The 576,716-nt window shown below is 36.7% G+C and overlaps 2 protein-coding genes and 1 pseudogene across 3 annotated transcripts; 2 read left to right on the forward strand and 1 right to left on the reverse strand.

The window, feature by feature from the left end:
* Window positions 1-58,238: 58,238 nt before the first annotated feature.
* On the forward strand, window positions 58,239-429,318 carry PDZRN4 (PDZ domain containing ring finger 4). 2 transcript variants are annotated; one of them, XM_012743615.3, is made up of 10 exons: window positions 58,239-59,524; window positions 62,636-62,722; window positions 66,082-66,189; window positions 357,255-357,511; window positions 360,702-360,804; window positions 403,525-403,623; window positions 405,860-405,922; window positions 413,622-413,723; window positions 417,815-417,931; window positions 422,872-429,318. In XM_012743615.3, the coding sequence occupies exons 1-10, from the start codon at window positions 58,865-58,867 to the stop codon at window positions 424,396-424,398; spliced, it is 3,123 nt and encodes a 1,040-aa protein (XP_012599069.3). In that variant the 5' UTR covers window positions 58,239-58,864; the 3' UTR covers window positions 424,399-429,318. The 2 variants fall into 2 exon arrangements, with proteins under 2 accessions (XP_012599069.3, XP_075863303.1); XM_076007188.1 differs by lacking the exons at window positions 58,239-59,524; window positions 62,636-62,722; window positions 66,082-66,189 and adding an exon at window positions 291,242-292,131.
* Window positions 276,564-276,658, reverse strand: LOC142873478 (uncharacterized; annotated as a pseudogene).
* Window positions 367,933-369,962, forward strand: LOC142873360 (60 kDa heat shock protein, mitochondrial). The gene has a single exon (XM_076007187.1). It carries the CDS (start codon window positions 367,990-367,992, stop codon window positions 369,709-369,711), a length of 1,722 nt encoding a protein of 573 aa, XP_075863302.1. The 5' UTR covers window positions 367,933-367,989; the 3' UTR covers window positions 369,712-369,962.
* Window positions 429,319-576,716: the final 147,398 nt, after the last annotated feature.

Here is a 576,716-nt window from a genome sequence, read left to right on the forward strand (position 1 = left end):
TTCTAAAGTATATGTTCAGTCAGCTATTATTTACTATTCAGCATTCTTTTCCCCACTTTCTAAGGCATACATAACACCTCAACTTTCCTCCTCTAAGCCTTGGGAGTTAGATTCAGTTAAACCCCATTAAACCCTATCTTCAGTACTAAGAGTTGGTCCTGATTAACTTAAACCAGTTCTATCCTGCCGGCTCTAGAGACTGGCGCAAGGGTGGCATTTGAGTTAAGATGGGTTTGACTGCAGGCAACATAAAACTCATCCAATAAGACATCTATTTTATCTCATCAAAAATTACAGACACAAAGTAATTAGACTAGTGTCAGGCTTTTAATAAACAACATACAAAGTAAGACAACAGTAGAGCTGCATTTCAAGAAAAATAAGGAAAGAAAATGCAAACCACAGACCTGTTCTTCATACATCAAAGCTGGGGAAACACATTTCGAAGATGTAAGAACTCAGGGGATGCTCTACACATGTACGCTTTTTGAAAAATATACTTAGGTTGAATATATACTGAATGTTATTTAACTTAAAGCAGACTGGAAAATTCCAGCAAAAGAACCAATGGCGAATATTGCACATAGTCAATTGAAAAGCTAAAATTTAAACCATAATGGAGTTATAGAGGAATAATTTATAAACATTATACAAACAGTATATGTATGTTCTAACAAAGAGGAAAGAATGCAACTTTAAAAATTTTAAGGGCAAGAAGAGAGAATCTTCAAAGGAGAAAAATATTATTAACTTTTGTATAGATAATAAATAGGCTTCAAAAGTTACCATTTAAAACTGGTATGGCAGATAGAAAACAGGTTAAATACAGAAGAAATAATATTAAAGGCACTATACAAAGTATCAATGTAAAATTAGCCCACTTGTATAAAATATAAAGCTTTTTAATTACCACAAGAAACTTTTTACAAAGAAAAAGAACACACTAAAGAGAAAAGTAAACATAGTAAATATTACATAATATACATATATTCAACATAAGGTGTTACAATAGAATTGAGTAGTCAAAAGATAAATAAGGACATAAAATATCTAAACAACACAATAAGATTGATCTTTTTGGATATCAAGCCCTACACTCCAATAAAAAAGAATCGATTTTTTTCTCAAGTACACAAGGTATAGTTGCAAAAATTGACTGTATCTTAAGGCACATACATACAGCTAGTAAGTTCTACACAGTAGAAAGAGTTTATAAACATGCTCTGATACCAATGCAATACAGCTAAACTAAAACCTAAATACAAAAATGCTCCACCTGGAAGGGACATAAAAATATGGAATGGGGCAAGGCAAGAAAGAATCTTATGGGAATGAATTAGAATTGGAGATAGTGTGAATTCATGCTCTTCAAAATATGTTTGTATGCATATGTACTAATACATATGTATGTTTATCTATATATGTATATGAGTGTTTACCCACATACATATGCATATGTTTATCTATTTGAACATGTATATGATGTATGTGGGTATGTATGTGTATGTACATACATGCATATATTTTCTAGCTCTGTTCACTGAAAGGGCAAAATTACCCTGACTGCAATGATTGCAATGAGCATATCTAGGTATGAGATCTTAGACTTTAATATTATTCACCCTTAAAAGGGACCAGGACTCTTCTGATTAATGACTAATTCCAGGGCAGAACAGGATAGTTAGGCACAAGATGAGCCTGAAACATTTGTTATGCCAGACCATAAGAAGATATCCAAAACATGATGTGGAGTATTTCACAAGGAAATAAGAACCAACTCTGAGGTAATTTGAACAAGATAATTAAGGACAGTAATGAATTGCAAATCATTGAAAAATAAAGATCCATAACATGAGATAGAAAGAGAGAGAGAGAAATGAGAAATGGGAGAAGAGATAGGGGCCCTTGCTCATAAGAAATGCCAGGTGCCAACTAGTAAATTGTCATGTTCTATTTCTTTTTTGTGTGTGTGTGTGTGTGTGATTTTTTTTTATTTCGGCATATTATGGGGGTACAGATTTTAAGGTTTCAATAAATGCCCTTTCCCCCCTTCCCCTACAAGTCTGAGTTTCCAGCATGACCATCCCCCAGATGGTGCACATCTCACTCATTATGTATATATATACCCACCCCCCTCCCCCTGCCCAATACCCTATTACTGTAGTACCTATGTGTCCACTTAGGTGCTACTCAGTTAATACCAGTTTGCTGGTGAATATATGTGGTGCTTGTTTTTCCATTCTTGGGATACTTCACTTAGTAGTATGGGATCCAGCTCTAACCAGGAAAATATAAGATGTGCTATATCACCATTGTTTCTTAGATGTTCTATTTCTTTATTCTGTTAATATGGTGAGTTACACTGATTTTCAAATGTTAAACCAGTCTTGTGTTCCTTAGATAATCCATTTTTATGCATTGCATGTTTGATTGGCTAATATTTTGTTGGTGATTTTTGCATCAATGCTTCACGTTCATGAAAGACATATATCTGTAGTTTTCTCTTCTTTTAATATATGGTTTTGGTGTCATGGTAAGCCTGGCCTCATAAAATGAGTTGGAAAGTGTTCCTTCTATTTTCCAAAAGAACCTGTGTAGGATTCAATTATTTTCCTTTGATCACTATAGTCTTAGCATGAAGCAAAAGAAGTTTAAAAATGTTTGCAATTGATTTGAGACCTTTCTTCTTTTACATATAAGGATTTAAAATGATAAATTTCTCTCTAACCAATATTCTAATTGGTTTGCACTATGTTTTCTTTTCACTGATATAGGTTAAATATTTCCCACTAGTCTTGTGATTGCTTTTTCTGAACCATGAATTATTTTAAAATATATTGTTCAATTTTCAAATATCTTAAGAGTTTCAAACATATTTTAATTGCTTTTAATTTAATATTGTTGTGGTGATCTCTGTATGATTTTAATCCTCTTAAATTTGTTGAGACTTGCTTCATGTTCTAGTATATGATGCATCTTGGTGATTGTTCCATGTGCACTTGAAATAAATGTGCAATCTGCTGTTTTGGTACATTGTATTCCATAAATGCCATAGGTCAAGCTGGTAGATACTATTTTGAAGCTCTGTTATTGAATGGGTACACAAATAGTATTGTTATATATATTCTTGATGACTTAATCCTTTTAGTTTCATAAAATATCTGTTAGTATCTCTAGTAATGTTTCTAGCCTTAAAGTTTATTTTTTCATACTAATACAGCCATTCCAGTTTTCTTAGAATTAGCATTTGCATGGTATACCTTCTTTTTTATTTTATTTCAGCATATTATGGGGGTACAGATTTTAAGGTTTCAATAAATGCCCACCTTCTGGTGTCCTTTTTTGTTTGTTTGTTTAATATTTTTGTCTTTAAATTTAAAGTACATTTTCTATATACAGTATATAGTTTTTATAGCTCTTCCCACTTTTTGTTATTAGCCCCTACCACCACTGTTTTTATCCCATGTTTTTGTTTACTGAAACCTTCACTTGAGTCAATGAATTGAAGAATGTTCTTGCAATTAAAAAAACGAGTTATAGGATTGTGCAATCTTTGGCTCTTTTGAATTTTTCAACACAGGTAGAAAGAACCTATTAATAAGGATATATGCTCTTTCTTTTGCATTTTCAAGTATGACTACTTGGATTATGGTTTGTCTCTTTCTTGTATATACTTCCTGAAAAACCCAAGAAGTAGCTGGCACTTTTCTTCTTTCTGATATTTTTCTGTTTGAAAATTTAAACTTTGGCAGGCACGTTATATAAGATGTAGGGTGCTGTAGGAGGCAGTTTGATGAGATGCTTTGCTAAAGCCTAGCAAGTTCTTCAGTTTTCTAATTTAGATTTTCCAATTTAGATTCCAAAGATAAGATTAGCTTCAGCCACAGATAACATTGGCTTTAACAATACAGAAATAGATTCTTTTTCTTGTAAAAGTCTGAAGGTCCAAAGAGGAAGACTGGTTTGGTAATTTTTGTTCCATAAAGTCTTCCAGACCTTAGGCTCCTTTCAGTTCACCAACCTGTTTTTCTAAGGTGTGGCCCTTGTCTTCAAGGTCTAAGAGGATTCCAGGCAGTGGAATGGAAGAAGGGGCAAACGAAAAGAGGTAAAGGGCATGTTCTGGTTGTTTTAAATGGAGCTTCCTGAAATCTACCAGATGATGGAGTCTCATCTACGTTGCAGGAAAGCTGGTAAATGTAATCTTTTTTCTTTAGAGGGCCTTGTACCTTAAAGATGAAGGCTGACGCAAGAGAGTCCCTGACAGATCTAGCAACAGTGGAACACTTATCTAGGAGGAAACAGCTAGCTAGAATTGAGTGCAGACTCCTCTGAAGGAAGCCTGCAGGCAGCAGATAGCAGAGGCTGCCATCTCTGCCTATTCTCAACCTACTAGCCAGCTTCCAGGTCCCCAGAGCATTTGTTGATACCACTCCTGTTTTACACACTTCCCCCAGGACAGTGGCTGTCCAGCTCTCTTATACTTCACAACTAAGAAAGGTCGCTATAGAAAGTTCTGGAGATACTATAAGCAACCTTAAAACTTTAATGCTGAAGCTGGTTATAATTTAGTTGAACATGCTATATATTGTTTAATATCTCTTTTACTAAAAGATATCGAGATAGCTTCCAATTTTTATTACATACAATCTTGTATGTACTTTTATATATTATATATATTCTTTATATATTTTATATAAATAGTTGGCTTTTCATAATTGTGGGTTCCATATTCATAGATTCAACCAACTGCAGATTAAAAATATTTAAAAGAAATAAAAATAGCAATATAAAAATAATACAAGTTTTAAAACACATTAAAACAACTATTTATATAGCATTTATATTGTGGTAGGTATTATAAGTAATCTAGAGATGATTTAAAGTATACAGGTGGTTATGTGTAGGTTATACACAAATATTACTATGCCCTTTTTTATAAGGTACTTGAACATGCACACATTTTGGAATTCACAGAGGGTTCTGGAACCAATCCCCACACAACAGGGGACAACTGTACTATTATACACAGATACACACAGACACTGTATCTACCTCACATAGATGCAGACATAGGTGTGCCATGAAATCCAATTAGATAATCCATGTTTATCACTTATGAGAGTGTCCAAAACATATAATAAGTTCTAAATGAAGAAAAATCTAAAAGATCAGACCTCAGAGATTATAGAAACTACAATATTGCTAGATATATATTTTAACTTTTATGAAATTGGTATATGTCTTACAGTTGATGATAGCTCACAATCATGGTTGGACAGAAGGCATTTTAAAGTAGATGACTTTGGCTGGGTGTGGTGTCTCACACCTATAATCCTAGCACTCTGGGAAGCCGAAGCGGGAGGATCGCTCGAGGTCAGGAGTTCAAGACCAGCCTGAGCAAGAGCAAAACCCCCATCTCTACTATAAATAGAAAGAAATTAGCCAAAAATATAAAGAAAAAATTAGCCAAGCATGGTGGCACATGCCTGTAGTCCCAGCTACTCGGGAGGCTGAGGCAGAAGGATCACTTGAGCCCAGGAGTTGGAGGTTGCTGTGAGCTAGGCTGATGCCATGGCACTCAAGCCTGGGCAACAGAGTGAGACTCTGTCTCAAAAAAATAAATAAAATTAAAAAAAAATAAGTAGATGACCTTGTCTGAGCACTTGAGGAACTTGGTGATGATGTTAATATTGTCCTCACTACAGTTCAGTAATGAGTGTGGCCCACATAAGTACCATACATATTAGTGTTTACATTCAAAACATCTTGATTATATAATGAGTTGGTATTAATTGAAAAAGGTATTGTGTATATAAAAAGGCATAAAGGAGCAGCTTTGCATACATTTTATATTAGTGAAATAAATATTCATTGTTGAGGAAATAACTGCAAGCACTAAAATTTGCTGAAAGAATGTCAGTGGCTTGACAGAAAATACGTGAGACTAAAAAGTGCTCCATCAACTACCCTCTTTACAGCAGAGAATTAAGAACACTGAGAACTCTGAGTCAAAAATGATTCACGAAATGAAGAGGACAGAGGCATACCTTGACCGAATTATTTCACTTATATTTTTCTTTGTGTGAGCAAGAGTGATCTATGAAAAAAATATATTTCTAAGTATGTCTGAAAGACAAAGTAAGGCAAAGTAAGAAAATTTCTAACTGGCAAAAAATTATCTGGGTAATTTGTACATTTTTCTAAATGATATATACAGTAATGGCATTAATATATGTTATCCTGGTAATGGTGATAGATAGCATCTCAGACTGATGAAATCTAAAAATGAATAGTTTCTTTAGTACTCCAGCATATTGAGATCCAGATGTCATTCCAGTCAAGATTTAAAGTCCAAGAAGAGGGACATAAATAGTCATGTTTAAATCACATGTCAATCTCTTCTTGAGGAGGGTGGATACCTTAATTGGCAGTTTCAGCACAATTTAATTCAATGAAGATGGGATAGATTCCCAAAGAAATAAGAGAATCTTATTACAAAAAAGAAGGGAACATGGACATTGAGCAATCAATGGGTAAAAACAAATGCGATATATTAATTTTAATGGCAGTGATAGAACACTGCCAAGATGTATTGTTAAAAAATACTGAAGCAATTTAAATTAATCAACAGACTATAAATCTCCCAAATCTTCCACATAATGCAATATTCTGATTATTAATTGCCTGCTATTTGTGTTTACATATATATCTTCAGTCTATCATTTTACTTTTAACTTTGTTTACATGGTGATTTTTCACACAGATAATTATTTTGATCTTGCCAGGCATATGGATCTCCCAGCCCATGAAGGAAAGGCAGTTTAGCTCAGCAGAATATGTTCTCTTGAAAGCAACCGATATAACTGAGTTCAGTACAGCTAGAGAATGGGTAGAGATCCTCCAATATGCTGGGGAGATAACTAACCAGGCTGTCCAAATTAGTAAGTTTTTTTGACACTTGGGATTTGACACCTGTTGACACCTGGGATTTTTACCCAGGTGTCAACAGAGGGGCAGATCTCTCCTAGGTCACTGGGTCTTCATCTCCTTCTTCCCTCACGCCTTGTTGTAAATAACAGTAGACAGAAGACAGCTTCATAGGGTCACTCTTAATCCTTGGGGATCCTAAAATTTCAGGACAGTGTGGAATCCTACCAAGTCTCTACTATTAGGTTGAATAGTCCATGTCTACCCACAAACACCCTTGTTCACTGACTTTATTCCATTACTTCCCTATCTTTGAAAAGAGGGGGTCACACACATGTGGAATTTCAGCCTTTCAGACATCTAGGTTTTCTTTCTGTCTGGGCTAAACTTCTACCACTGCTATAAAGTGATAAGTGTGCAAAGGCAGTATTTACCTCAAGTAGTTTCTAGTAAATATTCAAAAGTGCTAACAGAGGTGGAAAATGTGTATATATAACTTTGCAATTTAGAAAATAAGACCGATAATCACTCAACCAAATATTTTGACTCAGTGATTATTTTTTATACAACCTGATTTTAGTTTTTGTACTTTACAATCAGTTTGTTTGTTTTAGTCTGTAAACATTAAGGCAGATAAGAGAATTCTTAACTTCAGAAATATAACTTAGAAGGCCATATTTTCATACACACAACATAAAAATTAAATCATGCCTTTACCCGTCATGTTTCATGACGGGGAGTGTTTGTAAACACATATTTTAAAACTTAAGAGTGTTATGAAAGCAAATACCTGAACTGATGCAAAAGAATCACTTTAAACCAAAATGTATAAAGCAGAACTTCTTGCAACATCAATCTCACCGCAAGTGCATGGAATGTTCACAGAAAGCAATTCTATATTCACACAATAATCCATTTTAAGTGCTGGAGATTAAGATTTGTGTGTGGTACTGGAAACCACAAATACTATTATTTTTGAAAAGCAATTAATATAAATCAGTGGTATTAAATGGGTGTCAACATAGTTATTCATTAATATAAATGCTTTTCCCCAGTTATGGGAAGAAGTGTTGATTATTCATAGGCAGAGGAAATTAAATGAAATAAACTGTAATATCTAGGGCCTTGCCATTTTGCTTAGTAAGCAAGAGATATTTCAAGCTAATCCTTTAGGTTGATTGGCTGACTGCCATTATTAGCTCAGATCCTGGGTTCCTGACGGAGAAAGTTAGTCTTAAGAAAAAGTCATCTCCCATGGTACCTTAAATGTAGTTGATGCAGGTACCACTTAAATTCCCAGGAACAGAAAAATAATCTAATAATTTGATAATGAATTTTCAAAATGTCCAATAAATATTTTTGAAAGCTTTGTAAAATGTTTCATTAAAAATCTAAAATAATGGAAAATATTTTGCATTTAATTTTAACTATAATTTATGTGATTCTTTGCTGTTAGACTAAATCTCTGCATAAACCCTATGACAAATGCTTGTTGATTCAAAGACTAAGATTTGAGGATTATTCAACATCTTTGTTATCCCTGAGGCCAGAACTCTGTCTACCATGAAATCATCATGAGAAGTCAACTGTAATTCCTAGTCACAAGTTATTTTTTATATTCTATTCCAAATTTAAACTAGCAAAATCACAAGACAATGTATAGTATATCTTGCTGTTTGGGAAATGCCTATTTTCAAAATGTGACCTAGAGAAATCAAAGAGAGATAACACATTTTAGAGAAACATTTAAAAAAACTATCTTCATGAAACAAATCAGTTCTAGACTAGCACTATACTCTAAAAATTCTATGAAGGAAATATTCTATATCTATACTGTCCAAAGTGGCAGCCCCTAGCCAGTGAGGATTTGAAATGTAATCAATGTGAGTAGAAACTGAATTTTAAGTTGACTTTAATTTTGATTAATTTAAATTTAAATAGCCTCATGTGACTCGTGGCTACTATGTTGGACATCGAAGTTATAGCTATAGACTACCTATTCAAATAACTAAAGGATCACTAATCATTTGGTAATCATAAGAAAGCAGAACTAGTAAAACTAATTGAAGCCACTCAGCTCTTCTGGGTCTCAATGAATAGGTCACTGGATTAAGTCATCCCAAAATGCTGTCAAGTATTCTGCTAATAAATAACCTGGTGTCATTAGTTAATGTGATAAACAACTGGTCTACAAAAGTTATGATATTAACTTATCACCTTCTCAAACAAAATCATATGTTATCACTTCCCACAGCATGTTTACCTACTTACAAGGATACCACCATTGACATGGTCAATACAGACATGCCTAGTGATGAGTTTGGCTTGGAGATGGGTTTCCCAGAGATACTCTCAGACATTCAATTGTTATTTTGCAAGTTTTGTTAATATGAAAGAAATAGAAAACACTTTTATTACCTGTCATTTATTACCCTTAAATATGGTAACTCAGGTATATTTATTTGATTACAAAATTTCATGTTTAAAAAAATCCAAGCCATTCAACATAAAAAATTTAAAAAAAAAACCCAAACTATTCTATCACCTAGAAATAATCATTGTTAAATTTAAGTGGCGTTAATTCCAGACATCTCTATTCATACATAAATATAGAAGTGTAGATATCTAGAATGAGACCAAAATAATATATTGTTAAAATGTAATGGTACTTGCTAATTTCATTTTCAAAATTATGACATATCATTTCATTTTAATTTAAAATTTTAAAAAATCAACAATGTTGCATTGAAATTAATGAATTGTCAAATTTTGGGTAATTGTTTCTTCATCAAAAAGATACCATGACCTAAAATATCCATTCAAGCTAAATTTTAAATGGTTATGAAAAACTTAAAGTGGTTAAATCATACTTTCTTTTCACTACATTACTCCCTTGTAGGCGGTAATTGACCTTCTAACATAAAGATGAAGAAATAAACATTCAAACACTTCCTTCTACCCTATTGGTGGGAGGGTGGAGGGGGGGCGTCTGGAGTTTTGATTTTCTTTTAATTTGTTTTCTATTGCTGTGTAACTCATTACCACAAACTTAGTGGTTTAACACAACACACATCCATTAACTCACAGTTCTGTAGGTCAGAAGATAGACACAGCCTGCCTGGTCCTCTGCCCAGCAAATCACAATGCTGAAATCAAGTGTCAGTCAGGTTGAGTTCTCATCTAGAGGCTCTGGAAAAATATCAACTTCCAAGAAATTCTAATTGTTGACAGAACTTTCATCCCTGAGTTTGTAGGACTTAGGTCCCTGCTACTTACTGAATGCCAGCCAAGGGCTGCTTGCCTTCTTTGCCTTCCATCTTCAAGCCAGAAACACATTCTTCTCATGCTACAAGACTGAAAACTCTTGGTGTCTCTTCCTCTTAGAATGACATCAGTCCTATCTAATCAGGGACCCAGTCTTAAGACCTGGGTCTTAAGACCTGAAAGGCCCTATTTCCAAATACAGTCACATTGGTGGTTAGGGCTTCAGCATACTAATTTTCAGGGACACAATTCAGTCCACAACTGTAGAAGTCCTTTAAATTATTCATGCGTTTAGTTGTAGATGATGCAAATAGTTCCCCCATTCCATTGCCTGTTTTTTCACTCTTTCAAATGGTGTATTTTGATAAAAAGTGCATCAGTTTAACAAATTTATGATTAATGCTTTTATGTTTTATTTTAGAGACTATTTCCTACCAATAGTCATAAAGATATTCTCCTCTATTATCTTTATCCAGGTGCTTTATTTTTTTTCCTTTCATATTTATGTCTAAAATCCACCTATAAAAATTTTTTTCAATAAGGCATTTTTCCCTATATAGCTATCCAAATGATTCAATAGTCTCTATTGGTTAGATCATTCTTTCTCTCATTTCTCTGAAGTGCTAACTTCAGAGAATAAAACAAGTGCCCATATCTGTGTGAGTCGCTTTCTGGGTTATCTATTCCATTCCATTGTCTATACTTTAAGCAACCTCACACCCTCTTAATTATCTACCTTCATAACAAGTCTTCTTGGTATCCATTAAAGCAAACTCTCCTATACATTCTTTTTCAATATTGTCTGTTATTCTTGGTCATTTGCATTTCCATATAAATTTTAGAATAAGATTGTCAATTTCCACCTTGAAACCCTATTAATCTATTTCTGTCTTATTTGTTCTATTTGGTTTTCATTTAGTTTCTTTGTTGGGTGAAGAATTTTAAATCTATAGTCCCTATCACCAGAGTTTATCTGTCTAACCAACAAATATAATCCCATCCTTTCAACTTTGACTCCTAAAATCACCTTCAGGAAAAAATCTAAAATACTTACACTGTTATACAAGATGCTGCCTTGGCTTGTTCTTGCCTTCATTTCCAACCACAACATTGACCATGCCTCATCCCTCATCGGACTTTTTCAAACACTTATTATAGTGTTTGAAAGAATAAAGTTACAAGTTGAAATCATTCTTGTTCTTTATTTATTATCCTGTATGTTACTTTTTTTCCATAAGTCTTTCCTGAATCCCTTTAGCAAGGCCTCTCTTCTCAGCCATAGATAACTGTACTTCTATATTAGCCTATAGCATTAAAAGTATCTAGGTATTATTCCCTTCTCCCTAACAAGAAGATAGACATACAATTTAGGCCTTCCCAATAACAAACACTCAAGGAAAATGCCTCTAGTTTAGGAATTATATATATATATATATATATATATATATATATCTTTAGTTTAAGTTGAAAACTAATGAATGAGAAGGGGTTAAGCATGTGATGAGTATATATGAGGTTGTCGGGTGAGAGCAGGGGTGGTGAGCTGGCCCAGGGAACCCAGCCTGCTAAATGTCCAGAGGTAGGAAAGAACTTGGCCCAGATCTCATGTCTCTGAACAGAAACAGAAACCATTCAGTGAAGAAGCTATGATGCATAATTTTCCTTATAAGTGTCTGTAATACACATAGGCCACAATTATTTTTATTGCCATCTTTATTTTATTAGTTCTATTTCAACAGGTATACACACACACACACACACACACACACACACACACATATATATATAGAGAGAGAGTGTTGATGTTCTATTTTTGTATCATCAGTTTGTACTATTTTTCCATAAGTCATTTCTATGGACTTCTTTTGATTATTATAAAGGGCACTGACGAAACATATTTTAGAACAGCACTGAAAATAGACTGAGGCTCTGCCAGGGGGCCCTGCAATCTTGTACATCTCCACGTAGGGCCAAGCTTCACCATAGTGTGACTCAAGTCTTAGTGGAGAGTGCTGTGACTTTCCTTTGATATAAGGGGAGATAAGCCTTGGAAGGAGTCACTGCAAAGCAGCTTTTCATTCTAATCTTGTGGAAGACTTCCACGGAGATGATTCTCATCCATCTCCCTAGATGCAGTTGAGCAAAGGCCTTTCTGCCTCACCTCACCCTTTAGAGTACAGCGGCAGGCGTCTGTGTAAGTTTACACAACTGCATGGCTGTGGTTTAGAGGTTGCTTCTCAGTGACAGAGTGACCCTTCACCAATGTCTCCCTCATCTGACTCTTCTGGCTTAGTGTCATCATGTGGGACCAGGGATGTGGGGAGGTGACACCATCATGCTGATCTTGCTTTGCTTTTGCGTAAGTAGTAGGTTGTGTGGATTTACTTGGGGTTGCTGACTCCTTCCTGGCCAAATCTATGGAAGGCGAACAAGCCAACCTAACAACTGTAATAGTCATATTTGTGGTCTTTTTAGCCACTGAGCTTCTGCTTTGGGAATGCCTGGTCACTTGATAGATTCTTCTTAAAATGTCAGCTGATTAGCAAATCTTGCCCCAAATTTTGTCAACTGCCAACAAAAATACTTATAAATATGCTGTTAAAGATTGAAAACTCATGATAACACTAAAAAGAAGAATCTACCATCTACCTGTTGAAATAGAACTAATAAAATAAAAATGGCAATAAAAACAATTGTGGCCTATGTGTATTACAGACACTTGTAGGGAAAATTATGCATCATAGCTTATTTTTTTTATTTTTTATTTTTTTTATTTCAGCATATTATGGGGTTACAAATTTTAAGGTTTCAAATAATGCCCTTTCCCCCCTCCGGTCACAAGTCTGACTTTCCAGTGTGACCATCCCCTAGACGGTGCACATCTCACTTATTATGTATGTATATGCCGGCCCCCCTGCCCCCTCCCACCTGCCCAACACCCAATTACTATAGTTCCTATGTGTCCACTCAGGTGCTGCTCAGTTAATACCAGTTTGCTGGTGAGTATATGTGGTGCTTGTTATCATAGCTTCTTCAATGAATGGTTTCTGCTTCAGAGACATGAGATCTGGGCCAAGTTCTTTCCTACCTCTGGACATTTAGCAGGCTGGGTTCCCTGGGCCAGCCTACCACCCCTGCTCTCACTTGACAACCTCATATATACTCATCACATGCTTAACTTCTTCTCATTCTTTAGTTCTCAACTTAAGCATCATTTATCCAGAGAATCATTCTCAATTTCCTAATACCTTCTCTTTCTCTATACTTTCCTTTTGTCATATTTACCACAATTTTCTATTTAAAAGTAAAAGAAAGAGAAGATTACAATTATTCATTTATTCATGTTTATCTTTCCTACTAGAAGGTGAGATCTATGAATACAGAGATCATAGTTTTTGTTTTGTTTTTAATATCACAGTATTTCCAGAACCTAGCTCATTTCTGGCATATAGCAGAGCTTAATAAATACTTGTTGATTAAAGATATAAATTATGGAGTGAAAAACTAGAAAAGTGGGCCATCTACCTTTGGTTTCTTGGGTGCTAATTCATGAACAGTGTATTTTTTCCACTACTTAAAATTTCCCTTTCCTGATATATCCATTTAGGGATTTAAAATTCCAGCAGTATTTGACAAAAAACATATGGTGGGTGAGTGAGGTGTGAGTTTAGGGTTCAGTGGAAGAAAGTGATGTTATTGATGGAGAAAAGTAGGAAGAAAGGATATTGATAATGTCACGTTACACCCTTGGAAGTAGAATCAACACAACAAAATTATATAGATGGAGCAGACACTAGAGAAATGTGGAAATATTTTAAATCGGGAGGGGAGGAGTAGTTTTTAAAAATATCTTTTCTTTAGTTTCATGTCAAAGCTACAGCTTTGGAATTATAAAATGGATTGTAATTATAATTACAAAATGTTCCCACATCTGTCCCTCAGATCTGAATTAGACAAAGGCTTGCTGGATATTGGTTTTGGGGTTTGAAGCTATAGACATCAAGAAACAACATATCTGAGTAGCCATGACTATCACCCCAATGGTAAAGGCTGCATTGACCAAGTGAAGAGAGCAAATCATGAACTTTAGTTGTTTACCGATATGTTCTGTAATGTCTCTGAAGACAAAAATGAGCTAAAAACACACATACATACACACACACACACACACTTTGTAAACATTATTACATGAAGCGTGTTAGCTGGATATAAACCATATAACTCAAACCCTACTACCAAAGCAATATTGAAAATTTACTTGGATTTAAAACTGATAAATAACTGGTCTATTATTTTGCTTTCCCATAGATCCTCTTGTTTTCCTTTTCCCTTATTTTTGTCATTCCAAGATATTGTCAAGACGGCATGTGTAAATATGGACCTCAGAAAGGCTCCTTTCCTTAGGGTAGCCCCACAGCTGCAGCCAGTGCTCCGGTAAGCAAATTAATGGGGACAACACAAAAGGCTCAGCATTACAAACTGTATCCCATCCCAGATATAGATCTATTCCCTGTCTTACAGTGACATTTTCCTTTTTTAAAAAAATAACAAGCCAAATGTAATTCTATTCAAAAAACAGCCAGCTGAAGATCATGTGGAAAGCTGAAGAAATAATAAACAAAAATGTAAATGAAACTGGGCATTCTGCCTGGAAAACAATCTGTGTGCAAACAACACATACCCATGCCAAATTTTAGACCCCTTGAGAGGCTATTCAACTGTGTCTCTCTCTCTCTCTCTAAGCATAGAGCCAGGGAGAAAATAGGTGAATTTTCCACCAACATACAGTGGGAAGGTTATAAAGAGTAAAGATTGTAAGTCTATTCCAGGAAAGGCTTAAAAGAAAAATGATGAAGATTAAATCAAGCTTCATCTCTAATCTGACAGGTCGAGATGTCAACATGGGAGTAGATACCATATAACCCAGCAGCAATTCCCAGGATTTACTGCTTATCCTAGATTACATGACTGGGCAAATCGCTTCTTCTGGTCCCATCTGTAAAACAAAGTTAACCATTTCACAAAGTCATAAATTTAAATGTTACATGAGTTTTTTCCAATTTTGTTACACCACTTAACACTTCATTACATTTTATCACATATATTTTATATTCCAAGATGACCCAATTTGATTGCAGTTGGGCACAGGGAATGTTGCTTCTCCCATACATAGTAGATGCCTCAAAATGCAACCTGATTGGTACATGAACTGATTGGGAGTGAATCTGGAAAGTGATTCAGAGGTCTCAAAATACAAGAAAGCCACTCCTATTTAACATCCAAATTCACAGACTTGCCTACTATCTCCTTTGCCAAAAGTCTATTGGATTTAGGACTATATCTCAAAAATTACAGTGAATATCAATGGAGGTAAAGAAACTCTTTTTGGAATCAAACTTGTAGGCTTATGCCACCACTGTAAAGGACACTTATTTATAATGACAAATTGGGTTTTTAGAAGTTTCATAATAGAAGGTGTAATAAGTTTTCTCTGAGAGTTCAGATATAATTTAAATGACTAAGTGATTCATAGAGGGTGCTATAAAATCAGAAATGTGGCTTTCTAAAATAGAACCATCTACGTGTTTTGGTGTAAACTATGTGGTATGTGCATTGTAAGCATAATTTGTATTTAGATTTTATAAGCAATGAGAAAAAGTCATACCACACCTAGAAAGGGTGTGAACATAGAATGCAACACTCATGGAAAGGTCTATGTCTTGACAATATTTTTGATCAAAAGTTGTTACCATAGTTACAATCCTACTACCCTTATCTTGTATGGTGTGATAGGTCACTGTATTTTTTAATGTTACTTGGTTACCAAAATATGAAATTCCTGTGAAGCCAAATGATTATTTAAAATTTACATTGAATATATATTTTAAAATAAACTTGCTCAATGACTCTGCTTTTTCTGTTATTGAAAAAGACAGGTTGCTTTAAAGTTTTATGCAATTTAGTTTTTTGGAAATAGATATGGCTGGATATATTCTCAGAGAAATTACACTTTCTAAAAAGCTTGATTTGAGGGCTCTGTTTATGACTTTTTGATTTTAATATTAACTTATCGAGCAAAGTGATACTATGATTGAAAAAAAAAAAGAATCAATTCTCTGAACATGCGGAATACTATTTGTTAACATAGTCGTTACCATCTCTTTCAAAACAAATTTCGGCCTGGAATTTATGGAGAAATTCAGGGAGGAGATGATGGATAGATGCTTCGGCTGCTGAAGGAGTTTTACTCTGTGCCTCTGACGGTTTCCAGTTTCACAGCTCCAGTTTGATCTATTTCGATGAACTTTGACATGAAGCCAGCCTAGAACAATTTATTATGCTACTGAAATATTGCATGCTTGATGCTTTTAAACTTGGGAATTCCTTTCTTAGATAAAAGAACCCAAGCAGCAATTTAGAGGAGTGCAACTGCTTGGGTTAGAGTACATGATACACAGAAGTTTGGAAAAGTGAGGCTGACAGTGTTGGGTGAAGGGAAGGGCAAGGTGGAAGAGTACAGGATGGGTGCTCAGAGGATGCCATCTCCCAGCAGCACCCTGTTGGCTGGCAAGGACCTCCACTGGGGAAGCCAGAAGCTTAATCAAGTCATAAAATAGACGGAACAGTGAGAAGTCTACTGGATTAAAGTTTCCCCAATTATTTCCTCCTATAAAGAACTTTGGTTACTATTAGAGAGAATCAAAGTCACATTTATATCCCCCAACTTCTAATGTTCAAGTGTCCCTGTGTTATTTCTGTTGACTACATATTTAAGTTAAATTAAATATGGTGGACACAAATATAAATAAGTGATTGCAAAGTTAATATAACAGTAGCAGTGTAACATACGGTAACACTAACATGGCCTGTTCCACCTGTTCATGCCAAGAAACCCAAAGTAATTACTATTCTACAATCCCTATACCTGGAATGAGTATTAAATTTCAGGTAGACTTTTCTATAAATTATGCTTTAATTTAATACCAAAACCATGAAATGAAGTCACCCTCAATGTACTGCGTGAACTCAGGTAAGTTATATGCTTTGATGTGACATTTACAGTTCTATATTCTAAAAAGAAGTTTAAAAATATTACAGCTCCATGTTTATTCTTCAGTTAGTCATATAAAATTTTAATGTCCCCGTAATTTTTCCAAAGGAAACTTCCATTTCTACCCTCAGCATTATGGTAATTCAAGGTGCCATTTAAAACATGATGGTAGTTGTACCTGTGATTTATGGAGTTGGGTGAGCCATATAATATATATGGTATTAATTGAGCTGGTTGAAACCCAGAAGCAGTCTATGTTCATCTTTCCACCCCCGTATAAAAGGTCTGAATTCTGACCTGCCAGAAACATTATTTATGAGCACCTTAGAAACCTCGTGCCCTGAAATGCTCAAAAGTCTGTCAGCACTTTCTGCTTAAACTTTTGAATATCCCTGTTAACTTTTCCTCTTTTCTTTTACTTTGTCTCTCTTCTTCCTTCTTTCACAGACACACACACACACACACACACACACACACACACACACACACACACCCCCCTTAGACTTTATTCAGCCCACCAATCCAAATACTGACCTTTTCCACAGAACCACCCTCATGGACACACTCAGAGATAATGTTTAATCAGATATCTGGGCATCTGGTGGGCCTACTCAAGTTGACATGTCAAATTAACCACTGCACTTCAGATGAGCTTCAAATCAGAATTAACTTTCCATTTGTTCTGCCTTCTTATTCTAGGGTTGATTTATTACTGTCATTTGTCTTTTTAAGGAGCACTCAGTGATTTCTAATGTATTCCAATTATGAAAGTCTTATCTCAAAACTCATCACTGTCTTCTGACTTACTTCTAAAATGTGACTGGAAAAAATGGCTGATGGTAATCTGGGTTGATTCTGCTTCTATGTTCATCTCCTCCCCACCCTGCTACTCCTTACCCCATGCCAGGTTTCAAGCATATGCCCACAGCCAGGCTGTGGAAAAACTGGAGAGAATGTATCAGAGCTGAAAGCAGATGCAGCCCAAAGGCAAGAGTTCTTCTAGTCTTAGGGCACTGATAAGAAGGTCTGGTAAATGAATTGAGGTTCAGAGACCAGGCCTTAGGGAAGCTAAACCAGGTACTGAGGCCCCCAGCCCAGGGCAATCTGTCCATAAACCACTCAGGGCACTGAATGACAGAGCCACCACAGGTCAGGGACTGCCTGCCCTCTTGGGAAATATGGATATGAATACATTCAAGATTGCAGTTCAGGGCCCTTTTGGTGTATTTAAAGTAGGTCAAGAAAATGAATCGGTTTAGTTGGCACACTTGTGTTTATGGACTAAAATGTATCTGTGTTGCAAATAATGTAGAAGTCTTTCTTTGTGTAATATTTTTCTGATATCCTTTAAAAATACAAAATTATTTCATGTGAGTTGAGTGTACAGTTTTGTGTGTGTGTGTGTGTGTGTGTGTGTGTGTGTGTGTGTGTTTTCCCAAGGTGGAACATTAACTTCATCTGTTTGACTAATTACTAAAACTAATTTCCACATAGAGAATTGTCAAAGACTGATATTGAGTGGATGCTGATAGGATTGGCCAACCAGCTCTGACATGGACCATACACAAGTGAATATTTTAAATTTCTGTTAGTGAATATAGTCTCTTAAATATGTACAATGTCTAAACTAAAATTTGATTTATAGTATTAATTTGCTATGAAATACTTTCTAAAAAGTAAAACATTAAAGTTTATTAAACACCAGTCCAGCTACAATTACAGAATGAAATATTACAACTTGTATTGAAGTTTTGTTATATTTACAAAGCTGAGATTGTAAACAATACAAAAGACACTGTTAACCAACATTGATAGCAATGATTTTAAGTTTGTAAAATAGAGACAAACATGATAATATCTGTATATCCTTCCATAGATTGTTAATTTTCTGTCTAAGAATATCTGATGCTCTCATAAAGGCATAATTTTCTACATAGCTTCTCAGAAAGGGGCTTAAAAACTGATTTTTGTTGATGAGAAGGTAGGGGATGATTGATGATGAGGAGAATTCAGCTTAATAAATATGTTGTATATTTTGTATTAAATGGAACTACCTCGCTGTGACCACTAGCTTTGTGAGACTTTATAGGTGCAAAGTGCATTGGTGACAAGTAGCAGCACATTGTAATTTCATAAAGATCATACTTTGATTTTGATGAGAGCTGGTTAACAATATTTTTTTCTTTTTCTTTTTCCTTTTTCTTTTCTTTTTTTCTTTCTTTTTTTTTTTTTTTTTTTTTTTTTTTTTACAAAATCAGTTCCATTTGCTGCTTGGCTTCACCTCAGGTCTTTCTGATGCCACCAAATTCAGCATAAAGGCAGGGCTGTCTGCTGGGGTAGCAGTTTCCCACAGAATTATAATGTAATACACCATGTAAAACTTTTCTCTATGTCCTTGAGTAATGCCTTTGTCCTATAACTCTTGTTTAGGAGTTTCTATATACCAACGATACTCACATTAGGCATTCTCTCAGTAAAATTTATTATTACAATTACAATGGTGCTTAACATATGTGGAGGAACACTTAAGCATTGCAGCAAACATCTTAGAGTCCTTCACATATCTTTATTAAACGGATAATATTATGAGAGAGATAAAGTAATTTTTCCATGGTTAGTATTAGCTAATGAATGTCAAAAGTGAGATTCAAACGTAGATCTGATTCTAAAGTCCATTTTTTCACCTGTTAAACAATATGTTGCCTCTATATACCCAGCCTGCATCACTGTTCAAGTTCATTCATTGATCAGGTTGTTTAACAAACATTTATTAAGTACCTAGGGTAAGGCTTTGGAATAATAAGAGGTGTGGAACAGAGTACCTGGCTTTCTGGACCTTTCCACAGGTGAAAGAGAGAGAAAAGAAAAAAAATTAGATAATAACTGTTGTTAAGAGAGCAGAGAGGAAAACACAATTCAATTCTTCTTGTGAAATCCAAGGATACATTTCTCAAATGTGAGTGAAATTGGAGTTGATTCTTGAAGGACGAATAGGTATTGGGATATGAAAAATCATGTTGGTTTTGAAAAATATCAGGGCTGGAACCGAAAAGTGACAAAGCTTAAGAGGCAGATACGTTCTGTAACTGTCTCCATGAGCAAATTTCAACGACCCGTGTATTTTTTTTTTATAAGTCTCTCCCTTAACTAACTGAATTTTTTAGTCATTTTCCAGAAATGATGGATTTTCTGCAAGACAAGGAAGTTGAGATTCTGAAGGCCCCAGGGCAGTCTTCCTGATGCCAAGACTCACCATCATCCTCAACCTGCCTCAAGGCACGTGGCCCCTCCTTAAAAACCCCATGATCTCTGTTAGTCAGAGAGAAAAATTTGAGGCAGCTTCTCCTGTTCCCCCAATAGGACACCTTGTGTACTAAAAATTCCTATCTTCCTTGGCAATCCTCGTTGTCCCAGGAATTGGATATTTGTGTGAAGAGTAACTGGACCTAGGTCTAAACACTCTGTGGTTTCAATAACAGGTCTATATCTTGTTTGTCTTTCTAATGAGAGTGAATTTTATTCTAGATGTAGACATAAGGTGAACATGGAAGCATTTTAAGTGGAGGATTTACATAAGATTGAAATTTCATAAAGAATACTATAAATAAAAGTATGGTTAAGAGTATTAAGCCTCCTTAAAATTTGCTGGATTCTAGATCTCAATTTTGATAATTCCATTTTCTTCTAGAAGAGAAATAACAATTATTATTTGAGTAATTGTAATAAAATGCTAATGTATTTTTTATCATATTTTTTCTTTTGGAGTTAAGTAGAAAGTTTGAGAAATTGAAAAAGAAACAAAGTTCCGAATGGAAAGACATTCGTAAAATATGCATAAATGTGTTCTAAGAAATTCTGGGGTTGTAGTTGGAAAAAATAAGTTTCAGTTTTGTCTCTACTAATTAGGAAAGCTATTTATTTTTTGTAAAAATAAAGATATGCTTTTCTATCTATCTCGTGGGGATAATTTGAGCTTCAAATAATAATATTTCTGAAAGTACTTTGTGAATTATATAACTATCATAGAAGTAGTGAACTGGAGCTTATAATTTGTACAGAAGTTTGAGATGAAGATCTCTTTGCCTGCCTCTTTCAGATGACTTTAAATTTTAGTGTAGTTTATAGTGTGATGACTGCCATACATAATACTGATCATAGTCCATAAATCTATTTTTGTGAGTATCATGATCTAGAAATATCTCAGTGTTGAGAAAAATAATTCCTGAAATAAAGAAAAAACTCAAAAAATAAAGAAAAGCCATAGCAAAGGAAATTCTAACAGCTTTTCACCCACTTGTTTATGGCTTCACATTATAGTTAGCCAAGGGCTTCCAATTGATATGGGACCCTGATTTATACAAAACATTTTCCAGTATAAATCTTTATCTCTGGAATTTTCATCTCTTTTGTACAGCCACATGGATTTTATAATGGATATAGAAATTATTGTAAAGCATCATTGCAGTTTTTTTAAACTATTACTTTTATCCTCTATGCTATGGATGGAATTGTGTCCCTGAAAATTCATATGTTTAAACCCTAGCCCTCAGTGTGACTATATTTGGAGCTAGGGTCTTAAAGGAGGTAATTAAGGTTAAATGAAGTCATATGGTTGGGACCCTAACCTGATAGGACTGATGGTCTTCTAAGAAGAAGAAGAGACACAAAGCCTGCTAGCTCCCAGCATGTACCAAGAGAAAAAGCCACGTGAGGATAGATGCAGCAAGAAGGTAGCTGTCTACAAGCTAAGAAGAAAGACTTCACCAGAAATCAACCCTGATGACACCTTGATCTTAAATTTCAGCCTCCAGAACTGTGAGACAATAAATATCAGTAGTTTAAGCCACAGACTAATATATTCTCTATTTCAAATCTCTAATGATGTGTCATGAGAATAAGGGCTTGTTAAGATTTCCAAAGTGCCTTGAGCACCATATAGGAAAAGAATTATATTTGAACAAAAATAGTAAAATGTATGTGCCAAAAGGAAAGTTAAATTTAGTTAAAATTTTCCTTCTTTCAGATAATAAATCACATTCTTAAAACACAGGAAAATGAGGTTTTTCTTACTGTATGAAAGGGTAACTGAGAAAACAAGGTGAAGTTCCTTAGAAGATTGTTGCAGGTCTTATTTGAAGGTAATTCCAGTGAACAGCCAATTTTGAGAAACATTGAAGTAAGGGGTCTTTTCACTCCAATGCAGACACATGCTTCTGCCACTGATGGTTATTGGAAAAAATGTGATTTTAAGAACCCATTTAAGCAGTGCTTTTCAGACTTTGATGTGCACATAAATCATCTGGCAGTCTTATTAAAAAGTAGATTCTGATTCATTAATTTTAGAGTGAGGTCTGAAATTCTGTTTTCTAACAGGCTTTCTTGTGATGCTTTAAAGATAATTGTTCTTCAACAGTTTTCAAATTTTTAGAAAATTAGCCCTGTTAATACAGTTGGTAAAACTGTCCAACTCCTCACAGCCAAGTTTGCAGACCTCTGAAATGCTAAGCATGTTCAAGCTTCTCCCACACTCTGCCATCAACAGCACACATTACTACAGCCCATTCCCTTCTTAAAACCTGTTCTGCTGTAAGAATGTCCTGACAAACAGGCTCAACTCCAGGAGAACAGCAAAGCTGGTGCTCAAACCATGCATTTAACTTATTCTACAGGCAGATTTGAAAATAAGGACTCTAAATTTGTAAAACTCAAGCCAGGAAAATGATACAATAAACTTAGCCTTTCTTATAGTTTACACATCAGAACTTTGTTTTCCAATATATCTTCCTTCATTGTCTCACCAAAACCCAAAACTCCTGGGTTTCTAAAAGATTATCACTGCATTATATTCTCAGACTATTCTTTTTTATAATTTTTTTAGTAATTAATATAACTGAGATTAGAGGAGCTGGAAGAATAAGGAGGGTGGAATTTGTCTTGAAAGTAAATTTAAGTCTACATAAGGAAATTAACATACAGGGACATTGGGCTGATAAATTTTCTAGGTAGTCCAGTTTTTTATGGTTCAGAATTTTAAAAGAAAAACATAACAAAAATAAAGTTACATTGTTGAATCTAGACCCTGGGGGCAGTCCTACTCAGATGTCGGTGTTCCTCAGAACCCCTATAAAGTTTAACAATAGAACAGATTTCAGGGTGCTATCTGCTCTCCAAGAGCTGAACAGAGTCCCTTGACTCTGCAATGTAATAAGTTCTCTCTCTCATCCCTTTGTGACGTCTCAGGATCCTGCCTTAGGACATTAATATTCAATCTCCATTATTCTGTAATAATTCTAGACCATTGTAATATAGGGTTAGTTTTGTGAAATTATGCTCAGTTGTGCCTAAATGAGCAAGAAAAGAACTGAGTGTTTCAGCAAATGGGATACCATAAAGCCAGTTGGAGTGAAAAACAATGGAAAGAAGTGAGGAGAAGATTGCCACTCAATATTGCTGGTGGGTTATTTGGCATTGTAAGATTGGCAGGGAGCATGCCTTGAGCTCACTCCCTGCTGTCATCGGTACCTATTGAGGCCAACAGAGGACTTTTACAACTGCGGTCCCCAACATCTGGGCCCTGGACTGGTACCAGACCATGGCCTGACAGGAACCGGGCAGCACAGCAGAAGGTGAGCAGAGGGTGAGTAAGCAAAGCTTCATCTGTTTTATAGCCACTCCCCATAACTCATATCACTGCCTGAGCCCTGCCTCCTGTCAGATCAGTGGTGGCATTAAATTCTTACAGGATTGTGAACCCTACTGTAAACTGCGCACGTGAGGGATCTAGGTTGTGCACTCCTTATAGGATTCTAATGCCTGATGATCTGAGGGGGAGCTGAGGCGGTGATGCTAGTGCTGGGGAGCAGCTGCAAATACAGATTATCATTAGCAGAGAGAAGTTTGACTTCACAGAGACCATAATAAATCAATTGCTTACAGACTCATATCAAAACTCTGTCAGAGAGTGACAAGGAAAAATTAAGCTACATCTGGTGGCAGGCTTTATAGTGGCAAGTGAGCATCTTACTTCAATTTTACAACTGGGCCGGGTGTGGTGGCTCACACCTATAATCCTAGCACTCTGGGAGGCCTAGGCGGGCAGATCGTTTGAGCTAAGTAGTTGGAGACCAGCCTGAGCAAGAGCAAGACTCCATCTCTACTAAAAAAAAATAGAAAGAAATTAGCTGGACAACTAAAAGTATGTAGAAAAATTTAGCTGGACATGGTGGTGCATGCCTGTAGTCCCAGCTGTTTAGGAGGCTGAGGCAGGAGAATCCTTTTGAGCCCAGGAGTTTGAGGTTGCTGTTAGCTAGGCTGATGCCACGGCACTCTAGCCTGGGCAACGGAGTAAGATTCTGTCTCAAAAACAAAAACTTGTACAGCTGCATCTGGTGGCAGGCTTTAAGTCAGAATCTGACACTTTTTTCAGTACACATGTGATCTGCCCCTTATTTTATTTACCAGTTCCATCCACGCCTCTTTCCCCTCACTGCACACTTGTCTCAGTCATAGCTTTGGTAAGCCCACACAGTAACCCTAGCAAAAATGAGTAAACAACAAACATCACTGGGGAACTTCTTTGAAAAGGGGGAAAGACTCTATATGAGACAGCAGAAGACTCTAAGATTGCCAACAAAATGAAAGCTGCATTTAAAATAAAATACCAAGAGTTCTACTTAAATCATGGGTTCATTGCAGCAGCTGATCCACATTCTCCAAGCCCGCTTTGTGAAATGTGGGCGACCAGCTATCCAACAAAGCCATGAAACCCTCAAAACTGCTTCGCCACATGGAAACCAAGCTCTCTGCATTAAAAGACAAGCCTTTGGGGTTTTTCAAAAGAAGATCTGTGAACACGAAGAAAAGAAACAATTATTGCAGACCACCACTTCATCCAATGTGTCTGCCCTGAGAGCATCATTCTTAGTGGATAACCACGTTGCTAGAGCTAGGAAGCCCTTTACTATTGGTAAAGAGTTGATCCCACTTGCTGCTAAGGACATTTGCCATGAACTTTTAGGAGAGGCTGCAGTTCAAAAGGTGGCATGTGTTCCTCTTATGGCCAGCACCATAACTAGACAAATTGATGAGCTAGCAGAGTATATTGGGGCACAGTTGTTAGGATTAATGAGTCACCGTGGTATCCAATCCAGGTTGACAAGTCTACTGATGTTGACAACAGGTGCCAATGATGGGTTTTGAGTGATATGTTTTTCAGGAGGATGTGCAGGAGGATATGTTATGTGCATTTTTGTTGCCGAATGACACCATAGCTGCAGAACTATTCGAGTCTTTGAATGATTATATATCAGGAAAACTGAATTGGTCATTTTGTGTCAGTATATGCATGGACAGAGCGGCTGCCAAGACTGGATGGCTTTCTGGTTTCAATACTCGGGTCAAGTAAGTCACTTCTAAATGTGAATCTATGCAATGTGTCATCCAGAGAGAAATGCTGGCTACACAAAAAAATGTCACCTGAACTAAACATTTTACAGGATGTGATTAAAATTATTAACCAGATTAAAGTACATGCCCTTAACTCACATCTGTTCACACAGCTCTGTGAGGAGATGGACTCAGAGCCACATCTATTATACACAGAAGTGAGATGGCTTTCGAAAGGTGGATCACTGGCAAGAGTTTTTGAGTTATGAGAGCTGCTCCACAGATTTCTTTTAGAGAAACAGTCACCACTGGCAGCACATTTCAGTGACACAGAAGGGGCACAAAACTTGCTTACTTGTATGACATTTTCAACCTGCTCAATGAATTCAATCTGTCACTTCAGAGGAGAACGACAACTGTGTTCAAGTTGGCAGGTAAAGTGGCTGCATTCAAAGCCAAACTGGAATTATGGGGGTGACAAGTGAACATTGGGATTTCTGACATGTCTCAAACATTAGCGGAAGTTTTAAAAGAGGCTGAGCCAGGGCCTCTTCCTCCTGGCTGGTGCATGATCACCTATCTCAGCTTTCAAAAGAGTTTGAGCATTACTTCCAACCACAAAACACACCCACACCGGGAAGGAATGGATTCATAACCATTTGTGAATAAGCCAGGTGAATTGACTTTGTCTATGCTAGACGAGGATCAACTGCTTGAGATTGCAAATGATGGTGGCCTGAAAAGTAGGTTTGAGACGTCTTCAGATCTCCATATGTTCTAGATTAAAGTTAAGGCAGAATATCTTGAGATTGTCACAAAAGCACTGAAAAGTCTGCTTCCATTTCCAATAGTGTGAAACAGGGTTTTCTGCAGCAATAGCAACCCAAACAAGATTATGGAATATACTGGACATAAGCAACACATTTCAAACATCACTGGCTTCCATTACCCCAGATGGGACGATCTAGTTGCAGGAACAACAAGCTCATGGCTCCCACTGATTCTGCATTATGATGAGTTGTATAATTATTTCATTATATATTACAATGTAATAATAGAAATAAAGTGCACAATAAATGAAATGTACTTGAATCATTCTGAAACCATACCTCCCACCCCACCCCAGTTCATGAAAAAATTGTCTTCCATGAAACTGGCCCCTGGTGCCAAAAAGGTTGGGGACCACTAGTTTACACCATTTGAACTTGCCTGACTTGACAAGATGAGCAATGTCAAGTTAACAGCTGAATGATGATCATTTTGTACTGGAAATAAGCCCAGTCTGAGCAGAAAATGAGAGAAAGAAGTTGATATAGAAAAAAGTGGTAAAGAATTAAAGGTCTCAGCAAGAGCACAAAATTACTGGAGTAGGAGAACTGGAATACCAGAATAAGTAAGCCAACTGTTGGAGGTGGCAGTAAAAGTCTAAAGATTGAAATAAAATTCTGGGGGTGCTCAAGTTGTTCATGTTTATAATGTTGTGAGACCACGATGCTGGTAAGTGAGATAAGGTGAAAGGAAAAAAATGCAAGTGAGGCCAAAGAATTAAGAAGCCAACGCATTACGTAGATCATCTAAGCAGATGGTGAGTTAGCGAGAACTGTCCCTGAGGAAGGGTGGTGAAGAAGGACAGGAGCAAGTACTAAAGTCACCCTGAGTGAAAGTGGAGTGGCCCAGAGGTTGGCAGATGAAACTCAGAAGGAGGCCTGATGGGTGATAAAACTTGCTGGCACCAACTTCAAAGAACTTGGTGTATTGGAATGAGAAGGATGGAGAGTTTTTGGAAGCAGTTTGGAACCTCCCCTCCTCTGAGCCCCGAGGTATGTGCAGGGAAAACCAAACCCAAACAAAATCTCTTTATTCCTTGCCTTGCTGGGAGTGCAGCGTCAGCAGGGGATGGCCAGATTCATTCAACACAAGAAAGGAAAAGGGGTGTTCAGAAAAGAAGCAACTGGAAAACAGGAGATGGCTACTGATCTATTATTTGTTCCAAAGGGCACACAAGAGAAGATCTAGAGGGTGAGGATTAGTGACAAGTCAGATAGACTCTGCAGTGTGATATTATCACCCAACCAGGAATATACTTTACATTAAGACCCAGCCCTCATCATAGCTTGTCCACAGGTAACTGGCAGCAGAGTTTTGCATAACACTTTCTCACTTAGTATATGACACACTCCAACCAGTTGTATTCCATTTATGCAAAAAGAAAATGCCATTTTGGATCCACTGAATCATTCTTACCACCCACTAACCAGTGTTTGAAAACAAGTGGTTTTGCTCCTGGTTTTGCTTCAGGTTTCTTTCTCAGAGAGGTTTCCCTATCATTTTCCAAGATGGCTTACCCAGTTATTTTCTATCTTCTGTCCATGTCTATTAGTGTCATCATGCTTCTAACCTAGAGTCATCTTGCTTGTTTGTCTCGTAATTATTGTCTACATCCTCTATCTGTTCACCTCCAGCATAGCACCTGGCATGTTACGTGCTCCATACAAACAGTGAATGGATGAATTATTGGGAATACCAATTCTAGGTGTTTTAGACTAGAAAATCTCTACATTGTCTCTAAAATGGTTTTAAACCTCTATTACTATGTTTACTAAATAAATATCCCTTACAAGGTGTCTAAGAAGTTTTTCTTTATCCTTGAGTTTAGACCATATGTCAAACAGTAAACTGGAAATGCAAAGCCTGCTCGATACGCATCATCTGTCCTTCCAGATTTACTTTTTTCCCTTTTCCACCTTGCTCTGTGACCCTTAGTTGATTTTTCTCTGCTCTGGCTTCCAGCTGGGTCTGGTCAATAAAGGCATCAACAGGAGATCCAGACACAGAAGTTGCTGGAGAACAGGTGTTATTCCCCTACTCTCTCTCATGGACTGGGGTGGCAGTGGCTGTTGTCTTCCGTGGAAAGCTCTCTAGGGTTTTTGTAATGGCTCCATCCCTCTGCCCCTAGAGGCCTAGAGGTGATAACAGTCCTTCTCCCACTCCCAGCTACCACCCTTGTTGCATTCCCTTCACTCTGCCCACTCCTTCTTAAATGGCTCCTTCGTTACACTCTTCCCAATCACCTCATTTGTTTCCTGCCGGGACCCTGATTGAAACAGAAATATTTTTATTTAAGATAATGCAATACCATCTTCAGTGCCTCTGTGGTTTAAAAGTCATGCCAAGAGCATATTGGAACAAGTTCATAGATGCCTAAGAAGATACATTCTCCACTCCCCACTTCTAAGCTCATGAAATTAAGAAGGTGCTTCATACCTACACTATGAGCAAACATTCCATTATCACCATGCCAGTGGCGCTTCTTCAATCAAAGACATTATCACCTTCTATGTGTCAAGTTATGCCAGGCACTAAAGACAAAGTCATCAAATAGCTCTCTGTTCCTGGTGTCAAGGAACTTAAAATGTTCTTATGGAAAATCCAACCTATGCTTGGCATTCAAAGCCAAGTTAGGTTGAAATACAATAATATCCAATTTGAAAGCTCTTGAAAGAACAACTAAATATATCAATACTAAAAAGTCTCTATTTCATAATTAGAAGATAGTATTTCAACAGATAAAGTAATAAAAATACTAGTAACGGTAGTTTTTGAAGCATACACATAACTGTTTGATATGAAATTTTAAAAAAGAATCAGAAAGAATATATGCATATATAGATTTTTTTCCTTTGAGGAACTAAAGAGGAAAACAGATATAAAGCAGAAAACAGTACTTAGATTAACTTTTTTTAGAATTAGATAAGTCACTGTCTTCAATGTAGTATTCGAATATTCAGTACTTGTACTCCTAATTTAAGATCTACTGCACAAAGAAATTTTTATTAGGGCCCTTTAAGTTTATTTTGTGGTTTATACATCATTTTGATCTAAGCCGCATAGCTATAGTAAACTTTTCATCCTGCTAGCCTCAAGGGAATACTGGATATGACTAATGAAAAAGAGTTTGAGATATCAAGGTGGTATTGGAGGTTCCCAAAGTAAATTTTAGTTTAGATTCAAGCCTTAGTGAGCAGCTAACTTTTTATCATGAGTGAAGAGGTAAGTTGTTAATTCAGTGCTCTTTCACACTTGCCAAAATGTTTCTCCACATTCCCTTTTTGTGAAGTGAAGCCATTATTGACCCTTTGATATTTTTAAATAAATTATTAAATTTACATAGAAAATATGCAAAATCAAAAAGTATCCATATCATGAAAACTAAGGAATATTCGGTATCATTTTAAAAATCATTAAAAAAATCACCTTCAGATTAAAGTGATGTTGGTTTTATTAAATTTCTGTTAACTCAGCACACAAAAACATTCCTTTTTTTCCTGGATATTAGAAAAAGGTGCCAATTAAAATACAATTAAGCTTGAAGTGTGTCTCAGGATGGCTAAAATATTTGGTATGTGTTGTGGTGTCTAAATGTGTCCCCCAAAAGACATATAACTATGAATGTGATCTTATTTGGAAACACAGGATCTTTACAGAAAAATCAAGTTAAAATGAGGTCATACTGGATTTGCCTGAGTCCTAAATCCAATGACTGATGCCTTTATAATAAGAAGAGAATTTGGACACACACACACACACACAAACAGAAAACGGGGACATGATGACCACAGAGACGAGAATGGAGTGATGCAGCAATAAGTCTAGGAACTGCAAAGATTGCTGCAGCCACCAGAAGCTATTAAATAGCAAGAGCCAAGTAAGGATTCTTCCCTGGATCCTTCAGAAGGAGCACGGCCCTGCTGACAACTTCATATTGGACTTCTAGCCTTCAGCACTGTGCGGGAATAAATTTCTATTGTTTTAAGATACCCAGTTTGTAGTACTCTGTTTCAGCAGCCCTAGGAAATTAATACAGCATGCAAGGTTTTCACAGATGACCATACCTTGCTCATTCATGGGTACAGAAGGCCAATTATAAGTATTCGGTTAGAAATAAGCAAGCAAAATTTATATATTTACAATGAAAGCATAAATGAGGCCATCCACAGAAGCGTGCCAGAGTAACTAAACTAAGGGTTCTGGAAGTTCCAGGATAAAACAATTATTGTAAGTTCAGTTGGCTATTTAAGGCTATCTCTGAAATCTTAAAGAACATACAGTTCCTTTTAAAATTTATTATTTTAAAAGATGTTAAACAGAGAGGAACTAACATTATATTCTATTGTATGCTAGGCCCAGTAAGAGATATTTTAATTTTAGTAGGCAGTTTAATCCTTATAATAACTCAGATATTGAAATGATGGTATCTTCATTTTCAAACTAAGGACATTATAAAGAAGTGACTAAATTATAAAGTGAATTCTCTAAGGTCATACAGTAGTAAGTAGTAGGGCTAAAATTTGAACCCAAGTCTAAGGCAGATCTAGGTTTTGTGGGACTTAAATTTATGTACAACATATAGGGGGAGGGCAAATGACAGCAGGATTAAGATTATGCAAAAAAAAAAAAAAAAGATTATGCAATGCCTCACCTTGAGCAAAGCAAAAGGCCCTCGGGCTTAAACTTCATCCAGTTAGCTCATTTCTGGGTGTCACTGACTTCCAGGCATTTTATTCCAGGCACTAGACAAGTAATACAAGTTAGTTATAGAAAAATAATAAAATACAATAATTATTTCTTAAATCACTCAAAATTCTACCACCCAGAGTTAACTGTTGTTGACTATGAATTTTTACACATCCTTCCAGAGATTTTTCTATACACAGGTTTTTATAACCTGCTGTTTTTCCACTTATTATTGACATTTAAGATATAAACAAAATCACAACACTTCCCTGTTTGTAGCCATCTAGTGACTTCTACATCCATTTTTATTACTTCTGTTTGTATTAAAATAAGATAAATTTTTAAATAAGAAATAAAATACTGTTATAAAGCTTATAACTAATAACAGTAGCCCCAGTCACACCACCAACCAATCTCAAACCCCTAGATGCAACCCTTTGGAACTCTTTAGCTACTTCTAGCATTTCATCTAAAGTTTAAATGGGATATTTATCTAAAGTTCTTTAAGATGTTATCTACTGACCTTCTAATATGGAATATATGATTTAGTATTTTTACAGTTCCCTTACCCAATTTTTTGTCTTTTTATTTCTCTAAATGTTTTGGTTAACTTAATATTCAGGAATTACCTTATTATCATTGTGTTAATATTATTCACTGAAGAGTCAAAAGATACATATTTTCTATCTTGTGCAACACCTTTTCTTCTGGAATTAATAATGGTCTTCATTTGTTTATTATTTATTATTTCCTTATTACCAGTCCTTCCCAATTCTGGGACAGAACTCTAAACCCCTTTGAATACCACATTCTACGCAATAGCACATTAAATAGTCTTTCAGTTCCAGTTTGTTATTGTTGTCAGTAAAGATTTTCCTGCTGGAGTTCCAAATACACTGCTGTCCTCTAGGCCTGCAACTTTGCTACTGTCCTGAGATCTCCCTCATGCGCTGATTCTGATTTTCTTTACCCCAGCATTTAACATCCAAGTCGTTCTGTGTTTACCCCCTCATTTTGGCGGAGCACATCTACAATAGTTTCCATAGAGTATGTATATGGAAGACAAATTCTCTGAGAGCCCTACATGCTTGAAAATATCTTTATTCTGCTCTCATATGTACTTAATAATATCTGGGGATAGATTTCCAGCTGAGAAGTAATTTTTCCAACAGCATTTTGAAGGCATTACTCCTCCATGGTCTTTACGCTTCCAGTATTGGCGAGGAGTCCAATGCCATGTGGATTCCTAATCCTACCTAGACTTTTATCCTCTCTCTTTGGATCTTTCATTGTTTTCTCCTGGTTTTTGAAATTTCTGATGATTTGCCTGGTGTTATTATTTTCCATTCATTGGGCAAAAATTCAGTGATCTCTTTCTGTTTAGAGACTCACTATCGCCCTTTCTAAGAAATTTTCTTTAATTATTTCTTAGATTAGTCTCTTTTCTTGTTTCTTTCTGAACCTCTTTTTTATTTTATCAAGATATTTTCAAATTTAAATAAGATATCAATGTAAATATTTAATCATATTTATTTTATTATGTTTATTTTGTGTCTTTTTAATTTCATTAAAGTTGTGAAACCTCCGAGATTTAATATCTGATTGTCATCTCCTTTCCAACCAATTTTTCATCTCTTTCCTGTTTTTTATTCTTTCCAAGTGATTTCCTCTATTGCATTTTCCTATGCTTTTGTTGACATTTTACTTCTGCTCTCATGTTTTGAACAAGGCTCTTTTTTGTTCTTTGCATATGCCCTTTCTCCCTTCAACCCCCTCTTTTTTAGGCATCATGTCATTTTTTCAAGTATTGAGAGTATTATCTTACTGCTCTGAGGTTATTATTTACAGAGGGGTTTTCTTCTGCCACCTGCATTGTTTCTGTTTCCTCTAAGATCCTCCTTGTTGTGTTCTCTGTGTTTTGTATCAAAGTTTCTTCACAAATGACTGAACATCCTTGTCTATCTATTCAAAACATATAAGAAGGAGACACTAAAAAGCTGATTGAAGCTCTGTATTTGGGGGTAGGTTTCTCAGAGAGTGATTGGGTGGTGACTTGGTTATTTCAGTGGGGGACCCACACATATGTCGGGGGAGTGAGAGTAGAAGATGATGTAGTGGTGTGTACGCTTAGCTGTGCTGTTCCTTAAGCTTCACCGTTATTTGTGGACTTTCACTCAATTTCCTTGTTTCAGTATAAGACTTGAGCTTTCCAAGTAACTATTGCAGATGAGTTTCAGATGCATGAGATATTGATCTCCTAGGTGGGGCCTGGGCAGGGCCATGAAGGGATAACCACACTGTTCATTAGTCCTGGTTTAGACCTCTTGCCTTTGGTGTAATTAAGAGCACCCCTTTTTATTTTTAAAAGTGTTCTGGTTTGTATGACAAATTATATCTTTACTGGTCTGTGACCTATAACAGCAGCAAGGAGCCTTGCTCAGGGCCTCTCAAGGGTGAAAGAACCAAAGTAGGCTGTGCCCCCTGCAATGCCTGCAGGTGGCGGGCATGATGAGCAAATCAGCATTAACTGATAGCTATATTGCATCCAGACCCTTGGCATGTGCTTCAGCAGCAGGCTGCAGAACGTTCCACTGACCATTCTCGAAAAGGATCCTGTGGAGCTTATACAGGAGTTTCTGTTCTATTGACCAAAGAAGGACCTGGCAGGGACTGGGGAACAGAGCAGAGAAGTCGAGTAGAGCTTCCTAGCAAACACAGCTCCAGGAGGTAGCTTCAGTGTTTGTGTGCATTTATTGAACATTTTATTTGCAGTTTATATACATACATTTGTGTATTTATATACCATGCCCTTGTTGTACTTTCCCAGCTAGCTGCAGGGAGACTGTTCTAGAAATATATGCAGTGCTACATCATTTTTTTGAAATAATTTTCATGAAAAAGTCAAAATAGACATAAACATTATTCAAAATATTATAAGTAACATTTCATTTGTTAATGAGAGAACGTATACTATTTGTTTATCATTTTAACTTATAATTTTTGAGTGGCTGTAAAAGACGTGGTTTTAGTCTAGTGGGGAAAATTTCTCTTCTGATAATTGCACATTATGTAATTTGGACCAGTCAATGAAAGAAACTGAAATAAATAATTTAAAAAATTTTAAATATTTTTTAAAGTTGCTTTTAAGGCATTGAGGAACAAACTAATAATTTAGCATTTTTTTCTCAGAATTTCATGAAGCCATTTTAATAAAAAAATTTTACAAAAAGTGCTATTCAGAGTAGCAAGCTCATTCTTATTAAAAATTAAGGTATTTTCTATGAAAAGTTTATAGAATTTAGTATTCAATGTTTTTCCTAACACTTTTTATTTTTTCTTCTTAAAATTATTAAATACAAAGAGAGATGTTGAATGTTTCAACAAACTTGCATACATGTTTTCCAAAGTGCCTTATGTATTTTTTTATTTTGTATTTGCAGCATGATATATGAAGTATGAGAAGCATTTTCTAGAGCAGGGGTGGGGAACCTTTTCATGTTGGAAAGCCACATTCATTTGCCTGTAATCAAATAAGGCTGCATTCAAGAAATTTCAATAGAAAAAATGTACACTATTTTGTAAAAATCTAACTGCTGTGTACTTAATAAGTTCAAAAAATGAAAACGTTAAGTTAATGTTAAAGTCGACTAACCTTTTAAGGACTTTATTGTGCCTGCGTTTTATTGGAAAGCACTTGAATATTTGGTTGCAGCATGGAGGTCCACAGCTTCAGTTGATCCAAAAGATGGATACCAGTCATTTGGGGCCTTAAAGGCTTCTTGATTTGGGTTAGGTAGGGAAATGTACATTCACAGCAATAAGTGATTAAAGAGCAAGAAAGCATTTTTGGGACATGTTGCCAAAGACATACATATTCTACTGCATTTTTCCATATTTCAACGGGATCTTTCTTAGCTTCAATGACTTTAAAATGTTATCTGCTGATAGCTCAATCAATTCCATCTGTGGTTCTTTAGGTGCCTTGGTAATACCAACTAGGTGAGGCTGCAATGCTAATTTGAGAGTGAGGTCATGATTCTCAAAGTCAATGATCCTCTCATTGTATTCTCCAATTAATAGCTCTATAACAGCTGAGTATTCTTCAAATGTTTCACACATGTCATCCTGTTCATCAATGACCTTTGCTAACTGGGGAAAATGCTCATCCAAAATTTCCTTTTGAAGAAATGTTTCAAAAAAAGATAGCTTTTTTCAAAATGGTTGGACTTTTTGCCACATATCATATATAGACTTAGTTTTACCTTGCAACGAAATATGCAAGTCATTTTGCTTCAATATGCTGTCACACAGAAATGCCACATTCCTATAAAAATCTTCCATCAGTAATAATTCCCACTGCTGATTCTGTTCTTCATAAAATTTGTCTGTTCTCACAGTTATAAACTTTTGACTAACACCTGTCCCTGTGATAGGCAACACACCTTAGAATGATATGGCAAATCCACACTGAATGTCTCATTCATCAACTTCAGCATGTTATAAAACTGATGATGTTGATGCTACATTGCATTTGCATGAATATAGTTAACAATACTTATAACTTGTTGCAAAGTGTCACTTAAAATAGTAGTCTTAGGACAGAGATTTTGCTGATGCAAGATATAGTGAAAAGAAATGAAAGCATCTGGATCTGTTAATACTTTTTTAAATCTGTGCAATAAACCCTTCATGGTTTCCTGTCATGGAAGGTGCACCATCTGTACATACGCTCACTAAATTTACCAAATTCAGTCCAACTTCACAACATTAATCTTGAAAGTTGTTGAAGATACCTATTCCCTGTGTTCTATTCGCAAGAGTGCCCAAAATAAGTAACTCTTCATAGCAAACAAAACCTTCTGTTATGACCTGAATGAAGTATGAAACCTGTGCCAAGTCAGTAGTATCAGTTGATTCACCCAAAGCAATTAAGTAATATGTATTTTCCTTTTGAAGTATTGCATGAAGTTCTGTTAAGTTGAAGGCTAATTCATGCTGCCCATCAGTTATGGTTCTCCTTAAAAGAGGCAGTTGTTTGTACTTTGAAATGTTATCAGGGGTCTAAGAAACCACAGCTTTGATGATGCATTCTTTTGCAATTTCTACATCACTGAATGGCTTCCCCTTTTTTCCCCGAGTATATAAGCTACTTTATAATTTGCTCCAGTGGCATTATTTCCAGGTCTTATTGCTGCTTGCAAGAATTATTTTTGCTTTTGCTTTTAATCTTTTAATTTCTGCAATACAACTTTCTGTATCTCTCCTTCTAATTTAAAATATTTGTGGTCCTTATGAGTGTTATAATGCTGATGAGCACTGAATTTTTTAGTGTTGATACTGTAGTATCACAAAGCAAGCAAATCAGATTATCTTTAGCAGAAACAATATAATATAGGCATTCCTAGTCCTCATTTCTTCCTTTAGTGTTTCCTGGTCTTCTTTGACATCATGGGCTGTTAAGCAGACAGAATTAAAAAATACTGTTGATCTGTGCAACTATTCACAAATTCCACAACAAACAGAAACACAGTGCACTATTGTCAAAAGCTGATAATAGACTAGTGTACTTGCCCCCCCCCCCCATAAACTCTTGCCAACCAGCCTTGTTCAGTAGTGGTGCCAGCCAGGTGGGGGAAGTTAGAACTAAATAATGAGTGTAGCAGGCATCAGTTCAGCCCTCATGGGTAACTAATGTTCTAATTGTGCCAGTCAATCTGGAGGATTATTTCATTGAAACTTATTTTATTCTTTGGTATTTTAAATATGTTAATTTTTAAAATAAAATAAAAATATAAAAGATGAACAAAAATGTATTAATAAAAATAAAAGGGTTTGTTCTGTAAAGTTTGGATTCAGTCAAAGGCTGCATTTAAGGACCTAGAAGCCCACATGTGGCTTTAAGGCCACAGGTTCCCCACCCCTGTTCTTGAGTCACTATGATTACATTTCTCCAAAAAACAAATCTTGGCTTTTCCTTTGTTTTTATCCCTATACTTACCCTGCTTCCTGGGACAAGAGGGACCACTGAAAGGCTTTGCATTCGAGCATCCTCTTTAAGTTGGCCTTCTATGAAATGTTATTTTCTAACCATGACAATTCACATAGTGCCCCTTATCCTCAAATCTTCTATAGTGTTTCAGTTTTAGCCATTGAGCTTTTGCTTTTTGTCTTAAACCTTTTCATTTTCTTTACCCAATCATATTATAAATTCATGGGAAGCAGAGATTATGTCCTCTGCCATTATATCACCTAGAGTGTCCTTCCCTAGGCAAGAGTAGGTACTCATTAAATACTCATTGAAAGCTTTTTAATCAAATTGGTGGAATTTTCCCCACGCTTTGGATTCAACTCAACCATCATTTAATACATATACTTTTTTAGCAAAAAAAAAAAAAAATTACAAACTAAGACTTTTTAATCTGGTTACTGGCCTTTAATTATGTTAACTGCCACTATTAAGTTGCATTACTGATCCAAAGAAAATACTGACTGTTGGTTATTTTCTGGCTTGTGACTGATAGAATGTTATTGAGTAACATTAGGTCATATTCTTTGTCATAATGTGACTTGGAATTTGGCAACTACACCATCAATTTGCAATATTGCTGATAACCTGTATTTTATATAGCAAGCAATTTGTTTTTCCATTGAAGCTGGGAGAAGGAGAGAAGAAAATGATAGTTACTCATTGCCACAAGTCATCTGTAGTAAAAATAATAAATTTAAAATATTCTTTAGTGCTTTTTTAAAAAAAAAATCTCTTAAAATCTGTATGAGGTTAAGTGAATGTGTATACACATATGCATGACTATCTTGGTAGGATTTCTGATCCACCATTAGATATTTATTTATTTTTGTTGCCCACTTTTAATCCAGATATTTGATACTTTATTTATCAAGTAAATTTTTGGATCAGAGTCAAATATCCATGTCTGCATACCAGGGTCCCAGCAGCATTTATATTGCCAAACTAAAGAGTTAATAACTTAGCTTATTTTTGTTTCTGTTTTCTGAAAAATGCATTCTATGAAAGCAAACTCAGACTTCATGCTTTTACTTCACATGTTAAAGAAGGTGAAAAGGTTTCTCTGCCACTTCTCAAGAAAAAATAAATAAATAAAAAAGTATTTATTTAATGTCTATGTACCAAGCAATGTGGTAGGTACTTCTTATAAATTTATAGATGATGGGGGGAAGGCCCTAAATAAATTAAACCAAAATAATATATAACTCATTAGGTATCAATCTAGTCTTTATTCTTCAATCTTTTTGGTTCCAAAGTACAGTTTCCAACTATTGATCCACCAGTAATATATGGACATTATAATCTTTCCTATATTCAACTCTAGAATTATAATTGATATTGACATTGTAAGGCACACATTCAATAAAAACTTTATGACCATGAAATAGTACAAAGTATTCATTTATAATATTGATTGGCTAGTATTACATTGGAATAGAGTAATCCAAAAAAATCTGAGAAGGAAAAACTATTTTTCAGTGTTCTAAGTAACTTATAATTAAAAATGCAATTAATAAAATGAGATGTCTAGTTGGGAATTAGACTATCAAAACTATCCACATTCATGGCATAAGCTCAGTAACATTTTCCCCTTAAAAATAAAAATTTTAAAGATTTCTACTTCCTCAAACCCACTTTTATTTTCACCAAGACTATCAGTTTGTGTGAGAAGTATAAATTCAATACAGATTTCTAAAGAGCAGAAAGAATACATCCCAAGCTCAAAAAACAAAAACAAAACTATACATAGAAATAGACAGGAAGAAAAATGTGCTTTTTTGGTAGAAACTAACATACTTTGGATAAGTAGTAAACTCCAAACTGTTCTTAGTTAAGGAATCACTGTTTTAAAAATTTCTTGCTTTAGAGATTATGATGCAACTGATAAGGAAATAAAGGATTCATTGCTTAAAATCAGATTTGCAAAATCTAACATGCTGCCATAATTGATTTCAAGCTTATATATATACAAATTAACACATTTTAAAGGTAAAGTTAAGCATTATTAATTTCCATGAACCTTCACTTCTTAGTGCACAGTAGCCAATTAATAACTATTGACCAACCATTCTAAGACCTTCTCTTATCAGTAACTTCTTTCTGCCATGCCTATAGATATGTATATTTTTATTGGTGATCCAGACATACATCCAGTGCATGGCAAGGCTTATTCAGGCATATGGGAATTTATACAATATAAATACAATCTAAAAAGGATAATGAGTAAAAAGAAGATTAGAAACCAAGGCACCTCTTCTTATAAAAGTTCTTTGCAGAAATGGCTGACCAGAGACACCAGCTGCCAGAGCATCTCAGTGGGAAGGAAAGATTTTAGATGAAAGAGAAACAAACAGATAAACATAGATCGGGTGTAATTCTGAGAGAAGGGTGCCAGAACCTGTGGGGGACTCCATGGGAAGAAGTTGTAGAACACAGCAAGAGGGAGCAACATATCGGTGGAAATCAACCTCTGAGAGTCTTGGAGTCAGCGAAAAGGGTAGGTGGAGCAGTTTGTTTCTCCCACCCTCACATTTCTGACAGTCAGTGGTTTTTAGAGCTGCTGGAGAGACTTTCTACTCCCATGAGCCCCCAAGCTGCTGCTGCCAGAGAACTGGGAGCTTTTTGCAGACAAAGTACTGGGCTTCCAGCACCCCTGGGGTACTTCCCCCACCACAGACCTGAACCAAGATGGCAGGCGCCATATTGCTTCTCTACCCACCATGAGACTTTGTCCTCCCCAGGGGGCTTCAGCCTCTGAGTCTTCCTCTTGCTCATTCCCACACAAATATTTCCCAACTCTGGCCCAAACTGTGGGAGCCACAGGGGAACAGTGGGTTCTGGGGCAGCTGTGTGACCCTGGAGCCAGGACATTCCAGGCGGACTATCTTGTGGAGAGGAGGGTGGAGAAGACCAGAGCGCTAGCTTTCCTCTGTCCAGACTCTTTTACTGCTGCTGCTGAGCTGCTGAGAGAGACAGTTGAGCCACCACACCAAGGCGTCTACAGAGAGTGGGGCTTGAACACTTTCCTCTTAAAGTCCTGCAGCAGACCAAGGGATGCTTGGACTGTGAGCTCTCTTTTCACCAGCGCTCTGCCCGGCAGCTCCATCAGAGTAGGGCACAACCCTGCTTAAGCACCTCATAGGCAACGGGGGCCCAGTATACTTCTCCCTGGTATGGTCAGGGATTATCTTTGGGGATCCAGGGGCAGGCCCAGAGGCCAGATCCCATACCCCTAGGAGTTGATTGTGTTCCTTGAGGGCATGGAAGGGAGATATATGAACTAATCTCCAGAGGCGAGGGAGCCCACATGGGCAGAACTGAGAGGAGAATGCTGTGTAGGTCCCAGCTGTGGCATGCTTGCTGAGCACCACCCCACACACACACACAGGAAAGCCAGCTCTCGGCCCTGGACGGGATCCTGGCCCCGGAAGTTCCGCAGCCCACAGTGCAAATTGTTGGGGAGCTTAGCTGGTTCAAGCTTCTTCCTGCTGGCAGGTACTGGAGGGAGACCGTGGAGCAGGGGAGCGGGGCAGAAGAGCAAAACTTGCTTCTCAAAGCCAGATTGTGAACTTCCGACAACCCAGCCCAATCTTTACAAACAGGGTCTCTGGTTGGGTGGGGTTACTTCAGCCCCTCCCTGGTGGCTTTCCCCAGAAGCAGGGAGTGGACCTTTGACACTACCAAAACAGCTATATTGCCAGCTTTTGTGGAGCCTGAGAGTGGGAGGCTCACCCAACCCAGCCCCACCCAGCTGCACTTTCCCACCCGCCTCTGCTGTGGCAGACAGTAAAGACTCACCTGGAAGTTCCAGGGCCCCCCAGTCAACCTGGGACCCTTGAGTGCTTCTCCCGAGGGACTAGAGCTGGTCACAGGGCCCCAAAAGAACACTTCAGCTTGCCTTCTGGCATGCGCCTCCTACTGACAGGGAGGTCAATCTGCACAGTCCTTTATAGCATCTGTTGACTCAATCACACAGAGTGTGGTCAATTCTTACCCATATTTAATTTCACTCTATAAACATTTTAAAAATTGGTAAAGAAGTAAAAAATTCTATCTATAAGAATTTCTCATTCTATATTTCTTTTATTAGACCCAAACACATATTTCTCTTCAATTTCTTCATTCTGCTATTCTATATCAGGAAGACATTTGAAATTCTATTTTCTGTTCTGTCATGCTGTATCATAGGCACTGGGTTGATTTTCCTTGTTTTAAGAAACATAGTTGCCTACTTCTTTATAACATTTTTTTACAATTTTTTATGTGTGCTGTTTATTTTTCTAAGCTGTATGGCTGACAAAGAAAGCACAATCAAATTAATTTGTAAAGTATCAGTGGGTTATAGAAGGATTTGAACATAGAAATAGTATTCTGACAGGGTTGATGAGGTATGTGGTTGTCCTGATGGTATTTTCACAATGCTCTAGAACATTTTCTGTAAGGGGCTTATAGATTGTAAATATTTTAGGCCTTGAGGTCCAGACAGTCTCTATTGTCATTGTAGTGTGAAATAAGCCATAGACAACACACAAACAGGTTGTGACTTTATTCCAATAAAACTTGATTTACAAAGCAAGTGGCAGATTATATTTGGTACTTATCCCATAGTTTACCAACTCTTCTCTAGAGAACAAAATACTCAGTTGTATTATGGCCTTCACATTAGACTGGACTATTTTAATGGAACACGATTTTTTAACATTAGTTGGTTCAGAACTGAAAGAACACAGTTCATTCATTCAACCCTATCTTCAAGGTACATTCTGTGGGTTACCTCTTGTGTATAAAACTAACTTATTAAAAGTTATTTTGGATTTTTCAGAAACTAAACCAATTTAGATGTGATTAAAGAAAAATTTGCATATAAAGTGTTCTATAGGCGGCAATATTTAAACCCTCACTTCACTATGAACCAGAGAAGTTTTGGTTTACATCCTTATAAATTAGTATCTTTTGATTTAAATATGAACAGGAAATATCTATGATTTATTCAGTTGAAGGGGTATGTAGGAAGGGAAAGTTGATGTGCAGAATTTTGAAATTACCAATGTGATTTATTTAGGAATGTTTGAGAGACTGATTAAAAACAGAATTTTTAAAATGGGGAAAATAAATGACTATTTGTTAAAAAATAAATTATTCTGCTAAAATGTAAGAAGCAGTTACTTCTTTTAAGAAGTAAAGGGCATTAGTGTAGTCAAGTATAACACATGGAAAAATATGTAAAACCCACAAGTCATGGGAAGAGAGAAAAAGGTTAGTACTAGAGTTAGCAAGTAAGGCAAAGGAATGTATTAGTAAGTAGATAATAATGATATTGACATTTTGATTTTATTATAATCAATTATAGAAATTTAAGTGCCATTAATATTTAATGGTGACACAGAAAGCATGTGGCATGGATCAATGCACACATCAAAATAATCTTCTACTTGAGAAAAAGGGGGTAGTAAAACCTGACTTCAAAAGGTTCTCTGTTATAAATCTACTTTCTACCCAGTTATTCGGTTAGTCTCTACACTCAAGCTGTACACTCCGATAGTAATAAACACAGAGCAATTAAATTTGGGAGATTTTATGAGTCAATGGACGAAAAGACTGCACTATTAAAACTATGCTAGTGGATTATTTTTCTGAATGCTAAATAATTTAATGTTTATCAAAAAGGCATAAAAACTCATGCTTTAATGTGGATATTTAACCAATTTTTATCATTGATAAATTTCCATAATACATTTAGATATAAAAAAGCTAAAGAACCATTAATTATGGAAAGTGCATATCTCTAATTTATCAGTAGCACAAGGCCTGTAGAGACTTAGATGCCAAATCTAAGTCCTTTGCCAAATCTTAGATGCTCAGAATACAGCCATTAAAATGCAAATGAGAACCGAATTGTTAGAGAGAAAAGACCTAACTTTCCTGTGACAATTTTCTGGATATAATTAAATAAGTAGAATCACCAATAGCTGGCTACAAATGTTGACTTTAAGTTTAGCTATATGTATTATGTTGTGATTGGTGATATTTTATTGCATATTATTTTTTATTTTCAACTTGTGTATATAATTTAATATTAGACAGTTTCCTTACAACTTTCAAAAGACCGCTGCTAACTTTATCAGCAGTGGTTCTAGAGAGACAAGTCTGTCAGTGTTCCAACAGGTTGTAGGCCGTAATGCGGTAATGTAGAGTCAGGGAGGTGTCAGTGATAGTGTTTATGAGATTAATGGAGGGCAGTTAAAATGGGAGGCTGAAAAAGACATAAATGGAAGTTAAATAAAAGATGAAAGACTAATGAAAGGATGACATTCCAGCCTTCTTGCCCTGCTCAGCCCAGACTGTTTCACTGTCTTTAACCCTTTGTTCCCACTTGCCTACATGACTGAGTGTGCAGATAGTGGTATTTATGTCACATAAATGGAAACATCAGAGTTGAAGGATAGTGGGGGAAAACTAGAGGAGGAATAGATTTTATAAACTATATTGATGACCCAAATCCTTCCTATCCATCCCTGTTATTTGAAAGAAAAATAGGAAACCAATTTCTCTGTTAAACCCTTGCTTATAGATTTCCTTCATTCATTCAAAAAATATTTATAGAGCATCTGCCATATGCCAGCTATTTCTCTGGGCATCAGAGCTACAACAGAACAAAACTAGCCAAAGATGTCTGCCCTAATACAGGCTCTTAGAGAGTGGATTGAATTAGAAAAAAATATATTTTATGAAACAAAAGATTTTTTAAAAGTTCAAGATTCTCACAGGCCAGAATGCAAATATTTTATTAAATTCACTTTAATATTTTATTAAATTCACTTCTTAACTTAAGCTGAAATTCTGTAGGAGAATTGCAGGTGACTTGTTTCTGAATTAGCCCAGTGGTCCAGGTTATTTCTCTGGCTGAAACTTTCTATCCTATTGAGTTGACAATTATTTTTCTACACAGCATTGAGATTAGAAAGAGACCTAGATATTTCTGGTCAAACACAGCCAAGGAAGCATTTTTAAAAAACCTTATGGTGTAGGGGAAAAGATTCTAATTGTCCCATTGTCATTTATGAAAAAAAATGGGCATTATAGATGAATAGGGGCCCTGGGAATTATAAAATGTAATTGGAAATAAAGTTATTTTGTGTATAATCTCAAGTTTGAGAAGATATTAAGGAAGCAAAAAGACAATAATTCTTAGTGCTAAACTTTTTAAAAACTAAGAGGGAAAAAAGCTAAATGGTTTAAATGTGGGAAAAAGCATTAATACTGAGATTATTTGCCCAACGTTCAAATTCTACCCTGTGACTTTGGACAATCCACTTAAAGGTCTGTGACTCAGTTTCTCCCTCTGTACAAGTGACAATAATACCTGTCCTTCCTCGAAGAGGTGATATAAGAGATCAAAGACATAAAGTATGTGAATGTGTTTTTTTCCAGTTTCTATAGGACTTCACAAGTCCTACTGAAATCAGAAGAATAATTGTTTTTCATTTATAATATATTATTTAGGATTATGTAAAGAAGGTACTTTTAATTTATTCATTTCAAGAGTCACATATTAAATGTATATGTTCCTTAAGCGTTTTTCATTTGCTCATTTCTTATTTCTAGTGTGACTCCTACTAGACAGGAAAAAAAAATAGTGGCAAAATGAGATCAAATTAATGCTTGATTCTCAGACATATTTATTGATTTTTAACTCCCTTTTTCATTTTGCTCTAAGATTGACATCAGGGTAATTTTCCCTGACTTTAGGGAGGACATCTACCTATATCAAATAGTAACACTTACTATCATTTTCTTCACAGATTCTTTTGAGTGCTTGGCTTAGTTTAGGGATGAGTAAATTATATTCTAATTAGAATGATATTTAAACCTCATTTCTTAATTCTAATTCCAAGAATTAAAGCAAACATCTAGAAATCCTCCATGCACTTCCTTCTTTTATTCCTCCCTCATTGTTCTTTCTTTGTGTTTATAGCTCACTTTCTCTCTCTCTCTCTCTTTTCATTAGAATTGGGATCTTGCTCTTGCTCCGGCTGGTCTCAAACTCCTGAGTTCAAGCGAGGCTCCTGCCTTGGCCTCCCAGAGTGTTAGGATTACAGGCGTGAGCCACCACACCCAGCCCCAGCTGCCTTCCTCTTTATACTAACACATAACTTTTCCCTCCTTTTACTGATTTTAGATGAATACTAAGAGTCTTTCTTTTATTCTTACAGATATAATCAAACTTAATTGTAATTAAACAGATTGCCTGCATAATATGAAAAACAATCATGTGCCACAGAAAGCTACAAAAATCCTAGTGCAGCTGAAAAGTTTGCTATGGACACTTGCGGAACCTCTGACAATGCATTATTTAGCAAATTGGCCATTCTCCTGAAGTTCCACATTAATGAAATTTACATTAGTGGTTCATAATAATGGTGGTTTCAATATTCAATTTCTCAAAACTTCATTTTTGGTTAGCAACTTAATATCTTCTACATAGTGTAAGCTGAATAAGTCAGCTGAAGAAAATCCTTCAGATTTTAATTTGTTGTTTATTTTCTGTGTATTCAAAAAAATATTAATAGGCCTTTATTTTTCTTGGAGGTGGTGTTAACTCAGCAAATTGTGAGGTAGATGAAGTTAGCCTTCAGTGAAATCCTAACTCTTCTGGTGAACCTCAGCCCCTCCTTGTGGTGTCTGCTCCATTTAGTTCAGAGAATCCAACTCTATAGGCCAATTTTTTTAGTTAGAATCCTGGGTCTATGCCAATTGATTGAATAATCTTATCCATCTGTAACATAGGATTAGTAATAACACCTACTTCTTACAGTTGCCATAAAGCTTAAATGATTTAATAAATGTAAAGCACTTGGCAAAGGCCAACATGGAGTACATGTCAATACGCTAGGTGCATCCCTCCCGCATCTGAAGCTGTGCCTGAGGTCAGCAAGGGCCAGGATCGAGGGAGGGAAGATGGGTGTGAAATGGGGGAGCGGGGACAAACTGGAGGCCGTGAAGATGAGCCTGTTTGTCTTTTACTGACACCTGCATGCATGTCTCACTGCCCCTAAGCCTCCAACTTTGAAGAAGTTGGTGACACGTGGAGGAGTTGTATATGAAACTGGCCCAGATCTGGAGAAACTGCAGGAGGATGCAGTGGGAGCTGCAGGAGCTGCTGAGCCATGCTAAGGAGGCGAGCCACCTGACCCTGCACCAAACTTCCCAGCATAAATGTGGCCGCTGCATCACTTCTGCCGTCCAAGTCTTGCAAAAATTACGCACACCACGTATCATAATTCAAAACCACGCAGAGAAGGAAACTCTCGAGACATCTATCTAGCTTAGCTAATTGACACACTACAAAGACATCACGCAAGTCCGCAAATGTCAAAACCTTATACACTCCATGACAGGTGTGTGAGAAGTTATAGCTCCTTCGTGTTACATGGCTGACTTCTTCCTGTTTCTGAGCCCCACTACCATAGGGCTGAAGGGAGGAAGGACCAAAGCTTAACAATTAAAAGGATCCTCCTTTGATTTAAACAGTATTTTGGGGTAAAATCAATCTCTTTCAGGTAAATGCTTAGTGTTTAAGTGTTTCTTCACTAACCCATCCTAACCCAGTACTTATTTCTTTCATCCCATCTTCGAGCTAAGATGGGATCTAGATATGGCATCAAGTTTAGAAGATCATGTGAAGATACAGCATATTGGAGGCCTCAGATTCACAGGTACCCACAGGGTGTCCTGCTGATATCTGCCACTGAATCAGAGTTTGCAGAAACTTGTGGCCTAATTTTAGCATGGTGAAGGTCGGGTGGAAGGACCAACTCATCCTGGTTATCTCAGGACTTTCCTGGCTTTAAAACTGAAAGCCCCGTGCTCCGTGGATGGCCTCAGTCCCAGGCAAACCTGACTGATTGGCAAGTAAGTAGAATTGCCGTTAGATAGGCTACTATTTGATATCTGCCCAAAGCACTGGAGGGTCTTAAAACTATAGCCCAGTAAACACTCTTGCCTGATAATATGCCGGTGTTTATCCACAGAAAGTCAAAGGGTTTCCATGTGTAAATTTGATTTTAAATGAAGTTTTTTTGAACCCACCCCACCCAAAATTTTTTGGTTTGAGAAAGACCATAGGAACATGTCTCCTTTGGAAAAAACTTTGAATTTTTGAATTCAACTTGAATTAGAATTACTATGACAAGATTAAAAGAGAAGCTGTTAAATGGATATATATGAAGTAGTATCCGCCTGTAATTTTTCTTTTTCTTTACTTTTTTTAATTCCCTTTTCTCTCTCTCTTTCTTTCTCTCTCTCTCTCTTCTTTTCTCTTTTTCATTGGGCCTTAGAAACAGGGAATTGAGTTAATAATTCTCAGTTCATGATATACCATCATTATTAGTCTCTCTCTCTCTCTCTCTCTCTCTCTCTATATATATATATATATATATATATATATATATATATGTATATGCTTTTATTCCCACTCTCTACTATCATTTCCCTCCTCTGTAGTCACCCACTGTAATGAATTTACTATGGATCCTTGAATATGTACGTATCCTTAAAAAATGTGCAGTGTTGTTTTGTGAATGTATCTGTTTTAAATTTATAAAAATGGCATGCTGCTACAGATATGCTTATTGTTATTTTTAACTCAACATTGTGGTTTTAGACTCAGCTGTGTGCTATATAAGTATGTTGATCGTTGCTGTTGACCACGATGTAGCCCATAGGCTATTTCTACCATATGTTTTCATCTCTGCTTCTAGAGATGATCACCTAGGTTTCCCATCATTCCTGGGTCCACAGGAAAGCTGTGGAGGAACTTCCAGGATCAACCTGAGGAAGAAGCTCCCAGGAGAGAGTAGCTGGGTCATAGGGGTACACATTCTTGATGTCGCTAAGTATTGCCAGATTGCTCTCCAGATTTGTTGGCTTGGATTTCCTAAGAATTTTGGCAGGATTCACATTAAGTTGAAAATTTGATTTTGTGCCAATATTCAGGGGCAGGTTGAAGTAATTTTATAACTGTACAAAAAGTGAAAAACAAATCTAATGTTTAAGGTTTTATTTTTACTTAAAACTCTCTTCTAGATTATTTAACTGAAAAACAGAATTTTGGGGAAATGGTGCATGCAGTATGTAGTTTTATCCATATCTATTCATGTGGGTCATATTTTATGAAAATAATTTTAATAAAATTCTACTCCATATCATTTAAACAAAGACATATATTGTACAATATGACTAATAGAATAACCAAACATTTTGTGATTATTATGTACATTTTACATTTACAAATGCCCTAATGCAAATTAAGTTTGCTCCAGAGAAAATAACAAGAGCTGTCATTTATTAAATAACTCCTATGTGTCAGGGAAATAAGAACTATTTTATTATGCTTCACACAATATATGTGTAGTAGTCATTATTTTTCTCATTTATAGGTAAAGAAATTAATATTCAGAAAGGTCAAATCATTTCCCACAAGATTGCACAGCCCATATATAAAGGAACTATGTATGCATGATTCAATTCAAGGACTGCAACCACAAACCCTAGGTATTTAATTATGGACTTCAAAACGAGATGGTGTAGTGGATATCAAGAAAGCATGGTGACTGGGCATAGTGGCTCACATCTGTAATCCTAGAACTTTGGGAATCTGAGGCAGTAGTATCACTTGAGGCCAGAAGTTCAAGACCAGCCTGAGGAACATGGCGAGACCTCGTCTCTACAAAAAATTTAAAACACTAGCTGGGCATGGTGGCATGTGCTCTTAGTCCCAGATACTTGGGAGGCTGAAGCAGGAGTATCACTTGAGCCAAGGAGTTTGAGGTTGCAGTGAGTTATGATGATACCACTGTACCACAGTCCAGGCAATAGAACAAGAACCTGTCTTAAAAAAAAAAAAAAAAAAAAAAGGAAAGAAAGCATGGCTGTGGTTAACAGCTGTCCAGTTCTGCCACTTAAGAACTCCAAAATCTTAGCAAGTCACTTCAACTCTCTATGCCTCAGCTTCCTCCTCTGTAAAAGATAATGAAAATAATACTACAAATGCCACCTATTTCCTAGGGTTGTTTTGACTCATAAATGACTAAAATACAGTTAAAGCATGGGACAGTTCCTGGGACATGTCCCAGTCAGTCAATTATTACCCATTGTTTTTCCAAAGAGAACTGTACTTTTGTTCAGATAGTCACTTTTCTTCTTCAAAGCCCTGTTCACCCAAGGGAAGCTGAACCTGTTCCCAGCTCCAGGTGTGAGTCCTGATTAGTCTGAGTCAGGCAGCATAATTCCATGCATCTTGGTGGTGACGGTACATATGCAGTTATGGTCAGTGAGATGTAGGATTTTTGCAGGGGATTTTTGGAGAAGCTCTTTGCTTGCTTTTCTGGGCAGAACTAGTTCCCTGACTGTTCAACATACACGAGGAAGCACAGAACACTGACAATGACTAGGCACCCATCCTTCAGCCATGAGGGAAACCAGCCTTAGAAGGCAGCCAAGGCCATACAGGTAAGGAACATGAGTCATTGGAGGCATCCTCGAGACATTGCATAAACCAAACACGAAGCCTTCTTTACTTCTAGACTCCAACCTATTGTTTAGGCCAAATGTGAGTTCAAGTTTTGGTGCAGTGGGCTGCTGAGTGAAAGCTGTCTTCATATAAACAGCCCATGAATGAATTCTATTCCCTTTCCTAGCTCTGAGGTTTTAGCAATTAAGAGAATGATCTACTTCAACTTGAGGGGGAATTCAGGTGCCAGAGGAAAATTGCTTAATATTGGAATGTTAGAAACTAAGGAAGCTTTTCTAGGGAAGTTCAGATATATGAGAAAGATTCTCAGAAACAGAAGGGGGATTATAAGAAAAGGGCATTGTGAAAGAAGCTGAATATAGAGTTAAAAAGATAAACAAATATGATCAAAATATTACCAAAAAAGAAACGGAGAAAGAGTTGGGGAAGAGAGCTAATCCAAAGGGCTTGAAATTTGGATGATGATTATGGATCTGATGGGAGTAAGAAGCATGGAGCTAGGAGGAGGGCAAGAAGTGCATGGATGAAATTAATCAGCTTCTCCATTCCAATCAGAATTTGTTGTGCAGTTGTGGGATGACTATGCAAATGAATACTTTAATCATAACCTTAAATATGAACCAAAATTGCACATAATTTAAACTATCATATTTATTTAAAATCAAACAAACATTTACTGAATATTACATTGTGCATATAAAGATACATAAAATCTGGTTCTCCATAGAAATGTACAATTTTAGTGTGGCAAATACCAAATAAAGACAAATGATATCACAAAACTGGTGAGCAAAATTTGCAACATGTATAAAAGATTGTTTGGGGTCCTTAAATAATCCAGATGGAATAATTTAGAAGGAGGAAAGTGGGGTTACCCCAGCTCATGTGGAAAAATTTTCCATTGAATGACAAATTTTTCTCTCTAGGCTTGTAATAAGGAGGGCATATTTATTAATACTTAATGGATGTGGTAGGACACATACAAAGACTCTTACTTCTTCTCTTCTCAAAACAAGACAGTTGATATTCTATGTCTTAAGATCCCTTTACAAAGAACAGCACATGCTCTTCTTTCTTCAACTTTCAAAGACAGATGATCATAAACAGAATTTGTCAACGTAATATAAGCTGATAAAAGATTAGTATTCTTAATGTATATAAAGAACTCACATGTCAACTACAAAAAGACAAATATTATGGTAGAAAAATGGATGAACAACATGAAGTATAAATTCCATGAAGAAATATCTATGGTCAGCAAACATTAAAATAATTCAATTCCACTGATAAATATTCAGTCACATCATGTGTAATTTGATAAAATATTTCTTGAGTGCAGTAACGAGGGGAAATGCTTGTATAATATTTACTTTGCTTCAGTGTTCTATGCTACATTTATCAACTCATGCAATCTCACAACAACCCAATGAGGTACATATAATTATTATTCTCATTTTACCGTTAATAAAAATTTATGTCAAGAGAAGGTTAACTAAATTACAGGACCACACAGCTAGTTAATGGCAATGCTGAGATTTGAACCAAGGCAACCTGGTTTCAGAGTTCATAGTGATTCTCATTCTAATGATAAGTATTAAAATTATAAAAATGACAATATGAATACCATTGACCGAAGTTCCACTTATTGGCATTTATTTCAGTTCTACTTCTGATAGAGAATGAAAGTATAAAATAATGCTCACTGCAATATTGTTTATAATATGCAAAAACTGAATACAAACTACATTCATTAATAATGGATTTAGTTTCATAAAGATGATCTATCTATGCAATGGATTACCAGGAAATATATATATATATATATATAAACTCAACACTTTTTCAGATTATATATATCTTTTAGATATATATATCACTTTTTCAGATTATATATATCTGAAAAAGTGTTGTTTATATTGTGAGGTGAAGAAAGAGTATGAAACTGGATAAACTGGTCTCCATTATTTGTAAGAATAGATACATTGGAGAAATTTTCTGGAAAATTTTACAATAAATGATAATGTTTATTATCTCTGAATGATAGATAATTCTTAACAATAAGCACCACATGTCAACTTTTATAATAGACAAAACACGATGAAGGCATTTCATTTTTTTAAAAAAAAAGGAAAGAAAGAAGAGAAGAGAAAATTAACCAAATTGGAAAAAAAAAAAAGTGGTCTTTTCTTCAGTGGAAAATAAAAGAGGGGGCTTCCAAACCCAATTTGGATTGCTGAGAAATTCTTCATAGACAACAGATTGCATCTTGTATCAGTCTTATTTTAGTAGTTTTATATCTTAATTATACTTATTTCAAGTACATTCTTAGTGCAAATTCTTTCTGAATAAAACTAAATTCATATCATTTAAATAATTAGAAAACTTTTCTTAACTATCTTCTAAGTGAAAACCTTTCTCTTTAGTCAATACTACTCATCAACTGTTGAAAGAAAAAACTTCTATTAATTTTTTTTGTGTAATTACTAATAAATCATTTTCTAGTTTGACTCTTCTTTTATCTTATATGAGTTTGGATTGACTTTGTTTTTTTATTTTTTTATTTTTTTGAGACAGAGTCTCACTCTCTTGCCTGGGTTAGAGTGCTGTGGTGTCAGCCTAGCTCACTGCAACCTCAAACTCCTGAGCTCAAGCAATCCTCCTGCCTCAGGCTCCCCTGGTAGCTGGGACTATAGACAGCACCACCATGCCCTGCTAATTTTTTCTATTTTTAGTTGTTTGGCTAATTTCTTTCTATTTATAGTAGAGACAGGGGTCTTGAGCTTGCTCAGGCTGGTCTTGAACTCCTGAGCTCAAGCAATCCTCCCGCCTTGGCTTCCCAGAGTGCTAGGATTACAGGAGCGTCTTGGATTAACTTTAAAGGATTTGTTAATCTTCAAACTGAGTGGCAGGGAAGCACTAAGGAGCAGAGTCATTGCATTTACAATTTCTGGCTACTATGAATTTTACCTATATGACAGTTATTGACTACATGCAAATTTATTTTAGAAATTTTCCCAAGTATGGCAAATCAGAATATATTTGAATAGAAGTACTTTCTCTTTAATATAGAAGTGTGAAGAGAAGAGCAGAGAAATTTCATTAAACTAAAATAGAGAATGGTATTTTAAAATAATCATTATGAAGAGCAAAATACACAAAATTTTTCTGAAAATGTTCTTCCTTTTTGCACAGATTCAACTGTAGTCTCAGAAGCTCTAGTGCACTCAGCATTCTAAGTGTTCCTTTGCATTTGTGTTGAGAGTGGGAGGGTATATGGCTCCTCTCAAAGGACACACATTTGCTTTACATTAATAAACAATAAGATATTCTGAATTTACAAGTTAGGAGCCTAGAATTTAAAATTGCTTCACATAGTCTATTGTAGCATATGATCATTTGTACTATAACTACAAATGATCATTAAAGAATTCAAAACATACTACAGGCATTTTATTTTATTCTTTCCAGATTGCAGGGAGGTAAGAGGAAAAAGATGTCAATGGTTTCATTTTACAGGTGAGACTATACAGAGATTAAATAATTTATGTCCAGATCCCTGGTATAGCAGAACAAATAATAGCAAAAGCATCTCTTTGCTTCTGCATAGACACTATTCTAGTCTAAAAATATCCCTTATTTTTAAAATGTATATTATCATCTAATAAATTATTAATAAGTAATATTAATTATTTATGGTTTTTATTTGAGTTTGGGTAAAATGGACAAACAAGTGGCTTCAGAAGCTCAAAGGAATATTACTGATGATAAATGTGATCAGTGACATTTTTCTGGTTTTGTCTTCAAGCTATACTTACAGCATTAGTTTTAGGCTGTGGTTTCTACATCACTATAATATGTAGTAAAAAAAACTTAAAAAATGACAGTCAACAAAATAAGTTGTTGCTTTTCACTAAGAAACAAACTGGTTGAACAAACTTACCGCAACTCAAAATTTTGTGAAAATCTGTAGAATCATGCAGAAACATCTAGAAAATATTATTTCAGAAAAGTCTTCATTGAAGAACTAAGCACAAAATAAGGGTGCAACAGAAATATATAGTGATTGATTTATTAAAACAGGAATGTAAGGAACTGATGCAATTGTCTTATTACACAGAAAATCTTACCTATTTGAGACCAGTTATGTGGGAGGAAATGATTTAACAATATAACCATGTTGGCATTACTTAGAACAAATAAGGTCAATATTCTCATTTGCATAAATTACTCAAAGACCTCTAATAAATATGACCTTAGAATTTCCCTTATCAGAAAAAGGAAAACAAAAAGGGATAGCTTTGAAACAATGGAATCCAAATAATACAATTATAGCTCCCATTCACACATCACATTTGATAGTGTATTTTATTCAAAAATAACTCCATGGCAGATGTGAGAAAAACAAACAGATACAACATAGTCTGGTTCTTTAGTGAGGCTAACCTTGGTTTAAACCCAGGTTCTGCCACTTCCTATTTACGTAAACTTGGCCAAGTTGTGGGAACAATAATAGTATTAATATCTACCTAAAATGGTCACTGGGAGGTTTGAATGAGATTGTAAATGTAAAGAGTTTAGTGCTGTGGCTGTCACATACTAAGGATTATTACGTATTACCTCTTGTGGTTGTTTTTAATACCTGCCTTCTTTGTCAGTGACTAAGACCCACAAGATATAGCACAAAATCAAGGTTAACTAAATGCAGGATTTAATCTATTTTTCTCTATAAACTATCTCTCTCAATAGTTCCCTCTTAAATAGGATAATAATATTATCCTAAGTAATGTCTCAGTGACTTTAGAAAGATCAGTCTATAATCTAATTGAAAGTTGCCACAATTTTTAATTTAATACCTCACTTTAATTTGATTTTCTTCAAATTCCTCATTCTGCTGTGTCTGATAATTCATTCCTGCAGAGACTGCACAATTACTGTAAATCACTTACTCTATTTTGGTGTACATAATAGTTTTATTCATATCACTTTATTTCTCTTAATAATGGCATTCTGTATTGTCATGATACCACTTCTAATGCTTCATTTTGCCAAAGATAGTAGAAAAGCAAGATAATAGCAAATAACTCCTAATGGATTACATGTCAACAGACAAGAATTATAAGGATTGATACTGCTCTATTTTCTCTGGATTTAACTGATTCTGTACTAGTCTACAGAATCTAGTCTAAGAGTAAAACATATATCCAAAATGTATCACTTCTATAGCATAATATATTATGGGCCTCATCTTGTAAAAATAGCCACCTCATTTTTAATGGGCTTTCAACTAACTCAACTTCAAAGTATCTTTTATTGTTCTTACCAAGTTAGAAATTTTACAATAGTGTCAAGGTGAGCTTGTTATGATCTCATGCTTTATTCATTTGTTCTGTTAGGCACAATTATGATCATAGTTTATGCTGCAAAAATTACCAAGAACAAGTACAAATGCTAGCCTCAGTAACACAGATAAATGTATTCCAGAGGAACTATTTTGACCTGAAGCAGCTGAATACTTTTGCTTCAGCTATGAGAGTAATTTTATATAGTTACAGCTTAAAGTTAGGGCACTTTGGGTAGATAATAGAAATGATACTAATTTATGAAAACCGACCAGCGAATCAGAGAAAGGAAAATATAAATGATGAAATTTTCCTTATGAGAAAGTTCTTATAATAGAGTATTTAAAAATTACTGTTATGTTAAAAGTACTAACTTATTCTATATACACATATGAAATAAATGATTGATTGATTTATTCTTTGAAACATTCCCCTAAGCTTTATGACTTTATGACTCTTTATCAAGTACATAAAGACAGCATGAAAAAAAATCACAAATGAGCTGGTTTTAAAGTATTATCTATGTATGAGGTGGAAGAAATTCTCTTTTTCTCCCATTTTACCTCTCCATTGATGATTTCCATGTCTTAGAATATAGCATTTTAATTTTAGGTCTTTTAGCATTTAACTCAGCAAGCAATAATTCCCAGATTCCCTGTTCATCTTTGGAAGTATGGATGACTCAGAACTGGGTTGGAACGCTGCCTCTTCTCCCTGGAAATACCCACAGACACATCTCAGTTTCACTGCTGTTCTAGGAATCGGCCCAAATCATATAGCAAGTTAATTTTTTAATCTTTTTTTTCATGAATATATGACCCCTAAGAGTGGAATTAGACAAAAACTAGTTACTAAGCTGAAAACAGCCAAATACTGATTACTTAAAGATATTTTGAATCAAGCTGTGGCTCTTGGCTTGGAGATGAACCAGGATATTTTCAGTCTTTCCCTTGTTTTGCAGTTGGAAAAGTATATTCTCAGGTGCAGGCTGAGTGAAAGCTTCTGAGAAAAGTGGTAGCCTGGGCTTTGCCACAATGAGCAGTACACCTAGAAGCTGGCCTTGTGGGACAAGATGATAACAATGGCTTTCGTTTCAGTTCTTCCCCCAAAGTTAGTGTACAGCCTGCAATCTTCCCTATCCAGGGATCCTTAAAAGTTTGAAAATTATTGTCAGTGATAACACAAGAGTATGCGCAAGCTAATGATGCAAAGTGTTAATTTGTCTCAGTTGCCAAAGACCTTTAAATGTTACCGGATCTGTTTTGTTGAAATATTTTTGCATATTTTAAATGCATTGCAAGTGCTTTCTTTGCTTACCTACACTAAATTATTAAGCTAAATTGCTTCATTTAATTAGGCTACAGATTCCTAGTTTACTCAAACTTTTTAGTAATATTACAATTTTCCTAATATATAGAAAAACCTTTTACAGTCTGGGGAGTGAAATGACACTATCTGACTTAACTGATGTCACAGATATATTATGCCCCAGTGTTTACAGATGGGAAGAATCCATGAGATTCACTGAAGTGTGTCCATTCCCTTAGAGTTCAACTCTTGCAATGTTTTTCTTCTTATACTTAACTCTTTTGGAAGTGCTCAAGCTTGCATTTTCTTATGTAAAAGATTTTCCTAAGCTCCCTTTTGGCCTACTTCATTACTTGGCTTCACTTCACATGTTCTCATTTTTGAACTTGTTATTCTCTATGGACGAAGTTTTTGACATCTGCTTCTCTTTAATAATGAAACTCTTATACATCCTGGAATTACTCCTACCATGATCTGCTCACGTTTCTTACTTTTGCTATAGCAATTGGATGGGTGGACCGAGAACATCATTATGACCCTTGTTTTATTTTATTTTGTTTTTCAAGTAACTAGAAGTCTCAATTTTCTAATTCCTCAGTGGAACCTTTTTAGATTCTATCTCTTCTCTTCTCTTTTGTTAAATGTTCTTAGTGTCATTGTGTTTATTGTGAAACACATAAATATCAAGTCATAGCTATAAAGTCAGCTTTTTCAATAGGTAAAGAAGATGGAATAGATCCCTCTGGCCCAGAATTATTTGAATAAATTCTATAACATTCTACATTTCCAGTCTATGCAATTCACAAAAATGTTCATACTATTAATTTTAAATGGTGTCTTATTTATTTAGGAATTTATTGTTTGCTTATTCATTTGTAGAAAGATAGACCAAAGGAGGGGGAAATTTGGGACATAGTGGCAAATGTTACTTTATCATATATCTGTACATATTAAATGAGGAATACATCATTTTATTCTGAAAAAATAAAGTGTAAAAGCATATCACATATCTGGTATACCACTTCAGGATCCTCACTGGCTATTGAACTACTCTAATAGAATCTCATCTTTCAAAGAGAAAGAAGGCTCAGAAGTTTAATAGCCTCTATTATTAGCCTTTGCTCATTCTTCAGTTAGCTCCAAGTATTTAAAAGACAACGTCTGGAGCCTTTTTCATCAGTTTCATCAGTTCCAACTGATGCCATTTGGTGTCATACAGAAGTATACAGCTTTCCAGGGGCAGTGCTCAATTGGCAGTGAGAAATCATCCATGATTAATTTACAGAACCTATCCTAAGCATCTGGTAGTAGATTCAGGATAATGGCAGTAAGTGACTTGCAGCCAGGTGACAGGGTCTCTGCATTCTTCAGGCACAGAAGATGGTTAAAGAAGCTGAGTAAGGAGGGCTTGGAAGGGCCCAGTACTGCATGTTTTCAGGAAGGCCTGTCGTGCCAGGTACTTTGAAGAGTCAAACTGGGAGAGGAGGCAGTTTGGAATCAAATGGTAAGGGTTAGAGTAAGTAGAGGTAAGCAGCCATTAAGATTTTATTTCCATGTTATTTCACTGCTTCTTTCATAATCCTTCCCTTTAACTTTCCCGTCCAGGTGCCCAAATGCTCACATTCCCATTCCCAGGAGTAAAATGCCTGTGGAAGTAGAAGACGGATGGTGCTGCAATTGAATGTGGAGTCAGACTGCTGGGTAGCAGAATCTCAGCTTCCTCACGCCGAAGGAGGTCTGGCGTGGCTGTTCATATTCTAGCTAAGAAGGAGGTGTCCCGATGCAAGCACCTGGCATTTTCCCCCTCTTTGCTGCCCGGTCAAAAATGCTGCCTCTCTACACTCACTTGATTTCTGGATCATGGTTTGAGAAGCCTGGTTCTGCGGACTCCCTAAGTGAAATTTTCCTAATAGTGATTTCCTAAGGTCCCAGCTTAGCTGGTGATTTTGTAGCTGGCTGATTTGAAAGAGCAGAAGTGCATCTATTTGAAACATACTTAAGACCGACTTGACGCTGGGCAATGAGGATTCAGTGGAAAACCAGACGGACACAGATCCTGCTCTCCCAAAGCTTATCTTCTGGTGGCCGCAAAAGTTGTTTCCCAACGTCTGCGCTGCACCCATCATCAGTTCTGCCCAGGCCGAGGAGTCCTGACAGGGTGAAGTTCACCGTTCCAGCGAAGGAGAACACAGCGTTCCTGCGGGTTATTGTAAGCTGGCCTCAGCTCTCGGCTGACAAAATCTGAAAGAACATAAAATCGCAGAGCAGCGAAGGAGGCGGGGGTCTGTCAAAGTGGCTTCTATTAGCGTCAATACGGCGAAGTCAGGGGACCTCGCTGGAGCCTGAAAAACTTCAAGCCAAACAAACTCTGAGATCACACCTCCCACCCTCCACCCCCTCCTGTCCTGCGAGCCTCGGCCGCCGCCGCGGGACCGCTGCCCCCGGGCAGCCCAGGGGCGGCAGGGGGGCTCGGAGAGAGCGGACTCCGCGGTCTCTTCCCCTTCGTCCCCATCCCGAACATGGGCTTCGCCCTGGAGCGCTTCGCCGAAGCCGTGGACCCGGCTCTGGAGTGCAGGCTGTGCGGCCAGGTGCTGGAGGAGCCCCTGTGCACGCCGTGCGGGCACGTCTTCTGCGCCGGCTGCCTGCTGCCCTGGGCGGCGCGGCGGCGCCGGTGCCCGCTGCAGTGCCAGCCCCTGGCGCCGGGCGAGCTGTACCCGGTGCTGCCGCTGCGCAGCCTCGTCCAGAAGCTGCGCGTCCGGTGCGACCACCGCGCCCGCGGCTGCGGCCGCACGGTCCGGCTGCACGAGCTGGCGGCGCACGTCGAGCACTGCGACTTCGGCCCTGCCCGCCGCCGCCGCGGCCGCGGGGGCTGCGCCTCGGGGCTGGGGGGCTGCAGCCGAGACGTGCCCGCGCGGGGGGGCTGCGGGCCGGCGCCCGGGACCGGCCGGGGCGGGGGCGCGCGCGGGGGCCCGACAGGCGCCTGCTGCGGCGGCGGCGGCGGGCGGGGGCCCGGGCCTCGGGTTCTCGCCTGGAGGCGGCGCGAGAAGGCGCTGCTGGCGCAGCTCTGGGCGCTGCAGGGCGAGGTGCAGCTCGCGGCCCGCAGGTACCAGGAGAAGTTCGCCCGGTACATGGCTCACGTCCGCAACTTCGTCGGGGACCTGGGCGACCGCCGCGGCCTGGTAAGTGCAGAGAGTGAGGGCACGGGGGATGGTCGACTGGGGGTGGTGGGGGGGGGGGGGCAGAAAAACGGTTCTTGCTGGCCCTTCAGGATTCCCTGGAAGGGCGCATCCTTCCTTGCCATGAGGTAGGAAGCCTCTGCGCGCCTCACCACACTTCACTGTCATTATCTTAGGAAAGTATTAGTATTACAGTTCACAAGGATGGCCCCTTGCCCCTTGTGTTAGCACTGCAAAGAGTTAAACAGATTCAATTCCAACTTTCCCCCGGAGAAGCACGGATAGGGAAAACTCCTTTCCCATCCAGGCTCTTGTTCCCCATCTTTGACTGTCCTGCCCGCCGTCTCTGCCTGTTTTATTTACATCCTTGCCCTGTGCCTGAAGCAGATCCGACAAGGAAAGCGGGGAAGCGGGGACCTCTCCGGCCCTGCCTCTCCTCTGGCGCCGCCGCCAGCGCCCCCGCGGGCCTGGCCGCCGCACACCTGGGCATGGCCATGGCTCTGCGCGACGTGCTTGCTGTGCCACACTGCCGTGCCAGCTGTCTTCAGTTGATACTCAGCTGGGGACTATGAGGGATGTGGGGACCGGGACGGCCTCGAGGCTTGAGAGATGGGATATCTTAGACCTGCAGAGTCGTCACCCTCACTTTCCCTAGATAATTCTTCCCTGCCTCAGGATCTCTTTATTGGTGGAGAGTGTGAGTGTGTGTGTGTGAGTGTGTGTGTGAGAGTGTGTGTGAGAATGTGAGAGTGTGTGTGTGTGAATGTGAGAGTGTGTGTGTGTGAATGTGAGAGTGTGTGTGTGTGAATGTGAGAGTGTGTGTGAGAATGTGAGAGTGTGTGTGTGTGAATGTGAGAGTGTGTGTGAGAATGTGAGAGTGTGTGTGTGTGAATGTGAGAGTGTGTGTGTGTGTGTGTGAGTGTGTGTGTGAGAGTGTGTGTGTGTGAGTGTGAGTGTGTGTGTGTGAGAGTGTGTGTGTGAATGTGAGAGTGTGTGTGTGAATGTGAGAGTGTGTGTGTGAGTGTGTGTGTGAGTGTGTGTGTGTGAGTGTGTGTGTGAGAGTGTGTGTGTGAATGTGAGAGTGTGTGTGAGAATGTGAGAGTGTGTGTGTGTGAATGTGAGAGTGTGTGTGTGTGTGTGTGAGAGTGTGTGTGAGAATGTGAGAGTGTGTGTGTGTGTGTGTGAATGTGAGAGTGTGTGTGTGTGTGTGTGTGAGTGTGTGTGTGAGAGTGTGTGAGAGTGTGTGAGTGTGTGTGAGTGTGTGTGTGAGAGTGTGTGTGTGAGAGTGTGTGAGTGTGAGTGTGTGTGTGTGTGTGTGTGTGTGAGAGTGTGTGTGTGAGTGTGTGTGTGTGTGTGTGTGTGTGAGTGTGTGTGTGTGTGTGAGTGTGTGTGTGAGTGTGTGTGAGAGTGTGTGAGTGTGTGTGTGTGTGTGTGAGTGTGTGTGAGTGTGTGTGTGCGCGCGCGCGAGACTAGGGAGCCCAGTGGAGAGCAGCCACATCCACCGCGGTCAGAAGGGCCCCGCGAGCCCCCGGGCAGCGGCTGTTTCCCTTCTTTGTCGAAGCTGCTGGTCCCGAACCGCGCCCCGTGGACCGCCCGCTTTCAGACCGCATAAACAAGCCTCTTCGCAGCACCCCGTGTGAAGAGGCTTGTTTATAAAGCTGTTACTTCTCTCCTGGAGGACTTCTGCACAGTGTTTGACATTGTTGGCCGCTGCCATGGTGAGCAGGGATTTAGCAGAACTTGCGCTCCATTCAAGGAGCTGTTTTCATTCTTCAGCACTCGGGGGAGGAGCAATCCAGAAGGATTCCCATTTGGGACCGACGGCTTCGCACTGCCTCCAACTCAGGCACCGAGTTTAGAAGCTTGTCCTTGAACCTAAAAAAAACCATGGAAGTGAGAAGGACTAAAATGTTAAAGGGAAGCATACTCTCTGTATTAAAATATTGGTTGCAAGGATTTTTTCTCTAGTGTGTGTGTATATACATACACATGCATACGTGTATATATATACATATATGTAAATTTACAAAATGGGAAGACCCAGGGAAAAGCTGTGAATTATCAGTCCAGGTTTCCAGGTCTTAGGGAACCGATGGTTGATGGAAAGGAGCAACAGCTAGAATTATGTCAGAGAAATCCATGCAACAAGTCAAGCTATAGTTCTGAGAAGTGAGGAACAAACTGGCCCCGATTTGCAGACTATCCAAAACCATCTCTGTGCTCCTCAGAAATAATTTTCCACCACCAGTAGGGGCTGCTGTGCGCACTGCCTGGGGAAAAGCTCCTGGGAAAAAATGGTAGTGATGGTGGTAGTGGTGGTGATGTTTATGGAATTTTATCATTCCCAAGTAGTTTCCAAATATGTAATTTCATGAAGATAATAATATTCATAACCATGAGTAAATCTCATCTATTCCTGCACTATTTTATCTTATATTTAAATGAGTCTTTACTAATAAACAGGTTAAAGATATAACTACTATTTGTTTAACTATTATTTGGCCATCAGGAAAGAGATACATACTACTCTATCTAGCACAAATCTTATTTTTTTCTTATTTTGCAGGAATTATGCAAAACCAAGTAGGAATATTACATAAAATTAAAACTACTGTAACGTAACAGATCCTGCATTATAATAGCAAGCTGAATATTACTACTGCAAGCAATTTATAGATAATTCAGTGTTCCTTAAATCCTTTGAGACTTTCCAAAGTGAAAATTTTATGTAAAATGTTGCTAAGATCTGTTGACAATTTATTGTACTTTTCTGTAATAGAGAGAAAAATAAAGATACCTCCATGGTTAAACTAGAAATCTGTTTTAAATTACATTGAAGTCAGAATGAGATGATGCATTAGGATAAAGGGTAGCCTACATGTATAAAAATACAAAGCCAAAAAATTGGGTTTTTTTCCTCACATGCACGTTCTTTTCAAATTCATACTTTTGAAGTAAGTGTAGGAAGAAGTTAACCTGCCAAATTCAATCATCCTTAATTTTAAGATTTTTCTCCCTTTCAAATGTTAATTTAGTTATAGTTTTTAAAAAAGCTTACCATTTTTCTTTTATATATTTTTTACCTAGTTGTTCATTTTATCTCGTTTCTTCTAGGATGGAGAACATAAGCCATTCACTATCATGTTAGAAAGAGAAAATGACACCTTGGGATTCAATATTGTAGGAGGTCGACCAAATCAGGTAACTATCTTGTTAATGCATTACTCTTTCCTTATTAAATAGTAGAACACTTAGCTTTCATTTGTGAATTTTGAGTAAGAAAAACAAGTGGTTTAACCTTTAAAATTAGGCTTGTGATAAAATATCAGATTTTTCCGATGCATACCCAGATTTTCTTTTTGAGAAAAGCAAAAACAACAGTTAACAAACTTGGTTCTCTTTGCTACTTTAAAAAAAGAAAAGGAGACTACATTTCATATTTTCTCTAAATTTTATATTAATAGTTCCATTGGCAGACTTCTTAAATAAACCTATTTGATAATATGTATAGGCAACTTCTGTTCGATATTATTAGGCACTTGTAATACCTGCTTCTCCCTCTTACTCATTAAGTTAAATTACTCAGTTCTTAGATGCTAACACAGACTGAGAAGTTAAGAATATTTGTTGAATGAATGAACAAATGAACAATTGAATAAGGGATAATTATTTTCATAATCATACAAGAAATAACATATTAAGGCAAGATAGTGGATTTAAAATATCTTTGGCTTTCCAAATCAGATCCTTTATTTATTTGAATGATAATACTCTATATGTTGATGCCAATTGTTTTTCAAAATGCATATTATACTGTAGTTGCATAGTTCTTTTATATCCTTTAACTCCTACGTCAGCATAATTTTCAACATAACTGGAAAAAGGTGGTGAGGTTTTAGAAAATTACGTTCTTTAATTTTCCCAATAAACTGCATGAAATTTTTACATCCTGCATTGCAGATGTTGTCCAAAGAAACTGTCTTAGGGTTTTGGGCCATATGCTATGTTTAGGTTAGAATAGTAATGTCATATTTCCTACTTGTGTTTAGTATTTCAAAAACCTAGCAACTAATGACTGCTGTGCTTCTGTGTTTAAAACAGTTCCCATTAATTATGAACAGATAGAAGTCTTTTCATCATATCATTTTTGTTCTCTTTTTCTTTAAGGAATGTTTTTTTATAAATACTAGTTAGGTATTTGACATTTAGATGACAATGGACATTTTTAGGAGCCTCTCAAAATTCATGGTAAACAAAGCTAATAGAAGATAAATAATTTTATTTAACCTCCCATGAAGTCAAGTGACATTTAAAATCATATGATATATTACTAGAGGATGTTGAACATTTTCCTTAAATAAGTTTTACAATAGAATTGATTTCTTGTGACTAAAATGTCCCTTTTGTACCATACTGGCTATATGTTTGAGGTTTAACTAATCAAAAGGCACATTGCACTGGAAATATGTAAAGATTAGCTTTGAATGGGTTCCTTTGCAGTTTAGCGTTGATGTTTTGGGATTTTATACTTGAGTAAGAAAGTACAGTCTCCATTGTAAATAGATACAGTCAGAACTATGTTTTCAAATCTGTCACATTGTGAAACTAAATTATATTTTCAAAACTGTGACCACAACTGATTGAGATAGAATAGCATCAGGTGATGGTTAAGGGCACAGACACAGAAGCTCTTACTCTGTGACCCTGGTAAATTACTTCTCTCTGTGTCTCAGTTTTCTCATCTGTAAAATGGGGATACTACCAGTATCTATAGTACCAAACCTCATAGAGTTGTGGGGATAAAATGGATTGAGACCTGTAATGAACCTAAAGAACACTTGACATATAATAACCAATAAGTATTAGCTATTATATTTTCATTATGTTAATCAGCCAAGTGGCTGCCAGGAAAGACACACAGCCCTGCCTTAAAACTTAGCTTATGGCATTCTTCCTAAATCTGAAAAGCTTTTGCTCCACCCACTATAACCTCCTAACCTATCTCTCATTTTTCCTGTAAAGGTTCTTTCAAGTACTGTTTACTCTGAAAGCTTCAGGCTACCAGGGAAGTCTTCTTGGTGGCTCTTCTATGCCAATCATTCATCTTGTGTTCCATTTTTGGTTTTTGTTTTGTTGTTGTTGTTTGTTTAATGTACAGCTATCTTCTTGTCTTGATTATAAGCTCTTGGAGGTACCTGTAATCACTTAAAGGTCATTTTACCTCCAGAGACAAAAGCCTATTGTCATTCAAATATGTGTTTATATACTTGGTGAATAATGTTTGTGGTAAATTTTACTGTGAAAACTAATTATCTTTGATATAACTAACACATTTTTGTTAATTAATGGTTTCTTTTCTGAAATGATTTCACAAAGTCAATTTATTATTTCCTTTAACTTCAATGTGATAAATTATGTGAGTAATTTATAGTACAAATTGGTCATATGCTACAATAGACTATGTGAAGCAATTTCAAATTCTAGGTTCCTAACTTATAAATTCAGAATATCTCACTGTTTATTAATTTAAACCAAATGTATATCCTTTGCAGAGGAGCCATATACCCTCCCACTCAACCCAAATGCAAAGGAACACTTAGAATGCTGAGTGCACTAGAACTTCTGAGCATATAGTTGAACCTGTGCAACAAGGAAGAGAATTTTCAGAAAGATTTTGTGTAGTTTGCTCTTCATAATAATTATTTTAAAATGCCTTTCTCTATTTTAGTTTAATTTCTTTGCTCTTCTCTGCACGCTTTTATATTAAGGAGAAAACACTTCCATTCAAATATATTCTGATTTACCATAATTGGGAAAATTTCTAAAATAGATTTGCATGTAGTCAATAACTGTCATATTGGTAAAAATCAAATGATCATTAAAGAATTCAAAACATATTGTAGATATTTTATTTTATTCTTTCAAGATTTCTGGGAGGTAAGACCACAAAGTAGAGTTTTCTTTAGTGCATATATTAAAAATCTATTTATTTAGCTTGAAATTCATAATGAAATGCAACATAAAAGGCATTTTCTTGAGAAATAGTTCTCACATTGAATAGTGTCAGTGTAGCATTTTTCATGAAGTACTGAGTTTGGTATGAGAAGAAAGAACCTTACAAATCAGGAATTTTTAACTATTACCAGACTCTCAACTCAGTTACATACAGTGGGGAATAGATATGCTCTTTTTCCTTCTTTAACCTTATCACCCTCTTTACTTGCTACATCTCTTTAGAAGTGAGATTTTTTATAAATAATACTTAGGAGCCAATTGAGCTCACCTTTTACATGCTCTTTCCCCATAGCTTTTTGTGTGTACTCAAAAAATGTGAAGTAAATAGATAAGCTTGTCAGAGATGCTGGACTCATTCATTAAGACTGCCATCTTGATTAATGACTACTTGGTGTTAAATAAGTTAAAATTCTGTGCCAAATCCCAAGCTAAGAGAGTTGTATGTTTAAGGAGGATTGGCAATGTTACATTTAGTAAATTGTCCTTTATAAAATTTAGATTTTGTTTACATCTCTCTTTCTGCTAATGATTATGTTTTTTTATAGAATAATCAGGAAGAAACATCAACTGAAGGAATTTATGTTTCAAAAATTTTAGAAAATGGACCTGCTGACAGAGCAGATGGCCTGGAGATTCATGACAAAATCATTGAGGTAAGACAATAATAAAACATATATATGATCCATGAAAAAGATAATTGGCTATTTTAAATTTTCAAACTTCTTGCTTTATTTTGGTGTGGCACTTATTAGAATATATTTTCTAACTAGCAGTAGATGCATTATCGTTTTTTATTCCTTACAGAAAATGTAAAACTCTACAATGACTCTATATTTATTATTAAATATTGTGATAAAAGAGTGAAACACCCAGAGTTTCCAAATGTGTTTATGAATATCTCTATTTTAATAAATTGTCCCTCCCCAGGAACCGTGAAAATACTTGTATGATTATTAAGGGATTAATTTTTATAACATTTCAAAAAAGGATGATAAATCTCTGCTGCAAAACATTTTTAATGAGAAAATATTACTATCTTTTAAACATGTGATTAATAGGTTATATAGATAGGGTTTGGAATTATTTATTCAATGCCTTTAGTATTTCTTAGTGTGATGTGGTTACCTTGTTCATGTCTTTAGTGTTTACATGAAAGAAAAAGAAAAACATGTTTTTTCTTCCTATTGCAAAAAGCTGGAGAAAAGTCTTCATTTGCTGTAGAATTTATTGTTGTATTCTTGGGTAACAAAGTAAACACCTATATGCTTGTAAAATTGGGCTGTGGTAATGAATTTGGGGGTCATTGCCATCTGCTACCTCTGTCCTTTTGACATTTTATTAACTGGTTGACATAGAATTATTTGATATTACCAAAAATAATTAGGTTACTTTTGTCAGTAGATTTATTTCTAATGTATTAGTAGAGGTATAAATAGAAATTGGGAAGGTTTATGTGACTCCACTGTTCTTTTTGGAAAAATTCTGTTATTCTGGACTATATAATCACTAGTGCTATCTTTCTAAATATCCATATAGACTATCCAGATGGAGGCTGTTTTTCTTTATTAAACTTTGATTAAAGTTTTAGATTCTTATTCATTCTTTGTGCACTAAACAAAATTGAATTTTGAATAAATAGACCTAGAATAAGAGTAAAGAATATAGAAGGGCCAATAGTTTTCTGTTTTGGAACAAAAGAGTACTCAACATTTAGAAATTAGCTGACTAGGCATTTTGGGAATTTGTCTTTTGCTAAAAACTGTGGTTTTATGTTTTGTTTTTTAAAACCTAAAGAGCTCTCTTGTATCAGTCAAGATTTTCTCCTTCCAGTTGTATAGCCAAGAAAGTACAAACCTACTTTCACTGTAGCTGTCCAGTTTGTTTTGACAGTTTGCCTAGTGGAAACATTTACATGTTGTAGTTTCTAAAGTTAGAATTTTTCTATTTCTACTTGTGTTTGTGCAGTATGATTTAAAAGGTAAGACAATTTAAACAAAATGTTGTCCTTATTACTTTCTGCCTTATCTCTAAAGCATTTTAGTTTTTTCAGTTAAAAGGAAAATGAATTACATTTGATACTAATAGAAGGGCTGATGAAACTGAATACATACATTCAATTATACACACACACACCAGGACAGAAACATGCACTGATGATTTAAAAAATAATTTACTCTGGCTATAATGTTATATATGCTTCATTAATGTATTAAAAGAGAGAAAAATAAGTATTATTTTATGTTATGATAAACACTTTTGTTAAAACACATTGATTTTTTTAATGTAAAGAGGTAATTTTATAAAAACTATTGATGACAAATCAAGTATATCTAGACATCTATCTGGTACTGTTGCAAATATATGTCAGATTAACCTTATTTAAACCCTATAAGATAAAAGAGAAGATCAACCATGGAAATCCAAATGGAATTTATAATTAACTGTAGTAGTATTATTATTCATTTTGTTGCATATATTAGCAGTTAATGACAAGAGCTTGAAATTTGTCTCAATGATATAAATGTTTCAACATATCTTTCCTCCCAGGGTGTGCTGATAATATATATTTGTGTATATATATATTTGTGTGTATTTGTTATACCTCTATAATGGATCAATGCGACTATATGTGCAGTTAAGAAATGAGTTAGATGATGTGCATATTCTGGAATGCTATCTGTTAAATAGCATGAAATATTTTAGAAGGAAGGTTATTAGAAATAAATCTCTCATATTTAGTTGCTCGGTGATGCTACCAGCTTTTTGAGTGAATACATATTTGTGTGACTTTAGTATCTAGTTAAACAAGTAGCACGTTTGTTCTTGTGTATATATTTGTTTTATAAAAGATTCCTGCATACCAATTAATGTTAGAAATATTTGCTTATCAGTTATTTGAGTTCATCTGTCATTATAGTATTAATCAATTGTAAGCAGTTTATAGCTAATGGGAAATTGATACAAAATGTATCAATTAATTAAAAATGTGCAGAGCCACATTTTAAAAACAGATTTTTAAAATAAAGACAATAGTTTCTTCCCATTTTGTGTTCAATTATTTGTTAATGGAACAAACTTAATGAATTATTTCTTTCAGTTTTTGTATTTCAAATGGCCATGCTGATTTAAACCTAGTGCAACAAATATATTTGTTAAATATAAAGAGCAGAAATAGTTCATTTATTGTGAAATTACCCATATGACTTAACTGCCACAATCTGACACATTACTAAGTGCGTGGAATTCAGTGATATGTGACTGAAATAAAAAATAGAAACTGTAAGAGGGTTCATTTTTTACTCATAGTCAAGATATACTAAAAAATACTTTGTCTAGTTAAGTTCTTGAAGCACACATACAACATGTTTACGAATTGTTTTTATAAAATAACAAAATTTTCCTGAGTCGTTTGCATAAGAAAGGAGGTATGTTAAAGGTTTGGTTCTATTGATAGTTAAAGAGATTTTACTAATTCTAATAAAAATATTGGTTATAACAATTTGCCACAGTTTAACAAAGGCCAATGACTCCAAAAGCATTATTTTTAAAATATTCTGCATTCTACTCAAACTGGTCAAAGTCACAAATCATAAAAGAATAAGAAAATCACAGTCATGAGGTAAATCCATGTTGTTTTTCACACAATACAAGGCAAATTAATTTTTGAGATCAGAATCCACAAGCAACCATGTTGACCAGTTTCTAGCTTTTTCCATATCCATATTTGTTAAAGTATTTATGTGTGTGAATTTTTAAAAAGAATCAACTGTAATATTTGAGTTACAATATTAGATGTCAAAATGTCACTGAAAACTGAAAAGGCAGAAGATATTGTTGAAAGCATTTTCAAACATCACAGATATTCACATAGACCAGTAACTCAGCAGTGTATGTTGGAATAAAAGCACCTTTTGCGTGTGTATTTCACCCTTTCAAGACTCAAAAGGACCATGGAAGAGATCCTATCAGAGACTTGGACACAATTCTGGAAGAGGACAATACCACACATGACCATGGTTATCATCATATTAAGAGGCCTGAGGGGTATGTGAGAGGGAGTTTAAAGTTCACTGCTGCTGTCAGCAACTGTTCCTCTATTATTTCTTTGATGCTGATAGCAGGCAATGCAACCATAACCCCAGAGTAGGAAAGGGCGGCTGGCTAGTCATTCATGGCTCTTTGTTCATAGTTTTTTTTTTGAGACGGAGTCTTGTTCTGTCGCCTCCAGCTAGAATGCAGTGGCATCAGCCTAGCTCACTGCAACGTCAGACTCCTGGGCTCAAGCGATCCTCCTGCCTCAGTCTCACAAGTACCTGGGACTACAGGTACACTCCACCACACCTAGCTAATTTTTCTATTTTTTGTAGACACCGGGATGGAGGGAAGTTTCCATTTTTGCTCAGGTGGGTCTTGAACTCCTGGCCTCAAGTGTTCCTCCAGCCTTGGCCTCCCAGAGTGCTAGGCTTGTTTACACTTTCTTCTCTCCTTCCCCCAGTTCCTAGCCAATGCTTTGTGACAGGAAAGTGCTACAGGCACAGTGTTTACCCACCCTTCTCTCAACTTCTAGAGACCAGAGGGTGGAGCTGAAGGTCCATGGGGCCTCTGAGATGGACAGTTCAGAGCACAAAGTAGAGTTTTGTTTAGTGCTTATATTAAAATCTATTTATTTAGCTTGAAAGTCAAAATGAAATGCAACACAAAAGGCATTTTCTTTTACTTTAGTAATAGTTCCCAGCATTGAATAGTGTCAGTGTAGCACTTTTCATAAAGTGCTGAGTTTGATAGGAGAAGAAAGAACCTTACAAGTCAGGAATTTTTAACTACTACCAGACTGCGAACTACACTTTCTTTTAGTTTTGTAACATTATATCCCCTGAATTTTTGTTGTCACCCTCTGCACTGCTGAAGTAAAAATCTTTGATAGTTGTCATGTTTTTGGCTAAGTCTCTGTATAGTTAGATTACAGCTGTTAAAGCAGGAAAATCAAATACAGATTAGGGCTAAACATTTAGGAATTTTATTGAATCACTCTGCAAGGTGCTACCTCTGTGTGTGCCTGGTGGTACACTGTACTTTACTATCTCACACAGCAGCAGTGCTGATTTGTTTGTGCACAAGAATTTATTTCATTACAAGTTTTGTAGGTCAGTCACCTCTAAATCTGGTGGGCAGTTGGTTTTTTGACAAATTGCTGTTTAACTGGAACACCTCACCAAATTCTTCAATAAAATAATATCATCATCCCATATTTTTAAAGTATATTTTAACTGACTATTCAAATAACAAAGACTGATTGTCTGAAAAAATAAGAAAAGACCTAAATGCAATCATATTAGTGCAAGACTTACCTTATAAATGAGATTTGTAATCATAATTCAATACTACTAAATTGAATGCAGTCTTAACACCATGATACAGTTAACATATAATTGTCCATTTTAATGTATTTTAAAAAGTATTAATACTGTGTTTCCCTGAAAATAAGACCTATCCATAAAATAAGCCATAGCAGGATTTCTCACCATTTGCACAATATAAGACCTACCCTGAAAATAAGACCTAGTGATGGGCGTGGCTACGCAGTGCATCTGCACAACCCATGCATTTCGTATTGGAGCAGTAAAGATGACCAAAAGCCCTTCTCATCTGCCCCATGAGAGCTCTGTTGCTGGACATGAGAGATTGGGGCCAGTGGTTCTAAAGGAAATAGAGTCACAAGAAATTCAAGATGGAATTCGGGGTTTGGAGAGTTATGATGATGTTCCAGAAGAAGACAACTTAACTATATTTGAATAAATGTAGATTATTGTACCGTACTTAAAAAAAAAAAAACATCCCCTGAAAATAAGCCCTAGGGTGTCTTCTTGAGGAAAAATAAATAAAAGACCCTGTCTTATTTTTGGGGAAACACTATAATATGGTACAGTGGGAAGAGTCGGGGGCCTCTTAAGTCAAGAAGACCTGGCTGGGATTTCTGTCTTGCCTTTTAAAACTGGCATGGCCTTGACCAAGCCAGCTCTGCCACAGTTTCTATGCCATTCATAGCTTCTGTGTACACAAAGTGCCTGGCACAGGGCAGCTTCTTAGAATCTGCTGTTGTGAGCCTAAGATATCTCTGTAATTTATACTCTATGGCACAGATGAAGGGGAAACAGTTTTTTCTATTTCTTTCTAGGAATATCCATGTTACCCACCACTAACTTTCATTCATTCTTGTTTCTATAGACATCAGAGTTTGGATGAATAGATGTAGGTAGTTTTAACTCGTAGATTTTTTACATATTCATATGAACACTCAGGGGCAAGAAAGGCTGTGGAGGAAAATTCTTTAACTGTGCACTTATGATTTAATTTGGTCATCCAACAAGTATTAACTACTTGCCTTATATGTGCCAGGTTGTGTACTCTGTTAGGAAAACAAAGAGCCATAAGGTCTGTTCTCTGCCCTCCAGCAGTTCGTGGTGTAGAGCTGTTTTCTGCCCATGTGAGGCCAAGCGGACCTGTGTGTGAAACTGAAGCTCTGACTCCAGGCGGGAAGGAAGGAGGGAGGCAACACATGTAACCTAAACATTTGTACTCCCATAATAAGCTGAAATAATAATAATAATAAAAGAATGCAAGTGGACATTACCATCTTGCTTTAGCAGAATGGCACTGTGGGTTTATGCTAGCGTTCCTGTCCTCCTCAATTCATGTTTAGAAATTGTTTCTTTTTTGAGACAGAGTCTCGCTTTGTTTCCCAGGCTAGAGTGAGTGTCGTGGCGTCATCCTAGCTCACAGCAACCTCAAACTCCTGGGCTCAAGCGATCCTCCTACCTCAGCCTCCCGAGTAGCTGGGATTACAGGCATGTGCCACCATGCCCGGCTAATTTTTTCTATATATATTAGTTGGCCAATTAATTTCTTTCTATTTTTTTTAATAGTAGAGATGGGGTCTCGCTCAGGCTGGTTTTGAACTCCTGACCTTGAGCAATCCGCCTGCCTCGGCCTCCCAGAGTGCTAGGATTATAGCTGTGAGCCACCGCGTCCGGTCTCATGTTTAGAAATTGTGACATGGGGTTATTGGAATAGTAGAATCTGTAAATGTGAGGCTGCGTCATGGATTCAGGAAAGCATGTGGACTTGAAACCTGGGTCTTGGCCTGAGTTTTGTGTTGCATTATGACTCGAAGATTTCTCAACTTTTGTCATCCTCAGTCTCTTGCCTGTAAATGTGTCATAACAGCTAGTCCCTCATAATGTCTGCCTAGGTGATCATATTGTTTTTGCCATTCCTCTGAGTTTCCATTATAAATAAAAATAGTTTTATTTTAGCATACAAAAGTAAGGCTGGAAAGGTCCTTGTACCATTGAACTTTAGTGTATTAAGCACTGTTATATCCCTTTTAAATTTATAGGCATGAACCTAGGCTTGACTTTTGAGTGCTAAGCTTCTGAGAAGGGAGACAGGGCCATCACATCTGACTGTGCAGCTTGCAGGCTGCATATGGATTTGATATCTCTGTCAGAAGGTCCAACAGCGGTTCCCATTCTCTTCTTCATTCTGTGCTACAAGCAACCTGATCAGAATACCTATAACATTATTTTTACTTATTTTAAATTAATGTCCAGAGTTGATTTTGGGTAAAATTTCAAAGCTGGCCATATCTTACTGGGTTTTTGCCTTCCTTTTCTCTTTTAATCATCCTAGCCATCTGGCACCTTCTTTCTGTCTTTCTTATTTCTCTGCAACATTTGTCATCAGAAAAAAAATGTACTTAAATTGACTTACACTATTTGAACCACAAAAGCTTGCTCTGTCATTGTATTTGAACTTTAACTGGTGATGGCGCCTTAATGACGCTCAAGCTTTCATTACTTTCCCCTGAACTGGAATAGCAGCTTCTTGGGTAAACTGCCCCTCACCCAGCCTCTGCCATTTGTAACTCAACTTGCTTTCTACTCTTCAGCTTGTCATTTTTTGTTGTTGTTGTTGTTGTTCCTTTGCTTAAGGTTCTTCATTATCATTATATTGTCAATAGGTTAAAATCCAAGTTTTTTAATGAAGCAAAAATGGCCCTTCAAAACCATTACTTTTTTTTTCTATTTTTCATTTTTAGACCTTCTGCTGTAGTCAACTAGAACTCCTCTCTTTTCCTGTCTTTGGGCCTCTCTGCTTCTATTTGTTATTTTCTTTCTACCTGGTATTCTCTCCTAGGATCTTGTATGTCTGGCAAACTCCTATGTATCTTCAAAAATCCTCCACTCCCTAAAGCCCTTCATAAGCCACCAGCAAATTATTCTCTAATCTCTGCTGCCAATAAACTTTTTTATCTCTCACTTCATAGCATTTTTATTTTCTGTGGTGTGAGTTTATTCTTTGGTGTTCTTTCTTCCCTACAAATGTATGTGTTTCTTAAAAGTGATTTTAGTATTTTATTGAAATTAATATCTTCAGCATCCTTTCTGCTCTCAACATCGGACCTGACAAACTCTAGGCATTCTGTTAATTTTCCTTGAATGATGGAATAAATGAGTGGATGAATCTTGAGGTCAAGATTTTAGGCATTATGGTCTGGATCCAAGGGTTTTTCAATGTTCCTGAAATCTTGCTAGGTAGGCAGTCCCTGAAGGCCCTCTTGTCACATTCTATTCCTCCTCATTGTATCTCTATCCCGAGATGAATCAGAAGTTAAAGATTTACTGTTTCTTGAGTTTTGAAATCTCTAAAATCTAGTGACAAGGGATTGAAGCAATTGTACCTTTCCAGACTGTTTCTTCTAGCCTGTAAATCAAGAAAGACTACTTAGGCAGTCTTTCAAATTGTGTTCATGTAAATGCTTGAATTAGATCTGAAGACATATGTTCACCTTCATCCTCATGCAGAATTTTGCTTACTGAACTTGAACAACACTGGTAAAGCTGACTGATTTTGCATGCTTGCCTGCAAGGCAGATTTGTAGAAAATGGCACTGGACCAAATATGAAATTGAACAAAAACATGATTAACCACAGAGGAACTGAAAAGATGAAAAATATTTTCCATGTTTCCAAACTTGTAAGTGGTTTGGTGAAAAGACCAAAAGAGCTAGATGCTTCCTAGAGGACTCTGGATGGCCAGGGAGCCTCTTTGAAGTTCTCATGATGAGAGCTGCTTGGAATAATTACCAAGCAGCCCCAGCTGTGGGGCGTCCTGAGGAAGCTTAAAACACAACTCACTAAGCTTGTTGCTGGGAACGTTTTAAGGCAAGTTTATTAGGAAGGTTGTGCTTTCATAAACACATGCTGCTGTATTCCTAGTGGATCTTAGTGTTTCTACAAAGAGATAGGAATAGAAATTTTCCCATTCTTCCTGGTGCCTTGAGAAAGTGTTATAAAGGAGAAAAGGGCAGCTGACATGCATTGGGTAGATTGGTGCCTGATCCTCTTAACCATATGAATTGTTGTGGCCACATCACAGTCCCATGGCTTTATGGACAGGATCTTTAATCTGCTTTCTTCTTCTTTCTTAAGCAGATAACAGTGTTCTTACAAGCAGCTTATCACTCCCTTCATAATCAGCAAGTCAGAGGATTCTTTGTTACCTTCAAATAAAAAATAATGTCTAAAGAGTGATTTCAAATATTTTAAATAATTTTGAATTGCTCCAAAAGGTATAGAAATAAATCTTTAACTCATAGGATTAGATGAGCAATTTACTATGCTACATAGGTAAGGATATAATTATTTATTATATTATGGATTAGGTGCAATTTAGCACTGAATACTTGGGAAAAATATATGTTAAACTAAAATGTTAAGATATTTTATGTAAAATTAGTCAATTTGATGTTATACTCACATAATTTATCACATTGAAGTTAAAGGAAATAATAAATTGACTTCGTGAAATCATTTCAGAAAAGAAATCATTAGTTAACAAAAATGTGTTAGTTATATCAAAGATAATTAGTTTTCACAGTAAAATTTACCACAAACATTATTCACCAAGTATATAAACACGTATTTGAATGACAATAGGCTTTTGTCCCTGGAGGTAAAAAGACATTTGAGTGATTATAGGTACCTCCAAGACCTTATAATCAAGACAAGGAGATAGCTGTACATTAAACAAACAACAAAACGAAAAACAAAAATGGAACACATGATGAATGATTGGCATAGAAGAGCTACCAAGAAGACTTCCCTGGTAGCCTGAAGCTTTTAGAGTAAACAGTACTTGAAAGAACCTTTACAGGAAAAATGAGAGATAGGTTAGGAGGTTATAGAGGGTGGAGCAAAAGCTTTCCAAATTTAGGAAGAATGCCATAAGTGGCAAGGCAGGGCTTGTGTGTCTTTCTTGGCAGCCATTTGGCTGATTAACATAATGAAAATATAATAGCTAATACTTATTGGTTATTATATGTCAAGTATTCTTTAGGTTCATTACAGGTAACAATCCATTTTATCCTCACAACTCTATGAGGTTGGTACTATAGATACTAGTAATATCCCCATTTTACAGATGAGAAAACTGAGGCACAGAGAGAAGTAATTCACCAGGGTCCCAGAGTAAGAGCTCCTGGGTCTGTGACTTTAACCATCACCTCATGCTATTTATTATTAAGTCACACAGGTGATTCATGGTAAATAATTTATGAGAAGTCAATTGAAGCAGACTTTGAAGAAATTAATAGTAGGCAAATATAACAGAAAAGTGCCAGAAGGTAGTGACAGCCTAGTTATCTTATTCATCATATTTATCTTGAATATTTTCCTTTGTCTTCACTTTCCAACAATGAGCTCATCTTATATCAAGAATGTGGACTACTTACTACCTTTTCTTTTATCCTCTTCATTGCAGGCTAGGTCCTGGTATTTAGTATAAGCAGCTAACAGAAATCTAGCCCTAAGTATCTTAGGAAATCATTGATTGTATTCGTTTAAAGAGGTCCCCAAAAATTTTTTGAGAGAGAAAAAAGAGGGATAGAGAGAGAATGAATGTCCAAAGGTGATAGGGAAAATGTCGGTCACCGGGATGTGGCTGCTTGCTGCCTCCCTGTAGCTCCACATCTCCGGGGCCAGCGCTGCGCGTGGCCAGTTGGAGGGCACACTGCCGGGATGGGACCCCCAGTGCCAGATTGCCCCAGGTCCACGTGCTACTGCCTGTTTCTGGCCACGCTGCTTGCGTGATCCTGATTGGGTAATTTTTGAATACCACTGTTTTTGATTGGATGTTAAAGCTTGATGTTGATTGGATGTTAAAGCTTGTAGTTGATTGGATGCTTTTTGAGCCCTACCAAGGGCATAAAAGCAGAAGGAGCAGAAGGGTGAGAAGATCAGAAGACAGAGAGGGAACTGTGACACTAGGTGTGCTGAGCCTGCTGTGGAAGAATAAAGGCTGTTCTCCGGCTCTTCGTGTGCCGCTCGGTTCTTTCCCCAGTCAAACGAATAAGAGCTGTAACACTAGAGTTGTACATTGCTGCAACAAAAGGATTGATGGGTTGTTGTCAGGATAGAAGAGTTTTGTAAGGAAAGCGAGGGCATCCAAGCATTGTTTTCTGCTGTAGGCTTTTAGAGAGGATCCTGCATAATATGGTGGGTGTTGGAAATACTAGGGTAATTTGGAGCCTGCTGTTTACCTTTTGAACTTGATTTGATGCTTTTAGAAGTGGTGTTGATAATTTGAGCTTTTTCAGACAAAATTTTCTCTCAAGCACAGCCCTCATATTTCCTCTCCTAGAATACTGTAATGGTTTCTCAGCCACTAATTCAGTGCTTTGACAAAACCATTTCTATACCAGCATTGCTCACACTGTTTGTGGTAAAAGACATTTAAAATTTAATTCTATTAATGAATCACAGAATGATAAAAGTATATTACTAGAAGAAAAAATAAATAAAATGAGGCAAGATACTACCAGCCCTAATTTTTAAATGATCTATTTATTACTATTAGATTTTTTCTGACATAAAATTGTCCTATCAAATTAACAGAAATAGTTCTAAATGCTTACTCTCTGTTTCTATATTTATCTTGTCATGGACTGGTAACAAACTGCTCATGAACTGGCCTAGATCACTGGTCCTCAGACCCCCTCTGTGTAGTAGTGCTTCTCACAGCAGCCAGAGTGATCATTTATTAATGTAAATTATATTTTATGATCCTTTTGTCTATAATCCTTGAATAACTTGCTTGCACATGGGATAAAATGCAAGGGTTTTTTTTTTGTTGTTGTTGTTGTTGTTTTTGAGACTGGCCTCACTGTTTTCCCCAGGCTGGTCTTGAACTCCTGGGCTCAAGTAATCCTTCTGCCTCCACCTCCCAAATAGCTGGGATTACAGGGACATGCCACTGTGCCCAAGTAAAATGCAAGATTCTTAACCTGTTCACTGAGGCTTTGCCTCCTCTGTCACTTGCCTACAATTCCAGTTTCTTTTTGTCCATCCTCCCGTGGCTCACTTTGCTCAAGCTACGCTAACCTGCTTTCAGTTCCAGAATGCACCCAGCTTTTTCCCACCTCAATGACTTCCTGGTGGAAGTCTCTTTCCTCCCCTCCTTGAGCCTCCCTAACCCCTGCTGGTTCATCAGCACACAGCTCAAGTGTCACTGTCGCAAACAGCCCTTCTCTGTTTAAATTATGTCTCCGCATGATGATCTTCATATACTTTCTTATGTTAGCAGTATCACAATTGAAACTATCTGTGTATTTTTAAGTAATTATTTTCAGAAGTCACAAATCATGAGTGTCTAGTGAAATAAATGATCGGAATGTGAAGTCATCCACACAGCCGGCACCCAGATCAGGAAACAGCGTATATAGCAAGAACCCAAGAACCTCCCTTCTTCCCCTGTTCTTTACCTTCCTCTAAGTTTTTCCTGTTTTTGGCTTTTGCATAAATAAAATCACACAATAGGTATTCTGTAGAGTTTGACTTCTTTTATTTGACATTATGTTTGTAAAATTCATTTACTTTGTTGCATGTCATTGTAGTTTGTTCTTCTAGCTGTGTAGCATTTCACCATGTAGCTGTACCACAATTTTATTAGCGGTTTTACCATCAGTGGAATTGTCAATTCTGGGCTGTTACAATAGCAATACTCTGTTCAGAGCACAAACAGTCCTCTTTGTACATGTCTTTTGGTGAACATATGCATGTATTTCTGATGCATGTATACTCATACACACACAGACCTAAGAGTACGTTTGCAGAGTCACAGGATATATACATGTTCCGCTTTAGTATTTATTGCCAAACAGATTTTTTAAAATGATTGTAGCAATTTATATCCTTGCCAGCATTGTCTTAGAGTTTCAGTTACTCCACATACTTGCAAAGATGTGATATTGTGTATCTTTTTAAATTTGTCAGCTAGTGAAATGGTGTATACAGATGGATTGGACATTTCCTTGATGTCTAATGAAGTTAAACAAGTCTTTGGTTTTGGCCATTTTAATACCCTCTTTTGTGAAATACCTGTTCGAGCCATGGTGATCCCAGAAATTCTACCTTTTGCTGTGCCTTTGACATCCAGCACACTGCCTGGCACCCAATAGGTTCCCAGTTATTTGATGAGTGAATTAGTACATAGTACATATAAAGCACAAGGATAGAGCAAATCTAGCACTGCTATTAAAACTCTATGCTTGACATATATGAAATGTGCAATAAATACTTACTAAATGGATGAAAAAAACTTTCCTAAGTTTCTTTTAAATATGTATCTAACACAAAGCAATTAAATGCTCCCTATATTACCCTATTTTTCTTAGAGGAAGAAGAGGTAATTTTGTGTCTCTTTTCACATTATTGTCTTTGATCATCTTGGGATGCTCAACTTTCAATGTTACTCCTTTTGTAGGGCCAGTCTTATGCTATCTCCCTTCATGATTCTTCGTGATAGTGTCACAAAGATTCACATGATCCCTAAACAAAAACTTGTGGTCTAGATACATTGTGCTGCAAACCGTTTCACTTTTCTGCATGTGTGGGTGTTAGTTTTTCAGAGGCATGATTCTTTTCATCAGATAGGAATGATCAAAGAAGAAAAATTCTTTGTTTTTCTTATTACTCGAGGTTTCACTTAGAGGAGATTTCTTTTTATAATACAGAACTTTATAATGCTTACATCCTCTTAGATAGGTATAACTTCTCTTTGGATCCAAATTAAAACTCCAGTAATATCGGTAATAAGTTCTACTGATTCAAAATTAAATCACTGAGGCATATTAAGTTATCCCTAAGAAAAAGGGAGATTCCCAGGCATACAGCTGGTAAGGCAGACGCTTAGGGCTGAAAGAATTGGTTGGCTCAAAAGCATTATGTAATTGAAAATTAGTTTCATATAACAGTAAAAAGAAATGTTATATTTTACATGTTATATATTTAACATGATTCTAGTTATATTTTACATAACTAAATGTTTTATAATGTGGGATCATGAGCTATAAAATAAATTGACCATAATTCATATGTATATCTAATACAGTGACAATTCATAAAATATATCTTAACATATAATATAAATTATATACCCAAGGGCTGTTTTGTGTTCAATCATGCTGACTAGAATGAGGATGATTATAAAGGGTAATAATAGCTAACATTTATAGACTCTTTACTGTATGCCGAACAATGTGCTAAGAGCTAAATGTAATAAACACATTGATGCAATTGAAGGATTCCAGTGAATAACAACAACTTCAATTTTGATGTAGTTCAACTTTATCCCATCTGAGGAAAAAGTATGGGTTGGTTGATTTAAAGAAATAGTAACCATGCACAAACATGATAATGGAGACCTGTTGAATTCATGGTTCTAACAACTCTTTAGGCCAGAAAGCAAAATCCAAGTTAATTGTAGTATTGGACAAGTTTACCGTTTAATAACAACAACAAAAAAATCTAGGAAATACAGTGATCATTATATCTTTTCATATAGCATTTAGAGTTTGTAATAGCTTTCATTGTCAAAAGATCACAAAACACTTAGTGAAACAGGTTGCAGATAGTTCAACCTCAGCTCTGGATGTCCTGTTTAAAGCTTGTTGTCTGTTTTAAGCTTTATACACATCAATCTCGTGTCCACTACTGCCACTGTTCCCAGTGCCACTTGAAACACTGTTTCAAGTGTTAAATCTCAGGATTCATAATGTACTGTAAATATCTAATCTGCTTAAAATACAAGTCTTTAAGTGTAAGCTTTGCAATAAAACCTGACTGTTTGGTTCAAGGGGAAAATTTAAATCCAGTTTCAGGAATAACTTGAAGAAGAGAGTTTTTTGCTTTGAGAGTGATTCCTAAAGTTTAATATATTTCTTACGATTTTCTTTATGGAAACTTTTCACTAAAGAAACAATCCCAATCTATAACCTCCATCTCTTTTCTTCAAAGAGATTTGTCAGTAATATTTGCATCATTTTAGGTATTTACCTTCTAATCTTTGTCAATTATTTAACCAGTAGCAGCAGAAGAAACTTGACATTTTAGAATAATCACAACCTAATGTGTTTGCTTATCATCTTTGCCATATTCAAATTAATCCTTTAGTGAGAAGTAGTTTTGTCTTATCAAAAGCAAGGAAGAATATATGGATTTTTATGTTTAATAAAAGCTTAAACCTTAGAGAAAACATGCTAAGTAGTCTTTTCTCCTCCATAAAAAGAACTTGGCGGTAAGAGGCCTCTTGTTTATTCTCTGTGAAAAGGCCATATTAAGGAAATAAAGTGCAGATTGTTGATTTTTATAAATATTTGTTCTTGTGAGTTGTTTTTGCTCTTCCTTCCTTCCTTCTTTCTCTTTCTTTCTTTATTTAAATATTGTTAGGGGGAAAAAGAGATTTTCCAGAAGGTTTGCATGTATAAAATAATGAATTTTCACCTTCATTTGCTCATGCTCTGTGTGGGTTAAGTTATACAAGGTTAAGAAGGTGCTTAAACATTGTGAATTTCACTAAGTGTGTGTATTTTTGCACATGTGTGTCTGTGTATTTTCTCTCTCTTTTCCAAATCTGAAAGTAATGTGTCTACAATTTGTAATGTGTCAGTAATTTGTAATGTGTCAGTAATGTGTCAGTAATTTGTCAGATAATTGTTTTATCCTTGTTTTGGAAAGAGCTCCTTGTAGGAGTGGCTACTGCATGAATGACTAAATTAATAAATCAGAAGTAACAGTGAAACCACTGTTTTGAGTGGAAATGAGCTAAATAAAAATCAACAGTTACTTGGGTTAGTCTTCTAAAGAATGGTCATTTGGGCACAGATGAAGACATCTGAAAATTAGGCATTATTTTCTTTGTCAATATGCTCAATATTAGTAGCACATTTTCTATTAAAAGTATTCAAGAAACAATACCAGCATGGATTATGTTGGCATCTTGATATATTTTGGAGGAAGTGTCAAAATATACCCAAAATCTTAAAACATTCTTTAAAAATGCAAGGAAAGTATTAGACGTTATATCTACTGCTCATTTTCTGCAACTGTTGTATATTTTTAAAATGTCAGAATATAAGAAATGTTTTAAATTATTTTATTTATGTACAATTGTTGAAAAAATAAAACCATAGTGAAAAATGTTACTAAAAATAGCTTTTTTGGGGAGTGGGGAGAATTCCTAGAAATTCTGAAAAAAACATATATAAATGAGCTTACCTATAATGCTCAAAGTGTACTTCCCAGTATGGATTGGTAAATAAGGGTTCTGCAGAAGGTTTAAAGTCTCCAAACTGCTGAAACCATATCTAAGATTTGAAATCCTTTTAGAACTTTTTTCCAAAACAAAAAACCTACAGTCTAAAAATAGTTAACTCATTTTTATTCTAAAACACTGAAATCTATTTCTGTTAATTATTAATGGCTCTTCTCTCTGTGTCAAGCTGTTATTCAAATGTAATCTCTAAAACACTGTCAGTGTTATAGATAAATTACAGCTACACAATGCTAGGGAATACAAATAAATCATAAATTTTAAAAAATCAGAATCCAATATTTCATTTCCTCAGCAAATACATAAAATTGGGTATTTGTCAGTGTCAATAGTTCCAGCTGTCAGAGTTGTCACACTAGGGTACTTTATACATAGTCACCTATTGAAGGAGTTGTCAATATCCCTTTTGTCCTCAAAGAGGAAAAAATCAGAGGATCTTGAAAAATTTCTGTCCAGGTTGGTATTTTAATTCTCAGAAACCAACCCAGTCTTGGGATTGTTCTTAGAAGATAACTTCAGATTCTATTGCTTTGGTTTGTTTTAGGAGAAAATCTGTTGTAGAATGTAAGGGAGGTTCTTATCCCTTCTGTATCTGGCTATTATTTATTTTCTTTCTCTCTGTGGCACTTATAGAAAGACTTTTGGATAGATCTTTTTTTTTTCTTCTAGTAATTCCTACTTTGTCAAAGAAGCTTTACTCTGAGGTGCTTGCGTATTACTGTTACCATGAGAAATGATAATCGCTTGAACAGAGAGATATGATCTTAATCAGAAAACTATCATCCTGAAACTGCAAACCTAACAAAATACAAAGAAATATAGGAAAAGGGCCACCTGTGGATACACTCTGCTGCTTTGCTAATTGGACTATTTAACCAGCAGGCACAGAGCCTCTATGTGTGAAATTGCAGTTTAATTTGATGAGCTGTCTGAAGATCCATTTAGACAGTAAAAGCCACTTACATCAGCCAAAATTGAAATGAAAATATAGTTTCAAGATTAAGTCTTTAACAAGACTGGAAACCCACCAGGATGCCATTAATTGTACATTCACCTGTAGATATTTATCTGTCAGTGTTTCTATATTTATTGGTCTCTTTATATGATAACTGGGCTCCTTTGTATATGATTCCTAATATAGGTATATGTACCTTTTGATAGAGAAACTCTATTTGCATTTTTTTCTGTTTTCTTGCGTGTCGCTGTACCCTAGAACAGAATAACCCTATGCTAGTCAGCCTAATGGTAAGAAGCTCAATCTCAACCTTATACTACTAGTACATGTTCCAAAAGCTCTGTGAGCCATACTTAGATTATACAGTTATAATAGGACCATAAAGTCCCTTATAGATACTTAAACATTTGTTTTGCTCAGACCAAAATATTGCTGTCATACAGATATATTACAATATTGGTGCAATGATATTTTCTCCCACTTGTTTTTTAGTGTTTTGCTTGTTTTGTTTGTGAACTAGTGGTTGTATAAGAAGGTTCTTGTTCAGAGGTAGATTTTTCCTCCACTATTCTTATTTATTTTATATAATTCCAAGTAGGTTACTTATGGCCTTTAAATATGGAAACATTGATAGCTCCATGTTGTTTTTGATGTGTTTTATATAAGAATGGTTGTCTGGAATTAAATTGATAATTTCTGTGACAGAGGACTTACTCTCTAATTCTCTTTTTAAAAATATTCATTTTCTCATTCATTCAATACATACTTACCTAGTTTTTCCTGTGAGCCAGCTACTGTGTTAAGTACTAGGTATATAATACCTAAGTGACTATAATTATGGTAACGTAATAGAGGCAGACATTAAACTAACAGTAAATTACAAATTGTAGTAAAGATATGAAAGAAAAGTTCTAGCTGTTATTTGAGGAAATAATGGAGCTGGGGTCAGGTGCTTTTTATTTAGAAGATTGAGGACATCTTTGAGAAGTGACATTTATAGCATAACTTGAAACATGAATAGATGGTAGCTAGGCTAGGATTTGGGGATCGAGTTTTTTAAACAGACAGATGAGTATGTGTAAAAGCTCTGAGGTGAGAAAAAGCTCAATATAATACAGGAACTGAAAGAAAACTAGGTAGAATGGTAGAATGGCTGTCAGCAACGGTTGGAGAGTTTGGAAGGGGCTAATTCATGCAGAATCTTACAAACAGGTTGACCATATATCTGGGTTGCCCTGGGCAGCCTTACTGATCTGGCATAATTATTAATAATGCCCCTACTCACTCTCAAATATGCCCCAAATTGATGTTAAATGTTATGGTTCCCCCAATTTATAAATAGTTTTCTTTTTATTCTAAGAAAAATCGAAACCCATTAAAGCATTTAAGCAAGGAAATGACACGATCAAATTATCATTTTAAGAAAATCATTCTGGATGCACTGTTGCAAATGGATTTGAGGAATCCAGATGGAGGTGGGAGGCCTGTTATTCAGCCAATGCAGTGGTTCTGATGCCAGATGGCAATGATTTGAAATAGGGGCTTGGCAGTGGAAACAAAGAAAACTCATGGATTTGACATATATTCCAAGGACAGTCAGGAGGACCATAAACAGCAGGTGTCCTCCTTTATGTCTAGCCATTAATAACACGACCATTCTTTCTTTGAGTAAACACCCATGAAGACATGCATTGCCTACACGGACAATACATTTTAAGTGACTTCTCAATGACACATAAAGGATTCTGTTTTCTCAGCATCCTATCTTCTAATTAACTTGTAGCAAGCTTTTGGAAATCATCTGTGCCAGTAGTTGATCTAGGGAAATAGCATAGGGCATTGGGTTGGAGCCCAAGCTCTGGAGTCAAGTGGCATGGATTGGAATGTCAGCTCTATAACCTACTGGCTATATTATGGGAGAGTCACTGACCCTTTCTGGACCTCTGTATCCTCACCTCTAAAATGGAGATAATAACAGTGCCCACCTCTTATAGTTGTTATCAAGATTAAATGAGTTAATATTTCTAAAAAACTTAAAGCAGTGCCTAGAACATAGAAATCCCTGTAAAAATTTTGTCAAATTATTAAAAATGGGTTGCTGTATAGTTTGTAGTACAGTTCGATCAGGGGTCTAGTGGGATAAATCTTGGTCCAAGTATCTTATATAACCTATTGGTTATGTTACCTACTTATAACTGATTAGAAGTCTCTGAAACATAAATAATGAATGATCATCCAGATCTGAATTTGACTAGATTTATGGCTGGAATGAATAGGGAAAAGATTAAAGAAAAGGCTACATTTTAAAAAGAAAAATGTGTATAGGCTCAATTTCTTCAGGCTATTTAGCATATGATTTTCTGCCTCAGCCAACCTAAAACTAGAACTACATTTATGAAACGCTACAGTGGAAAGCCATTATAGATGCCTTTTCTTTTTGTCACATTCTCATACTGTAGAGATAGAGAAATTAGGGCTTAAAGAAATTAAGTGGCTTGCCTAAGATCCTATGACATAGATCTAAGGTCGCTCAAAATAGTTACAATAGGTAATCATAAAAGACTTGAGTAGTCTGTGGCTTGTATTAAATAATTAAATTAGATCTTATTTTGATGATGCTTATAAAATCTCCATTTCAGAGAAACTGTCCGAAGAGCTTTAAATGTTCAAGGAAGTATTTTATAGTAGTAAATTCTAATACTCTCACTTTGTATATGATTCTCATTAATTATAAAAAGCTAGAGATGTGTTTGTGACATTAAAAGAGACATGGGAGACGTATATGTTTTTCTAGGATGGAAAACAGCTTTCTCACACAGTGGATACCAATCTCTTGTGATAGTGAGATGATGAACTTACTTTCTTGACCAAAATGTTCGCTTTTTCACCTATCACATAACCTGAATTTCCACCATTAGGGATGCATTTCTTTAAGTCTTCTGGTGTTAAGGAATCTCTTAGAAAATGGAATCCCTTAAAAAAAATGGAAATTGTTTATTGGATTATGTCAATCTAAGAGTATATTAACTAAGGACTTGCAGGGAAGAGTTTTTATTATACAATCATAGTATTGAAATCACATATGTTAGATTCTTGAGGTACTTGTTAAAAATGCAGATTCCAGAGTTCAACCCTGGACCTGCTGAAATAATATCTGAGCAATAGACTACTCAGATCTTTTATTATTCTATATTTAGCTATGTTGAGGAGCCCTAGATCTGTATCATAAGCTCCTCAAATTAATTACACTTCTCTATGCTAATGTTTGAGAACCACTTATGCCACCTAATTCATGACATTTAGTGAAAGAGTACCAATAGGGGTACAAAGGATTAACATTGTCTACTTGATGGTCCTCCTGAATGTCAACTGAATATCACTTTTGTTTATTATCACTAGTGTTGTCTAGAAAGTTTGTAATAAACAAAAAGTATGCAATCTTAGATTCTTTCCCCTTTTAGAAGAGTAAAACAAATCACTTCAGTTTTATTTGCATTCAGCCTGGTAATTCACTGGGTTTTAGAATCTCAACAGATTTGTCTGCCATGATTATAATATAGGTATTTTAGGAATTTTTTTTTACAGATATTCAATATATCCACTTGAAGTATAACTTACAAATTTTTCACCATAGACAAAGACTACTTGGGCTTATCATTCTGTCTCTCAGCCTCATATCCCCTATCCTTAAAAAAGGAGTCACATGCCTTACTCTGACGTTCACTGTAAATGCCTTACACAGAAGAGCCCTCATCGTATAGAAATCCGTATTTGTCTCATGAGGAAACCAACTCCCCAACATCATATCCTTCCCCAAACAAATAGGTTGTTTCAGCTTCCCCCGTTTGTTGTGAGTGATCTTTTCATATTCCTTTCTCATTTACCTGGACGAGACATGTAGATTTGAAGCTAGATTAAGCAGCAGATGAGGCAGTAGTGTTAATCAAAGCTGGGGCTGTGCTCGTACCTTCAGTCTTCATGTTCAAGCAGCTGCTGGAGTAGGGGTCAACGTTCCAAATCAGAGCAGCTCAGCTAATCATTTTGTTTTGTTTGAAATCTCTAAGACAGAGCTGCTGTCTTGGGCGGGTACCTGAGCAGCCATGCACGGCCCCGGGTTTCATCCTGCCGTTGTTTTAGTGCTCTGCTGTCACCATCTTGAAATTCAGAATCGTTTTTGAACAAGGAGCCCCTCATGCTCATGTTGTGCCGGGCCCCACCAATTACATTCTGCTCTAAGTCTTTTATCCTTTACTGCAGAGATGTCTCAAAATGGGATTAAAGTACCAAACAAGTGCTATAGTTTTTTAACATGAGAAAAATAGCAAATTTTGAAGATCTAGTCAGATAGATATGCCAAAATTTTCCCAGTACATTCCTATTAAAAGAAAAGTTTATATTTGAAATAATCTACAAAGATACAGGTAGGTTTGAGTTTTAAAAATCAGTTTAGCAAGTACAGTACTTCTGAAAGCCTAAAGAAAAACAAGCTCTGCCCCAGCCTCTTCTCTTCTGGTTTTTGTTGGTTCTTTTGTTTCCTGTTAATGAAACATGCAGCACCATCCAGCCCTGGCATGCTTAGTGTGGGCTGCCAATAAGATGGACAATACTGCATTTCGACCCTGTTTTCCGATTTGCAGAGTTTCTCACTGTTCCCTCAAGACCTTTATAAATACCATTCATAACTGCAGTGGAGAAATATTTAAGTGAGATACTACATTATTCATACAAACTTCTTGCCTTTCCAACCAAGACGGAAAAGAACTTGGAATCAACAAAGTCAGACAGCAGAGGGCTGAAACACTGCAGACGTGCATTCACTCCTCACATTGAAACTTTTGAAGAAGGCAGTTTTTAAGAAGCAACCCAAATGTCTTTCCACAGTTCAGGCTGCTCCCCTGGCATAATGAGCCTATTGAAAGGATTAAGTCGATTTTAAAGAAAAATCTTTCTTTTGTCTGATTTGTAGCATAGTTAACAACTTAATTTCCTTTTGTGTGCGGCATGAATCTGTACTCCTCTCCTAGCTCATTGCCTTATTTGATTCACACTTAAATTTTTGACACCTTAGCCAAGAGAAGGCAGGGTGAAGAAAATGAAGCACATAAGAGAGGCTCTAAGAGTATTAAACATAACAACATGACAAGGACTGAAGAAAAGGATACTGCTTCAGAGCGGGTCTGATCACAGATTTAGAACATTTTAAAGGTAAAAAAGTTCATTCTGTCTTATAAAATTGCTATGGTACACTCTCTTCTGATGTAAATCTTACATTCAGGTGCTTTGTTTCAACATATTTTTAAGTGGCTAGGAAATTGCTTATTATATTAAAATCTTGTTATATACTGGCATACCCTCTATATAGAGTGTTCTTTCTAATAGCAATTTCTGGAAGCAATACGTGACTCCTCAAGGAAGATTCTCAAATCATTCAGTTGTATCTACTTAAATGAAACATAATAATATGAAACAAATTTAATTTTTAATGATTAACTACAGCTCATTTCCAGCAAATATGTGTTAAAAAGATTGAAGTGTGTTCAAATATTTCCTATGCATTGCTTCTTACACATTTTTATTTAATTTCTACTCCTTTATGGCAAGTTCAAATATTTGGCTAAAAGGGAATAAACTCTAAATTAACTGTAGAAATATTTCCAAAACCTTAAGCAGGTATCTAGGAATAATAATACGTAGACATATGAGTGGAAGATAAATGCTGTTTCATCCGTCATACATTTACAGAGGCTGCTTTGTGTATATAGATACAGCCCCTGCCTTTCAGGGGTTAAGGCAATCATAGAATTACAGGACTGAGTCCTAAATGGCATGATGGAAGCTTGGAGAAGCTGCGAGAGTGCCCTGGTTCTAGCTGGAAATGGTGGGAAAAGCCAAGGAAAGAAGATGGCATAAAGTTCTTGGAGGGCATGATCTCTGACCTGAATTTTGATGATTGAGTAGGAGTTCAGTCAAGGTTGGAGGTGGGAAGGACAGAGAAAGCAAAACTGGGTAGTCTCAAACCTCAGATCATATTTACTCCAAATATTATCTTTTTGTAAATATTTTACTATTAAAGTGGAGATCAAGGAGAAGAAATAATCTAGTGATAATGCTCGAGAAGTTGAAATGCGGCATTCTTAGCTTCAAACGAAGTTGAAATTGGATTATATGTTAGGTGAGGTGTTAAAGCTGCTATCTGACAAACCTGAGTTTGCCTTGAGGAGAGACAAAGTTTACTGTGAGATAAGACACACAGTAATGTTTGCTTCATGAAGTGTACAAATCGAGAAGCAACCTTGACAGCATATTAAGAAATTAGGTGTAGGTATTTGCTGTTTTTGCAGAAAATGGAATCTTTTTCTCTGAGTGAACATTTCAAAGCTGTACCATGCATTCCAAAACTTGTATTAGGAATTCCATATGTGTCAGCAAAAAATGTTTAGCTATTGTATATTCTGCTACTAATATAACCTACAGCATTGATCGGGAAAATTTTAGAGGCTCTTCTGTGTCAGTTTGATCTAAAAATTTGTCTGAATCTGCCTTCATGGGGAGGATGAGCCCATGTAGGGTGCTTTCTATAAAGCAGCAAATGTGAAGCAGGATCCAAGGAGACAGCACCAGTTGGGAAGGTTGTGTTGAGTGGAGGACAGCAACTGCAGTGTTTCCCCGAAAATAAGACCTACCCAGAAAATAAGCCCTAGCAGGGTTTCTAAGCATCTGCGCAATATAAGCCCTACCCCGAAAATAAGACTGGCGTGGCTACGTGGCGTATCTGCACAACTCATGCATTTCATCGTGGAGCGGTAAAAAAGATGAGCAGCCCTTCTCATCTGCCCCATGAGAGCTCTATTGCTCAACATGAGAGATTGGGACCAATGGTTCTAAAGGAAATAGAGTCACAAGAAATCCAAGATGGAATTTGGGGTTTAGAGAGTTATGATGATGTTCCAGAAGAAGACTACTTAACTATATTTGAATAAATGTAGATTGTTGTACTGTACTTAAAAAAAAAACAACAAAAAAACACATCCCCTGAAAATAAGCCCTAGGGTGTCTTCTTGAGGAAAAATAAATATAATACCCTGTCTTATTTTAGGGGAAACATGGTAGGAGAGCTTAAAAGCCAAGCTCCAAGAGGGCACAAAGATTTTTTATCAATTGTTGTTGTTGTTTTTCTCTGTAAAATCTGTCTAGTTTGCTAGGGCTGCCATAACAAAGTACCATAGACTGGGTGACTTGATAGAAACTTAATTTTTCACAGTTCTGGAGGCTAGAATTTCAAGATCAAAGTGTTGGCAAAGTTAGGATCTCCTGAGGCCTTTTTTCTTGGCATGTAGACGGCCATCCTCTTGCTGTGTCTTCTTGTGGTGGACTTTCTACTGTATGTGTCTGTATCCCAATCTCTTCCTAGTAGAGCAACAGTCAGATTGATTTAGGGATCACTCTGATGACCTCATTGAATCTTAATTATCTCTTTAAAGACCCTATTTCCAAATAGAGTTACATTCTAAGGTGCTGAGTAGGAATTCAACATATGAATTGGGGGGGGGGGTGTAATTTAGCCTAGAAGAGAATCCTGAATAGCTAGAGCAGGCACCTGACATATAGTAGCACTTAGTAAATATTTTTTAAAAAAGTAAATGTTTGAAAGAATAAATAAATGGCCCAGAGAGAAACTGATGTCCGAAACTGACTTAGAAGGTGTATACAGTTAGACTATGGAAATAACATGGTAAATTTGTAGACAGTTCCATAGCCCCCAGATATTAAGTAAGTTGAATGAAGAGAAGTTACAGCAGTTCAGAAAAAGACCAGGCAGTTCATAAAAATGTTGGGCATAAGTCAGGAAGGTAGATCTATAATAATGATGTCGTAGTCTTAACACTAGCTAAATTTGAGTATTTTTGGTTAGGACAACCATAATTTGTAAGGAAAACAAAATACTATAGAGAAAAACATCTGTTCTACCCAAAAGCTCGGTCTTCCTACACAGTCTGCCTGTAACCTAATTATGGCAGAGGCAACACTGTGCATTTCCACATTTTTTCATTTGCATTATGGGCACATCGGACTCCATTTCTCTGCTCCCTGACATGTAGGTGGGACCGTATGACAGAGATCTAGGCAAAGTAATAAAAAGAAAGTAATACTATTAATATCTCCAGGCCTGGCCATAAAACGCCCATACAGTTGTCCTTGCTCTCTCACTCTCTCCCTTCCCTGCTTATATCCTGGGAAGCAAAGGACAACAAAATGGAGAACCACATACTGGAAGGAGGCCAGATTCCAGAGTCACTGCTTGAAGAAGAGCCAACCAGGAGAGCTCCTGGACTGGGAATACCCACCTCAGACTTTACATGATCAAGAAACAAAGCTTTAAGGTCTAAGATAATGTTGTTGTTGAGATTTGTGGTTGTTTGTTACAGAAGTTCCTCGTCCTACTACAGAAATTGGTACTTTGGAGTGGGTATGCTAATGTAACCTAAATATTAGTATATTGCATCAACTTAGTGTTCAGGGCACATGCTAAGGAAGCTGATAACCAAAGCCAAAAAGTGGTAATCCATATTATTCAGAGGCAACGCATTTGGTAAAGTGTTCCCTTGGGGGAGGGGGCAGACAATAAATATGTCATCAGCTCTCAGGAAGAATGTTGGAAAAATAGAACTTTATTAGTGTGGGTCCATTTTTATCAGCTGTATTTGGCAAAATATCACAAGAAAGAGATGAACTGAGGAAAGAACTGGTGGTTTTGTGAGGAGAATTGATAAGGAATTTAAAAAAGTGTAGAAATTCAGGGCTTTCTGGGCTTGGAAAACCCGACTGCTTGGAGATCTCAAGCGGTTACATTACTGTGACTTAAGAGAAAGAAATCCATCAAAGGCTGTGTGTGGTCTTCCTTTCCATGTCTTAGCCTTTAGTTGGCCTCAGGCAAGTTAAGGATGAGAAAGAGGCACGGGGCAAGAAAGGAGAGAAAATTGAGCCCCAACTTTCCTGGCACACCTGATGGACTTTCAAGAAATATCCAGTGCCCAACAAGAGATACTTGCCAAGACATACTTACACTTTAGGGAAGGAAAATACTAGCCAAGGAGAGCCTCTCCGAGGTGGGAGCCGGGGAGAGACAGGAAGGGAGGGAATTCCTGAGAGCTGAATCAGGACCCAAACTTCTGGATTTCTGGTGCGCATCTCTAGAGCAAAGCATTATTATATGCTTAACAAGATTAACTATATCATGCACATCGTTGAAATTAGGAGTGGTGATTGAATGATGACAATCTGACAGGAAGGGGACAGCACTTCTAAGGGAAAGTGTGGTAAGAAGAGACAAGCAGCACTGGCTCACAGATTATCCCTTTCCATGGTGACGACAGTGGTGGTGGGTGGCATCTCTATGTGTGACCAAAAGCCTTCTGTGCTGCCTTCTCCACATGGAGCACAGAGTCTATCATGCAGACTAGCATAAACTGTCTCGGCATGGTAGATCATGGCCATATGGTATTCTTTAGCTAGAAATGGACGTCTGATTTACAATTTGTTGCCTGCTCATAGATACTTATTTAACTTTTGTTGTTTTTATGCTGTGTACATTTTGGGATGTCCTTTCAGCATTTTTTTTTTCCAGTCCACCTTGCTTACCTGGAGTGCCGTCTGTCCTCAGGCAGCCGTCTGTCCTCAGGCAGCCGTACTATGAATTTTGAGAAGGAACAGGTTGCTGGTGTTCTATAGGTCACACAGAAATGAGTTTGTATGTTCATTTAGATTAAATTTCATCAGGTTTCACTGATGGAGTGTGTCCAAAACATGATGGGCTATTTATAAGTCCTATGAAAATGCTATAAGCTGGGTTTTTACAATAGGAAACCTCTTCGATTTATTCTCATCTCTAGTATATATCCTTAAATGTCTTTTGCTGATTCTTAACTTGTGTAGAACTACTCATATTTTAGCAGCTCGTATTTGGTAACCAAATTACAGATTTAAGGTTTCATTTTTGCTTGGTTATGAAGAATGGATACGGCTTGCACAACAGGTAGATATTATAGTGTATATTTGGATCTTCATAGACTCTATGTTAACCAACACCCTAAAGGAACCCATAGTGCAGGCTTGCTGGGTTTATTTGTTTCCAGAGCAGGATCATCAATATTTAGAACATAATAACTAAATTACTTTTATGATGGCTTGTGTATGTATATATGGGAAAAAATTATTCCTGACAGATTTATTTTTTGAATTTTCTAAATCCCTTCCCTCCTTATTTCTCTCTCTGTCTCTCTCTTCCTCTCTTCTCTCTCCTTTCTGTCTCCTCCGCACCTCTTGTCCTATGTATTTAGTTCAGCCAATCAGAGAAAACAAAGATGAATAGTATAATACCTCTTGCTCTCAAATCCTTTAGACAAAGTACATTGGTTGTGGTTTTTTTATTTTAAAAGTATAATTCTTTTATATTTCACATATCAAATTCCAAATCAGAGTACTTTATTGTCGATAAAGTAGATGTTGAAAATAAAACAATAATATTAATGCTGGGAGCAGTTGAGCAGTTAGATCTTGAGGTGGCCATTTAGGACAATGAGCCAAAAGTAGTACTCAAGCCTTTATTCATTTACTGCAACACACAAGCAAGAAGGAAAAAGAGCTGCCAGCTCCTCAGTCTGCTTTTCCCCATGGGATGGCACTGGGCAAGGGTTATGTGGGTGCAGCACAGACAGGGAGACTGTGTTGCTGTTGAGGAGTCCCTGATAAGGCTCCAGTCTGTTTATGGCCCTTTGGTCCAGGGCAGGGAGGGAGGAAGGGCCAGGAGTGGAGAGGTACTGAATCACAGGGGAGAAAAGTGACTCAGCCAAGGCCCTCCAGTGAGGAGGCCTCTGACGGGAGCGGCCCTGGGGATGCTAGGAGGGGACTAAGGTCTTGACTGCGACTCCCTGCAGAAAACTGCACCAAGTCTGGTGTGGCCAGGGCAGCCTGTCTCTGAGGTCTACCAGGCAAAGCTTTGCAATTGCCTGTTGGTTGGATCTGGAAGATCACACATAGGACTTTGGCCTTGGGCTCGTCTTTTAAGGAGCTAACATTTATTGAAAGCTCACTATGTGCCAGCCTTTGTGGCATTCAGTTCTCATGAAAACACATGAGTTTGGGCTACTATTAACCCCATTTTACAGATTAGTAAACTGATGCTCAGAAAGCTTAAGCTACTTGCCCCATATCGTGCCATTGAATCTCTTAACCAATGGCTAGCCAAAGTGTGTTAGGTTATGCTTCATCTGTTGACACATGTTCATAACATTATTTTGTCTTCAAAATTGATTGTATTAAATATTAATGCTAAGATTAATACATTATAAGTTATATAATGTATTGCTGAAGTGTGGTCAAGAGTGGAACTTTTTCCAACACTTGATAAACTTGTAGGTTTAAATGGTTTTCATGAGGAAGGTGTCAAGTAATAGTGCTTTTAGTAGGGTTAAAGAACAAAGGAAGAGAAAGTCAAGAGAATTTCTGTTATTAGAAGCAGAAAATTGTGGTTCTTTCATGGTCACAGAAATCATCCCAACTTTATTCTGTGGGTAATAGAGTTAGATTCTTGGAGTAATATTTCTAATTAGTAGTAGAGATGGGGCAAGATTCCTGACTCTTAATTCAATAGATATTTTACCATATAACAACAACTGAAACAGCAGTGGCTATTGTTAATATTCCAGTTTCACAGATGAGGAGACAAACAATGAGATCAGTAGCTTGATCAGAATTTGAACCTAGGATGACCAACCCTAGTTCTCATGGTTTTAACCCCTACATAATAAAACTCTTCTATTGTAATAATAGACATTATGTCTTCTTAAGCATAAATCAAGATGCCTGGCCTGAAAAATAATAATAGGATGCTTAAAAACAGCAACAAGTTTCACTTATTCATGTGATCATCCTTAACTATATAGTTCTCCATTTTCCAGAGTATAAAAAAGTTGTGCTATTATTCCGAGAGAAAATAATGTGGATTGCATGTATTCATATTTTTTATCAAGAAATAGTACATTATTAATTAATCATTGGGCTTATATTGTCATTCTGGTGATATTTTTACTATCAGAATTTGTAGAGGTCTCATATTTACCATTTTAAGTTTTAAAGCTAAATAAAGATGGCTATAATTTTAGCTTATAAATAGGAAGAATAACATCTTAATGCTTTAAGCTCTGAGTGGTTGTATCTAATGTAATAAATTGAAAGAAAAAAGCTAATAACAAAGCTTTGAATCTATGAGGTAATATATTTTAGCATTCAGATTGGGAGTATAATTCATTTTATATTACATTGTGATTTTTTTTCTGACACAACATAATATTACCTTTTAAACCAAGCACTTAATTGTGGAAAATTATCTTACAATTAAGTGCTTTCTATTCAAATGCTTTTGTAGTACTTTTGTAACTTAGCTAAAAGAACAGAAATATTTTCAGTGAATTTTTAAAAAACACATCAATTTTAATTTCCCTCTCTTTTCTTTCTGCATCAAAATGGATGATTCTATGCTGTAAAGTATAAAGAGATAGCTGAGTATAGGGGTGGTGGATCTAGAAACTTCACCCTATACTTCAGAGTCAGGAATCAATACAAATCCTTGCTGTGCTGTCATCAATTTTTCCATATCCATTTTCCTTGTTTTGTATATTAATTATAACAGCTATTAAGAATTGGCATTTCAGAATTTCATTTTCATCATACCTTCTCCTACCTTTGTGGGCTATACTAGAAACAGGCACACCTATGGGGTAGGTGACCCTTGTCCACAGCACGCTCCTACCTGCCCCCCCCATGGGTTCTTCTTTTCCTGCTACTTGTGCCTCTCCAAGCATTTTCACTGGCCCTCCATTGACCTGTTCTAGGTTACTTTCTCTTAAGACCTGGTTAACTTTTGCTTTAAAATACTGGAGCTGATCATTTAATGTTATGTATTTTAACTCGGAGCCACTTGAAATTGCCTGAATAATGCTGTGTGTTGTATGTTGTTCTACATGCATTACAAAATGAAGAACTTTTTCTAGCCCAATAGCTCCCCAGTGGCTTTGCTCAGATACCAGCACCTAGGTGAGCAGTTGCCTGATCACCCTCTTTAATTCCAGGCACTTCCTGCCACACTTTCCTGCTCTGTTAGTCTCCATAGTACTAGCATCTTCTAAGGTACTGCATGCGTAAGGTACATAGCTGTTTATTTTCTGTCTACCCTCACTAGATCAATAGTTCCTTGAGATCATGGATTTTTTTTTCCTGCTGAAAACTGCTAAAAACCCTGCTAAAAAAACTGCTAAAACTTTTCCAGCCTAAAACAGAGACCAGTACCCAGAAGCTGTTCAATAAGCTTTGTTGAAGAAACAAATAATTACAGGGGCACAAAGCTTTCATTAGATTCCAAAGGGGCTCATGACCTTAAACAAAATAAAGGTAAAAAGCCCTGAGTTAAGGTGTTAGTTCATAGAATCAAGCATAGAACCTTTTGATTTTAAATACAGCTTTGTAAAATAAAACAGTGCAGGCCATAAAACATATATTTGTGTCTCATATACTGGCCACATGCTACCAGTTTGCAACCTATGGATCAATCTATTGCACCTGCCAAGAATATTGGTATTTTAATAATGTCAAGGCCAGAAATACTGTTAAGATCCAAAGAAAATACCAACTCATTAGTGGCCAGATGTCATAATATGATGAACTGTGACTGAAGAGGGAAGATCTTTGCCTTGCCTCACTCTCAAACCCCCACTCCAGTGTGATGCAATCACCGGCTGCCTTTCAAATCACACTGTCGACCCTCTACAGGCCTGTATATGGCATTCTTTCTCATCCTTCTTGTGTCAGTCAAACCAGCTTTCTCTTGACTATCTTGTAGTTCCTGTTTTGCTGTTTTATACACAATTATCTTCTCTGTTTATATCATGCAACTCCAGAATATCCCAAATTGCGGATAGGCATATGCATCTTAAATAGATAAATGTTTCCTATCCAAATTTGTAGATCTATTTCAAGCCTATACACAAGTTCACATATTTAGAATGATAGCTATTAGTTATGTTAGTGTCAAGTTATCTTTCACAAGTGTCAAGTGGTAAGTAAAATAAGCAAAATGGTGCATTAAAAAGATATTTGCATGACATTTAGAGTATGATAACTTGGTTCAATCAAGTGGTGGTCAGAAATAATTCTGATTTAGTCTAAGGTTTTTTCTGTTTATCTCAGATGGACCTAAGGTCTATTGTAATTCTGAATAACCCCATTGCTTCTCCACATTTTGTCTGGGCCAACATGGACTTTGCAAGTGACCTATGCACCTGCAAACTGAGATATCAATGTCACTAGCGTCTACAGTCTAACCATATGTATATGAGATATAATCTGCTTGGTGTTTATTAACTACAGCCTACTTCTCTCCTATGTAAAATGTGATAATAAAACAAAATGCCCAAAAGGAGCAAGAGAAGAGAAAAGCAAAAATTATTCCTAAAACAAATAAGCAAAAATCTACACACATACACCCACACACATACACACACACCACACCACACATCAAAAGAGTTGATATTGTGTATTATCACACACTAAAAATAAAATAGCTTTCAGAGATATTTACCAGTACTATTTAATTGACTGATTAAGCAAAAAGATCTTTGATGTTATCCATGATAGAAATAAAATGGTACAAGAAAAGACAGTCTTCTAAATTGAACTTATATGGAGCCAGAAAGACTGAATTACTTATTACAGAAAGTTATGAGCAACCCTCCTTAGAATCTGTCAGAGCTCGATGAAGATGTTTTCAAGTTTCTCCAATCATTTGAACAGTGGTGGTCATTCATCAATAGATCACCATTTATGTCATCATCATTATCTTAAAGCACAAAAGGGAAATGCATGAAGGTTTCTTTAGTCTGAAGGTTAATTTCAATTAAGTATTGGGGCAGAAGTCAGACTTACTGACTACAGAATAATTTTTGTACTGCTCTGAGAATCTGTGAGTATTCAAGAAGGTTCACAACAGCATTAGTATTATATGAATAGTCTGTTTAACTTGGGATATAATAGGTCAAAAAAAATCTGACTCCACTCTTGACTTTTGAAAGGCCTTTTGCCAGAGAAAGAGAATGTTCAGTGGGTTAAAGTGTTAATTGAGGGGAGGGTGGGCAGGAGAATTTTATCATCTTCCTAAATAAAAAGGCTACTTTTGTTCAGGACATGTCACACTCAGGGGGCTATGACACTCTGAGTCGTATGAATCAGACAATTGCCGTGTCATTGACAAGTATAAGCATGAGTTTTCTTAAAGAGAAAAAAAGATCAGGTTGACAGCTTCCTTTGAGTACCTCAAGGAAACAATGTTCTTCAGTACTTCATTGAGCTATTTCTATGAAAGTCAATATTATATAAAATGAAATAAGGTGATTTTCTCAGTCTATTTGTGTTGTTATATGTAAAATAAATGAAATTATTTCCATGGAGATAGTCTCATAGAATTTAAAACTCAGACAGAAGGAGTGTTATGCCAGAGTGTCAGCCGGATAGGATTTAACACTCTGGCCCTTAAAAGATTTGGAATAATCACGTATGAAATCCTTCCTTTTTCCAGTAATATAAATTTTCTTCCTGAATTGGAAGCAAACCTATTACATCACCCAAATCATACATTATACAGTGCTTTATAATTTCCCCAATTATTTCATGAATTCATCTAATGAAACATTGTTTCATCTAATGTTTACACTAATAGACAGAGGCAGGTCATCGGAATTGTGTCCATTTAAGTCATTAATGGACCTTGCAAAGTGTGAACTATGTGACTACAGTAGGTGTCCAGAGATTGTTTTAATAATGAATGAAAAGTTCGCTATTCAAATGAAATGTGGAATACCAGGCCAGGATTCTTCAAAAGTTTCATAACCGAAAGTGGCAGATTCAAGATCACAACCAGAATTTCTGGTGCTTTGTTATTTCTATTAAATCTGCTTACTTATTTAACAGCAGGCTCTCTGCGTTAAGTGTGAGTAGCCTGTTCAGACTGTACACTATGTTAATGCTGCTAGATTCAGGCCCCACTGCCTCAGACTGCGACCTTTTCCTTGTCTTATTCCCTCTCTGCTATATCAAAGCATTGGAATAGATGCAGTTCTGGTATCTACTTTCATTGAGTTTCACATTTTTCTTTAAAAGGACCCCGTGACCACCAGCACCATTGTTGCTTTGGAGTTTTTCCTTTGTAGCCCTTCTTGTGCTGGGCTTAGAAGCCTTGCGAACTCTTAGGGCTTGAGGCCTGGGAGATTTCATTTTATTTACAGCCTTTCTTTTCCTTCAGGGTCCTAGGTGAGGTCAGCAACATTCTCTGCATTTCTCACTAAGAAAACAACCTCTTTTGCCAGCCTAGGAGCTCAGGGATGATCTAACTGTACATTTTTTAAAAATATGATAATTTTTGTTATACATATAGTTGGTGGACTTAGTGATTTTTTCCAAGTTTCCACAAGTGGTTCTTGACAGAGATGGTTTGTGACCTGATTATTATTGCTATGTCAGGGATTCTCCTATAACTCAGCAGTCATCAATTTTTGAAACCATCCCTGTCTCTCCTGGAGGCCAGAAATCACAAACCTGATCATATTTTTGAGCATAATGGGCATTGCTGCAGGAGAGAGCACTGTGTCAGCATAGTTTACAGTGAGCACCCCTCTGTGTTAAGTTGACCTGGTAGAGCACATGTGCTCCTTTGGTTCCGGATAAGGGACATGCATCCCATGTACAAGTAGGAAGCTTTATGGCACTGTATATTAGAGGACATTTATACATTTATGATCATCTTAATTGCAGATTTTTAACCTTGAATGTCCTCCCAACCCATTTCCTTATCACTGGGTTGTGTCCAGGAGGTAGTGCTGTAATGAAAATTATTCTGAGGGAAGATTAACTAGGAAACTACTTCATCTGCTAAAATATTCAATCAAAATTGCACAGTGGATACCAAAGGCCTTATTTGTGATTTCTAGATTACTGCTTTATTGGATTATCTTTATTTTGGCTTCCTTCCATTGGTGTGTAGCCCAAAGAATTTAATGATTCTTTGAGCTAACTTATGAATAATGATTCATAAATTACACGATATATACTGGCTGTTATGAATGAGGATAGCATGTCGTAAGGGTAGAGTGGAACAAATGGCATCCTAGTCTTCGATCCTTGAAAATGGTAGATTTCCAAGTAAAGTGTATTTCATTTCTATCAGTGGACTTGAAAACTCTTCACCTTTTTTGAAGTCAGTTGTTATTTTTAAACAGTATTTTGATTATTTTAGACATTTTCAGAAAAGTCGATTTTTGTCTTCCATTTCCAACTCTTGAACTTGCTTTTATTTGTAATAGCCACATACACGGTAGTGCTTTTATATTCACAAACAGCTGATCTTTTTTTTTACCCAGGAAACAGGAAAATCTGTGTTTCAGCCACATTCAAAAATAACAATGTACTCTTTGTTTTGTCTCTAAACTGTCTAATTCTGCCAGGGTTGGATTAATTTAAAGTAGTTCCTGTCACTTCCCCCATGGTTTAATGGAGTGTTTAGGTGTGTGTGTGTGTGTGTGTGTGTGTGTATGTACATGCATGTGTGTGTGTTTTCAAAAAGATATATTGAGGAGATACAGAACAGTAATCCATTCATGAACTCACGTTGCCTCCATTAGTAACACATTCGTATTAAATGAAAAACACTGATTAGGGCTGAGCAGATAGAGGGAGTTAGGAGCTGATTTGAACTTGATAAGCCTTTGAGCAATAAGACTGATCTATTATCATTAATGGATTTTGTATATTTTGCAATTACTTTATTGAGGATTTTTATTAGGGGCAAAAAATATATATGTTGAAAATGCCTTAGTGTCATCAGCATTGAAAACTCATTTGTTGGCATTTGCATTGCCCAATTTCCCAGTGACACCATTCATCGCAGAAGGGATTGAACTCACTCTGTTGTGACATGTATAATAGCAAAAAACCTGCAAGATAAGGAAGAAATTGCTAATCTATTTAATTTGACTCCCCAGTTGTCAGAGTGATGGTGGCATACAAATAAGTTTCCCTGGAGGTATGATTATTCCAGAGCGATGGTTTCTCCCGACTATGTACTGAAAGGTATCACAGCTTTTCTTAGACTTTTTAAGAATTCTCTTAGTCACTTTTGCTATTTCAAAATTGTATGTTTTTTTTACTCAACAGTGATAATGAAAAAGCCTGAACTATGATTATATAGACCTCCACCTCTAACTTTGCTGTATGACAATGAATAATTCTCATCCTTACTGAGCTGTGATTTCCTAATTTGTCAGTTGTGGTTACTAGACTACATGGTGAGTTACAGCCAGTTGTGGTACTGAGAATTTATGATTCCATGAAAGCAAACTGAAAAGTCTTTAGTGTTGAAGTTATTCTACAAAAGGTAGGGTAATTGTACAGAAATGTCTTCAAAATACTGTGGCATGGCTTATAACTGAATTTAAAGTTTATTAAATCTAAAAATCAGTGAAATTATAAATTTTAATAAGTGAATTATTTGAAGATTTATTTATATTATTTTTGTTTCTTACTATAAGATATAAACATTTTAGATATTTCTAAAATGCCATTTTTGGGAAAATACAAAGTATGTTATAGAATGCCATCTTTAGCACTAGACCTACAGAGATTACAGACTTATTAGGGAAATACATGTTGACGAGCAATTGTTCATATTCAAATTCCTAGGTTTTGATGAAGTGCTGCCTTCATATGCTGTTGCCAAATATTTATTTTTGGAATAAAACTGGTAGAAGTTGATGCCCATTTAGCCTCCCCTGCCCCTCAGCAGAGGTTAATAAAGAGGGAGAGTACATTATTGTGCTTTCTCTGATTTGCTATTCCCTGAATATACAATGTGAAAAAAAAAACTCCTTTGCTATTTTCTTCTATGCCGTTCCTGGATATGTAAGAGAGTGTGCATCAGCTATGTTTTCAAGGCCTAGAATTTGGGCAGCTCATTGTGAAATTTACTTAGCTTCTAGATGAAGGCACTCTTATCCTTATATGTTTGGCACATGAGGAGATGGATAACAAAGAAATGTTTTTCCGAATCTAGCAGGGAACCACTCTGTGATTGGACTACATTAGAGAGCAATGTTGGCCCTTTTAAGAATATCCATTTCAGTGAATTTATTGCTTTGGGAAGCATTTGCTTGATAATATATCTTGACAGTTTTCCTTTTAAACTCCATAAATTATAAGGTCGTTACTCATACTGTCATTATGCTTTACAAAATGATTTTGACAAATATTAAGATCTGTAATTTATATACCTTCAAAAGATGTATAAAGAGAGTAACTTCTCTGAATTCATACAGTTGGAATTCTCATGTAAATTAGGAATATGAGCAACCAAGATTGAGATAGAAACTCAAAACTGTTGGTCAGAAAAGTCACCTTTGAAAAGTTTGAATATACTCTTCAGAGCTTCAAAACAGAGAATTCCAGGTCCTAGGCATAGGGTATGGGTACATTCCATTTATGAAAAGGACTTTCATAATCATAACATGGAAGAATTCTTGTAGAAAATACTAGATTTCCATTTTATCTGACAAATATGAATATCATACTAAAAAGATAGTCTGTATAATGGTAGTTTCTGGATTCCTGAAATAAGAGGTTGTAGTCACATTTGGGTGCATGGGAAGCTTTTGAGGTTCATCCAAATGTGCATATGTGTCTTATTTGAGATGGAATAATCACATGCACAAAACCCCTAAAGGACAATGTTTTCTTTTCCAGGTTGCTCTTTAGTGGTTATATAGATATGTCCTTTAAAAGTTGATTGGATCAGAGCTGTATTTTCTAGCTCATTGAATCTCCTGAAATTGGAGATGGTTATTTAACCCTATGACAGATGGAGACAGCCTGTCTCAGCCTTCAAAGGTGAAATGTGAATGAGAACAAGTGAGTAAATATGAGACTAATTGAAGTGGACCGACTGTGAGACTGAGGAAGGAGGTATTCCTGGCACTCCTCAGACCCCAGCTTTTGAAGCCAGCCACCAGTCTGTGTAAATGACCCCACGAACCTACACCAGAAGGGGTTAGAAGGTTACCTATACACACAGCCCTTTATAAACCTATTAGAAACACCTTTCATAGCATTAGTACTCCAGGTCTATCTTATCAACTATAGAGTACGAATTAAAGAATATGGTTTTAAGAGAAACACTATAATTTTATATTGTTCAGATGTAAACTTTTAGTGTGATACAATCAAATGTTACCTCTTTGACTTGACAACAATAGTGATATCTCAAGCCCTGTCACCTTTTACCCAATGTATTATTTTGCCATTTTTTTCCTTTCGTCACAAACATATACCTCCTAAGAAAATACAAAAAAGGCCAAATAATGAAACAAAATTAAAAACAATGTGAGTTCAAAGTCTAGCTTTTTTTTTTAAATTATAGCATTTCATAAAGAATAGTAAGCTAACAAAGAAGAGAAACAATTATGTTGACCAGAGCCACACATTTACAAAGCCTAAAAATTCCAGGCAGAATCTACACAGGAAGAGATCAGAGAATGACTTCATGTGCATACAATGTGCATGTGAATGGTGAGGATCTAAAGGCATATGTTACTTTATAAGCATGTGGGCCCAGAAATACTAGAGCTAATGTGTTTTTGAGAAAGGTAGAAATCTAAACTTGGATGTAAAATATCTCAGTTTTTAAATGTTGGTTCAGAAATTTAAAAAACCCTCTATGGGCCAAACCACATACCCATGTTGTCTCAGGAGCAGTTTGGCATATTAGGCAACCAATTTGCACCTGCTGATGAAATGTGTAAATATGCACAAACTTAAAGCTTTGTGTATAGTAGTCACTTCAAAAATATTTGTTTAACCCAGTTAAATATAACCAGGCATCAGAATGACAGAATTTTATTTTCAAATGTGTAGCACTTATTTTTTTCATTGTTGAACTTTCAAAAGTCAAATTAAAGCTAAAGAGTTATATTCTGCTATGTAAGTTAGTAGTTTGGCTATTTCAGGAACCAAATTAATCCCATAGGAAATAAAATGTAAAATTGATTTGAAAGATTTTTTTCACAATCCAACTAACCCACCTTTATTGAGCACCAAGATTAAAAGCCATCAAAGAGGTGATTGAATACAGTTCTTAACCAAAGTAGTTTGCAATCCAGTGGATAAGAAAGACTAGTTTCAATATAATGCAGATAAAAGCAAATGTACAAATGTCATGAGAGAGAGAAGAAAATTATCTTCTCTGTTCCTTCATAGCACAAAGGCAAGAAAGATTGATTCGTTCCAAGGGATCAAAGATCAAGGAAAGCATCTTAAAGGAGGTGGCATTTCAGATGTGTTTGAGAGAGTGAGACATTGCAGAGTGGGAAGTGGGATGTATCTAAATGCTTGGACTGAGCGACAGTAAGTCATCTGGCTGTGCTCCATGACTTGTCATTGAGGTGGAGGAAGGCTAACTGGGGCAGGACTACAGAGAGCCTTGTGTGTCATATGGGCATGTTTGGGGACTTTATTTTATAGAAGGAAGAGAAGATAATGCTGGCACATTGTGAAACATAGAGTGGAAATGAAGCAAAAGAGAATAAAAGCAGAAAGATCAGTTAGGAGTCTGTTTCAATAGTGCAAGTGACAGATGATGAGAATTTGAACTTGTGTGGGTGCGTGGGACTCTAAAGAGGTGATGGATTTGGATGTTACAGGATATGAGAGCACAAGCATTTTTTTCTTTTTCTTTTTTCCTTTTAATCAACATTGCCAGTGAAATAATTTGACCTAATTTGATATGAATTTTTTTTCCCACTTTATCAGCTCATCATTCTCTTTGCATTTCAGCGTAATCGACAGAATGAGAAAGAGGTGATGAGACAGTGGCTATTTGGGTTTTTCTGCATAGCCAAGAACAATTTCTATTTTCAGCTTCTGGGTCTATTTTATTTTATAAATCAGATTATTGAGGAGGGAGAACAGAAAAGAAAGAAATTCTTTATCATTATGCTCTAAAGATGAAGGACTGATAACATTTCAAATAAACACACAGTCAACATTTAAAATAAATTATAACATAAATTACAAAACAAAGGCAAGAAGGATTAGAAATCACAGAGCTAACTCACATCATTGAAAAAATGAAACATGAAAATGAAAACATAATTAGGTGACATCAACTTCTAATCATTGTACCTTCCTGGTGATGGTGCCTGCTTACAGGTATTTCTTAGAAAAAGTAGAAATTTAGACTTTTCAAATGATCAGAGTGTACAATCTAGAGATAGTTGTTGAAATGAAAGAATTATTCATAATACTTTAAAAAGAAATCTATTCCCTATTTTTACCCTATGTAATGGAAGTATAACATAAGCCATCTGGTAAAATGAAGATCACTAAATATAAGCATATTTAGAACAAATATCTTTATGGATCATATGGTCCCATTTGGCCATGTTCATTGCTATATTTGTTCAAATAAATGTTTCAACTAAAAATGTTCATAATTTTATTACAACTGTATTCCAAGTATGTGTTGCTTTGTAATGTGTAGTCAAATAATCTAATTTAGTGCTTCAGGGCACAAATTTGTCACCTATTCTATGTTCCCAATTTTAAAGTAGTATAATGACATAGGGAAATTAGAGACTTTGTCTACTATGTTCAATTCTTGCACCACTGAGCACCTACTAGGTAAAAGGTGCCACATGCCAGAGGGGTTAGAAAGGTGACAAAAAACACATCAAATAAGTCATTTCTGAGACTTTGGATTTTTATGAAGCTTTAGGAAGTCAAATTAGCCTCTCTTATAGCTTACATTTTCTGCTGATTCACTGGGCATCAGACGTACTAGAGGGCCTACCAGAGTGAAAAGAAAGAGTTATGTAATTTTGGATTTTGAAAAATATAAAAACATATTTAAACAGACAAATATTAAAAATGAAAACACAGGATGGATTAGACTTAAAAGTTTTCAAAGGAAAATATATTTGATAGTATTTTAAGCTCTGTTCTATCCATTCTGGGAATCAGTTTCCCCTTATTAAAGAATTCTAAAGTGTACATTTAAAACGAGGCCCATAGTGTGCATGTGGCAACATAGACTGAATCGCTGAAGCAGGCAGTACTTTGTATTGCTGAACGTGTAGCAAATTGCATTACTCATATCGCATCCTATCTTTTTCTTGATCTTTGCTTTGAAAATTTGTCCTTGTAGGTATTGTTATTATAAGTGAATTAAAATTAATTGTAAGCATCTGACAAATTTCTAGCTAATGTTTGCCAGAGTAGTTTTGGGCAATCGTTCCTCAATTTTTGTTTCTTGTTATCCCCATCAACTATGTAATGGAGATGCAATTCTCCTATGTGTGTCCAAGGACCACACAAGACCCTGTCTTGAAACATAATGGGTATAATCACTCTAGTTTGTCAGCACCATGCTAAAAAGTAAAAATCTAAAATCTTAATTTTGGAGGTGCGTCAACTGGAAGTAGCAGAAGAGACAGCTAGTTCCCATATTGATCGTAGCTGCTTTAGGCTGCCAGGTGGATACAGTTACTATGAAGACAGTCAAAGCATCACCAAAAAGACTCAAACTGGCTGCCATGCTGTCCATTCAAGTTGGTATAACAAAATACTGTAAACTGGGTAGTTTATACACAACAGAAGTTTATTTCTGATACTCCAGAAGCTAGGAAGTTCAAGATCAAGGTTCTGGCAGATTTGGTGCCCAGTGAAGGCTCGGTTCCTCATAGGGCCTTCTCATTATGGTAGAAGGGACTACCTAGCTCTCTGGGGTCTCTTTGATAAGGACACTAATCACATTCATGAAGAAAAAAACCCTCATGACCTAATCACCTCCCAAAGGCTCACTTCCTAATACCATCATTTTGGGGGTTAGGATTTCAACATATGAATTTTGGTCTGAACACAGACATTCAGACCATGACTTATGTCAACTAATTGTCTCATGATCTACTAATCCTATATAAATTATGGATCATGCAGTTTTAAAGTAGATGGAATTCATTGTCTATGTTCTACTCCGCCATCTCTCCCTCTCACTCTGTTAGCTCTTTCCTTTCTATTACAGGGTGAGTATCCCTTATCTGAAATGTCTGGGACCAGAAATGTTTAAGATTTTGGATTTTTTTGAACTTTGGAATATATATTTACCAGTTCAGCATCCCTAATCCTAAAGTCCAAAATTTGCAATGTTCCAATGAAAGCTTTTCTTGAGCTTCGCATTGGTGTCCAAATGTTTCAGAAATTGGAACATTTTGGATTTCAGATTGAAAGCTGCAAGATCTTTCAGTTTCACCAGCTCTTGGGCCAGGAGCATGTTCAGCTCTGGATGATAGTGCTGGTCCCTCCCACAGTTCACCTGCATCACCAAAATTGGAAGCTTGGTGGCAGTGAGAGAGCAGTGTAGGTCTTATGAGTTCCTGCTCATCCTTACAGGTTCCTTTCTCTTCCTCACATTCCATCTTTTCTCTCTACCTGCCTGCCCTGCTGATATTAGCCCAGCACCAGATACAAGCATCATGCATAAGTTGTTCAAACAGTGCCCACAGTTATCTATGGCCTAATCCGTTTAGTGAACTCCTATTTCTTTATTATTCCCATTGTTTCTGCTTCTTTCCACAAACCTTGATTGATAAACTTTTCAAATATAAGATCTCCATTTTGTGATATAAATTTATATGTCTGTATTCTAAATTCTTTGTCATAAATCCTTTTAGGGACAACGTGAATAATAACCAATATGAAATAAATAATACAAAAGACGATACGTACATACACATACACCTTATGCTCTCACTAGAAATTTACTGACCATTGTCTCATAGCCATCCTGACCAGGTCAAGCATAGCATGTAGAGACTTGCCAGTTTGTGCCTGTCAAGCAATATGGTTTTCTTATCTTTACCTCAAACATATATAAAAGACAACCTCAGTCCTCTTTCTAGAAAGGGTTGGGGTCTCTTGTTCATTTTTTTCTCATTCATTCATTCATTCATTCATTCATTCAGTAAATATTTGTGGACTGAACTGGCTAGTATGTCTCAACTGGCTGAGAATTTCACTCTGCAGTGTGGTTTTGTCTGCTGGCAACGTCCGTCCCATTTAACAGATCCAAGTGTCTGGAGCCACAGAGAATCTGTTGTGATTACTCTCTGTCCCTGTACACAGAAAATCTCACACTTATTATCCATGAACTCACTTATCAACTATTAATTAAGAGCCAATTGAGTTAGAGGGTAAGGTTTGGTCACCACTGTTTTGGAATGTGAAGTTCCTCAGAAGGTATATTCATAAAGTCTTAAATATTTCTACTTTCGCAACCTACTAAGAAACACCATAGATGGGAAGAAAAGGAAGTTAAAAAAATGAAATAATTTGCATTCTACTTATCAGTACAAAGAAACAGTAAATTTTAATAGCAATTTCAAAAGTGAAACTTAAATATAGAATTGAAACCACACTGTGCTTTCCCTCTTTTTAACTTTTCTGTGACAGTGTGAAAATCATACATACTTTGTCAATATGAGAACTAAAAACATGTACATGCTTTGTCCAATTATAAATTATCACATCCAACATTTTAGTAAGGACATATAAAAATTATATATATCCACATAGGAATCTGCATGTAAATATTACAATAAGATAAATATGCATTTATATATTTTTAGCCCACAACAATGTGATATGAGGGAAAATACCCAAATCTACACACACACACATACACATTTAGACAGAGAGAGAAAGTGAGAATGCAATGGTATTTTCCCCTAAAATCAATATAAATCAGGAAAGTCGATTATGCTTGATGACATCTTAGAATCAGGTAAATATTTATGAACATGCACGACTCTTCCTATGGTTGGTGAATCCGGATGAGTCTGATGCTCTGGGACTTGGGGAAACTGAGCTTCTAGGAAATGAGGAAGGTTCTCTGAGCTGCAGAGGGTTCGTTCTGCCAGCTCCTATTTTAAACAGTGTGAAGTTATGCCGATTGTGAATTACTGCTTTGACACTGTGCTTGTTAAGTTTATAATCTAAAGGAATTAGCCAGTTTCTCAAAGCCAGGTCGTGTTATGGTAAGCTCTAAGATGGAAATGTCGTTATTAGAAGGTCACTCTGTTTGTGGGTGTTGGTCAATATTGTAATGGAAAAGAGTGGGCTTAGCAGTTTACGTAAAATATCTATGAAAACCTAAATCAACTTTAGTTGTGTGTAAATGTGTGCGTATATGTCTGTTCATAAGAACAAGAATAAAAGGCTCCCTAATTTTAATAGTCCTTAATAATCTTGTGCTACAGTTTGGAATAACCCAAGTATTTTGTGTTGATCCTCAATAGTTTTAGACTGTTCTGTCAAATGCTTCCACCAGAGACTATAGAAGAATATGTAGTTATGCAACCAGTGAAGTATTCTTAGTATCAAATCCAATATTTTTAACATGTAAAGATATATACATTAACCTAAGTTAGGGAGATATATTTTGTAGATGTTGAAATCATCAGATGATCAATGCATAACTCTCTCTTTGTTTTAGCTATCACATTTGAAATTTCTTTCCCCTCCCTTAGAAGTTTTATTTTTAGCCTATCAATCAACTGTGTTGGAAAATGAACTAGAAACTAGATATCTATATGAATCTTCTTTTCAATGAGGTTCAAGGAATCATGAAGATTGTGTTTTTAAAATTTCTTCCCATATGATGTCTTATTTTGATGAGGTTCCAGAAATCCTTAGGAGTATTATTGTCTTTTAAATTTCTTTGCTGAATCTCTAATATCCTTTGTACTTCTTTGACTTCAGATTTTTCCTTGCTTCATCCAAAATGTCTATTAGATAAATCTTCTGCTAGAAAACAAGAGTTTCCTTGGCCTATCCTTGAGGATGGAGAGCAGCTGTTACCTGCTGTCAGTTTCCACTGGTGTGGGGTACATGCACTCAGCAGAGGGCTGCAGTGCCCTACTGGGCATCATGCTCCCCGTGGCCGTGGTCCAGTGGTAAACAGGATTGGCAGCAGCAGCTCTTTCCTAATAGACGTCTGGCTCCTCATTTTCACCTAATTGCAATGCTTGTTGGTTCTAAATGCTTTTGTCATATCTGATTCTAGATAAGATTCGTATCAGTATTTTACTTTGCTGTCCATTTATTTTTCTGTTACTTCACTTCTGGCTCATATATTTTTGGATCAAAAACGTTTTGAGTGTCAAGAAAAGAAGAGTTTTCCTGTAGAGGATGGAAGTTTTCTTATCTCTCTATCTTATGCACAGAATGTTCTTGCTACCTCCAGCAGATTGTACATGGAGTGAAAAGCCTAGCAAGATATATGGAGATATAGTCAAGGTCAGATTTATGTAAGTAATATGTTCAACTTAACTATTTGAACATATATTACTCCTTAGATTTATTTTAATTACTAACAACCAGGCCAGCTTGGTTAATTGTTCTGGTACTACAGTGAATAATTACAATTTTAAAAATTAATAAGTGCAGTCTTTGGTTAAACAAGGAAAAATATTGAACTTAAAATATTTTAAGTTTATAACCACATCTCATGAATTGTGCCAAGATAATGACAAAGCCACTAATAGAAAAGTAAAAGATCATTCAAGCAAGTTATCTGACCAGCATTTGAAAAAATATAAAATGTTTTGACTGAGTTCATATTTAAAGCCAAATAGATCTATTGGAGCCACTATATATTTAACAACTACAATCAAACTAAAATTATTTTTCATACTTTAATTTAGGGAGATGATTTTTCTTACCATGTGTTACAAATTTAGTACTTCTTACTTTATGTATGGAATAGCATTTCCTAATAGCTAATTTACAACAGTGGAATATATTTTATATTTCTAATATGTTAGATGTAATAATAGGATTTCACATAAAGAGAATATATATCCCTGTAACTAATAAAAAAAGAAAGAATCTAATGTTTCTATTTCATAAGCTTAGCTAAGATATTCATTCAACCATCATCCATTTCCTTCTCACATTCCCACAGCTCAGTACTCTGACCACTTTTGTTTCCTTAGGTGATCTCAGCCACACCCAAGGCTGTAGAGTCTTCATGACTCTTAACATTTTACATGCAGTTCTGGCCTCTAACCCAAACTTCATCTGCTTTCCCAGCATTTCCAACTGGACATCTCATAGGCATCTCAGATTCCCCATGTCTCAAAACAAACTTTTGATTTGCATTTCCTGCCCCCTAAGCATTCCTCCAGCCCAGCAAGTAGTAATTCTGTACTTCCTGTTGCTTAAGCCAAACCTACTCCTATGCCACGATCCAACCTGCACAGAGAGGAGAATGCATGCACTTGGCATTAGAGGTGGTTAAATCCAGTGGGATGGTAGAGGTGAGTTTGAGTGGTAGTTTGGGGGGAATTGTCAAGAACCTTTCTTGCAATGTCTATGAATATGGAATTACTCTATAGGGAGTCAAGAGCCAGCTGGGATTTTTCAAGACTTCAGAATTTAGGATGCTAATGAATAGCATGCAAATTGTGGGGGTTTGGGTAGCCAGGAGATATGGTACAACTGCAGAGAGATTTCTCTAATAAAATGTCTTTTTGACAATTTACTTTGGTGACATTTGCCTGAATCATTTCAATACTTAATATGAGCTCTGTCTGGAGAGATGTTTTTTTGAAAAAAAAAAATAATAGCTGCTTTGTCAGTAATGGCATGATTTTGGTTATTCCAGTGTACATGTCAAAGTTTTTAAAAAAACTGTACAACTGTATAGTATATTTAAAAATTCACCGCATATTAAAAAGCTGTGATTACATGGTAGTTAAATTTTTGGCAATAAATTATGCTGTGTGGGTAGATATGGATAGATATTGATTTAAATCTGATCCTCATAAGGAAATTCTTTATGAAAATATTCTTCATGTTATTGGGTTCTTTCATTTACAGAGGAAGTGTTTGGGACTTCTTGCCTTGTGACATTTTGTGACATCATGACTGTATCTAAGACTTCACTTAGGTGTGGTTAGCTAGAGGGATAGATGAGGTCACAAGATCTAGGCCCTTTGATGAAGGGCTTGGACTCACCATCGATTTCACTGTGGAACCTTATTATTACCTTCTTTATCCTCCAAACCTTCCCATTCAGTAGAAGTTAATAAACCAGCAAATTTGACTCCAACTCTGTTATTCTTAATGCCTTGAGACCTCTAATGGGTCCTATTATGCCATTGAATGTAAAATATAGTGAATAAAATGAACTCTAAATTGCTTAGAAAGCTAGAAACATTGCTCTATATAGACACTCTATGCAATTTTCCTCCCATTTACTCTGAAAGGTAAGTAGATGATTCTATTAATATATAGAGTCTTCAGCTAGGGTATTTTACCTCACTTTGTTTTCAGGCCTTCAGGAATTACTACACCATTCATCTATTCCCTCCTATTTTTTTTAATTCAACAAACATATTGAGATTTAATATATCCAGTGTTCTGTGCTAAGTGTTGTGAGGAATATAATGGTGATGGAGACCTAGTTTCAAAGAATTTAAAATTTAGTAAAGGGATTAATACCCAAATAATTATGGCCCAAGGTATAAGTAACAATGTTTTGGGAGTACAGAGGAAGATGTACCACATCTGGTTGAGCAGGAAGAGAACTCTAGAAAGAAGATGCTAATTATACTGCCTGCTATAATACTTTATCTTCTAATTGTGGTATGTAGACTGGCAGAATTCTCATTACCTGAGAGGTTGCTAGATATGCATATTCGCAGGCCATAACCAGACTCATTTAATCACAACCTTTGGAAGTGTAGTCTCAGAATATGTGTTTTAACAAGCTGATTTTTACACATGCTAATACACATCCACTAACCATTGATGTCACCCAAAGTAAGTTGACAGATTTTTTTTATTTCACAGTATCATAGGGGTACAAGCATCTAGGTTATGTATATTGCCTTTGTACCACCCGAGTCAGAGCTACAGGTGTGCCCATACCCCAGACAGTGCTCACTGCACCCATTAGGTGTGCATATACCCATCCCCTTTACCCCCCTCCCACCTGCCCAACACCCATGAATGTTTCTTCCATATGTGCACATAAGTGTTGATCAGTTAGTACCAATTTGATGATGAGTACATGTGGTGCTTGTTTTTCCATTCTTGTGATACTTCACTTAGAAGAATGGGCTATAGCTCCATCCAGGATAATATAAGAGGTGTTAGTTCACCGTTGTTTTTTGTGGCCAAGTAGTACTCCATGGTAAACATATGCCACATTTTATTAATCCACTCATGTATTGATGGGCACTTGGGTTGTTTTTACATCTTTGCAATTGTGAATTGTGCTGCTATAAAATTCGAGTGCAGATGTCTATATTGTAAAATGTCTTTTTTTCCTTCAGGTAGATGCCCAGTAGTGGGATAGCTGGATCAAATGGTGATTATTGATTTAATTTGGGGAGGGGGGTTCTTTTAAATATTTTGTGTGATATGCAAATGTTTTTCCTATGCGATAGGGTTCACTGAGTGTGGCCCTTTCCCTCCCCACTGCTTGGGCTTGGCTTTCCTTACAACTAGCTTGGAAAATATGATAAGTCTTGAACATACTGATTGTTATATATTTCTTGGCATAGTAGGCTTAGATAGGAGATAGAAAGTAAATTGATATAACAAAATTGTTTTAAAAGTGTCTACTCATCCCCCATCCTTTAAAAAAAATACATGTATTTCACAAAGATTTTTAGAAAGAAAACAAAATAGCATTTGTGCTCAGGGTTGTCAATTTAGAACACCAGTATTTGGAAATTGATTTTAAAAGATCTAGGCTCAAACTAAGATTCAGGTTTAAATTAAGATGATTAGGACATTCACACAATCATGAGGCATTTCAGCTACAGAAAGTACTGGCATTAGTCCATGTGCCAGCAGGGTTTACAGATGTGAAATTTATTGGACTGTTGTTTTAGGCAGTCAGGGTGAAACAGGAAATGACCTGCGTGGAGCAGGCTGCAGTGAACTGAAAGGACGCTAGTTGTTGCAGGTTCACTTCCTTATCGTGTTATGGTACTTAAAGTGATGTTGCCCAGAGGGTTAGCAACTGTATGTTTTCATTAATTATTTGTCTGTTAGTTTTGCATCAGGAAATAATAGTTTGTGAAAATTATGGATGTGCTGCAGATGGCATTTTGCTGAGTACTTTTAGAGTCAGACAGAACAAAACCCAAAGTGCTGGATGAAACTTAAAAACCTAAATCTTATGTGTTTTATCAAGGCTCTCTGTAAGGGAATCAGAAATTTTTTGGCTAAGTTAGATTTCATCACCATGCACACATACCATAGGTTTGATGAATTATATGTGATATGCTGAAAACAGAGGCTTATGGCAAATGACAAGAAAAGTAACATTTTAATTGCTTGAAAAGAAAAAAGTTTACTTAGCATTCAGTGACTAAATCCAGTAAGTTAGTGTGTAATTGACAGTAATAGCCCAGATTTTATCCTCCTGCTCAGGAAAGCTAGTGTGAAATTGTGAGTTTACAATGGCAGTAATTAATCATTATGGTAGACTGTCAAAAAAGAGCTCAGGTCATTTATGTTAATGATTGCAGTATACAGTTTTTGACATTTACTGTGAGTCTAACATATTTCATATAGAACAATTAACCAAAAATGCAAACATCTGGAAAGAAGTCTGCCAACATTCTTACCAGTGGAATAAATTTTTAAAATATATATAATTGAAAGATACCTTACTGTAAGTAATTACATTGTTAAATAACATTTTAAAAATAAAGCAAAACACAGATCATTTACTAGGCATAAGATAACTATCCTCAAAGAAATTTATATAAAGTCATCAGCAACTACACCTGGTTACATAATAACATTTGTTTGGTAATCATCAGAAAGCATTAAGAAATCCTGGTAATGATATGAATCATGTATGCATTGTGCTTAGGCAGATTCGGTGTGCATTTCTCATTTCCCAATATTTGTTTTAAATTATTTTGAAGTACAGACTTTTTGCTTACTGTCAAACAAAAATAGCCCTGTTATACATGTGTGTGCATTTGTATGTGCACACACATGTGCACACACAGAATCAGTTCCAAAATGGAATAATTATTTTATAAGATTTAATGCCTGAACATGCAGATATGTATGAAACAAGGTGCCTTGAAATACAATATACCACAAAAAGTGCAGTCACATGTTAGTACGGTAAACACACTGCATGAGGAAGTATTTTGTCACCAATTAGAAAATATTCCTGTGTTGAGGAGGACTTATAAAGATTGTATATAACATGCCAAAGGAAGTTGTTTCGGAGAGAATAAATTAGTACATGGGAACTTTTATGCTCTCTGAATGCTCTCAACAATATGGCAATGTACTGCTATAAAACCTGTGGTCTGACTTTGTTACTGAATTGTGGGGATTTGGGTATCAAGGAAGCTGAATGAATAGCTATGAGCCTGGAGAGAAGTCGATAGTAGGCTGATAGGAACATATCAGCCTACTGTGATGCCCTGAGCACATCATTTCCTTGCTAATGCATGTTGTTTGCAGCCTTAATTATTTCAGAAGGATAACAATGAATGCACTGCCATCCAAGAGTGCTTTGCAGATGACTTGCTGGGGCCTGAAATACTGTGCAGCCTTCCTTTGATTTTAAGACTTCTCATTTTTTGACATGTTCTGTTGACTTATTATGCACTAAGCTAGGAAATGTGGAAGCTACTGAGGAGGTAAAGAAGCAACAGAATACAGTGTTTGGATTTGGTAACAGAAGATTTTTCTTCATTTATATTATACTAAAGGTGTGTGTGTGTACGTGTGTGTGTGTGTGTGTGTGTACATGTTTAAATTTCCTCATCAGGTTTTAATCAAATTTCTGCAGTTTTCCCCAGGAAGCATGGTTGTGAGACAGAAATATCAATTAAGGAAACTATTCTAGACTGATCCTTTATACATTTCTTCTAGATGATATATATAACTGGATAAAATGTATAGAGTAACTTGTGTACTTTACTTCTTTGCTCTTGATCTAGGTGTTCAGATATATTATTATAATCCTACTATCAAACAGTCTTCTAGCCCTAGACCCGCAAAGCATTTCTTTTGTCAGTAATCTCTACTTATGGTCTATTCCATGGTTAAGCAAAAGTGAACAACTGATTTTCAGTGGAAAAGTTATGTGGCATAAGAAAAATAGTTGTTGTATGTATACCCTTGGCCATTTACTCCCCTCCAAAAAACATTTGCAGAAAAGTAGGGGTCTCTGTGCTTAGAACATACCAACAAGAACTGCCATAATTATTCCACTTGCTTTCTTTTCATATGAGGGAACTTCAAAAAGTCTGCAGAAAAATGGAAATAAAAGATAAAAATAAAAAATATAAATTGTGTTTCTCAACATAATTCCATTAAGTTCAAGACACTTTTGTAAGCAATGATACTAACTAGCCATTTAGTCCATCCCTAAAAAACTGAGGGTCCTAGGAATTTAACCATCTCGATGCAGATTTTTTTACATTAGTAACTGAAGAAAAATGGATGCTCTGTAAACATTTTTTAAGAATAGAAAACAAAAAGAAGTCTGAAAGAGCCAAATCAGGACTGAAAGGTGGATGCCCAGGAATTTCCTACTGAAACTCTCACAACATTGCCCTTGTGTGATGAGAAAAATGAGCAAGATAATTGTCCTGGTGGAGAAGAATTTTCTGATGAAACTTTCCCAGGAGTTTTCAGCTAAAGTTTTGGCTAACTTTCTCAAAACATTCTCATAATAAGTACATGTTGTTCTTTGGGCCTCCGGAAAGCCAACAAGCAAAATACTTTAAGCATCCTAAAAAACTGTTGCTATGACTTTGCTATTGACTAGTCAGTCTCCTTTTGCTTTGAATGGATCACTGCCTCCTCTTGGTAGCCATTGCTTTGATTGTGCTTTGTCTTCAGGATTGTACTAGTAAAGCCATGTTCCATCTCCTGTTACAATTCTTTGAAGAAATGTTTCAGGATCTTGATCCCACTTATATAAAATTTACATTGAAAGCTTTGCTTTTGTTGGTAGCCAATCTGGATGCAATGGTTTTGGCACTCATTGAGTGGAAAATTTGCTCAACTTTAATTTTTCACACAGAATTGTGTAATCTGAACCAGTTGAGATGTCTATGGTGTTGGCTATTGTTTGAGCTGTTAATTTTCAGTCCTATTCAATTAAGGCACAAACAAATGAGTGTTTTCCTTGCAAATTGATGTGGATAGTCTGACACTGCAAGCTTCATCTTCAACATCATCTTGTCACTTTTTAAAATGTATTATCTATTTATAAACTGCTGATTTCTTTGGGGGAATTTTCCCCATAAACTTTTTTAAAAGTATCAATGATTTTACCATTCTTCCACCCAAGCTTCACCACAAGTTTGATTTTTTTTTTTTTTTTTTGCTTCAATGTTAGCAGAATTCATGTTGCATTGATAGAGGCTTTTTTCAAACTGATGTCTTATCCTTCTTAGTACCTCAAACTAGCTCCTATATAGACATGTTATAACAAGTTAGTCTGAGTTTATTGTAGAACAAATTTTGAAATCCATGCATAGTTTTTTAATAATACACAGTTTCTGTGAACTTTTTGAAGACTCTCTATATGCTATATGATAAAGCATTCAGAATTCCTTTTCCCCTTTACCTGAGCCATTTGCACAAAACTTTTGTGGTCAAATTATAATATAGATCAATAAATTATTAAAGAAAATTGTAAAATTTAGGAAACAAAGTAAATTATAAGTATGTTGTTGTGTTTAAAATAAGCACTGCAGTACACTTTGGGAACTTTTGGCAATGTCTTATAAAGCTAAACATACTTTATTGTATGATCAGTAATTCCACTTCTAGGTATTTACTAAAAATCAATAAAAACACAAATATAGGAGCTCTTTTCATAATAGCAAAATCTCAAAGTAACCCAAATGCCCATGAACAGGTAAATGTCCCCACAAAGAAATACTACTCAACTATAAAAAGGAATGAACCACTGATAGCGGCAAATCATAAATATTATCCTGAGTAAAAAAGGCAGACATGAAAGTTTCATTTTTAGGGGACACTTAAAAAAACAAAACAATAACAGAAAACATATCAGTGATTGCTTGAGATTGAGGAGTTGATAGGAAGAATTTACTACAAAGGAGCATTAGGGAACTTTTTGAGGTGCTGGAAATGTTTCCTATCTTGAATTGTGCTAAGTACTGTGCTATAACATTTATTTGATAGACTCATTGAACTATAATACTTAATTAAAATGGGTGTGTTTTATCATATATAAATTATATCTCAATAAAATTGATTTTGAAAGAAAAATGAATATTGAGTGTGTAAGAACAAATAACTATGTGGTGAAATGAATATGTGGTTAAGAGTAAGTCTTGGAATTAATAGAGTATTGAATTGAGATCAAATTAGTTGAAATCAGCATTTTCTTCTACACTGCCAGAAATTATCAGAAAAACTTTGTTATTAGCATAGTACAGACACTATACTAAGCACTTTACATGGTAATTATTATATAATCTCACCAAATACCCATTAGGTAGGTTTTAAAAACCAAAGCTTAGGGAGACTAAATAAGGTACTCAAGCTCACATGGCTAATGAGTGGCAGGGCAAAGATTTGGATTAGACTGACATTACTATAAATGCTTAAGTTATACTTCACTAAGTCTTTCTAAATAATCATTTCTTATATCATTACAGGAATGTTAATATTTAGAGTTGTTCAAATAAGATATATGTATATAAAAGCATGTTACAAATTAGAGAGTAGATCACTGTACCCATGCTCAGTTATTCAGTAAATATTCTGCTATTTGTGATTTCCCAGAAATTGTGTCAAATACTGGGGATATGAGAGATACCCTGCTGTCCTGAGTCCAAAGATGTAGGCAGTAGAACAAAGAAGTTGAAATACTGCACAACGAGTAAGAGACCTATACAACCACGTTGCATAGGCAGCCACTGCCTAGGAAGTGGTGACACCCAAGTGAGAGCTGATGGCTTAATGAGAGTTTGCTCCCTGGGTGTGGGGAGGGGAGTAATAGTCCCAGAGATGATTCATGGGAAAGTTTAGAGGGAAGAGTTCTGTGAGACATGCTTAGTGAGGCTGGACAGATAGGCATACTGCAGATTTGGTAGAAAATTCAAAAGATTGCTATGGACCTGTTGAGTCACAAAGACCTTGAGACACACAAGAAGGTAATCAAGTAGATACTTGGATGTGAAAGTCTGGAGACAGTCATGTTCTAGCAATGTGAATGTGTGCCTTAGTCCATTCAGGCTTCTATAACAAATGCTATAAACTGGGTCACTTATAGACAACAGATATCTATTTCTTACAGTTCTGGAGGCTGGGAAGTCCAAGGTCATGGCATCAGCACAGTGGGGTTCTGGTTAGGGCTCTCTTCCAGGTTGCAGACTGCTGACTTCTCACTGTGTCCTCACTTGGTGGAAGGAGCAAGGCAACTCAGGGGCCTCTTTTATAAGGGCACTAATCCTATCCATGAAGGCTCTGCTCTCATGATCTAATCACCTCCCATAGGCCCTACCTTCTAATACTATCACCTTAGTGATTAGGATTCAACACATGAATTTGAGGAGATACAAACATTTAGACCCTAGCAATGTGTGAGTCAACTACATATGAGAGATACTTGAAGCTTTTTGGTGTGAATGTGATGCTTCTGGAATAGACCTTACAGGGAAAAGAAGAGAGTCTTCAGGCAATTTAATATTTAATGGCCAGGGGAAGGAGGGAAGAAGATATGGCCAGAGAGGAAAGACTAAAATAGGGATCTGTGGGTATCATGGAATTTAGTAAGTGATTGACCAAGAAATTGGGTCTTTCTATTGTATTTCAATTGTGTTTATTTTGAACTTATTTCACTGTTGCTGCAGTTGGAGGGAGTATTCTCAAATGGAAATCAACTGTGATTTATTTGCCTCTTTCATCTATTTTATTTGTCTTCCTGTGAGTGGGACTCAGCTAGTAGAGAAACTGCAAGTATCTCAGAAATTGCTTAGGTTTATATATTTAACAGTAATATTAGAAGCAAACATTCATTCAGCCCTTATGTACCTGTGCTAGTGCTTTAGATGCAGGATGTTATTTAATCCATTCAACAAATTTATGAAAAGGTAGTACTATTATCCTTTTAATAAATGAAGAGTTGGTAAAAGAACTTGAGTGATTCAGGCATGATCAGGTAGCAGATGTTAGGGTCTGATTCCAACACAATAAGCTACTACCTATACAATAACTTCTAATTGAGGGGTTACTCCATCATTATTTGTCTTATTAATGTGAATGTTGGTAGAGATTATACTGGATGGTTGGTATGTTCTAAAATCCAAATAGTTTTGCATTGTGTTGTAAATTATAAATGCTGTCTTTCTATCCCTTCTTCCAGTATGCAGTAGGAAACATTTCCATCTTGCTTAACTTTTAGCCTTTTGAACTATTAATAGTAATATCTATAGTTGCAATGTTTTTATTCTGGTAAATAGAGGGAGGAAGGAGAGAAGAGGAAGAGAGAGAGAGAGGCAAATACTAGAAATGTAATATCTCATTTTACACATGTCTCAGAATAAGAATCATTGGTGATATACATCATATTGGTATAGATTAGCTAGAAGAAAACTTTTTTTTCCCTTGTTAAATGATCATAACCCAAGGTAGAAACAAAAGCAGATATTCTATAATAAATATCACTTTTAAACCATAAATATGTGATGAAAATATAAAGACTACTCTTAAAATTAAGTGCCAAAAAAATGAAACCATTGATATATTTAATTCATTTATCCCACAAATATTTATTGAGTAAGTATTATTTGCTCAGACACTATTCTAGTACTAGGGTTGTGGTGATGAACAAACCAAATTCCCTGCTCTTATGGAGCTTAAATTCTAGTGGTAGAGATGAGCAATAACTAAATAAACCAAGAGATATATAAAATATCAGGTAGGTAATATACAGCATGATGGGAAAAGCAAGATAAGGAGAAAAGTGAATGATGATGGTACTGTCCAATTAATGCTGTCATGATGATCATAGAGATGGAGAATACATACTTTGGCTTAGTTTTTGGCTCTAATGTTGGCAAAGACATTATTAGTATGTGGTAGACAGAGGGAGCACTGAAATCAACACTCTCTCCTTTATTGCAAGTTGAAGCATCAATTTTGAAACCAATTGCATATGTTTAGAAAGTAACCCACGTTTAAATATACACATAAAAGAGACAGGAAGTCCACTCACCAAAATGGATAATAATGGTTATCACTGGCTGATTTTTATGTTCATCTATATGTTATAAGCATTTAAAAATAGTTCTATAATGCATAATTGTATGAGAAAAAAATAATGTTAAACATTTTTATATTAAGCCTATTGAGGAGAAAAGATGGAATGGAAAGAGTAAGGAGAAAACAAAGGGTGAAATAAAGGAGAAAATAAAGATACACTCAGAGTTAAAAATAAACATGAAAATGCAAATACACAGAACAACTTTTCACATTAAGAAAAAAATACAGAGTGAGGGAGAAATGTGCTTATACATTTGTTCATACAATGTCTCTGTGTTATAGCTTTTAAAAAACAGCCACTGAAGATTGTAATACTGCCTTTTAACAAGACAAACATATCAAGAAATCCTGGCACTTGAAAATTTATACTTGCATTGGATGAAATTGAGCTAAAGGTTGAATCTGCTCTTGGTGGTAGAATTAAACCAGTAAGTTCAACCTGGGCCAGACTGCTGCTTTGGTTCTCAGATGGTCTTTGTTGCAGACTTTAATCATATATGTGGACAAATACTTCAAGATACAGCAGAAATAAGTCTGAAAACTATGTTAAGAATTTAAAATTAAAATAAAACCTTAAAAAGTGAGTATATTGGACAGACTGATTACTTTATATCATGTAATTATTTCACAAGTGAGTTTAGTTTAGGGGGCTACTTTTTCAAGCTAATCAGCTTAGTTTTAGCACTCTCTCTTTTGATATCTTTATCAGTAACTATTTCACTTACGAGGATTATAAATTCTATTTATTTTGCAAGTAAATCTACAGAAATCGAAGTGTCAGTTATAGATGTCATTTTCATCTATATTTCTCATAAGCTTCAGAGAAAACTGACCTTGAAGGAAAAGCTTAGAATTGCATTAGGTCATTTTCTATTTTATTGCAGAATACTGCTGGTGAGCTTATTTGTTTGGAATATCTTTGGAATTGATTTTATATTTGGTTAATGAAAAAGAATCAAATGCATTTTCTATAAAAAAAATACAGAAAGCAATCAAATTCACATTTTAAAAGTGAGATCTTTAAGATAGCACTTTCTTTTGGCCAATTCTTTGGATTGTGTTTTTATGAAGATTTTCTTTTCATCTTTTGTTTTGACTTATATATTACATAGTAGGGTCAACAACATTTCATACATCCTGTTTTCTAGTAGAACTGGATATAATGTCCAGCATCACAGAGGAGTCAGGTGTGGAGGGGTGTTGATTAAACAAAGACTATATATAAGAAGTGCCATATTCAGGGTGGTCTCTGATTAAACAAGCTAATGCTATTGAATAGAATTGTCATCATTTATTTTATTTTGAAAATGAGATAAACTAAGCACTTAAGGAAATTCAGAATGCAGTAGATCCAAGTTATGAGTCTAATTGCACACAAATTAATGTAAGATTATGTGTATTTTCTTTTTTATGTAATAGCATTATATAGCCAATGTTGTCTTATTAGTAATAAACATATTCTTTGATGTTAAAATTGTTATTTATTACATTTTCAGCAAATAGGAAGGAAAACTAAGGTATATTAGTTCCATTAAAATATTTAATTGAGGGTCTGTTATGTCCACTATGAGGCTAGGCAAGGTGATGCTATTATATTCTAAAAAGTAAGTAATAAGAATCTTACATGAACTTGTGTACAACTAAAGTCATAACTTGGACTTTCTATAGTCTGCATTTCCTTTGTTTCACCCACAGAGGAACATTAATTAGTATTTCTCACACTTTTCCCTTTGCAATACCTCTGACAGAAAATAATGAACTTCTAACCACACGGTTCTCCAATTTTCCGCACAGTAACCCGTTGCACTCAAGATATTTTAAAATCTTGTGTTTTTAAAAAATTGAACTCCAGGATGTATTTCTCCTTTTTAATTATGAAAGCAACATGTTCCTATTAATTGAGTAAACCTGATGATGCAGAAAGATGCACTATATTTGTTTTGTTACTTCTTGAATTCCATGGCATGTCCTACTTTTAAGAGGTAAAGAATTCTCTGTCCTATAGGTTCATAGGGATGTACAAATTGTCCAGGGGTTCTGGAATTTCCTAGAGTTCCTCATACTCTGTAGATTTTTATTATAAGGTAAGTTTTGTTGGATTTTGAAAATTGTATTCAGTATACTTGTGAAGAATATGAACTGCATTACTTACTGGGAGCAGTTACAGGTTTCTTTAAAAAGCACCTAAGTGCAAATGAGTAAGTCTCATTTTATATGGGTTATTTGTTGGAAATCCATGTTATACTACACCAGAAGTCATAGGCTTAATCAAGAATTTGGAATTCAAGAAATCAGATCCCATTCTTCTACAAAAGCAAATATAGTTCTATTTCCTTTTTTGTTATCTTGAAATCTCTTTGGTTTGATCAAACTCAATGATTTGTAACAAAGTATAATGTGAGAAAGAGAAACACACTCTTATACTGCTTATACTAGTAGATCCATGGCAGGTAACATGGGAATGGGGAGAATAACACTTAGGGTGGTGAGCAAGAGTGACAGGGCAGGGTGATATAGGAAGACACACTTCAGTGCAAAAGATGGGCCTAAAGGCCCCTCCCTGAACTCTGGACATTAATCCTGTGATTGCAATTTCTTCTCCCATTTTTATCCTTTCATTGCTTCATGCCATGATTCCATTTGTACTCTTTCCAGCTTCCCAGATGTGTGGTCAAGTTCCCTAAATTAGTGTCTTCTCCAACATCAGGACTTCTGGAACTCTTTCCACTTCCCAGTGACACTGACTGATGATACAGTACTGTAACATTTATTACAGCTCAGCCTGCTGAAGGACCATTGCCACACTCTATCTATGGGCATGCTTTGAGATAAGCAGTCATCTATGTGTGCATAAAGCCAACTTGCAGGTCCTTGTCTCATGTGGCAATATATATTTGATTCTATTTGAGAAGCTTCTGTTGAGTGTATTTATGAAATGTAATGCCACTGGCCTGAGTATCCAAAAATGAGTAAGTCAAAGTTTGTGATCTTTAGGAACTTTCAAGTTAGTGAGGGAGTTGTAAAAAATTTTTCGATATGTTGTGATGTATGATTCTTATAATAAGTCTTTATGTAATATTAATTTGGTTAATGTGGTCTCAGGTGCAGGCTAGAAGATACTAAAGATACAACTTGCATGGAAAAAGTGGAACTGGAGATGATTTTTGAAGGGAGATCGGATTGTGAAAGGGTGAAATTGCTATTGATTATAACCACCATTGAATTAAACTATAGAAGTGATCATTGACAGAGGAAACACAAGGGGAAATGAGTTCATAAACTGAATACCATTGTTCAGATAGCTAGATAATTTTAGTAGTTAAATCTCATTTTAGATTGATTCTAAGTAAAACTGGTAGAAGGTAAACGTAGATCACTAGAGCAAGACAAGATGTCTGAAGTTTTAGAATTAAATTGAAGACAAATCTTAAAGATTTATCAATTGAGTTGCCTGAGTTTTGAAGCAGGAATAAAAAACACTATATATATATTAGAATATATGTCGATATTCTAAGTCACACAGTATATACTATTTAGTGAAATATACATCATATAGAAAGCTACTAATACTACCAATGACAAATCAAAAGGGACTATGGCTGTGGTTGTAAAGGAAATTATGAAAGTGGCTAATTTATTAACTTGAATTATTCCTCAAAGTTATTAGTGATTCCTTTTGTGAGCTCCCAAAGCAAAAAATAATATGTATGTTTGTGCACACAAATATGTATGTCAATAAGATATATAAAATAAATTATTCAGACATGATGATATCTTTTTTTGGTTGTGGGGATGTACAGACATAGCCTATCTTCTACTCATTTAGGGAAAATAAAATTAGAGTCTATCAACTAGGTAAAAGCAAAATGCTGGTAGGGAATAAGAATTAGCAATCACATTAATTTCTGTGCTTTGATGTAAAAGCTAAGTTCTAGTATAAATTATACAATACAAACATTTAACATATATAATCCCATATCTTAAAATACATGAAGGTGACACTTCCCTTCCCCTTGTATTGATAACAGGTTCACATCTTTACATCTGTGATCAAAGACTACCCTTGATTATAAATCAAGCTGTGGCCAATAAAACTAACTGACTCCTTAAACCCCATACTTTTGACCTAGCATTCCAATCCTTTGAATTCTCAGCACTATTTGAAAATATAAAAATATAGTTAACAATATGTGCATACTTGTAAATATCCTAATTTGAGGAAAGAGAAAAAACTCAATTCTATCATTGTGCTGATATACTACTCAAGGCTATAGGTACAATGAATACATTAAGTTCTTTATATGACACTAAAATAATGAAAAGATTTTATTGGCAGAGCTAATACTGTTACCTAACTGCTTGCAAAGAAGATCCAGTGACTTTGGCCTTACGAAAGTAAGCGTTAACCTGAGTGTATACAATTTACAGAATGACTACATTAATTGTTTTTAAAAAAATCATCACGAATGAAGAATCATACCAATAGTAATTAAAACCAACCTTATGTTAGTATTAAGTCTTGGAAATTTGCCATCACCATTGAGATATGATTTTTTTCTTATTTTCTTATTATCTACATAGTGGTTTGTAGTGGTTCAAAAAATCCATTAGAGGGCAATGTAATATTGCTCTGAAGCTGAGAAAATGTACCAGTGAAAGAACACAGAATTACTTGCCTCTCTGTGTGAGAGTTTTGAAAATGGCCTTAACAAAAGGAATGATTTAGTTCTACGCGTTCTTTATTAGTGTCTTATTTTTCTGAAACACAAACTATCAGGTGAATTTTAAGCTATTTTTTAAAATTTAGAATTATAAAATAAATTATTATAAATTTGAATTTCTATCTTACAAATGTGTTTTTAACTTGGTAAATATATATATGTATATATATACATATATGTATATATATACACACACATATATATGTGTATATATATGTATATATGGCATAGTAAATGTCCATAGTAAATTTTTTTTAAATCTTTTTTTCCCCAACAATATAATGTAAAAAATTCCTTATAAGTGAATAGAAAACTTGTTTGGAATTTTAAAGTTTACAGATCTACATATATGTGAAAAAATTCTGGGCTTCTTTTTAAAATTGATTGTTTATATTAAAGGATATATATTTTACATGTATAGTTGATAAATAAGGGCAAGACTTGTACTCAGTCATCAACCTTATATTTGTAAATTTAAGAATACATCTTAACTCATGTAACCAGTCAGTTTACATAATTTATCTTTAAGTTTTACTTAATTCAATGTAATTAAGAATTAATATGTGATGGGTATAGTTTTACTTTAAGAAACTCTTCTATATGACACCAGAAACACAGCAGGGACCTATCTCAAATCCTGCCTTAAATCCTATGGATTAGGTTAAAATATGTTGCACCAAAAAAATTGAACATTTAAGGAAAACACTAGGCATTAAAGAACCATACTAGGAGTGCTGTTTTCTTCTATGACTGTGATTTGTGAGTTCTGTATTGTTCTTAGCACAGGGATAGCTGCTCACCAGCACAAGCATGAGCATCTGAGTGACCCCAGGCAGTCTTGTCAAACAAGAGGCTACAGAGGGTCTGAATTTGTGTGAAAGGGTGATGGTAATTAACCGAATCAATTAAAGTGACTGTCTTTGGGTCTTGGACTAGACCTATGCCCTCAAACTTTCCTCTTGTATCACTTGTATTGTTTATTCATTGGATCACCTTTTGATTTAAACTAATGTATTACAAAGAATACCTTTACCAGCTGAAAACCAGAATGATACGCCATAAATATCAGGGAACAATAAAAATAAACACAAGGAAAATATTTTAAATTGAAAAAAAAAGAAATTAAACAATAAAAATAAATTGTAATTATTCTAATATCTCTATTAAATGATTAGCTGAAAATAAATTATTCAATGAAAAGCCTTTCTCTTATCAGTTCATAATAAAGGAATTTGCTCTGGGCCAGTGTTGCTTAGTTCACAATTTAAGATGAGATTTTTAAATCAGTAAGATAATTCCTGTTTTCCCCTGTTGGTGTTGATACTAACTGGAACCGAGAATCTCATTTTACATGTGCACCTAGCTGGATATTGTGAGGCAGATTGCAATTTACATTTTTAATTACAGTCAATAATTCCTTAGAGCAGTAGGAAGCAAGTATATGAAGCAGGAAGCTGGATCTCAGGTTACCGTTTGATCCAGGTCAGGTGCCCACCTTAGGAAAAGATATTTTCAGAAGACTATGCAATTATATAGCTCCTCTTTAACCCTACCTATGTTACTGGTTCCTTTGCCAGTACTTGTTCTGTGCTCAGAGTATAAAAGCCCTGGAATGGAGAAGGTCCAGTTAATAACGTAGAACTCCTTTCATCTCTGCATGGTCCAAGACCCAGTAAATCATTAAAAATCTGTATGCCTCCATCACCTTGTGTGTGAATCCACCACAGTTAGGGCTACAAGCCTGAGGTCCAAGGAGAGAAAAGCCCCCTCCAGCCTCCTTAGCAATCCCAGCAGAAGGACCAACATTTATCCTTGTGCGACCTAAAATTATTTTATTGGCATGTATGTTTCACGTTTAGGAAACACTGACCCAAGACTGTGAAGAATATTAGAAATTTATGAACTGGAGAAGAATGACATAAAGAATGATGCTGGCTAGAAGAAGAGGTAGTAGCTAATCACTCCAACATTTTAGCTTTCTAGATCCAGTCTTTTTATATAGGCTGATCTGTTTAATCAGTTTATGTTGTATAAATATCCAGAAATATGTTTGTTTATTTTTTTGTGAAAAAAAAACCTTTTTGTTCAAAAATAGTAAAATGTTTTTTGACAAGGTATCCAAATATCATATCATTAATAAACAATGTCATCTTTTAATAATAATACATCAGCTAGTAGTTAAAGAATAGTTTTTAAGATAATACCATAAAGCTAGGTGCTCTTTCTAATTTTTTCACATTTTTGCACTCCATATTGCCAGAATTCTATCAGTCTGTTCATCTGTCTCGCCATATATACAGTTAGACAAACAGCCAACCATCTCGGTGCATCAAAGCATTGTTTGCTCATGAAACTGTTCAGCTCAGGTGCTATATAAGCTGCTAATTAAAAATAATTCTAGTGTTGATCCATGGACTCTCCAAGACAAACCTATCCAGACTTTGGCTGTCACATTGATGTGGATAATGTGAAAACTGCTATGCCTTTCAGTATATAATGAAACAGAAAGATAGCTGTAGTGTGGTTTGGGTAAGAATGGCAAATTCTTGGCACACATAATTTCTTTTCCATTCCTGTGCCTGTGGCAGACATCACTAATTGATCATTCCTACCGAACTTGATCAGAATCCATCACTAGACAGCCATTACCAATCAACTGGAGTTAGCATGCTACTGGAAACCTCGGTGCCATTCCTATATTTGGAGGAAGGGAAAAAAAGGGAGTGGTAAGGACATGAAACAGAAAAAAGAGCAGGAGAGAGAATCAAGATTTCCCAGTGAATAAAAGATTAGAAATGTCCTTTCTGTGCTGCTGATAAAAACTGGATTGCAGCAAAGGGAATAAGAGGGTACAGATAATAAAATTGCTCTGTTAATCCATTTCACCAAAGAAAAAGAATCCTACACAAAGGAGCCCGTTACCAAGGCTGCTGTTGCTGCGGTTGCTACTATTCTTACCATGTTGGCCCAGAGGAAGCTAGAAATCTCTACTCAGAACTACTCTGACTATATTAAAGTAAATTCAACAAATAGTTCTTAGTCAACAATATACATACTATGCATACGTTCCTACTATGCTAGGTGCTATGGTAGATACAAAAGAGGGATTTTAAAAAATTTAACTCCTGTGATATACAATGCACCATGTCAAGTCATTAACGTATGCTATTTTATTTAAATCTGCAAACACTCTTGGGCCCAAGTACTTGTGTCAGCTTTACAGAAGAAGAGACTTGGGGGAAATTTAGCAAATTGCCAGTAATCAAAACAACTACCAGATGAGACCGGAGCTCCCACAAAAATTCAGTCTTTCACATTATGTTGCCTCATATGGCCAATAAGATAGTTGCACTTGTGTTTTTCTGTATCTCTGAATTCACTGGAAACCACAAAAGAAGGAAAAGAATAGAGATGGCATAGTCCTGTCTCCTGTTCACACGTGTTTTCTTGACTAAACCAGACAGGCTCCAAAAAATAAACGTAAAAATAATACCAATTGCCAGTGCTTGACTCCCTATTTTGTTCTCATAACTTATAGTTTTTAATTATTTCCAGGTGTGTAAAACTTTGACATTTTTCCCTCGAAGATACTTGCCTGTTAAACTTTATTGTAAATGTGTTTTCAAAAACTTAGAGAGCCAACACGTTAGGAAATCACGTTGTAATTTTCATTTAAACACATCATTCTTTCCTAGCATAGTGTAAAGAATTTTGGTGTCGGACAAATGAAATCTCCACTTTTTAGCAATGTTAATATCATTTTAATAGAGCACCTTTTATTTGAAGAAGGTGGTATATTTTTAAAAGGTTCAAATTTAATTGGAAAAAGAACCAGAAGGAGAATTTGAAGAACAAATCATTGAAGGATAAAAACATAGAAAATTGTGTGATCAAAACTAAGGCATTCCACTTTGTACCTTGCCTTATAAATTACCAACTGGATAATACAATTCCATATAGTCACCCTCAGTCATTAATTTTTCACTTGATGTGTATTGTCTGCTTCACCTAGCTGCTGCCTTGAGCTGGGAGAGCAAACAAGGATATTTGGGTTTAGCCTAGAGCAACACAGAAAGAAATGGAATACAATCTTCTCCAGATATCTGTGTAACTAGTGGCCTACAGCAAAACGAGTTGAGGTTATAATGGTTCTGAAGTCAAGAACGGTATTGCTAGTGTCCATGAAAATGGAAAGCAACTATAAAAATGATTGACACATTCTATAAAGTAGACTTTCACTGTCAATCATCTAAATATGATTCATTAATCATACTATAAGCGTCTGACAGCTGACTGACAATAACAAATTCTCCCCAGAGAAAGCTATATAGAAACTTAAGAGGAGCTTATTAATGTTGATACTATTTAAGCCGGATGTTATGTATCATACAGGAAGCAGATAGCTTCTTGGAGCCCAGCGTAATTGATTCCAGAAGAAGCTCGTTACCACAGTCCGCGTTACACGGCTTCTGATGCATTCCAAATTACAGAAGACTGATTGGTTTCGTGAAAATCTTTCTTGCAAGAGAAGAAAAAAGAAGAACAAAAACACCTCTGACAGAAATTAAACAAATTGTCGGAAATAAACATTTTATAAAAAAAAGATATGTTTTCAATTTATTTCAGCAATTTGAAAGCCTTAGTATTACAGGTCCTAACGACATTGTCAGGCCAGTGTCGGTTCCTTCATCACCGTGTGCCAGAGATCAAGACTTTTTATGCTGTATTTTGAAGTCTTCCACCAACCGGTGGCTTCCTGCATCAGATTGTGTTATTTCTTGAGATATTCCAAAGGAAGATGTAAAGTCAAACTTTAAATAAAGTGCAAAGTGGGAAGATTAGGGTGTAACAATAAAGACTTGTTATGCAAAGATGTGTGGGTTACCCTTGGGAAAGTCATCAAGCCAATGCTAGGTTTTGAACTATGATAAGCATTCTGATATACAAACACACAAAATATTACTATGAAGTTTCTAGAAAGTCGATTAAATGCCATATAAGATGAAATTACTCTGTTCCTCACTCCCTTTCTCTCTCTTTCTCTCTCTGGTTTTCTTGAATAAATTCTATTGAGTCATTGTGGAATAGAACGAGTGAAGAGTTATACAGACCCGGGTTTGAATTCAGTTTTAGGTCTGCCCATCTAACAGCTGTGGGTGGGTCAGTTACTCATCTTTAAAACAGGGATAATTATTTCCCCATCCTAAGATTATAAAAATCAAATGACCTCATATTTGTAATAATACCTTTTGTTCAATTAACATATCTACTCTCCAGGTTAATTTTTGGATTATTACTATTGCTTATGCATGTGTGTGTTTAGAATTAGATCGTCAATGCATACAACCTGGCCATAATTGAAGCAATTTATAGAAATTTGGACTAATAAATTTTGCAGCTGGGAGGAGTTGTTAGAGAAAAATCTAATTCTCTAATTTAATAATAAAGAAAACTAAAGTCACTTAAATGACTTGCCTAACAAAAGATTTATTTTAAAGAAATCAAGTCTAGCATTTTTGGCTTTCTCGAAATTGCTGCATACTTTCAATGAAGATACAAAATTGGAATCTTTTCATTTGCTTCTGTCTTGTCTTCATTGCAGTTTAAGAATTCATCATTTCAAACTATTTGATTAATCTCATAATTAATGTATTTGCTTTTATAGGAACTATTTCTTGATACTTTATATTCTAATAGGATAGAATATAGATGCATCCAATTGGAAAAAAATGACACAGATTCTTTGTAAAACATATTTATTATTTTATTAATTTGTTCAGAGAGTCAGAAGTCTCAAATATTTGCCATGTGTATACCATAATGATAGTTTAAAAACTCAGTATATGTAGTAGAGAAGTAATATTTTGAATGAGAAGGGCTCTCTCCTAATGTGATTTAGTGACAACTTTGCTTAAAAAAATAGACAATATGGTAAAATTGATTATTAAAAGGTCAATACCTTGTTCATTATTACAGGTTGTAATATTATTTTAACCATTGGAAATGTATAGTCTTTATAGTATCACATTTAGGATTATAAATAATTCTATTTGACTTGTATAATTTGCTTTTACATAAGTTTTTCTTTTGTGTTTTATATTATCTATATCACAGAGTATACAATATATTCTCATCTCATCAGCTTAAAATAATATAACTATTTTTTTCCTTGAATGACTATATCTGGAGATATTTTTAAAAAACTGATTTAATAAATCTACCCCCGCCAACACAAAGCATAAAGTAGAGGCAGGATACATTAAATATCTTCCAAGTTTATTTTTTATGAATAGCTGATTCTCATTATACTTAGCTACTTGCCCTTCAGTATAAAAAATATGGGTCAAGTCCTATTTTCATGGCCTTATTATATCACAACTGTGGGTAAGCATGTATGGCATTGTTTTTAAGGTATCTTTCGCATAAAGGTGGTTTTAAAAAGTCACTCTTCCCTGTGTTTTGCATAATTGTTTTCTCTTCTTCCAAAACTCAGAATTTTTAGTTTATTCTGTTTTAAACATTTTGAATCTTACCAATTAAAATGCTAGCCTCTTGGCCTTAACTTCCTTTCCCATGTTCCCAGCAAGCATCTGTTTTTCCACATTCTTGTATAGTTTAACTCAAAATGCCAATCAGTAATGATTGATCACATTTTCAGACAACAGCCTGGACCCTGATTCTGCACTCCACATGCATTTGCCATTTTGATTAATGAACATAAATCAGGGGTGACAATTCACATTTGCAAGTGGATGGAAAGAATTATTAGAGATGCGGCATGTTGGTAAGTGAAAGCTTCTCTCCGTTCTATTACAATTGCATAGAAAACAAATACATGCCCCTCGGAGAACCTTGTGGTTATCATTAGGGAATATCTGAAATATGGAAATAAAACACATGCTGCTAGAGGTGTTTTCATTATTTTGATCTCATAAAAGATCTTTATATTTCAATACGGCACAAGCACCAAATGATTTTGAAACATCATTTGTATGTTTATATAAGCCTCTATTATATAGAACACCTTGAAAGGGCAACTTCTTTCTCTACCCAAGAGAGTTCCTATTTTTTTGTTTGTTTTTTGGTATGAAAGAGAGTGATAATCAAATATTTAAACTTGTTTCCTTAATTCACATGAACAAGAAAAATTAAGGATTTTTTCTATGTTCATTCAATGAGTTATTTGCTTCTTTTTTCTCTACCAGTATTGACTCTAAGAAATCAAAATTCATAAATAACTTATTTTAGTTTTAAAGCCAAAGTGTTAATGATATGAGGTAAATAAGCCTAAAGTCAACTGATGAAAATATTTTGTTTTCTTCGACTATGAAAATTTCTGAGGTAATTAAGGCATACAGATCATGATCTTCAAATAAAATATTTTTAAATGAAATCCATATAAAACATAATTCACAGACCGTATATATTGATTCTGAAGTGACCTGTTTGACATATTAATTTTAAAGTGTCATTACTATAATGGCCCATTTATTGCATTAAATGAGTGTTAAATCTTTGCAACTACTTATACCTATTTTAAAGGGTCATGGATCAAAATTGCCTCAACAAATAGATACCTACACCAGCACTCACTTCCATCTTTTCACAAGGCAAAAGCACCAGAGTGTTCAGTAAATATAACCCACTCTTCAGGGAAAAAATGTATATGCTATTAAAATACATGTACCAATACTGCCAGAAAGAATTGTAAAACTTCATCACCAGCTTGAAAGTTATAAAAATATTTGCCATGGTTGGATTAAGTTTCTATCTGTATTTCATCGCAACATATTTACTTAGGAAATGCCTTTTTTTTTACTCCTTTGTGACACATTGTACCTTTAAGGCATCTGGGGTGGCCATGGGAAGAGTCAGTTAAATAGCTGTACATGTGGGAGAACAGCAAAATAGGTGTTGTTTGATCTTACTCTGAGTTTCCAGAAGTCACATTAAAGTTAAAATCCCACTAATCAAAACATGTAGGAGGAAATTGACTTCTGCAACCAATGAGAACTATAGTCTAGGGATTTCCTGAAAGCCTCGTTTTGTTGGCATGTTGTCTGGGATTCATTTAATATAGTCTACTTATGCTAAAGCTAAGCAATAATGGGGTGGAAAATTAACAGCGTGTTTTGTGTCCATTGGATTGATTTTTTTCCATTCAAAAATGCTTATTTTAGTGAGCCAATGTGTTAAGTGCTATGTATGGAAATATCAAAGAGACTCGGTATTCCTAAATTCCAAAGTATTCCTAAATCTAGAGAAGGAAATACACAGAGAAGGAAAATAAGTTATAATCCAGTTTGATACGTACAGTAATGGAAGTTTGCATAAGACAGAGCGCTAACAAGAGCAAGAATGATCAAACTGGGATGGGAATCAGGAAAGACATTGTAACCAAATCCTGAAAATACAGTTCCCCAGACACGTATAGAAGGAAAAGGTATTCTGAGAATAAGAGATAGTGAATTGAGGACAGAGAATAATGAAATAGTATGGTATGATAGAAAACTACAGTAGTCTTACCTGCAACTTAAACATAGGGCACACAGTGGAGATGGGGGAGTGATAAAGGATGTAGCTAGTAAGGAAATTGTGTGCTTGGAAGTTTAGATATTATTCTATAAATGATGCAGAAACCAATAAATGAGGTATTTCATTGAAAAAAAGGGTATATTTAGTCAGAAGTTCACAATTTTAGGAATTTTTAGAATACTTAAAAGAGGACTGAATATAAAAATCATATTTTTAATTGATAAAATATTTGGTGAGGTCCACCAGCAAAAACTACGGCTGATTTTAAGATATGCCTTATTATAGTAGAAAATCACCAGATGTATGCAGTTTATCATTAAATTTACCTTTATGGCAGCAGATGCCAAATAACTAGTTCAGCAATTATGCCTTAATGTCATCCCATTATCATTTATCATTTTTCTTAATGCATCAAGATGTAAAGTCCATGAAGGCAAGCTTGGTCAGCACCCATAGAAATATGGGGTTCATTTTGTCTTGTCTTTGCTTTGTCATAAAAGGGGTCTTGCCTTCTTATACATGGGACATGGCATTTAAGTTAAGTTCATATAACCTTTTAAGTAAGGACATTATTTTATTTTTCATTTTGGATGGGAATAACTACATCACCAATAAGTGGTAGAATAAATTGTAGCCACATGTCAAAAAGTAGGTCATCCCAATGAGTTGTGAGTAAGGCTGGTATTTTTCCTTTCAGAAATGTCAGGGTTATTTTTTTAGTAGAACAGTAATATATTTTATTAATAACTGCTCTGTGTATTATGTATTTAAAAGTATTGACTTTATAACTTCTTTAATGCCAAACATTACTTAAAATAACCAATGCCTTAAAAATTAAATTGACATGGCATCAAAGTGCAATTTGAATGGAAATATTTAGATTTGATAATTATAAGTGAAAAACCTTTTAAATGCTGTTTGTTTCTGTTTAGTGAACACTTCCTAGTTTAAACTAGAAAGAAGAAAGATGATTTAATAAAAGTTCTGAATTATAGAATACTTTGGAAAGCAAATCTAGTACCATAGACTCTCAAGGACATTAGAGGTCATCCTTTAAACTCCACCTAAAGTCTATATGACATTGACATCTTCCACGCCTGTTGGCTCCCTAGACTCCATGGAAATAACTGAATCAGTGTGGAAGAGCAAACCTCTCAAGGTAGCCTGCTTCTTCTTCAGATGGCTCCATTAGGAAAAGTTTTATATTATGCCAGATCTATCATAGCCAGCATTCCCTGGACAGTTCTGCCTTCTGTGGCCACACAATGCAAGCCCTTCGAATATCTGAAAATAGTTAAAGAGATTAGTTCCCTTGCCTTCTTACTAGATCACTGGACTAGCTATTAGAAAAATGTGGTAGACAAAAATACTCTGAATTCAGACAAATATTTGTGAAGTCTCTCATTGAATTATTATAGGCTGAAAAATGTTGACTGAGTGTAATTAAGTAGATTCATAACCAGGAGCTAATTGGGGAGTCAGTGTCAGCCTGGAGAGCTGATGTACCCGTATAGTCTGGATGCTATGTGGATTGGCGCTTTAGACTAAAACGCTCAATACTTTCATTCATGACTAAGCTGAGAACCTTGATTGGTAAATGATCAAATTGATTCCAGAAGGAACTCTGGGAGAGAGAGAGTGGATACGCCTAATGACAGTTATCTCAGAGAACTGTGTGGCTTGTTTCTTCATTTAATTCCAGTCTCTGATAAAAAGTCTACATTTCAGAGAGCTTCTGTCTGATCACCTTATACAAACTGGCATTCTTCCCCATCATAAGTTTCTGCCTTATTTTTCCTTGTAGTACTTATCACCACTTACTGTATATTTATCAGTTTACTTGAAATATCTCACTAGAATGCAAGTCCCAATATGTTTTAGTTTCCACTGCCAAAATTTCAAACCTTCAGTTCTTTCCAATTAAATGATTCAATGACCAAATTTTTGGCATGAGCTTTGCAGTGACTCGAACAATAAACTTAGAAGCAGCAAGCCAGTAGAGTAACGTGGTAGACAGGCAGGAAATAGATGTCCGAATCACATCCTTACCCATTGCATGCTAGAATCTGTGCTAGGTGTTTGGTGTTATTTTATCACCCCTAAAATTTTATGAGTGTATTGTAGATATTTAAAAAATAGTTTCTGAGGAATTGTTTTATTACATATAGGCTATAGATATCTAGTAAGTGAAGGAGATAGGATTCAAACCCAGATATGACTGACTGCAAGACTAGGAGAGAGTTTTTAAAATCTGACTATAAAGGTCTTAGTGATAAGTGTAAAGGGAATTTTTTTGAAGGAAAAATGGAGCATAATTGAAACTAAAGAAATAATTTAGAGAAAATGTACAAGCTTGATGTGAAGAATGAAGGTGATTTCAGAGGGATGTGGGAATAGGGCTGACTATGAACGTACATGTGAGTTTCAGAGTTGGATAAAAGGTTATAGGCACAGGAAGCTCCATATATATATAATATATATATTATATATATATATATATGTTTCTATTTTGATAGATGTGGTTGACTAGCAGCAATTTCATAGTTATTAAAAGGAAGGGTGAATGCCATGGGAGGTCTAGAGCATTCTCAATGGGGATTATATCACCTCCAAGGAGCAGCACTTGGCTCTTGAGGGGCAAAAAGCTTACACATTACAATGGTTTGTGGCCCTCCCAAGGACCACAGTCTATAAACAGATATGCAGCGTATCTGTGGTATTAGAACTGATGAGGAAAGGAGTGGGGCAATAATGGGACTCAAAAGAGAAACATGGGCCTAATACAATAGAGCAGAAACAATAAGAGAATAATTTACACAAGCTGTTCTCTGGGGTTTTTTGAGCTCTTCTTAGTATATTATAGTTAGTTATCACAGTGGTTTAAGAAGTATACTCTGGCTTCAGATGGACTCAGACAGATCTAAGGATTATCTTATGTTTAATATGTGCCATAGACTCTGCTAACTGTTTTCCACATATGTATCATTGATTAAAGCCTTTCAATACGTTTCTGAGAAGTTCTTTGAATAAAACTTGCTCAAGGTCACATAGCTCTTAATGTTAGGGCCGACCTCTCTATGAGTGTTATTTTCCTGATAAATGGGGACAGAGAGACAGTCGTACCTATTTTTCAGGCTTTTGTGAAATCACACCAGCTAATGTATGGAAAGCAGTAAGCACAGTGCCAGGCAGGAGTGTTAGCTGCTTTCATTATCCTTTGGCGGTCAGCACACATATTTGTCTGGATAAACCAAAAATTAGCAGTATTTGCTATTGTTAAAGATCACATTCTACTTTAATGAATAATGATGTTATCCATATTGGTTAGTTAGTGTGACAAATGTACCACACTAATGCAAGATGTTATTAATGGGGGAAAACAGAGTGTGAGTGTGTGAGAACTCTCTGTACGTACATTCATAACTTTTCTCTAAATCTAAATCTATTGTAACATAAAACATTTCTTAAAAAAAAAGATTCATTTCTAGCAGTGAACTCAGAGTGTTCTTTTAACTTGCAATTTTAAAAAATTTCAACTTCATAAATTCAGTTGAACAATGAAACAATGCCAGGAAAACCCTGTAATGAGCGTGTGCAGGAATTTTAAACATTCTATACGAGAGCCAGCAGATGGCAGAGTACCCAAGCGTCTGAACTTGGGCCTAAAACCCTGCTTCTCATCAAATGAACCCTTTTCATTTTTCAGGGAGTTTTAGTTAATCTATAGTGCCAAACATATAAAATCCTGCTGCCTCTAAATGCAAAGAGATTGCTGAAAATGAAATGGGTGTGAGTATGGGTGGAGGCATCAGCTCCCAGGCTCCGTCCGTAGCGGCAAATTTCCCACTGAGGGAAGGGGCGGCTGACTTTCCGAGCCTTGTGAACTCAGCTTATGCCCAGTCCAAGTATGGTGCCTACAAACAGATGGCCAGCCTTCTTATCCAAATCTCCTCTTCACCTGAGGCTCACTGCGGTGATATCTCACCTGGCGCAGGTGGGTGGATGATTGACTTCGTAGACCAGACTAGTTGGACTAATCAGTGATCCCCAGCTGTGCTGACGCTAATCTCCAGGTACCGCTGGAGCGAACGTGAAACCTCCAGCGGAAATAAGGCTGGCGAACGGCTCTTGTAGCAACGATTGAGGAGACTCTGCTGCTCTTTGGTGTGTAGGAAAAGCAATGTTTGTTAGAGGAAATCAATTTCTCTTTGGTAGATTATCCGGCCACAGATAGAATTCACACATGGAGGTTCCATATGGATAAAGATGATTTTTTTTCCTTATGTCTAGGAGAGAGGAAGATAATTTATGTGAGTAAGTGAAAGGTAATGTAGAATAAAAGGGATATTAGTTAGACATTTTAGTCCTCAGCAAAGAATTTAGGGCTAATGGCCTCCATCTGATCCAAAAGCCAATTATGCTAATGGCTCTCTTAGATGTAAAAGCTGTAGCCATAAGTCAACACAGACCTTTGACACTCAATATGTTTGCGTGGACACTAAGGTGATTCTTTTCCTCTTGTTCTCTGGCTATACTTAAAGTTAAAATCATTTTTAACCTTTGATATGCATGACCTGTAAGGTAATAGGACTGAATGGAGTAGAAGCTTTTTATAAGGCCATGATTAGATATGTCCTCCAAGCTGAGTCTTATGTTATACTCAAAAATCATGGGAAAAAAAATAGATACCATGAAAAGAAAAGTTGTCATCTTTCTATCCAGGATAAGATTTTTTACCAAATGCAAGGAGACCTTTTAATTTCTTTTGTGCAGGTTAATCATTGAGACGGGTTAATGTACAGGCATTAGTTAATCTTAGCAGTCTGTTAAATGAACAGGTTTATTGACTTTACAAAAGGTTACTTTGTGTAACAATTACAGTGAAAGAGCAGAACTCAATAGGGTGCAATATAAAGCATTATTTTTCCTTCCATTCTTTCTAAAAGCCAGCTAGGTTGGCCAGCTATTTCTGTATTTCTGATGAAATGTCAAAGCAGTCCCATAGCTGCAGTAATTTTTAATTACAAAGACAGTCTCTTAATAATCAAAATTCCCCACTTCATTCAAAGTTAAACCTTCTGCAGTAGTTCCCTTGAAACTCCTCTTAGTCAAGCTAGAGGTAAAGGAACAGTGGAAAATTCTTCAGCTGCAACAACTCTAAGGAAATTTCGTCAAAAACAATGCCATTGCTTGTCCTCCACATTTCTAAATATCTTCCAAGTACAGATCCAATGAAGAATCTCAGAATTTGTTTTGGGACAAAACCAATTTGCAAGTCCTGCATGGGATCTAGCACTTACTTCAGGTGGGCTTTTATCCAAAACTGAGAGAGAAAAGGTCCCATTTAAATACCCTGCCACATTTGTAACTTTGGAAGAATTTCTGGGATATTGAAAATAAGGCTGTATGATATGAAAATAGCAATGTGCCAGGATTCTCATTTAGTGACTCTGAGAGAGCAGTGGGATATCAGTTACATGCAGGGTTTGGGTATGCACTGTTTTTCAAATATTTGGGTTGATAAAGTTTGAGAGCTCCTGCTCCATTTCACACTTTAATCAAGTCAAACATTCTTGACATGTCATTTTTAAGATAAGAATGTTGAACTAGAGGGATTTCTAAGATAAGATTCCATCAGCTCAAAATAAATTATTTAACAATGATTTTCTTAAAGAATCAAAAAAAAGGAAATAAAATTGTCAAACTATTCTGTCTAGTCATCTTAGTTTTGATTTTGTTTACATAAAGTAGGCAGTTTTTTAAAAGGTAATAAGCTAAAACACCTTGGCACAATTTATGAACTTAAATGAAGAGCAGCAAGTCTTCACTGTATAAAAAATGATGGCTGTGGTGGTTAAAGATGAGTAGTAAGTCCTAGCAATAGATAGGAGCAACTATTAATTAGTTCCTATTTGGGTTTCTCAAATAGGAAGCTTGGATTTTTTTATTTAACCTGGCTCCAGTCTGTGTGAAATGTGAATTTTTTTAAAACTGAGAATGTAGAAATATATTGCCATTTTCCAGTGAATATTAGTGTCTTTAACAGAGGGAAAAAAAAGATATTTGTTGATACAAAGAAATAGAGTTGGAGATAATTATAATAATGTTGAGGAGACTATAAAGAGATGATAGTGATTGATAAGAGGGCACCTGCAAAGCATATAGGAATATTTTTAAAAATTTGAAGACTTCCTTCCCCCATCAGTCCGTGGGGCTTTTGGTAGAAAGCTGCAATATAAAATCTGACTCTTAGATTCTAAGGTAGATAATACTAAAGAAGGATGCTGATAGCTCAGAGTGTCCTATTTCTCCTTTACAGATCATATTTTATTTGGTAGGAGCCCACTGCAATCTTTAGCAGTCAAGGAAGACCACTCTCCACCTTCCCAACCTCCTTAGAGATTCTATTTAAAAAAAATTTTTTTTTCCCCCAGCTTATTCCTGACCTGATTTGCATGATAAACTGGGCATGCATTCTAAAGTCTGTGCAGGAGTTAGTGTATAAATGGCTGTTCTGCAATCCCATTTCATGAAATGAAGGCAGGCTCTGTTTAAATAACATCTCTGGTCCACTCACTGTTCTTGGAGGCACAAGTGGCTGTCTGGATGTGTAAATGGATGTGTCAACACCAGGAAGAGTAAATGTTTGGGTGTTCACTAGAAGTCTTTGCTTTAGGCACTGCTGTTGTTTGCAGAAGACCCATAGGGCAATGAGAGATACTCATTTCATAGCAGCAGTTTAGGATTTCACAGTGGTAAATGACTTTGATGACATGTAATGACACACCCTATATACACAAAATGATGCTGTTTACATTTTTTAAATATATGGCATATTGTTGTATATTGGTCATTTGATTTTTACGACCTTCTTGTTGTGGTCTCTTTGTTACCTAGGTTTGGAAGTGATGTCATTTGTTTTTATATTTTGAATCAGTACATTTTTTTTTCCTTACACCTAAAAACACATCTAAGGTAGCATTTGTAGCCTGCTTATTCTGGTTAGCATCTGAAGAGGACCAGAGACAGCAACATCTTTTGGTGCTGTGATATGCAGAAATAGATAATTATATCCAAACATTATTTAAAACATTTAAAAATATTATATATAAAATCACATTTTAAACTCCAGAAAGGCCACTTGGAATAATAGAAAAACTAAATTAGAAAGAGACAAACCTGCATTCTAATAGTGGTTCTGCAAGAGGTGTAACCTAGATCAGACTTCTCATGGGCTCAGATGTCTAATTTGTAAAATGAAGTACTTAAACAGATGAGCTCTAAAATCTTTTTCAGCTCCAAATTATATCAATTGAATTCTTAGTATCTAAAAGAAACTTGCCTTTATTAAAAGTATCAATTACCCCCAAATCAATTCTTATTCATTACATTTAAACTATTCCTTTAAACATGGAATAAAAAAGGAAATTACTAATTATTTGCAAAGATCTGAATACCACTTGGCTATGTAGTCTGACTACTTTCATTTGAAAATAACTTGCAAAATTGAAAACTACAGAGGAAGTCTGAGTAAATGGAAAATCTCTAGCCTTCTTTAAGGACCTTCTTCTTAGAGTGTGTTTTTTGAATTAGGCACTTCACCATCTGAGGCAAGAAAAGAAAGAGAAAGAGAACCAAATCAAATAATAGCAAACTCTGGGAGAACTCTCCTTCACGAATTAGACTTCCTGTTCTTTACTTGAGGATCTACATTTCCTACAGAAGCCTTATTGTTTAGTGTAGAATCCCAGCCCCTTCAATGAGTTTGGGTAGAAAATTACACATATCTCTCAGAGCTTTTGCCAAAGTTTCTCCCTTATGGAGCATTGACATTTCTGCAAATCTCCTCTAAATATTATGAGAGAAAGAAGTGGCTTTTTATTTGGAATGCTAGTTGTGACTTAGGATTATTTGGGAAGCCCCTTTGTTTGGTCTTTACCGAAGCATGTCAACAGCTGTCAGCAATAATACTTGCTCCGCCTGCTGCAACGTGATGTATTGATATGTATACAACAATATGTTATAAATTGAAATAAAATATGCATTTTTTCATAATTTATCAGCATTATGATGGCACAAAAAAGGCAGTCTTATGAATAATACAGAGCTCTTCAGCGGGCATTATGTACTGTAGGTAATAAATGCAGCCTCTCCCCTGGACTGCCAGGAGAGTTGTAAAGCAGAATGCATTAGTTCAGCCCTGTGATAATAAATCATTTTAGTATGTCAGTAGGCCCTGGCTAACTTTTACTCCTGAGGTCTGAAAGAACAGTGTGCCATACGGCTCTGGATAGTTCCTCAAGTGTTTAGGCTGGCTCTGATTCTCCTGGGTAATGTTTTGAGTGAGCGATATAGTTAGATAACAAGTGGCAGTATTTCTCAGGTATCGATATTGCGATGCCTCCTGTTGTTTTATTGCCTGGAGTGGCTGATTTCGTCCTAATTGGAACAGTAGTTCTTCTTTGTGTCTCTATTTACAATATGGCGCAGTGTTTCTTTAAAAAATAAAAGTTGTTTCTTAATACGGTACAACTGCTCTAAATGATATCTCCTTACCTCTTAGTTATTTTTGCATGGATGAGAAATCAATAAGTCCTTGCTGTTATTATTTTACTCTTAAAAAATATAAATGCCCATATAGGAACTGTTTTTCTTGGAGCTACAATGACCATCCGTTCATTACAGTATTTGTTTCAAATGGTAACAACCCAGCCTCTTTGGTGACAAGCCTCAATTGATTGTATGTGATTTAATGCAGGGGTCCCCAACCTATGGCGAGTTGTGTAATTATTTCATTATATATTACAGTGTAATAATTATAGAAATAAACACAAAAAATGTAATGTGCTTAAATCATCCCCAAACCATCCCATCCTCCCCAGTCCATGGAAAAATTATCTTCTATGAAAATGGTCCCAGGTGCCCAGAATGTTGGAGACTGCTAAATTTTAAAGAATCATGTTTACATAAGCTTTGTTAAAATATCCAAGCATTCTGTATGTATTAATTTCTTCTAGAATAAAAGCAGGGATGATGGCTTGTTTGTACATATGTTGAAAAGGCCCAATTTTAAATCATTCTTCTGGCTGAGAATATGCACCTAAATTTTTAACATGCTACAGTTTTCTTATATGGTAACAAAGATCTGAAAAAATATTATAAGAAACACTAGATGGAAAATAACAGCTGATCTGAAGGAGGTGAAACATATATTTCATTTTGTCATTATTTTCTTAAGTTACAACTGTGTAAACTAATTCTGAAAAAGTACTATAGTTCTTTTTTTTTTTGATGCATAAGATTGCTTACCAAACTCTGCTGTCTTGATCTAAGTGTCAGTACTTTAAGTTCATGCTGATCTATGAACAGTTAAGAAAGCAGTGACTTGATGCATCGACACAATACCACTTACTGCAATGTAATAGTATGGCTTATAACTTAAGCCCATTTTAAACATTCAAGCTAATTAGAGTCATAAAACTATAATAATTGTGCATTTTAATCCACTGGAATATTAACCAATATGGGTGAGGGTATGCTTTTCATTATAAAAGATTCTGAAGTCATCTAGAAAAATATATGGATTGAAACAGGTGGGAAATAACAGTTCAGGCCCACTGCTCCTTCCTGTCTCTGAAATATAAATGCAAGGACTATTAGCAGCAGCACACCAGCTGAGCTGCATAAAGATGGCCAATTTCTAAGGAAACCAGAATTTATGTAATAGAGGGCCTTTTAGTCCACATCGGCTTGACTTCATTTGGAAGCAAATATGTAACCAGTGCAGCCTGCAAAGCACGGCATGGCTTTCTCGCATATCAAATGGCTAGTGTGGCCTCAGTTCTGCACCAGTGGTCCTTGGAGCTGGCTCACACAGAGGAGATTGCTGCAGTCCAATATAGGGATTAGGAAAGCATGGAGCACTGTGGTGACAGCAGTTTTGAAGACAGATGCCTTCTCTTTGTCTCCAGATTGGGGACAGTGAAGAAAATAGCCGTGCAAAGTCCTTTTCCGTTAACTTACCTCTTCTTTTGCCTTGTGAGTGTACCCTAAAGAAGAAAGTGGAATTCTGACTGCATGATGGCTCTCTAGTGATGGTTGTGTAAGAGTTGGAAATTTTGACAGCAAGCAGGGCATGCTGTCCAATACTAAGCTTAAGACTATCTTCGTATTTGTGAGAAGCCACTGGGTGCCTAGGAAATACTGGTGATGGGCCTTTTCCTTTGGTTCATGTGTAACTAGAGATTTATTTGATGTCTGAGATCCATTGTGCTTTGGAATAGAATCCTCTTAGCATCCCTACCATAGGCTCAGATGAAAAATGATTTAAAATACTGTGGTTGGCTAACACATATTGCTTCTACTTGTGGGAGATGTCTGTTTTTTTTTAAATTTCAAAGCAAAATACCAAATATGCTTTAATGGGGAATCTTATACATCATTAAGTGAAGGCTTTTTAAAAAAATGCTCTAATTCAAAGACATCTTTTATTTGGAAAATAGAAATTCTGAAGCTGGTCACTTTTGTGGCATGACACTTTAAAAGAAAAGTATAAATAGGTTGGTGATTTATCACATTTATCATGAAATTCCTTTTTGTCATTTTATTTAGGAAAATGTAAAAGAAAATCTCTTCACATATATATGAAAAAAATCACCCTTAGGGGGAAAACAGTATACATATTCATACACAGGTGTTCTAGAGCACACATATATTCTGATATATATATGCAGTTTAACTTGGAGATCTTAAAAAGATCTTAAAAATACAAAATCTAGTACTGATATTACTTAATGAACTTTCATGGAACAATAATTCTGAAATAGACTATGACTAAACCTCTGAGGTATAACTTCATATATTTACCCTAATCCCAGGAAAATAGGTATTAAAAAATAACCTGCCATTTCTTACAGTCTTATCAGATATTCATTACTTTCCTGAATCTAGCATGAATACCTCCCCTAGTACTTTCAGATTTTTCATCTTCACTTATAAAAATTTACAATTTCCCAATTCTAAATAATTTGATTTGCTTATTTAAACATTCCTCAAATTCTATATTTATCTTTAAGTTGGACAAAACATAAATTTAAATGAGAGAACAAAAGCCTCTTTTTTTAGAAATGGAATCTACTTTGCTTGTTTGCAAAGTTGCTTTTTTTAAACATACTATAATTAATTTTAGGTAATGTAAATTCTGAGATAGAACTTAACAAAACCCAAGATACTTCAATAGCGTTACTACTGGATTATAAATTCTTTTTATACAGATATAATATAAAGATATAAAATTTCATTTTACTTGGTTACTAGGAACATTATGGACATTAAAAATGTTGAATAGTTTCTGAGATATTGGTGATAAGAAACACTGTCATTTGTCCTAATCAAAAATGTTTCTAAAACATAAGATTTCAATGGAAGAACCAAGAAAGTCTAGCCTTGCCTTATATTTGCTGTGGTAAAGGACTTTGTGAATATTGCAGCATTTCTTGGATGTAGCTAGAATTGAGTAAACCCTTGATTTTCTCATTTAGCAGTTATGTAAACTTTGCTGTATTACTTAAACTTTCTGAATCTCAGTTTCATCATCTGTAATTGAGAATAATGATTCTCAGAGTTTCTGGAAGATCTGAAAGTGCTCAATAAGTAAGCTTTTCTTTATTTATATATTATAAAAGTATTTTTCGTTCTGAATTCCCCAAAGCCAAAAGCAAGCCCTTAAACAGGGCTTGCACAATACACTGTAGACATGTACTGTGTATGGCTACTGAGACCAGAACTGTATGAGTGTTGGTTTGTATACTTCATATGTTCAAATTTTACGAACAGGAGTTGTGAAGGGAATAAGATTTTGAAGGGTTGTGAGGGAAATAAGACAACTTTGTGTACACCACAAGGAAGATCTATGGCAGGATAGGCACATACTGTGATTACTTCTTCTCCATGGAGATCCCCATTGTATCCATTACATTTCCAAGGAGCACCCCCTTACATCATGAGATGTAACCTTGCTAAGGGTCTCAGTGCGGGAACCCTGAGCACCAAACTGGAGGGAAGCCAGGACTGGAATCTGCTAGCCCTGAGAAAACAGGCCAAAGGGTCTGAATCACCTACGTGGCGTTTGGCAATCTCTAGCAGAGGTGAAGCAATTAACCAGCAGGCACACATGCGACAATCAAAGCATGAGTATCGGGGGGTGGGGAGAAACGTGGGCCAGGCATTGTGCCCCACTTAGGCAAGGAAGAGATGGAATCCATAGCTACAGCTATGAAGTCATGAATTACAGTGAACAGAGGGACAGAGAAAAATGGGGAGAACAGCAGATTTAAGCAATTAACCAGAGAGAGTCAGAATTCCCACCAGAAGGCTCAAAAATCCTTACCAATGGGGAAAAAACTGTTGCAGAGGTTGGCCTTCCTAAGGATCATGTGTATAGAAAGAGCTGGTTTCACGTTGCTGAAGAGCACATGTGTGCAGGAAGCGCAGACCAGGAGAAAAAATGGCAAAAACGTAGAGGTCAGAGGAGGAAGTAATGAAGAGCCCAAGAAGAGATGCTCACTTACAACTTTTCCACTGTGTTGCTGAAGCTATCACTTAGGATTTTTTTTTTTTCCTGATTTGATTCTTACATTTCAGGCCCCCTCCTGGCTGTATTTTTGCTTCCTTGTGCAACTACATTGGATAGAATTAGTGCCTCAAACTCCAAATAGGCCAGAAATTCACTTTTTAGGTACTCATGACATCATCTCGGCCATGCCTGGACACATGAGACTCCTATTTAGTTCTTAAAATGACGTTCTGAGTATGTTGAAACATGATGCTAGCCTGTTGCCTTTATTCCTTTAGGAATTTGGAGAAGAATGTGGCACATTAAGTGCGCACTTTAACAAGATTCAACAACTTGGAAAATATGTCCTACAGACCATTATGAATAGTGTTTTCAATTCTATGTTTGACAAAATTGGCTGAAGGATTTAATAAACAACCTGCAAATCTCAATGATTTAACCCAGTAGATGTTTACTTCTCACTGGTAAAAACTCCAATGTGAATGTTCCTAGCCAGGCAGCTCTCTTGGATGGCTCTTTTCTGACATGTGGCTCAGAACTCTGAGGTCCTTGCATTTTGTGGCTCCACTAACATCTTGGAGCACATAGCCCTTGCTTTCAGCTGCTCCCTCTGGGTAGGGTGGAAGTGAGTGGGAGATCAGGAGGGGTGATGGAAAACAAGGCCACCCGCATTATTTTACAGCCAGACCTGGAAAAAGTGTTCATGACTTTTAGCCACATTCCACCAGCCTGAAGTTAGTCATAGAGTCTTACCTAGATGCAAGATGTCCTGGGCAATGTAGCTTTCCTGTTGCTGATAAGGAAAAGGTACAGCCACAAGGGTAGTGTAGTATCTGCCACAGCTACTGTAGAGCTTAGCCACCTCCGCTCAAGTGGCTGGGCTGTTGCTTTTGCCCCATTCCCAACTCCTGCAATTCTCCCCTCCTACCTGTGCTTCTGCTCTGTCGAGAGCCATCACCTGGATAGCCATAAAGCCACCTCTCTCTTGTCACTATTAACGATGAATGTCATGGCCAAGTGCCAGCAATTTGGGGGATTTCCTTAGAATCTTTAACTGTTCTCCTGTTTTAAAAAAGTAAACTCGCCATTAATGCATATCCCTGGGATGTTGTACTCCAAGTGGTGGCAGAAATAACTCATCTTGGCAAAAGGAAATCACCCTGGAAATTACCAGAGGATGTGACATGGATTATTTAGTGTAATGGCTGAAGGTGTTTTCAGTAAAATGCAGTGTATGCTGTGTTCCCTGATCCCATTTGTCCTCTTAAAATTAATTTCTGTAGTGTTTCACAGTTACCTGTTTAATTATTCATTCTAGATGTCATGGAGAATGATACAGTACTGCAAAATAAAGCCAATAAAACAAGTTTCTAATGCTAAATATCAAGGCTGGAAAATATGACCATTACAAATAAGTAAGAATCTGTCTTCCCTTTTCATAAGTATTCTACAATGACGTGCCATGCAATAAACAATAGTGTTTCTTGGATTAATTTGAAGATGTTTGCATAAATATGCTCAGAGTTTTATAGTATTTTTTTTTTTTGGCCCTGTAGTTTGTTTGTATTGCAAGAGTACGTGTTTCCCAGGCAAAATATTCACCTTAATCTTTCATGCCAGTGAAATTTCCACTTCTCTTTGCAGTGCAGTATTATGGGAGAGGCATGAACTTTTGGAATCAAACAGAGCTGGTTAAAGTCATGCCTTTGGCACACTTGCTGTGCAAGTTACTTGTCATCTCAATGGCTATTTCCCATCTGTAAAATATACTTCACAAAGTTATTGTGTATATGAAACTAAACTTTATAAATCAAAACCTGAATTTAGTATGCTGACTTGCCTCTCTCTTAAGAAGTGATTAATTTCTACTAATAATTTGATATGAATTATAAATGGCAAGGTTGATTTCAAAGGGTAAAGTAAGAATAGTGTGAGAATTGTTAGAACTTTATGAAGATTATTAAGTGAGAGAAGGGAATGAATTCAAATATTTAACATTTAAAATTATTTTGCTTAAAATATTATGATACCAAATAGAGTGATTTTGAAACTAGGTTTCTTTATTAGAATAAACATGATTACAACTTTACTCACTTAAATATTATCTCTTTTCAAAGCTGAGCTCAATGAATCACATTTTACCAGGGAGAATACTCAGAAATTAAGGCAGAGTCCTGTATATTAAAAACAAAATAACAAAAACAATTTTTTAAAAGTCCTATTATTCAACCTGTAAGATAAAGTTGAAGAGGTCTCTTAAAGCAAAAAGACAGAAAAACATAGAAGATCTGCTCAATAATCTAAATATTCTTAACATAAATTCTAAAAGAAAAGAAAAGATAAATGGAAGAGAGGAAATTATCAACAAAATGAAAGAAGAAAATTTTGTGCAGCTGAATACAGGCATGAATCTTTTTTGAAGAACCTAAAGTCTTCCAGAAAGGAAAAGTGGCCATCAAAAAGGTACAAAGATCACAGTAGCATCTAGTTTCTCAACAGTACCACTGCAAAGACAATGGAGTAATCTTTTCAAATTTTGAGAGGTAATGTTTCAAACTAGAATTCCATACACAGTCAAGCTTTTTGAAACCATAAGGTCAAAACAAAGACCATTTCAGAAATGCAGAAACTCCACAAGGTTACCTTCTACTCACTCTTTCTAAGAAAGTTCTTTGAAAGTGTACTCTTGCCAAACAGTCACAAAAACTAAGAAAAAGGAAGATTTGAGATACAAGAAACACTGGAAACAACCCACTGAGGTCAATTACAAAGAATTCCCATATTGTCATCCATACAGCAAAAATAGTTCTCAAGTCCAGAAATTGTAGACCAGAGGAGGACAGAGTAGAAATTGATTTAATTCAAAGATAAAATTACTAAGAAGCTAGAAGCTGTTAATTATGAAGACATATTTTTTTTTCTCTACAAAAGAAAGGTACTTAGGGGAAAGCCAGAAAAAGCAAAAGAACAAATACAGAGAAATGAGCTATCCCTACCCTCCCCCCAAATTAAACATCCAAAAACTCTATAAGAAAATAATGGCATAAATATATGGTAACAAACCAAAATATAGCATTCTTTTGAAAAGTTGGTGGAATGTAAGAAAAGAAAACCATTTAATCATAATATTAGGGTATCTGCATTTTAAATAGCACAGAGATAATAACATTGGATTAAAATGTAAAAAATATATAGAGAGACAGAACAAATAAAATCCTTAACCTAGAGGACAATATGTGTCCCAGCTCCTGGTTCTGGCCCTGGTCTTTTCTTTAACTCCAGCTTCGCTATGTGACATCCATAGTCAGTGCTTTCACTGGGGTTGTGACTTTCTGCTAAATAACATATAAATGAAGGCCTGTTCTCTGAAGCTTATTTTAAACTAGTTCTGATATTATTAAAATTTGGGGCAGACAGTAAACTAGTGCTTGGCTGGCCTAAAAGGTGCTAGAACATTGAAAAAAAAAACAGTTTGTTAAAATGTAAATTTTACCTAGTACTATTGGTGGGACATAGGAAATATTTTTCACTGGAAAAGGAAGAATCTTTCCTTCCCCTCATTCTCCAGCCAACCTCAGTGGAAAACTGTGACCCTGTAACTTGTGCCGTAAGCCCTCGTTTATGTGATTCCCAAACAGTCATTTAGTAGGGGTAAAATAATGCAGACATTTTGACTATATTAAATATGAGGCTAAAAAAGAAAATGTGAGATTTAATTATAGTCATCCTCTAAGAGACATAGGAATCCAGAATGGGGGAGAAGATCCACAAAGCAACTTCATAACAGCCTGGGGAGTCCCCCTTACTGTAGACTTAGTGCCATATTGGTACAGTGACAGTTTTGAAGTCTCCCAAGTAGATTTGTCACTGTTTTCCCACCATCCCTTTCAGACTCTATTCCTAGTCTGCCCTAGAGTGTACAGAAACCAATTCATATTTTCCAGTCCAAATATATTTTTTAAACTTTCATGGTAATTTTTATGTGATAGAAATAATGTAGGAGATTAAAAATTCCCAATAATCCCACTCAGAGAAAATACAATTAACAGCTGTGAAGATTCAAATATAATTTTAAGAACTGAATTTCAGAATCATTCCCAGTGACGATTTCTAGAGCTTGGAGATTCTTTTTGTGTATTCACACACTTTACTATTTGTATATTATAGGTTCTTTTCATGTTTTACAAGCTAAGAATGCACCATTCTGCTAGGATAATCCTGCATGAATGAATTTGAAGGTTTAACAAGGTCAAAGCTGCATTGCCATTGAAGTTTACTTTTTGTTTTAATTTAGTTTCTGTATAGAATTTATCCCCTGGCATTATTGTATACATCTTTAGGCTTCATTTTATTTATGGTATTATGAACTTTTTAAAATGATGAGATGATTTTGGTGGAGGATTTATTTATGAATTACCTGATAAGGATTGGATGAGAAAAGGTTTGTAATAAATTAGAATGAAGTTAGAGGCATTAAAATGAGCAAAACCAGTGAAATAGACTAGTACAGTGGCTCCCAGAAAGGAGCATAAATGTGACAGATTACAATTAACTTTTAATTTGATTACAATTAACATTTAATTTATTAATTAAGAAGACAAGATTTGGGGGGAAATCTTTTTCTTCGAGAAGGCAGTATATAACCCTCTGTACTTGAACTGGTCTAGTGGGGTTCAATTGTATTAAGACCCACTCTTTGGTTTCTGTTAGAGGCCATCCAGTCTGTCACATGACCAATGCATCCCCCTTTGGCCTTGTTTTCTAGTTCCTATTGTTCTCCAGCACGTTTTTTTCTGACATTGGCCAAATAGTCCTCTCTCAGAGGCCAGTGCCAGGGCTGCTCCATGAATTCTTTAGTAAAGGCAATAAACAAAGGGTGACCCTGAGTTCTTGGAGGAATTTTTCATTTTATACTTTTCTAGGGCAAATAACTATTAAAAATAGAAAAAGAGAGCTAGCTATTTTCTCAAGCTGCTTTAAGCCCTAAATAAAATTAATCAAAAACTTTCACTGAAGTATTCTTGTTTTTGGTTTCACAGTGGAAAGTAAAATGTGAGAGAGAGAAAAAGAAAGAGGGAGAGAGAAAGATTGAAAGTTTCTGCAATCAAGCCTTGATCTGGGCACTCATTTCTCAAGCCTTTGCTTAGGACTCAGACTTTTTTTCTCCTCTGTAATCTATTAAACCATCAAGATTTAACATGTGAAGTGTATTTTTAATTATTGGTTCTGACTTCAGATTCAAATTGGTGGTAGATATTTTCTTGCCAAGAGCTAATTTATTTTATAATCTCCAGATTTTTGAGGCTTAGATGTCATTCTTATAATCTTTCTTATTCAGAGACAGAATTGCTACACCCTTTCATATGTTGGTTCTTAAAGAGTAAAACTCTCAGAGTAGTTATTCAGGTATTAAAATCATTTTAACTTAATCTGATGGGGAAACAATTGTAAATAATTCTACTATGTTTCTATATTATCAAATTGAGTTAGTTTTCAAAGCATATTTCACTCTGTATTTCTGTTTCACAATAACAAACTCAGCAAATTCAGCCACTAAAAGCTATATAAGTATATTTATATATTAAGATCTTACATAATTTATATTTTTATCTTTATAGAGCAATAACATTTTATAGATAATACTATTTTATGATGGTTTCATGAAAAAAAATTTTCAAAGATAGGTACATGTCACCAACCCTATTAAAAACAGTGTATATGCCATTAATTATCTATGTTGATCCCAGTAACCTCTACCAGTATTATTCCAACATAAAGCTTATAATACTTATTGCTCTATGTTTATTTATTTGTGTCATATTTTATATAACATGTTATTTTATCATTTTAGGTATATATTACTGATAAATATATCTTAAAAAGAAAAATACTATTTAATAATAGCAATGCTACATTGCTTTTGCATAGCTCTCTTCTTCTTTTAATATATATTCCTTTTATCTTCCTAAAACCTTTTGAAATAAATAGATTTATAATTATTTACATTTATTTTTTAAAAAACAGAGATACTATGGCAATAAATAATATGCCGAAATCCCAAAGCCTGATAAATTCACTAACACAATGAGCACACAGTTTTCCTGAATCACAGTTCAGTGATATTTCAAATATAGTCGATAGAAAGGAATTAAAATAACTTTTAATTTTATTTGGAGATACACATGTACACACACACACACACACACACACACATATATATGTAATTTTATGTAAAATGATTCAATAAACTGCCTGGCACACCCAGAAATGCCCCCAATTAAAATCAAACATATATGAGAAATATTTCATAATATGTAGGTTTTATTTTTTCCCTTGTGATCATTATCTCTTCTTTGAGAAATGGCCTCTAATAAAGATATTCATTTGGCCTCAGGATATGTGTACATTAAGGAAATAAAAACCTCAAGAGCTCTCCCTATTATAGCCATAAGATATTTGTCAAATTTCCCAAGGGCCTTTCACATACTGGTCAGCTGTACACAGAGATCATTATGAAAACTTCATGTAGTTTTACAGTATAACTTTGTGATCCATCAGAGCTATTATATCTTCTAAGACTTCCTTGTGGTTTATGGAAAGCTTCAGGGAAAATAAATATGTCTTTCTAGACCCAGAACTTGAAATGACAGCGTACTCAAGAGATCAAGGTTATCAAAACAAGACTTCTGTGTTACGGCTTCTGTTTATCTGCAGGAAAGCCACCAAGGTGAAAGGGGTTGTTGTTATTTTAAAAATATTGGATTATCTGGAAGAGGAATTTCTTATCAGTATAGATTATTTTTGTTTCCAATTCTAAATGTTGACCCTATTTTTGATATCATCTCTGTTCTTTGACAGTTATTAGCTTATAGATGATTGCTGGAAAATATCCCCCAAGCTCATATATCTGTGAGGGTATGTTGAACATTTGCCTATATGTTTGCTTTCAAAGGGGAAAAAAGGAGGAATGATAAGAAAGGAAATATAAACAGACATCATACCCATCAGAATATTCTGTCTTTTCTTCTAGGTACCCGCTGGGAGGATTTTTAGTGTTTTGTATTTAATATGTTTAGCTTTCCCTAAATCTTCAATATTTGAAGAATTCCCTTTGTTATTTTATTCAACAGTGGAGTTATTCTATTATTGTCATGATGAGGATCGTTGTTTGTTTTTTAGTGTGATACAGCTGAAATATGACTGTACAGACTTCACTATCTTATATATGATATAAGGATATAAGGATAAGATGTAAGGATATCATCTTTATAGAAAAATGAAGTCACATGATTAGGGTTCTATGCTTTTCTGTGCATAATTCAGAAGTTTTTAATATCTCAATTCAAGGGCTTATTTTAGTCAGTCATACTAACTATTATAACCTAAATAAACAATAGTGCTACATATAATAGCTGTTCTGTAAGTGATGGTTCCCAAACAACTTGTTTTCTTTGTCACTGCAGAGGAGCAAGAGAAAACAAGGTCAGAGAGTGGTTAACAGAATTTAGGTATTAGGAGTCCTCACACCAAAATGTGGGTAGAAAGAGCCCAGGATTTGTTTTAGAGTCTCACAATTCTAGATTTGAAATCAAACCTCCACAATTTTTAGTCATGTCATGTCAGGCAAGTTATTTAACATTCTTAAATCTCACATGTTTCTTCTCTAAAAGTGATCTAATATTAATTTTCAAATTTGTTGGTGTATTATTTGAGATAATGTCTTTAAAAGGTCCAGAATAAGTTCATAATACAGTATCTGTTCAGTAATCTTTTCTCCTCTCTTTTGGATTATAAAATTTATAGAATGTTTCATATGATATATACACATGTCTAAGTTTTTGTGTACATGTGTGTATATACATGTGTGGGCATATGTGTGTATATGTATGTATATATGAACACACCTATATATTTTGTTCAGAATAATTGGAATGACCTCAAGCATGACATATCTTTGAAGTTTTTTGTTTAATCTTAAAAATTCATGTACATTAATTTTATTATATATTTTAATATTAAAATAGTATCCACATTCACCACTTCCCAAAGTAAGATTGTCCACTCCAAAAAATACTCAATATTGATTTTGTGTGTTTTTGTGTATTCTGTCCACCAATATATATCCAAGGGAAAGGGTGAATATCCCAGTTTCAAAGTATAATATGAAGTGATATTTTGAGGATAATCTGTGTGCAGTTTTTAAAAAAGATGTGATGATATATAGGATTAAAGATGTAAGCATGCTATTGAGAGCCACATGATCTCTGCATACCTCTCATAGACACTTAAATTGTTCCCTAGGTAGTGGATTTTTATAGAATCCAATTCATAATCCTGAAAGGAAGTTAAATCTTTTTCATTCATGCTGACTTTTGCACCATGGGTTTTGGAAAAAGTTCCTTTATGTAGTTAAAAATTCTTCATTTATTCAGTGAGACATCACAGCCTTGCAGAAATGTTTTCTGTCTGTGATCTTTTATAACTTTTAGTTTATCGACTGTTCATTTCACACTCCTTCCTCCACCATCCACAATGAATGACATCAGATGCAGCTGATTGACGTGAACCTACATGCGGCTCCTAAAGAGTAGGTCACATGTTGAGAATATATTATAAATTATTCTGCTCAAGGTGATGCTATTTTAGTCCTGGCCTGAGTTCATTATAAGCCTACGTTTATTTATGTGGACCAGGATACTACATATAATTTTGATTTTTATTTTACTTATTTTTTTATATTTTTCTTTCTTTTTTTTTTATTTTTTGCCAGTCATAAATACATAATATCGATTGTTGAAAATATAAAAGCTGTAAGTAGTCCATAACACTGGTTCTAGTACTGACAGAGTCAGTGAGCCGTGACACACAAGATCTGAAGAATTATCCACGAGAAGCCCATCATCTCATGGCAAGAAAAAGATGGTCTTCAGGGAAACCTCCATGGCAGTTACAATTATTGCTACAAGTTTTCTATTTTCATAATGTTGTCAGTGTTGGCCAGTAAAGCAGTAAAACTACCAGGCAGACCATGCCCTTGGCAAAATATGATGCGGCCTTGCTACAAAGGAGATTTTTAGAGAAAGCTCTCCAGAGTTCTTTGTGCTAAGTGCCTAAGGGGGATTTCCTGCTGGCCTAGGATTTGATCACAGTCATGTATGATCTCATGCCTAAGGGCTTCCCAGAAGTTTTCTTTATCCATGAAACATATTCTGAAACTTTTGCATCTCTACATGAGACAAAGGCTACATACATCCAATGATAAAAATGCTGTTTATAAATGAAACTATTGAAGAACCCTCCCTTTTCCTCTGGTAATCTCACATTCAATTAGGTGTCCACAAGGCTCAATCTAGTTAATCACTTAACATATTATGTTTTATTTAAATGTTGGAGGGGCTATGTTTCATTTGTCATCATCCTGCTTACTTGAAAACAAGGCTAATACTGACAGTTTTGGAACATTTGATTGAAGAGATTATTGTAGACCTGTGGCATGCATCTAGGGTACCACATGTCCACCAGAGGCAGGTTTCCTTCAAGTATATGCTTTTGATTTTTCAAATTGGCTCATATCTGAATAAGCTCAGTATTTTGGATATGTTAAGTGGCAGGTTCTTCATTGTCACTCCATGTAGCAATGACAGGAGAACAAGGGAGGCTATTTATCACAGACACGAAAGTGCCTGACCTCAGCTTTTATAATTCATTTGGTTATTGTTTTAGTGCCTACTGTGAACAAGACATGAACTCTGAGCCCCAAAATCTCATGTTCTAGGTAAGGAGAACAAACTCTAATGATGTTATTAGACTACAGCAGTTTTTATTTAAAAGGTTGAGAAATCCTTCACAAAACCCAAAAGGTTCTGTCTTAAGGGATAAATGGGAGTTGGCTGAGTAGAGAAGGTGAGGAAAGGCATTCTTATGGTAGATAGTCTTAAAATGTGGAAGAGTATCCTGTTTACATACTTTTGAGTTTGCAAAATGTTTTCATATATGTTATGTGCTTTAATCTTTCACCAGCCTTGTATGATAAATATTAGATCAAAAGGAATTAAGTGACTTATGCAGTCACCCAAATAATAAGTGTCAGAACAAGAGTTTGAATTAACTCATTCCTTCCTTCTCTTTCAAAAATGTTTACTGAAAAATAAAAATAAACCTTGATTAAGTGCTTATTTCAAGACAATGTTTCTCAAACTTTTTTTCATTATCACTTAGCCTAAGGAGACTTTGCAGACTTTTTCTTTCCCTTCATTGCTCTCTTCCCACTAAATTTTAATACCTCAGATATACCCGTATATATGTTTTGCATTCTAACCCTTTGGAGGGCCACAAATCATTATAAGAACTAAGATTTTTTCAGCCCCTTCCCAAGAAAAGAGTCTTGGCACCTTGAAGGTGATGTTCACTTCATTGAGAATGCATGCTATAGGGATATTCTGTCTAATGCTAGAGATGTAGAAATGAATAGGATATGACCTTTTTCCTGAGTAACTTCAATGACTAATGAATGAGAGATACAAGCAAACCAGTCATTTCAGTAGAGAGTAGTGAGTGCAACAATAGAGGAATGCACAAGGTACAGACTGCACAAAACACTGTCTTTCGCTTTGGCTGGGAGCAGTTAGAGGAGACTTCATAAACATGCTTTATGATTACATGCTGCATAACATACTTCGTAAACATATTTCATGGGCAAGCCTTGCAGTATGAGAATATGACTACCAGGTGGACAGAAAAGAGCAGAGCTTTGCAGTTGAGCAAGAACAGTGCATTTCAGGGCAAAGGGGGGTGAAAGAGCCTGGCTAGTTTGGAGGTCTCCAAAGAACTTAGGAGGAGAGGAGAGGCTGGGAAAGGGTTGGACCCATATCATAAACTGGGAGACTAGACTCTGTGACGGACACAGTAGAGAGGTGACATGATCAGTTTTGTGTTTTAGAAAAAGCACTTGGGTGTTTTGCTTCCTACTCAGGATGGCTAAGGAAAGCCATCAAGTTTCTGTTTTCCCTTCTGCTAAAATACTATTGAAATCACATACATACCACAAATCTACTATACCATAGCAGTAACTATAAGAAAAATTAAAGTCAAAAATATAACTGAAAGGAACTATTTGCATTATAAATAACAGATAATGTTAATGGGTCTAATATGCAAATAGCTGATATAAATAAATAGGAAAAAGTTAAACAATCCAATAGAAAATGGGCCAAACGTAATACTGAATAGCATCAGCATCAGGTAATACTGAATAATGGTAAAAAAAAAATTTAATACTTCACACTAATGATCAAGGTAATGCAAGTTATTGTTTAACAGACTGACAAAAATGAAAAAAAAATTACAATATCCAACATGGTTGAAAATAGAAAAAGTAAGCTCTTTCTCTTCACTATTTGAGAAACTGTGAGGAACTTACATGTACGTTTGTGTGCATGTGTGTGTGTATGTGTGTGTATTTTTGAAGTGTCATTAAAAATTGCATATCATAAGTTTTCATCTGGGGATCAAAACAAAAAGTGATAGGTTTTGCATGTTAACCATATGTAGAATTTTTAAAAGATCATATCTCGCTCTTAACCTCATCCTCCTTTTTTTCACCTTGTGACTTACTGGAGTAAAAGAGCCCTATTCAGTTGCTCTTAAACCTTCCAGACTTGCAAGAGGATTTAGCTTGGATCATATTAATAGTTACATTTGCAAACACTATCCTCAGGACTCAAGGACATTATAACTTCATTGATGGTTCCATTATCACAGCTTGACCAGGCCAGGCTTTATACCATTGCTGAGTAATCAGTGTCAATTGATGCTCTTGAGGATGAAGGACAAAATATCTTAAGATAAAAGGAAAGCTCTATTAAAAAAGCAAAGGCTACCTTCCCCCACCCCCCATCCTATTTCTAAAGCACTATCATGTTATATTTTATTCATGAGACAAATTCTTACAAATATTCTATCACGTTCTTTAGTAACTACCTTGGAAACCATTTACATTTAGGGCGAGTGGTTTTAACAAACATAAAAGAGTTTTTTTGGATGTTCGTAAAGTTCATATAGGATTAAGGGAAATATACAGATCTAAGAGTTGAATCTCATGAGCATATGAAAGTTCTACTACCAGCTTTCTCTGATCTAGAATGTAAATTAGGCCTCCTGCTAATAACACATTTACTTCAGCACATATAACAACTATTTAAAAAATCTTTTTCATACATCTGCAAATTTTTTTTATTGCACCAAATCATCAAAAATAGATGAAAGCATTAAACAATTTGAATATGCTTGTCAACATTTTAGGATGTTATATGAACTGTCTCCAAAAATGGACACTTTGGTACCACATACTTATATAGCTTAATTTAGTTTCAATAACTCTTTGAAAAATCATATCAGTCTATGCATCTATATCTATACATATATATGATTTATATGTGTGTTGAGCCTGATTTCTATGACACAGGTAGTAAGGGATTTAAAAAATAAGCAACATTCCTCTTAAAGTCTTGAGTGGGAAAATTATACCCTTGCCTATGAAAGGTAATTAGCAATACACAGGCATTATAGAAGTTCAGAATGGGCTGGAGTGATGTCATATTCTGGAATATTCAGGATGTAGGCATACACATCTGGCTTCAGTAAGTTTAGGTAAGCCTGAATATCTGTAATTTTAAAGGTCTACAAGGTAGTTTTGATATGTATCCTGGGTTGAGAACTACTTTATGCAAGAATTTTAAGACTGAAATATTAGGTTTCATTGTTGAAAAATTATAATGATAAATTAAGTCATTAGTACTTCAGGGACATAACTTCCCAATTTACTGCCTACTCTTACAGAACACAAAATGTCTTCATAAAATGTCAAAATTCAGTTGATTCATATTTAAGAATATGTCTGAATCATTGACTGTTATATGGATTACTGATATACTATAGAAACAGAAATAAATTTTGTGTCTGGTATAAAAATGTGCACCTTTGACAGACACTTGATAGGTATAGAGTGATTCTTAAAAGAAAACGTATTAGAAAAGTACTACATTAATTACAAAAGAATGCTTAGCTTCATGAAAAGTTATTGCAATTTCTTTTCAACGTAGTGCATATAAATATTTGATTTGAAAAAAAAACAGAGGTTTTTATTTTTTTAAAAGACATTCACTTCCACTGATTTGGCATAGCACTTTTTATAGCTCCCAGACAGATGAGTGAGAGGAAAGCTTGGGTTACTCCCGATGCTGAAATTGTATTTCTCTCAATCAGCATTAGGGTTCTTTTTCTACTACATCCCAATACTGAAACCTAAATAGCATCACTTTAAATAGATTTGTACAGTGTGTTTCATTTTGTTCAAACTGCCTTCATGATCATTATATTTCATTAATTGTTTTTAATTTTTTTTTACTATTTTCATATTGGTAGCCTTCCCTTTTTGCCAAAATGCTTTTAAGGGAAAGAAAAAAAAAATGACTCATTTTAAGTATCTCTGTAAAAAGAAGAGACTTCCAGAATCATTTCACTACACTTAGAGTTTAGCAAATGTTGAGTTTATTTTTTTAATCAATCCAGGTCTTGTAGTGTCTTCATCTCCTTGCCTGTGAATACTTTGCTCACCTCTATATACTCTGTCCCTAAGGCTGGGCCTGTGACCTCCCTCTTTTCTTCTCTCTTGATATTCTGTTCTTGGGCCATTTCACTGACTCCTGCAGCCCCCTAGAGGCTGGCAATTCCAGTGTCCATTATTGCCAAGTCACACTGCCCTTGTTAGTGTTACATGTAGGAATTCTGACGGTCCACCAGGCATCTCCAGCTGGATTGCCCAATAAGCAACATAAACTCAGGCTATTAAAAATGAAGCTTATTACCTTATTTCCAGACCCTTCCCTCCCTCTGTGTTATCCATCTATGAGGACTAGCGCACCATTCGTACTCCCTTCCAAACCAGAAATGTGGAAATCGTCCTGCTGACTAAGGATCCCAATCCTTAACTGCCTGTTACATCCCCCATCTCATATTCAATACTAACTGCTACACCTTTCTTAAATCTGTCCTTTCCTCATCATCCCCACTGTGCTGCTGCATTAGTTGACTCCATCACCAGCCTTCATCTATTGTAAAACATTCACAATTTTTCTTCCCAACTCTAGTTTTCTACCCTCGCCTATCCTCCCAGTGCCAAAATAATCTTTATAGAATGCAAAGGTTCTTTAATTATTTTCTTGCTCAAATTCAAGTGTGCCTTACTGCTTTATGCCATGTTCAAACTCCTGGGTTTCTCTTGCTGACAGTCCCTGTTTGTCTCCAATGGACTCTCGGTGCTGGCAAGACCCATGTGGGTCATTGACTCTGCTGCACCTTTGCTCTTTTGCCCCCTGTGCGGAGAAAGCCCTCTACCTCTCACTCTCCCTAGCTGCTCTAATAACCTACCTTTCAATCTTGACTCACAGGCACCTCTTTTGAGATGCCTTTCCTGACTTCCCAAGAGAATGGACCCTTCCTCATTGCATGCTACATATGGACTTCAGCCACAGCATCTGTCATAGGGCTGTGTTAACTTGTCATAGCCTGTCTCTCCACTAGACCAGGTACACCTAAGAGGCAGAGCTGATGGAAGTGTTACAATGACTTTTCATTGCTTGATACAAAGTAAACATTTAGTGAATTTTGACACAGTGAATGATCTTGAACAGCTCCTTTACTTTGATTCTACCACTTCTATCCTCTAAATTTCAGTCGTCTTTGAAAAGTGTTGAAGGACAGCTGAAGCTGTGCTCGTGTGTGTCTGCGTGTATAAACTGAGAGTAAGAGGCTGCCAATATATTTTGTCTTTATATTAGAAGATAAATCCTTATTTACTTTTATTGGTTAAAAAAAAATAAATCCTTTGAAGCCACATATTACTTCTTGCCCCGAAAATTACCACCTATTCTTAATAATTTGAAGGCTCTAGAATCAGGCAAATCCTAGAAATGAATTCAGGTTTTATTATAATTAAATTAAGTATAAACAACCTTTTAGGTCCTGATAACTTATAAGAAGTAATTGTATTCTCTTAGTATCCTCCTCTTCTCAAAGCCCAGGCACTATCAATTCCTTTTCATAGGCGATGCCTAGGGAAGTTGAGTTTGGCTTATCATCATGGCAAGTTAGGGTTCTGATCCTCCAACCTGCTACTATTCCCTCCCTCCCTTTGTCATTCATTGAGGGTCAGCTAAATATTAGGCATCCTCTACAATGCTCCCGATATCAAAAATAGTTCACAGTCCTTATCATAGAGGTAATCAAAGAACAAAGACTTCAAAAATTACAATGTAGCATAATTAGTACAAATTGAGGCTATAGAATATGCTGTGGTAACATAGTCAAGGAAGTGACTATTTCTGGAGGAGTCAGGAGTCTTCACCAAATAGATTGCATTTTGACTGAATCTTGACTGTTGAGTAGGAATATTGCAAATAGGAAGAAGGCATTGCAGGCATGAACAAAAATTTAGATGTTAGAAAGAATGTAAAAACATTAGGGGAAGACTGGAAGTTTGTGTGGCTGTAAAGTTGTGCTTTATAGAGGTTGTGTTTATTGTTTGGTTCATCATTGTCTAGTTTGGGTTACTTTTCTTGTTTCTTTGAGCAGGATTGCTTTTGTTTTTATATTTCCCATTCATATTCTCACAATATTGAGACATCCAGACTATTCACTGTGCTTTTTTTCTTCAATTTTTATCTAGGTTTCATATGGGTACATGTCCAGTTTAAGTCTTCTGAAAAAGAATAAAGTCCTTCTTGAGATTTTAGAGTTCAGATAGTCATGAAAATAAATGAATGAAAACTGTATGAGTGGTAGCTCATACAGGCAGAAGTCACATGGGAGAAATTGTGACTCTTGGTGATCCATTTGCTTGGTATACAGTGGTGTGCACTAAGCCAAAGCTGTACTCCTGAGCATTCAAACGAATTCATCCATTTGCATTTTTTACTGTTTCTGAATTCCACTTTGTTATATTATCCATATTTTCAATTTGAAAGCTCATGAAGCCAAACTTACAGGAAACGAGTGAGCAGATATTTCATTGTGAAATGACATTTTATGAACTCTACTTGTCCTTGTTCTCATGCATGCCTACTTCATAACAATGAAAACCTCTTCTGCCAACCAGTATATAAAATTCTGTTTAGTTTATTCTTTCTACTGCCATGATCACCATAGTGAAAAAGCCAAATGACATTTGATTTCTTTCTACTCTTGTTTATTATATTATAAAGCTTTGATCCACACCACTGGTATTTGACCTTTGAATTAAATGAAGATGTATATAAAAGGTATGGGAGCAAATGAATACTAAAATCTCTTGTTTGAAGTAAAATATAAACAATGAAATGAGTATAACCATAAGACATCAATATTATTTGTTTTCATTATGCTTTAACTTTTAATCTTGGTTAGTATAGAACTATATATCTTATACTTTTGTTTAATAAATTATAAATGAAGTTTTGATATGAATAAGTTTGTAACACTGGGAAAATTCAGAATCATCTTGTGATAGGATTTATAACAGTACTATGCAGTGGCTATAAAGTACAGTAATTATTCTGGAACCATTTAAGTACTATTTAGGTAAATTGCACTGCCCTTATACTAATTTATTGTACTCATTTAAAATGCATTGCAAGCTGTTTTTTCTTTTGTTGTCACTTTTGCTTTTCAGATTGGAATGGTAGAAAAGTCCTGGTTAGAACCTAAATTTGCAACCTGATATAAATCAAAGCTCCATTCTCCAGTCTGAAAGCTCCTGCCCCCACCTTCACTCCCAGTGACCCTGTGAATGTAATCTCTTCAGAGTGAACCTTGAATCTGGTCTAGACAGCATGTGACTTATGAAGTGAGGTAGGGTGAGGCATCCAGGGAGAGAGGCAAATCCTTTAGAAATGAGTCTCAAAATAACATATATTTTCTTCTTAGAACCCTAAAACCGATAGACATATAACCCATTTTCCTTTTTTTATAGGAAATATGTTGGCTCAGATTTTAATACTCTGTCTCTTCCCCCCAATATTCATACCTAGTGATTGTAGCCCATTGTTACAATGCTTCTGTCTTTCATTTATTGACCTCTCTGGTTTAGAGGACATGTCAATATGAATAAGTAATCTTGGGTAAAAGCAAAGCATATATTAAAATCATGATAAGGAAGCAATGAGTAAGAGAGTCTGCTTTTTCCTTCTTAATAGTTGGAATAGTGCTTTCATTGTATGAATAATATTCACAATAAGGAAGTAATACAGGAAGCATTTATATCTATATATCTATATAGATATCTCCTATAGTCCAAGATAGTGAATTCCCTACAAGGAGAGACTATAACTAAATATTGATTATAACTTATGAAAGTAATACAAATATAAGTTTCGAGAGTATTCTAATACATGGCATCAGTGAAAGTGGTTGAATCACAGGAGTACCTATATTGGTATGGCTTATAAGATCACTAATGCTCTAAGTCATTAGTACTTTTAAACAATTTAGTCCAATTAGCTTTTATAAAAGAAATTGAAATCTTATTTTAAGTTTGCAAATATTACTTTAAATTCTGGTACTTTCTGTCATTCATTAAGGTTTGTCTAATCATTGCCTCACCTCACTGACTCCCTCAGGCTTTCTGTAACTGCTTTCCTATGCAGCATGCAAGGGCTAAAGCAGGGGCAGCAGCCCATGTACAATGGTGGAAGAGCTTTTAATCATCAAGTACCCAAAGTCACTTGCCCCTTTTGGAGGTGAGAGGGTGGTATATTAGGGTTCTCCAGAGAATCAGAACTAATATGATGTGTGTGTGTATATATATATATATATATATACACACACACACACACACATATCAAGTTAAATGCACAGTGCTCTATCTATCTAGAAATATATAAAGAGGGATATTTATTTTAAGGAGTTGATTAATGCAGTTTTGGGGCTGGCAAGCTCACAATCTGCAGAGCAGGCCACCAGGCTGGAGCTGCAGGGAAGAATTGATGATGCAGCTCCTGGTCAGAAGTCAGCCTGGAGGCAGAATTCCTCTTCTTCAGGGAAAGTCAGTCTGTTTTCTCTTAAGGTCTTCAACTGATTGGATGAGGTCCACTCATATGTTGAAGAGTAATCTGCTCTACTTGAGGTATACTGATTTAAGTGGTAAGCTCCTCCAAAAATACTTTCACAGAAACACCTAGACTGGTGTTTGACCAAATATCTGGGAACTGTGGCTAGCAAAGTTAACACATAAAATTAATCACCATGAGATTTTCCCTGAGAGAAGCAAAACAAAGCCAAGCAAAACAAACAAACAAAAAAGCCCTGTGGGAATTATTTTAATTCAAATTTTGCTCAATATTATAAATTACTATGATGCATAATTATAAATTATAATGAATGTTGTCCCTGGAGTGCTAATCAAAGATTTTTTTCCAGTGTTTTCAGCGTGACACTTTTGAACAGTTATACACAGGGCCTGGGCTCCCACTTCTCCACTGTTTTCCACATGCATACATTGGGACACAGGGCGAGTTGAACACATTGTCAACAGGAGAGTGACACACTATCAGAGTGATTTTCAAACATGTTTCCTGTTTTCAACCACTGATTTATCCAAATGTGGGAAGAGAATCTATCAGGTAGTACAAAGCATTCAGGCAGGTTTGTAAAGTTGAAAAAAAAACAGAGACAGGTGATCGTGATCTCCCTCATGGAGGTAGGTGTAGTTTTTCATTCTTCTCTTTGCTGTATCCATTAAACAATATGTGGTTTATTCATTCATGTATTATTTTATGAAATTTCTCTTTTTGCACATCACATTTAAAAACCCCAAGAGAGAATATAACTGCTAGAAAACTTTGTTGTTTAGGTGGCTTATTATGACCTAGATGTGGGTATTGGGGGCAGTTTTCAGAAGGCAATCAAAATGAGATGGGATTTCGTGTATTTTCCTTCATTCTTTTTCCTATAGACATGTTTATGTAATTCCCTATACATCATTCTATTTCCTATCTTCTCTGACTACTCAATCAAAATCATTTCCATATTATAATAATGCATTATACTTAAAAATCAACTCAACCCTTAAATAACTATTTTTATGATTAGAAATGATGCATGTTTATTGTGGAAAATTGAGAAAACAAAGAAGAAAATAAAACTGAGCCATAATCTTAGCACCCAGAGACAAGTAAAAGTTAACATTGCAGTGTCTCCGTTGAGCTCCTGCATGTGTGTGTCTTTGTGGTAAGTCAGGGTGGTGAGCTGTGGGGGCTCCCCAGCCATGGGACCACCATCCATGACCCCACCAGCCAAGAGTGCTTGTATCAAGTTGTGCTTTCTGTAGTTTATATGGCGATAACAGCAGATGTATTGGTTACGCTTTTTCAAACTGAGCACACCCAGATTCTCATGATTTTTGCCACCACCTCCCCTCCCATGTCTGTTTGAGAAGTATAAGAATAATTGGGGGTTGAAAAAGAAGTGGGAGAAATTTAGCACTAGGAAGTCTCTTCTTGTGCTGAATCTATTCCTTATAATTGAGTGATGTTCGATAGATTATTACCTCTTTGAAACTTATTTTAGTGATGCTAATGATCATTCTTAGATAGTTTGGAAAGTGGCTTGTTGCAAGGATTAAAAAGAACGGTGCATGTGAAGTTCCTTGCATATTGCTTCTTGGAAAAAATATTAATTTCTTCATGCGAGGACCTGGGTTGGGCCCTATCATGTATGCTACATAATTAATTTTTCAGAACAGTCGTAACCTAGATCAGGCTTATGAATTTTTTACATGTAACTTGAATGCCCCAGGCCTCACTAGTGCAAATGAGACCATGATCACACTAACGCCTAAATCATGATACTTCTTCCAACAACAGGGTCCTCAGCCTCCCTTGATAGTCTTCCTAGTCCATTCTAAGAGTCTGCAGAGGGATTTCAGAAGGTTTATTCATGTTCTGCTGCTCCAGCTGCCCTTGATGCCCTCTGTAGAACCGACATAGAATGCAGAATGTCGAACTGCCTCCAGCAGTGGCTGTAATAACAAATGGCCTGGGGCTAAGCTGCCAGAGGGACATACCTGCAGAGGATGGGACAGAAGGATGCCCATGACCACTCTGTGATGAGCTGGGTCACTGGGGGCCTGGGTTCTCAGTGTGTGGCCACAGTCTCACAGCTTCATATGACTACAGTCCCTTCCTCATTATTCCGCCCAAACTACTTCCTCCAGAGGCTCCCCCAAACGAGCCACCGCGCCTCCTTAATGCCACATCTGCTCTCTCTCTGTAGTACCTTAGCACCCATCTCTCTCCTCCTTCCACCGAAAGCCAAAGCTCGCCAGCACACAGATCCTGCAGTGAATGATCAGCCCACCAATTCCATACAATCAGCCAGAGGAGTTGAAGTTCCTGTTTTTGGTTTTTTTTTCCTCAGATAGCACATCTTGGTTCATTCACGTAATGAGACCGAGGCTGAAAGTCATTACAAAATATTCACAGAGGCAAAAAAAAAAAAAAAACTATTCATCTCACCTGCAACCCTGTGGTTCATTTGCAGAAGTTTATTGCCTGCCCCCTGCTTTTTAATCTTATGGTTGCCCTACCCTTTTCTGCAAAGAGCCACTCCATCTCTGCTGCTTGTCACAGGTTGGCCCCCTCCTGTTGCTTCCCAGTGGTGGCAGCTGTGCAGCATGGCTGTAGACTGTGCTTCTGCACATCTTGAGACATTTATCCTGCCCCCGGGGCTTGCAGCCGCCCTGCGTACAGCTGCTGTCCGGTGCCTGCTGTTATCCGTCTTCAGCACGGTCCCACCTGGGGCCTGACGTGGAGAGAACTGAGTTTCAGCACGAGGGCCTTGGCTGTGTTCCAGGTACTCACTGGTGGTCTTGCCGTACCACTTCTCATTTTCTGTGGCTCAGAGGGGTTTCTGAGGGTACTGTTGAACTCCCAGACCTATATGGATGCTACCGGTTTCCTTAGATGTGTCACCGGAGCAAAATTAGATGCATTGTTGAAACTGTATATTATTATCATTTCATCTCTCACGTTGTGTGCTGACTAAATAGATTTCACTTTTTTCATTCTATCAATAAACATTTGGATTCCTTGATGCTGAGAAGTCAGTTATGATTATCAGTTTTATATCTTAAAGATTCAGGAAAAGCTTTGTTATCTGGGAGGCTGCTGGAAGGGAGGACAAAATACCATTCGGGTTGCCTTGAGGTGTCTTCTTATCACTCCCTGCCTTCCTTGCAGTGACCTATAACTGAATGCGGGGACCCTGGGCCCCTGGTCAGAAGGGAGGCATGCTTATTTCCAGTTGACCTCAGGCTGTCTTGCAATCAGAGAAAAGCAGATGTCAACAGTGAGATAGTTAACTCAGTATGGTTTTAAAAGACTGAACATGTGAACATTGCATTGAGTAAATTAGGATGTGGCAATACAAAGGAGAAATCTCATCTCTCCCTTTGAATGACAATCTGTGAATTAAAATTCATTAGACTACATGGGTAAAGTTCATTAGAATAAATAGCTGTGTAACTGTAAAAAGGTCAAGAAGAAATCACACCAAAAAAATTAACACCAGTTATCTCTAGGTGATGCAGATATGTGTAATTTTTCTTTTTCTTTTTTTTCTGTTTGGTTGCATTTTCTGGCATTTCTGCAATAAATAAATAAATCACTTCTATAATAAAATATAATTATATATTACAGCTTTTATGAGTTTGAATAATAATATCCATAAACATCATTTTAGTATAAAGTAAAATCTTCTTCACTTTTCAGCATGAGTTTCTAAAATTTTTCTCACATACTGGAAAATCCAGTGGTGGATTTAAAGGAAAATAAATAATAAACAAAAATCCTCTCATATGCACCTTTTAGGTCTACCTTTTAGTCAAAGGGTCTACTTTTCATGTCACAAATGCTTAACTAAGCAGATAAACAATGAATTTTCCCTGGTGTTTGAGTTTTCCATCTGCTCTCTTACTAAATTAGGTCAGTTATTGGAAAGCAGCGTGTCTGGACCACATTCTCCCAATAGTACAAAAGTGCTTTCCCTGAGTTATGATTTAGTGGTGCATTCTCTGCTTCTAATCTTAGAATCATCTTAACATTATCTTTGGATCTGTTTTTAATACCGTAATTTAAAACATTGCCTAGATTTATTGATCTTTACACACAGCCTTGCATAGAAATCTCCTTTGTGACATTATCCCTAGAAACAGATTGTTTCTATAGATAGATTTTGTACACTGATTTTTGGGAAAATGAAAACTACCTAACCCAAAATGATCCCCTTTGCCTTAGTCCATAGGAATCCAAGTTGGTTTCAGTGTTCATGAATAGTAATCTGTTTATTCAGGTCCCTAGCAGCATCTACTCCTTTGCTTTGTTTGCCTGTTCATGTCAGTTTGGGTTTTTTAGATGGCATCAGACCTGTCTAAATCACTGGATTTTAAATAAATAGACTGTCTCATATTGCCTCAGAAGATAAAAGCATAAAATAGTGATCATGTGTGTAAATGTGACAAATAGGCCTTTAATTTCCTTGAACAGAATTGCTTTCATCACCAAGAATATTTTGGAACTATTATAGCTTTCTAATTTGAATAATTATATTGAGATTTCTAGTTGGAAAACTTACAGTTTCATTTTATGTAGGTGGATATGTTTATACCAGTGAAACTGTGTCTCTACCTTACAAGCATATCTATTTAAAATTGGCTCTTAGCATACCTCAGGAGCTAGTCTACCAATGTTGAGATTTCCTCAAAATTTTTATAGCTAGACTGAGGATTGCCTACTGGGTAATTTTAGAATTCATACTAGAAAAGTACTCCAAAAGTATAGCTGGAACTCATTTTATGTAATAAAGTATATTATGAAATGTTCTATAAAATTAACTTTGGAAACACTAATTTTTGTAAAGTCATTGGAAATATCCTCATTTAAAGGAATCCCAAATCTGATTCCTTCCTTCCTTCCTCCCTCCCTCCCTCCCTCCCTCCCTCCCTCCCTCCCTCCCTTCCTTCCTTCCCTTTTTTCTTTATTTCTTGTAAATCCTAAAAAAAATCATTTTTTTTTAAAAAAATCTCAATAATGGTATCTAGTACTTTGTTAGGATAATAAAAAATCATGACAGAAGGCAATAAGGCCAATCCAATGGGGAGATGTGTTTCCCCATCCCATCCTGTCTGACTGGTGATGAAGGTGGCTAGAATTAGTGGTTGCATTACTTTTCTTTAGGACTTTCCAGATCTTAGCAAAATATTTCATTTCTTTTAATCCCAGAAGGATAAAGCACTCTGCTTTACCCTCCAAGGTTAGCATCTCAGTTGCAGCTTCAAATTGACAGGAGGACTATGCTGGAACAATGTTCTATGGATAGGGTATGCCTTAAAGGAAACATCTAAATAAAGTAATTTTTTATTGTTATTGGAGTGAAAGATCAAAGTCAATTTGAAAAATATAAATATCTTAGCTTCTTAGTAATATATGAAAATATTGACCTCCTTCTTGAATTTACATAATACCTTTAGTTGAATTTGATAGGCATCCAAAAAAGCATATGATAAAAGAACAATAAAATAAAGTCCGAAAGCAATGAAGCTGTTGAAATTGAATGTTTCCAAGATAAACAGAGATGAAAAAGTAATATTTTTTGCCAGATGAAGAGATTGGTCTTCTTATTGTATTGTTCAGGCAAATAAAAGCAAGAAATAATCATAACTGAGCTGTAGAATAAGATGAATAAGATAAATTTTCATATAATTTGAAATGATATTGTATTTTAAATCAGTCATAAAATTATTTATATTATCCAAAAAATATGTCACTAATACAGTAACAAATGCTATAGTTTAAACATTTAAATTTCTCTTTTCTAGTAATGAATTATAAAATGTTTAAACATTTTCTGTACATTTTGATAATGATATGCACTAGTTGCATTTTATTAATAAATCTGGCTATGACATTTCTTATAGAGATGATTCATATTAGTTTTGTAAAATTTTAAAGTAATACCCTAAATTACACATTAACCTGGGTTAATGTATTATATATTATTAAACTCAAACAGAAAACATGTTGTAAAGTCATGGTCCAAAAGTTTAGCTACATGCCCTTAAAAATAATCCTTAGATTTATTTATTTTGCATTCTAGGTATTTAGCTATTATAGACATTCATATCTTTATAATTGAACTTCTATGAATCATTTATTTATAAGACTATACTTGCAATAATATATGAAATAGGATTTTTTTGTTATAGAGGATGTTTTCAATATGATGGAATGATTGCTTAAATAAAACTTGTGTCATACTAAAAACGATTTAATTTTTCTTCTTTCATTCCTCTGCATGGGATTTTACAGGTATCAGAAAGTTCTTCAATACATCTTTAAATATTATTCTATTTATTTCTCACATTATAAAAACAATATGTATGTGAACATTTATATATAACACAAGTTTTTAAAAATTAGCCATAATTTAAATTCAGGAAAGAGGTCCTGTTTTAAACAGTATTTGTTCAACTTGTTGAGCTATTGAAACAACTAGCTATTCAAGTATATTCAAGAAACAAAAGCAAAAATTTTATAATCTATATGAAGAACACACTTTATTAGAGAAACAGTTCATCCATTAGCTACATATATTCTCTTGTGACTGGAAAAATACCAATATTTTTCCATTGTAGATACAGAACTCTATAATCCAGCCACTAGTTTTTCATAGATGCACCATCAAGATTAACTGGTTTAAAGGAACTTTAGAGTGAATATTTTTGTAAATCCAAATAGTTATCTTCTAGATCTGTTCTTTCCAATATAGTAGCTACTAGTCACAGAGAGTTTTTTAAGAATTAAAATATGACTAGTCTGAATTGAAAACTGCCTGATTGCAAAGACTTAATATAAAAATACATTTTTAATTTATATATATATTGATTACATGTTGATATGAGACTGTTTGGGGTTAAATAAAATATGCTATTAGAATTGCCTCCAACTGTTCCCTATTACTTTTTAAAATGTGGATACTGGAACATTTAACATTTGAAATTACACACGTGACTCTCATCTATGTTCACATTATATTTCTTTTGGATAGCACTGGTCTAGATATTCACCTCTAGTTTATATATCTTATAAATTAATACAGTAGAGAAAATATCTTTCTTTAAAATGAGGACCAGCTGTGGAGATATTTAAATGTACATAATTAATATTTGTGAAAGAATATTCTAAGTATTATACCATGATCCTTACCTTTTTTCTCTACAATGTAGTAACCTTGAAAATAAATATTCCATTGCCTGGGGTTTTATTTATATGCTATATCATTATCTGATAATTCAGCAGCACTTGAACATTTACTGGAAAAAATTAGAAAACCTTATGTTAAAAACTAATATTTCTATAAGAGTTGTTTGTACCAATGTGTTTAGCATGGAATAAATATTTTGGGAAATTTTCTGAAATGGAATGAACCAAGATTAATTTGTATACATCAGTGATTACAATATTTTCATGCTTATTGTTTCCTTTCATTGGATTATCAGAAACGATATAATAATCAATTTAAAAAAAAATAACCACCAATCTCTGAGGAAATAAAAGATCTGAGATGGGCTGCACTAGGGAGGAAGAGACCAGGTCTCAGAAACCCATCTCAACAAACTAAAGTCAACAGGGAGGAGGTTGGCAGCCATGGTAAGCCAGAGAGGCCTCTTCTGGAGGAGGTTGGCTAAGGTTATCGGAAGAACGATAAATACTTAAGACCCAGAATTTAGAATTTCTGACAAAGATCATTTACTAGAGAGGCTAATTCTGGATCTGTCTCAGTTAATATTATTTTGGGGGCTTATGTATCATGAATACAAAAAGTCAGAGTGATTCTAAAAAAAGACATTTATTTTTAGCAAATAAGTTATTATTCCTAATATGGAACACGGACTATGATAAGAAATAAGCAGGTTTAAAGTACATACTCAGAAAAATTGAATACAATAAATATATTATCAAATAAATTGAAAAAGGCTTCTAGAATAATTCCATTGGTGTTGTTTTGTACTCTTTAGTTTCATGGGTAAGTGTCCTTCTACAACAGTGTTTTCAGTGCTCTTTGATCAGCAGCAATACACTTATGTCACAACTCATACACATGGTTTACCTAACCATGTTACAGCTGGCGACTTCGATAGTTTCTCTCTATTCTGTTTGCTTTTATTTTCTGGTCATGACACACCATATTGACCTCAAAACCTATGAATTAAAACCATATATCAATTTTTAAGAAACACATAACAATTGTTCTATGTAGATATCACGCTACAGAAGTGGCAAGAGCAAACTTGAAGATTAAGCAGCAAAGGATTAAAAAGCAAGTAGGATTAAGGCAAGATGGCTGACCAGGGATATCTCTTGCCAGACCATCCCTGAGGGAAGGAAGGGTTTCAGATAAAGGAGAGGGAGGAAGGACACAGCTCAGGTGTAAGTCAGAGGAATAAGTATTGGAGGCTGCTGGGGACCTCACAGAGGAGAATTGCAAGGAAGAGGAAAAAAGAAAAAAAGATACCAGAGAGGATCAAACCCAGAGAGGTTTAGAGCCCAGTGAAGGGGTAAGGGGGAATCCCTTTCTACTTCCTAGACTCCTTCAGTGATCAGTGGGCTACCAAGTTACTTGGAAGCTTTTCCACCCCCATGAGTCCAAGCACTGCAGCAACCACAGAACTGTAGGGAGAATTTGCATGATCCTAGAGCCTGGACATTCTATGCAGGGTTCCCCTCTAAGGAGAGTTACCTGAGTGGCCAGACAGCCAGCTTTCTTACACTCAGTCTCTTATCCTCCCCTGCTCCTCCCCTGCCCACTGCAACCAGGAGAGAAGTTTAAGCCAAGAATTTGGCTAGTGGCCACCTCTCCCCAGATAGCGTATCCTCAAGTCAGAGATTCCCACAGAATGGGTGGGAATGGGTCTTCCCCTTGAAGACCTGCAGTAGACCTGGGGCACCCAATCTAGGAGCTTTTTCTGCCTGTGGACATTTCCTGGAGATGCACACCAGTGGGTCAGACACATAGACTGGGTCCTGTGCCCCCAGGGCTCAGGTGGATTGCTAAGGGACATAGGGGGAGACTTAGGAGCTGGTCTCAGGAGGTGAGGGAGCCAATGGAGACAGAATTGACAGGAGAATACCATGGGGGTCCAAAATAGGGCAATCTGGGGGAATGCCCATTCCCCCCACAGAAAAGCCCTGTTGTCACACTAGGGTGGGTCCTCTGGCAGGGAAGATCCCAGCCAGTGGTGCCATAGCAACTGAGTGTGGCATGTTCAGCACCTGTTTGCCACCAGACACCAAGGGGCTGGGGTAATGCAAGAGGGCAGAGCTCACTCCCAATAGCCAGTCATGGAATTGCAGCCCCTTCCTCATGAGCAGCCTTCTTGGTTTGGAGAGTCTGACTTGACCATCTACCCAGTGGCTTCCCCTACTAGCCAGGAAAATGACCTTTGATCTCTGCTGAGGCTTTGCAAAGTTTTCTAGGCTCACCCAATCTAACCATGCCTCGCCTCACCGCTCCACCCACCCCTGCTGTGCTGGAGAACAAGCAACTCCCTGGGAGCTACAGGGCCCCCTCAAAGCCTGGGGCATTTAAGTGCTCCTCCTGAGGGATTAGAGCTTATTACAGAGATAAAAGAATATCTCTGCAGTTGGCTCTTTCCTGCAAGCATCACCCACCAACAGGAAGAACAACTCCGTAGCTCATTATAGCATCTATCAACTCAATCAAATAGGTCTTGGCTGATTCTTACAAGTGTCACCAACCATCTTGGAGATTAAACTGGGGGACTCAGTACAATTCACACTGCTGAAAAGCGGTGAAAATAGCAGGTTACATGCAACCCCAGGGGACATTGCTTTTTAAGACAGAAAAAAAGTTACAGGCAACTGGGTCTGTGATGGGTCTCCCTCTTCCACTGCAGATTCCTGGGCTGATTGGGGAGCTGCTCAGAGTCTGCAAAGAGACATTCCACTGGAGAGCAATTGCAGCAGAAATCTGGTGCCTGCCAATACCAGGTTTCTGCAACCAATACCATCCTGATTGTTCTGGCACAAGAAACCAGATCCACTTGGGACCCAGCCTTCTAGTAGCAGTCTTTGTATCATCCCCACTGGGTCAGGGAGTAAACAAATGCTCCCCCATGTCATGCCCTATGACTGGGGGACTGAGCATGCCTCCTTCCTGGTGTATGAGCTGAACAAAGGAGAAGCCCCAAACACTGCAGGCACCACTTGGGAAGCCTAGGTTGATGGTCCCAGTGGATCCCACATGTGGGGGGAGAAGCTGGCTAACTAGCTGTGCTGGCCTACCTAGTTGGACCCTGGGCCACTGAGACAAACCCCTGCCTGTGTGACTGGGCATCAGTAGTCCCCAGGCTGGTGAAATAGCCCTGTGTATGGGAGGCTTAGTCCCCCAAATCCCCAGAGCCAGTTTTGCGACTCTCATAATGCCTGAGTCTGAGGCTGTTTCTTTGTAGCTCCAGAGCCCCCGTGGGCCTGCAACTCCACCCCTGAGACTCCAGAGTTGTGACTGGCCCCCAGAACCCACCACTGCATTTCCATCAATACTTCTGGGCTGGCAAAACCTCCCTGAGGTCCAACACTTCATTGAGGAAATCCCAACCCTGAGCAGCCATCCCTCATGGACTTGGTTTGAGGGAGTCCCCAGGAAAGGAGAACAGGTGTCCTGCAATCCTATAAACATAGAGCCAAGAGAAGAGGAGCCAGATGAGAGGAAACCAGCAAAAGAACCCAGGCAACATGGAAAACAAAATAGTTCAACACACCCAAGGGAACACAACAGAGCTACAGTAGTGGACTCCACCCACAAGGAAATTGCACAATGGCAGGAATGGAATTCAGGATATAGACGGCAGGCCAGGTATGGTGGCTCATATCTGTGATCCTAGCACTCTGGGAGGCTGAAGTGGGAGGATCATTTGAGCTCAGGAGTTTGAGATCAGGCTGAGCAAGAGCAAGACCCCTGTCTCTACTAAAAATAGAAAAATCAGCCAGGCATGGTGGCATGCACCTGTAGACCCAGCTACTTGGGAGGCTAGGACAAAGGATCACTTAAGCCCAGGTTTTTGAGGTTGTAGTGAGCTACGATGATGCGACTGCATTCTGCCCAGAGTGACAGAGCAAGACTCTGTCAAAAAATACAAACAACAACAACAAAAACATGAAACTCACAATGCATGTAAAACAATAGTACAAGAGCTAAAACAAAGCAATAAGGGACTACCCAACAAGATGAACAGACCAACATCTCACATATCAATGCTATCAATTAACATTAATGGACTAAGTGCTCTTCTCAAAAGACAATGGCTGGCTGAATGGATGAAAAAATACAATGCAAGTATCTGCTATCTCCAGGAAAGACATCTAAACCACAAGGACATACACAGATTCAATATGAAAGGGTGGGAAAAAAATCATGCAAATGGAAATCAAAAGAGAGCAAATGTAGCCATTCTCATATCAGATAAAATTGACTTTAAGCCAACAAAGGTAAAGAAAGACAAAGAGGATCATTATATACTGGTAGAGGGAGCAATTCAACAAGAAGACATAACAATCCTAAATATATATGTGCCCAACACAGGCACTCCCAAATACACAGAGCAAAACAAAAAAATAAATAGCACCATGGTAATTTCCAGGGACCTCAACACCCTACCATCAGAGCTTGACAACTCATCAAAGCAGAAAAAAAAATAAGCAATGGACCTAAATGAAAACTATAAATCAAATGAAGCTAACAGATATGTATAGAACATTCTACCCTAAATGACAGAATACAAATTATTCTCAGTAGCACATGGGATATTCTCCAAGATTGACCATATCTTAGGCTATAAAACAGGTCTTAACAGATTCTAAAAAACTGAAACCATGCCATATACCCTGTCAGACTATAGTGGGATAAAACTAGAAAACATTCACAAGACAAGCACTCAAATCTACACAAAGTCACAGAAATTAAACAACCTGCTGCTGAACAGTAATTAGGTCAAGAATTAAATTAAGATGGAAATCAAAATATTATTTGAACTGAATGACAAAGGGGACACAAGTTATCAAAATCTATAGGACACAGCAAAAACATTCCTCAGGGGAAAATTCATAGCCTTAAATGCCTACATCAAACAAACAGAAAGATAACAAATTAATAACCTAATTTCACACCTCAAATAATGAAGAAAGGAAGAACAAACAAAACCCAAAGCAGCAGAAGAAATGAAATAGTAAAGGTCGGAGCAGAACTAAATGAATTGGAAAATAAAAAAATACAAAGGATTAATGAACAAAAAGTTGGTTCTTTGAAAAGATAAAATCAACAGACCTCTTGCTATAGTAACCAAGAACAGAAGAGAAAGGAACCAAGTAAGCTCAAACAGAAATGAAAAAAGTAAGATTACAACTAATACTGCAGAAATACAAAACATAATCCACGAATACTATGTAAATTTCTATGTGCATAAACTAGAGAACACAGAGGAAAATGGACAAGTTTCTGGAAGCACACAACCTCCTAAGACTCAGCCAGGAAGAAATAGATCTCCTGAAAAGACCAGTAACAAACAGTGAGATCAAAACAGTAATAGAAAACCTTCCAACAACAACAAAAAAAGCCCTGGACCAAATAAATTCACTGCTGAATTCTATCAGATCTACAAGGAAGACCTGGTATTCACAATACAGAAATTATTCCATAATATTGAGAAGGAGGGAATCCTCCCCAACACATTCTAGGAGGCCTTGGTAGGAAGGCCAGGAAATCACCAGGCCAGGAATATCACCTTGATAGGCAGCCAGGAAAAAACAAACCAAAAAAAGAAAACTATGCTAATATCCCTCCTGAATATAGATGAAAAATCCTCTATAAAATACTAGCAAACAGAATTCAATAGCACATCCAAATAAAAAGACCAAATGGACTTCATCCCAGGGATACAAGGATGCTTCAACATATGTAAATCAATATATGTGATTCAGCAGATAAACAAAAGCAAAACCAAAGACTATATGATCATCTCACTAGAGGCAGGAAAGGCATTTGACAAAATCCAGCACCCTTGCATGATAAAAACCCTCAACTAGGCATAAAAGGAACATTTCTCAGAATTATAAAAGCCATATATGGCCAACATCATACTGAATGGGGAGAAGTTGAAGGCATTCCCCCTGAGATTTGGAACAAGACACAGATGCCCACTGTCATCACTTCTATTCAACATAGTGCTAGAAGACCTAGCCAGAGCAATCGGGGAAGAGAAAGAAATAAAAGGTATACAAATTGGGAAAGAGGATGTCAAGGTATTGCTCTTCACTAACAATATCTTGTATCTTGTATCTAGAAAATCCCAAATATTCCACCAAGAGTTTCCTGGAATTGATAAATAAATTCAGAAAAGTCTCAGGATACAAAATCAGTGTACATAAATCAGTAGCATTTCTAATACCAATAACAGTCAAGCTAAGAATCAAATCAAAGACTCAATACCATTCACAATAGCAAAATACAAAGAAAATAAAATGCCTAGGAATATACTTAACCAAGGAGTTCTCTCTACAAGAACTACGAAACTTGAGGAAATAAATCACAGAGGATATAAGCAAATGAGAAAACATCATGCTCATGGATCAGTAAAATCAACATTGTTAAAATGTCCATAATACCCAAACTGATTTACAAATTCCATAGAATCCCCTTCAAATTACCAATGTCACACTTCACAGATCTAGAAAAAAATAATTCTATGCTTCATTTGGAATCTGTAAAGAGCCCGAATACCCAAAGCAATCTTAAGCAAAAAGGACAAATCTGGAGTCATCACATTATCAGACTTCAAACTATACTACAAGGCTATAGTAACAGAAACAGCATGGAATTGGTACAAAAATAGAGACATAGGCTGGAATAGAACAGAGAACCCAGATATAAAACCATCTGCCTACAACCAACTCATCTTCAACAAGCAGACAGCAATCTATACTGGAGAAAAGAAGCCCTGTTCAATAAATGGTGCCGGCAAAATTGGATAGAAGAATGAAACAGGACTCCTACCTCTTACCACTCATAAAAAATAATTCAAGATCAATAAAAGACTTTAACCTAAGGCTTGAAATCATGAGAATTCTAGAGGAAAATATAGGAAAAACTCTTCTAGATATTGGCAGGGGCAAAGAATTTATGACTGAGACCCCAAAGGCAATCATAGCAACAACTAAAATTAATAAATGGGATTTTATTAAACCAAAAAATTTCTGCACAGCTAAAGAAACAATCAACAGAGCAAACAGACAACCTGCAGAATGAGAGAAAATGTTCACAAGCTGCACATCCAATAAAGGGCTAATATCTAGGATTTACAAAGAACTCAAGGATATCAGCAAGAAAAAAACAACAAACAACCCTATTAAAAAGTGAGCAAAAGATATGAACTGAAGCTTCTCACAAAGAAGAAAGACAAATGGCCCATAAACATATGGAAAAATGTTCAATGTCATTAATCATCAGGGAAATGCAAATTAAAATCACAATAAGGTATCACCTTACTCCAGTTAGAATTGTTTTTATTAAAAATCCCAAAAACAGTAGGTGCTGGAGTGGATGCAGAGAGAAAGGAATGCTTATACATTGTTGGTGGAACTGCAAATTAGTACAATCTCTGTGGAAAACATTTTGGAGATTCATCAAAGAACTAAAAGTAGACCTACCATTCAATCCAGCAATCCCACTATTGGGTATTTACCCAAAGGAAAAAAAGTCATTTTATCAAAAAGACACCTGCAGTCGAATGTTTATTGCTGCACAATTCACAATTGCAAAGATGTGGAATCAACCTAAGTGCCCATCAGTTCATGATTGGATTGATAAAGTGTATATACATATATGGAGTACTACTCAGCCATAATAAAAAAGAATTAATACTTTCTGCAATAATCTGGATGGAACTGGAGACCATTCTCCTAATGAAGTATACCAAGAATGAGAAACACCACACATACTCATTATTATATTGGAACTAACTGATGAGTACATATGTGCACAGAGGGAAGTAAAAGTCAGTGGAAATCAACTGAGGGGGGAGGGGAAGTAGGGGAGAGGCAAAAACCTACCTAATGCATACAATGGACACTATTTGGGTGGGGGGGCACACCTATCGCCAGAACTCAAGCATTACAAAAGCTATCCGTGTAACCTAAAACATTTGTACCTCCTTAATATTTTGAAATAAAATAAGAACGAGTGGAAAATTTGACCCACATGAGATCAGGATACCCTAGCCACGGCAAGCACAAGGCGATCAGAAGGCTCAGAGCAGCAAACACCTGTTATTAGACTCCAGCTTAATTCTGGTACAGTTATCCTCTACCCAGTATATTTTCCTCTGTGATCCCATAGCACCCTAACAAAATGCACCAGATAAGGTAATATTCATCCCCGCTTAGAGCTGGAAGATGAGCATGCAAAAGATTCCTCACAAAAGCAAAGTATAATTGAAATTTTTAAAGAAAAAATACTGTCAGCCAAAATAAGTAATAATATATAATTTAGGTTATTCTTTTACTAAGTAAGCACATGGACAAATAACTTTAATTAAAATGAGAGCAACCAAACAATACTGAATATCGTATTATTTGGCCCTGAGTGCCTGAACTGAATTTCTCTCCCCACATTTTCAATCAGTTTCTCTCCAAGTCAATGTGGTCATTTACAATTTCTATCTCTCTTGAAGATACAATCCCCCTTTATTTCTGTTGTTCTTCCTTTTCTCCTCTTAAGGAGAAGGCTTTGTTTCTTTTCAATTTTAAAACCTACTCTAATTTGTTAACTTAGAGTGGTAAGTGCAGCATTGCTCTTGCAATGTTCGGGCAATTTTTTATTTCTCTCTCTCCCTAGCAGTCCTTTCTTTCCTTCGGCTGTCAGCTACTGGCAGGAAGCTTGAGCTTATCCTCCTGTGGGTTTGTTCCTTAAAGGACTTTTTTTTTTTTAACCAGTTAATCCACAATGCACACACTCTGTACTTTTGATGTAACTTCTTTGCTAAATCTTTTCCCTCTGTACCTGAGACCTGTGAACTGTAGCCCATTGGTTGGAATTTTCAAGGCAACCTTTATCACTGCTAGAGCGTGCTCCGTGATTTCTGCTGCTTTAATTTTGGGGAAGTGGTTGTAGCTGTGAACATCAATCAAACTGAGAGGCCTGTTCAATTTAAATAAAACCTTTGTGTAGCTTGTGGAGGAGAAGGGTAAATAGCGAAAAGCCTGTGAGCTCTCAGCACACCCCTGAACCAGTCGATAAGGGCAAAGCTTAAAGCTGAAACAGCCATTATCTCTTTTAGCTTTCTGTTGCTGGAGAACTCAGAATCACCAGTAACAACAACCTCTCCAGGGGTTCATCTTTAACAATAAGCTCACATGGTATATAACTGAAATATAAAGTAATGTTAAACTGCTTTCTCTATATGTTGGTATATATGTGTGTATAATTATATTTATATATATATCTACATATGAGATACTTTACATATCCATTTCTCTATATCTAGTTATACATTCAGATATATTAATTTAAGTTTACTGAAACAATCAAAATGTTCATTTTCTCTTTATGTTGCGGCATGATTAATATTAGCAAAACTACACTAAAGGAGTCAAATACGAAAAAAATATGGCAAATATGATTAGGAATCCAAACTGTATTTAATCTAGCTCAGAGGACAAGATGGTTTACCCAATGGTATTAACTGTGCATTTTTTAAAAAACAGCGAAAAATAAAGCTAAAAACAAAATCTAATTTTTAATTATAAGCGAATGTGGTTATTTTTAATCTTTTATCAGGATTGTTGGTGTCATATGAAATGCAGAGTAAGAGTGTTTTATGTTCTTTGATCTTTAATGGCTGTGTACTAGATAAAATGTGTCCAGAAAAAATATATTTGGTATATAACACTTAAAAATATAGAACTGCAGATTTGAGGGATTTGTTATAAAACAGCTCAACTTTGTTTCAAAGGTGAGTTGTCAAAACTCTGTTTATATCTTCATGGATCTCCTCTAAAAAGATGTGTCCAAGTTCATTCTAGGAGCCCATCAGCATAGAGGATGGTGCCACTTTCAGTGATAGACTTACTATTTCCACATAGCAAGATTATCTCCAGAAAAGGGCAAAACGTTTCTGAGACTCTAAAACAGACAAATCTTACGAGTCTTGAGTCTTGGGAAGACAGGAGATACACATTTCGGCATAGCCGAGTGGATTTTATTTTGTGATTGGAAGTGAGGCTTTTCTGCTCTGTTACTTTGTTTAGCTAGGAGGTGAGGATTTAGAGTATAGTATTACCAACAATACTCCAGGCGGGTTTTACAGAGTTCACTAATGGATTTTGTAACTTGAACAAATTTAGGCACTATATGACAGAATGGAACAAAACTTGAACTTAAGTTGGTTGTCTTCCCTTTAGGGTTTGGACTTGCTCCTGATCTCCATTTCAGCTTTAAAGTTCTTCACCTGTACATCATTCTGGGGGCAAAGTTAGAAACATACTGCATCTAGATAGCATCCTCTGCTGTCGTCTGATATTATAGCTCAATGTTCACCTGTTTGGGAGGCTTCAGAGATAAAAAACAAAAAAACACAAAAAAACCTACCTTGAAGTATTCTCAGTTGCCTATATTGTGCATACTCACTCTCCCAAAGTGGGTGAAACTGTATTTAATATAGGGATGTGTTTTCAATATGTTTTTTCACGTCTAAAGCCAATGTTAATACCTACATATTCTATGATTATACTTTCCATGTGCTCAGACACTAAGTTTTCTCCATGTTGAGCTTTTGAAAGCAAAGTTCATCAAAGAATATATATTTGTCAAAGCATGTGTTTACAAATCCCATGGTAGCTAGTGAAATTTTTTTCTGCCTAGTTAATTCAACCATCTTAGTCACTTTTAATCAATTCCCTAATCATGTTTTCAAAAGTCAGTTCAGCATATTGTTCATGACAATAAATATATCTGTTGTCATTTTTGGTGTAAGTTTATGTATGGTGATGTAGTGTTAATGTACATTTTTTTCTTTACCATAATCAAGAAATAATGCTAAAATAATGACTTCTAAGAACAGGCAAAATGAGATTCTTAATTGCTGATTAAATTCCTTTTCTAGTTTTTAGTAAATGTTGTTTCATCTGGCATTGCTTATACACATTCAACTCCATTACATTTATGAGAAAATATATCATGTAAAATCATCATGCAAAGAAAATACTTCTGTAGATTTAACTATCACTCAAGCCAAACACTGTTTTTACTCAAGTTGCTCAGACCTGACTCTAAAAGATGAATCCTCAATCTTTCTCTGTAATCTTTTATATCTGATTCTATCCTGATAGCAACTGGACAGTTTTTGCCTGGAGGCCAGAGTTTTGATTAATTTTAGAATTATAGCATACAAAGATAATGTGTTTTTTCAGGTTTCCTCAAGAGATAGACTAGACCACTTAGAAATTCTTTGTTATGTGATTTTCAGTAACCATTAATAATTTAGGATTATTATGTATTGTTTAAATAATTATTTTACTTTCATGCTTCTAAAGTTAGCACAGTGAGTGTTAGTCTGGATGACAAAGTATAAAGAATTATCGGATAAAATCTGAAGCAGTTGACCCATTGATAACCCAGTGTTGCAGAACTCAAGAGTTATCATTGATCAAACTTTCCCATTAGAAAAAAAAAAGTGATCTTGACATTCCAGGTGTTGCTAAGACACCATTCTGGGTTTTAAGTCTTCCCAGCTCTTAAACCACACAAACCTGGCTATGATATAAGCCTTGAGCAATCAACTTCACCTCTGAGTACCTCAGTGTCCTCATCTGTAAAATGAGGACATTAAAATTAGGTTAAATCATATAAAATTGTAGTTCTGTAAGTCAAATATGGTCAAAACCAGACAGTTTCCTGTGGTATACCCTAATAGTACCTATTCCACAAAGTTGATGAGAAAATCAAAAGAGCTAATGTGTCTAAGCTCTTAGCACAATGCTAAATATGCTAGAGTAAGCTTCTATAAATTTAGTAACTATTCTTACTGTTAGTACAGTAAGAGAATCTAAAAATTATTAGATCAATCTGAGAGTATAAGAAATATCTTCAAAGTAATACCATTCAGCAGCCCCAGTAATCAAGAATAGATTAAATTTTTCTTTTTTAAGTTTCTCAAAGTAATAATAGTCTTTATTTGCATTTCTGGAAAGAAGGTGTTGTTGATTATGTATGACTTGGCGCACATTCAATGCAATAATCTATTAAGAAATCACCTAGAAATATTTCTGACACTTCAGTTGTATCATCGAAAAATTTTAAGAATCTGGCTTTAAATTATAACATATTGTGCAGTTTTAATGTAGCTATTTTACTCTATACCAATTGGGACCAAAAAGCTGAGAGAACTTCTGAAGTGGATTCAAACTCAAAATATCTGAAATATGAATAAACTTTGGGGAAGAATAATGAACATCACAAATTGCAAATTAGTACAATGATTTTAGAAGTACAATCTATGCAATGAACCAATCAGAATAAATGCAGGAAGTACTGAAATCTTGGGAACTTGAGTTTGATGGTTGTGAAAAGCAGAGAAGCAGCAGGTATATTTGGACAATATTTCACTTATTCTGCTTCATTAAAACAGACATTAAGATCTGTCCCATTGTTTTGGAAATGTTAAATATTCTTAATTATTTCCTATATTTCAGTAGGTTTATCTGGCCATTTATAGATGAGCAAGACTATATACAAATATGTCAATGACCACGTAAACCTAGAAACAATTACATCCTCTAAACTGTTTATGGATCTGAAGGCCTAAAACTATTGGATCTCAGTGAGAGCAGAGGAGTAAAAAGCTTGAAGGAGACGTTAAAATGGAACCCAAGCACTCATGAAGGGATTGGCATTTACATTTTTTAGATATAAAAGGAGGGAAAAAGAGAAGATCTGTGGGTAGATCTGGTTGCAAGGAATTTGGCATCTAGTGAGTTGTATTTTCATGGTAAAATATTAGGATAGAACATTAGCTAAGAATGAGTCAAAGAGCTGGGGTAGGAAAGGAGAGAGGATAATATTTGAAATAGTTATCTTAGGTTTCAGGAAGTAAGCTTAGTTGAGAAACAGAATTGCCTGACAATACTGAGGGCTCATTTGAGACGTAAGGTCATGAAGTGAAAACTGTATACCCAGTTCTACAATTTTCTCCAGCTATATCCAAGTGCTCAGGAAGGAGCATTAAGAAAGCAGATGGTTGCATTCACCTGGAATATTAGTTTTGCAAGGAAAGTGCAAAGGAGGAGGACAGTAATTGAAAATATTAATATAATCAGGAGTCCTCCAACTATGGCCTGTGGGCCACATGTGGCCCGCCAAGGACATTTATCCGGCCTGCCGGGTGCTTTTGCCACCGCTGCCTGTCCTGCATAGCAGCTGACTCGTCCCGGGCCCACAGTGCGCATGTGTGGAATGTGCACTGCACTCTCCAACGGCCCTCCAACGGTCTGAGGGACAGTGAATTGGCCCCCTGTTTAAAAAGTTTGAGGACCCCTGAATATAATAGTGGATCTGTGCCTGTAAGTTAGAGAAGTGAAAGTAGGAAGGAGGACCCCTGAATATAATAGTGGATCTATGCCTGTAGAGAAGTGAAAGTAGGAAGAAGGTGAGGGAAGATTAAAATTCAGTGAGTTCAATGCCCTGAGGACCATAATGGTCTTCAGGAGAGTACTCATTGGCCTAAAGAAGAGAGAGGGATAGGAAACTATGGTTCCAGGGTGGAAAGTTTGCTTTTCAGATTTGGAAATGGTGCAGATTCTGATGCTGCTAAAATTGCAGGTGTGACCAGGACAAAGGGTATGTGAAGTGTTGTGAAGGGAAAGATCATCTGAGACAAGGAGGTTAAGAAACTTAAGGGTCTAGGTATACCCCCCCACCCCCGAATCCCTGGTGAACACTACCACCATTTGAGCACCATAGTTTTAATCAGTCAGTGCCAATTTGATGGTGAGTACATGTGGAGCCCATTTTCCTGATCTTGTGTCACCTCACTTTGGATAATGGGCTTAAGTTTAATCCAGGATAGTATAAGTGGTGCTAGCTCACTGTCATTTCTTAGAATTGAGTAGTATTCCATTGTGAGCATATACCAAATTTTAATTATCCACTCATGAATTGACGGGCACTTGGGTTGTTTCCATGTCATTGTGCACCACCTGGAGGATGGACGTGCTAGAAGCTCTGACTCGGTGGGGGGAGGGGGGAGGCAAGGGCAATATATGTAATCTTAACAATTTTTGTACCCCCATAATATGATGAAATAAAAAAAAAAAGAAACCTAAGGGTCTAGTGAATTGAGTGGGTCAGCCTGCCTGCTGTTGAGGTCACCAAGACTGGCTAGAGTTTATGTAGTGAGAAACACTGGGCCCAGAGCTAAAATCATTTGTGAATCAAGAGGTATGACCAAGAAATGAGTACAAATAGTTCCAAAGAGGTAGTGAAGGAAAAATAGCCAGTATTGCAAGAGGAAGATAAAGAAATGGTCTGGAAGTGGCAATAGGTGGAGGGAGAAGGTGTAATAAGAACACTTCTCCCTCTCCTTGATCTGAATTACATGGAACAATGATGACAATAACAACAACAAAATAGCTACTGCAAACTTATTGTGGGCCTGGTTACTGTTTCAAATGCTTTGCATGAACTCACCCATTTCATCATTACAGTAGTTCTCGAAGGAGTAAGAACTATCAGCACTATCCCCATTTAAGTAAATAAAGGCAACAAAATGTAAGTAACTTGGCCAAAATCACACAGGTAGGAAGTGATAGAGCTAGGATTCGGAACCTAGCAGCCTGACATCCAAGTCTGAGCACTTAAACCACTGCCCAGCTGCCTTCGTCTTTAGCTGGAAATGAGAGAATCAATACTTTTGTAAGGAGAATGTGTTCACTGGGTTTCAGGTTGCTCTGAGACCATTTGGTAGCAACAAGCTAAGATTCTGAGACAGGTCTTGAGGGTTCATACTGGAGGCAGGGAGAGGCAATTCGGGTCTCCCTGTAAATCTTTCTTGGCAGCCACATGTTCTAGCATTATAGCTTCTTCCTATACCTCACTGCTGCCTCCCTCACCTTGAATGAAGGTAGAGCCCTAACTGGACCTCCGCTTTCCAGGATGATGGAATAGACTGTTTGTCCCATGATGGGGGAGAGCATGGCTCCTCAGAGGTCTGGCAGCAGGTTCCACCACTAGCTTTCAGACCAAAGTCCTTGCTTATCAGTGCTTGCATGTTGCATTCTGAGTTCCAACTCTGATTCTGCCTCTTGTCCAGTCTTCTGCAGATCTAGGTCTTGAAGCTTTATTTTGCCTTCACTCCATTCTCCATGGCAGATCCCCAGGATGGCTTGCAATTTGACAAAAGAAAAAAAATTCTGGAATATCCTTGTTATATTTTATGCGAAAGCGTTCCACCAGAAAATCTCTCCCATTCTCATAGACTGTTGAGCATTAATTTTTTCCAAGTCCTGTTAAAGAGTACATATTTGTGAAGAGCTACATGAAGGCAAGCACATCATGATTTGTGAGATTCATCATATATGACTTTGCTTTGATCTGAGTATCAGGGTTCCTGAAGAATCTTTGTTGGTTCAACCAGGATACTTTTCATAGTTATCTTTGTATGATGCACAGACTGAGAATTTGGACAATTAAACATTCCACAACCTTGGGCCAACATGAAATTTCCCTCTTTCTAATTCCACTGGGCTTTTGAGTTGCTGACAGGGATCCTTATTACTAAGCTGACTATTTACCACTCTGTTGGCAGTTTTTTTGTTATTGTTTTCATTTATGCACACCTCTTGGGCAAAGGCCATCCTTTTCTCTGGAAGACTCCAGTAAACCTTTGCCTCTTCATTAGCATTTGAATCTCTGACATCCCATAACGCTGCCTTTGCTAGCACTGCTCCAGTCTGAGTCCATCAGAACAGAATCTTTCACAGGCCCTCTCACCGCTGCCTTTCATTATTCTCAGATCGTTTTGGTGTTTCTGTTTAGTTTGGTTTTGTTTGCCCTTGAATACCAAGAATCTGCCTTTGGTAGCACACAAAATGTAATGAAGCTTGGGAAGAATTTGGGGGTGGGGGAGACATTAATGAAAAGCTGAAAAGAGAAAGAGGGAAAGAAAGAAGCCAAATTGATGACTGTTGTTCTAAATGCAGATGGCACTGATTAGTTTGCTGAGATCCTTCTCTGAAATAAGCTCAGCACCATCACCTCCTTATCTCAGAATCAGCCTTCCTGCCAGAAGTGATGGCTGGGACAATGCAGATGGCTCTCTGGTAGGAGCTGCTCTCAGAGCCCAGGCCTTATCATGGCTTTGACTGGCAAGGCTGTCATTCATGCTGTCACTCACGCTGAGTACACAATGGATCATGTCTGCCTTGCACATCATAGATAACTAGACTTACTGAGGCTGGATTTAATTCCTTGGTTAAAAAAAAAAAAGAGGAGAAAAGATAAATCATTGATTATAGAATATCTGATTTTCCTTTAATTCACTTGTCATGAAACTACAACCTTGTGTTCTAGATTGGTTAAATTTGTCAGTGTTCCTAATAGAAACCACCATTTTAATATGATTTTTTTAACTACCATATATTTAAATGTCAGAATAAAGTCTATGTGAATCTTTCAACTCTGTCTGTGACAATCTTTTCTTTGAAAAGCAGCAATATGGTTTTGATGTGCTTTGGAATTCTTATCCTAGCATTTTAAAGTAAAATGGGCATTAATGATCTTGATAGAGCATTCTTGAAAGGAAGATTGGTTAGGTAAAAATGAAAATATAAGGGTATTAATAATAAAAGGTATTTTGTGCAAAAGTCTACTGTTTATGCAATACTCTTCATGGTGACAGCAGAGGATTCATTTACACATCTAAAGCAGCTTAGTATATTGACAAAGAATGTATTCGAAACAGAACCATCATAATGATCCTATTTGCCTATTCACCACCATTTTATGTTATTGTACATCACAAATGTTGTACTTCTTGTAATGTATTAAAATCACGTGATAGAAGGAGCAGTAATTCTCAGCTAGGGTTAATTATTGAGTTTTTGAAAAGCTAATTAATGATGTCAGACCTGATTTGTTTTGCCGTTGAAGGAAGGTATTGAAGATTTTAAGATATGCAAACACTCCTTAGTATACAATAAAACATATTTATAATGTTTGCCCAGGATATTAGTTTTTTCATTAGGTTATAACACTGAGAATGAAGAGGCTAATATTACTTTATGGATCTTTGCTCAGTGGTAAGAAAATAGCCACAATGTTCAGGAAAACGCATGGAGTTAATGTGTCTGAGATGTATATATTTATGAATTTTACTGGAGCAAGAAACTACAAAATGTGACTCAATATCCTAACCAAACCAACGTGGTAGCTTTACCTCGGTATCTAATTTCTGGTCATATTTTTATGTTCTTATTCTAATATCATTTATCCAGAGAATTATAACTATAAAGGGACACTACATGGTTTAATAAAATGTTAACTGAAATAAAAGAATGCCTTTCAGAAATAGCATTCTGGTCCACATAACAACTCCTTTTGGGATAAGGCATATAAATAAAAAATTGCTCTTTGAGAAATAACTGTAGCTCTCTTTAGATTTATACATATGTATGCAAACTATGGAGGTATTCTTCCTCACTTAACGATTCTCATTCAAAAGTATTTTCTGTATGTCTGTGCAAAGACACAATCTATTGTCTTTATTATTCAACAAATGTGACCAATAATATGCCAAATTCTATAAAGTGTCCCCTAAAATGATATGTGTCAACTAAGGCCTGATTTATCTTGGCATGTGAGATATAGAGGAGGAAAGGAGGAAGAAAAAGGAGTTGATAAGAGGAGCTTTGGGAAAGGAGAGTAATGCACTGATCTTGTAGTGACCATCGTTAAACCACTGGTAAGCTCAATAGCTAAACTGATTGCTGAAGTTGATTACCCTCGAGTCAGATACTCACCTCTGGTCCAATCAGTGACCAATTCCACATAAAGAACTGACTGGCTTCCTCCCTGCCAGGGCTATGTAAGAAAGTAGTCAGCACAAAGGAGAATTTGAACATGATAACCATGTAACTGATGTGTCTAAAACATGAACTGCATCTATAGATGCAATGTGACTTTGGGAGAATAAGAGAGTTTTTAAGTTTTCACTTCTCTACTAGAGAAATGTGATCACTGCTCTGCTTTTCCAACCCTGCCAAGTCTTTCCAATTTCTTAACCAGTGCTTAAAGTAAAGCCTGTCCAGATCAGAGCTGTGCCCTAAAAGAAGAAGGGAAGTACCACCAAAAAGGGAAAGGGAACTGGGTGACCAAATGCAAATGAGTATGGGGCCCCCAACTTTGCCCTGAAACTAGCTCCCAACAATGACTTGTGAATTTAAGGATGGTGTGCAACATATAGAATTCCAAGGTGGACAGGCTGGAGGAACAATGAAACTTTGCTCTTGGATTTTGATTTTATGTGTGTGTGGGTTCTTCAGAGGAAACCCAGTGGAATTTCATAGCATTCCAGTTGTACTAAAATGACTATCATCTGATCTCAGTTTTTATAATCCCTGCTTCTCTTTGTCCCAGCTGTTCCTTCTAATAAAAACTTAATAGATAACCTTGATCCCAGAGTTCAGTTTCCTTGTTCACCTGCAATTTAAAGTCATTCCTTGATATCCAACCCATCTTTGACCCCAGTTCTTTCTTGGAATGGACACCAAGACTATGAAATGAAGGATGCTGGGCTACCAAATTAGAGGGCACAAGATTCATTCTCTTACTATGTGCTGTCTTTGTTTGTTGGTTGGTTTTACAGGTAGGTTCTTACTATGTTGCCCAGGTTGAACTCAAATTCCTAGGCTCAAGTGATCCTCCTGTTCAGCCTCCCAAATAGCTGGAGGTATAGGTGCCTGCCACCATGCCCAGCTCCTATGTCTTGTCTTTATAGCTTTTTGCTAATATAGCCTAGACAACTATTTATAATTGAAAAATAAATGGAGGGAACATTTTATATAACTTTGTTCTCTTAGAAAATATATCACATCTAAATACATAGCTAAAGTGTATAATTTTGTTGTTTAGAAAGGAATGATTGATATTTATCCTGCTCTTTTATTTTAATGTTCTACTTCAATAGCAAAATATAACCTAGTATAATAAATTAGTTAATGCATTCATTCATCTAGTATTTATGCAGTGCCAACTATTCCAATTCTAATGTATCTCAAAATTAACAAGGTTTGTAAGCAATTAGTGAAGATTTGGATTATGAATTTATTTTAACAAAATGTCAATGTTAAGTTAAAACTCTTATGGCCTTATTTTTTCATTTTGAATCATATTCAGAGGATTCTTTATAAAGTATATTCAGGGAAAATGCGATAGGTTACAATAGATAAGTCATTTTTGTTTGGTTTTCTTTTGGTTTGGGTTATACAGCCTACATAAGCATTTATACACTGGAAAAAGGAGGAAATCAGTCATATCCATGGTTAGATGATGGCTATTAATAACTAAGTTGGACTGATTCTAATACCAAAGAAAAATAACATGTCTGTTGTAATAGAAATGTAGCATTCTCTTCAGCATTACAACTACTCTTCCAAACTATAGAATGGTAGGAGGAATTGTGTGAGTTATCAATTGCTGCTTAACAGACTATCTCAGATCTTAGCAACTTAAAGTAACACTTATTATCTCAGTTTCTTAAGGTCAGGAATCCAGGAGCAGTTTAGCTGGGTAACACTGGTTCATTGTCTATCACGAAGTAGGAATCAAGATATAGGGCAAGGATGCATTCATCTGAAGGCTTCACTGGGGCTTCAGAATTACTTTCTACCTCACTCATATAACTTTTGGTGGAAGGCTTCAGTCTCATGATGGTTGTTGGTTAGAAGCCTTATTTTCTTGCTAGCTAGGCCTTTTCATGGCTGCTCATGACATTGGAACTGATTTCTCTCACAGTAAATGATCTAAGAGAGAGTAAGTGAACAACAAAAGAAGCAACGTTTTTATAAACTCATCTCAGAAATAACATACCATCACTTCTATTGTTAATACAGATATCCCTGGTACAATGTGGGAGGGTATTAAATAAGGCATAAACACCAAGACACAGGGCCAATGGGGGCCATATTAGAGGCAGGGATCAAAAACTTCTCATCCACTTCCTAGAATTTTTCTGGAAAACTGTGACCTAGTTAGGTCTTTCTTTAAAGCAGTGAGTCTCAAAAGAGGGTATGGAGATATATAACTGAAAAACCATGTTCAATATTGTGGCATAACTTCATATTTTGAAGTAAGAAAACACTCATTTTTTGAGTATAGACTAAATAAATTAAAGTTCCTCATTATTTCTTCTCTTATAGGAATATGCAATGCCTGTGTATTAGTGATTCTTTAAGGGAAAAGTCAACTCACAATCTTGGTGTATGTGTGAAATTTTTCTGTTGCAAGGAGTAATGATGTTCTTTAATGCTGGAACTACTTTAAAACAAAACTAGAAATTTGTGAAAATAGACCCAATTATTGAACCCATTATCAATTATTCCTGTTGATCTCAATGAGATCAGACCATATGTTTCATAGTTCTTTGATTATAATGGTATTTTAGATTTAAGAAAAAATTAGTTAAAATATTTGCATTGGCAAAAGCAAGGTGACTGACTAGAGGTGCCTGGTGCTTATTGTTCCCACAAAAAGGAACCAAAACAACAAACAAACAACTACATTTCAACTGGAGTGACTGAGAAAGTATGCTGGGGAGCACCAGAGAGGCAGCAAAATCCCTGTGGAGCACAGAAGCCCAGGATAGCACCACAGAGAGGGAAGTGAGGCTTCCTGCCTTGGTCACACTGTGTCCCCCAGCAGGACTGGCTTAGAGCCAAGGAGGCACTACTTCTGATAGGGGAGGGTAAGCTGGAGATCCTCAGTGATCCCCATTACCACCATAAACACTAGCATTCTTTGCCATAGGAGCATCCCCAGTCATAATAGGCCCTAAATCCAGTGTTGACAGTTGTCAAGAGTCCACACAGCTACATTGCCCTAGAGGAAGAACCCCCTTGGCACCCTGAACTTCCATTACCTAAGTTGTTATGGCATGGTGCCATTTTGAAACTGGACCTACACCTAGAATGTGTCCTACCCTGGGGGCCAGTAGCCACTGGCCTCCTCCATCCCTAAGGCCCTTCCATGATTTCATTATGTTCACATGGGTGGCTGTGGCAGCAATGGCCCAGCTTCTTGGAGCCTAGGCCTACGGGAACCACTAAGACTCCAACATCTGTACTGATGCAAAACCCTATTGGTCCTCACTAAGATTCAACTCTAAAATATCCTCTCTGAGGTACATTATAAACAAATTGTCAAAAGTCAAAGACAAAGAGAATTCTAAAAGCTGCAAAAGAAAAGCATCAAATCAAATATGTGAATTCTACTTAGGCTATCAGCAGAATTTCTCAGCAGAAACCTTGCAGTCCAGGAGAGAATGGGATGATACATTCAAAGTGCTGAAAGAATGAAACAGTCAGCCAAGAATACTATATTTAGAAAAAAACTATCCTTCAAAAATGAAGGTGAATTAAAGACCTGCCCATATAAGCAAAAACTGAAGGAATTCATCATTACTAGACCAGCCTTACAAGAAATGCTTAAGAGAGTACTACAGTTGGAAACAAAAGGATGATAATTACTATCATAAAAATATGTGAAAGTATAAAACTCACCAGTATTAAATAAATCCATAATCATATATAGAATACCTAGTGCTGTAATGGTGCTATATAAATCTTTCAATCCCTTAGTATAAATGTTTAAAGTAAAAAAAAAAAAAAAACAATCAAAGCATCAACAGCTACAATTATTGGCTAAGAAACCTACAAAAGATAAAGATGTCAATTAAGGCAACCAAAATACAAATTGTGGAGGCCGGGCACTGTGGCTCACGCCTGTAATCCTAGCTCTTGGGAGGCCGAGGTGGGCGGATTGCTCAAGGTCAGGAGTTCAAAACCAGCCTGAGCAAGAGCAAGACCCCGTCTCTACTATAAATAGAAAGAAATTAATTGGCCAACTGATATATATATAAAAAAATTAGCCGGGCATGGTGGCGCATGCCTGTAGTCCCAGCTACTCGGGAGGCTGAGGCAGGAGGATTGCTTGAGCCCAGGAGATTGAGGTTGCTGTGAGCTAGGCTGACGCCACGGCACTCACTCTAGCCTGGACAACAAAGTGAGACTCTGTCTCAAAAAAAAAAAAAAAAAAAAAATACAAATTGTGGGAGAAAGGGAAAAAAAGTCTAGAGTATTTTTATGTGACCAAAGTTAGGTTTTATCAGCTTAAAATAGTCCATAATAACTACAAGATTGTTTACATTTCCTCCATGATAACCACAAGGAAAGAAATTACAGCAGATAATACAAATGAGAAAGAGAAAGGAAACAAAGCTTAGCACCACAGAAAACCCCCAAACCATAGATATAAACCACAAGAGAGGAAGGAAGGAACAAAGGATCTACAAAACAACCAGAAAACATTTTTTTAAATGGCAAGAATACCTTCTCACCCATCAATAATAACCTTGAATGTGAATGAATTAAATCATTCAATTAAAAGATAGAGAGTGGCTAAATGGATTAAAAAAATAAAAACCCAATACCCAATTATATGCTGCCTACAGGAGACTCACCTGACCGTTAAAGACAAAGAGATTGAAAGTTAAGGGATAGAAAAGATATTTTATGAAAATGGAAGCCAAAAGTGTGGAGGAGTAGCTATATTTATAGCCGATAAAATAGACTTTAAGTCAAAAACTGTAAAAAGAGACAAAGAAGGTCATTATATGATGATAAAGGGATCAATTCAATGAGAGGATAAAATAATAGTGAATATGTATGCATGCATCTAACACCAGAGCACCCAAATATATAAATCAAATACTATTAGGTCTAAAGGGAGAAATAAAATGCAATACAATAGTAGGGGAATTCAACACTCCATTTTCAACAATGGACAGATTATCTAGACAGAAATTCAACCAAAAAACATAGGACTTAAACTACACCATAGTACAAATGAACATAATAGATTTTAAAAAACATTTCATCCAACAGGTGGAGAATACATTCTTCTCAACTTCACATAGAATATTCTCCAGGATAGACCATTAAGCCACAAAACAAGTCTTAACAAATTTAGGAAGATAAGGATCACATCAAATATCTTTTTGGAGTACAGTGGTATAAAACTAGAAATCAAGAATAAGAAAAACTTCAGAAACCTTAAAAATACATGGACCTTAGACAACATGTTCCTAAATAACCAATAGGTCAATGAAGAAAGTAAAAGAGAAATTTAAAAATTCCTTGAAACAAATGAGAATGGAAGCACATCATATCAAAACTTATGAGATATGGCAAAAGTAGTTTTAAGAGGAAGTTTATAGCAATAAATGCTTAAATCAAAAAAGAAGAAAGATTTCTAATAACCTGATCATGCACATCAAAGAACTAGAAAAATATAATCTAAAATTGGTAGAAGGAAGGAATTAATGAGATTTAGAGCAGAAATAAACGAAATAGAGATAAAAATTCAAAAGATCAACAAAAAAGAAGAGTTGGTTTTTTTAAAAGATAAACAAAATTGACAAACCTTTAACTAGACTAAGAAAAAAAGAACAGAACCAAATAAAACTCAAAGATAAAAATGGAGACATTACAACTGATATAACAGAAATACAAACGATCATAAGAGACTATGATGAACAACTATATACCAACAAGTTTGAGAACACAGAAGAAATGGGCACATACAACCTGGACACATACAACCCACTGAGATTAAATTATGAAGAAATTAAAAGCTCTGAAAAGAGCTCCACTAACAAGTGAGGAAATTGAGTAAGTAATAAAAAATGTTTCTATCAAGAAAAAAGAAAAGGAAAAAAGCCCAAGACCTGAAGGCTTTACTGCTGAATTCTACTAAACATTTAAAGAACTAATACCAAATCTTCTCAAACTATTTCAGAAAATTGAACAGGAGAAGACACTTCCAAACTCAATTTTTAAGTCCAATATTACCCTTATTCCTAAACCAGATGAAGATAAAACAGAAAAAGAAACTACAGGCCAATACCTCTGATAAACATAGACAGAAAAATTTCTCAATAAGATACTAGGAAACCAAATTCAACAGCACATTAAAAAGGTCATTTACTATGATCCAGTGGAATCCCAGGGATGCAAGGATGGATCAACATATGCAAATGAATAAATGTGATAACCACATTAACAAAAAGACAAACAAAAACCATACAATCATTTCAATAGATGCAGAAAAATCATTTGGCAAAATTCAACATTACTTCTTATTAAAAATGCTGAACAAATTACATATAGAAGATATGTAGCTCAACACAATAAAGCAGATACCCACTTTCATTGCTCTTGTTCAACATAGTACTGGAAGTCCACTTACCTAAGGCTATCAGGTAGGAGAATGAAATAAAAGGTATCCAAATGGGAAAGGAGCAAATCAAATTATCCCTGTTTGTAGACAGCATGATCTTATATGTACAAAATCCTAAAGCCTCCCCCAAAAAACTGTTAGAACTAATAAATGGATTCAGTGAAGTCACAGGATACAATATCAACATGCAAAAATCAGTAGGTTTTCTATATGCTAATAGCAAATTATCTGAAAAAGAAATTAAGTAAACAATTCTATTTATAATAGCTACAAAAAAGATACCTAGGAATAAACTTAACCAAGGAGGTGAAAGATCTTTATACTGAAAACTATAGAGCATTGATGAAAGAAATTGAAGAAAACAAAAATAAATGAAAAGACATCTTATGTTCATGGATTGGAAGAATTAATATTGTTAAAATGTCCATATTACTCAAGATGGTCTACAGATTTAATGCAATCCATATCAAAATACTGACAGCATTCATCATAGAAATAAAAAAAAACAAACAAAATGTATATAGAACCACAAAAGACGAATAGTCAAAGCAATCCTGAGCAAAAATAAAAAGGCCAGAGGCATCACACTGTGTTACTTCAAAATATGCAACAAAGCTATAGTAATCAAAACAGCATAATACTAACATAAAAACAGACACATACACCAATAGAACAGAATAGAGAGCCCAGAAACAAATTCATTCCACTGATTTTCAGCAAAGGTGCCGAGAATGCACCACACTGGGAGAAAAGACAGTTTCCTCAATAACTAATGCTGGGAAAATTGGATGTTCATGTGTAGAAAAATGAGATTTATCTCCTACCTCTAACCGTATACAAAAAATCAACTCAAAACAGATTAAAGTCTTAAGTGTAAAACCTGGAACTATGAAACTACTAGAGGAAAACATAGGGGAAATGCTTTATAACATTGAGCTGGGCAAGGATTTTTTAAAATAAGACCTCAAAAACACAGGCAACAAAAGGAAAAATAGACAAATGGGATTATAGCAAACTAAAAAGCTTTTGCACAGCAAAGGAAACAATTAACAGAGTGAAGAGACAGCCTACAGAATGGAAGAAAATATCTGCAAATTATACATCTGATAAAATGTTAATATACTGAATATATAAGGAACTTAAACAACAGCAAAAAGCCCCAAATAACTTGATTATAAAATGGGTAAAAGATATTAATAGACATTTCCCAAAAGAAGAATACAAATGGCAACAGGTACATGAAAAAATGCTTATCAGCACTAATCAGCAGGGAAGTTCAAAGAGACTACCTCACTCCAATTAGAATGGCTATCATCAAAAAGACAAAAGAAAACAAGTATTGGCGAGGATATTGACAAAAGGGAACACTTAGACACTATTGATATGATTGTAAATTAGTAAAGCCACCTTGGAAAACAGTATGGAATTTGCTAAAAAAATTGAAAATAGAAAAATGGAGGTACCACATACCCCAGCAATCCCACTACTGGGTATGTATACAAAGGAAATGAAATTAATATGTTTATGCACTCTCATGTTTCTTGCAGCATAATAAACAATAGTCAAGATACAGAATCAACCCAAGTGTCCAACAATGAATGAATGGATAAACAGATGAATGGATAAAGAAAATATGGCATATATACACAATGGAATACTATTCAGCCATAAATAATAAATACTGTCATGACAACACGGGTGGGCCTAGAGGACATCATGTTAAGCCAGACACAGAAAGATAAATACCACATGATCTCACTCATTGTGAAATTTAAAAAAATAAGAGTTGATGTCATAGAAGCAGAGAGGAGAATGGTGGTTACCAGCTACCAGAGACTGGGGAGGGAAGGGGAGAAGGAAGGACGGGGAAGGTTGCTTACTGGACACAAAGTTACAAGTAGGTACAAGGAATAAGTTCTGGTGTTCTATTGCATAATAGGGTGATGATGGATAACAGTAAGATATTGGATATTATAAAATAGCTAGAAGATAGGCTTTTGAATGTTCTCACCACAAATAAATGATAAATATATGAGGTGATGGACATGCTAAATACCCCGATTTGATCATTATACAATATATGTGCATCAAAACATCAAATTGCACCCCATAAATATGTACAATTACAATGTGTCAATTAAAAAATTTAAAAATAACATTGATTCATGTGAAGAAGATGTCAAGGATTTCTGGCAGCCTTATGATATATAGATTTTAAAATAATTCAAAAATTACCATATAATTTAATTATTTTAGTCCTAAAAAAACCCAATGAATATGATAAAACATTTGTACTTCAGGTTTCTCCTCATTATTAACACAGACATTTTATATTTCTTTCTTCATGCCAAAGCAGCTTCACTGAGTTAGAATCTGTACAGGAGATCAAGGAAGCTGATTATATCATTCTGTTGAAGTAGGGCAGCAGGCAGAGTTCAATGAGGCTTTTTATCTTAAATTATATTTTCAACTTGACCTCATTAAATTCTTTTCCTTCTGTTTGTCATTATTAGGCTTAGTATTTTTCATGTTTCCTCTCAGCCCCTTTACCATTTGAAAACCGTCTTTAGAAATAATTCTTGCATGGTCAGTTCATTATTTCTAATAGTGACAACATATCAAATGCCCTAGTGTACTGCTTTCATTTGGCCTTATGACCAACGGTTGGACAAGTTCAGGTAGCTCTCCTAGTTGCTGATTATTTTTAAGAAAATCATTAAATGTCAAAAGCTATATTTACATTTATGTTTATTTTCAAATTTATTTTCAAACTGCCTTTAGGAGAAAAAAACAATCTACTTTTCTGCCTAGATTTTGTTGTTTGGGATAGAGAAATAAACAGTAAACAGGGGAAAATGTTTTCCCTAACGTAGAACGTAAATTTGTGTTGCAGTGAATATGATCTGTTTTTAAATGTGGTGCCTGTTTCTGTGCAATTTAGTAACAATGAAGTTATTTTTCATTTATTGCATATGTGATGTGGTTATAAATATATATTTAAAATATTATACATAATTACCAAAGTGTATATAATAAAGTAAGTTATTCTAAGTGAAGTGCAGCTTTTCAAACATCTTTAAAGAAAAAGAAAGAAAAACAAAACTCAACTGAAATGTAATCAAGGGAACCGATGCTATTAGACACACCACTGGAAAGTCTAAAGCAACTGGTAATGAATTAAAAGAAAAGGGCCATTAAACTGGAGAATCCCAACAATCAAGTGGAGACATTTCAGGCTCTTTAGGCATCACTGCTGGAATAAATACGTTATCATACTAAGCTTTTATGAAAGGCTGTTACATTTTTACCAACTTTAATCTGTTTCATTTTTGTATTTAAAGGATGGGAGTTGCATTAAAATAAAAATTCCATTTGGGTTATTATCTCCCCAGCTGTCTGTACAGACCATGGGGCTGGCCAGAGAATATTCTCATTATGTGTGTCGGGCAGTTAGTCAGTGATTGATGCTGCATTAATGCACGGCACAGACGCGTTCCTTTTGTTACCGCATATTAGACAAATTAGTTCTTACAAATTCATGACCCACCCTCCCCCTCCTAGTCGATGTGTCTTCCTCCTCCCTCTTCTCCCTTGCTTACTGACTCCCACTACCATGGATGGTTAATATTGTTAATAACCTTCAGCAAGAATGAACGGAGGCATCAGGAGGAGGAATTTGACAAAGGAAGGGACACAAAGCTGCTTCTTATAGTCAAACAATATATACTGAGTTCTAGTCATTTTCCAGGGTACCTCAATGGAGTAATGACAAATGAATGTTTTGTTGTCAGAGTCCCAAATTAATTCTCCCTCCCACTTTCTGTGAGGAGTCATTTATCTTCTCAATTGCTTTAAATTTACTTTTGTCAGGATAGAGAGAGATGGGTTGTAAGAAAATTTGATTTAGACAGTTTCTTTATCCAGGAAGCAAAGTGTGGGGATGCATCTGCCTTTCTATCTGTGGTCCAAAATGTTTCTATTGGAATTCTTCATTGAACTTTTGAGATGACAGTCCAAATGTTAAAAATGAAAATAGACTTCTGAGCGTGCTGAGTAGTTTCCAATTGAATTGTGTGTCATATATATTTATTTTGAAAGAGCATGCCAGTGATTATCGAGTGCTCAGACATCAAAGAATGTATTATTACATGTTTATTATTAACACTAATAATATATGTTATTATTCTTATTAAAACTAATATGTTTAGTGTTTACTGGAAAATATGCAGTCAGTGCTATACCTATGTATTTTCTCATTTAATCTTGAAATAGCCAATTTTCAATTGTACAAATGGTGAAAGTGAAGCACAAGTTTAAACGTCTTGCTCAGTGTTTCCTAGTTTGTAAGTAGATCTCATGCCTGTCCTCTGAAAAGGTGCAATATGAACTGTATTTGGTGTATAAATGAAAGAATTAAAATTGATTTTGTTTACAAACTCTATAATATTATACATCCCTGAGGATTCCTTTAAGCATTATTTTTTAATGTTATTTTAATTTTTTTTTTTTTTTTTTTGAGACAGAGTCTCACTCTATTGCCTGGGCTAGAGCGCCATGGCATCAGCCTAGCTCACAGCAACCTCAACCTCCTGGGTTCAAGCAATCCTACTGCCTCAGCCTCCCGAGTAACTGGGACTACAGGCATGCACCACCATGCCTGTCTAATTTTTCTACATATTTTTAGTTGGCCAATTAATTTGTTTCTATTTTTAGTAGAGATGGGGTCTCGCTCTTGCTCAGGCTGGTGTTGAACTCCTGACCTCGAGCAATCCGCCCACTTCAGCCTCCCAAAACCACGCCCGGCCAGTAAGTTTTAATTTTTAATACAATAATTTCTGATACGTAAGTATCAACATATTTATTTGTTATTGATATAACTCATCTAACCAAAAATCTTGATGATGTACTATATAATTTTTTTAAGTATACAACTCAGTGGTTTTAGGGTATATTTGGTATCTTATAGCCATTTGGTTTTAGAACATTTTCGTCCCCCAAAAGAAACCTCCATACCATTAGTTGTCACTCTCCATTCCTCCAACATCTCCTCACTAATCTACTTTCTGTCTCTATAGATTTGCCTGTTTTGGACATTTTATATGTAAATGGACTCATACAGTATGTGATTGTTTGTGTCTGGTTTCTTTCGCTTAGCATAATGTTTTCCAGGTGTATTAATTTTCTTATATACATCACTACTTCCTTGGTTGTTATCGCTGAATAATAGTCCATTGTATGGATATGTCACATTTTGTTTAACTGTTTATCAGTTGATGGGCATTTCAGTGGTTTCCACTATTTGGCTATTATCAATAGTGCTGCTGCGAACCTTCATGTTTACACATTACAAATATACACATATGTATATTTGCTTTCATTTCCCAGGAGTATATACCTAGGAGTGGAATTGCTAAGTGATAAGGTAACTAACTCTATGTTTATTTTTTTATTTTTTTTTTTTTAAATTATTTTTTTTTTATTTTGGCATATTATGGGGGTACAGATTTTAAGGTTTCAATAAATGCCCATTTCCCCCCCTCCCCCCAAAAGTCTGAGTCTCCATCATGACCATCCCCCAAATGGTGCACATCTCACTCACTATGTATGTATATACCCGCCCCCCTCCCACCTCCCACCTGCCCAATACCCTATTACTGTAGCACCTATGTGTCCACTTAGGTGCTACTCAGTTAATACCAGTTTGCTGGAGAATATATCTGGTGCTTGTTTTTCCATTCTTGGGATACTTCACTTAGTAGTATGGGTTCCAGCTCTAACCAGGAAAATATAAGGTGTGCTATATCACCATTGTTTCTTAGAGCTGAATAGTACTCCATGGTGTACATATACCACATTTTATTAATCCATTCTTTGATTGATGGGCACTTGGGCTGTTTCCACAGCCTTGCAATTATGAATTGTGCTGCTATAAACATTCGAGTGCAGGTGTCTTTTTTGTAGAGTGTCACTGGATCATTTGGGTAGATGCCCAGCAATGGGATTGCTGGATCAAATGGTAGATTCACTTGTATCGCTTTAAGGTATCTCCATATTGCTTTCCACAGAGGTTGAACTAGTTTGCAGTCCCACCAGCAGTGTAGGAGTGTTCCTCTCTCTCCGCAACCACGCCAGCATTTATTGTTTGGAGATTTTTTGATAAAGGCCATTCTCACTGGGGTTAAGTGATATCTCATTGTGGTTTTGATTTGCATTTCCCTGATGATTAGAGATGTTGAGCATTTCTTCATATGTTTGTTGGCCATTCTTCTGTCTTCTTTAGAAAAATTTCTGTTCAAGTCCTTTGCCCACTTTTTAATGGGGTTATTTGATTTTTTCTTCCTAATTTTCGTGAGTTCTAAGTATATTCTAGTTATCAGTCCCTTATCGGATGCATAGGATGCAAAAATTTTCTCCCATTCTGTAGGTTGTCTGTTTACTTTCATGACTATTTCTTTGGCTGTGCAGAAGCTTTGTAGTTTGATCATGTCCCATTTATTTATTTTTGTTGCTGCTGTGATTGCCTTTGGGGACTTCTTCATAAACTCTTTGCCCAGGCCGATGTCTAGGAGAGTGTTTCCAACTTTTTCCTCTAGAGTTCTAATAGTTTCATATCTTAGGTTTAAGTCTGTTATCCAGCGTGAGTTGGTTTTTGTGAGAGGTGAAAGGTGTGGGTCCTGTTTTAGCCTTCTACAGGTAGCTATCCAGTTTTCCCAGCACCATTTATTGAAGAGGGATTCTTTTCCCCAGCGTATGTTTTTGTCTGCTTTGTCAAAGATGAGACGGATATATGAGATTGGTTTTATATCAGGATTCTCACATCTGTTCCACTGGTCAATATTCCTGTTTTTGTGCCAATACCATATTGTTTTAATTACTACAGCTTTGTAGTATAGTTTAATATCTGGCATATTAATGCCTCCCATTTTGTTTTTGTTGCCTAGAATTGCTCTTGATATTCGGGGTCTTCTTTGGTTCCATACGAAGCGTAAAATTATTTTTTCTATATCTGTGAAGAATGCTGATGGGATTTTAATAGGTATTGCATTGAATCTGTAGATCAGTTTGGGTAGTATAGACATTTTGACGATATTGAGTCTGCCGATCCACGAGCATGGTATGGATTTCCATCTGTTTACATCCTCTGCTATTTCCTTCCTCAGTGTTTCATAGTTCTCCCTGTAGAGGTCTTTTACCTCTTTGGTTAAATATATTCCTAGGTACTTTAATTTCTTTGTTGCTATTGTGAAGGGAATTGAGTCTTTGATTTGGTTCTCAATTAGATTGTTGTTGGCGTATATGAATGCCTCTGATTTCTGTGTATTAATTTTGTATCCTGAGACTTTACTAAATTCATTGATCAGTTCCAGGAGTTTCTTGGTTGAATCCTTGGGGTTTTCTAGATACAATATCATATCATCAGCAAACAGTGAAAGTTTGATCTCTTCTGCCCCTATTTGGATACCTTTGATTCCATTTTCCTGTCTGATTGCTGTAGCCAAGACTTCCAGCACTATGTTGAATAGAAGTGGAGATAGTGGGCAGCCTTGTCTGGTTCCAGTTCTAAGTGGGAATGATTTCAGTCTTTCCCCATTCAGTATGATGTTGGCTACGGGTCTGTCATATATGGCTTGTATCATTTTTAGGTATGTCCCTTCTATGCCTATTTTCTTAAGTGTTCGTATCATGAAAGGGTGTTGAATTTTGTCAAAAGCTTTTTCTGCATCTATTGAAAGAATCATGTGGTCTTTGTTTTTGCTTCTGTTGATGTGGTGAATTGCATTTATAGATTTACGTATGTTGAACCATCCCTGCATCCCTGGGATGAAGCCCACTTGGTCGTGGTGGATTATTTTTTTGATAAGTGTCTGGATTCGGTTAGCTAAGATTTTGTTGAAAATTTTTGCATCTATATTCATTAGGGATATTGGTCTGTAGTTTTCTTTTTTTGTTGCATCCTTTCCTGGTTTTGGTATCAGAGTAATATTCGCTTCATAAAAGGTGTCGGGGAGGTTTCCGTTCTTCTCGATGTTGTGGAATAGTTTCTGCAAGATAGGTACTAGTTCTTCTTTGTAAGTATGGTAAAATTCAGGTGTGAAGCCATCTGGACCGGGACTTTTCTTTTTAGGGAGATTTTTAATTGCTGTTTCTATTTCAGCTGTTGAGATTGGTCTGTTCAGGGAATCTATTTCTTCCTGGTTGAGCCTAGGGAGGCTGTGTGTTTCTAGAAATTTGTCCATTTCCTCCACATTTTCCAGTTTGTGTGCATAAAGATTTTTGTAGTATTCATAAATTGTATCTTGTATCTCTTTGGGATCAGTGATATCTCCTTTTTCATTCCTGATGGAGCTTATTAGAGATTTCTCTTTTCTGCTTTTCGTTAGCTTAGCCAATGGTGTGTCAATTTTGTTTATTTTTTCAAAGAACCAACTTTTTGTTTTATTAATCTCCTGAATAGCTTTCCTGTTTTCAATTTCGTTTAGTTCTGATTTGATCTTGTTGATTTCACTTCTTCTGCTGGGTTTGGGGTTGGTCTGTTCTTCTTTTTCCAGCTCTTTGAGTCGTTTCATTAGATTGTCTATTTGTGATCTTCTTGCCTTTTGGTTATAGGCATTTATGGAGATAAACTTTCCTCTCAGAACTGCTTTAGCTGTGTCCCAGAGGAGTTGATAACTTGTCTCTCCATTGTCGTTTTCTTCATAGAAGTTTTTTATTTCCGTCTTGATTTCTTCATTTACGAAGTAATCATTTAGTAGGAGGTTGTTTAATTTCCACGTTTTTGTGTAGAAATGTGAGTTTCTGTTAGGGTTGATTTCTAGTTTTATTCCACTGTGATCTGAGAAAGTACATGGTATGATTTCTATTTTTTTAAATTTCTTGAGATTTTCTTTGTGTCCTAGGATATGGTCAATCTTAGAGAATGTCCCGTGAGCTGATGAGAAGAACGTATATTCAGTGGATTTTGGGTAGAATGTTCTGTAGATGTCTGTCAGACCCAATTGTTCTAGAGTTTTGTTTAAGTCCATTATTTCTTTATTAATTTTCTGTTTGGAGGATCTGTCTCGTGCCGTCAGTGGGGTGTTGAAATCTCCGGCGATTATGGAGTTGCTATTAATCCATTTGCTTAGCTCCCGTAAGGTTTGCTTTATGAATCTGGGTGCACCTAAGTTGGGTGCATATATATTTAAAATTGTTATCTCCTCTTGTTGGACTGTGCCCTTCACCATTATATAATGACCCTCTTTGTCTTTTACTACTTTTGTTGGTTTAAAAACTAAATCGTCTGAAATTAGAACTGCCACACCAGCCTTCTTTTGGTTTCTATTTGCTTGGAATATTGATCTCCACCCTTTTATTTTTAGTCTATGTGCATCCTTGCAGGTTAAATGTGTTTCCTGAAGACAGCATATACTTGGCCTGTATTTTCTTATCCATTCAGCCAGCCTATGTCTCTTGAGTGGAGAGTTTAAGCCATTCACATTTATTGAGAGAACTGATAGGTAAGGTAGATTACTGATCATTCTGTTGGGTTGGATGTTGTTGCTATGATTTCTGTCTTGAGCCATTGTAATATCTGGCCTTTAATATCTTTGGGTTTTGGTTGTTTTTATATCCGTGGATTATTATTATGATGTTCCGTGCGTAACGCTGTTTTAAGTACTTCTTGTAGGGCTGGTCTTGTCTTGGTGAATTCTCTGAGCCTTTGCTTGTCTGAGAATGTTTTTATTTCTCCTTCATATATGAAGCTTAGTTTTGCAGGGAATAATATTCTAGGCTGGGCATTGTTTTGTTTCAAAAGAGTGAGAATGGGGCCCCAGTCTCTCCTTGCTTGTAAAGTCTCATTAGAGAAGTCTGATGTTATTCGAATTGGCTTTCCCTTGTATGTCACTTGCTTCTTTTGTCTTACAGCTCTTAGAAGGGCCTCTTTAGTTGATACTTTGGTCAGTCTGATGACTGCATGACGTGACGTCTTCCTGTTTGCATTGAATCTCCCAGGGGTCCTCTGGGCTTCTTGAACTTGTATATCGAGATTTTGAGCAAGGCCTGGGAAATTTTCCTCTATTATATCTTCAAAAAGCTTGTCCAGCCCTTGAGTGTTGTCTTCCTCCCCTTCGGCTAAACCTATGACCCTCACGTTAGGTTTTTTCACATAATCCCACAGCTCTTGTAGGCTTTGGTCTTTTCTCTTGTTTCTCTGCTGTATTTCTGTGACTGATTTATTTAATTGGAAGGTGTTATCTTCAAGCTCTGAGATTCTTTCTTCTGCTTGATCTACCCTGTTCTTGAGACTTTCCACAGTATTTTGTAGTTCTCTGAGTTGATTCTTCATCTCCAGGACTTCGGTTAAAGTTTTCTTCACTGTGTCAATCTCTTTGTTGAACCTTTGTTCCATTTCTTGGAGGTTTTTTGTGTTTTCTTGGTGTTGGTTATTGAGTTGTTGTTGCAGCTGGGTGAGTGTTCTTATGATCCACATACGAAATTCCTTTTCTGTCATATTGGTTGCCTGATTTTGGTCGGTGTCCGTTTCTAGGCGGCTGGTGCTCCTCCTTGGGGGTGTGTTTTCCGTTTGGTTCTTCATATTTCCTGAGTTCTTTCGCTGACTTCTTCCCATGTCGATCAGTTGTTGTTTCTTTCCTTAGGTTATTGTTTGGGTATTCACACACCTTGTTTAGTTTCTGAGGCGTTAGGTGGTGCCTGTGGGTGAAATTGGACCACTCCCTGTATATTGAGTCAGTGGATGCCGTGGAAAGGCTGTGCAAGATGCCGCCCCTGTCAGTAGGTGGCGTTTGCTTGGAGGAACAGGCTATGGTGTTGATTTTGAGTCCTGTTATCAGCTCTCGTTCTGGGCGGAGCTGGGTTGGGTAAGCCTGCCCTCAGGCCGTTAGCAGGGGTCAAAGTTCTGTTCTCAGCTTACAGGGAAAGCTGTCAGGGCAGGGCTGGAATGGTCCCGCTCAGCCAGAAAGTCTGGAGGTGGGGGTGGGGCTGTCTGAGACCCACAATCTGCAGCAGGCCTCGCTTCTTTCCACCCTCCCCAACTCTGCAGCTACTCCTGGGCCTCTGCCAGCAGGCCAGACCACAAGCCACCAGGCCTCCCCGGACTGTGGTGCCGGCGGGGAGGTTCCCTGCACAGGAACGCCACCTGGGTTGGGCGCACGGCCTCCTCCTGGGAGGAGGGTTGCCCTCTAGGACGCCGATCCGCCCCTGGAGGCACACAGCCCTCAGTAGGCTGTTCGCGTATAATCCTTCTGTGCCCGGGGCAATGCTAGCCCTCGGTGCAGGGGATCTGGTCTGCAGGTCCGACCTCTGGGTCCCAGAGTTCAAACTGTATTCCCACCAGGGAGAGGATTTCCGGTCCTAATTCACCCACAGGGAGCCCAAGCTGGATCTATGTCTCTCAGCCTCTGAGTCGGCACCGTTTTCCTGGGAACACGGTGCCAGCAGCACCTGGGAGGGCGGGCGGGGTCCCAAACGGGAAGGTCCTGTTCCCTGGAGGTGCCTCCGGCTGGTGGCTGTATTGTCTCTCTGGGCAGCCGCGGGTAGGGTCGGCGGAGGGGAGGAGGAGGCAATATGGCGCCTGCCGCGCGGCTCGGGTCCGTGCACACGGAGGTGCCCGGAGGAAGTTGGGAACCTGGTGCCACGTCTGCTACAGGCTCACCGTTGGCAAGCGGCGGCAGTCTCTGGGCTGATGTCCGCAGGTCTCTCCACCCACTGGGGAGCCCGCCAGCAGTCCCGAATGCAGGGGAGGGGAAACAGCAATTCCACCTACCCTTGCCGCTGGTCTCCGGGCTGCTCCGGTGGTCTCAGCCTCCAGTTCTCCTCCGCAGCCTCCTCCCGTGGAGTCTCCCGGGGTCTCAGGTACCCCTCCTTCCGGCCCTTGTCCGCTGTATGCTCGTCTTCTTGCTTCTTTCCTCTAGTTTCTGCTAGAATTGGTCTTTTCTGTAGAGACCCTCTGTCTGGCGGTGTTATTCGTCCGCCATCTTGCTCCGCCCCCTAACTCTATGTTTAATCTTTTGAGGAACTGCCAAATAGTTTCCCACTGCTGCATCATTTTACATTCCCACCAGCAATGTACTAGGATTTCAATTTCTCCACATCCTCTTCAATATTTGTTATCTTTTTTTTATTGTAGTCATCCTTGTAGGTATGAAGCTGTATCTCATTGTGGATTTGATTAGCATTTCCCTAATGACTAATGATGCTGAACATCTTTTTCTGTGCTTAATTGTTATATAATATTTGCACATCTTCTTTGAAAAAATGTCTACTCAAATCCTTAGCCCATTTTTAAATTGAGTTGTTTTATTTTGTTGTGGACATATAAGAGTTATTTATATATATGGGGTACAAATCCCTTATCAAATATATGCTTTTGCAAATACGTTATCTTATTCTATGAGTTGTCTTTTCCTTTTATGATAGTATTTTTGGCTGCATTAATTTTTAAATTTTGATGTCATTCAACTAATCAATAAATATATATATTTTTTGCTGCTGATGCTTTAGCGTCATATTTAAGAAAGCAGTACTTATGTCAATGTCACAAAGACTCCTATGTTTTCTTCTAAGAATTTTGTAGTTTTAGTTTTTATATATGTATATAGTTAAATTACATTCAAAACATTTACAAAGGACACTTTTGTGGCATAGGCCTAATTCTTTTTGGTTTTGTCAGATATATTAGTCAACTGAACAAAGTAAATATTTGTGTCACTATTATATACTCATAGATACTCATACACTATTATATACTTTTTTAGAATCTGATACTAAATCTGCCCTTAAGAAGCTTTGCCTAATAAAGAGACAGACATGACATAAAGAACTAAAATGTTAGTTAAGATGTGACAAGGACCATATGAGAGGTGCTGACCATGTATCTTGGGAATTCAGAGGAGAAAGATTATCACTTGTGGGAAGTGATATTATTTATATTTTATTTTTTTAACCTTAAAGTAAAAATCAAAACAAAGTTTTGGGAAATTTTCCCGGCTCTAATGAAGACCAGGAGAATCACTGATTAGTCCCACTTGTATTTAGGTTCCTGGCATGCACAGCACTGATAATCTTGGCTATTCTGTGCTATAGCGCAGCAGTTCTAAAAGTGTGGGTGGCAGAAATCTGAGAGTCCCTAAGACCCTTACAGGGGGCTGCTAGGTCAAGACAATTTTCATAATAATATTCAGACGTTATTTGTCCTTTTTCACTGTATTAACATTTTGTTGATTATGCAGAAGCAATGGTGGATAAAACTGCTGTGTCTTAGCTTAAATCATGACAGTGGCACCAAACTGTGCTAATAGTCATTTGTTCTTACTGCCACAGACTTGCAGTAAAAGTTAAAAATTAAATTAATGAATGAATGAATCAATGAATAAAATGCCAGTTTCATTTAGGAATGCCCTTGATGAGGTAGTAAAATTATTAATTTTATTAAATTTCAACCTGTGATTACATGTTGTTTTAGTGGTCTGTTTGATGAAATGGGAAACACATAATAAAACATTTTGCTATATACTTAAGTATGATGATTATCTCAAGGAAAAGCACTTATGTGATTGAGTTGCAAGATGAACCACTCAATTTTTTGTGAAACATGATTTTTACTTGAAAGAGTGACACACACTATGGATATTGAGACTTAGGTATTTGCCAGAAATTTTCCTGAAATAAGTGACATGATGCTGTCATTTAAATGAAACAACTGACAGTATTTGTTACCTGTGGTAGAATTTATACTTTGAAGCAAAAAATTATAATTTTGAAAAACTTGTATCTGTCACTGAGATTGAGAGCTTCTTAATAATTAAAGGTTTCTCTGTTGAGATGATGATGTTATTAAAGGATATGATTTTTTGATATTGTATCATGAAATGTGTCAACATTTAGAATATTTGCATAGCTCAATGAATCAACAATTTCCCAATGAACAATGAATGATTTTATAAAACCATCCATGAGTAAAATACCTGTTCAAAGTGCAAAATAGATCAATAGATTTTAATGGGATAGAGTATGAAAAGGTGATTCATTTATCTGGGTTCAGATTCTACATTATAGCTCACTTTTAAAAAACTTGCATTTGTCAAGTTTTAGTGTAGTATCAAAGAAGAATATCCACAGTTACCTGAAAAGGCTGTTAAAGTGCCCCTTTGTGTTCCAGCTACATACCTGTACAAAGCCAAATATTTTTCATATAAATATTTGTATAAGAATATGCTATTTTATCATCCTTTTTTCTTTGGTAACATATACTTATTTTTAATGGTATTTACATTAACATATAAAATGTTATTAGGTTTATTTTAATGAATTAATAAACATATTTAACTTTTCAAATTTAATTTCATATACAGTGACTATGAATAGCTATGATCTATATTAACAAAAAGCTTTTTGAAGTCTTCAGTAAATTTTAAGTGTGTAAAGGGTATTATGTAAATGAAAGTTGGAGAACCACTGCTATACATTAATTTCTTTTTACCTCTTTGTTTAAGAATAGTCTCTGAGACTATAAGAAAGAGAATTTCCAGTACAATTTAATTGAGTGAAATACTTTATATATCCCAGATTAGGTCATATGAATAGAACAAAAGAGAGGACTGAATTTAGAATATTATTTGGCATTAAGATGTTACTGTATTATCTATAGTTAAAGCTTATAGTCAAAGTTGGGATTATAATAGGTGCCCATTTAATATCCATGTTTATTTTTATCTGTATATTTTATGCTATCTTTTCATGACTCCATTATAAAATAGGTGACCAAGGTAAAAGAAATATTAATCTATCAGGCTTCATCTAATTGAAAAGACTCACTATTGACTTGCCCTTGAATTCTACTTCCCTTAATAATCCATGTGTTCTTTTTCATAAACATTAATGAACCCTAAATTTAACATTTATTGACTGCCTAATATGTGCCCAGCACCATGAGAGAATATTGTAATATAATAATGAATAAGAAGCTTTTGTGCTTGGAGGAATAATGTAAATACATTATTACAATGAGGCACTTTATGACAGAGACATGTAAATGGTATTGGGAAGCAATAACAAGAATGCAATGGTCATTTGTCCTGAAGGAGTCAAGAAGGACCTCATGTAAGAGGTATCCTTGAGTTGGTTATTGAAAGATGGATTCATGTTTGCAGAGAACACCTCAGACAAAGAAAGGAAAAACAACATAAAATATATGGTGAATTGCAAATAATTCCATATGACTGAAGCAAAGGGTACAGGCGCAACACAGTAAGAACTGAGGTTAGTAAGGCAGTCAAAGGCTATGCTAAAAAGTGTAGACTTTATGTTAACTGCAGTGGAGAGTTGTTGATAAGGTTTGAACAGTTTCGTTTTATATTCTGTGTAGTTGACTTTTCCATTAATTTGGTGGATGCATCATTCCTTCATTCTACAAATATTTCTTGAATCCCTCCTTTCTAACAGGTACTGTGTTCAATGACAGGATTATAAAAATTAAAAAAAAAATCCCTACTATCAAATAGCTCTAATGTGCTATTAAATTACTGAGTGTGTTCTCATTACTGTTATAATCACAATTAGTTGCTAATAGTATGGACAACTGAAGCAATTCCAGAGTTCAGTGTTAATCAACCTGTAATTGCTGTGACTTTAGCGCCTAGACAATATGGCACAGGGATTTATAATTGTAATTAATTTTGATGAATGTCTGTCAGAAAACTAGATAAAAAGTCCTTAAAGTGCTCAAAAGAGATTAACTTAAAAAGATGTCCTCAAGGATTCAAAATAACCTTATTTATGAAATCTTTCAAATTTGATAAATGTTACTCAGAAAAAATGCAAACAATGACAAAAATAATAGGAACAAATAAAAACCCACTGTCAAGGGGGTTGAATTCTAGTTTGAATTGAGTATCAGAAGTGTCTAGTTTCTGACTTAATAAGCATCTCCTTTTAGGAGATATAAAGCGTATTTCCAGCAAAGCATGCAGGAAACCATAGAAATTACTTTTTAAAATATATTACTAGTAATAGTAGTTGAGAACTTTTAAAAAATTAAAAAACATATCCCCCAGTCATGTTAGTATGTTGTTATTATATCTACTTTATGAATGTGAGAACTGATATATTAACACCAACTCAAAACTGGATTTGAGTTTGTGTGACCCAGAAGCAGCCTCCCTGTTAGGGGAAAAACAGTAGCTACCACCTTCCATCTTCCTCTGCAACAGACCCAGGAGGGACCAAAGCATCACACCACAGCTTGAATGAAGAGTACCATATCTTTATTCTAATTCTAACCAGGCTTCAAAAAGTCTAATCTAAAGGAGGTAAAATGGATACATTTCTTCTGGAGTTCTGCGTGGTGGACAAGATTCTGGTGGTCAGAAGCACCTTAAATTTGTAACAAAAATCAGTTGAATTTATGACTTGGGTTCTACATAAAAATCTGGGATGGAGATATAGATTTGAGTCATTACCTTATAGGTGATAATCACTCTAAGACATGGCATTGTATCAGAAATTCCAGAGTAAGATTCTTGTCCATTTTATGAAAGCCAAACAAAGCAAAACCAGGCAGGAGCACTCTAAGTTAGGTGCAGTAGGCCTTGTAGGTAAAACAGCTTCTCCTGCAGTGAACGCGAAAGGGAGTTGGGGATTCAGACATATAAATAGGTGGAAAGTTGAGAGGAGAATAAGGCTAAAACCAGTAATTTGGAGAACACCCAATATTAAACAGGTGGATTGAAATAGAAGAAGGCTTCTTTCTTAAAGGAATAAAGATGAAGAAATAGAGATGGGAAATAAGCAATATGAATGCTATGGAGTTGACTATTTGACAAAAGTGGGAGTGTATTGGATTCTACCTAATGGTCCTATAAGATAAATTCTGAAAAAGGTGCACTGGGTTTGGCAAATGAAAGCTAGCTGGTGAACTTAGTATTAACAGATTAAATGGAATAGTGGTCCCCACTTGTATAGGTTTGAAAAACAAAGACAATGAGCATGGGCTACATTTTTAAAAAGCATGGCTGTGAAAGGAAAGAGAAATAGGGAGAGTGTCATCCTGCAAAAGGACAGACTGTCAAGAAAGTGCTTTTGTTGATTTAGATGGAATAGACTTACTCGTGTCAGAAGCTAACAGCACGAGCCAGTGCAAGAAGTGGTGGGTGATTTATTTGGGTGACTGGCAGCTCCTGTTCTATTCAGGATAGGAGACCTTGAATTCTTTTCATTTATCGTGGCATTTCTGCCCCTGGTAAACTTATTGTTGTCAATTATTTCACTTTATGTCTTACAGAACTTTTGTTCCATGCTTTAAAGTGAAACAAAAAAAATTATATGAGAACAAAATTAATTATTCTGGAAGCTTATTATGATAATGCATTGACTAATAGGAAATTGGCTAACTTATTAACCCAATTTTTTTCTACACTTTTCCTTTTATATGAATGAGGAAGTATGTGGAGGTAGGTGATTAAGAATTTAATTTAAAACTTCAGGGGCTGAACAGGCAATCAGTAAGCATTTTTTATGTGCTTGCTCTCCCAAAGATATGATAATAGGTGCTGGAGTTGATACAGAGAATTATAGCACACAGTCTTTATTGTCATGAAGGTTGCAATTTGAGGATATAAGACTACACACATGAAAAAAGATAGCTAGTGGTGTGACAACATAAATGGCAAACACCATAATGAATTATATGTATTAAATAGAAATTTAGACAAGATGGCTAATACTGAGTTAGAGTGTTCTAAGCTAATTCCTTGGACAAGATGGAATTCAAGCAAATCTTTAAGTTGAGTAGACATGGGGAGATGAAGAGGGAGCCATTTCAGCTAGAATAGAAATAATACTTACTCATGAATTAGGGTACTGCTATTTGTTGGTGATCTACTATGTTTTTTTTAAATTTTTTTTATTTCAACATATTATGGGGGTGCAAATGTTAAGATTACGTATATTGCCCTTGCCCCCCCCCTTGAGTCAGAGCTTCAAGCGTGACCATCCCCTAGACAGTGCACATTGCACTCATTATGTATGTATATACCCATCTCCACTTCCCGCCCGCACCTGCCCCACACCCTATAAATGTTATTCGTATATGTCCACTTAGGTGTTGACCAGTTAATACCAATTTGCTGATGAGTATATGTGGTGCTTGTTTTTCCATGCTTGGAATACTTCTACTATGTGTTCTAATATGAATAATAAAATTAATTTAATGATTTGTGAAAGTGAGAAGGAGTAGGATTTGCTTGCAATGACTGAATGCACCATAGCTTAATAGGGTAATGGCTTGGTTAGGATGTTAATCACAGAGCTCTCTTGCACTCTCTCATGGGCTCACTCTCTCATCTTTTCGGTTCTTGCTGGCATCTGAATTCCCTTCCGATGTTTGTGGAATTCCCCCTTCTATGAGCATTGGTGGGAGGCAGACCTTACTTCTTGCTCTAGAGCTTGTAAAGTCCAGATGTTGTTTGTCCAGCCCCCTTACAACAGATAGGGCACAGACATGTGCTGAGCCAAGCAGAAGACTTGTCTGGGTCTTGGAATCAGACCCCAGTTGCCTTGGTAACAAGGCATGCATTCTGGCAGTGGAGGCAGCTACATCCAGTCTGTGTGGTAGTCGTGGCAGTGCACCTGCTGTGGGCCCACAGCATGCTGGTGAGGGTGGAGCAAGCTGTGGCATCCAGTGCTCAGTGGCGGAGGCAGCAGTGTCTTCACTAGACTAGCCCAGGGGCCACCTAACCTCTTTTTTCACATCCATTTTCTAAACCAGGTTCTCTTGCCTCTCCAACAGTTCTGTGAGCAACCCATTTATTCTTCCAACAAAGGTCCTTTCTGCTTTAACAGGTTAGAGCTTTCTGTTGCCTTCATTTAAGAATTATAACAAGTGCAAGAGTTTACGATGAGGTCATGAGGGCTTTTCATGTCAGCCTAAAGAGTTTGAACTTTAACATGTAGAGAATATTCCAATAGTAAAGGGTTTTGAGCAGTAGGATGACATTACCTAAGTGATGTTTTGTGAAGATTAATGCCAGAGTTATGTAGTATGACTAATGTGAGAGAAAGGCAATAGCTAGAAAAATAATATAGTAGAAGTGAGTCATATTAACAAAGGAGCTAGTTTGCAGGGGAAGAGGTTAGACAGGTTGAGTTTCAGTAGATGCAACAAATACATAATTAAATAATAGCAATATGGGATTAAGCATGGATCAGAGAAGTGAGAGTCAAAACTTTAGTGGTAATAAAGTGTGTGTGTCAGGTAATTTTCTAAGCAAATGGGTTATTGCTCTGATGATGAATTGTAGAGTATTGGTCCTCTACATCTGCGGTCCCCAACTCCTGGACAGTGGACCTGTTAGGGACCAGGCTACAGAATTACACCTCCTCCCATCACCCCCCCTCCCGCTCCCCTGACCATGGAAAAATTCTCTTCCATGAAACTTGTCCCTGGTGCCAAAAAGGTTGAGAACCACTGCTCTATATAATCTGCCCTGACATGCCTAGGGGCTAACATATGGACCACACATGGGAACAGTGGTTCATTTTGACAGGGAGTCTCTGTTTTCAGCCTTGCTTTACTTGCAATATGTATTTGCATCTGAGGGAGGGAGACAAGTGTCCACTGAGAAAGTCTCAAAGATTATTAAATAGGCTCCTCTCCCTTCAGTCTTCTACCGTATTCCATATTTATTTTCCCTAAGGAGTCTCTTTTTTAGAAAGTGAGAGAAAAAAAGGACAGAAATAAATACTGGCTACTCTTATAGTATGGGCTGATAGAAGGAAAATGAATGCATAAAAGGAGAACAGGAGTTATCCAAGAAGTATCAAGATTGCTAGAACTCTTGGCAGCTGAATTCTACCTCCCTGTTTTAACATCTAAAAGCCTATCCAGAAGTGAGGAAGACTATCATAAATAAAGCATAAAATTAAAGCTTAGGTAAAATGATTTCCTTATTTTATATCTAAGATCCTTGTGCTGATGAATAAGAGTTTAAACCCCATTCAACTAGGATGTTAGAGAATGCGATAGCTCTTAAATGGCACTCTTCCATACCCATAACAGTCCTATAAAAAAATTTAAAAATGCAACTTTCTGTGTCTTCTAGAACAAAGGGCAAATGATACCACACTGTTACAAAGGTAACCAAAGACTTCAAAATGTATTTCCCCATGACTGTAATGCAGAGGAATTTAAACAAGGTAAATTCCATGTTAGTGGATGCAAAGCACAGAGAATAATGGGAAAAACACCACACTATTTAATCAAGAGTCATGTTTTGCCACTGACTAATTGTTTGCTTTGAAGATTTTTTGCTTCTCTTGGCCTCAGTTTCTTATCTCTTCAGTGAAGAGATCACTAAGGGACCTTACTGGGTAAAGGATTGAGAAATTGGAACTATGATTCAGGAAAATAAAATTGGCTACCAGAGGGAATGAACAGATGATGCTGTGGGATGAAATTGCAGCCTTCATAGCAGAAGTTGAGAACAGTTGCTACTTTCCTTAAAGGTCATTGTTTATATTCCAATAGGAATGGAGTGGTGATGACACTTTGAGAACCTGTTGTCTTTGTCTAGGTTGGGCCCTACTCTTTTCTAGCAGTTATCTGTTTACCTTTTAATGTAATTAGGCAGACCAGATTGGTATTTAGTCTTGTTCTGACAACAGCAAATTAGGCTTAACTCTTTAATTACAATGAGAAGGAAATCACCTTTCTGATATCCTTCAATTAGCTCAAGCAGCTGTTAAGTTATAATTAAAATTTCACATGGATCATTTGAGTTCTTGGAATGTTTCCATTTAATAACAAAACATTTGCATATATGCATTCAGTTTTTAACAACCTTTCCAAATCTGTCAATGGTAAACCAAGAACATTGATACTGTATTAAACAAAATCTTTGTAGTCTTGTAAGCAGCCAGCTGGGTTCCACAAAATGAAAAATGGAAATAAAAAAGACGGTGATCAAAAAGTATTAGTGCCTCCAAGTTTTCTGGAGCTTGTTCAGAAAATTAAACTTTTGCTTCATTCATAGTTATCCAAGAGAGAAGAAAGAAACTAACCAGGGGAGAGTGGTTATTTGGTGCTTGACAAATGAATGCCTACATTGTGTGTATCACATTATTCTGTATAATGACAATCACCCCCACTGTGTCTTTACAAATGGATTCTTGCCTTCATAGACTTTCAAAAGTGTAATTGTGAGAGAAAAAATTACGTGTGAAAATTCAAAGATTCTTTTTTGTTTTTATTTTATTCTGAGAATTGAGTTGACTGAAAAAAATCCTGTCTTTGAAGTTGCCCTAGCCAGTATTTGTCAGATACAGCTATGAATTCAATAATCTATGTAGAGCTAACATGTAAAATTAATGTATATTAAGCACACTTACTATTTAGATACTAAAAATCTTTGGAACACTAAATTCTGGTTAAATTAAACTGAATCCAATTGAAGAATTGTAAAAATAGTTTTAGATTGTGTTTAAAAATGTGAACTTATGGCAATTGGATTGAATATTGGAAAACATTTAAAAGGGAGTTAATATTTTTCTCCCTTTTTAGATATATTTTATATTCTTTGACATCAGTAGAAGGAAGTGCTAAAAACTTTTGTGGGTAAATGACAATGTTGGAAGGTGATAGGTTTTAAAAATCTATACCAAAGGCCTTGAGCTATTTTTAGCAAGCCAAGGTTCTATTCATGCTTTTTCATTGATAGCTTATATTGACGAGAAGAATTCTGTATTGGCTAAGAACCTAATGATGTCTTCCCAACCATCAATCTGTATTGTATGTTATTGAATTTCAACCACCAAGATAATTGTATCTCTGGGAATTAAAGAATGCATGTAGTGAAAGAAGAGAGATGAAAGAGCAATGTCTGATATCATAATTATACCAGTGTGCGCACTTTTTGGGGCTACCAGCTGTTATCAGCACATTCTCCATCTGCCTTTGCTAATTTTATTATGACCTTTTAGAACTGATTTCATCTGGTTGAAAGTTGGCGCTGACACCATCGCTGAGTCCATTTTATCTTTGAACAACTAAAGGGAAGAATGAGTAACAAGTGGCATTCTGTTCAGAAAAATGTTCCAAACTAGTACCTCATTATTCTTTTGTTGGCAAACCTCATCATTGAGTGATTATAAGATTCATTTCAAGTACTTAGATTTACCAACCTGCAAGTCCACAGTTTACTTCAGGAAATTGGGGTTAGATCAAAATTCTCAAGCAGTTTTCAGTAGAGGATTATTTGGAAAATGCTTGTTTAAAGGGTTTTTACATTTTCGGCAGATGAAAAACAGAACCCTGAAAACATGGTTTCATTTATTCTGACTCCAAAATTTTAAAAGATTTACATTAACTAACTTCCTTCCTTCCTTCCTTCCTTCCTTCCTTCCTTCCTTCCTTCCTTCCTTCCTTCCTTCCTTCCTTCCTTCCTTCCTTCCTTCCTTCCTTCCTTCCTTCCTTCCTTCCTTCCTTCCTTCCTTCTTCTCTCTTTCTCTTTCTTTCTTTGTTTCTCTCTCTCTCTCTCTCTCTCTCACACACCCTCCATAGAGAACACATTCTAAAATAATATCAACATGTTTACAACACTGTTTACAACACTGTTTACAACAACATGTTTACTGTGTGTTCTATTTCACTTACTGTGAATAAACTATTTATTCATCCCAACAACCCAACAAGCTAGTTTATATTACTATACACATCTTACATAGTAGAAAACTAAAGCCATAAAAATTTAAATAAGTAGTGCTCATAGGTAGCAAAGCCAGAACTGAAATCTATGTTTGTCTTATTCTAAAGCCCATTCTCTTAAGCAGTATGGTCTTATATTCATTTATTCATTAATTATGTCTACTAGGCCTCAGACTTATCTTGGAGCTAGGAATACAAGGTGAGTAAAATGGATGTAGCTCCATCGTGATGTTGACAAGATGCTTCCTCCTTGTAAATTCATCTTACATCAATGGGCAGTTCCTAAACATTCATTGGCTTTAGCCTAAGCATGTACTGTACATGATATTTAACAGCTGGCACGTTGTTGAATTCTATCAGGCCATAGGTTTAGGATAGTCTTGATGACCACGTTAGCTTTGGCTGGCTGTTGGGGTCATAGCAACAGCTATGCAGCCACTAGAATGTTCCAGGACCCAGCTAGGGATTAGTTTTTGAGTTGCTCTTCAGATATTCCCTAGTTTTCTAACAACCCGTATCCTACCTACCTATCTTCTAAGGGCCCCCTCTCCAGTTCCTGGTAGGTAAGAAACAGGCTACATGCAACCCAAGAGGAAAGTTTTGAAGTCTTTCACTTTGGCCAAGACAAAGCATGACACTCTTATTCTGCTCCCCATGCCTTGGGGGCAATCATGAGTGAGAAAGGGAAGATGTGAAACATGGGAACAACTAGCAGGTCTAAAAAAGTTCCATTCTGAACAATGTGAATTTGTAGATTTGTGGTAACACCTCAGAGGGCCTTGTTCCCTTAGTAGGAAGTGATGTTGAAAATATGAGAGGGAGAGGTAGGCAGAAAGCACAGTCTCAAAATCATAACCATGTGTGTACCAGCAGCCATTCCCATCTAGTTATATACGCTGAATAGAAGAATAATGCTCAGGATTACCAGAACTCTCATATATAATTCCTCAGTTTAGGAAGAGAATATTCTGATTAATCTCTATTTTCTAGTATTTAACCAATAATTTTACCATCTATTCTTTTTATTAATAGTATCATTATTATTATTAATATAATTCTGCTTTTTCTGAAATTTTACAATGTGCCAAGTAATGTCCTTGGCAATTTCCATACCTTTAATTTCGTATCTACTCACTTTTTTTCCATTGTATAAATGAGGAAATTGAAGCTGAAAAAAGTTGATTGATTTGCTCAATGTCACCCAGCTAGTAATTAGCAGACAGGGAAGAATTTGGATCTATCTGATTTCAAAGCTACTTGCCTTGAACTAATCTGAGTGACAAAAACTGTCTTGCCACAGCTGTAGGTTACCCATGTGTGAAACTTACATATATCTAAGGATTTTCAATGTATCTCATAAATACTTTTCTTTGAATCTAAAGCACAGATCCACAGGTTATCTTATTTTGCATAGACACTTTCATCTCCTAGTTGTTTGAGGGATTTGCATACTAATTTACATATTATGAGCACACGTCAAAGCTAGGTTATAATTTTGTCATGTAGGAAAAGCCACTCAGAAGAGCTTTTTCTTTCTGCTGGGTTCCATTACTTAACATTTCTAAAATAATTAGCCGTTTCTTATTAAATCTATTTAAATTACTTAATTTAATAATTTAAGGGTCTGGGATTGATTTGTCTAACAAAGTTTAGAAAATCACTTAATGATACCACATAAAACCACTTCTATCCCTATAATTGTTATTTATATTTTATTTCTAACTGGTGACTTATCACATGTTCTTCAATCTTTCTGGGCTTTTTCTCATACAGTGTATTGTTCATGCTACTTTCTTCAAAGGTATTTTCAATCACCAAATTTCTAACATATTTTTTAAATTCTAGAAAGTAAAGTACTGGTTAATTATATTCTGGTTTGGAAGAGTTTGAAGTAGAAATAGAAAAGACTAGAAATCTATCAAATAGTTACTGTAGGTTAGAAATGGAGCACTTCTATATTCAAATTACTACATTAATACGTCTACCGATTTGCCCATGTCTTAAATACTTTTAGTTCTCTCTATTCTGAAAGGCAGTCTACTGTAGGCAATCTTTATTTGGGGTTAAGAAACAGAATCTTTTTCAGGCAGGCTAGGATCCATTGCAAGTTAAGACTAATAGTTAAAATACAATAGATAAGGTATCTTGCTTTGTGGAATGTGTTTCTCCTAGAAGTGTGACATTTTTAAAGAATCATTTCTAAGAAGCAGTAGTGGGTCTTGCTATTCAGGGGAATACTTGGTGAAGTTTTCCATAAGGGGACAATCAACACATGCCTGTGTCCTGGTCCTTTCTAGTTCTGCTGCCTTTTTGACATTTTATTGTAAGTATCATTCAATATGGTAATTAAAATGTAATATTTAGTTAATATTGTTGTATGTGTCTTTTTCCTACTGACATGATTAGCTCAATAAACATAGAAACTATGTCTTCTATTTCTTTTCTGTTTCCCCACAACACCTAGCATAGAGCTGAACATATTGTAACCCTTTAAAAAATATTTACAGGATTGGATGAATTTGTGTCAGAAATGTTATTTATTTTGCTTAAAGCAAGAAATATCTGTAACTAATAAAGTTATTCTAATGGTCTTGTGTATTTGAAATGGGTGCTAAATCATACATTTAAAATATTTCCCTGGCAATATTTAGAAGTCTCCATCTCTTATGGTACATTAGCTGTCACCTAGGGAACCTTGTACAATGTCTAGGCCCTGGTCTCAGATATTCAGTGTCAGCATACTGGGGCCAGGGCGGGAGTTGGGGGAGTCACTGGCATCTTTACTTTTAAAAACACCACAAATGATACTAAGGTTTGGCTAAGGTCAAAAACCACTACTTTAGAATGACCACAACCAGTTTTGTAGAAATTGTCACAGAACACTACTTAGATAGAGAGTTATATAGCTTATTTGGTAGGGAAAAAAAATCAATGAATAATTGACTTGCTTTTTATACATTTTTCATAAACTGAATAGACTAAAGGCATAATTGTCATATCAGTAGACTACTTGAAAGAGGCTTGATTAAAAATTACCCTTGTGCATATTATAGACCATAAAAGACATAGGAAGAACATGGAAAAGTTAGCATCTAAAATAGCTAATGTCCGTATGTCCATTGATGATTATGTGCCTTCTGTTGCACAGGTACTTCTACCTAATTGTAGGGTTAGGAAATTAAAAACACAAAACAAAAGAACTTATTTATTATTTTAAAGAATAATATATATATTCTTAGGAACATATGTACACATGCATATATAATATATACAAATATACATTTGCACACACTTATATTTATATATTAAGAACTTGCCAAGTATCTTACACTGATTTTCCTTTGAATTTAGAGCACTCCTTATTTTATTTGGTGTGGATACTTTTGTCTTCCAGTTACCTCAGAGATTTCCACACTAATGTACAGATTTGCATACTAGTTTACAGGTTATAATTTTGCCTTTTAAGAATAATCACTCAAAAGAGAATAAAGTATATAATGAAAGTATATAAATAATGAATTAACTATAGAATTAACTTTCAGTAACTTCTTTCTAAAATTTAGATTTTATCTCATTTAATTTTAAAAGAAAGTCAATGGGAATGCTAATGAAATATATTTGGAAGGTTTCCCCCTAGTATAAAATGGTAAAAAGAGCAAAATTCCTGCATAAATTCCACTTTTCTTTTTTACTTAAAACATGCAGAAAAGGAGGCTTGTCCCTGGATTGGTATTGAGCTTGTTTGTTATGAGTTATGGATGTTTTAGCAATAAAATTTGGCTTTCTGGAACAAATGGATGTTCAGACCTGATTTTATTAGTGCAGTTGAACATTGTGGAACTAAAACAAGGAAATTCTTGCATATTGCTACAATTTGAGGCCATATGGATCATAAACTTTTCTATTTATATTTCACTAGTGGACCTAAATGGCATTATCTCATCAGGAAAAAAAAAGGGGGGAAGCAAGGAATACACAACTGAAGTTTAGAAACTGTACATCTTGCTACTGAATGTCAGACAAAGGTGAAGCTTTTAAGCAGGAGGCCCCTTGATTTAGTACCTTTAATGTGCACGGGAAGGGATGTGCACAGCGCATCATTAGTGTGACGGGGTGAAAGGGGCAACACGTTTCTTCTGTTCCCGTGGAAAGAGGATGAATCTGGCACAGCTCTGATGTCAGAACCTCCATCACCTTTCTCGCAGATGATGTAGATTTTAATTGTACTCGGGGCTGACTCGCATCGCGCCAGCTCCTACGTGACATTGAGATAGATGAAGCCATTTGTTGGCATTATCAGAGCCAGCTGTGTGCTTGGCTGCAGCTACAGTAGGCATTTTATCTCATGCATAATCCTCTCATTGAGAGGGGATCACAGGCATCTGAACCATATGGCAAATAATTTTATTATGATCAAAAAAGGACTCTTGAAGCTAGTTAAACAGAAGAGTCCTTGAAATTCAATCGGAAGAAGTTTTATTTTCATGTTGTACCATCATCCTAAATTAATTGTTAGTACTGCCACAATCAAGGAGAACCAAGACTCCCCCACCCGCCCTTGCAAATTGAGAATAAATTTATAATTACTTTATTTTGCGGGGAACTTTTTTTTTTATTATTATTCTCTATTTGGGAGAATTTATTTGGATCCACATCAGAGAAGGTAATCTGGATTTCAAAGACTGAAGCTGGCTTCTGATTTAAAATAATAATATTTTTTTAAAACTCTCCAAATACAAGAACGCCATACCAAGTGAAACAAACTTGAATTTATGTCCTAATTGCTGCTCTCTCAAAAGTTGCATAAGATAGAAGCTATTCTTTTTCTTCTTTAAGGGAAGCAAAGTCTTAAAAGAAAGAAAGAAAATCTATTCTTTCACAGGGTAGCCTAATGATCCCCTAAGTTTAGCATACATCTTCAAAGGAAAGAAGAAAACTTGTCTTTTCCACATGGTGGGATTCCCTGCACATTGTCAAGGAGATGCATAGGTCTCCATAGCAAAGGCGTGTAATCCACTACCCTTCTGTCCAGAGAAGTGATGGGAAGCAGCTGCTATAGGACAAGATGGGTTCCAGGTAGGAGGGATTGTATGAGGCTGTGCAAGCAGTTTAGTTGCTGCCTCAAATCAGAATTGCTTCTAGCTATCATATTCCTATACTAATTGTCACTTTTATTAATCACAAAGGATGTTCCAAAACTCCAGTTCAAATGTTACGAGGCCATAAAACAGCAACTTGCCTAATCTCACCTTGCCTGTGATGTATATGTTCTGTTCTTTTATTATGATTTTTCTTTCTAGAGAAAAGTATATAAGATTTGGGCCTTAGGGCACCTGTTTGTGATGTGAAGGCATTATCAGCAACTTCCACACCACGGTTTGAGAACATGAAGTATCGCAGGGTCCAAATAGCAACAGCTGCCTTATCTGGAGACCAGTCTTTTATATGGCATTTTATTGACAAATAATAAAGCTAGTAATTGGACTGGGAGAGGAATATAGCCACCTAATTTACAGGAACCTTAATTTTCTACTACTAAATGCCTGAAGCAGCTTTTTGTTCTTATCACCCCCTCATGACCATAGCAGTGTAGCTGGCTAAATTGTTAAAATGGTTTTAAATGTGTATTTTTCTTTTCATTATTTAAGAGCATATTTGAAAAAAACATGCTTACCATGAAATATGACAGTGATTTCTTAAAAAAAGAAATAAGCAAACAAACAACAGTATAGTAGAATCGTGATTGTAAAACCAGGATATATTTGTTCAGGGTGCATTTGTTCAGGACATATTTATTTAGGTTGCATTTGTTCAGGATGTATTTGTTCAGGATGCATTTGTTCAGAATGCATTTTTTCGGGGTGCATTTGTTCAGGAGTTTCCTGTCCCTAGCAAAGGCATCCGTGGGGCCGAGCTGTGTGTGCTGATGGAAAGGGTGAGCAGAAAATGATGACTGTCTTCCACCAACTACCAGACACAGGCTTTCCACATAAAGAAAGTGGTTAAACATATACACTTTCTCATCCTTAAACCTTCTTCAACTTAACAATTTAAAAAAGAAAGAGGAATAAAGAAAATGATGACATTAAGCCCTTTATCTATTTGCCTATTGTAGAAGTAGCTGTTTTACAAGCTCAGCATTGCACTTCTTTATCATCTCCTCAGTTTCTATCATAACACAAGGAAGAAGATCATGGAGATTTGATGGCCCTCTGACAAAGAAAAGGCATTTTGATTTTGGGACCTTATATTTTCACCCAAGTGAGCTTTGTTAGTACAGAACATCCAGTGTATTGCCTAGCTAAATAAAATGTGTCCTGGCTTTTTCTGGGATAATCCTGGTGCTTTTCAAATGCCCCCCTCTCTGATATCATTTATGCACTGTTTAATGATCATTATCCAATATGCTTTCTGAAAGTTTTTGCTGAGTGGCAGAACCTGAGTCTTCGATGCCATACTGCATACTTCATGGGGATTTCGCTGGCAATGAAGGTTATAGATAAATAATGGATGAAGAGGAGTGGCAGAGCCTAAGCACTTGGGGCTTGACAGATTATCTGGTGATGTATTGCAATTAGATATGCGTCAGCGTCACTTCATTTATTCAACTAGTAAGAGTGCATAACTCTTTGAAGGTAGATTTATTAAGAGCTTTACTCATGTCTTTTCAAAATTTAGAATTGATTTTGGGGCATCTCTAACAGCTTTCTAAATCATCTATCCTTTACATTTTTTTTAAGTTGGAATTTTATGAAAATCTCCACTAAATGGATTTAGTTTGAGGTTGTGTATTTTATTTGTGCTCAAGGCAGTTGCTGGATGACAGATCACCTTGTCACCAGCTGGTCAACAGACCGAGTGGGCCTTTGGGAAGAAAGAGAGCATAGGATTGTATACAGGAATCATAGGTACTGGTCGATGGCAAATAGCAGTCATCGTAATAAAGAACGATTATTTCCATTAGAATATTTGTACACATGCATTCCAGGTAGGCACTGCCTTATGCTTTTTGAAATAAGAGACGCCAGTGGGGAGAAAAAGATAAATTCTGAATGTTTGGAAGCATTTTCTAAATAAGAACCTGTTTCTAACTTACACAAATGGAGTTTTTCTAGTCCCCCAGAGTGAGTTGCACAAATCAGCAGCAACCCACATGCCTAGGCCCTAAAACTGCTGGGGCAGTTCAACCTGATCTGAATTTTAGTAGTCTTACTTTATGTCTCAGTTTCATATATTTTTTTGCCAGAGAACTTAAATTTGTGTTCAATGTTTCTGTTCTCTTAGAGCTCAGCGATATGGGAAATAATAGAAGATATTGGAGATAGCTAAGAAAAGAAAAAATGCCATTCTTAAATGTGAATGAAGCCCATGCTCATTTATTGTTATGGACCCAAAGTTTCTAGCAAACTGTTTTTGCAGCTTATCCTAGATCGTATTAAATCAAGTCATTGATTGTGCATCTAAACACATGTATCATTTCAGCTATTACAATGTGTTTTTTTAAACTGCACATTCTACTCAAATAGTTATTTATTTCTAAAATAATCCACGTGGTTGCAAAAGACTCCCAGCCTCTCTGACCAGAGAACCTTGCCTTACAGGAATTCAATTCTTAATTTGATGAGACCCTCTTGTATAATCCATCATTATGAAATTAATTATTTTGATGCTCCTTGAATGTTTATTTTTTGGCAAAGGGAAATGTGTTGTATGATGGACAGCAAGTAGCTGCAGAAACAAGAAACCCAGAATTCTCAAGATTATCTATCAGCATTTTCCCTTCGTCCCTTTTGAGCCCAAATCAATCTTTCCAGGGGTCTGCATAAACAAACATGCTTGTCACTGTAGGACAACTTTTACATTCTTCAGATAAGGACTCAGCTCAGTTTGGGGTCAAATTATACTGGTAGCAAAGCAGATCAGAGTAAACAAGGTTTCCAGGATTCACTCACTCTTGTAAAAGCTGATTATAATTGATGAATGACCAGCTTGCTAGACCCTGACAGGCTGGTTGCCTGGCCTTTGCTCTCTGCCAGTTCAAGCCTTACAAGTGTGAAATAGCCAATTACTGGAATACCTATTGAAAGTAATAGGCCAATGAGCAAATTGCTACTGTGGGACATCCTGGCAGTGTAGATGGAAGGAGGCCAAGATAAAGTTCTGCTCTGAGCAGCTGCTCCCACCACAGATTGCTAATACTATTGGATGACCAAGAGATGAGAGCAAGGTATTTTCCCATTCAAACTGCAAGTGTCCTGCCTTGTATTGACTTAAAGTTTATGATGCATGATACCATCTTGTTACCCAGGTCCTAATTTGCAGAAATAAATCCTCCTTTTAAAAGGTAGTTAAATAGGTAATAAGGATAGTCACGGCCATAGATTTTGTGCAAAAGCATTAAATACAATTTTTGCAGGGAATGAAAAGTCATATAGTGTGCAGAGTGTTAATACTTGCCAGCCATTTGCTATTGACAGAACAATTTATCTTGATAAAGGACAGTGAAAAATTCCAATCTATTCACTGACATCACATTATCAGCAGTAATATATGACTGCATCTAAATATAAGGTTGAGATCTGATACAGCTGAGAAGCTCCTGGTAATTTTCCTGTAAATATATTGTGTACTGGACAATGAACAAAATGACACATTTACCATGTAATTGGATAACCTATTTTTATGTGAAATTTTAAGTTTTACTGTGTTTAATGGAATATACCATAATGTTTCCTTTTGGAGGTAACCTGTTTCTTTAGTACGACTTTAGCAATAAAGTGGGTGTTACTGGGTTTGACAGAGAAGAAAGGTTAGACAAAGAAAGGTAAATTCTAAAACTCTGCACAAGATGATAGATCCTCTCAGCATTTACTACCATAAGAAAATTACCTTAATATTTACTATAAATTTTATTGATATTACAGTTATTATAATAGAATATATCTTTTTGCGAGATTGGGAAATTGTGAATTGCATTTTAATTGAATATTTCTTTGCAAATTGCTCTAGCACAAGTCTGCATTTTCTGAAATGTGCCTGAGTGAGTCACAATGCAGGATGGGGGGCAACATGGAACATGAATGGTACTGTGGGACTGGGAAAGGTGATTTAGATCTATTGGGAGCTGTTTGAGCCCATTCCTCCCCAGGCTAGAGGGCATGCAAGTTCAGCTCTGCAAGTTTACAGAAGCAGAAATGTACACACACACAAATCACCTTATGTTCAACACCTTTGTCCCCTATATCCCCAACTTATATGAGTCTCAAATAAGAAAGAATCAGGCCCCTTATTGCTTAAGATCCAAATCTTGAGTTTATTGGTATGAATGTTATATTTCCTAGCAAATCTGTGTAGAAGTCCACAGTGTCTCATCAGTGCACTTTCCTTCTTTCTATTTATTTGCCTTTCATGGACACTTTCACAAGAGAAATGAGAACTTGCTGTTATTGATATAAAATGGCTTAGGGTAGTTTGTATCTTCCATTTTAGATTATAGCTTTGGAAAAATTCAAAAAGCTTACTATCTTTAATATCTATTCTGCCCATTTTCAAGAGGATTTCAGAAATCATAATATAAAATCTCTCATTTGTTATTGAAAAGAATAAAAATAATGAAAAAGGATTCTAGAGCCATGTCCAAGAGACAGAAATATTCCTTGAAATAAATGTAATACCATCCTCAGCACTGAGTTTGACAATCTGCCTGCACCATAGTGTAGAGTAAAAAATAAGGTGTCATCTTTTTCTAATATTTACCAAAATCGCTTGAGTTGCTTTCTCATATAATAAGCCTCTTTCTGTCTCCTCTTAGAAGAAAATATGGCCAAAAAACTCAGTCTTTCAAAATCCAGGTAACGAAAAAAATGAAGAATTAGCTTAGTCCTCGCCATTTGCCTGCCTTTACTCCTATCGGCCACTAGGTGCCACTGTTGAAAACAGGACCTGCACCATTTGTTGTCACTCTGTCCACACTTGTGATTATGTTCCTTCTGGTCCAGATCCCTGCAGGACAAGATAGTTTCTCTAGGGAAGACAGTCCCGCTCCATCCAGCATTTCCAGTATTTTCTACTCTTTAGTTTATGCTGCTCTCTCAACCATTTCCCCACAAGCAACAGTAGTGCCAGAGACCAGGTAGGAGTGACTTCAGTCTCACGCCATATGAGAGAGAGTCATATAAAAGTTCCTCATTGAGCTGTGTGAATATGAGTACTTGGTGAGATTGAAATGAATTACATGCACACACATGCATAACACTTAGAGGCTGTTAGCTGTTATTTTTCAAATAACTCTCAATGCAAGACTACCCTGAGGTTGAAAAGCGAAGCTCCACTCTAGCCTTGCCCATTTTTTGCCCATAAGGTTTCCTTAGCAGGCTTTTGGCATCTTCCTTTCCTGCAGATTTTAGCTGGTATTATCTCATTCTGTTCAAAAGATTCTGATAATATTAGTTCTTAAAAAGGATGTTGAGGTCTTTTATCTCTTCTGTCTAGGTGTTTCTGTACAATTTTTTTCATCTACTCCCTAGTGACCAGCAGTCTGTGGCAGGGGGCAGTGCAGGGGGCAGGGGGCTACTTTGCACAAAAATGCAAAGCCCTGGGCTACACTTTTTTCTGGGTGCTTCCTAGAACAATGGAAGCCTATTGTTTTATATTTATGTAATTGAGAGAGATGCCCAAGATCGAACCAGTTGCTAAGGTAACTTTCCATGTTCACTTTAAAGAAATTCACTTTTAGGTGTCAATTTCTCTTCCTAAAAAATATTGCCCAGATTTGTATTCATTTCCTTTTTTGAGAAAATTTTCCATAAAAGATAATTCTTTTTGTGTGTTAAAGTTAATTAATAATTTGTCATATAAAAAGGGCATTGAGTAATCTAATCACTCTATTGTAACTTATCAAATGAACCTGATAGAGGAGAGAAAATAATATTTCTAGGTACTATACACAGTACTTCATTTTATCTTCAGAGCCCTTAAGGAGAGTATTATTATTCCAGTATTTCAGATAACGAATCCGTGTTCACAGGGTTTATGTTACATGTCCAAAATCATGTGGCTGAAAGTAGCTTGTACATATGGAAACCAGAATTTAAATACAGGTTAATGTGTCATTTTAATTAATGAATTTCACATATGGTGCATTTGCTTAAATATTTTGATAATCAATTTATCTGTGGATTCTCTTGAATTTTCCATTTATACAATTATATTGTCTACAAATAAACAGATTTCACATCTCCTTTTCCAATTCTTTTACCTTTTTTGTCTTTTTCTTTTTTATTCTACTGGCTAGATCTTCTAGTGTAGTGTTACATAAAAAAAGTATGACAAATATTCCTGTCTTATTCTTGATTTCATAGTAAAAGCTTTTAACATTTTAATTCTAAGATGAGATGGGCTGTATGTTTTTGCAGATGAGGATGTTATATTTTCATCCTCTTTTTAAAAGAGTTTTTGTGTAAATAAATGTTGATTTTTATTTAGAAAATTTTTTATTGTCTATTGAAATTACTATGTAGTTTTATAATATTAATTTGTCAATGAGGAATTTTATCTTAAAAGATCATTCAAATATCGGACCAATTTTGTATTCCTGGGATAAAGCTATTTGTTCATAATCTATAGTTTTTTATACATTTCCAAGATTGCTTTTGGCATCAGGTTATACTAGATTATTTTTCTATTCTCCACACCAACTTGTTGGAGGTAGTAATTATCAAGTTTAGTTTTAAAAAACTGCTCCTGTAAAACTGTCTGGGACTTGAGAGTTTTGAGTACTTTTTAAATTCTACTGATGCAATTTTTTGATGTTTACAGTCTTAGTTAAGATCTATGTTTACTGTTAAGCCAATATAGCTGATTAATATTTTCATTTCATCCAGAATATGTCCAATAGTTTGCACAATCTATACTTATCTGGTATTTGTAAAATATTGACTTTATCAACTGAGTATAGGAATATCCCCATCTTTCTTTTCCATTCTATATAGTTTTCCTTTATTTTCTAGTCCAATCTTGCCAACCAAAGATTTGTCTACTTTGCCAATCTTTTCATATTATTTTAATTGAACATTTCTAAACTTTTTTCTTTATTATTTCTGTAATTTCCATTCTTCTCTTTATTTTTCCCCAAGTCTACTTTATTTGGGTATACTTTGTTGCTATTTTTCTTAATTTGTAAGTTAAACATTTCACTTATGAATTTTTATTTTTTTCTTATTTTTCATATATATGCCTTATGACTATATTTTTCTTTTTATATGCTGCTTTAGCTGCATTCCACAAGTTTTAATATGGAGAATTATCTTTGTAAATATTTATAATTTTATTTATAATTATTACTTCATTATGAGATTTTTTAAAGTATGCTTTTTCTGCCTCAGACTTATAGATTATGCCCTCACTCATTCTAATTATTTGCCTTGTTATTAGAAAACAAGTTCTGTGTTGAATTCTTTTTGACAGTTTCTTAATCATATAACACATTTGTAATCATCTGTAATTTTTAAGTATGTTTTAAAATAATTTGGGGGTAGATGGTTCTTTATTTTTTGCTCCCACGGATATATAAGTGAGCATAAATGTATGTATATGTGTATACATTATACATATTTGTGCATATTATACATACTTATATTCACACACACTCGAAAAAATACACACACGGTAGATTAAGCCTATTAATTATGCAGTTCTATTTTGTAATATACACACTACTTTTTCATCTGTCATCAGTTTCTTAGAATGGCATGATAAAATGTTAGTGTGATAGTGGATTTGCCAGTTCTTCCTTATAATTCTCTTAATTTTTTCCTTTGTGCCTTGTGAAGTATTTGGCAGAGTGCATATGTGATCAATGTGGTTACCTTTTCCTCTTCTACTGTTAATTTTATTTATAATTACTTTTTATTGTGAATAACACTTTTCTTTAAAGTCTATTTTGTTTGCACTCAATATTGTTGTATCAATTCTCTTAGTTTTCATTTGACTGATATCTTGTCATTTTTTTCTGTTAAAATTCTTATTGCATTAAGTCTTCAAGTTTAAACCTTTTTAACTACATAAAGTTGGATTTTTATTTATTTTAAATCTAATTTCAGAATCTCTGTCTTCATTTATTTATACCATTTTAAAATAAAATGTAAATGTAAGTCACAGAATGTTTTTAATTCAAATTAAATAGAAATTAGAATAATATTTGATCATTATATGATAGCAATTAAATTGTTGAAAGAAATTCTTATCTGGACTTAATTATACATCTTTTAAATTTTGTATTTGTCACGTTCTATCTTCCATTCCACCATCCCCTCAGTTCCTCTGTAGTAAATTGCTCAACTTATTTTTTTATACAGATCTACTCCCAGGATTCATATATTAAGCATCTTATTTTCCTGATTCGGTGATTATCCTTAAAATTTTTGTATGCGTTCTTGATCTAAAATCTTTTATTTCTATCTTTCTCTCAAAGGATCTGAGAACACTTTAATTCCCCTTCACTGTTTTGTTATTATATTTGCCTCTTTTTAAATTATACATTATTTTTGTCTCTTAGTTTCCCACTTGCTTAAAATGCCCCTATATTAATTATAGTTAATGTCCTTACAGTCAATTGTTATTTAAAATTAAACTATGTCTATCAGTCTGCACTCAGTATTACCATTTTCATCCCAATTCTATCCTTAATTCTAGAATTGATTTCCTTAATGAATAAACGTCATTACTTCTTTTCAGCAAGCATACACGAGGCAATTTCTTACATTTGGGTTTTTTTCTGAAAATTTATTTGTTCTGACTCTCACATGATAATTTAGGAAAGAATAAAATTCATAGTTGAAAGTTAATTTTTTCCTTGGCACTTTGAAAATATCCATTATCTTTTATTTCTGTCTTTGCGAATAAAAAGTCTTTTATCAGTCTAATAACTAATTTTTCAGGGGTTGTCTGCCTTTTCTCTCTGTTGTTGAAGATTTTTCTATTTGTCTTCAGTGATTTATAGTCATACAACAATATATATGTCTAAGGTTTGATCTCTTTGTGTTTATCTGCTCAGGACTTGATGTGTTTCTTCAGTGAGGACTCTTTTGTTTGTGTAAATCTTCTAAACTCTTAGCTGTTGTCTTATCGTCTTTCTTCATTCTCCTTGTTCTCTTCTTCTGGAATTTCTTTTAGATTATATTAGATCTTCTTTTTTATCATTCATGTCTTCTTCATAGTTTCCTGCTTTTAATCACTTTATATTGCCTTCTGTTTAATTTCTTCATATCTATCTTCCAGTTTATGCTTTCTCCACATTAGCTATTTCTAATCTACTTTTTAAAAAATTTCAGAGGTTGTGTTTTTTATTTATTCTATTTTAAATACCCCTTTGTAATTTTTATGTTATTCTGCTCTTAAAATTCACGTTCAACCATTTACTTCTCTGATTATTCTAATCATATTCTACACTGTTAGATTCCTCTTATTATATGAACTTTGTGAAATTTTAGATGTCTTTCTGAATCAACTGGATATCCACAATATAATTCACATCTCCATATGTATTCATAGTTTTTTATGAGCTCTTGTTTGCTGATTTTATATATATCACTCTAGAGTAATATTATATAATATGTATAAATATATAGCATATAAACATATATGAAATATTACTCTAGGCTGACTTTGAAAATTTGCATATCAATATTCCAGGGCTGGTTATTTCACAACTTCTTGCGTTAATTTCTTGGTTTTGGATTCTCTAACTACAAGGTTGACTTCTAATTACAAACTGCATATGACAACAGCTTGTAATTTTGATTTATCAAAGGAGATTTTACAATAAGTTTTATTGGTTTCTTTATTGAATTCCAGGAAAATAACAGGCTTCTTTTTACTATTCCAAGTCAGTGAGTGAATTTTTTTCTAGTCTTTTTACAGAAAGGAGAGAGCCCTCTCAAGTTCTGGTTCATGTGAGGTTTAATCTGGGTCTTTGTCTCCTGAGGAGGTTGGGTCCAAGGCATTAAAATACTGGCTCCTAAATGCTATAGCCAAACAAAAACAGAAACAAAAACAAATAAAAACAAAAAGAGTCCTATACCCAGCTGAGTCATCATGACATCACTAGAGCCTTTAGCTTTTGGGGGTTTGACTTTTTTCTTCATTTTTGCCATATGTTTTGTTTGTTTGTTTGTTTGTTTCTGAACTTGCTATACACTTTTTTTGAATAAGAGAAATTAAATTTAATAATATATTTTAAATAACCCAACATATCCAAAATATTATTATTTCAATATGTGATCAATATAAAAAATTAATGAGCTATTTTACATTCTTTTTTTATACAGAGTCTTCCTGTCTTTTACGCTTACAGGACATCTCAATTTGGTTGTGAAATATTTATCAGAAATACTTGATGTGAGTTTAGATTTCATAAAATTTACAGTTGAAAAAGTAGATTCACATAGCCAGGTTGGTCCAAACATAATTAAAAGTTTTCTATAACTGAATCAAGTATCATTTTTAAAAATTAAAATCAATCGAATATAAAATAATCAGTTCCTCAGTCACATTAGTCATCTTTCAAATGCTCCATAGTTTGACGTGGCTAGTGGTGACCACATTGAACAGTACAGAAAATGTGTCCTATGAAAAGATACAAGGATATGACTCTGTCTACTATCAGGTATCAAACTGGTCAGCCGATCAACAAATAAATATTGGGTGTCTATCATATGTTGCACATAGTACATTTGGTGGTAAACAAAACACCCTTGGCAAGGAACAGTTAAGTACAAGGACTTTGCAGTTTGAGTTAATCAGAAGGAAAGAGAATTGGCCTTGTTCATAGCTTTGGATCAGAGTCACCCCGGAAGAAGGTAGGGCTGGCTTTTGTTTGATCTGTTCCAAGCTGCCTGCGTGCAATACCCAATTGTCATCCAGTGACACACACTGGAGGCCTGTTCTCCCGGTGCATTTTGTTTTCTGGTGAGAAGCTCCAGATAAGTGGCCATTTGACCCCAGAACCTCACCTGGATGTGCTGGATGGTGCTGGAAGCCCAATAAGGGCTAGGACATGAAAGCACTAAAAAAAAAATCTGGCATACCTTCAAATGTAGTTGCGATTTATGCTGAAAAGAAATGAACACATTTTCAAAAGACATGTGCAGAAATATTCGTGGTAGCACTATTAATTGCCAAAAACTAGAAATTGTCCAAACACATCAACAGCAGAATTATTTAACAAATAGTGAATTTTCTGGATTTTCATGCAGTGAAATACCATGTGGCAGTAAGAATGCTTGCTATATACTTTTAAAAAAATGTTTGTTTATGCACTATCTAGAATGTTAGTGTATGTTTTGTGAGAAGTGAGTTCTCATCAGTGTAGTCTGCCATGTTTCTAGGAGATCTCCTTTGTTTATTCGTGATGAAAAATGCTATATAGCAATGCTTCACTCTAATTTACATAGCTTATTCATGTCTGGCTAGTCAACGGGTCATCCCGTCAGAGTGGGTGGCGCCCTGGGCCTGCCGCTCGGAAGAAACTTACACACACTCACAGGATGGAAACAACCCCACATGAGGGCTCTCTCCTCCTCCTAGTTAGTATTTATTTTCAGCACCTGTTTGATGCAGTTCTTTATCCTCTACCTATTGCACTGTTGTGACTTATTGGCCATTATTTGATTTTTTTACAAAGAAAACTTTGATATAGAAATCAGCATACTATTTTTTTTTAAATCTGGAGAGAAGATATTCTGGTGACTGAAAGTACGGTCAGGGGTCAGACGAACGTGTAAACGCCTTCTCCCTGTCCTGTCGGTCCTAGTGCACTCACTTTACAGCTGCTGGCAATATCGAAGGTTCCTTTTTCGTTTGTGTAAACTCTAATTTCTATCAAGGTGTCATGGATTTTTAAAATCAGTATTTCATTACAAATGTCTCAGCATTGGTTAATTAATTTTTGCCAGGACCATTATTGATCAAGCAAATAAATTCAACAGCCATTTTGGGGGGGGGAAACAAGTCTGGCTTTGATAGATTTTTCCTGCTTTCTGCCCTCTTTTTCTACAAGTCTGTATTCCTGCTAGAGTACAGGCTCCTGAGGAATTTATTCATCTTTGCATTTCCATTGCTAACCACAGTGTGGGACTTATTCCATGTTTTTATTGGTAGTCTTTAAAAAAAATTTAATATAATAATTTTTTCTCCTAAAGGAAAGGTGTAAAGCTAAGCCCTATGAGGGATTAAAAGAGAAAAAAAAGATAAGATCTTTAAAGTGCTTCAAAATGAGTACAGATAATAAAGTACACAGAAAATGACAGTATGGCCCAGCCTTATACTTATAAAAACTGATATATGAAACCTGACTATTAGCATCTATTCTATGTATTTCTACTATGTGCTGGATACCATGCTAGACTTTGATGACGTAACAGTGAAAATGATAGTCCAGAAAAGCAGTCTAGTGAGGGGAATGTGGATAATTAAATAGACAATCAAAAGACTAGGTGATAAATATTGCCATAGGAATAAGAATGTAGTTCAATGGTAGAGTGTGTGTGTGGGGGGGTGATTATAAAAGGAATTTAAGAAAAACTTCTCAGAGGAAGTAACCTATAAGAAACCTGAAGGATGAGAGGGATGAACCAGTTAAACTAGGAGGCAGGTACACCAGAGTGATAAACTTGGTTCAGGTAGAGGGAATAGCATTTTCAGCGGCAGTGGAGGCATTTGCAGAACTATTCATATAGTTACCTTAAATGTGGGAGGAGGAGTGAGGGGCTGGGGAGGAGTGATCAGAGTTAAGGCTAGAGACGGGGCTAACCAATGAAGGATCTTGTAAGCCATTTAAAACAGTTTGAACTTTGTCTTGAAGTTACTGGAAAATCATGAAAGAGCATAAAAAAAGGTTACGACAAGATTTTTCTTTTTTAATTTGGAAAGACGTCTATTGAAGATGAATTTGAAAGGAATTATACAAAGGCAGTGACCTCACATGCTTTTGCAATATACCAGGCTAGTATTTAAGAGACAATTTTGGCCTAGACTGAAGTAATAACAGAAAGATTGCAGAAAAAATGGATATATTCAAGAGATACTTAGGAATTAAGCTTGAAAAAACTTGAAGATGGGTTAAAATGAGGAGTTGGTGGAGAGGAGAAATTGAAGGCTGACTCTGAGGTGTCCTAAGGGCAGCTGGATTTGTCCCTAGAGCTTGGGAAAAAGATCCCGGCTAAAAGTATTACTAGCAGCTGGAAGGAGACACATAGTGGTTTTTAAATGTGTCCACAAATTCTTTGATACTTCTCCCTTCAAGAGGGGAGGTGAAGCTTAATTTCTTTGCAGAACATGAGCTGAACTCAGTGTCTCTCCTCTAACAAATAGAACAGGCAGAAATAATGATATGCCACTTCTGAGATTAGGTTATCAATCTAATAATTGACATTAGTTAATTTAAAAGATGTTGGTTTCATCTTGAGCATTCTCTCTCTTTCTTGGGTCACTTGTTCTGGGGGAAGCTAGTGGCCCTGTAGAACAGTCCCAGAGAGCAGTGGTCCCCAACTTTTTTGGTACCAGGGACCGTTTTCATAGAAGATAATTTTTCCACAGACCAGGAAGCGGGGGCAGGGGGTGATATCAGGATGATTCAAGCACATTACATTTATTGTGCACTTTATTTCTATTATTTTTTTTTCTTTTTTTTTTTTATTTAAACAGTGACACTGGTATATTTCTATTATTATTACATTGTAATATATAATAAAATAATTATACAACTCACCATAGGTTGGGGACTCCTGCTATAGAGAGACCCATATGGGAAGGAATGGTCTCCAACCAATGGCTGATGGGAACTGGGGCCTGTATGTAGTAGATTCTCCAGTCTCAGTCAAACATTAAGATATTAATACCTGTAGCCTCAGTTTAGAACTGGATCACAACCTCTGTGAAAGCCCTCAATTCAGAACCCCTCAGCTAAGCGATACCCAGATTCCTGACTCTCAGAACCTATGCAAGATAATAAATGTGAATCATTTCAACCTACTAAGTTTTAGAATAATGCATCATTCAACAATAGCCAATGCATACATTCAACTTCTGACAAGGATAATCACATACTTTTGTAATTAGAATGGCATTTGAGTTATAACTGGAAGATAGGTAGAATGGAATTTCAAAAGGAGGGGATCCTGAATAAGATAGTTAGCATTTACTAAGAAATTTCTGTGTCCAAAGCACTGTTCTCAATGCTTTGCTTGTGCTAACTTATTGAATATAGCAATCCTATGGACTAGATAGTATTATTATTTTTCTTTTACAGATGAAGCCATTAAAAAACCAGAAAAGTTGTATTTTTTCTTTTAATTTTGTTTTGTTTCCCCATGTTATTGAGGTATAATTGACAAATAAAATTATATTAATATAAATTTAAGGTGTGCAATGTGATGGTTTGATATACCTATATATTGTGAAATAGGTACCACAATCAAATTAAATACATCTGTCACCTAATGTAGTTACCATTTGTGTGTGTGGTGATAACATTTAAGATCTACTCTGTTAGGTAATTTCAAGTATACAATATAGTAGTATTAGCTATAGTCACCATGCTGTACCTTGGATCCCTGGAACTTATTCATCATATGTTTGTACCCTGTCAACATCTTCCCACTTCCCCACCTCCCACCCCCTGACAACAACCATTCTACTCTCTGTTTCTATGAATTCAATATTTTTATATTCTACATGTAAGTAAGATTACACAATATTTGTCATTCTGTCTACCTTATTTCACTTACCATAATGCTCTTAAGGGTCATCTATATTGCCACAAATGGCAAGATTTTCCTTCTTTTTTCCCTTCTTTTTTATGGCTGAATACTATTCCATTGTGTGTATGTGTATGTATATTGTGGCTTATAAAAATGCCTTGGTTATTGTGAATAATGCTTCAGTAGATATGGGAGTATAGATATCTCTTCAACATACTGATTTTGTCTACTTTGGATATATACCCAGGAGTGGGATTGCTGAATCATGTGGTAGTCCTATTTTTAATTTTTTGTGAAATCTCCATAGCATTTTTCCCTAATGGTTATACCAATTTATATTCCCACCCACGATTTACAAGGGTTCCCTCTTCTCCACATCTTTTCACCACTTATTATCTTTTGTCTTTTATATCATTGTCATCCTAACAGGTTTGGAGTAATATTTCCCTATGGTTTTGATTTGCATTTCCTTGATGATTAGTGATGTTAAGCACATTTTCATGTCCCTTTTGTGCATTTGCATGTCTTCTTTGTAAAAATGTTTATTCAGGTCATTTGTCCATTTTTAATTGGATTATTTGGGGTTTCTTTTGCTATTGAATTGTTTGAGTTCCTAGTATACTTTGGATTTTAACCATTTATCAGATGTATAGTTTGTAAATATTTTCCACCATTCCATGAGTTGCTTTTTTATTTTGTTGATTGCTTTTTTTTTTTTTGCTGTACATAGTTTTTTAATTTGATGTAGTCCACTTACATATTTTTGCTTTTGTCGTTTGTGCTTTTTAGTCATACCCAAAAAACAGTTGCTAAGACCAACGTCAATGAGCTTTTCCCCCATGTTTTCTATTAGGAGTTTTACAGTTTTATGTTTTTTACATTTAAGTCTTCAATCTATTTTGAGTTAATTTTTGTTAGTTGTGTAAATCCAATTTCATTCTTTTGTATGTAGACATCCAGTTTTCCCAACACCATTTATTGATGATACTAGCTTTCCCCTTTGTGTATTCTTGGCACGCTTATCAAATATGAGTTGACTTGGGTTTATTTCTGAGTTATTGATTCTGTTCCATTAGTCTATCTGTCAATTTTAACGCCAATGCCATTCTGTTTTAATTACTATAGATTTGGAATAGTTTGAAATCAGAAAGTATAATACCTCCAGCTTTATTCTTCTTTTGCAAGATTACTCATAATATATGGAGTCTTCTCTGGTTCCACATGATTTTTTAGGACTATTTTTCTTAATAGTCCTGGTAAAAAAAAAAATCCATTGGACTTTTAAAAGAGATTGCATCAAATCTATAGCTTTGGGTAGTATGGTCATTTTGTCAATACTAATTCTTCCAATCCCTGAACATGGGATATTTTTCCATTTGTACCTTCTTTGATTTCCTTCATCAATAACGTATGGTTTTCAGTATATAGATCTTTCACCTTGTCGGTTAAATTTATTCATATTTCCTAAGGACTTATTCCTAAATATTTAATTTGTTTTGATGCTACTGTAAATGGACTTTTCTTCTTGATTTCCTTTCAATAGTTTAATGTTAGTGTATAGGAACACTATTGATTTTATATATTGATTTTGTATACTGAAAATTGAATTCATTTATTCTATCAGTTTTTTAGGGTTTTCTATTATAAGATTATGTCATCTGCAGAGACAATTAAAATTTTTTCTTTCCAATTTGATGCATTTTGTTTATTATTCTTGTCTAATTACTATGGCTAGGACTTCCAGTACTATGTTGAATAAAAGTGGTGAAAGTGGGAACCTCCATAATTTTCTCGATCTTAAAAGAAAAGCTTTCAGCTTTTGATTGCTGAATATGATGTTAGCTATGGCTTATCATATGTACCTTATTTTGTTGAGGTACATTCATTCTATACCCAGTTCATTGAGAGCTCTTATCAAGAAAGAACGTTGAATTTTGTCTAATGTTTTTTCTGTATCTACTGAAATTATATTGTTTTTGTCCTTCATTCTGTTAATGTGGTGTGTTATATTTATTGATTTGCTTGTGTTGAACCATCTTTGCATCCTAGGGTTAAATCCAAGTCGATCATGATTATGAGGCTTGTAATGTGTTGTTGAATTCAGTTTGTTATATTTTGTTGAGAATTTTTGCATCTACATTCATCAAGGATATTGGCCTTTAATTTTCTTTCTTTGTAGTGTCTTTATGTGACTTTCATATCAGGGTACTGCTGGACTCATAAAATGAGTTTGGAAGTGTTCCTTTCTGTTAAGCTTTTTTTGAAGAATTTGAGGATTGGTAATAATTCTTCTTTAAATGTTCAGTAGAATCGCCGGTGAATACGAGGGATACTGGGACTCTAAGGGAATAAATTACTCAGCGAAGTTCCCATGTGTAGTAATCAGTAGTCTCTCTGCTTTTCCAAGATACACCTTTTCTATTACACTACTCAGTGGCTTTGTGGAAGCCTGGGTCAAAAGTTGGAGGTATAAATACACTGATCTAAGGTATAAATACACTTAGGTATAAATACACTGATCTTTTTTCATGTATTTAATGTTTTTCTACAACTATTCCTTTAATTCATATCTCAATTTATAGCTCTATATCACAACAATAGGTTAAGAAAAAGCTAATACTAATGAATATTAAAAGATACTCAGGCCTTGCTAACATGCATTTATACCGACATAGAACAAAGTTCATCTTTTTTTGTCAGCTGTCATTTTGCAGACAAAAATAAAGTGAATATAGCCTCTCCATATATCTCTCCTCTTTGGGGTTTCCCCAACAAAAAAGTGGTAAATGAACACTGTTTATTTAAGTGCAACATAAATACATTTAATTTTAATGATATTGTGATTTTTCTAATGCACTGAGTATAATGCAGCGAGGCTCAAATATGTCTACTTGACACCTGTTTATGCCTCTATGTTCTCAAATGTGTGAAGCCAATGAAACAGGACCTTCTGTGCCCTTTTGTTGTTAGAGCACCAAAGTAGAACTTTTGGCACTTAATTTGGAAACTTGGAGTAGATTATTTCTTCAGTTCTTGTCATGTAGATGCTCCAGAAACTCGCCTCCCTTCTGCCAGGGAAACGACTCCAGCAAAGCTGTTCTGCGAGAACACTCTGGGAAAAAGAAGGCAGAAAAATCTGAAAAGCATTTTAAAGTCGTTGACTGGTAGAAATAAATACTTTTATATTTTTGTGGTAAAAGCAGCAACTTAAACAAAAGCTTATGACTGTTCAAATTGCAAAATTGCATTCATACACACCAAGTTATATTGAGTTTTTATGATTAGTAGAGATAGATGTTCCAGAAAACTTTGAAGCCCAAAAGGATTTTGATGAACTTTTTCTCCTCCTGCAGGACCAGTTCAAAGAAACCCTCTTTTGTCTAACTTTCTTTCTTAACATAGATTGATTACTCTGTTGTTAGTATTTGCTATTACTTTATGTGTTTTATATTATAATACTTATTGCATTATATTATAGATTAATGTCTCCTTATAGGTTTTAATTTTGCCACAATATGAGCTGATTTATGCTAGTCCAACTTGTAAAAGACTGATGCATACACCAAAATGTTACTTTATTTTCCAAAGGACATTGGGGATATGTGGGAAAGCCTTTTCATGGAATGAAGTATTCAATGTTTGGTCTTCAGAATACCTCCTTGGAGGCTCCCTATATAAATAGTTTTTCATGATAAAGGAAGAATCAGAATTTTGTGTGGTTAATATCAGTTTTACTCTGGAGACTTTATTTTCACTCTTGGAACTAATTCATTTATTAAATAAATAACAATGAGAAGTCATTTAATCGTATTTCTACAAAAGGTAATTAGTTTAGAAGTCCTTTTCCATTCACTTTGGAGACTTCTAATTTTAGGAGACATTTCTTCCAGGCTGTAGAAAGTTTATTCCGTGCCACTCAAAGAATAAACAGCCCTTGTAACTCCAGTAGTAACCTCCTCCCGACTCAGTGCTTTTCTCCTCTTAACAAGGTTAGATTTAACATTGACGAAAACTTTCTTTTAGAAGCTTCCTATTTTTTGATTCAGTATAGATAGAATTTATACCATCTTCACAGAGAATTCAATAGTGCTGGGTAATTTTAAGTTGTTAAAAACAGTTACTTTACTAATTGTGTGGAATTGATCTTGGAGGGGCTGAGATGTCTTCTGCTCTTGGAGTGGGTTACTTCAGAGGACAGCTTATCCTAGCTACTGGGAGTTTATTTTATATGTTGACTCTTTTATTTCTTGGTTTGTGGGGCCCTTTGCTTAGCACTCAAAAGATTGTACAGTAAGGCAAGAGGAAAAGCCCTGCTAAAGCCATCAGATTTGGATTGTAATCATACATCTTCTATTAAGTCACCTGTGTGCCCTGGGTAAAACTTCACCCAGAAAACTGGAAATAGTAATACTGGAATTAATAGTAGTGCTCTACTCTAAGGGGTTTAAGAAGATTAAAGGTGATGTATGCCAAACACTTAAAATCCTGCCTGGTATTTGGCAGGTGCTCAGTAAGTGAAGGCCGCCACTTATACACAAGATACACCTGATTGTATTAGAATGCCTCATGATACATCATTCATACCTTCATCAACTCATTCATTCATTCAATAAATGCTTAGCACCTACTTGGTGCCAAACATGATTTACAACGTGGATTCTACAACATTTAAACAATGAAAAGTATATTCTAGTGGAGGGAGACAGATTGTGAACAAATATAAAAGGAAATAATATTCTATAGTAGAAAATGATAAATGCTCTGGAGAGAAACAAAGCAAGCATGAGAGGATAGGACGCTCTGGAGAGGGGTTGCACATTTATTAAGGGAGATTAGGTTAACAAGGTGACATCTGAGCCAAGGAATGAAGGAGGCAAGAGACGCAGCCACACAGATTTCAGGAGGAAGGGTATTCCAGGCAGAGGGAACAGCCAAGGCAAAGTGAAGTTCAGCACGCTACTAGCACATTTGAAGGCCAATATTCTAGAACAGAGTAAACAAGGAAAATAGAAAGTTTAGGGCTTTGTAATGCCATTGTCAAGAATCTGTCTTGTACGCTTATTAACATGAAAACCAATGGAGGGTTTTGAGCAAACCTGTTGGGCTACCTGCTTTACCTTTCATGTTTCTGAGTGCTCTTTTGGGATTGGACTGGAGGGAAGCAGAAGTACAAGGAGGTGGACATTTAAGGAACAATTGTAATAGTCTAGTTGAGAAATCACTAGGTGGTCATGAGTGGAAGTGGTAAGAAATGTTCAGATACCGCATGTATTTGGGAGACAGAACCAACGAGATTTCCAGATGGATTGGACGTTGTATTTGAGAAGGGAAAAATGTCAAGGGCACTTGTAAAGTTTTTGACCCAACTAACTGAAAGGAGGGAGCCTCCATTTACTGATTTTATGGTATCCTTGCCAGTATCCTTCAAATATTAGGTATCTTTTTGAGTATTTGTCTTATTTCTATAGCTATTATAAGTTTTTAAGAGTAAGGACAGTGTATTTTTTTTTCTTCATGTGCACTCATGGTACTTTTCTCTCTGGATAGTAATCAGCAAGTATTGATGATCAATCGACTGATTATGTATGGCTTGTTGGTGACACTGATTAAACTTGTCATGAAGTTGGCCGTGATGGCTGAGATAATTTCACATGGCATAGCCATAGATGATCATGGTTGGATCATTAAATGTTCCTGGAGATATTTAAGATTATTTGAAAAAAAATAAAGGAAAAATAAGTGTTTGTTCAAGCTAAGAATTTTGACCACTTTTGAAATTCTCAGCTCTAAAAGGCAGCATACTTGAAGGTCCCATGATAAGATATAAATAATATTATAAATGAGAAAATTAATACATTCCTAAATGTATTAATATCTACTTACAACTAGTAAATTTAATGTTTGAAGACTAAAAACACATCCTGTTTTATTACCAAAATCTTTTAAAGATATTATCCAGGCTTTTAAATGAAACCCTAATTTGGAACAAAAGATGGTCTTTAAATGTAAACAAGTACACTTATGCTTCTATGCCAATCCAGAATTTATAAATGAAATTTGTCAATAGAAAGTAGCTAGTTAGAGGCTCAGGGAGGATTAAACCTACATCTACTTGTTCCTGGTCCAGTGCTCTATTATAGCAAGTTTATATCTTGATTTTAATTAGCCTTTCTTAATTTGCAGGAAATTTAGAGATTATCTAGTAGAATTCACTCAGTCTCTCAGTAGTATAGCATTATTGTAGAAATAAAGTGAATTAAGTGAGTGACTATCTCTACAACATCATATGGGCCCACGTTTCCATACACTATTCCCTGGTCATGGACTATCATCTATCGATTGTTAACCATCAGTCCCTCCTTTGCTGTTGCCTTTTGTGCTGGCCACATAGAGATCAAGTAGAAGTTGGCCTCACCTGGAGGTATAATCAGACATTTCCGTTTGTGAGTTCAGCTGGCTTTTACCACTTTCTGCAAAACACTGAATGTAATCATATCACATTTACCATCGCACTCAGGGTACAAATAATCCAGTCTCAAGCACTTTGGGGTTTCAGTAGCATCTTATGTCAGGTAATGTCAACGATGACAGATTATTCTTAAAATAAGATAAATAAATGGCTAAAAACCAGTAATTCAACACTTGCTATGTCGGTCGTAAAGAATAGCATGGTAAATCGTGGTTAGATGCCTGAGATTAAAGCCCTTTTTATAGTTGAAGACAGTGATAATTTTAATAACGTTAATTTACAATTGACAAATTGTGTACTTTTAACACTGATAATATAGCCATTTATTAGACTTTAAGAGCAGGGGTAATTAAGTATTACTGCCCAGAAGAGTTGTTGGGGTATTATTTATAACCACGATGAGTATAAAAAGCAACTTTTTATGTTCAAACACATATTAATTCTTGCGTCATTAACTACAGCCTGGGATATTTGCATTGATTTTTTTCCCCATACTATTTCACTTCCCAAGTTGATTGGGCCTCTTGTTTGTCATTGTTGTTTTATTTTATTTTGTTCCCCACCCACAAACAACCCATATTACCTTCTAAGTGGTAAGAAGGAGCTAGAGGGTATATACTGGTATATTCTGAAGAAATTGTGCCCTTCATTCTTTAAGCAAAATTCAAACTTTGCCTAGTAGCCTTGTGCTTGAGAAGAACTAAGCAAAAAAGGAAAAGCTTTTTTGATATTTCCAAACTAATGATTTGTGGGGTTCAGATCATACATATCCTTCTAATTGGGCTAAGTAACATGTTATCCCATCGATATTTGACATAATATTAAATCCCAGCATGTTGTTTGATAAAAATAATATTAGAATAGTCTGCAGGAGGTGAGATTTTACAAGCCCCTGTGGTGCAAGCAATTTCAGAAGCGAGTAAAACCAAATAACTAACGCAAACAGCTTGGCAATAGTATTTATTGTCATTTATTTTAAAACAAAGAAAGGAGATACCACAAACAGCCTTATTTTTTCTAATTCTAAGCATAAGTCCCAAATGCAGGAAGGAAATATGATTCCATCATGAGCAATAAAACAAACTTTGCAAGTTCTACACTGTAGCTAGAATTATGGTCTCTCCCCACTATTAGCCTATGGCTGAATGTGCAGTTTCAAATGTGGTAGGAGTATTGCAACTTCTATCCCTTCGAAAAGTCCAAAGACTCAGTTTTTTGTTAAAATTCCATACCTATATGCTTCATATTTCTTATGCTTCATCTGTTATGTCACCCTCACTCTTGATAGAAACTTATTTGGATAATGTCTGGAAGCAAAGAGTGCCCCCCTGAAGAAGGTTAGGGATGGAGGCACTCCGTCAATACCTGACAGGTGTAAATTTGTTAATATATGAGTAGTGTATGAAAATACAAATCACCGCAGAAAGCCAGCCTAAAGCAGACTGAAAAGCTGTCATAAGCAATTTTCAAAAAGCATGAGTTATTTGGTTCCCTTCCAAGGGGGAACAACTCCACAGGCATAAATTTCTGAATGGTACTTGACAATCTTAACCAGTCCTGCTCTCTCCAAGCTTGCGGTGTGACCACCATGTGATGATGTGGACTTTCTGGTCACCTGTAATCTGAGGCCAGGGGAGAATCGACAAGAGAATTGGGAAGAGCTTGAGCCTCCTTACTTACTGATGCACGTGTCAAGGAACAGATTAAATAACCTCATAGTTTGGAACATTTTGAAACAATTTATTTACCATCCGATTATGAGCCCTCCTCAATCACACTAATTTCTTTCTTTTTAAAAAATTTCAGTATATTATGGGGACACAAATGTTTTGGTTACATGTATTGCCTTTTCCCTCCTTCCCCCCTGGAGTCAAAGCTTCAAGAGTGTCCATCCCCCAGATGGAATCACACCAATTTCCTATGTGTCATAATATGAGGGAAATGATGGAGTCTTTGAAGTGTACCCCCCAACCCAATCACTAGTTTATATGTTCTAACATTGTAAGGTTTTATGTTTTCCTTTCTGGCCCCAGGTTCATTGAAAAATCTTTACTAACTGAATAGCCTTCTCCCTGGTGTGAGATGGCTGACTTTAGCAAAGGAGTGCGTGATTGGCAAGTCGGTTCTAATCGAATAAGTGTCAAGGTCAAAAACCAACAAGTGATGAAGATGAGGAAGCCCTGGGGGTGGTGTTTGTTTCAAATCATATTACATCTTTTTAAGTAGGACAGAGCTTTAGGGAGCATATGTAAAATTGAAAAAGACAAACAGTTATAGGATAGCCTTGCGCTGTAGATGTTATATTCACTAAAATAGGGAAACTTGTATTTTGTAGTTCTTAATAAAATTAGGTCACATAAATCGTACTGGTATCAGAATTCTTGTGAATTTAACACGTAGGGGTGAATTAAAGTATGAATGAGTCCTGAAGGCTTTGCTGTGATAGAAGAGTAAAATAAAGACTGGTTCCTGCAATTCAAGATTCCCCAGTAGCTTCTGCTGATGTTCCCCCAGGATGGTTTTCAAACTACTTTGGTCATGACCCAGATAAAGAATAGGTTATTCATTGGCACTCAATATACATGCAAACACACACACACACACACACATCTGAAATAAATGTTATTTTAAAAAGACCTCCTATCTCATGTGATTGATTCACTTTAATACTTTCTATTCTGTATTCTGTATATATTTTTATTTTATTTTATCCTATTATGCTTCAACATTTCATTTAAAAGACTAGTTATATTGCACGAACTTTATGAATCCACTTGCAAGTAGTTCACAACTGCTGTTTGAAATACATTGCACTAGAAGGCTCCAGATTACCAGAATGGGCTATGCAAGTTCTTCTTATTGGACTTGGCTTCAAACTAGTATTCCTTCCAGAATGTTCTCACCTACTTACATCATAATCATCCTAGAAGCTACCAAGAAAGAAAACTATCATCTACTGAATCCTATTGAAAATAGTTGTGAAAATGATGATAGATGATAAGAGAATCCAGGAGCACTGGAAGGCTGTTCTTCACCAACCGTTTCTTTCATCAAGATTCCTAATGAAACTACATGCACAGTAGAAAATGGCTGACACAAAACATTTCATCATTAGCTGTATTTTTAACACCAAACCACAGGTGAGGTAGCTCAGATAGTATAGAATAAAATTCTGTCTAAGTTTAGAATTAGCCTTGAGACAAGAATCAGAGCAATGCTCCTAGCCACTGCATCCTACTACCAAATGCTATATTTATTTACTCAAAATTCAATCATTCATTCAGAAGGATTTATCGGGTGCCTGCTGTGTCCCAGGCATTTTGGGTTTAATATGATAACACTCTAATAGTGTTCTCACTATCAACAGTGCCTATGGAGTAAAAAGATTTTCTATTTCACTAAATCCTTCAGCTCCTTCAGCTCTTTGGTGCCTTTGCTGAGTGCTTATCCCAATTTATAGGATTTACCATGCAGTGAGTATTTAAAAGTAGTACTTTCTCTTCTTTTTAAATCATGTTGTAGTTGTACAGAACACCTAGCACAAGAATTTGTTATATAACAATGATATTCTTTTTGAACACTATAATTAGTCTGAGGCTAATAAATATTTGCTGGGTAAATGCACAAACATATTAGATTTATTTAAAAGGCTTGCTTGTTGTCATGGCTATGTGTAACTGCTGTGTAACCCAATTAGTTATAGCAAGTACATGTTTGGAAAATTAAATGGTAGGATGCTGACTCCTAACTAAAATATATATATATATATATATATATATATATATATATATATATATATGTACACACACACATACACACATATATATACTGCTTCCTAGGGTATTATGAATTCAGGAAAGAGTTTAAAACTCTTCTAGAATAGAAATGGTAGCTTTTCTATTTATGCATTGCTGTGTAACAGAATGTTTTTCTTAGAATAAAAAATGGTAACTGTTCTGGTTATCTATTGCTGCATAACAAGTTCTCCAAACTTGGCAGTTTAAAACAAAAATCATTGTATTATATCTAAAAATTTTGTGGATTTAGAATTTAGGCAAGCCTCAAAGAGTGATTACTTTCTCTGTATAGGGCTGATTGAGACTACTTAACGATATTTGACTGATAGGTGGGCTGATCTGGAGGACTCAGGGCCACTTCACTCCCACGTTTGGTGCCTTGGCAGGAATGGTTGTGCAGCTGGGATCAAATGGGACTGAAAATCCGAACACCTACATGTAGCATCTCCATGATGACCATGACAAGGTAGTCAGATTTCTTATATAGCAGATCAGAACATGTCTTAGTCAGTTTGTGCTGCTATAACAAAATACCATAGGATGTCTGGATGTCTTATAAATAAAAAAATTATTTCTCTTGATTCTGGAAGCTGGAAGTCCAAGACCAGAGTATAAATATGATCAAGTTCTGGTGGGGGCCCTGTTCTGGGTTGCAGATTGTTGTCTTCTCGTTGCATCTTCACATGATGGAAATAAGATGAGAGAGCTCTCTAGGGTCCTTTCATAAGGACCCTAATCACGTTCTTCAGAATTATCCCTCATGACCTAATTACCTCCCAAAGTCCCCACCTCCTTCACCCCACCTCATTCACATTGGGGGTTAGGATTTCAGCATATGAATCTTGGGGGAACACGAACATTCAGTCTACTGCAGGACACTCCCAAAGACACACTTCCAAGAGTGAGCCTTCTAAGAGGAACAGATGGAAGCTGTAAAACTTATATGCTCTTGACTCAAAAGTTCAGAATAAACAGAATATACTTTCTAAGTACAATGTATTATTTTTCAATTATTGCATAACAAATTCCTTCAAAACATAGCTTAAAATCACATACATTTTTATCTCATTGTTTCTGTGGGTCAGGAATCCAGTAGCACCTTAGCTGGCTGACTCTGGCTCATGGTCTCTCATGAGAATGCAATCAAACTATTGGCCAAGGCTGCAATCTCAGGTGAAGATAGAACTGGGGATATTTTGCTTCCAAGGCCACTCATGGTTGTTGGAGGCCTTAGTTCCTCACTGATTATTGACCTGAAACTTCAGTTCTTTACCATAGGCTCGCTGAGTATCCTTATGACACAGAAGCTGGCTTTTCCTAGAGCAAATGGTGGGGGAGAGAGAAAGACAGAGAGAGAGAGAGAACCAAACTAGAAGCCACAGTCTTTTTATTTCAGAGCAGCATACCATCACTTCTGCCATATTTTATTCATTCAAAATGAATCACTAAGTCCAGACTACACCCAAGGGAAGATAAAATAAGTTCCACCTCTTGAAGTAGGTCTATTAAAGAACTTTTTAAAGCACCATGGCACACCTCTTGAACACAAATTGCTTATATTGCTCCTACATGCAAAATACACCCAGCTAGAATCTCATTTTCTAACCCAAGTCCAGGTCTGGATGAGTCTCCTGTGCTCTAGATCCTTAAATAAAGTTTCATGAGTACAGTTCCTCTTAATATGTAAACCTATGAAACTAGGGAAGCAAATTTTGTGCTTCCCATAATCCAAAATGTAATCTTATCATAGATATAATGTAACTGATACAGACATTCCTATTCAAAAATGGGGGGAAATGGGAGACATAAAGGAGTCAATGGTCCAAAGCAATTCTGAAATTCTTTGATTGGGTCTCAGAGCCTGCGAGTGATTCTCCATGGATCTCAGCTCCATCTTCTGATCTCTAAGTCCTCCTTTGTTACCCATGAAAGTTAGCACATGTTTGCAGCTGAATAATTTTCTTTGACTACTTCCAGCAAGTAGAATTTTGGAAGTCCAAAAGTCATACTTCACTTTGCGCTATCACTGTTCTTTTCAGTATAAGCTGATGTCTGTACATTTATAATTCTTTTTTTTCCACTACAAAGACTTTTAATATTAATTTGAGATTGTTTTTTTTTTTTAGAGATTCAATTTTTTTTCAGCATATTACAGGAGTACAAATGCTTAGGTTACATATATTGCCTTTGCCCCACCCAAGTCAGAGCTTCAAGCATGTCCATCCCGCAGACAGTGACACCCATTAGGTGTGAATTTACCTATCCCCTCCTCTCCCCTCCCCCCTGCCCAACACCCAATGAATGTTACAACTAAATGTGCACATAGTGTTGATCACTTAATACCAATTTGATGCTGAGTACATGTGGTGCTTATTTTTCCATTCTTGTGGTACTTCACTTAGCAGAATGGGTTCCGGCTCTGTCTAGGATAATACAAGAGGTGCTAGATTACCATTGTTTCTGTGGCTGAGTAGAGCTCCATGGTACATTTATAATTCTTTTAAAATTAGGCCGGGCGCTGTGGCTCACGCCTGTAATCCTAGCTCTTGGGAGGCCGAGGCGGGCGGATTGCTCAAGGTCAGGAGTTCAAAACCAGCCTGAGCAAGAGCGAGACCCTGTCTCTACTATAAATAGAAAGAAATTAATTGGCCAACTGATATATATATATAAAATTAGCCGGGCATGGTGGCGCATGCCTGCAGTCCCAGCTACCCGGGAGGCTGAGGCAGAAGGATCACTCGAGCCCAGGAGTTTGAGGTTGCTGTGAGCTAGGCTGATGCCACGGCACTCACTCTAGCCTGGGCAACAAACCGAGACTCTGTCTCAAAAAAAAAAAAAAAAAAAAAAAATTGTATGAGTCTTCCCTTAACCTTGTTGGTGTCCACTGTATTATACAAAAGTCACGCTCAAAATTATCTTTAAGGTAAGCCCCTTATTACTTCAGGCTTCAGAAGTGACCACTGAGGAACAAAATCCTTAATCTTCCTAGAAGTCCTACTGTTTAGCTGGAAACCTGGCCACATTTTAATCTCATTAGAAGCCTTTTCTTGACTAACTACTACACTAAGGTACTACTTAGATTTTTCTGAGAGCTTAACAAAAGTTTCACAGGCATACCCTTCACTTCCTCTTTGGACCAAGTTTTCTTAGTGGTACCCTGTATTTCATCTTTGCTCAGAAACCAATTCTTAATTTTAGCATCATGTGCCATATAAAAAGGGTAAGATTTTTCAAAAACATCAATTTTTACCTGCCTTTTGTCTAACAGCCCTTCTTTTTTCAGCTCATATCTATTCTCTTTTATTTTACAATAAGCAGCAAGAAGAAAGCAGAAAGTGACTTCAGCACTTTGATTGGAAGTGACCTTAACTAGATCACCAGGATTATTAGACAGTTAACTAATTTTCACATTACTTCAGGTAAAAGGACTGCTAAACTTTTCTGACACTCCATAACAAGGACCCCCTTTCCTCCAGTTTGTAATATTAATAACATTTGTTTCACTTTCCTTAAAATAATTCTCTACAGCCCTAGCAGAGAGACCATTAGACAATTTCTTCAAGGCACATTGGGACTCTTACGAACACTATCCTTTACTATTGATGTGAGTCAAGAATTCAGGAACAGTAGAGCTGACTGGTTTTGGCCTAAAGTCTCTAGTGAGGTTTCAATCAAGGAGTTGGCTGGGGCTGAAGTGTCATCAGAAAGTTGGACAGGGGAAAGGTCCACTTCCAACCTCACATTTCTAATGAAACCAAATAGTTCCTTGTGTCCACAGCATTTTCCATTGTTGATTTCTATAACATTCTTTAACTAAAGGACCTAGTTTAAATAATTTATTTCTTCATATTTCTGAGGAAATGTATTTGAAAAATATTTTTTAAGGAATATGGGTTTTTCCATGTTTTTGAAACATATTTGGAGACTATAAGAGATTGTGTGCATAGTCAGTCAGATATTGGAGAGTGAATTTTAGGGTCAATCTTACTAGCTGTTTCTTTATGATGAAACATACTGATTAGAAATCATGACAGTGTAATGTAAATGAAAACTGCCCAGATACAGTTCTTATGACAATTAGTTTTTATTCTCTTATCCATTTGATGCAGTTTTAAAATGACATGTATAATTTAGTGAGTATATACATTCTACTGATAAGCAAAAGTGCTTAATTGTTTTGAAGGTAGCTCTTTTTGCAAGTTCTTTTAAATCCAAACTGATATTTGACTTTGTTAAGTGAAAGACTTTATGTTAAAATAAAACACTAATAAAATACTGGAATTACTGCATTGCCTTCCTTCTTCTTTCACCCTAGATGCAGTTGTGATTCTTAAGGATGTATTTAGCTTTTTATTCTACTGTACTTCCATCCTGTTTTCAATCCCAAAATAGGCACAACAAAGGATTCTTGCTTTGTCCCATGCTTGTAAATGACTGGCAAAACTAGTATGTCTTTTGAAAGCAATTTCTACTATTATAACAAGCTGGAATCAAAATGGCCCATCAGTAATAAGCCAACCCTTATTAACTTGCACTAAATTATTTTCACTTGGCAGATAAAATAACCACTTTTCTACTCTTAATTGGAGTTTGGTCTAATAGGATTGACAAGGCAAGCTGGGTAAAAATGCTGTATTTAATTGCTTTTAGAATTCAGTAATTTTTTTTTTTTTTTTTTTTTTTTGAGACAGAGTCTCACTTTGTTGTCCAGGCTAGAGTGAGTGCCGTGGCGTCAGCCTAGCTCACAGCAACCTCAAACTCCTGGGCTCAAGTGATCCTTCTGCCTCAGCCTCCCGAGTAGCTGGGACTACAGGCATGAGCCACCATGCCCGGCTAATTTTTTTTATATATATATCAGTTGGCCAATTAATTTCTTTCTATTTTTGTAGAGACAGGGTCTCGCTCTTGCTCAGGCTGGTTTTGAACTCCTGACCTTGAGCAATCCGCCCGCCTCGGCCTCCCAAGAGCTAGGATTACAGGCGTGAGCCACCGCGCCCGGCCAGAATTCAGTAATTTTTAATACATTAAATTTTGAAAAAGATCCAAAGAAACTCCCATATTTTGTTTTCCAGGTTACTCTTAACTTTTAAAAATAATAACTCTAGCCAATAGATATTTTTTTAGTTGTACTGTTATCTATTGGTCTCTGTGGCTTTATAGAACTTATACTATTATTAGAAAATGATAGTTAACTTTATAAGCCACTTATATTCTTTTCATTTACCTATAAATATAAGTCATTATGCCCCCTGGGACTATGTCTTATGGTAAAAGGTACACAAAATTTTCACTTACAGAAAGAAAGATAATATGGTAAAAACAGTACAGGTGTTTGAATCACAAGAAGTCAGGTTCAAATCCTGGCTGTCTACTAACTGAGTGACCTTGGGCAGGTTATTCACCTGTCTGGGCCACTGGGATGATGCCAACAGTGAACGTACAAAATGTTGTTGCTAGTAAGGTACCTGATCCAAAGGAAATGCTCTGTAAACATTGCTGGTTATTACTATTACTACCCTGTTCTCAATATGACATTAAATTTTAAAATGCACTCACATTAGCAGACCCTGCCCCCTCCTTGTCCAGTTTTCCCAAGTCACAAGGCTGGCTGGCATTGGAAAAGAGTGGGTTAAAAGCAGTCATGAGACTAGAGTAAATTAAGTGACATAGAATTTTAATAACTGAAGGTAACTGGGAAGCCGTGGGGTTTGCTGAAGATGTCATTAAGGAATGGAACAGTGGGACAAAGTGTAGACGAAGTCAATGGTTGGAGAAAAAGAACTATTTCTAGTTAGGGAAGGAGGTGAAGGGAAAGCAGTGGGAAGGGAAGGACCTTGCCCTGTTCTCCTTTTATCTAAGAAAATAATAGAACACCCCTTGAAGGAATGAACAGATCAAATCATACATGATGTACCAAAATGTACATGATGATGTCGTTAGCTATTCAATCTGAATCAAGAATTATGATGACTTAAAATTGCCACAAGCTATAACTTCTATGTAACTTTCATTTAGTAAATTTTTTGTGCTTTTGTCAAATATCAGATGTTAAACTATTTTAATTTATATCGCAATTGAAGCCTATTCAGTCTCCCAGGGAGTAGGCATTTAAAGATACAGCTTTTTCTCCCCATTTCTTTTATAACTGTTATAAATAAATTGTAATATAAAAGTATTTACAACAGTACCTGATGCACCCTAGGTGCTCAGTAGTTTTTGGTTGCATGAATTATAACTTAATTAATTTGAGCATCTTCCCGTAGTGCACTAATTCTAAGGTGATTTTATTAGATTAAATTCAAAGAAACTATTTTCATCTCATCTGCACAAATTCATCCATAAAACATTCTCAGCTGTAAAACAAGCACTTGCAAAGACATCTTTCAGTACTGCTTATTTGCATTTTCTTAAAGATTTGAGTCCTTGGATCTTAGGAAAAAGAAAAATATAAACAGCTAAAAATAAAGTGCTTATTATATTAATATGTATTAATAGTAGAATAGTATGCAATTCAGAAATGCTATTTTGATTCATTAAAATTCATTAATTACTTTTATTATAAAAATATACATGTTGATTGTCAAAAATAGCAATGATCAAGGTGTATGAATAGGAAGAAAGAAAAAATTATCTATATTCATTCAAAAATAATCACCACATTAACAGATATATGCATACATAAGCAAGTATGCAAACATAAGAATGATAAAAGAATATTAAAATGCAAATAGTAAATTGTGTTCTTTTATTCTATTTTTTATTTCTTCTATCTCTTTTGCCGACTTTCTAAAGTTTTTTCTTCCTTTCTTTTCAATGCTACACACTTAAATTTTTACACATCTATGGGTTTTAAAATTATTCTAACCCATAGTGATATATGATATTAATATTAACAGAAGAGGAAAAAAAGCAATAATTTCCCTTTGTATTTCTTTCTTTATTGTCCCATGGGCCTTCCAGTTTTAGGGTAAAATCCAATGGCTCCTGTTTAGGTAGATTCTTTTACTCTCTCAGCCTGTTAGGGAAGGCTTCACACATTCTGCAAAGGGCAAGGTAAGAAGGAGGGGGTGGGGAAGAAGGAGAGAATGTCACAGCCCTCTGTACCAGCTTCATATATAAAATGTTCTCTTTTAAACTTGGGCTATTGTGCAACTCTTCTAAAGGGATATTGGAGCAGCCTTTAGTTATGAAGCAGTCATCAGATAACTCAGGTGCCTGTTGCAAGACACAAATACATTCTCTTTGTTTCCATATCTACTGAATCTGCAGTTTTCTAGGAGCTTTTTTTCTCCCCGTTGTGCATTTAACTTAAATTTGACAGAAACCATAGATGAATTTTGTAATAGACACTATGGGCACTTAAATCCCAGAAAGGCATTTTGGATAGGCTAATATCAGCAAAATTTTAGTGAGTAGTCAGGGAATGATAGAGAAAACATGTAATTGGCCTCCATGTGAAAGAGTCCACTAATACTCTTCTGCTGGGGCTTTGGATTCATCTAAATCTGAATAATTTGTCTTAAGTGATTTGCAGCACATTTGAGGCACCATCAAGGGTGTATTTTGGGCAGAAGGCATACTTTAGAAATTAGGACCTCCTGGGGTTGGATTTTTCTTTTTTTCTTCGTGTATGAAAATATACTACATATGTTCTGTTTTGTTCTGGGACTATCACACGGCCCTAAAATGTTTACAGCTTTCAGCTAGGAAAGAGGGAGAAAATGGGGTTGAGTTGGAAGATGTAGCCAGGGGAAGATGACTCCATAAATCTGCCCTCGTGCATCATTTTGTTCTTTCTTACAGTGGAATCTAAAGTAGCCCTCACTGAAAAATAATTTCATTAAGATCTAGCCTATAAAAGGGCCTTTAGCAACAGCTGTCGCCTTACAAGTAATGTAAAACATCTTTTTATAAAAGTGTTCAAGAAGGCAAAGTAGTACTAGAGAAATATAGCATCGTTCGAGGAAATTAGGCCTACTTCGATTTACCTGCAGTTGTACCCTTTGCATTTTGGGGTGGATCTAAATGATTGTTGGTCATCTTTTTTAGTACATTCTTAAAATTCAAGGTTATATAATGGAGTTAGCATTCTCATTTATTTAGGAACTGAACATTTTAAAAATTCTTTTTAATGACTTAAACGTTTACCTTTCAAAGAGTTGGCTAATCATAATGTACTTGAAGTACAGCACAAATCAACTTTCTGGCAGTTCAAGTTTTATGTATGAATGTTAGAAGTTTTTCTTAATAATTTATTCCTTTGATCTGCTTGCTAAGTAGTTAAAAATATCCATAAAGCCACAAATTGCCACCAACTTAACATTTTGCATGCCTATAGCCAAACAAATAAATGTACCATTTCCCTTATTCAGGAAGCATTTAACTGATGTCTACTGAGAACTTATGAATGCTGTTTGAAACTGAGTTTTACCCAGTAGTTCGTGGTAGTAACATCAATTTCTCTAACATCTATAATAACCATGTTTCAGTTCTCTTTTAAACTTGGCCTAAATTGTGCTGTGTACTAAATTTAATAGTTTATCATGAATGTATAATTTATAAAATGCTCTCTTCACTTGCATTCACTATCCATTAATTATCTAGTCAGAAACCCCAGAATCTTCCTCAATTTCTTCCTCCCTTTCCTCAACCTACTTCACTGAGACAGACTGCTGCCTTAATAGGGTTTCTTGAATCGGATCTGTTACCGAAAGCTCAGCACTTGTCCTTGAGGCTACATCAGAACAATGAGAACAAGTGGTTTGAGGAGAAGAAAAGAGAAGTTTATTACTTTACCAGCAAGGTCAGACCTCCACTGGTCCCTGGGATGGAGCCACAGATCAGCTGAGCTATCTCCTATAACACAAAGAACAAGACACTTTCCCCTGCCCTCCCAACCACCTGCCTGAGGCAGGGATTGCAAGCCTCGGTTCCCCCAAAAGAGTGGGGGAAGTTTTAAAGAGACAGAAACATCTTTTGCTGTTTTTATTTTCCAGGCCATTCCCTCTCTCACCATCCCTTCTTTGCCATTCCCACTCCTCACTTTTGTGCAAATACTTCCCACACCTTATCGAGCTGGTTATAAAAGCTTCCCTGTGGGTTATTCAGTCCCACCTCTCAAGTGTTGCCAGAATCTCTCCTCTCCAACATAAACACAAGCACATTATCTGCAAGATGAAGTCCAAAATCCAAAGAATGTCACAAGAAAACTTTATACTATGTCCCCAATCTTTATCTTAAACTGAATCTCCTACAGTTCTCCCAAAGCTACGCCAAAACAGCCAAAAACAATTCACCTTCCTTATCGTATGAACACTTAAATTCCTCCAGGCCTTACATATTCCGTGCCCTTCCCCTAAAGGACCTCTTTCTCAATTGTCTCTCTTCTTGTGAAAAATTCTCTCCATCTCTTGAGGTCAATGCAGAAGTCTCCTGCCCTGTGAGTGCACCTCTCCCTTACCACCCTTGTAACCTCTTCCCACTCTTTCCACTCCTGGAGCAGGAAAAATATATGTATTATTGTGCACTATTACTGTCTCAAAAGTCAGGGTCATCAAATGCATTTACTTATGACTGTCAAAGATTAAAATATTTTCTATTTTGTATAAGAAAACCAATAAAAGAAAATACTAAGCCCTTGACCCTAAGAGTGTCATATGTCTTATTTGTATTTGCCCACACAGTACCTGGTACAATGTTGTGTCTGTAACATGAGGTCAATTGAGAAGTTAATATTACAGTATCAGATTTAGGGGATGTGATATATTTCATGGTGACTTAGATTTCATTGTTGAATAACTCCTATCACTTAATAATTCCAGTCATATTTCCAATGGTCCCTGCATCTAGAAGTTTAAAAAGGGGAAGCTACAATAAGTTTGAAAAAATTTAAAATTGATGGAATGTCTTCCTCCTGCTCATTCATTTGAATTAAACCCAGCTTGATAGTGACAGGCAGCATATAACCATCCACCGGTGTGACAAGAACTTGTGATCCTCCTACACACATACACACACACACACACACATCACACACCCGTACTATACTGAGCAGCAGCAGCAAGGAACACTCAGGATCAAAGTTTGGAAAAATATCTACTGTTTTCTGTTTGGTTGGCTTTTTGTTGCTCTTATTTTCATTTCTACCCTCTCACTGTATCATAACTTCATTTGTAAAGAATAGTTGTGAGCTGGAAAGACCATTTGTAATGGTAGAATTAGATCAATGGATTTTGTAACACCTTTTGCTCCCCCCAGATACTTGTTGGATACAAGCTATTTCCATCAGGAATATGAGGGATGAGGGAGGAAATATTTTGGTTATTTTGAAAAAGTGTTCCAGGTGATTCACACAGACCCCTACCTCCAAGGTTAAAAATCATGGAAAAAAGATATAGTTTTTGATACTAATAATTTCAGATTGGAAGAGTTCCAGAACATTCTCTTTATATGATAAGTAGATAAATGTACTGGAAATATAGGGTTGGTCATGGTGGTAGTTGAGGTGACAGGAAGGAAAGAATAAGTATATTGACAGTCTTCACTGAAAAGTTTGACTTAACATTTCCATCAGAACAGTCATGATATTGTTTTTCTGATAACTGAAAGAGAGTCTCCTGAAATATTAAGTAAATTTTATTTAATACTGGCATATCATTCATTCATTCAAAATATTTTAATTACTTTTTATGTGCCAGAGACATACAATACAATTCTAAAAAATCGCTAAAAATGCAATATCAAACAAAACATAGACCCAAGAAATGGACAAACAGAAAGAATTTGCAGCAAGCCATACATGCTAAGAAGGGAGTACAGTCATGCCTTAGTATCAATGGGGGATTCATTCCAGGACCCCCATGAATACCAAAATCCATGGATGCTCAAGCCCCTGATATAAAATGGCATAGTATTTGCATATAACCTATGTATATCCTCCTATACACTTTAAATCATCTCTTTATTTCCTATACTACCTAATACAATGTAAATGCTTTGTAAATAGGTGTTATACTACATTATTTTTTTGCTTGTATTATTTTTTATTATATTCTTTTTCACAAATATTTTTGACCTGTGGTTGGTTGAATCCATGAATGCAGAACCCATGGATGTGGAGGGCCAACTGTATTCATAGGGTAGAGCTGTGGATAGCATGGCACCTGGGGGAGAGGCCTGAAGAGATTGCAGAGTCCTGTCCTTGGAGATAAGGCACCAGGTCTCAGAAGACTTATCATGGAAGGCATTCTATGAATTGACTAGTACAAACATTGTCAATCCTGGCTGCCAGTTCATATCATTTGGGGAGCTTTGAAAGAGATCAGGTACCTGCGTCCCACCCTTGGAAACTCTGGTTCTGTGATCACCAGATACCACTGACTTTTTTTTTTAATTTACTGTATTTTTAAAAATTTTCCAAAGCCATGAATTGATTATTGCTATATGTTAGTGCTAGGTATATGGGGCTCATTGTACTATTTTTTTTTTTTTACTTTTATGTATGCTTGAAATTTTCCAAAATAAAAAAGACTGAAAAAGAAGGAAAAGGGGTAAGAAAAGGGAGAGGAGGAGTCACTCAGATGTACTGTCAGCTTTGTGGCTCACTGTGAAAGGCAAAAAGAGAGAAGATGTCAAAAAAGAAGACAGTCTAGGTACTTAGCAGGTACAAATACAACACACAAACTCAAGGATTAAAGTAACTTTTTCTTCTTTAAATCAACTTAATTTCACTTAGATCTCATGTTTTACCGTACACTTGAAACTTAATCTCAGTCAATTAAAGTTTGGTCTATATTTAAGACTTCTATTAGTGCAAACCACCAGAAATGGGCACCTGATCTTCCATGTCTTCTGTATACCTGCCATCCACTGAGAAATCCTCACTCTGGCCTTTTTTCCAGTTGACAGTTCAGGCAAGTCACTGTTGAGAAGGTCCTCATATAATGTGATAAGCCATTTCAGGTTTAGCTCTCTTTTGTTTACTTCCCTGCACCCATCAATTAATTCTCTCAAAATACATTCTCCATTTTTTGATATTTTTCCTCCATATATATTCTACCACATTCCCAAAGTTAAGCTTTTGAAATTCAAATACCAAGAATTTACTCTTTTAAAAAGTTCTTCAGGCCAGACCCAATGGCTCATACCAGTAATCCTAGCACTCTGGGAGGCAGGAGGATTGCTTGAGATCAAGAGTTTAAGACCAGCCTGAGCAAGAGGGAGACCTCATCTCTACCAAAAATATAAAAAATTGACCATGTGTGGTAGAGCACACCTGTAGTCTGAGTTACTTGGGAGGCTGAGGCAGAAAGATGGCTTGAGCCCAGGAGTTTGAGGTTGTTGTGAGCTAGGCTAATGCCATGGCACTCTAGCCTGGGCAACAGAGCAAGATGCTGTCAAAAAAATAAAAAATAAAAAAAGGTGGGGCCAACAAACAAGTACAAGGGGTTAAAGTGTGCAAGGACTCAACATTGATATTTTAATGTATCCAGCACCACACACAAAAAAAAAGCAGTGTGTGAAAAGACCTGGACACAAAGGAACTCGTGTACTCCTCAGGGACCTAAAAAATAAATAACTCAGTCTGGCCAGAGTTTAAAGAAAATGCATCTGAAATGGCCAATGACACAAGAAGGAAGGTAAGTAGTGACCTTTGGATCATGAAGAGCCATGCATGCTGTATAAGAAGGTTAAATTATATCTTGGTGGCAACAGAAAGGCATTAAAAGGTATAAAGCAAGAAAATGATCTGACCATATTTATGTTTTATAAAGATTAATTTGGCTGCCTTATAGAGTCTTTATAAAGCAATGAGACAATGTAAGGAGATTGAGTCTATTGCTATTACCCAAGAAAGATCATGGTGGCCTCAGACCAGGAGAGTAGACACAGAAATTAAGAGACTTGGGTAATATAAGGGATGTTAATTAGACAGGATCAAAAACACTTAGAGATTGATTGAATGAGAGGAAGGCAAAGTGAAGTGTTACAGACGACACCTCCATTTCTAGCATGAGTAATTGGGTAAATGATGCCAACCATTTTTTAACATAAAAAATAGAAGTTGGTTTGGAGAAATTGTTAATACAAGGAGAAGGCATCAATGAATTCAAGATTGAACATGTTAAATCTGCAGTGTCTTTTGGTCATTCCAATAGAAATCCTTATAGAAATTCCCAGTAGATCATTGACTATATCGGTCTAAGCTCTAGGTAGAAATCTACAGAGATATAGATTTGTATGTTATCGGCATGTACAAAGGTAAAATTATATTGTCTGCAATTCAGGTTAATTGAACTTTGGAATAATAAAACATTTGCTTAAGTTTTTGGTTTACGTAAACCTCCATTTTATTTTAATTCTTTGCCCCAACTTAGAGTGATTCTAATAGTTAAATTTGGTCAAAACCAATTAGTCCAAAATGTCTGGAACTATGATGCATTATCATTGCTTGCTTGAGTTTACTTACTATGTCCCCGTAATCTACATAAGAAAAAATATTGAATGCTATATATTTTCATTATTTAATATGAATTAAAATTAATTTTGTTTTGGATACCGCCCCCTCCTGTAAGATAATAAAGTGTCATAAAATTAGCTTTGGGCATCTCTGGCCTAAAATAATCACTGTAGAATTGGGTAGGAACTTAAAGATGGATTGCCACTGCATATAAAAACTGTGACTTTTGTTCTCAATTCCTATGGAATTTCTTCTATAAAGTATTGAATGGATCCAACATTTAAACTACCTTGTTTTCTTTTAGTGATAATATACTCTGCAGAAAGACTAAAATGCAAGCAATAGATAAGTCTAACAAGTAAGAATATTAAAACTCTTCATTTTCCAGAATGTTTCCTATGAAAAGGAAATGATACAATGAAACAGTTAGTTGAAAAGTAAAATAAAGTAATTTAGTGGAAAAGTAAAAAATAAACATGTAAAAGAAAAATCAAAGCCTATTGTGGGTAGTAAGGTGGCTTCCTGCATCTTGACCAAGCTATTGTGATATCTTTGATTTGTTGTTTTGTTGTAAAATTATTATTTTACAGTCATCCAGAAAAGTGGCTCACACCTGTAGTCCTAGCATTTTGGTAGGCTGAGGCAGGAGAATTGCTTGAAGCCAGGAATTCAAGACCAGTCTGAACATGAGCAAGATCCCACCTCTATAAAAAATAGAATAATTAGTCGAGTGTGGTGACGTGTGCCTATTTTCACAGCTACTTGGGAGGCTGAGGCAGGAGGATACCTTGAGACCAGGAGTTGGAGGTTGCAGTGAGCTATGATGATGCCACTGCACTCTAGCCTGGGTGACACAGTGAAACCTCTCAAAAAAAAAAAAAAATATATATATATATATATGTCTGTGTGTGTGTATACTCTACAGATGATTTTAATTCAAAAATGTTTTATTTCATGTATGTGTGTGGCACAATAAAAGAGAAGAAAAAAATACAATCCCAATTCATCTTCACAGTGTGAGCATGGCACTCACAAGAAATGCTACAACCTTTAGGTGCTCAAGAAATGCTTGATTTGGGAGCATCGTTCCTCCTAATGAGTTGTGTGTTGTGATGCAGAACTTATATTCCCCACGGACACTGTGCTCTCAGAACTGTTAATTTATCTTCTATGAATTAACACTGCCTTTGTTAACAGTACAAGGTTCAGCCTTTGGCTAAGTCCTCATCCACTTGGGGAAGTTACTGAGCTAAAATATCTCAGTGGCAATTTAGGTTAGTACTTGGGGTAACACAGTGGACTTACCCAGCAAGAAAACTCTTCTTTCCTTTATAAGAAGGCTTCTAAGTTCTGAGATTTAACATGAGCCTATAGTAAGCAGAGAGCTATTTGATGCTGAATTCTCAGCAAAGGGTTCTTTGTGGGAAGGTCTGTCAAACAGCATAGTTACCATGGCAACCCTGGCGAGATAACCCATTTGGGAAAATACTTGTAGGACCTAACACTCTATCATCTGTCATTCAATAATTTCATGTTCATAATAACTAGGAAATCAATGGCTATCCTCTGAGACAGTTTGTGGAAAGGGCAGACACGCTATTGGCAGCGCACAGCTTACATTTGCGTCTATTTGTTATGATTCTTGTGCCAGGTTAGGAGGGTGAGAAAAAACTTGTTTGTTTGGACTGGCACAAAGATTAAAGGCAGGTTCAGTTTTGCAATCTAATTACAACTGCAGTGTTTACATGTACAGAAGAGAAAAAAAACCCAAATGGCATATTAATAAAGCATTTGCTAGGCTGTTAGGAAGTAAGGTTCACCTAATATTAACATTTCACATTTTAAAATTCTGCAAGAAAAGACGAGTCCAAGTTATCACGCTCCTGGCGTGAACAAATTTGGTAAGGTAAAAGGCATTTTTCTTATCTCAGCTTTCTAATTAAACTGCTTATCATTGTAGAAGCTGTGTTACCTGGATGTTATGTACAGAATATAAAGTGATCATAGAAAAGTAATTAAAATTCTCAAACATGCAGCCCGTTGACTTTACATACAATTAGTTTTTAGAGTGTGAGTTTTGATAATAAGGCAAGTTTAGCTGAGTAAAGAAATATACACTTAATAATTACCTTGACAGTGTTTATCAACTGGAAAAAATGTCAGGAGTAATTTCAGTAAATGGATATTATAAATAAAAGAGCATGATGAACTTGAGACTAAGAAAGTAGAAAAGAAAAATTAAGCATTTTGTATGCTATGAAGAAAGGGATATTTCGCCTTCGTGAAAATGTTTAGAAGATACTGATTCATGCATCATGAAAAGCTTATTGTTTTCAATTTAGAAGTATTTTGAAACAGAGAGATAAAGATGTTTATAAATTGCCTTCCTTTCAGCACAACGGGTTTTTACTTTAAGCTGCTCCGGGTGAAGTACACATAGTGGAGCTCTCTCTTTACGAATTTATAGAGTCCAGGTTTTGACAAAGTGGAAGTGTGGGAGCTTATTAAAGCATCATCTTTGCAATATAAGAGATGAAGTCTTCCAAAGTGAAAATGGTATTTTATGCAAGGAAGGAGTAGTTCTCTAGAGAGCTATGTTGAACATAATCATATAGGATGAAAAGATTATCTAGCCTCTCTTAGGCTAAAACCTAAGGTCTACTAAAGACTTTTGAAGTCAGAATTGTATACATTTTTCCAATAAACAATATGATATTCTTGTAGAATTTTCAAAGATCTAGTTGAACAAACTTGCTATTTGTTTCTCTCTTTTTCTTCTTTCTTTCTCCTTCCTTAATTTTCTTCCCTCTCTTTTCTCTCTTACTTTTTTTTCTTTCTTCTTATTACTTTTGGGACTGAAGGATATTCATTTCTATTATTAATACTTGTTGAATGAAAAAAGGAAAATTTCTGCTCTTTTCCTTTAAAAACGTATACAAATTTTCCAAGCTATTGGGTTATGTAAGTAAAATCCAAGTGGTATCAAAGGCAAAACTATTACTATTATAGAATGAATGAATTTTGGCTCCAAACAGTTTTAGTCTTAAAAGAGGAGGAGGTTGATTTTATTCCTAAATGTAACAACAGAGATAAAAAATATATTAAGAGTTGAAGAGAACAAAATATTTCTTTAAAGGCATCTATAGGATTTACCATACTTTTAGGAATTAAATTTTAAATACCTCTTATTTCTAGATTTTTTTAAAGTTAAAAATCTATGCTATTTTGTTATTCCTATATTGATTTGCTCAGGACCTATATTTATTGACTCTTTACAAGCTCCCCAGGCACTCTGCTAGATGCAGAAGAACCAAAAGACAAGATATCTATCCTCAGGTACTTTCCAGTCCATTGGGGAAAAATATAAGTAGACAGAGGGATTCTTGGGGTATTATGTGGGCATTGAGGAGTGACATTTCCTCTATCGTTCCTTGATGCATTTATTCCTTTTATTATGGAACTCACTGATATGAGGTCATTTCTCATTTTTTTGGCATTTCAGTTCTTTATCACTTTATAGATTAAAACTCAGAAATACCACATGTGAAAAGTTCCTCTGTATTCTCAATAAGTATCAGATATTAAAAGGTACTTTTTGATATTCTCGATGAAACACACAGAAAACTAGTGTTAGCAGATGTATTAATCTCATAGGGCTGTAGCTGTCTCTGGGTGGCTTAAAACAACAGAAATTTGTTGTCTCATAGTTTTAAAGGCCAGACATCTGAAATCAAGGTGTCACCTGGCATGTTCTCTCTGAAGCTCTAGGGAGGATCCTCCGTGCTTCTTCCGGCTTCTGGTAGTCATTGGTGTTCCTTAGCTTATGGCTGTGCAGCTCCAACCTTTGCCTCCATCTTCACATAGCATCTCCCTGTGTCTGTGTCTTCTCGTGGCCACCTTCTTATAAGGACACCATTCCCATTGGATTAGGAGCCCACCCTACTCCAGGGTGACCCCACCTGACCAATTACATCTGTAATGACTCTATTTTCAAATAAAATCACATTCTGAGGTACTAGGGGTTAGGAATTCAATGTATTTTTTTGGAGGGAAACAACTCAACCCATAGCAGCATATAAACTCTTCTATTTCAACTTTTTACCTCATTAAGAAAATTAAACACTTTAAAAATGTGAACAATAACAGGTATCATTTCTCCCATAAGGATTTCTAAAACTCTTTTTTTGTTTTTCATGTTGTATTGGGCATGAGCATGCCTTGCCTTCTTTAGTGTTTTTATTTAAAAATCATAAGCATAAATATATCCTAAAAATGCTTTATATTCTCATAAGCTGGAAAGTGCATACGTGCACGCACAACACATACAGACACATACCTGTAAAATCATTTCAAAGATAAAGATAAATATTCTGAAACTTTTGCATGATAATTTACCCTGAAAATGCAAGCCACTGCTTAGAATTCCTTACCACAGACCATGTTATAATTTACATATCTATTGCTACACCATTTTACTATTGAGCCTTCTGATACTGTTTTGGTCTAGTCTGAAGTCAAATGTTAAAGTATTATGTCATTTTCATAGTTTAAATGATTTAGTCTTTTCTTTAGCATTTAGAATGTCAGAAAGTATATTCTGTTTGATAGCTACCTAGGAGGAGGAATGTTACACAGTGAGATTTGTAAAGGAAGTCTGATTTAATTTGGAATCCTATTCTGGCTTAATGGCTCTGATTGTTGAGCCTGTCTCAACCTTAATTTCCTCATCTTTAAAAATGAAAGGGCTGTAGCAAGGATGAAATGACATAACATGACAAAGTGCCTTTTTCACTGTTGGGCACATGAGAACTACCTGAGAAAGAGTTAGTCAAATCTGATTGGGAATTTGTAGCAAGTGAAGCATAGGCTTTCATAACTTAATGCCTAGAATGTGAGAACAAATATGAATGCATATATTTAGTACCCCCAGATATATAAGTCCAGCTATTCTTTTTATGGTACCAGTCTTTGTTTCTAGCTCCACTTCCTTCATCCTCCCATTTAATAAAGGAAAAGTGAAGAGAAAGTAGAAGGATGACAGCCACCATGTACCACCTTAGAGATACACTGTCTCCCCTCATATTTCTCTATTTTTAGTCCTGGGTTAAATTAGTAAAACTTGTACCTGGGAGTGAGAAATAACATTGATCAGACTGACTTCTCTCACTGGGTGAAAGACAAAAAAAAAATCAATGGATACAGAGTTCCTTGTTTCTTGGGCACTCACCAACAAAAGCGCAGACATTGTACCTCTGGTTGACTTTTTAGCATGCTAAAGAACTTGGAGGATAAGCAAATTCTGGCTTATTTTATCCTACTGGGTTATTGCTTTTCTGGGGACTGCTTAATTAAAGCAAGAATGTGATTTCAAGTAAAAGACATCAAAAGGCATTTCATTTATACCTAGTTAATTCTTTACAAGACCCTATAGTAAACAAAATAGAACAGCTCTGTCCTTCACTTTTCACTTTCTTCCTCTATTAATTTCAGTTCGCAATGTGATCAGCAACTTTTTCTCTCAGGTGGTTATAGCTAAGGAGAAGGAGAATAAGAAACTGACAAGAAAGGCTAGACAAGAGGGCTCGATCTAGTCTAGTCAAGTCAAGTCAGGTCTAGTCCCATGTGTGCTAGACATTTATGTGTGATCTTAGGTAAGACAAGGTGTCTGTCTGGGGCAGTTTTCTTAGATATAAAATAAGAAGATTACATTAAATTGATTTTAATTAATATTTTTAGAGTAAGGGCCCCCTAATACAAAACTTATAATTCCTATAGAATTTTTGCCACTGTATCTAGATATACCCAAATACAATTTTATGTGCACTGTAGCAGTCACAGACCCCCTGGACCCACATGCACCGGCGTACCTGGCTTCCCTTCCCAAGGTCACTTTATGGTCCAGATGAATGCTTCATCTTCAGTCACGTCCACTTTATTTCTGCTGGAAGGACAGCAGGGAGGAGAAAAGGATTATGATGGAAAATGAGCAAAGGGAATGAGCCAGCAGTGACTTAAGGAAGGTTCCTGGAAGCTGCCACGTGACATGGCAGAACATGGCCACACTTGAGAAACGGAGTCCTCATTTTGGGTAATCATGTGACAAGTTAAAAATTTGGAGTTCTCTTACTTTTGAAAAAGGGATGGGTGATAGGTGACAACTAGTAGTGTCTGTTGTAAAGATGTACACATACATACTTAGTAAACAGACCAAAAGAAGGGTCAGTATTGACTCCAGGGAAAGGAAGACATTGTATAAAAAAAGGAAATATAATCATAATGTACCACAAAGCCTGGATGTGAACCTTATATATGAAATTATGATGGTTTAATGACTAAATATTGATTTAAATGAAAAGAAGATAGAACAATTAATATCAAATATTGGAAGGGGAGGAAAAGAGCTAAATCCTCATTATCTCTTATAGAATAGCAATACCTAGGTGTCCAACAACAGATGAATGGGTAAAGAAAATGTAGTGTGTGAATATATATGAGGACATAAATATATGTCCAGAAAGTATCCAGCCATATAATATGAAAAACACCATTCTTGTTATATTAACAGTGGCTAGATACTCTCTGGACAGACCTTGTATACACACACAATGGAATAGCCATAAAAAAGAATGAAATTCTGTCATTCACAACAACATGGATGGAACTGGAGGGCATTGTGCTCAGTGAAATAAACCAGGAACAGAAATTTAAACGCCATGTGTTCTCACTCATATGTAAAATCTAAAAAATAGTTGATTTCATGAAATAAAAAGTAGAATAGAAGATACCAGAGGCTGGTATTCTATAACACTGTCTTAAGATGACTGCAGTTAACAGTAATACATAGTTACAAATAGTAAGAAGAAGGATATTGAATGTTCCCAACACAAAGAAATAAATATTTAAAATGATGGATATGCTAATTACCCTGATCTGATCACTGTACGTTATATGTATGAAAACTATCATACATTTCATACATTATATGTATGAAAACATCACTATGTACCCCATTCATATGTATAATTATTACATGTCAAATTTTTTAAAATTTAAACTAAAAAAAAAAAAAGAAAGAAAGAAGAAAAGAAAACATGGATAGACAGCTTCTAATAAATCATGCACTACCCTCTTAAGACAAAACAAAAAAATTCTTAATATCCAAAACTTAAAAATCTGGAAGAGCTTACTTAGTGAAGCACATTAGTATAAATCAAATTTTACAAAAGTTATTAAAACTATGGTAGCTGCTATGATGGAAAAATGTAGCATGATACAAAAATGGATAGCAAACAAATAGTCTCATTTTGTGCTTCAGGAAAGGTATCCTAGAAGAAGAGACAGTATAAAATAAGTAGACACTTATGAGACAAAGGGAAATGTTCTTTATTCAGAGGGACTGCTAGCATAGCCAAAGGCTCGGAGGTAGCAGCATCCAGGGTGGAGAACATTTGAAGAATTGAATGAAGGCTGATGACTGAAGGAGAGCAGATGGGCTCAGGCTGGAAAGGGACAGTTCAAATCATGCTGGGCCTTACAAGCAGTGTTATAGATTTAGCAGTGTTTAGATTTATTTAATTCTAAGACACCTAGAATTCATGCAATTTTGAAGTAGGGATGCAATATGATCTGGTTTATAATTTTAAGATATGCCTCCAGTCTAGAATACCTATAGAACTTGTCATGGTAGTATCAGAGGCAGACGGACATATGCAATGGAATTAGTTGTGTACAGTTCAGTTAAGAGATGATAGTAATTTCAACTTGGTTGGGTGAGTAAAAAATGTAGACATGTGGGTGGAATGAAGGTATATTGAAGAGCAAAATTTAATGGGACTTTCTTTTTTTATATACATATAACTTTGTAAATTTCAGTTACCAGTTTGTCACTCTGCTTTTTCTTCCTAGAGTCTAGCAGTATATACTGTCCATATATAAATAAAAATTGAATGAACAAACATCTTGGTCTGTGTATAGGAAAATATTGACACCATCAAATTTCTAAAAGCTAACAGCCTTTGTTGTAAAGCATCCAACATTTTGGTGAGATTCAAACTTTGGGGAAGTATTATAGTTAAGTATAGAAATGTTTTTCTTCTGTATTTAAAGAAAGAAATTGGTTACCTTATGGTAGATAAAACATAATTATTTGGAAACGAGGAATTGTGTCCAGAAGGCATGCTTTGCCATGGCAACCTTAACGTTGAGTTACAGTATGTCTTTCAGTTTTGCAGAGGGTAATTTATCATGGAAGGAATGTGCTGAATATGTCACATTTTACTATCTGCTTTTATTTTGTTAGATAATCAAGATCTTGACTCTTGAAATAAAATTATTCTAAGTTTTGCCTTATTTTCACGTTTGCAAGTATAATGTGTTTATACTTCAAATTCATTTTAAATTTTAAATAGAACGAGACAGACTAAGTCTAGCTAGGACACACAGGACCTAGAAGCAAAACCATATTTCAGTTTTCTTCTGTGACTTTACAACCGTGTGAGTGATAGAGACCCAAGTATTTTGTCTGAGATTGACAAATATTTTTTTTCCTAAACTGTGTCATTAAAATTTGAGGATTTAAACATAGTGTAAATTGGAAAAGAGGATTTGAATTAAACTGTGAGCAAATGTTCAAAATTTATGTCCATGTTTCCTACTTTCTCTATAGACATGTATCTACTATAGTTTAGAGTCTAGCACCTAGATTTTTATTTTAGAAATATCAGTTTCTTTCTGTTGTAAACCAGAGAATCTTTTTTCTCCTTTCTGAAGACAAAGAATGGCAAAAAATGGACTTTCTGATTAAAACATTTGGTCTTTTACTTTGCTCAACATGTATTTTTATATGCTGCTAAAATTTTGGACAGATTTAGCCACAGGACATGGCTACAAGGAATGAATTGTTTTTCTTCCCTGGGTAGCTGTTCTAGTTTTGTTCAAGTTGATCTTGAAGTATATGTTGGATTAGGTCTATTCTTACACACTGCAGCAGGGTGCTCCAGCTGAGTCCAAATATGTGTAAACTTTCCTCAAAATACTACCATACTACCCCCTACTTAAAAGCATGATATGCCTTAGTATTTAAACCCAGTGTTAAAAGCATCTAAAGACTATGTTATTAAAGAAACTTGACTTTGGCTTTCTGTGATGATAGCCTTATTTTGTCGCTTATTAATACAAGTATAGAGGTAACCTCGGTTTACCACTGTTAGATTTGGAACATTCAGATGGATGCCAAAGCCTCACCAAGGATGATTTCCAAATATTCTTACTTGGAAAGGAAATTGCCATATTTCCTCAATTCTACACAAACTCATGTTTATATTAGTATGTTTTAACATTTTTGGAAATGTAAAAAGAGGCCTATAATTCATACACATCTTTAATGTTGTAGTATTTCCTTTCCTCCTCCTCCCCCCAAGCTGATAGAAAATTGAATGTTATTTCATAGGCAATGCCGTCTTTGGCCAGAGAAGTTTTGGTAAGTGCCATTGTTAACATAAACTGAGCAGCATCATCTACTTTCAAGGAGAACAATTGGCAAAAACCATTGACAACACTAATAGTTTAAGAGATTTATATGTGATGTTCTTCATTAATTAATCCACTGTTTTAGAGTCTTGCATTTCATTCACTCATCCAATGTACTTATTGAGTACTTATGTTGTATACCAGGCAGTATTCAAGAAGCAAAGAATGCAAAGATGATGCTTGTCCTCAAAAATGTCACAATCCAGCAAGCAACTAAGGATACAATGTCAGAATTCTCTTAATAGCAATAATTACAAACAGAGAAAGAAAGGGAAAGTTCACATAAGTGATAAAGTTTGAATTCTCAGATGGGTAATGGTATTCAAGGTAGAGAAAATAACATGATCAAAAGTACACAGGGATACAGGTGCATGGGAATGTTGTAGAATGGCAAGACTATACAGTGTTTCTTGGGTGAGTTGAGCCATGTAAGGCAAGGACACATTATGTGGGTCTTAAGATTTCACCTCACTTTCTCATATATATGATATTCCCAACTTAATCCCACATGTTAACTCCCTTGATAGTCATTTAACACAAACTCCAATTCATTAAATTGCTAATTATTTATCCTTGCAACAAATAATAAGCAGTCTTTGTTCTATATATGCAACATACAACTTGTGTAATGACAGGTTTGTATATTTTCATAAAAATACTGAACATGGAATGCAAAGTAGAATTTATGCAGTTCTAATAGGATTATATTTCCTGCTTCTATGAGCATCCTTCTGCAGCAGATTATCATTTATTTGAATTTATAACTGACATTGACAAACAACAAAAATACATTGATGTTGCATGTATGCACTTTTTAAAAATAGAAGCATGCTTTTAAATCTAAATTGAAAAACTTGGAAACATTGCTTTCATTCTATGGAACATTAATTGAAAGTACAGTGTCATCCTAAATGAATCATTGTTATTTCTGCTGGTACATTATCTGGAAAGAGTAACTGGAGGAAATATATTGTGATATACATTTTTAAACATTAACAAAGGCATTCTAGCTTGCATTGAAACAAAGAAGTAATCAGAGCCATTTCATATAGATACTAACTTTAAAAACTGCCCCTGAGAAATTTTATTTCTGGTTAAAAAGAAAATTCTCCACTTTAAAAAAAATTGTGTGATCATGTTTCATGCAAATCTAAAAGCAAGCTGCATCTCTATAAATAGTCATGACTTTGTCCTATTTTAAATAGTTAAATTGGAGATTCTGTGAGATTCACTACATTTTGCCTGTGGCTACTTTTTTTCTACCATGAAATTTCAGAGTTGGCTGTTATGTAAAACAAAGCAATTTTACTGCAGTTCTCCTTGGAGGACAGCTCTGATGTATGAAGGAAGTGTTGATCTATTGCTCTTTCCCTGATCGGATACAGCAGCAGCCAAGGGAAAAGGTTTGGCTAGAGAAGAATAGTTGGGTGACCAGTGTAGGGTGTAGATGTCAGTGGGGTGGGTGACTGCTGTCTCAGCTCAGCATCTAGCTGACAACTCTCAGCCTGAGAACCAGTCAAATGTGACAAATCTCCCCTTGCAATTTGATGGGATGCCCTGCTTGGCTTCTTGTAGCCAGAAGAAGAAAAGCAGATTTCAGATTAAGGCTGTGTAACTCCATTCAGAGATAAAGTAGGATTTTCCTATGCTAATTTGTATTATTTTCCATAGGAAGTGAGAATAAAAGAGAAATCCTTTTTTAAATGGGCTTTGCAATAACCCCGTATTAGGAGTCTTCCTTTTCTCCTTGGCTTATTGTTTTGAATACCCGTTTAATATCTGATGTTTTGGTTTTAGGCTGTTTGAGAAAGTATGATGGCTTCTGTGAGAGTCCCGGTAAAGTTGTAGTTGGACGACAAAGTGCTCACAGCCAAGCGTGTGGTTTCGTGTGCTATAATCCTGTTAAGTACCTGTACAATGGTGTAACAGCTGGTGCAGGCTGCAGACGGTGTGTTAGTGCGCTATGTTGGGACTTGAGATCCACACAGACGATGAGCTGGGTTGGCTTAGAACAGACCTAAGTACCCCTCAGACAGCTGGCCTAGTAACTATACACTAGCCAATCTTGGGAGCGAGACTCATCAAATAACATTAATTTTCTTCTCTACCAGACGGTAAGGTAACTGAAGCCAGGTTGATTGTGCTGTCTTGGGATTTTTACCTAATGATCTTCTGGAAAGCAGGTGCATTGGCAGGGATGTTAAGCTTCTGAAAACCCAACTAGTATTACAGAGTAAATCTTTGCTGCCGTGGGGGTTTTACAGGAGTGGGGTGCATTAATGTTAGATCATTACAAAGAATTTTGCTGACTACTACAGCATTAATGGCACTTTTATGGCTCTCAGTTAATGACCGTCAAGAAATAAGAGTTTATATCTTGTTCAATTCATAATGTTAAATCAAACTAGCCAGCTGTCAGATGCATCCTACACATGCAGACTCCTTCTTGGTGATATTTGGTGTTTCTCCATCCATTAGGTTATTAGATCATTGCTTGGAACCTCAATTGTTTTGCATAGGCTTGATGTCATTTTTATCATGACAAAGCAAAGCAAGTTGTCACTTCTAAGAGGCAGTTTCTATGTCCCCGTGGAAACTTAGTTTTCTTCTGCATCAAACTACTTTAAATTACTGTGATTTGTTGAGGACCTGACTTTTTTTAAAAGTAATTTTTTTGTTTTATTTTAGGCTTAAGAAAACTGTAACCTCACTTCCATATATTAATGAATGCAAGGACATATGATGTGAGCTCGTTCAAATCTCTCCACTTCTCATACTTCTAAATTGTCCATATCTTTACTCATCATTGTCTTCTATCTGAGAAAAGAAAAATCTGCTTCCAATAAAAACTACCTGTCATTTTTATTGTGCCTTTCATCCTATTCCCTCTTTCCTTTTCTAGATGTGTACTCTATCTCTCTTTAGCATCTTCAATCTCTTCTTTCTTGAACTCACTCCTGTTTTAAAATAAACAAACCAGCACTTCCTTTAATACTGCTGTCTCCTATATCATTTTAGTTCCCTATGCTTGCCATCACAAATTTCTTGAAAGATTAGTCTACACTGGCTGTCTCCACCTTATCTCTTGCCCCATTCCCCTCTGCCTTACTCTAAGCAACTCTCCCAAAAATGACTAAAGCATTCCAATCAATAAATCTACCACTCCCCATTCTCTCCCCTGCCTGGAATTCTCAGCCACACTGGACCCTACTGACAAGCACCTCAGTTTTGAAATGGCATGTCCATGGATTTGCAGCTCTCTTGACTCTTTATTCTCTTGGCCTTTTCTCTTTTGATTATTTTATCTAGGGATATCCAAAAGCTCAGTTCTTGACCCCCCTTTTCCCTCTGTATCTTTTTCTTTGAATGCCTGACTCACTGCCTCAGTCTCAAACGCATATTGGTGATTTTCATATCCATATCATTGTCTTTGAGCTCTCTACTCAAAATTTCAACTCCATGAAGGACATCATTCTGAGGAGTACCTCAGTTTCATCATGCCCAGCTCCAAACTGTTTATATTCTCTATACACAGTAGCATTCCCTCCTGACTTCCTTATTTCTGTTAATGACATAGCCTTTAACCCAGACACTTAGTCTTATAAATGCACTCGCCATTGATTTCTTCTTCTTTCTTGCCAATCACATGGAAAGACCTCTTGTTCCTACCTCTGTAGTGCTTCTCTCATTTATTCCATATACTTCTTCCCATTTCCAGTTCAAGACTATTCGTACACTAGGGTAAAAGATTGTTACTTTTTATCATTACTCATGTTGTTAGACTACTCTTTGTTTCTTCCAGTTTGAGACTCTTGAAATAGTAACAAACTATAGGAATGATCCCTGAAAGTATAGTCTTGAGCCTCCTGAAATAATAACATAAATGTCGGTAGTCCCTTACACAGATTCAGAAGTTCTTCATTAACTACTGCAGAAAGAACAAATATAGACCCTCAAGACTCTTCGCCTAATAGTCAAGTTAATGTCCCCTGAGGGCTTCCACACTTCACTCCCCAGACTAAATTATATGCCACTCCCTTCACATTCCCATGCTTTCTTAATTATTCATCTTTATCATTTCTTCCACTAACAATTTTTCTCACTCAACTCCTCCATTTTCTGCCTGCTAAATATAGCCTGCCTTATGATATTTTTCTGTGAAATAGTAAAGCATTAGCAACAATAAAATATTAACACATATATATGTATGATATATTTATAAGTAAATGATATATAAAAGGGGTCTCTCAACCAGCTAATATCCCACAGTGGTTAGTACGCTGTATCTCTGTTGAAAATTCTGTTTTAATGATTTATTTATTTAATTATTTAAGATGAGCAGAGGACTCATGTGTATCAATAAATACTTATTGAATGAATAAATGAATTTAACTAATTGTTTTCAATTAGAGACTCGTGGCTCATTACCTTGGTATTTCCTGGCCCAGACAGAGTTATCAATTGTGTTTTATTTGTAATTTTATTCTCACTGATCTGTACACCATTTTATATGTTACATTGATGGAAATAGTTAAATGAGTTTATCATTAAAGCAGAAAAAGAAGAGTCAACACACACATAACTTATTTTCATTTTACTAATATTAGAATAGCACACTGTGTATCTGTCATTACATGTCAGAAATTTTAAAATATATCTTCAGTCAAATGAGCTGTATGTCATAGATACTGATTAGATTATCTGGCACTTCAATGAATTTGTGTTGGGTATCATTATTATAATAAAACTCCATTAGAAGTAATTTTTTAATGTCCCAAATTTTGTAAATATATACATATGCATATTCTTCTCTGTGTGTGTGTACATGCACATGTGCACACAAAGGAAATTTATTTTGTCAATATGACATTAACCCAAGACATTTGCAAAATGATTAGCCACACCCGTCCTCCATGATCTTCCTTACTTATGCATATGCTGATTCTGATTTTAGTATGCTCTTATCTCCAGATTTGCTTTGTTCAACAACTCCTCTTTGTTGGTTAAAAAATGACAACATAGGCTCAACTCTTGTTTTTGTTTTGTGTTTTCTTTGCACTCCTCAGCAGTAATTTAAGTTAGATAAATGTATAACCTTCATTCTACCAGGACAGTTTTCCCAAAATTTTACAGGATCTATGAAATACCGTACCTTTGACCTTTTGTACATACATTGTAATCTTAAAAGACATACTACCATGAAAATTTCGCACAACTTCTAATGTTAGTTCCATACTTCTGTGTGTCTCCCCAAAACAAGTTTTCAGCTTATTTAGCTGTTAGACTCCCACTCTCCAGTGGTTGAAAAGTTGATATTAATTTAATATCCTTAGTCATTTCTATCTTGAACAAGTTAGTAATTGTAGCACTCCAAACCATTCAGAAAGTGACAAGAATTTGGGAAACTAGGGTAGGAAAAGGTGGCTATATACAAGGAATAGCCATATTAGGTAATCAATCCTATCATCAGTAGCACCATGAGAAAAAGCTTTTATTAACGCCATCTCACAAAGGGAGCCACAGATCCAGAGAGTTAAGCATGGTTTTGTAGCTCAAATCTTAGAACTAGAATTTAAGTCCATGACTTTTATTCCGAGGCTCATGTTACTCCAATACTTTTCCTGTGTTGGGAAGTTACTCATGCCCTGGAAACATGTATTCAACAAACCTGGGATCCCCAACCCCTGGACTTTGGACCAGTAGTGGCCCGTGGCCTCTCAGGAAGTGGGCCACACAGCAGGGGCAGAGGGTGAAGCTTCATCTGTATTTACAGCTGCTCCTCATCACTCACATCACTGCCTGAGCTCCGCCTCCTGTCGGATCAGCGGTGGCATTAGTTGCAGGAAAATAAGCTCAGGGCTCCCACTGGTTCTGCATTATGGTGAGCTGTATAATTATTTCATTATATATTACAATGTAATAATAGTAGAAATAAAGTGCACAATACATGTAATATGCTTGAAGTGTCCCAAAACCATTCCCCTTTCCCACCCCCAGTTCCTGGAAAAATTGTCTTCCATGAAATTGGTCCCTGGTACTAAAAAGGTTGGGGACCCCTGCTCTAAACCACACTAAAAGCTATCCATTCTGTGTCTGGTTTACTGAAGGGTCCACCATTTCTTATGTAAAAATAGTTATTTATTATTTGATTAAGGATCAGCTTAAGTTACTTAGGTTATATTTTTTGCTATGGAGTTGCCATCTTAACCAGTTAAAATGCAGAGCTCCTTTCAGAGTTAATATTTCCGAAATGAGTGAGGTTTTTGCTCCAAAGGATCAGTCACTCTACGTGATCATACCATACGTAAACTTAGGCTGTACACTTAATATGCTTATATAAATCTGTCCTTATATTGGCTTTATTCTCTCTTCATTCCAAAAAGAATGTTACATACTTACATGGTTAAACAAATGATCTGATGAAAATTTGGATAGCTTTTAGGGAAAGCTGACAATTTTTATGCTGGCATTTCTGAATATTCATTCAATTATGCTAGGTAATGTTGCTATATCTCTTTACACAAAATTGCTCAAGAGTCTCTAGAAGCTATCATGACCTGTTGCTGAGTCTGATGAGTTGAGTTTTTTCATGCTAACTATAATTTGTTTAAATACATAAACTCAGAAATATTGTCTTTGAGTCTTAGCCATGCTAAGCTATGCTGAGATAATAAATAATTCTCAGATCCTTAGTGCCTTAATGAAGTAAAGATGCATCTCTTCCTTGTAAAGAGTTGGATGCAGGTCTGGAGGCTCCTCTGAGTGACTTTCCTCCAAGTAGTGAGTCAGGGATCTAGCCTATTTCTACCACATAGCTTTGTTATATTGGTACCTTTTGCTTTCAGGCCTGGGGTTGGTGGAGAGAAAGAGAGATTGAGGGCAGCAGATTTCAGAGGTCCAGCCTGATGATGTCTTGAACAGCACTTCTACCCATATCCTGTTCACCAGAACTTCTCATATCACCCCACCCAGACACAAAGTGTGGTGATACAGTATAATATAATCTCCTGAGACTGGGAAAAGAAAATAGGTTAGTTAACATATCACATGGACCCTGCCACAATTAGGAAGATGATGTGGATCAAAACTACATTCAGAACATATGATTAAAAAAATATATTCAGTAACAGAATTTTTAATCAATTAAAAGAGAAAAATAAAAAGGGTCTATTTTAAATAAATCATTATACCAGACATGCAAATGATTGTATTGCTTTGTTTTTAATACTTAAAACATTAAGTTGATACACACACATCCACACACGCATTAAAAATCAGGCATAAAAATAAAGTCAACTTTCTAGTATGAGCAAGGAACCAAGCTGGTAGGAAGGTAAGCTACGTCTCATCATTATCTGTTATGGAAAGGTGAAGTAGGAGGAAAGCTCAGCTCTACCTACCCACTGTGGCAGAGAAAATTCAAATTTTGTGGCCCAGGAAAGAATCTGCTGGCGTAGGAGCAATTGGACTTTTTTTTTTTGAACAAGTAATTTTCTGTTGTATTTCAGATGGTGTTCTTGTACAGAATGTTCACACCAATGCAGAAAAGAGAGGTCTTTAAACACAATTGTGTTTTTTCTCTGAGCATCTCTGGCAGCAAGGCACCAGGTTTCAGGTCTGCTGTCTCCTGTGTTGTGAAATAAAGCCAGAAAAAAATTATGTCCACATTCATACTTGGGTCAGAGGATTCACTTTTCATTTGACTTGAACAAACATCCAGAAAGCATTCATTAGGAGTTAAGCAAATACTAAGCAGTTGATCTGATTCAGTCAATAGCCATTGTGGATTTTTAATGAGTGCTCTTTAACCTACTAAAGCCTATCAAAAATACACTATATTCTCTTTAATGAGAGAATTTCCCATAATGCGCTACAACTTACCAAGCAAAAATATAAATCCATCTACTTTTCTAAAATATATGATTTTTCTTTAGATTTCCAGTATCACAACCTGTCTATAGCTTAGTTGCTTATGACTGAAATCTGTTTCACAAGGAGCAGTAAGTAGTGATGATAAGACACTGAAGGTATTTGAGGTCATAAAGCATATGGTACAAGAGCAATGGTAATGGAGGATGTGCCTAGAAAAATGTGATTTCAGGTTGGGATTCTTAAAATTGGCTTTGTTTTTAAATTAATCTGCATATAAGCCTCCTTCTTAATTAGGCTGAGGTAGACCCAGAAGTCTAGTGACTAAGTCAGGTAAAAAAGGATCAAACATATCCAAGGGCTCCCTGTTACCCAGTGAATAGTGTCACTTCATTCTCTTCATCTGCCACCAACAGCTGGAACTTGGGCCAATCACTGTTCCACTAGTGGATGGTAAGTTCTTAATGCTCAACTACATACTTGATCCCAGAAGCTAAACCCTAGCCTGCCCACAGGTCTAGTAAGAATTTGCTCGTCTGTACAGCCCATAGGTAGGACATGCCTAGTAAAATGCACAAGGAGGCAGTGACTTTGATTCAAGGCCCCAGATTCTTCATTCAAGGCATGCAAGACTAAAGACCTTTTGCTCAGTAAAGTGGATCCTGATGTCTTATCTCCTGAGGGAAGTAGGATGTCATATTGGAAAAAGCTGGATCTTAGAATCAATTCCATCTGGATTTAAATCTCACCTTTGCCATTTGACCAACACTATGACTTTGATCATGTTACATAATATTCTGAACCTGAGTTTTCTTTTAGGAGATAGTGACTGCACATACCTCATGGAATTTTGGTGGGAAGTAAAACACTTCAGATATAGTGGATGTTTCATAAATGTTAGTTCCCTTTTCAAATTAGTGACAGAGACCCAATGGTCTTCATAATTATAAAAGTGATAATGTCAGAAATTATACTAATGTGAGGTATTAAAGAAATTGGTTTAATACTCCACATGTAAATTTAGAGAAGGAAAAGGGATACACACATCTGAATTTTAAAAATGCATAATCCCAGGCCCCACCCTAGATTTATTAGCTCAGAAACCCTGAGGATAGAGCTTGTGTACTTGTATTTTGGTAAAACTTTCTGGGTATTTTCTATGCACACCCCTAGTTAAGTACTCCAGCTCTAGAAGCCAACACAAGGTGTGGTGAATAGGAGGTACTCAGCAAACATTTGTAGAACTCAGAAGGTCTATGTCTTGACTCAGTTCCTACGTCTCATAACTATGTGTCTTCTGCTCCTTCCTGGCTGTGAGTCACATGGACATCAACCACTGTTCATCTTAAAGGAATCCAACTCCTTCCAGAGAAAAACTGATGTTTCAAAGTATTCATCCAGATATTTGCCAAAATATAGATAAAACAATAATATGGACATATTTATTGGACATCTATGTGCACCAGGTAAAGCCCATGTTCACAAAACTCCTTTGTGGTAGGTACTATGAATATCTCTATTTCACAGTTAGGAAATTGAAGTACCTAAGGGTGTCTTAGTGTGTAACTTACTCAAGTTTATATAGCAAGTTTTTTAAAGTGAGGTAAATACACTTCTAGATGACTTCAAAATCTAAAGAGCACCTGAGTAGGTGCTCATTCTGATGACAACAGCGTCCTGGGCCAGAATTTGTATGCAGTTAAGCATTCTATATTATCAGTTTCACAGAAATTGATACAGTATTTGTATGTTAATTTGTAGTGTGAGTGTTTTAAACAGCCACATGAGGGCCATTTTCAAGGTGGACAAAGGTAGAAATGGAATGGGTAGGTCTGAAGATTCTAGGACCACAACAGATAAATGGTTTCCAGGATCCTGAATGTAAACAAACTTTAGATCCTGAGCACCTTAGTAAAGTGGCTCATCTCATCCTTGCTATCCCCCTTCCTGCTCTACTTGTCTTCATTTGTATTATATTTACCTGGTTGTCTATATGCATGTATATAAGCAGGCAAGGAATAAAGCACATTCCAGACTCTAGGGTATCTAAGAAGATTGATCCAGTTACTCCCTATCATACCATCCTTTGTTAATTCCCTGGATAGCCTTATTATTGTCTGGATATTTCATATAATGATTAGCTGTTTATTTACTCTCTGCTTCCTCTCACTATACAGTTTGAGCCATAAGAACTGGGGATTTTATATATATCTTGAACATCATTATAATGACTGAATAGGTGAACAGAAACCAAGGGGTGAGAGAGGAATAATTATGTATCCCAGTACTGGATAGAAGTGTCTAAACTCTATCAAGATCGAAAAAGAGAAAAATATACCAAAAAATAAAAAGTAGTGTTTGCAGAATTGTGACCTCTAGTCTTAAAGTAGGAATTTTTGTTTTACATTCTCTTTTGTGTATATGAATATTATGTGCATGCATGTGTGTGTGTGTGTGTGTGTGTGTGTGTGTGTGTGTGTGTGTGTGTGCATGAGAGAGAGGGGTTGTGGCCAGGGGATCAGGGGTAAGATGGCCTTATGAGTGTGTGTTTGTAGGCAGAGAAGAGCAAGAAACCAACACGGTTGACCTTCATACCGTTGAAAATTCCAGATGCTCATGGTTAAGCACGGGACTGAGCTGACAAAATATGGTAGGAGAGTGGCCGAGGAGGGATGGAAGGAAGAAAAGAGAGACTGAGCAGTTAAAACTGACAGTGCCTTGTCAGTATCTGTAGGGGATAGGGAGGAGCCAAGGCAGATGGTCAGAGCTCAAACTTGAGCACCGGGGGATACTCTGGCCATTCTTTGGTATGAAGCATGTGTAGAGTAACAGTTATGAGGGAAGAGGACCATGAGTTAAGTTTTGATAAGTTGAATTTAGTGCGCTATGAATGTCAGTAGTCAATGAATAGGAGGATCTGCAATTAAGAGAGAAATTAAGTCTGGAGGTTTAATTTTGAGAGTCATCAGTAAATCTCTACCTTCATTTTTCCTAAACCTCCAAATTTACTTGTCTTAAGTAGTTGTTGATGACTATTCTTTAAAACAGAGATATAATATGACTGCTCTACCATCAATGCAAATATCTTCTACCATGATAAGTATTAAGAAGGATATATATTGTACAGTTTCCTGCATATTCAGTGCAGCCATACCCCATCACCAGTGGAGTGGAGTAAGGTTATGAAATTGCTTAGGTTTTATTCAATCTATTTTATGCAGCCATGCTTGAGGACACAATGTGGAACCTGCAAGTTAATTTTAGACCACACTTGTGGTCCTCAGGGAAATTCTTACATCTCAGTGTGCTACAAGCATCACCAGAATTCCTTCATCTAGCCATCCAAGAATTTATCATAATGATGACTATACTCAATTGACAGGCAGTGTAAAATACCGGTTAAGTAGAGGATCCAGACTGCTTGGGTTTGAATTCTGACTCTGCATTTACTACTTATGACACCCATTTACAACCCATATCAAGAAGAGATATTAATAGTGCACACTCCAGAGTGCTGACATGAGAATTAAATGAAAATTAATAATATATAGTGCTAGAACAATGGTATAGAAAATGTACTAAATAAATGTAGCTCTTATTTTTTAAAAAAATGTCTAGGAATTATCACCATGATTTACTCATAGTACTAGTCAATAAACATTAGTTGAATGAAAGTATTTACTAAGCATTTACTAGACCACTTTTGCAGAACTAAAAATGGTGATAGCATTCTGCAGAAACCCTACATACTTCCTATGATGTTACTGAACACTGTGACATTATCAAAACATGATACCTTGGCCTTTAGATGATCAAATCAAGAAAGCTAACATTATGCTGGGCTAAAATAGTAGTCATTAATATTCCTCAAAGAAATGTTATTGAACTATTTATTTTATAATTGCATGAATCTTACTTCTGATGCCATGTTGGCTTCTAGTACGCTTATGTTTGCATTACTTACACATTATACATTAAAAGAAATAAATAGAATATCATAGTTATTATTCTGAATGTATCACATTATATTTGTCACACATAAAAGAAATAGGTGTGTGTGTGTCACATTTAGAAAATGGGTCCTTCTGTGCCACTATTTCTGTTACTCAAAGAATTGAGAAACAAACAGCCTTTTAGAAGGTGTTGAATGACCAGCATAAGTGCACCTTGGCAACCAGGTGGACAGAAGGATGACCATAAAATTTCAGTGAAGTAAGTTTCAAATAATGTAATAGAGATTTATTATGACAAAAGAATTAGAAACAAACAGATAGCTTAGAAATCTAAAATGGATATCATTACTCTTATTACTATTATACTTACTCTTATGATTGCTAGTTGCCAACATATATTGGGCACACACATATTATGTGCCATGTATAAATGACACATATTATCACAACTTTATTTCTTGCAATAACTATATGGTAGATGCTATTATTATCCCTGTTTTAGAGATGAAAAACCAAAAGACAACGAAGATTAAAAAAATAATTACAGTGACTTGCCCCACATCGTACAGAAAGAAGTTGGGGAAACTGAGACTCAAGCCACGGCACCCTGACTCCAGAACCCATGCTTATCCAGCCCACCAACACGGATGAAATACTTCACAGTTCATGAATCTCTTCTCATGTCTGTGACCTTATTCCATCTTCACAGTCAGCCTGCAGGGTAAGTGTTATCTCAGTGTGTAAGTTGTACAAGCCCACTCAGGTGATAATGACAAGGCTCAGATGGGAAACCTAGCCCTCTTCTTTGAAGTCCCATGCCCTTTCTTTCCACTTGTGTCTGGTCTAATAACGTGGAAAGTCTTAGGAGTTCGTAAGCTGGTAAGGCACTCTCCATTCTGCAAGCAATGACCAGAGATGCAAATGGAAGATGGTCAACCGGTGAAATAGTGCAGAAAGGATGCTGGCTTGCATGTACACCTCTTGAGCTATACCCAAGCAAGGGGATGACACATTGGAACAGCAGAAGCATCTTTCCAAGTTCATGTTAGTTGATAGTAGGTAAAAGCTCTAGGTCTCCTAGCACTGAAAATTTTAACATCTAATGATTTCATCGTTAATAAATAAGCTATAATATCTGACATGTTTACCTTGGAGATATTCTGAAAACAAAATGAGATGATATATATTTCCAAAAACCTGGCATTCATATTGCATCAGACATATGCTGAGTACCCAGTAAATATTTGTGGAGTAAATAAGTGAAGAAATGACTGATATGTGGAGCAGAATGTAAATTTAAATGTACAGATAGTTTAAATACACATAAATACAAAAAATAACTAATAAAAACCATTTGATCATACTTTATTCATTTTTATACCTCTCACAGTTTTCTTTCATAGACTCTCAAATTTATGCTTATAGAATTGAATCAAATTAAAAATATTTTATGCTTATGGTTCTTTAGTCCTTTAACCAAATATTCTTAAAGCAGCCCTAATGGGGGAAAATGTCATGTAGCAATTAGGCATAGAAACACAAACACAAATTTGTCACTTTGCCAGACTCAGGTACACTATCATGTCCCAATTACATTCATTTATTCAATGTGCATTTACTGAAGGCCTGTAATGTGAAAGGTACCATGCTAGGAGTTTTAGGATCTCAAAGATCAATTATATGTTACTGCTGCCTTCCACATGTCTTATCATCCAATAAGAGGGGTAAAGCATGCATATAAAAATGATGTAAAGGAGAAGTAATGTGTGCCTTGCAATGGGTATGGATAAAATGCATGGAGAATCCAGAAGCTGAAAAGATTACTACTAGCTGAGAAGGTCAAGGAGGAAAGAGCCTTAAAACTGGACCACAGTGGGGATAGATTGATTTGTGGAATTTCCAAAGAATAATTATTAGCAAAATGAGATAATATCTGGGGGAAAGTAGGGAGGTGTGGATCTGTATATAGCAGATCAGCTTTGCTGGAGCCTGAAGAAAAGAAATGTGCATTCAAGTAACCAGTTTGCCCAGGACTGAGGGATTTCAGGAGCTGAAACTTCTGGTACTAAAGCCAGTGAAGTCCCAGGCACACCAAGATGAGTGGGTCATCCTAGTGTGTATTCAGGCACAGCTGCTAATCACTGATTATTGAAGGGTATTGGCTAATTGAAGGTATTTAGCTGTGACATAAAGGTAAAGTTTACATTATAATCACAACCACTTCCCTTATTTTAAGCTAGATCTATTCTTCTAAGTTATTCTCTTTTTTCCCTTTAATTTCAGCTCTTTACAGCACTATCCTCCACTTCCTCAATCATCAGGTAAAGACATATCAACGTAGCTCTGGCTTCCTTTGCAATAGATAGCTCAGCAAATTAGCTACTGAATTCCACCACAGAAATTGAAATTGGAGAACTGAGTCAGATCTCTTTACTTAGGTTTACCTTGAGTGAGTCACAGTCTCTCTGCGCCTTCAATTCTTTGTCTTTGTAATTGAAGATAAGATAATAAATCTTTAGAAAATGTTAGGCAGCTATGTGTCTATTGATAATCAAAAGTACCTAAGTATCCCCTAAGATGAATGCAGGATTGAGACTAGAATGGAAATGTGTAAGCCACAGGTCAAGGTAGGTGGTGGGCCTGGTTGGAAGGTCTGTATGTGACAGTGTCAAGGATAAAAAGAGACTGAAAGAGTGGAGTTGCCTCCTGAACTTCCATATCAGCACAAGAACAGAACATAAGAGTCATTGAAGAGGCAGTAGAGAAAGCCATCATGTACAATTTATGACTGCTGTCACAGACTCAAAGGGATTGGTAATCCAGAGTAGTCCTATTTGTATTTTCTTTTTATATTAAAAGAATTATTATTTCTTCAGTAGATTTACAGGGTGCAAATTTTCTTTTTGTGATAGGATGAATTAGATAGTGGTGAAGTCAGGGCTTTTAGTGTACCTGTCACCAGCATAGTATGTGCTGTATTCAATAGGTAACTTTTGATCCATCACCCCCTCCTACCCTCCTCTTTTCTTAGTTTCTAATGTCCATTATACTACTTTATGACCATATATGCCCATTGTTTAGCTTCCATTTATAAGGAAAAACATACTGTGTTTGTTTTGCCATTCCTGAGATATTTCACTTAAGATAATGGTCTCCAGCTCCATCCAAGTTTCGGCAAAAGAAATTATTTCATTCTTTTTTATGGCCGAGTAGTACTCCATGGTGTGTGTTTATGTGTATGTGTGTGCCTGCCTATCAACTAGTCACTGATTAGTTGATGGGCACTGAGATTGATTCCACATCTTGGCAATTGTGAATTGTGCTACAGTAAACATGCAGGTGCAGATGTCTTTTTTGTAAAATGACTCCTTTTCCTTTGGGTAGATATCCAGATGAGTTGATCATCCTAATGAGCATTCAAGCGCAGCTGCTAATTACTGATTATTGAAGGGTATTGGCTAATTGAAGGTATTTAGTAGCGGGATTGCTGGATGGAATGATAGGTCTACCTTTAGTCCTTGGACTTTCTATTCCTCTCTTAGTAGGAACCACGACTGTGTACTTGCATTGGCCACCAGGGATGAGGTGTGGGCCAGCCTCTTCCGTAAATTAGGTTTTTTTTTTAAAGTCTTATTGTCAAATATAGCACAAATATAGAAAAACTTAAAACAAAGGTCATTTTAATCAATCATAATGTGACCACCTGGTAAAACCACACCCCAGATAAGGAGTAAGAACTTTGTTAGCGGCACTGAAACTTTCTAGTGCCCCTCCTTATGACAGCATCCTCTCTCCCGCTAATCACTGCCTCCTCTCTCCCCCTGAAGAGTAACTACCATTGTGACTTTTTTGGTAATTATTTCCTTCTTTTATTTAGAATTTTTATCAGCCAAATGACATATAGGTAAAAATATAGTTTAGTAATGACCTTTTTTTAAAATGTCGTTAATGTCTCTTTTAATCTATAGACTTCCTCTCCATCCTCTTTCTCTCTCTCCTTTTCTCTCTCTGAAACTGAAGTATGTGTCTATCTATGTAGTGTTGCTCACAGTCTGAACTGGCCGATTGTATCCCCATGGTGTAGCTTCATATGCTCCTCTGTCCTCCACATTCCTTGTAATTTGCTCGCTTTTGGAAAGGCTATTTTAAGAGCGGTGTCATTTTCTTCTGTCAGGTGGCACATAATGTCTGCTTGTCTCTCGTGTGTGTGTATGTGTGTGTCTGTGTGTGTCATGTTAGCAGCCATTAATTCACAATACCTAGATCCATGAATTAATTAAGGATCATCAGCATGACATAGTCTATCACTTCTTCATTTATTTACCAGAATAATTCTATGAAGAGAAACTCCCTCTCACCTACTCTTTAATTACTTAGTGGTACAGTTTTTGTAAGAAAATCAAGAAAAAAGTTGTATTTCTTCCTTATATTCACCAGTTTAGCCTCTTATATATTGGTCTAGATCTTAATAAACATGTGTCCTGTTTTAAATGTAAATGTATTTGTGTGGAATAAATTCACACAAATTAAAGGCAATTAAAATAAATAAGTATCTCTTGAAATACACACCCATCATATGCTTTATACAGTTCAGTGAGCTTTTTTTTCTTAAGGATACTTGGAGAGGAAGTCATTCATTCCCTGCTTATTTTTTTACTCTATATTTTCACTCAAGACAAGTGATATCTGATCTTTATGTATCTTTTAAACATTGTTCAGATCAGTGTTTTTGTCCCTATTTACCTCAAACTTTATGTTCCAATGCAATATTTAGCTGCTTAGTTACTAGAAAACTTAGCCCTTGTATTCTAATGAAATTTAGAGAACTAGGAATTATGGGTCTCCTTTTTCAAACCACCCTTCAATTCTATGGGATTGAGTCCATTAGTAGCAGAAGATGGAATCTCTCCAGGGCAAACAGGTCAAGAGCAGCATTTGATAAGAGATTGGAGAAACTGCTCTTACTTCCTGAAATAAAAACAGAAGAACAGAGAGACTAGTAATAAAGAAAGGAAACAGACACAAGAAACTGCTGAAGGAGTAACCTCGATTTGAAACTGCTTACTTCCCTGGAATGTTTATTTTTACTTTTTGATGACTAAAAAATTATTTTTAAAGCTATGAATGTTTAATCTTTCCTTAAATACTCACTACAAAATTTTATGGGAAGAAAGTTCCAATAAGTAACATCTTTAATAATTTTTTCCTATTTAGCTTTCACAACCTATCACATAAAAGAGTTTTATCAGTGAAGGAAGCCAACACTTTTCTTGATGGATGGGTGAGCCATCCTTGCCTTACTGCACTTTAATTCCTTGATCTGGCTTTTTAAAGTACAGAATTTAAACATCTGAAAATCAATAATTCTTTCACAGCTCAGCAATATAGAATCCTTCAAAGAAATAGTCAGTGCTTGCATTGAGGATGTGAACTTGAACCCTTCATGGGAAGTGATGTAATTAAAACTTTGAAAAGTATCAAGCATATATATTTTACAACTGCACCTAAGGAGATCACTGTGTTTGTCATTACTGTTGATTTTCACAAAGCTCCCTTCAAATACTTCCTTGAAAACATTTTATCATTCTATCCATAAAGGAATCAAGATGTAATTAATATCTCGTACAAGTGGTTTTTAATTTGGTGGAAGTCCTGGTGAACTTTGTTCACATACAGTGTTCCCAATTATGATGCCACTTTCACGTTGGTCTCTCAGCTTGGCTTTCATCCAGGCTGTTAGGTGAAATTAGGCCCAGAAAATCGGATTATTACATCCCGAGGGAAAGGACTGATAAGCGGCAGATGATTGCTCATCTCCTTGCTACTTGCTGGTGTTGAGGTGTTGCTAGTTGCAAAGCCAATTTGTTAACAATTAGTGCTCATTAGAATCATTTCCTGTTATCGATTCTAAACATTTGACAAAGCACTTTTAGGAAATTGGACTCCAAAAAGTAGCCATACGTCAGTGTTGACCAATTAAAAATCTTCAAGATCCAATGTAATTCCTAACCAGAGTCATCAGTTTCCAAGTAATTATTTTTGCTTTGGAACCCACCTGCTATCCTGTCCAGTTTAAAGATGTACTGGAACAAGGACATACTTCTTAATTAGCAGAGGTTGTGGATAAGTCAGTATGGGAACAAAAGGAATTTTCTTTTGTTATCTGCTTTAACTGTTCGTAGTATATTTTTAAGAGACAAAAGCTGCCAGCTTGCAATACATGTATTTGCAAGTGTGAAATTCAACATATTATTTCTATTATCTAAACATCTAAGCTTAGTTTTTAAGTCTGTGTTCACCTTTGTGCATTTTGAACTCTAAATATAGAATCATAAATGGAGTCATTGTGCATTACATTGGAATTTAAATATTGCCAGTGTCAGCTTTCTGAAATATTATATATGACTTTAATAAAATTAGCATAAATACTATATGCATCTGAATTTTTCTGAGAAAAGGCATTGTATTTCTCTAATTTTTAAATATATATCTACATGCATTATAGTGCTGCAAATATATTTTCAATAGAAATGTCCTTATTATCTAATTAAAATATTTATTATCTGTACAGGTGTCATCTACTCATGCTTATTTAAATGCTCTTTACTGAGAATAAGAGAATATGTCTATTTCCTCTTTAGTAAGTAATATTCTTTACATATGAACTATTCAGTTATTTTTGTAAGATTAGAATTAAAACTGAATGATACCACCCACCCTCTGTTCCTTTTCCATATCATCCCCCAAATTTTCCTTTGCTTCTGTGTTTATTTTATAAATTTAAATAATCACCCATACTCATTTTCCCCTAGATTTAATAATGCTAAAAATATTTTTTCTTATTGTTGCAGAACATGGATATGTAAGCTAAGTATATTTCTGTTTCTGAATTTCTTATTCCCATATTAAAAGCTTGCATCAGTGGAGAAATTAAGTGTGTGTTCTTTTTTGAAATGCCCTGTGCTCAACCTTTCTATCCTTAATAAACAGAGATGGTATTGACACAAGTGAATTTTGTTTAACCACACTACATTTGCTTCTTAATTAGTGAATATTCATCTGTCATCAGCAGCAGCTATGACACCCCTCCCTGCTAACATGTTCTGTCATAAATAATCAATGAGGCACTATTAATATTCATGAGCTGGAATCTGTGTAGTCATGTGCACTGATGCAGAGACGGGGGAGTGTTGCCATGAACTGACTGGAAACTCTGTGTGTGTATCCGTGAGTGCAAGATACTTAGGGAAAGCGAAGAAGAGCATGCTGCTACACAACACCCTGGCTCATGCTTCCAGCTAACAGCGGTTTGTCTGTGTTTCTGGACTGAAGTGACTGATGAAAAACAGTAGTCAAGTCTGGAGGGTGATTCCCTTTCAGTTCACTTGCCTTTCAGTTCTGGGGATATTAGAAGATTTGCTCTCTCTCTCTGCTTCTTAGAATGGGCTGCAATTTGTGCACTTTTCAGAAAAGAGAGGAACACTACAAACTGCTCTATGAAGTTTCCCAGGTGAGTGCAGGGTCTAATCCCAGCAACTAAACAGCCAGGCTTTGTGTTTGTCTGAAAGATGGTAAATGAATTCTGGCTAGCTTTATTTTTTTTTTTCTTTCAGTTCATTTCAGAATTGAGGGCAGACTTGCTGGTTTGGGGCTTTTTATTTTGGTTTTGGGTCGTAGTTTTCAGCTTCCTTGCCACTCCCCCTTCAGATGACTTCCTGTGGGATTCTTTTTAACATTTTGTGTATCTACTGCCAAGATGTCAGTCACATAAGAGGAGTAATACTGAGATCCATGTCTGTAATATTTTGAGATACCTCTCTCATTTTGGAATGCTGTTGACATTTGAAAATCAATTGTATAATTGTCTGCATAAATATTGGGATTTAATAGGTCTATGATCTCAGTTATTTTGAATAGAGAGGGAAAGTTTCTTGCCAAATCTTGTTAGACAGAGGAAATTATTTGATTAATTAGGGATTTGTGCTTTGGTTTAAGAGGAAAGCCTAGTATTTTTGTATTATATGAGAAAAATATTTGATAAGTCTTTGCTTAAAAAAGGAGATAAAGAAATTTTCTGACCACTTGTTTTTGGATCCTTTTTATAATTTTCTGTCTGTTTAGCACTAGAAATGAATTTCAAGACCTTATTGTAATATCTATATGTGACCTAGGAAAAAGTGTATAAATGCAGGTGTCTCTTTAATGTGTCCCTGATGGCTTTTCAGAGTAAAACTAAGAAAACTATATCATCAGCCTTCATGCTTTTAATAGAATTCTATTAATTCATTATTTTATTTGAGCAGTTTCCCCTTGGGGTATGCTTAAGTTCAAATTTCTTTTCCGGCAAAATAAAGTTTATCTCTCCCTTCTTCCAGTTTGTCCCAGATGTGGCACGCTACTATTTTTGTTTTGAGACAAGATTGCTGATGAAAGACAATATTTGGGACGTTGGTGGTCCATGGCACAGCAGTAGCCAAATGCCCACTGCCTACTGGCTCCCTCAGATTCCCCCCTGGCGTGATCCATTTCACAGTGGGCTAATTACAAAGTGGATTTGCTACACATGAAACAGCCTCCTCAGTTGCAATGTTAATGCACATTTTCATGGTAATGTGATCAGAGGCTCATTAGCCAGTTTCCAAAATGATCCTCTGCATTAATTAAATATAAAAATGACTGCTTTATCACCATAGAGAGGGAAAAGAAGATTAACATTGTTAATTACACCAGAGGAAATACTTTTTGCTTCATTTTTTTACTTCGAACTTGCAAGGATAGGCTAAAATAAAATTCATTTCCTAGATAAGCTCTCATCTACTTTGACTCATGAAAACAGTCTCTAGGTGGAACACTTTCCTTTAGTTTGGTTGTTGGAGTTTGAGTTCTCAGTATTGTTTTTCTTTGGGTGGTGGAGGAGCAGAGAAGTGGATTCACCAATCTATTTTTTTTCTCTGAATTACTAAATTTATATTAAAGTATAATATAGAGGAGGTGATAGGTGGCATCGTCCCTGATTATGCTTAAGTTAAGCTGTTTATATTCTACTAAGAAATCAAGCAGGATTACTGCGTTCAGAAAGGACCACCGTATTTGCTGAGAAGCAGGAGCCTTTGTTATGGATTTTTAAAATGCTTATCTGTGAGTTTTTCCTTCAAGTGCTTCCTAAATCTTGAGAAAATAGATAAACTGTACTCTTTATTGCCTCTACCTGTACTCCTCCATATATTTATTTTATTTTCTCTACTCCTATGTTGCAGTACTTATGGTCTTTAATAAAGAGGGCAAGAAATGAAGTATTAGCTTCCATTTAACTGGCTTTTATTAGATAAGTTAAAACCCCAGCTTAAAGGTCTTGCATGTGTTTTCCAAGGGGAGCTCTCCCACAGTTTGTCCCCAGCTTTGCCTTCTATTTTATTGAGTTAATGGAATAGATAAGATATCAAAGGAAACCAGTGATAGGCTCATATAATACACTGAAGCCCCGTGTGGTGCTGAAAACTAGTTTCTATTTTTATTTGGAAGGAAAGCAGCTTAGAGCAGACATGAAAGTGAACATGTTCTTAACCAGGTGTTCAGAAGGGCACATAGCTGCCCCCATAAGAGAAGATACTATTAACAAAAGTGACTTGAGATTGGAAACCTGAGTGTTTCTCGCTGGCATATTTAAAGGAATTAACTCACAAAAAACGTTAACACCTCATTGCCCAAATCATATTTATTTATAGACTTGTAATTCTCAGATCACCTGCCTTTTTGTTTCTTTTGTTATTATTTCTTAAGAGCTAAGGAAAATTGAAATTGACCAGGGATGTGATAATTTAACATTAGCAGCGAATACTAAATCCAGGACCAGTAGCCAAATATTTACTTCTTTATAATAGAATCATTATGATAGAGAACTTTATCACATTTTCTTTCTACATTTAGTGACTCGATAATACAGGCCAAGTAGTATACAGTTTCAGGTTTATAACTGCAGTAAACAAAAGCAAATGCGCTCACTGAGGAGTCTAGAGAAACAATCAGAATGATGTGCTTAGGTGTGAAATGAGGTCAAGTTTATGTTTTGTTGCTATCTTTTGCTCCTGTAGAGGAGCTAAGACTTTCAATTGGCACCAGAGATGGAATGTCCCCTCAAGAAAATCATTTTCAGCTGGAGTTGGGCCAATCAGGCTCCAGGATATACAGAGATGCAAGAATCCAGGATTTGGGTAGATCTATAATAGTAACCTTCACACCAAGCAGTTTTTGTGTATCTTTATGCATCTATTAACTTTTGCAGGTGCCAAGGACACAATTGTTACCTGCAGTGATTCACTTTATTCAAAGTAGGTTATTTATTAACCTCTTAAGAATTAATAAATGGGCTGTTTGAACAATGCGCTTCTATTGACACAACCTGAATCAACTGTTTTGTATTAATTTGGTAAAATAGCCACCTGGACCAAGAGAGCTTCAATAGCTCGTTAGGTATTTCTGACCTAGTAACAGACTTATTTCTGAAAGTGAAGTTATATGGTAGTAGTTAAATCTAATGACTTCTTAGCTTGATTTTTCACACATGAATCAAATGTAACTTTTTGATTGATTAAAAAATGGCAGTCATCAATGGGATGTTCACTGGTGTTGAATAATGTGTTAAAATTGGGAGCAAATATTTATAACTTCATATTGTTGACACAAAATTGTTTATAGGATTTCACTAAAATGTAATATGCAAGATTGTGTTCTTATTCACTTGCCACATTAGAGAAAAGAAATGAATTTGCCTTCAGTCTCAAGAAAACCAGAAGTAGGATAGTGCTAGTTCTCTCCAGGCAATATCACTGCTGTGACTGCTGTTCTCTTCGAAGTGGATACTGTTGCACAACACAGAGTTGATTTATAAATTTAAATGCTTTGGCACAGCTGAAATGTCTCTCTACCACCCACATCCATGAATTGGTAACATAAACTGAAACAGAACCTGCCTTGAAAGTAACAACAATGTTGGCAGCAGCTGACAGTGAGCACCTACTGTATCCTGGGCACAGTGCTAAGAGCTTTTCCCCTAATCATCATCTGTTTCATTCTCACAGAAACACAATGAGGAGCTACAGGATCTCTTTCCATAGTTTTTAAATATGCTAAAGTCTCCTCTATTCTGCAGGGTTTCTCAATGTCCTGTAATCTCTGTTGTCCAGGTACTCTCCCAGATCCTTCAGAAATTTTTGTCTTAAAGTCTGTGAATCCAACTCATAACCTCTTTTTCCAAATGCCATCCTTTTCTCCATGTTACTTAGCACTAGTGAAGGTCTCACCTTATTGCTTTCAACAAAACTCAAAACCACTGAGTGATTTCAGGGACACTTCTGTCGTCATCCACACAGTGGCCTCACTGGTTCTTTGACTTCTGCACATTCCCCAGCATCAACTTTGCCTTCCCACAGTCACAATCCCTTTCACCAACTCTCTTTTATGTCATGGTAAGAACATCCCCTCTCAGAATTTGTCCGTGTGCTTGGCCACCTTGATTGCTTCTACTGAAATAATTTTGTAGCAAATGTTTAATGGCTTTCAATGACTATAAAATGAAGTAAAAAATTCTTATTCCAATATTCCAGGCCCTCCTGAGCTGTGCCTTTCCAATTTCTCTCTCACTGTTCTTCTCCTTGTCCCCTAGTACAATTTGTAATCTCTCCATACCCCTTTTTTCTTTCTTTTTTTCTTTTTTACTTTAAGTTAGCCTCCCAATTTGGACCTTGTAACTTAGTTCCTTTTCTATAGCCTCGAGGGAACATGCTTTATATCTACCTCCACCTCTATTTTTTTCCATCACTAGTTATTCAAATGTCTCCTTGGACAGAGAGATTGCTGCAATTGTTGGTTAAAAAAAGTAACTCTCCCACCTTGGGTAGCTCGTAGCATTTGGTTATGTTTTTTGGAACTCCTTGTTCATGTTTGTCTGTAAGGTATTGTGGTCAATTGTGCATAACTGAATTGTAAGCACCTGGAAGGCAGGTCAAGTGCTTGTCCTTTAAGATTCACCATCCTAGAAGACTCTCATGAAGACCCCGGTGATGCCTTGCTCATCCCCAGCCTCTTTAGAATAAATTGCCCCATCCATAGCTTCTGGTAAAGGACCATATCACTCTGCCTTCCTCTTTACCCCAGACCTAGCAGCTGATTAAACCAGGAGCAAGCACCTTGTGCATAAAGATGAGGGGTTAGCTAGATTTTTTACAATCTCAGAAATTTATACTAGGGAAAAGGACACCAGTAATGAGTATAGGATATAAAGGAATGAAGAGAGAGCATGCTAGAGCAGTTGGGAACTTGAGGGTCTATTGTCCACCACATCTATGAGGATCAGACCTGCCAGGGGAATCAGAAACATCTAGAAGTAAAGCAGATGGGCCATGAGAAGGAGAGTCTTAAGACATAAGTAGTAGAATGGCTCAGAGTGGCTCATTTTCCCAGTTCCAATATATTCCTGTAATAAATCCCCATTTTATTTGCTTAAATGAGATGTCTATGCCTCACAATCAGAACAGGTGAAGACATATCATGATAATGTCTTGCTTTGCCAACCACTCAGCAGATGCCTTAAACTCTAGACATGTGGTTCAGTTCAAAAACTTTCAGTAAGTTTTGATTGGTTCATATAAACCAAGTTCTGAACTTTGCCACGTGACTGTCATTGCTTTTGAAAAGCGCACAGTCTGATAGCAGTGGAGAGGCACATAAGCAGATACTTTCCATATGATGTGGTAAGTAAAGCATTCAGTCAACAGAGAAGTTGACAGATGGCTATAGGAGTGTGAAGGATCTCAATGTGATGGAGGCTTGGGAAGTGAGGAGGAAGAAGGAAGAGGAAACCAAAAGATAAAAGGGTGGAAAAGTCCATGGAGATGGCAAATAGGTGATGGGTGTGAATGGATTTGAGGAAGAAAACTATATGCAATAAGTGTTACTAAAGCCTAAAGTTGGGAGGCAGGCTCTCCAGACATGGCCCAAGTTGGGACAAGACCAGACCCTGGAGAATCTCCCAGATTCCAATTTTTTGTTTGTTTGTTTCTGTTTTTTTGTTTTTGTTTTTTGGTTTTTTTAGAGAGAGAGATAGAGAGAGGAAGACGAGCACTCTGATAAGAGTTAAGATTTTGGATTTGGTTGTGGTGTGTGTTTGGGACCAGTTCGGCTTGAGTTGAGGATGGTGCACTGCAGCAAGACTACAACAAAGGAAACCAGCTGAGAGGCTGCAGCAGAGGAGAAGTTAGTGGTAGAAATAATGTAAAGGGAGGACAAAATTGAAACCCATAGGAGGTAGATTCAATAGGTTTCTGGCTTATCAGAGTGGATAGATGCCATGAAGTTTACAGAGAGAAAAATAAGAGGAGGGAAGTGAGTTCTGGAAAGGAAGAGAAGGCTGTTAATTTCATTTATGAGATGTCCAGCAGACAGTGGAATAGTGAGTGTTCAAAACAAAACCTTGGCATATATATGTCTGTTGGAGGAGATAACCCAAGTGGGTGTGATAAGCGAGGAAAAAAACTAAAAGGTGAGGAAAGTTGTGAGGCAAGGACAGAATACTGAGACATAGGCCAAGGAGAAGAAAGAAAAGGAGAAAACTGAAATTGTTATAGAGTGAAGAGGAGGATGAGCAGAAGGTTGTGGGAGAAGTCGAGAGAGTTTTAAAAAGGGAGTGGGCAAGGTGGTCAAATGCATGAGAGTGTAGAATAAGTTAAGAATCTCAATGTCTTTGGATTTGAAAATATGTAATGAGATACCCAAAGCCCCCTTCAGAAAAGACTTGCCCCAACTTTTGAAAGTGCTGTCAGCAAAAGACTTTAACTGTTAGCTCCTTCAGGCACTGTCCTAGCTGCAGAAATCCCTCTCACCCAGGGTCATTCCCTTTCCTGGGAAGCCCGCAACCAGTGATGAATTGATGCAAGGATGTAATGGTCAGGCCATCTTAGCCTGACTTGGGGCACTCTGAAAGGCAGTTTGAGATCAAGAGCCTCCTGTAGCTGGTGTTAGACCTGCTTCACAGTTCAGTCCTCCTCCCAATCCTGCTTCCTTCCTGTCCCTTCTACAAAGGCAACACTTCTTAGTAAACATCTTGCACACTACACCATAATCTCAGAGTTGGCTTCCTGGAGAACCTAATCTGGTGATGAGTAAAGAGCATTTCAGTGCAGAATTGTGGAAAAATAATCCAGAAAGGGATGGATTCAAAAGGGAGGTTGAGTGCGCTTTTAAGAAGTTAAAATATGACAGATTATCAAAAATGAGGTTACTGCAAACATGATAGTACAGTTTTTTCTTGGCCTTATTTTGGTTGCAAATTGCTTAAAACTGTAAAGATTAAAAATGAAAGTTATCTTTACCATATCTTTAAAAAGATATGGTTAAGATAAATTGATTTCACATCTTAAGCCATGATTTGGATAGTGGTGATAACATAGTGATTAAAAAATAAAACATGGGCATTGAGCTAGAGTCTCCCTTATATAAGACTTTTGAAGAAAACCTTAATGTTGGAATGGTTTTGATATGCAAAAATATTTTTATAAAAAGAAATATTTTTGATGATTATAATTAATTATAATTAATTTAGCTTTAATAAGTGAAGTGCCTTTCACTACTATGAGTGTCAGAATATCATATATTTCATTGAAATGTGTACATTAATTTCTTTATATTTATTTAATTGATGTAGACCTAGGAGAAGGTCAACCATCGTATCTCTCTCTTTAGATGAAATACTGTAGTAAAACATTTCCACCAGTTCAATACACAAGGGAGGCATGTAACTAAAAACTTAACAAGTAAACATACTGAGATATTTGGCTCTTCAACTCAACTGAAGTTGTTGGTGAAGTAAGGATAATTGATTAGAAAATTCTTTAATTTCAATTTTTGTTGAAAATATTTCAAAAATACATTATCTGATTTACATAATTACTTAATATGTACTTTCGATGTTTACTTCCAATCATGTTTACTTCCAATCATTAATAGTAACAAACGAACTACATATCATTAGCAAACCGTGGTTTCTTTACAAAAGTTATTAAGTAATTAAGTATGAAGACTAGCTGATAGTGAAAAGTCCTTCTACAACAGTCAATCACTGTCCAGCACATGCATTTCATGAGTAGATTTTCATATATTTAATTTTCACAAGTCATTTAATAGGTATTCAATCAATCTTATTAAGTGATTAAGAATTAAATCAAGGTAGTCAAGAAGAGGCAGCTGGCTTGTGGTTTTTATGAAGGATCCATACTCTTAAAACATTTATAATTAACGGAGGAAAGTGAACAAATTGCCCAAAACAGAGTCTGCCTCAATAATTCAGTCTTCTCCAGACACTATTATATTCTCTCATCATCCATCCTAGGGCATGCACCTTAAGAATTTTAGGTGTTATTCTTAAGAAATGTCTTCTTCTTGTGACTCATATGGATTTAGGTACCATTGGGTGGTAATTTTGTCTTCAAACTTAGAATTCTTAGATAATTCAAGTGCAGCTGTGTTTTTCATTTTTAAATGCAACATTTCCAAAGTCGTCAATATAACCTGTCCCATCTCCATCTCCCTTCCAGCTGTATTCATTTCTTCCTTCCTAATTCTATCACTCTCAATGTGGAACACCAGCTTTAAAAGGGTTATTATAAAGTTTACTGTTTGCTTCAACAAAAAGCTTAAAAGGTAGCAGCCCCGTATTCTCCTGTGTTTCAACATACAACATCTAATTGCTAATTTGTGCCATTCTGTAACAAGCTGTAAATCTTGTTTTATAGTTGTTTGGGTCCTGTGAAGCTTTGTTTTTTCCACTCCCTTCTGCTTTATGTAGCTTTATAGAAATACTGTAGAATTTTTTTTTGAACTTGTTCTCATTTCAGTGGAAATTAGATTTTTTAGATTTTTTTCCTGAACTAACCTCTTACTCCCAAGCCTCTGAAGGGCCTGTTTCAGATACTTTTACTTTTTATTTTTTTTAAAAAGAGTCTTTCAAGAATATGTGAACAAAGAGAATTTCTAAAATAGTATGGTTTAAAAAATAATAAATCTACAGATGAAAGACCACTATTGTAATCAGTGATAGTTAATGTTTTTCTATAATCGAATCATGGTAGAATTCAGATGTTAATATTTTTTAAAATAAAGGAAAGTTTCAGAAAGAACATTTCTTGTTGAATAACCACAAATAATAACTTTGTGCCTGCTTTATGCTCAGTACTCTGCTGGATAGTAACACAGAATACAAAAGAAGCATAAGCTAAGAAGCTATCAAGGAGTGTACCATGATAGTAATTAGAAGACAAATGTGGAAGTGTGTGACACCAATGTGGTGGACCTGGCAGAAAAAAGACAGTTCTATATGAGCAAGGATTGTCTAAAGAATTTCAACTTAACAGTGAATATTATTTGGAATGGCCTAGGTTAGGAGCCAAGGTCCATTTTTAATTCAGCATAATTATTGCATACCATTCAGCCGAGGGTAATGTGTTTAATGTCCAGAATGTATTGTAAAAACAAAGTCATAGACCAATGATTTATTTCTAAGACATATTTGGGGGAAATGGGAAGAACAGCCTGACTCAAGCAGAATATGGGATGAATGGGATGACTATAGTAGTTGGGGTTCTTGATCTCCATGCAAAAATGAGTGGACTTAATGCCATCATCACCACGGGACATGCTACACCTTGGGGATCCAAGCCAATAGAATCTTAAGACAATTTCAATCAAGAATATGTATAAATATTATTTGCTTGGCATTTTATTTTAAAAAGCACAGCCATGTTAAGTTGACCTGTGAAAGATAGATTTTGCCATTTACTCCTTAAGTATGCTCAATATTTCCTCATTGACTCATATTTGTAATGTTTGAAGTCGATTTTGCCCATGCAACTGTGAGCCTCAGTGTTCAGACCACATGGAAAATAGTGAAAATGTTTTACTAAGTTGAAACTAAGTTGGCATATCACTGTCTTTTATGAGTGCATACAAAATACCAAACATGGTGTGGGGGAAAGGCACTCTACATAGAAAAAAGAGCAGAGGCTTTTGAATCAATCAATAACACCACTTATTTTCTCTCTGACCATGACTTAGTTACTTACTTCATTGAGAATTTGTTTAATTGATTAATATCAAACTTGAAGTGTATCATTGAGGATTAAATGAGATAATATGTTTAAAGGGCATAACATATTACAAATATAAATGATTCCATAAATGATAACTTTTGTTATTATGATCCCATTTTAGTCTAATCATAACCCTGTGAGATAGGTAATACTGTCTCCATTTTACAGAAAATTGAGGCACAAAGTAATCAAATGACAATTCATATTGTCAGCAAGCAGGGAACCTGGAATTCAAGCCAGGATCTGCCTAATGCTAAAGTCCATGTTCATTTTATTTCAAATATCAAACACCCCATTCCCTTTGAGCATATTTATTCACTGAACTACTGATCCATAACTACTGCATGCCTGGCACATACGAGGTACTCAATAAATGTGTCTGATAAAGGAAGAAAAAAATGAAGAAGAAATGTGAGAGAGGAAGAATGGGAAGAAAGAAATAAGAGGAAAAATAAAAGATACTATTAAAATATCTCCACGAAAGGGTCTCTAGAACATGCCCTTTTGGGTAAAAGGAAAAGAAAAAAGGTCCTCTTTACTATCTCTTTCCCCATTGTTTTAATAGCCTAAATCAAATTATCTTCTCTAGGAGAGCCCATCAATATAGGAAAGTGACTTGTCACTCCCCACTTCTGAGGGCTTGAAAGCTTTTCCCCACATTTCCGTAAATCTGTGCCTGGCATAAAAGATACTTCACAATCTACTGTCTTTCCTCCCTTCTCTCCTAACAGCCCAGATTGTAGCCAAACCAAACTGTAATGTTCTATTTGAAATCAATGTGATTTTCCCCATCTCTTTTCCTTTCAGCACAGAGTCCCTCTCGCCTGAAGTGCCCTTCCCTCTCTCCTCTTGTAAAAATTTTAATTCCTTAGGACTCGATTCCTGATTTGCCATCTGTGAAGTCTTCTCTCAACTCAAGACAGAGTCATTCACTCTCCTCAATGCACCTCTTCAAATGGTGCTTTGTAATTTTAAATATAGTCAGATGCTTCTGTGTTCGTGTTTAGTTTTGCTGTGTCTCTATTATTCCATACAGTGTCCAGCCCAGAGCAGGTATTTAATACCGACTAAGTCAAGGAATAGAAATAGAGACATAGTCACAATTGCATTCACCAAATAAATGTTATTTTGCATTGTCCCTAGGATTCACTGAGTGCTCTTTGAAAACAAAGTCATTTAAGAAACTACCTATGCTGTGTTTTCTTGACTTTGAAGATGCCATCTATTTTAAGACAGGCCCTAATTGTAAGGTTCATCAACAAATTTAAAAACAGTTGGGGGAGCAGGGTGGACATATTTTAATATGCATAGTTTAATATGCATATTGATTGCAAGCTACATCCCAGTTTCAGAAATAATAGGATATTGGGGAAGATCTTGCCTCTTAAAATTGAAGGAAAATAGTCATTACTTTTCTCAAAAAAAAAATTAAAAAATAATAACAACACTACTGGCCCTTCCTTTACTCCTACTCTACTCTTCTTCTCTGCCCTCTTATCCCCGACTGAGGATTTTATTACCCAGGTTTATGCATATCAGGGCCTTATTGCAAGGTCTCTAGTTAATATGGAAAATGGCAGAATTTTCATTACTCAGCTGTCAAACTGGCCAACACACTTAGCTGTCTTCCTTTCTAGAATTTCCCCATTGTTTTTCAGCAAAGTTATAGTATTCCTCAAAGCATGGATCAGGTATTGCCTTTTGCAGGAAATCTTTCTAGAGTCCCTGGACTTGAGTAGTCCCTCTTCTCTTTTCTCTTTCCAAGGGACCCAATGCTTATCTCTGTCATAACATGTACCCAGTGCTATAATTTCTCAATTTACTTGCAGATTCACTGGTCTCTGGATCTCTGGAGGGCAAAAACCCCGTCTTCAATCTCTGCATCCTCAACCCTAACCCAGTACCCATACAGATGTTTCTTGAGTAAAGGATAAATGACTAAATACTAAATGTATTCTGTCTGCAGAACAGTATGATAAAAGTGACATAAAAACAAAATAAGATGGAATCTCTGCCCTCAAGGTGTTCACTGTCCAACAGGCTTTATTAATAGACATGTACACAAATAACTACAGTACAAGGAATAATATTAGCTCTGAGAGATAGAGAAGAGAACAAAGTGTCGTGAGATGTCATCGTGATGGCAATTTGCTGTAACATAGATTAAAATTAAGGTATCCAAAATAGGACATATCTATGTATGATTAAATGAATTAATTGTTGATTTAGTGATTGTCATGTTTCTCCTTTTGCTGCCTTCTATGCTGTAAAATTGAATAAGCTATTTTTGTAAGAATAGCTTAATGCATACATCTTTTTATTTTACATGATTTATATACATTATAGAAATAGTAAAGTATGGCTAAAATTGTTAAACTATGTATTTTATATATGTTCCTCTTTAATATAAAAAAATTTAAGATGATTAGAAATATTTTTAAATTTTCTCTGATGATGATGCCTTTGGGTTTCATTATTATTCTAGCATTAAAACGAGAATTTCTCCAAGTGCAAATATCCAAATTAAAATCATATAAAAGAAGAAGTAGCCTAAGAAAACCTTGAAAATAATTTTTAAAACTTTAAGCTCTAAATAAAACCTAATTCAATTTAATAATATACTAAACTTAAAATATATTGAAAATTGAATATATATAAATCGAGTATATTGAAAAATATATTTTCAATAACTAAAAAACATATTTCTTTTACTATTAGTTACTACTTTAACAGCTATGATATTCTTTGAGCCATGAAGAATATAATGAGAGTAAAAATAATATCCCCCCATAAACCCAGTTATCAGTTAAGCTTTTTAGGAAACTTTCTAACTCAGTGGCCTACAGATAACCTTAGATAGAAAACTCAGAGAGGATAGAAGTTATTACATTTTTAAAAGTCCATTTTTAACCTAGATTAATTTTCTATTCCATGAAAATTAGCTCTAAACTGTGACCAAAATGCTAAACATATTTGCCATGCCAAACTAGAATCTTATTCAGATCCTAAGGAAATCTGAAGAGGAAGGGTGGGAAAAAGAAAGGAAGGATATTTTTACTGTCTTTAGTATGCCATTTTGAGAACTATATATAGAAGTAGGGTCTCTACCGGAGTGTAAATTTACTCAACCTTCAAGAATTTGTATGAATGATATATGTCTTTTAAAATTTTTTTGACATTACACTTTATTATATTTAATGCAATCAGTAGACTCAAGAGGAAGTTCAACCATGGCAATAGTCCATTCAATACAATCATGTTTCATTGGGTGTAAAATTTAAACCAAAACTTCTTAGGAAATATCTCCTCTTGAATTGGCTTAAAGTTAGATGGCTTAATTTCTTTCTTATTTTTTATTTTTATTTTTTGGAGACAAAGTCTTACGCCATTGCCCTGAATAGAGTGCCATGGTGTCAGCCTAGCTCGCAGCAACCTCAAACTCCTGGGCTCAAGTGATTCTCTTGCCTCAGCCTCACTAGCAGCTGAGAGTATAGGCATGCGCCATGATGCCCAGCTAATTTTTCTTTTTTTTTTGTAGAGATGGGGGTCTCTTTTGTTCAGGCTGGTCTCAAACTCCTGAGCTCAAGTGATTCTCCTGCCTCAGCCTCCCACAGTGCTAGGATTATAGGCATGAGCCACAGCGCCTGGCCAGATAGCTTAATTTCAACTTTCCATTTCTACCTTCTGAAATAAAAAGTCACCAATAAATACTAGTAACCTCAGCAAAGGTATAAATATTAATATTACATATTATATGTGCATACGTGGAGTAGGTTATTAACGGATATATTTAAGAAGAATCGGTGACTGTACATTCTTTTTCAGGCTCATGGACTCCACTTGGATACTAACTATTCTAAAAAGTTGTTGAAATTAAGTTAAATATGAATTTATAAAAGAAGTTGCCTTACAGATTTTTATACTGTCATTCTAGTCTCTGAAAGCAAAGTAAGTAGGCTCCTTAATTTCAGGAAGATAAAATGCTTTCATACTTGATCAAGGATAACAATAAAAGCAAACAAAGAAAGCAGAGATGAACACATTTAGAGCAAATGGTATACATAACTAGCCTCCCCCACAGTTTCCATCTAAGATCATCACACTCATGAAATGATCTCTGATGGATTACCATTTTCTGGCTGAGTAATTGACACTTTGTGGCTGATGAACATGACCACTATATCTCCCACTGGCATCTTGGCACTCACCCAGTAACAATATTATAAATGTTCTAATGACTACTCCCGAGTGTTTTCCTCTTCCTCCTGCCACCACAAATACCTGGTTCTCATCTTCCACTATAACCAGAAAATAATTTTGAAACTAGCCCCTCACTTTGAAGTTTGCTTTGACAGCTTTGAAGTATTCTCAGCTTTCTGGCCAGTATTATGTGTGTTTCATAGATCACAGAAAATTCTGAAAGAGGGAAAAACACTTATTAATTTGAGATGTGAAATCTTCTTGATATGTTTCATATAGGTTTAGTTTCATTTTTTTAATATCCTGTAATAAATGACTGCTTTTGGAAGGTGCATGAGAGACAAAGAAATGGCTAACAGAATCTTGGGGAACCATCTATTTACATATTATTAATAATATCTTAGCAGTCGTAGGTGGGAACTAATGGATGGTCATATGATGTCTAATAGGACCTAAACCTAAAAAATGGTACCTGAGCCCCTGAATATGTTGATACACTGTAATTAGTTACTGGACTATATAGGGACATAGAGACCCACAAAAATCAAACTCTTTACTTAAACTATTAAATGTACTACGTTTTAAATTTTTTAAAAAACTAAATGGAAAACACCTTTTTGTCTGTATAAATCCCAATGAAGTAATAGTATGTTACTTGCTAATTGTGAACCTGAGTGTCTATAGTTATTTCATTTAACACAGCATTTAAATTATCTTAATTTGCTGCAAAGAAAGGAGTTTTGATTGTATATAATGTCTTAGGTTAACTGACCCCAGAAACAGGCTCTGAGACACAGATTTGCATGTGAGAAGCTTGGAGAGTTGTCTGTGGAGCAACACCTGGGAAAGAATGAAGGCAGTAGGAAAATGTGGAACTGTGATGCCGTCTCAACAGAGACCTCCACTGATCTGATCACAGAGAAACTTCTGTAGGCAGGATGGCCCTGTAGAATTGTCTCCAGCCAGGCAAGGCAGCCATGCCTTTGCACTCCAGCACTGTCTAATCTTTGCATGTGGTTGCCCCTGGGGAGTGGGCAAATCTTGGAACAAGGTGACTCTATTTAGCAGAGCTCTATTCCAAGAGTAGGACAAAGCTGTGAGGCTGCAGCAGCCAGTGCTCCCAGGCCCTGGGGTGCCAGTGCCTTGGCTCTGAAGAGGGAAGCTCAGGGCTCAGCACCCACTGCATATACAAGTTCATCTTACAATATGCGGATGCCATTTCTAGGCCATGATAAAATTTTCCTTCCAAAGGAATTTTAATCACTTAGGAGACAAGGACAGGTTCCTTAAGGTTAGATTGTTCTCTTCTTTATCCATTTTTTTTTTTTTTGCTGGCTTAAATCATTTTCTGGAAGTAAGAGTGTCATGGGAGGATATTTTGAGAATGTGACTTTGAAAGTCTGGCCTGTGGAAATGTGATAAATTGTGTCTAGAGATTGATTTTGCTGAGTGCTAATACCAAATCATGTAGCGACATAGTTTCGCTTACTAAATATTGCCCAGGCCGTATCATTGAACTCTGCACTGCCACGGTCACCTCATCAGGATGTTTTCTGTCCTGTGACTAGTGGCTTCAAATGTACTCATCCATCTTCTTGTCCCATTAGATTTTGTGTGACTGATGTTCTGTGCCCATTAAAATTGATGGGAAAGAACAAAGAGAAGAAAAATGTGCCCTTCAATTGATTATTTCTCTGAAAGAGCAAATGAGAATTCTCTAGTACGAACAAGAGATTTAGAGTGGTGGATTTCCCCCCATTTATTAAGTGCTTTAATTAGCAGGTTTACTAAACAGAGTCTCCTATATATAAGGGCACATTATTCAGTCTGCTTTAAAATTCAATCTCACTCTGAAATATATATAGTCTTTATAAGATAAATTTAATAGCTGTAACATTGTTTATGATCAGGAGTTATTTTGGTGAATTCTCAATATCAGAACCAATTAAATCGGATGCCTTCCATGTCAGATTTTTTTTTTCTTCTGATGAGCTATCATAATGGCTCATTTTATGCTCTGTGATAGCGATAATTAAATTGGCCATTATTGTAAACTGAAGCCAAAGCCATGGTGATTTTGGAAGGCCCAATCTCCCAAGGTTGTTCTTGGATCTATTGGATGTTATCTTTGTGTTCAACAAATTGCAGAGCAGCAAGATATTTCTGCAATACTCACAAAAACATTTGTTTAATTACATTATTTAAGGCCTTAGGGGAAACATGAAACCTGCCCACTGGCAGCTACCGGGCTCTGGCCTCAACCCCTCATTTCTCCTGAGGTTCCTGTGTTTGAGTTAGAGGAAACAGCATGGACTTTTTTCTTAGGAGACATGATAGAGTCACATTCCTAAAAGATGTATTTTTTTTTTCTTTTTTGCAAAATTCAAAATGAAATAAATTTGATTAAATAATATGAAAGAAATTATTTTGGAGTGAATTCCCTTGAGGGGAGCTTGACTTGCCAGGGATCCGTGGTGTCATTTGAGTGCTATGGATAATATGGTCCCTTGAGGGAGACAGAAAAGTAAAAAACATTCTTCCATTTTGACCTTGGTCAAAAAGATGGCAGGAGCTATTCTGGGACTTTGATCATAGGAATATATCTGTGAACAGCTGTCAGGTTGGCCATGGCCTGGCTGGTCTACGTTTGCAGCAATATTAATGATCGTGTGCTATACAAATACTTGGGCCAACAGTAGGGAAAATGGACTGGAGTCAAGTCCTTTCACTGATGTAAAAAATGGTCTCAATCAGCACTATCCAGTAGAAATTTCTGTGATAATGAAAATATGCTGTGTCTATGCCATCAAGCATAATAGCCACTGCCACATGTGGCTACTGAGCAGTTGAAATGTGGCTGGCATAACTGAGGAAGAACTTCTAATTTTATTCATTTTAATTAATTTAAATTTCAGTAGCCACATGTGGCTACTGTATTGGACAGTGCAGGTTCTAGAGATTCTTGAAGATTCATTTCCAGTGCTATGGAAGTGGTGTTTTTAAACCTTAAAATCTAGAGTTCAATTCCTACTGTAACCTAGCATTTAAAAAAATCTCTCTGCGGAAATTTTTTTGGGGTGGGGTAAGATTTTGCTTAGGTATGTGATGATTTTTTTAAGAACCAAAATAAAATATAAATTCAGAAAGCAAGCATAAAAATATGAATCACACGGCATAGCCTACAAAGAGGAGGCTTAGAAACTAGAACACTTATAAACTCCCTTAGAAAATAGAAAACAGTGTTCAGTTTACAGAAAAGATAGTTTTATCATTTTATAACTTGCACATCTTGAAAGCCTGAAATCTGGGTCACTGTACTCCAGCAGTGGGAATAAAGACTGAATTCATTTAATCCAAATACAAGAGTTGCATTTCTAAAACTCAAAAAAATTACCATCAATTGGGGCATTCTCAGTAAAACAGGTCCCCTTTCAACTGGAGCAACAAAAATAAATAAAATAACAAAATTAACAAAATTAAGAACAGTGTAATTGGGGTAACAACTTGCATTGAACCTCATTTCAAACTCCTCGCCAGTCTTAGGATTGTGTCCCATAAATCATGATCTGAGAAATCCTTATGAAGTGCTGTTTCTTCAAAAAGCACTTAGTGCATTTGGCTCTAATAAGACTTTCTATAATATTATGTCAGTATTATTTTGTCAAATTTCAATATTTACACCACGATATGTGCAAGTCAGTCTCACTATCCAGTGTCAAACCTGTCTTTTTTGAATAGAAATTCTCTCTTCTTCCCAAGTAGGGGGACCACAAGCTGTTCACTCACTAAGTTGGGAGCCATTGTCTGCTCATCTGTGTTCCTCACCCTGTCCCTCCAATGACCACATCCAGTTTGCCAAATTCTGGTGTATTTCCTCTGCAATATTTCTTTCATTTATGCTTCTTTCACATTTATGCCTCTTTTTCTTTATTACTAACTTTCTGGATTCATTGAACCCATATTTTCTCTCAACCCCTAACCTATCTCTTTGCTTCTGGTCTCTGAGCTTCAAGACATCTTCTACTCTGCTGCCAGTACATTGTTCCTCTAGCTTCTTTGACAGATTCTATAACGTCTGCAGGACAAAGTCCAGTTATCCCAGCTAAAGCCTTCTACAGTCACCTCAAATTGAAACCAATTTCTCTTTTCCCTGTGTTAGTTGACTGTATTCCTTTACAGGACAACTCAAAACTTTACAATGGAATGAATGGATTGTCTATTCTTTGAGAGATTGCAAAATGTTTTCAATGTCCTACCTCATGTTTAAATTTCCCAGAAATCCTCTGACCTAAGTAGGGCAGGCAGGAGATTTTCCCATTTTGTAAAGAAGAAAGCTAGCTAAGAGACGTGAGAGAGTAACTCAAGATTACACAGCCAGGAAGTAACCCAATGTCTGGTTCTGTACATATTAATAATATAAACGTTTCAGTAAAAATACTAACCCCAGTGCCTAGAATAGCACCTGGCATATAATAAGTGTTAAGGAATAGATGTTGGTTAAACGAATGGGTAAATGAATGAATGAAGACATATTGCAATGGGCCTTCTTAGTACCATGGCTGGTGTTTCACCTGGATCAACCAGATAACAAGCGGTCATTGGGTCATGTGAGCAGGTTAAATGGTGTGGTGATGGAGGGGCACAGGTAAATCTGACAGAATTTAGGAAGTTGTTGCAGAAACAAGGAGATTTTATAATACAGTGTGACAGTGAGACTTAAGGTAAAAATCGGAGAGCAAGAGAAATTTTAAAGAAAGAGTTTAGAACTATTACTTCTTGATGTTGATTGAATGGAGGGAACAAAGGAGAAGACACAACCAATCATCACACCCATGTCTCCAGCCATGGTGTGTAGGCAAAGGGGGAGCCCAAATCAGAAAGAGAGAAACTTAGAGGAGGGTCATTTCTCTTGAATACAGAGGAGCCTTTATCCATGCTAAACCCGGTAGCACCTGATTATACTACATATTGTCTCAGACTCTTTACTGGATCTGAATCTAATTATTCACATGTGAAAATGTTGTTTTTTTCTATCTTTTAAATCTTTATTGTTCCCATGGCACCAAGCCCATTGCCAGGCAAAAGGTAGACTCTCCGAGAAATGTGAAAGTCGATCAACTTGAATATGATATAAACACTATGCTATGGAATTATGCCGCATCCTCTATCAAAGTTGTATTTAGGCATAAGTTTTATAACCAAAAATATTAGTTTTCAGAAAAATAGTTGATCTGAAAAGTACAGGCTGCATTTTTCCCCAACTGCATTTTGCTACAGGATGTTTTTTACAGTAGGATAGAAGTAAAATGAACAATATACACTTAACTTTTTCACAGAGGAAAAGTTGCTTGAATTTTAAAGACTATTTTTTTTTCAAATTTTCTAGCGGATACTAAAATAAACATTTAAATTAAAGCTTTGTGACAAACTTTCAAGCCATGAGGCAATGAATAATCTTTCTCCCCTCTTTTTTAGCTACAGTAGAATAAAGAGTGGATTCTTGTTACCCATTTGAGTCATGTGGTTATGACTATAATTTCAAGGGAACCAAGACCTTTTCCATCAATGGGTATTTTCATTGTACCGATGTCAAACATTGACATTTGTTTTAAATTAAATTTAAGTAATTTGATTTGCAAGCTTAAAATGTAGCTCTTGTAAATAATTGAAAAGCATTAGTGACTTTTTGGTGATAGGAGTAGTAAATTAACCCAGTGATTGATAGTGACCATCCAATTAAATTCAATGCAGATATACTGAGTGCATTCTAGGTGCCAACCATTGTACTTGCACAGTGGGAGCTCTAGAGGTAAGACAGGACCTTGATTCTCTGGGGGCTTAACATCTTTAGGGTAAGTCATTATATAGTGAAACAAAATGCAACTGATAAGAAGAGAGGAGGAAAGGGAGGGGGAATTGAACTAAGGGGACCGGTAGAAAACCTCATATAGAACACACAAGTCAAGCTGTTCCTTGAAGATGGAACAACACAGATGAGGGTCCAGCATTCTGGCTGTAAAGACAGTGAAACTGAAGGGTTAGAATCTGGGAAATCTAGAGGGTTTTAGCCTGGTATGGGTAGATCATAGGGGATTTTGGGAAAGGCAAGAGACAAGAGACATTAAATGACCAAAATGTAGGACAGGAGTAGATTCTGAGGAGGAGATTTTGAGTGCCATGCTGAGGAAAGTGAGTTTTCTTTTATAGGTGGTTAGAAACCTCTAAATGCTTTTTGAAAGAGGGATGGCAAGATCAGATCTATGCTTGGCTAAAACGAGGGAGTGTTACTATCAGCAAGGTAGGGCAGGGGATTTTCATACTAGTTTTTAGGAGTAGAACCTTTTTTTTTTTGCAGATGATATAAGGAGCTTCAATATATAAAACAGAATTGCCTGGCTGAATCCTGGGAGTTGAGGAGAGTGGATGGAGCACTGTGTGCTCCAAGTGGCCCCTGAGGCCCACACAGGTGGGAGTGGTAAGGGAGGCAGGTGAGAGAGACTAGAGGTTAGTAGAAAATCCCAGTCTCTAGACAAGAGACATGAGAATAGGGGCACAGAGCTAGCTTGGAAAGGGTGGCTGTGAGTGGTAGGCAAGCCAGTGCATCAGGATTTGGGGACTGCTCTCAATGGAGAAAGTTAGAAAGAGAAAGGAATCCAAAAAGTTGATGTTTCAGATTGCAGCAAAGGGGAAGAAAACAATGGCATTAACTGGGATAAGTAACACAGGGGGCAGAAGAACAGGTCTCGAGGAAGAGATGAGGAATTAGGTTTGGGATCTGAGTTCAAGGGTTTGTAGAATAGTAGAAGAGTGGGTGTCAAGAATTCAGTCAAATACTGGCATCTTTATTCAGTGGTTTGCATGAGCTGAATATCTGTCTGAAATCATGTCATCAACACTCCAGGTTTAGGGGAAGGTGATTTGTTTGTGTCTATTACTTTTTTTTTTCTGCTTAGTATACCCTGTAGCTTTGTTAATCTGACCTTTTATATACACCAACATTTCAAAACAACTTGAGGAAGTGCTAGAGGAGAGTTTTGAGACCTGGCATATGATCCAAGCTGATGTAACAAATTTTAAAATGTGTTTTCATGTGCAAGTTAAAAATGTGCAGCTTAAAGAGGAGTTGAAACTCCATATGCCTCTTTTGGCCAACATAGTAATGCAGCTTGCAGAAATATAAATGAACATTCAGAAATTGGAAGCATGCCTTTGTCTAAAATCTGGGCCATATTTAAGCCTTCTTACACACTGCAACCTTTCAATTAGCCATTACCAGACTTAGCTATGGAAGCATTTGCTGGGGCTTGATTCCTCATCCTGTCTACAGCTGAATCAGATTCCATGCCTAAATAGATGCTATGTTTTTAATAGCCTTTATGAACAGCCTTATGCACCCCAAGATTCTGCTATTTCAGGAAGCCGTTATGAACAACAGGCTCTAAATTGTGAATGCTTATTAGACACTATAAATCATCTTGCCTTGCAATAAACATCAATTAAATGTACTTCATGTGCCACAATGCATGGAACTGATTGATTTTGTAGACAGCATAGCCCTGCATCACCTACATTCAAGGATGTAAGAAAAAATGCCCATTAAATTAACATTAGCTTAAGAAAAATGAAAACTTTTGAAACAATTACAGCTTTAGTATTTTGACTGAAGGGGGAAAAAATGACCTTTGTTCCAGGAGATGTGACTTGAACAATGCTATTCTGAACGAAATTGAGAAATTGCCAATGTTCCCAACCTGACGTATAGTGTGTGTGAGATCTTAGTTCTGCTTCATTAGGCTCTTGTGAAGGAGTGGTAAATTTTTCCTATTTATACATTTTCTGTCAGGAGATCATAAACATTGCCTGCCTAGCACATGTTTTTACTGTTGTCATTTAATTTATATATCGGTTGCAGCTTTGAGAAGAGTTTATTACTATATTGAATAAATATTCTACTTTTCAGATAGATAAATATTAAGAATAGGTAAAATTATACACTTGCTACTTTTCATAATATTGCACATTAAATATACAGTCTTTAAAGCTTATACTTGTTCAATGAATGAAAATAAACATATTTAACTGGTTTCAAACTTTCTAGCACATAATTCTTAACATGCTGGAAACAAAGCTTAATAAAGAAGCATTTCCTAAACCAAACTTTTTCCTAGTTCAACATGAACAAAGCAAGTCTGGAAAAAAATGAATTGTTCACAGATGAATTGACTTGAATTTTCTTTTGAGAAAAGAAATAAAGAGCCTATGCTAGTCTTCTTAAAACCTACTTACAGGCAGGGGAATAGACAAATAACTGGCTCAGACTCCTGCTAATTGTGTCAATAAATTTTTGAAATATTCACATGTGTCTTAGAAGTTGTGAAATATTTTGTAAATAATGTTACTAAAAATTATACAAAGACACTTAATGTTCACAAACCATATATATGTATATGGATCTATATATGTATGTGTGTGTGTGTGTATATATATGGAGAGAGAAAGAGAGAGAAAATTAGCTATTCTATAACATTCACGATTACACCATTGCGTTCTTCTATGCTTTCTTGAATGGGAAATAAAAAAGTAGAGTTGTGTCTTGTTATAAAATGCACATCTAACTCTAGATGAATAAGTTCATGGGTGTGTGCCTGTGTGTCATGAGTAGGACACCTTCATGTTGCTGGACTGAGGGACAGCAAAGTGGATAGCAAAGGTTGGAGTTTCAAATTGTTCTGTTTGATTCCTGCATATACCTGGGGTCTCTTTTACTTCTGTGGCTGTCCTCGGGCATAGTTCTATACCTCTTCTCCTCTGCACTGAATGATGTTCTGTGGAGATTCCCTGCATAAAAAGTGGAGCAATTTCCCTATGCTTGGTCTTTAGAGAGACCCCAGTCATTTGACTAGGGCTGCAGGGAGTCCACATGCTTATGCCAACCAAACACATGACAAGCACAAAAGCAACAGCATAAAATCATTGCTCTGCATGAGCATTACTTTCCTAGAGAGAGAAAGAGAGAAGACTCCTGACAACCACATATCTGCATGTTATTGCCTAGTGATAGCTTCCTTTCCAAGCATTCTTTGATGTTCATATATATTAACCATATTTCACCCATATTAAAATGTTGGAAACAAGATTAATATGGTTCTTCCCTTATTTCTTTACCGTTAGAAATCCCATCTTGCCTTTAGACCCAATTGAAATGCCACCTACTTCCTAATATCTTTTCAGAGCCCTAAATAGAAGAAATGGATTCACCTCCAAAAATCCACAATGTTATCTGAACCTCTTTTATTGAACTTTTAGCAAGTGCTTTGTATTTTGTTTCAGTTGAGCGCTTGTCTCTTTCTCCTTTAGAGCAGGACCTGTCTTTGTTATGTTTGTTTTAGTCCCTCAGCCTACCCCTGACCCATAGAAGAATGCTTGCACTTAGTAGATGTTCAAGAAAATGTTATTCATGTTCACATTTTAAATTAACCTCACGTTGTGCTCCCAAGGGTTAGACTTTGATGATAGCACTGATTATATTCATCCTGATATGACTATCCAACCAGTAATTTAGGTCACCTTCTGAGCTTGATTCTCACACCTATTTGGAATTAAACACAAGAAATTAACTTCTATTCCAAAGGGTCCTTGAGGAAAATATCCACTTCATATACCATTTTTTGTATTCCACAAAGTTGCTTAATACAGGGCTTTTATGAAATAGATATTCAGTGTTTGTGGAACTAGATTGTTAAGTCAGGAATACCTATAAAACACAGATGGATTCATTCAACTGCTGAGCATGCATTTCTTATGTATATTTCTCATAGAAAGTTAATGTACCAGGAAGCCTTCATTAAGTTTTCATTATGCTTTAACTCTAAAAAGGTATTGACATGGTTTAAAAGCCATTGATCATTAGTCACAAGATGCTGCTAATCTCTCTACCTGAGTAAAACAAATGAAGCTCTCCAGGTAAAAAATGGCTCACCACTTACTCACTCCTTTAGCGAAGTTCCTGGACTATCTTTAACGATATGCATACAGTTTGACCTGGGGAGTGACTTCTGCCTGTATGCCAATATCTTTCCTAGCCAACCTCTGAGAAAAAGACCATGAAAACACAAGAATTACAATAATTCAACAGTGATATTAGCAAGAACATTTGACTTGATGTTAAAGGATTTGGGGTCTGTCCCCTGCCAGACCCTAGGCACACCCCAGTTTTCTCAAGGACCAGGTGGAGGGATGGAATACATGACCCTTGAGATCGCCTGTCAGTAACAGGCACAGCCACGATGCTTTGCCAGCCACTGCCAAATATGTGTTTTTAAAGAATATCTGCCCGTATCATGCCCTTGCTCAAAAATCTTCAGTGGCTCCCAATTGTCTATAAATGACAAAATCAGGTGCAATTAGCAAGTATTTTAAGATTTCAGTGCTATGATAAAACCCACCTTTCTCTCAGGCCATATTTTCCTGCTCTTCCAAAATCATAAATGCCAAACTGGGCAGCTGCTTTTTTATTTTATTTTGCACTTGGCCCATTCCATGTTCTTTGTTGGAAACATTTTCTCCACCTTGGGATGCCTCCCCAGCCCTGAAGCCATCTCTGAGTTCCTCAACTGTACTTTTCTCTAAGTCTGTACTACTCCTAGTTTATATGTCTTGGAATGGAGTTCTTCCTACTCTGCCTTGTTTCGAGTTATTCAGATTTTGGGGGGGTTCATTCTTTGGTTACAATATCCTTGGAAGAAGGAGCCCTGTCTTAGACTCTTCTGTCCTTCCACAATATCTAGTACAATGTCTTGTTCATAAGCATATGAGAATCCACAGCACTTTTTAGGGCACAGTGTATACAATGGATATAAATAACCATAGAATATTAAAAAAAAGAAGAACCGTAGAATAGACTATCACATGGTGACCACCACATTTATATTCAATGTGGACCTCTCTGGATAATTCAGATAGGAGGGTGCACTGTGATATATTTAAATCTAATCATTCATTGTAATTTATTCACACTCATTTCGTATCTAAGTAAATTTTTGATTCCTATTCCTGTTGATTTCATTATCAGAAAGCAACTGGACTTAGAGGCAGTGTCTGATGAAGTGGAGGACAGAATAGTTTCCCTCCAGTAGTTAAATATCTTGTCCCTCTGAGATATGAGTTAGCCATTTCCATCTCCAAGAAGGCTCCAGTCTGGCCAAACATCTGGGGGATTCCGGGACCTTAGCTCACCCAGAGGACATGCCCCAGCCCTGGGCACACAGGATGACCAGAGCTCTCATGGCTTCAACAGTGAATCCGTGGTGGAGTTGGATGTGCATTCCCAAAGGATACCAGGAGAATAGATTTCAGTTACTTCCAGAAGTGGCTGGTTTGTCCTTCTCACTCCACAACAGCAGCCATGTTCAACCGGAATAGTCAAGGAATCCTGGGCCAGTGTAGTCTTGGATGAACACAAGGGCTGGACACATTCAACAGATGATACAACTGGCTCTCTCCAGAAATCCAGCGTAATGCCAAGAGAATTAGCCCAGTTCTGGGCTTCCACTGCACTAGCTTCCAGGAGAAATAGAATGTGGCTCTCATGTGTTGTTCAATTCTATAAAACAGAAGAGTCCAAGTCTGAGGGACCAGAATGGTCACCAGTGCCTTCTCACTTTTTCCATGATGATGCCATTCAGTGGAGTCACTCATTCATTTAACAGTGACTAGGGAAACAGCAATCCAGACATGGGATCAGAATATTTTAAAAATTACAAACACAGTTAATATGCATTCTTAAATTGTAGTTGACATAGTCTTTTTTCTTTTTCTGGTATGTATTATTACTTTTCCTCTCCTGAATTAAAGACTTATTTTATAATAGGGTTTACATATGAGGATTTGTAAATAAAAGCAGCCAAATACTAACTTACATTTTTCTCTTTAATTCACTCATCTGGTGAATTCCTTCATCACTCTTAGAAGCAGTCAAGACATCATGTGACAATGAAGACATTGTGTGATAACTACGAAAGCCTGTTTAGAACCATTTGGGTTGAATTTCATTGTTAAATGAGTGGATGAATGTTGTAGTGTCTCTTTTACTTTTTATCCTCTAAGACAGTGAGTGTGAATGGACAGCTGTCATACCCCCAAATTATACTCCCTTCTTGAAGGGCATGAGAATGACATACACATGTCCTTCTGCTTACATGGTTTGTCCTCTGTGTTAAGCGGGGAGAAGAGGCCCTATATTGGACCAATTAAAAGAGAAAAAATAATTACGACATCCAAGCACATAACTTCTAATTGCTTCACTATACATCTAACTAAAGCCATTTTTCTTTTTTTCTGAAATCTTTTTTTCTAAGTCAACAAACTGAAGAAAATGTGCATGTTTTTGAAAAATCACTTGAGTGAAGAAAAGCCATGAAGAGATATTATGTTAAAAAATTATAAATGGAAACCGTACAGATTGAAAAAATAGCAGATGCCCTCATTTGCTTATAGTTAGATTAATATAATAACATTTATAGATTATTTTTATGTTCTAGCAATAGTTCATCTATAACATAGCTCCTGTTCTTTTCCCTTCTTTTTCCCCACTGCCATTGTCTTGTGTTATATATGGACAATTGTAGAATTAACTAGTCTCTCTCCAGTTCACTGTGGCAGTGCAGATGAAGAAGAGAAGAAGAATGTGGGGAATTTGTACTTAACACTATTTGAATTTCCTGCCAACTGTTTATTTATGGACTCTCACCCAGTGATACTTACATAACTTAAGTTATAATGCCACAGTGCTTTCCCAAAATATATGCATGTTTTTCCATGTTTTCTTTTTTTTTAAATAGCCTTGGTTTCAATGCCAGTATCATTTCATTATCAGTGTATTGTTTGGCTCATTGTCCAGCACAACTGTCTGATAAAATCCTTAATTATTAAGTATCTGATAATACTATCCAAACTGCTTTAATTATAGCACGTTTTGTGCCTTATTTTATTACATTTCATGCCAGAATGAACCTAGCCAGGATCTTTAATAATGCCATATTAAATCCAGGCTAGAGGTTAAAACTCATGAGGCTGCCTTGATTCTCTGCCTATTGTGTAGAGAATCTCATCAGGAAAGCCCCAAACTTCATTAAAGACGGCTGGATGTGGGCCCTCCTATATTGCCATTTACTTTAAGGGCTATCACTCAGGGGCAATTATTGGTGTGCTCTCCTGATCCCTGTTATATTAAGGCAATTTCTACACCTAGGTTAGGCATTAATACCGCCATTATCTCCAACACAAATCCCCTGACAGTTAGAAAAGCAGGAGAAATTACAGACGGATTAATCTCTAGTGCCCGTCCAAAAAGAAAACCTTTCCCCAGAGGAGAAAGAAGCGGATGTTGAACTCGGTTAAGCTGTGTTAGATGTAATGAAAAAGAGACCCCCATGCCTGCCTCTGTCAGAGACGTTAGATGACCCCTTCTCCACTTGTCAATATCCCTTTTGGGCTTTCCTTGTCTCCACTCCTACTAGGCTTCTCTGAGTTTTGTGACATCTTTAAATAATTATGTTTGCATTTAAAAAAAAAAAAAAGAGGGGGTGGGAGTGGAAACAACCAAGCTTTTCATATAGGAATGTTGGACAAAGCAATTCATTTCATACGAAAAGAAGAAAAAAGAGCCCAGTGTTTTCACAAATCCTTTATATTTCCAGTGTTTTTATTTCCAGATGTTTCACACCATGAACCATGCTGAGAAAAAGCAGATCATAGAATAAGGACAAAGATTCCCACTATGCACAAAGGAGTAGGAAGACAAGAGGATGCAGTGCCTTGGCAGGTCATTCCCAGTGCACCCTGCTTTGCCTGATAAGGATACCTTTGACAGTGGCTGATGCTGCTGTTGACGCACCTCTGTGCTCTCTGCAGGATGGCGGGGGTTTGGGAAAGCAATGATAAGGAACACAATGCATAACTAACAAAGCTCCTTTGATGAATGCAGCCATTTGCATTACAGCGCAAAATAGCTTTGCTCCTGACAGGAGCATGGCATACCTAACCACAAATACTGTTTGTATCTTTCAATGACATATAAGGGCAACAGTAGACAGGGCCAGACTTTGGTGGGTGGGAAGTTTCAATTCATTGCACTGTAACAGTGTAGAAAACAGTGACCCAGAAAAGATTTTTTTAATGATATTGGCCTCAAAAACTAATGAGTATTTTGGTTTCGAGTGAAAATATTTGTAACAAAAGTACAGTCTTTCAAAATCTATTATAGTTGAAATTAATATCCCATGTGTCCTTTATATAAATGTGCTAAGGAATGATTCACAAATGAACTATGTACCTCAGTGCTACAGAAATACTATTAATATATTATCTCACTTTATTCCTGTCCCACTCAATAGAACAAAATGAAAGGAGGTTTTGAGTGTGTAACAGTGAATGTGTAGGACTTTCTGGGTTCTGTATGCTTTCAGAGGAAGCAATTGGATGTTATTTGTCACTATGGTGTGGTTTAGCTATTTTCCCAGAACTCAGCAGTGATTTTCAGGGTGAACATATCCACTCTTACCATACCACAAACCAGAAATTTAAAACTGTGACCCAGAGCCAGCTATGGGCTATAGCTTCACCCCTAATTTTGATCTACTACCCGATGATAACTGGTGACTCCCAACTCATAATGCAGAAAGCTCCAGGGCACTCAGTACTTTCTGGCCAAGTAAAAGCTAATATAAAATGGAAAATCATTTATTCCATAAATCATTCATAATTCATGGTGTGTTCCTCTTTTTGTTGTTATTGGTAAACTAGTTGCTATTCTTACTGAAAGGCTGTTTTCCCTCTGTAAATTACTTAAATAGTATATTCCTGCTGTAGTCATTGATAGTCTTATGTTCACTCAGCGAATACCTATTGAACACCTAATAAGTGCCAGGCACTGCATTTTGCTGATAGAAAATAGAGATAACCAAAGCAAACTCCATGATCTTACATATCTCCTCTAATGGAGGAAGGAATAGCAAACAGATATTTACAACCAATGTGAGGGATGAGATAATAGAAGTGTGGGGAAAATATCATGTGAACATAGAGAATGAGCCAGTGAATATTTAGAAAGATCTTCCAACTTAATTCTCTATCCCTTAGATTGAGTAACTGGATCATAGAAAATATCTGGAAAAATCTTTCATGGACTTACATGTGCTTTAGAAGGAAACTCTTTTTCAACCATATATATGAGGGAATGTTTTCCCTTTAAAAGAGTGCAGAGTATTGTTGCCTCTATATACCAAGCCCCCAAACGTTGACTATGAACAAACTCAACATCAAAGACAGGTATTCTTGACTGAAGTTTAACCAGAATGTCAGTTTCCTTTGCTAAAAATGTACTTTATTTTGCTCACTCCCATTCATCCATTGCAAATATATATTCTTAAATAATAGCCACACTTTTCCAAGTAAATTCTCGGCCTGCTCCTTTCTTTTGAGTTGTATAATTGGTGATTTTTTTTAGCTTTATGGGTCTTTCCCCTACAAATGTAACTTATACTTATTAGCATAAATTCATAACATAGAACCTAAATGTCCTCCATGGTCAACTGCAGTGACTAACTAGAAATAATCAGAATCAATTCTGTCATAAACTGGTAAACTTCTTTTTGCTCCTTTTTCTTTTATTGCCTTTAATTTTTAATTGTTATTCAAATCATCTGACTTCCTATTTCTTAGCTATCCTTTCCTCAGTTACTAGGTGGTACAGATTTCCTGGATATTGCAACAATGGGATATCAAACAAAGAAATTCTTTTTTTCAGAATTGGGGAAAGCATTTAGAAAACTGACTTTTCTTCTAAGCATATTATAATAAACATCATTTTGCCCGAATAGCCAGCTAAAGATTAATCTTTGAAAAAAAGGTATACTAAGAATAGTTAAGAAATTATAAAAGGAACACTATAATTAGTGAAAAAAATAGGTAACTTGTTATTAACCAAATCTATAAAATCAAAAATTTTCAACTTATCTTGTTGCTAGCAGCTCAATCTATGTGAATCTCACTCTGTATGTACATAATTATTTTCTAAATTTCAATTTTTTATAAGCAAAAATAAACATCAAGTTAAATAACAGTGATTGATACTGTGTTCCTTCTATGTAGACTCTTTATAGTTTTTGAAAAATTTCCTGTCTAATATTTGGAGGGTTTTTTTTTCTTTTCCCTACACATTAATCAATCCAGTTCCATTTCTTGCTGCTATTAGTGTGTCTACTAATTCTGCTTTCCATACATTGAAACTATAAAATAAGAGTAGATAGCTCAGAGTTAAGTCTCATAGATTCCCCCTTGTGTAAAGTCCTAGCATTTAACACTAGGAATTTGTGGCATTCATTTATTTTGATTACTTGAAGGCCTTTAAAAGATGATTTCTGGTTCTATACTGTGATTTAAAGAGATGGGATTGCCAAAAATTTTACAAATTCCTTTTACATTTGTAGCTACAATTGAGGTCTCTACCTAGAACCATTCACCAATGACACAGTTAAATAAATTACCCTCATTTTTAATAAATTTGTGATGGTGGTGATAAGGAAGCTTAGCCTTATTTTGGCAAAGATTATCTGCAGAAGAGAGAAAAAAATTAACTTGGGGTTGGATACTCTTTTTTTATTAGCAGGAGACCTTCCTCCATGTGATTCAAAGACCCGGGTTCCTTCCATCTTCTGCCTCTGTCATCCTCTGTGGTTTCATAATCTTCTGCTTCCAGCCAGCAGAAGGGGGGGGAAAAGTAGAAAAACTCACCAACTTCTTAAAAGTCCTGACCATAAATGATACAGATCACTTCTGCTCTTACTCTGTTAGCAAGAACAAACCGCATAGCTATACCCTATAATACAATGGAGGAGTCAGTAAATACAGTCCCTGGTTCAGTAGCAGCCCAGCGACAACGAGACACTGGGACAGCAGAAACTTCTGGTGAATAACTAGCCATGTCAGCTGTAGGTAATAAACAATCTCAAGTTCTGGAAAATGAGGAAGATTGCAAAAATATATAAGAATACATACAGACACAGATAAAATCATCTAGCTCCACCAATGTGCAAATTATTTATTTACCGATACTGCTGATTGAGTTAATCATGCACTTTGAATGGTATTTTTAGTAGCACTGATGGTTTGAAATGACCCATTTAAGAAACCTGAGGATGCAGAACTACAGTAACAGAAAAACTTTCTTAGTGACAAAGTGCACCCCTATGGCACCCTCATAAACAACTTAAATACTGTGAAAGTATGCAAATGGTGAAAGGGTAAGAGTAATTTTGTTAACCAATACTGTCTTCTTTTATTTTCTTACTCACTCTTGCTGAAGGTCTTTAAATATATGTATTGGGCTATTTGTGTTTGCTATTTCCTGTCGCATGTAACAGGTGAAGTCAAGGAGAAAGTGAAATGCAGTCCATTCCAGAGTAAATTGTTTTTGTTGGCACATCTGAACATATATTAGGGGAGCTGAATTTAACTTTAAAAAGGAATTATTCTTTGCTTTGGCAGAGAGGACGATTCTATCTATTGGTTTGTCTTTGAATTATTGCCTTGTAGACTATAGGTATTTAATAAATATTGATGCATTTGAATAGACCATTTGATGATGTTGATGATGATGAGTGTGAGGATTTTTATACAGAAACCCAGAGATAGTTGTATGGATTAATGAATGTATGTTGAAATTACTTCAGCTCTTATGATGAACTGTGTCATCATAATAACAATCATTATTATGATTATTAGGGTGATGATCATAAACATAAATCATTGACAAAAATATGCTAAGAATAATGCTCCATTTAAAATAAAATGTGCTAATTTTATAAAAATCTTTATATAAGTAAATTTGTTTTTAAATATATTTTAATATCCTAAGTTTCTTTTGAGCTTAATTAATTATATATCTAATTAACTCCAATGTAATTGATAGGTGACAAGTGATATTATCAATAAGTCAGTTCAAGTAATAAAAAGTGCATGCATTTAATAATACTATGATTCTGTATTACTTATTTCAAAGACCAATTCTATTTGAAATACCTCTTATCACAGCACTATTTGTTGATCAACTGTGACAAAAGAGATTAGTTACATTTTCATAGATATATATATTTTTGCTAAGATACATTTTACCTCGCCAGGACCATTAAAAAGTAATTCGTTTTCTTTGAAAGTGTTCCTAATTTTTTCTTTTTGGTGCTCAAAGAATTTTTAATTTATTTTTAATTTACAAGTAATAATGATGTGTATTTATGGAGTACAATGTGATGTTTTGATCTATGTATATATGCAGAAAGCTTCAGTCGATATTTATAATAAGAAGTATGCTAGGGTTGTCATATCCCTTTTTACCATGATTGTAAGTTAATAACATAATCCCTAGCATTTGCTGAGATTTTACTAAGTACCAGGTGTCACTCCAAGAGTTTTTTGTATATTAACTCAATTGCTCTTTTCAATAAACATATGAGATGATCATGATATTATTTCCATTTTAATAGTGAGAAAACAGAGGCATAGAATGGTTAAATAACTTCCCCATAGTCATTGCATTGCTAACTAGTGGAGAATATTTGAACCTAAGAAGTTGAACATCAGGTCCCTTGCTCTGGGCCACACTAGACTAAAGCTGTCTTTCTATTAAGAACAACCAAAATGTTGATTTTTAAGGTATTAAGTTTTAACAATACTTTTTGCAATGTATCTAAGGAAGCATGATTTTACTGAGCAATCAATAAGTAGATGGAGTGTGTATGCACTTTATTACCGTATATAAAAAACAGAAGTGATAGTGTTCACTCTTTTTTTTATTTTAAAAAAGTCTTTTTTATAGAAGACTCTCAGAACAGAAAAGGCAAAAAAAGTTGGGAGTTATTTTAATTAACCCCATAAATTAGCTAACATAATAAAGACTTTTTTTAAAAAAAAAAGCATCCTAGAAAAGAATAAATAAAATATATTTAACTGACCCATATGAAATCACATATGAAATTTTGTAGGTCAAAAGTGGTCACAAATGGAAAGTTCTATATGATCCAAGCTATTACTAACCTAATATTACAAGTATTTATTAAAGGGCAAGTCAAAAACAATGACAAGGTAGAAGCAAGGATTCAAAAGGAGCAACACATGGTCCTTGTCATCAGAGAGTTTACGATGTGATTGTAGGAACAATGCATGCATACCTGTAATTGATAATAAATGATACCTCTCAGGAGCTCTTAGAGTGTGCTCATGTTCAGATACTGGGCTCCAAGAGTCTTCCCTGGAAAATCAGCAGAAGTGCAAGGGCAGGAATGAGCTGTCAGGCCTTCAGAGAGGGCCTTGCAATCTCCTGTCCCTCCCCAGAACACTTAGGTGCTCCTGCCTTGTTTCAGCAACCTCTGCCCCTGGGCCCATGAACACTGCTCACTGAGTCTTTCACTGGATTCAAGCTTGCAGTCCTGCTGGTCATCTCAAGTTATGCGCTCGTTTCGCCAGCCCAGGCCCTGCTGACCTGCTTGCTGAGCACCAGCCCCTACCTGCCCAAGGGCCCCTGTGTCCAGCTCCTGATTTTGTCTCTACATCCTGTATTCAGGGGAGCTCTCTGTTGATCTGACTGTGTGTGAATCTGATCTTTGTTGATCTGTTGATCTGGGTGTTGGTCTGACAGCACCCAACCTCCTAAGTGATTAAGTTCTAACTACAGTGTAAGAAAGTCTTTCAAAGTAACCAAAGCCCTTATTATTATAATTTTAAGCAGAGTCTTTGAGAACCAGAGTATTTAGAAAGAAACTTCACTGAAAATGGGTAAGCCTTGAATGGAGATTTGAACAACTGATATAATTTGGACGAATGGAAAGATAAAAGTTAGGATATTTAGGCTGTGGAAACAGTGGAAGAACTAAAAGAACAGCCCCTGGCATGCAAGAGGGGCTAAGAAATCAAAGTGAAGATTTCATGCAGTGAGAGATAAAAGAGAAAGGTTAATTAACATAGTTTGCATCAAGTCCTCAATGTTCGGCTGAAGCTTTGGGTCACCACCAGCAACAGCCACCACATACTGAGCATCTGCTAGTGCCAGGTACTAATGTATGACCTCCCGATTTTACCAGAGTAGAGAAATTAATTACCAATTATACAGATGAGAAGCTGAGATCCAGAGAGGTTAAGTGTCTTATCAGAGGCTACATTTTTAAATTATTTTTTAATCACTTTTAAAGCATTTACTATCTAACAGGCTCAGATCTAAGTGCTTAGCAAAAATGAACTCATTTAAACTACACAACAACACAATGAGGGAAATACTATTATTACTCTCATTTTCCGGAGCTAAATGAGGTACCCAGGGGTTACCTAACTTGCTCAAAGTCTCATAGTTTGTAAATGATGGAGCCGATATTCAAACACAGAAGTCCCTGCTCCAGGATCTGTGTTTTTATGCACCTTGCCGATAGCTGTAGAATGGTGGGGCTGAGGGCACTAAATGTTTTTAGCAGGATATTACATAACCAAAGGCAGCTTGTAAATATCATTAAGTACTTCGATGGGAAGTCAGGTGGAAGATTGTGGCTATCATTTTAATCTGAAATGTTTGAGGCCTGGATTAGGGGAGAATTGGTGAGGACAGAGAGAAAAACTCTGAGAAATCTTACCAAGGAAGAATAAGGCAGATGTGGAAACTAATCAGATAACAAAAGATAAGTGCAAAGGAGTAAAATATGATTCTGTGGATGTACACTTACTATCCAGAATTATAATAAAACTATCTAAAATAGGAAAAATTTGCAAGAAACATTTTGAGTTCCTATTTTTATGCCTAGGCAGGAAAATGCAAGTGGAACTATCCAGTGAATCCTTTGAACATAGATACCTGGAGTTCCCATTGGGCATTGTGTGTACTTATATTGCATTCAAGAGCGTGATTATATTTATTATATCATGATAATGTGTTTATGCATCTGTTTCTCCTACCTAGAAAGTGATTTCTAGACTCTCTAATCCCTTTTAATCCCCATTGCCTACCTAATACAGGACCTGGTAACATAGTACATGCTCAATAAACATGATTGAATGAATAAGAGTTATCCAGATAATAATGATAGTTATGGTCTTGAGTCCCTAAGGAAAATACTAGAGAAATGAGAACTAGATGTCAGATTTTTCTTTCTTCTGGAGATCATGGTATCAGCTCTATATTTTCCTAATGGATTCTGAAAGTTTCAACCTCTGAAACTGTGGAGTAAATAAATCACCAGATGTTGAACAAAATATTACCTTAGAACTCTCTCGTAATGGTTTAGTAGTTGGAATCAATACGTGTCTATTACTTTTATGTCTTTAATTATGTTTATCTAGAGTACTTGATTCCTAGGGTATATATAAGTGGTGTGGAGAAATAAATTCTTTGCAGCTTTAAATGGTATTGTAGGAAATTCTCCTAAGAACATTCATGTACTGAAAGTGACTTTTATTTCTTGATTATAAAAAACAATGTGTTGTGACTCTGTGTCCTGCATCTAAACCACCCTAACAAGAGCAGATTGATGACACAATGTTAGCAGTTGAAATTGTATTTATTTATTTCATACATACCATCATAAAAAGCGTGATTCCTCTTCTATGCATATAGTGCTTGAGATACATTAGAAACATGAATTCCCGAATGGTGTGTTGAACACAATACTTATAGAGCCTTTTCTACCGACCTCTTTGGTTCTCTTCTCCCTGTGTTTCCTTCTTTTAGTTTTAGGAGTAAATATTGTCTGTACCATTTGGCACTTGTTACTTGGTGTTTTAACCTACAGTTTCACACATGGATTTTTCAGCTCCTTGAGGATATTGTGTCTCAAGCTTCTAGATCTTCTTCAGCACCCAGCAAACTCCCATTCATACCACAAGTACAGATATATACAGGGAGCATATCCAAATGCCATTTGTTGATTGACAGCCTTTTGAGATCCAAAAGTACCTTGAGATTAGTCTTTTAGTATGCCCTGTAGGTACAGTATTATGATTGTGAAAACTTTGTTATCTGAAGAAAGAAACAAGATATTGAAGAGAACATTGTAGAAATGTGGTTAAACAACAAAGTCAGTTTTTTCAGGGATTGCTCCAACGCAATTTCTATGCCTGATTTGTTTCTCTTTCTTAGGTTGACTTTAAATTTGTAATAATTGTTGTTCATGCAAAATTGACTGAAACTACTTATTTCCATACTATGTATGCATTGCTAAAGAAACAGCATAGCAAATCAGGGGTAGAATCACAATTAGAAATTAAAATTAGGAGGTTCGTATCTCATTTTTATGCTAAATTGTTAGGTGAGACCTAAAGTGAACTGGTGTTTAAATGCTATCCTTAGCAAAAACTGAATTAGGTGACCACTCAAATCTGAAACAGGTGACCTTTTCATTTAACTACTGCTTCACCCATTTAGTCCTCTTCTAATGTTTGTTTTCACCAGACAGAAAGGCCTAGAAAGCCTCCCCCTCCTACTGTTCTTCCCCCAGGAACACCTGAAACATTGGATCCACTCTGAGAGCTTTGTTTGCTGTATTTATAAAAAGCTCCTCTTATCCAGGTGTTTCACTCTTTCAGGAAGGTGCCACCTTGTTGACAGCTCTGATAGTGAAAGAAAATTGACAAGCCTGCGCACCTAATGTCCTCACACTACCTGTTAATAATGATGGTGGTGCCCATGCCTGCCTGGCGGCCTCCATCTCCAATTAAGCATCTGTGGAAGCTGGAAAGCAGGCCTCTTAATTGGGAAGCTGCAGATGCAAGTCAGGTTGCAATTTCTGCCAAGACATTTATCAGTCAAGCCAAGCCTCCTTCCCTCACCCCCTTGCTTGCATTTGTGTTTTGTTATTCTGCAGCCCCCCATGTTGCAAGAGAAGGAGGCTATTTGGTGAACATCTGAATATACGAAAGTCATTTTGCATGAGGAACTTTTAGCTCCATAAATAACCTCCTACTGAACCAGGATCCGTGACGAATTTCGTCCTAATTACACCTTATTCTCACCCTTCCTCCACACCTCCCATTAAGATATATTGTCGAGGACACATGCAGGAGATCTGTTTGCAGCTATCTTTTACATAGAACTGATTGTTTAATTGCAGATTAAAGATTAATGCAAGTATAATGATTCCATGAGGACACTTCAGACAAAAGCATCCTACATCAGGCTGCCTGCCTCCATTTTTCAATTTGACCATAAATTTGGCTGGGAATTAAATAGTAAGTAGCCGTGATTGCAACTCTGGTCTCTGAAGGCACTCACGGGAATGAAAATAAATGAACAGGCTCTCACACAAAGCATGTTTCATTATGGTCATTAGTGGTCAGATTCTCAGCAGTATTGAAGGTGAAATTGTCTAGAAGAGATGTTGGCACATGTCTGTTAAGGATAGCTGCAGAGGAGGGCGAAAAGTATGGAAGTGGTTTGGGTTGGGGAATGACTGTGGTATATTTTTTGAATTTTAATTCCTTTTGTTTATTTCCGTTGTTTAAAAGGTATCAGGCATCAGCAATAGGTTACTTATACTTTAGAACCACATAAATGTAAGCTTATTTAGTATGAGCGTGACGTACAATCTGAATATAAATGTGAATGATGGTTATTTGGTAATTTGACCAATTCTGCATAAAACAGCCAAATAAAAATATCATAGAATAAATGTGACATTATGAAAAGCCCACAAGGGGCTTTATCATGCACATGGTAATGATTTTGATTGTGAAATGCTTATCTTTGGATTTCTCTTGTGTTTTTCAGGTAAGAGACAGTTTTTCCTTTAAACCTTTGGCATTGTTGACATGTGGGCCATCCATTGTAAGTATGACATTAAATTTATTTCGTCATTTTTTTCTCCTGTTTATCAGTGAGCAAATTAAACTACATGATTATGAATAAGAAGACAAATTAGCTGCTCTGGTCTTTTTTCTTGAGCACTGGTTCTGTTGCCCCAAGTAACATACTTCTTTCCCTAGGTACCTTGAATGTTATTACGCTACTTATATGTTAATTTAAAGATTCTTACACATACACTAGCTTGAGTTATGCTGTTATTTGAGAAGTTAGTTTTTATTCTTTACAAAGGAGTAGAAGACTAGAGGCTATTCCTGTTATGTTGATGTGTTTTGAAATAGTTGTGCCTGTTGTTAACTTATATGATGCCAAGTCATAGACTAAAATCTGACAAGACCCAAACTTTCCCTCACATTCTACACAGTCTTATTGAAGTCCTCAAATACAACTGTGGTAACAACAATGACCCAATAATGGTATTTTAAAAGAAAAACCCAAAATGTTTTATAATCATAATGAGTTTGGTCCCTTCAGTAAGAAAACACACACACACACACATTACTTCCTACTGTCCATGAGATCCAGGAAACTGTCCTAAGAAAACCTGATGAATCTATGGTAATGCTAAATAAACTCTTTGTTAAAATTGTCTCAGAAAACACACATCAAATGTCAAGGCTTAAGCATTTGTAGCAATGTTCCAGGTCAGAATTTTAAGGGAAAATAAGAGTGTTTTTAGGTTAAAATAAGGAAAAAGCAACCCCTACCTCCCTTCTCCAAATAAAAGTAATTGTGAAAAAAAATAAGTTTATATCCCTGTTATGAAATTCATTCAAATATTCGACATCACAATTGCCATCAAGACTTCAGGATGAGAAACAATGGCTTTTACTAATGGCATACTAATGAGATACAATGGGGAACATCAGCAGATAGAAAGAATGTGATCATATCTTAACTTGGACATGGGTATCTGTTTCTTCCTCTCGAGGTTGGGATAGTATTGATTTGTTAGGAAACTAAAGTAGATGACACAGTATTTTTTCTTTTCTTTTTTTTTACAATCCAGTAGATCAGGGAATATAGTTATGATAGTATTATGATGCTATATATCCATTCATTTTTACTTGGTTCCATTATTACTTCAAAATTCTTCTATGGCTGAGGGAATGATTGAATCACTTTTCATGTGCATGCATGGGATTATTTTATGAAAGAGGTTAATCAGCTGCTCACTATTTTCACTGAAGAGTGAGCAAGAAGAAATAGTTTAAATTGAAGTCGCAGGTCTCTAAGTTGCATGGAAATCCTGATGGTTGTCATCATCATCAGTTGCAAGCCTCCCTGCACGTGAGTTCCTTCTGCACACAGAGAAAAGTGCTTCCTCCCTGGACAGGTGGTTAGATGCAAGAAACGCTTGAGAGAAGAAATTCCAGAATACCCATTTGTATAGAAACATATGGACACATCTCTTCATTCAGGATATCAAAACAATTTTGCACTAAAGAAGATGGCAGCCCAGTAAGTGTGAGAAATGTAGCATTAATTAATGTATGCACATATTAAAAATACTTTTTCATCCTTAAAACCACTCATTTGGTACACTCTGAATAACTATTCTATTAAATGTGAGTGAACATCACTGGTCCATAACTTTGTGAAACTAGATCAAATAAAGTAGTGTAATTTGCGGGAACCAAGACCATTCATATCTTGTGACCATGCAATTTTTTGCGTATTCTAAATCTATATGTTTCATGCTCATGATATATTGGAGCAGAATTCTTTTTCTCTAAATTAACTACTATGATTAAAGGTTCAAGGGCATGATTTTCGATATGTCAGCAATGTCTTCTGTCACTCACAATAGCCATCTCTTTTACCAGCTACCTGTTGAGAGAACAGCTGGCCTGTTTATTATCTTAATGGTCGTGCAATGGGGCTAGCTTATCAACCCGGTTCTAGTTTTGGTCCTGCTCACAAGACGTGTGGGACTCACATTGGCTCATTGCTAAGTCACCAAATGGCTGGGGTATTACCCACAGTCAAGTCAAGTTAATTGGTATTTGAAATTCTTAGATAAAATATATTTTCACTTCTTTATTCTATGTCTATTATTCTAAGAATATATGGTTTTAATGGAGTAAGACATCTTGCTGTGATTTTGGTCTTTTGGAGACTGATTCTAGATTGAATGTCAAAACATAACATGCTATGAGGATATAAAGCTGTTTGTAGAAGGTTTTACTTGGTATCCCAGATACCTTATGGGAAGGTTTCTACTATGTGTCTACCTCTACTTGAATATAGCTTTAAGGAGTATAATAAGCAAAACAAACCAACAAACAAACAAATGCTATTTTTTTTCAATATCAGGCTCAGTTACCAAATAGAGACTTTTATGTAAATATTTTATGATTTCTTACCTTCTTCTCCCCTGGACAATTTTCTTTCTATATAGTCAACACAGAGCAAGATAGGGAAGTAGAAATACAAAGAGACACTCTGCTAAACTCTAATGAGAGTTCTGTGCAGATAATGCTGGTATTCTGTAGAATGAGGAACAGATAAAATTTCAAATTTCAGCAGGAGATAGAATGGAAAAGGTAGATATCAAAACATGACTAAAGAAAATTTATTTTATTTGATAGATTGAGAATCAACATGATGTCAGGCAGATTAAATGTAAAAACTAAAATAAAATCTTTTTATTTAAAAACTATAAATTTATTTAAAAACTATAAAAAACTAAAATAAAATCTTAAGTATTGGATGTTTATTTTTCTAATTGAGTGTTTCTTTTAATTTCAAACTGAACTTCATTTTCCCCTCTCTATAAATGAAACTGAGCTGCATATAAAGAAATATCTGGTGGTGAAAGGATATCCCTAAGCACATGTCCCCCAAGATATATCTATCCCCCCAACTTCCCATAAGGTCTTATATTTCTCCCTTAGCAGTTGCTTTCCTAAGACTGACTGAGTCATGGTCTATCAGTTTCTACCAATGTCATCCATCAAAACGGGAGCACTTCTTAGTCATCTATTCTTTTTCTCTTCCCACTGTGACCACCCATGTTTAGATACTCATGCCAGTCACTTTCTAACTCTTTTTCTCTTTCTTTCAACCCAGCCTATAGAATACTACCAAATGACTATTTCTCGAGAATGAGGTTTCATATCCTTCTTTGCTCAAACTCTTTTGCCTTACACCAAATCCAACTCTTTACTTTGGCGTTGAAATCCCCACAGTCTGCCCTTTACCCACCTCCCTGTCCTTCTATGTGAAAACTTTTCTGGCAAATTGGTCTCATCACCTCAAAAGCCTTCCCTCCTGTACACCATTGATCCAGCTGTCTTTTCCTGGCTTTTTTGTTTATTTTCCATTTGAAAACCTGGTTTTTAAACTCTTCTTCAAAACAAGCTCAAATCCAAGGCTCCCATGAAGTTTTCCTGGATCATTAGCAATCTGGAGAGTTCTTGTTTACATTCACACTGATGGTTTGCACTATTGATTTAGCACTTAGAATATGCTATATTATTCTTTATCTTTTTATATGCATACCCGATCTCTACAACTAAATTGAGAGCCTCTCCTGACAGAAACTGTATCTTATATTTATTGGCCAATCTAGTATCTAGTACATTGCCCTACATAGGTTAAGTATCTACTAGGTGTTTGTGATGATAATGATCAATTTATCAGATTAAGAAGAATGATTTGATTATAACAACTTTATAAAGGACTTTTTTTTTTAGTTTTATCAGGTTTTTTTATGCTTTTTGGCTGCAAGTAACATAACACCCCAACGAAAGTGAATTAAGTAGAGGACTTCAAGTTCATTTTCATCACATCAAAATATTCCAGAAATTATTGTTTACAGCTTGGATCAATGAGTCAGTGATGTCTGTCTGGGCATTGGGTTAGCTCCTCTGTCATTCTCTGGCCTTCTTCTCATTGTCACAAATGGCTGCCACAGCTGCAAACATCACATCCTCACTCAGCCAAGCCTACGATGGGAAGACAGAGAAGGTATTTTTCCTTGTCACCACTCTCTTATATCAAGATGATAAATCCCAGAACTACCTTAGCAGATTTCCTCAGAAATACTTTAGACCAGTGTAGGATTCTATATACATTCTTGTCTCTTAGCTGTCAAGGAAGTTGGAAAAATTTATCTGAAATATTTAGTCTATTATGGGAACTGAGGTTTTATAACAAAGAAGGAAGAGTGGAATGGCTGTTGGTGGGCAACCAGGAGGATCTGTTACCAGGTAAGATTCAGATTCAATTAACAATCATTAAGCACCTGTAGCGGCAGGATCCATACTAGCTCTGTCACTTATGTTCTTTATTTCTCAGAGCAATCCTGTGAGATTAATATTTTTTCCCATTTTATAGATGAAGAAACTGAGGCTCAGAGAGGTCGGAGAATTATCAAAATTAAGTAAGTAAGAGAGCTGAGATTTAAGTCCATCTTATAAGGCTAAGACCAGGGTGTTTTCTACTGTACCTTAGCTGAATCTCAGAGCAGAAAATTTTAACCATATATAAAAAAGAAAACTAGCCAGAACAGGACAGGAGAGTATATCCAGTATATGGTGATAAGGATAACAAGGATAGCACTAGTCCCTCAGCCTTCTGATCAGGTGAGGCTGCTTACAAAGGAATAGGGAAACTTTAGCCCGAGATCAACTCTAAGAGTCTTAAGAACTTTTTAAAATTACACAATTATTTTTATTTATAGAAACACACAAAAAATTAACTTTTTGATAAATTTATTCTGACATTAAAAAATTGTCTCTCTATATATTTATGTGTGTGTGTATATGTACATAAACATTTAAGAAGCAGTCATGAAATGGAATTTTTCAGGAGATATAATTAATGTAGGATCTAAAGCACTGTCTCTATTTCAGCTTAGCCTTTAAATATTCTTAACATTTTATATTTTGGTCTCTTTATCAAAGGATAGATAGTAAGTGCCCCACCAAGGTTGGTGATTTTTTTCTCTTTATTTCTAAATTTCTTCTTTTAAGGTTATAAAAAAAGTAGCAGTTTATTTTCATTCCTTCAGTAAGCTTACACAAGACTTCAAAGAGAAGAATATCAAGAAGACTGAAAAATACCATATATCTTTTGAGATTTCTTTGGATTCTTATCATGTCTCCGGACTTCTAGAGAGCAGGATCCTAAATATCTCTTTGTTTATGGTGGGGGGAAACAGTTGGGAGCAGAAAGGAGTTGGTGGCTGGGATTTCCACTCCCCTCCCCCTCGTCCCACCCCTGCCATGTAGGGAGCTTCAGAGCAGTGTTAGAATTGATGTAGGACATGCTGTTCCTTTGTAAAAGCATCAAGAATATTAAAATACTCCTATTATCTGTGCTTAGCCCCAAGCTTCCTTTAATGATCTTCCTAGATCTTGCAAGAACTCAAACTAAATCGACTCTATGAGTTCAAATGGTAGCAGCAACACAGTGACAATTAATGGCTCTTGTCAGGATCCATAAATTATGGCATCTAATGGCTAGTCTTTTCTATCTCTCTTAAAGGTTCTGGGCAGCTTATTAAAGCATCTAGTCTTTGCTCCAATGTGCCCTCTCAAAGGAAAAGAATAAACAACCAATCAAGTAGAAATTCTTTCTGGCTTAATTCAGGGTCCAGTAGTACACACGTTGTACTTATATGAGTAGAGACCTCTTCATCTGACATTTGAACTAATTATTCTTTTTGTCTAAATTTGTTATGCTCATTTTCTATCTTTGTCAAATTTAATCTGAGTCCCAGTCTGAAAAAAAACATACATTTATCAAGTAGCTAAATAAATGGAAATTTCTTAAGAGTGTTTGTGTAAAATCCTGCTCTTCCTGTTCAGTAGATACATCAATACAGTTCAACAACTTATTTTTAAAAGGAAGAGAATAAGGATCTGTATTACACAGAAAACTTATGAATGCCCTGTAGCAAAATTGAGGGAATATTATTCCTCACAGCTGAGATTTTTTTTTTGTCCTACCACAATGTGAAACTGAGAAAAGATATTTGGAAGTACTCAAATAATCATAAGAGATCAAAATTAATCTATGTGAATTTTTGAACTTGAACCTACCTTTCTCAAAATTGCAGGATCGAAGAGGTAGGTCATTTATGTGTTAGCTTCTTCCCACTACAACCAACCAACTAACTTATTATTGTTAACCTTAGTGACTTTTCTCATTTTTGTACAATAATTAAGAGTGTAGATTCAAATCTGACTCTTCATGAACTAGCTATGTGATTTGAGATGTCATTTAAAATCACTGCATTTGTTTCTCACCTGCCCAAAAAGCATAAAAGAATGAACATTTTTATTAATTAAATGATGAATGTATACAAGGAAATTATTCAACACTTGATGAATAGTGAGTGCTATGTAAATGTTAGCTGTTAAAATTATTGTTTTCCATATTTTCATCTCACCTCTTATAACCCTGACCAGATAGATCTCTGTTTCCCAGATTTGGTGCAGACTACTTGAACTATTCATGTAACCCTTTGCTTCTATTTCCTTCATTCTAAAGTGAAGTGTCTGGTCCTAATATTCTTTGCAGGCACATTGGCATTTTCCTTCATCACAGGACAACAAACACCAGAGCAAATCATGCAGTAGGTCAGGTTTGCCTACAGCCCTGACCACCAAGTGACCTTCTGTGTCTTTTAGATTGTAACCTCCCTCTGGCCATCCAAGATTGGTCCTACCAGGCTTCCCAAGTCTGACTCCCTAATCATCTACCTCAAGCCTCACAACTTGCCCTTTTTCTCCAACCCCAACCTCCTCTTAGAAAAAAGTACTTGCTCTGGATCCAGGTTTCTGAAAATCAAAGTCTTGACACGAGTTGCCCTGATAAACTCATTCATAGTAAAGTACAGTCAGTGCTAATACTGAGTATTGCTATTCCCAGAAAAGATATATTTAGTTTTTAATTGAAGGCAGGGAGTAAAGGGAAAGGGAGGGGTGTTAGGTCCCATGGCAGAGGAGGCCATTGAGGGAACAAGAGGAAGCATATCTCTGAACCGGCAAAACTTGCATTATCCTGTATCTGATGCAAGCCAAATCAGACTGCGTGTATGCCTATACTTATCCCGAGATGACTAGACCTCAGAGACTGACTATTTCTGTGAGTTAATACCGGTACGGAAATGACATGTCAGGAAATTCCCAGCATGCCAGGACTCACTGGAGGTGTTACTATTCTTACTGTCACCTGTTTGATACCACTACTAACCATTGAAATCCAGAACTTCTCTCTCTCGCTCGCTCTCTTTCTCTCTCCCAGAGCATGGTCTGTTTTATTTACATATGGGATTATGTGGAAAAAAGAAAATAAAAATAGCTTATTACCAAGAATAGAATTGAATCAGCATTTTGGGGTTTAGAAAACTGTGATAATTATAGCAAACTATTTTAAATAAATAAAATACAAGTCATTCTTGTTCTCTGTCATGCTTACAAGCCAGAAATCATTTTTTAGTCCCTAAGTTACTATTTGTGTTTGTTTTGAAATAGAATTAGAAGAAAGATAGTTTACCAATTCCTATATCTGTCTTTGCTACAAATGAATCTCAAAACTAAAATTTAACCAGAAGTATACCTGTAATATGCTATTAAATATTTTAAAAATTTGACAATGAGATGAAATAAGACATAATACTATTTGGAAGAGAAGAAAAAATTGAAAGGTCACAATAGCTTCTCAATAGTATTATGTGAAAAATCACAGTCAATAGTTTCCAATTTTACATAAGTCAGAATAATGGAGTATCATGAATCTATATAATAACATACTGCTATATATTTTTAAAAGCATCATTTCAACTGTGTTGCTGGAATCTTTTATGTACAGCCTAAATGACCACTTGACCAAGATGTTGTAAAAGAGATTCAAATATTGGGAGGGGAGGTTAAAAAGAATGACTTCCAAGATTCCTTCTAACACTAAAAAAATAATTGTTAGAGTCCTAGTCTGTTAAATCCAGTATTTGAAATACTTCGTGAATTGAGTTGGGGATAGAAAAAACAAGAAACAATATAACTTAGTGTATAAGAATCTTGAAGCCAATGAACTTGAGTTCAAACCTCATTGCTTATGAACACTTATTATGCAACATAAACCAAAATATTTAACTTCTGTCTCCTTTGTCATCTGAAAAATAGGTGCAGAAATAACACTCCATCTAAGGGAGTTATTGCAAAAATGGAATTAAACAAGATTGTATCTAATGCGTCATGCTGGGCCCAGAGTAGATGCTCAATGAATGAGGGTTTATGATATGTGCAGACAGTTCTACCTAGAGATTATAAGAGAAATAGCAATGGTATGAGAAGGGAACAGCTGGGAGAATGCAGGCAACAGCAGAGAAGAAAAACCAGATTGATCAAGATGGGAATGTGAAGAAGGAAAAGTAGAGAAGAGAAACCAGAGCAATAAAAATGAGGAAAGCTTTGGTGGAAAGTCAGCCTTCTTGGGACAACAACTCAGGCTAAAAGCCCCGTCCATGGCGTGGCCTAGCAGGCATGCAGTCCCTGTGAGTGCATCTATTCATCCTTCCTCTACCCAGCTTCTCCAGACCCTCGTCCTCCCTGTGGTCATAGGTGCATCAGAAATGCTTCCATGCCGGGACCTTTTCCTTCCTGGGTTCTTCCAGATGGACACAGGAGCTTTCCTTTACCTCTTAATTAAATCTTTGCTCTAATGTCTGGCACCATCTGATATAAACCAACATTGACCACAAAAGAAAAATGACAACTCCCCTCCCTCACCCTCAACTCTTCTTGCTGCTCTATTTTCTTCATGGCACTGGACACATAATTATCTTTCCCTTCACTTAAAAATAACTGAAGTAGTTATTATGTGTATCGTCTGCATTACTAAAATGTAAACTCCATGAGGTCAGAGATGTGTTCTGATTTGTTCACTGATACTACCTCGGTGCCTAAAACAGGGTCTGGCACATGGCCGGTGCTCAGTAATTTCTTTTTCCAAATTCATGAATGAAAATTGAAGGAAACAAAAAGGTGGAGGAAACTAATCCAAGACTCAGGAAAATTGTTTTCTATTGTTCCATTTTAATTAGTATTCCCAGCGCTTTGACAGGAGCATAACATTACACACTAGAAAGGTCTCAACATTTAATTATATTTAAATTATAACTGTTAGCTTTGACTTTTAATAACATCATTTGCTTTCTATTCTATTGTAACAAACTCTAAATAGGCTAGAACTTGAAATACTATGAACAGAGAACCTCAACTATGTGTATTACAGTGTTCAATATTGTGAACTCTTAAAATATACTGGTTTCCAAAAATTGGCTAATTATGCAAAATATCTATTTACATGTTTGGTTATATACCAGCAATATTCTTTAATTCATAAGGCTTGTCTCTTGACATCTAGTTGAAGTATCTGAAGCCCTGATATCTAGCAATTAAAATTATAGTGAAAGCAACTTGTGTAGACAAAGAACAGATTCTGTCACACTTGATCACCTCTTTCTGTATCATGTCCAACCACCCTTAATGAAGCAAGATGGAAAAAGTCTAGCTAAGAAGTGAGCATTTTCTCAAATTGGAGTTCTAAAGTTGAGAAAGCAGTTCTTCATTGGGTAAACATAGTAATTGACTTTTATAGCCTTTTAGAAAATACATATGTATGCATTCTTTTTAAATCTAGAAAGAAATGCATTATATATGAGTGAATGAATAAGAAATGAGTCTGCTGTGTTTCTTTCCATCAGCATCCAAAAATAATAGTATGCAGTCATGTCAAGAGCACCAAATAGTTAAGTGCTATTTTCAGAACAAATGTTGCAAGGTATTATTGTTAATCTGGTGATGTTCCACAGCCTTTTAGTTCTGCAAAACTATATTCTGCTGTCTCCTTCACATGCCTTTATCCAGCATCCTAAATCCTGACCCAAGTCAGCAATGCAGTAAAGTGTAAAGACAATCAACAGGAACACAGCATTTGTAGAAGAGCATATAGAATCTCAAACAATTTTTCAATTCATATTAACAATGTTTAGGCTATTATTTACTAGGGTGCATATCATAACCATATGTTATACTTGAGGTTGTCACTACTTGAGGAGGACATGGAAAATTTAAGTTTAGAGGAAATTACAAAATCGAATAAAAATAGGAAATCAGATCTATAAGGAATATTTATTGCAATGCAATGTTCATTAAAATAATTATGCAGCAGTCATCTGGAATCCAAGGATCCTTGTTTTCTCAATCCTTGTCATCTGGCCACCACCATCAAAGAATGATTTTACCTCTTACATGACAGCTCGAGAAATATGACATACAGTCTCCGATAGATAGGTGACAGCTTCTGAGGCTGCATACCAGGACAATGCCATAGAAGAACTCCAACAATCTCAGTTATCTTTTCCTGACTGGCAGGAAATAATAAACTTAACTAGAGCCCTGTTAAGTAATATTGCTTGCTATTTTATTCAGATATGTTCCAGGTCATTTTTTTCCTTTAAAATATATATAATTGTTAAAGGAAAAAATATCCATGAAACAGAGGTTAAATTCTATCCTTCAATTTGTGTGTTATGCATTGTTTTATCCCTCTTACAAGAAACTCAGGTCTCTGACAGACCTAGCATTCTTCAACCTTAATGAAGTAAAATGTGATTAAAATGAAGTCTAAAGCAATGGCGGGTGTGATCTTGTCCTCTAGGGGACGTTTGACAACGTTTGGAGACATTTTTGGTGGTCACACCTGGGGTTGGGGGATGGGAGTATACTACTGGCATCTCGTGGATAGAGGCCTGGATGCTGCTACACATCTTTGGTGCACAGGACAGTCCCTCCCCCTCAACAGAATTAGCCAGCTCTAAATGCCAACAATACCGCAGTTGAGAAATCCCAGCCTAAAGGGTGCTTGTGCTATTCAACAAGCAGTTCAGTCACTTAAGAAATAATTTCCACAGGTGCTCCTCTCTGTGCACCTTGTGTTAGAGTAATCGTGAGGGTAATGGAGCAGTAGATGAACTTAACTCCATGTTTGGAATCCCAGCAATTTACACACTGTGTTTAATTTAAGCAATGTGAGGCAGTCAACTCCCCATTCTCTAACCTAAATGTATTATTTTATTTTGAAAAATTTAGACTTCATAAATTTTTACATTTTGCTGAGGTTTCCAATTCTTTCTTTGCTAAGCGCAGAACTCTTACTTTGCAAAGCTGTTGTTGGATAAATCTAGGATATTAGTAAAATTTTAATGATGACATCAATTACCCATAATGCTCAGCTTTCTAAAGAGTACCAAATGGAATATTACACCAGGGCCAAGTTCAGCCAATAGATCTGTGCTCTAGTTTCTAGTTAAGTCAAATATTCTTATTAGAACTTGAGAATCAATAATAGATTCTATCTTCTTGTTATCATTGACTTTTTGATAAGCAGTTTTGCTGAGAATATAATATTTGGATTTAAATTAACACCCATTTCCTGTATCCTGTACAGTGATTAATTAACTAATCCAGGCATTAGGCTGAGAACAAAGGAGAGACGTCTCCTGGTGGTATAACAAGAATGCTGAGAGCCAGTCAAGACTTTTAGTCTCAGCTTTACCACTTATTGTGTGACCTTGGTAAAAAAAAAATCAATTAAACCAATATTTACCTCTTATTTAAGATGTGGATAATACTTAAATCTCCTGTGAGCAATAAGATAAATGTTGGTGAGGTAATTAATTTATAAATTGCTAAATAGATTGCAAATATCAAGACTAACTCCTTATTTGTAATGACTTCACATGTGTTTGAAACTTACTATGGATTGAGGTTTTTGGAATTTAAGTGACTTTTCCAAATCTAAATTGGTAGCAGATGGTGCAACTAGAATGAAGATTCAGGTCTTGTGACCCCTAATCCAATGCTCTTTTTGTGTTTAATATTTTACTTCTTCAAATTGGTACCATTTAAAAATCTTGCAAGCATGCTTTTTCAGCATGTCTAAAAGTGCCATAATTATTGCTCACTGACGAACATTGGACAGTGAGTTTTTTGGAATGCCATGTTGATAACGAAGTATTAGAAATAATTTCTGTATTTTTTGTTGAATTTCTACTCTATCTCAATATATATTATATTTGATATATAAAACTGTATTTATTTATATATATTATTTAAATATCTATTATACATATTTATATCTAATATACATTATATATTAAATATTATCTTCCCCACAGGACCATGACCTCATAAGTTCACCAGAGTCCCTCCTGTCTGCAGGATTGTTGCACCTTTAAGGTTTTCTACTTTGAACTTCTGTGTCTCCCCACTCATTTCAAGAAGTTCCCACCATTTACTATGGGTGGGATCTCACCTTTCAAAATCCATCTTCTCAGCCCTAGCAGTATATAGCTCAAGACTCCAGTCTGAGTTATTAGAATGGTCTTCTATGGGTTCCAACAGGACAGAGCAGAGGAGGCCTCTGTCCTCTAAGTAGCACAGAGCATTTCAGGGCAAACATGGGCACTGCCAGGTTCTTCCAGGCTTCCCTACAGAGTGGCAGCACTTCAGCCACTTTACTTTTCGGAGCATCCAGTGAGTAACTGTTAAATCACACACAACCTACATGCCCATTTTATCCCGGTATCAAAGGAATGTTCAGAGAAAGTTGTCTAAACTGTCAGTCGATTCAATCAATAAATGAAAAATTCTGTGAAAATTGGGGCAAATATGGTAGCCATGAATCCTGGCTGTCACTGTCCTGGTGAATGTTTTTTGCCTGTGTCTTCATGGATAATTTTAGTGGATCGTTGGGAAAGCACGTGTCAGGGAGTTGCCAACTAGGCATAATTCTAATTTTAGTGTATGTGCTGCTGAAGTGAGCACATAATTCTAAAAAAGAAAAGATTACCTTCTGCAGTTTCAAAAATAATCGTCTTTAACACTTTTTCTGTTGGAAATTGCATATTATATTATAAATTGGTTAAGCACTGAGGATATCATCATGTATTTAATAAGAGTTATTTTTGATCATACGATATTAATGGTGGCCTTTGGGAAACCTACAAATTTTTGCCTTTGTGTCTGCTTCCTAGACTTTTGTAAGTGCTCAATATAGACTTATAAAAATATTTTCACTTGATATAATTTTAATAACCTAATTCATATGTGTTTCTTTGTTTCATACATATTCATATGAAGACCACATAACCCCCAGAAAAATAGAATTTATGCTATGAATTGATTAGTGTATCAAGCAATTGCATCAGATGCATACAAAAATGTGTACTTTCCATAATCTAAGATGTTTTTTAAGTGAAAGATTTATTTATTTAACAACCTGTAACTCCTACATGCTACCATAACAATCTTAAAAAATATAAAACAGTAATGGCAAAGTGATAGTTAATTAAGCTTCCCATATTAAAACATTTATAAGAGGTCAGAAAAAAACTATCATCTAAGATAATATATTTATCTCTTTTAATGCAAAACTCTTAGATTTATATCTTAATTTCAAGAAAACAAGAAGAAAGAAATCATAGATAATATGAAAAGTATGTGACTACCTCTCAGTAGAGAGTTTCTCTGTCAAAAATTAAGGAAAGGGTCAGAAAAGCAAATTTATGGTATTCTTGGCATGGATAGTATACTTGAAGAGCAGAAAAGGGGAGACTGTTTACCATGCAAAGTAAAAGCTATCATGCTGCTGCAAGGAAGAGGGTGTTTTAACATCCCTCTGTGATTTGAATATTTTTCTAGATTGTAGGCGGTTGAAATCTCTGAGTCTTCTTCTGCCATTTAAAAGGAAATGAAGGGAAGAAAGTTTAATGCCAAGTCTAACCTTCCTAGCATTCATTTTAAGATAGAGCTACCTAAAGTTCTCTAAAGTATGAGATCTTTGTGAAGTAAGAAAAACAAGACTTCATTTAGCATTCCAATAGTCACTCTTTTGGATTATTCTTTACACCTCTGAAATGTCCAAGTCACTCTGGGATAGCTATTTGTAAGCTGCCACTGTGAGATGACATTTAAAACGAATGAAAAAGATATAGACAACCTCCTCTCTAAACAAAATCAACCTTGGCTTGAAAGCTGGTGTGGAAATGCTTGTTTTCTGTCCCACTCTTTTGTGCATATGGCATTCTGGAAATTATAAATTCTGTTTTACAGAACTAAATATTTATTACCAGAGGAAAATAGATTATTAATTACAGCCAAAGGCTGCTTTGATTAAATATACAATTAATTAGCTATGCTAAGCTCATCCATCCCAGAGCTCCTAATATTTTCAGCCCGATGATTCTTCTAGTACTTTTAATTAAAATTGTTCTAAAAAGCCACAAGTTAGCTGCATATGCACTTAAACTGAAGTTATCTCTTCAGTGTTTCACTGGTTTCCGTATGCCATGTAATTAATCTTTAGTGATTAAATGTACATAAAATCATCAGAGATGCAAAGTAATTTGTGCAGACATGGAACAATGGAGAGCTTTTACTGAGCCTTGGCAGAATTGTTTTATCTGCTGAAAATTATTTCAAAAGCGTACAGATGTTAATTGTTGGAAGGGAGTAAGTTTACAAAAATTTGCCCTCTCCCCCACTCTTCCAAATGAAGCAAAATAAAATCAACAATATTAGTAAAGAAAAATTTTTGTGGCAATTTAAATTTAGGAATATGATGACTCTATTTGATGGAGTTGCACCTGCTCTGTTGCCTTGTCTGGTTTGATTCCTGAAGCAGACCTAGAGCCAAGTAAAATACAGTTTTCAAAGAGTGTCTTCCCAAATACTGTCGCCTAGTTATATATGCACAGATACACCCAACGGGGCCAAAATCTTGAGTTGATTACAACTCTCCATACAGTCCAGGTACTGTTTGGAGAAATTCTATTTGAATAATTCATTGTGATTGTGTCTGCTAAGGGAAAAGAACCCAGGTGGTCCTTTCCCCTTGGGAACTTTATCCCATCTTATCCCAGTGGCCCCTGAACTGCTGTGAGGCAGCTTTCCATCATGGGCGGCCCAGGCTGGGCCTTGAACTAGGGGTCTTAAGGTTAAAAAGTTCAATAATAGATTGATGGGCACTTGAGTCACCTCCTTCCTAATATTTTCCTGATTCATTTATAGAAAAAAAAAATGGAGGGGAATGTCTTTACCAAGGTTTTAAAAGACTTCAGGGGTTGTACAAAGAATAGTGCTTATTCATGCTTTCTGCATACGTTTTTATAGATTTTTGGAATTGAGGAAATTTTGGATAGCATCTTCTCTAACCTATTCATTTTACAGCAACATTTTTTCACTCTGCAACTGGAGTTTTCTTGTCCCAAGGACACAAGTTAAGACAGTATCCACACTATTATGAATTGGGATTAGGCATTTGATTCACTACTTAATTGTAACCTTATGAACTTCTGTATTTACTAAAAGAAAATAGGAAAGTAAACTTCCCACCAATCCTCTCGTCCAATTTTTAAAGCTTCTATGCAAAAACTCCTATCAATGTTTAAAACTAATTAATAAAATTTGTAGAGAAGTCCTGGGTATTCTCTCACATAGTTGTGTGATCTTGAGCAAGTTGCTGGATCTGTCTAGTTTATTTATAGAATGAGTATGATAATAATTTCTTCATCTTTATAGCAGATAGTGTGGAGTTATGCGGCACATAATATGTTCTCAACAAATGTTTATTATTGTTATTATTACTCATTTCAAGGTGTGTTTAGAGACAGCCATGTCAATGAAATGACTGGGGCAAATTTCAACTATCTTATAGAAATGGCATCAGTTGCTATTTTAAATGCATTTACTTCATTTTTTGCCTTCAGCAACAATCTATTGTTTTTTTGTTAATATAGAACAAAATATTTCTTTTCAAAACCCATGAATTTGAGGACATTGGGAGCATGGCATTATGAAGGTTATGGGCACAAGTTCAGGTGGTTTTACTTGCTGATATACAAGCTTGTGAATTTCCCTGGGGACTTGGCCTTTTTACTGTGGTTTATGTCATCGACTGAGCTCAACAAGTGTCAGACTGCATTCAAATGGCAGAATTGATTGTTGAAAGTGATTTAAACCTCCTGCTTCTCCTAGGATGATGGCTATTTGTTCAAATTTTGTCCTGTCCTTTGAAACTAGTATGAAATACCTTTCATCATATAGGCACTAGGTTAGAAATGCTGATATTGAAAAAGACAGTTGTATGTCATTCAAGTTCTACTTTCTTGTGTTCATCTCCATGTTGTAAAACTCGTATATATTCTCTTTGATGTGAGATAGAGAATATAATTATGATGAAACAGTTATCCACTTCTCTAGGCAGGTGATAACCAGAAAAGCTACGTTCTAAAATAACCACTGAAAGTATAAGTCTTTAGGGGATGGCAACATCTACTTAAATTGCCTTTACATTTTTATATACCTAAAGTTCAACTGTTAACAACTTATATTTCTGCACAGTGTGGATTTAATTGGCCAGAGTAGAAACGGAGGCTGGGCTGCTGTAGGAAATCTGCCAATCTGGTGGCTGCCGTGTGAATGAGAGAGCATCAAAACACTATTGACAACTCCCCAGCGTCCCCCAGTTGGACCATCACACTCTCCCTGCCCTGACCCAGGCATTCATCATTTTTCCCACTGACTAACTAAATGGTTTCGTGGCTTCCATTAAGTTACACCTCATCACAGCCTTGAGAGTTATACCCCAAAATCTAAATAAGGACAATGCTACTTTTCAGATAAAAACAAATCCTTTGTCATAGGCCATTGAGGATGGCTATGTTAGGATCTATGTCAAAGCCTTCTTTCTCTCCAGCCTTTTCCTCCAATGCTCAGCCAAATCCCTCCATACTCAGTCTCTCCAAATCTCTCACTGGGCTCCAGAAGACTTGCTCTTACAAGCCTTTATCCTGGGATTCCTTTTCTTTCTCCCATCTTTGGAATTTATAAAACGTTTCCTCTTTTAAGACCCATCTCAAATGTCAAATCCTGGAGTCAAATCCCAGCAGTCCCAGGCATACATAGATCTCCATTTGTGTTCCCGCAGAGCTCTGTTAATACCTTTATTCCAGCTCTTTCCAAGTTCGGTTGTCATTATAGATGTATATATGTTGTTTTACCCAGATTGTGAGAGCAGGTGCCTTTCCTCACTCAGCCTGTTACACTCAGCTTCCCCAGCTTTCAAATGGAGATAACATACTTACGGCCCGTGACTATTCTTGGATGTGATTGGGCTAATACAGGCCAAGGGTTTGGCTCAGCTCCTGGAACTTTGTGAGTATTCACTCAGTGCTAATGGGTATCATTGTCGTTGTCACTGCCAGGACTGTAACTTGCATCCCCAGAGAATAGCCCAGTCTGTCACTCAAGAGTTAGGAAGGAAGGAAGGGAAGGGGGGAAGGAAGGAAGTATCAACACCATAACACTGTGCCAGCTGCCTTAGCTGTGTTAGTTATTTGATTCTATCCACAGCCCTGTGAGTGGGTATTATTATCCCCTTCTCCACAGGAAGAAGCTAAGGCTCAGAGAGTTAAAATAACTTATTCAAAGTCACACAGCTAGTCTTGAGAACTGTGTTTGCATCACAGTTCTGAATGATTCCCGCCCCCATATTCTTTTCTATTACAGCAATGAATGATCCATGGAGCTAAGAGCAGAGCAGTCCAGGCCTTTACTTGCCACTTACAAATCATGTGTACAATATATTTAAGTACAAGGAATAATGTGGATAACTGGGCTACAGAATGGAGCTGTGAAGTACATGTGAGCATAGATAATTTTTTTTTATTTCAGCATCTTATGGGGGTACAAACGTTAAGGTTACACACATTGCCCTTGCCTCCTCTCCCCACCTCAAGTCAGAGTTTCAAGCGTGTCCATCCCCCAGATGGTGCCCATCGCTCTCACTGTATATGTAAATACCCATCCCCTCCTCGCCCCTCCCAGCTGCCCAACACGGATAAATGTTTTTTTGTTTTGTTTTGTTTTGTTTTTTAACATTTTGGTTACATTTAATATCTTTGCCTCTCCCTAGCAAGGATTAGAGGTACGCCCTTCCCCTCCACAATGCTCACCGCATCCCTCAGATGTGGATCTACCCCCCCCCAACCCCTGAAGCCCTGGTGAACACCACCACCCTTTGGGCACCATAGTGTTAATCAGTCAGTACCCATTTGATGGCGAGCTCATGTGGAGCCCATTATTCTGATCTTGTGTCACCTCACTTTGGATAATGGGCTTAAGCTTAATCCAGGATAATAGAAGCAGTGCTAGCTCACTATCGTTTCTTAGAATTGAGTAATATTCCATTGTAAACATATACCAAATTTTAATAATCCACTCACAAATTGACAGACAATTGGGTTGTTTCCACGTCCTTGCAATAGTGAATTCAGAGCACAGATAATTTTAATGATAAATGCAATTATATTTGTTTTAAGGTGGGTCTTGATAGAGAAATATATGCAAATTTATTTGACACATATTCATTGAGTGTCAAGTATGTGCCAAGCACATTTTTAGGCCCTGAAACAACTGCACTGAAGAAAACAGGTAGTTTCTTGTCATTCAGTGCTTTTTGTACAGAAACACCTAAATAGTGAAGCATTATGTTGCTCTCATAGATGGGTACAACGAACCTCTGGCAAAGATGTCTTCGGCACCTTTGATTTTTTTTTTATGACGGAAGCCCTGTTATAAAAATTCACAGTCTCTCAGTCCTTTATTAATAAGTGTGTGGTACAGTTTACTTCTTTGGCTTAACAAATAGTTATTTTTCGCACTTCTTTGGCAGCATGCTAATGTGGCTAAGTGGTGAGATTATTTTCTACATTCTGTATCTTTTTATACTCTCATCACAAAGATGGAACAAAGAGATCTTGTCCAAGGGCTAAGAGCATATTTCCTCTTATTCAAGGGATATGAAAGATGAATAGCTCTGTCCAAATCCTCAGTTGCTGATGCTGTTAGTAAGAGTTTTGGTTTGGGGGCTTTGGGGATTTTTTTTAGAAGATCCGAGTTGCTTAATTACAATACTTTTTTTTTTTTTACCCCTATGAAATAATTTTAGTTCATTTTAAGAATACGTGCCCTACATGTGCCTTATGTCTTTTTATCTTTAGGCTTGTTGCAGAAAATTTTGTTTCCACCAGAATTTTCTCATTAAGTTTAACATACGTGGATCTGGTATGTCAGAACTCAATGGATAGGTTTATTAATAATCACTTACATCAGCTTAGTATTATCTTAGTAAGTAAAAGGTCAGTAAGTAGTTGTTATCCTACCATTTCATCAGTGGACTCTACTCCAAAGATTTAGGTCATTCATTCTTCACTGCTTATAGAATCACTTGAGATATGAAAATTCTTTTTATAGTAATGAAAGAACTCCCACAATTAGCCAGAAGGCAGCCATCTATCTTTTTAAATAGCTCAGCTTGGAGAAGAACAGGATTTCAGGTGATAGTCAATAGATGAATTGTTATGACAGTGATAAAGTTGGTGATACCAATCTATGTTTTTTGCTTGTAGGAATATGTGGTATGTGTGTGTCTGAGAGAGGGAGAGAGAGAGAGGGAGGGAGGAAGAGAGAAAAAGAACACACACACACAGTAAAAAAAAAAACATTTAGAGCAGGGTAGAAACTTGTTTCTCTAAATATATGCAAATACAGAAACAAATTCCATAGGAAGCTCTTCATCCATCAATTCCTTATAATTATTAATATTTGTGAACTCTAAGTGAATCTGTTTTTAGCTAATAAAGATATAACAATATTTTGGAAACATTTTATTTTTGACATAATTTCAGACTTATCAAAAAGTTGCAAGAATAGTACAAACTATTCTCAAATACCATTCACCTATATTCCCCAAATTTTAACATTAATTAACATTTTACATGTTCTTTAGATTCTCATTATCTCTCCTCTTCCCCCCTCATCAAGTAATAAAGGTTAACATCACCAGTAATGGGCACATAGACATTACATGTCTTCTGATATCATTGACTTAGAAGGACACACACCACTTTTGGCATTCCTGCCAAAAATACATAACCTGAGTCTAATCAAGAGAAACTCTAGACAAACTCATAGTAAGGGAATATCTTAGTTCATTTCTGCTGCGATAACATAATACCACAAATTGGCTAATTTATAATGGAAACAAATGTATTTCTCCCATTTCCAGAGCTGGGAAGTCCAATATCAAAGTACCAGCATCTAGCTAGTACCTGCATGGTGGAAGGCATGGCATGGTGAGAGAGCACACGAGAACAAGAGAGACAGGTTCCACCTCTCAATACTGTTGCATTGGGGATTAAGTTTCCAACACATGAACTTTAAGGGACATGTTTAAACCATAGCATTCTACCCTGGACCCCCAAATTTATGTTCTTCTCAGATGCAAACTACATTCACTCCATCCTAATAGTAGTAGCAAAGTGTTCATTTGTTCCAGTGCCAATTCCAAAGTCCAGAGTCTCATCTAAACCAGATATGGGTGAGATTCAAGGTATGATTCATCCTGAGGCAACTTCCTCCAGCTATGAGCCTATGAAATCGAACAAGTTACCTACTCAATGGTGGGATTGGCATAGGATAGACATCCCCATTCCAAAAGGGAGAAATAGGCAAGAAGAAAGGGACAGCCAGTCCCCAGCAAGTCTAAAACTCAAGAAGGAAAACAATATTAAATCTTAAAAGGCCAAAATAACGTCCTTTGACTCTGTGTTCTGGATCCTGGGTGCACTGGGGTGGGATTGCCACACCCCTGGGCCTTTGCTAGGCTCAGTCCACTCAGCAGTTCTCATAGGATGGAGTCTTGTGCCTGCAGCTTTCTGCAGCTGGAGTTGGTGGTCCTACTGTTCTGGGGCCTCAGGAGCTTCCCCATTCTCACAGTTACACTAGGCATTTTCCTAGTGGGGACTCTCTGAGGTGGCTCTGTATCTATGACATGTCTTTGTCTGTTGTTCACAGTATCCTTTGAACTCTAGAAAGATGTTGCCATGGCCCCACGGTTCTTGCATTCTGTGTGCCTGCAGAATTAGCACCATGTGGATGCTGCCAAGGTTTAGGGACTTGTACTTTCCAGAGCAGTGGGTTGGCCCACACCTGGGCCTGCTTGAGCTATAGCTGGGATAGCTCATGGGCTCTGCACTGGAATTCAAGAAGCAGAACCCCAGGCCAATACAGGGCAGCAAAGCTGAGGTCCTCTCTGAAAACCTTGCCTTCAAAGTCCTGGCTTGCATTGAAGATCTCTTTGAGGTCATTCCCACATTGTCCTGATGAATTGCACCTGGCTTCTTTATATCTGTACTTATCTCTTTAAACAGATGGTCACATGGCCACACTCTTGGTTTGCTCCCCTAAAGATGCCTTTTCACTTTTTACATGCCCAAGCTGTGAATTTTCCAATTTTTTTTCATTCTGCTTACCTTTCACCTATAAATACCATCTTTAAGTCATTCCTCTCTTCTCTTACTTTACTATAATACATGGCTAAAAGAAGACATGCCATTGCTTGAATGTTTTGCTGCTTAGATATTTCTTCTGCCACATATCCTAGTTCATCACTTTTAAATTCTGCCTTCCATAAACCCTGGGTCATGGACACAATTCAGCCAAGTTCTTTGACACTTTATGACATTTTAGCAGCAATTTAAATATTATTTCCTCATCCTGTAAAATGTTACTAGTCCATACTTTGGCAACACCTCCCAAATTATCAAATGGAGAATTTGCTCTGCTTCCCTTAGGGACTTTAGTCAAAATTAATACCATAGGCCGGGCACGTGGCTCACGCCTGTAATCCTAGCACTCCAGGAGGCCGAGGCGGGCAGATCATTTGAACTCAGGAGTTCGAGATTAGCCCAAGCAAGCCTGAGACTCTGTCTCTACCATAGAAAAAATTAGCTGGGCATGGTGGTGCATGCCTGTAGTCCCAGCTACTTGGGAGGCTGAGGCAGAAGGATCACTCGAGACCAGGAGTTTGAGGTTGCTGTGAGCTAGGCTGACACCACAGCACTCTAGCTGGGGCAACAGAGTGAGACTCTGTCTCAAAAAAAAAATTAATACCATAGTTATTTGTAAGGGTGGGAGATTTTGTAAACTTATCAGGTGCAGTATCACATCCAACCAGAATTATAATATGCAAGTTCTTTTTATACTTCCTCTTGATTTGAAATTGAGCTGTATCAACTATACATAATCCTTGGAAACATACTTCTTATATTGAGTATTCTTATATTTATTCTCCCTTAAAAGGCGTATTTTTCATAAGAGGCACGGAGGTCTGGAAACCTTATCATTCCCAAACAGCTGACTCTGGAAATGGCAACTCACCAGAGTGACTTAGTTATGCATGCACTTGTTTGCACTTCAAAAGGGGGGGACCCTCTGTTTGTTTTCTGATATCCAAGAAAATTTTGCATGTGGTTAGATTTGGAGAAATAATCAAAGTGGAACAACTCACATCCAAGCTGAGGCCACTAATCACTCTGGGGAAGTTGTTGATGAGTGGCCCAGATTTTGCAGTATATCCAAAAGGGTAGATTATTTGTTAAACAGAAGCTTCATCACACATTACCATGATATGGTTTACATATGAAAAGCTATATTCTTTACTTAACATTCACAAGTTGCTTATGGATTAATTAGCCCATCTGCCACAACAAATGTATTCGTACATCTTTTGCATGGATTGCTGAAAAATGACTGCTTTTTCTCTATCCCCTTAAGATTATGCTATCAATATAATGGAAAATAATAACTTTTTAGAAACAAGACACTTATTTTTCATATATCTAAAAATGTGTATATTTTTATTACACAGCATCCCCTGAGTATCTGATTTTGGCGAATATTTGTCTGTGTAGAACTGAATCGATAAGTGCAAGGGTGAGGGGAAGACCTCAGAAAATAGTGTCCTGTGGTTAATTTTTCTTTTATTTTCCTATTGTATGCTCACTTGTTAGTTCATATATTTTATCGCTGTTTCAAGTTTCATAGGATTAAGACCACTCTCTTCACTTTTTCCCAATTCCTACATTAGTTTGTCTGAAGACAACCACATGTCACTATTTATCCTGGAATTTCTATCATCGGCATCTTCCTTTCCTTTTTTCTGAGGTCGCCAATTCTCATAATCTCTTTTTGTATAATGCCTCTGCTTTCTCATTTATCTCAAATCAGATGGCTTAATCATCACCATTTCAGAGTCCAGCCTCCCCACTCTGGGACTGCTAGCCTCTTATCAAATATCAATCACACCAATCCTTTCTGTTGCTGTCTAGTTAATTCAAGGCAATAGGACCAAATCAGGTTGGGCCACAGTTATCAAAATGCCAGATGTAATAGCAATACATGGAATTATCTCATATACTACTTGTATTTATTAGGACACTCTACCCTCTCACTCATTTCATTTAACAACCCCTTTAGAAAAAATGTCTCTTTCCCTATAGCATGTTTCAATCAATCTGCCCTCCTTCATGAAACCCTTCTGCATGTGAACTTCAAACTTGAACCCCCTAACACATGAATATTTTTTTAATCTTCAAAGTACCTCGCATCTTCTCTCCTCAGTTTTGCTCCCAACCCTCTTTATCCATGTTTTTCCTCCTGAAAATCAACTTCTCTGCACTCCTCTAGCAAAAGAGCTTCCCACCTTTTACTGGACACCAAAAAAGACTGGATCTATACCCTTAACTGCCTACTTAAAGTCAGACACCTTTCACAGAGGGCTTCTCCATCTTCAGTTTTATCTCACAAAACAAATAAAACTTGTATGCCATCCATACAAAACCAAATTTAAGACTGAGACAGAGAAGAAGTAGTACGAGGGAGGGAGGGAGGAAGGAAGTAGTACAAGGGAGGGAGGGAGGGAAAGAACATAGTGCTAAAGAAATAGGATAATAAGGATATGGCAACATGAAATACCAAATGCCTTGTTGTTGGTTTAGGAACTAACCACTTGAAAAAATGAAATTTTGCTATTATTTGTTAACTTAGTACAAAATGTTCCTGTAGGATTAACTTTAGGTATTTTTCCAATGTTACTCTTCTGTCTAGCTGTAACTGATGATAACCGAGCAAAGCAACTGCCAGAAAATCCCAATTAAGCTATTCTTTATTTTTTTTCTTGTGAAAGGCATAATTTATAAAATGGTGACCTTTTGGTAAGCTAACAGTCTGTTGATGAAGTTCAAGCGAAGTGAGGAAAAAACACAGTGTTTAGTATCATCAATGCTTACATTTTCTAAGGGATCATGTGGGACCATAGAGCCTTTAAAGGTCATGGACTTCTTTACTTTGAGAGATATTAAATAGCTTAAGAAAATAGAGGTCAGCAGCATGATAACCAGAAGAAAAGAGCATTCCCCAAAAGGGAAGTAAGATCTCTGAGATTACATTGACTGTCCTTTTTAAAGATTGTATTTGATTGTCCTTAAAGCAAAGAATGAAATTTGCATATAAATGCCATGGTTGTAAATGAATGAATGTACAGGTCATAGAATCAATAGCTATTGATCTTGCTGTATGAATGCTAATATTGTCTGCATGTACTGAGCGATACAATAAGAACTAATGATTTCCCAGCCTAAAACACTTTTCAGTAATTTTTATGTTTCTGCAGAAATTTTTAAACTAGTCTGGATTTTGCAAAAATAATCTTACTTAGCTTATAGGAACACAAAATATATAATCATTATCAGTAGGAAACTCATTTTTTTAAAATTATCTTTGCTCTTAAGATCACCAAAATAAATAAGCATACTGAACACCAAAGGCTAGATTAACACGTAGGCAAAATACCCAGCCACCTTGGGAAAAACATAGATTAATGGCATTTGTCTATCTACGATATATTGACACACTTTATGGATCAGTAGGAGTTAATGTGTAACTGGAAGAAACCTGGCCACACATTTTTCCCTTTACCCTCAGATATGGCTTAAGGTTACTTCAAAAAGGGCACTGTCTTATTTCATTCTGTCACTATTAGGAGTTACTCGTGATGCAAGGCTTATAGGAAAGGTAATATGGTGATATAGTTCCAGTGGATGTTAAATAGTTGATAATCAATTGTGACGAAAGGACAATTCCCAAAGAGCAATCTTACCTCCCACTTGATCATCTTCCATAGTTTGGAATTTACAAATACTGACCACGATATGAAACATATGGGATGATACCATTCAGCATGAGGGGATAGATCTTAGGTGGAGCTTTTCCATTCTGGGATTTCTTTTATCTGATGACTACACATCCTCAGGGAAGACAGTAGTAGCCATGGCCCAAGCACCTGTCACTGGCAGAAGCTCAAGGAATGAATGACTGTGTCCATAGGTGTCCCATGTCCACATACTCCCGTATGCCCCAAGCCAAACATTGCAAGGTGTGTCAATGAAAATTCACTGATAATTTTTCAAGTTTAGTCCATAGAGAGAAGATTTAAAGACTGAACACACAGATTAGTGAATGTGTGCACATTGGTAAGTACCTAGTCAAATCTCCAACTGGGGTTTCTTCCTAGTGATCCAAGAACTGAACTGGGACATATTCTGCTAGTGAAGAAAGTTAATTGCTCATTTTTTGAAGGCACATTAACTCTTTCAGGGTCCATTGAGTAAATTAGCTCCTCCAGGTCATTAAGCCTGTCTATACATGACATGATGATTTCTACCTGGCGTTGTATCATTTACCCCAAATTGCCCCACACTTGCTCTGAGCACACACATATTCCTTGTCTACTCAGGGAGAGAGAATGTGCTCATTTGAATGTCAGCAATTGTTCTGCAACTGTGACTCAGTGACTTCCTTTTCTTCTCTTTAGGCACCCAGGGATCTCTAAGGCTTTGCTGGTGCATAACAGTTATCAGTGCCTCCCCAACAGGCGAGCGGTTTAAGTTAGCTGTCTGGAAATGGCATAATTTCAGGGATATTGAGCACAGTATTGTACCACCAAATATCTCTTCATATTTGCAAAAGCCAACATTGTTAATTCATTTGGGGTAGGAGTCATGAAGCTCTTTCAGGATTCTAGAGTCCTTTACTAAAATACAAATTCCACTAAGAGACTATGTTATCAGGACTCATTTTAAGAGCAGAAATTGACAACTATTTTAGAACAGTCTATATTGCCCTCTGAGAGGGTGTTAGGGGAAGTACGCAGGTGTTTTGGGTGCCAGAAAGGTTGGGCAACATTCCTGGCTCTTAGTAGGCAGGCATGGAGAGTCCCACAAATATTTTTTTTCTCCCAAATGCCAGTGGTTCTGCCCTTGCTGAGAAGCAATGACTGAAAACAAAGGCAAACTTCACCTCCCTCTCTGTATGTCCAGGGCTGCCTTGGAGAATCACAAATTGGTATAAATTAAAACAGATGAGGGTATAAATTAAAACAGCACTGATCTAAAATACAGAGGTATTTTAGATCAGTGCTTCTTTCATATGCATATAAATCAGCTGGAATCTTCATGAAATGCCAATTCTGATTCAGTAGGTCTAGAGTAGGGCCAGGCATTCTGCATTTCTGATAGGTGATGCTAATGATGCTAGTCTATGGACCACACCTTAAACAGTGAGGATTTATGATAAAATGTACATAAGAAATAACATGATCTTGAGTAAAAAGATGACAAACATGAAGGAAAATTGACAAAATCCTAAAAGTTAGATTTTAGGCAAATAAGACTAATTAAATATTGAAAATCTCACCAAGAGTGATCATTAAAAAAAAAAGCAGGAGGCTGGGCATGGTGGCTCATGCCTCTAATCCTAGCACTCTGGGAGGCCAAGGTGGGTGGATCATTTGAGCTCAAGAGTTTGAGACTAGCCTGAGCAAGAACGAGACCCCGTCTCTACTAAAAAAATAGAAAGAAATTAGCTGGACAACTAAAATATGTATATATATATATATATATATATGTATATATATATTAGCTGGGCATGGTGGCACATGCCTGTAGTCCCAGCTACTCGAGAGGCTGAGGCAGAAGGATTGCTTGAGCCCAGGAGTTCGAAGTTGCTATGAGCTAGGCTGAAGCCACGGCACTCTAGCCCAGGCAACAGAGTGAAACTCTGTCTCAAAAAAAGATTTTAAAAAGCAGGATATACTTAATATTTCTACCTATTTGAAGACTTTGGTGAACATTTTCTGAAGCTAATATGTTATTTACATTTTTAAATCTTTACTAATATTTCTGGTGTTTTACTAGTTAACCGACTCCAGATACTTCATTAAGATGAAAAAGTCATTGTTTTTCCTATCTCCTGTGCGTCCTCATGTTGGTAAAGAGTTGAGTAAATGTCAATGTCTAATTAAATATTCCTTTACAAAATTCATATCAGAGCTGGTTGAAACCTTCCCTCCTCACCTTTTATTAATCTATCATGACAGCCTCTCTGTTCTTTGCTCTGATATGAAAGCAATGTCCTTATATCTTCGCAGGTCAATGGGAAGGATCTTTCAAAGGCCACCCATGAAGAGGCAGTGGAAGCTTTTCGAAATGCCAAGGAACCCATTGTGGTGCAGGTGTTAAGGCGAACGCCTCTCAGTAGACCAGCCTATGGAACCGTCCCGGAAGTGCAGCTCATGAATGCCAGCACTCAGACGGACATCACCTTCGAACACATCATGGCCCTGGCCAAGCTTCGGCCACCTACCCCTCCAGTGCCAGACATCTGTCCATTTCTGCTGTCAGACAGGTATTTTTCTGTCATTGTTCCCAAAGCCCTGTTTGTTTCCATTTGTCATTCAAAATAAATCTTGGAAAGAATCATTCACCCTAGCGGGTTGGCAATTACAGAGACAGGCTCCCAGCTCTGTTTGGCAAATGTCTTCACTGTGTCTACATCCAAATAGTTCTCAGCCATTCCTGCTAGCTCCCCTCCCTGGCCTGCATGGTTGCTTCCGCTCTGCAATCATACTTGCTGAGGTGCAATGACAAATCCTGGCCCTGATTAGTTCATCTTGATATTTCCAGCCATCACAAGCCTCATGCTACTCATGAGAACTGGTCAGGGAAATAGCTTTTCTCACCAAGGCTGCCAAAAACCTTATTAAGACTCATGTAGAACTGGCATGTTGGCACTGTATTCTCTGTGGGTCATCTCTCTCTCTCTCTCTCTCTCTCTCTCTCTCTCTCTCTCTCTCTCTCTCTCTCCCTCTCCCTCTCCCTCTCCCTCTCCCTCTCTCTCTCTCTCTCCCTCTCTCTCTCTCTCTCTCTCCCTCTCCCTCTCTCTCTCTCTCTCTCCCTCTTGCTTTTCTCCTCTTTAAAGCTAGGAAATTAATTTAATTAAAGTGCAATTCTCCAAAGAAAGTAATTACCCAATACATTGAGATGTAAACAAAGAGTCCTGGCTGTCAGAGAGTAAGTATAGTGCTATGAAATAAGGAGCAATTCAAGGAATATTTCCTTCTAATTTTTATCTAATTTAAAGGCAGTTAGATTTTTTTCCAAATAATCCTGCTTGTACAGTTTTAGAAATATTTTTTGCCCTGTTCATTTGTGTTCTGTGAGCTTTTAAGTAAATTTTCAAACATTATTGAGAGTCTGATTTATAAGAGCAATGGTCTCTAAGCTGCATTTTCACTGCCTACTCCAATCCATTCTCTACTTTGTAAAACACATATGTGATCCATGCCATTTCCCTGCCCCCCAGTGGCTCCTGTCAGCCTGTTTCGGTTGTTCACAGGTGTATACCAGAATCACTTGGTTCCTTTGAGGACCAATATTGATGCCTAAATCCCACATCAAGCCAATTAAATAAGAATTTTTAGAGTAGGGCCCAGGCATTAGAATTTTTCAAAAATCTCCCTAGGAAATTGTGCAGCCAGGTTTTGGAAACCATTCCTTAAGACTTCAAGTTCCAGAAGGACAGGGGCTCTGTTTGCCTTGTGGATTACTCTATTAATTCATCCATGCCCTATTAAATAGACCACTGCGTCAGGAACAAACTAGATGTGTCAGGCACTGGAATTAGATGCTGGGCATAAAACTATGAACAAAAATAAAGTCACTACCTCCTGGAGTTTATATGATAGAGGAGGACTTGAACAATGAGCACGCAAACAAATATATAATATTCACTGGTACAGCCTGACACAGAGTATCCATCTAATACATACTTTCTTGAATGAATAACAATAGCTTTTATTAACTAACTTGACACATTTTTGGTACTATTGCAAGTGCTTTGCATGTATTGATTCATTTAGGCCCCACAACAACCTTATGAGATAGTGTATTCTATTATCACTATCCCTGTGTCACAGATGAGGGAATGGATATAAAGTCACTTGGCCACAGTCACATAGCAAGAAAGGGACAAGGACAGGCTTCTAGAGGTAAGAGGTTTGACTCTGATACCCAGTCCCTTAAGCAGTCTGCTCTTCCTAAGGCCTGCAGACCTTAGCTTAGAGACAACCTTTTCTAGCAAACTTCCTAAGGTTGCAGTAACCTACCATGTACTGCCACAGCTTCCATATTTTCCCCTTAATTATTGCATTATATTAAAATTTCCACTTTTCTGCTTCCCTCAATTAATAGGGCAAGAATTGGATTTTGTGGACCAACATATTTCTAGTTCTTGGCATAGGGCCTAGCATCTGGTAGGCATTCAATAAATGTTTGTTGAATGAATAATATGTTCCTCGCAGCAGGGCTCCCTTCCAACAACTGACAGACAAGGGAAATGCATCAGATGCCCAGTTTAAATAGCAAACTTCAACATTCCACCAGCCCTTACAGGCTGTGCAGGGCCAGGCCAGATATAAGCAAGATGTTGCCTGTAATGATTCTGCTATCTCAGCCCATGCTAGTTAACCAACCAACCCTATGTGGAGCTGTCATAGATAGTAGTGGGAAAAGGCTGGTAGAGTGTTCATGCTGACCATAGTATGAGGGTATCAGGATGAGAAAGGAACTAATTTATACACTAACTCCAGTTTTTCAATAAGGTCCACACTGGCAGGGCTTAGAGATTTCACCTGCAACCAACTCGTTTAATTGCACGGAGGCTTTTACACTGACTTTTAGAAATAGAAAAGGCCTTATGCCTTTTGCTTTTATATTATGCTTAGCCTTCATATGGTATAATGTAGAGTCTCTATCAAAACATACAGTAATTTGAAGAACTCTTTTATAAGTTATTTAAAATATTTCCTGAAAGTTAAAAGATATATAAAAACCATGTGCACTGCCCAGGGTCCCCTCCTTATCTTTACCTCATCTGTTCTCTCTGTCGTCGGGAATTTTCTAAATGTATTGTGACACTCTTACAGAAGTCCCAAGGGAGTTATCACCATGAATGCTCTTTGTCCTGTGTGCATGTGCCCTTCATCAAAGTGGGAAAGTGTGGGTTGTGAGGTAGAATGGGGAAGAAGGGTCTTCAGGAATAGGGGGCAATTTGAGTACATTTTAGAGTCTGAAGAATATGTGCTTCTGAAAATGGCTTTTAAAACCAGTTTGGGGCTGTGGATTATGAAATTGGTAGTGCTTTGTTACAAAATACCCCACTTTGGGCAGACTGCAATCTCAAATGCCACACGCCCACTCATGGAGCTAGTCACATTCGGGAGACTGGAAGCAGACCAGAAAGTATCAATAAAGCACCGAGGACTGTCGAAGATTTCACATGAGTCTCTCTACAGGATACGACTCTTGACCACGGGACCCTGTGCTCAGTGGTCTCTCAGAAATAGCAAACTGATGGACTCCATGTAGGGAGAGAAAGAACAACAATTGCTCTGTCTGAGCTGTAATTCGTTTAAAGGCTAGATCCCTACACATCTTATTTCAAAGCAGAGAAAACTAAAGCAAAATTCTAGAATCAGTTTTAATCTTGATAACAACCCTTTTGATCCACTCCTATCATATTGCCACATTCCCCGTAGCTGCCATTCTCTTCATCCGATGGAGCATGAATTTTATGAGGACAATGAGTATATTTCCAGCTTGCCTGCTGACGCAGACAGAACAGAGGACTTTGAATATGAGGTAAGATCATTTTCACACCACTTCACATTTCTTCATGAAGTTATGGTTGAGGGGTTTTGCATAACAAAGAAATTAATTTATTGCTGTGAGAGATTTCTTCTCTATTATATATCTGGGGTGAGATCTTTTAAATCTTATTTGTTTTAGCTATGTGGCTCTAGTATTTTCAGCCTATTAGAAAATATTTTTATAGTATAATCTCGAAAATCATTTGCTCACATTTTTGTTGCTTTTTATAAATAAAATTACAGCTGCTACATTTCTTTTCTTTTTCTATTTTTCTATAAAAGTGGATTTCTAACAGAATATGGAAAGGAATTTATGTTTAAAACCAAGACTGTGCTTGCTAGTTTCATTCATTGTATAGTGTTCCAATTTTAATTGATAAACTAAATTTTATTATATTAGTTGTATTCTTTTTCACAAATTCAATATTCTCTTTGGGACTCAGGTACATACTCTAAAGAGCAGTTTCACAGGCTTTCTAGAAATAACGATGGCCTCATGCCTCGTGTTGTTAAATTCTGTTTAGCTACCATGTGGTATAAAGTTAGAGTATCTGTCCTGTGATATATAACAATTCAAAAAGTCCATCTATTAATTATTTAAAAGCTTTCACAAAAGTTAAAGAATTTATCCTAATATTTCCTCTGCTTCTGCAGTCTATAAATCTTTGAAAGGTTTCAGACTCCTGTGACATTTGGAAATGAAATAGATTGAGGAAGTAAAGAAGCTTTGGTAAACAGGCAGAGAACCCATGATTATCTGCCCTTTTAATGCTTCAGATGATGTCATACAAGTTCAGCAAAGTGTTCTTTTCTACTTACAACCAGGAAATCCTGAAATCTCTTCCCTTAGGAGCATCTGAAATCAAATAAGGCTGACTCAGTGAAGCTCACCTAAAGCAAATAGACGTTTATTTGAAATCTTCCCCCCACAAAAGTCATTGCTGGGGATTACAGAAATCATTATTTCTTTGCAGCCAGAATGCCAGAATGGCAAAGGATGTGAAATAACATCTAGTAACTGAGTAGATGGTTTTGTCATTGTTGTTGTTCATGTTAATTTTTTATCTCCTCCTCTCCATTAAGTTGATTGAAAAGTTGTATTCTATAAATCCACGCAAGGACTGGCATGCACTGCACTATCCATTAAGTTCCGTCTATTCATGCAAAATAAATTACAAAATTGAGTCACTTATCCAAGTAATTCAAGATTAAACTGTCTTTCTTTCAGTTAATGAATACTTTGGGTTTGGGGACTGGAATTATCTAGATCACTTCAACTTTTCATTTAGTGCCTTAAACCTTTCTTTATTAAAATAAGTAGGTGTGCTAAGGAAGGGTATTGGAGGAACACTTGTTTAAGTTAAGCAGGTTAACAGTAAAAATCCTTTTAATTAATCAGCATGTCATTGCAATATTACAGTATAGACAAATTTCTTTGCTTTTCTACGGGGCTTACTGTAGCTGAACCATGTCTTCTTTTTTTACTGCTATCGGTCTCCAGTAGAAGCTGCATCAGGATGATGACAGTGGGGAATGCTCAGACAAGCTCTCCTTTGCCTGTAATCTCAACTAATCACAGCATCATAGTCATTAATTTGCTGTCAGCTGTAATTCTGTTGCCAAAGGCCCCTTTCTGAGTGATTGAAATAAAGAGTGTTCCTGTGAAATTTAAATAAGGAAGGAGTTGCCATGACAGTCTTCAATCATGAGAAAGGATGCATTTGAGAGCAACGTGCATGATGAAGGGGGAGGTGGGAGGCATGGGGAAGTACTTCAAGGAAAAGTTACCAAATTTAAGAGAGAATAATGCTTATGCCCAGGACGTCTCAGTCCAATGCAGTTACGTGATGCACATGTAGAGTGGCACACACCATCCCTCATGGCTGCATCAGATGAGATTGTAAAATCTAGCCAGTGCGCTGCTGTCACCAGAGTTTATGGCGGACACCGCATTCAGTGGGGAGATTTAGATATGCTAATCCTGTCTTTATGTTCTGCATCTTTACTGTTGTACCTAGAAACAGACTGATCTAGGGCTTCTAGACCAGCTGAGATGACCCCACATCCTCTAGGAGCTTCACGATAATGACCCTGTAGCTCTGGGGATGGGATGTGCAAGCATCTTGAAGAAGGACCAGTTTGGTGCCACTTAGAGAATATTACAGGAAACTAAGGACTAATGGCCAAAGAGAGGGCTTCAGCTTAGAAAGAGATACTCATTCGTCCTCAACCTAAATATGGACACACATCAACCAGACTATCAAGCAAATAGAAGACTCCTTTTTCATCTGCTTTTGTTCCTTTGCACCATAAGTATTTAATAAGTACTTTAAAATGTACCTGGTACTTATCTAAGTACAGGGTTATGAAGAGCCTGCCCTAGTGGAGCTTAACTTCCAGGGGAGAGAGGTGGAAAATAAACAAACAAGTAAAGGCTTACTCTATTACATTGTGGTACGTGCTAATGGAGAACAGGAGGAGTGGCATTGGGGCAGGATGTTTCTGTCTTACACAGGGTGGGCAGGGAAGTCTTCTCTCCTAAGGAGCTAAGCATAGGAAAGGAGCTTTTCAGAGAGAAGGAAGGCACAGACAAAGGGCCTGAGGCAGGAGCCTGTTGGTGTGCTCCAGGGACAGCAAAGAACCATGTGTTCCGGTAGCACGGGCCAGGGGAGAGTGGGAGGAGTGATGTCGGAGTGAGGAGGGCATGTCTTGAGGAGCCTTTGGCTTTGATTATGTGATGAGAAGTTTCTGGAGCAGAGGAGAATTATACGCTGACTCTATAACAGAATCACTTGGGCTTCTGGGCAGAGATTGACAGAGGGAAGCCAAGTTACAGCAGAGCAGGCAGCCGAGAGGGACAAGGGGATTGGACCTGGACAGTGATGGCAGACAGGGTGAGACATAGTCTGGAGGGACGGCATCTACCCTAGCCCAGAGGGCCGCTCCTAAATATCCATAGCTTTAATACAGTGTGTGCTATGGCAATTTTCTCCTTACTTCTTCAAAGCCAAATCTCATGGATCAGAGTGAAGCACAGCTTCTGGTATCCACTGGAACAAGAATAATAAATCCACACTTTAAAAAACAGAACTTATAGTGTACAGACAGCATTTCTGAACTTGCTAAAAGGTAAACTATGCAACTATTTAGGGGCCTTTTTTAAAGACTGACTTACTATTGATTCAGTGAACCAAAGCTGATCTGTCTATCTGGTAAATACATATTTAGGGACTTTTAGCACATGGATTATTAACCCAGTAGACCAAAGCAAATCTGACTATCTTGTCAATACATATTTAGGGACTTTTTAACATGCAGATTAGTGCATTGATAGACCATTACAGCTCCCTTCAGAGCCGTGATGGACAACATATGCTTCTTAGGAGATATTATAGTCAATGTGTCAATGTTATGGTGACTCGGGTGTGTTAGGGACCTCTATGAAATTTTAATGACACCCATATCTCACCATGACCTATCATCACTTTTCCTAAGAAAAATATTTGACCAGGTTTAAAATTTCCCCACAGTGCTGCAAAAAAAGTCTCAGAGGACCAGTCTACATTAAAAGACTCACAGCTTGAAATTTGTTCTCTTTAAAAAATGATGGCATTTGTTCTCTAATTAAAAATGATAAATGAGTTTAATTTTGATTTTGAGGAAAAAAATAAAAGTGTAAAAATTTAAACAATGCACCCATCATAAGAGTCGGGGTGCTCCATGTTGGAATTTCACTAAGGATTAAGCTTCTCTTCTTTATTTTCAACTTTGTTCATTTTTTTTCCCTAGAGCCAGCTAAAGGTTGAAATAAATCATAAATAGCCCTTAGCAAGTCAGAGGCAGATCTCAAACCCAGCCTCTACCAGAAATAATTTAAAGGGAAAGGCTTCGAGAAATATAGAGCTCTTTTGCCCAACTGCTAATAAAGACATGTTTGCTACTGCCTGAATGCAAGGAAGATGTTGAATTTTCTGCAGCCTTTGCCATTAGCTCTCCAAAGTCACTGCTGATAGAAGAGACAAAAACAAATAAGTACAAAATTTTGATAGTATAAAACATCGGGTTAGCCAAGACAAACAAATAACTTAAGCAACATTTCTGTGCCTGTAGATTTTCATCACTTAGAAATGCTACTTGAAATCATTTTTACTTCTCCCCCAAGATCAGACTGAAGAAACCTATACAAAAGCCTGCATTAAGTACTCTTTATGTATTCAATGTTATAAAAGGTAAGCAAAAAAAAAAAAAAATTAGAAGTATGTGAAGAGGTAATAAAGGTAAAAAGAAGAGAACAAATATGTGTCAGAGTTCTATGTACATGTTAACTGAAAACCAAACTTGGGCCAGTGTCTATAAATGGAAGCAAGCATTTAGCATATTAATTAGCTTCCTCTTGGCAATCCTTATGCAAAGCATCAGTAAACCCTTGTGCTATGCCTGCCGAGAAGTGCCATTTTGCAAAATGTATTTCCTGGAGCTGGCTCCCTCCCAATATATGTAAAATATTTGTGAAAATTTAAGTATATGTAATTTCCCTTTTACATAAAGAAGAGAGAGTCATGAATCAAGGAGATTTTCATTTGAAAAATAACAAGAAGAGGATAATTATTAACTAGATTCCAGTTTTATTTTTTTTAGGAACTTCATGATTTGTGAACAACATTGAGAAAAATCTTTCTAGTATGCATATGGAGAGCTACATCGCTCTTTCTACTAGACCCTCAGGGCAGAGGCTCTATCTGCCTTGCTTATGGTTGCTTCGCATTGCCTGCTTCATTGTGGGTGCTCAGTCAGTATTTAATGAAAGAATAAATGCGGGTTCCCACTGCTGTCTGCACTGACCAACTTCCTTTAGTTTAGTCCTTTTCCTCCTTTCTGTGCCCGGGGATTGGAGAAGAATCTGAGATCACTATGTGGTTACAATAAATGCCTTCTCTCTTTCCCGTGGGGATTTGTTCATTGAGTCATGGGTTTTAATCTTAATGCCATTTTCGTTTTAGTTAAACATTTCTAAGAAAAAGGCCAAAATGATGAAAAACAAGGAGAAATAAGTGATGAGCTAGGAAAGTTTATGGTCTCCATGAAAATTTCTCTCACTGGCCATCATTTCATAAAATCATAGAATCTCATACTTGGTATAAGTGTGATGTGTTCTCTAGTCCACCCGTATGTCCACTTTGTTACTTCTTCATCAAGGAATCATTCAGCATAAGTGTGAACCCCTATTACATATGGGGAACTGAGCCCCCCAACTAGCCAATTGACTCTGATGATCTCTGAAATTCAGAGAGGTGAGCCTATCAAAAATTTGAAAACCAATGAGGGAAGGAACATGTTTGGGTGTGAAGCGTATTTGATAAAGAGACTAAATATTATCTGTGTGTTGTGGTAGTTTGCAGAGAAAATAGTGTATAAATGTGTGAAAGGCTAGACTATTCAGAATTTTTTAACTCACTAGGTGCTTTCTTTGTCTTTCGCCAGTTCTTTTCTTCCGCTTGTTAGTTACATTTTAGAATTATTAATGAAATATCTAAAATAATTTTATACCACTTACTCCTGGGGTAATAAAATCATCCATTTAAAAAAAAATCACCTTCCTAAGTGTCATTCCTTTGGGAAATTTACTGAATTGAAAACTGATCTAGATGAAGTGTGAAAATATTTTTATTACTTGAACATTAAAGACAAGATGGTATTCTGTCAGTTTGGAGTTGGTTCACTGAGGTGCCTGTTAATGACATCACCATTTTCTCAAATAGATTAAAATCTTAAACGTGGACGCTAAACCAGTGAGCTGTCATACATTGGGGCTCGCATTTCCAGACTCTCTGTGGAACATTTCTCCTTTGTATGCCACTGCCTCATCTTTGTTTCCAGCATTGCTCTGTGTCTAGGCTAGTTTTTGGTCTCCTGTGGCCACTCCCTAGTCTCTCCCATCTATATCCTATTCACCACTGCCAGATCACTCCCTGTTTATCTCCTTGTATAATCTGTTCCTTGAATTAACTCTGAAACCCTCTGCCTGGCATTGCAGGTGCTTTGTGTTCTGTCACCACCCTACCTTTCCAGGCATCTTGAGATCAAAATCCCCAGCACCATCCTCAGATGTGCGCTTTCCTCCCTTTGTGCCTTTGCTCGTTGGCTTCTCTGCCTCTAGATGCTTTTCTGGCAGTCTCCACTATTGTTCCAAGATAGATGCAAGCATCACTCCTTCAGAGGCGTTCCAGGATGCCCACCTGCCCTGTGATGCCATCTTCCCCACCACTGAACCCCCATACCACATTCTGTAAATATTTCTGTCCTTTAGAGTATGCCCCAGGTTATACTCATTTAGGGACTTACCGTTTTCTTCTAAATAGATTATCTTTCTTAACAGAAGTGACTACTTATAATTATCTTCACATGACCAGGAGAGCCCAGCACATGCCCTGGCACACAGTGGGCCTTTGGCAACATTCCTATGCATGATGAGTGAATAAATTATTGACCATTACTCTTACTGTTCTTATTTCATAAGTCTGAAAACAAGTACAACGTGTTAAATCGGGGGAAAGGAGAAGGCAGCTGACAGGAGCATAACAATTCAAAATAAAGTGTGAAAGTGTTTTTCTCACAATATTTTAATTAATCTCATAGTTAAGAGTAAATGGATTTAGGCATATACTTGTGCCAGATTGTAAAGGAAAAAAAAATTGAGGGTTTTTTTTCCATTGCTATTTTAATGAGGACTATGTGTGTGTTTTACCACAAATGTGTAAACTTGGTGAACCCTAGTATAGACATGCTAATTTATGTAGATAAAGAATGACTGGAATTCAGTTCCGTTAGGATAACCATATATCCTGATTTGCCCTACAGGGTCTTCTTGTATGCCTCTTATTCCAGGGTAATTATGAATAGTACATTCATTCATTTTAAAAAATATCCTAGTAGGGCAGCACATTGTGTGGTTGCCCTAGTTTTTATACTTTTTAAAGTTCAATCAAGGCCAATACTTTATAATCACATGTTATATAATCCTAATATTCCAAGCAGAAATGACCCAGAATTTCTTCATTTGAATATACATATTTATTAAAGTTTCTGTTTGTAAAAAAGTCTTCCTTAAGAAGTGACTAGAGACTCGCCGCCGACGACCTGCCGCGCCGCGCGCACGCCCTGTCGCCGCCCCGCAGAAATGCTTCGATTACCCACAGTGCTTCGCCAGATAAGACCTGTGTCCAGGGCACTGGCTCCTCATCTCACTCGGGCTTATGCCAAAGATGTAAAATTTGGTGCAGATGCCCGAGCCTTAATGCTTCAAGGTGTAGACCTTTTAGCCGATGCTGTAGCTGTTACAATGGGGCCAAAGGGAAGAACAGTGATTATTGAACAGAGTTGGGGAAGTCCCAAAGTAACAAAAGATGGTGTGACTGTTGCAAAGTCAATTGACTTGAAGGATAAATATAAAAATATTGGAGCTAAACTTGTTCAAGATGTTGCCAATAACACAAATGAAGAGGCTGGGGATGGTACCACCACTGCTACTGTACTGGCACGGTCTATTGCCAAGGAAGGCTTTGAGAAGATTAGCAAAGGTGCTAATCCAGTGGAAATCAGGAGAGGTGTGATGTTAGCTGTTGATGCCGTAATTGCTGAACTAAAGAAGCAGTCTAAACCTGTGACAACCCCTGAAGAAATTGCTCAGGTTGCTACGATTTCTGCAAATGGAGACAAAGAAATTGGCAACATCATTTCTGATGCAATGAAAAAGGTTGGAAGAAAGGGCGTCATCACAGTAAAGGATGGAAAAACACTGAATGATGAATTAGAAATTATTGAAGGCATGAAATTTGATCGAGGTTATATTTCTCCATACTTTATTAACACGTCAAAAGGTCAGAAATGTGAATTCCAGGATGCCTATGTTCTATTGAGTGAAAAGAAAATTTCTAGTGTCCAGTCAATTGTACCTGCTCTTGAAATTGCCAATGCTCACCGTAAGCCCTTGGTCATAATTGCTGAAGATGTTGATGGAGAAGCGCTAAGTACACTTGTTTTGAATAGGTTAAAAGTTGGTCTTCAAGTCGTAGCAGTCAAAGCTCCAGGTTTTGGTGATAATAGAAAGAACCAGCTTAAAGACATGGCTATTGCTACTGGTGGTGCAGTGTTTGGAGAAGAGGGGTTGACCCTAAACATTGAAGATGTTCAGCCGCATGACTTAGGAAAAGTTGGAGAGGTCATTGTGACCAAAGATGATGCCATGCTCTTGAAAGGAAAAGGTGACAAGGCTCAAATTGAAAAACGTATTCAAGAAATCATTGAGCAGTTAGATGTTACAACTAGTGAATATGAAAAGGAAAAACTAAATGAACGTCTGGCAAAACTTTCAGATGGAGTAGCTGTGCTGAAGGTTGGTGGGACAAGCGACGTTGAAGTAAATGAAAAGAAAGATAGAGTTACAGATGCCCTTAATGCTACAAGAGCTGCTGTTGAAGAAGGCATCGTTCTGGGAGGGGGTTGTGCCCTGCTTCGGTGCATTCCAGCCTTGGACTCATTAACTCCAGCTAATGAAGATCAAAAAATTGGTATAGAAATTATTAAAAGAACACTCAAAATTCCTGCAATGACCATTGCTAAGAATGCAGGTGTTGAAGGATCTTTGATAGTTGAGAAAATTATGCAAAGTTCCTCAGAAGTTGGTTATGATGCTATGATTGGAGATTTTGTGAATATGGTGGAAAAAGGAATCATTGATCCAACAAAGGTTGTAAGAACTGCTTTACTGGATGCTGCTGGGGTGGCTTCTCTGTTAACTACAGCAGAAGTTGTAGTCACAGAAATTCCTAAAGAAGAGAAGGACCCTGGAATGGGTGCAATGGGTGGCATGGGAGGTGGTATGGGAGGTGGCATGTTCTAATTCCTAGAATAGTGCTTCACTATTATTAATGAACTGTGACAGGAAGCTGAAGGCAGTGTTCCTCACCAATAACTTCAGAGAAGTCAGTTGGAGAAAATGAAGAAAAGGCTGGCTAATGTTTAAGAATATCACTATAACCATCAATTACTGGTTTCAGTTGACAGTATATAATGGTTTACTGCTGTCATTGTCCATGCCTACAGATAATTTATTTTGTATTTTTGAATAAAAAGACATTTGTACATTCCTGATATTGGGTGCAAGAGCCACGTACCAGTGTACTGCTTTCAACTTAAATCACTGAGGCATTTTTACTACTATTCTGTTCAAATCAGGATTTTAGTGCTTGCCATCACCAGATGAGAAGTTAAGAAGCAGCCTTTCTGTGGAGAGTAAGAATAATTGTGTACAAAGTAGAGAACTATCCAATTATGTGACAACCTTTGTGTAATAAAAATTTGTTTAAAGTTAAAAAAAAAAAAAAAAAAAGAAGTGACTAGAAAGAAAATGCCACAAAGTTGGGAACAGTTATCAAAGTTATTGTAATTCTTTTAGATTTCTTACTGAAAGAAATGAGATTAGTATTGCTGTTAATTTGTTCATGTAATTTCATAAAACAAACACTGCACAAATCTGTCGCCTCACTGATTATGACAACACTAAACCTTATTTCATAAGAAAACAATGAAAAGCAAATTGAACTTTCCAAGTTGGTTATTAAACAAGGTAACCATGGACACATTTATTTTACTAAGAATCTAGATCTAAAATGAAGATTCTTTACATTACATATATGAATTTTATGAAAATGCTGACATTCAATTTTTGTTTGAAGATACTTACGATACACATTCAGAGGATTTCCTTGCATTACTTAAAGGTGTTTGTTAAAGGTTGTGTTTAAAGTGCATATTTGCATATCAAATCATATTTTCCCGGTAACTTCTATTCTGTTTTCAAAGAAATGTTTTCATAGTGGCAGAAAAATGAGAGCTGCTTTTTCCAATATAAAGCAAATTGCATGTGAGGATTCCAGTGTTCCTTTCAGAGGCAATATAATCTAGTGGAAGGAAACCAGACAAAGAGTCTGGTTCCAATTCTAATTTTATCTCTTCAATGGACCACTTAACCTCTTGAATCCCAGCACCCTAACATATAAGCTTCATAGGGACAACCAGTGCTTGTTATAGAGAGATTGGTCAGCATCTGGTTCTCAGATATAGCTCACATAAGCAAAGTGAGACAAATGCATGGTCAAATGCTTAAAAATTTTTACAAATATTTTAACATCTCAAATATATTGAGTCATATTTTGGGGTTTTCATAGAGAGAGCACACACGGTCACATAACCTCACTTTAGTCTGTGTTTAGTACCATATTGTACCAATTGGTAGCAAGTAGCACACCTTTCCATATTATCTCTGACTTTAGCATTAGTGTTCAGGTAAAATGCAAATTACTATGTTAACTCATTCACGTTTGCCAATTTGAAATGGAGGATACAGCCTATACAAATTAGAAAATAAATTATTTTATTTAAATACAGTACCTATTTGGTTTTTTAATTTGAAAAATACAGAAAATAATCCTAGTTTGAATTTTTTCCACCATATCATATTATCTCTGAAATGAATAAATGGAATACTTAAAGGTAATATGTTTAGTATTGGGACAATCCTCCTTCTCCTCAAAGGCGTAAGCTATAGGTAAAGCTCTGGTTTGTGGGGACATGTTGAATTTACCAGTATTCACCATGTATTAAGTAATTCAATCTAATGTAATCAAAGACAAATAATGGCAAATCCAGTCTGTGCATTTTGCCATCCCTCGTCCTTAGAGCTACCACCCATACCATTGACTTTGGGATGGATGTAGAAATAAGAACACAAAGACAAAAATGGTTTTTGAATAGTCAAATATTTGACAAACATAAGATATTGTTACACTTATCCACTTGCAGAAGCACTGGGTCATGGTTGCTGACCTCTGAACCTTCCTCCATTTGCCGTACTATGTGATTATTGTTTGTGCTTACTTTGGGCTTCCTGGAAAGCATCTGACCTTCAGCATGAGGGCCCTTGCCTTAGGCATCCCTCTCTTCCCAGTACTAGGCACATGGTACAATGATTGAAGCCATGACTAAATCTTAAACATACTTGCAGACTAGCAAATCTAAAGTAAACTCCTTTAATCTTTAAAAAAGTTTCAATTGGAACTCGTTAGATATACTTCTCACTTTTTCAGAAAGTCGTTTTGTTTATCAAATTAAATATGAAGGGAAATATGATTATATTTTTTCTAGTTTAAATTTGAAATTATGATTTTCTGTTCCTGCAAACATGCCTAAATCACACACACACACACACACACACACACACACACACACGCTCACACAAAGCCTCTGACTCTGCCTCTTTATTTGCTAATGGGGTATTTAAACTGTGGTGATGGAGCAAATAAATCCTTTGGCTGATTTTACACCCAGAGAAAGATGTCAACTGCAATAATGATGTTTACAAGTGAATCACTGGACAGTAATAATTTGAAATACAACAACAGAAAATCTACACCTGTAGTCATCATAAATGAAACAGATTAGGAGAGTGTGAACATGCAAGCACAATATTACTAATCTGTTGGATTGAACTGAGATATGGCCCTTCCATACATCAGCAGGTTTTAAATGACCAGATTTCATTACTTAGGACAGGACATTTAAGGTAGTATATGTTTGTATTTTGTGGGGATGGAAGTTGTTATAGACACCACTGTTTTGGAACCCAAACCTAATAATAAATTGGAGTTCTACAGCAGAAATTATTCACCAGACAAGTTAAAATTGAACAACCTTTAAAATACTTTTTTGCCTGTAATTTCATTCCATTTTTCTTGCCATTGTATATTCTCTTTTCATATTTCATTTCTGTTTGTTTTTCAGTAGCAAAATGTTAGAAGTTAAATCTAGAACCCTTTTCTTTGTTCTGTAAAACACATTGAAACCATTTGCTCTTTCTGCTTTCCTGAGATTTTTAAAGTCACAGAGTCCTCCCAGTAGGAAGTGAAGGATTCTCTAGGAAGTATTAATCAAGGAGGAATGTACTATAGAAAGCTTGTTAGGGGAAAAAGAGAGAGGGAGAGAGATGCTTGTAAAAGGAGAGCTATAAGATGAATAGAGCTGTCCTTTCAAATATAAAAGGATTATTAGTAATCTAGCCATAATAAGAGATAATAGAGTAGGATTTTAAAATAAAACATGGATAAACACATTTGGATAAAAAATAATTAAGTGGTGTTTGGACAGAAGAGATTTAAAGAGAACTTTGATGTGGTGGAGTATGAACCATAGGAAGGATATAGAAGCATATTTGATTTACCTGACAAAGGAAACAAAAGCTCAGCTAGTTAATGGCAAATGCTGGAAAAGAATTTCGTCTTTCTCTTAGGAAAAGACTTTTTATGATTTTAAAAGTAATAGATGCTCATTATTGGTATTTCATTATTCACATTTCCCTTTGACATGCAATCGAGTATCTGTTCTTTTCTAGAGTGTATAATTGTCAAGAGTATATAATATTTCTTCTTATGAGCAAATTAAAACTAATACGTCCTATGAAGTGTGATTACCTGTGATTTATTTATCTTACAAGAGAGGTCTAAAACTCCTGCCACTGGAAGTATAGTGTGTTTCTAAGGGGATGTTTATGAGTAACTAGGGGATCCACTCACAGCTGTTGTGCCTCTTTACAGCCAGGAAGTTCATAATCCTGAAAGAATTTTTCCTTCCTTTGACTTGTACATGGCTATCTGGCAAATAAAGACAGTTGTGAATCCTTTTGAGCAAAAGTTGTAAATATATTATAAGAACATGTGAGAAGTGTGGTTAGGAAATTCAAAAGATACCACTAAGTGTTTTTAGTTAGGAAAGATTTAATCTCTTCCTGTCTGATACACACAGAAATGAATAAAATCTCCTCCTCCAAATTGAAAGTGAAAGGGATTCCAAACTTCTCTTCCTCTCCTTTAGTTAAACCCAGATGACCAGCAGAGTTTCCATTACTTACTTTGTTCTCTGTTAACCTGAAGGTCTGAATTTTCCAAATGATGTGCTTTGGGATTTGTCCACCTTAAAATGTTTTTTAGTAATGCAATCTCATGCAGCAGAACCTACTATAGGATGGGGAAACATATTTACAGACCTAGAGTAATTCATATAGGTGGCAACAGCTGTGAATAGTCAATTAATTTTACTGTCTAACTCTCAGGAGTTATTTCTCAGGAGGAAATGCTTTACTGTCATCCCCACTTCAAAACCAGACTAGCCATTTTATGGACAGGTTCTATTCTTTATGTTTGCCAAAAGCAGAGAAAGCCATATGTTCTCCCAGGTGTGGAGATACTGTTTTTAGGATCATTTCCTGTCACTTCTCTTAATAGTCTTGAACATAAGCATAAACGTATAGTAATAAAATGCAGGTTTTTATAAAATTATAATTAAAAGTGATCAATGTCTGATATCAGATCAATCATATGGAATATATTGTAGATTTTCTAACACCCAAATTATTTTATTCATATTTCAACTGTATGAAATATGTTTTTCTTATTAAGTCCTCATTAAAAATAAACTACTCATTAATTTGGAAGACAACTTTTCAAAATTTTTATGTCCAAAAAAAATAAACATCTAACTGTATCATTCTTATTAGTGGAGAAATTATATTTAGGTATATTTGAAATCAGCCTAAGTGGGCTCAAATCAGACTCCACTGTTTAGTACCATGTGATCCCTTTGAGCCTCAGGTTGCACATCTGTGAAAAAAGATAACATTAATAAGATATATGCCTTAATATTCAGTGAGATAATATGTGTGAACATGTAGTGTAGTGGCTGGCACGTACATGGTAGGTACATATATATTTAGGCATATGCCATCATTTCATGGCACTGAGTAAAGAACAGCTTCCAGTTTTCCCACTTAGGTGAAATGTTCCTCTCAATGTGTATGTTGTTGACTGAGATGAAAAATGCTGGAGAAGATGCATAGCTATGGGTTTACTTGTGGACAATCTGAGACATGGAAACATCCAGGTAGAAATTTCTAGAAAGCATTTGGCTACATGGAGGGAGAGTTGAGGATAGTGGAGCTCACTGGAGTTGGAGAGCTAAGAACATTAGCATGTAGGTGTTATAACAGTTGGAGCCTGTGACTTCACACATTGCTCATCAAACATTTATTAAGCACCTAGGTCACATTAGAGACTGTCTCAGGCATGAGGAATGCAGGGACCAACGATACAATGCCACTGCACTCCTGGAGTTTATATTAAAATGGGGAAGAAGACAATAAAAAGTTTTTTTAAAAAGTAAGACATTCTCAGATGAAGGTATTAGGTGTTAGGAAGAAAATAGTGTGAAATGCCAGCATAATGCAAGTGCTGACAGAGTGGCCAAAGAAGGCCTCTCTGAAAGTTAAAGATTAAAAGAAAAGGAAGAGTTACCCAGGAAAAGATCTGAGTGAATAATAATAATAAACAGCAACTATCCCTTGCTCTAAAGTAGTGGTGTATATTGACTCATTTATTCATTTCATTTTTAATCCACTTTATAGAGGTAAGATTGACCAAAAAAAAAAAAATCTGTGCATATTTAATGTATGCTACTTGATGGATTTGGAAATAAGTATACTCCCGTGAAACTGTTACCACAGTCTATGCCATAAACATATTCAATAGAGTTACAGAATACAAAGTCAACATACAAAAATCAGTTGCATTTGTATACACTAATAATGAACTTTCTAAAAAGGAAATTTAAAAAACAATCTCCTTTGCAATAGCATCAAAAAGAGTAAAATACTTAGGAATACACTTAACCAAATAGATGAAAGACTTACACACAGAAAACTATTAAATAGTGATGAAAGAAATTTAAGCAGACACAGATAAATGGAAAGATATCCCATGTTCATGGATTGGAAGAATTAATACTATTAGAATGTTTATATTACCCAAAGTGATCATATAGATTCAATGCAATTCCTATCAAAATTCCAATGGCATTTTTTGTATTGACTCACTTAAAACTCTACCACAACAATAGGAGGTAGGTATAACTATTCCCACTTTGCATGTGAGGGAACTGAGGCAGCAAAAGGTCAGGAACTGTGTCATAGCTGCTTAATGGAGGAGCTGGTGTTCACATTAAGGCAGCCTGCCTCCAGAGCACTTGCTCATCTACACAAAGAGAATGTATATGTATAGATTATGTATAGTTCAAAGTCCCTTAGAAAAGAAAGAGCTTGGTGCACTATGCAAACAAAAAGGCCAGGATTGTTAAATATAGTTTATAGAAGACAGAGTAGAATTATAAGCCAGGTAATTCAGGGCCTTGCAAATCATAAGGCTTATGGATTTTATTCTAAGTGTAGTAGAAAGATGTAAGAGGGATTAAGAAAGGAATGGCATGGTCCAATTTCTTATTTTTAAAATATAACTTTGGCTGCCGTTTGCAGAATAGACTGTCAAGTTTGATAAGGACATAGAGAAAGGTAGTAGGAAGTGATTGTGCTAATGCAAGTGAAAACTGATGGTTATTTAATCAATTAGTAGAAGGAGAGAGAAGCCAGTGGATTCAGGACATATTTTTGAGACATGGCAGACATAATTGCTGATAGACCAGTTATAGGAGTAAAGAAAACAAAGGAATTGAAAGTAGCTCCTTCATTTTTAAAGTTAAGCTATTAGATGGGGAATGTATCTTTTCCTAAGATGAGGAAAACTGAGGGAAGGAAAGAGTGGTGTTGGGGATGAGGGGGCAAAATCTCATAGTTAAGCTTTAGGGCACATTAAATTTGACATGCCTCATAGACATACATGTGCAGATGCTCAGCAGGGAGGTATCTGAGTACACCACTCAGGGAAATCAGGCCTGGATGAAAGAGCCCTGGGGGAGAGGATGACATAAAAAGAAAAAATGGCTGCTGGGCATGGTGGTGCACGGTGCCTGCAGTCCCAGCTACTCAGAAGGCGGAGGCAGGAGGATTGCTTGAGCCCAGGAGTTCGAGGTTGCAGTGATCTATGATCATGCCACTGCACTCCAGCCTGGGTGACAGAGGGAGACCCTGTCCCTAAAAAGAGACAGTGAGAGAGAAAGGCCAAAGACAACCTTTCGAAATTTTATTTCCAACAAACTTCAGGTCTAATAGTATCACTGATTTGAAGAGAAATTATATTTAGCTATTTTTAGAATCAGCATAAAGCGAACTCAAGTCAAACTCCACTGCTTAGCATTTTTGTGGAACATCTCTGAGGCTCAGGTTCCTTACCTGTGCAAAAATAATATTAATAACACATATTTCACAGGAATAAATAAGATAATATATGCAAACATGTAGTATAAAGGCTGACACATATGACATATAATATATATATATAAACACTTGCTATATATATACACCATGTAAATGGTGGAATACAAATATATAGATATGTAGAGATATAGCTATATATCTGTATTCCATCATTTACCCATTTTAAGTCTCAATTTTGTTACCCACAGTGAAGAATATTTATGGAGAAAGGAAAAAAATAAACCTTCAGAAAAGAAACTCCATGTCTTGCGACGATAGGGTCTGACTACAAGCACTAGGACGTGACTGTGAGCTGTATCGAGGAAGAATGCTCTTAGAGGCACAGTAAGCCCACATACATTCAAGTGCCCTTTGTTTCCTTTTCAAAAACAGACCTTGAATTAAGCCCATTTGGATTTCTGACTTCTATCTTCTTTATTCTTCCTTTTCCCCAAAATCTTAATAGTTTGATTCTCTACCACTTTTTAAAACTATTCACTTCTCAACACATTAAAATCTGATTTGAGGATGACCAACAACAGCTGAATGACCAAATCCAGTTATGCCTTCTGCCTTCTCATCCTCTCAGTGACACTTGGTGCCGTGACCATCTGCATTCTCTTGAAATGCTCTTCCTCCTTTGCCTCCGCGATATGGCGCTGCCCTTCTTTCTGGTTCTAGGACAGCTCTACCCGGACTTAAGCTCCATTTCCTACCTCTACATTTGGGGCTACTAAAAACTCGGGGATTTAGTAGGGTTGGGGGCTGACCTGTGGCTCTTGGTGTTCTGAGCTGGTCAAGGAGACGGGGCTGAGGGAATCTCAGTGTGCATCACCCCCACCCCACCCCATGTGTCTGGAGGCTCCAAGCTCAGAGACTTTCTGGTTCAGGGTTACTGAGGAATCAACCTCTCGGTTCTCGTGCTCTCTTGTTTGAGCTTCAGGTTTAACGTAATCCCTTCTGCTTTCCATCTTCTGGAGATTTCTCATAGTTTCCAATCCACAAAGAGCTGCCTTTCTTATTTTAAAGCATGATGTGACTTTTAAAAATTATATACTTTTCTTATACCTTGTGAGGTTTTGGAGGAGAGGAGATAATCGTCTATGCTGATATCAGCGTGTGTTAGCTTCTGTCATGCAACTTTTGGTTCCTTTTTTCCATCTTTGCACGTCTCTCATATCAGTTGTATGTTTCATATGTGTCTGTAGAATGATTTTTTGGTTTTACAAATAAAACGAATAAAGTATTAGTTTTCTTTTTAGACTACAGTAGGGGCAGCACTCGAAGTAGTAGCAGCAGCAATGGGAAATGAAGGACGGGGTGGATTTGAAGCATTTATTTATGAGGTAAAGTTGAGAAGATTTGGTAATTATCGGAATGTGGAGGATAAGAAAAATCCTGGCAGAATATTGAATGTCCTCATTAAACATAATAAATTACTGTAAATTAAAGAAAATTTTGCTAATATTTATTAAAATACTTAAGTGTTTCATTGTTTTTTAAGTTTTATGCATACCCTACCATCTGACATTTGTCTTAGTCGTTAGTTTTACAAGTTCATGCACATAATAGTCAAAGATATAAAATTGTACCTCATAGTCTCAATTCCTATGCATGCAAACACAGATCACAGTATTCCCATAATGTGTAATTAAATATACAGTTTTTAAAAATTTCATTTTTCATATTCTGCTAAATTTTACTTTTCGACCCAAAGATTTGGGAATGACTTTCACTTCTACTGTGATAAAATTATGCTTTCCTTTCAGCTATCTGAAAGCCATAGTGACCTGTTAAGTTCATAAAAAAATATTCTGAAGCCATAAAGTATTTCAGATTGTATGCTGAACATTGATAAGCAAAAAATAAATAAGGTACTGTCTTCTATTGAGGAGTTCATAGTGTAAATGTGGAGACAGGAACACATACACATATGCAATTATACTAGTGTGTGACATTCATGGTAATAAAATACAAAACTGGTACAAAGAAGCCAGTGACTGACTTTTTGGGAAATGGTCAGAGAGAAAATGATACCTGAGCAGGATTTTGAACAAGCAGACCTTAAAGGAAAGGGCAAGGGCAAAGGCATGAAGGTACCAACAAGCACAGGAGGTTCAAGGAACTGCAGATAGTTTGGTCAAACTGGAAAGTTACTTTATGAAAAATGAAGGAAGATGTGGGACTAGGCTGGACATGTGTGCAGGGGACAGATAAGGAAAGGCCTTTCATTTCATAATGAGAAACTTGCACGTTATACTACAGGTAATGGGATGATGATTCCATGTTAGAAGAGGTGTGATGGAGGTCAGATTGGTATTCCAGATAGACCCATTTTTGTAGGAGCGTGGAGGACAAAGTTGCAGAAGCAAAACCCAAAGAAGAGAGATAAATGAGGGGCTGATTTATATAGTTCAGGTGTGATGTGAAAAGGACTGGAGCTAAGATGTTGGGAATTGAAGAGGATAGGGTCAAATAAGTAAATAGGGGGATTTTAAAAATAAGCGAAAATTATTTAGGTAGATTATCTTTGCCCCACATGACAAGTGGTTATGAGCCACATTTGCTTAATAGCCAACACTGACCAAAGTCATTCTGGCAGGCCTCTTTTTCCTCTTTCATAAATGTTCCAGGGAGTCAAGACACTCACCTGTCAAAATTGATAAGTGAGAGGATAGTGGAGAATGCAGTCTTATTTGTAACAGAGCTGCCAGCATTTGCAGCCTGTTTACCCCTGGACTGCTTCTGTCTCGCCTCGAGACTTTTCTATTTCCATCCAAATAACCTCCAAACACATTGAGGCCATGCCTACCTATGTGAGAGATTCATTCCAGACTAGTCTGCAAGTGCGGGAGGAGGAAAAAGAGGCTATTTTCATTAGGCTGTTTTCACAATTGAAGAATTTCAATAGCTTTAAAAGGGAAAGCATGAACTTGACCAATTCACTGTAGGCAGTTAGCAAAATAGGTAGTAAATTCTGTGAAATAGAAAAGCCCAAGGGATTACTGTAGAGCCTAAAATCCTAAAATGTTTATTACCTCATGCATGGAAGGTGTCTGAGAAATAAGGAGCTGTTTTTTGATTAAAAGGACTTAGTTCTGAACAATAGAGTGGCTGGTATTTTTAAATTAAATACACAGGAAGGCACTTAAACTTCATCTTCTGCTTTTGTGAAGGAAAGAAATGAAAGTCTCAGAGGACCACCCAGTGCTGATGAGAAGTCCACTGTGCACTCAGTACAATGAACTTTTTCCTTCTTTTTCTCTTTACAAATGGGATTGTGGTTATCTGTGTACATGAACACATTGCTTGCAAAACCTAGGAAGGAAAGAGCTGAAGTCTAAATAGAGCAACAGCAGGACATAGGTCTACCCACTGTGTGGTCATTAGCAAAACTTCCATTCACAGTGGAAGCTCAAAAATCTTATAGTGAACATTTTTTTTAAAAAAATGAGATGCTTGGAACACTTAGACCAACTCTAATTACGGGAGGCTTGCATCCACTTTTTCTTATTGCCAGACCATTCTGCCTCACGTTGTTTGCTCTAGGAAACCATATTTTTGAAGATTTAACTGATTTCTTTTTCTAGAAAGCAAATAATGGTTCTTCGAAACTACAATTTCTGTTACTTTCCAGCACACAGCAGTGAATTGCAAGTTTTTTCCTTTATCAAGTAAGTTTTCAACAATGGCTGTAACCCTAGTAATATCCTGGGGGTCCTGCCTTTTGTCTGCCGCAGACATTTGCCCTATTGACAGTTTAAATCAAATTATTTTTATTGAGGTTTCTTAAGTTCTTCTTTTGATACAGTCTTTGCATCCTCCCGCTGAGATTATTTTAAGACCTAATAGACTCCATCATTAGAAAACATTTTATGGTACTCAAATTGGCTTTTCCTATGTTGAATTTCATCCAGTTTTTCCTCTCCATTGCCCATTACAGAAGTAATTTGCAGAATCTCTGCATTTTAGCCGGGGGCATTCAGAGGAAGCAACTTCCTGGGGTGCTAGGTACCAGTGGCATTGCCAAGCTGGAAAGGACTGAGCCTTTTAGGGCGAGTATATATATATATATATATATATATACTCGCCCTAAAAGGGGCGTGCATGCACACACGTGCATGTATGTGGGTGTGTGTGTGTTTGTTTCTGGATTTCCAAATGTACCTACATTACTATCTCTGTACATTGCACGTTTCTTGTTCCCTTTATAAACTCAAGAACACATATGCTTGCACGGGTCTTTCCCCACACACACTTGTCCTAGATTAGATAGTTAAATTTGGTTACGCCTAATGGTACTAGGAGATGAATACAAGAGCACTTTAGTGCGACTCTAAGGCATGCGCCTTTTGTTTTTAAAAATGATAATATGGTGCTCACATGGTGGTAGTGTTCTCCAGGGATTAGGGGGCTGAGAGGTAGACTCACAACTGAGGGATGCAGTGAGCAATGTAGAGGGGAAGGGCATAGCTCTAACCCTTGCTAGGGAGAGGCAAAGATACAAAATATAACAACAACAACAAAAAAGAATGTAAACATTAAGCAAATGAGGATTAAAGTCCTTTCTTGTCACATTTATGCTTACTTAGTAGTATTTTGTTATGACAGAAATGTGTTTTGACAAATTTTGGTTACAAGAAGATCCCTTGAAATATTGTTATTTGAAGATATTATGTATCCTTAATCTTAAGGGTTATGTACACACAATATTTGTTATAGAAAGTATATTTGCTTGATTATTTTTATAATGAATATACCACCATTGTGATAACTTTAAAAAAAGAAAAGGAAAAAAAATGGTATCCCTAATATCTAGCATCATACACTCTTAAAAGTTGTTTTATAGGAATCCTGTTGGATTTATGCATTCATGCAAAAAGTGTTTATTCTTTTACATTGTGTAAGGTACTATTAGGATAAAAGGAATATACAATCTCTGCCCTCTGTAAATTAACATCTATTATTCACTATAAGTGCACAAATAACACGTGCACAAGTTCTTTTAGAAAATGCCTATCTTTAGATAAAAAACAGACAATTAGAAAGCAGTATGTCTGACTCTACCCTCTCCTCCAATTGTGGGGGGGAGGAAAGGGAATTGCTCTTCAAAATCCTTGTTGGGACCCATGAAATCTGTCATTTTCTTTCCTTCTGGCTGCAACCATGCTGATCATATCGTCTTCTGGATCTACTATTCTGATTCCCACTCTCTTTCCCTCTCTCCATCACTGACGGGCTCAGACAGATTGCTCGGATCCCTGGGTGCATGCCCTGCCATGTTCCAGCAGTTCTCTCAAGGAGAAGGAGTGACCTTTGCCTGTCTTTATGCTTTTACTGTCATCAAGAGCTGAAATGGGTCTTTTATTTTCACTCACTCTCTATTATGCTCTTAATACAATGTCATAAGCCTGTGATGGCGGGTCTAAAATAGCCTGAGTGAGAAATACTATGCTACAATGTCAACTTTCCTTCAGAGATGAAGTGAATGCCTGTCTACTTAACACTCAGTTCTAGAAAAAGAACATTACCGTGACGTTGCAGCTCTGTGCATGTCTCTCCCTCACTCAATCTCTTTACCTTCCCCCACCAAAGGAACCACTATCCTGAATTTTATGTGTATCATTATCTTGCTTATCTTTAGAACTGTGCTGCATAAGTTTGTAGCTTTAAAAAGTTATGTTCTTTAACTTTGCATGTTTATATGCATGCAACCATACTGAGTGTATTCTTCTGAAACGTGTATTATTTTTTCTCAAAATTATGAACCTAGTTCCTAGTTCATCCAAGTTGTAATATGTAGCTGTAAGTCACTCATATTTACTGCTGTATAGGATTCGCATTTATGAAAATTGCACAGTTTCACTTGATGGGCATTTGGGGTGTTGTAGTTTTGTAATATTGTGATGCTGCTGTGAACATTTTCATCTGCAGACTGGCGCATACTAGGAGAGTTCTCTGGGGAAATTCCTGGGCACAGAATACGCATATCTTTCTATTTGCTAAGACTGGAGTGCTTGGGCCCATTCTGATCCCCTCCAACTGCGTGGAGGTGCTGCTGGTGCGCCATAGCCCTAAAAACACTTGACATCATCAAACTTATGATTTTCTTCAGACTTTTAATTTTCCCCAGTTGGTTTGAAATGGTGTCATATTATAGTTTAAAATCTCCATTCCCCTGATAACTAATGAAGTTAAATGTCTTCTCCTATGTTTCTGTCCTATTCAGTTTTCTTTTCTTCTTCCTTATAATACCATTTTAAGTCTTTTGCTTATTTTTGTATCAATTGTGTTTTTGTTTAATGATTTTTTAAGTTCTTTATATATTTTGAAATCAATCCTTTATTGGTATTGCAAATACCATTTCCCAGTTTGTAACTTGTCTTTTTTCTTTTTTATATCTCTGATTTTTAAAAGTTCCTAACTTTAATGCAGTAAAATATATTAATATGTTTCCTTATGGTCTATGATTCCTGTATCGATTATAATAAATCTTTCCTGCCCAAATGAAAAGTAGTTCCTATTTGTATTCTAAATCTTTAAAAATAATTTTGCCTTTTACTTTAATTTTTAATCCACACAGAGTTTATTTTTTATTGTAGTTAGAGTTTGGGGCTCAAATTTGTTTTTTCTAATATGTATAACATAGTCTCTCAGTACTACTAATGGGAAGTCCATTTTTTGCCTGATATGTAGTTACAAGTTCATCATAAATCAAGTTTCTGAATGTTTGTGAGTCTGTTTCTGGTCTCTCTAATCTGGTCATTGGTCATTTTCTCAAATTCTGTGCCATCCTACATGGTCTTAAGTTATTTTATAACTTTTTAAGCTGTCTTGTAGCTGGCTGACTAATCCTCTTACCTTATTCTTCTTTACAAGTATCTTCACTATTCTTTTTCCTTTGCTAGTTCATATAAATTTTTGAATTAACTTTGCAAGTCAACGACAATGTTATGGGGATTTTGAACCTCTACATCCATTTGGGAAGAATTAACTCTTTATGTCATTGATTATTATAATTCATGAACATGAGCTCTCCTTTTCTCAACATTTTCTCCATTAGGTGCTTTACACGTCTTTTTATTAGCTTAATTCCTAACTGCTGCATATTTTTCTGCAGTATTGCATAGTAGTTCAGAGCACACACTCTTAAATTCCAACTCTTCCATTTTCTAGTTGTGTTACCGTGAGAAAATCACTTGAACTTTTTGGGCCTCAGTTTTGTCATGTGAAATGGAAATATTTATATACCAAGCCCTTAGAATTGTTGTGAGGATTAAATGTGCTCTAAAGTGCTTGTGACACTGCCTAGCACAAATTAAATGTCATGTGTTCGTTATGTTGAGGAGAACATTTTAATAATATATATTTTTCTGCATTTATTGGGGATAATAGTCTATAGCTACACATTAGATCAGCTTATTAATCATATTTTTCAACCTTAAATTTTTAAAGATATATTATCTAATTTATCTTTCAACTATCATGATGGCAATAGATTTGTCAAATTGTACCTCTAATTCTGCCATTTTTGTTTTCTACAATTTGAGATTATAAGTCAATGTGCATCCAAGTTTAGGATGTTTATTTCTTCCTGGTCAATTTAACTTTAAAAAATATATATAGTAACCTCTATCATTCCTTGTGATGCTCTCTGTACAAAAATATATCTTGTTTGATAATATAGCTATACCAGCTTTCTCTTAGTATTTTGTGGTATATCTTTTGCCAAACTTTTACTTTCAAATTTTCTGAATTGTTACGTTTTCAAAATGTTTCTCACAACTTCTTGAAACTTCTCATTGTAGATGTTTCTTCTATACTTTCTATATAGCTGGATTGCTGTTTCGCTAGTGGTGGTGGTGGTTTGTTTGCATATCTATTTTGTTATTTTCTTTTGATTGCATTCTTCAGTCCATTTACACTTATAATTATCTACAAATTTTACAATTATAATTATCTAAAATGCTGCCTATTTCACTTTACACTTATGCTGTTATGAGAATCTAATGTTACTGCTGATCTGACAGGAGGAGTGATAAGGAGCAGCTATAAATACAAATGAACCTTTCCTTGCTAACCAGCCGCTCACCTCCTGCTGTGTGACCAAGTTCCTAATAGGCCAAGGACAGTCTGCAGGCCAGGGGTTAGGGACTGCAGTTTTGGAGTTTCCTTCAGTAACAGTTTGCTATTGGCAAAATACTTGGTTTTTGTTGTTGTTGTTGTTGTTTTGGTTTGCTTGTCTGAAAATATCTTTGTTTTATCCACTTACCCAAAAGATACTTCCTCTACGTGTGGAACTCTAGGTCAGCAGATGTTTTGTCTCAGCATAGTAAAGATATTGTTCCACTGTATCTTTACCAATACAAAATGCAAATGCAATGCACAATGAAGACACTCATTCCCGAGTCTGTGGATTAGTACCTTTCATTAGTTCTGGAATAGTCTCAATCTTTAGCTTTATATTTCTTAACTTCTATTACCTATTAATGGTTTTCATGTCTTTGTCTCTTTGTGTGCATTCTAGATAATTTCGTCAAATCTGTCTTGTAGTTCACTAAATTTTAGTTGAGTACTTTCTCCCCTCAGATATTTATAATATGCTCTCATGCACATGCATTAAATTTTAATTTCAATTATTATAATTTTAATTTCTAGAAGTTCTTATTTTCTCATATTGGTTATTTTTATACTAACTCTTTACTCATATTTGCAATCCTTTCTCATATTTCTTTTATTATAGTAAAGCTTCATTTATGTGTTTGGCTTTATACTTATGCTTCCTATTTCATTAATATGTTTCTCCTGCTGAATCTCTCTCATGGTGCATTGTTTTCTTTGTTGTTTTGTGAATTTTGGCTATAAGCTCATTCTAACTTTATCTCTGGGACCCTTTGAGACGTGAGTTTCTCCAACCAGAAGTATGAGTTTGTTCTACCAGACTACTTAGGGTATCACCCTCCTAGGACTATTTGAATCTTAATTATCAGCTTGAACTGTTTTAGATTCAGTTCACAGGTAGTGTGAATTAGAACTGTTTGCATGAGGGTTAGCTTACTACTGCAAATTCTCAAGTGAGACTTTTTTTCTCTTTCACTCAAGATCAAAATTTTTGATAGGCAACCACTGCAGTTTGCATGTGTCCACCAAAAAAGATGTGTTGGAAACTTAATCCCCAATGCAACAATCTTAAGAGGTGGGGCCTAAGGAGAGGTGATTAGGCTATCAGGGCTCTGTCCTCAGGAACAGATTAATGCTGTCAACAGCATTAAGGGGGTTTTTTTGCAGGAATAGGTTTACTATAAAAGGACACATTTAGTCCCCTTTTCTTTCTGTCTCTCTTTTGCCCTCTTTGCTTTTCCACCATGGGATGGTGTCCCTTACAAGAGGCTGGCACCTTGATCTTGGATTTCTCAGCCTCTGTAACTATAAGCCAAATAAATCTCCATTTACCATAGATTATCCAGTTTATAGTATTGTGTTATAGCAGCACAAACAGACTATGGCAGCAATTTTCTTTGTAATTCCCTGGGAGGGGGATGGTGCATTTCTTGTTCACCATTGCACTACCAGTATAGCTCCTGGGGTTCCCAGCTTCATTCTCGTGGTCTCCCATTAGACTCTTCATCTTGAGTAGAGCCTGGGCATGTCTCCCATCCTTCATGACCTCTGAAACCATCAGCATTGAGGCTTAGCTTCAATTAAATAAGTAAACATGAAAGATTAAAATCTTCTTTCTTAATTGACAAAATGTGGAAGAAACCAAGATGTCCTTCAGTAGGTAAATGGATAAATAACCTATGGCATCCAGACAATAGGGTATTATTCAGTGCTAAAAGGACCGAGCTATCAACCAATGAAAAGACATGGAGCAAACATAAATGCATATTACTAAGTGTAAGAATATAATCTGAAAAGGCTACATACTATATGATCCCAACTATATGAAAAGGCAAAACTATGGGCAATAGAAAGATCAATGATTTTCAGGGGTGAGGGGAGAGGGAGGGATGAATAAGCAGAGCATGGAGGAATTTTGGGGCAGTGAGTCTCTTGTGTGTGATACTATAATGGTAGATTCACGTTGTTATACATTTGTCCAAATTCACATAATGCACAACACCAAATGTGAACCCTAATGTAAAATGTGGGCTTTGGGTGATAATGGTATGTTAATGTAGGTTCACCAATTGTATCAAATACACTACTCTGATCATTGATGTTGATAATGGGGGAGACTATACATGCTGGAGGAAGAAATTCATGGAAAAATCTCTGTACTTTCTGCTCAATTTTTCTATAAACCTAAAACTTCTCTAAAAATAATGTCTATTAAAAAGTTAACAAGAAACAACTTCCTCCTTCCTGATTATTCTCCTTCTTCAAATTCTCACCTTCTCTCACTCAGTTTTGTCCTCTGAGTATTTACTGATATTTTATATTTTGTCATCTTAGTGATATATATTTTAAAGAAACAAGTTTATCAGCATTATTAGTTGTTTTCAGCAGGAATGTTCTTTGGAGTACCAAGCACTATGTACTGGCATATATAAAAGTCCTATTTTCTTTTTTGAGTTATATTCCGTGAATCTTTGTTTCCTTCGTGTCATTATTGTTTTTGGCAGGAGGACTCTTAAGCCCTCTTACAAATCAGTCCTCGAAAGCCATTTATAGCAGTCTTCTAGACATGTCTAGATGCGACTGAAAGCTGGCCTGAAAACATTATAGGCCCTTACGCTGGTCTTGTCCCTGCTTTCCATAGAAGCAGTGGAAGCTCAAGTGTGATATATGCTGAGATAGAGATGCAGAGACCTCAGAGGGTTGAAGAGCACTTCTGGCTGATAAAGACTGTGGCAAACTTGTGGTTTGAAATGTATCCATTTATGCAGCAAATGAGCGCTGAGAACACACTATTTGTAAGGTCCTATAGTCCACAACACTGAGAGACGAAGTTGCATACGTTTCCTCTGCCCTTTGAAACTTCATAATTTGTTAGATCTCAAATCATAGGTAGAATTTTAATTGGATAGTAAATGAAGTGTTGCATACATGTTTTGTGAAGAGGAAGAGAGTAAGGCAGATTTGGGAAATGCTTCCTACTCCAGCTAGTCCAGGTCATCAGATCCTTGAATGGAATAGTAGGATATATGGAGGGAGGGGGTGAATGTTGTTTGGAATTAGATTACAGAGGGCCTGGAGTTTCAATCTGAGAAGTTTGGACTTACTTCAGTAATCAGTAGGAACAATTTAGTGCTTTGCAGCATGGAATGATATATTTAAGGACTTACATTAAGGAGATTAATCAAGAGGTAATGAACCAAATGAATTCCAGGGGATAGAATAGTTAAGAGAAGAAATAATGTTATCCTGAATTCGAGCAACAGAGCAACAACAGAAAGAGTAGAAAGAAATGGGGGAAAGAGAGTCACTTTGTAGACAATGACCAATTATCTGTAAGAGACCAAAGTTGGAAGAAAAACATAACCCTGAAAACCTAAACCTGCAGGATTGGCAGAATGGTAAGGTCATCAACCAGCTTGGGAAGAAATTCAGATTTGTGAAGAGTCACTAAGTCCAACCTGTTCATGTGTATATTTGGCTCTGGTATCAGCGTAAAGAACTTCAGGCACTGAACTCTGTAGCTAAAAAGCTTGGCTGCACTTTGGGCATAAAAACAACTAGGGTTTAGAGTGTGCATCTACTTTACATGAAAATAAAATAAACTTTTTAAAAAAACTATGCAACATTTTTAAATTGGAAACTCCCACAAATTGATCATTTGTTGCCTACACTTTTTCCCTGATTAGGTAAACCCTCAAAATCTCAACCTTAGATTTTCCAAAGACTCTATTCTATTAATACTATTAAATAGTTTTCTCTATATCTCATAGGTTAGAAGAGACATGCCTATAATGCTATTTGAGCTTCTTACCTGCACATAGTAGTACTTTGGTATTTGTGTTTGGTTCTACTCCACTGAATCAGTCAAATTAAATTTTTTTCTTGCCTTTTAATTACTGTTCTCCAGCAAACAAGATAGTTGGGTAGAAGTAAAAGAATAGAGATATGCAGTCTTCCCTGGTATGCATAGCCTTCAGTATTTATTTTTTAATGGTTAATATTTATATTTTAAAATACTTATTTTTCTAAACTTAAGTAACTACATGTTCACACCAAAAATTTTTGCAAATACAAATATATATTAAAAAGAAAGTAATCATCTTCATAATAATAGCAACTAGAGCTAACTACTCTTAAATTTTCTTCTAGGAATATTTCTTTGAATCTAAGGTTTTATTAAAATGAGATTATGTGTTATATAAATTTCTGATCATTTCCCTATTTATAAAAGTTCTTCAAAGTCACAGTATTCATTGTTTAGTTATTTCCTTATTTATTTAAGAATTCTCATATTGTGGACATTGAGGACATTTATGATACTTTGCTATTATAAATTATGTAGTAGTGAACAGATGGTGATATACTTCAGGTTAATTTTGATGATCCATATATTTATGTGTAGCTTCCAAACTGACTTCAGAATAGATATAGATGATACAGTGACTGAAATTAATTTTCATATGGCCAAAATGATCAGATTAACCTCATTAACAACAAATATAGAAACATACCTACTCTTGACATGCCCAAGGAAAAAGCAATTTATAGAACAGTTGGGCAAATAACCATAAAATTTTAATGACTAAATATGTTAAATAAGTAAAAAATTTAAATTAACCTGATGATTTATTTGTTTATACAAATATCATAAAATACTGTTCAAATTCCTTTAAAATGACACAGATTGTCATCATGGTTATACGAACATACAATCATATAACTATGCACCAATCACTGGAAAAATTATACCATCTACAATAAAAAATTAATATGTATATATGACAGTATGCATTCTTATGAAAATTTATCAGCTCACAAAAGTCTATACAATCACTTTTTCTGCATTTTCTGAAATAGATGATAATATAGTGACAGTGTTCAACATGACAGTCCACTGTTAATTATTATTTCTATGGGTACAAGGAAGTCCTTATGATCAAACTTAGAAAATATATGCACATGAAATTATGCCACTAAGTAATGTATATACCTTTTGTGGGAGCTCCTCCAATATTTCATAATGCACATATCTCCTCAAAATGACTTTCTTCCTCATGAGAGTGTACACACTTCAAATGCATATCTTGCTGCTTGACAAAGGTAAAAATGTGTATAAAACACCAAATATTCACATTAACAATGATGATCTTCTCTTATATTTTATAATAAATCTATTTAAGAGTTTAATTTCCTTGGTTTGCTCAGAAATATCTGAACACATTTAATTATATTAAAGTGCTGCTTTACCAAACAAGAAAAAGAACAAGAAAAAAAATGATTTGGGAAGATTATTATCACATTTATAGGATCTTGGCAGCTTTAAAAGTCTTGTACTTCTTCCTGTTGTGATGACCACAGGAAAAGCCTCCTTGCCCCAGTATAAAATAGCTTAGAAAAAACTTGCAATAATAGCCCAGTGCCTCATTAGAAAAGCCCATATTTCCTGCTCCAGTAGCCAGCTGAGAGAAATAAAATTCATCTTGTCAACAGGTTTATTTATGTCCTATCTCCTTCTTCTTTGTTAATCTTCCTTTTATGTTTCCTTAATAACACATGCTGGAAAAGTTCCTGAGTGCTTTTCTACTAAAGTGAAGTTCTGAGGAGGATTGACAAATTTCTGTTGTGTCAACATAGACATGGGCGTCTCCCAGTCTGGAGCTCAATGTATAATATCTGAAATAGATAAATGTAGACTCTCCTTTTCTCATTCATCAGATCAGGAGATATTCAGGTCTACTAATTGGTTTTAATGCATGTTATTAGAACCTTATTGCCAGTACAGTAAAGATGCAGTACATTTCATATATCATAATAGACTGGCATTAAAAAATTACTAAGAGTGCCAGCTCTAAAAACAAAGGAAAAATCTAGACTTTGTGCCATCAAATGAGTTTTTTAGAAACTTTAGAGTTATGGACAGTGGCAAAATGTAGAATCTACCAAATAAGAAATTGTACATGAATTCAGGAACAGCCTGTCACCTACAGTTAATCACTATATATTTGTAAGGAAATTTTATATAATTACACACTGTGGTACTAATCAGGAGATGAGGAACACCAAGCATTTTTTAATAATTAATCTTGGAGATCAAGTTTCTCACTGGCCATCATAGTTAAGAAGAAAATATCATACTTTGGGGATATTATAGTAAGGCATGAAAGAAATTTCATTTATTATTTGGTCATATTCTCAACCAATATCTAAGCATTGAGCATAAAAATATAATAAGAAGAAAAGATACCTTCCTTTGGTCCACCTTCTGGAACACGGATTTAATCTATGTAATATGTACAATGTAAAATCTTTGCAGTTCCTGTGTAACATTTACAATTAACCTGACCCACCTATGAAGAAAACAGTGGGTTTGTACTATGTTTTGCAAATAATTTCCATAGTGCATGGGTCCAACGTGAAGCATGATCAATGGAATATTATCTGCTAAATTTAGATTAACATCTCCATTCAAGTTCAAAATATAGTTTTTGTTAACATGCCTCAGATAATTTTCTTTCATTAACTTTTAGCTGAAGTTAACAGTAAATCTACCCTCTCTACAACACTCTGTGCTCTTTGGAACGGTCTTTCAGCCCTAACAAACCTAAATACACCCCATCCTGCATTTTTCTTAAACTGTAGCCCTGTAACTCTTAATTTTGCCTTCTTTGTCCCTTCGTCCTTACCCACCTACCCTACCTCTCAAGGAGTAAGCAGTGCCTCAACTCCAAATATTTAACAGGACTTCCAGTATTCCAAAATGTTGGCTGCCAATGACATTGGTTCCCACTAGACAAAGTAATGATAACCCTTAGCACCATAGCTTGCCACTGAAAGTTGGTATTTGTTACCTATTCCAATCCTACTTTACTAAATTGCCTTAAAGGTGCTCCTGTGGATCATTTTGTGAATGTTCAGATTTTGCTTTTATTCCTCCACAGTGCTCTCTCTGCCACCCAGAGTAGCAGTAGTTTGTGTCCATCTGCCCTTACATTTAGGTAAAAGGTATTTTGCCTTTCTCAAGTGAATATCTACCTTTTCAAAATGATTTTTTTTTTTTACTGTGAAACAGCAACGCAAACAGTAGCTAGTATCTCTTCAGCTGATTTCCTTTACTGAAAACACGGCCAGCTCAAAAGCATGATGGTGAATGTAACCAAGAAATGCTATCATGAAGATGGCCACAACACAAAGAGGTGCCCTGTTCTTTTCGACTCTTTGCTTTGCAGAATTCACAGAGCTAATACCAAACGAATGTTGTTAACACTTTCTTTTGAAAAGCTATTTTCAGTCATTCAAAGAAAAGGCAGTTTACAAATGTGGACAGTAGAAATACAATAAAGACAGCAGAGCCAGGTGAAAAGCAGTACTATGGAAATGTTAATAGGTGTGTGATCCTCGCAGGAATGGGCAGTACTTTAAGATAAAAGTTTGGTGTGCTCTTTCTTCTTTTTAAATTGGCTGTAGACACTAAGGTTGAAAGGATACTAAAGATTTTTCCACTCAAGCCTTGCTTTCCTGAGGGTTCTGTATTCACCGCCCTTGTTCAGTTAACATTACAACAAACATGAGGTTATCAATCTTGTTCCTGCCTCCACACACTTCCATCAATATCTCCCAACCCATTTCTTGATTCTGCCACCCCCAATGCACATCCTTCCCTGCACCCCCAGCCCTCAGTCCCAGATGAGAATGACTTAATTAAAAAACAGTATAAGAGCCAACAAGGCAACAGTAAAAAGAAAGATCAGTTGAAATGAAAGTCAGGAGGCCTGGTTTCTACTCTTAGTTCTGCCACTAAATTACCGTGTGAATGTGGGTAAATCACTTCTATTTATTAAAGATGGAGGGCAAGTTAGATTGTGTCTAAAATTCCCTTCCAAGTAATTCTAGGAAACAAATTAGAATTATATTAACTTCCTAAAAATTTAATCAACATTAAAGATAACATTGAAGAAATGTATTCTTCTGTCTGAGTTGAATACCGGAAAAACATATCCTTGCTTTCTCTCAGTAGTCCTAATTTTGTGACTGCTTGTGGTTCACATAAAATGGAAAGGCACAGATTTTGCACATTGACCTCCCTCTCCCTTTTCTGCTTGGGACTGTGGTTGTGACACCTTTTAGAAATTGATTAGGACCAATTTCTAGCATCATCTCTTAATATGTCCCTAAGCACCCTCTGCTAGAGCCACACTGAACTTCTCACCCTCCATATAAACAGTAGCTTCTCTCTGGACCTTTCCCTCTCATGGAGCCTCTTGACTCTTGGTTGATTTCCTCTATCTTTTACCACATATCCCATTGCACAAGAGCAAATTCTTTATGTTCTTAAGTCTCTGTCTAGACAATAGGCTCTTAAATGACCGTTGGACTGGAAGAATGTATCACTTGAAATAAACAAGTTTTGGAGTAAAAAAAGAGAAAGAGAGCTGTGTTCAATTTATAATTCTGATGAATTGTTGCTGAGTGACCTGAAATAAATTGCTTAATGCTGGCTCTGAATTTCCTCATTTATATAAAGAAATTTATAATATCTGCTAAAATCAATTGGGTCTCTGATCCAAGAAACGACCCAAAACAAATGAAAAAAAGAGAAGTTTTATTGGCTCTCCTAACTGAAAATTCCAAAGGTTTATTGTTTTAGATATAACTTCATACAGGGGCTCAAATGATGACACTAAATTTTAATCCTTCTCTATCTTTTGGCTTTTATAGCCTCTTTTTTTGAATCCGTCCTCAGGATCTGTATATTGTGGCAAAATAAAGCTCTAAGCTATTCCTGATCTACATTCTTGCAGGTTCAAATACAACAAAAAGACAAGTGTTCTTTTTCCAGTAATTTCAGAACAAGTCTTGGGCCTGATTTTAATGGGCTTAAACTGAATTAAATATCCATTCATGAAATGATCACTACAGCTAGGGAAATAAAATGTATTCATTCACTAATATCTAGGGCACCTGCCCACTCCTGAAGCAGGAATCAGTCCTAAAACAAACACATAGACTGGGAAAGAAGAACATGCAATTCTGCAGAAGAACTTTAGGATCATATTTTCAAAAAGACAGTGAATGAATGCTGCGTAGGCCAGAGATAACTATTCTGCTTTGTATTACCCTGTCAAATTCTTATAAATTTAAATGAGATATTATTCACAGTACATCTAGAATAATGTTATTTAAGAAGTTTCCAATGCTAAACATGATCCTTAGCACATAGCAGGTGCTAAGAAAATGTTAAGTGAGTAAAGTGAATAAGTGAACACTGAATCTGCTAGAATTCTTAGAATGAGTGATTTATAGATAATTTTGCTTTGTATTTCCACTTTATTCTTTGATTACTTTTCTTGTTGGCAGAGATTATAAGAGACTTAGCCACATCTATTGTTTGTATAGCTTTCTGAACATATTCTACTTAATCTAATACAATTATACCACAGTACAAATATAGCAAAAACAATTGAACCCTATAACCAACCTCACTATAGTAGTTAGCTCATTCAACAAATGCATGTGGGGCTCTCATAAACTTCCAGCACTCTGCTAGTACTGAAAATGCAAAGAAAAAGCACACATGGCACCATCTTCAAAGAGCCAAATTTCTTTGTTTGATATCTAAGGATGTGGAATATAATAATATATATAACAAACAAGGAACTGTTTATAGAATAGTAAAGGAAACAGACAAAAAATCAGCAACTTAATGAAATACAAATTTGCTAATTAAAAAAAGAAAGAAAAATAAACTTGCCAAGAAAATACTAAGTACTGGTGAAATTTTGATAGAGAGTTTTAGGAGCCCTACTTCTGAAAGAGTCATGGAGAGGGATACCATCCAGGAAGTTAGCTGAGCTCTGAAAAATGAGAAAGAGCAATATACTATGAAACCAGAGGAAGTCGCCATTGAGAATTCAGGCTGGGTTTTTGTAGCTAGAACTTGAATCCCAGCTCTGCTTTTGACTTGCTGTGTGACTTTGGGCAAGTTACTTGACTTCTCTGTATGGCTTCTTCCCTTTACCTATAAAATGGAAATCACAGTAACTGTGTGTAAGGACTAATATGACACTGTTTGAATTCAAGCCCTTATCTTCCCATGCATGAAATGATAACATTCCCAATTGGCCTTCCTGTCTTTAACCCCTCCAATTCACCCACTATGCTGCTGCCAAAGTCATCTTTCTAAACTGCAAATCTGATTGTATTATTTCCTTTATAATGGCTTCTCTTTATTTTTGTAAAATATACAAAATTAATTATATTTCTTATATTTTTGTAAAATATACAAAACATCCAAATATTAAGTAATTTGGACTTACTTAATATGGTATGATCATTCTTCTAAGATCTGGCTCTTGCCTACCTTTTCAGTTTAATTTTTCACCATGACCCCTCATCTAGCCCAATCTGAAACTCTTAGCTTCAAACACATTAACTACATAAGACTCCTCTAACAGGACAGTATCCTTTCTCTGTGCCTTTGCATGGTCAATGTCTCTTTAGCTGGAAATTTAGTCTCCTTGTTAAACACTAAAGTCAATTCTATTATCTCTTCTAAGAAACTTTTGTTAAATTCTTTGAGCAGCCCCCAACCTAAAGCTGACCACTACTTCCATAGAGTTTCCCCCTGCTTCACCCCATGTGGATGATAGTAATGCTTTTGTGTGCGTGTGTATGTGTGCGTGTGTGTGTGCGTGTGTATGCGTGCGTGTGTGTGTGTGTGGCGATGAGAAGGATCTAATAAGGAAATAGAAGCTAATAATGCAAGAGAAGAAAGAATAATTCCATGAGAGAAATACTTGAAAAATGATAAAGGAATGTAACAGAACATGAATGAAAGCATTTGCCTTTGGTAGGATTGGGGACTTTTCTTTCATGTAAAAAAGCCCAGAGAGTCTTTCTACATACAGATGCAGATGCATGCAGATTGATACACTGAGTGGAGGGAAGATGCAAGAGTTTCCAACCCATGGCTTCTTTTTTCTCTATGAAGTATGGAACAGGATGATTGATCAGGTGTGAAGAGAGAAAGCAATGTAGCGGAGTTGCAGAGAGAAAGGGTTGGAAATCCCAGTCTGGGACAGTGGAAAGCTGATATCATAGTAGTCTACTAATGTCCAATGAACTATGAGGTGAGGCCATCAACTAAGAGTAGACAGTTTCTGTTGGAAATATGAAGAAAAGAGGAGGAAGTATGGCATTAGTTTGTTTAGCAGACAGAAGAACAACTTGACAAGGAAAGCATAGTGTGACTGTCGGGCAGCATTGACCACCCAGTCACGATTTGTGGTAATGAATTCACCAGGAAAGCAGTCAGTGTGGCCATGATGGTGGCATTTTCCTCCAGGACCACACAGCTGCTCAGGTGGGGATACAGAGAAGTGAATATTTGAGCTTAACCACAGTTGACCTTTTGCTGGGTGACACAGTGGAGGAATAGAACAGGGAGCTGTCGATTTATAAAAGATGATTGCATTTAACTGTAGATTCCAGGCTGGATCAAGAGAGGGGTGCAGGCCTGAGGGAATAGTTGACAGTGACAAGTGGGAGAGCCAACAGATTCCAGGTCCAGAGAGAGCATCATTGCTGGCGTGGGAATGCAAGAGCATCTGAGCTAACCAGGGAAGGGAATGCTTAACATTGCTATTTTAAAAGTAAAGCAACTATGGCCGGGCGCGGTGGCTCACGCTTGTAATCCTAGCACTCTGGGAGGCCGAGGCGGGCGGATTGCTCAAGGTCAGGAGTTCAAAACCAGCCTGAGCGAGACCCCGTCTCTACTATAAAAATAGAAAGAAATCAATTGGCCAACTAATATATATATATAAAAAATTAGCCGGGCATGGTGGCTCGTGCCTGTAGTCCCAGCAACTCGGGAGGCTGAGGCAGTAGGATTGCTTGAGCCCAGGAGTTTGAGGTTGCTGTGAGCTAGGCTGACGCCACGGCACTCACACTAGCCTAGGCAAGAAAGCGAGACTCTGTCTCAAAAAAAAAAAAAAAAAAAAAAAAAAAAGTAAAGCAACTATGAAAATGCCATTTTATGAATACTTTTTCCTACACATTGCTTATGGCATAATAACTATTGTAACAGAGAACTGTTCTCCCAAGAACTAACACGAAGGTCACAAAATCCAGTCACAAATGGCTGTGGATAGTTAGCAGCGCCATTAGAAAGCTGATAAATGATCACTTTAATGTCTGCTAAAAACTCGAGTCAATTATGAAAAACTCCGGATTTCTGGACTCTTACAAAAGTAAACTACATGATTCTAATACCTAAAAGTAACTGAAATTTTCTTAAAAGGTACAACAAGTGAAACGGAGAAGCAGGGAAAGTCCCTATCTGTTGTAAATGGAAGGGTTCCATTGGGTTGCTCGCATGCCTTTGTTCTTGGTTCTAGACAGTGCTGTGGGTGGAGGCCCATTCTAGGACAGGTTTCCATAGTCACCTTGGTTCCCTAGTTGTCACAACAACAGTTGATAGAAAGTTTATGGACCGATTCTTGCTCACCTTGGTTTTACGCTTCCCATTTCTATTCCTGGTTCAGACTTCATTACATCAACCACTGACTACTAGCATCATGAAACAATTTCCTCCCCAATTAACCATACAGGCAAAGCTAATATTTCTTTCTTTGTTAAGATATAAAATCCCCTCCAAATGGTCGTTTATGACTTGCTAAGGTGATTCACAGCCCACAACAAGAAGCAGTTAACCTGGGTCTAGAAAAATGTGACTGCTTTATTTCCCAAAGAATCCAGAATCTAATTCTAAGGAAGGGAAATTGGGGATTAAAAGCTGTCCATATTTGACAATGTCATTGGGAAAGAGGTAGTTGATAAGGAGTGGGAGGTAAAGGTGTTAGCAAAAAGGCATGACCATAAGCCTCAGCTTTTGTCTGTGATGTCTCTACAGAATATGGTTTAATTATTGGTTGGGGAAACTTGTTATGAATAATGTTTGGAGTTGGGGTGTAAAAGCCTGAAAAGTTTCTGTCGTAGATATTTGGGTAGTCTGAGAGTTTTGTTACTTATTTCTTATTGTTAGAACTAGCTTCCATTATCCAGGAGATAATATCTTGAAACAATATTCTTACAGCAGACTAGGCTTTCCTTAACTGTGAGGGTTAAAAATTTCACCTTTCCCACTTGATTGTTTTTTTAAAAAAACATAAAGGCTTTGTTGGAATAACTAAACATAGTATTTCACTAGTTACTAATCAAACATTACAAAAGATAAGATGATATATAAGACTAAGCCTCGGCCGGGCGCGGTGGCTCACGCCTGTAATCCTAGCTCTCTGGGAGGCCGAGGCGGGCGGATTGCTCAAGGTCAGGAGTTCAAAACCAGCCTGAGCAAGAGCGAGACCCCGTCTCTACTATAAATAGAAAGAAATTAATTGGCCAATTGATATGTATATAAAAAATTAGCCGGCATGGTGGCACATGCCTGTAGTCCCAGCTACTCGGGAGGCTGAGGCAGCAGGATTGCTCGAGCCCAGGAGTGTGAAGTTGCTGTGAGCTAGGCTGATGCCACGGCACTCACTCTAGCCTGGACAACAAAGCGAGACTCTGTCTCAAAAAAAAAAAAAAAAAGGCCGGGCGCTGTGGCTCACGCCTGTAATCCTAGCTCTTGGGAGGCCGAGGCGGGCGGATTGCTCAAGGTCAGGAGTTCAAAACCAGCCTGAGCAAGAGCGAGACCCCGTCTCTACTATAAACAGAAAGAAATTAATTGGCCAACTGATATATATATATAAAAAATTAGCCGGGCATAGTGGCACATGCCTGTAGTCCCAGCTACTCGGGAGGCTGAGGCAGAAGGATCACTCGAGCCCAGGAGTTTGAGGTTGCTGTGAGCTAGGCTGACGCCACGGCACTCACTCTAGCCTGGACAACAAAGTGAGACTCTGTCTCAAAAAAAAAAAAAAAAAAGACTAAGCCTCTATAAAAGTGTATGTGTTTTCTAATAAATGCAAACCAGGAAAATAATAAATAAAATAAATATGCTGACACAATAGATTTCTCTCTTCTCTGATTGTATGATGATATAAACGACCATCTTATGTCCCCTGGTTCTTCTTCACACTGCGTAGTGCTGACTGTATCCAAATCTTCTCACTCAGAGGAAAAACTTTATGACATGAGCCTGAGTATTCTTTAGAGATCGGGAACAATTTTGCTTAAAAAGCCATTGCAAGCACTGTCAAAGCCTTGTTGTTTGTCCAGCAAGAGAGTTCAATCTAGAAAGCAAAATATTTTTATTTATTTATTTATTTTATTTCGGCATATTATGGGGGTACAAATTTTAAGGTTTCAATAAATGCCCATTCCCCCCTCCCCCCACAAGTCTGAGTCTCCAGCATGACCATCCCCCAGATGGTGCGCATCTCACTCATTATGTATGTATATACCCCCCCTCCCCCTCCCACCTGCCCAATAGGCTGCAAAATATTTTTTTTCTTTTTAAAGTCTCATGTTCTTTCCTAGATGCAATCATAAAAAATATAAAAATTTCACAGCACTCTAATACAACCAATTTATGTAAAAAATCCCATTCTTGTCATTCATTCTGTGACTAGAAGGATGTTTCACAGGAAGCTTTACTATCTAGTTTTAATCTTCTACTCCACCCTCAATCTATTAAGACTTGTAATCAGTTTCCCACTGAATTAGATACTGCAGTTTGATTTTTTTTAAGAGACTTTAGACACCTTCCCAGAACACAGCCTCCTGAAGCACATTTCAGTCAAAATTGAATGTAGTTTCACCAGGTGTGTGAAGTGATTCTTTTACTCCAGTCATGGATGACTTATGGATGGTTAGCTCTGCCATCCATGCAGGCTGGACTTTGATTTGTATACGCCCGTGAATTGTCTCCATGGAGAAAATGTACAGGGGTAGCGTTTCACTTTTATGTCGTTCATCAAACAGCTTCCTAGAAACAGAGGGAAAGGTATGAAAGTTGTTAGGGAAAACACTCTCTATTACCAGGAGGTTGTTTCTTCAGAAGTCAGAGGCTTGCATGCGCTGTGAAGGGAATGCTTAATTAGACCCATGCTGGAGAATTCCTTTCAGGTAATCGGAGTATTTACAAAGCCCCCTTTGCCTCATCCAAACAAAATGGTCCACAGGTAGCTGCTTATAAGTTATTTTGTCATAGAATTAAAGGACTTTTGATTCTAAAATGTATGCCTGTATGTACCAATATGAAATAAGTAGTGTCTAAGACGTTCTCAACTAAAGAAAGAAACTAAGTTCACACCTGGGACTCACGTTAGGTGGTTTGTGGGATCCACAGAATCTCACTTGGGTCTTTTTCAGTGTATGAAGTCCTACTGCCAAAAAGTTCAGTCCTTCAAATTAAGGCTTTACACTTTCAAACTCTATCGGTATGAACCAAACCCCGATTGGGCCACATTTTAAGTCATTATTAATGATGATCCTTTTGAGAGATACTTATTTATCAATTCTCTTTGTGTCTCAAGAGCTACTGGTAAGAGAATAAAAAACTACGCCAAATGTCAGATTTTGCGAGGGGACAGGCAAATGGCAAATCTAAAATACTCAGACCTCAGGGTCTCCAGGCAGCTGAAAGGAAATATAGCTATGTTGAGTATCTTAAGAAGGAGAAATGTCGAAAACAAAGATTATGTATTAATAGATAACTTGGAGACCTGTTTCACAATTTTGATTAGATCCAATATGATGAAAATATTGAAAAGTTATTTTGGCCTCAGGATCTCAGTCTCTTTTCCTCTGTGATTCTTGGTTAGATGCTTTGATTTGTGATATTGGAGCCTGACTGGTGGATTCTGTCCTTTTCATTGTAATAGATTCATTCCATTTTATTGCAAAACAGTTTGATATACATCTTTTAAACAAACACCAAGGTCAAGGTACTCCCTTAAGAATATGGAGAAAACACTCAAAAAAGAATATGCCCTCTGAAAATGTCTTCCCACTGGATGGGGAGTTTCTCCCGTGCTTGGGCAGGACATTGAAAATCTGGATTTCAGCTTTGACTACAGCTCTTCGTTTGCCTTGATTTAAGGGTCCCAATCTCAGCTCTTTATGATGTGAGCAGATTTCCTTACAGGTCTCTTAGGAGTCGCTAAGAGATGCTCCTTAACTGTATACCTTGTTGCTATAATTGAAGCTCTTTTGCTGCTATAATTCCTTCTTAATGTTACACTTTTAGTCAAGTGTTCTTTCCCTCTGGAGGCATTAATTATTGCCAGTTTTGAAAAACCTTCTCTTAGTGTATACATTTTTGCATCTAGAGCCAAATCATGTCACTGTTTCCTAGTCTATGTCTAGATGAAAGGATTTTTCACCTTTTTTCTTTACTGTTCAGTATATACCACACCCTTTTTAAACACTATAATATAATTTAAAGTATCTGCCCACCAGTCCGAAAGTCAGCATTCTTCATAGTTTCATGCATTTCACCAATTTGCAGTACCTGTCTCAGGATAAAGGATTTAAATTCAGTCTTATTTGCTATTAGCTGTGAAATTATTGGTCACTGAACTTTATGAGAGCAAATCCCCTTGCTAAGGTTTTACCCATGGTTTATAGCATATCATTTTAAAAAATGGTTATTATCCAGTAACAAAGACTTCATTGAAATATGAAATTGAAAGGGAGGATATTTCTTCAAATGTAGCAGAGCGTTCTGGGAAATATTCTCTTATTTGAAGTTAAGTAAATTTTTCTTTATGGACAGTTAAATGAATAGTTTATGTCTTAGTCCATTCAGACTACTATAACAAAATACCATAAACTGTGTGGCGTATAAATAACAGAAATTTATTTCTCATGGTTATGGAAGTTAGGAAATCAAAGATCAAGGTGCCAGCAGATTCAGTCTTGTGAGATCTTACTTCCTTGTAAAGGGTGCCTTCTCGGTGTGCCCTCATGCAGTGGAAGGCTCAAGATAGCTCCTTGAGGCTTCTTTTATAAAGGCACTAGTCCCATTCATGAGGGCTCAGTCCCTATGACATAATCATCTCCCAAAGACCCCACTTCCTAAGAGCATCACCTTGGGGGTTAGGATTTCAACATATGAATTTTGGGGGACACAAACATTTAGACTATGACACTCTATCATCACCAAACTGCATAATCTTTGCACACACACATGCGCACACACACACACCTATTTCCAATCAAAAAGAAAAGACTACTTAATTATTGTTTTACAAAAAGCTGTGTATTCTAGGAAATATTCTGAAATAAAATCAATCACCTTTCAGCTCATTGTTATTGAGTCCCCACAATGAAGCTGTCCCTGTTCTAAGCACTATGGAAGGAGCATTAAGTAAGACAGACAAATTCACCACTCTCACAGACCCTAAGTTCTAGAAATTGATGCAGATTTCACTTCCAACTTAAATATACTTTGTTCTTCCTCATCTGATTATTTGCTAAAGGGTCTTATAGTTTCCATCCAGTAGGAACAAGTTCTCCATGATTAGAGCACTAATTTGTGCTTTAATGCTTAGAATTATGTGATTTATCCTAAAGTCATCTGCTTCTGAAAGTAGTACAAGTCCATTTTATTATATAAAAATGAAATGCACTGAAATTTATTATTATTTTATTGAGCATAAATCAGGAAATGGATTCAATATACATTACCTAAGGACTGACATTTCAAGCCCCTTAGCCATGTGTTTCAGTAAATGTATTTTCTTGTTCATTTACTGCTACATTTTGAATCATTGCCTCTGCTCCATATGGCTGTTGATGTCTCTCCCTTGAGCCTGGATGAACCCATTTCTTTCCAAGGGCAGGAGTTTCTACAAAATAATAGAAAACCTTGGCCTGACCTACAGAAAACACTTGCTTATTATCATATTATATAGAACTCAAAAGCAGAATTGATGCAAACAGTTCAATATAGTCTTTTTTTTCAATTTGAACTTATTTGGTTTTATTAAAATACAAATAGTATTTTAATAGTAACTCTCCATATTTTTATGAACATTGTGCTCCCTCCTTGACATTCTCAAGTATTTTATTGATTCCAGCTTATTGATGTAAACACATTTCATTTATACATGATTGCGTGATTTTTAAAGGGTTTCAAGTTGATGACTTGATACAAAAAAAAAAAAATTGCATGTCTCCAATCAGCTTTACCATGAAAATATAAAATATTGTCTTGACCATGTAGAAATCCACATTTAAGGTAAATTTTAACAATGTTGATAACAAAAGTTAATTTCCAACGTTGGGCAATAATTATTTAAACTTCCCAGGGGGGCCCAAAGACTAGCAGAGAGTTCTCCATTCTGCAATGGGTTTCTCTCCGACATAACTGTCGTTCTGCATGTGTCGTTCTCTCAGGAGGTCGAGTTGTGTCGTGTTAACAGTCAGGAGAAGCTGGGCCTGACAGTCTGTTACCGAACAGATGATGAAGAAGACACCGGCATTTATGTCAGCAGGGTAAGAAATGCCGAGGAGGGACATAGGAGGAGCGAGACTGGGGGGAATGGCGTGAAATGACTCACAAGGAGAAAATTCTTCCCTCAGAGGCTTGAATGTGAAGAATTGGCCATGTTCCAAAACCTGTCACTTTCAATTAGGAAGGTAAATTATTCTGCCCAAGTAATATAATTATTATCAGCTTGTTTAACGTGGATGCTTTCACCCCAGAATCCCAGCAAGGAAAAGTGCAAAAGTGGTAACAATGCCTCAATTTGAATTAATTCCCACGAGAAAGCAGGACGTACAGCAAAACTTTTGATCTGCAAACATTTGTCCTTCCATTCCACTGTGTCTTTTATGAGTTCTGTTAACAATAGCATTGACTAATTGCTTTAAATTATTATTCACAATAATCGCTTCTTTGCTGATGGGATTGATAAATTTGAATAGCCAAGGAATGGATCTATCAATTTGTTTTATTCAACCTTACAATCACTTTCAACAAGTGAGATACTTAAACATGACACACCTTTAGTGTTAATTACTTTGAAAGACTGTGAAGCAAAATTTATTACCATAGGTGATTTTTTAAAACTCCCAGAAGCATCATTTTATGAGAATTAGGAAAACATTTTTAATTATATATACATACCATGAAAAATATACAAGATACATAAAAACACCTATGTATGTATATATGCATAAATAGGATCTAATTCCTGCATACATACATATATAAACTAAACACTAATTGTTGTTCTATACTGTTCCAAGTTTTCTTGGCCATGATCTTAACATTAGGTAACATACTGAACTTTAGCTTCTTCAACTAGAAACAGTATAACAATGCTTATCTCAATGTTTTTATACCATTGCTTAGAATATGGAAAAGGTAACATAATTAATGAACTCAGAAAACTACACAGATCTATGAATGTAAAATTTTACTCTTTATCACTTTACCAAAGAATTTACCGACTGGCTCCTCCAATGGAAAAAAATATCTGGAGAATATTTAACTATATACTTCTTTTAAATGTACAGCTAGGATAATCCCTCTGAATGAGGTGAGGAAGTATACAGAAACACCTGCTAAATTATCTTTTGTAATATCTACAGAGGTAGAAAGGCAGAAGTTGAATATTAGTTTGATTACAGTTCTAAAGACAAGGTTTTAGATGGTGAAGGGCTACAGTTGATTAATCACCCCTTACTTCCTCCTAATAAGTCTCTATTTACTATTTAAATATGTCAGATTTGTAACTTCACTTTGCTTTTTAGGGAAGGGAAAGAAGCCACAGGATATGAACATATGTATTTGGCAGAAATGTTTTCCTTATACCTCTTACATGTAATTATAGTGTATTTTGTTCTTGATTGATCACTTAAGACTCAGTCATTAGCTAGCGCCCCTAATAAAAAAGTCCTATCTAACATCTGGAGAGGATGGATCAACCTCATGCTACACTTGAAATACTTTTCTTGAAAAAAGCTTTGATGTGACAAACCTAAATAACTAGTTTGAAGCCACCATGTGAAATCTGATAGATGGAATTTCTTCCAGTCAACTGTAAGTCTTCACTCAAGTTTGAACCATTAAAATGTTGATAAGATGCTAATAGAGCCTTAAATATATATTTATGCTAAAATAATTTACAGTTAATACCCTTCACCCTGTATGTAAAGTGGTGCTGTATAATTAAATGCATGAATGGGATTTTTTGTTTATTGAGTAATATAGATTATAAATCTCTTTATAAATGAATGTGCTCATGAGACAGAAATCCCTTTAGTAAGTATGGACTTACAGCATAGCTATCAGCTTTTCAAAGACAGCTAAGGCAGGATTTAAAAATCACCTCAGTAAAAAGTAAATGTCCTGGGTCCAGAGAATCCTAGCATTAACATCATCTCATGTCAGCTGAAGACCATATCTGACATTTGGAATACAGAAATGAGTAAACGAATGTAAAAAAAAAAGAAGAGAAAAAGAAAGAAAGGAAGGAAGGAATGGAGAGTAGGAGGAAGGGTGAGAAAAAATGGTCTTCAGAGTAAGTTCTGTTATAGTCCTTTTAAATTTTATTATTGTAAATTTAAAATTTTTTCATTTACATTTTTAGAACCACTGACTTCCAGTGGAGAAAAATATGACATGCACTGTCATAAATCATTAGAGAATTTTGAAGCACCATATTTTTAAGTTCTTGGGAAGGTAGTGTGTATCTAATTGAAGATGTGTGTCCTCTCCCAACAGGTAGATCCAAACAGCATTGCTGCCAAAGACGGCCGAATTCGAGAAGGGGATCGCATTTTGCAAGTATGTGGTGTGGTTATTTTCTTAAGTTTCACACTGTCTGTTTAACAGTTTCTATTTTATAGTGTATCTTATAAAATATTAGGGGAAAGAATTTGTCTTCACTTTTGGATATTAGCATCTACAAAACAAAAAAAAATCTACTATTTAAAACTTTTAAAATTAAGGATGATGCCATTTATTAGGAGTTATTAGCTGATAATTAGTGGTTCAGATACGATATCTGGAGTCAGATTACTTGATCTCCACTTCCAGCTCCACCATTTGCTTGGGCATATTATCTAACCTCCTCTCATCTTAAGCCCATTTCCTTATCATAAAAATTATCATGGTAATTAATCATATATTATTAGTGTGAATATTAAATGAGATTATGTATGTAATATGCTTAGCACAGTGCATAAGTGCTTAATAAATATTAATGGCCAGTATTATTAGCAGCATCAGTTATTGCTACCTTTTCCAGAATAAATTAGGTAAGTATGGATCTAGATGTTCCTTTACTATGTGAAAGTCTAGAAGTTTGAAGAATTTTCAACTGCAGTTATGTGTCACTTAATACATTCTGAGAAATGCATCGTTAGGTGATTTTGTCATTATGTGAACATCATAGAGTGCACTTACACAAATCTAGATGGTGTAAGGGGGCCAGTGGTCCCCAACCTTTTTGGCATCAGGGACTGGTTTCATGGAAGACAATTTTTTCCACAGATGATGGGGTAGGGGAGGCAGAGCTCAGGTGGTGATGAAGGAGATGGGGAGCACCTGTAAATACAAATGAAGTTTCGCTCACTTGCCCGCTGCTCACCTCCTGATGTGCAGCCCCGTTTTATGGAAGACAATTTTCCACTGGGTGGGGGTGCAGCAGAGCTCTGTGGCCCGGTCCCTAACAGGCCATGCATGGACCACTACTGGTCCACAGCCAAGAGGTTGCAAACCACAGGTCTCGGCTACCACACACCTGGCCTATTGCTCCTAGGCTACACACCTGTACTGCATGCTATTGTACTGAATACTGTAGGCAATTGTAACACAATGCCAAGTATTTTTGTATCTAAACATAGCTAAACATAGAAAAGGTACAGTAAAAATATAGTATTATAATTTTATGGGACCATTGTCATAATATATATGGGCCATTGTTGACTGAAAGGTTGTTATGCAGAGCGTGGCTATATTTACTCAGGAATTGCTGGGGCCAGGTGGAGGAGAATGTGTTCTTTTCCTGACATGAAATGTGAAAACATGGAGACTGATTAAATTTCAGTTAATGAGAGAAATGATAAGCAGATCATAGGAGGGATGTGGGGCCAGAAAGAGAGTTTCAGGCCAAATCAGGAATAACTGAAAGCTGGTTTCTGTCCTAAACCTACCTCAACTTGCTCTACCCTTTCTGAGTCCCCTCCCATAAAGAAAGGCTGCAGGAAGACACCCAGCCTTCCCAGCTCTTGTGCTCAGATCAACCTCAAAATAAGAACAGAAGCCCTTTCAGGTTGTTTCACCACTGATCACGACTGTGAAACAGAGAGGAGGACTTGAGTGATAAATAGAGGGGGTGACAGGCTGTAAACACATTCTGCAAAACTTTTAGACAGTGTGACAACCCCAGAGTTCTCCTTTCTCCTTGCTAGATACAGATCCCTGGAGGGCGACTCTTTGGATTCCACAGCTTTGGATTTAACACTCTGCCGAGAACCAGGGCTTCAAAAAAATAGACAATAGACAAGATGTCCTCCCAGCATTTGGGGTACCCCCTCCCTGTGTAATTAGGAAGACACAGATGATCACGGTGCAATGTGACATCGTCACGATCAAGCCGTGCCTGAGCTGCCTGGGCACACGTCCTGCCCAGCCTTCTGCTGTTCTCCTCTCCCTTCCTACGGTGACACTCGCCAGTTACACCACTTCTTCACCCTCTGTTCTTCCTTTAGCTAGATGCTGCAGAACTCCTTTTTCTTTTCTTTTCTTTTTCTTTTTTTAAACCGGGGATCCTCTACTAACATTCCAATTAGGAAAGAATAAAAAGTATGAATTAATGATCGTTTGGCGTCTCATTAGTTTTCAGAAAACCTCAAGAGTATATAATTTCTCCTTCAGTGAGTTCCCTAAGGAGTGATCTGTGGTTAAACAAAATGGAATTATGTCTGTCATCTGTCAGGGCAAGGAAAAGTAGATCAGGAAGCCAAGACACAGTCTGGTTTGCCACCACATTTTTGGCCTCTTCCACACAGACACATGAATAAATCAGTGAATGAAACAAAGGTATTTGGTAGACAGAATGATAAGATATAGAATGAAAACCTGCAGAAAAGCTTTACTTGTATAGCCTCATTAAGAAATTAAGGGACCATTTTAGTACATCATCCAGATAAGCAAAGTTCAAAAATGTTTTATTATTTTTTTTTAATTTTGAAATGATTTGTATATGTTTTGTTCACTTTGTTAACACCTCCAGTTAAGTCTACAGAAAATAATCTAAACTTTTGATGCTCAGGGTGACATTATACCCAGCAATCATTATACAATGCTCTAATAGAGTAAAATGGCTGAAAGATCTGGAAGATGTGTGCCCTGGCATTAAATGGCCCTATTTGGCTACATTTTCTGATGTATTTGGTCTATTTTTTGTCATTTTTCTTACTCTTCTCTTGCTGTTGCCAGCTGTCACTTCTTCGTCTCACCATCAACTCTCCACACTCCTCACCTCCTAGCACCCCTGGCTTCCTTCCTAGTTGCCAACTAACCACCCTCCCATAGGCTAGATACACAAATGCAGTTATTAAAATTGCATCTATTAGTTCTATGGGTATAGTTGGATGGAAATAAAGTGTAAGTGTGTCCATATATGCACACTGTATGTTTTGACACGTTCGAATTCTTAGCTAAATTGTTGGCAGATAAGTTTTCAAAGAACATGTCTACTACATAATAAGGCATTCCTTAATGGAGCTGATTCATTGAAGAAACAATAGCAGGATTGATCAAGTACTGTTTTCTGCCTGATTACTTTATATTGTGTGACAAATATGTCACACTTAATGAGTAAATATGTGTCACATTAAAAAGCCCAGAATTCAATTCTGTCCGCACACATAGGAAACAAAGAGTCTTCAGGGTGAGAGTGAAATTATGTTAAGTAAAACTGTGACAAAATTGTACCCACAGACAAATAGCTCCCTCATGGCTGATGAGGAGATTATGGGATACCCTGTAATGAACAATTAATGACTCCTTTCCCAGGGAGATAAGAGTGGGAGAAACAGAGGATTTGCTTCTTATCCTTTAAGTTTCCTGGCTGGCTTTTATTTAAACGAATTGTGATTTTGATTTTCTGTTCATGATGACCCAAGTAGAATATGTCTGTGGTCCTGTCCTCAATGTGTAGCTGAACTTTTCTTAATGTAACATACCATGGGCCTGTGAGGTGAGTTCACCCAGTGAATCACACATACACACACACTCACACACACACACACACACAGGAGACTGACGTAGGGTAAGGATCATGTAGAAGAGAAACCAGGAACCACTTTGGTGAGAACATTTCTGGTCCTCCTTTGTTTTTTCTCTACAAGGAAAACTATTCCTTTTCATTTCTTGACAGTTCTATCAATATCTGCTGTGTCATTTCCAGGAACTTATATCAAATGTGTCCCCAGGAATTAATCTGAGGACATTCTCTGAGATGAATAAAGCATTTCTGAATCAGAGAGCAAGGGTTAAAGATCACAAACATGACCAGCTTTTCAAAGGAGAGAGCACTATGTTCTCATTTTCTCCTTGGAATAGTAAGCAGGTAATATTCCATGTAAACAGCCTCATCTTACATCTGCCAAAACATCATTTGTGTTCCTAAGGATTACTTCCTGACCAAACTCAGCAAGAACTCGAACAGTGGAACAATAAAACTTTTAATGAGCTCTCTCTTTTTTTCACTGCCTTATACATAAACTGGTCCTCAGTGATTCTTTTTAGTCTTTTATTTTCTCCCCTTTGGATAGCTATTTTCCCATTTCTATTCTCTCCACATCTATATCACTATACTTCACTTACCTTCTTTGCCTCCATGCTAAAATAGAAACACATTTGAAATAAATCTTTTCTCTTTTGCATAAGATTACTGGGTTTTCCTAAAAAATAGAAGGCTGGATGTCAAGAATTTAGTCATCCACCTGCCTCTGGTACAATAATATAGGAAACCTAAAAATTGATTTATTTAAGCAGAAAAGCTATATTAAGCCACTTCTAAACTTTTAGGCTTTTACATACATGCATACTCTGATGCACATATAGGAGTTTGGGCCTAAAGTGAGATTTTGATTGATTTATCTGTGTAAGTACCACAGCTCTTCTGAGCCAAGGCAAGGTCTTTTTTGAAACTAATATTTACATATGCCCATGCACAGAAAATAAGGTAGATATGTTATCTACAAAGATTTTCCTCATCTATGACAAAACTTATATGCCATCTTTCTCTTGGTTCTCTTTCCCTCTCTTTTCATAAAATGAAAGTCCTCCAGTAAGTGTGATGACATGACTACTCATCTGTCTCCTTCCCTGGTTGCTCGGCCTTCACCCCTTTGACTGCCTGGTGTTCTCGTGCCCATAGAACTGCTTTCCCACAAGTGACTATAAACCATTATTTCAGGAACAAGAGCAAGTGAAGGTTGAACGCTCTATCTGATTCCATTCCTCAAATCTTATCATTCCTTGAGAGACATCTTTGCTGAAACTCATAGCTACATTTCTTGAGTACAATAGGATCTACCAGCTAGTTGGCTAAAGTGGCCCTTATTTTAAGAAAAGAAACAATAAATTACATTTTAATGCCAGATTTCTGTGGCACGATCCTGAATATAAAATGTTTCTGCAACAGATGGTCTGTTCTCCCAGAACGAGGACTGATTGCCAGGACCAGAGATCATTGCTCTGGTCAATAGGAGGACAGAGATGATCACGAACTGTAAAGGAACTAAACACAACTATATTGTTTCCTGATGGCCCTCTAAGATTAAAAAATACATACGAGGTAGATATCTTTTAAAATAAAACCAGGTTTACTCCTATGGATTCAATTATTGCCCATGAACTGTACTACATTTGTTTTATTTAGCAGGAAAAAGTCTTGTCTTTCCTGAGGATTAAAATATAAATGATAATAGTAATAACAACAATAACATCAACAGTAATATTATGTGCCAACATTGAACACTTTCTATGTACCAGGCACTATTTAAGCCCTTTGCATGTATTAACTCATTTAATTCTTATAAAAACCCCCTGAGAAAAGCACTATTATTATCTGCATTTTAAGGTAGTGAACATAATAGCAACATTAGACTAACGTGAATGAGTATTTAGATTAATGGTAAGCGAAATTTAGATGAAGCATGGGGAACGGGGAAGCTCATATATATTCGAGTAGAGAGAAATCAGGGGAGAAAGGATTTAGAATTATATTTGAAACAGAAAGATGAAGATAAGCTGTGTGAGATCACCCAACTCAATTCTCTTAGGATCAAACGTACCTATAGTGAAAGGGATATGAACAATTAGGTCAGTGTTTGATAGACAAATAGATGCACTACAGATATACTCCTGAGAATTACTATGAAACAGACATAGCCCTCCAAGTTCAAAGAGAGTAAAATTTGTCAAGTCATTATTTTAACACTATGCTTAATCAGGGGAGGGGAAAGTGTGGTAGAATACACCAGTGCCAATTTATCTTTATTTGAAAAAAACAAGGCCTTGGAGTTGGCACATAGATGCTTTTTCATATATATTTACAAAAAGCCACGACATATCCTACTCAGTCATTATTCCCCATTTTGGAATCATAGCTTCTATTTCCTAGTTTGATGAATTTTATTTGTGAATTGCAAAGAAAAAAAGGGAATACAGGCCGGGCGCGGTGGCTCACGCCTGTAATCCTAGCTCTCTGGGAGGCCGAGGCGGGTGGATTGCTCAAGGTCAGGAGTTCAAAACCAGCCTGAACAAGAGTGAGACCCCGTCTCTACTATAAATAGAAAGAAATTAATTGGCCAACTAATATATAAAGAAAAAATTAGCCGGGCCTGGTGGCGCATGCCTGTAGTCCCAGCTACTTGGGAGGCTGAGGCAGGAGGATCGCCTGAGCCCAGGAGTTTGAGGTTGCTGTGATATAGGCTGACGCCACGGCACTCACTCTAGCCTGGGCAACAAAGCGAGACTCTGTCTCAAAAAAAAAAAAAAAAAAAGGGAATACATAGGAAACTTGTAAATGCTGAATATCCTATCTACATATACAAGTAAAAAATGAAGGTGATACTCATTTTGATCAGAGTAAGAAAACATTACATATGGTTGTGTGATTTGTGTTTACTGTTATTGCTGCTTTCCTTGTGCTAAATATATATGAGAGTCTAGGAATAAGGATGATTTATTATGGTCCAAAGTGAGATTCCTGGGCTTGTTTTCAGATAATTATGTTTGTCATCATGTGTCAGCTATAATCCCAGAGACCCACAAGGAGGAAACCTCAGTAGGCTACTTCATGGTTTCAAGCAGACATACTTAGTGAAAGATATTATATTAATTATTGAAAAAATGGTCAGTGCAACCACATTTTTCCATCTGTTTGCTTATTGAAATAATTAATGCTTATTTTAGACAGAATTACTTGATCTCTTCAGTGGAAATTTCTACATATTTTGATTATATATTATGGATCAAAAATGTTATTGTCTCTATGGATTTCAGTAATCAATAAAAGAAAGTAATTTTTAAATATCCAAAGAAAAAATTATGTTATCTAAGAGCTAAATAAATTTGAACACGAAACTGTAGTTTAAAATACAAACTTTAGAAGCCTTATTTACTATCTGTCTTTAGAACTTAGAAAAAGTAAAAAGATGTATTTCAAATGCCCATGGAATCTTTTCTTTGTAATCAAAAGTTTACTTACGCTTGGTTTCTTTCACTCATCGTTGTTTCAGAAAGTCAATTTTACTCTATGTTAATTTTTAAAATTTTTCAACTGTACTTAAGAGATAAATCTTAAGATATTTCATTCATTTTATTGTTTTAGGAACTGGATAAATCTTAGACAGGAAACTGGAGTATCGATGAGGATGTTACTGATGAGCTGTTCCTTCTTTTGATTAGTTAAGCACTGAGAGCTACCCCGAGAATGGTGTTTGGGCAACTGAGTCAGCCCCACATACAAATACGAAATGATTAAATGAAAAAGCAATCAGAAGTGGCCTGGGAGCATTGCCTGGTGAGAGATAATACCGCAGCTCTCTAATTGGCTCGCAGCGAGTGTGCAGGATGACGGATTTCAGTTGTGGTATTGCCAGTCCTGCCTTCCCCGGCACTATTATCTCAGAGTGACACTTCCATTACTCTGAGCGGAGAAAGATGAACGTCACCTGTCAGGGGCTGGTTAATTGTGTTGCTAGATGTATGTTGCCAGGGCGCAGGTTGGACATTTATGAACATAACTGCTTCCTCTGATGTTCCCCATCCTTCAGGGATCGATATGGCTCTTACAGTAAGCGCGTAATTGAGTGAAGGCACTCTCCGCTGAGAGGCTGAGGATGAGCCCATTGTGTGAGCTTCATTGTCCATACATTTACCAAAAATGAGCTGATACTTGCCATTTATTGTGTGCAGCATTGTGGAAATGGAAACTAATGTGCCACTCTCATTTGTTTTCTAGATAAATGGGGAAGATGTCCAGAATCGAGAAGAAGCGGTGGCCTTGCTGTCTAGCGACGAGTGTAAGAGAATCGTGCTGCTTGTTGCAAGGCCAGACATTCAGGTCAGCACAGAAAACAGAAGTCCTGAGACCAAACTTGATGGTCATTGAATTCACTGATTGGAAATTCATGAATGAATTTATATTCTTTATCTGCTATTCCATATCAAATCACTGTCATGGATATCTGTAAAACCATGTGTGGTATACAAAATATAGCAAAGACTGATCTTTTGTAACTTACTAGCCTTGTCCAAAAAATTATACGTTAAAGACTCCCTTCTCTTACGCCACAGAATGACAGCTAAATATCCCATTTAAGAGAGAGGAATAAAAGGCAGACAAAATTTAGTCATTATTCTCTCCTCCTACTTTCCAGTTGTTTAAATAAATTCACAGATGAAAACTGGTTGACTTTACATGGTTTTTAATTGTGTGGATCCTTGCTTTAGGTTACTATTTAAACATACTTAATTGGCATACTAAGGCATCTTGAAAGAATCTCTGAAGAGAGAAACATTAGCCTATCTAGCTATCAACTTAAATCTTTTTAGAATTAAAATGTCTTATACAGCATGATGTGGTTCCAAGTGTAGTAACTGAATTTTTTTTCCAAGTTTAGTTGTGAGAAAAACACTTGTCCAGCCAAAAAAAAAACTGATAGCCTCTAAAGGAATTGTTTATATCTTTACAGAGGAAGATGTCATGAAAGTAAAGTAAAGGTAATGGTGGAAGAAAAGTACTATTGGTGCTTCCTTTTATGTCCTTTTTCTATCCCATCGCAATGCAGAAAGGACAATGCATTGTCACCATTCTATCCATCTGTCAGTAGTTTGAGTAAAGTTAGTTATATTGCCATTTGTCTCCCAGGTTATTGATCTGATATTTTTCAGACTCAGTAACTACATACTGTCTATAAATTACATTGAGTAAGTGTATTTCAGTGTCAGACCAAGTCCTGACTTGAATATAGTGGTTATAAAAGATCACCATTTCCGCATATATTTCCTTTATGCCCTTGACCGTTCCAAATGGTCCCCATAAAGTCTGACATAGCCCGGGGCAGAGTAAAGTCACCCACCTGAGGTCTCAGTAGTAGGGAAACAAGCCCACACAACTGGCTGCACTGCCTATGAGGGAGTGAGTCTTTAAAATACGTATGAAATCGCACCAATTATCTGGAAATTTCTCAAACCAGTTATCTTACTGATCCCATTTTCTTGAAAAAGAACATAATAAAGTAGCTAAATACATATTAGTGAAATGTATGGTAAATTGAAGAGAACTCAGTAGCCACCCCTGTTGTAGAAAAGATATTTTTATTATAATGTGGTTTCCCTGCCCTTTTTCCATGTAACTGCTAGGGAACCTCATTAATTTAGGACTAAAGCGTTTCCTTAAACTATGCCACATAATGGCCATAATGGGCTGTGAAAAGAATAGAAATTAATGGCATAAGACCAGATCCTGTTAATCTTTGGTGGAATACATATGCTTGGTAGAATCAGTGGCAATTGTGAATATCTAGCTACACTCCTGACCTTTTCCTCAAAAAGAGTCAATGTTGAAGAATGAATTTTCAAATGAGACGTCCTCTCCACAGTTGATAAAAGATGATCATCTGACTCCATAGGAAGCCGTCCTGCCTGTCAAAATCAGGATCTACATTAGCTCCTTTATTCTGAAGAAGGCTTCATGCCACCGGAGAGAGGCTAATTGCCTATAGAAAATCAGATTTCTAGAGAAATCAGGAAAAAACAATACACCACACTTTAGAAATGTAATATAAGCAGTATAAGCTATTAAATGGCCTTAATAAAAAGCCTAAAAAGAAAATCTTGTCTTTATATTACCCATACTTTTCCATAAAATTTAATTTATCTCATTATTACATATTTTTTTTTGCATGTGTATTTTATTCAGGGAGAATGTGGAAGCTTTTTGTATGCTTTTTCTAGCTTTTTTAAAAAAATGTTTTGAATGCTGTCTAGATTCTTGGAAATGATCTACAGTTTGCTGGGGGCAGTATTGTGAATCTGTGCAATATTTTTAAATAACTCATTTTCTACATTCCCTGTCAACTCTCTTTCATTTCCTGCCCAGTTTTTTCCAGAGACCATTACAGATATTACTTTTCTGTCCTATTTCCCTCAGGACACTGGGGCAGAGAGGGCTCTTATAAGAACTTGTAGTCACTACTTTTGAGACAGTGTAGGTTGTTCCTTTCTCAGAGGTGCCATGTGTGGTCCCCTTCCCTGCAGACAGATCCACACTACATAATAATGGCAATCCTTCTTTTCCTGAAGCTCAGCTCAAAGGGGATGTCTGTCTCTGCCACAGCATTGGACTCACACTGCCATAAATGCATGTCTAGGTGAACAGAGAAATATAAGAAGTAAGCAGGAAGAATCTCCATTTATTTATTGTACTGTGTGTACCTCCAGCCCAGAAGAAAGCCTTATCAAAATAGACATACCCTAACTGCAAATGGCAACTCCACAATCTATGGGGTTAGTCAATATGAAAAGAGTTACAGGGAATCATTAATTTCTACCATTTGTTCTCCTTAACTTCCCCACCACTCCATTTAAACCTCAAAAGACTCTGTTTCATCATTCACTGTATCAGTGTTAGGAAATATTTTCTTTTGGCCTGATTAAAGAAAAATTCCTTGGTGTGTTTATAAAATGTAAAGATTTCTAGCTTTAAGTAATTTCATTTGGAGTCTGGCATTTGCAGCTTTATGACACTGGAAAAAGATTAAAGAATGTAAAATTTGGACAATTATAAATTGGACTGAGTTTACATTTTTTTGTCAGCATAATTATCATAGCTCATCTGCATATCAAAGGCAGTGGGGTGGAATTTGGTCAAGTTATTCAGGCAGCATTAAGAGAAATAAGGATGAATAAATGTGCCACGCTTTTGGCCCCAGTTAAATTTGAGGTCATTTAAGTTCTCCATGGCCTTTAATAGAAATTATGAAATCTATGATTTACTTTAATATTAATGAATATGACATATATATGCTAATGCCTCTTTTGGTACAGTTTAATGTCCTTTCAGGTTTGTTTTTGTTTTTAAATTTTACAAGTCCAGTTATCTTTACAATCTTACTTTGCCAGTTGGTTGTTGCTGAAAACACCTCAAACTCTTGTCCGTTTTTGCTCACTGGAAAGCTGCTGTTTCTTTGTAGCGCAGAGTAAAGCAGAGCTTTGACAATAATCCAGTTAATTTAATCAGCATAGACAGCTAATTTACGTAATCCAGCTCCAAAAATCCACTCGGAGGCAAATTATCTGTACCGACTGTCAACACTGATCATATTAGCCAGGTAACCACCAGTTTTCCACTTCACTTTGCATCGAGAAGCCAAAGGGACCTGCTAAGTTTAATTTGTGGGAGAATCCCACAAGAAAACCTGCCTCCAACACCCGCAAACAAAACCCTGCACACTCCCCACCTCCACGCCACCCTTAAATGTCACCTCCGCTGTGATGTGCTTCCCTGGAATTGGTTCTGAAAAATCAATCAAAATAGACATGGTATAACATTACTTTTTTTTTTTTTTTTTTGAGAAAAATAACTTAGAATTTTCCTTTCTTTACAGATACAATAAATGTTGTCTGTAGATGCGTTTGTGGCAGGCAGCCATCTTGTTGAGGTGGAAGCCATCGCCTAAAAATAAAAAAAGCAGGATGAGGGTAGCATGGGCGTGCAGGGGGCACTTTGTGTGTAGTCTCATTGGGGGTTGTTGTTAAGGGAAAAAGCCCGATTGTCTCATAGCCCTGTTAGTACCGTGGCAGTCCTTTTAACACGGGGCTGCTGGAGGTAATGAGCGTGACAGCTGTGGATTATGCAGTATGCTTTTCATACGTTTTGAAAGAAGGTAATGTTCTATGCCGTGAGATTTACTCAGTTATGAGAGAAAATCTGTAGCTCTGTTTCTGGAAAGGATAAAAGGCATAAGAGTCCAATTTTTTTTTTTTTTATCACCTTTTCTTCTTTCTGAGAGGTGAACTATAGGAGGCCGCTATTCTGAAGAGAATCATTATGATAAAAGGAACCGGTCGGGCATTGGCCATTTAAGTTTAGCCTGTTTTAGCATGAGTTCTCACTAATATAATATAATGTACTAATGTATTCTTTTGCAGCTGGATGAAGGCTGGCTAGAAGATGAAAGGAATGAGTTCTTAGAGGAGTTAAACTTGGAGATGTTGGAAGAACAGCATAATGAAGCAATGCAGCACACTGCCAATGAGGTGGAGCAGGTAGAGTCAACAATTTGAACTAAATCATTTGAAATGTCACTACTTCTTTTTTTAACATATAGTCATAAATGGAGGGGGGAAAAAAACAAAATCAAAGGGTTTGATCAAACATCTCTGTAATGGTAATTTTGTAGAGCACATGATCATCTTAGATGAAGCAGAAGGAATAAGTAACTATTTTTTCTATTAAGAATATCTTCAGTTTTGGAAGCTTAGGGCCCACTGTTAATATAGTACAATCGTATTCAAATGTTGATCCAGGTAATATTTCAACCTAATTGCAGAAATTTAACAGTAAAAATGTGTGTTGCTTCTCAATGTCAGCTGGAGACTACCCATATACATGAGGTAACCCCTCCCCCCAAAAAGTAAATTTTTATTTCAAAATATTAATGTATCTATTTGAACATTTAAACTATAACAGTAAGACGATGATGACATGATGTAAGCCATCAATCATCTTTGTGTACTTGATGAAGTAATCACACCTATGTACCCCTGAATAATTGCAGAGATGATCCTTGGTCCTATAACTGCTCTTAACTCATTGTGTAACCTTCCCCATAGCATAATTTGAGATTACTGACATAATATTGCCTTAAGGTCACATATTCATTCAACAACAACTTTGAGGTCCTAAGATGTTCCAAGAATCAGACCTGATACTGAGAATACAAAAAAAAATGGGCAGAGTCACTGCCCAAATTGATTCATAACTAGTTAAAGATCATAATGTGGCTTATTCCAAAGTGAGTCTTAAGATTCTTTTCATTTTTTTGTTGTTGTTGTTATTATTTTCCCACTGAATAAAAACAAGATCAATATATTCTAGATTTTTTATGTCACATTAGTTTCATTCATCTGCTTGATATAATTTTGTTAACATTTCACTGTCAGTTCACTAATTATCATCCTATTCTCAACATTAATTCTTAGCACATCTTAAAAGATAATTTTTTTAAAAAAATTGACAGGCTTAGAAACATGAAGCACAAACATTCTATCACTTTACCAAGCTGAATAATAAGATCCCTTGATGTGCTAAGATCCTATAACAGAAATGTGTGTGTATGTGTGTGTGCACAAGTCTATATATTAAATAAATCATGAGATTGCAAACTATAGTGTCAATGTAGCCATGTGTGATATACACATGTGCTGATCGTGAACGCTCATTGGCCACTTCACAAACAGTAGTATGTGCTCAGAAGTGATACCGCTACTGTGCTGATCACTTTTCAATATAGGTAGAACAGGTTGATATTTTTATGCATGACTTCAACACTGGTCACAAATAAATATATTTTTGGTGGCAGCTGCTGGTTAGAAGCAGGAAAGTCCTTGCTCCAGGCTTTTTCTCTCTTAGATACAAAGTGTAACCTGATACAGAATTGACAGGAGGATGTTGGAATAACGAAAGAAGAGAGAAATCCTGTTCAGGTGAAGTGATATGATGTCAAATGCTGCCTACTCATCAGACGTAATACAAATGTTAGGTCTTTTGAGGTAACACGAGATGTCCCTGAGGTTAGATTCTCATTGTGTGGAAATTTTTCTTCACCATGAGACTGAAAAATGATGAGAAGTACAGAAACCTTTAAAAGTCCTTTGCCCTTATAAACAATAATACTACATTAGAAATGTCTGGGTAGAAACATTGCCTGTCACTATCATAGTACCATAGGGAAATGATAAATGACAGAGTGACATTACATTAGAAACTAGGAATTCTAGGTTTGAGGATGGAAAATTCTTTTTATTTTCTCAGTTGCTCATAGACCAGTGACAAAAAACAAAAGGGAAATTCAATTAAAGTAATAAAATACATATCCGTTTGTAAACCTACTTTATGGAAAGTTTCACTTTACATACTGTCCTTGGTCCTATGGCTGCTATTGACATGTTGTGCAACATCTCCCATAGCATAACTTCTCTGTACCTTTAGAACTGCATGTAAAATAAGAAAAAACATACTAGTCTTCCTGTATTTCTTCAGCTCATTAGAAGGTATTAGAAAAAGTAACTATAAATAATGTGATACATGAACTCAAATGTCCATACCAATAATAGCCTTTGAGGGTTTTACGGCATAGTATACAGATATCACCACATTGGATACTACCATCAGCTTATAGTCAGAGACAGAGGAATGTAACAAGCTTTCTGTTCTTAGTTATAATTATTATAATTTTTTTGTCAATAGGACATTTAAAGTCAATCTCAGTGTGTTTTCAACAAATGAAGGAAAATACTCTAAGGAAAGATTGAGAATCATAGAATAACATGTTACATGGTCCTGTTCTGTTCTCTCCAATTTACATTACATTTTGTTCTGCCATTACTTATGTGGAACAAAATAATAATTCTCTAAATAGACCCTTTTAGACTTGTTTTAGAATACCTTTTATCACCATATCACCTATCCCATCCTTTTTTAACACTAACAGGCTTAATTGTATTTAATTATGTAATTATACCTGCTAAAGGGAAAACATATATATATATATATATATATATATATATATATATATATATATATATATAATAGTGAGCAAAGTTAGACATAAGGCAAATACTAGGTTGATAAATATGAAATGTCCAATTTCCTTAAGTACTAAGTTTGACAACTGAAATCTCTGACATTTCACTTTGACAATTCTTGTTTTATTTTTATTGTGAAGGTACATCCTCATTCTTTCAAACTCACATTTTGGCTTGTGATTATCTTTCAAATTGATTTTTAGAGCAATTTTTGTGAAACCACAGATAAGTCAAAAATTTGTGTTATTCTTGAATATGAGTTCCATCATGGAACCAGTGCTGCACAGACAGCTTGAAATATGAGCAAAGTGTTTGGGAAGGATGAGACTAATGAACACACAGTACATCGATGGTTTGAGAAGTTCTGCTCTGATCATTTTAATCTTGAAAATGAGCCATGTGGGTGGGGAACCAGAGGCCAAGGTTGATAACGATGAACTGAAAGCTGTAGTGGAAGCGAATCCATCTCAACCTATGTGTGAATTAGCAGCAAGGTTTGACGTTACTATTCCAACAATATTGGACCATTTGAAACAAATCGACAAGGTGAAGAAGCTGGGTAGATGAGTACCGTGTGAATTAAACGAGCGTCAGAAGAGAAATCGTCTCAAAGCTGGCCTTTCTTTGCTGTCACAACATAAAGGTGAACCATTTCTACACCGTATTTTTATGTGTGATGAAAAATGGATTCTGCTTGACAAGTGTAAGCATTGGGCATGATGGTTGGATAAAGAAGAAGTGCCGAAACACAGTCCAAAACCAAATATTTGTCAAAAAAATCTAATGGTGTCTGTTGGTGGTCCTGCCCTGTTGGTATTATCTACTACAGCTTCATGAAACCTGGTCAGTTGATGACAGTGGATGTCTACTGCAACCAACTGGATGAAATGATGAGGATGCTTGCGATTAAGCAGCTGAGATTGGTCAATAAGACAGGCCAATCCTCTCTCAAGACAACGCTCAACCACATGATGCGCAAACAATGCTGCTCAAACTATAGAGGCTAGACTTGGAAACTTTCTGTCATCCACCATGTTCACCAGACCTTGAACCAATTGACTTGCACCCTTCTTTCAGGGTTTGAACCAAGTCTTGCTAGAATAAATATTCAATTCTCAAAAACTGTACAAAACACCTTTCATGATTTCATCACCACTTGCTCTCCAGGCTTCTTCACTGCTACCATTAAGATGACAAAACTGTGTTGATAGTTTAGGTGCATACTTTGATTAATTGTCCTTCTTCTTGTTTGAGATATAATAAACTACACTCTTGATTCTAAATTGGACATTTCATATTTAATGATCTAAATACAGTCTAGAAATTGCCATGTAGAATACTGTATGGTGAGTGTTAGAGTAGAAAGAGACTAATAACATTAGCCTATTTATAGAGAAATAAATACATATGCATCTTGTTAGGTCAGTGACAGTTAATTATTGTGCACAAAAGCCAAAAATTACAAGGGAATAAAACACATATATGTCAAAAATATATTTTTTATATTATATCCATGTCTGGCAATTGGTGCTATTCAGGCTTTCACATAAACTGTCATTTTTACTCTCAATAGACTAAAACTCTTCTCTGAAGGAAATTGCTGGTTAAGAGTAGAAAAATCTTCTTATGCAACCCAAATGAGTCCTAAGAGGTTGTCGCTGCTTTTAAGAGACATGATTTGGAGATGCACTGCGGTCAGAGCACGTATATCCAGGAATATGGCATCCTGAACATATAAGAAATTCTGGCACTGGGAGGTGGAGCTTTGCCTTCTAGACCTCTCTATCACTAATAACCTGATTTCCTCTGGAATTAAGCTTCCTCCTCGATAAATAGGAAGGTTCTAGGCTCCAGTACATAATGTTAACATAGGCCTGGAACTTTGTGATGTTTGGCTTACCATTATCAGTGCTTTACTGTCACTGAAGTTTTCTCTGAACTTCAGGAAAGTTTAGGAAAAAATATAAAAGGTGATTGTGGCTTCTGAACTCTAGGCTTCCATATTCCTGGAGACCATTTAGACACTCTGTTTTATCTTTTGGAGTATTATCACCTTAGAAATTCATAAAATCACTTCATGTATATATTTTCACCCCAGAGTTTCCCAAGTAAGAAAAAAAAAAAAAAACCTAAAGCCAAGAATCATTTATTTAAATGTGTCCTGTCTTACTGATACCCAAGTGAATACCATAGCCATATTCAAGCCGCTTTTGTTTTCTTTATTTCATTGCATAAAAGGCTGCTGTGAGCTAATCGTCTTTATTTCTAAAATTGTCATGGATACTAAAATTAAAGCAGCTTTCTAGGAACTGCCAAGAAGCATTGTTTTCGAGCGAGTTTTTGACAGTGTTTTTCAAAGCAATTAATTTTCTTTGTTCTCTCAACATTATTTTTTTTAGCCGAAAAAGCAAGAAGAAGAAGAAGGCACAACAGACACAGCCACATCCTCATCCAACAACCATGAGAAGGACAGCGGAGTGGGGCGCACAGACGAAAGCTTGCGAAATGATGAGAGCTCAGAGCAGGAGAACGCAGCTGAGGACCCCAACAGCACCTCTTTGAAGAGCAAGAGAGAGCTGGGGCAGAGCCAAGACACTCTAGGAAGCGTTGAACTTCAGTGCAATGAGAGCTTCGTGTCTGGTGAATACGTAGACTCCGACTGCACTGGCAACCAAGATGAGGAGTGTGAAAGATTCAGGCAGCTCCTGGAGCTCAAATGCAAGATTCGAAACCATGGAGAGTATGACCTATATTATTCGAGCAGCACAATTGAATGCAATCAAGGGGAGCAAGAGGGAGTGGAACATGAACTACAGTTGCTTAATGAAGAGCTGAGAAACATTGAACTCGAGTGCCAGAACATCATGCAGGCTCACAGGCTCCAGAAAGTGACAGACCAATATGGAGACATCTGGGCATTGCATGACGGAGGATTCCGAAATTATAACACCAGCATAGATATGCAGAGGGGAAAACTAGATGACATCATGGAACATCCAGAAAAGTCAGACAAGGACAGTTCTAGCGCTTACAACACAGCTGAGAGCTGCAGAAGTACTCCGCTCACTGTAGACCGTTCCCCTGACAGTTCCCTTCCAAGAATGATCAACCTCACCAATAAGAAAAACCTGAGAAGCACAATGGCAGCCAATCAGTCCTCTTCTGGACAGAGCAGTAAGGAGTCCACCGCCACCAAAACCAAAACCACTGAACAAGGTTGTAGCATGGAAAGCAAGGAGAAGATACTGGAAAGTGACCAGCTTCCTGACCAAGAGAAGACAGTCAGCGAACACATCCCTTACCTCTCTCCTTACCACAGCTCCTCCTATAGATACGCAAACATCCCAGCTCACGCCCGGCATTATCAAAGCTACATGCAGTTAATTCAACAGAAGTCTGCAGTCGAGTACGCTCAGAGCCAGCTCAGCTTGGTGAGCATGTGCAAGGAGTCTCAGAAGTGTTCAGAGCCCAAGATGGAGTGGAAGGTGAAGATTCGGAGCGACGGGACACGGTACATCACGAAGAGACCCGTGCGAGACCGGATTCTGAAGGAACGTGCCTTAAAGATCAAGGAGGAGCGCAGTGGCATGACCACAGACGACGACACCATGAGCGAGATGAAGATGGGGCGCTACTGGAGCAAAGAGGAGAGAAAGCAACACCTGGTTCGGGCCAAAGAGCAGCGGCGGCGCCGGGAGTTCATGATGCGGAGCCGGCTGGAGTGTCTCAAGGAGAGTCCCCAGAGTGGCAGCGAGGGCAAGAAGGAGATCAACATCCTCGAACTGAGCCACAAAAAGATGATGAAAAAGAGGAACAAGAAAATTTTGGACAACTGGATGACAATCCAAGAACTGATGACCCATGGGGCCAAGTCTCCTGATGGCACAAGAGTGCACAATGCCTTCTTGTCAGTCACCACTGTATGACCGAGGGAATGGATTGCGACTGGTTTTAAGAGGGTGCTACCAGTTTCGGTAGAGTATGATTGCCTCGTTCAATGTGGCGTTTTTATATATATTTTGTGACTCTTTATAGTTTGAATTTTTTGTAAGCAAAAATACCTGGTAATTTTTCATTTGTTTTTCATATATGGGTACCCTCCTTTTTGGCTAAGATCTTTCTTTAACTTGTGATATATTCGTATTACTCGTTTATAAAAAAAAACAAAAACAAAAGGAAAGAAAACAAAAAAAAACCACTTGCACAAAAATACTGAGGAGCCAATTAATTTCCTACTTTAATGTATCTATTGTAAGTTAAAATCTGGATTTATTTCTCTAGTTTGCTTATTTTCTACTTTAATAAGAACCCAATGCCAAAACATTTCTATGCTTGCTTCTTGGCAGAATGTGTTTTAAATCAGACCTGTTAATAATTAATCATGTGCCATATCTTGTCTTACACATAAAATCCACACCTCTTTTTAACAACCCATTGTACATTTAACACATAAATGGCCGTTGTCTTTGTCTCAGTAAAGTGTAGGCACAATCTTCCTGTGATACGTAGTGACATTGGTCATGTAGCTAGATAATTGTGGTGATTGTGACAATAAAAGAGAAATAAATTATTGATTATCCTTAATAAAAAGCTATCGAGGGGTGTTTTATTTTCATTGTCCACTGTGGTTAACAGATATAAAATTAGTTACATATGTATACTATTTAGAAAATTTGTGGATTATAAAATGTGCACAGTTTCTATCACTTTTTTTCAATAAAGTTGTCTTGAAACACTTTCTATAGATCATTGTGTCACATTTTCCTACCAGGATTAAATTAGACAATGTATATACAGCATCTAGCATGCTGTATGCTAACTAAACATTTGATAAACATCAGTTTGTGCTTCCCCTGCCTGCTGTCCATGTAAGGTAAAGCCATGAAAAATTTAGGGAAAAGCATGGAGAGAGAGGATCAGTGGGGTGTCCAAGACTGTTTATAATGCTATAATCTATGTCAGTTTGCTCTGGCTGCCATAACAAAATACCATAGACTGGGTGGCTTAAATCAGCAGTCCTCAACCTTTTTGGCACCAGGGACCAGTTTCATGGAAGATAATTTTTCCATGGATAGGTGGGGGAAGAGAGGTGTTTCAGGATGATTCAAGTGCATTACATTTATTGTGCACTTTATTTCTGTTATTACATTGTCTCTTACCACTCACTAATAGGGTTTTGATATTAGTCTGCAAGCAATTGATGTATTATGGTCTCTGTGCAGTCAAACCTCTCTGCTAATGATAATCTGTATTTGCAGCCACTCCCCACTGCTAGCAGTACTGCCTCAGCTCCACCTCAGAGCATCGGGCGCTAGATTCTCATAAGGAGCACACAACCTAGATCCCTCACGTGTGCAGTTTACAGTAGGTTTTGCACTCCTACCACTGATCTGATAGGAGGTGGAGCTCAGGCGGTGATGCGAGCAATGGGGAGTGGCAGTAAATACAGATGAAGCTTCCCTCACTTGCCTGCTGCTCAGATCCTGCTGTGTGCCCAGTTGCTAACAGACCACTGACTGACTGACAGTGGTCCATGGCCCAGGGGTTGGGACTGCAGGCCTGAACAACAAGAATTAACTTCTCACAGTTCTGGAGGCTGAGATGTTCAAGATCAAATACACCAGGAGTTTGGGTTTCAACATATGAGTTTTGGAGGTACATATTTCAGTCCATAGCACTATGTACATTTATTTAGCTGATCATTTGGGAATAAATTTGAGGGAACCATCTTTGCAATAATTTCAGCATAGTCAACTATAAATGCTGTATGTGTCAGTTTATTAAAAGGTGGGGTTGTTAGATGACTAGATAGACTTTTTAAATCTAGCTTTTCATCAGATATGAACCACATCACATGTCAATCATAATGCCTCCTGAGTGAAAGGCCAGATCAAACCCTGTGCATGCAAACATGAGTTTGATCAAATTTTCATTCAACCTAGCAGATTGTTTTGACATAATGGATGCACAACATCTGCATATTTCTGAAGCTACTTTCCTGCTTAAAAACCTATAGTGGCTCCCGATTAGCTCTTGAATCAGACCCCTGTGCTTCTGCCTTCTATTCACGCCCCCCCCCCATCAACTGGCATGGCTTGCCTGTTGCTCTTGCTCTTTATATCTTCCCTGAGTTATTCCTGGCCCTTTAGCAGCCTGCGAATTTCCACTTAAGTTATCGTATGCTATTCTCCTGTCTAGGGTTTCTGTGACAAATCCTACACCTCCCTTAGAGTGTGATCACAGATACATTTTCATTTTGGAGACTCTTTTGATGACATCAGACTTTCTCCGTTCTTTGGCATACACTATTATGCATGTTGTTTTACCTTAGAAATGTTATTCTTTTGTTATTGAATCTCACACAGAGAACTTATTGTCTTCCTGCATAGATTTTCACTTCATAGGGAAGGCTCTCATGTCCCCCTCTGTCTTTGTAAGCTTCCAGTAGAATGCCATTGGAATAATAATGAATGCTAGTTGAGCTAAATTAGTTTACTCATTTATCTTTCTCCTCCACATATTGGTCCTTTTGTTACTATATTCCGTACTTTTTTATACTTTCAAGTTCTTGCCTTTTGAAGGACTATCACAAAAATGAAAAGAAACTAATTTTATTTATATATAATGAAAAGCTGGACTCCAAAATTTTAAGACAGTAATAGTAATGGCAACCTAAGGCAACTGAAAATGTCATCACTTCTAATTTAGCCATTGCTAATCCAATGAACAAGACTACTCTTCCAAGTGTACGTGGGGTTAACTTTTGAGCGCCTAGAGTTAACATTTGATCTTATGGTTTTCAATAAGAATGCCTGTCTATTTTAAAAACTCAGTTCTTCCCAGATCTAATGCCTGTGGTTATTGTTTATCCCCTTGACACCACTAGGTTTAAATATTCATTGCTTTTGAATTACTCCTATAGATAAACGTCATTTGGAACCAACAAGTAGGTTTTCCTGGAAGAAACATGTGCACATCTCATAGAATGCAGTGTTTCCAAAGCTACTGGTTGAATTTTAGTTTTATTAAGGCCAAGTATGCTTGCCAATTTTTAAAAAATGTGATGTAGGTGTTTTTGATGTCTCAATTTACATAGTTCTACATACTATACATTTCTACATTGAGAAATGTCTCTTTTTCAAAAATCAGTGAGAAACTGAAAAGTTTATCTTTCTATGTAACATATCTGTGTGCTAAACATGTTTTTTAGTAAATGAATAATAAATGTGTTGCTCAGCAAAGAAAAATAATTGGTTTTATGTGGAATATTTTATTTCAGTTTAGAAAAAATATGTGAATGTAAAGAGTATTTTACTTGGACTTACATTTAAAATGATGCATTTATTCTTGCTTGTTATATTCAAGATGTGACAGAAAATGGTGTTAGGATCTGACAAAAGAAAATGGCAGTGGGTTAGTTAAGGCACCTAAGATGGAGCTGGGAGGCCATTTTGGCTTGAGCCTCAGGCATACCTTACTCAGAGAATACTTGACCCTAGAGGTCACAACTTTCAGCCTGAACAACTGCCAGAACATCTGCTTCCTGCTTCCTGCTAAACTTTGAGGTCCCTAACTATCGGCCACCTTTTTAACTGTCACAACCTATCCTCTGACTCCAAGACTGCTTTAGATAGATACATCACACAAATTATAATAGTTGAAAAACGACTTTTGTAATTGCCCTGATTCCTGCTTTTTCTTTAAAAGCTCAAGCCTCTCTTTTGTTCTCTGGAGCACATTGCAAGGTAACTTGGAACTGTTTCCCAGACTGCGGTCACTCAAATTTGGCTCACGTATATTCTTTGTTACGTAAGTCATGAGTCAGTTGGGTCCACAGATCCATATGTGAAGGACCAAAGAGAGCAGAAAAGAATATATGTTCACTGGATATTTCTTTGTTGTATACCATGAAAAAGGGTGTTGTTGCCATCATATTTTGTGGAGACTGTCCCTTTATGAACATATATTATTATGAGCCGAGGAGAAGAAACTTCTCACATAGCTTTTCCATAACTACATACTGATTTAATACATGTGCTGTTGGTGTGTCTAAATCTTCCACCTAAACTCAACCTTTATTTCTCTAATGAGCTTAAACTGTCTGCTTCAAATTACTCATTTTGTGACAGTGCCACTGTTCACCTGGTGTCTCATGCTTATCACCCGAGCCTTCTTGAACTTCTCTTTTAGCTGATCAGTCACAAAGTACTGTTAATTTTTTTTCAAGGTGTATCACATTATTTCCAATACTCTTAAATCACCTGTAGGCTAGACTGTCACTGTCTCATGCCTCATAACTTCAACAGGTCTGTACCTGGTATCCCTGTGTTCCCTTTCTGGCCTCTTTTACATCTGGAGAGATGCCCTCCTAAACATTACTCTCCTCACTGTCTCAGGTACCTTCAGGGGTCTTTTCCTGAACATGGGGTAAAATTTGAGTGCTTGAGACTATTGCTCAAGGATCTCCAGGGTTTTATTTTGTTGTTTTTTTGTTTTGTTTTGTTTGACACAGGGTCTTGCTCTGTCCCCTGGGCTAGAGTGCAGTGGCATCATCATAGCTCACTTTAACTTCAAACTGTGGGCTCCAGCAATTATCCTGCCTCAGCCTCCCAAGTAGCTGGGACTACAGGTGTGGGCCAACCCACCCAGCTAATTTTTCTATTTTTGTAGAGACAGGGTCTCTCTGTGTCCCTCAGGCTGGTCTCAAACTCCTGGCCTCAAGCAATTCTTCCGCCTCAGCCTCTCAAAGTGCTGGGATTACAGGTGTGAGCCTCAAGGATCTCCATCATTTAACCTCAACATGTTTTTCCACCTGATCTCACATTTCTCTCCATGAGGACTTCTAATTCAGACTTTGAGAAACCTTTGCCTTGGGTAGCTAAACAATTTGGTGCACCTTCAAACTAATATTCCTTAAATTTTAATTAAAAGTTATTTAAATGTTATGTTTTGTTAAGTTATTTTTATTATTTAATTTATACTAATTTCTTGTTTCTATTGATAATTATTAATATATTATTAATTTTATGATTATTTTTAAATAATATCTATTGATTTTTAATTAATAAATTTAAACACTGCAACAGGTTAACAAACTAATTCACTTCTTCCTAGAAAGAAAAAAGATAAAAAAATTTTTTTCCAGTAAATTATTTCCCCATTATCTAAAGCTTTTGTCCTCTCTTCCATTTTCTTTCATTATTTTCCAAAATGTATGTCTTTGGAGGTAGTCCAAAGTCCTTTAAATACTTTAAAACAAACCATTCATTCCTGTAAATGTGCTAGATATAGTTTCAGAATTTCAGAGAACAGTAACTATAGGATGTTACTGACAAAAATAACTATCCAAGATAAGTCACCTATTGAGCACTTCAAGGTTTTTTAGTAAACTCTAAAGAAAAGCCAGGGGATTACCATGAGTTTGGGTATTTTTTGTTTGTTTTGTTTTTTTTGGTGTTTTTTGTTTGTTTCTATGTTGTTGTTTGTTGTTGTTGTTGTTGTTTTCCTGTTTCCACTCAAGTCATGCTGCTCTTTTCAACCAGAGCAGGACTGATTTATACTGTAACTGATGTCTCTTTGTAGAATTGAGTGAAGAGGCACCATATTGCTGATTATTTGGGGGACGTTTTTCTGCTACTTCCAGTGTCGCACTATGCCTCTGCTGTAGGCAGACAGGACTCCCTACAATTTTCCAAACATGCCATTCTCATTTCCAGCACCACTCTTTGTTTTTGGTGTGTCACATGCTAGAGATACTTTCTCCTTACTCTGTGTCCATCCTTCCTTCAGTGTTCATGTCAAGCCTTGGCATCCCTCCAGGACATTGTCCCTAACTCTTACTAGTAGCCACTCTTGTTCCTGAACAGCCATACATGATATTTTCTTATCATTTGCTTGGCTTTCCACCTAGTGGTGTCAAATATGTTTTCTTCCATATGTTTATCTTGAGTATAGTGTGCTACACAGTAGTGATCATTGCCACATCTATCTGTCTAGCACTTCTCCCATTTTGCCAAAGAACAACTGTTCAGGATTTTGGATGCCATCAATTTTTCATAGACCCCAACCAACAGTTCTGTCTTCCAACAACCATTGCTCCAGGGTTCACAGGCCATCTGTAAACTAAGGTCCTGACTATTATTTGGTATCCTACTATATGATTTCAAGTGATTAATAGCCAGTATTTAATTATCACCTCCCAGCTCTGTCACTAGGTGTGTATTCTTAGACAAGTTACTTAAGCTTGTTGCTGCTCAGTACAGTGGAGATAATTATATTCTTTTTCATAGATTGAGAATTAAACAAGTTAATATATGTAAGGAAACTAGAAAAGTGATAGCACAGGGTGGGCACTTGGTAGATATTATCTTTTGTTTTTGTTCATAGATGAACAAAGTGTGGTTAATATAATTTTAGTAATCTCCTATAAATTTCACAATTCCTAAGCAATGGATTCTGTATTCAAACTTACAATTGTCTGACCTCAAAGTTTCTCTTCTTTCCACTACTATCTGCTTCCACATTAATTAAGAATGGACATCAATGACTGGTTCACTTCAGCCTCATCAGCTCTGCTTCAAACAGAAGTCCAGGCACTGACAACATTGTCTCTGTGTCATCAAACATGTGCTGACTTCCTTCATTTGTTTCTACTTTATTAGTCAGCCTGTTTTTTGAATTGCATGTTGCCTATGGTGGGTAATTATGATGGTAGATTTGGGTTTTGATCAGTTAATGAGCAGATGAATAGTTTCTCTAGGGCTAATCAGTATGTAACTACATTCTGCCTCAAATTTATTACCGTCTCTTTCCGTTGCCTGCCATGTCCATGATCAGAAATGTGACATTGTTGTGGAAAAACTCTTGGATATACATTTGCATGACTCTCAGGGATTCTTAAAGCCTGGTGTTTTACGGGAGGCATAGTCAATGCTAGATATTCAATCCCCAAGTGATTTTGGACAAGAAATTTAATAAAACAAGACATTTATTCAACTTCATCTCTCAGAGAATGATGGGAATATATTGAATGACATGCAAATTCCCAACATAGCCTGGAATATCTGTGAGGTTCTCTGGGAAGCAGAGCCTACTCAATCGTGTCAAGAAACCAGCCTTAATCCGGTGTTCTCATTATGGTGGGGCCAGTGAGTATAGCAGCTATTTGTGTCCATTTAACTTAGACTGACTTCATTTTTGAAACAGAACACTAATCAGAAAATCAATATGCATTGAAATGTACGGAGTAAAATGCACACAAAAATAGAAACAGTGCAAAACAGTCAAGATAAGAAAACGTGTTCGAAAGTCTACAATGTTTACTATGTTAGATGCTTTACATGGAACATTAATAAGTTTGTTATTTTTGGAGATAAATGATGAGCACATGATAAGAAATCTGACTATGTGAAGCAGAGTACATGAAGTGCATAGTGACAAAGCCAGTGAGGAGCACAAGGTTTAGAGATCATTTATTCCAATATCCTCATTTTAAAGATGAGAAAATGGAGGCTCAAAGAAGGGCTGTAACTTAAGCCCCTTGGCTTAAGAGAGAGGACTTGGGATGGGCTCTCGCCAACTCTGGGGAGCCTTCCCTGGCCTCAGCCTTTGGCAATGACTCACCCAAAGGACAAGTTCCTACCAACTCTAAGATCTCATGCAAGTTACAGCCCTTCTTTGAGCCTCCATTTTCTCATCTTTAAAATGAGGATGTTGGAATAAATGATCTCTAAAGCCCATTTCACTTCTAACATTTGAAAGTGCAATAAATAAATAAACATTTTAACCCAAAATTTCCTTTTGTTGCAGCCATACAAAATTTGTTATGGAGCTATTGTAGATAAATTCATCATCTATTAATACCAGTAAAGCAAATCAGGATATTTTCAAATGAGACAATAAGAAAGCTATCCATTGGCATAAAATATTTTTTTTATTTCAGCATATTATGGGGGCACACCTTTGCCCCATCCTGTCAGAGCTTCAAGTGAGTCCATCCCCCAGATGGTGCACACTGCACCCATTAGGTGTGAATATACCCATCCCCTCCCACCTGTGACACCCAATGGACATTACTACGATATGTGCGCTTAAGTGTTGCTCAGTTAAGTCAATTAATACCAATCTGATGGTAAGTACATATGGTGCTTGTTTTTCCATTCTTGTGATATTTCACTTAGTAGAATGGGCTCCAGCTCTATCCAGGATAACATGAGAGGTGCCAAATCACCATTGTTTTTTGTGGCTGAGTAGAACTCCATGGTATACATATACCATATTTTATTAATCCACTCATGCATTGATGAGCACTTGGGTTGTTTCCACATCTTTGCAATTGTGAATTGTGCTGCTATAAACATTCTCGTGCAGATGTCTTTTTTATAGAATGCCCTTTGTTCCTTTAGGTAGATGCCCCAGTAATGACATCGGTGGATCAAATGGTCATTCTACCTGTAGCTCTTTGAGGTATCTCCATATTACTTTCCACAGAGGTTGTACTAGTTTGCAGTCCTACCAGCAGTGTATGAATGTTCCTATCTCTCCACATCCACACCAACTTTTATTGTTTTGGGACTCACAAAAATCAATTACTGTGGATAATAGACTTAAACCTAAGGCATGAAACTATAAGAATTCTAGAAGAAAATGTTGGAAAAGCTCTTATAGACATTGGCTTAGAGAAAGAATTTATGAAGAATACCCCAAAGGCAATCACAGCGATAACAAAAATAAATAAATGGGACCTAATCAAATTAAAAAGCATGCGCACAGCCAAGAAAACTATCATGAGAGCAAATAGACAACCTACAGAATGAGAGAAAATATTTTCTTGCTACATATCTGATAAAGGGCTGGTAACTAGAATCTATATAGAACTCAGGAAAATCACCAAGAAAAAAATCAAACAACCCTATCAAACAGTAGGCAAAGGGCATAAAATATTAATAATTACACTGTTCCTTTCATTACTAACCAGCTGCAACATCATGTACTCTAGGGGTGACCAGAATGTCCTTATATATGGGTTTTGCTTTCCTACAGTTTGAAAGCTCTAGCAAACATTTACTTTCCTTCTAAGATATTTCTAAGTAGTGGAAGACAAAATGAGAAATTATTAATATATGGATATTTCAGTTTTTTGATTATGTATATATTATATAAGTATACGGAAAAGATACTTAGGTATTTGTACAGGTGTGTGAGAGAGAAAGAGTGTGTACAGTATATTTGGTAGATCTACGAGGCAGTATGAGGTGGAAATAATGCTAAACTGGCAATAAAAATACTAGACTCAGCTCTCTACTAACTTGTGAGCTTGCACAAATTACTTCAACTTTAAGAATTAGTAAAATAAAGCATCCAAGTAATGGATACTTTCTTGCTCTTAAATAAGAGATGAGTCCAACAATGCACATTATAAGGTAATTAGACCTATAAATTTCTTGAGACATCTCAAAAAGTTGCAACTATTTAATCTGTGATCTTTGAAAATTATGTCTTAAGCAGTTGTAGGTGACCTGACACAAGCCACATGTGATGGCTGACAAGGAACGAGAACATTGGGTTCAACTCTGTGGTCCCACAGCATTGGCATTACCCAGGCATGGCTGAAAATCCTGCCGAGAAGATTGCATGAATTCTCAATTATGCTGTTTGAATTTAGTCCTGAAAATGTGTTAAAAAGAAAACAAGCATGTAAAGAAAGACCCATTCATCTTCTTCCTAAATGAGGAGTCATACCTTGGGAATTAAATTTTTATACTATGAGACAAAAAGGTTGACACCATATTTATGATGGCTGGACCTTCTCTGGCAGAAACTGTGGGGAAAAAATGAAGTAGGAAGTTAAGCAGTCAACAAGCTCATGAAATTTGCTGCAGATCAAAACAGTCCCTTTTGGCACTTTAAAGGCTTTTCCCTTATTTTCTGAGGTTATTTAACCCTGCTGCCAATCTCCAGTGTGCATAAGTATTTTTGTGCCTTTGAAATCACCATTTTAATGGCATATAGATGCTATACAGTGGGAAATATGATGTGCATAAATATTCATTATCAGTCAAGATGCTGTCACACCTTAGACAGGATGGGATCTCCAAAAATTAAAATATAAAAAGGATATGCTGTTTCCCCTCCCCTTTTGTCTTTGGCTTTATCCTTAAATGAATGGTGAGGATAAAGAAGTGGACCCTGAAATTCACATCAAGGTTCAGGTGTAAGAAATTAAAACTAAAGACCAGTTCAACCCCGACAGTTTAATTTACTTCTCTTAAGATCTTTAATACCAAACTTATCAGTTCTCTCTGTTAGGCATTAACTTGTTAAATGAGTCTTAATTATACATAAGCAGATGGAGATTTGAATTAAAATTACCTTACACTCGAGTGGCTTTAGTTCATTATAACATATCTTCCTCTTAATCATTTAGGCAGTCTCATCATCTTTCATATAGAAAGTTATTAAAATATTCCAATTTCCATATTTCTTCAGATACAGCCACTATTAAATGGCAAGTAATGCACATTAGTAGGTGACTTATACCATCCGAGAGTTGGTGAATTATTCATGCCAGGAACAATTTTTGTACTTTTCTATCATCTGTAGCATTTTATTTTAAATACTTTATATTTACTTGATACGTGGAACCTCACCTCATTTAATTTTAAGTACCAATTTTAATTCCATTGCATTTCCAAAGGGATGGAAACAGTACATTGTCAACCTTATTCTGTTCTTTGGTTCATTAGGGTCCAGAAAAGTAGAAGTATAGACAGACTCATATTCCTTAAAAACTTTTAATGATAAAAGCTAAGTACTTAATCACATCAGCCTTCAAACAGACTGCTGCATCCCAAGGCAATGTGCCCATGAAAAGAACTCAGTGCTTAAAATCAGCTACAGCATTGCTAAGTATTGAGACAGAACTCAGTAGCAATTTTACCCTTGGCAACTCATATTTCTTGGCCTGACAACTGAAACCAAGATTTGTTCTTCTCCAAAATTGCTAAGAATATTGAGGCAAGGCTACACCTGGATATTGTTCCAACGCCAATAACTTTAGGGTACCACAAGGTTAACTTGGGCCAAGTAGTAGCATTTTAGTATTCCTGAAAGTGAGAAATTTATAGCTATTCTCATAGGAACCCCCTTTAGAAAATTTCAAAGCCCCACACTGCCATGCCTTCCTTGAGAAGCAGAATCCCCCTTGGGCTGTTATTTTACCCAAGTAGTCAATCAGTACCCAATAATGTTCTGTCCCAGAGGCGTCACTGGATTTACAGGCAGCAATGACAGTGGCAGCCGAATCAAACTAGATAGCTGACAAGAGTGGAAGGTCCTGAGTCTTGGCTGAGTCATCAAGACAAAAGTTCAGTCGGTCCTGTCAAGCATTGTCATATTTTATTTATAAAATGAAGCAGAATATCATCCTTTATGTTTGACAAAACTCAATATTCAGCACAACTCTTTCTGCACTGCATAGCCTGTGTGAGTGAAGACAAATGAGTCCCAACCCACATGTAATTTGAAAAGTAGAGTAAATTGGGCCTGACTTACATGGCAAGCTGTAGTATCTGCAAATGGGATCTCAGTAACATCACATGAAAGAGCAGTGATTCTAAGAAATTGCTTCTTTTAATGCAAGGAAACTTTTCTCCAACTAACAAGCAATAGTTATGTTGATTTTTAATTGCAGCATATTAACATTTGGATAATCAGAGCCTGCTAATGCATATTTCTATAGAAATGTAAAGTAAAAAGCATGATTGTATCCATACCCTGAAAGCAAATAGTGAGCACATAAGATGTGATAAAAACATTATTACCATTCTGCTTTGTTGTTTTCTTCTACTTATAAATGTGTGTGTGCATTTGTGTTTGTGTGTGTGCCTCCTGCCAATCCTCGTGGAAATAGAGACAGGCCTTTTGTTTTCTTTTTGTATGTATTTATTTCACCTACCATCCCGTACTAATGAGTTACTTGAGTAAAGAATATATAAATACGTGTGCTCTCAAAAGAAATTTAAATTGATTAATCATCTTTGGAGGCTTTGAAAATTGTCTTGCCAGCCTCCCTATCTAGGCTGGTGAATTTAAATATGGCCACTTGTCCCTTGAAAGCCCATACGCTATTTGGGAATCCTCCAGCCAGTGCATACTCTGGACTCCAACTAATTAAGTTTTCTGCTTGCTGCCATTGAAAGCTTCAGTCAGGTGTAATTAAAACTGAGCCAATGACAGCAGTGGCATTTGTCAGAATCATCCGGTGGTTCAAATACCAGTTCTGACAGAAATGTCAAACTGATAGCACTCCCATCTTCCCAGTGCATGCTAGGGAAAAGCAGGGAGGACTTTTATTATAAATGCTTGGCTGATAACCTTTTTGAATCCCAGAACACCAAATGCCTCACATGAAATTTCATTATCCTCGAAAAGATTTCAACATAGCTCAACCCTAGCTCTGTAGTCTTTACTTCTGTTAGGTCTTTCAGGGAATTTTGAAAGAAACAAACAAAAAATAACAGATAGTCATGTGGAAAGAAATATTCTAGTTGTGCAGGCATCAAATTCCTAAATTAAATTTTTCTCAGAGTTAAAACTATTGTTACCAATCCAACTTCCATCTAGATATCTTGTTAGATTTGAGCTTTGTGTTTTGTTTTAATGACAAAAGATGATCCAAAACTAGTAAAGGTGCTACCATGAAAGGTAAGAAACCACAAACCCTGGACTCAATTTCTAACCACTACTAATTTTATGATCTATTACCTAGCATAGCTCCTGGTAGGACTAAGTATATTACTCCATATATGTTTGATGAGTTAAAGAGTGAGTTAATAAATGACAGAATATCACACATCTTCTCAAGAATACAATTTCTAATTCATGAAATAAAATTATTCATAGTATTTTAGAGTGAAAAATAACTTTGTGATTATTTTAAAGTTGAGAAAGATGAGAAAGAAGGTATTCATATCCCTTCTCTTTCTGCATGAGTGCATGGTGGTAAGGATTGGATAAAGTACTAATAATAAATATGAAAACTTTTCATCAATTCTGTGGCCAAGAAAAAAAATTAATATGTCCAGGAGCCAAACAATAGCATATATGAAATAGTTAGGTTCAAACACACTTGAGCTATTGCTATGTTAAAAATTTTGTATTCTGCACAAGAAATATCATTACTACATATTTCTGTCTACTTTGTAATATGTTTTCCAGTTATATACCAAAACAAAATGTTGTGTCCCATGAAAAAGATTTTTAAATGCCCACTTTTACATGTGCATATAAAATATGCTCTATGCAGGTGGGAAACAAAGATTAGAGAAAGCTTCAGTGGCACAGAGCTATGACCCAGATAAAAAGTGAAATAGGTAGCAATATGCCTGGCACCTGGGAGATGCTCAGTAAATACCTGTTGACTAATGAGAAAAAAAAAAAAAAAGAACACAAGAATTGGTTTAGAACAGGATTCAGTAAACTCCTTCAGAGTACAAATTTTCTAACTAAATTTATTTCATTCCATCTAGAGGCCATCAAGCTACAAATGGTCCTACATTGTCAGCCCCAGTGCCTCCTTCCTCCTCCCACCTATGACTACAACATCTGCCGAGGGCATATACCAAAGGCCCCTGGAGAGACCCCCAGAGAACCTGCAAGAGGCTACCCTAATAGGAATCATTGCCCACACTCAGCAGGAAGCAGCTAGATGAGTTGATGCCCCCTACCCGACAATTTGGGCCTCTAGAATAGACTGGGAAATGTAAGGTAGTTAGGATCTCCAGCTCTTCTCAGGATAAGGGTTTCCTGCTTTGCTGCTATTTTGAGCAATTGCTCCACCTGGGAAGAAGGATAAGAGCAGGCACTCCATTTTGGCATTGCTCCACCCTTAATCCCATCCCAAGCAACTGCTACACCTGGGGAAGGAGGGAATGCTTTCTCAATCTGGAAATCCCCCAGCACAGGCACTATAGGATTCAGAAAGTGACCTAGAGTAACCTAAGGGTAATTATTATGCCATTAGCTGGAATCTGCATTGTGGTTCACCCCTCAGGTGGGCTTTCTTAGAGGGAGCTCATATAGGCAGATGGAATTTTGAGGACACCTGTTGATCATTTGATAACATCCCACACCTCCAAGAGCCCTCCTCCAGATTGGGCTAATAAAAGGAAACAATCCAAGAATTCAGGGAGAGAGTGACTCAGTCAGTTTTTCAGTCTCTCTAGAGCTGTTTGGCAGGTGAGTGGGCTCATGACCTCCTGGATAGCTGGGGTGGTGTGGGCAATGGTGGTAGCAGAGGTTGCAAGAAGCTTGTCTCTTTCCCAACTGCTGTGTACTTCTGTCAACAGAGGTTGTACTGGCCTGTGCAGGTGGAACTCCAGGCCAATAGGTGGTACTTGCAGATGAGATCCAGCTGCAGCAGTAGCAGTAGGGTTTATGATTGCCCTTTGCCAACCCCAAGAAGTACTTGGATGTCCCAGGTGATGGGTTAGGCAGTGGAATGCTCTGTGGTCCAAGTCCCATGATCTATCTATAATGTGGGGGTCAAGGGACAGGGACAGGCTGGGCAAGCCTGCTGTAGAGCCCCTCAGTGGCAGGTGAAAGTGCCTGCCTTGACAGGGCTTGGAGGTACAGCCATCAGGCCCCAGAGAAATGCCCCATTGAGGTGAAGGGCAACTGCTCTTTTGCCAAAGACCCAGAATGGGGAAGAAGGGGCCACCTTGGCTCCACAGCCTAGCAATTGGTAGTAGTACATATTCTAGACCCATGAGGCTCCTTTCCATGGCCCAACCTTGGCAGCAGGTTGGGACAGTCAGTCCAGTCATACACAGTTTGCTGTCAGTCTGTAAAACTTCCTGAGGCCATAAAACTTGCCACAGGGGCAGAATACTTGCCTCTAGGGCAGTTCTCCTCTTGCTCTGGTTCCTCAAAGGGGAAACAGAGCGCCCAACTCCAGTGCCTGTGTCTGGGACCCATGCCACATCTGTCTCTCAGTTCTGGGTATGGGGCCCCCTTTCATGCTGTAGACCAGACCATATCACCAGTCCCCAGCCCAAGATTCTCCAAATCAGTGACTGTGGGCCCTGCTGACAGACAGGTTTCTGTATGGACCTTAGTGAGCTGGGATCAGGACTGTCCTCCTACTATTGGCATTTTTTTATCCCCAGATTTTTTAGGGTGATCCCCTAAGATCTTAGGCTATCCCCAGTGGCTGTGCTTGGCTTAGGTTGCCCCTCCCTTGAGGGGTCTTACCCGTTATTGACTAACCAGCCATCTTATGGGGCTTAAGCAGCAATCACAGGAACAATGTGTTTATCGTGTGGCCTCTAGACCCCCCATTGCCATGGGGCTAGGCAACTCTTGCTTATTTGCAGCTCAGGTCCTTTGTTATGCCTCTAGGCAACAGCCTTGTTTATCACAAGGACCCTGTCCATAACACATTACTTTTAAACGCTCTAGGCAGAGCACGTACATTACTCACTAAATTTAATTCTTAAACTTAAAAAAAAATGTCAATCCCCTACACCGCCTCTCTTGTACTAGAGATTTATCCATAGTTTTCTGCTGAACTCCACTGCATGAGCTTCTGCCCAGCTTCTTTTTCCTAGTATTCAAAGTTTTCCTCCACTTTTTGCTGAACTCCCATGTTTCTTCAATAAAACTTCACAGTGTGAATCTCTACACAGTATTTTGCTATTTCCAAGTGGGTGCAGTATGCTGGCAAAGCCCCTATTCCACCATCTTCAATATATGTTCAGGTCATTTATTTTTAACCCATCTTCTTTCATGATGTATATATTTAAGATAATGAGCTTCCTTCTAAACGTGGCTTAAGCTGCATCCAACCATTTGGAAACACCTATTTTCCTAATTTTTTATTCAAAATGTTTTCTAATTTCTACTGTGATTTCTTCTTTATCAATTCATTAGAAGTACGTTGCTTAATTTCCAAATATATAGATACTTTATATTTTTCTTCTTATTGTTTATTTTTAACTTAATTCCACTGTTCCCAGAAAACATACTCTTTATAATTTTAATCCTTTGGAATTTTTTGAAACTTAGCTTTATGGGCCAAGATGTAATCAATTTTGAATATTTTACCATGTTCATTTGAAAATAACTTGTGCACAATTTTCTACATATGTCAATTGGGTCACATTTGTTAAATATGTGGTTAATATTTATTTTACACTTATTAACCATTATATTGACGTAAGTATGTTATATCAATTATTGGGATAAGTATGTTAAAGTCACCTTCTATCATTGCGTTTGTGATTTTTTTTCTACCTTTACTTCCATTAGTTTTTGTTTGATATATCTTGAAGCTAAATTATTGAATCCATACTAATTTAGAGTTCTTCTGTTTGGGGGTGGAATGATCCTTTCATGTTCCTTTTATCTGTACTATTTCCTCTTACCTTGAAGTATACCTTGCCTTATATTATTATAATGATATCATCCTTCTTTGGTTAATGAACACAACATGATTCTTTTTTCATCCTTTTATTTTCAATCTTTACATAAACTACATTAGTCTATTAATCCAGTTTTATATTTGATTTTTAATTGAAATATTTAGCCCTATTACTTTAAATATAATTACTGATATATCTGGTTTTAAATATATAATTTTATTACTTGTTTTGTTTGTCCTACTTGTTCTATGTCCTATTTTCTCTCCTTTCTTGCATTCTTTGAATAATTTGTTATTATTGTTGTTGTTATTACTTTCTTCTCTATGTTACATTATTATATTTAACACTTTATTCCATATTTTCCAGGAGGTTATAGTATGCATTATTAACTTATTATAGTCTAATAGGATTTACCACTTCCCATACAATGAAAGGAAATTAGAACTTTTTAGCTTATTTGCCTATCTCCCATCTTTGAGTTATTGTTTATATCTATTATTACAAATAGTTTCAATAGCCAAAGACATTATTGTTATTTTTTTAATCAATCATTACTTATTTAGATTAATCCACATATTTTCCCTCTTCATTGTTCTTCATTCTTTCTACACCTCTCTGTTCCATTCTGGGATTATTTTCCTTTGTCTTTTGTATCTTCTTTGGTTTAGGTATTCAATAAAGACTTCTCTCATTTTTTTTAATATGTCTCTATTTTAACTTCATTTTTAACAGCTTAAGATATAATTGACAAAAAAGCTAAACATCTTCAGTTTATATTGTGCAATTTGGTAAATTTTTACTTATATGATATATTCATGAAATTATATCACAATTAAGAGAGTGAACATATGCATCAATCCCAAAAGTTTCTTTATGTCCCTTCGTAAGCTCCCTCTCCAGCCCCCCAACTGCCCTCCCATCCTAAGCAACTACTAATCTACTCCCTGTCACATTAGTTTATATTTTCTAAAGTTTTGTATACATGGAATTATACAGTATGTACTTGGTTTTTTTTCACTCTTTCACTCAGCATAATTATTTGAAGATCATCCGTTTTGCTCTGTGTTTCAATAGTTCATTTTTTTGAATTGCAGATTAATATTCCACAAAGTATCCTTTTACATTTTGACACACATTTGGGTTGTTTATGGTTTGTTTACAAATAAACCCGCTCTAAACATTTGTGTATGGACACATGCTTTCACTTTTCTTAGTTAAATAGCTGGGAATGAAATGGTGGATTCATATGGTAGATATATGTTAACTTCTTAAGAAACTGTTTAACTTTTCCAAAGTGGTTATGCCACTTTCCATTCACACCAACAATGTATGAGAATTCCAATCCCTCCGTGTCCTTGCCAACACTTGATATGGTCAGTTGGTTTAATTTTAGCCATCCTAATAGGTTTGTAGTAAGATATAATTGTGTTTTAAATGGTCACTCCTCTAATAATGCTGGATGATGTTAAGCACCTTTTTATGCTCTCATTTGAAGTTCATCTTTCATCTTTGGTGAAGAGTCTATTCAAATATTTTGCCCATTCTTTATTGATAGTTTGTTTTCTTATCATTAAGTTTTGAGGGTTTCCCCTCCCTGCATTGTGGGCTGGAAGGTCTCCCCAGGCATTATGCTGGAGTAATTGTAATGCTTACTGCCTTTGTCTTCCATCTCTTAGCCATCACCTTCATTGCCTTAATGCCCAGTGTCTTCAAAACTTTTTTTTAATGTATTTTGTCCAGTTTTTAATTTTTTTTCAGGCAAGAAGGTAAATCTGGTCCCTGTTACTCTGTATTGGCTGGAAGCAGAAGTATATATCTGTTTTGCCCCTTATAAATGCTATTTTTGCCAAGCATAGAAGTCATTGGCACTTTGTAGAGAATAGTCATTGTGTTCTGTCTTACATTGTTTCTGTTGATGAGTCATCTCTCAGCCTTATTGTTGCTCCTTTACAGGTATTATAACATTTTCTTCTGACTTCATTTTTAACACTTTTCTTTTAGTCTTTGATATTATTATCATGTACCTCTATGTGGTTTTCTTTGTACTTATTCTGTGTTGGGATCATATCATTTCTCGAATCTGTTGCTTGATGTCTTTCGTTCATTTGGAAAATTTTCTGACATTATTCCTTCAATATTAAATATTTCTTTTCTCCCAGTTTCATTTATACTCCCTCTTTTTGTCTCTCTCTCCCTCCTTCCATAATTCTAATTACACTTATGTTATTTTTTTTGCATCCCATATGCCTCTAATATTCTTCCCTGATCTTTCTAATTTATTGTCTTTCTATGCTGTAGTCAAGACATTTTCTTCTGACCTGCATTCCAGTTGAATAATTCTTTTTCCAGCTGAATATAATCTGTAGTTTAACATACCTACTAATCTCATAATTTTTGGTAGTTACTTGTCAGTTCTAGAATTTTCATTTTAGTCTGGGGGAGTGTATTTCCTCTTTCTTCTGAAATTCTATATCTTGTCACATAATTTCTGGAATGTATATTAACACACTCACTTTAAGTCTGACTACACTGGGCTATATTCTGAGAAATGAATCATAAGGCAATTTTGTCATGCAAACATTATAGAGTGTGCTTACACAGATCTGGATGGCAAAGCCTATGACACTCCTGGGCTATATAGTATAGCCTGTTACTCCTAGGCTACAAACTTGTGCAGCATGTTACTGTACTGAATACTGTAGGTACTTGTAACACAATGGTAAGTATTTGTGTATCTAAACATAGCTAAACACAGAAAAGGTACAGTAAAAATAAGCTATAAAAGATAAAAAATGTACATCTGTGTAATATAATTAACATCTTGCCATGAATGGAGCTTGCAAAACTAGAAGTTACTCTGGGTGAGTCAGTGAGTGAGCGGTGAGTGAAAGCGGAAGACTAGGACATTACTGTACACTATTGTAGATTTAATAAACACTGTTCACTTAGGCTACATTAAATTTGTTTTAAGAATAAAGTATTTGCCCTACAACATTATGATGGCTACAATATCTCTAGGTGTTAAACATTTTTCAGCTCCATCATAATCTTTTTTTTTTTTTTTTTTTTTTTTGAGACAGAGTCTCGCTTTGTTGTCCAGGCTAGAGTAAGTGCCGTGGCGTCAGAGCTCACAGCAACCTCAAACTCCTGGGCTCGAGTGATCCTTCTGCCTCAGCCTCCCAAGTAGCTGGGACTACAGGCATGCGCCACCATGCCCGGCTAATTTTTTATATATATATCAGTTGGCCAATTAATTTCTTTCTATTTATAGTAGAGACGGGGTCTCGCTCTTGCTCAGGCTGGTTTTGAACTCCTGACCTTGAGCAATCCGCCCGCCTCGGCCTCCCAAGAGCTAGGATTACAGGCGTGAGCCACAGCGCCCGGCCTCCATCATAATCTTATGGAACCAACATTGTATACGCAGTTTGTCATTGACCAATACATTGTTATGAGATGTAAGACTATGCTCCAATATCTGTATTAACTGTGGAATTGTTTCCATTTCTTTCTCTTGGCTCCTGGCCAATTTTTACCATTTTTACCTTATTATTTTTTATTCTGAATAATATACTTTTTTAATGAAAGACTGTTGAAAAAATTTGATCTCTGGATGATGTTTTAATCCTCCAGAGAGTATTTGCTTTTGCTTCTTGAAGAAAGGTAGTTTGGAGGAAGATCACAATTTAATCATGGACTAAGCTGACTCAAAGCTGGGTCCTTATTTTCCTCCCATTCTGTACATTCTCACCAGAAATATTTTTTAAAATTCTTTTAGCTAATTACTTAAATCTAAGAAGGTGGTTCAGATGCTGGGCAGCTAAAAAGAATAATAAATGGCCACCTGGTTTATTACCTTAAAAAGTATAAAGTCTAGGAATGTATCAATTCTACCAAGTTTTATGTATATGTCCACTTAAATGTCTAGAAAACTAATTTGATCCATTCAGAAACAGCTTAACAACTATCCTGATTACCTGACACATTCATCAAATGTATGGTTTGAGATTTTATGCTATTGGTGTGATAAACAAGCTCCTTGTCATTTTTATTTTTCTAACTGTGAACCTCAAATTGATACTGTTGAAATGGAGAACATGCACATTGTTTTTCTGTAAAATAAATGGTTAAAGACTATTTATAGAACCTAGAGCAGTAGACACTAATCTTTGGGGAAGAGATATGGACACCTTTTTGGAATCAATGAAAGCTACACACTCCGTCCCTTCAAAAGGGGAAATGTACAATGTCCATCTACAAACAAAATTTTGTGTCCAGTTATAGAGTACTTGGGGCCCAACTGAAGCTCACAAGTGAACCCAGTGTCAAGATTCCTGCCCTGGAAAAAAAATCTGTTCTTTCTATTTAGGAAAGAACAAAATGATACAACAGTGGCATTTCACAAAGTGCTTTCTCATCCATAATTTTTAATTTTGTGGGTCACAGAACCCCTATTTCATATATCTTGCCCTTTTTTTTAAACCAGAGAATTGAGAAGAATTAATCAGAGGGGAAATACCTATTTAACCTTTAAATTAAAAAATATACTAATAACAAACACCAATTTTGCAAACATAAACACAGGAGAAAGGATTCCTCTCTGCCAGCAGGTGGATTTCGGGGAACAGAGGGCCAGCAGCAGCCTCCTGGACCACAAATGGTAAGCATAAGTCTGTGTCTTGCTCACAGACAGATTTTATAGGCCCACACAGTAATTCAAACATTTAATGAATTGTCCTCTCTTAGAAATTGGGAAATTTCATATTAACATATTTTTTTCTATCTCCTCTTTAAAAGTCAAAAGATACAGTCACAATTGGCCCATACCTCTCTGTCATAACGATCAACATGGGCTGGATAGCCACCACCTGTTTTCACAGTTCTCTATCCTACCCGGAAGTACCTACTTTGCTGTTTCACTCGTTGCTAGCACACGGCTGACCTTAGTACACATCAGAACTTGTGGCAACCCATGGTTGGTCAGCCCTCGAATAAATGAAGTTGACCCAGTGTCACAGAACACTCTGCTGGGGAGGCCTGCTTTCCCCCATTTCTTCCTAGCCTCGAAAATTACACCTAGCTCCTTGAGGGGAGCTTCCAAACTCAACCTATTCTCTCTGAATTCATCTCCACTCAATTTTTTCCACATAACTTCCGGTTGACCTCTCCCCGAACTCTTCCAAGGAACAAAGCTTCCTGAAAGGATGAAGGAGAAAGGACTCTGCCTGGAATGCTAACTGCACAGTTAACGACCTCTGTAGCCTTCCCATTTCCCTGTACCACTTCGTCTTTTCTCATTCTGTTTTTTTTTTTTTGGATTGCTTTGCCTTTTAATTTTGACCTTCATTAGAAAGATTGCCGGGATACTTAGTGCCAAAAGCCATGTCTGAAAAGACTATGTTTCTTAGTGAAAATGTCTTAGAGATCATGGTTAGTATTTGTGGCAGAGCTGGGTCAAAATTAACATATTACAACAGCTTGTGTCAGCCTGGGTTGCAAACTTTCCACAAGAAATGGTAGGCCGAAAGGTCACACTCATCAGCTCAGACCACAGAGAGTTGCAGAATCCTAAAAGAGGATTTTTTTCTCTTTATAAATAAGTTCCTGATTTCCTCTGCTCCGGCCATCACCCCTTCCTGCCCGTAGGCATGACTTCCATACACACCACTCACCCACACTCCGAAGCTCCAGTTTCTCTCCCATTCATTTCTGTAAATTTGATTTCGTTGAGCCAATCCCCAGCTTGATTACATATGTGTTACATCATTCTACTTTTTTGTTTGTTTGGTTGCTCTTATAGAATTGCATATTTAAATCATTAATGAGCTGCTAGCCCAGACCTCAAGAATGACTGTAGTTAATAACACAGAGTTCTCACCTGAAATATGTCTCATGCAATCTGTGTCCAGGGCGTGATCTGCTGGTCATGTAACTTCTTTAGCACCTCACTCCGTTATTCAAATACAACAGAAAAAGCACTTCCCTATTTGAGCTGCTGAAGCTCAGGCTATGGACCCGCATTGCACATCCCAGCCCACAGCCCCCGGGTGAGATGCCAGAGTGGAACGGGCATCGGCTGCTGCAGAGAGGGATGCTCAGTGGACTCTGTGCCCTACTGGAAAGATGAGTCTGACTTGGCCACTCATCCAGCATGACATCAAAATGACAGGTTATTTTCTGTTACTTGTCTGCTGGTATTGGCATTATTGACCCCGAGGTTGGTACGTGAAAGATGCCCTCACTTTACCACTAATGCTGATTGCACTAATCCCTCCAGGTGAGAGTTCGGATTTCCTGAGAGCCAAGCTGCATCTTCAAAGAACAAAAGAGGAGAAGAACTTTAGAGCAGTCAGCATCTCCAGTTAGAAAACGGCCAACTCTGACAGGCGCAGCAACTAGAAAGGACTTCAATCTACAGGGATCTCAGAGCATTTCAGAGCTTCATGTCACCAGACAGGGTATTTGCTTAGGCTACCAGGAGAGCCACTTGATTTTGCAAGAGGCTATCTTTTTCAACAGGGTCTCATACTCTCCATACCCTTTGTCCCAAACCCCCACCAACTCGTATATTACATACTGTGTCTCCATATCAATCTCTCTCTCCCTCTCTTCTTCCCTCCTTCTCTTTCTCTCTCCTTTGCAAAGCATGCTGTCTTTCAATTAACATAGTGATGACCTATTGTCACCCGTTACCATGCTAATCCTGAGCTGGTGTGAAATTACTTTATAATAAACACTATGGAGTTCTGACTTTCAATTAATTTTTCACATGCTGCGCTAAATCAGATTAACTCTCCCCCACCACCACCCTTTGACCACAGACGTAATTCCTTCCTTATAATGAAACGGAGGATTAATTTATATGAAGCATATCTGTACACATTTGCAAATAAATGTAAGGGTAGACTTTGTGCCATATTTGCATTGTACACAGTGTCAGGTTTAATACAGACTCTCTGAGATGATTAATTTTTTGTGTTCACTGGGGTGGGGAAAGATATTTCCAATTGTTGTTGTTTCTCTGTTAAATTCTAACTAAATGCCTCTATGAAGAATAAGCAAAGAAATGCTCACATATGCCACAGGGCTGAGAGAGTGGTGACTTCTTCCGGAAATCGTACAACACCACATTAGGAGAAGCTGAAGGAAAATGTAAACACTCTGAAATGGAAACAATGAGCATTAACTACTAAATTGATCGTTGCTCTCCCTGGATGTGCACATTTACATTCATCCTGAATGCCTGGAGGGGAGGGAGAAGCGGAGCTTTTTAAATGACCATTAAATTGAAGGAATTTGATGACAATTTCAAGCAAATGACGGCTCATGCTTTTTTAAAACTAATATAAGCCCCACACTAAATTATATTTTTGGCAAAATAATTATTTTTGTCTTTGAAACTCATTATTAGAATGGAGTGGTGGAAGATGAATTTAGGCACACACGAAATGAACACATTTGTGTTTTAAAAAATTAATCATACTACTCAGATGCTGTATTTTTTATTCTGTCAGTCTCCAGTGTATATCATTCAGCTTATTTTATTACTACAAAATATTGATAGAAAAATTTCCTCAACACATATTTTCTTTTTGACATCGAATAAGAAAAACTGCCAGAAGAACTAAAGGTATGGCACATAGAAAAGATAAATACGTACTTACAAATCCTTTTAAACCGATCTTTTATTAACAATAAAAGAAATAAAATCCTGTTCCATGTTGCAGTAATGAAAACATTTTACCATCAAGTTACTTTAAGGCAGACTAAGCAAATTATACTTGGCAAACACTGGAAATGTATTGATTCATTCATTCAACAGTTATTTACTTAATGCCTGCTGTGTGTTAGCCACTAGTCTGAGTACAACTGATAAAACAATGAAGAATACAAACTCCCTCCTTCATGGAGATTCCCATCTAGGGGAATGGAAACTTGAAACTGTAAAGGCAATCCATCCATCACCACCCTCCCAGATCATTCTTTGTGTTCTTACTATGTGCTCGCCCCTGTACCAAGTGCTTTTCATGTATCACATATTTCAATCCTCGTGTCTAATACCTACCCTCTAGGTTTGTATCATGGACATTTTATGGCTGAGTAACTAAAGCTTAGAATAAGCTAAGTAATTTGTCCAAGACCCCACAGATACAAAGCGACAGAGCTAGAATTCAAAACTAAGATTGGGAACTAAAAATCTCTGTTCTTATTCACTGTGCTATTCCGGCTCTGTCATTCATTCTCTCTCAAGCATGTATCATCGTCTTCTATTTGTCTAAATTTTATTTTTTACACAATGCTGAGTAAAGCAAGAGTAGAAGGCACAATCCCTGACCTAAGGAGAAGTCTGGTTTATTGGGAGAAAATTGCACATTTATGAAACAACTATTCTTGAAATTTCTTTTGTGCAAGTAAGTTTGTAGGCCATAGACATGAAGTATATGTGTCATGGGGGAAGGGACAGGATTATTTTCTGACATTTGTCTCTGTTTGAATAACATATTCAACTTGTATGACTTTAATCAACACAAAGTGCATTATTAATTTAAGAGAAGCGCTTAAGGAAAAATGGAGATAATACCACATTAAATGCATCTATTGTATGCCATACAATGTGTTCTGATTTCAGTTTCATGGAATTGTGAATGGTTTGATTTTTACAGTCAAATACCATATACAATAGTATAAGATTAATCTGTTCTTTAAAGGTTTAAAAGCCTTTGCTTTGAAACTGTATGTACCTAGCACATTTTAAAAGAGGATCTTCTGGTTCACTCTGGTAATTTCTTTCATGGTATTATTGAGTTTTGTTATTTATGATTTCCTAGATATTCATCCATTTCATCTAAGTTTTGAAATATATTATCATAAATGCAATACAAAGTTTTCATAATTCATTTAATCCTAAAATCTGCAGTTATTTCTAATTTCTACCAGTATTTTTCTATTTTTATTTTATTTTATTTTTCTATTTCTATTTTCTCTCTTTTTACTTAATTGGACTCACTAGTATTTTATCGCCCTCATTATTTTTTTGTTTATCTTCTTTATGGTTTTTTAAAAGAACATTTTATTCAAACAGCCAATTCTTACATTTGTTTCTCAGTGTTAATGTTCTTTATTATTTATTCCTGATTTTATGCTCATTAATTTTTCTCATTGCTTTGCATAGCATATTTTCCTCCTTTTATAATTTATTGAATTGAATGGTAATTTTTAATCTTTCCTTTTTAAATACTGTGAATTTTCCTTCAAGTACACCTTGCCTATATCTCATGATATTTTCCTAGATATTCTGTATTTAAGCAGTTTGAGTTTTTCCTTTACCTAAAAATTTTTTAGAATAATGTTTTCCAGATGATTCAGGTTTTCTCTCTTTGTTTATGCTTTTAGTATAAGATTAATCTGTTCTTTAAAGGTTTAAAAGCCTTTGCTTCATTGAAACTGTATGTACCTAGCACATTTTAAAAGAGGATCTTCTGGATCACTCTGGTAATTTCTTTCATGGTATTATTGAGCTTTGTTATTTATGATTTCCTAGATATTAGTGTCAATTTCCAATTTTAATATAATATACTTCAGAATGTCATCTAATATGTGGTCAAGTAGGTACTCGCAATAAAATGCACTTGCTTTTTGCATAGTATAAAGTTTGACGAGAATTAAACAAGTTTAGTTATCATTCGCATTTTCCATGCCCCAGTTATTCTTTGAGCATTTTAGCTGAAAGTAACTGAGAAAATTGTGTAAGATCTTCCAATGTCATCATATTTATGTTAATTCTTTGTGTGATAGTTATAGTATTTTTTGCTTTTAAATTTCAATGCTGTTATTCAGGAAATAAATGTTCATGGTACTGTGTCTTCACAGTAAAACTAACTCTCTGGTCTTATTTAGTAAGCCAATGTACTAGAATATTGCATGTGAAGTTGTTTGCAATAGAAAAAAATTTGCAACAACCTGAAGGTTCATTAATAAGGGATTAGTTAAATAATCTCTACATATCTATTCAACCAAGTATTTATGCTCATTGAAAATATGAGGAAACCCTTTATGTATTGATACATAACAATCTCAAAGATTTTTTTTCTAAGCGAATAAACAAAACGCAGAATAATGTGTAGAGTATGTTATCATATGCTACCTGGTCCACAGAAGGCAGTGTACACAATGGTAAGAACTCAGATTCTGAAGTGAGTCTATTTGAATAAATCCCACTTCCAACTCCTACTAGCTGGTAACCTTGAACAAGTTAGTGAGTATCTCTGCATCCTCACTTATAAAATGGGAACAAGAATTAAGTATCTATCTAGGGTTTAGGGGAGTGTTAGATAAACTAATACAAGAAAAGTGTCTAAAATATTGCCTTGCACCAGGTGGTCAATACACATTAGTTTATTAATATTTAAAGCAAAAAAGATGAATAAAAGGGAAAAAAGAAAATTCATATACATATCCCTGATCTTTTAGCCCTACCTGTATCCATGCCTTTTTCAAGGTGATTTTGCAGCTCCTCCATTGAAAGGTGGAATCTATCCATTGTCTTGCCTCTGGAACCTGGGCTGGCCTTAATTATTATAATAGAATGTAGCAGAAGTAGCAGTTTTCCAGTTCAGAACCTAGGCCTCAGGATGCCTCTTGTGCTTCTCTTTCTATCAGATCCCTCTGCCTTTGCCACAGTGAGAACAAGTCTGACTTCACCTGCTGAAAGAACAGAGTCCACGTTGCAGATCCTAGTCATTTCACCTGTCCCAGCCAAGGTCATCATAGATCAGCCATGGCCCAGCCTACCCGCTTAACCATAGACACAGGAGGGAGCTCAGCTGTGTCTAGAAAACTGCTCATCTGGCTCATGAAACTATACTTTCTATTTTTAAGCCACTATGTCTGGGATGGTTTGTTATGTGTCAATCGCTAACTGATCTAGAAGAATACATGAGAACTGGCAGCAAGAATTGTCTGGGCTATGAATTTTGGTTGACAAAAGTCAGAATGGACTGAGAAATATATTTCACTCTAGAGCCTTCTAGATGCCTTTTTTTTTCATTATACGCAGGTATCACCCATTTTTAAAGTGTCATTATTTTTAAGAGAATGAAAGAGCCATGCCCTCACCAGTTCTTAACCAGATATAAACCAGATATCTGTTGTGGTTCTGAACCAAAAAAGATTATGTAGACTAGCCTCAATGTGGAATTTTCAGATGTTCTTGTAGTGAGGAAAGTGTGTGTCATGAGTGAAGAACCCTCTCGTGGCTTTTGTTCCCACCACAACCGCAAAGAGGATTCATAAAAGACACCTGGAAGAGGCACAGATTAAGTGAGTCAAAGGCAATATATGTAACCTAGACATTCGTACCTCCGTAATATGCTGAAATTAAAAAAGAGAGAGAGAGAAAAGATAAACATAGCCAATAAAATGAAAAAGAAAGTTTATATGACTCCTTGGATATGCCAGCATAGTGACAGTACTATATTCACATATGACAAAAAATAAAGGAAGAAGGGAGAAAGCATGAGATTTAATTATTTTATTAGTCTGAAATAATTTTGTGTATTGCTTGAAACCTTTTATTTTAATGTATTAAAAGTGTCTCTAATATTTTTTTTTTCAATAGCTATTTAGTGATTGCTACATAGCAAAGAAAGGTTAGGACTCTGAATTATTCCAAGTATAAAATGTGAGCTTTATCTTCAAGGAACCATGACAGAACAATGAATGGACTGGAATGGCTGACCATTAAAACAATGTCTTATTTAAAGTCTCTTTTATTATAGTTTCTTGAATATTTGTCATATTTAATGTATACATTTAAGTTCTTCCAATATTATCAAATAAATACTATAACTTATGAACAAAATACCATTTAACCAAAAGCCTATGAATAAGCGAAAAAGAAATCACAGAATATCTGAGTCAACAGTTAGCCATCATCTTATATAACATTTAAAAACTAAAAGTAATATCATTGATAAAACTGATTGGGTTTCTTCCAAGTTTCATGAACTGCATTTCAAAAGGTATGAGGCACGATCTATTCCCTTTTAAAGAGATTAAAAAATAAAGCATTATTACTGAAAAAAGGAAATAATAGCCTTTTTAGCATTTTCTTTATACCAGATGAATGGTGGACAAAATAATAGGTACAAAAGTTAAGAAAAAATGTTTGCTCAGTTTGGAGGGATAAGGAAAGGTTAGATGCAAAAAAAGTGGGGTAGCATCAGACAAGCAAACAGATGAAGGCAGAGTGTTGCAGCCTGAAGGGCCACTGTGGACCAAAGGCTTCAGGTAGAAACACACGTGTGTGTAAATATATGTGTGGGTGCATATTACTTGAATGCACACATGTATGTGTGTATTCTTACTACTTAAATATATATACATATAAATATATTGGTATCTGCTTCTGTTCATGGTGAGTCATTTAATTCACTCAACAATCCGTTAGACTTAGCTCCTTAATACCTAAATCCAATAGGATTCATCCAATCTAGTAATGTAATAATGTTAGCAACTGGTGTGATGCCTGATACATATTAGTTGCTCAATAAATATCTGTCCAATGCATGAATGAATGAATGGACCCTGCAGAATAGGTGTTAAAAAGCTGATGCTCAAGGTGTGACTTTCCCAATACTAAGGAATTATTAAAATGTATTCCTGACAGTATTTTCTCCTAGTTTTTTTTTGTTTTTTTTTTACTCAAAACCATCCACAGACCAGAAGCATCAGCATCACTTGGGAGCTTATTAGAAATGCAGAATCTCTGGCCCCACCCCAGACATACTGATTCTGAATCTTCATTTGAACCAGACCTCCAAGTTATTTGTACGTACCTGAAAGTTAGAGAAGCACTGCACTATTATGCCAAATGTCATGAAAAAACAAGAAGGTGAATTAAAGGATTCTGGAGGCTTGCAAAGAGAGAAATGAGGAATAAATATGGAGTTGTGGGTAGAAAGCACTTTGGTGAGGGCCATGAATGCAAGGCAAAGGGATTTATCTTATAAACCAAGATTTCCAAGATAGAGTGTTTTAACCCCAAGAAGGATAATAGGCAATCAATCCAGTAGCAGTGGGGAAAATATTTTAAAACTCATTAGTATTTAATTTTTATCTAAAACCAAGAAAAAGAACTGACTTTACTAATAGTTAATTGTTCTATTTAATGTTGAGCTGCACCCACACCTAGTCTACTTGTCATGCTACAATGTAGACATGTAGCCTGGAAAACACCATTGGAGCAGCCAACTGTGGCACCCCTCCCCGTCCTCCTGTGTTACTCACACTACTGAGTATTGAAATATAGATAGACTGACTTAAGAAAACACTTGTATTAATTATGTTGTTTTGATTAAAATAATCTTCAGAAAATGGACAACTGGTTTTAAATTATTCCTGAACAAAAATGCACACACATACACACACATGCACACACACATTGGATATCGTATTAAAAATGCAGGCACAGTGAACAAGGAAATGGCAGAACTAATTTTTCTCTTGCATCTGATAAAATCTGTTAGCCACATTACAAGGGAGAAACAATGACAGTCTCACCAAATCTGACAAGAAGGCAGCCAACAAGTGAAAAATGTAACTGCTTTGCAAAAGAGACTTACGTTACAAAGTTGGCTTGTCAAAGTGGATGTCTGGAAATATTTCCATGGATTGTGTTTTTGTTGACAACAATAATGTAAGTATATATTGTATTTTTAAAAACTTGCATATCTGCATATTTAAAACTGTTGGAGAAAAATTTCTAACCTAAAAAATACCTTTTAAATAAAATTATGTTGAATTTAAACAAATGTAAAAATGCAACACCTTCTGTTTAGTTTGTAAAAACAACTGACTGACATAAGGGAAGATGAAAATTTATGAGCTGGCTTTAAGCAAAAACTTTGGCTTCACTGTTAGTTGGGATTAAATAATGAATATTGAGATTTAGTAAGTGTAGCCCATCTTGAACTTCACCAGTTTAGATGCATATATCTTTGTGAGGTGCCTTCTCAAACATGACATGTAATAATACCAAGTACTTAAGTAAACTGAATTTAGAAATGGCCATGTCTCATAAATAAATCAAAAACTAAAACTATTGAAACTTACTCATCACATTGTTCTCTACAAATATATTACAAGGGCTAGTAACTTGTATAACTTTAATAAATTTTAAATTAGTGTAGTTAAATATTTACTTTCTGTATATCACAGTGTCTTCACTTTTGTTTTTATGCATATTTTCCAATGTTGAGTATTACAAATTATAATGTGTCACCTTATTTTATCAAATATAAGTTGTCATCAATTAAAATAGGTAATATAATTGTATGCTCCACTAAGAAAGATAAGAATACTATAATTGTAAGATGCCATTAATTGTTTAAAATCATCCAGATTTCAGAGAGATGTTAAAGTCTGGTGGGGATGGGGGTGATTAAGTTTGGCTGCAAATAACAACAAAACAAAGACAGGAGTAGCCTTAACAACATAAGAGTCTTTCTCTCTCATATAAAAGTCTAGAGATATACAGCCCAGGCCTGGTAGGTGGACCTTGCTTTGCAAAAACACCCATGAACCAAGTCTTTCCATCTCTCTGCTCTGCCATCCCTACAGTGTAGCCCAAACTGTAATTTAAAATATATGATAAGGGTGAAAGATAAATACCAGCTATTTCTTAAGGAAGGAAGTTTACAGAATTTCTCATACAATTCCACTTATATCCCATTGGCCAGAATTTGGTCATACAGCCAGGCATAAGTCCAAGGGAGGCAGAGGAGTGTAGTGCTTCCCTAGGTATCCATGGCCCCAGCTACACTAGCTACCGATGTGGGATAGGGGAATATCAGGCACTGGGAGGCAAACAGAAGTCTATCTACAATACATAATATACTAGTACAGGAATGCATGTATATAGTTTACACATAAATAAATTCAGAGAGGGCATGTGCTTATTATAATTTATTTTGTGGACATAGGTTTGGAGACAACAGCTATAGAAAATCATTTTTGAGGCCACTGGGTATCTAACTTCAGGTTCCCTAGAAGCTGAACCTGAGATACGAATTTTTGTTCAAGTGATTTATTGACAGGGAGTGCTCTCTGGAGAAGAGAAGTGTGAGAAGTAGGATGGAGCATGGAGAAAAATCTAAGCAAGGATGTGGGGTCAGCTGGAGGCTAGCAAGAGTCCAATCCCACAGGAAGCTCTGCAAGCAGATTCCACCAGAGTTGTCTCCACCTCGAGGCCAGGGGCAGGTCCTTTGTATCACTTATGGGTCAGTCACTGGAAGAGGAACAGAAGGGTAAGCTCTAGGGCCTGACAGCTTCTATTTGGCCCAAAGTGCTTCTCTAGAGAGGAGCAGTGTGAGTTGTTTGCCGCTAACACAACAGCTGGAGGATTCACTGGTTTTCCATGATTCCATCAGCTAATGATCTCCTTTTAATCAGATATGTAATATTGTGTATTGCTTTCCTCATTCGTTTATTAATTTCTTCATTCACTCATCCATTCATTAAGCATCTATTAAATGTCTGCTCACAGCTAGGTGCTAAGAATACAACGATAGGCCGGGCGCTGTGGCTCACGCCTGTAATCCTAGCTCTTGGGAGGCCGAGGCGGGCGGATTGCTCAAGGTCAGGAGTTCAAAACCAGCCTGAGCAAGAGCGAGACCCCGTCTCTACTATAAACAGAAAGAAATTAATTGGCCAACTGATATATATATATAAAAAAAAATTAGCCGGGCATAGTGGCACATGCCTGTAGTCCCAGCTACTCGGGAGGCTGAGGCAGAAGGATCACTCGAGCCCAGGAGTTTGAGGTTGCTGTGAGCTAGGCTGACGCCACAGCACTCACTCTAGCCTGGACAACAAAGTGAGACTCTGTCTCAAAAAAAAAAAAAAAAAAAAAAAAAAAGAATACAACGATAGTCAAAACTAGTTATTATTCATAGCACCCCCACACACACACACACACACAGAGGGACAACTGGCAGGTGCCCTAGCAAAGGGGCCTGGTGTTGAACATCGGCCCTCTGGGAAAACTTTCACATTCTCCAACAACTGCTTACCTTATCTCACTTGAAATTCTTGGCCCCAAACTCCAGTTCTCACCTCTCTGGCAAGAACCAGGGAAGGGTGAATAATAGGACATGCTGGCTGACTCTTGTGCCTGCACTTCCAAGCCTGATGGGCCTGTGTTTGAATCATGAATTTGTGATTCCTATCCATCTGTAAAGTGAGATTAATAAAATATTAGGTTATTGGGTGAGAAGTAAATTAAATGATGTATGTAAATTGTTTAGTATAGTGCCTGGTGCATACAAATAGCAGCCTTTATGGAGTGCTTCATATATGCCTTATCAATTCAACCTCCAAAAACTCTTTCAAATCCACCCATTTCTCTTCCATCACCACTGCCACTACTGGATTCAAACCACTACCAAGCCTTGCCTTGACCACTGCAATAGTTTCTAACTCCCTCCTTTAATCCATCTATTGCACACAACTGGTGTACAATCACCACCTGTTTACAATCTTTCAATGGCTTCCCACTGCACTGAAGACAAAAAGCACACACAGTACTTGGTCTACAGGCTCTGCATGATCTGGCCTCTGTTTCCCTCTCCAGAATCATCTCTTTTCCACCCTCATTATGCTTCTGCTACACGTCTCTTTGAATACACTGATCTCTTTGTTGCTTTGGAGCTTCCACCTGTGCATCCCTCTTTCTTTTCTCTATGGCGTCCTCCCCTTACTCACTCTGGATTGATTTCTTCTCAACCCTTGGGTACCCATATAAATATTGCTCCTCAACAACACCTTCCCTGACTCCAAATCCAAGTGATGCCCTCCTCACTATTACCTGCCCTGTTCCCTTTCCTTCCTGGCACTCCTCACAATTTGTCATTATCCTTTTGCATGTGTGTTTGTTTCTGTCTGCGTCCCTTGCTCCCCCTAGAAGGTAAGGACTGTGTCTGTTGGCATCATTCTCATGTATCCATCACTGTGCCTGCCAGGAAGTACCCGCCCAATAAACGGTGACTGAATAGCTCCAGAGCTGACAATTATTGGGTATCTTTGCTGAGCATCTTTGCCAGACATCTTTCTACAATTTATGTTATCATTTAATGCTCAAAACTTCACTAGGTAGTTGCTCTTGTTAGCCTTATTTTGCAGATGAAGAAACCAAGGAAACAAGGTTAAGTGACAAATCAAGTTCACATTTCATTCAACGAATATCCATCCACATTTTTGAACACCTGCTATTTCAAGCACTTAGTCTGTATCAGTGAACAAAACAAATAAAAATCGCCCCCTCATCAATCTTCCCATCTTGCAGAACATAAATGATGAAGCCAGAAGTTGAAGCCAGCAGTGTAACTCTAGAACCTAAAGGCTTTATTCCCACTCCAACCCTCATGCCCCCAAACACAATGAATGTTGTGGAGAGACTACGGTGGACATTTCATTTTGAAAATGACACATACTAACTTCAGGTTATTCATTCATAACACTTTTCATTTATTTGTTCTTAAGTTTATCCTGCTTTCTCAAAGAAAAATGAAATGGAAGAGAAATTGTAAGCTCCCTTAGAATTTTATACCTTTTTATATCCCCAGTACATTATACCTGGTAAGCACACAGTGACACCAAAATACATGTTTATTTTGAACAAATGAATGAAGACCAATTAATGGTTCTCTCCTGTGCACTACCACTGGGCTGTTAGTGTGAAAAGCTTCTCTTATTGTTCGCTTTGATTTTTTTAGGCATTAGACTGAGGACTTAACTAACCAAGACCATGTCTTATCAAGTATGTGAATATTCAGAGTGATAATTGGTGCAGTTTTCACCCCTGAAGAGAAGGCAACAGCATTGTAGAGAGGCTTGGGGTGTGGAAGGAGGCATTAATCTGCAGATGTATTTGACAACAGGAAAAAAGCCAAGGCAATGGGAGTGGAAGGAATTGGAAAACAAGAAAGGACAGTGAGAAAGAGAGAGGATACAGAAAATAAAGCCACCAGTGAGAGTGAATACTTTTAATACTCCATAGTGATCTTTTCATAAAAGAAAAAATTAGTCACAGAACATATTTCTCACCTCTTTCCTTTTTGATTTTTTATTAATAAACGTAATTATGAAGTACTACTATTAGAGTAAATATTTAAAATTTGTTAATAAGTATTCAAAAAGCGTAAGCCATTCACTTGCTTGATACAGTATCTGTGTTTTTTCATATTATAGACAAAATCATTATTTAAAAAGAACTTCACACCTTGGCCAAATTCCCATCATACTGATATGCCTGATTATAGCTTTATTGTAAATAATGCCTGGAAAAATTGTCAGGTAGTTTGAAAAGTAGAGAACAGGAGGGGTGAGGAAAAGTGATCTTGCATGCCTAGAATTCCTTCTAGCTATATCATTTTATTACCCTCACATCCAGGGATTTAAACTGCCTGGCAGGATTATATAAAGTAAAAAACATTAAATTAAAAGTAGTATTAAACCAGTTTTTTTGCTCTTTTATGTATGTGTGTTTGTGAGAAGTTTGATAATGCAAAGTTGTATTGTGTGTGAATTTTTTTATTTTAAAATATTATGCTAGTACAAGTGTTTTTGGTTACATGTATCAATTTTGTTTTGCTTGAGTCAGGGTTATAAGTGTGCCCATCATCCAGACAGCGTTTATTGAACCAGATAGTTAGGTTTTCGCAAATCCCCTCCTCCCTGCTCCCCCCTGCTTGATTTCCACTGAATTTTACTTCCCCTATGTGCACATGTCTGCTCATTGGTTAGATCCAATTTATTAATAATGGTAAGTACATGTGGTGTTTGTTTTTCATTCTTTAGATATTTCACTTAGGATAATGGCCTCCAGTTCCATCCAAATTGTTGCCACAGTAATTAAATCATCTTTCTTCATGGTTGAGTAGTATTCCACAGTATACATATACCACATTTTGTTAATCCACTCATGAATCTTTGAGCACCTGGGTTGATTTCACATCTTTGCAATTGTGAATTGTGCTGCAGTAAGCATTTGACTGCAGGTGTCTTTTTGATAAAATGACTTCTTTTCTATTGAATAAATATCCAGTAGTGGGATTGCTGGATCAAATGGTAGGTCTACTTGTAGTTCTTTGAAAAATCTCCATGCTATTTACCACAGAGGCTGTACTAATTCGCAGTCCCACCAACAGTGTATCAGTGTTCCATTCTCTCTGCATTCATGCCAGCATCTATCATTTTTTGATTTTTTAATAAAAGCTGGGGCAAGGTGATATTTCATTATGGTTTTAATTTGCATTGCCCCAATAATTAGTGAGGTCGAGCATTTTTTCATATGTTTACTAGCCATTTGCCTATATTCTTGTGAAAAGTTTCTATTAGTGTCTTTGGCCCACTTTTTGATGGGGTTGTTTATTTCCTTGCTGATTTCCTTGAGTTCTTTGTAGACTATTGTTATTAGCCCTTTATTAGATGTGTAGCATGCAAATATTTTCTCCCATTCTGTAAGCTGTCTATTTTTTCCTTAGCTGTGCAGAAGCTTTTTAATTTAATCAAGTCTCATTTATTTATTTATTTTTGTTGTTGGTGTGATTGCCATTGGGGTCTTCTTCATAAATCTTTGCCTAGCCCAATATCTAGAAAAGTTTTTCCAACATTTTCTTTTAGAATTCTTATGGATTCATGCCTTACATTTAAGTTTTTATTCATCCTGAATCAATTTTTGTGAATGATGACAGAGATGGATCCTATTTCATTCTTCTACTTGTGGATTTCCAATTTTCCCAGCACCATTTTTTTTAACAGGGCTTCTTTTCCCTGGTGTATATTGTTGTCTGCTTTGTCAAAGACCAATTGGCTGTATGTGGATGGTTTTATATCTCTGTTTTCTATTCTGTTCCATTAGTCTATATCTCTGTTCTTGTGCTAATACCATGGTGTTTAGGTTACTAATAGCTGTGATATATTTTGAAGTCTGGCAATATGATGTTTCCTGATTTGTTTTTTTGTTTGTTTGTTTGTTTTGTTTTGGTTAAGATTGCTTTGGCTATTTGGCTCATTTTTTGGTTCCAAGCAAAGCATAGAATTATTTTTTCTAGATCTGTGAAATATGGTATTTTGATGGGGATTGTGTTGAATCTGCAAATCACTTTGGGTAGTATGGGCATTTTAACAATGTTGATTCTATTGATTCATGATCATGATATGTTTTTCCATTTGTTTGTGTCATCTGCAATTTCTTTCCTCAGTGTTTCATAGTTCTCCTTGTAGAGATCTTTCACCTCCTTGGTTAAGTATAGTCCTAGGTATTTTATTTTCTTTGTAGCTGTTGTGAATGGTATTGAATCTTTAATTTGACTCTCACCTTGACTTTTCTTGGTGTATAGGAATGCCATCTATTTGTGTACATTGATTTTGTAACCTGAAATATTGCTGAATTTATTTATCAATTCCAGAAGTTTCTTGGTGAAGTCTATAGGGTTTCCTAGATTTAAGATTATATCATCAGCAAAAAGCAATAGTTTGACCTCTTCTTTCTTGATTTGGATACCCTTTATTTCTCTCTCTTTGCGGATTGCTCAGGCTAGAACTTCCAGCACTATGTTGAATAGAATTGGTGGTGGTAAGCACACTTGTCTTGTTCCAGTTATTAGTGGGAATGCTTTCAACTTTTCTCCATTCAGTATGATGTTGGCTGTGGGTTTAGCATATATGGCTTTTATAATTTTGAGATACATTCCTTCTATGCCTAGTTTCTTGAAGATTTTTGTCATAAAAGGGTGCTGAATTTTGTTGAATGCTTTTTCTGCCTCTATTGAGATTACTATATGGTCTTTGTTTTTGCTTCTGTTTATGTAATATGTGACAAATAACATTTTTTTAATGTATGTATGTGGTACCATCCTTGCATCCCTGAAATGAAGCCCACTTGGTCATGGTGGATTATTTTTTTGATGTGCTGTTGAATTCGGTTTGCTAGTATTTTATTGAGGATTTTTGCCATGTATTAATATATTCATAAGGGATATTGGCATGTAATTTCTTTTTTGTGTGTGTCCTTTCCTGGCTTTGGTATCAAGGTGATACGGGCTTTGTAGAATGAGTAGGGGAGGATTCCCTCCTTCTAGATATTATGGAATAATTTTTGCAGTATGGGTTCCAGCTCTTCTTTGTAGGTCTGATAAATTCAGTTGTGAATGCATCTGTTCCAGGGCTTTTTCTGTTGTTGTTGTTGTTGGAAGACTTTTTTATTACCGCTTCAATCTCATTGCTCATTATTGATCTGTTAAGAAGTTTTATTTCTTCCTGACTGAGTCTTGGGAGGTTGTGTGTTTCTAGGAATTTGTCCATTTCCTGTATGTTTTTGAGTTTATGTGCATAGAGATTTTCATAGTATTCACAGATGATATTTTGTATTTCTGTGATATCAGTTGTAATATCTCCTTTTCCATTTCTGATTGAGGTTATTTGGGTCCTTTGTCTTATATTCGTGGTTAACCTAATGAGAGGTCTATCAATTTTGTTTATCTTTTCAAAGAAACAGCATTTTGTTTCATTGATCCTTTGTATTGCCTTTTGGTTTTCCATTTCTTTTAGTTCTGCTCTGACCTTAGTTATTTATTTTCTTCTGCTGGCTTTGGGTTTGATTTGCTCTTTCTTTTCTAGTTCCCTGAGATGTGTCATATTGTTAATTTGTGATCTTCCTGTCTTTTTGATGCAGGCATTTAAGGCTATGAATTTTCCCCTTAGGACTGAATCCTAGGGATTTTGCTAGCTTGTGCCCCTTTTGTCATTCAGTTCAAGGAATATTTTGATTTTTGCCTTTATTTACTCAATAATTATTCAGCAGCAAGTTGTTTAGTTTCCATGACTAAGTAGAATTGAGTGTTTCTCTTGGAGTTGATTTCTAGTTTTATTCCACCGTGATCTGTGAAGATACATGGTATGATTTATATTTTTTGAGTATATTGAGACACTTTTTGTGGCCTAAAATATGATCAATGTTGGAGAATGTTCCATGTGCTGATGAGAAGAATGTATATTCAGCAGTTGGGATAAAATATTCCATAAATGTCTGTTAGGCCCATTTGTTCTAGCATCCCATTTACATCCAGTATTTCTTTATTTTCTGCTTGGATGATCTGTTCTGTTCTGTCAGTGGGGTGTTAAAGTCACCAGCAATTATGATGTTGCTCTATATCTTTTTGTTTAGCTCTAATTGAGTTTGCTTTATGAATCTGGGTGCCCCTGTGTTAAGTGCATTAATATTTATGATTGTTATATCTTCTTGTTGAATTTCTCCCTTTACCATTATATAGTGACCATTTTTGTTTGCTTTATTATCGTTGATTTAAAGTCAATTTTATCTGAAATGAGAATGGCCACACCTGCTCTCTTTTGGTTTCCATTTGTGTGGAATATTTTTTCCATTCTTTCACATTGAGCCTGTGTGTCTTCATTGTTTAGATGTGTCTCATGGAGACAGCAGATAGTTGGCTTATGTCTTTTCATCCATTCAGCCAGCCTATGTGTTTTGAGTGGTGCCTTTAGACCATTAACATTAAGATATAGGATTGATATGTGGGATGCTGTTCTCTTCATCATGTTAGTACCTTATTGCTTTGTTTCCCTAATGTACTATTATTTTATAAGAGTTTTGAGATTTACCTTCTTTCAGTTGTTTTACACTGGTGGGTATCTATTGTGCTGATTCATATGTAATGTAGTTCTGAGTATTTCCTATAGGGCAGGTCTGGTAATGACAAATTCCCCCAATGTTTGTTTGTCTGGAAACATTTAATGTCTTCATCAATTGTGAAAGTTAGTTTTTGCAGGATACAAAATTCTAGGCTGGCAGTTGTTCTGTTTAAGAAGATTGAAGATAGGGCCCCACTCCCTTCTGGCTTTCAGGGTTTCCACTGACAAATCTGCTGTTAGCCTGATGGGTTTTCCTTTGTAGGTTAGTTGTTGCTTACATCTAGCTGCTTGTAAAATTTTCTCCTTCATTTTGACTTTGGCCAGGTTGATTACTATGTATCTTAGAGATATCCTATTTGCTATGAATCTTCCTGGGGTTTGATGACCATGTTGCATCTGTATGTCTGTATGTCTGGCAATACCAGGGAAGTTTTCCTCAATAATTCCCTTGAATAGATTTTCCATGTCTTTAGCTCTTTCTTCTTCTCCCACAGGGATATGTATAATTCATATGTTGGTTCACTTTGCATAGTCCCATATTTCTCTGAGTGATTAATTGATTCACCTTTCTTTTTTCTCTTCTCTATGTCTTTATATTGTCTGGGTTAGCTTAAGAGGCTTGTCTTCAAACTCTGAGATTCTTTCTTCTCCTTGGTTTAGTCTGTTGTTGAAACTTTCTGTTGTGTTTTAAAATTCCCTTAATGACTCTCAATTCTTTTAGTCCTATTATAGCTTTCATTATGGTGTCTAGTTCTTTAGTGACTTTTTCATTAATTTCCTGAAATCTCTTTTTGGCTTCTTTTTGTTGGTTTTCAACTTTCTCTTCAATTCCTTCATTTTATTTGCTATCTGTATTCTGAATTCCATTTCTGTCATTTTGACAATTTCCTTGGAGTTGGATTTCAGTACTGTAGCAGCTCCATTGTGAGCCCTTAGAGGATGTCGATCTGTTTTGATTTTTCACATTGTCAGGGTTCTTTTGCTGGTTTCTTCTCATCTGAAACCTCTTATCTCAACTTGGGGCAAATAGGTTTGCAAGGCACCTGTTCTTTGCTGGGAACTCTCCTGCTTAGTTAGAAGAAGGGGAGATCCCTAAATGGTGCTTTTTTTTCCCCTCTGGGATGTTGATGTAGCAGGGGAGGGGCATGTGCACTAGAAGCCTGTAATGCTGTTGTTCTTATTTGATCTGTTCACCTGTGTGTGCTTCTGTTCAACACTGTGCTGGATGCTGTTTGTGCTGGGTGTTGGGCTGTTCACCAAATAGTTGTAGGATGTTCAAGTTGGGAACTGGGTAAGACTCTCTTCACTGAGTCTGGTTTTGTGGGGATTGCTCTGCCCAGGGTCTCCCCAACCAAGGTGACAATGGCAGCTGGGTGAGGCTATCCAGGCAGCAATCATGAGTTCCCAGGCTATGAGTGTTTGCTCAAACCAAGTCCCAGTGTACTGGTGGCTCAAACCTGGGGGGTTCCTGACAGGGCGTTGGACTTTGGAGCAGTTCCTGCAGCAGTGGTGGAGGATCTGGGGTGGCATCTTGGGGTCCAGGTGCAGCACTGGAATCTTGGGATGGTGCCTCAGGCCTAGCAGAAGCTCTGGAGACAGAAGCTCTGCTTTGGGATCTGGCATACAAGCCTCAGAGCTGAGACTGGGGAGGAGCCAGAAGCAGGACTTCTGAGCCGGGCCATGGGTCAGCGGGGCTGATCCTACCTGGAAGGCAGGGTCAGGGCTGAGCAGGCAGTAGGCAGCACATAGTTGGGACCTAGAGGGTGGTGTCAGGGCCAAGCAGGTGGTGGGCTGTTTCATAGGCTGGGGGACTGGATGCCAAGTCTTGTGTGTGGAGGTCAGTTCCAGAGGCCCAGGGACTGCACTCCTCAGTACCCACTGAAGCAGTTGCCCAAAGGCTCCCAGCTCAGAGCCTGTGAGCTCAGATCCCATTGTGCTGTTGGGGAGGGGTGGTTGGCTTATACTCACTGTGTACAGTTTAGAGAAGCCTCCCATTAGTCCACTCCCTCCTCAGCCTGGTGGGAGCAATGTGAAGGCTGCAGCTACAAAACTGAGTCCTGAGCTGACCTGCTGCTGTGCACCCAAGAGCTCAGGATGGCTTTAGCTACTGCCTGATCCCCATCATGCCTATCTGGTGCAAGGGCTCTGCACAGACTCGAGGCAGGCCCCTGAGACTCCTGGCAGGCCCCCGATCTATGGCAGCAGAGGCAGCCCTCTCATAACTCGGCCACAGAACCTGCAGGGTGAGCACGGTGCCCCAGCACTCTACCCTCCTAATCTTCGTCATGCGTGCTTTGATATCATCAAATATGTCGCCCCATCACCTTTTGCTATTCCACACTGAGAGTCCTGTGCTGCTTCTCTGTGGTTTCGCAATATTCCCTCCCAGAATAGCTGTCTGTAGCTAGGCACCTGCTTCCTATTTACGCTTCTTTCCTTGAGAGCTGAGGGTTCATGGGCTGCTTCTAAACTGCCATCGTTTTTCCTTCCTGATGTCTCCTTCTGGTAGTGGCTTCTGGATAAATGCTTTCAGTGGTAGCAGTGGATCCTATGCATACTCCCGCTACGGTCGTGGGGGAAACTTACCTTGGGTGGAGAGGCATGCTTGCAACTTACTTGGTGCTGACTTCCTTCACTGCAGTGGCATGTCTGGGGACTGGCTGTGCAAACCAGCCACAGTGGCATTTGCTTGGGGCTGGGGCTGGGGCCAGGGCTCAAGCTCAGGCATCCTCACTCTGTGGCTGCCATGTGGCTCACTGGGCAGCTTTCTATGGGTCACTGAGCAGCTCCACTGTGGATCGCTGGGTGGGCCACTGTGGATTACTGGGCGCTGTGTCTATCCTGCAGGCTGGAGTCCCCAAGATCCTGGCAGCATCTTTTCCGCAGAGCTCCAAGCCTCTCAGGGGTTGATTTCTAGTGATATTTTGCTCCTTCTTGTTCCATTCCACAATTTCTTCCCATGGAATCTTCAGTAGGTTCTGGCACTTTTCCCTCAGAGTTATATCAGAGCTGTGTTTTTTTATTTTTTCAATCAAAACTTTTCCTTCTTTCTGAGATGATTTGGCAAACAATGTCTCTAATCAGCCATCTTGTTTCTGCAGTTGTTTTATTCTTAACTCTCTCCTAATAACTTCCTCATTGATGTTACTTGTGAAATGGGCTAATCTGTTAGCGAATCCTGGAAAAAATGGAAAAGAACTGTGCACCGATAAAACATAATTCCTTTCATTATTAATTTTACTACCTGATCTCAAGTATTAATTTAATTAGTATATAGCATGTAAGCTGCAGAAACAAATTGGTGACTGTTGGTTAAAAGCAAGGCTCTGGATGCTGTTTGCATTTGTATAATTGCATTTGTATAATAAAGCACAGTTTTGGAACACTGTTCTAGTGAACCTTTAACCTGGTCACACGTTCAGGTACTACCCCCTCTGCCCTTGGACACCAAAGGAAATTATAGCACTGAAGTCCAATCAGGGCTGCAAATATCAAAAGACAAAAAGGTGAGATTCACTCTGTTATACTCTACATCCTTCCCTGTTCTTCAGGGAATGGTAAAGAATCAAGGAGAGGATCAATTACAGGAAAATCTTGCATCTTGACAATAGCAATTATTTAGCAGCCACCAAAACCCACAAAAGCCTTCTTCTTGAATATAGAATGCAAACGTTTCGTGAACACAGAAAACTTGCCAAATAAAAACAGCCAGGGTAATTCTGGCTTTTCTTTACTGCCATAATTCCTAAGATGCCACAACAGAATGTACATAGCTTTGACGAGACGACAATAAATGCATGTAACAACTTTCCGCAAGGGGAGGTCAAGTCCTTTTTCCTGAACAAGAGGGCTTCAAAAATAGGAAGAAAGCTGCAGCCTTAAATATTTAAGAATAAAGCCTGTAACCTTCACAGGGACTTTAATTCCAGCAGTGTTCACATTCATTATAATGACTCTGGAGAACGGCACTGACTCATTTTAGATGATGACTACATAACTATTCATTTATACTTAATGAGTTTATTCCACCAGGTATATGATGAACTCCAAACAAATAGTGTCATTGAATCACACATGTCAATAAATTTGAGTACTAAACTGATTCCACCTAGCAAAGGTAATGATAAACTAGAAGGAAAAAGACCTGTGTCTAATTAATGAAAATGCCCTTTGTATTTTCTAATGGTTGAAACATTAACTTGAAAATGGCTTTCCCTGCAATAATTTACAGACAAGCACTCTTTAATGGGAAAACAATTCAAATTTATGTGCAACTGAACTACAATTATTTGATTAACTTTATTAAATTCTTGTTGATTCTACAGTCTGGATGAAGTGCGTCATTTTTTATAAGTTTCATATGTTGCAGTTTTCAATTTTTTTAACCTCAGGATTCAATTGGTCTTGAAAATGTCCTGAGGAATCTCCTTTTGAGCCTGATGAGTAAAACCTAGGTGGCTGGGATTCATTTCACTTGTCTCTTTCCATAATGATAATTTTATTTTTATGTTCAAGAAGCACTTGAATAAATTTAGTTGCAGAACTCACGTGATTCTCTGCTGATTTGTGTGTAATTGAAACAATGAGAATCACTCAACCAAATGAATCTCCATTCAATTAAATGAAATCTATATCTATATGTTTAGGTTTAACTAGGTAGTACTGACAACTCAAAATATATTCTCACGTAGCATGAAAGTCTTATAATAAAGAGAGAGAAGTAAAAAGGTCCCAAATCAATAATCTAAACTTATATATAAGAAACTAGAAAAAAAGGAGCAAATTAAACCTAAATCCAGTAGAAGAAAGAAAATACTAAAGGCAAGAGCAAAAAACAATGAGAACTAAAAACAGAGATCAATGGAGAAATAAATGAAATCAAAAGAACTATCAAATGATAGTTCTTTAAAAATGTCAATAAAATTTATAAATCTCTACCTGCAGTGTCCAGGAAAAAGAGAGAGAATACAGAAATTACCAATATCAGGAATTAAGGAGGATGTATCTTTATAGATATAGGTGCTACAATATTAAAAGGATAATTAAGAAATTATGAACAACTTTATGTCCATAAGTTTAACAATTTAGATAAAATTGACAAACCCTCTGAAAGACACAAACTATCAAAACTCACACAAGAAGGATTAGACAAGTCAAATAGTCCTAAATCCATTAAAGAAATTGAACTTGTCATTAAAAGACATCCAACAAAGAAAACTCCAGACCCAGATGATTTCACTGGGAAAGTCTATAAAATATTTAAAGGGGAATTAATACAAATTTTATACAATCTTTCTCAGAAAATAGAAGAGAAAACTTTCCAATTAATCTTGTGAAGTCAGGATTACCTTGATTCCAAAACCAGACAAAGACATTGCAAGAAAAGAAAACTACATGCCAATATCTCTCATGAAAATAGGTGCAAAAATCTTTAATAACATATTTTAAAAGCTGGACTCATCAATATGTAAAAAAGATAATATATTATGACAAAGTGGGATTTTTTTTTAGAATGTAAGGCTGGTTCAACATTCAAAAATCAATGTAATTCAAGATATTAACATTAAAGAAGAAAAGCCAAATAATTGTCTCAATATATCCAAAAAAATATTTGACAAAAAATATACTACCCATTCATGTAAAAAAAATAAAATTTCATCAAACTCAAAATAGTAGGAAACTTTCTTATCCTGATAAAGAACATCTATGTAAAATCTACATCTAACATTATATTTAATAGTGAAAGCCTAAATGCTTTCTCTCTAAAACTGGGACAAAGCAAGAATGTCTTTTCTTATAAATTCAGTATCATATTGAAAGGGCTTGCTGGTGCAATAAGACAAGAAAAAAAACTTAAAAGCATGTGTATTTTAAAGAAAAAACAAAACATTCTCAACTGTAGCTGACATGATTGTCTATGTGTAAAATTCCAAAGAATCTATAAAAAGTCTCCTAGAATTAATAAGTAAATTTGACAAGGTTATAGGATAAAAGGTAAATGTTAAAACATCAAGTGCATTTGTATCTATTACCATATAGCAATGAACAACTGGAAATTGAAATTAGAAAATAGTACTCTTTAACATAGTACCAAAAAATGATATTCATAGGTATAAATTTAACAAAATATATACTCAGAATCTGTCTGATAAAAACTATAAAACATTGATGAAATAAATAAATGAAAACTATATATATATACACACACATACACACAACATACGAAATGTTTACAGATTGGAAGACTCAATATTGTTAAGATTTCAATTCTCCCAACATTGTCCTATATATTCAATGCAATCCCATACTCTCAGAATTTTTTGCAGTTATTAATAAGTTATTTCTAAAATTTTATTGAAATGCAAAGGAGCTAAAATAGGCAAAACTATGAAAGTTGGAAGACCTAAACCACCTAATTTCAAGACTTATTATAAAGCTATGGTAATCAAAGTAGTGCAGTATTGATGATACAAAGATATACATAATTTTCATAAATTAATGGAAAAGGATAAAGAGTCTAGAAATAGATTCATACAGATATGATTTTCTGCCCAATATGCAAAAACAACTCAATGAATTTAAAAAATAGTCTTTCACACAAGTGATGTTAGAACAACGAGACAACATATGCAAAAAATAAAACTCAGCCTACACTTTACACCTCATATAAAAATTAATTCCAGATGGATCATGGATCTAAATGTGCAATGTAAAACTCTAAAACTTTTAAAAAGAAAGTTTTCGTAAAAATCTTTACAATGTTGGTTAGGCAAAGCATTTTTAGACATGACTCAAAATCAGGATCCATGAAAGAAAAAAAATCGATCATCATCATAAAACTTGGGCTGTCTTGGTCCATTTGGACTGCTGTAACAAAATTCCCTAAACTGAATAACTTTTAAACAACAACAATTTATTTCTCACAGTCCTGGAGACTGTGTTCTCACGGGGCAGAAGGGACAAGGCAGGTCTCTGAGTCCCCTTTTGTAGGATGCACTAAACCCATTTGGGAGGGCTCTGCCCTCATGACCCAGTCACCTCCCAAAGGCCCCACTTCCTAACACCATTGGTGACTTGGATCCAACATATAAACTTTGGGAGGACAAAATATCCAGATCATAGCAGGCTCTGAGTAAGATACTGTTGTGTGAATGAAAAGGCAGGCCACAGATTGAGAAAATATTTGCAATTCACACATCCAACAAAGGATTTATCAGTAGAATACATAAAGAACTCTCAAAACTCAACAATAAGAAAGTAAACAACACAGTTTTTAAAGATGGAAATTACTTGAACAGACATGTCACCAAAGAAGATATAGGGATGACAATCGAGCCTATGAAAAGATGATTAACATAATTAGTTATTTGAGAAAAAAGCAAATTAAAACCACAATAAAATAGATACTACTACACATGTATTTGAATAATTAACAGAAATAAAACAGACAATTCCAAATGCTGACAAGGATGCAAAGTGATCATAACTTCCCCATGCACTGCTAGTGGAAACGTAAACTAGTATGGTCACTTTGCAATTTGATAGTATATTATGAAGTTAGACATTAACTAACATATGATCCAGAAATTCCACTCCTATGTATTTCCCCCAGAGAAATGAAAACTATGTTCTCACAAAAACCTGTATGCAAATGCTCATAATAGCTTTATTTACAATCATTTAAAACTGAAAACAACAGAAATCCTTCAACTGGGGAATGGATAAACAAACTATTCGGCAATAATAAAGAATGAAATGATGATACACACAACATGGATAAATCTAAACGCCTTATGCACAATGAAAGAAGCCCGACTCAAAAAGCAACCTACTGCATGTTTCCATTTCGAAAAGGAAAAACAACATGGACAGGCAACCACTGTTTTTGCCAGAATTTGGCGGGGGTTGGGGGGGCACTGTTGACTATATACAGGTAGGATGAAGAAATGATGTGAGGTGGGATTGTGGTAGTGGCTACATGATTCTATGCATTTGTCAGAACTCATAGAACAGTACAGCAAAAAAAGAGTGAATTGTACTGTAGGCAAATTTAAAATAAAATAAACCCATAGGGATTTAGATGGGGTGAATTTCATCTTATACTTCCATTTGCCTTATTTTGCTTCTAAAAAAATATTTCTTACTAATCACTATCCATCCACTTACCATCACTATCAGTGGCACTATGTTGCTTCCAAACCTTGATTATCATCTCCCCACCTTTGACTTTTTTCCCACCTTCTTCATTGTCCTTACCACACCATTTCCAATTGTTCACCACATTCTGCCAGTTCTTCCTTTGTATTAATAATATCTTTTATATTCACCTTCTCTTTCCGATTAGTGTTGCCATGATGCTTTCCCCCTTTCACCAGTCTATAGCTGCATCCCACTAGGTAGTTGGCTTGCCTAAAGCAATCTTTGTCTTTTTGTGACATCATCTTTAAATATTTTCTTTCTTCTAGTCAGAAATCTTTTATGGTTTCCTCTTTTCCGACTTATCTGTCCCCACTGCTTCAAAATTATTGACTATTCCATATTCATGTCTTAAGAATCTTCATTCAAGACAAATTAGTAATACTAATAAAAATAATAGCCATTGTTTATTGAGTATTTATCATACTCAATTATTTTTTAATTTGTTATACTGGACACCATGATCAGTTATCTCTTATTATTTCTGTCTAATCCTGACACCAATCCTATGAGCTAGATTTATCTCCAATTACAAATGAACAAATGGAGGCCCAAAGAAGTATTAAAGTTTTGTAAGATATCAAGTGAATGGTTAAACTAGAAATAAACCCAGTCTTTCAGTTCAGATCCTCTACTCCTAACTTCAAAATTTTCGTGGTTCTTCAAATTTATTTCATTTGATCCTCTATAACATTCCTTCTGGTATCATTTCTTCTCCTTAAAGATCATCTTCTTCCCAGATGTTTGCCAAATTCTTCAAGAGGTCTTCCCTAACTACCCTATGCCAACAATTATCCCCAGCAGATGTTTTAAAGTTATATTTTCTTGCACAAATCATAAGTTGCTCCATAATTATTCTCTAAGATGTTTCATATGAGTATGCTTTGTATTTCCTCACCCCACAATCGTATTCATTCATTCACAAATGAAAGTAATTTACAGATTTAATGAGCACCTATTATATGTTTAGCAATGAACAAGATAGATCACTCCTTCAAGGAGCTCACAGCTAATTCCCTGATAGCAGAAACTGTGTTTTCGCTTTTGCTTTCACCCCTTCCTCCATTCCCCTAAGCACCTATTACGCTGTATTCCACATGCTTTCAGGGTGGATGAGTAAATGTGCTGGTTTGCCGTAGTCACAGATACACAACACCTCAGAGTCGGGAAGGGCTATCACAGCCCTGTGAGGTCTTATGTTGAAAAATTGCTAATGATGCCATCAGGCCCAGTGTCCTTCAGGGGAGAAAATGAGCGCTCGAGGCAAACATGTAGAAGCTGCAAGCCATTTGTAATCAGAAAGTGAAGTGTGCAGCGAGGGAAGCTTGCCAAGCTCAAGGGCTCAGTGGCTTTAATGAAGGGATGGTATTACCAGTGGAAATCAAACTTGCCTACCAGCTGGATGATCTCATCTTCACAATGAGCTTCACTGGCTGATAACCACAGGATCCCGAGAAATTAAGCAGACCCACAAATTACCTGCATAACATTCTGGCTAGATATCCGAAAGTTGAATTAATTGCCTGAAAATAAATGAATGGGGTAGGGCCAAGAATTGCCTCATTAGTATTCAGCAACACTGCTGCCTTTTGAAGAAAAGGAGAGAAGGCGGGGGAGGAAGGGAAAACAATGGGAACTGGGGAGGGAGGTAGACTGAGAAGAATAATGAGAGAAATTGTTATTTTACAAGTGCATTATGGGCACCCTGTTTATCACACTAGCTGCAGAATTTCCTGGTCTGGCCCGACTCACTATGTCTCGGTAGACGACAGCCATGCTTTCTGATACAGCAGACACACTCAGGAACCGAGCAATTGACACATGTGCAAAATACAAATCGATTAACCACGTGGACACTTTCTCTTTATTTCCCAAGTGAGACTTAGCGCATTCAGGTGTTTTCTCTTTGGCAAGAAGGGGGCAATGGAGAAACAGTGCCCAACAGGTGCGCCACTCAAACATTTGCATCAGTGGCTTTATTCCAGCAAATGCTACAGCTAAAGCACGGATCCTCCAGGCATCATTACACCTCCTCTTATAGCATATTTAATTTCATCAGTTAATAATTCTGTTCAGTCCTAAAAACCGCAGTTGCAAAGCCATGCCGTGTGAGGCTTGTGTGCACAGTTTCTCCAAAACGTATAGTTAGAGGGTGCAGCTCCTGGGCAGCACCAAATAAATAGCCGTGCAGAGATGATGACTCGTGAAGGAGGTGTTAAGGGCAGACGGTGTGTTATGGACTAAATGTTTGTATCCCCCCTCAGATTCTAATGTGGACATTCTAACCCCCAATGGGATGGTATTCGGAGGTGGGGGCTTTGGGAGGTGATTAGGTCATGAGGGTGGAGCCCTCATAAAGGGGATTAGTGCCCAAAGAAAAAACTAGGAGAGAGCTTGTTCATTCTTTCTCTCTCTCTCTCTCTCTCTCTCTCTCTCTCTCTCTCTCTCTCTCTCTCTCTCTCTCTCTCTCTCTCTGCTCTCTACCATGTGAGGATACAATGAGAAGGTGGCCATCTGCAAACCAGGAAGTGGGTCCTCACCAGACACCAGATCTGCCAACACCTTGATCTTGGACTTCCAGCCTCCAGACTCTGAGAAATAAGTGTTTGTTGTTTAAGTCACCCCAGCTACGGTATAGTAACCCAAACTGACTTAGACACTGTGCCAGACACTGACATTGGCAAACAGCTCCCAGAAAGAGTTACCAACAACTTACCAGCTATTTCTTCCTGAAAAACCTGGGGAAACTTCTCTTTGATATTCCAGTCACTTCCTAAAGTCAGGTTTTATTGAGGATCACTGACATCCTTTTGAATTTTCAAAGCCCTCCTGCACCAATTTAATCTAAACCCTTTAAGATATACCCCAAAGCCTAAAGGCAAAATTGATATAATTTGGCTTCATTCATTTGTGGGCTGCTTACTTTCATTGTGTTTCTGACATGGGTGGTCAGAGACACCATCTCTTTTTATGATGTATGTGCTTCGAGTAACTTCCAGCGAAAAGGCTTTTCTCCATTCTGAGTCCTGCGAATATGCCTGTCCAGGAGATATAAAACTGCACAACTGAATTCTCTTTGCATCTCAAGAAAGATTTCATCTAATTATCCTCAGTGCAGCTTTTTGTTACATAATTAGATGGTATAGCACCTTAAGATCATGTAAAAAAAAAAAATCCCACTGTTTTTATATTCCCCTAAGTTCCTTTGTCTTTCACACATCATATTGGCTCTTATTTTGCTCATACTTTTTTATACCCCCAAAATGTAGTTGTATGCTGGCAGTAATCTTAAAAAGCAAAAGTGTTCTCCCTGATCCATGATTGATCTTGGGTGAGAATGTCTGCTTTACTTTCTTGATATCCAGTAACATAAAAGTGAATATGTCTTTTTTTATCATGGATAGCAAAAATATTTTCAACCTCACTTCAAAACACAAAAATTTTGAAGTGAGAAGTCAATCATAATCAAATATGCATTGAATATTTATGTGGGGCACTGGTCTATGCACCCTGGGATCTGTATTGATAATTACATAGAAGAACTAGAAACCCAACTTGTGTCATGGATGTTTTTCTCTATTGCTTATTTCAAAGAAGTTGGGCCCAGATAATCATGCCAGTAATTCAGAAGCTGCTACATATTTTTCCAAAGTCTGTTCTAACTCTATGCATATTTCAGTTGTCTCAGGTTCAACTTAAAAATTTTCATTTTGGGAGGAGTATGTCAGCCCCAGGAAATGAGTATATGCTTTTATGTTTGTCCTTGACTTTTCTTATTATTTTGAGCTCCTTTATCAGTTAGAGTGCTTTGGGCTGTAAATATTTAATATTAAAAAATCCATCCCACATCAGCCTAAATAAGGTGTTATTGGTTGACCTGTGTCCCCTCCCGAATTCATGTGTTGAATTCTCAACCCCCAGTACCTCAGAATATGACTATGTTTAGAGATAAGGTTCTTACAGGGGCAATGAAGTTAAAATGAGGTCATTAGGGAGAGCGCTAACCCAGTATGACTGATGTCCTTATCAAAACAGGAAACCTGGACACACACAGAGAATGGCATGTGAAAATGAAGGCAAAGATCAGGGCAATGCTTCTACCAGCCAAAGAAGGCCAAAATATAGCAGCACACCACCAGAAGCTAGGAGAGAGGAATGGAACAAATTCTCTTTCACAGGCCTCAGAAAGAACCAACCTTGTAGGCATCTTGATCTTCTAGCCTCTAAAACTGTGGCACCATAAATTGCCGTTGCTTAAGCCTTTCAGTTTTTGGCACTTTGTTACAGCGGCCCCTAGCAAACTAATACACATGGGAAGTCTACTATCATGCTATAAATTTCCCTGTCAGAAAGTAGTCTAAAAGGCCACCAGAAATAAAACATCTTTAGAACCTATACGTGAACGACTTTCATGGTTGCCAAAGCCTACTCATACCATGAGAGCAAAGAGTACATGTTGGCTGGGAGAGACACACCTTTGGTCAATGCAGCACATAGGCAGATGCAGAACACATCTTCCTTCAAAATAAACACATAAACCTTCAGAATAAAATTAAGTAGTCTGAGAAGACTCTGTGCCAAATGGTCCCTCTAATTGCCTTCTCTTTAACTTTTGGGCTCTGTCTGATTTCTTCACTATATTTACCCACACTGCCTAAATCCACCCATCAGAGAATCATGTGAATTTAAAAACATTCTCCTTTAAAAAATAAATATCCACCCAGGCGCAGTGGCTCAATAATCAAAGCGCCATAATCCTAGCACTTTGGGAGGCCAAGGCAGGAGGATCACTTGAGGCCAGGAGTTCAAGACCAGCCTGAGCAAGAGTGAGGCCCAGTATCTACAGAAAATAGAAAAATTAGCCAGGCGTGGTGGCATGTGCCTATAGTCCCAGCTACTTGGGACGCTGACACAGGAGGATCACTTGAGCCCAGGAATTTGAGGTTGCAGTGTTGTCATGGCACTCTAGCCAGTGTGACAGAGTGAGACTCTGCCTTAGAAATAAATAAATACATAAATAAATGAATATATATCCTAAGGGAGTTTCTATCTATTACTACTCATACTGTTAGCATGGACAAAGAGAGACTTGAGGTTTGGGAGTGAGAAGGGGTTAAAGTCAGTAAGAAAGCAGCATAGTTTTTCCACATTGCACACTCAAGAGAAGTCAAAAAATCTAAGCCCTTTATGCTGTGGTCCTGAGATTTATTCATCCAATTGCTCATTCAACATGTATTTGTGTCATTCCTCTAGCCATATTAAATACAAAGAACACAAGAATAAAACAAATGTGGTGTCTGTCCTCACTGAGCTTAGAGTTTAGTGGGGGAGAAGTGTATAAAAAAAAAACATAAAATTATAATACAGTGTGGCAAGTGCTAGAAGAAGGGATGTTTAGAATTCTGTGGGTCCACATAAAACATATATAATCTGTAATCTGGTTTAGAGTGAGTCAGGGGCAGTTTCCTAGAATAAGGTTTTTCTAAGCTCAGACCTGACAAATAATTACAAAATATTCAGGCCAAAAGAAGTGTGGGAAGGGGGAGGATGGGAAGGTCATGGCTAGTGGTGAAAACCATCTCAAGAATTACTGGCTTGATCCTGAAAAAACGGGGAAGCATGAAAATAACACTAAAAGATATGTACGTTAAGAAAAATCACTCTAAATTATCCAGACCTTACCAGATAGAATAGTCAAGTTGCCAGTCATTCTAGGCAGGCCAAAGAGACCATAGTGATGTGGTAAAGTATTAAAAAGTCATTTTCTTCATGAATAAAAACACCATGACGTAACCTCTGGGCAAAATAATAGAGCCTTGTCAGTGAGGATCATTCTTAAAACTACAACTGTTTAAAACATGATTTTAGAAATAGCACTACATGTAGAAGGTCTAGGTACTAAACTAGCAGATGTTTTCTAAATTAACTGAGGTAGTCAGTCACGTTAGCAGCCCACGACGAGCCACGCCCTCCATGTTCCCAGCCTTGTATAGCCTCCTCCCCTTGAGTCTGGGAGGAATCCATGGCTCGCTTTAACCGAGAGAGTGTGGCAAACATATTGTGCAAGTCCTGGGCCTAAGCCCCAAGAGGGCCTGACACGGACAGGCTTGCTTTCCTAGGTTGTCTAGCCACTCTGCTGAAGAGACCATGTGGAGGGACCACATGGAGAGGAGGCCCTGACGTTACAGGAAGAGAAAGTCCCAGCTGCACTAGTGTCCTAGCTAATCCTCACCCCGGATGGCCCACAACTGAATGCAGCCACATGAGTGAGCACTGGAAAGAATGGCTGGAGAACCACTGAGCTGAGCCCAGTAGAGACTGCAGAATTGTCACAAGTAAAATAATGGTTGTCTGAAGCCACAAAGTTTTGGGGTAGCTTGTTAAGTGGCAACATATAACTGAAGCACTTACCATCATCCTTTTAGAGGCACAAATAATAACAGTTTTTATTATTATGCACAACTCCTTGTGTCAGGAAAGGAAACTGAGAAACAGAGAGGTTAAGTGACATGCTCAGAGTTCTGCAGCACCTGCCCCTTCACCACACGGCCTCTCACAAAGCCCTAGTCTCAATTTTCTAGGGCACAAGGGGACAAGGGGAATGGAATGCAGTAGGAAAATGGAAACGATCTGAAATAAGAATGATAATCATAAATATTCTAAAAAAAACTGCGGACACTGGTCAGAAACTTGGGTGTTGGCCTTGGGGTAAATAGAGAGCTCTCTGCCCTTTTATTGTATTGCATTGTCTATCATGTGTGTGTTCACAGGGCCGAGATATCTGGGAAGTCTTTAGTAGAGAGCAGGACTACTGAAGACGGAAAGTTGTTTCCACTGTCTGCACGTCACTCTCACTTCCTCATTTCATACTGTGTGTTTCTAAGATATTTTTCAAATCTTAAAGCTTATGGTCAATTGACAGCACCAGGCACCCAGTTGACACCCAACCTGCTTGCACAAAAAGATAACACTTCAGAATTCTGGGGGGGACTCGTTTTCCCAGGTGAGGCTTTACCCAAGATGTCTAATAAAAAGGTCTCTCGGGTTCTTTCACATCAGCCCAGGAGCTGGTGCCTTCTGAGGCAATTTGTAAATAAGTAAGTTACCCTATTCTCAAAAGACTGTAGATGGAAACACTTCCACAAAGCAGACCTAATTTTTCAATCTCACCTTTTGTAACTGGCGATGAATGAGCTATTCTTCATGTTCTTGTAGCTTGACAGGAACAAGAAAGTGTACCAAATCATTAATTCTCTAATTTGCCCACATAACATAAAGCCAGCTGGCTTTTAATATTTAATTAAATTAGTGTGCTCCCCGACTGAGTTCTAATATTCCAATTTCAATTTTCAGCACAAAGCTAATATACAACCAAAACGCACTGAGTGATGTAGAAAGGGAGAATGTGACCTTCATAGGATAATGTGAAAGTGTCTGCAGATGAAAAAAATCCTTTATTTTTTTTCCCTTAAGCAGGATAAAATGTCTAAAGTTAACATTCTGACTAAAAATATTGTATTCTCTTTTAAGAAATAACATCGTGTGGTAAAAACACGTGCACATTTGGGGGCAGTTCTTTTTTCATTAATTCACTTTTCAGCCATTCATGTCTCATGCCTATTGTATGCCAGATATTGATTGTACTGGGTGCTCAGGTGTTAGGATGAAGTGTACTGTCCCTACTCCCACAGGGGTTCATTGTCTCCACTTACGAGGGACCTTGTAGCCAAGTGTGTAGGTGAGATCTTGAACGAGCTTACCCTTTGAGCTTCAGTCCACTGTCTATGAAATGAGTATATTAACAACACTTAGCTCACAGATCTCTGTGAGGATTAAATGAGATCATGGCTTGTGAAAGAGCTTTGTGCAATGTAGAGTGGTAATCCAATGATGAGTAGAAATCATGAGATATTTTGTGCAGGTTTTTTGCTGTTGCTTTTGTGTGCATTTGTACTTATGGGGGTGGGCACAATATGACTGCCTATTTCCTAACTGATCACTTCTCACTCACACTCAGCAAAATGTGTTTGTCTGGCCCCAAGAAATTCAATCTTAGGCCAATATGTAATTCTTATGAAGAGTTTCCTGCCCTGAATGCCAGGGTCAGCATTCAGGGCCAGTTGTTTCTTGTTTGTTTTGATTGGATTGGATTATGCCAAATTTAGGGAAAAGGTTTTTCTTAGCTTTTTGAGGTGATTTTATCCCTGCGTGTGTTTATTATAGCTGTTGATTGTTTAGTTTCTCTCTATAATATTGAGCATATTTTCTTGCTTTTTAGGAGAGTTTCAGGGTGCTGTGGTACAAAGATGACTGGTGCAAATGATTGGTGAAAACACCTGCAAAATACTCAGTGAGGATGTAGAAAGGCCAGCTGTGGGTCTCACACTGTGGTGTGTCTGGCTCCACGTGGTACTCATGCAGTAGGCCTACCTGCCCTAGACTAACCTGCGGGGTCAAGGTCAATAGATCTGTAATGAGGGTGCACCATGGGCCAGAGTTAGGGCTTTCAGAGCCTTAAGCTCATAGTCTCACACAGAACCCAAATCTCTGCTTCTTTCCCGCCTTTGCATTGTGGCTTACTGTACAACTGCTCACCCAGTTTCCCAGACAAGTATTTAAGAGCATCCTTCATTCCTCCACTGTTACTCCTCCCATCCCATGGATAAACTTCTAGTATTACCTTGGAAACCACGTGGCTTCTGTTCCCTGCTTTTCATTCTACTACCACTACTTCAGGCTCAGCCTTCATTATGTCACAAGTGCATTATTAGAATATTCCACAAACCTGCCTACTTATGATGTAATGCCAATGGGATGATATACAGCTCCTCGGAATGGAATTCAGCTGTTCTTATTGAATCCCCAACCCAGGCGTCCTCAAACTATGGCCCACAGGCCACACGTGGCCCAAGGAGGACATTTACCTGGCCTGCCGGGTGTTTTTTGCCGCTGCTGCCTGTCCTGCTTAGCAGCCGACTTGTCCTGGGCTCACAGTGCGCACATGTGGAATGTGCGCTGCACTCTCCAACGGCTCTCCAACGGTCTGAGGGACAGTGAACTGGCCCCCTGTTTAAAAAGTTTGAGGACCCCTGCCCCAACCTGTCTTTCTCACTTATCTCCTGCCAACTACAACCCCACACTCCTGGTACCAAATTGTGAAGCTGCACCAGTTGTGTCTTTGTTGGTGTAGCTGTCTCTACTAGGACTATCCCTTCTACCCCCACTCATTCCATCTAGAACCCCACCTCCTATTCTTGAAGTATAAATTCAAATACTGCCACTTCTCTATAGCTTTTCATGACCCTCCAAGGCAGGATCAATTGTTTCTATCTCTTTGTCCCTGTGCCCACATACATAATTTTTTTAAATTTATGCATTAGTCCTTTCCATTAAATGGTGAAATGTGGAAGAAAATCTTCCTTCTTCCTTCTTCCTCCTTTGAAAATCTCGCTATTCCCCCTATCTAGAAAAATGGCCCTTTGCCAGGCTCATGTAGATGCACATCAAGTACTTAAATTGAATTATTAAAGTGATAAATTGTTTATCAGTCAAGCATTGCATCTGCCATTCCTGAACCATATAGTATTAAGATTCATTTAAAAAGTAACATTTGTTATTTTTCTGATTGTAATGATAATATTAATTCATTGTAAAGTTTGGAAAATATATAAAAACTGTAAAGAAAACAAAAATCATACAATAAATCCAAGAGATAGCTAACATTAAAAAGTTGATGAATTCCCTTTCAGTACACTTATGATGCATATAAATTTCATGCTAATTTTATAATAATACCTTGTTCATCATTTAGGATAGCAAAGCTGTTCCCCTTGAATAACAATGCAGGTGTCACTATCAGGTGCCAATTGATTTCAGCTCCACAGGTCTTGCAATTAGTGTAGATTTTTAATTTCTGAATATTGAGAGAGACTGAGTCACAGATGCCATCCTAAATGGAAGCTTGTCTCAATATATATTATTTTACATAAATTTGAGATTGTACTATATAAAATATTTTTAACTTATATTTTTTTTCCACTTCATATTATACCATCACCCTTTCTCCAAGCTATAAATAATTCTTCACAACATGGTCTTTAATGTGTGTTATGAGCTGAATCACGCCCCCTCAAAATCTATATGTTGAAGCTCTAACCCCCAGTACCTCAGAATGCTACTGTATTTGGAGATAGAATACAGAATGCTACTGTATTTGTAAAGAGATGATTAAGTTACAATGAGGCCATTAGGGTGAGTCCTAATTTCATCTCATTGGTGTCCTCATAATATGAGGAAACTTGGACACACAAATAGACACCAGGGACCAGTGTGCACAGAGGGAAGACCGTGTGAAGAGACTGCAAAAAGGCAGCCATCTGCAAGCAAAGGAGAAAGGCCTCAGAAGAAATCAAGCATGCCCACAACTTGATCTTGGACTTCTGGCCTCCAGAACAGTGAGAAAATAAATCTTTGTCATTAAGCCACCCCACTCTATGGCTTAACTACAGAAATTTATTTTCTCAAACTAATACAATGTTTCATATAGTTTATTCAACCACTCACCTACTGTTATGCAAATTTCTCTTTATTAAAAACCCCAATGTGGGTGGGCATCATCTAATTCACTGAGGGCCTGAGTAGAACTAAAAGGTAGAGAAAGGTTGGATTCATTCTCTGCCTGACTGTCTGAGCTGGAATATCGGTCTCTTCCTGCCTTCCATATTCCTGGTTCTTAGGCCTTCAGACCTTATCTGGAATCTACACCACCAGCCCTCCAGCTCTCAGGTCTTCAAAGTGTACCTAGGAGACCAGCTTTTCTGGGTTTCCAGCTTGCAGATAGCAGATCATGAAAATTCCAAGCCTCTATAGTCATATGAGCCAATACTTTATAATAAATCTCTTTATATACACACACACGTATACTCACAATATATACATATATAACCAAATTTAAATATATAGATAAATCTCTTTATGTATATAAATATATTGGTTCTATTTCTCTGGGAAACCCTAGTATAAGTACTTTTAAAAAATTGTTATAATTATATTTATGATCTTTTATTTTGCTTCTTAAATTTGGCATAACATTATAAGCATTATTTCATGTCATTACATGCTCTTAATAAGTGTTTTAATGAATCCATAATAGGTAAGTTCATTAAGAAAAGTAAAACTGGCCAATTATGTTGGCTCGCACCTGTAATCCTAGCACTTTGGGAGGCCGAGGCAAGAAGACTGCTTGAGCCCAGGAGTTTGAGGTTGCAGTCAGCTATGATGACACCACTGCACTCCAGACAATAGAGTGAGACCCTATCTCAAAAAACTACAAAAAGGAAAAGACAAGTAAAACTGAGCTTTCCCTGATTACTATTTTCTTTGTATCTGGTGTTTGGACTTTGTACTTGTTAGACTACAGCTTAAGCTACTAAAAAGAAAGAGAGAGAAGAGAGAAAGAAGAAAGAAAGGGGAAAAGAAAAGAAAAAGGAAAGGGAAGGGAAAGGGAAAGGAAAAAGACAAAACAAGACAGCAGCTTAAGCTGATGGAAGTTCATTTCTCCCTCACACAACAGTCCACAGGCAGGCAAGGGTCCAAGACTGGTAGCCTGGCTCTGCCTTCCTCAGCCTGGCTCCAGTTGGTTGGTGCCTGGGTGGGTGATTCCAGCTCCCATTATCTCCCAGTTGGCAGTTAGTGGAGAAAGGACCTTGTGAGTGGCCTCACAATCCTTTCAACCGCAAGACCCAGGAGTGGAACACATCACTTCTACCGTGTGTCATTGCCCTTGGTGTAACCTTATGGCCACATCAACAATAATGAAGCCTGGGCCCTATACCTCCCTTAAAAATAAAAAAAAATATACTGACTTAAATGACATTTATTGAGTGGACATCGTATGATCAGGACATTGAGCAGTTACTTCATTTAATATTCTCTAACCAGGTATTATCACCAGCATAGTTCCTGGGGGTCACCACGACTCCAGGGAGATTAAATAACCTCACCAAGGTCCCAGCATCTCTTTGATTCAGCCAGAATATAAACCTAAGTCTGTTTGATTCCAAAATTACTGCTCTTCCTGCTATACTATTATTACGCTTCCTTATTAACCTGAAAGTTAAAATTTAGAAATTTAAAATGTTTACTACCAAAAATTCTGAATTTTTAAAAACAATTCTTCATGAAATAAATATTCTCTGTTATGCCTCCAGATACAGGCTTAGTAGAAAATATTGTTAGGTAGTTTTAGAATAAGTTCTGTTTCTGGACTTCTGGGACTATTTAAATAAATAATCGGTATTTGTAATTCTCTCATTTGTTCCCATGTAAATTATGACAATGATACTTACTGTTTTCCAAATGTTTCTAGATCTTATAGAACTTTTTGTGATAGAATGATCTGGAAAAAATATTAACAACCCCCCCTCCCCATACTATTGGCACACTAATGGTGATATTATTTTGCTAGGGGCAAGGTCAAAGGTAAGAATTCTACTGTTTCTTCATATGGTGAGAAAATAAATAGAAACATGACAAGATGTACTTGCTTTTCAGGAAAATTAATGAGGCAATCGATTACACCACTGTCTGCTGGAGAATGAACTGACATTGGACAGTTTCACCTTCACTTATAGAACCGAAGCCTTCACATATGACACTCGGCTTTGTAGAACACAGAGGATCAAAACAGAGGGATTTCTTTGTGGGCAACATAAGTAAATTTCCCAAAAGGAGGGTGGCATCTCCCAACTGAGAGACAAGAAAGAGAGCCTGAGAGAGGGAGCATATGGAAGGTTCTCTTTTTGGAAAACCTAAGCCATAAATAAAACCTTCCCTTTTATAGCTTAAGAGTATGACTAAATGAGATTAGGTTATAGCTTCTGTCCTGTCACATAGTATAGTGCTTTTTTGAGAGCTACCACAGCTTAAGAAAATAACTTTGTTCATTTCCATTACAATGGAGGGCTTGGTCTGGGGAGGACTGTCAGGACAGTGGTACTCAAGGTGAGGGTGTTAGCCCCTCTCCAATCATCACTACAGCAAGACAGTGGCAGGGGCGGGCAGGGTGGGGCTGGAGATCAATTCTCTGGGTGCAACCCCCTCAGCCCACCTACGCCCCCTTTCCACCCACCACCCATCATAACCATGGAACTTCCTTCAGGATAGAAAAGAAGGAACATGTCCACACCAGGCTGCTCATGCATGTGGCCAGCCCAACTGAGTGTGATGGACATGTGAGCAAAATGTTGACGACTTCCAGTTCCAGGTGGCTCCCAGTGGAAGTAGCAATGGTTAATTGAATAGAATGCAAAATCATTAAATAATATGAGGCAGGTTTTCTTGTAAAATTTGACATTAGCTTCTAAAAGGCTTCTACTGATTATGTTTTATTACCTGGTTTGTTAGGCATCTATTGTAAAGTGCTGTTAAATTATAATGAATTAGCTTTCCATCCACAGAAGTGTCTCTGGAACATACTTAACTGGCTCATCAGTGCCACAAATATGTAATTATTTATTTTATTAAGCAATTTTGTTGCCTTTTTTACATTACAAAGTGCTTTTCCATTAGCTTTTCCTGAAGAAAAATTAAGGTACTGTAAAGTGTAGAGTTCTTCACTATGGTTATATACTCACAAAATTCCAAAATTCTAAACTGTTTCTTTGTCTTCCGGATGCTGCTTGGAATTTTACCTGTGATCTATAGATCAAAGACCACAGTGAGAATCTTACTAAAGCTATGAAACTTGACCCCAGACAATGAACACAGAGAATGTCACATAAAATTTCAGGGATTTTGTGGATCCCTCAAAAGCTATTCTATGGAGCTCAGGGTTAGGAAACTCTGAGTTAAAGGATTTTGGAAATTCTTGATAAATTATGTAAAACAATTTTTCTGATACTCTACACTTGACTCTTTCAGGTATTTATGCAGAAGGCAAACACCTATCACTGTAGTGGCAGGGAAGGCGAAGGTCATTTCAGTCTAGACTTTGTTGGGTACAAAAATAAATAATGCTGTATCCTCTCAATCTTCTGTATCAGCCAGGATACATTGTCCAGTGGAACTTTACAAGTTGAACTTTACAAGAAAAAATAAATTACATTAGTCGTTGCAGCAATGTCCAGTCTTAAAGAATTGAGAAAGCATGTCCTGCTCCAAAATGTATTGAGTGCTTACTGTTTGCTAGACAGTGTGCTAAGCACCTTACATGCATTTTTGCACTTAATTCTCACAAAAAAGCATATGAGAAAACTACGGCTATATATTTATCTCTATCTCACGTATAAGAAAACTGAGAGGAACACAGTAACTTGCCTGAGGTCACACTGTTGGTAAATGATGAGGCTGGGACACAATTTTTCTCTTCCAATTTGGCAGCCAGGCAAAACCCATGAGAAACAGGTGTCTTTCTAAAAGTTTTGTGAAAGAGGAGCAGTTTTATTTCAAGGAAACAAATGACCTAAATCAATTTGCACCTGCCCTTGATTTTGTGCAAATTTGTTTATAATGAATTGTGAAGGAACGGGAGATAATCCTAAATTCAGAGAATTTTAAATAGTCTTAAATCAAGCATATAACATGCAATCCCATTTGTCCAGAAAGAGGCTAAAGGCAGAACAGTAAATCTTTTCCCCAGCAAAATTATCACAAGGGTACATGGAGTCTTCCAATCTCGAGGACTCTTGCCTTTAAATGGAACCTGCAAATCACTGGGTTATCATGTGGCATAAGGGGCAAGTCCATCAATCTCTTTCACTCTTCATTTGCCTTAGATTGATTTGACTTTGTGATAATGCATCTTTCTGATCACGCTGTGCCATCCTTGATACGGAGTCTCCAGAGAAAGCTACAAATAGACAAAGAAGGCTGGTGGCTCAATCTTAACAGGGTCTTAGGATGAGGAATGGCAATATTTGGGAGCATCTTCAACATAATAGTGGTACCCAAGAGAACTTTCAAGATACAAGCCAGCAATAAAATATGTATAGAAGTGAATGGCAAAGCAGAAACTGAAAATGAATTATTATAGCCACTCCAATTCATTGTAAAGTTTTACTCCTAAGGATATAATACTCAGATGCTTGCTGAGCATATAAATGTGCAGCACAGTGGTTAATCAAGTTAAAATTCCAGGTTGGGGTTTTTATACATGAGAAGCTGAGGCCTAGAGCAATTGAATTACTTGAGGTCTCACTGGAAATTGCTGGTGGTAGGGCTTACTCCCATGTCTGTCCATTATATCTAATTACTATTCTCATCTACTTCAGGCCAGGGGTCGGCAAACTTTTTCTTAAGAAGTCACATAGTAAATATTTTAAGCTTTATAGGCCATTTTATCTCTGGAGCAACTACTGAACTCTACCATTGTAGCATGGAGGCAGCCATACACAATGATAATGAATGGGCATGTGTTTCAATAAAACTTTATTTACAAAACAGACAGCTGGCTAGATGTGACTGATGGTAATTTGCCAACCCCTGTTCTAGACTACAAATTCTAGCTCTGCTATTTATTAATTATAGGTTTTGATTTAGTCATTTACCCTCTTTCAATCTCAGTTTCTTCCCCCAATGAAACTTTTTTCCCAATAGTGAAAACAATAAAACAATTTTTCTCATATACAGTTATTGAAAATGGCTTCCCATAGGAAATAGTTTGGGGAATATCACTCTTTAAGTTTATAAAATCATTATAAATATCTGTGTGTATGTGTGTAAATGTGTGTGTGCATATATATATATGATTTCTTGAATACCTATAATGTGCTAGATACTAAACACTTTACATATATTGTCAAATGTGATCCTCATAACTATCTTTCAGCATAGATGCTAGGTGGTTCTGAGACATTAGGGAGTTTGCCAAAGCTTCATGGCTCCCACAGGGCAGAACTTAGTTCAGTTGCTCATAAAAGCTTTGCTTATGCCATTATACAATGCTATCTTTCCATTGTCTTGATGAGGACAAACTATTGATTTTCTTGGAGAGTCATGAGAGGCAGGCAGTTTCATGTATGTGGAGTACAAGTCATTTTTTGTGGCCAACAAAAATTCTACCTGTATCTAAACATTCACTGGGCCATGTTTTACTAGTAAGTGATATGACAGTACTAAAGTTTAGTGTTCATGGCTGATGTACTGTCCAGTTCTATTCCTGCTTCCTTTTTCACTTTTAGCTCCAATGACTGGTAATGACTAGTCTTTTTGCTCTTAATGGGAAAAGTGCAGACTATCTCTTCTTTGATCTCTCAAAAGCAGCTTGACACAGGCTACTTCCCAAATAAAGGAAAACTCAGCTCTAAGCAGTGGGGCAAATTTTTACTCTCTTGCTATTTTGCTCCTTTTATTTTGGTGTAGCAGGTGAACTTCAGATGTACTTTTTCTTGCAATGCAATGCTAAGATCCCATCCTCAAGTTTAAGATGCATAATGAGCATAGACATAAGGAGAAAAAAACAGAAACCTCAAATTTGTCATTAGGCCTAAATTGTATTTTATGATATCATTTTTAATCAAAGCTCTGCACTAAGGACTTTGAGAAATTAGCTCAGATTAATAAAATGGTACCTCTCCATTACCGTTTGACCACGATCTTTGTGCATAAGATCCCTTAGGAGAAAATACCAGGGAAAATGAAGAGCAGCAGTCTAAAGACTCATGGAGGCCTTTTATATTTAAAATAGATAAACAATAAAAAATAAAACCCTCTGTCTCAACCCTACATTAAGCAACTCTTGAGGATTCTGGTTCCTCTGTTGCCTTTTCATATCCTCTATCACTAGCTTCACCCTCATGCTCTACTGAAACGTCTATCAAGTTTATCATTGGCTTCCAAATATTCAAGTCCAATGTCCACTCTTCAGTTCTTAACCCATTTGACCTTTCTAGGATAATCCTTCTTTTTAGAAATCCTCTCCTCCCTTTGACTTCCTGGAAACTCTTTCTTTGTTCTCTTATATTACAAGTCAAAACTTGAATGCCTGCAGGGGCAGGGCAGGTAACATAAATAGGTGAAGCTGTCTTTTACATTATATTCTTTTCACAGATACATTTTTTTATAATACTGAACACGTAGGATATTTTTATCTTCCACAAAACCATGGTCTTGCCCATTATTCTTGAAACTTGTGGCCCCTATGGCCTCTCTTTTATTTTCCCACTTTTGATAAAAACAGGGATATAAGAAATGTTTCAAATTCCTCTTACCTGTACAGCATACACCTAGATGATAAACAGTCTCAGGCACTTGGTCCTAGAACAATGGATTATAATGGAGATTATGGCAAACTAGAGCCCACATACCTTCCTAGAAAGGAAATTTCTATCTAGCTCTAGGTTATTGCTTCCAAGTCTTATTTGCAATAGATGCTAGAAATCCAGATTTTATGAGTGTAAATCACTGAATGTGTTGGCCAACACTATGCAGGTCAAACTCAATACCCCTAAGTGTAGGGGTTGGGTCATTAGTTTGACACGTTTGTAGACAGACCAGATTATCTCGCCAGTGAATCCTTTTCTGTCAGGGTGTCTCCTGGTTCGTTTCCCATACTCTCATTCCAGTGCTCTTCCTAAAAATGTCCATCTCTTCTGCCATCGCTTCACTCCCAAAATACTTTGTTGGTAACTTTATTCTCATACAGTATTCTTCTTTGTATAACTTGTATATTAGTTACTTATAAAGTTGTCTTATCAGCCTCATATGCTTATAAGTTTATGACGGTTAGTGACTGATTCTTACACATGCTTTCCACATCACACCTAGACCAATCTCTTTGCACATGAAAATTTTGTCATAAGTATATCTTCATTTATTAATATTTAGACTCCAAATTTCTGCGAAGAAAATGCTAAAAAATATGGCTGGTATGTCAAATGATCCTAGGTTTATGCAAGTCTCAAACTCTATAGATCTTGATTTGTATAGGGCAATAATTTTTTCCTCAAATTCCTGCAAAACATAGATGGTGCCAAAAGCAGCTTTATCCCCTAGGAGAGTAATTTTGCTACAGGCAAAAAAAAACATTGTATGAAAAAGAAGGAAAAAAGCTCTTATGGTCAAAGAAGTTTGAGAAATTTGTGTTAAACAGTGTTTAACAGGTTTCCTATTTTTATTACAGCATTTTTGCAGATTTTTTTCTGTGCTAAAATGTACTAAATGTGACTCTCCGAAGAAGGAATAGAATGCTTTCCAAACTGTTTTGACTCTGAAACCATGTTGTGAAGACCATTGTTAAGATCTCATGGAACTAGAACACAGATTGACCGGAACACAGATTTGACCTAAGAGACTAAATCCTTGAAATGTGGTGCCTTCTATGATCTGTCCTCCACGTATGTTTTCAGTGTTATTTCCAACTAAACAATTCCTCCCTTCCAGCACTCATTCTGCTCCCCAAACATATATGTTCCTACTTCACCACATTATCTCTCAAAATCTCCATAACCTAAAACATTATTCCACCTTCACTAAACCTAGTTAAGAGCTATCATTCAAAGTTCAGTTAAGGCCGGGCACGGTGGCTCACATCTGTCATCCCAGCACTATGGGAGGCCAAGATGGGAGAATTGCTTGAGGCCAGGAGTTTTGGACCAGCCTGGGCAATGTAGCAAGACCTCATCTTTACAAAAAAATTTGAAAAACTTAGCTGGGCATGGAGGCACACGCCTGTTGTCCCAGCTACTCGGGAGGCTGAGGCAGGAGCATCACTTAAGCCCAGGGGTTTGAGGTCATAGTGAGCTATGGTCATTCCACTGCACTCTAGCCTGGACGACAGTTGAGACTCTATCTCTAAAAATAAATAAATAAGTAATAAATAAAAATTAAAAGAAAAAGCTCAATTAAGTACAAGCTTTTCTAAGAACTCATCAAAGATCACTCCTGCCCTTGTTGGCCCGTCTTTCCTCTAAGCAGCAGCTACACTAAATTGTCTTTTTAGCAGGCCTTTGACACAGAAGACAGCCTGTGCTAATTTTGTTTTTTATATTTATCTGCACATATCTCCCCTCCCCTTTAGGTTACTCGCTTCTTTAGAGCTCTTCAAGGCACTCTTGAAGAGTGCTGTCTTCATAGAGGTAACTCAGTCTGTGGTTTTTGGCAGGAAAAGGGAGAAAAGAATAGAGGCAAGAGACCACTTTGGTGAGCAAAGACAGGTTTTAATAAGGAAACCTGAGATGGACCTCTTACCAAGAGGGCAGAAGCCCCGGCTCCTACAGGCTGCGGGTTTTTAAGGGCTTTCAGTGGGGCGGTATGGTGCTTGAGGAGGTGGAGACCTTTTGGCGGTTTTTCTTGGTTTTCTCCCGGAAACAGATGCTTATCTTCTGAGAGAGAATGTTGAAAATAGTGGGCGCTAGGGAATAAGCAAGATGGCGGTTGTCCTTTTGTGTCCTGGTCCCTCAGTTTTCAAAATAAAAAATAAAGTAACTTGGCAACCTAAAAGACATGTGACTAAAGAATCTCAGAAGTGAAGAGTAGGAGGTGATTGCTGGTGTTACTTAAGTATAGCACAGTTTTCCCAGCAACCATATGAACAACAGAACGCTTTGTCTCTCTAGAAGAAATAGTGGAGACCTGGAATTAAGGCTTTCAAAATAACAAAGATGGCGGAAAGAACCCCCTAGAAGGGAGGAAAAATATCTTACCTAGAAGACAGGAAGCAGCCTCTAAAGAAGAAAATGTCTGTCCAGACATCTTAATCACAGCCTGCATATTATTGAGAAGGCAAAGACTATAATATAGGACAGACTCACACAATTCACTCTTGCCTCATTCTAACCTATTTCTTGGGGGGTATTTGGTATATGTTCTTCTAATTAGAGTCAGAAAGTGAAAGAGTACCTTCTGGAGTTTTGAAAAAGCCAATCAAAGCATGTTTGAAAGAGCTTTGACACTTAGAAATTTTCCTTCAACCTGCAAGATTTGGGGGTCACTGCAGAATAGAAGCAGCTGGGGGCTGTGACTAGGAATTGAAGAAGCAAACATGTAAATCATCAAGGCTCTGTATGAGGGAAATAGCCAGGGAGGGGCCACTGGTGCTGGACTTGGGGAGGGCTCCGGGAGAGCTGGTACCCTAAGAACAAACCAAAGACCATCCCAAGTCAAGAATTGCAAAGGAAGCCCTTATTGTTTCTTTCAAGGCTAGTATATCCTAGAAAGAGAAGCGTAATACTAGAATGCAGCACTTTACTCCCCAATAAAGTAAATGCAGCAGTCTAGGAATTTATTTTGCTTACAGTTTGATTTCCTGGCCTGTTAATTTCTCAGAAAGAAGAAAAGGAATTTGAAAGTGAGAAATATTTACTTATGTGGAAATAAATATGCATGAAAATGCTAAACAAAAGTGCAAAACCAGTATTTATGCCCATTTGCATGAATTTTAAAGCAATATGAATCAAGAAAGTGCTAACATTATTCTGACTTTCTATAATGGGACAGAGACTAAAGTAATATATACATTTAAAATATATTCTATGTATGAATAGATGCACATTATGTGGATGAATTTCTTTATGAAATAATTGACTATTTTTTTCTTGTAAACCTAATAAAAACTCTTTGAGATCATCAAAATTAAGAGATCAAGCTAGTGCATAACAAAGTGAAACATTCTAATCTGTATATGTAAATGAAGTAACGGCAACACATTCAACATCTGTTAAATTCACAATATATATTATTCATTTCATAAGGTTGAGAATACAAGCATCAGTGTTATGAAGGGGAATATAACTGCACTGAGAGAACTCGATGACATTTTTTCATTTCATATTTACACTCAGCTATATGTGTAAATAAACAGATATTTTAATATCTGTACCAAATGAAAAAAATATATTGCACTAGCTTGAGGTTGGACGCACATGTTTTTTATATGTGGTTTAATTTTGAAAAAGAACATGATGGAGAGCCTGGAGATTATCAAAGTTATACCTAGAGAAATGAGAAATTATCACCTCAGCCACCTTCCCTGTTGAAGGGAGGCATTCATTTATATCAACAGAAAACACACCATTGCCTGGTAAATGATTACATATCGTAAAAATGTAGATTGTCTCTAATTAACAAAAAGAAAGACATTGCCTTTCCAAGTCTGGGAACATTATCTTGTGATTTTGTCACAAGTGATCTTTATTTAATTGTTCCATTTTAAGGATTATTTATCTTGTTTTTGCCTCTTTGATTGCCTCCTTCTAGTGTATTATAAATTGGAACCACTATTAGCAACATTACTAATTTCCCCTAAAGATCATCTGAGCTTTCAAGCTGAAACACTGCACTCGGTTTTATTTTTCATAAAATTGAAATGGTTTTAGATGGCTAATTTTTATCATCTTTAATACAAACCTCAAAGGTAGCCATTCTTTGTTTTTTTCAAATAAGTAATAGCTTGGACTGAAAAATTTAACTGCAATATTTCAAAGGAAAGATAATGCTAAAATGATGTTGGCTATAATAATTGAGCCCTTTGTTCAATCAAAAATAGACACTTTATCTAAAGACCACCAAATTTCACAAGGAATATAACAAGTCACCTTTCAGTTTATTTAACACAGATTTTTTTCTTCCCTGTATTTAGTATTTGTCATTTGGATACAAAAATAGAAAGCTAGATTTAGAATAAATTAAGCACAGTGATAAGTCATGGCAGTTCTGATCAATCATATCTATATGCACTGTGATTATATGAAATGAGAGGGCCATCCAAACATAAGGTTGATAAATTTCTCCAAGTCCAGAAAGGGTCTGATCTACAGACCAGCTCTTTTTCCTTTCTCACACAAGCAAAAAATAAAATAAAATAACTTTAGAGAAACTTTACCTAATATTTCAAATGAAATTTAAAGCATTACAGTGCTAGGTGATGTTCAATTATTAGGATTAAACACATGACATAATATTCCGAAGACGGAAGTGAAAACTAAAGGTATGTGGCACAGTTCATTGATAGGGAGGAGACTTCGCTGGCTGATGTGCAAAGGAAATAATATAGTGCAAAGGATGATAATATTGGAACAGAAAGCCCCAACTACACGGTGGAGGAGTGAGAATGGGGTATTTAATCTGTAAGTAGTGAGAGCCACTGTGGATTTCGCTCAGGGACTTTCGCTCAGGGATCCAGGCAGCATTTTCTGAAGAGTGATCTGGCAGCTGTTGATGGGAGAGACTGTACAGAGAAGGGTCTGAGTGTGGGGTCACCAAGGAAGAGTAACCATAGTGGTTCAAGAGCAAAACAAGAAGTTGCAGAACACAACTTGCAGTGGTCACGGCTTGGAAAGAATATTGTGAGAGATATCGTGGAAGAAAAATCAACAGGGCCTTTTTTCAACTGGAAAAAAGATTGAGAGGATTCTAGAATTAACAAATGGAAAAGTGATCTGGGGACAAGAAGGGCTACTTCTGCAAATCAGTGGAGATAGTGTAAATTGTGCACTATGTCCAAACAGAGTCCCCAGATCTCCTATGTGTAGAACACCAAAGTGTTTGTTGTTTGTGTTTCCCCTTCACGCTGCATGTCCATGGTGGTCAGCTGGTCCCTGTGCCTCATTGGCATCCTCACTCAGGGCCACTGCTGATAGGCGTTGCATAAGGAAGAGAGGAAGGGAAGCACCCCCTGTGCTCTATAGCTCTGCGTGGAAGGGACACATGAGATTTCCTATCACGTTTCACTAGGAAAAGCAAGTCACATAGCTCTTCCATCTTCCAGGGGATGGATACTGGTTATCATTCATACAATCTACCACTTTCTCCTTTTGCAATTGGTCTGGGTATTTGATGTATAAGGACAATTTTTTTAGAGTATGTTCTACAAAATATGAAAAGCAACAATATTGCCTTTTCTTGAAGACAAATAAGAGCACCTGAAACGATGTGAGAGAAACTAGAAATGTATCCGAAGTGATAAAGAATGCCCCTAGCTATGTACAGTCAGTGTTACAAATATCCAAATATTCACCATATTTGGTTTGCCATTTAATAGGGCTTTCTAAAGATTAGTTTCTTAGGGTGGCTGCAACAAATAACCACACCTTGGTGACTGAAAGCAACATTTTGTATATTTATTTTTACAGTTCTAGAAGTTAGATACTTAAAATATGTTTTGCTGGGCTCAGATCAAGGTGTCAGGAGGGCCACACTCCCTTTGGAGACTCTAAGGGAGAATGTGTTCCTTCCTCTTCCAGTGTTTGGTGGCTGCCAGCATTCCTTGGCTTGTGGTTGCATCACGCCAGCCTCTACATCCATGGGCCACTGCTTTCTCCTCTTCTGTGTAAATTCTCTCTCTGCCTGTCTCTTACATGGACCCTCATTATTACAGTTGAGCCCATCCTGATCATCCAGGGTGATCTCCCCATCTCAAGACCCTTTAATCACATATGCAAAATCCCTTTTGCCCACCACAGTTTCCAAGGATGAGGATATGAATATCCTTGGAAGCCATTGTTCACCCTACCACACTCATCATGGAATGACACATTACTTCTTGTGGCTCCCATTGTGTTTAGATGAGCACATGGAAGAAAATCAACCAAAGCACCATTAGCATAGGCCTATATTCAAAAATACTAGCCATGAGAAAGCTGTAAAGGAATGTCTTTATTTGGAGAAGGGGGATATAATTTTGTTTAGGGCTTTAGGAAGAAGAGTCAAGTGAAGTTCATCTAGCTTAGGGGATAGTTGGTTAAAGATGATTCTTAGAAGAGGGAGGATTACACCTGTAGATCAGCAGCTTATTTGCACTGTGTAGATTTTATCCAGATGAGTGAAGAAAAATAGTTTAGGGCTAAGATCAGGTGCAAGATCAGCTTGCAGGTGAAGAACAGCTGCAGGTAAAGAGGACAGATGTGAGGAACACAATGAAAAATTCTCAGGTTTCAGTGATGGTTGCAAAAAATTAATTTGTATTCATTCATAGACTTCCAATTACAGAAGAGCCATTGTCTGAGGAATGGAAAGATTTCTGCTATCCTAGAAGTTTCTGTATAAGCTTGATTCTTTGCTGTTGAATCTTTTGTCCTTTTGATCTGAGGAGAATAGAAACCCAGAAAATCCAGACATGTATACATTAGAAAAGGCAGAGAGCTTTCTGTGCAAGAAAATAATAGATCTAGAAAGGCAGAAAATGAAGGAAGGAGATAAAAGTTAGGGCAGGCTGAAGAACAAATGGGAGAAATGGCCAAAGGTAATTTAAATCATTTTACTTGCTGTTAGGAATGTAATTTTCATTTATGCTTCTTCTAAAGACTTCAGAAAATATATAGATTGCTGAGGCTAGACACAAATTCCCTACCAAGAAACATCCCTCTAATTATCTGGCCTCATACACTAAAATCAGTGAAATAATGTAAATTCTAAATTCCAGAAACTCTTCTCTTGAATGTTTTTTGGTAACATATTGGAAATTGTAGTATTCCTCATTGGGCAGGTATTTTCCAATTATAATTTTTCCTTAGATTTTATTTAAAGGTTAAAACCCTTTCAGTTGATAGTGTTTGAGTATGAAACAATTTGGGGTGCTTAGACATATTTGAATGACTGTGTCAGAACAACCAAGCACGGATCATATTGATTGCTCAGCAAGTAGCCATAATTAATGCCAAAAAGAAATGAAGCAAAAGATAAAATGATCAATTTGTTAATGTAAGTAGACATATCTCAAAAATCCTGTGAGTCCTGAATTGATAGGATGTTACTGGATTTTCTAATCACATGCTAAACAATCTCTTGCATTCTCCCTAAATCATCACATAAATTATTCTATGTGGGGTAAAGACAATCAGGCTCTGCCTAGGTTTAATGGAAAAGTATACTCTGGGAGGTATCTAGATCAGTGGGATCTTCAACTGTAAATGATAACGTGTTTACTTACAACCGTTGACAGTCATTATCTTATTTCAAGCTCACAAAATCCCTAGCAGTTAATCAGAGTAGTCATGGCATCCTGTTTGGTAATGAAATAGTGCTCAGAAAAGCTATGTCATTTTTGCTTATTGCAGAGCAATTTCTAGAACCCCAGTGTTCTACTGCTCCCGCACTGCCTCATAACTAACTCTCTAACAAACAGGCGATGTCTTTTTTGGCTGGCATACAGCTTGGACTTACAAAGTCCCGAGGGCATACATCACTTTTTAAATCCTTATAAACTGAAAAATGCAACTGAAAATTGGTCTCTGAATACAAAGGCAGTTCTGGCAAGAAGTAGATTTGGGGCTGGTAGGCTGCAAAAAGCTAGTCCCATGTCCTATGCAGAAGACCCTGGTACTATCTGGTCTGATTTTCCATGCAACCCAAGTGCACCTTGTCAGTCCTCAGGCCTGAACCCAAATGAAACCCAAGAAAAATGTTCAAGCAGCCTCTCCCAATGGTCACTTATATAATAAGTAGCCTGTTTATATCCCACTGCAACCCTTTAGCAGATTGTTCTAACTTCATTAAATATTTTTAAGTGGCTATATAAACATACACACATATATGAAAGGTCTTTATTTAACAAAACTTTGTGCTTTTGGCATTATATATTTCTAAGAACTTTATTTTGATCGTTTTTCACATTAAAGTCTTGAACTTTTCTAATTAAACTGCGAATGTAGAGAATAACTCTTTGTGTAAATAGCAAATAACTGGTAGTGGGTGACAGCTTTAACATTAAGTGGACATTCATAATCACTTATTGACCATCCCCTTTACATGCACACACACCACAGACATAATTTCCACTGCATTCCCTACTCTATTTATTGTGCAATATAGTTTATGCATTGACTATTATATACTAATGGGCTGTGTAATATCCTTTCCAGAATTCATTGTAGGTATTTTGCAAAAATGAATAGATTCAATTATAGGAAAAAAAATTAAGTCTTTGCCTACTGCAGTTTATTTTAATTGTAAATAGTTAAGGATTTATATTTTGTACTCTTTGGTTTGGATCTAAGCTATGTGTGGGATCTGATTCCCAAAGGCAACTCTTTGTGTATTACCTTTGCATTATGAGTAGTCCAGGTATGCATTTCTGAGGTTATGTTGTACACATTCTGTTCTTAGCATGTTAATAAGCATTTGCCATCTTCAGAGTTTCCAGTCGGAGAAAAGTGGTTTTATCAGTTCATTCATTCATTCCACCAACATTTATTTTTTCCTGCTAAGTATCAGGCACTGTTTTAGGCACTGGTGATAGCTCAGTTTAAAAAAAAAAGAGAGAGAGAGAGAGGGAAATATCCTTGCTGTGATAAAGCATTCATTCTAACTGGGGAAGACAGACAATAAATAAACAAGCAAGTAAAATAAATGACAGTCAGTGATGCGTACTGAAGAGGAAACTAAGGCACACAAAGACCTGGGGAGTTAAAGAGTAGGTAAACTGTTGCTATTTTGAATAGGTTGGTGGCCAGTCTGGGATGATATCATTTTTGAAAAGACCTAAGGAAGACAAGAAAGCAAGCCATACAGGTTTCTTGAGAATACTGCAGGCAAAGGAAGAGGGCAAGGGCTCTGAGGCAGAAATGTGCATGGTGGTTCTAAGATTAACCCAGAGGCAGCTATGCCAGGAGTAGAGTGAGCAAAGGGGAGAATCATAGGAGACGAGGGCAGAGAAGTCATGGTAACAATTGTATAGGGCCTGGGCACCAGTCTAAGGACCTTGGTCTTTACTCTGCAGGAAATAGGAAGACATGATTGGACTTAGATTCTTTCTAAATATGATGGAAATCCAGTGATGCCCCAGGATTTTTCTTGTGGATAGTGATCTTCTTCTGCTGGCTGGATTCCTCAGCAATCCAGCCAGCCTTTGTTTGTGGCTCTACTATTTCAATACTCAGCTGACATATTCACTGACAAGGGGAAAGCGAACTGGAAGGTCTGCGGGGGCCTTTTGCTTCTACTCACACTCCATTGCCAAGAACTTGTCAGAATCCTTAGAAAATACTGTCCTTCCAGGAGGAAGGGAAACCAGGATGTCAGTGAGCATTGGTACTGTCTACTATCGGGAACAAATGTAGAAGCAGTGAGGGCAGATAAGAGAATACTGCAATTAGCCAGGAAAAGAAATGACAATTGCTTGAACCATGTTGGTAGCAAAATTTAGATTCTGGATTTATTTCAAAGGTAGGAGCAACAGGATTTGCTGATGAAGTGAATGAAGGATTTTAGAGATGAGGTAAGATAGAAGGATGGAGTTTGCCATTTACTGACTAAAGAAGACTTTAGAAGTAACACTTTGAAGAGGACAGCAGGAGTTTGGTTTTGAAGCACTGAATCTAAAATTTTCACAGGACACTGAAACTGAGATGTTGAGTAGACAGTTGAGTATATGAGTCTGGAGTTCAGGAGAGAGATGAATTCAGGTATGATCAACATAATAACAGTATATATAGCCATGAGACACAAGAAAGATACCTAAGCATGTGTAGATAAAGAAAAGAAAACGTCCAAGCACCAAGCTGTGGGGAACTTCAGTGTTTATAATTTTGGTAAATGAGTAGGACAAGCAAAGCATCTTGAAAAAGAACAGCTATATACCAGGCAAGTTTCAGACTTAAAAAGAATAAAAAAAAAAAAAAAAAGAAAGAAAAAGAACAGCTATAGATCAGGAGAAAAACCAGCAGTGTGCAGTGCTGCAAAAAGCAAATGTAAATAATGTTGAAAGGAGAGAGTGATCAATATTGTCAAATCCTGCTAATAAACAAAGTCAGATGAGGACTGGGATTTAGCACCAGGAAGGTCATCACTGATATTTGACATGAGCCATTTTGTGGAATGGTGGAGATGAAATGGAGAAAAGTCAAAGTGTCTGGGCATAAATGCAAGTAGGTGAGACAGCGGCAACCTGTGGGACATCCTTCTGACAGCTTCTGTTTTCCCAGTGAAATAGGAATCTAAGTCATTGGCTGGAATTAGAATGAAGGAGGTTTGAGGACAGAGAGGTAAACTTTTCATCTAGAGTGCAAGAAAGTGAATGGACTAGGGGATGGAACATTATTTCCAGACTGTTCTGAGGGATACTTGTGGTTATTGGTCATGAACTTCAGGTTAGGCCAATCAGCATTGTTAAATGCTTTTTCCCCCCAGCAATGGTCAACTGGGTAGGTACAGAGGCAGGTGTGAAATAGGCAGAAAGTTGAGTCTTAAGACGTCTCATCTTTATTGATCATGTTCTTACCACTGATATTCTTGATTCTTTTAAGTGTCTCCTTTCCCATAGATGCTCCTGTGATTGGTGAATCCCTGCAGAGTCTACTTCCCACTCCTAGGCTAACTTCGCTTGCTCTCACACCCTTGGTCCCAAAGTCGTTAGCTGTGCCCAGTTTCCCCTTAGCACCCACCTCCTCTGCCAGGACTCTTTATTGTATTCCCACTTGACCTTGAAGGATGGTTCCAGTTTTCCTCAAGGTCAAGCTCAGTAGCCTCTGGGCCAGTTTCCCACATCTCCACTTCTCCCGGTCCCTTTGTGCTAAACCCCGTCTGCAGCCCCCAGCCGGGATCAGGATTCTGATTCAAGGAGTTCAGAATATGGATTTGAGCAAAGAGTCCCACCAGAGAAGACTGTTCTCTGGTAAAATAAGAATGAGCTGAACACCACTGAGGGAAGAAGCAGGAGATCTCAGGCCCCTTCTTACAACTCTTCGCCCCATCTGCTCTTCTGCTTTATCCAAGAGCCTATTCAGAGACAGTTTGGGCTGTGAGTGATATGAGGTGACAGATTGCATAATGGAGTTTGCGCTCCTTACCTCAAATTGGACCCATTCTTTCACAGGCCAGATGGTTAATGCTGCTGCAAAGACCTCCTCAACATGTTGCGCTTCCCACCCTGAATAACCTGCGCCCGGGGAAATTTGAGAAATTGTTATCTAAACAAATGGGAGGTCAGATTATTTAGCTGGGAGGGAAAAAAAAGGGTCTCTACAGAAACATTTGGGCAGGTTTCAGTTTGAGCAAAAAGCATTTCATTCATTTCATTTTAACGGTCTCTGTTGAATAACCATGAAAAATGTTTTTCATTAGTCCTTCTTCCATATTATACCTGACAAGCAGGGGGGAAACATGAATTTTTCCTGTGCTTAACAAATATTCTGTAGTGATATGGAGCAGCAGGAGAGATGCAAAAGGAATGGTAATTTTGCAAAATGAAAAGGCTTGGGCTAAAACAGCTCATTTATTCCCAGGAAGGAGCAAGACTATGCTAGCACATGATAAAAATAAACTGATGAAATTTCTAATACTGGAGATTATGATTAAAGACAATTTATAATCGGCCTGAAAATGAGGTGGGGAGGAATGCTTCATTTTCGTTGTTTGCTTCCACCTAATTTATTTTCTCACATCCCATTCACTCAATAGAGGACTCCCAGCAGCTTCTCCACAGGTAGAACTTTCTGCCTCCTGCCCTGGCTAATGTTTGCGACCACACAAATAGCTTATTTCACCAGCTACTTTTCTTGCTGGGTCTAGGACTTTGACACTAATGTGCTTTTCCTTTATTTGTAATGTTCTGAGATTAATCGTACATGTGGAATATTTAGTTTTGAAATGTAAATGCCTTTGACATTTTACTTTAATTCCAATTTGGATGGTAATTTAAGGGCTTAATTAACAATAAAGATGAATCAACCTATAAAATGAAGACATAAACACAGAGCAGCAATTTACAAAAAAGAAAGAAAAATTTTCTAATGCATTCTCTCTAGATGCTATGGGAGTGGGAGAATAGCGTGTGTTCATGTACTGTGTCGCACAATTAAGAACAGGAAAGACCCCGTTCAGAATGTTGCCTGTTTAAATAATATTTTTTAGGCCAGTTAATGGTTGTGAATACCAGTAATGATAAATAGGGGGAAAAAACAGTGGCTATTTTGAAGCAAGAGCAAGGAAAACAAATTAGCAAGTGAAGTCTAAAAGAAGTACTTCCCTTAAATTGGCATAAGCAAAAACTTGTTAAAGTATAATATAGAATTTGCATTGAACACAAACTATGAGCCCAGGAAGGCACTAAATATTTTAATTGTGTTCTCATACAACTCTAGGAGAGATCCTATTATTGTTCCTTTTTTTTACAGATGAGAGTGAAGTAACTTGCACAAGATCATATAGCTAGTAAGTGACAAGGGCAGGATTTAAACTCAAGCCAACCTGACTCCAGATTTATTTTATACAAAGATAATAATAATTTCTTTTATCTATTTTTTCTTCCTAAAAACTCCTGAAAATGTATAGAATAGCAAAAAAAGTAAAATGTACAGAAGAATGACAGTCTTCTTAAAATGTACAGAATAGCAAAAAGTCAGATAATGAAAGTGCATGCTCATTAAAAGTGAGATATAAATTAGCATCCAATGTAAAAATGTATGTTTAGTTCATAATGTGATACAAAACAACTCTCTTATTTTTTGCCATGAATTTTGTAGTATGTTGTGATGAACTTTCAGAGGAATCCACTTGAGTTTACATGAGTTGAAAAACTTATTTTCCCCATTCATTAAATTAGAAATAATCTCCTCCTCCAGGTGATGTAGACAGGCAGTAAGTGCACAATTCCCTACATGTTTACCCTGAGATTGAGATGCCATTCCTAAAATTTACTTATACCACTTATACCTCTTAGAAGCTTGTGGGCAAGCATCAGAAGAGGTTGCTAGACCACTTCGAGGTCCGCTGTTTTGTTACAAAAAGAACTGAAATGTTCGCTCTGGGATTGAATCATATGAGGTGCACAAAGGAAGCTGGCCTTGTCTCCTCACTGTGAAGATATCCATCTTCCAACTTGCTGGGGATGATCTGGTGGAGTGGATCCCTGTAGGCTATTCTGATGAAAGGGAATCAGAGTAACAGTTTCAGCTAACAGAAGTCAAATTGTATTTTTCTTCACATAAACTGATATATCAGCAAAAGACTGACAATCTTTTTTTTTTTAGCAAAACAGGAAATATAAAGGTATTTTTAAAGAAACTTGGGACATAAATAGGGAAAAGTAAGTAGATAATAAGTTATAAAGTATTCATAAGGTTTTGACAGTTTATATAGTGCCTTCAGATAAAATTTCATTTACTTTGACAATGATCCCTTGAGTTACATAGAGCAGAGATTATATTATTATGTCTGTTTAACAGAAGAGACAACGGAAACTCAAGAAGGTCAAACCGCTCATCCAAGGTTACATGGATTTTAACTGATACGATTGGGCTCCAGCCCAGGTCTTTTGACTCTGTCAAGATTTAATTTTGATAAAATATTTATTATCTGGAAGCATTTTGGTGCAGTTATTTCATCCAACAGAAAGCTCTCTGGGGTTTTTCCTAAAGATGAATGCCTCTCATGGCATGTCTACCCATGCCACATTTCACAGCATAAAATTCCAAAGATACAACATTATCATCCTCTACAACAAGGATCAGTCAGTGCCTACGATGTGCTACTCTGTAGCAGACATTTTCAAACATTCACCTTTTTGTTAGGGACCGACCTTCCACAGCCCCACCGGACAGAAAAGCAGAGACATCGAGGATGCAATCACACAAGAGGAGGTTTATTTTCTGGCTAGCCAGGGTCCTAGCCCCAGAGCACCAACGCAGTGGCCACTCTCGCAGGCAAGGACCCCGACCGGAACAACGGCATGCCTTTTATCCCCATGGTGCACAAGCTGCGCACAAGCCAACTACGCATGGATCATGCGTTGACCTTTAAAATGATTGGTTGCCCACTATTGCCTTTTGAAATAATTGGCGGGTTGGTTGCCCTCTATTGCCTGATGGGCCAGTCGCCCGTGCTTCAATGACCTCATCCCATAATTCCTCCTACAGCGGTGTAGCAAGCAAGCAATGACCAGAAGCAAAGGTTTGCGGTTAGCTCATTGCCCCACCCAAGTAAATTCCCAACAATTAGAAGAATTCCTCTGCCCTTCCTCTGTCCTACAAATTCCTCTGCCCTACAGTTTTCAATCACAAAAACTCTTACGAGGTAGGTATCATTGTTCCTTTTTCTATTAGGTATCATTGTTCCTTTTTCTATAGAAGCCACTAGGAGAAGAGGAAGTAATTTTGCTAACAATGCCATTAAGTAACTATATCAGTCAGGGTGATAGCATAGCACCTATGCTGTGATTAGTAAGAAAAACCAGAAACAAATACTTTGGTGAGTTACAGTCTCAAAGGCACATTTATTACTTGTTGGCTGCAGGTCTGGTGTGGTTGTCCTCCCTGTCCTGTTCTTTCCAGGATCCAACCTGAAAAAGCAGCTGTCTGAGGGACTTAGCTGGTCTCAGGGCAGAGGCGGTGATGGACCACATGGGAGTTCGCAGAGCTTCCACTCAGAAGCTCAAGTCCCTCCTTCTCAGATTTCACTGGCTGAAGCAAGTCACCTGAGCAAGCCTGACATCAATAGGGTGGAGATGGGTACATCCATACAGAGGGGCCAGAGAGAGATGGCACACACTTTTGGATAATATCAGACTTTACTGAAGTATATAATTTGGGTAAGAAATATTTGCTTCTTTCTTTACTGAAGTTAACCCCAAAGTTTTATTTAACATGAAATCAGACTGCCAGTCTAACATTTTGTGGTAGCTTCTCATCAGATCTGTGTACAGCGCCTGTGGTTGTAGAGACCTATGAACAGTTAATTAATTAAAATAAAATAACTGCTACACACACACACACACACACACACACACACACACACACACCAGTGGTGTGGGGGAGCTGGCGTATACCTACCTGGGAGAGTCAACTGCTAAATTTTCAGGAATTTTGCAAATGTCACATTATTAGCTTACAATCGGCCATGTTTGGAGTGTTTACACCAAAAAAATGGGCAAATGCTACAAATCAGGGCTTTTGCTTTTACCATATTACACATGGCAAATGTGCAATGTGTTTTTACACATGTACCAGCACACCACTGTACACTCAGCATACATTGGCAATAAATTCTCCTGTGTGTAAGAAAGACAAATGAGCAGCATACAGCAGTCATTGGCCCATAAGAACTCTGAAATGACATCGGGAAGTTGTTGCAAGAGCTCCCAATCCTAGAGGTAGAGAACGTTTTTTTTTTTTTTTTGTATGCTCTTTTTCTGTTCCTGGAAGTAGCTCCCCTGGGCCATTGTTCTCAATGACCTTGGCTCTGCATGGTGGGAGATCCTGTGCTTTCCTTTTTGTCCTTGGCTACTTCTAAAGAACACATTGGAAACCTGCCCTCCTTGAAGGCTGTGCAGCTATTTCAGCCTGTTTTTCTTGCCCCTGGAAGAATGGCTCTCTGTTTAATTCCAATCAGTACCAGATGCCAGTAGCCATACCCCTAGTTCTTTTCCAGATATGACTCTCTCTATTGCTAATAATTTTAGCCCAGCAGCCTTCTGTGATAAAGTCATGGACATCTTTACTCTAAGTCATGTTTCCATTTGAAAAAAGATTTCCTGGACACCAGCTGAATGGATTCAATGATTTCAACAAAAGACATGGCAATTACACCCTTGACTTGGCTTCTACCAAGAGTTTAGGTTTTAATGTCTGTAACTCAAAGATTTTCTCAGTTTTATCATTTTTTGGTTTTAATACTACAAGTTCCAGAATTTCTGGAATCTCTTCATTCCATTTTTTTTTGCATCTTGCCAACAAGTCAATTCCTTTCTGAGCTCATCTCTTTCAACAAATATCTTGTCAAATACAACAAATAATGAGTAATTTATGATACTAACATTCTGTCTACCCACATCTTCACCTAAATCCACAAGTTAATTATATCATCTGCTTTCCAAACTATTGTGGGCAGTAGTTTATAATATTTTCCACTTATGTTAATGTTGGCCACAGGGGTATTATGGCTCCATTCCTTCATTTAGAGATTCAAGCTGAAACAATAGCGTATATTTGTACATTGTTAATCTCAAGAGAGAGGGAAAAGAGCACATGTGGCTGGCTGCCCATGGAATACATCTTAAAACTCTGTAACTTCCATTCTACTGACAGAGAAAGTAACATGAGTGATGGAGTCAAGGTACACAAATCCCCGAAGGGAGGGACCACAAGGAAGAGCCTGTAGGTAGCAAATATTTTTGAAAAATAATGCAGTCTCCTATGGCAGAAGAGTCTGACTCCAAAGCCTACGGTCTTAATCACTATATTATACTATTGCCTGTTCAAAATATGGCTCAGCTTCCTTCTGATGAATTGGTAACATGAGTTCCCAGAATGCTTTGCCACACAGAGCAAACACTACTGTGCTTTCATTGCTACAGTTTCCTAAGTGACACAAAGGCCATAACAGTCAAGGCCACGAGTCATAGCTGAACTTTTCTCAACTAACTTGAGACAAAATCCATTTCCAATGTAAAAATTTAAGAGAAAGCATTTGCCCATAGTGACAAAATGCTTTATCTTAACTTAAGCATTTCTTTCTACTGACTTCAAGTTTTTCAATAAAACTTCCTTCTTTCAATTAATTGACAACTAAAGAGTTTCTAAACTCACCTATGATTTATAAGCACCCCACTTAAAGATGTCCTGCCTTTCAGGACAAACCAATGTAGACCTCCCAATGTATTGACTTATGATTTTACCTGCAATTCCTATCTCCCTGAAATGTATAAAACTAAACTGTCACCCAATCACACTTTCTCAGGACTTCCTGAGACTGTTTCCCCAGGCCATAGTCACTCACATTGATTCATAATAAACCTTCCTTAAAATATTTTACAAGACTTTGGTTTTTCTATTAACAAAGTATATGTGTCTGAAGACTTTTAGAGTGGGGGAAGAAGATTTGGGGTCCTATAAGTTGGCATGAATAAATGAAACCCAGAGGAGAAAAAGATTGGGATACCATCAAGCAGGTGTGGAAGATTATGGATCTGTAGCAGTAGATTAGAATACCAGATACTTTCTTTACTAAAACCACAAAGCCTTGGCTCATCAGTCTTAATTTATACCAATAAGAGGTTTTCCAAGGTGAAATGGAGGATCTAATACGCAGGTAGTTGCTCTAGTATTAATATTTTGAGGAACATACTAAGTTGCATTACAATATATCACTTAAATTACAATATCCAACTTAAATTTACAAGAATAAATAGCTTCTCTTGGTGGTATCTTCACCAGCAGAGAGTATCTGTTGATTGTCTCCAGCACCTCTGGGTCAGAGCTGGTGGTATGTGCAGCTATTACAGTGTACATATGTGTACCTGTGTACCACAAGGCATGAGACAAGAAGCTCACACATGAGTGAAATGTGCTTGTTCACAATTAGGCATCATCAGACCCTCTCCTCCCACTTATAGCCAGAAATGTCTCCTTCCAATGAATCTTCCCCACACTTCTGTTTCCACAGCATGAACTTGTTCTGAAATCAATCATGACAGTTCCGTTGTTATTGAAGTTTCATTATTTAATTAAAGAGTATGTATACTGATGAAATGTGAGTATGGGAAGAAATAAAATTGTTTTTATGAGTAGTTAAATGCTTTGGAAAGACAGGTTGATAAAGAATAATTGCTAACAAATTAGACATTTGTATTAGTCAAGGTTCTCCAGAGAAATAGAACCAACAGAATTTATTAAAAGGAATTGGCTCATGCAGTTCTGAAGAATGAAAAGTCCCAAGATCTTCATTCATTAAGCTGGAAACCCAGGAGAGCCAATAGTGTAGTTCCTGTCTGAAAGCCAGCAGGTTGGATACCCAGGATGAGTCAATGTTTTAGTCTGAGCTGAAAGGCCAGAAATGACTAATACCCCAGCTCAAACAGGCAGGCAAACAAGATTCCCTGTTCCTTAGCTTTTTTGTTCTAGTCAGATCTTCATTGATTGGATGAGTCCAATCTAAATCTAAAAAGAGCAATCTTAACTCAGTCCTTAACTCAATCTAGGATTCAAATGTTAATCCCATCCACAAACATTGTCACAGACACACCCAGACTGATTTTTAGCCAAATGTCTGGGCACCCTGAGGCTTAGTCCAGTTGACACATAAAATTAACCTTCATAGTATCATTGAAAAATTTATTTTGAAAATTGAAGAATTCTGACCTCAGATCCAGTGTATGGAAATTAAAGATTGTGTATTAGGGGTGCAGTTTATGTGAAAGAGAGGATAAAGGATCTTTTGAATATATTTAGATTCATTTCCACCCTTGAAAAGATCTGTGTTCTACATTTTAAATAGTAGAGAATAAATGAACATGTTTTAAGGTAAGACAAACAGATGTTCACATACTTTAATTTTTTGTGATTCTACACTTTAGCATAGTTTTTCAATTAACCTACCAAATGGTTGTCTCAGATAACATCATTTAAGAGTGATTCTACTGCATAAGACCATAAAATTGGCAAGTATAGTCAAGGAAAGAAGACATGTGAAGTTAGGAACTACTTATGAAGACAGCTTAACTTTGCCTAAAGACATCTCCCCCCACCCCCCGACCCCCCACCCCACCCCACCCCACCCCACCCCCGCTGCGCATCCTACACAGGTGCCACTCCTTGTTACTTGGTGTTATAAAGGTCACTCAGAAACTGAAAATATCCATCATGGCCATTGCCATTCCAGCCTTGGGTAATATCAATCGTCACATTACTCCTCTCTCACTATTGACTGCTGAGCAGCATTAGAAAAAATCATGCAATGATGCCAGTTGGTATTACAACCAATCCATGTTATCTAACATCAGCTGGCCCATCAAGACAGCTGGGCAATCATTTATCTCTAGTTGACTCTTCATGCAATTTTTGTTATAAATCTCTCCTGTGTTTCCCAATCTTTTAAAGCTCCTAAATACATATGCATCTTCTTCACTTTCAGCAAATGGGGTCTAGCCTCCTATATACTTGAGAAGATAAAGACCGTATGACATGAATTAACTCCATTCAACCACAGTTTATCTGCATATCATCCCTCCTTCTCTCTTACTTTCTTTCTAACCTCAAGGTCTTCTTCTCTTTGCCTTGGCCATCTCATTCATCCATACAGCACCACTTCTGCCTTTTCCCCCTGGCTACTGAATGTTCTCAGCTGGGTTTCCTGCTAATGCTTTAAACATAGCACCTTTAAATTCTTTAAGATTCCTTCCAACTCTATAAAATTTTGTGGGTCTATAAAATTATCTGGATGGTTGTCTTTATATTTTCCAATTCATTTATTTAGGTCAAGATAGGTGAATGATTTTTTTTCTATCTCTAGAACTAAAATATCATAATCCTTTTATTATATAGAGTCTAATACCTTATCAAATTCTTTCTCCAGGACTTACTCCCATAATCATCCACATTGGCAATCTAATTATGAGCTTATTCCTGTTCTAACGTGAACTTGCATTTTCCTTCTTCTCCAAATGGCAAGCTAAATGAAAGATCCTTGCCAATAGACTGCTTGATAACCTAAAGTTAGATTTCAATGAAAGCCTAAAGTTGCCAAAATACTCTTCTGAGAGAGTCTCCCTTCACCCAGACAGATCTAAGTCCAATAGACAGGGACTCCCTAAAGGCCATACCTGTCAGCTGTCACCAAATGCTTCCAGGTGGGCAACTCAGCTAATTGACAATGCTGTTGGAGGAATTGGAATCCACCCACAATGACTCTCAGCAAAGGCAATTTACCTTTCTTTCAGGAATGGAAGGACAAAATGCCAACTGCAGCAGGTTGAATATTTTTTCTCATAAATGTATAATTTGTCAAAATCATTTTCCTTTAAGCACTTTAATGAAAATTCTTGGCAGGCACATACACTAAGGATTTCCATATTAATTCAGTATTCGGTTGTTCCATTTTATCCCCAAACTCTTTGCACCTCACAGGTAGTGCTATTATGCTTTTATTAATAATTATGAATCACATGACTGGGCCAATTTCCAAGGAAGAGAATATTTCTGTTATATTTGAAAGTGCTCTGTGACTCTCTTTGGATGGCCTGTGCTGAAATTAGTAATAACAGGCTGGATTGATGATAGAACAGTATTTAATGACTTCTTGCAATGTTGAATTATCTAGACCTGTAATAATTGAAAAGAAATACTAGAAAACAAAGGGAAAGGGGAAAAAAAATTTTCAAAGCCGAGAAATCTTTCTTGTGAAATGTACCTTATTCAGGGTGATTTCCCGATTTTAAAAATATTGGAATATTGTTTATTTTACTGCTAAATTTGATTTTTTCTTTTAATATTTCAAGAATTTTCTTCAAATTTTAAGCTTTACTTCACCCCTTAATGGAAGGGTTAATTCAGATGCCAAATTTATAAAAATAGAGAGGAAAGAGAGATGTACTTCAAGAGAAAAATATCACCTTCCATTATAATGAGCAGACAAGGAGTGAAGGCTCTTTGGCTATGAAATCTATGTGAGCTACATCAATGGTCATATTAAAATTCACATCACATTGCAAGTTTGTTTCTACTGAAAACTGCTCTGCTCGATCTGGTATCTGTGATCAGATTTTAAGTAGCACTCCTCTTACCTTTAAGAATGTGATAAGATGTCCTACTGAGCCATCAGACTAATTTTGTTTCTTATTCGATCCCTCAAAATGCTATTGCCAAAAGAGAGGGGAGCCCAGGTGAAATCATTTTGTTCCCAGGCAGGTGCTAGCTGCCCACCTCCCACCCCAATTATGCAAAATCTTCTATATTTTCCTTGCCAAAGGTAAGCTATTCAAATCTCATAGCCATAACAGTTTTATTTCTTTTCTGCCTTTGCCCTCAAGTCACTCTCAGAGGGGTTTTACTCAAATGCCATGCAATGCCAAAGTTGTACAGGAGCAATACAGTAATTGCATGTGAGACACAGTTAAGGCCTAATGAACATTAAATTTATGAAGAATGTAGCTCTGATTTCTAAAAGCACTTTGGTAAATTATACAAATTAAATATTCATTGCTTTGTACTTCATTAGTTCACATTTGGAACACTTTTTCTCCATTATAATAGCCTGGAGTAAAAGCTTTCTTTTTTTCTGTTCTTTTTCAAAAACTCTTTACTTACAACATTAAGGCAAAACTGCATTTTTTCTATGGGGCCAATATTCATGGTTTTCTTTTTAAAAAATCGACTTATTATTTCACACAAAGAAAGTCTATGCCTGTTTGTTTGCAGTTCTTATTTCAATGATCAGCATAAAAATATGTAAACTTTTAACTCTGATTTTCACTCACAGTTTACTTACTGCTCTTACTCCTATAAAAGAAATGTTATTTCATCAGGGAGAAACTTCAATACTAAGCTAGAGGTACTGCAGAGTTATAAAGAATGTGTATTTTCCATATTGGAATAAACTTACAGTGATTTATTAATCATCAGGCTCTGAGAAGTTAAAAATCCTTTAAGTGGTAAGGTTGTTTGTCTGAGGTAGGTGATAAATAGACAGCCTTCCTTGGCACGTGGAAATTAAAATAGAAGAAAGAATTATGATTGGAGCTACTCTTTTTCCACTTCTAAACACCCTAGTCAGCTAAAATGTATTCTCCCCTCGATGTATTCAGCAAATGTGTTTGTGAAATACTGAACACTCCTCCTAGAGTCTATCAATTGAATGTCTGTTTCAGGCAGTTACACAGTCACAAACTACTGGGAACAGGTGACAAAAATGTACTTGGAGACTAATTAAATGTCCCCAAAGTTAGAGCGCTTCAAATTTTTTTTAACTTAAGATTGACACAAATGCCCATTGATGACGGGTTTTTATAAAAAGACGTTGGGGAGAGAAGTGGATTGTAAAAACAGATTTTAAAAGATTACAGACAAACTGCTCTGCCTAAATGCAAATAGAATAATATTTAAATTTTAAAGGGAACTCAACTAGGCAACAGAAGACTTAAATTTGACTTCTAGATGCATCATGTGGTCTTTCAATCTTCATAAAAATCCTTTAATCTCTTTAAACATCAGGGAACTAGTCTGGTTAATGGGAATAATAGTACCTGCTTTGTCCACTCCTCTGGTTTGTAGTGAACATAGAGTGAGATTATGAAAAGTAAAAAGAAATAAAAGAAAATTTTTTCAAAATTAAAATAGTCCATAGATTAATGATATTAAAAATTCAAGTCATGAGCTCCATAATTTTCATACCCTAAAATATCATTAATAAAATATGAACTCCATTTTAAAACATGCAAAACAAAGGGACAATCACAGTGCAGGTGGTCATCTTCTCTTAAATGCTAACCATATCATGTTCTGTCAGCTCATTTTGGAAGGATGGTTATTACATCATGTAGGTGAGAGTTCGTTCATGCTTCTTTTTGCTTCCAGCATCTATTTTGACTTTTCTCCCATAGGTAACTCAAGAAAATAATAGAGTCATAGGAATAAGCTTCAGCAGGAACTTGAAAGAAATGAAAATAAGTGGCTTTGTAGGCGTAGGGGTGAGGGGAAATTTCTCCTTCACCCTAGAATGTTCACTGAAAGATCAATTCACAATAAGGCAGATTAATAAGAAAAAGAGATTTATTTATGGTTTGCACAGGGAGTCACAGAGTGATTACCCAATATTCCAATGGGGTCCAGAACTTTATATATCCACTTTTTAGAAGGGAGGGAGATATGAGGAATATAGGTAGTTGTGTTAGGGGACAATCAATGGTTGCTAGGAGGATGAATAGACACTTGGAAGGATGAAGAGATTGGGGAAAACAGATTGACTTGTAAATTAACCTGAGAGACAAGTATTATATTGAAAATGATTTGGGCCAGGTCTGATTGCATTCTTGATCTTCTTTCCTGTAATATATTCAGATAACAGGGAGGTGAAGGGAAGTCTATTGTTCTTTTTCATGGGTCCATCTGGTTTATGCAGATAGAGGGAAAGCCCCTTCCCAGGCCTGTTGATCTCTAAGGGCCTTTAATTCAAAATACTCTTTAGTTGTTTCCACATCTTTGCAATTGTGAATTGTGCTGCTATAAACATTCTAGTGCAGATGTCTTTTTTATAGAAGGTTTTTTCATATTTTGGGTAGATGCCCAGTAATGGGATTGCTGGATCAAATGGTAGTTCTATTTGTAGCTCTTTGAGGTATCTCCATATTACTTTCCACAGAGGTTGTACTAGTTTGCAGCCCCACCAGCTGTGTATGAGTGTTCCTATCTCTCCGCATCCATGCCAAGTGCCCATCAATACATGAGTGGATGAATAAAATATGGTATATGTATACCATGGAGTACTACTCAGCCATAAAAAAACAATGGTGATACAGCACTTCTTGTATTATCCTGGATAGAGCTGGAGCCCATTCTACTGAGTGAAATATCACAAGAATGGAAAAACAAGCACCACATGTACTCACTATCAAATTGGTATTAACTGATCAACACTTAAGTGCACATACAGTAATAACATTCATCGGGTAACAGGCAGATGGGGAGGGGGAGAAGGGATGGGTATATACACACCTAATGTCCTCTCCAGATGTGCCACCCTCCAGGAACCTCTATGTGTTTGGCCATCCAAAAGCTCCCCAAATGCAATCCTTCTGAGTTTTAGGCTTTATTATGTAGGCATGATTGATTCAATCAGTGGCCACTGATGATCAACTCAACTTTCAACACCTCTCCCCTCCCTGGACATCAGGGTCCCATTTTTCTTTGTCCCGCATTTGGGCCTGGGGCTAAAAGTCATAACCTTCTAATTATGCCTTGGTCTTTACCTTGACCAGCCTGTCCTGAGGCTCAATAGGAGCCACCAGCCACCAGTCATCTTGTTAGAATACAACAGGCATTCTTATCACTCCAGAGAGTCCCAGGATTTTTAGGAGATGCATGCCAGGAAACAAGGACAAAGACAAAATACATATTTCACAATATCACAGATGTGTTAAAAAGAAACACCTAAATTTGTCAGCCAGATTCATTCGAAGAGAGAATGGTAATTGCAAGGAGTCATAGATAATGAGAAAATTGCAAGTAATGGGATAAATAGGAAGTTTCCTACAAGATAAAAATGACAGGCTGGGATAAATATTAGGACTAAAACGGAGTTAAGCAATGATGCCTCTTCCTGTTCCCTATTGATCTGTGTTCATTCCTGACATTAAAACTTGTTTAAATTCACATTCTTCAATGAATGAGCCTTTTCAGAAGAATCACATAAAATCATGATAGCTAGATATGTCAGGTTCATCAAGCCAACCACCGTTTGAATTCCTTCAATAGCAAACCATTCAACTGGGTACTGGCTTATGTGTAGAAACCTCCAGTGATAAGATAGTCACTGATTCCTGAAACAATGCATGCCACATTTGGCGAGCTTTGTATATTAGAAAGTCTTCGTTATGTTGAGCTAAAATTGATTTTCTGTTGCTTCTTGCTTTGTTCTACCTGTTCTACCCCTCGGGTTCTCAAGGCTGATGCCCACCTGTTCTGCTCAGTTCTGTATGCATTACTGTCTCATACTAATATATTGAATGAATATTGGAACAAACATTATATACACTGTGCTATTATAAATTCACCTCCCCTTTTATCCTCACACTGATAATAGACACCTGCTACCAAGCTTCATGTCTTGACATTGCCGCGGGCCTAGGGTTCTGTGACACACACCTGCTCAATTTTCCAAGAGGAAGGGGACTTACATTTGATGAACTATGTGATGTGCCAGGGATTTGAGGTGGATTATGTCATTCAATTCTCTCCTCAACCCTGTAAAATGGGTTGTTACTGACCCCTTCAAATAGATAGTCAATTTTATCCTTTTACACTTAGAGACTGCCTATATTATTACTTTCCCAAGTATTAATCTTCTATGTATGCTCTTACATTCCTTAATATATATTTTATTTTAGCATTTATATTTTTCATTTTTTTTATATTTTCTCTTTTAGAAGTATTTTCCAATGTTTACTTGAATGAACCAAAATATAAATAAAATAAATGGTATTTTAAATTGACATTCACTGATGAGGTACTGAAGTTCAAAGAGATTGAGTAACTTGACCAATGATGATTAGACTCTGAAAAATGGATTCTTGGTAACTGAATACTTGAGAATCTGATTTATAAACCTCAAGTCTCAATTACTACTTTTAATGGAAGGTTGAGGAGGAAGAATAACTGATGCCCATCATTGCACAAAGTGCTCGAAGACCAAGTCACAAATCAAATTGCCTATCAGAAGACTGCTTAGTTAGAAGCACTGAAAAAAGTGTCTATGATGCCAAAATGATATTTACATAAATACAAAATAGTTTGAATGTTAATCTTCTTTGTCCAGAGATGTATCAAGCTAATGGATTTTTTGAAAATGATCATAAAAATTGTAGTACCAGGTCTTTTAGACACTTCTGAAGTTAGACTATCCAGGTATTATTTTCCAAATTTTTTTTCTCAATTTTGCCAAGTAGTTACCCTACATTTTCAGAGACAGAGCTTACAAACATTACAGTTCCAAAACTTACATTGAATTGACTATACTTTAAATATGTTTTTTATTTAGAGAGAAAATTTTGCTATTTGTGGTAATTTAAAAATACCACAAAGATACTACATCTATTTAGGTGAAATTTTAATTGGTTACCATTTCATGGGATGATATTTTATGACCTCATCCCTAAATACTAGGGCTATGCTTTGTCTGAAATGTTAAGGCCCAGGCCACACTCTGGGACAGTGTTGAGCTATTTCCCTTGAAGAAAATGGATGTTCACTCCATCACTACATGATGAAAAAAGTTCTGTAAGCAGGAGGAATGAGACCCTGTTGTCCAGAGAGAAGGATTTTTTCAAAGGGAGCAGGTCCAGGGGAGTTAATTAGGCTGCAATAAGAAGGACATAGCCCTGGAGCCTAGAAGGAGCTCGCTGGGGTAACTAAGGTTAGAAGGCCAGAGACTTCCAGTTTCCCATCACACGCGTAAGGAGCTTAGATGTTGACACTCTGTCTTCCTAACAAGTAACAAACTGAAAAATCAACAACTCTTCTTAGACTCCTCAGAAAGTGAGGTCACAGTGTTGTTGCCTGAGGACAAACTGTTGCCCCCCCAAATTGGAAAGACAGGCAGATACCGAGAATCACAACTCACTAGAGAAGAACTCCACGAGGAGAAACCTCTTGTGGCAACCAATGCTGGGATAGGAAAACTTAAGCTGTAATTGAAAAATTGCTGGAGGCTCAGTGTGGACAAGCCTGAGAGCTTAAAAAATCTGGGGCTAGGAGGGAGGGGGGACGGCAGTCATAGGGGGACCCTCAAGCCTGTTTGAATTTTACCTCCAGGAGCCCTACCAAGTCCTCACAGTGAATAGCAGAGAAAAATCCACTCTGATGGAGGAGGGAGAAAGTAACCATGTTAAAATACACCAAAACATTCTATTTTTCTTAAGGAGGTCAGCTCTCAGGAGAAACTACTTAAGAGCCAAAACTGCTAAGGTTTTGTCAGAGCCTAACCTACCTTGGGGAAGGGAAATACCCAAATCCAGCCCCTTCTGACCATCTTGTCTTACCTAAGGAGGGGAAAGTTTGGGGGGTGTTGGGAATGGGACCAAGAAGTACTGGTGAAATCCACACTCCAGGGGCACAGGCTCACCAAAAAAGTGAGCCCTGCTCATAGGACTATAGAATGCTTTCCTTGTCCCCACCCCTGACCACTGCACCACCAAAGGCCTATTTGCTGCAATTCTTTTCACCCAGTACATCATTCCCTCCTCTCAACAAAAATTACAAGGCATAGTAAAAGGCAAAAAAAAAAAACATAGATTGAAAAGACAGAACAAGTTATAAGAAACTGAGTCAGACAGCAAGAATGTTTGGAATTATTAGAAGACTAGAAATTTTTAAAACTATGACTAATATGCTAAGGGCTAAAGATCAAAAAGACTATAACAGAAATGAAGAATGCCTTTCATGGGCTCATGAGTGGACTGGACACAGCCAAGGAAATACTCTCCGCTTGAGAATATGACAAAAGAAACTTCCAAAACTGAAAAGTAAAAGCACAAAACAGAATATCCAAGAATTATGGGTCAACTGCTGAGGGTGACAGATACATAATGGATATACTAGAAGGAGAAGAAGGAAAGGAACAGATGGGACAATTGAAGCAATAATGACTGACTTCCCCCAAAATTAATGTCAGACATCCTATTACAGGTCCAGGAAATTCAGGGGACACCAAACACAACAAATGCCCCACCTGCCCCCCAAAAAAGCTATACCTAGACACATTATTTTCAAACCTCAGAAAATCAAAGATAAAGAAAAAATGTTAAAAGAGTAGAAGGGCCAGGTTGATGGACTCTAGGTGCACTGATTTCTCTCTTACAACTCTTACATTTTCATTTTCTATTGTGTAATTCTATTATGGAAGCCTCCAGTCTTCAGGGAAATTTTCCTAAAATGTCACTTCTTGGTGTTGTATTTGGTGGACTTAAGGGAGAGGCAAAATCAGGATTCCTTAGGAAGAAAGAAGAGGATAATGAAAATTGCATAAGCAACCAGCAGTATGTGCCTTAGAAACTGAACTGCAGGAATAACCAGGGGGCAGGGGTGGGAGCAGACAATGTTTCTCCTGATGCTATCTATAAATATTATCTTGAACTCCAAGTTTTGACAGTCTCCACTGAATTTTTCGAATTATGGTCATAATAAGCCAGGCTCCCAAATGGATATGTTATCAGCTATGTAAAATCAGGGACATAATTTCAGAAAGAGAGATAAGTATGGCAATTTATTATACTCACATTGATAAAGCAATGCAACTAATAGAAAATTTACTCCTCTTTTTGTTTCATAATTGTGCAAATGTATAATAAATGAGCATTAAAGTGTACTTATAGCCATTTAAAATTTATTATAAATTTTTAAAGTTTGGTCCTTTTTTTTTTTTTTTTTTTGAGACAGGGTCTCACTCTGTTGCCCAGGCTAGAGTGCAGTGGCATCATCATAGCTCAATGCAACCTCGAAGTCCTGGGCTCAAGCTACACACCTGGTGTCTATTTTTTTGTAGAGGTAGGATCTCGCTATTGTTGCTCAGGCTGGTCTTGAACTACTGGCCTCAAGTGATCCTCCTGCCTTGGCCTCCAAACGTGTTAGGATTACAGGCCTAAGCCATCTTGCACAGCCTTGTTATATATTTGAAATTTTTTTAAACTAAAAATCTTTTATATTTGAGAATCAGGTTTTGGGGGGGGAACTCTAAAAAAGTCACTGAAATTTTCACATTTCTAAAATATGATTCACTGAAACTGATTTGAAATTTTTAAAAAATCATCAGCTATTAGACTTCGGAAACGTAATAAACTATACTGGCTTAGTTACCCTTTAACTAGTAGGAATCGGGGAAATTAAAATTTTAAGTCAGCTCAGTTTAGTTACATTGAGTTACATTTCAAAAGCTCATCAGTGCTTTCAACTCTTCTCTTTCTTAGTCCTGTCATATAAATATATGTTATCAAAAGAATTAAGGTCTTGGAGTCAAAATTATGAGATGAATACAGATTTCTCAGACTATAGACTCAAATGTGCAAAAATGTCAATTTAATATTCTATAATTGTGCTTCCTTTCTATCTTGAACCTCCATTCTACCTGATGGCAGGCGCTTACTCTTTGTAAATTCAGAGTAAAAAAATAATTCAGAGTTTTCTCAGTCAATTGACACTTTTTCTGAGTCAACTTATGTTTCCTCCTAGCACTCTGGGAGGCCGAGGAGGGCGGATTGCTCGAGGTCAGGAGTTCAAAACCAGCCTGAGCAAGAGCGAGACCCCACCTCTACTATAAATAGAAAGAAATTAATTGGCCAACTAATATATATAGAGAAAAAAATTAGCCAGGCATGGTGGCGCATGCCTGTAGTCCCAGCTACTCTGGAGGCTGAGGCAGGAGAATCGCTTGAGCCCAGGAGTTTGAGGTTGCTGTGAGCTAGGCTGACGCCATGGCACTCACTCTAGCCTGGACAACAAAGCGAGACTCTGTCTCAGAAAAAAAAAAAAAAACAACTTATGTTTCCCTTCCAGCCCCTATGGCTGTGTACAAGTTTGGGGAAGAGTCACATGATGGCTCTTACATACTCATGGCAGCCCCTCTGTCTGTCCTGGATGGTCTCCAGGTATTGGAATCTAGAGAACCTCCCATTTTTCAGCCAGTCTCCACTCACAGATTGCAAGCAAATTTGCTGCTGCATTATTCTCTTAACAAATGCAGTGCTACTTCTGGCTACTTTCTTAGCTACCACTTAGTCCCTCTTTGGAGCATGAGAAATATTCAGATGTTCTCCAAAACCCCCTATGGATCCAGGGAAAGCAATGGGTGATCTCCATCCTTCTCTGACCAGTCATGAGGAGGTTAAGCCCCATGACTTAGGTTAAGGCTCTTAGAGTGACCCTGTAAGATGTCTGGGTAATTGATTCTTGATCTGATTTCTTTTTTTTTCTTTTTTGTATTTATTTCATCGTATTATGGAGATACAAATATTGTTAGGGTTACAAATATTGCCCCTGCCCCCCTCCCTCCCCCCCATGTGTTCAATCCCCGGTGGTGTGCATCACACACGTTATGGAAGCATACACCCCTTTCCTCCTCCCCCCTACTGCCTGCTCACCACCTGATAAAAAGTTTTGTTTTGATTTTTTTTTTGGCATTTTGGTTACATTGTATATCTTTGCCTCTCCCTAAGAAGGGTTAGAGTTATGCCCTTCCCTTCCAAAATACTCGCCACCTCCCTAAGATTGGGTCCCCACCCTCCGAATCCCCGGTAGCATTGCCACCATTTGAAAACCATAGTTTTAATCAGTCAGTACCAATTTGATGGCGAGTAGATGTAGAGCCCATTTTCCATGTCTTGTGTCGCCTCACTTTGGATAATGGCCTTAAGCTTAATCCAGGATAGCATAAACGGTGCTAGCTCACTGTCATTTCTTAGGATTGAGTAATATTCCATTGTGAGGATATACCACATTTTAATTATCCACTCATGAATTGATGGGCTCTTGGGTTGCTTCCATGACCGTACAATAGTGAATTGTGCTGCTATAAACATTCGGGTGCTGATGTCTTTATAATAGAATGTCTTATGCTCTTTGGGGTAGATGCCCAACAATGCTATTGCAGGGTTGAATGGTATTTCTATTTCTAGCTGTTTGAGGTATCTCCAAATTCTTTTCCACAAAGGTTGCACTAACTTGCAGTCCCACCAGCAGTGTAGGAGTGTTCCTGTCTCTCCGCATCCTCGCCAGCATTTGTTGTTTTGGGATTTCTTGATATAGGCCATTCTTACTGGGGTTAGGTGGTATCTCATTGTGGTTTTGATTTGCATTTCTCTAATAATTAGAGAAATTGAGCATTTCTTTATATGTTTGCATGCCATTATTCTGTCTTCTTTGGAGAAGTTTCTTTTCATTTCTGTCGCCCATTTCTTGATGGGATTGTTTGCTTTTTTCTTGTTAATTCTTTTAAGTTCTAGATAGATTCTTGTTATTAGACCTTTATCAGAGGTGTAGAGAGCAAATATTTTCTCCCACTCTGTGGGTTGTCTATTTGCTCTACTGATGGTTTCCTTGGCTGTGCAGAAACTTTTGAATTTGATCAGATCCCATTTGTTTATTTTTGATGCTGCAGTGATTGCCTTGGGGGTCTTCCTCAAAAATTCTTTGCCTAGGCCAATGTCTGATAGGGTTTTCCCAACATCTTCTTCTAGGATTCTTAAGGTTTCATGCCTTAAGTTTAAGTCTGTTATCCACCTCGATTGAATTTTTGTGAGAGGTGAGAGGTAGGGATCCTGATTTGCTCTTCTGCATGTAGCTAGCCAGTTTTCCCAGCACCATTTATTGAAGAGAGATTCTTTTCCCCAATGTATATTTTTGTCAGCTTTATCAAGGATTAGATTACCATATACTGATGGTTTCATCTCTGGTATCTCAGATCTATTCCAGATTTGATCTGATTTCTTAATACAGCAGGCTGCATTAGGGCACGGAGGCTGAGAGTGATGGCAGAGAAGTGTTAGCCCTCAGGGCACTGTGTACTGTTCTCCAGTAACCATAATGTGCACTGTGTACTCATGAGATTCTGGTGGCACAAGTTCAGATGAATGGTTAATTTTCCTGTGCCTAGAAAAGCACTGAGCCCTTCTTAGATATTCACTAACATCTAAGTTCCCTCTTGCTCAGGACTTACTCCCTAGTCTCCTCTCTATGGAATCTGAGGGCAGAGGGGAGAAACTGCTATCACCATATCATAGATTTCTCTCAACATAGATTTTTATGGAAAAAAACTCTTGGCCATAAATCCTCCAGTTTCGACAGATTTTTGAGACCAAAAATAAAGAAAGGCATTGAGACTAAAAATTGCCAAACTTTTGTCTCTGCCATGAATTGCAAAAATTATGAGATGATTCAAGGATTTATTAGCTCATTTACAATACTCTGAAATTTAAAAGAATATAATTTATATAATTTTTCATGGTTTGATTTTTAAACATTTTAATCCAACTGATTTAGTTATGAAATAAACTCATATCCTGATAACTAGCAATTATATAGATAATTTTCTTTGAATTGTCCATATTTAGACTTACATATGTCAGTTTTCTTATTTAATAGAACAAAGAGTACTGAGGCAGTAAGGGGAAACTTCCACTTTGCCCAGGGAGATTCCCTGAAAGATCAAATCACAATAAGGCAGATTAATAAGAGACAGCGATTTATTTACCCTGTATACAGGGAGAATCATAAAGTGATTACCCAGTTTCCCAGTGGGCCCCAGAAGTTTATATACCCTCATTTTAGAGGGGAGGGGTAGATGAGGAATATAGGTAATTATGTTGAGGGTCAATAAATGGTTATTAGGGAGGATGACTAGATACTTGGGTGAATGAATGGGGAGAAACAGACTGACTTACAAATGATTCTCTTTGAAAACTAAACTAACCTGAGGAATATATTATCTCAAAATTGTTTGAGCCAGGTCTGGTTGCATTCTTGATCTTCTTTCCTGCAATATATTAAGATAACAGGGAGGGGAAGGGAAGTCAGTTGTTTGTTTTGATGGATCTATTTTTTATGAAGAAAGAGGAAAAGCCTCTTCCAAGACCTGTTGATCTCTAAGGGCCTTTAATTCAAAATACTCTTTATACCAAGGAATCATATTTTAGGGCGAAATTTCCTGAGCTCCTTCAGTACTATTGTTAAAATTTTTTTTAAGTCAGTTTTTTTTTTAACTCTTTTCAACATTAGCTCTTTGCCAATATTTGGAAGAAATCTTTTTTATTTTCATGCTAATGGAGTTTTAACTATAGAAATCAGTTTTATAACACAGCTTGAAAAATAATCTCTTGAATCCAATGTTTAGAGAATGTTCTTATAATTTTCAGGTTCTCACAGAATTAAACATGCACCCTCACTGGGTAATGTATTATTTCTAGCATTTTTGGATCACGTATGCTTCTACTTCTTTAAAAGATTGGTCTCATTTTATTTCAGCCAAACTAATCTACATAGGAAAGGACTGAGCCCTGTTTTTCCTTCTTAGTAATACTAGGAGTTATGATTACTCTCCCATAATGTAGAAATGACTTTCCTAGTCACTTTCTGAGATGTTGATCTCAAAGTGCTCTTTACACAAATACAATATGCTCTTCCTTGCAATGGACAAAAACATGCAATACTTATATATGTCATGAAAGAGATTAAACGACAATGGGCTATAGTTTTTAGGTAAAAATCATTGCTGATAGGAGTACTAAACAGTATAGCAACTTTAGAAAAAAATTCAGCAGCACCTAGGAAAACTGGAAATAAATTTACCTTAAGACCCACCTAATCCTTTCTAGGTAAATATCTCAGAGAGACTTAAATATGTCCACAGAAGACCCTACAAAGATGGCGTTGCAGCATTATTTCAGTAGTGAAAATATGATACATTCTGATTGACTTTCGATAGAGGAATGAATAAATAAAATATCAATGCCATAAAGCAGCTAAAAGTGAACTTGATCTCTACTTATCAACATTAGTAGATCTCAAAAACACAATGTTGAATAGAAAAGGCAAGCTGCTGTTTCAGACTAATACACAAAGTGTGATGCGAATTACATGCATTTAAAAAGCCACAGGAATCAAAACAGTTTGCTACTGGCACAAAGACAGACATATAGACCAGTGGACTAGATGAGAGAGCCCAGAAACAAACCCCTACATACGGTTAAAGGACTTTTGATAAAGATGCTAAGGCCATTCAGTGGGAAAAGGACAGTTTCTTCATCAAATGGTGCTGAGAAAACTGGATATCTACACTTGAAAAATTAAAATTGGTCTCTTACCTAAAAACACATACAAAAATTAACTCAAAATGATTAAAGGCCTAAAATGATAAAACTCTTATAAGAAAATATAGGGCAAAATCTTTATAATATTGGATTTGTCAATGTTCTCCTGGATATGACACCCAAAAGAATTGAAAGTGTGGTCTTGAAGAGATATTTGTACACCCACATTCATAGCAGCATTACTCACAATAGCTAAAATGTGGAAGCAACCCAGCTGTCCACTGACAGATGAATGGATAAGCAAAATGTGGTATATACATACAATGAACATTATTCAGCCTTAAAAAGGAAAGAAATTCTGACATATGCTACAACATGAATGAAACTTAAAGGCATTATGTCAAGTGAGCCAATCACAAAAAGATAAATACTGTATGATTCCTACTTATATGAAGTGCTCAGAGTAGTCAAAATCACAGAGACAGAAAGTAGAATGGTGGTTGCCAGGGGCTGGAGGAAGTGGGCAATGGGGGAGTTATTGTTTAATGGGGATAGAGTTTCAATTTTACAAGATGAGAAGAGTTTTGTGTATGGATGGAGGTAATGGCAGCACAACATAATGAATGTATTTAATGCCACCAAGCTATACACTTAAAAATGGTTAAGATGGTAAATTTTGTTATGTGCCTTTTACCACAATAAAAAAATTAGAAAAAAAAACCACACAAAAATAGCAATAACATGTTATTTGTGTGTATATATACACATAGAGGTATGAATAGTAAAAATTTATACACGTCAAATTTGTCCCCTAAAATTTAAAATATTCTTAGTCAAGAATTTTTTTATTGATTATTTTAAGCACCTAGAAATCTGCCTGACCCATAGATAGTTGTCGAAAAAATGCATTCTTGATAGTGATTGGCAAGGATAGTGTGAGAGGGAAATGAAACTGGAGAGAGAGAGAGCAAGAGGGAGAGAGAGAAAGTAAGAGACTTGAAGCAAATATAAAATAAGTTAAGCTTCGGTTGTTATTAGTGCATAAAGTCTTTTATTAACAGTCTTTATATTTTTCTGTATTGTTTAGCTTTAAAAAATGCAATCTCACAAACTGCAACTCGATTTTTAGAAGACACGCACCTTAGAAATTAGCAAGGACTTTTAAAGGAAATTCAGTGGGAACACCTTCACTTAATTCTAAGCTCTCACCCTCTGTAATTACGCTCTAGCTGTTTCACGTGTACTCATTTTGTTTTCTCCTTTACATTGTGTACAACCCAGTTAGAAACCCTCTAGCTTTAATTTCTGTGATGTTTCTCCTAATCGCTTGACTGAGAAGTCAGAATATTTGGCTTGTAGCCTTAGTCCCACCTTTAACTAACTGTGTCATCTTTAAGCTGCTCAGTCAATATGGAACTTTGCTTCCTCATTTGAAAATTAGAGACATTGCAAAAGATGATCCTTAGAGTCCCTCCTGTGTTTAAGATTTGAGGACTTTATAATCTACATTTCCTTTCAGCTCTAAAATTTGATTTTCCATGAAATTTCTCTTATATTTGTTTTTTACCTTTTTTTTTTTTTTTTTGAGACAGAGTCTCGCTTTGCTGCCCAGGCTACAGTGAGTGCCGTGGCATCAGCCTAGCTCACAGCAACCTCAAACTCCTGGGCTCAAGCGATCCTACTGCCTCAGCCTCCCGAGTAGCTGGGACTACAGGCATGCGCCACCATGCCCGGCTAATTTTTTGTATATATATATTTCAGTTGGTCAATTAATTTCTTTCTATTTTTAGTAGAGACGGAGTCTCGCTCAGGCTGGTTTCGAACTCCTGACCTTAAGCAATCCGCCTGCCACCTTTACTATAGTATCAAGTACATTCTGTCCCATACAATGACTACAATGTTCATGGGAGGCTGCTATTTTAAGGCAAATAACTTTTAGAATGCCAATTATGGTTTTTAAAAGAATTAAATATAATGTCAGTTTTGTGTATTAGTGTTACATTAATTTAAGCCACAAAATCATGAAAGAAGAGGCTGTTCATTGGTTTGCTTACACAAGTCAATGGTGGCGTACATATTGCTTTGTCTTAATGTTGCAACATACTGATATGAACGTGCATATCACCTATCTCTTCACTCATGCCTTTGAGCAATCATAGATCAAATGGCATGTAATCCATGCATCTTTCTCCCTGTCTCCAACATGATTATTTTAAAGCCAGTGCAAGGTAGACCTGTTTCCATGTGACTTTTAAGTTCTCTTTCAACAGCCCTGCTTGAAAATCCAGTTACTATGGTGATATGTACTGCTGCAAATAATCTCCTTTTCAACAACTGAAGTTATACCCTATTCAGTAAAAGTGGTATCTGTGGCTTAATGGTTCGGCAAAAGGCTGACAGATCTATGGACTTGTTTCCAACTGAGAGGTTTTTAATAAGTAGCTTGAGCTCCTGGAATCTAAGAAGACTAAACAGGTTCTATCTAAATTTATCAGAGTCAATCTTAAAGACTCTTCGTGGACGGTTCAAATACTGTATTAATTGGAATATGCCGAATCAGCATGCCATGATTTGACTCTTTTCTGCAGAAGATGGAAATGGAAACAAACAGACTGTCCCCTGGATCTTTCAAAAGGGAAGAAAACGGACATACAGGGAGTAGCCTCCCCACACCCAGTTTGATTCTCCCAAGAGGAGCCCCCACTCAGTCCGGGCCCAACTCAGCCAGGTGCTCACTCAGCTAGACTCCCACCAGCACCTCGAAGCTGTGGTTTTAGCTCTTACCCTCTCAGGTAGGGGCGGTGGCAGGAGGGCAAGTTTTCTATCACTGCTGAGAATCGATCCTCTTGGCATTTGGAGTGGCATCTCTGAATGCATTTTCCTCAAATACATATTATTCTACACGAGGCTTAGATTCAGTAACAGCATGTGTCATAAGCTATATAGGATTGTGATTGACTTGCCACGTTAATATCCTCTATGTCCTGTTTATATGACAAACTACATCCTCGGTTCTGAACAGCTGACTGAAAATAGAATTTTTGAAAAATAAATTGTTATATTCGATAACTTTGAAAACTGCTAAAATATGGATACCTCAAGGGACAGAAACTGCCTTCTTCTTTATACACATTCAGCAATTAGCATAGGTTTTGCTATCATTGTGACAGGTACATGATGCTTAGTCATGTTTGGGGGTGAATGAGTGGACAAGACACAAATTTAATTCAAAAGTCTTCTGATATGGGAAATATTTTCAAATATGTTATAATATTTATCACAGTTCAACTTTAGCTGTTTTCAGGAGAGATTTTTCTAAAGCCTAGGTAAAATTACCAAATGTTCCCATGAAAGTACTAACAGATAAGGAAAGCAAGGAAGCTACATGTTAATAAAGTGAACCAGTAAAAATTATGATTACAATCACAGACTCCAAATTAACAGGGTCAAAGTCTGTAAATAAGAACATCTGATGACATAAGCATTAACATCTTAAATTAATATCTGCTCTGGGGTAACCACACAGCTTGAGGCAAAGTGCAGGCTGCTGGCAATTCTCCAGCGTGCACTGTTGGTGATAAGGCCTGAATCAGCAAATATTTTTATCATTAGATGGTACTTCTACCTTGGAGACTATGGCTTTAATTGTGATCTCTATTTATAATTACTAATCAAAATATTATGGACCAAATAATTGTCTCTTAATAATATGCTGCTATTTTTTTTTCACTCTGATAAAAGATTTAGTTCTTTGCAGGGTATGTGTGCATGTATGTTTAGGTTGGCCAAACAGTCTCAGAAAGCCATGAGTCCTTGTATATGTGAAACCCTTTATTGTTTGCAAAGTTGTAAATAACTCCAAATCAAATGCTGAGAAACTCGTTACCTAAACTCAGTGGCCATTTTCCCAGCTCACTTAGAGATAATTAGTTCCTTTGAATCTAACTGTAAAAAAAAAAAAAAAAAAAAAAATCTTTCTGAACACCAAACTCATCAATTGTATGATTCCCCATCAAATCATTTTGCAAAGCAGATTAAAAAATAGATGTCTAAAGCATCCAGTTGATTTGATTTTTCTCTTTTCTTACTTCCCCAAGGAGCCCACAGTTCTAATTTTCTTCTTTTTTCTCTTTCCTGTCTCTTGCTGTGGTCTCTTTTCCTCTAGTTTCATAAATATAAGTGCTGTTCAAAGTCCTGTCCTGGAGCTCAGTTCTTCACATTTTTTCCTTCCGCGATCTCGACAATTCCCTACCTCTTCAACTACAGCGCTGTGACATGACTCCCTAAATCTGTGTCTCTGACCCTACACTCTCCTCTAAGCACCAGACCAGCCAGCTAGAAATCTTCATTAAAATAATATACCCAAGCAATAGGTAACAGTTTCTCCCTTCTTTCCACAGATAGTCTACTCTTGACATCTTTTTACACTATAAACACAGCTTTAGGTACTACAGCTCCAAATCTCAGAATCATTTTTCATTCTTTCCCCTCCTTGTCTCCCACATCAAATTAGTTCCACCCTGCAGGTCATGTCTGAAGTCCCCTATTTCTTTCTTCCTGGTCGTTCCTAGCCCAGCTGTCTTAATTTAAATTCTCATGCCTTTCTCTGTACACTATTTCTATAGTAATTTAACTGGTCACCAAAGTCTTTACTCCAATTAACCAAGTTAGCACCTCCTGAAGTGACTCAGGTATAACATCATATGAAAGGTTGAATTACTAAGTTTTCCACCTGTTGCAAATGTGTGCATGTGTGTGTGTGTATATATATATATATATATCTCTATAACATTTGACTATTTAAGGTTCTCATGTTATTTGATCTAATAACAGGAACTCTCATATACTTATTGCTGATGGGAATGTAAAAACGGCACAACCACTTTGGAAAACTACTTGACAGTTTCTTATAACACCTCCCATATGTCCCAGCCATTCTATTTCTGAGTATTTATCCAAGAGAAATGATGTAAATCATTTGGATAGTCACCCTAAAGCATTAAATTAACCAGTCTTTTAAACCAATAGTTTTTAAAACATATAACAATAATGCACGAATGTATTTTTGTGATGTTTCACAGCTTTTTAAATTGAACATTTTAAAGTTCTTGGAGAAAACAGAACTCAGAAAATGGTATGTTTGGGGAAAAAAGATCACATACTCCCTAATTGCGTTAAGGAAACACACAGGACTATAATGTTAACTTCATTATTTCTTCCAAAGAAATTGAACTTGTCTTCAGTTTTATTGGCAGACTTGATATGTTTAAGTTTACTCACTGTCTCATTGATATGGCCAATTCCATTTACAGTGGACAAAAGTAATGACTACAGGGAAGAGGTGACAGTCAGGAAGTAGCAAACCAGCCTTTTTAGTCATTAAACCTGTATAGGCTTTGTCAAGCTTTTTTCTCTGAATACCTCAGAGCCCTTTACAAATGCCATCTATTAAATCTGTTCGATATCGATCCAAGGCAAGAAGAATAACTGCATCATCATCTCCTTTTCAGGGTTAAAGGAAAATACCCTTGACAGAGGAAAAGGAAAACATTTGTCTATTGAACATGCTAAAGAGCAGAGGACAGCACAGATCCTTATTTGAAGACTATGGTGTATGAACGTCAGATGTCAAACAGGGACTTCAATTTGGTGACTTTAATTGAGCCAATAATATGGGAGAAGAGCAAAGGAGCCAGTTAACCATCTACCCAACTTTGCAATTTTTCAGTTATCATATATACCATATCTTTCTTTTTATCTCCAAATATGTAGCACATAGTAGATGCTCTATATTTGTTTTGCATTTTAACAGTTTTATTGAGGCATACTTTGCATAGCATGAAATTCACCCATTTAAAATATACAGAATGATTTTTAGTAAATTTATACAGTGACAAAACTACTATAACATTCCAGATTTAGAGCATTTCTATCATCCCCAAAAGTTCCATCATGTCCTTTTGTAGTCAATTCCCATTCCCTCCCTTTCTGCTCTCATAATTTTTCATTTTCTAGAAATTATATATAAATTGAATGATACTATATATAGTATTTTGTGTCCTTTTTTCACTTAGTATGTTTTTTAGGTTCATCCATGTTTTTTACATGTATTAGTAGTTGTTTTTCATTTTTATTGTTAAGTAATATATTTTTGTATGAATATACCACATTTTGTTTATCTCTCGACCAGTTGATGGATTGTATTCATTTTTTATCTATTATGAATGCAATTCCTATGAACATTTGCATTGTAAGTCACAGGGGCATACATTTTTATTTCTCTGGAATATATCCCCAAGAATGAAATTACTGGATCAAGTGGTAACTATATGTTTAACACTTTATGAAACTGCCGAATGGTTTTCCAAAGCAACTGTACCATTTTATGTTCACATAAGTAATATAAGGGGCTTCCAGTTTCTATACAATTTTTTCCAGCACTTAATCTTTTTAATCTTTTTTATTGTAGCAATTTTAGTGTGTGTAGTGATAAAACACATTCACTATGAATGTGTTTTATTAATAACTTTATGGAGATATTGAGATACAACGTTGTATGGACATACACTCTCATTTCTCATGAGTAAACACCTAAGTGTGGAATGGCTGTGCCATATGACAGGTGCTTGTTTAACTCTTTAAGAAACTGATAAGCTGTTTGCCAAGATGACTATATTGTGTTCTGGTCTCACACTGGTGTTAGAGTTCCAGTCACTAATCCTCACCAACATTTGGTACAATTAATCATTTTAGTTTTAAATATCCCAATAGGTGAAGTGGTATATCATAGAGGTTTTATTCACATTTCCTGCTATGGACTGAATCAAGTCCCCCAAAATTTATACATTGAAGTCCTAACTCCCAATGGGACTGTATTTAGACATAGGGCCTACTGTGGTCTGAATGTGTCCCCCAAAATGCCTATGTTGGAGATTTAGTCCGAAATGCAACAATACTGAAAAATAGTCCCTTATGGGAAGCGTTTAGGTCATGAATAGATTAATGCCACTATAAAAAGAGCTTATGCAAGTGGATGTTCCCCCCTTTCACCTTCTGCCATGTGAGGATGTGGCGAGACTAAGTTTATTTTTAAGGTTTTGAAGAATCTCCATACTATTTTCCATAGTGGCTACAACGTTTTACAACAGTTTTACCAAAAGTGTTAGGGTCCCAATTTCTCCACATCTTTGCCAATACTGGTTATCTTTTCTTTTTTGATGAAAGCCATCCTAACATCATCTCCATTTTTAAGCAGCTCTATCAAGGTAAAATTAACATACTATAAAATGTGCCCATTCTAATTTAAATAAATTTATGGAATTGTGCAACCATTCTAAAATTCACTTTTGAAAATTTCTGTCACCCCAAATGTGCCATTACTTTCATTTGCAGCTAATCCCTGCTCCAACTCCAACCCTAGGCAACCACCAATCTGTTTTCTTTGCTTATAAATTTTCCCCTTCTACAAACTTCATAAAAATAGAATTCTACAATATATAGTCTTTTATATCTGTCTTCTTTCACAAAGCTTTTGAGGTTCCTTCATATCATAGTATGTAAAAGCACGTTATGCCTTTTAATTGCTGAACGCTATTTCATTATGCAGATAGACCACATTTTATTTTTTCCATTCACTAGTTGATGATCATTTGGGTTGTTTACAGTTCTGGGTGACTATGAAGAATGCTTCTATGAACATTCCTGTACATGTCTTTATGCAGATAATCTTAGGAGTGGTCACCTTCATTTTTGATAAATATTTCTACTAGGTAAAGAATTCTATTTTGACAGGTTTTTTTCTTTCATTGTTTTGATGATGTTTTTTCACATGAAAATTATGCTGTTATCCTTATCTTTGTTTCTCTCTACATAAAGTGCCTGTATTCCTCTAGATGCTTCTAAATTTTTCTATTTGTCACTGGTTTTAAATAATTTGATTGTTAAGTGTCAGTACATTTTTCTTCATTTTTCTTGTTCTTTAGGTTTGATTATCTTCCTCAATCTTTAAGTTTACCTTTTTATCAAATTCAGAAATTGTTAGCCATTATTCTTCAAAGTTTTTTTGTCCACATCTCTCCCACCTCCTTCAGGTACTCAAAATATATGTGAGTGTGGCTGCTTGAAGTTCTCTCATGGCTCATCATCTGCATGGTCTGCTCACTTTTTTTTTCAGTTTGTTTTCTCTCTGTGTTTCATTTCAGATATTTTCTATGGCTGTTTCTTCCAATTCACTAACCTTTCCTTCTTGTGTAATCTCTCATTTATTCTATCCAGTGTATTTTTCATCTCAGACATTGTTTTTGTGGGGGTGAGGGGAAACTTCCTCTTCTCCCAGAAGGTTCACTGAAAGATCAGCTCACAATTAAGGTAGATTAATAAGAGAAAGAAGTTTATTTACTATCCACATGGGGAGGATCAGAGAGTGATTACCCAATATCTAACTAGGGTCCAGAAATTTGTATATCCTCCTTTCAGAGGGAAAGGGGAGATGAGAAATACAGGTAATTCTGTTTAGGGCAATAAATGGTTGCTAGGGAGGGTGAATACATACTTGGAAGGATGAATGGAAAGAGGAAACAGATTGACTTGTAAATTGACTTGAGAGACAGGTATCACATTTAAAATTATTTGGGCCAGTTCCGGTGGCATTCTTGATCTTCTTCCCAGTCATATATTGAGATAACAGGGAGGGAAAGGGAAGGACAATTGTTCTTTTTGATGGTCCATCTGGTTTATGTAGATAGAGGAAAAGCTCCTTCTGAGGGCCTCTTGATCTCTAAGGGCCTTCCAACTACCCTTTATACCAAGGAATCATATTTTGGGGTAAATATTCCTGAGCCCCTTCATTCTCATCTCAAAAATTTTGACTTGAGTCGATTTTATAAGTCCCATGTCTCAACATATTTAATCTTTACATTTAATCTTTCCTCTAGTTTCTTGAATATATGGAACACAGAACTCTTATTAATAGTCTTGACTATAAATTCTGTCATCTCCTTCATTTCTGGATCAGTTTTGGTTGACTGATTCTTCTCCTCATTAGGGATTGTATATTTCTGCTTTTTTGCAAGACTGGCAACTTTTTATTGGATGCCAGACATTGTGAATTTTATCTCTTAGGGTGTTGTGTAATGTCAGGGAATATATCCTTCCTATTTTTCATCTTTGTGCCTCTAGCACAGTTGCTGATTCATAATAAAAAGTAAAATATTGGTTGAAATAAAAGTCATCAGAGAAAAGAATGAAGCTTAGTCAACGATTACTATTCCATTCATACTAAGACAAACATCAATATTCATATACTATTAGGCAGTATTATAATTTATTTTAGGGCAGAAACTATCTTTGTTAGCTTTAAGGATAGCTACTGAGACTCACAAAGCATGAGTCAGAAGGAGACAATGCAATAATGGACATGGTTAAACTGCTTTTTATTAGGAATGATTGTGGAATTTGAGGGTGAATTTTGAGTGGAAAAGGAAGAATAGAAGAGGGAAGAAAGAAGAGCTAGGATAAATAAGAATGTAGTGGAGAGTCTGAATCACATTTAAGGCCAAGAATGATTAGCATTTAAAGTTCTTCACATCAATGAGAAATAAATCTGCTACCTCTCCAAAACTTTAGTAAATTTTGAAGCTTACACTTTTCCTGAAGTTTTTTCTTTTTCAATGAAATGAATGAATAACTAAGTCCTCTATTTGACCTAATGCCAAAGCAGGAATAGAAACACATCCAGAAGGCATAGAAAAAAAACCAAGATTCAGTAGAGGCAGATAATGAAAGCAAAACTGCTCATGAGAATATGTTCTTCCTTCCCCCACTAATTTTCAGTAATTTGGGGGAAAAGCATAAATGTTTCCTCAGGGTATATATAGGGGTTCAATTCAATTTTATTACCACTTAAACAACTAAAAAGACCTTGCTGTGCCTTGATCTATAGATATGCCTTGATCTATAGATGTGCATAGATTTATCTACTAGGCAACACCTCCTTGTTTTCACCAAATGGAGGTGTTTACTTCAACTACCAGCATTAAAAGCACTCATAATCATTAATTTCTCCACAGTTTTACTTCTCAACAGTTCTAACGTACACTATTTCCATTTCTCCTCATTTTCAGATGCTGCCTATACTAACTAACCTCTCATCACAGACATTTATACCTACCAGATGGTGGCTTGTTCCTTTCCTTCTTTGAATTCACACTCCCTACACTGTGCACTGCATAAACATTGAGTGCAATAAACATTTCAGCTGCTCAAAAATTGTTCTAAAATTTATAACAGAGTCATTCAATTTAGGAAAGGCAGCACAGATGTATCAGTGCAACAAAAGAGATATTAAAATAAAAATATTAATTAACAGGGCTAAAGTCAGTAACATTATTTCATGTTTTGTATTCTGCACCTCCTCCCACCTTAGTAGAAAACCCAAGGATGTTGGAAATATAATAGGATCATTAACGGTGCTGGCTAATACGGTTAACGTGAGAGACTCAGCCTTGGTTATCCCCAGTGACTTCTCCAATCAATAATGAGTGACACATTTTAAGAAAGAAAGTTAAGTATTTTAATAGAGTGCTTACCATACCAGAATGAGTAACTCTGGGCATGGAGTTGTGAACAATCTTATTAGGGAAAGCTTCATAAATGAGGTGCAATAGGAATTGCATCGTAAAGGAAGAGTAAGAGTTTGCCAGACAAATAAGAAGCAGAGGAACATTACAGGCAGAAAAAACACTGCCTTCAAAGACTTGCAAACATGAAAAAATTAAATGTCTTTTGTGTACAGTGAGAAGTTCAAAAATTCTATAACATGAAGAGAGGATATCATAAGCACAAGTTGTTGAAGTTATCCCAAAGATGACAGTGCTATTAAATTCTTTTTAGCTAGTTTGTTCAGGAAATGGTGTGATAAAATTGTTAAAACAAACAAAAACAAACACTGTAGGCTTTGCATTTTGTGTCTGGAATTTCTCCAAACTACAACCTCATTGCCCACTGCTGATAATTGTTCCAGGACCCCAGAAAGTCCAGACATTTACTAGCTCACTCTCTTAGGCTGCCCTTTGTACTGACAACTCGCCTGGTCTGATAACTCAAATTCTACGCTGATCTCCCTCCAGAACCCGACGTTAGGAATATACCTTCTGGTTCTATTTACCATGACCTCTGAAAAGAGTTTTCTCCCCTCCTCTCGCCATCCTATTCCTGCCTTAGACTTCGAAGCAGTCACCTGCTGCGTCTCCACTTTCCTCAGCTTTCCTAATTATGTACTAGAATCAGACAATTAACAATGAAAAGTCAAAGGTTGTTTTCAAGCAAAAGAAGAATGTATTAGAGTTGTCAAGAGTGTTAACATTTTGAATGTGTTTTCTTATTAAATATGAAACAATAGTCATTAAAAAGTTGGAATGCAAAGCCAGATTATAAAATTTTAGGAAAGTTTCTCAAGTTATAGGCCTACAAGTGGCAAAGTTTTACAAATTAAGGTTATAAGAACACACCCAAACACAATAAAAATATTAAACTGTTCAGACATTTTGAGAATTAAATATTTGTCTACCATCCATCTATGCAAATTTCATCAACCACAGTAACACATGAAGCTGAGGGAAAGAGAGAAGGAAGAGTGTGCTGTAAGATAACAAATATGAATGCTTATTACTGGACTGCAATGCAAAGTAATATTAAAGCCTAAATCTCCACAGCATGAACTTAGAGAGATTTGCGTGGCATCAAGAAGTCATTTATTATTAGTTTTTCTGCACTCATAGATAAAATGAAGCCAAGAAAAATCTCCATTTTTCCCAGCTGCAAATTTTCTGAGTACAGTGTAATATTAAGCTATTGAGTTGAAGAGTGTTGTCCGCTATAACTACTAGTTTTGAATATAACATGATGTAATCAGCATGAAATAGTATTCTTGGACCCCTCATTGTAATCAGCATGTCATTGTTCCAATATTATGGTACCCAAATAAAATAAAGACTCCTCATTCTTAATTTTTGAATGTGTTTAAAGAATAAATTATAATAATTTCCAAAAGCATGAATGACAGCTTTGTAAGATTGCATCTTTCTCCTAAAAATGATAAGAAATTTACTAATGAGTCCATTAGACAGAGTCCATTAAAGGTGACAGGACAAAGATCTCTTGGAGACCTCATCAAGCAGAGACAATATGCAGGATTAATTCAGCATCCATTCAGCTTCCCTGTGCTCAAATGGGAAATGGGCTTTGAGTGACAACTTTATTTAGCGAGTCAAAGACTGCTGAAAATTTTATGAAATGATGTAACTTACATGCAAAACAGAGCAGATTTTTATTAGGAGAATTTGATGTGATACAGTGAAAAATGTGAATAATTCTCATTAGATATCAGTTAATATAGGGCATGAAATATAAATTAGCTGCAAGCTCAATCTGCATGAAGTTGACTTTGTGTTTGCAATAGTAGCCTTATCACTGTACGTTTATTAATATGGATCTCATTTATTGTCCTGTCTCCTTTTATAGTCAACTCATTTGAAATATAATAGTTCCTATTAGTTAGGCTTCATTTAAAGCTATCACTGATTGTTTAGACATCCATCCTTAGAAATGTATTTATAACTGCAATTCCTAGGGCTCACAAGATTTTGTCTCAATCAAGAACAAATTTTTATTTTAAGAAAATAAGCCTCATATACACAGACATACAAAACAAGAATTTCTGATACTCAGGCAACTCAGAAGACAGAATTCTAAATTGTGAAAGGTTTAATAGAAATATTCCCATGTGAAAAAACATGAAGCTGTGTGGCCTAAAATCCACTGGGAATAATAACAATACACATGGATAAGTTTCATGATAAAAATGCAAACATTAATATTATATATATTGTTTTATTATGTTATATATAATATTATTATAAAACAAAAAAAAATTTAAGAAAGAATATGGAGATAAAACCTAACCCTGCTATTGATTGTAATGATGACAAAACTGAACATTCACAGAATCATAAAAATAAAGAATTCACTACATGTTTTACGCTTTGCTATCTTACATGAATTCAACAAATATTTGTGTATGTTTAAGGATATTTTGACAAAATAATTGTCCTTCTAAAACCATTTCTAAATTATAAATATGTTAACCAAAATAGCACTTTTTTTAAAAACAGGATATGGCTGGGAAATTCGGTGTATTCTGGTTTCCATTATTTTAAAAAAATTAAGTGCTTGGTGTGAGGTCTATTTGGGAGTACTTCAGTTCTTTGACAGTGGCAACCCATGTATCTAAGACACTTGCACGTCCCAGGACCAAGCCCAGGATATATAAGCCTAGAAATTCAAATGAATCACTTTCACAGTGGTTTCCCAACTATGAGACCCTGCCCCCATAACTGTTTAGCCATCAGGAAGTTGAGATCAAGCCAGCTGTCTGAAGAACGGCCCACAGCCCAGCCTGTTCAGTTGTTTCCTCTAGCCACAGTGTTTTCTGTGAAGAGGTAGTGAATTCAAGTTAAACAGGTTTGGCCAGAATATTTTCTAAGGAATGCTGTGTGCTTCATATTACATGGTATCAGGAGGCCCATGATGTACGCTTTGCCCACTTTCAGTGCCAAAAGTTTGATCATTGGGTTGAAACGGTGAGATCAGATCTCTCCATTATCAAGACAAGTTATTCCCTTTGTGATTAAAAAAGCTTCTGCACAGCCAAAGAAACTGTCAAGAAAGCAAACAGACAACCCACAGAATGGGAGAAATTTTCACAAGCTACACATCCGATAAAGGGCTGATAACTAGAATCTATTTAGAACTCGAAAATCAGCCAGGAAAAATCAAACCCTATCAAAAAATGGGCAAAGGACATGAACAGAAACTTTTCAAAAGAAGACAGAATAATGACCAAAATCATATGAAAAAATACTCAGCATCTCTAATCATCAGGGAAATGCAAATCAAAACCACAATGAGCTATCACTTACCTCCAGTGAGATATTTATTAACAAGTCCCCAAGCAATAAAGGTTGGCATGGATGCAGAGAGATGGGAATACTCCTACACTGCTGGTGGGACTGCAAACTAGTTCAACCTCTGTGGAAAGCAATATGGGGATACCTTAAAGCGATACAAGTAGATCTACCATTTGATCCAGCAATCCCATTACTGGGCATCTACCCAAAAGAACAAAAGTCACTCTATGACAGAGACACCTGCACTCGAATGTTTATAGCAGCACAATTCACAATTGCAAAGATGTGGAAGCAACCCAAGTGCCCATCAATTCACGAGTGGATTAATAAAATGTGGTATATGTATACCATGGAGTACTATTCAGCTATAAGAAACAACAGTGATATAGCACCTCTTATATATTCCTGGATAGAGCTGGAAACCATTCTATTAACTGAAGTATCCCAAGAATGGAAAAATAATAAGCACTACAGGTATTCACCAGCAAATTGGTATTAACTGATCAATACCTAAGTGGACAGATAGGAATAACATCTATTGGGTGTCGGGCAGGTGGGGGGAGGGGATGGGTATATACATACATAGTGAGTGTGATCCCCCAACTGGGGGATGGACACGCTTGAAGCTCTGACTTGAAGGGTGAGGGGGGCAAGGGCAACATACGTAACCTCAACATTTGTACCCCCATAATATGCTGAAAAAAAAGTTTTAAATAAAAAAATAAAAGGTATCCATAGGTTGACACTTTGACATCATATGAAATAATTTCCTAATGATTTAGTGTCAAGTGATAATGCTTGCTTGAATCAAATATTTTATTAGACAGTTAAAATAATTTTTTAAGCTACTTCATTCCTTCTGCATTTTGGTTGACATTCTTCTATAAAGTTTCCTCCTCAATAGATCTATTTGCTACCCTGAATTATAGTCCTACCAAGAAGGTATGATAAATGCTTAATTCTTTCCTTTCAATTACCAACTTCTAAAGTAAGGAGTTGGTTTAATAATACTTTTCAATGGTGGTAAATTAGGGTTTATTCTTCCGATTCTTTCCTTGTTGTTGTATCGATATGTACTCATGAATTTTTATACATTCAGTGAGTTTCAGTTAATTGCATTATTTATGGGGATCAAATTATCCAAATTTAGTCAGCTGGAGTCTTTCAAATTGGTTCCCATATTCTTTTGATATGATTTCTCTGATTACTTTCTTAGTTTTTTGGCACAAAATATCCTACAACCTGGAAATAGCTATTTTAACAAGAATTTTTTTAGTATGAAAGATATTTAGAAATCCAGATTTGAGCACTAGGAGTTTCATTGCTATTATATTTTTTTCGCTTCATGGAGTCATATCAATGTTTCCCATTCAAATTTAACATCTCAGGGTTTTTATTTCATTTCTTTGATTTTTACACTTATATGTCTTTTCTCTTAAACTTTTGCTTCATAACATTAACATATTACTCTTACTCTGGGCTAGAACGTTAATAGAAGTAGTTTAAAAATAACGACCCCAATATTAATACCAACAATAAAGCTACTGACTGAGGTTTAATATTTTTACAGTTTTGTTTCTTTTTGTCCTTACATACCAGTAAATAGATGCAGAGTTCTAAAGTCACTTCAAATCATCTTTTCTCTATATATGGTTGTGTTTCTAATTTGGCATAGAGTTAGGTTCCTTTTTTTTCATTTGTATTCACCTTGAAGACATGCCTTAGTTACAGCGACACCGTGCTTCACTGGGGGGCACAGCATAGTTTATTCAACTATCCCCCTATCAATGTCCATCTGCATGGCTTCCAATGTTTTGTTATTGCAATTTGCCTTTAATTCAATTGTCACAACACACCTATGGTATTATTACCTCCATTTTAATATTATGAATCTGAGGTTCAGAGAAATTAGGTAATTTGCCCCAGTTTACTCAGCTTAATTTCTAAGTACAGTGCCTCTTAGGCCTGCCTCGTCATCCCATTCATTGACAGTTTTCTTCTCCCTTTTGTTTCTGTTTGTGAAAACAAGCAGAAGAAAAACAAAAAGCAAGTTGCTACATGAATTTTTGGATCCAATTGGATAAGCCACAAGGGACTGGGCGGGAGAGGTATTATCTAATACCTACTACTAGAACTAGCTGAACTTCTGCTCCTACCTCACCACATCCTAATAAATAAAATAATTCACTACACACCTACACCTGTGCTCAACCAAAATGTCACATCTAACTGCCAGAAAAGGGGAATTTATTGCACAAATCCTTTGTGAGAGATGATAATGATCATATTTGCATTGGTATCAGTGTCATATTAAATAATAAATACGGTTTTTAAAAAATTATCCTATATTCAACAGTATGAGACCCACCCATAAAATACCTAATTTGAGTCTCAGAACAGTAATAAATGAAGAGACAATTGATGATTAAGAATTTGCTTTTGAAGCCCTAATGAGTCGTCTTGCCCATTCAAGACCGTGTATTTTCACACGACAGAAATTAGACACAACTTTGAAATGATCACTAAGATAGCCTTGTTTTAAAAATAGCAACAAAAGCCCACCCACACTATATGGGAGTGGCTTCCTTTTCTGTCAAGGTACATTTCAGATGACTCAATGGAAGCATTTTGTGGGCTTTGTGGGGTTAGGGTAGGAAACTGATAGTTCTTCTGCATATAGAAAGAGAACAGAAATTCTTTTATGTTTAAATTTATATTTAATTTTCATCAAGTTCATTTTGTCCTAGAAAATATATATATTACCAAACTTTCACCTCTAGGACCCATGATGACAATCCATCTCTTTTCCCCATATCTAAAGCCAGAATTGGCAGCATTCTCTTTATTCCGTGAACTACTTTTAAATGACATGCAGGAGAAGAAAGGCACCCTAGTTAAATATATAATAATAAATTTTCTTGGCTTACTGGGGTAGCAAACAAATATCTATGAGTAATGCCCCTATATCACAAGCTAGCAAGGCACTTAATAAAACCCAAACAACTGTCACACACGGGTTATAAGGTCATTTCTCACATATAAGATAAACTAGAAATCTATCCAAAGGATAGAATCAGGGAGAATGTTATGAAGTTTGCTGGAAAATAACAAATGAGTTTCACATGTTATTTCATTTCCCAAGGGCACTTTGATAAGCATACACACAGATTGTCAGTGCGTGCTGGGACCCCGGTGTATGTGCGGGACACAGCAACACGCAAGTTCAAAACTATAAATGTCATTTAGTAACAAATTAAATATTTGTCATGAGTGACAGGACAACGAATAAGTAAAATAAAGCTGTATTTTTCAGATGCCAACAATGTGGAGAATGATGGAAACGGAAAATACGAAGACATTGTCCTTCGCTGAGGTAATGATAAGGTTTCTATTTATAACATTTCCATTTTAAAAAGTCACAGAGGCTCATACCTATCAATGTTAAGTGAATGAATGAATGAACAAAAATAAATGTTGTAGGAAAGCGAGTTTATATGAGTTGTGCAGAAGAAATGGGAATTTATAGACATGTTTAAGAAGCAACAACCGTATTTCCAAATGAAGTCTAAAACTAAAGAAAACATTCATTTTTGATATCTCCCAATACTGTCAGAATGTGCACAGCAGCACAACAGAAAAATTCTAGCCTACTGGTGTTCAAACATCAGTGTGCGTTAAGATTCACCTGCAGTGTTCGCTGAAGATGTAGATTCTGATTTGGGCCCGGGAATTTGTGTTTAAATGTCTCATGTGATTCTGAGACAAAGTGGTCTAAAGAAAATTTTGAGAAACACTGTTCTCTACCAAGGGGCAAGCCTGAGAAGAGAGGTTTGGCCTTTCCTTCCTTTTCTCTGTGGGCTTTCTTTGGTAGCAGGGTTTGTTGTTGTTGTTGTTGATTTAGGTCTGTATCACACCTCATCGTTCCAGTATCATAGACGAGCTCAGCCTTCTTTTAGGAAAATATACTTTTAACTCAAAATTCCAATTTGAAGTGTATTTTAAATTAGAATCTTTGCCACAAAAGCCAACATTTAAATAGAGAAAGTTAGTGGATCAGGGGTTTTGAGTTTATGGTAGTAATAATTATATGGATTTTGTGGGGTAGGGAGGGCAGAGAGTGAGGAGTATAAAGATGAACTGAGGCTTTATTTCAAACAGAGAAAGACACTGTAAGGAGGCTGGAAAATGTTAACAAGCAAAAAATATTTTTCTTTGTATTAAAACTAATTAAGAGCAATTAAAATACATATTAAGTCTCGCAGATAAAATATAAGATGGCCAGTTCATTTTGAATTTCAGATTTAAAAAGAATACATTTTTAGCATAAATATCAAATTTAATCCAGTATCCTGTATTTGTATTGGTTAAATCTGATACTTCTAGTGCCTATTATACAAAGATAGTATTAAGAATTACATTTCTGGGTAGCAGACAGTGAAGAGCACAGATTATGTATCTTTGAGTGGATCATTGACACAATTGAGGCCTGACTTCCACTTAAAGGTATTAAGCACAAGGTATTTCCCATGCCCTGGGAACTGCCATTTATACCAAACAGCTGAGAAATTTCCCCAAAGACTATTTTACTTTGATCAATATGTCAATTCTCTACCAGCAAGATCCTCTTAATACCCCACAGACCTTTTAAATGGAAGATCGTAGAGGGCGGTATAGTGCACGCAACTGCATTCATTTTCTAAATGTATATAATTCTCCAATAACAATGCTTATATTGTATTTTCCTTCTTTCCCATAGAAAACTCATCTGTGCTTTCCTGCTTTAAACATTAAGTTCTGAGTTTTTATTTTGTTTCATTTCTTATATCTCTGGTTTTCTCAAGGAATCCTATTTAGTTCTTTACGAGAAGGTTTTTTTTTTCAATCTCAACGCTATTGACATTTGAGGACAGATAATTCTTTGCTGTTGGGGGCTGTTCTGTGTATTATAGGATGTTTAGCAGCATCTTTGGCCTCTATCCTCTAGATATCAGAAGCACTTTCTGAGTTGTGACAACCAAAAATGTCTCCAGCCAAATGTCTCCATTGCCAAACAACCCCCAAGAGGACAAAAATCACCTGTAGGTGAGAATCTGTAAGGGTAGTTTGTAATTCGCTGCAACTTGTCTTTTATTCTTTCTCTAAAAAATAGGAAAAGATAGTAATTTACCCTGCTTCTTAATGGGAAAAATTTTTTTAAATTTTAGAGTTTAGATTTTTAAAAATATGCACAATTAATTATACCCAAACATGGCTTAGGAAAAACAGTCAATAAATGACTTTGGAATAGACTGATAAGCAATTTAAGAAAAAATAGGTCTCGAAATAAACTTCATATCTATTGAATGACAAAAATTTTAAGCTAAAATATATAAAAACCATTGAGAACAGTATTGGGTATTTATCAGTATTGCATATTAATAATTTGGTGAACTATTTGGGGTGATAAAAATAAATTATAAAGGAAAAGACTGAAAGATTCAGTGCTATCCACATTAAATATCTCCATGATGTAAATTGGTGTAAAAATAAAAAATGAAAATATTGCAAAAATATAACTCACTGATATAAAGGGTATATAGAGTAGAATAAAGGGTTATTCTTAACCCTATATAGCTTCAATTTAGTATATAGTAGATGCTCCCCCACTTGAGGCTATTCTGACAGCAGTTAGTGAGTTAATCAAAAAGTCAAAGTTCATATTATTCATAAGTACCTTAAACACTTTAACTTAAAACATGTAAATGCACGTTTATTTAGCAATCCTTTGATATAGCATTACCTCCTTTATTTTTAACATTAGTCCATTGATAAGAGTCCTACATTCACTTTCTTGCAGAAACCACAGCCATAAAACATCTTCAATGATTTTCAGGGTATTTTTTTTTAAATAAGTGAGAATTTTTTTAAATTTGAAAGCAAAGTTATTCTTAATGTTTTTAATGTCTTTCGATATGTTGTAATTATCTACCGATCCTCAATTCAACAGCACGTTTCACTTAGCGATTAATCTTTATTCCAGTTTTCCAAAGCTTTTAACTTAGTTTTTATAGAAATACTTCTCTTTTCACATCCATATTTCACTATTTTAAATAACATAAAATTGAACAATAACTATACATTACAAATCAATTTCAAAAAGCAAGAACAAGTGAGGAGAGAATACATCTGATTCTTGGTAAGAATATAACAAACATGCTTTAAACAGAATTGCACACTTCATGATTTTTTGAAATGGATCATACTTATTTTAATTTTATTGAATTTTTTAATCTTTCCTTTTATAAATAATACATTTTATGATTAGTACATAAACAATGCCATATTTAAAAACCATTTCCTTCCCCAAAGGTTAGAATGATATACTCCCAAATTATTTTCTAGAAGTTTTATTCTTTAAATTCTTTACATTTTACTCTGTAATCTATGTGAAATTAATTATTGCACATTGTGTAAAAAGGGGCCATTATATTTTTCCTAGATGAGTATCGAATTGTCTCAATACCATTTGTTGATAAGATCTTTCATTTCCATGGTTACTTCAGTCATAAATCAAGTTCCTACATCTGTTTTGGGATGTTCTCAGTTCTGCTTACTTGTTATTCTTGATAAAATATTACATTGTCTTAATTACTGTAGTTTTGTAATATATATGATATCAGCTAGAGCAAGTTCTCCCATATTGTCTTTCTGTTTACAACTGTCTTGTGTCTGGACTCAGAACATATATTATCTCTTTAAACATGATTCTGTTTCATTACTTCTCTCTACCCCCGCCTCCCCTCGCCCGCTGAGTCTCCAACAGCATGTATATTAGACCTTCCACTCTTTTCTATGTCTCTGAATCCTTTCTTCCGTAGTTTCCATCCTTTACATTTCTCTTTCCTTTATTCTTGATATTCGTCTCACCTATATTCCAGTCCACTAAATCTCTCCTCAGTTGTATCTAGTCTGCTGTCACTCCCATCTTCGTGCTCTTAATTTTGATTATCAAATTTTGTAGTATTAGAGTTGGTATTTAATTCTTTCCCATGGTTTCCAATTCTCCAGAAAAAAACATCCATTTTATATTTCGCCATCCATTACAAGCATATATTTTTAAAAGTCTGTGTTTAATAACTTCATTCTCTAATGCTTGAAGCCCCTATTTATCTATTTTTGTTGTTTCTTATTTCTACTGAGCTCTTCCATGTTGTATTGTCACCTTGCATGCCTGATTTTTTCTGTTGTACACCAAATATTGTATTTGCAAAATTATTCACAAAATTAACTTGAGTCCAAAAATTGGGTTTTTGTTCTCTAGAGAGAAACTGTGTTGTTTCAGTCAACTGTTTAGGTGCCGTGGTAATCTGAGATGACCGCCTTTTAGTTCAGAAATAGATAGAAGTTGCAGAAAATCCAGGCTTTTCCAGGACTGTTTAATTCTGGTCTGTTTTCACTCAGAATGCAATCCTATAGGTTATGAACCCAGAGCCAGGGATTTTCACCAGGACCCTTTTGCCCTCTTTCTAGGGCTAAATTCAAGTTATTTTTTTCAAGGCTACCCAGAGCAGCAGCCAGGCTCTCAGACTCTTACTTCCTTTGTCTAGACGGAACAACTCCCACCAACCGACACCCTTTCAAGGAAAGCAGCCTCAAACAGGAAACTTACTTCCCCAGGTCTCAGTCCTTCCTTAGTTCTAGCCTAATTTAACTTTATTCTCTTGGCAGCTCTCTGGTGTCTTCACTAATAACATCACTATTGCCCTTTGGGGTTTCTGAGCCAAGCAGAGATTGCAGCCCACTCTCCTCAATGGATCATAAATAGAAAACATCCTTGTAACATCAGTGACATACAACCTGAGGATGAGGAGTCCTTCCTAATGTTCTTTAACCACATAAACTTCATGTTTTCTCCTTGTCTTTAGTGGAAGAATTTCATAAATTACTTCATACACCACTAACAGAAGTGGAAACCAACTTGTCTATGGTTTATGTCTTTTTGATTCCTTTCATTACCGCAGTTTAGGTTTCAGGCTGACTAAAAAATAATTATAAAAGTTGACCCAATAATCCTATTTCTTGGGAAAAATGATATGATTCATAATATTTATTGTGGTATTATTTACATGGCAAGACAATATATTGAGATATGAATGTGAGCCTTATTCTCTGAAGACTTAACATGTTTTTCTCTTCCTTCTTCAAGAAGGACATGCGTGCTTTTGTTTTATACGTTCTAGGCTCTTCTAGGGGTAGGGTGGCTGAACAAGTTCTTTTTGTTCTTTTTATTTCAGAAGCTTCCCTAAAAGTTATCCCCCATTAAAGCCTAGGTTTCGGAGATCTGGATTTATGGAGGAAAGAAATTAAAATTATCTCTCAGAGGATGGGAATGGAAGCTGGGATCACCACTCGAATGAGTTAATTCTAGGATACTTTTTAGGGCAGGTTTTGGTTTGGGATTTTTTCAGGTGGGAAGACTGATTGAGTGTAATGCTCCAAGTACATCAACTGTGCACATGGCTGAGTACAGTCCTCCAGAAGGGGCAAAAATCTTGGGGGAAGCAGAAGGAAGGTGGCGTTTAAATGTCAGGACTGCCACCAGTGGCCAGGGCTTTCATGAACAGACTTTACTGCTGCCATTAGGAGCAGCCATCGCTAGAGGACAGTGAGGACCAGCTTTGCACACTGGATTATAAAGAAAAATAAAAGGAACAAAAGTAGGGTGAGAATAAGGAGCTATTTCTTCAATTTTCTTGAGTCATAGAGGCCCCTGATTTCTGGTAAAACCCATGAAAGAGACACAAGCTATTTCAGAAATGACTAAGATTGGATTTCTCATTAACCTTCACAGGTGGGAGCCCTAGCCAGATTTAATTTGATTTAGAAAAATAAAGAAACATGACCTTTCTTGCACTAGAGTGTCACAAAACCATTCATTTAGGTTAGATTCATAATAGTAAAATATATAACAGAAAACAACCTAAATGTCAGACAACAGGGCAAAGAGCAATTATGGTATATCAACTCTATAAAATTGTATGTGGTTATTAAAAATTGTGACTATTCAGAGTATTTAGTAATACAGGGAAAGTTTATGCAACACTTTCAATGAAAAGATAAAATTTCATCTAGTTAGGATAGCAACTTTTCAGAAATTGTGTATAGATAAAGATGAAGTCTGAGATAGATTAGAAAAAAATGAAGATTTAATACTCTGAGTGATATACTTTGGGCAAATGCATTTCTTTTCTATTTCCTTTATTTATCCTATTATCCTATTATAATAATATCCTATTATTATTATATTTCTTATCCCAAAGTTAGGTGATTTTTATTTTTTAATGATACATGATCAATTCATTTATGAAGATTCAGAACAGCTCAATTCTATTTTGGGGTTGATTATTATTTATTTACTTAAAAAATATTTATTGAGCACTTACAAAGGTACCAAACACTATGTGAGGTGATATTTATTACTATAGGAAAAAAAAACCTGAATACATCTCACATGGACCACTTGATGGGGAAAGGGGGTAGACCTAAACAAAACAAAAACACAAATATGTATTTACATCGAACTTTTAACTCTTGTTATTCAAGTTACTCCTTGCTAAGCTAAGAATGAGTGTTGCATGGCACTCTTCAGGTAACTTTGAAATTAATACTTAAGCTGAGGCTTAAAGAACAGGGAGCCAGGTAAAAAGAAAAGGGAAGAAAGAGCCTTGGCGGAGATGCATCCAATGAAATATTAGTCAAATGGAAAACTCCATGTCCCTAATCTCTCAGACCATTTTAATTTCTTGCCTTTATAAATTGGTCATAGAAAGAGAGTTTAATAATGGAATTATGTGTAGGGACTATAAATACAGAATACAGGGAAGTCACAAGGGACAGTGCAATACTCCAGGACAAGTAAGCAGAAGGTGGCAGGTAATCCCAAGTCTGAATGAGTAAGGAAAGAGTAGTTTTCAGAACCTGGAGTGAGTGCTGTGTGGAGAGGGCCACCTGAGGGGGGCTGTGAACTTAGGGCCTGGGACACCACCAACTTGCAGCATCCCTGAAGGGAGGGAATAATTACCTTCACCTCCTCTTTTCTCCCTGCAATCTCCCATTCTTCCTCATTGACCAATCCCAACCAGAAGCCAAAGGGCAAGCAAGAACCAGGATATATGCCACACAGGTTAGCCTCCATGGTGAAAAACAGCAGGGATAAGGATAGGGAGTGGATCTGAAAAGGTAGATGGACTATATCCAGCATGGATGATGAGTTGACCCAACTTGGCTCTTTGGCTTTGCTGTTTGTAAAGAACCTGAGGCAGTGATCCAGCAGCCACAGAGCCAAGATCTGGAAGAGTCACTGTCATTGCTTCTATTGCTAGCCACATCCAATCCAAGGTCTAATGAATCCTGAGACATCCTGCTTTCAAGGGGACAGATCAGGGAAGAGATATCAATGCTACCTCTACTTTTCCTCTCCTCTGAACTCCTTAGGCTGTCTCCTATTCTATGAACTAACTCTACTCAATTGGCCCACGTGGCAGGTTGGGAGGAATTAGGACCAGCTGATGCTCAGTGGACTGTTCTGAAATCCTCTTTACTCCTCCTAAACTTTGGCCATAAACACTTAGATTTCAGTTGCTTTTTAACAGTCCTTCTCTCAACTAATTATGGAAGCATTTTCCATCCCTCTTTCCTTACATACATTCTAAAATGTTTTTGCTAGTTCATACCAGGATACAAAGTGTCCATTCATCTTTGGATGTCAAAAAATGAAATGATATCCCTCCATATTAAAAACCAATGTAAGTTTAATATACTGCAAATGAGTAGAGTCACCAATAAACACAATCACTATACCCCTTGTGAAAAAAAAAAAAAAAAAAACAAGAATAATCCCACAACAACCACCATTGTCTCCCCCCAAAATATCCTTCTATAGGATTCTAAGAATTAGCCACTTAGGCTGCTGGTTCCTTAATTAGAATTTACAAAATATTCACAGAGCCACAATCAAAAGATATTTCCTATCTTTAAATGGGCAAGGATTTCTTAAATAGGGCACAAAAGCACTACCACAAAAAGCAAACAGTAATAAATTTTATTTCATGAAATACCTTCCATTATCAAAAGATATCATTAAAAGAGTAAAAAGACCACACAGACTAGGAAAAAATATTTTCAATACACATAGCTGACAAAGGCCTGGAATCCATAGTATTCAAAGAACTTCACTTATCAATAAGGAGATTAAACAATAACATTTTTCAAAGCAGGTATCATACAAACAGACTCTTCATCAAAAAAATTAAAATGACCAATAAAGCTATTTTATACAAATAAAAAATAAAAATAAATGTTTATTTCCCAATAAACATTTATTGGTAAAATGACCAATAAACATGTGCTTAATAACAATACTCATCAAGAAAATTTTCCCTAAGTAGAATTCAGGAATATACTACCAATCCCTCACCAGAATGGCTACATTTTAAAAAGACTGATGGTACCAAATGTTGGTGAGGATGTAGAGCAACTTGAGCCCTCTTACATTTCTGGCAGGAATGTATACTGGAGCAATCACTGTGGAAAACTGGCAGCATTTATGAAAGCTAACATATGTCTGCCCTAAGATATATATGCATTCCTACACCAAAGTATATATTTAAGAGAAACGAGTGCAAATATCCACCAAAAACATATTCAATCATATTCATAGCAGCTTTGGTCATGGCAATTCCAAACTGGAAACAACCCAAATGACCAAGAAGAGAATGGATAAATGAGCCCTGGCATATTCCTATACTGGAATACTACTTAGAAATTAAAAAAATAAATACGCTGTTGCATGCAATAACATGGATGAATCACACAGACATTATATTGGATAAAAGAAAACACAAAAGAGTGATAACCTAGGATTCATTTATATGAGGTTGAAGAACAGGAAAAACTAAACTAATCAATGATGATAGAAGTCAGTATAGTGGTTACCCCTGAGGCTGGGAGTATTAACTGGAAAAAAGCACAGGGAACCTTCTGGGAAGCAGGAAATGTTCTCTGTCTTCAGCAGGGTGATCATCATGGTTGTATACATATGTAAAAATTCACTGAGCTGTATACAAAAGATCAGTGCACCTTCTGCTTATTACTATGTCTACGTTATGCCTCAGTTTTAAAAAGTCAAAACCGATCAGGTTCCACTCCCCAAATTTTCTCAATCAGGATAACCTCATGTGAATATAGCAAAATTAAAATGAATACACTTTGTAGTTCCCTCGGGTGAAACTCTAACATGACAGACCACCACAAATTCCAAGGTAATTGAATTGACTCAATACTCTCTCATAATGAAATTCTGCAAGTTTGGATTTAGCTGAGAGCACAGAGAGACTCCAAAGGAGCTATTAAGAAGGATGGTTGAACAAGCTGTTATATTCCTTCTTGAACATACTTTTTAATGAAATAGGTATTTGAATACCTATCTTTAAATTAAATAGGTATTTAAATATACCAGTTAGGTAGATCAGTAGAGATCCATTATTGTCTAATAAACCAAATCAAGGACTCTACAATGGGAAAGGATGAGGAAAAAAAAACTTGAAGGTGCTTTGTGCTCATTTGCAGCCAAATTCAATAGCTTTCATGCGGAAACCCAGGGGAGTTTTTATTGAATTCAATCCTTGAATTGTTTCTAGCTAACGGGCTCACTTCTATTTACAGCATTATTTTCTATTAAAGGACAAGCCTGGAAAGTCAAAGAATTTAGAGCTACTGTTTTACTTGAATAATCAACACTTCCTAGGCTGCCTTTATCGTTCTCTTATAAAAGGATGGAAATCAAACTGACTGCTTTTTATCAGCTAAGCTGAAACCTTCTAGGAACAGGGATTTACATAAATATGTATCGATGATAACTATAAAAATGTAACCGGCCATGAGAGGAAGCCAGTTATGGTCCTATGATGGTAACTACTGGAATAGGTGGTGTTCTCATGCTGCAAGTTGGTAAAAATGACACCCAGTTATAAACTCAGCACTTTTCCATGACAGCAGATCTCACTTGAAGGCATTTTGTAACACAACCAAAATATTTGACTTAACGCTTACCTTCTAAATTCTGAAACGATCTTAAGTTAAATGAGCTAATCTCAGGGTAAGCCACCTATGGTCATTTTCTGATCCAAGAAACAACCAAGAAATAAAAAAAAAAAAAAAAGCCTTCATTTTTGCCAGAATCCATCCACTTCTCACTAAAACCTAAAGGCTGTGAAAAAAATCTCATCCTTGAACACTTTTCTTTGAAGGAGTTATCTAGGTCTTTATACAAAAGCCTTCATTTTATTTTTAAGGGAATTATGCCATTATAAATTGCAATCAAACCATAGATTTAAGTGACCTTTCAGAAGCAATATCCCAAAATCCCCAAGAGGACATATATCAGGACTTCAAATTCTGTTTTTAAAACATACGATGGTTTTCACATTAGTTAGCTGTCAAAGCTGGAATTAAAATATAGATCGGATAATTCCCAGACCTAGGGTTTCTCTACTAAACACAAGGACCCTCTCTTCAAACGTCTCCACCATTGACCTTGAAGTTTTTTCTATGTTAAAACACAAAGAAGTACCTGGAATAAATAATTTATTAAGGTATTGCCCATCATTATACCTTGCTCATCTTCAAGAGACCAAATGGTTCTTGAAGCATTGAAGGCTGGTCTGTCTGCTCCACAAAAGGGTGTCTGACCCTGGACAGAGCTGTGAGTAACTCTCACTGGGAATGTGAACAAGTAGTCAAGTACTTCCATTGAATGAGGAAGGAGATGCAATAAGACATTTTTGTATGTTGAGGCTCTCAAAAGAGATATCACCACACCCTCGTGGAAGAGAGCTGAAGACAGAAAAGTAGCTGAGCTCTGGTAAACCGTGGCCTGTACCCTGAAGCCAGAGTGTGACTATGGTCCTGAAGGTTCTGCATATGTGGATAGAGGAGAACCGTAAACCATCACTGAGTCTTTGACAGTAGCTGTAACAGAAGGCCCAGCCGGACACTACACTGTATCCTGATTACGTCATTACTATTGCAAGACTACCATTTTTATTATTATTATTACTACTACTTGTTCTCGACTGCCTTTTGTCAACCCAGAATCACATCACTTTCTTCCAAGATCTCAGAGAAGAAGACAAGAACTACATTTTCCAGAATACCTTCCCTGTATAGTTTCAGATTAGCATCTGCTACAATGAGACACTTACATGGGATTTGAAGGGTGATAACAAGCAGCCGCTATTTTGTGAGCTTCTTTAAGCAGCTTCTAGGGAAACTTTTAGGAAGTGCCTTCTTCAATGCTTTAGGCCTGTGATCCCCAACCCCAGTTCGTGGCCTGTTAGGGACCTGGCCACAGAGCTCTGCCACCCTCCCACCCGGCCTCTCCCACCCCTACCCCAAGTTCGTGGAAAAATTATCTTGCATGAAACTTAGGAGCTGGGGAGGCCTCACAGCAGGAGGTGAGCAGTGGGCAAGTGAGGGAAGCTTCATCTGTATTTACAGCTGCTCCCCATCACTGGTATCACCACCTGAGCTCCGCCTTCCCACTCCCCACCCCTCCCCCACTCCTGTCTGTGGAAAAATAGTCTTCCATGAAACTGGTTCCTAGTGCCAAAAAGGTTGGAGACCACTGCTTTAGGCTGATAGCCTTGCTGGCAGCTTCCTTGCTTGACCTTTGTTCTCACAGCCTTTCTAAACATTTCTATGCTTTCTAAAAGCATAAGACTTGACTTACCTTACTAAACTCTATCATATTTTAATACACAGTGTGTCTTACGTTTTCTTGACTGAACCTTGATGTTTCAAGGTTGTGAGATGACATATGACATTGTGAGATGTTGCTTTTTTTGTTGTTAAAACAATTATACAGTAAAATTTCATTATGTGCAGTAGTTATGTTACTGGAAGTTCGACATTTGTCCCTGAGGCCACATGAGAAGAATGAGGACTTGAGGAGAAGTGGCTTGAGGAGAAGGAAAGAGAAGTTTGTTAATCTGCTGGCAAATGAGGAGGACAGCAGACTCTCATCTTAGGAATAAACCATCATCCTTACTATAAGCAGAAACACTGAGATTTTAAAGGGGTAGGGGGTTCAGCTTCAGGGTATTGCTGTTTAACTATAGTACATGATTCTGATTCCCTGGCACAAAAAAACAAAGAGCACTCCCCACCCTGCCCTTCCAACCACTGGCCTCAGGCAGGGGTGCATGTTTTAATTCCCCAAAAGACTGTTGGGGGAGGGGGGGTTAAAGAGACAGCTCATAAAACATTTTACTCTTTTTCAGGCCATTCCCTCTGTCATGGTTATTTTCTATAAAGTCTAAGAAACACTGAATTAGCAAATACTGAACCATTGCTCCTAGGAGAAATACATGATTAGTTTCCTGAGAGCCTCAGGTCACATTTTCATCAAGCAATCCATACGTAGCCTTGTTTGGGGTGTGTTTCTGTTTAAAAATACCTTATTTAATACATATCATTGCTCAAATAACATTGCACACATGGCAATAGCACTATAAACTTATCTAACACACGTATTTTCTCCAGAAAGCATATCACAGCCTTAAGAACACTAAACAGCCCTTTAGCATTATGCTGGTGATTTTAAACAGGAAAATCACCCCCAAAGCACAAAAAAAATGTGGCACTAAAAAGACCACTTGTGTACACTATGAGGGCTGGAACAAAAAGGCAGAATGCCACCTTGGTCAGTCTCAGCTGGGAATGTGTGTCTCAGGCAGCTCCAAGTTTTTATTACTCTGTCCCTGTCCACAAATTGTGGTGAAAGCACCACCAGTATTTATTTTGGGGCTTACAAATAACGTTTTAGCAATTAGGTGACTTCACAATTATGGAATCTATAAATAATGATGATCAACTGTGCTTGAGAAATTAATTGCCTTCCCATCTTGACACATTTAGTCAGTGACAGAATTAGGACTTGCATCCCTACCTTCTACTTCCAAGTCTGTGTCTACCCTGGGCACTGTTGGCACACAGCCTTTCTTCTTGTTTTATTTGCATTCTGCAGGGCCAGAGAACAGGGCTTGCTATGTTTCTAGCTTAAGAAATGGATTCATAACAAAATTACTCTGGAGAAAAAGCGAAGAAACAAACAAGGCCTGGTGGCTGGAATGCATGTGGAAAACAATCAGCGATGCCATGAGTCTGATGCAGGCTCTTTCACTGTTTCATCAATGAAAGAACAGCGAAGTTACAAAGAAGAAGGAATGAGTTAATGCCAGTAATCCATCCATTGGCCCATATTGTTATAAATATCTAGTTTATTCTGATATACTAGTAAGGCATATGCATCCAGAACCAGTTTCCCCAGCAAATGGGGAGAAAGGAGACCAGAAATTCGTTAGGCCCACCAAGAGACAAGGCTGATGGGTGTGGTTCCCATCACACCACATGTAAAGAATCCATACATTAGTCACTACAGTGCCTGACGCGGTACCGCAATGCTAAGTCAACTTTTCTTCTAGTTCTTATTTTCCACTCTCCTACAATCAAAATAAAACTTAGGCATTTTTCGTCAATTAGTAACACAGCGGTTAACAACACATTTATTGTTTTGTATCTCTATTCCTAAGAATTTCAAGGAGCTATTTTTAATGCTTTGGGGTCAATTGTGCATAGAAAGTATTACGAACAGAATGCATCCCAGCTCCCTGATACCTGAATACTAAAGGAAATCCTGCCTATCTGGCTAAAAGCACTTAAAACCCATGAAATGCAATGGGATGAATCTGTCTAGAACCAAAAGAAAACCTATATTTATAGCAGCTGATTTATTTGGTTGATATACAGTATGTGCTGTGGTTTATAATTTTTAAGGCGTGTGAACTGGGACACATTAGATATTACAGAAAGAGTGAGTTGATGATTTACAAGACTTCATATCAGGCCTATTGACCTTCTCAATAAGAAAGGTTGGTGGTAGTAACAGCACTGAAAAATGCAGCCCTCGGGAGTCAATTTAATGTAGAATAAACTCTTTAACAACCAGCAAGATGGCCATATCGGCTACTCCATCTGCAAATTATGCTGCTGCTATAAAAAGCACTTTTTTAATAAAAAAGGCATAGGCTTTATTTTTGTAAACATATGTTCCACCTACCAAACAAACCAGCAGTTTCTCCCACATAAGCACGTTTGCATTATAAGAATATTAGGTGTAATAAAAACAGAAAAAAGTAAGAAGAAAAAGACCACCTTCCCATAAAAAAATGTTCATAGCCATTTGCTTAGTGTTCTTCTTAAATTAATTGTGTCACAAAACAGAGATGTACCTGTGTGCCCTTTGTTTTGGTTAAGTACATTTGTCTATCCTCAATGCAAATAATATTGGTCCATGTACAAGTCAAATCAATCAATAAATAGATTTAGCAACTGGTGATACTTCATGTTAACATGCTTTCTCTGAAACTGATCTTTTGAGGACTAGATGCCTCACTTAATTACCAGAGTCATATATCAAGGGAATTCCAGAAACAGTCAACCTAAACATATTTCAAACACAGTAAATCAAGTAGAAAAATATTCTAAAAATGTATTTTGTTATTAGCACAGATTTTCTGGGAAATTATTTGCCTCTTTACCACTGGAATTGAAAAAAAATGCATTACAACTTGCTTGATATTTGACTCTATTTTCTTTTATTTATTTCATAGGCAATTAGTTGAAATAACTCAGGGGGGAAAAAACGAAGCACAAGTCCCTATTGAAAAGGCAAACTCTAAATATTGAAAAAAAAAAAGAAAATTCTGTTTATGAAACCTGATCTTACCGGCAGCTGAAACTGAATCTATACAGCATTAAAACATTGGGGTGCAGAGTGAAAAACTTAAGATTGCCTCTATAGTGCAATCTTTTATCTGCCAGGTAATGAGCTTGGTTGAGTCTTCCTACTACACCAATAGTTTTGATAGCAGGAAAAAGAGGATACAATTTTGTCCCAAAGTTTTTCTTTTATTTGTAAGTCCCTGCATGTGTAACTCTATCCTAGAACCTACGCTATGATATAATGGCATCTATTTGTGTCTCTGTCTCTGTCTCCCTATGACATTATGAGGTCTTTGACATCAGAACCATTTCTTAGTGATCTTTGAATTCTCCAAACCTAGCATAGTATCTGGCACATAAAAATCATTCAATAAATATATTTTGAGTTGAACTTAGTGTACATATGCATGTTCTTTAAAGGATAACAGTAAGGCCAAACTTACTGGTTACATAGGACTTCTGTCACCAGAGGATTTCTGAAACTCAAGTATCCTTTTAAAAGCATCCAATAAGCCAAATGTAATCAATTTTCATTTATTCTATGTATATTTAGGGAACAATACTATTTGAAGTCACTCTAATAAGTCATGCAGTGGATAAAAAGAACTCTAAAATGTAGTTTTTCCTTCAATAAGCCTTTATTCGGAATGGGGATATAAAGTTTAAAATCTAGTAAGGCAAAGAATACAAAGACTTGAGAGTCACACAGAAGTGCATTGGATAATCCCCAAGTGAGTGGTTTAGGGAAGTGACACCAACAAGCACAGACAAAGGAGACTTTTCTTTAAGCTGAAGCCTGGATGACCAGAGAAAAAGCATATATATAGAGAGAGATTTGATGTAGGTCATAAAGGGAAAATTTGCTATATTTAGTAAGGAAACCTGGGTAAGAGATGAGACATTTGAAGGGATTTTATGTCCTCTCTCCAAATTCCCTTTCCCATTTATTTCCATTTCCAATCAGGACTGAAATGGAATAGTAGCAGAAAGGTTTTCAAGCTATATTTGGGGGAATATGGGTGGTTTTAGGGATTCTCCTTCAACCACTGCACTGGGGTAAAATGTCCATCACGGTACTCCTCCGGGTGGGAGAAGTTCCTCAGGGTCAGAGAAGCACCCTGTGCTTGCCAGAGGTGGCTTCCTTCAGCAATGTCCTGCACCTCCTGGAGGGATCTCCTAAGGTTTACTTTCCTAACATGAATTCCAGTTACAATGAAGCACCTAGCAGGCACAATGTGCAGTATCTGGGGGATGGGCACACTTACAACCTTGACTCAAACGGTACAAAAGCAATCTATGTAACCAAATATTTGTACCCCTGTAATATTCTGAAATTTAAAAAAAATTTTCACCACAGAGAAAAAAAAGAAAAACAACTAAGCTTCTGGAAAGTTACAAATATCATAAAATGTGACTTTTTAAAAGATAAAAGGTATGTATTCTAAAAATTTTGATTTTAGTTTGGACAAATGCAGCCTGGCAAGTACATCCCTAACATTTATGTCTATAATAAAGTTATACAGAAAATCCCCCAAATTGGTTTATCCTATTCTTATGCTAGAATGGGGAGTAATTAGGAATTGTTTCTGCATTTTTTTATCAATCAAAAATGAATAATGAAAAAAAATAAAATAAATTAAAAAAATGAATAATGTTTTTTTGAAAGGAAAGTTAAAGAAACTCATAATATTTTGTGATCCAGAATCTGGATCCAAAAGAGTACAATAACTTTCAGACATATGAAGCATTGTGTTGTTATTAAAGCAATCACCCTTCTCGAGGCAAAAAAGAAATAACTTTCCTAAGTTATATTAATAAAGACACAAAGTTAGTTTACAAAGAACATGAGTCATGTTTTTATGTGATCACAGATGTTTTTCAACCTTACTGTTTTTTTATTTTTTTCTTCCCAGCCAACTTAAAAGATTTCTTCACAATCAATGGGATCAACTATCTGGTCAATTCAATTTCGTTATTAAGAAAGCAAAAACAATGGATTGACTATATTTTCAATGCAGTTGTGTTATGGGAGATATTTCAGTCGAAGAGACATGGCTATTAATTTTCTTTGAGAGGAATTCTGAGTGGGAAAAGAAATAGCAATGTTAGCCAATAAATGTTACTTTTCAAACCTGCTAATGCTCTCAAATGACTTGTCACTGTTTGAAAGCCTTGGTCTATTTTACAAAGAAAAATGCATTATCACTTGAAGTTGTGTAAAAATTTTTCCAAAGTCACATCTCTAAAACCCAGTACCACCTGAAAGTAGAAAACCCAAAGCAGTCGAGCCAATCAATAGCTAATGGCCTTCACCAGCAAGGAAGCCTTGAAAGATCTGCTTTTCTCATTTCAAAAGGTGAGATTTCCCATATCTCATATCTCCAGATGTCGGCCTCACATGTGCCTCTTAGAAAGCAGTCCAGCTGGCAGTGGGTGTTTGAAAGGTGTTTGTAGAAGTCTCCCCAGAGGTGACATCTGGAGTATCCACCCCTATCTGATGAGGGATAGATGAAAAAAATAAATAAATAACCCTAGGAGACCAGCGACTTTGGAAGGCACTATTTTGAGGGCTTTCATATCACTGTCTTTGTGGTGTGCAGAGATAGGGCAGCTCTGATCACGCACAGTCCCGTTGAGTTCAAGCCAGGCCTGCTGTCGGTTACTCCACAGAAGGGCGAAGGAATGTAAACAAGCTCCTCATGCTACATTTTGAAATTGATGGTAAGATTTCTAAGTGAGACAGTCCAGCATTTGGAAGGCCTGGTTTGTAACAGTAGCTTCAGAGGAAACTTCAACCCCTTAAAATGAAGCATTCCCAAACATCAATCATCTACTGAAAGTTCGTTGTTATTTCAAGGTTTACCTTTGCTAGTCTTACCCCAGGTATAATCTATCAGAAAATACACTTGCCTGGCTGAATTTGTATAAAAATGTCGCTGCTTCCTGGTTGTAAAAAGAAAAATCCCATAAACGGAAGAAAAAAAAAAAAAAGATGTGAAAATACCCGAAGTGATAATTTAAGCAGATAAGCTTCCTCATTATTTCCTCTGCAGGATCAAGTTTAGAAATCCATTTCTTGTTCAGTAATAAATAATTATTGAGCACCTACTATTTGAAAATTGTGAGACCAAGCTCCATGGAGGGTACACTGACAAAACAAATGCAAAGGACAACATGGGAGACAGAGGACTGTGAGAATCAAGATGGGAAGAGTGCAGACATGCTCATTGGATTGTCTCTTCAATTCATCAGAAATGAAGACTCATGTATTCATGGCTATATTTAAAAATCATGGCTATATTTATTTTAAAATCAGTTTATTTAATTCTGTGGATTAAGCCTTTACTTTATTATGTTGCTAAAATTACTTCACCTTTGGCCATTAGAGGCTCCTTCAGGTTGGCTTCTGGTTTTTTGGTTTTTTTGTTTTGTTTTGCTTTGTTTAAGGAAAGGAAAGAGTGTAGTAATTTGCCAATAAATGAGGAGGTGGGCAGAATCCTGCCTTAAAGTACCAATGTCATCAGCTTCTGTTTTCTTTCAACAAGCTCCAGCACTGCACCCACCATCTTTTTTTGAGCATTTCCTTATTTTCTGGCAACATATATAACCATGTATCTATTATATATCTAATAGTTCCCTTATCAGATAAATTATTTGCAAATATTTTCTCCCATCCTGTTGGTTGCCCTTTTACTCTGTTGATAGTGTCATTTGATGCACAAAATTTTTTAATTTTCATGAAATAAAATTTGTCTATTTTTTATTTTGTTGCCTGTGCTTTTGGTGTCATATCCAAGAAAAATCCAATATTGCAAAATCCAATATCATGAATCTTTTGTCCTTTTTTTTTCCCCAAGAGTTGAATACTTTTAGGTCTTACATATAAGACTCTGATTCATTTTGGATTAATTTTTTTATATGGTATTCGGTAATGGATATCTAGTTTTCCTAGCACCATTTGTTGATAAGACTGTCCTTTGCCCATTGAATGAATGGTCTTGGCACTCCTGTCAGAAATCATTTGACCATATATGTGAGGATTTATTTCTGGGCTTTTTATTCTGTTCCATTGGTCTATATGTCTTTGTTTAGGCCAGTGTCAGATTGTTTTGACTACTGTAATGTTGTAGTAAGTTTTTAAATCAGGAAGTGTGAGTTTAAGCATTGTTCTTTTTCAAGATTGCTTTGGCCATTCTGGGTCACTTGAGATTCCATAAAAATTTTTTTATGGGCGGGTTTTACTATTTCTTCAAAAAATCAAAATACATCTTTTGTATTTTGATATGGATTGCATTGAACCTGTAGATTTCATTGGGTAGTATTGATGTCTTAACAATATTAACTCTTCTAATTCATGAACATAGGATGTCTTTTCATTTATTTATATCTTATTTAATTTTTTCAGCAATGTTTTGTAGTTTTCATTGTACAAGTCTTTCACCTCCTTTGTAAAGTTTGTTTCTAAGTATTTTATTATATTTGATATTATTGTAAATAGAAATGTTTTCATCCTTTCCTTTTCAGATTGTTCATTGTTGTTATGTAGAAATGCAACTAATTTTTGTGTGCTCGCTTTATTTTGTGTGTGTGTGTGTGTGTGTGCTAACTTTATATTCTGCTACTTTGCCAAATTCATTTATTATCTCTAACTTTTTTTTTTATGTATGTGGCTCTTTAGAGTCTTCTACATATAAGATCATATCACCTGCAAACAGAAATAATTTTACTTCTTCATTTCTAACTTTTATTTTTTTTCTTTTCTTGCTTATTTGTTCTGGATAGAATTCCCAGTACTATGTTAAATAGAAATAGTAAAAGTGGGTCTCCTTGTCTTGTTTCTGTTCTCAGAGGAAAAGCTTTCAGTGTTTCACCCTAGATTATGAAGTTTGCTGTGAGATTTTCCTATTTATTATATTGAGGTAGTTTCCTTCTATTTATAGTTTGGTAAGTCCTTTATTATAAAAGGGTGTTGAATTTTGCCAAATTTTTCTGTATCATTTGAGATGATAATATGTGGGTTTTGTCTTACATTGTGTTAATGTAATACATTACATTGATCAGTTTTACATGAGGCACTATCTTTGCATTCCAGGCCTTAATCTTGGAATAACATGACACCTGGTATATAATTCTTTTAATATGCTACTGAATTCAATTTGCTAGTATATTGTTGAAGACTTTTGCATCAGTGCTCATAAGGAATATTGGTCTGTAGTTTTGTTTTGTAGTGTCTCCTGTCTGGCCTCATAAAATGAGTTATTAATAGAAAGTACTCCCTCCTCTTTAATTTTTTAGGAAAGTTTGGGAAGGATTGATACTAACTCGTTTTTAAATGTTTGGTAGAATTCACCAGTGAAACCAACAGGTTCAGAACTTGTTTGTTGGGAGAGATTTTTGATTACTGATTCAATCCTCTTACTAATTATATTTCTATTAAGAGTTTCTATTTCTTTGTGATTTTGTCTTTGCAAGTTTTGTATTTCTAGGAATTTTTCAATTTTATCCAACTTGTTGGCATCAATTGTACATAGTACTCTCTTTTCATTCTTTTTATCACTGCAGAATAGGTGGTAACCTGTCCACTTTTATTTACAAGGTCTGTGTGGAAAGTATTCAGCCATTCTTAACATAATATAATGACAATGGTTTGTGAAACAATGTAACCTGGTAGCCAGGGACAGTAGAGTGAATGTACATGCATGAAAAATGATGCTCTCACTGTACAGTCAGTGGGGCACTGGATGCTGTTGAGTGAACACGCGTATTGTGTGGCTGCAGCATTCAAAATAACTGAGGGAGTAGAACAACAAGTCTGTATCAAATTTGGCACTAAAGTGGAATAATCCTCCACGGAAACTATTTAGATGATTCACAGAGCTTTCAGGGATAATGCAATGAGTGCAGCATAAATAAAAGTGTGGGTCCAATGCTTCAAAGATGGTCAAGAAGCTGTGAAAGCGATCCACATTATGGAAGTTCCGCAACCAGCAGAACATCTGAGAATGTTGACTGTGTATGGGTTAGGTTAAGAAATGTTGGAAGAACTGTGTGAGGTCCCAAGGTGCCTATTTGGAAGGGGACTGAGTCATCATTGTCCTATGTACAATGTTTCTTGTATTTTATGTCTTCTTCAGTAAATGTCTCTGGTTTTCCTATTACATGCCTGGATACTTTCCAAACAGACCTCGTATAACATTAGTAATTTGAGTCTTGCCCTTTTTTCTTAGCTCATCTAGCTAAAGATGTGTCAATTTTGTTGATCTTTTCAAAGAGCCAAGTTTTGGTTTCAATAATTTTATCTATTGTGTTTCCTATTTCATTGATCTCTGCTGTAACCTTCATTATTTCCTTCCTTATACTAGCTTTGCATTTGGTTTGTTCTTTTTCTAGTTATAAAGGCAGGTTGTCAATTTGAGGTCTTTCTTGATTTTTAACTTAAGTGTTTATAACTATAAATTTCCCCTCAGCACTTCATTCCATAAATTTTGGTATGTTGTGTTTTCATGTTCATTCATCTTTAAGTATTTTCTTATTTTCCTTATAATTTCCTTTTTGACATATTGATTGTATAAGAGTGTTGTTTAATCTCCACAAATTTGTGAATTTTTCACTTTTACTTGTTTTATTGATTTCTAAGTTCATCCTATTGTGGTCAAAGAAGATAATCCGTATTATGTCTATCTGAGGCTTAATTTGCAGCCTAACATGTAGTCTAATCTTGAAAATGTCCCATGTGTGCTTGAGAAGAATGTGTTTCCAAGAGAAAAAGTAGGAAAGTTTAAAACTAAGCTGTTGCTGTGCTTCCACTGTAACTAGAATTTGAAATATTTCAATTTTAAAATGTGTCCTTAGAAGACAACCAAAGGGAGTAACTTTATTATGGGATTTTAAGCACTGAGCTCCTTGGTGGAGAAGATGTTTGAAATCATCGAAGAAGGAAGAGCTTTTACAAAACCAATACCAATTAATTACTCAGACATTGTCCTGTTGCAAGTAGTTTTGAGTGCCTGCTATGTGGCATTCATCATTCTAGGAACTAGGATGATGTATCACATATATCGGTGATAAAAACAAAGACCCTTGTTAAAACAAAGATCTCTGATAAAAACAAAGTTCCTCATGGAGCTTACAATCTATTATTCCCTGTATATGCAAGACACTGTACAAGGGACATAAAGGACAACAGATGCATCAAAAATAGAAAAGGTCCTATCTTAGAGAAGTTTACGGATTAGAAATGGAGCAGAGGCCAGGAAGTCCAAATATGGCAACCCCTTTGGCTGTGAGAGGAAGTTTGGATAAGGCCAGAAAAGCAGGTTGGAGATAATTAGAGGGCTTTGAGTGCTGGACCCAGGAATAGTCCTTTCTGTGGAAGCATTGGAAAAGCCACCAAAAGAGCCTAAAAGCAGAATGCACAGTGGTGTATACAGTTTGATGCCCCCCTTTCATTTTCAGAAGGAAAAGCACATGTATGTACACACAGATATATAAGACTACAAGGAATACACCAAATGATAACATCAGATGCTTCTGGAGGATGGAGTGGTGAGTGATTTTTACCTTTCTTTATGCTCTTCTGTATTTTCTATGAAATATAATTATTACTTTTTAAGCAGGAAAAAATGAAAGAATAAGCATTGTTATGATCACAAAGGAAAGACTCAGCAGGGAAATGGCCCAAGGGAGTATTTTAGAAAAACTAAGTGGATATAGACGAATGAGAAAAGGAAGAAGGGGGTTCCTCAGTAGCCTTCCAGGCACAGAACACAAGCTCCTTTCTCTTGTAAGGCTGACCCCAGCTCTGTGTTTGAGAGTAAGCAACAGAGACAGCTGTGTGGATAGTGACATTTCTCTACATTTCATCCAGCTGTTGATAGCAGACCTACTTCCTCCCTCCCCAAGCAAACAGGGGGAAACTACTAATTTACCAAAGTAAAAAAGTTCAGAATCCAAGAACATTAAGATACAGCTCATATTTTTTTTTCCTTTTTACATATTTGGGAGTCACAGCTCACATTCTACCCTAAAAGCGACAGGAGAATGAGCATTCCTTGAGAAGTGAGGTGGAAGCTTCACTTTATGAAATTCTTCCTCCGGAGATGTCTACAGAGGCTATTCTCTTCTTTCACATAATTCTGGGAAGTAAGGTAGCCTAGGAGAGGGTGTCTTTCATGGTATCTTTCAGGAATGAAGAGCAGGACTTTATTTCCAAATCAGCAGTACCAAAAGCTCACCTTCTGTTAGGGATTCAATTGAGTCCCTCACCCCTCACCCCTGGATTCGTATGTTAAAGCTCTAACCCTCCGTGTGATGGTATTTGGTGATGATGCCTTTGGGAGATAATTGGATTTAGATGAGGTCATGAGGGTGGGGCTCTCATGATGGGATTATTGCGCTTATGAGAAGAGATACCAGGAAGCTTGCTCTCTCTCTGCCATGTGAGGATGCAGAAAGAAGGCAGCAGTGTGTAAGCTAGGAATAGAGCCCTCACTGGAACCCAACCATGCTGGCACCCTAATCTCAGACTTCCAGCCTCCAGAACTGTGAAAAAAATGAATGTCAGTTGTTTCAGCCATCCAGTCTATGATATTTTGTTATGGCAGCCCACGCAGATGAAGACAACTTCCTTCCAAGTTTTTCACAGACCTGTTGTCTGAACCATTCATTTGACTACTTCATGATCAGCCTTATATTCTTATGTGTTTTAGGGGTGGATATAGACTGTCTGCTATTTTTGTTACTATTTTGAAGGCAGGGGCCATGCTCTTAAATTCTGCTATGTTCTCCTTTGGCCCCCAAAGTATGATATACACATTCATCACTCAGTCAAAAAATATTTATCAAGTAGCTACCATATACCAACCATGTAGATAAGGCCCCAGGAATAGAAAGATGACAAATAAGATGCCGCTAAGCTCAAGAAACCCACAGTAGAGCACCAGAGCAGACAAAACAGGTACATACATAAACAAACATGGCAACTGTAGGAAGCACAATTCTGATGGCAAATGAAATGCATGGGCATACAAAGGAAGAAGCGATTCTTTTGCCTGGAACATGTGAGGCAGCATTGGATTGGAAACTTGAAAGAAAATAAGAGATCCACAGATGAGGAGAAGGAAAAAGCCTCCAGGTGAGGCAGGAGGAACAGTGAAACTGTGAACACAGAGGATAGTAGAGGAAAACCAAATGGTCTGGCTTACTGGGGAGGAGATATGGGGGAGGGGCTGGAAATGTGGAGAGATCAAACTAGACAAGTAGGTTGGGGAAAAATCATGAAGGGTCCTGAATCCTGAATGAAACCCTAAAGAGTTTCTATGTAATATTTTAGGTGCTAGGCTGCTCGCAGATTTTTAATTAGGGAAGTGAGTGATCTAATCTATATTATGGAAAACCGTCCCTAGAAAAGGAAAATAGCATCAGAATTGAAGACTCCAGATTAAAGGGGAACTGTGAGGAGACTGTCCTCATGGTCCAGCCAGGAGATAACGAGGGAAGAACAAGAAAAGGAACAGAGAGCTGCATTGTGGAACCCGCTGAGTTTCGAAACCATGTTTGTAATGCAGTTACCACTGATATGTAATTCTTCTCTAACAGGCTATGTAACCTTGAACAAGAAAAGGTAACAAACCAACAACAGATGGGAAGTTTATCCTGAGAGCAAGATGAGAAAGGTAGGTGCTACTGAAAATCACAGGGTCACTGGAACCGAGAACATTGGCAAGTGTGTTGTGCAAGTGATTTTTCATGGAATCCAGGTGGGAAGAAAGCACGAATCTCAGGGAATAGCAAGGACTCATAGGAACAGATGTCCCATGAGGCTAAAGAACAGGTTCCAATAAGGAAAAGAGAGCCGAAAAAGGATTTCAGAATTGAAGATTTCAAATACTGAGCAGTTTATTTGTGACAAGGCTGAGGGTATAGCTCCTCCTGATGAAGCTAATTCATTAATGTAAAAAAGGTGAGAGTTCTTACAGGAAACTATTTTAAGGAAACGAGAGATTCAGTTGTTAAATAGGTCATCAAAAAGGACATTGAAGTCACCCAGGATAATGACATGGGCTGGAGAGAAGAGTCAGACTGCAGGAAAAGTACTGCAGTCCTCAGAGAATGTGTGTGAAGGCTTTGGAGGCATACAGATGAAGTTCCGAATGAGTAAAGGAATTCTAATTTAAACAGTTTCAGAAGTGCCATGAAAGCTGCAGAATGAAAATCTGAAAGCTTAAAGGGAAGGCAGGAAAATGCAGGTCCTTCCTCCTGCCCCTAGCAAATCTCTGGGGTCAAACAGGGTGGGACTCTGCTGCCAACTCCAAGCCTGGGAAAGCCAATATTCCAGTAGCCCCCACCTCTGGGATTCTTCCAAACATTCCACCATGCCCCCTGGAATCATCGCCCCTCCATACAACATCAACATCTTCTCGAAATGCCCCTTAGTGAAACACGGCTGTCCCCTCATTACAAGATGGGATTATTTTTCCTCGCACTCCACCTGCTTAAGGGTCCTCCTTTTCATTCCAGAACACTCTTTCCTCTCCCTCCTGTAAAATGCATGATCCTTTGCAGCATGAGCCTTTTGATACAACACTCTCTTTCCTTCTTCATTGTTATCCATAATCCACCTCTTGGCCGCTTTTCCTGGCTTCATAGTTTTTCCTTGGCTTCTGGTATTTTCCTCCTCAACGATTCCTTTCCTTATTCTTCTGGAATTCAACATCCCTCAGAGGAATGATTCCAACACCCAAGTTTTTCAGTTCCTCTAATTCCTTACCTCCACCCCTCAGCCATCCACTCCCAGGGTCACATTCTGGATCTTATCACCTCCAGAAATTGCACCCATCTGAAATTCTTACTTCAGATGGGTCCTCAAGCATGCCCCTAGCCTTCCAGTTCGCTACTCCAGGACTTCTGTTTCCACAGCACTGCAGCCTCCTAGAGGTGCTCCCCACATTTCCCACTACCCTCATCGACCCCTGTTTTTATGTCCCTCCTTGTCAGGGCTCTGTCACATGCTCATTATTACAATTATCTCTTTGCAAACAACCTCAACTCTCATTCCCTCTCCTGCCCCCCCCACCACTTTGTAGACACCTACTGAATTCTGTTTCTAAATAAACCCTGAATCCACCTTTCCTGTGCCTACACACAAGAAGCTGAATGTTGATGGAGAAAACTATGCAAAGAAGTTAACTAGTCAGTATCGCCAGAAAAAAAAAAATCCTATCACATGTCTTTAGTAGACTCACATTGTGTGACATGTATCATTTCATCCTTTTTCAAAGGAAGTGGCAGCCATGGTAGCTGTATAGTCAGAGGAAAATAAGAAAAACATTTTTATGCTTTGGAGAGTAACCTGTGACCCTGCTTCTCTGAGAGGTATTTTTGTTGGTTATTCTGTTCCTGAAAACCACTAATGACCCCAGTTCTCCTGGTTTGCTTTCCCCTTGTGTCCCCAGAGGGACACTCCTACGGCCCTGTCAGGTGTGAAACCAGAGCCTCACAAAAATCCGTTATTACTCTGCTTTTCCTTTCGTGTGTCTCGCCCCAGTGGGATGGTCTGTGGTTTCCATGGCAATGGTACCTGGCAACAAACGATGCTGGGCAGCCTTCCAGGAGCTGGGTTTGGAAGCTTAGGGGCCTAAAATACGTCTGTCAGAGGTAATAAAGAGTTCTCTGGGTAAACATTTTTGTCTGACTGCTCCAGTCAGCCACCTGCACAGGTCCGGAAGGTAATGAGCACGATGCGGGGTGGGGACCTGGGCTGCGGCGTGAGCTGAGACTATCATATCACATGTTGCACAGACGGTCTCTGCTGCATGTACCACAATGGGGCCAAGATTCCCACCCAAGTGGATGGCTTTATCCAGATAACGAGTCAAAAGCTGATGCTGGGTCTGAACTCTGGAAGTCTTTGCCGAAGATTTACAACAATTCTCAGAGTCAGCTTTAAAAGTTGAATTTCTCATATTTTTCTCTCTGCTATCCCTAATAAATTCCTTCTCCTGGATTTACTATTTCTGTTAATGCTGTCACTATTTTCCTAAGCACCCAAGGCTTCCAGTTGTGCCTTCAATCCATTCTTTCAATTGAGTCAAAAAATCCTTTGAGCTTTTCCTTTTCTTTTTTTCTTACCCTTATCCTTTTATAACCATTCATTCATTCACACATCCATTGAGTCAAAACATACCTATGAGCCCCTGTTATAGACTGAGGCTGCAACAAAAAAGAAAATAGAAAGAAAAAAAAAAAAAGGCAGGGTGTGGTTGTGTGTGCCTGCAGTCCCAGCTACTCTGGAGGTTGAGGCAGGAGGATCCCTTGAGTCCAGGAGTTCAAGGCTCTAGTGTGCAATGATGAAGACTGCGAATAGCCACTGCCCTCCAGCCTGAGCAACATAGTGAGACCCCATCTCTAAAAAAAGGGAAAGAGAAAAAGAAGAAGAAGGAGAAGGAGGAGGAAGTATTCAGTATCTGTGGATGGGCTTAGAGCACAGAACCAGATGAGAGGCTATAGCTCTCTGTTGTGACAACTCAAGTCAGATTTCCCCCCATTTAGACTAGGAATTTTTTTCAAGTTATGAAGATCAAGTAATATTCTGGTAGGCTACTACTGTTTTTCATTTCTACAAATAGGTAATTAGCGACCACAAAAGACCCTTGTAGGTCCAAGTACTCTGATCACCAATATATCCTGTTGCTATTGTTTCTACTCTGACAATGCCATATTTCTGGCAATTAAATGCTGATGGGTACCCTCTGTCACTGCAGGATCCCTTCATCTCATGAGAATGGCACCATCTCCCACTGTCGCACCACCTAGAGAGGCAGTCCCTACTGAGTCTTCCAAGGATGCTCGTGCCCCAATCACTAGTTTGTTTGCCAATGCCTTCATGAAATGAGGGTCTCATGGCATCATCAATGGATATCCACCCCAGAAGAGGCTCTCAATATCTAGATATCCCAGGGGACATGTTCTGTGTCAGGTAGCCACTTTCCCCCACTGTCTCAGGGTCCAGAGTGGCAGGCCTGGAGGCTATGGAGGAGTTTAGCAGCATAGAATTACACACCTCAAAGCTGAACTGGCAATTGCTACTGCTGAGTGTCTAACCCACCAGCAGAAACCAAAACGGAGCCATTAATGTACTATCATTTGTCAGGGAAACCAGAGAGCCACCTGCTAGCCAATTACTTATACTAGAACTCTTCATTGTAAGGGGTAGCCACTTGTGCTCATTAGAAAACATACTTATTAGAGCATGGACTTCTCTTCCCGGTCGGTAATGTTTCTGAGCATACTATTATCCTTGGACTTACATTGTGTCTTATTCACCACGATGGTATCCCACACAACATTGCTTTTAAGCAAGGAACTTATTCTATGGTAAAAGAAGCATAGCAATGGACCCACGCTTACAGAAGCTATTAGTTTTGCCACGGACCACATGGCTAAAAATGTTAAATAGGCATTTTATACACTAGCGGGGAAAGTTGGGTTCTGCTACTCTCAGGGCCAGAGAAGACTGTGTGTGGAGCCTGTAGTCTTCTAGGGATGTGTTTTAGTACTCTGATGTGCAAAATTTGTGGAAAACTCTATCAACCCAGTACAATCAAGACTTCTGGAATTCACTCCCTTTCAGGAATGAAGGCTTGGGTCATCCTACCAGGAAAGAGCCTTTCCTAGCTGAGTTGCTAGCTTAAGATGAATGTAACAAAAAACAGACTGTGGAAGAAGTTGTAAATATCAGTGAGAGCCTAATGACAATTATAGAAATGTGACTTCTATGAATATCATCTACCTTTGCTGATAATGTATATATGTATTGCTAATGTTCACTCATCTTTCTCCCCCTGCCTCTCTTCGCCTACCATTTTACTCAAGTACTGTTGTTGGTGCTTAAGTTTATAACTTCATCTTTAGTTTAAAGAATATTCAGATAGATACGCATAAGACTACTACAAGAAATCTTCTCTTTGGGGGAGAAGGTAATACAGACCTCATTTGTATGAAGGATAATCGCATCTCATTAAGTAAAGCACAAGCTCTGGTGGTTGGTTAGAAGGATGGGTATGGGTGCTGATTAGCCAAGGGGAGAGACCATATAGTTATTTACCTGTTCTCTCTGAGCTCCAAATCCTGCTATGCTCTGTAATGCTGGGCCTACATTTGCACACTGCATTCCCCTAACTAGCTTGCCAGCTGGCACTCTATCAGGTTCTGCTACAGGAAGGCACCAGAGGGACTAGAAGGTGGGAAGAAGAGAGAAGGGACAACCCTCCTGTTTCTAAGCCCTCTTGGCAACACTTCAGCAGCCACAGATGACTGATTCAGCCTCCCACTTCTCCAAGCTCACAGCACCTGCCTTTCCACGCCCCTGCAGAAGTATCTGCAATGGTGAAGCTGGCACTCTTGGGAGCTGGGTACTAATCATGCCCTGTTTCCTCACCATGGAGCCAGGCCCCTCTGCAGTCTGCACCCACCACCAGCTTGTGCCCTTTCTTGAGAGGCTCAAGCACCCACTAGGCCACGCTCCTTCTTCAGAAGCCCAGCATCCCCTGAACATGCTCCTCCTTGGATTCTGAACACCAACAGTGAGGGGTCCCAGGTTCTGGTAACCCACCTCTTCCTTCTTGTTCCCTAGTCGTAGATAGTAACTGATTCTCGTAGTTATTTACATCACAGTTACCTCAGAATCCCGCCCAATGTTGTGTAATTAATTACCTCTGTTAAATCCCTTTTGTTTTAAATATCTAGTTTATCGGGGGGTTTGCTTTTTGGGTATTTTTTCCTAACTGGTCCCTGCTTGATACAGAGACGAGCAGGTGTGGAGGGAAAACTGATTAACACCAGCGTTCATGCGTTGTTACTCCCTTCAGCCATCCATTCACTCTTGCATTCATTCTGTATTTCTTTTTTTTTTTTTTTAATTTTTTTTTATTTTGGCATATTATGGGGGTACAGATTTTAAGGCTTCAATAAATGCCCATTTCCCCCCCTCCCCCCAAAAGTCTGAGTCTCCATCATGACCATCCCCCAGATGGTGCACATCTCACTCATTATGTATGTATATACCCGCCCCCCTCCCCCCCCCACCTCCTCAATACCCTATTACTGTAGTACCTATGTGTCCACTTAGGTGCTACTCAGTTAATACCAGTTTGCTGGAGAATATATCTGGTGCTTGTTTTTCCATTCTTGGGATACTTCACTTAGTAGTATGGGTTCCAGCTCTAACCAGGAAAATATAAGATGTGCTATATCACCATTGTTTCTTAGAGCTGAATAGTACTCCATGGTATACATATACCACATTTTATTAATCCATTCTTGGATTGATGGGCACTTGGGCTGTTTCCACAGCCTTGCAATTATGAATTGTGCTGCTATAAACATTCGAGTGCAGGTGTCTTTTTTGTAGAGTGTCACTGGATCATTTGGGTAGATGCCCAGCAATGGGATTGCTGGATCAAATGGTAGATTCACTTGTATCGCTTTAAGGTATCTCCATATTGCTTTCCACAGAGGTTGTACTAGTTTGCAGTCCCACCAGCAGTGTAGGAGTGTTCCTCTCTCTCCGCAACCACGCCAGCATTTATTGTTTGGAGATTTTTTGATAAAGGCCATTCTCACTGGGGTTAAGTGATATCTCATTGTGGTTTTGATTTGCATTTCCCTGATGATTAGAGATGTTGAGCATTTCTTCATATGTTTGTTGGCCATTCTTCTGTCTTCTTTAGAAAAATTTCTGTTCAAGTCCTTTGCCCACTTTTTAATGGGGTTATTTGATTTTTTCTTCCTAATTTTCGTGAGTTCTAAGTATATTCTAGTTATCAGTCCCTTATCGGATGCATAGGATGCAAAAATTTTCTCCCATTCTGTAGGTTGTCTGTTTACTTTCATGACTATTTCTTTGGCTGTGCAGAAGCTTTGTAGTTTGATCATGTCCCATTTATTTATTTTTGTTGCTGCTGTGATTGCCTTTGGGGACTTCTTCATAAACTCTTTGCCCAGGCCGATGTCTAGGAGAGTGTTTCCAACTTTTTCCTCTAGAGTTCTAATAGTTTCATATCTTAGGTTTAAGTCTGTTATCCAGCGTGAGTTGGTTTTTGTGAGAGGTGAAAGGTGTGGGTCCTGTTTTAGCCTTCTACAGGTGGCTATCCAGTTTTCCCAGCACCATTTATTGAAGAGAGATTCTTTTCCCCAGCGTAGGTTTTTGTCTGCTTTGTCAAAGATGAGATGGCTATATGAGGATGGTTTTATATCAGGATTCTCACATCTGTTCCACTGGTCAATATTCCTGTTTTTGTGCCAATACCATATTGTTTTAATTACTACAGCTTTGTAGTATAGTTTGATATCTGGCATATTAATGCCTCCCATTTTGTTTTTGTTGCCTAGAATTGCTCTTGATATTCGGGGTCTTCTTTGGTTCCATACGAAGCGTAAGATTATTTTTTCTATATCTGTGAAGAATGCTGATGGGATTTTAATAGGTATTGCATTGAATCTGTAGATCAGTTTGGGTAGTATAGACATTTTGATGATATTGAGTCTGCCGATCCACGAGCATGGTATGGATTTCCATCTGTTTACATCCTCTGCTATTTCCTTCCTCAGTGTTTCATAGTTCTCCCTGTAGAGGTCTTTTACCTCTTTGGTTAAATATATTCCTAGGTACTTTAATTTCTTTGTTGCTATTGTGAAGGGAATTGAGTCTTTGATTTGGTTCTCAATTAGATTGTTGTTGGTGTATATGAATGCCTCTGATTTCTGTGTATTGATTTTGTATCCTGAGACTTTACTAAATTCATTGATCAGTTCCAGGAGTTTCTTGGTTGAATCCTTGGGGTTTTCTAGATATAATATCATATCATCAGTAAACAGTGAAAGTTTGATCTCTTCTGCCCCTATTTGGATACCTTTGATTCCATTTTCCTGTCTGATTGCTGTAGCCAAGACTTCCAGCACTATTTTGAACAAAAGTGGAGATAGTGGGCAGCCTTGTCTGGTTCCAGTTCTAAGTGGGAATGATTTCAATCTTTCCCCATTCAGTATGATGTTGGCTATGGGTCTGTCATATATGGCTTGTATCATTTTTAGGTATGTCCCTTTCCGTATTTCTTGAATACATCTTGGGCACACTACTAGCTTTGGGACTATAAAGGTGACGCAGGCATGGTTCATGCCAGCCAGCAGAGAACTTACTCGAGACCAGGGGAGGAAACAGGGAATTAAACCAGTGGTAGCAGGAGAGTGTAATGGTGGGAGAGGAGCACTGACCTCAGTAGAGGATTGATCAAGGGTCAGCGAATGTTTCCAGAAGCGGGGGCATCTGCACAGCAGCGCAACGTGTGAAGGGAGAAAATGTTCCAGGCAATGGGAGCAAAAGGTGTAAAGAATAAAATGTTTGAGAAAATCTGGCAGGTTGAGTACTCCAATATGGACGGAGCTCAGATGGCAGAGCTTGAGTGGATGGAGAGGAAGAGAAAGGGCCTGGCAGGAAGCTGGATATGAGCCTGGTGGCTCTCGTGAGTCACAGCATCTGTCCCACTCTCATCCAGCTCTCGTTCCATTCCGTGTTCAACGCTGGGCACAAATTTCTCGCTTACCTGTGGAAAAGGAATGGAGTATGGCGAGTGTCCCCCACTCAGCTTTGCAGCCTCCATCCAAAAGCCCCAAGGACAACTCTTCCCAAGTCAATCATGTCATCTCCAGGTTGCTTGGTTTCCTCCAGTTGGGCTCTCCACTCCAATTTCCTTCTAGATCTTTCTCTCCCCTGTCTTCCTGAGTTCCCTCCTTCCCAGTCTCTCTCCCTTCCTAATGCAGAGCGAAGTTGCTCTCTCTCAGCTCTTCCAGACCTGCCTCATCACCCCCCTTCAGTCTGCTCACCCGCTTACCAGGACCACCTCACCTTCCTTAGCGGGCATCAGATTACATGTGGCGGAGAATATTCTCCTGTCACAGAATGAATACAATGGATAACCTGAGAATGTGTTTGAAGTGTGTGTGGAATGGTTGCCGCTGCTTGCTAGGACCATGGAGAGGTTGGAGGTGCAGGAAATGTTCTTAATGACCTGGCAAGTATTTTCAATCCCAGGAAGAGTGTGAACCCATCTAATTATTATTTAGTAAAATATTTTTGTAAATAGAATACAGCCTAAGTATCTTAAATGATTTTTAAATCCATTTCAAATGCAGCCTTTGAAGTTACAGGATTCCTTGACTTATGGGAAGGATGTAATGCATGTATAATTAAAATTTTGTTAATGGGATTTTACCTCCCACTGGTTGCCATATTTATGCCATGTGTATATTCCCACACAAGCCTCTCTGGCGCCAATATTTGGGTATTGTCATACTTTCAAAATGTACAGCGATCATGCTATCACTTGAAATCTAGAGCAAACGCAGAACTACACAGCCACCTGTCAATGTTACAAAGAGAATTGCTAAAATAGAATGCAAAATTATGCGTGCAGAAATAAATCTCTCTGTCTCTCTCACATGATCTCACTCTTAGTTTTCCTTTCAGCATACACTCTGTATAATTGTGTGATGGATTAATGAGTATGTTTTTGTATTTTCCAACTTTTCTGGAATGCAAATATATTCCTTTTATAATCAGGTAGGAGAGCTAAAGCCTTTATATGAGCTACTTAAATATCTGGAGATATCCAGCAAACCAATGGGTCATCCTTCCTAATCTGTACATACACAAGTACATTCTGTATCACTGAATATTCTTTTATAACATCAAGGCACAGTAGCACAGCTTCAGGACTCCTCTAACCAGGCATAACACAAGGACAAACATTCTTCTCCGTTTCACAGCAGAGCTACTTTGGCACCTGGAAGAATCTGGTGGGAGATCATGGTGTCCAGCAAAAGATATTTGGTCTTGAAATCACAGAAATACTGCCCTGGAGAGAGGAGTGATTCTCTGCAGAAGCAGCGGTATTGCAAGGTGGTTTTTCTTTTTCTTTTTCTTTTTTTTTACTTTTTTCTTGTTTTTCTTGTATTATATTGTATTGTATTTTTATTTCAATAAATTTAGTGGGTACAAGTGATTTTTTGTTACATGGATGAATTGTATAGTTGTGAAGTCTGGGCTCTTAGTGTACCCATCACTTGAATAGTGTACATTGTACCCATTAGGTAATTTTTCACCCCTCTGCCCCCTCATCCCTCCCCCTTCTGAGTCTCCAATGTCTATCATGTCACTCTGTATGACTATGAATATCCATAGCTTAGCTCCCACTTGTAAGTAGGAACATGTGGTATTTAATTTCTGTCCCTAACTTACTTCTCATAGGATAATGGCCTCCAGTTCCAACCAAGTTGCTCCAAAAGACATTATTTCATTCTTTTTTATGGCTGAATAGTACTCTATGGTGTGTGTGTGTGTGTGTGTGTGTGTGTGTGTGTGTGTGTGTGTCCACTCATCAGTTGATGGGCACTTAAGTTGATTCCATATCTTTGTAATTGTGAATTGTGTTGTGCAAAGATTCTATATCTTTGGAATCTTTGCAAAGATTCCATATCTTTGCAATTGTGAATTGTGTTGTGATAAACATACATGTGATAAACATGTGTTGTACAAGTATCTTTCTGACATAATGACTTCTTTTCTGTTGGGTAGACACCCAGCAGTGGGATTGCTGGATCAAACAGTAGACCTACTTTCAGTTCTTTGAGAAATTTCCATACTGTTTTCCTAGAGATTGTACCGATTTACGTTCCCACCAACAGTGTATAAGCATGTTCTTTTCACTTCATCCATGCCAACCTGCAGTAAAGACACAAGTGTCCACTGGACAGGGATGTTCCAGGTGGACCCCGTGGTGGCGTATCAAAAAGGAGTGCCAGGCACAATGACTTCCTGACAGACACAGTAAGACCCCTTGGAGGAAGACTGTGCCAGAAGAAGATAAGATCACCAAGCCACCTGGGTACATGTGAGACACTCCCTGGGGACTCCCAGGATAAACCCAAGAAAGAATTTTCAGGAGGCTGAAGCAAGAGTTAGTGAAACACAGAGAAAGTAAAGGAAGTATTAATACACCTCACTGTGTCTCACACAAGGTAGGCAATCAAACTTTTTCTTTTAGAAGGGTAAGTTTAAATGGCAGTAGAGCAGGTATAGAAAAGGATAGAAATGAGAGCTTCACAGTTAAAAATGTATCCTCCAAATAGAGTTACAATCTGTCTTGAGCATATGTCTATCTGCTAGTCCTTGCTCTGTCCTCTCTAGCAAGTGGCTTACTTGTCACTGTATAGTGGTGACTTATCAAACTATGTTTTATGGATTCCTGAGATTCCACTGGAGGTGACTCAGAGGGAAAGTGAGGGGTCTGGGAGGGGGCTCCAATGTGGTTCCATAAAAGAGTTTGCTTGGGGGAAATAAAATATTTTCTCAAAACAAAGTCACTGCTCTATGGCAATATAACACAAGATGACTCATTCTTCAAAACAATAACTCTTAAAATACTTGAAGACAGCTGTCACCTCTCTGCTTAGTTTTTCTCCCAAGGCTAAACACCTTAGACATCTGTTCCTCAGATAAGGTGGCTTCAGATCCTTCCTCATGCCATTTTCTTCCTTCCACTGCCCTCTGGTTGATCCCTGTCCTTTTGAATATGTGTGTGGCTGAATCAAAATTCATAGACTTTGGCTCAGATATTTTTTTAAAACTCTTTACTGTCTACAATTAATTTTATCTTGCTCTTAAGCCCCTTTCATGATAAATGAAAAAAATTAAACTTTGCAGATAAATCTATTTCTTCCAATTTAAAAGCTAGACTGATCTGCTACGACACGTTCCTATAACACCAATTACTTGTACATGATTGGTTAATAGAAAGATGGCGTCACTATAATGGGAAAGTTGCTTTGGCTCTACATGTTTCTGCCTGGCAAGGGAAGCACAATTAGTGGGAACAGAATTACAACCATCAGCAAGAAAGGAAAATATCCTCAGCCTGACGGTTGCACAGGCAGGAGGAACTTTTTTAATTTGCATTTTAAGAAAATTAAAAACGAGTACCTACCAAAGAATTGCTTTCTGTTTGGGGGTTTTTTTTAGTGAGCATCTTCCCCAAACTGAGAACCCCCATTCCACCTGCCTTGTATCAGCACAAAAAGCCCATGTTTTTGCACTTTTGTTTCTGGGAATTCTTATTCCCTGAAGCAGCCTGAAGCCGCTGATCTGCCTGCCTGCCCAGACAGTTGGCATTATCCCTGAGACACACATAAATGTTTGTCAGCGCTCTGGTTACCCACACAGAGTTTTGAGTGATTTGCCCCTAAACTTATTTTGCTACAAACCTTGCTACTCGTCCTGAGCAATTTTATAGATTGCGAGAATTTTCCACATGGAGCTCTAACGGAAAGGCCTGTAGTCTCATTCAGGTCAATATTCAATCAATTGAAAGTTTAAATCCTTCATAAGGGTGTTTCTCCCCTCTCAAAGTCATTTCCAACCTCTGCCCCCACCCTTCCCGAAATGGTTTGTAAGTTCAGAGGCAGCTTCTGCATCCTTATGGCACTGGGGATAAAAAAGGGCCTCTGATCTCATTCAGTTCTCCGGGTTGTCCCTGTCCTCTGTCAAGAGGTCCCATCCCATATGGTTCCTGATCCTCTGGCTGGCACTGGGATGCCCGTGCTCCCTGGGGTCTCTAGGCATCATATGAGCACCTACTGCTGAAAACTGTGACTGTTCCTACCGCCTTCAGCTGCAAAGTCCCGCCAGTGCGCTCTCCCCTCCACCTGACCCCACACCGTGCCTGGTCCACGGGCTTCCCAGCCCTTCTCCCTGCCCCAGTGAGAGAGGCAGGGCTCTCCTGTGCAGGATGGAGGTGACCGAGGCACTAATTCAGCCCATCAGTGTAGGCACCTCCACCCACCAGCACTGCCCCCCTGCTCCACGCTGTGCACAGGAAAGCATGGCGGGGACTTTCGTTATGTCTCATCTTCCACCTACCAAGATCTGGCTTCTCTTCCAG

The sequence above is a fragment of the Microcebus murinus genome, chromosome 10 (genome assembly GCF_040939455.1).
Source record: "Microcebus murinus isolate Inina chromosome 10, M.murinus_Inina_mat1.0, whole genome shotgun sequence".
NCBI lineage: Eukaryota > Metazoa > Chordata > Mammalia > Primates > Cheirogaleidae > Microcebus > Microcebus murinus.

What these genes read in the sequence shown, in the direction of transcription:
- LOC142873360 (XM_076007187.1), top strand. Translation starts at nt 367,990, where the DNA reads ATGCTTCGATTACCCACAGTGCTTCGCCAGATAAGACCTGTGTCCAGG.
- PDZRN4 (XM_012743615.3), top strand. Translation starts at nt 58,865, where the DNA reads ATGGGCTTCGCCCTGGAGCGCTTCGCCGAAGCCGTGGACCCGGCTCTG. An exon ending in TTCATGACAAAATCATTGAG is followed by an intron (nt 66,190 to 357,254) that starts GTAAGACAATAA and finishes ATATCTTCGCAG; the next exon opens with GTCAATGGGAAGGATCTTTC. An exon ending in CCGGCATTTATGTCAGCAGG is followed by an intron (nt 403,624 to 405,859) that starts GTAAGAAATGCC and finishes CTCTCCCAACAG; the next exon opens with GTAGATCCAAACAGCATTGC.